At 35.2% G+C, this 530,179-nt stretch overlaps 3 protein-coding genes and 1 pseudogene across 9 annotated transcripts; 2 read left to right on the top strand and 2 right to left on the bottom strand.

Annotated features, from left to right (window-relative positions):
- The first annotated feature begins 30,225 nt into the window (after positions 1-30,225).
- Positions 30,226-31,415, top strand: LOC124091822 (glyceraldehyde-3-phosphate dehydrogenase-like). The gene has a single exon (XM_058578889.1). The coding sequence runs from the start codon at positions 30,512-30,514 to the stop codon at positions 30,959-30,961; it is 450 nt and encodes a 149-aa protein (XP_058434872.1). The 5' UTR covers positions 30,226-30,511; the 3' UTR covers positions 30,962-31,415.
- Positions 31,416-58,800: 27,385 nt separating this feature from the next.
- LOC124091807 (dnaJ homolog subfamily A member 1-like) lies at positions 58,801-59,972 on the bottom strand (annotated as a pseudogene).
- A 23,187-nt stretch (positions 59,973-83,159) lies between these two features.
- Col9a1 (collagen type IX alpha 1 chain) lies at positions 83,160-167,215 on the top strand. The gene is made up of 38 exons (XM_046443053.2): positions 83,160-83,527; positions 83,994-84,067; positions 85,263-85,340; positions 85,464-85,596; positions 91,368-91,764; positions 103,422-103,505; positions 104,253-104,273; positions 105,934-106,008; positions 106,317-106,352; positions 106,472-106,534; positions 112,437-112,490; positions 112,733-112,768; positions 114,549-114,572; positions 114,928-114,981; positions 116,234-116,287; positions 116,947-116,979; positions 117,683-117,739; positions 119,226-119,279; positions 123,356-123,409; positions 124,377-124,430; positions 127,277-127,330; positions 128,695-128,748; positions 128,887-128,940; positions 129,071-129,124; positions 129,544-129,597; positions 130,658-130,702; positions 131,961-132,014; positions 132,105-132,158; positions 140,874-140,927; positions 141,544-141,615; positions 142,096-142,131; positions 142,846-142,890; positions 144,222-144,254; positions 147,560-147,706; positions 147,884-147,938; positions 149,798-149,986; positions 156,836-156,913; positions 166,128-167,215. Exons 1-38 carry the CDS (start codon positions 83,514-83,516, stop codon positions 166,310-166,312), a joined length of 2,766 nt encoding a protein of 921 aa, XP_046299009.1. The 5' UTR covers positions 83,160-83,513; the 3' UTR covers positions 166,313-167,215.
- Positions 167,216-171,159: 3,944 nt separating this feature from the next.
- Positions 171,160-498,831, bottom strand: Col19a1 (collagen type XIX alpha 1 chain). Of its 7 annotated transcripts, XM_058578797.1 has the most exons (52): positions 498,589-498,829; positions 486,971-487,097; positions 473,601-473,675; positions 472,573-472,672; positions 438,074-438,197; positions 436,352-436,627; positions 432,109-432,189; positions 427,348-427,473; positions 426,411-426,464; positions 419,688-419,741; positions 406,477-406,521; positions 397,691-397,735; positions 357,854-357,907; positions 348,545-348,598; positions 346,887-346,922; positions 322,315-322,368; positions 288,848-288,901; positions 266,576-266,629; positions 256,159-256,200; positions 250,658-250,720; positions 245,571-245,606; positions 244,704-244,739; positions 244,555-244,608; positions 243,809-243,862; positions 242,333-242,386; positions 241,554-241,643; positions 240,790-240,834; positions 240,605-240,682; positions 238,736-238,771; positions 238,571-238,624; positions 238,421-238,474; positions 236,667-236,708; positions 233,404-233,508; positions 233,268-233,321; positions 232,966-233,019; positions 228,386-228,439; positions 226,988-227,041; positions 224,629-224,673; positions 222,671-222,721; positions 222,551-222,595; positions 222,118-222,144; positions 218,521-218,574; positions 213,850-213,894; positions 210,911-210,955; positions 210,749-210,811; positions 206,631-206,666; positions 206,451-206,495; positions 203,722-203,892; positions 202,133-202,199; positions 185,597-185,725; positions 178,559-178,627; positions 171,160-178,454 (listed from the first exon to the last, which is right to left on the bottom strand). In XM_058578797.1, the coding sequence occupies exons 1-52, from the start codon at positions 498,697-498,699 to the stop codon at positions 178,327-178,329; spliced, it is 3,603 nt and encodes a 1,200-aa protein (XP_058434780.1). In that variant the 5' UTR covers positions 498,700-498,829; the 3' UTR covers positions 171,160-178,326. The 7 variants fall into 7 exon arrangements, with proteins under 7 accessions (XP_058434780.1, XP_058434781.1, XP_046298942.1 ...); XM_058578798.1 differs by lacking the exon at positions 397,691-397,735 and having other exon boundaries at positions 498,589-498,831; XM_046442986.2 differs by lacking the exon at positions 419,688-419,741.
- Between the last annotated feature and the right edge of the window lie 31,348 nt (positions 498,832-530,179).

Below are 530,179 nucleotides of genomic sequence, written 5' to 3'. Positions count from 1 at the left end.
GATATGTACAGAGAGCTATTCAAGCTCAAGGAGAAGCATTGGTCCAATTTAGATTGAAGAGAAGTCATGAGTCAGGAAAGACTTCCAGAAGAAAAATTACTCCGGAGAGTTACTGAAGTGGGATGTGTGGTGGTTGGGGTGAGAAGAAAAAAAGGGCTTGAACAAAAGCTATTCAGTGGGAAACTGTTCTTTACCCTGAATTCAAACCAAGAGCACTTTGATGCATGCTACTGTTTGGGGATATTAGGTTAAAAAGTGGATAAGGATCATGGTGATCTTTTGAAGGAGTCAGATCAATTCAACTACTATATTTTTGTTGTTAAAAAAAAAATGTGTACCAAACACTGTGCTAGTTACTGAAGAGTACAATCAAGATTGAGTCAATCTTAGCTTTCAAGAAGTTTGCAATCATAGGGGGAGACAGGAACATAAAATGTCATTTAGTTGTGCTAAAAGGGTTAAATTGAAGTAGGCATGTTTGGGAAGAGGTTGTTTGGGAATCTAGAAGCGTAGCACTTGAAATTAACCTAGGCATTTAGGCAAGACTTCCTGGAAATTCCATCAATGGAAAAATAAAAATCAGTCTCTTAAAGGAAATTAGAAAAATTTTGTCTCCTGAAGTAAAGACAGACAATATAGCTTGCATTGATCTCATTGTCAGATTACCTGGGTTCTAGTTCTTGTTTCTGCATCATACTATGTAACATTGAGAATCTCTTCACTTTGTCCGTCTGTTTTCTCTCATATGTAATGAGAATAAGTTAAATAGAATTTAAATTCCTTTAGAAATTTCGTGTAAACTTTGGAATCCTTTCTATCTTGTATATCAAACTTTAGCATAGAATGTTTTTTAATTGAACTGTTGTATTCTCTTAAACTGAAGATCAGGTTATTTCTCTCCTTCACAGTTGCATAATATTTACTCAGCTGAATATTCAGATAGTAGAAGAAATTAATATTGTAAATTTGCAAATAGTCTTATGGAAAGATGCCTCATATTTGTCAGTTGATAGACATTAATTCACTAAGTGAATAACCCTGCTTTTTTATTTTTTTCCAAATATTCCTGTTGTAAATATGGTTACTGTCAACTATGAAATTTTAAGTTAAAAATAAGATGTATTCAAAATTATTCACAACTTTTTCCAACAATATGATTCTTTTTAGCATTTAATATATGGAATTCTGAATTGTTTTTTGGGAAAATTTTGAGTATTCTCTAATAAATAAGTTATTGAAAGTATTATGTTAGTTGGCTTTCCCTCAAAAATTACCTGAGATAGATCAGTCTGTAAAAGGAAAGGTTTATTTTGGCTTATGGTTTCAGTCCATGATCACTTGGCCCATCAATTTGGGCCCATGCTAAGGCAAAACATCATGGTAAGGGAGCTCATGGTGGAGGAAAGCTGCTTACTTCATTGGGAGTGTGTGTATGTGTGTGGGGAGGGGTTTTCAATAACCCTTTTAAGGACACATCTCCAATGACCTTGCTTCTTTTTTCTAGGCCTACCTCTTAATGTGTCCACCACCTTCCATCCAGCCCCACAGGTTAGGAACCAATTCTTTAACACATGAGATTTTGGAGACTCCCAAATCCAAACTATAACAAGTGTTAATAAAATATTAATCCTGCTTCTTAGGGAAGTAACTTGTTTCCAAATAAAGATTAAAAAGATTTAATCATTTGAAGATACATAGGTGACTGCCCACAGTACTTAAGAGTAAAAATTCTTAGGAGGTATATTACTTTAATAACAAATACAAGATTGAGCAAAACAGAGTTTCATTATAGGATTTCCTTCATAGGTTAGTAACAGCTGTGAACCAGAAAGGCAAATGTATTACTTCATAACTTAATGTTGTAATATTAGTTCATGACTTAATAGCTATGGCCTTTCTGGAAGGACTATGATATAAAACTTATTTACCAAATTTTCTTCCTTATAATAGTGTTCAAAAAAGAAAATGTATTTTTGTTTTTGTTTTTAAACTGATGATATTGGTTGCTTCTGGTTGTTAGTTGGAGGCTGGAGAGCTTAGTGAGGGATAAAAAAGAAGACTTTTTAAATTAGGTATTCTCAGCTTGATCTTATTGCATGTATATTAATGGAAAATTGAATTTGTATTAAATAATACAATTTTTATAATGCATATATCATATGCCATAGTCTTTAATAAAATATTACAGAAAACCCTACTCATGCATAATGGATTAAACTTCAGATTAGTTTTTGCTATTCAGAGTGAAAAGGGACAGTAACTTCTTACTTTGTAGCTCAGATTACCCAGGTTTCCCAGTGACAGAGTTTCTGTTTGGATCATTGAGAGTGAGCCTGTCAGACAGAAAATATTCCTCTCACCATCAACCCTGTGAGTCATTCCTATGAAATTTAATTATCTAGTATCAAGTGACAGCAAGAAATGACTTCTGAAATTATTCTTTCTGTATATGTCTGAAACTAACCATGGTTTTAAAATGTGGAATATATAGTAGTTATCACTTTATTTGTGATAGCAAACACATTAGGACAACTAATTCCCTCTTCTAACAACTCACATATTTATCTTAAGCTTCACATAAGACTGTTTCATTTAGATATCCTGCTGAAAGTTCAACATATCCTAAATTGGACTCATCATGTTCTCCTTTCTCCTTCACACACAAGATCTTTTTCTCTTCCCAAGTTCTAGTTTCTGCAACATTATATCTCCCACTTATTAGACCCAGGACTTCACAGCCATATTAGATGCTTCCCTTATTATTTTCTCCCATCTGTTCCATTTCATGTCCTGTTTGAGTTTTCTTTCCAAATATTTGTTTCAAAATGATTTTCAAATATAAGGAAAAGTCAGTCTTTGACAAAACGTGGAAAATTTCTTCTGGTAAGATGGAAGAAAGGATTTAAGACACAGTGTGAATGGAAATGAAGGAAACTTGTCATTTTTAAGTCTGTATTTTACAGTAAAAAGAAAGCAAGTAAAGGTTGAATAAAACTGATTCATAAGCTATTATAATATCTTCTAGTTTTTGGATCTAATAATAGTAAACATTTATCAAACCCTTCTCATCTGCTAGGTGCTAGTTTTAATTCTCTATGTGTATTATCTCTGCTCCTCACAAGATTTCAGCCAGGTAGGCATTATAAACTTCCTGTAAAAATGAATAAACTGAGCACGCTCTTATTGCCAGTAAGTGGTAGACTGGGATTCTAGTCCAGGTCTCCCTGATCCAGACACTATGCCACCATACTGCCTCTGAAACAGACGGCTCTTACTGGGCTCATTTGTTTATATTGTCTGAATAATCAAATTATCTTTTAACAGTTTTTAATTATTATTTAAACATAAGTTTAAGCCTGAATTGATATCTGCATAAAATAAAAATTTTCCCCTCAGCAAATCAAACTATTGTCATTTTTATATAAGTCACTTTTCATGGTTGTTTAGGATTATAAAACATCAAAATTCAATGTTCTTTTTTAATTGTAGGATAATTTTGATAAAAATTTACGTTCTTTTTTATTTATATATGACAGTGGAATGCATTACAATTCTTATTACACATATAGAGCACAGGTTTTCATATCTCTGTTTGTATACATAGTATATTCACACAATTCGGCCCTGGATTCAATCCCCAGCACCACAAAAAAAAAAAAAAAAAAGTTCTTGTTTTTAGTCACTTCATGAATTGAGCACATGATAAAAATTTTGAAATATCCACTAATATCTGTAAATTCATAAATTTGTATAACTTTATTTTCTAGTTTCCTTATCTGTAAGATGGTTATCATCATAAGCTGTTTCATGGAGATGTTATGAAATTGCTTATTGCAAAGATATTTTACAAAAGAAAAGGCACACATTTCTGAATATTCCTCAATAATGAGAAGTAATGATAGATTAATAGCTTGGTTGAGTTTTTAATAGATATCTGTAGCTAATGCTGAAATCTCCTCCCTCAAAAAATTAGACATACAATTCTAAATTCCTATGTCAGTTTGCAGACCAATAGAGAGAGAAAAATTAGCCTTACATGTTTTAAAATCCAGAAGAAAAAAATATTTCCACTTAACTTTTGCATTGGAACCTTGATGAGAACATAGCAGACAGAAGAAACAACAATAAAATCATGTTTCTATATTCTAGTTCATCATACTTTGTGTCCTCCATGGTTACCTATCAAATTTGTTTATTCTTAGCTTTATTTTAAAATATATAACAGTTGCTAATTTATCGTGGGTAAAGAGAGAAAAAAGTTTGTGTTATAAAATACATGCATCAAATCTTTATTTGTATTATGTCTTTAAAGGCAATTTAATCACTTTTCCAATTATTCAGCAAAAAAAAGGCAATTTAAATCAATTTGAGTAGAGGGCAAATCATTAGCTTTTGGGTGATTGTATTTGTAGAAACTTTTTGAAGAGGAAATATGCCCAGGTGCTTGCTTTACAGGTTATGGGAAAATATTCTTGGCAATTGATTCTCTTTTTGTGTTGTATCATCACCATAGAGAATACAAAAATTAGCATTTGGTGGAGAATTTTGTTGTTACCATTTAAATTTTTCTACTCATTTTTTATGGTAACTTAAAATGATTTCATATTGCTGAGATTGAAATTTATACCTGGAAAATTTACATGTGTCCTTGACCAACATTTTCCAATTTTGCTTTTAGTTATGAGGCACAAGTTCTGAGAACTTGATATATATAATGTACGTCATGGTAACTACAGTTAATAATGTATTATTGCAACTTGCTAAGAGAGTAGATCGTAAGTATTTTCACTATGCCCCCACAGAAAGGTGATTATATAAGGTTAATGTACAATTATATGCTTTAAATATATACAATTTTTATGTGTCAATTATACCTCAATAAAGTTGGGGGGAAATTTACAGCTGTTTTATGCAAAGCTACTTTAGATATTAAAAGTAACTTGATTTAGATATAAATGATATAAAACTGCACTTTTTTAACATATACAATTAAATGTGTTCTTCCCATAAAACCATCACAACAATCAAGCTAATGAACATACTATGACCATGAAAAATTTCCTAGAGCCCCTTTGTAATCTCCACCTTCTGCTTCTTCCCTGTCCATGCCTATCCTTTTCAAGCAGTGAACCCTTCCTTTAAACTACAGGTTAGTTTTCATTTTCTAGAATTTTATATGACTAGAATCATAACAGTGCATATTTTTGGCCTAACTTCTTCCATTCAGCACAATTATTTTGAGATTCATCCATGTTGGTGAATATAATAATAGTTCACTCCTTTTTATTATTGGATAGTGGCCCATTGTACCACAATTTGATTATTCATTTACCTGATTATGTATCTTTGGGTGGTTTCTAGTTTGGAATTATTTCAAATAAAACTGATTTGAACATTTTTACAGGTACTTCTATGGACACATACTTTTATTTCTCATAGATACATAAATATCTAAGAATAGAATGGCTGGATCATATGGTAGGTTTATGTTTAATTTCTTTAAAAAAACTGTCAAATTATTTCCCCAGAGATTGTAGTAATTTATAGTGTATGAGAGTTTCGGTTGCTTTATAACTTTGTCAGCATGTTAGCTATCCTATTAAGTATCTAGTAGTGTCTCATGTGGTTTAAATTAGCATTTCTGTAATGACTACCAATATGGAGCATTTTTTCAAATTTATTTTCATCCATGTAACTTTGGTAGGTAATTGCTTAAATCTTTTGTACATTTTGTTTTGGGGTTGTTTTCTTGTTACTGAGGTTTGAGGGTTTTTTTTTTTACATATTTCAAATACACTTCCTTTTACAGATATGTGGTTTGCAATTTTTTCCCCTAATCTTTGCATTTTCAATAGTGTCTTTAGGAGAGCAGAAGTTCTTAATTTCGATGGAGTCTGATTTGCCAGTTTTCTCTTTTGTGGATTGTGCATTTGGAGTCATCTAATAGGTACTTTGTCTAACCCAACATCACAAAAATTTTCTGCTTTTATGATTGAAGCTTTAGTATTTAAAACTAAAGTCTACTTTAAGTTAATTGTATATAATTGCATTGAAGGTATTATTTTTTTTTTTGCATTAGGAAATCCATTTTTTTTCTAGCACCATTTGTTGTAAAAACAAACAAACAAACAAAACCCCAAATCTTTTATCTTTTGAATTGCTTTTGTATCTTTATTGAAAATCAATATATCATGTCTATTTCTGGACACAGGACTCTGTTCCATTGATCTATTTATGTATATTTATGCTAATCCTATACTGTCTTTCAGTAGCTTTATGTTAGAATCAGGTTGTAAAAATTTCCAACTTCTTTCCTTTTCAAAGTTATTTTGGCTATGATAGCTCTTTGGCAATTTCCTGTGAATTTTAGGATGAGTTTGTTAGTTTCTACATTTAAAAAATCTGCTAGGATTTTGATTGGAATTGCATTGAATTTATAGATCAACTTGAGGAGATTTGACATATTAACAACATAAATGTTCAAACTCATTATTGTATATTTCATTCAAGTCTCCTTTAATTTCTCTCAGCAATATTTTGTTGTGTTATTGTATAGGTCTCACACATCTCTTGTCAGATTTATCTATTAAGAATTTCATATTTTGATGCTATTGTAAATCTATTATTTACATTCCAATTGTTGTTGTAACTATATAGAAATACTATTGTTTTTATATTGATATTATATCCTGCAACTTTATGAAAACCAAAGATTCTAATAACTTTCTCCATATATGCCATTAGATTTCACATAGATAATAACATTGTAAATAAAGACAGTTTTGCTTCTTATTTCTTTTCATTGCTTTATTGCTCATACTTACTTAAATAAAAATAGTGTAATCCTTGTTTTATTATTGATCTTAGAAGAAAAGTATTCAATCTCTCACTATGTTACCTGAAAGCATTTTTGGAGATGTCCTTATTCAGGCTGAAGAGGCTCTTTTCTATTTTTTTCTAAACAAAGTCTAAAATGCTTCTCAACAAAAGAAACAATCAGTAAGGTGAGTAGAGAGCCTACAGCTTAGGAACAAATTTTTACTACTTGCACATCAGATAGAGCACTAATCTCTAAGGTATATAAAGAACTCAAAAAGCTCAACTCCAAAACAAATAACCCAGTCAATAAATGGGCCAAGGAACTGAACAGACACTTCTCAAAAGGTGATATACAATCAATAAACAAATATATGAAAAAATTTTCAACATCTCTAGCAATTAGAGAAATGCAAATCAAAACTAATCTAAGATTTCATCTCACTCCAGTCAGAATGGCAGCTGTCAAGAATACAAACAACAATAAGCATTGGTGAGGATGTGGGGGAAAAGGCACACTCATACATTGCTGGTGGAACTACAAAATGGTGCAGCCAATATGGAGTATGGAGATTCCTTGGAAAACTGGGAATGGAACCACCTTTTGACCCAGCTATCCCACTTCTTGGTCTATACCCAAAGGACTTAAAAACAGCATACTACAGGGACACAGCCACATCAATGTTTATTGCAGCACAATTCACAATAGCTAAACTGTGGAACCAACCTAGATGCCCTTCAGTAGATGAATGGATAAAGAAAATGTAGTAATTATACACAATGGAATATTACTAAGCAATGAAAGAAAATAAAATCATGACATTTGCAGGTAAATAGATGAAATTGGAGAAGATAATGCTAAGTGAAGTTAGCCAATCCCCAAAAACCAAATGCTAAATATTTTCTCTGATTTAAGGAGGCTGATTCATAGTGGGGTTGGGAGCGGGAACATGGGAAGATTAGACAAACTGTGGATAGGGGAAAGGGGAGGGAGGCGGAAGAGGGAGGGGACAAGGGAGTAAAAAAAGACGGTGGAATGAGATAGATATCACTACCCTAAGTACATATATGAAGAAGACACAAATGGTGAGAACATACTTTGTATACAAGCAGAGAGGTGAAAAATTGTGCTCTATATATGTAACATGAAATGTAATACATTCTGCTGTCATATATAACAAATTAGAATAAAAAATATTTTTTTTTAAAAAAAAGGTACTAGAAAAACAACTCAACACCAAAATAAATAAAAATTCACTATGTTGTCTAGGCTGTCTCCAAACTCCTGGGCTCAAGTGATCCTTCTGCCTCCCAAGTAACTGGGACTCCAAGACATGTGATACCATGCCTATCTTCTTCTATCTTGATTTGCTGAGAGATGTAACTCCTTGCCTGACCAACTCTTACATGTATTTTAAATTTCACAGTGCATTGTTCTTATTTGTTTTAGTCAATTGTTTTTAAAAGAAATTTAAATGTAAATATATGATAAATCTTTGTATTTATCTACATAATTATCATTTTCAGTATTCTTTGTGTCTTTATGTTGCTCCAGATTTTCATCTGGTATTAATTTTACTCTTAAACTTTAAAATTCTTATAGTACAGGTGTGCTTCGGATATATACTTTCACTTTTTGTATATCTGAAAATGTTATTATTTTTCCTTAGTTTTTAAACACATTTTCATAGGGTATAGAACTCTGGACTGACCATTCTTTCAATCTTTTATGCATTCTACTCCATAGTTTCCTTGCTTGCATTGTTTCCAACAAGAAATCTTCTGTTATCTTTATTCCTAATTATGTAATGGGTAGTTTTTCCTTCTGCCTGCTTTTAAGATCTTTTCTTCTTTCCAATTTTAAATAATAATTTGATGATGATATTTGTGTCTTTTTCCAATAAATCTGTACATTTGAAAAGAATGTGTATTCTAGTAGTTTTGTTCACTAATTTTTTCACACATACCATATATATATATACACATATATGTACATATATATGTGTGTGTATGTGTGTGTGTGTGTGTGTGTGTGTATATTACATATATGACCTGAAGGTAATTTTATACAATTTTAAAAATAATATTGTATGTGAAACAATTTCATGGTATGAAATTATCCAGTGGTGGTGTCATGTTAGTGCTCAAAAAGTTTCAGACTTTGGAGCATTTCAGATTTCATATTTTTTAACTAGGGATGCTCAACCTGTATTTCATATAGTCCAAGGGGGTGTATTCTACTGTATATTTTGGCAAAATGAAAGGATTATTCAATTAATAATCTAGAGAACAGATTAAAACCCAAGGGCAGTCACTAAGTCTGTGAAACTAGGCAAGACATGTAACCACCCTAGTCCTTGGTTTCTTCTTTTTTATTGTGAAAAGGGGCTATATCATAGATTCCACTAGTCTGTGAGTATCCTGTGTAAGATAACCTTAGGTCCATTGAGTTTATTGCTTTCATGCCTTTTATTAATCTTGATTTTTTTCTCAGAATATTACATTAAGCAAGAGATAATGTATAAGGTAGATATGATCTTAGGTTGGTCTAATCAATTCTATCTATGGCCTTAGTTTGAAACCTAAATATTTTGTCTAATGTAGTCAGAAATGCCTCATATGTATTATTCTGGTATAGGAAGGTATTCATCTTACATGGAGTTTTTCTGGGATAAATTTTAGTGTTAAAATTCCTTTTACACAGAGAACAACTTTGCTCATCTTTCTTTTGTGATGCTGGAGATTGCACTCAAGTTCTTATGCATGCTAGGCAAGAATTCTACCACTGAGCTATATCTCCAGTCTACTTTTGCTTTTCTATCTATCTCTAATAGTACCTTGCACAAATCAGGCTTTAATAATTGTACCTGGTTTTTTATCTTATTTAATAAAACAATCAATAATCTGTGTCAGCAGTAATGTTTAATTAAAAATTTGGGCCTCTTAGAAAAAAAGGAAAATAAAATTCTTTAATTCTCAAAGAATTAATCTATTATTTTTAGGCTTTTTAGACACAGAACAATAATAGAGTAATTAAATTATGTCCTGACATCAGTTTAATACATCTTTTTATTATAAAAATAATAATACTAATTGGGGCAATGTACAAATATTTATTAAAAATTGTTTATTTGTTGCAGGCACTGAGAAAATATAGCTGTGGGGAAAAAAGACAAAACCCCAGCTGTTGTGGAATTTTAGGTTCTAATTTAGGATGATAAACAGTACTGTATCATATATTGTATATTATACTGTATATTTACACCATATACTGTATATTATAAAACAATCATATGACCAAGTTCAAATTAGTGAGATGTTTATGGAAGTGATTGGTGCCACTTCTTGAACTACATTAAAAAATTCCCATGTATGATCTTTTCTTGCTCCCTATTTGCTGGTTAGATGCCAGCTCTTCTCAGGAGAAATCAAGAAGACAAAATCAAGATTCAGTTCCAAAGGTAAAATCCCAATTCATCTTTGTCAAGTCTGAGTATTTTGTCTTTTTTTTCTTTCATGATTTTCAGTGGGATCACTGCTTTGGAACTGAATCTTGATTTTGCCTACATATGAATTTTGGCTAAACTCATATCTTTATTTTTACTTTTTGGTGGTTCTGGAGATTAAACCCAAGGCCTTGTGCATACTAGGCATGTGCTCTGACACTGAACTACATCCTAGTCCTTGAATTTTAGCTACATTTTGATGGAGTTATTTCTCATCATCTTGGAATGTTTACTTTGAAAATGTTATAATTTAGTGACTTTTTTGAAAAGGTAATTTTATGTCAAAACAAGTTAGATATGTGTATACACACACACACATATATACATACATATATAATAAAACTAATTGTGAGCTTAGATGTGCAGGCTACATGCCAATCACATTACTTTTCTTTTAGTTACTATATAGGCGAAAAATAAACTCTTCAGTAGTTTTGGTTTTTCAAAGGAAAAGAAACGTGAATTCATAGTCTGCCTCTTAAAAACAAATGAAACAGATCATCTAAATTTTGGCTCATCTGTGCAACTCTGGACAAGTTAGTGTCCTAAATTTCTTCAGTTGTAAAATATGAAATAATGGCAACATTGTTGTGAGCTTTGTTGTGAACAAAAGCATATAAGGTGCTTGGCTTAGCAGCTATTGCATGGAAAGAATATAATACAAAATAAACTATTATTTGATTTTCAGAATTTTTTTCCCTGAAGAAGACATCCTTTATGTTTTGAGCCTTAGCAAATTTAATTCTGTTCACATCATTTTATGAATCAGTAATGTCATTACCTTCCATGTAGATCAGAACCTATTATATTTGCTCCTGTTTAAACAGGGGAGGTGCCCAACTTGCTATGTCTCTTCCTTGCTATCTCTTCTCCACCTTCCAAATTCTCCTTTGGATCAGGTATATGCCTGACTATTTGGCATGGCCACACCACAGGCTGATAAAAGGAAACATACTAGTGAGTCTAGTCTTTTCTGTTAGCAGAGAGAAAAGCATATGGTCACAGTGCACACAATTCTTCTAACTGGTGAGGAGTGGCTCATTTTTCAGTAATATTTAGTCATCAAAGACTCAATTAGGATTGCCCACTTCCATACTCCCAAAGTTAGGATGCTTGCTCTGTGTTTGATGATAACAGATCAAAGTTTCATTAAATTCAAAATGAACAAATAGTTCTTGACCTTTTATAACAAAACAATGTTATTTTAAAATGAAACAAACGTACAAAAATGATTCTATTGACAATGCATCTTTTCATCTGTTAGACACAGAGCTTTTGAAGTAATGGAAATGTGATGGCAAAATTTCCAGGGCATTCAGCTTTCAGCCACAGCACTTAGGCAGATTACTGGTTGCTAAAATATGAATATAAAAACACCTGACTCACCAAATTATTTCCTAGAATAGTTAGCTGGGTGGAGGCTCATGAAGTTAATAACTAAACCCAACCCTCAAGTCTATTGGCAAAAGGCATATTGAAGCTTAGTGACTCTGTATCCACCCAGAAAGATAAAGGAGCCTTTGATATCCTGCTTGGTTGACTGGAAGAGGAAAATGACTCATATGTCACCTGGAACACTGAATGAGTAGCCTGTATTGGAAATATTTTGAAAGGTAAGTGGAAGTACTAAACCAGTCTTTCAGACTACACTACAACAAGCCTGAGGCAGATGGTGATTCAATAAATAAGACTTTTAAAGGAGAAAAAGTCTTGTGCAAAAAAAAAAAACAAAAAAAAAAAACAGAGCAGAGCAAATAATCTTTGCATTAAGAAAATGTGAGTCAAGTTATGCTGGCTTAGAAAAACGAAATTATATGCCTTCATGATCTTCAGATAGACATATAATGTTAAATGACCTAAGGTAAATGAAGCATCTGTCTCAGTGTCTAGCTGGTATGAAATGTCACTCAGTATATTTCTTCCCTTCATCTCTGATCTTTCCCTTTTGTTTGTTTATTGGTTTAAAAGGAAGGATACTTTAAGGTATCTTTATATAGTTTCATATAAAATTCATGTTTCTAAGGTATTAGAGCCTAAAGTCTAGCTCTTCATGTTGGTTTTACTATTAACAATAATCAAACATGACAGCAAATTTAGTCATCTGTATAAAATTCTGCCATATGGTTCAAAAATTATTTGGGGACAGCATTTTGTAATGAAGACTCTGTAGCTCCCTTTGATATACTTTCTGTGATTTTGCTGAAACCAACCACCTGTACGCATAGCTAGAATATAAATTAAAAATATCACTGGTCAGTCAATGTAGTTACTTAATTTTGAATGCTAAAGTGCCAAGTGTTGACATTTTAAGTTTAAAGCTAATCTTTCTGGTTCTTTTCTGGAGAAAATAAATGATGCTTTGGAATATTAGCAAATTAGAGCAACTTTTCATCTCTTCAACAATAAATAATTGTTCTGGCTAGAAAAAAATGATTCTACAAACATTATTAAAAGTCATTTCATTCTGAATAAGGTGATTAGTTCTCTGATGCATGACATGTATGTAAGAACAAACAATGTAGAATATTTGAGTGACACATTTTCAACTCCACCCAGTCACCCATTTCATGTTTAAGTGTCATTGTATATATTTAGTACTTCAGAAATAACCTCAACATGCTTTTTGTTGGCAATTTAATAATATATAACTTTATATTTTCCTGAAGTAAATGTTCTCTTTTCTAACATATGCTATTATTGCTCTTTAAGAACAAAATAATAGTTAAAAAATAAAGGATTTATTGGATGGCATGTGGTACAGAATTTTGACAGGTTGCATTTTTAACTCTTTTGAGAATCTATCTTCCTATTTCACACCCTCTTTTCCTGCCACTCCATTCCAACAAATACTCTTTTCAGGGAGTTTAGTCATAGCCAATAAAAACCTTGTTGTTGGGCCAGTCCAGCTACAGACAGGATGTAACTTGTAAGAAGGAGAATGACTGGTGTGCTAGAAAGATTGCCCTGTCAGCTGAGAAGCAAGTCTGCTTCTTTCCTTTGCTTTGCTACTAAGTACATCTGTGTCTGCAGAAGTAGGCCACTGTAACTCAGGAACTTGAGGAGCTGTGACTGAGACCAGGCCCTTTGTAAGGAAGAAGGGAAAGAACAGAATGCAGGATAATTGAATGGGAGGAATTACTCCCCCCCAAAAAAAAGGACAAAAAGAAAGGATAGTCTGAAGATTTCAAAGAGTTGTCAACTTTATCTTCTTATGTAGGGCCAGTGTGGGTGCATGTGAATGTGTATACAGGAAGGAACTGGTATTGTGAAATAACCCCAAGTACCACTGGTCAGCCTGTCTCCCTTTGAAAGACAACAATAAAAAACTACTTTGAATAACTTCATAACAGGAAATAACACAATGGAATCTAGAGAATCCTGATATGGAAAAATCTAAAAACTTTGAACAAAAGAACCTAAATAATTGTTAAAATAGTGTGTATAGTTGAAGTTGAAAATATAGGGAGTTTTAGATACCCAGGCACTCAGTAAGATATTGAAAGTAAAAAAGAGTCCAAGATTTTTATATTCTCATCTTCAAATATAATGATAAACTGTATTCTCTTTGTAGTGTAACTTTCTTAAATTCAAATAATAGTCAAGGATTGATTGCATTGGTTTGAGAAAAAAGTGTTGGTAGTTTAAAAGATCTAAATACTGAAGATGAATGGGTTACTCTAGGATTAAAAAAGTCATATTTTTACTTTAAATTACAAGTTTCTCTTAGTATTGTGTCACAGAGATGCCACTTATATGACTAGTTATTAGAGAGCCATTCATTTATTTTGATATGTATCTACTAAGAACACTATTGTGAAAATCATTTACACCTACATCTAACCTAGATGCTTGTAAAAAGAGGATACTGAAGTAATAAAATATCACAAAATAGTATCATGATGGAAAGTGTTAAGGAATAAGGTTCTTTCCCTCTCAAGGCTAATTATTTTCTTAATAGCCCATTAAGACCTACGTTTCCCTTTTTTTCCCTTTAGGCACAGAAAACCTATGTTTGTCTTATCATGGATTCTTTTTTCAGTGGCCTTTGACTCTTTTTACTTGACCTCTTTTGTTTTGAGAAAGAATGTCAGATGAAGGAAGAAGTGAAGGAAAGCACCCTAAGATGTGCTGCTGCTGAAATACATTTCAGCCATTTTCCAGTTTTGTCTGGTGGGAGGCTGGCTGGCCAATTGTCATTTGTTCCTAGTATCCTTCCATAGTTAGTGGAAGTGTGTGAGACCCTTAAGCCCATTGGCAGCTCCTCACAAACTTGATGTTAAGGAGCTTGTTTATTCTGAAAAATTTTCAACATAAATTTTATTTATAAAATGCACCTCACTATTCTTACATTAATTCTTCCTTTATCGCTTTCTTTTCCATTCTTACTTCCTTTGCTTCAATTTGATCATATTGTCCCTCATTTACTGACACATTTTTCTAACTTTATTTTTATTTATTTATTTTTTTGTGATACTAGGCATTGAATATGGGCAAGTTCTCTACCACTAAGCTGGATTCACAGCCCCTTTCCTACATATATTTTTTATATTGACAACTGACTCCTTGGAAATTGGGAACGTAATATTTTATCTTTTAGGGAGCTTTACATTAATGCTGTAATGTTTTGTGAATAATGGTTGAGATATTTAATAAATCATGTCTTTGAAATGATCACTGAAGAGACTGCCTTTTTTAACTTAAAAGAACTTCCAGCAAACTTCTTGATGACAAAATTGAACAAAAGTATATTTATTTGCATTAATTCTGAAATTCCTGTTATGCTAGTAGTGCATTGTATAAAAATTTCAAGCTATATTCAGTTGGGGAATAAAAATAATCTTCCAAAACTTTATTTCTCAACTGAAAACTCAGGTTATTAGATGACTATTTCTTTGACTTAGTCTTGTACTTTATATAGCTTGTAATGTAATCAGTTATGCAATCTTTTAGAGTAAGCTGGAAGGACATTGAAACAATAATCTTTCAGCCATTCTTTTTCTAATAACTAGATTACACTGTTAATCAGCATATTCAAGCTTCCTTTTCTTTCATTTTTTAAAAATTGTAGGAAATAGTTTTCAGTGTATGCTGTGAGAGATTTTATTATAGGATTAAAATCTTTGAGCAAACAATAGGGACGTGAGGCAGGGTCCAGGTATTAAATCTCATGAGCCAATATTATACTTCAGGTAATTCTAGAAATGAACTACATTTATTTTCTCCCTTCTTTTTAGTGGCAAAAGTAGATACATTATAAATTTTTCATGCCATATCATGCCTCGGATCCTTCATCCTAGACCATCCTAACCATCCGGCTTCTACATTCAGGACACTACATTTTTGTGCTGACAAAAACTGCAAAAGTGATTTTTTGACTTATTGTACTTACTGTGTATACTCTTCATTCAGTATTTGTTGGATCACCATTGTGGCTTAATTTATTTTTGTTTTTGTTTTTGAAAGGGGATGCTTGTAACTCCCACTGCCACACTGATTTCTTACATTTGGCTGCAGATAGCTTTTTCATACTTTATAAATGAAACCAAAGCACTAAATGGGAATGCTTTTAACTTACCTACTACAGTCTACAAATGTATCTGCTTCCACACATGCTCTTACAATTCTCTTTTGCTCTTAGTGAAGAAAGTGTCCTCTTTTTCATGAAGCTGATTCATTCACCCATATTCCTGACCACAGGCTCTCCAGTGTCCTTGTCTGCCATTTTTCTCTTCATTATTTTCTAAGGATCCCTGTACTTCTTCATAAAGGAAGATGTCTCATAGGTTCTGTTCGTTTTTTTTTTCTTTTTCTTTTTTCATTGTTTACATCACAAAGGAGTTCTTACCTAATACTCACTGTTAAGGACATCTACATTTGCCTCCAGCTCTGACTGCTCTCCTGAGTTCTGTGGTGCCTACCAGATGTCTTTACCTATCTTCTTGAAGATAACTAAATCCTAATATATTCAAAATAAATCAATTATAATCCAGAATTTTTTTTTCTTTTTTTTATTGGTTGTTCAAAACATTACAAAGCTCTTGACATATCATATTTCATACATGTGATTCAAGTGGGTTATGAACTCCCATTTTTACCCCAAATACAGATTGCAGAATCACATCAGTTACACATCCACATTTTTACGTAATGCCATATTAGTGACTGTTGTATTCTGCTACCTTTCCAATCCTCTACTATCCCCCCTCCCCTCACCTCCCATCTTCTCTCTCTACCCCATCTGCTGTAATTCAATTCTCTCCCTTGTTGTTTTTTTTCCCTTTCCCCTCACAACCTCTTATATGTAATTTTGTATAATCCAGAATTTTAAAAATTATCTTTGCTCCTGTATTCTCCTTGTTAGTAAATGGTACTGGGTTTGTTCAATCCTAAAACCTATGAATCATTTTTGTGTCTTTCCTCTCTATTACTCTGTGGGATTTTAATAGTAACTAATAGTGCTGGATATAGACAAGGTATTTTTCCCTCCAAGAGGACAAAATGTATTATTTAATCTCCACAATCTCTGTATTACATAAATTGATATTATTATCGCTATTTTAAAATTAAGAAAATGGAAGCACAGGAGGCACAATAACTTGCTTATATCACATAGGTAGTAAAGGGTAGAGATGAGATCTAAACCAAGGCAGTTTAACCACAAGGCCTCTTAACCACACTATACTGGCCTTCCAAATGCCAGGATCCTAAATATCTCTTCAATTCATTTCCTTCTATTTTTTCCCTCCTATTTTTGTTGTCTTAAATTGTATGCCCCTTATTTGTTACCTGTGTATTTCCTACCAACTGCTGCCCCATATCCATTTTCCAATATATGTCTTATTAAATAGTCCTCATCAAATTTTTTTTCTGGGTGTTAGTGAAGTAAATTCTTTGTGATCTATTGATTTTAATCTTATAGTTGTATATTTTATTTTTTTCACATTTTGTGTATTATTTTCTTCCAAAATAGAGATTATTTGTATGTTGTAAATATTTGCCAGCTTTTTTCTTTTTTTTAAAAATTTTTTATTGTTGGTTGTTCAAAACATTACATAGTTCTTTATTTTTTTTTAATTTTTTATTGTTGGTTGTTCAAAACATTACACAGTTCTTGATATATTTCACACTTTGATTCAAGTGGGTTATGAACTCCCATTTTTACCCCATATACAGATTGCAGACTCACATCAGTTACACATCCATTGATTTACATATTGCCATACTAGTGTCTGTTGTATTCTGCTGCCTTTCCTATCCTCTACTATCCCCCCTCGCCTCCCCTCCCCTCTTCTCTCTCTACCCCCTCTACTGTCATTCATTTCTCCCCCTTGTATTATTTTTCCCTTTCCCCTCACTTCCTCTTCTATGTACTTTTGTATAACCCTGAGGGTCTCCTTCCATTTCCATGCAATTTCCCTTCTCTCTCCCTTTCCCTCCCACCTCTCGTCCCTGTTTAATGGTAATCTTCTTCTCATGCTCTTTGTCCCTACTCTGTTCCCAGTTACTCTCCTTATATCAAAGAAGACATTTGGCATTTGTTTTTTAGGGATTGGCTAGCTTCACTTAGCATAATCTGCTCTAATGCCATCCATTTCCCTGCAAATTCTATGATTTTGTCATTTTTTAATGCAGAGTAATACTCCATTGTGTATAAATGCCACATTTTTTTTATCCATTCGTCTATTGAAGGGCATCTAGGTTGGTTCCACAGTCTAGCTATTGTGAATTGTGCTGCTATGAACATCGATGTAGCAGTGTCCCTGTAGCATGCTCTTTTTAGGTCTTTAGGGAATAGACCAAAAAGGGGAATAGCTGGGTCAAATGGTGGTTCCATTCCCAGCTTTCCAAGAAATCTCCATACTGCTTTCCAAATTGGCCGCACCAATTTGCAGTCCCACCAGCAATGTACAAGTGTACCCTTTTCCCCACATCCTCGCCAGCACTTGTTGTTGTTTGACTTCATAATGGCTGCCAATCTTACTGGAGTGAGATGGTATCTTAGGGTGGTTTTGATTTGCATTTCTCTGACTGCTAGAGATGGTGAGCATTTTTTCATGTACTTGTTGATTGATTGTATGTCCTCCTCTGAGAAGTGTCTGTTCAGGTCCTTGGCCCATTTGTTGATTGGGTTGTTTGTTCTCTTATTGTCTAATTTTTTGAGTTCTTTGTATACTCTGGATATTAGGGCTCTATCTGAAGTGTGAGGAGTAAAGATTTGTTCCCAGGGTGTAGGCTCCCTATTTACCTCTCTTATTGTTTCTTTTGCTGAGAAAAAACTTTTTAGTTTGAGTAAGTCCCATTTGTTGATTCTAGTTATTAACTTTTGTGCTATGGGTGTCCTATTGAGGAATTTGGAGCCCGACCCCACAGTATGTAGATCGTAGCCAACTTTTTCTTCTATCAGATGGCGCGTCTCTGATTTGATATCAAGCTCCTTGATCCATTTTGAATTCACTTTTGTGCATGGCGAGAGAAAGGGATTCAGTTTCATTTTGTTGCATATGGATTTCCAGTTTTCCCAGCACCATTTGTTGAAGATGCTATCCTTCCTCCATTGCATGCTTTTAGCCCCTTTATCAAATATAAGATAGTTGTAGTTTTGTGGATTGGTTTCTGTGTCCTCTATTCTGTACCATTGGTCCACCCGCCTGTTTTGGTACCAGTACCATGCTGTTTTTGTTACTATTGCTCTGTAGTATAGTTTGAAGTCTGGTATCGCTATACCGCCTGATTCACACTTCCTGCTTAGCATTGTTTTTGCTATTCTGGGTCTTTTATTTTTCCATATGAATTTCATGATTGCTTTCTCTATTTCTACAAGAAATGCCATTGGGATTTTGATTGGCATTGCATTAAACCTATAGAAAACTTTTGGTAATATCGCCATTTTGATGATGTTAGTTCTGCCTATCCATGAACAGGGTATATTCTTCCATCTTCTAAGATTTTCTTCTATTTCTCTCTTTAGGGTTCTGTAGTTTTCATTGTATAAGTCTTTCACCTCTTTTGTTAGGTTGATTCCCAAGTATTTTTTTTTTTTTGAGGATATTGTGAATGGAGTGGTTGTCCTCATTTCCATTTCAGAGGATTTGTCGCTGATATACAGGAATGCCTTTGATTTATGCGTGTTGATTTTATATCCTGCCACTTTGCTGAATTCATTTATTAGCTCTAATAGTTTCTTTGTAGACCCTTTTGGGTCTGCTAGGTATATAATCATGTCATATGCAAATAGTGATAATTTAAGTTCTTCTTTTCCTATTTTTATGCCTTTAATTTCTTTCGTCTGTCTAATTGCTCTGGCCAGTGTTTCGAGAACTATGTTGAACAGAAGTGGTGAGAGAGGGCATCCCTGTCTTGTTCCAGATTTTAGAGGGAATGCCTTCAGTTTTTCTCCATTCAGAATGATGCTAGCCTGAGGCTTAGCATAGATTGCTTTTACAATATTGAGGTATCTTCCTGTTATCCCTAGTTTTTCTAGAGTTTTGAACATAAAGGTGTGCTGTACTTTGTCGAATGCTTTTTCCGCATCTATTGAGATGATCATATGGTTCTTATTTTTAAGTCTATTGATGTGGTGAATAACATTTATTGATTTCCGTATATTGAACCAGCCTTGCATCCCAGGGATGAATCCTACTTGATCATGGTGCACAATTTTTTTGATATGTTTTTGTATCCGATTCGCCAGAATTTTATTGAGGATTTTTGCATCTAGGTTCGTTAGAGATATTGGTCTGTAGTTTTCTTTCTTTGAAGTGTCTTTTTCTGGTTTAGGTATCAGGGTGATGTTGGCCTCGTAGAATGAATTTGGAAGTTCTCCCTCTTTTTCTATTTCCTGAAGTAGCTTGAAAAGTATTGGTATTAGTTCCTCTTTAAAGGTTTTGTAAAACTCTGCTGTATACCCATCCGGTCCTGGGCTTTTCTTAGTTGGTAGTCTTTTGATGGTTTCTTCTATTTCCTCAAATGATATTGGTCTGTTTAGGTTGTCTATATCCTCCTGACTCAATCTGGGCAGATCATATGACTTAAGAAATTTATTGATGCCTTCACTATCTTCTAATTTATTGGGGTATAAGGATTCAAAATAATTTCTGATTATCTTCTGTATTTCTCAAGTGTCTGTTGTGATATTGCCTTTTTCATCCCGTATGCTAGTAATTTGAGTTCTCTCTCTTCTTCTCTTCGTTAGCATGGCTAAGGGTCTGTCGATTTTATTTATTTTTTCAAAGAACCAACTTTTAGATTTGTCAATTTTTTTAATTGTTTCTTTTGTTTCGATTTCATTAATTTCAGCTCTGATTTTAATTATTTCTTGCCTTCTACTTCATTTGCTGTTGCTTTGCTCTTCTTTTTCAAGGATTTTGAGATGAAGTATGAGATCATTTATTTGTTGGTTTTTCCTTTTTTTAAGGAATGAACTCCAAGCAATGAATTTTCCTCTTAGAACTTCTTTCAATGTGTCCCATAGATTCCGATATGTTGTGTCTGTGTTTTCATTTATCTCTAAGAATTTTTAAATTTCCTCCTTGATGTCTTCTATAACCCATTGATCATTCAGTAACCTATTGTTCATTCTCCAGGTGATGCATGATTTTTCCTTCCTTCTTTTATAGTTGATTTTCAGTTTCATTCCATTATGATCAGATAAGATGCATGGTATTACCTCTACTCCTTTATATTGTCTAAGAGTTGCCCTGTGACATAATATATGATCTATTTTTGAGAAGGATCCATGTCCTGCTGAGAAAAAAGTGTAACTGCTTGATGTTGGGTAGTATATTGTATATATGTCAATTAAGTCTAGGTTATTAATAGTGTTATTGAGTTCTATAGTTTCCTTATTCAACTTTTGTTTGGAAGATCTGTCCAGTGGCGAGAGAGGTGTGTTGAAGTCTCCCATGATTATTGTATGGTGGTCTATTAGACTCTTGAACTTGAGAAGAGTTTGTTTGATGAACATAGCTGCACCATTGTTTGGGGCATATATATTTATGATTGTTATGTCTTGTTGGTGTATGGTTCCCTTGAGCAGTATGTAGTGTCCCTCTTTATCCCTTTTGATTAACTTTGGCTTGAAATCTATTTTATTTGATATGAGTATGGACACTCCTGCTTGTTTCCAAAGTCCATATGAGTGATATGATTTTTCCCAACCTTTCACCTTCAGCCTATGTATGTCTTTTCCTATCAAATGCGTCTCCTGTAGGCAGCATATTGTTGGGTCTTGTTTTGTGATCCATTCTACTAGCCTGTGTCTCTTAATTGGTGAGTTTAAGCCATTAACATTTAAGGTTATTATTGAGATATGGGTTGTTCTTCCAGCCATATTTGTTTATTTATGTTACTAAACATGGTTTGTTTTCCTCTTTGATTATTTTCCCCCCCTTTACTGTCCTACCTCCCACTGTTGGTTTTCATTGTTATTTTCCATTTCCTCTTCCTGTAATGTTTTGCTGAGGATGTTTTGAAGAGATGGTTTTCTAGCTGCAAATTCTTTTAACTTTTGTTTATCATGGAAGGTTTTAATTTCATCTTCCATCCTGAAGCTTAATTTCGCTGGATGCACAATTCTTGGTTGGAACCCATTTTCTTTCAGTGTTTGAAATATGTTATTCCAGGATCTTCTAGCTTTCAGAGTCTGTGTTGAAAGATCAGCTGTTATCCTGATTGGCTTACCCCTAAATGTAATCTGCTTCCTTTCTCTTGTAGCTTTTAAAATTCTCTCCTTATTCTGTATGTTGGGCATCTTCATTATAATGTGTCTAGGTGTGGATCTCTTATGATTTTACACATTCGGCATCCTGTAGGCTTCTAGGATTTGGGATTCTGTCTCATTCTTCAAGTCTGGGAAGTTTTCTCGTATTAGTTCATTGAATAGATTGCTCATTCCTTTGGTTTGGAGCTCTATACCTTCCTGTATCCCAATGGCTCTTAAGTTTGGTCTCTTTATGTTATCCCATATTTCTTGGATGTTCTGCTCATGGTTTCTTAACAGTCTTGCTGAGCTGTCTATGTTCTTTTCAAGTTGAAATACTTTGTCTTCATTGTCTGATGTTCTATCTTCTACGTGTTCTACTCTGCTGGTAGTATTCTCAATTGAGTTTTTAAATTGGTTTATTGCTTCCTGCATTTCTAGGATTTCTGTTTGTTTGTTTGTTTTTTATAACCTCTATCTCCCTGTATAGTTGATCTTTTGCTACCTGGATTTGTTTGTGTAATTCATTGTTGAAGTGATCTTTCATTGTCTGATTTTGCTGTCTAATGTCTTCCTTGAGACTCCAGATCATCTGAAGCATGTATATCCCGAATTCTTTATCTGACATTCCATCTGCTGCAGCTGTTACCTCTTCTAAAGTTGAGTTGATCTGCATTGTTTGTGGTCCTTTCTTTCCTTGTCTTTTCATATTGCTTGAGTTTCTTTCTGCTTGGTGAAACTGTTGTGTTTTTGAAAATTTTCCCCCCCTATATATTTATATTGCTCTTGTATAGTTGAAAAGTCTCCCTTGCAGGGTTGGGCGGCGGTCTGCCTACCTTGCAGGCGCGGGCGGCGGCTCTGCTGTGCCCCTCCTCCAATTGGTGTGACGTGTCTACCACACCCGCGGACCCCTGGGCCTGTTCTGCTGGTCGGTCGCAGGTCTGCCTACCTTGCAGGCACGGGTGGCGTCTCTGCTCTGCCCCTACTCCAATTGGGGTGATGTGTCTGTCACGCCGGCAGGCCACTGGGCCTGTTCCGCTGGTTGGTCGCAGATCTGCCTACCTTTCGGACACGGGTTGCGGCTCTGCTCTGCCCCTACTCCAATTGGGGTGACGTGTGTACCACGCCGGGAGACCGCTGGGCCTGATCCGCCAGTCTGTCACAGGTCTGCCTACCTTGCAGGCGTGGGCGGCGGCTCTGCCCTGCCCCTCCTACCACGCCCGCGGACCTCTGGGCCTGTTCTGCTGGTCGGTCGCAGGTCTGCCTACCTTGCGGGCGCGGGTGGCGGCTCTGCTCTGCCCCTACTCCAAATGGGGTCATGTCGCTGGGCCGCTGGGCCTGTTCCGGGTGTGGGCGGTGGCTCTGCTCTGCCCCTCTGGCTTGATGATAAAGTGAGAGAGACTCGGGTGTTTGTGACTCACTTTCTTTACCAGGAGACCAACTGTTTCTGTCACCGCTGGTATCGATGAAGTTCTCTCCTCCGCCGCTTTCTGATGACATCAGATCTCTGCCATGTTGGTATCCCATGCGAATGGCAGCATTTCGTTCCCTTTGCCAGGTGACCAAAGCAACGGGTGAGTCCTGACCGGCCCTCACAAGCCCTGTCTCAGTCCTGTTGCCACTGCCTATGAAGGCTCGGTTGGTATTTACCTCCACAGCATTCAGCAGGACCTGGACCGAGAAGCAGTTTCCGCGGATTCTTTAGCCCTGGGCCAGAGCAGTTCCGGGAGCCGGAATTCGGCCGCTCCGTGCTCGGTGTATGTTCTGATAGGAGCAGGCTCCAAGAAGCAGTTTCTGCGGGTTAATTAGCACTGAGCCTGAGTAAGTTGTCTGCGAGCCGCAGGTGAATGGCAGCATGAAATTACCTGTTCTATGGCTGAATCTGCCAGCTTTTTTCTTGCCACCTTTGTTCTTATTTCATTTTATGTTATTTCCTCCAAACTGTCTTCTTTGTCTCCAACTATTTTTTTTATTTACTCCATTTTACCTTTTGTTTGTTCTAATGAGAATTCACCTTTGTGGTAGTTTCATCTTATTCTTTTATTAATTCCCAAGTCCCTAAACTTATTTCATCTGTTCTCTCTTCATCTCTTTTTTGATCATTTGTTACTTTTTCAGCACTACCACCCCTCCCCCCTGCCTTTTTTCCTTCAGAAAAGCCAAATTGCCTTTGGTTTCTTTAAATCCATAGAAAACCATTTGTTTAAAAATGAACTCTTTCTAGGAACAGATCCTGAAATTCCTTATTCTTTATTTGACTTTTATTTGTTTATTTTTTCCTCTGCACTTTTCTTCAATATCTAAATTTCTACCAGTGAAATAGATGTTTCAGAAACAACAAAAAGATAAAGACAAATGATACCTTATAAAATTCCAGAAAGGGCTGGGAATGTAGCTCAGTTATTAGAGTGCTTGCCACACATGAACAGAGCCCTAGGTTCAATCTCCAGCACCACACACACACACACACCAAAATAAATAATAAATAAAATCAAAGAAATAAATGCATATGACAAACTTTGAGAGAGAATTTTATGAAATCAAGGACTGCTTGGATGACTTAGCAATGTAGTTCTCCTTGTATCAAAAGAATCCCTTCAGCCAATGGTAGTGAAGTCAGGAGGCTTGCTTTCCAATAGTGGAACAAAGATAAGGGGAAATTTAAAAGATTTCCTGCTTTCCAGAATGAAAAGGCACAGGGGAAGAGGAAAAAAAAAGGAAAGAAAGAGAGTCAGGAAACATGTCCCAATTTTGCATGCATTAATTGAGTGAGGGTGGCAGTGAGGGTAGAAGAGAGAGTGAGATCCTGTGTCAGTTTTCTATTTAGGATTCTGAATGGAGTTTACCTCTTTGCTTCCCTGTTGAAATCTGGGGCATGGCTATGTCTTCTTGAAAACACAGAGGATCTCATGTCAAAGGTGTACGTGTCATAGTATTTATCTCCTATCTTCCAAGCAGATGTTGGTTGAGGACTACTCCTGAAAGGCATTAATTCCTTAATTTTTGCAACCTGTTGCATGGTCACACTGAGTGGCCCCTGGTAGACAAAGAAACCCTTCCAGCAAAAAAAAAAAAAAAACAGAAGCACTTGCAGATGGAAGTCAGAATGGTGTGTATGTATTGCCTTGTTCCTTTGTCAAGGATCAATTAACTATTTATGTGGATCTATTTTTGGACACTCTATTCTCTTCCATTGACTTATCTATTTCACCCAAGTACCTTTTTGTCTTGATTATTGTAGCTTTAAATTTTGAAGTTGAGTAGTGTCCGTTTTCCAATTTTATTCTCCCACATTAATATTGTGTTGCTATTTCTTGCCTCTCTGCATAAATTTTAGAATTTGATTGCAAATATTCCAAAACCAAAACTTGCTGAGAATTTTATTAGGATAACTTGGAAACTCAAATTAGACAGAATGGAAATCTTGATAATATTGAGTCTTCCTATCTGTGATCATGGAATAAATAGCTCTCCTTTAACTTCTCTTTTTTTCATCAGAATTCTAACATTAACTAAATAAGTAGGATGGAAATTATATTTAGGCATTTGAAGACTTACATACTTATAATTTAGGAATTCCACTCTTGATATTCATTCTATAGGAAATTTTGCACATCAAAACCAAAAGATATGTCTAAAAATGGCTTTTACATCATTATTTGAATAGAAAAAAGGAAAAATTCTAACAACTTAAATGCCTTCTGTGTGAATATAAGAATGAAAATTTTATAGTATAAATTGAATAAATGGCCTTCAGAAAGAATGAAGTGGATATACATGTATTGACATTTTAATCTTAATATATAATGCTGAATAAAAAGTTATCAAAGAATACTACTACATGGTTTCATTTTTTATAAAGCTTAAAACATATCAAACTAAATAATATATATATATAATTGCATGTACCACATACATATGGTAAACCTTCATGGAATGATGTTCACAAAATACAGAACAATGTTTGCTTTATGTAGGGGAGAAAGGAAATCACAGGTTTTGGTTCATTCTAATTCTTAAGCTATGAGGTGGGTACATGAGTGTCTGTTTTGTTGTTATTCTTTAAGTTGCTTATATAAATTATACTCCTGGGCTGGGGTTGTAGCTCAGTGGTAGAGAGCTTGCCTAACCTGTGTGAGGCACTGGGTTCAATTTTTAGCACCACATATAAATAAATAAAATAAAGGTCCATTGACAACTAAAAATATGTTTAAAAATAATAAATAAATTAGATTTCTGTTTGGGTAACGTTTTTCATTAAAGCTAATCCAATTATGTAATTTAAAAGTAGTATATTGATAAATAAGGTCCATTTTCTTGTTTAAGAAAACATTTTAAGAATTTAAATTTAAGAAGCAGTTGCCATCAACTCTAAAACAAATTGTTTTTAAGTTTCTAATTATTTTATACCATATTCATACAACACACATATATAAACCAGCCAAAGCAGTTTAATATAGGTATCAAAATAGTGCTAATCAATTCAAAATAACAGGATAATAAACTATAGTAATTTTCATCTTTAATATCTTGGCTAAAGTTTTATTTTAGTCTTCAAGTTATTCATACAGAACTTGATCAAAATAGATAAAGGGATATTCTCACAGTGGCAAAAATGACAACGTCTAGCCTTGTAGAATTCAGAAAATCACCCATCTTCCCTTTTAGAATACGTATTATTTCTACATTTGTGGTTGGGAACCATAGAAACCATGGTTGAAAACATTGTTGGAACAAGAAAACATGACTATTTTTAAGACTATGATGATTTAGAATATAATCAGCACCAAACTAGTAAGTTGTATGGAATTAGGTTGATGATATATGTGGTGCTGAATGGATCCTGGCAACCTCTGATCAAATGCCTTCCAATTAGACATCATAACAGCTTCAGGGTGTGAGTCCTCTGAACCAGGACGTGGATAAATATTTACATAAATCTGTTGCACAGCTGTACTCTATTATATTAGTAGTCTGTGTGGAGGGGCATATCACATGTCTATAATGGGAATGTTTTGGGGTTTATCTACTAAATATATCTTTTAAGAAACATTGAAAAAGCTTTATTATGAAGTATACATACATAGTAGAAATGTGCAAAAGGAAAAGATAGACACATTATTTTAAAGGGAACACCAATATAACTTCCATTCGGGTTAAGAAGTAGAATGTGGCCAGTACCCCAGCAGCCCCATGTGCCTTTCCTCACAACAACCTGCTCTGTATTGCTGATGTTTTGTCCATTAATTTCTGACTTTGCATTGTAGTTTTGCCTCTTAACTGCATTTTCAAAGCATACAATTTTATTTGTTCATGTTTTTTAACCTTTGTAAATTGAATCATAGTGGTTATGTTAATGTTTCTTACTTCTTTTGCTAAAACTGTACATTTCTTTTGTTTGATCACTTGTATAATAGATGTTCTCCTAAATCTTACTTACATCATCTAGCTACCATGCTTTGTAATTTCTACAGCACTCTGGGAATGGGAGGTACTGGTAATTCTATTTTAGCATGTATATAATTATAATCTCAATGACCCTTTCACCATTTAAAAGTACTTAGTAAAAATACTATAATGCTTATTGAGTATCTACCATGTGCTAGAGCTAGTGAAAAACTGATCATACAGTATCGCAGTTCCCAAGATAATGCTGCATAGTGTATAGGTTTAGCCCACTCTTTTTATAGATAAGAAAATGAAATTCAGAAAGAAAGTTTTTTGTTCTACAGCATGTATAGAATATTGTCTGTGAACTTTCTTTCATGAGAGTACTAGAGATATGACCTCCCCTGTTGCAAGAGGTCTAGAGGAGGGCAGTCTAAATAGGGCAGGAGGGTGGGACAAGCACAGACCTGAGAGTTACGTTACATCAGTTTTACACTGTCATTATCTAGCTATGTGACCTAGGGTAAGTCATTCACCCTCTCAGGGGCTCAGTTTCATCATGTGTGAATGAGGTTGTTTATTAGTACTTTTCAACTTGAAGTTTAAGGAACATCCTAAGTTCTTATTTTAAATGCAGATTCCAGAGCTCCATTTGAATCTCCTTGCCTGGGAATTTATATGTTTAATATACATGAGTGAGGACTCTTTAAATTCTAGGATAGAATTTGAACTTCTGTAACCTTTGTATCTTTCATCAGAGCTAAGTGCCTTCTTATTTCATAGTTCTATGGATTTTGCCAATAAAAATAAATACAAAGCCAATAAAATTTAAGATGCTAAATAAACACTAATTATCATTGTTATGAATAAATAGCAATAATACAGGTCTAGGGCACTAGTTATAAAGATAGTTTGAAATAGTTTGATGTTTAGAAACTGAATGAAAAAATACAGCCTCAATGAGATTGTATCCATATTATTAAAAACTATTGATACACTATAGGAGGAAAATCATCATAGTCTCTCAACAGTACATAACAGCATCTGTATGATCAAAAATGCATATAATGAGTGCAATTCAGTCTTCATAGGAAAACTAAGTAGTTGTTTACACTCTCAAGACAACTTTAAAAAGTCAGCTCATTTAATTATAAAATATGCTAAATATATCCCCCAACAGATTGAAGACAATCTGTTCACTGATTTATTTTTAATTTGATATTGCATTCCTTACATGTTTTTCAAATTATTTTGTGACTATTTAGGGGGAACTCTTTTTATACTATTAATACCTTCGTAGGGTCATTCTTTATATTCCAAGGAAGTTGTGTCAAATGATTAATTTCTCTTATTTTTTTGTATTTTATTTTTCATGGAAATAACCAACCTCAAATTGTGTAACAGTTCTGATTTTCCACTCAACAGACTCTGCAGTTGTCTCAAATCTATACCTGGTGTACTTCTGTCAGTAAGAAGACTCACAAAACAGCAGGGATAGAAACTTCCAGATTGATGATTGACCAAATACTGGGGTACTGCAGCCTAACCATTTAGCCCATAAAATTAACCCATCAAAGGTCTTCATTCGTGATTTGTCTTCTTCCATTCACCTGACATCTACTGAAGGGAGAACCACTGTTTCTGCAGCTGAAACAGTGTTGAACACTGTGGTTGGTTTAATTTTTTTGTATCAGCTGATACAGAAGCTAACTAAAACTTAGCTTATCTGTTCATTAGTTACCAACTTTTTCCTTTCTTAGCATACACAATTCTTTCTGATGAATAGCTTATTATAGTTTCCATAGCAATGAACTCTTAACTTACAGTCTTATATACTGATTTTGTTACAGATTACCTTTTGAAAGAATAGAGACTTAAATTATAAGCAATACTTACGATTTAAAAAATACGTTTAATATTTTGTTAAAAGCTATCTAAGGTTTAAAAACAATAGCAACATTAAGTATTTTGGAAGAAAATTTTAAAAGTCCAAAATAAGTATTTTGGACGTGATTTGGAGATAGACATTTACTTCATACTTTATTTTCTGTCCAAGTTTTTAATAATATACATTACATTTTACTTTCTGGGGTATTTTATTCATTGTTATTCTTGAAAATTGCTATTATTAGAGCAATTATTTGTTGATTATTAACTCTGACTATAACCTAGCAGAGATCAAGGTCATGGGCTTAATTCTCACATAGTCCACTTAGTGCTACTTGCCTTGGGGCCTGCAGCACCATTCCTAGGCTGCTTCTAGCCATTGTGAACATGGATGTAATTGGACCCATGAGGTACTTTAAAAGAATCTGTAGTTATTAATAGAGAATCAATCAGAATTTCATAAATCTATTCAGAGTGATTCAGTAATATACACAAAAGCACACTGAAAACAAGTGCTTTTAAAATTGTGTCTTCAATTATTTGTTCTTTCCTTCCCCCTCAAAAACAGAAGAAAATGGGAATTCTCACAAAAATTTTCTTTTATATTCTTTCTCCTAGATATTCTAAAGATTTCTCTATCATTTTATATGTTTTTTTTTTTTTTTTTAGAATAGCCTTTTAATTTTAGTTCCAAAATGTCTCAAATTTTGCTTTTGGCTTTTTGATCCCCTCTGTTTGACAGTCACGTCTTTTTGTGCTCTGCTAGCCACATCCCTGAGACACATGGTGAAGTTTAGAGAAAACAGATAAGGTCATATCAGATGCCTAGGCAGTAGGGCTGCCTTCAACTCTTGCAACGTGGTATTGTCACCATTAAGGATCCCTTAACTAACCTTAAGTACATGGTCTACAAGTTCTAATATGATTGGATTCATGACAAGTTTAATAGTACAAAGCTGAAAAATGAGAAGCTTGTCATCAGGAAAATCCATCTCCATTTTCCAGGAGCAAGACCCTATCAAACACAGTGATGCTGGTGTTGAATATGTTGTGTGGAGTCCACTGATATCTTCATTGCCATGGAGAAGACCAGGGTTTCTTTGAAGTGTGGAGCTAAAAAGATCATCATTTCTCCCCCTTCTGTTGATGCCTCTGGGGTACTGCAGCCTAACCATTTAGCCCATAAAATTAACCCGTGTTTGTGATGGTGTGAATCATGAGAAATTCAACAACTACCCAAGATTGTCAGCAATCAAGATTGTCCTGCACTACCAACTACTTAGCCTCCCTGGACAAGCACATTCATGACAACTTTGGCATTGTGGAGGGACTCATGATCACAGTCTATGCTATTACTGCCACTACAAGGACCATGGATGGCACCTCTAAGGAACTATATTGTGATAGCTGTGGAGTTGCCCAGATCACTATCCCTGTGTCCACTAGTATAGCTGAGACTGTGGGTAAGGTCATTTCTGTATTTAATGGGAAGCTCACTGGCATAGCCTTCTGTGTGCCTATGCACAACTTATCTGTTATGGTTCTGAGCTGCCATCTAGAGAAAGCTGCTAAATATGATGACATCAAGAAGGTGGTGAATCAGGCATTGGAGGGCCCCCCTATAGTACATCTTGGGCTACACCAAGGAACAGGTTGTCTTCTGTGAAACCCATACTTCCACCTTCAGTTCTGGTCCTTGCATGACCCTCAGTGACATTTCCTCAGATGACATTGAATTTGTCCACAGTGGCAGAATGGTTGACCTTATGGTCCAACTAGCCTCCAAGAAGTAAGGGCCCCTGGACCACCAGCTTCAGCAAGAACATGAGAGGAAAAGCCCTTCAGTTGCTGGGACATTTGTGCCCCAGCTAAGTCCCACAACACTCTAAGAATCTCCCCACTTTGGTTTTCATCCCAGACCCTCTGAAGAGGGAGTGGCTTCCGGAGCCCTACTTTGTCATGTACCACCAATGAAACCCACTGCACCCTGTTGCCCCATCCCCTTCCATTTTTTTGTTTTATCCTTCTGGACGCCTTCAATCAGACAAGCAAGATGTCTGTAAGGAATATAAATAAATATAATTTTTATATTGTCTTCCAGAACATTTTAGATTAGGATTTTGGACATCTTTGATATATCTGGCACCCAAGCAACTGAATTTCTCACTATTCTTTTTTTGTTGTTGTTGTTGTATCATTTTTTTACAATGTTTTCAAAGTATGATTAGTATTCTGATAAGTAGTTGGGAAACTTTTTGGTTTGATGTTAGAAATTTCAGTTATGTGATGAATAACTTAAGATGGTTTGGCTGGGGTAATTGTGAAATGGCAAGATGGATAATTATTTGATATTTCAGTTTTAGGTTGTGCTTTAAGAGCAATTCTTAGAATAGGCCACCCATTATTTGTTGCTTCCTGTTTGTTCATGGATAACTTATTCCATAGAGACACCTTAGGCTTTGAGTGTTTGTACTGTTCCTTATCAGTACTACTGTTTCAACTATTACCAACTTACTAACACGGATGTCTGTCAGATATTATTAAGGTCAGATGAGAAAGAGCACAGAACAGTTCATTTGTTGTTGAAAAATGGACTCTAAAGAAATATGGCATTCTCTAACACAGTTTGCCATTTAGCCATTTAGCCAGTTTTTATCCCTTCTCATTTCAATGAAACAGCTGATAGAAGGAATTTTTAAGTTTTGTGTCAGAAATTGGTAGCTTGGATCTGTAAGCCTTAAGCCACAGTTTTCATAGATTCACAGGTTGGCAAACTGGATAACATCACACTCTTGTCTTTTGTAACTATTTTCACTTTATGTTGCTTTTTCCTTTTCAAGCCTTTCTTCATGTTTTCTTAAATAATTAAAATTATGTTTAGTTATTGCTTTAGTTTGCTTTCTGTTTGTATAACTGAATGCCACAGAGTGGGTAATTTATAATGAAAAGAAGTTTATTAAACTTATGATTCTGGAGGCTAAAAAAGTCCAGGCATCTGGTGGGGCCTTCTTCCTGCTTCATAGCATGGAATACGGTATCACATGATGAGACAAAGCAAGCAAACCAGAAAGATGGCTTTTATAACAAAAGCACTCCTGAGATAAGCTATGAATCCATGAATTAATTGATCCCATTCATCTCCCAAAGGTCCCACCTTTCAAATACCATTAACATGTGACTTTGGGGGATTAAGTTTCCAACACATGAAATCTATGGGACACATTCAAATCAATAATTGTATAAGTAATTCATGAATATACTCTTTCTATAAAGAAAAAAAAAATCAGACATTATAAATAAAGTCCAAGTCCCCTCTGCCCACATACAACCCCAGTGGCTTTTCTAGTGGTTATCATAGTTATTAACAATTGGTGTGTCTTCTTTTAACTCTCTTTATGCATTCATACACATGTATATATAAGGTAGACTTCATAGATAAATGTATATACATGTGAATATATAGTTAAGATGTGTCATATTTCCTTGTTTCTATTTTAGATCTTTTGGTGCTCAGAATAGCTGTTAGTTGGGTTTTGGTACAGTTGGTTAAATATATCTGCAGGCTTTGTCACATTCCAGGCTCCCTTTTCCTTATCAGGCTCCCACACATTTCTAATGATAACCCTTCACATTTTCTTTTTATTTTGGCTTCACAATATAGCTCATTGTGATAACACACTTATAACTCTCAAATACTTCATCTTATCACCAAATATATTCTGATCTCAGCTAGGAAATTGTGATGATTCAAACAAAATTGATCAGGAAAAATACTTTTTTTTTTCTGTTTCCACTCTCAGTTTGGTGGCCATCATGGCAGTATTAAGCAGCATGGAATACCAGTTAGGAATTTTGAAAACAAGAGTTATACTTTTTCACCTTCTACCCTTTCAAAGAAGGTTTTATGACCTTGAGAGTCTCAAGTTATTTTGATAGACTTATACTCTGGGATGGAATCATTGTTTCTTTGAAATGGAAAAGATAGATCACTTTGTCACCAATATTCATCAAAGGCCACAATATGGCCAGGCCTTTCAGGAGATTTGTTCAAGTTAAGTGAAAGTCAAGTATTTGTAAATGAAATTATATTTTATTTTATTTTTTAGTATTTTTTTTAGTTGTAGTTGGACATAATACCTTTATTTTATTTATTTGTATGTGGTACTGAGGATCTAACCCAGCGCCTCAAATGTGCTAGGCGAGTGCACTACTGCTGAGCCACAACCCCACCTTGACATTATATTTTAAATGGTGTAGGAGAGTGTCTAATGCAGGAATTCTGGTTTCAAGACACCCACCTAAAACCATCAGATTGTTGAATTCTAAATCTGCATGCTCTCTTACTGCTTTTTGGTCTGCCATCTTCTCCTGATTTTACAGTGGTCTGCTCTTCCTCCTTTACCTGTTAGTTTCTGTTTGCTGCAACCATAGTTTGTGCTTGGTTTTGTCAATCAGTCCTTTAATCTGTCAATAAACTAGCCAGTCATGGACAATCTTGATCCCATCACTTGTGTCCTTGGGGGTTGAGATTGATATTACATGGTACAAGTATGGCTGTCTGGACTGGTTCATTGGATGAGAATAAGGGAAAGGTAGTTTTCAGAGACAGAGGCTGTGGATAGAGGTGGTACCTCCAGACATATCTGCCATCAGAAACACTGAACTATTTAGTGAAAAGTTCTTTGATGGATATGGCAAAATAGTTGATTTTTTCCTTCTTTCCTGGAACAAGAATAACTACCCTTTACCTTCTTTGCATAGCACACTGGTACAATAAAATATGCATTATTATCAGCAGAGGCATGGTGAGGGTAGAATTGTTGGAAGTACAGACTGATCCTATGATGGCAAATTCCCATGGGCCCAGGGCAGGAGGAGAGGAAACAATTTTTTTAAAATTTAATTTTAAGCCTGTTTGGAAATTTGCAACTTTTCTTAGGTTTTACAATTTAAGTACCAAAAATTTATGGATTTAATTCCTGTTTTAGTACCTGTATTTCAGATTCTTTAGCAAGTCCACCTGGTTCTACCTCATATAGGCTGAATATGACTGTTTCTCATCATATCCATTGACTGTTATTTCTTTGCTTAGTTCCTCCAATTCTTATCTACACAATTAGACTAATTTCTAACTCTTTAATGGTACATAAGAGCTTGCATGATCCAACCTCAGCCTATCTCCCAGACTTCACCTCCTACACTCTCAACCTAATGTAAAAGCTAAGATAATCCAATTACTAGAAAAAAAGGGAGTAAATCTTTGTGACTTTGAGTTAAACAATAGTTCCTTAGATATGACATCAAAAGCAAAAGTTGTGAAAGAATTACATAAAATCAACAAAAATTGTGCTACAAAGAATTACATTAAGAGGAGCCCGGGTTGTGGCTCAGTGGTAGAGTGCTTGCCTAGCATGTGTGAGGCACTGAGTTCAATCCCTGGTACCACATAAAAATAAGCAAATAAAATAAAGGTAAAAAATTTAAAAAATACATTAAGAAATGAAAAGATAACACACAGGATAGGAAAAATATTTGAAAATCATACGTACAATAAGAGACTAATGTCCAGAATCTATAAATAACTCATAAAACTCAATAATAAAAAGCTGATTCAATCACAAATGGGCAAAGGATTCCAATAGAAATATCTTCATAGAAAGCAATTGACAATAAACATAAATAAAAATGCTTAACACCATCAGGTTTTAGGGAAATGAAAATCAAAGGCACAATGAATTATAGTCATGCATTACTTATCAGCGTGCTTACATTAAGAGCTATTCATCACATTTAGAGAGGAAGGAAGATGGCGGCGAGGGGAGCGCATTACCCCCGTGTGCTGCTTCACTGTGTGGGAGTATGACAAGTCAGGACGGCTAAAGGATATCTTGTTAGGAATTTCCAGCAATAGTGGGGTGTGCTGGAACCTGGAGGAAGGATTTCCATCGCACGAGGATCGGCTACGGGGACTCAAACGCGAGAGGTTTGTCGCACGGAGGGTAACACTGCTTATTCAGCAAATCGCCCCGCGGCTAGAGTCTGCAGCGCGCGCTGGGATAGAGACGCAGGGTTACAGCGCTGCAGTTTCTGCCAGCCGCGCAAGCACCGCACTCAGGGCTGAATTCTGGGTTCGAGACGGGGGAAGGAAGCGGTCCATCTCGGTTCTCCACACCGGTCAGACCACAGAGGAGGCCAGCAGCCACCATGTTGGTAAACTGACGTCACCATACCTGTTTTTGACTGACCGCAGCTCATTCAGCCATAGAACAGGTAATTTGAGGCTGCAATTCGCCTGCGGCTTGCAGACAGATTGCTAGGGTTCAGCGCCTGGGTGCTTCTTAGAATCTGATCTTATCGGAGTGAACACCGAGCGCGGGGCGGCCGAGTTCCGGCTCCCGGAACCGTCCCGGAACCGCCCTGGCTCAGGGCTGCGGAGCCTGCGGAGGCTGCTTCTTGGACCCTGCTACTATCAGAGCAAACACCAAGCACTAAGCAGCCGAATTCCGGCTCCCGGAACTGAGCCCGCGGGGACTGCTTCTTGGAGCTTACATGTATAGGAGCTTACACCGAGCACGGAGCGGCCGAGTTCCAGCTCCCGGAACTTCCCTGGACCGGGGCTAGGAGCCCGCGGAAACTGCGTCTCGGTCCGGGTCCTGCTGAGGGCCGGTCAGGACTCACCCGTTGCTTGGGTTGCCCGGCAAGGGGAACGAAATGCTGCCATTCGCATAGGATACCAACATGGCAGATATCTGATGTCAGCAGAAAGCGGTGGAGGAGAGATCTTCATCAATACCAACGGTGACATAAGCAGTTGGTCTCCTGGTAAGGGGGGTGAGGCTCAGTCACCCGAGTCTCCTCAATTTGTCCTCGAGCCAGAGGGGAGGAGCCGGGCCGCCGCCAGCCCCCGGAGCAGGCCCAGCGGCTCGCCAGCGTGGTGACCGCGTGACCCCAATTGGAGAGGGGGCGGAGCGGAGCCGCCACCCACACCCGCCAGGTGGGCAGACCCACGACCCAGTAGTACATGGGCGTGGTAGGAGGGGCAGGGCAGAGCCGCCCTTCGTGCTTGCAAGGTAAACAGACCTGTGACAGCCTGGCGGGTCAGGCCCAGTGGCCTGCCAGTGTGGTACACACGTCACCCCAACTGGAGTAGGGGCAGAGCAGATCCTTCTCCCACGCCCGGATCAGGCCCTGCCGGTGTGGTGGTCACGTGACCCCAATTGGAGTGGGGGCGGAGCGGAACCGCCACCCGTGCCCGCAGGGTGAGCAGACCAGTGATCAACCTGCAGATCAGGCCCAGGGGTCCGCAGGCGTGGTAGGAGGGGCAGGGCAGATCCGCCGCCCGCGCCTTCAAGGTAGGCAGACCTACAACAGACCGACGGATCAGGCCCAGGAGCCTGCCGGCGTGGTACAAACACCACCCTAATTGGAGTAGTGACAGAGCAGAGTCGCCTCCCTTGCCAGGAACAGGCCCAGCGTCCTGCAGGCGGGGTAGTCACGACACCCCAATTGGAGTAGGGACAGAGCAGAGCCTCCACCCGTGCCCGAAAGGTGGGCAGATCTGCGACCGACCAGCGGGACAGGCCCAGTGGCCTGCCGGTACGACAGACACGTCACCCCATTTGGAGTAGGGGCAGAGTAGAGCTGCCGCCCGCGCCTGTAGGGTAGGCAAACCTGCAACCGACCGGCGGATCAGGCCCAGTGGCCTGCCGGCGTGGTACACTCGTCACCCCAATTGGAGTAGGGGCAGAACAGAGCCGCCGACAGCTCCCAGAACAGGCCCAGTGACCTGCAGGCGTGGTAGCCACGACACCCCAATTGGAATAAGGAGAGAGCAGAGCCGCCGCCCGCACCTGCAGGAAAGATACACAAGCAGTATGAAAAGACAAGGAAAGAAAGGACCACAAGCAATGCAGGTCAACGCAACTTTAGAAGAGGTAACAGCTGCAGCAGATGGAATGTCAGATAAAGAATTCAGGATATACATGCTTCAGATGATCTGGAGTATCAAGGAAGAGGTGAAAGACTTATACAATGAAAACTACAGAACCCTAAAGAGAGAAATAGAAGAAGATCTTTGAAGATGGAAAAATATACCCTGTTCATGGATAGGCAGAACTAACATCATCAAAATGGCGATATTACCAAAAGTTCTCTATAGGTTTAATGCAATGCCAATCAAAATCCCAACGGCATTTCTTGTAGAAATAGAGAAAGCAATCATGAAATTCATATGGAAAAATAAAAGACCCAGAATAGCAAAAACAATGCTAAGCAAGAAGTGTGAATCAGGCGGTATAGCGATACCAGACTTCAAACTATACTACAGAGCAATAGTAACAAAAACAGCATGGTACTGGTACCAAAACAGGCGGGTGGACCAATGGTACAGAATAGAGGACACAGAAACCAATCCACAAAACTACAACTATCTTATATTTGATAAAGGGGCTAAAAGCATGCAATGGAGGAAGGATAGCATCTTCAACAAATGGTGCTGGGAAAACTGGAAATCCATATGCAACAAAATGAAACTGAATCCCTTTCTCTCGCCATGCACAAAAGTGAATTCAAAATGGATCAAGGAGCTTGATATCAAATCAGAGACGCGCCATCTGATAGAAGAAAAAGTTGGCTACGATCTACATACTGTGGGGTCGGGCTCCAAATTCCTCAATAGGACACCCATAGCACAAAAGTTAATAACTAGAATCAACAAATGGGACTTACTCAAACTAAAAAGTTTTTTCTCAGCAAAAGAAACAATAAGAGAGGTAAATAGGGAGCCTACACCCTGGGAACAAATCTTTACTCCTCACACTTCAGATAGAGCCCTAATATCCAGAGTATACAAAGAACTCAAAAAATTAGACAATAAGAGAACAAACAACCCAATCAACAAATGGGCCAAGGACCTGAACAGACACTTCTCAGAGGGGGACATACAGTCAATCAACAAGTACATGAAAAAATGCTCAACATCTCTAGCTGTCAGAGAAATGCAAATCAAAACCACCCTAAGATACCATCTCACTCCAGTAAGATTGGCAGCCATTAGGAAGTCAAACAACAACAAGTGCTGGCGAGGATGTGGGGAAAAGGGTACACTTGTACATTGCTGGTGGGACTGCAGATTGGTGCAGCCAATTTGGAAAGCAGTATGGAGATTTCTTGGAAAGCTGGGAATGGAGCCACCATTTGACCCAGCTATTCCCCTTCTTGGTCTATTCCCTAAAGACCTAAAAAGAGCATGCTACAGGGACACTGCTACATCGATGTTCATAGCAGCACAGTTCACAATAGCAAGACTGTGGAACCAACCTAGATGCCCTTCAATAGATGAATGGATAAAAAAAATGTGGCATTTATACACAATGGAGTATTACTCTGCATTAAAAAATGACAAAATCATAGAATTTGCAGGGAAATGGATGGCATTAGAGCAGATTATGCTAAGTGAAGCTAGCCAATCCCTAAAAAACAAATGCCAAATGTCTTCTTTGATATAAGGAAAGTAACTAAGAACAGAGTAGGGAGGAAGAGCAGGAGAAGAAGATTAACATTTAACAGGGATGAGAGGTGGGAGGGAAAGGGAGAGAGAAGGGAAATTGCACGGTAATGGAAGGAGACCCTCAGGGTTATACAGTGGAGGGGGTAGAGAGAGAGGAGGGGAGGGGAGGGGAGAGGTGGGGAGGGGGGAGGGTGGAGGATGGGAAAGGCAGCGGAGCACAACAGACACTAGTATGGCAATTTGTAAATCAATGGATGTGTAACTGATGTGATTCTGCAATCTGTGTATGGGGTGAAGGTGGGAGTTCATAACCCACTTGAATCAAAGTGTGGAATATGATATGTCAAGAAATTTGTAATGTTTTGAACAACCCACAATAAAAAATTAAAAAAAAAAAGAGCTATTCATCATTAGGTGATTTCACTGTGTGAACATTATAGAGTACACTTACACAGCACAGATGGTATAGGTCAATCACTCCACATGGCCTCTTAAAGCAATCAAGAGATGCAGTAAACAAGATCTCTGAAGCTGCTGCCAGTATTATATAGCATATTGTTTTATAGTAAACAAAAATAGGAATATACTCTAAAATAATGATAAAAAGTAAAATATGGTAAACACACAAACCAGTAGCATAGCCATTTATTATCAGTATCAAGGATCATATTCTGTATGTAATTATACATGCTATGCTTTTATATGACTGGCAGTGCAGTAGGGTTGTTTACACCAGCAACAGCATGACATGTGAGTGATGTGTTGTGCTATAACTAGGGCTTCCCTAGAGGATGAGAATTTTCAGCTCCCATTATAACTTTATGGAGCCACTAACATATATGCTGTCTGTCATTGACCAAACCCATTGTTATGAGTACATGATTGTAGCGTATCACTTCACACCATCAAGCATGGCTATATATATATATATATATATATATATCCACTCCCCCGAACAGCAAGAGTTGGCAAGGAGAAATTGGAATGTTTGTGCATTGCTTGTAGGAATGTATAATTGTGGAGCTGCAGTGAAAAACAATTCGGTAGTTTTTTAAAAAGTTAAGCATAGGAATACCAATAACCTGTTGATTCTATTCCTAAATATTTGACTCCAAATTTGAAAACAGAGACTCAGATAATAGTATTATTCATAACAATCAAAAGGTGGAAATAATGCAAATGCTCATCAAATGATGAATGGATCCAAAATGTGGCATATGCATTTCAATGGAATATTTTCAGCCATGAAAAGGAGTGAAGTTCTGATACATGCTAAAACATTGACAAGCCTTGAGAACATGGTGAGTGAAGCCAGTCACAAAAGATACATATTGTATGATTTCATTTATATGAAACATCCAGAATAGGCAATCTAGAGATACAAAAAGTAGAAGAATGGTTGTCACAGGGCTAGTAGTGGTAGGGTTGGGTATTAAAAGCCAATGTATATGGTATAAGAGGGACAAAAATGTTCTAACATGAGATTGTGGTGATTTTGTACAATCCTATCAATGCTAGAAAACACTGAATTGTGCACTTCTGGTGATTGAATTATATGGTATTTGATTTTTGTTAGAATAAAACTGCTAAAAGTGTTTGAAGTGAAAATTAGAATGGAGATTTATAAATAAAAACTAAGTTTAAAGGCATTTTAATTGCTTAATAGTTCACCAGATGGCTTCAATTTAAATTCAACTAATTATTTAAGTATATGCTCCTAATAGTTTCAAACATATATATCTATGTTTATTCCAAAGTAGAGAGTCACAGATTTTAATTCCTACAGTTATCCCTTGTTGATATTCTGTTGTGATATTTATCATAGTGAAAAAAATGATAAATTTCAGAAAACATTTTGTCTTTCTTGCCAATTTTCTTTCCTATTCCTATGTGTGCTAAATTATAAAATTCTGGAATCTTAAAATTTCACATGGGAAAACTAAATGTGGTATAAGGAGATTCCTTATTAATCATTTTTATTTTCTTTGACCACGGTATTATGGTATTATAAACTTCCTTTTTCAATGTCCAACATTCTCAAGAGGCTTTCCTGTGTTTTGGTTAAACTTTTAGGCCAAGACTGTGCTTCCAGGTCCCTGCCATCTAGTGGCAAGATAGGAGAAATGCTGGTTCCTTACAGAGCTTTAAATGGACAAATATTGGTAGATGTCCTAGAAATGTTAAAAACCATCAGCAAATTAATGACTAATCTTTATGTTTATTCTTTAATTTAAAGCATTGAAATATGTGTTCACAAAAATTTTGTCTTTGTAAATCTTTTATTTTTTATGTTGACTTCCTGAAATACAAAACCTGGGAATTCAAGACATACTAATTATTTCTAGTTTCTAATCTCTTATAATTGAGGCAGGTTGAATTTTACAAAACCATTTGTTTTCAGTGTAAACAGAAAACAACTGAAAAATTATTACCTACATATTACCTAAAATAGTAATATTACCTACATTCCATCTTAAGTTCTGATACATATATTATGTTCACTGTTTTAAATTAAACTTCAATTGATTGAATATATTTTTGAATAGTGATGGGACTCTATAACATTCATTTATTAATATGGTGGGTGAAAATTTTGTATGTCACATTCAAAGTCAAGAATAGATTGTCTCATTCTTCATAATATGTAAAATCCAATGTTAGTAATGCTGATCTACTGGCAACATTGTAATGAAGCTATTTTTAAATTGTGTCATAATAAGTACACTGCATTTCATAATAAGCTACACTTACTTCAGAATGATCTACTTTGATAAAGTTGTCAGCATAAAACTTGATATGAATCAGCTGGTTTCATTTAGTGACAGTAAAACACTTCTTAATTAAAAATGCCTAAGGTTATTTTAAAAGGCAAAATAAAGTACCATTATTTAAAATAAAAATGAGGTGATTTGTTTGTATTGTGGACTTATTTTATCTCACTTCTGAGCAAATGTTAATTTACTTTTTAAAAAGTCATATCAGACATGTAGGCAATATATTCAGTAATAACTTGGATAGAGATTTTAATAAATCCAGCTTCCAGATACTCAGCTGCTGCATTTACATTCAAATGAACCAAAAATCTTATTATTATGGATGAATTTAGAGAGGATAAGCTTAAACATTAATCCTCAATAGATCATCTGGTTTGGGACTAACACTGGCTGTGAATCTTTTTATCACTTTAGAAAATAGAGTAATTAGCATTTTTGTGTTTATAAAGTATGAAGTTGTTTATTCTAAATAGGGTTGCATGAGGCAAAATGAGGAGTGACAACGGAGTGGTTAATGTATCTCACCTTTTTGTCTAAATGTTATTGACTAAATACTACCATGTTTTAATGAAGGAAGTCAGCAATTCTGCCCCCAGTATTTCTGGGTCTAGCAGCATTCTGAAGGTAAGAACCACTTTGTTTTGTTAGCAAATCTCAACTCAGTTACATGAACTATGGTGCAGGCAGCCATGGCCAACCAGTGCCAATGTCCATACCAAGGCAATGTTTCCACTTTCATTATTGTATCAGTTTGTGTGTACATTAACCTGCTCGGTGGATGTGATTAACTCTCATTTTTCCAGTTTTGATAAATTCCTAGCAAAAGTTCCCTAAACATTCCTATGGGAAATAATATTTTAATTTTCTCATAAAGATCTATACCACTTACCACTTAGAGGCCTGGATCTCATAATCTAGTCATTAGATGCCAGGGGAAAGCAAGCTTAACTATTAACTCTAGCACAGAAATCTCTATATAAGGATGGTTGGAAGAACAATCATGAACCAGGGAGTGTAGGGAAAATGGAATGTTAAGTTTTGTAATGGAAATCTATGCCTTCCATTGAGGCTGTTGGAAAATTTGTAAGGGGATGATTTTTTCTCTTAGGAGTGACTATAAAGGGAAAGAAGCAGATACCCTTAAATTGCCTCTTTAAAAATGTTCACTATAAATGAGAAGAGGAAATTCAGGAAAGGACTTGCAAGAGTTAGCAGAGAAGTTATGAAAAAAACAATCCAGGAGATCCAGCTATCTCTGAAACCAAACCAGAGCAGGAAGATTTTTCAACCTTTCGCAGAAACATGCAGAGGCCTAAGGAACAGAGAAATCACTGTTTTGAGCAAGAGATTCCTAATAACGTGGGATTCCTGTCCAAAGGGTGGGGCGTCTACAGTCTTTACAGCCTGGTGACAGAAGAGGGCAGCAGAGAACTGCCAGGGTGGCCTGGGTGGAAGTCTATTTAATGAGAATGCAAGGGAAGAGCTGGCAGAAGAGCCAGAAAGCCTCCCAAAAGTGTTACTGAAGTGCACAGAGGTTAATTAAGTAGTTCAGGCCTTCAGAGGAAGTCAACTGTGTGAGTCTGTAGCCCTAGCATACCTTTCTTCAAATAACCAGACCATCTAAACAGAGCTTTGGCATGAGTGAGGAATGAATGGCTCTGGTCCTAAGAGAGACATCAGACTGTAGTGTTTCTAGAGCTTTTACCCATATTCAGTCTCTTTAAGGGCACAATACAATTAGTGATGTTCCTAGTGGCAAATAAGTATCTGCTTCTCTATCAGTTGTTTGTGAATGTCACCAGGCTTTCACATACGCTCCTCTGATCTTTCAGTATTGTTTCTGGGTGTCACACTTAACATTAATTTCTGCATGACTGTTGCTGGATTTCCATCTGATTTCGACATAATTTCATTAGCAAGCTGGATGATTTAAGTACTCCAAGAGGAATTTTTCCATTGGTTTCTGCCAATACATTTGGCACACTTGTCCTGGAAATTTGGTATGCAATAGTACTGTCTAGATCAAGGTCCAGTCCAAGCAAGTGAGTTAAGGTAGGGAGGAACAGGTTAGTGTTTTGGTGCTAGGAAGGGATGGCTTAGTTCCTTTACATTTATATGAAGAGCTGCACGTATTAGCTAGGTAGATCAACTATTTCATCTGCCAGGGATGGGTAGCTCTGGCTCAAACATTGACTGAAGCCAGAGGAGATTGAAAGCCCTATAGATAGGGATTGAAGGATTCATTGGTTGCTCATGAGGTCTACTGACAGTGGTGCATTTGAATTAGTTGGTACTGACTACCTAGAGCTGATTATTAGTATCTCAATTATTTCACACTGATAATTTGAAATAGGCCATAAAGGGAATAGTTATGCTATATAAACAGGGAAATCCCTATCCATACCTTTCTCCGAATGCTGGTGGTTTAACACCTGCCAGCACACCACTGACTGTGCAGCAAGCACAATCTTAGACCCCTATTTTGGTATGAACAGATGTAACAGGATTATTTCAATACTTTTTATGTCTTTTCTCATTTATTTTTCATTAGAATCTCTAAAGCTTTTCAACATTATGAAGTATTAAAGTGAAAAAATTAGCATTTTCCTTCCTACCCTATGACTTTATAGTCATTGGATGATTTTTTCCCCCTGGATGTCTCCTTCTGATATCCAAATGGTCTGGGTCAAGTCTTAGAGCTAGCTGTGTGGCATAGAGGTAACATCAAACAAAGGCTTAACCAGTGGACAAGAAATCTAGTGCTGTCTTTGTTCTTGTTAATATAGGTTGGACAAATATGCTCCCCAACCTTAGTTACTTAGGGGTTTGGTCCATTTATTTTTGCTCTAAAATTCTGATGCATCTAATTTTCTTTTAGAATGTTAAGTTTCTATATAATCCAGGGAGGGTATCAGGCATCATCTCTGAATAATTTGCTCCAAGCTTCCATTCATTTTTGTTCCCTAAAGCATATTGTATTATGATTTGTTCTCATTGAAAATTCTCTTTTATGGAATGTCCTGTTCTCCTTTCCATCCATATTATCAAATTCTGCTGTTCTTTGTGATATTAGCTTTTATGAGGCAACTATGATAAAGCCTCTTGGCACTCAGTTGACTTTATTATCTCCTGTGCTTTTGCTGTGTCTTGGGGTCTTGGCAGCTATATCATCCTGGTGCACCTGGGCGCTGTATAGAAAGGACCCTACAGTGCTTCTGTCTACTGTTTATTCTCTTGAACCCATGTGCTCCAGCTAGCTTGGCTTAGCTTTGGATTCTGCTATTGCTCAGTTTTCACTTCTTTGCCCATCACTCTCCTTGGGATTTGAGATGTGAGAGAATCTCCTTGAATGTTACTTTCAGTTCTTTATTGTTCCTGATGCCTAAGAGGCATTTCTCTCACCCCATCTCTTCAATGCCTGTAATATCAAACTTGGCCTTGGAACTAGTTTCTCACCCGCCTTAGAGGGGAGTTCTGATAAGACTTGGAAATCCCATAGGGAGGAGACTATTCTTTCATGTATGTGTTCTCAGTGCCTAGGTCTAGAAATGCTCAGTGAGTATTTGTTGAGTGAATGAATGAATAAATGAGTGAATAGGGCACCGAGAACTCACCCCTGCCCAAGACCTGACTTAGGGGCTGTGAGTGAAGTATGACCTTAATCTTACCTTTGAATGTTGGTCATTGAGTTTGGATTTTGCCTTATAGAATAATGATTCCTAATATTTTTAAGCCTTCAAAGATTACTTGGTAAAGAATGGATATTGTTACCAGCAAAATAAGGTATAGCACACAAAAATTTGTACAGAATTTTGATGCATTCTCTAATTCTCTTGAAACCTCATCAGGAATGCCTGGTTAAATACACAATTGGGAAGCACTGAAGATTTTTAAGGGGTTAAGTCTGGAATGGTGCTTTGAGAAGGGTGTAGAAATGAGCTATGCTAGGAACTCTGAAGAACTAGAAGATCCTGGTGTAAGGTTATGTGGGGCTCGACTAGAGTGTGATACAGTATTAAGGAAAGAAGGAGGCAGATAGAGGAGATATGGAGCAGAGTGGTTTGATTATCCATCATAAGAGGGAGCTAAATGATAAATACCTGTGCTCTTGAATTATCTTGAAGATGCTAAAGTTGGATCTATTGATCCAGTTTACACAAGAACCATCTCCTAGTTTTATTTATTTATTTACTTTTGACACTGTGGATTGAACCCAGGGTGCTTAACCACCGAGATACATCTCCAACATATATATATTTTGAGGCTGGCTTTGAACTTGCAATCCTCCTGCCTCAATCTCCCAAGCCTCTGGGATTGCAGGTGTGTGCCACTGTGCCTGGCTCATTTCCTAGTTTTAAGAGCAATGCTATCACACAAAAATAAATGAGTATTTCTCAATTGATGGATTGATTTAATGGAACAAGAAACTCTCATACTTGCATGTCCCCTTACCTGGTAATTATGGTTTTGTGTAAAGGAGCAGAAACAGAAGGGAAGGATATCTTCTTATATCTTATCAAAATCCATCCCTCCCACCATCCATCTCTTCCTTACTTTCTATCTCCTTAATATAAAGCAGAGAATGAACTTTTATCTTATTATGTCTTTCCAACCATTTTTTTCAGATTCTATATATCTTTTCCTTCTCTTTGATGCTCACTTCAAACAAATTACCTTCCTGTAAAATTCCTGTGAATAACACTGTTGGCTTCTATTGAATTCAGGTTGGTATGCTGTCTCATACTTCATCAATTCCCAGTCTGAATTTGTGATACTGCCAGTGTGCATGGAGCATGAATAACTCTGCCTTGAATTGCATTAAAAGCATGTAAGATTTAGAAGATATCAGGCTTACCATAAATTAAGGATAGGTATTACGTGTAGTCTGTGGGGATAAAGCTGAATAAATTTAAGTGTGCAAGAGACGATTAATTCAAGCTCAGTCACTTGGAAATTTCTTTGATTACAACTCTATCAGAAGGTAGGCAAAAATGGTCCATTTTTTACTTATTAGATTTTATGCAACTTTTAATCATTTCTCCCTTCTAATTTATTTCTTATCTCAGTTTACTTTCTTTTGCTTTTGTCTTTGAGCAAAAACTCCTTTGAAGACTTATCTCTTCACTTATGTCCTTAATTTCAGTTTTTCATTTCTTTTCATGAAAAAAGATCCATCTGTACCCTCCTCTCTTCTTTGCATTGCCAGTGTCTTTCTGTACTGGCTCCTTCTCACCTGTCTACAGGCAAGCTCACAAGAATTCATTATTATTTCATGCATTAATCATCTCCTCTTCCTTTCTTTCCTTCTCTGGTCAGAGATCTCTAGTGTTGCCTACTCTTTTGCCTCCTCTTCCTCATTCCCCAGTCTATCTTTGTATTAATCAAATGATGAAATATATTATGCTATGATAGTGAATAAATACTGAGCTTAGTGGCTTAGAAGAACATAAATATATATCCTCCATGTTTTTACAATCTGAGAAAGCTGGCCTGGCAGCTTTCTACTCCTCTCCCCTTTCGGTGTCAACCCAGGGGCCCAGGCCATAACACTGCCATGCTCAACCCTGCCATGTTGGAATCAAACCCTTGGTTTTCAGCCAGATAGCCATGGGAGAGAGTGTACAAAGAAAAGACATACTTAACTGCTCAGTCCAGCAAGAACACCTCCCTTCCCCTCATATTTCCTTGATGAGAACTAGTTTTGTTACCTCACCCTGATGGATGCTTGAGAGCTGGGAAATGTAAAGAAGCTCAGGGATATTTGATGAGCATTACCAGTCCTGGCCTCCATCTTGGAAACTATCCCACAACTTCAATATCATTTTTCTCTCCCCACCTCTTTGATGGAAAGAAAGAACAAACTATGACCTTGGCGCACTCTATGTCCTTCAGGCTGCAGCTGGCCAGAACTTTGGAAGGTAAGGATATGAGTACTAGATTGAATATAAGATCTGAAATGTAAAACTGGCCTGGTTTCTCATCAAAGTGATAGAACTGAGATGTTGCTAAGGGACAGGAAAGGGATATTTATCAAAAAAAAATTTGAAAGTGGTGATTGGGAAAAATACAAAATCATTTCATTTTTGCAGTTTATTGGGTTCAATATTGTCCAAAATGGAAGCTTTGTTTAGAGAATAATATCATTAGATAAAAATTAAAGTGTGCAACATATTTGTAAAATTTAATCTACATGAAACAAAAACTAATAAAGTTATTCTTTTGTCTTTGAGTAAGCTTAAAATGTCTTTACTTCTGTTTAGATAACATAAAAGGAAACTTAATCACATTTTAAATTAAATTTGAAGATAGAACTTCCAAAAATAATTGAGGTTTGGAGAATGCCTTTCTGCTAATACTGTGAAACTCATAATTAGATTAATATGTTAATCCCTCTGGAGTATTGCAGTGAGGGTGATTCAGCCGTGATAAAAAGTACATCACAGCTAAACAAAGCAAATGCCCTTTAATGTATTCTCGATGACCTGAGTAGAGTTTTCAAATTCTTAGAAATTCTCATCTGCACTTTGAACTTCAAGGGACTTGAGCATGAATTATGATTCAAAGATAGAGTTTGATTAATATTGTATGCCTAAAGATAATTAAAAAGAACTCTTCCTTTATAGGAGAAATACTTTAGGTATGTAGAAAATGCCTCAGATAATGTTCAGAGGGCTGGAATGTGCCTGAGATTTCATCTTTCTTGGGTCAACCCCTGCTCTCGGGAATCTGCTGTGTTTGTAAAAGTCTTCTGGAGATTTCAACATCCACAGTTTAACCATTCTTCCTACCACAATTAAACCTGTACAGTATTAGTTATACTGAACATTTTTTATTCTGTATTCTTTTTTTAGCTGATACACAGAAACATAAAAATTGCATTTATTAATGGGGTACCATATAATACTTTGATATATGTATACACTGCTTAAATCAGGCTAAACATTATCTATCTCCTCAAACATTTATCATTTTCTTATGGTGAAAACTTTCAAATATGCTAACTTTTTGAAATTTATAGTGCATGATTGTTCTTCATAGTCACCTTGCCATGCAATAATACACAAGAACTTCTTGGTCCTATCTCACTATAACTTAGTATACATTGATCAAACTTTCTGCATCCCTTTGCTGCCTCACTTTCCCCAGCCTCAGGTAATCACCATTCTATTATCAACTTCTATGAGATCAACATTTTTTAGATTCCACATGAGTGATATCATGTAGTACTTATCTTTCTATACTTGTCTTTCTTACTTGGCTTACTTCATTTAATATAATGATTTCTAGTTCTATTCATATTGCCATCAAAGACAGGATTGTGCTCCTTTTTATGGTTAGATGTATTCCATGTGTGTATGTTCAACATATTCTTTATCCATTCATTCATTTTTGTACACAAAAGTTGCTTCCTTTTCTTGGTTATTGTGAATAGTGCTTCAATGAACATGAGAGTTTAGATGTCTCTGACATACTAATTTAATTTCCTTTGGATATATACCCAGTAGGGAACTGCTCCATCATAAGATAATTAAATTTTTAATTTTTTCAAAGAACCTCCATATAGTTTCCCATAATGGCTGTTTTGATTTACATTCCCACCAACAGTGTGCAAGGGTTTCATTTTCTCCACATCCTCAACACTTATTATCTTCAGTCTTTTTGGTGACAGCTATTCCTACTGTCGTAAAGAGATATTTCATTGAAGTTCTGACAATTAGTGATGCTGAACATTTTAAAAAATGTACCTGTTTACTATTTGTATGTCCTTTGGAAAATGTTTATTTATATCTGTTGCTCATTTTAAAATCTGGTTATTTGGGGGTTTTTTTGTTGTTGAGTTTCTAAAGTTCCTTATATATTCTGGACATTGGTTCCTTATCAGATGTCTAGTTTGCAAATATTTGGTGCTGTTCTCAGCTTGTCTCTTTACTCTGATTGTTTCTTTGTTGTGCAGAAGATTTTTAGTTTGACATAATCCCATTTGTCAATTTTTGCTTTTTTTTTCTGCTTTTAGAGCCTTATCCAAAAAAATCCTTGTCTATTCCAATGTCCTGAAGCATTTCCCCTACGTTTTCTTCTAGCAATTTCATAATTCCATGTCTTATATTTAAATATTCCATTTTGAGGGTTTTTTCCTTAAGAATGAAACAGGGATGTAGCTTCATTCTTCTGTATATGAAGATTCAATTTTCCCAGCACCATTTGTTATAAAGACTGCCCTTTTTCCAATGCATGTCCTTGCACCTTTGTTGAAAATCAGTTAGCACAAAAAATGGTGCTGTGAATGGATAATTATGAATGTAATGCACTCCACTATTGTCATTTTATAAGAAATAAAAAATAAAGTGAAAAAAATAAGAATAAAAAATTTCTAAAATTAAAAAAAAAGAAAATCAGCTATAGAAATGTGGGTTTACTTCTAGGCTCTTTATTCTGTTCATTGACTCATGTCTAAATTTATGCCAATCCCATGCTGTTTAGATTTCTACAGCTTTGTAGTATGTTTTGAAGTCAGGTAGTGTAATGCTTCTCACTTTGTTCTTTTTGCCCAAGATAGCTCTGGCTATTTGGGTCTTTTGTGGTTCCATATGAATATTAGAATTTTTTTTCCAGTTCTCTGAAGCATGTCATTGGTTTTGATAGGGATTGCCTTGAATCTATAGATTGCTTATGAAAATACTCATAATTTTTACAGCATTGATTCTTCCAATCCACAAATATAGGATGTCTTTCCACTTTTTTTTGTGTGTTCTCTTCAATTTCTATTATCAATGTTTTACAATTTCCATTGTAGAGATCTTTTGCTTCTTTGATTAAATTTATTCCTATGTAATTTAGTTTTTGTAGCTGTTGTAAATGGGATTGCTTTTTTGACTTTTCTATTTCTGATAATTCAGTATTAGTATATGTCAATGCTACTGATTTTTGTATGTAAATTTTTTTATCCGGCAACCTTACTGAATTTCTTGGTTAGTCATGATTGTTCTTTTGGTGAAGATTTTGAGGTTGTCTATACATAAGATCATGTCATCTGCAAGCAGTGAGAATTTTTTAATTTTAATTTTTAAATTTTTTTAGTTGCAGATGGACACAGTACCTTTATTTTATTTGTTTTTATTTTTATGTGGTGCCACGGATCGAACCCAGTGCCTCACACATGCTAGGCAAGTGCTCTACAACTGAGCCACAATCTCAGCTCAAGCAGTGGCAATTTGATTTCTCTAATTTGGATGTGCTTCACTTCTTTCTCTTGCCTGTTTTCTCTGGCTAGAAATTCCAGAAATATGTTGAGTAAAAGTAGTGAATATGGGCATTCTCTCTTTTCCAGATTTTAGAGTTTTCAGGATAATGTGAAATGTTGGTTTATTACAGGTGGTGGCCTTTATTATGTTGAAGTTTGTTTCTTCTTTACCTCATTTATTTAGTGTTTTTAATCATGAAAAGATGTTGAATTCTATCACATGCCTTTTCTGTGTCTATTGAGATAACCGTATGGTTTTTGTCCTTCATTCTGTTGATGTGATGTGACACAATATTGATTTCTGTATATTGAACCATCCTTTCATCCCTGGAATGAATCCCATTTGATCACAGTGAACACTGGATTGATTTGGCTGAAGATTTTTGCATCTGCATTCATCAAGCATATTGGTGTAGAATTTTCTTTTTTGTATTATGTCCTTATTTGGGTTTGACATCAAGGTCTTACTGGCCTTGTAAAATGTGTTTGGGAGAATTCCTTCCTCTTCTTTTTAAAAAACCTCTTAAAATAATAGGTATTAATTCTTCTTTAAATGTTTGTAGAATTCAGCAGTGAAGCTATATGGTTCTACACTTTTCTGTAACAGGAGGCTTTTCCTTACTGATTCAATCTTGTTATTTGATAACATTATGTTCATGTTTCCTTTTTTCATCATGATCCAGTCTTTATAAAATGTATAAGTTTAAGAAATTGTCCATTTCTTCTATGTTACCAAATTTGTTGGCATAGAGTTGGTCATAATAATTTCTAATGATCCTTTGCTTTTCTCTGGTGTCAGTTATAAAGTCTCCTTTTTAAAAATTTCTGATTATATTTATTTGACTATTCTCTCTTCTTTTCTTAAATTTTTAATTTGTTCTTTTTAGTTATACATGACAGTAGAATGTATTTTTGTGGTTGTACATGATGTGGAGTTACACTGGTCATGTGTTCATATATACAGAAAGTTATGTCTGATTCATTCTACTGTCTTTCCTATTCTCTCTTTTGTTTTCTTAATTAGTATGCTAAGGCTTTCCTATTTTGTTTATCTTTTCAATAAACCATCTCTTCATTGATCTTTTGTGCTTTTTAAAAAAAGTCTGTTCCATTTATTTCTGCTCTAAAATTTATTTCTTTCCTTTTAACAATTTTGAATTTTTTTGTTTCTTGTTTTTCTATTTCCTTGAGATGCAGCAATAGGTTGCTTATTTGACATCTTTCTATGTTTTTGATGTGGGCATTGATTCTATAAACTTCCCTTTTCATAATGCTTTTGCTATATCCCACAGGGTTTGGTATTTTCAATTGTTTCAAGAAATTATTAAATTTCCTCTTGGTTTATTTTTTAATCCATTGTTTATTCAAAGTAGGTTGTTTAATTTCCATGTATTTGTATAGTGTCCAAGGTTTTTTCTTGTCATTCATTTCTTAGTTTGATTGCATCATAATTAGAAATACTGAGTATGATTTAAAATTTTAAATTTGTTGAGGCTCATTATGTAGCTTATAATATGATGCATGAATGTTGAATCTCTGTCTGGCTGATCTGTCCATTGAGGAATGTAGGATGTTAAAGTCCCTAACTATTTTTTTACTGAAACTATAGCTTCTTTTCAGTTCATTAATATTTGCTCTAAATATCTGGGTTCTCTGATATCAGGTGAATATATTTAGAGTTGATATTTCCTCTTGTTGCATTGACCCCTTTATCATTGTACAATGACGTTTCTTGTCTCTTTTTTACTGCTTTTGATTTAAAATTTAATTTATCTGATATAAATATGATAGGAATATGGCTATTTCTACTTTTGTTTGGATTCCATTTGTGCAGAATGTCTTATCCCATCTCTTCACTTTCAGTTTATGTGTGTTCTTGGAGATGATGTAACATTCTTATAAACAATCTGTGAGTAGATCTTGTTTTCTAATCTATTCAGTCACTCTGTCTTTTTTTTTTTTTTAACATGTACTGGGGATTTAAACTAGGGGCTCTCTGCCACTGAGCTATATCCTGGTCCATTTTATTTTTTTAATTTTGAGACAGGCTTTTTTACTGAACTTGTGATCCTCCTGCCTCAGACTCCCAAGTAGATGGGCTTATGGGCATACATTACTGCACCTGACTACTCTATGTCTTTTATTTGGAGAATTTAATCCTTTTACATTGAAGGCAATTATTTTCAGGTAAGGTTTTACTACAGCCATTATGTAGCTTGTTCTCTATACTAAGGCTTTTCCTATAATGTATTGTTTTGTACGTAATGTACTCACTCACTCTTCCTTCCTTCCTTCCTTCCTTCCTTCCTTCCTTCCTTCCTTCTTTCCTTTCCTTTCCTTTTGTCTTCTTTCTCCCTGTCCTATAGTTTTCCTTTGTGGTTAAATGATCTATTCTAGTGGTGCATTTCAATTCATTGATCATTATTTTTGGTTTGTCTATTATAGATTTTTGCTTTGTGGTTATCACAAGGCTTACAAAAGACATCTTTTTATTAGAACAAGTTATTTTGAAATGATGGCAACTTACCACGATTATAAAGAACAGAAACAAACCAACAAGGAAAAGGACAAGGAAAAAAAAAGTCCTATAATTGTGCTCCATTCCTTCCTACATTTTGAATTTTTGAAGACACATTTTACATCTTTCTATATTGCCTATCTCTTAATATATTATTGTAGATATTATTATTTAAAAAATAGTCTTTATACTAAAGACTAATTGTTTTATGCACCATACTTAACCATATTAGTACATTCTGAATTGGTCTTTATAATTACTCTTATCAATGTGTTGTATAACTGTCCCCATTTTCTTCTCACTCATTAACATCCTTTATTTTAGTTTGAAGAAAGCAATTAGCATTTCTTGTGGGACAGGTCTGATAAAAAGACAGTCTCTCAGTTTTTGTTTTTTTGGGGAATGTCTTTATCTCTTTTAGAGCGTAGCTTTACTGGATACAGTATTCTCCATTTATAGTTTTTTTTTTTCCCCTTCAGTACTGTGAGAAGTCTTGTGCTACTCTCCTCAGAGTCTGCTGTCAGGGGAACTGGGATAGATCTCTGTGTCGTGTGTATGTGTGTATGTGTACATGCACACTCGTACACATGTATGTTTTTTCTCTTACAGATTGAGAATCTTCTTTTTCACCTTTGTGAGCTTAATTATAAAATGTCTTGAGATAGACTTGGTTGAGTTGAAAATGGCTGATAACCTTTGAACTTCATATAGCTGGTATTTGTATCCTTCTTTAAGCTGGGAAACTTTTCTTATTTCTTAGAATACAAGCTTTCTACCCCTGTGGCATTCTCATTTCCTTCTTGAATCCCCCAAACATGAATATTTGTTCTTCTAATACTGTCCTGAAGTTCATTTAATTCTACTTTATTCCTCTTTATTCTTTTTCTTTTTTCTTCTCCAACTGTCCATTTCAAATAGCCTGTCTGAGCTCATAATTCTTTCTTCTATTTGATCTTTCCTGTACGCTGTCTATTGCATTTTTAATTTTTCTGAATATATCTTTCAGCTCAAGGATTTTTGTTTGATTTTTTAAAAGATTGCTTCTATCTCTTTGTTATTTTGTTAGAGTATTAAAATTTTTTCAAGCCAATTGAGTTTCTTTAAAACTTAAATCTAAAATGCTTTAAATTCTCTAAAAGTTTTTGAACACTGATGGCTATCTGGTATGTTTCTGGCACCTTATTAGGTGAAATCACAATTTCCTTAAAGCACTTGATGTGTGTTGACATGTGACATCATTTGTGCATTGACATATGAGGTGTTCACTTCATTTTTTCTAAACCAACTTTGTTTTGTGCCTGCCTTTCCAGAGATTCTAGAAATAGTGCTTATTTTCTCTGAGCCTGTAGTTGCTTCCACTTTTTAGCATGTAAATGGTGCCTGGGTCCATTTTGATGGGAGTCCTCTGCTTGGACTTTTGTCACTTTTCAATACTAGAAGGAAATCCAAGCCCAGGTTTATCCCTAGTATACTATTGGTGTGTTGTTTAGAAAGAACCTAGAAAGAGTAGCCCCACAAGCCTCTTCTACAGTTATCAGCCTGTGGTCAGTACTGAGGGATTTTGCCCAGCACTGGCAGAGTTACTATGAATGGATCAGCCCCAGGCTACTCTCATGCCTATAGCCACAAATGCTGCCAAGTTGTGACACTATGGGCCTCTGGCCTGCCAAGACCCACACAACACTGCAGTAGGACCAGTTCTATGGGCTGCTCGTTGTTGAGGTAAACTCATGGCTTAAGATCATTGCACCCAGCAAGAGATGATGCTAAATAGAATAGAAGTCTGATAGACTGAGGCTGCCTGTCTTCCTCTGGCACTGGAGCTATTCCAGAGCATCTGTCCACAGAAAGGCCTGGAGAGAGGGCTGTTAGAAGAATTTGTCCAGCATTAGTTTTACCAGTCCAGCACTAAGTTCCAGGAAAAAGTCTTATACTATCATATTCTGTCCTCAAGAAACAGGATCTTGCACTATGTTATGCTGCCTGAGGTTGGGGTAGTGTTGATGAAGGCAATCCCTTGGTCACCTAGACTAATGCTGATCTGGGTTATGCCTGAGTCTCATAGATAATAGGACCAGCACAGTCTCAAGGGTACATTGAGGCTTATGCTGCAGCTGTTGGTGACGTAGGACACAATACAAATACCACTGGGGGTCAAGTCTCTGCCTTGTGCTGGGGAAGTTGTAGAATCTCATTTGTGAACACTGGCCTGGTGATAGCTTTGCTGTCTGATGGGTTGTGGTGGAGACAATCTCTTTGCTATCAAGGCTGATACTAAGCTGGGGTGCATCTGATTGTCATTGGGTTGTGGTGGAGACAGTCTCTTTGCTATCAAGGCTGATACTAAGCTGGGGTGCATCTGATTGTCATAGCTAAAGCATCCTGCAAAGATTTTGGAGGAGGGCAGGTGTGTCTTTGGCCCATTACAGGCTGGAAATATACAGGCTAAAAAAATCAAGTTTGTCTGGCCAGCATACAGATCTATACCTGATGCCAGGTGTATTAGAGGCTCCATCTGTGAGTCCTGGCCTGTAAAAGAGCCTTCAGTTTCTATTGTGTGCTTGGTTTCACTATGGTGGGCCTGACACAGGCTCCAAGACAAAACTTTGTGCTAGTTTTCTTGACCTGCTCCTCATCAGGTGGAATCAGGTTGTAAGCCACCTGGCCTAAAGCAGTTCTCATGACTAGTTTTGCAGGTATTGCCCTGGTGGTAGAGATTATGGGGCTTGGGCCAGAACTGGATTTTGCTATGGTAGACTTGATACAGAGTTTTAAGTCTAAGAGCTGAATTAATTCTCTCTCCCTCCCTCAAGCAGGCAGTGTTTCTATCTATGCTGGGTTATGCGGCATGAGACAGGGAAGTCTTTATTTCCTGGTTTCTTAAATATGTCTTATCATTTTGTTTTACTAAAAGCAGGCTCTATGGGCTCTTCATGGATTTCCTTAGCTCTTGAGAAGGTAGTTTGGTATGTGAATAGCTATTCAACTACGTCTATTTGCAGGGAGATGATTTCTGAAGAATCTTACTTAGCTACTATGTGGTCCACCCTCCTGTTCTGTATTTCTTAAAGTCAAGCCTATTACATGCTCATAATTATTCTTACTCACTTGTATAAATAATTTATACTTGAATTATTTAACATCTATTTTCCCTCTGTCAGACATATTTTATTTGTTATGTAATAGCAAATTATTGGGATCTAAAATTAATGTGGGGATTGGTAAGATTTTTAAATATAGTTTTAAAATTATAAGAGTGATACAGGGACATCTATAGCACCATCTAATTTTATAGAGCTTAAGGAACTCTGAAAGTTTTTTTGGTTAATGGCAGACCTGGGACTCAACTGAATTTTAGCATAGTACTTTTGTGTCTTATGTTGACATTTGTCCCATCGTATATACCTCTTTATGTACATAGAAGGGATAGAGTGGTTGATTTAAAGTCTAAGCAAGTTTGTAATATCAATAACTAAAAGATATGTTGGACAAATTGCATTGATGACAAAATGATATCCAAATTACATTTATATTTGTACGGGGCTTTGATTAATACTGTCTTACTAAATGAAAGGTCCAAGAAAGCATTAATTAACATTTTAAATTGTATCATTCTTTAAGTGAATTGCTGAGCTTTATATGCATCTAAGTGCCTTCAGAAAAGCAGTCTTTTTATACTTCCTTGAATTTCTAATATTTTATTAAGGATATTTTAACTGCAATACTTGTTAATTCTATAAATTAAAATTGTGCAAGTGATTAGGAAGACCTCTTACAAAGGGGGAGCAAGTGCTAATGAAACTGTTTATTAATGTCTTTCATTGATTGTTCATTCAACCTGTAATTGATCCAGTTGTGAAGTGTAAGAGTAACTGAATTTTAACTCCAAATTAATTGTGGACCTTTCAAATTTATTTAGTTTTATTTTCAATTATAATATATTTCATTCTCTGAAAATTAAATAAACTAACAATTACAGAGCAAAAAACTAAAATTCTTCCTTAATAATTATACTATTTATTCTGACTGCCATAACAAAATACCCTAAGTTCTATGGCTTAAACAACAGAAATGTATATTTTGCACAGTTCTGGATGATAGAAGTTAGATATTGGGGGGCAGAAATGGATAGGTTTGGTGAAGGCTCTCTTTCTCCCTTGCAGATCAAATGCTCCCTTCTTGCTATATTCTTTCATGGTGGGGAGAGAGAGCAAGCAAGATCTCTGGTATTTTCTTTTCTTATAAGAACATGAATCCCATGATGAAGTCTTCACCATCATAAACTCACCTAAACCAACTTATCTTCTAATGGCCTATCTCCAAGTATCACCACGTTGTGGTGTTTATAAGCTACCCAGTTTATGCTATTTTTGTGAATAAGGAAGTATGATTCAGAAGGGCAGAATCCAAGAGCCCAGAGGATGGAGCCAAGAAATCTAATGGAGTTTTTCTGTCTGAAGAATTTTAAAATTGCTTAAGGTCAGTGACTCCTTTTATTTTTTGAACCAGAATGTCTGAAAGTGTTATCCTATGCCTATCAAACCATCATATGCTTAGAGCAGATAACTTGTTATTTTAGTTTCACACATCTAAAGATGGAGACAAAATATACTCTAAGAAGGATTGTACTCAAAGTTTTATCTATACCTTATTTAGATTAATAAGGTGATTAGATTTGGGACTTCAGAGATAATGAAATTTAGATGCAATTTTGAACTTAACATTGTAAGGAGATGAAACCTTTGGGGATTATTATGGTTTGGGTCTTAAATGTCCCCATTTAAGCTCATGTGTTGAAGGATTGTTCCCCAATGTGCAATGTTCAGATATGGGGCCTTTGAGAGGTAATTGGATCATGAGGCCTCTGATCTCATGAATGGATTAATACATTTGTGGATTCAAAGCTTACTGGGTTATGGAGAGGTGGTGGAAACTTTAGAAGGTGGAGCCTAGTTGGAAGAAGTAGATCATTGGGGGTGTACACTTGAAAGGGTATATTTTGTCTTTAATTCTTCTTGTTCTCTTTCTTTTTTCGCTTTTTGGGCATCATGAGGTGAATAGCTTTTCTCTAACATTATGGACTGCCACACTATAAACCCCAAAGCAAACAGAAGTGACCATTGATAGAAACTTCTGAAATTATGAGCCAAAAAGAAATATTTCCTCCTTTTAAGTTGTTCATCCCAGTATTTTTGTCACAGAAACAAAATGCTGAGTAACACAAAGACCTTGGGAAGACATAAATGTATTTTGTACAGACAGACCACAATTTAACAATGGTTCGATTTATTATTTTTTGAGCTTTTATATTTGTGTTTGTTCTTCATTTAAGGTTTAAAACACTACTGTAATAGAATATTAAAACAAAAACAATAGCAAGTTGTGAGATATTATGATTATAGTCCTTCATTCATTCATTACTGCATATAAAATGCTTGCAGCAAGTGTTATTCACTGACCTGCATTAAGAGGTTTGATGCTGAACACTGCCTCTAGGATGACATTCATCAACCTCATATGCTTCTCCATTATAATGGCACTGTCTGTCTTTATTTGGATCAAAGTCCACTAGTTATACCTGATCCATTTCTTCAATCTCTTCTACTTCCTTCCTCTCAGGTAGAATTTTTTTTTATCAAAGAAAGTTTATCAGGAGAGAGAAAGCATTTTTTTCAGGAAAGTTTATCTCAAACCTGATAATTAGGTGACCCTTTTCATGTGGTCTATGACAAATTAGCCTACCTTCATTTGGCACATATTTTATATCTCCCTGCTTGACAATCTGACCTGGATGAGGGGTGATAACTGTGGTTTGGTTATCAAGAGTGAATATGGACCTTTGAAAGCAACATAATGCTTCAACCAGCTGTATGTCCATATACATGTTTTTACATTTCATGGAATAAAAACAGCATGGTCCTTCAGATCTAAGACAATGATAATATCTCCTGGCTCCAGTCCTTGCTCTTGGTCCTTTCACCATGGAATGTTATCTTCTGTCTATTTTTCATGCCTTTATCAACATGAAATTCTAGAATTTTCTTGTCTCTATTATCTTCCTTCCTTTGCACCTTTTCACCTCTCTTTAGGACTGATCCCTTTCCCATGGCCCTGGTGCTCCATGAACACAGACTGAATTTGCTGAACCATTCCAGGTTCTATCTGATGAATTCTTACTTGCATTCCAGCTATTAGGACAGCACTCTACTGATCTTTTCTTACCATGTCAACCTTCACATTCATCACAAATCACATTCTTTTCCAGTTTTATTGTTGCACCATTATATAAATCTTCAAAGGTTACTAAGAGCTGATATACAACATGTTTACCTCTCTTTCTTCTCTGCATCCTTCCTCCTCCTCCAAAAAACAGCAAAGATGTCCATGGGGGGCCCAAGCCACCACCTGCCCCACCTCTTAATTGCATGTTCTCCTCCTTTGTCATATAATTCCCTTTTCTTGACAGCAGAGAAACTCCATAAGCTTGAGAAAGCTGTTTAAACTTTTCTCTTTCATTTGGATTCTTACCAGGGTGGTACTTCAAAGCCTGTTTTCTATAAGCTTTTTTTCAGTTTTTGCTGAGTGGTGTTGGGTTTGACCCTCCCAAACATAAGAGTAACTGGTTTCTTTCACCATTTTCAATAGCTGGTGAGTGGGTTAGGGCTGGTGTGGGGAAATAGGAAAGAGTGCATAACTGTGTGTAGCTGAGGTAGCCAATGCTCCTGCACTTCTCATGGAGTTTCTGGAAAGTTCCACCTCAACTTTACAATTTTTTTTGACTTTACAATAATGCAAAAAGAGATACACATTCAACAGAACCTGTACTTTGAATTTTGATTTTTTTTCCTGGGCTACAGATATGCAGTATAATACTCTCATGTGATACTAGCAGGAGCCATGGCTCCTGGTTAGCCATGCTACACACAAGGGTAAATAACTGACACTTTATTTCACAGTGCATTGTGTTGCTGAGCTATATAATATTTGGTGTGTTAGGTATATTAAATGAATTTTTAAATCATGACATTTTCAACTTGCAATAGGTTTATTGGGATCTAATTCCATCAATTTCTAAAAAATATTTAGAAAATTATTGTTGAAATATAAGACAAAAGTTTACTTAAGTTTACTTGATTAGAACACAGAGCCATATAAAAACCATTATTATTTATCAGAATAATAGTATGGTGATCATATAGAAAATTTTCTTTTCTTTATTTTGTTTTATTTATTTTTTTGGTCTTGGAGATTGAAAACAGGGTTGCTTAACCACTGAACTACATCCCAGCCCTTTTTATTTTTATTTTGAGATAAGGTCCCACTAAGTTTCTTAGAGCCTTGCAAAGTTGGTGGGGTTGGCCTCAAACTTGTGATCCTCCTATCTCAACCTCCGGAGTTGCTGATATTATAGGCATGTGCCTTTGTGTCTGACTAGAAATTTTCTTGCAGTAGAATTATACACAAGTCACCTTCTCTAAACTGGAAGCTTGATAGCAGTAACAGATATCAACATGTAAATCATATTAAGATAGGCTATGATACTTAAATAAGAGCGTTCTGAATTCTGAAAGATTGTGCAGGAATATATTTAAGGACAAGTCATTTCCATCTGTGTAATTTAAATTGTATCGCCAATATGTATTTTAAACTGCTTGTACTAGAAAATTAATCAAAGAATCTTGTGGGTGTTGGCCCACAAGTACAGAAATCTGATGAGACACCATATTTATTTTAGCCCTTAAATCAAGGTTATGAGGCTCTTTTAAGTATGATACTGAGTTTAATGTGTTAATATTCCTCCCGACCCCGACCCACCACCTGCATTTTTATAAAGCAAACTTGCTTTATAAATGGGATCCTTTCTAAATTTCTTCCACAGGGGGAAATAAAAGTAGTTTAGAATTTAAAACAAGCCAATATTTAGAGGTTCACACAACATATTTAACCAGGAAGCCAAATCTTAAATTTAAAAACTTTAATCCAATTATCAAGATATTGGCCTTAGACCACAGTCAAGTTTCTTTTCTCTTCATTTTGTTTGTGGTGGTGAAATGAAGCTTGTGGTAGATAGCTTTCTGGTTGATTTCTTAGCATGTTTTCCCTTGTAAGTCTGTGTATATGTGTGTCCTAGAATGGGCTTAGGACTTGCACAAACTGGGGCAATTTTATTTGGAACTCAAGGAGCTGGGAGACCCCAGTTACCATCAAGATTATATATGTTAACATTAAAAAGTGTTCGAATGTTACTATCAAAACTTTTATCATCAGATACTGGCATTAGTTGAAAGTTCAGCTCAATGGAAACATTATACCTTGCAAAAGGAATAGCACAGATTTAATCTTTGCACTCTTGACAAGTTTCAGACGCTATAATCCAATTTGTGAGGGCTTTTGAAAATCATACCCAGTTCATCTTCCTCCTGTCTCTAAATCTAATTCCAACTCTCATATCATTTCTTTTCTTCTCCTCCTCCTTCCTTTTTCTCTTTCTCCTTTTTTACTCCTTCTCCTTCTTCTGAATGCCCTACTCTTAACTCTCTCTGTACTTGAAAATAAAACACAGCCAGATTTATCGTCTCTGCTATAGGTGGTCTGTTAATTACAGTTCACTGTTCCTTAAAGGGAAGCTGCTGGTTGGATAGCCATGGGGGAACATAGTTATATTTCACCATGTCTTTGATATCTCATTGGAAATTTAATACAAAATATTCCAGGAAGTTTGTACTTTGGACACTGGTTTGTTTTCTCTTCGGGATCTGTGAGCAGACATCTGGGAGCAAGGGGCTTACTCCTTGTTTGCTTTTAGCAACTGTACAGTGAAAGCAGTTTTAAATATAAAGGAGGTTCTGAGTTTTAAATTTTTCACTGAAAGAAAAGCTTTTTGCTTTTTGCTCTGACCTACTTAGACTTTACCAAGAGACATTGCTGGAAAAACAAGAACTTTCCTTGTCTCCTGTTGAGATGCCAGAAAAATGATGAGAAGAGCACACCAGGTCCATTTATAAAGTCAAACCCTTTTAAGCCACAACCAACATCATTCAATCCACTTTTCAGACTTTAGGAATTTTTGTAAATTTACAGAAACTTTTTTTCTACATGTAAAACATTTCTCCAAACTCTTAGATTCTAGATTTTTATCATTTAGTTTGCTTTCTCTTTCCCCATTTATGTATAAATGTTTATATATTAAATATGTATATGGGACTTAACTAGTTTATTTGAATATCATATTAAGAAATCTTTTGAAATGTCTAAAATAAAATTCTGGCTACAAATATCTTGTTTTTGGAGTTGGATATGCCATTGATATACTCTGAATATCTTGAAATAATTGGAAATTAGATTTCCTTCAGTGATATATTTGTTCTACCTAACTTTTCTGTGCTATCAGATATTAAAAATAAGGAATGACTAATGCCATATTAAGATAAGGTAAATACATATTTGGAAAGGTTTTTGTTTTTTGCAACTGAGGGAAAAATTGGCGGACTATGTTTGGGTGAATACTGTGTATTTTATGAATTCTGATGAAATCTGTTTAAAGTCTTGAATTTTGCTGATGAAAAAATTTGATTTGACTCAATATTATTGGTTCACCTGGTATAAACTGTGACAATCCCACCTTGTTTTCCCCCAAATTTCCTGTAAGTTACACAAATTTCTCATGTTAAAATATTGCTTTATAATAATTTTTTAAAAATATTTTTTAGTTTTCATACTTGGAAACAATGTTTTTATTTTATTTATTTATTTTTATGTGATGCTGAGGATTGAACCCAACACCTCCCACATGCTAGGTGAGTGTTCTACCACTGAGCTACAACCCCAACCCCCTCACCACCCACCTCCCCCGCTCTAATAAAAATTTAATAACATTTAACATGCATGGAATGCTTTCATGTGATGGACATGTGCTAAGCAACTTAACATTATTTCATTTAATATTAGTACCTCATGTAATAGCTTTAGTAGATAAAGTTAGTTCTGTGAGGTTAGGCGATTTGACCTCATGGCTAGAAGATTGTGCAAATAGAATATGACAATAACAATTGCTATAACATTAACACTTTTTAAATTAACACTTTTTGAAGGTTTGGCACTTCAGTCACTAGCCACATTCAAGTGTTCAATAGCCATTTGTGGCCAGTAACTACCAGACTGAACAATAGATTACAGGGCATTCCAATCACCACAAAAAGTTCTTTTCTTTCTCTTTCTCCTCCAGCTCCCCTCTCAACCACAGAAAGTTCTATTGAATAACACTGCTCCAAAGATTTTATACTAATATTTCCCAATGAAATTTTAGTGAAATATGTTAATTCCATGAAGAAATTTGGGAAACACACTTTATTGGCAACACATAGCCTAATCATTGTTTGGGTTAGATTTGTTTTGCTGATGGCTCTCTCATTAATTTTATTTTTATTTATTTAAATTCTGAGGGAGGGAAATTTTTTATCTTATCCCTAAATTCTGAGGAATTTCCTTGTTTTGGATCTGTGACTCCTTTTGCATGGGTTACATAATTCCTAATAATTTACATTTGGTTATGTTAAGTGGTTAAAATATTTTCAAGGAGACAAGAAGTAGAAGAGAATTAAAAATTCAATCTAAAAATTGGAATTCTTCCAATAAATAAATTTACAGGTTTCTCTGCTAAGGAGAATAATGCTGCTTAAATGAACCATTTTCCCTCATTGCAGTCTCACTATTGTCTAGCGATTGAAAAATAACCTTGTCTTTTTGAAATGGTATATGTCGATCTATTTTAATGTTGTTTCAAGAACAAGATAAACAAGAAAGAATATTCTTCCTTTGAATCTCTCTCTCTCTCTCTCTCTCTCTCTCTCTATATATATATATATATATATATATATATATATATGTTGGAATCATCATTCTTAATTTCTTAACTTTAAAATATTAAATAAAAGAAAAAAATGCAGCTTATTGCCCAAATGCTGACATTCTGGGTACCTGTTGGATTTATTCCAATTTATGAAGGTGCTCTGAATGATAAATTCAGAATTGATTGGATGTATTTCAGATGGAGACTTGTTTCTATGGTAACATATTGGGCTTACAGACTAAAAGACTATTCTAAACAGCATAAACTAAAATTGCATATGCACAGGATGAGTCTTCTACTTCCCTGTAAAACTCATTTAAGAAAACAAAAAAGCCAGAACAATCCAAACTCAATCCCAGTTGTCTATAATGATTACCCATACAGGTTGTTCTACCCAGCCCTGGAAATTATCAGTTTCAGAGCCAGTATGTGCTCTCTGTAAGGAGGGGGATTCTTATCAGGTCAGTGCTGGAGTCCCAGGTAAGAAAGTTGCTACTGGTAAGTTACCTGTGACAGCACCTTTCCAGAGGGTGTGAACTACAAGCATAAGTCAGGGGTAAATCAACGATACGAGGATGGAAAGGGGTAGTTCAGGAACCACAGCAAAAAAAATAAAAAATAAAAAAAATAAAAAGACTGAAGAGAAGAATTAGACTTGATATGGAGAAGACACTGGCAGCAAAGGAAAAAAAAAAAGAATGGGGCAATTCGGGACCATGATGGTGAATGTGGGGTTTCTGAGGAAGATAGTGCTGTATTGTCCTAAGCCTCGTTTGGAGAAAAGAATCATGAACTATATATCTTACTGTGGAATTTCACTGACAAGTCAATACTGGGAAACAATTTTCCATAGGTCTTACATTTTCACACATCTTATGAGAAGGGGTATTGACTGTCTTTGTTCATATTATCTTTTCAAGCATGTCTTATAGTGAAGCTTTAGAAGATAGTGTCTTTGTATGCAACAAAGTCAAATTTGCTTATTCTATAGTACAATAAATATATCTCCCTCCACAGCAAAGTCTGAAAGGTTTACACCCATTATAAAACATTTGGTTTTCCTAAACTCTTCTGCAAATGATACCTATGAAGGTATCATTTAACCTTCCTCATATCCCTCTGTGGGAATTGAGCTCAGACTATAGGTAATTATACTCTGGTTTACTATGAATAAAAACAAAAACAAAAAAACTTTCCTTTTGTCTCTAACCCAGGAATCTATGTCTCCTGCCAGCATCCTATGAAGCAATGGTTGCCTGTCATGTTAGATTGCAGTTAGGGTAAAATCTCAGATCCCTTTACAGTTCTCAATTGTCAGTATGGTTTGAAAATGTCCTCATCTGTCTCACCTCAAGCGATGAAATACTTTAAAAAATAATATAACCTACAGCATCAACAAAACCTGGGCTTCCATTTTTCCAAGCTCACCTGATTGTAGGGGAAATAAGGTAGGTAGAGCCCTTGACCCTTTGACTAGCATCTCTGGCTGTCCTATTTTCCTAGTATTTCTAGTTTAAGAGGTATAAGCTATAAATAGTAATATATATATATATATATATATATATATATATATATATGTTGATTTTTACTGGATTTTTATACTTAATAATAGTGCCTATTTTTAATCTTCTCTATTTTGTTGATTTGTTTAATTGGCATAATTTTTATCGTCTGTGGACTATATTCTTTCATATGGATACTGATAACTATTTTGAACTGGGTTTGATTTTTTCCACTCTTGCTTAGATCTGGCTGCTGTGGCTTGATTGGGTGTGACAAGCTCATCTTAGGAGAATCTTATGACAGACAAGTATTCAACATGCGGAGAAGATACTTATGTGGGGAACAAGAAAGATTAGAATTTTAACTATAAAGTCAAGACTCTTTAAATATATAGCAGCAAAGAAACATTCCAAAATTACTTTCTGTTTTGTTCCTTTGTGGAGGAACAAAATAGATCTGACTCAGTTTGCTACTAGCAGATTCAAGGTGTTTTAGGATATTTCAGCCTGATTTTAACTTATTTTCCATTGGTGAGATTTTCATAACATCAATCCATGATTCTTTCAATTTATTTCTATTCTAGTTCCCTATTCCATGCCATTATAGCTTCTATGTTTCTAAAATAAATGATGCTTATAAAAGTTTCTACAAAATGGAAACTATAAAAAGCCCCTTCTTCACTCAGTTTGAGAGTTATTTCTGTTCTCTTCACTCTCAAGTTCCTTTGTAACAATGTGACCTTTAAAAAAAAACCACACAAATTAGTAGTTTTAATTTGAAATTTATTCACACTACAGAAAAATGGGAATTCTAATGGTGTGGGCAATTAACTTGTCCATTTGTGCCCAATCTTGTCTTGCTAATGTATGATGATTAGTGTAAACAAATAAATAGCCTAGGTAAATAGGAAATGGGACTTATAATTTATAATTGCACCAGTGTACTGGCTTATTCTTTGTATTTAAAGGCACAAATTTAGCTTTTAATCTATTGAACTGAATTTATTCAAAAGCAGTATTTTTAAAATATTGTTTTAGTTGTAGATGGACATAATATCCTTTTTTATTTATTTTTATGTGGTGCTGAGTATAGAACTCAGTGCCTCACATGTGTGAGGCAAGCACTCCACCAATGAGCTACAGCTCCAGACCCCAAAGCCATATTTTATTATTCATTTTAGAGTTTTTTTCTGTTTATAAGGCTTAACTATTCTAAATATCCATCTGTTATTTATGAGTTCTAAGAATAATGAAGCTTACATGCTATTTTTTTCCATCAGAAGATGAAATAGAACATAGCCAAAGAAGGATCACATCTGCATATTTATTGAACAAATTAAAAATAAAGAACACTCACTAAAATTTTCAGGAGCTTATCAGTATTGCAATTGCAAAATTAATTAAGCTTTTCTTCCAGGTTATTCTTTTCATTTTTTTCTTCTTATAGTGTAGATGATATATGGATTTTAAAAAATCTGACAACACTCTCAGATTGTGCTAAATCCATAAAGCATTTAATTTAAAGTAAAATAAACTACCCCCTGCCAATTGTTTCATATTCTTAAACAGCTGGTTGAAGAGTTCCTAGTCTCAACTGTTCATGCCTACAAACAGGAGTTTAAGATGCTCTGAGGGTCCATTTAATTTACACATAAACTTCACAGAAAGTCATTATTGCTACCAGGAAAAACTGTACATCTTTTAGAGAATATCTAATCTAGAAGGACTAAATTACATCCATTATGATCTATCACAAGCAGCTGTAAACACAGCCAATGTCCATTTCTGACAGTATTAACACTTCAGTGGTTTCTCATTTCCACACTGACATCAAGACCACATAGGTTTTCTTCATTAAAAGACTTACAGAAAGATGGGAAATGTGCTATGCCCAGATCTCCTTTGGGGAAAAGATATTATAGATAGGAAACCAAAGATATCTTAAAGATATTTAAAAATTTTTTCCTTGATTTCAGCCATGTTGGGTAAAACTACAGCATTAGAAACTTTGGATATAATTAAGAACCTGATAATTTTAGAGCTGGTTGTTGATTCAGTCACTTGTAAATCTGTAGTCTGACCACACCTAAGAGTATTAAATTTAAAAAAAAGAACTTAAACTGAAGAGGGGGTGAAGTAAGAGCACACATTAAAAAAATTAAAGGTCTGTATGCAGCATTCACCTCTCTACTCTTCTGCTGAGAGATACACATGCAGATACTGATATTAGCTGTCACATATTGTCGAGACTAACTCACATTAATACTGATGGATGCCAGTTCCCTTTCTCCATGAGTAGAGACTAGAAGGAAATCTTCTTGGGTTTGTACTTTTCTAAGGATCCAATGAAAGGCAGCATTTCATAGAACTGGCATGTAGTAAGACATTGGGAGCATACAAGAATGTCAAGTAAAAAGCAGCAAGCATGAATTTCTTTAGTAACATTTTAAAAATTATGTTGGTCTAAAAATATCTGCTGATTTAACTGAGATTTAAATATGTGCTGAGAAATAATCTTCCTAGGTATGACTTAAATTATAAATCAATTTGTGGCACTTTTCAGATAGTTCCTAAATAGCAGTTTTAGCTTGCAGGATAAATCAAAATACAAAAATTTAAGGAACAAATCATTTATATTGGATATTGTTACTTGCTGGGAAGAGAAAGAATTAGGAACAAAATATTTCATACATATGAAAATTCTTTTTTCCTAAGGTGGTATTATTTGAATATTTGACAGGATGTTATAAAGATTCTTATGAATTTGACCTTGGGCAATTTGTAATCCATCAGTTAGCAGCTGGTTATCTTATTTCTACCCTACATTTGACTGGATTCATATAGACTCTGGAATTTTGTTATATTATAACTTCTATGTTTTATTTTTGCTTTTTCTTCAGTTTATAATAGAATCTCCTCTATGTAGATTTCCTTAACATTTATTATGGTTGTTGGACTTCAGAATGCAAGATGTAGAGAATGAAATAGACTGTATGCACTTTTTGGAGTTAGACAAAACTAGACCAGTCTCTATTAGAGACTCAGTTTCTTTATATGATAATATTGGGACAACAGTAGTGACCTTACACAATGTAATTTCAGATAGCACATTGAAAACACAGTGGGAACTCTTACATGGTGGCTTGTGAATATTAATCTGGTCTTCTTTATCATCCATGATTTATCAATATCAGGGAAGAACAATTGGTATGAAGATTGCACATAATAATCCAAAGTCTACACCAGACTGGATGCTGATTCTGGTTGTGTTTAGAGTAACCAACCATCTCTATTTGCCTGGGATAGGGATGGGGAGATAATTCCCAGGATATAAACTTTCAATAACAAAACTGGGAACATAACAGGAAATTTTGGATGAGTTGGTCACTCTATATATTATTGAAGATTAAATGTAATTTTTTTTTCCAAAAACCTGTCTGTGACCTTAAACCAGGGTTTTACAAGACAAAGCTGAGCCACTCAAACTGTGTCATAAGAATTGTGTTTTACTGCCTTCTGTGCATAGCAGGAAAAAAAGTCCTGGCTCCTAAAATTCTAAAAAGGGTCTTAATTTAGTTGACTAACCTGAAAAATGAGACCAACCTGGAATGAAAGGTAGCTGCAAATAAGACCAGGCAATCACGTAGAGATCATTGCTGTAGTTAGCCAATAATTAAGATTCTGGAATGTGATTTATCATAGTTTGTGACTTCTACATTGGGGTGTGATTTTTTTTGACCAATTAATAGTTTCCACTATTACTTGGTGAAAACTTTTATTGTTTTAAATTTGAGCATTCTTTACTTTGACCTCCAGAACATTGATCTATGTGTACTTAGAAATCAGGAATTAAAATAAGGAATGGCCTTTCATATCCTAAAGCTCCCCATGTATCTGAGTGGGTCAAAGGCCAGCATTATATAATCTCTTTGAATAGATGATTTTTTTTTTAAAAGTACTAAGTCCTATCCTAATTACCTTCAGTGGTAATATGCTTGTTTTGCTTTTTTGGCCTGGAGTCTTATTAGCATACAATTTCCTCTCGCAAACTACTTTCCTAGCTCATTAGCAAGTTTAGTGATGCCATGTATAGCTGGTGTAAGGATAACTAGGTCAGGTTGTTTGGTTTGTCCCTTGAGCAGCTTTGAGTGTGCTGTTTTAGTTTAATGTTTGTGTGCATGTTTGTAGAAAAGAGATTATTTGGTGATAGCTTTGACTTTATTTTAACCCCAGATTAAAATCCTTATCTTAATTAAAAAGAAAACTAGATGTAGAAGAATCCAAAGAGGGTGATGATATATGTAATACATCAACTCTAAAGTTTTCAGGTTCATATATTGTCTTTATACCTGTGGTACTCAACCAGGCTACATTTAGGATCACTGGGGTCAGGGTGAAGGATGGGGCATCTTATAAGAAATACTGATGCATAGGTGTCCATCCCAGACCAATTAAACTTGCATCTCTGTGGGCGGATCCAAGCATTTGAATTTTTAAAAAGATACCATGTGATCCTAATATGCTTCTTCTAACAGCTATTATGTCTCCAATGGATTAAAAAATTCAGAGGACAAATAGTTCCAGAATATCAGGCAATGTATAGAAGCTTCAATATAATTGGAGTAGAACATGCATTCTATTTTAAATTTCTCTTTCCATTCCCCTGGGAGCCCTCTACTCTCACTTCTAGGGAGCAGTGTGAAGAATGTGCATAGTTGTAACATCTTCTGTTTTGGAGGGAGTGCTAAATGTAGGTCCAACAAGGGACCTCATGTGGAGACAGACAAGATACTTTAGTCCTCCCTCCTAGTGGATCCTCCCAGGCAAAGTCCTACTGGACCTTCATAGCAACTTAGGAAAAGTACTTCTTAGATACAGACACTAGAAACTTACCCTTCCTTTCTTGAATTTTTAATGTCTGGTATTAAGGAAAGTAAAGTGAATAGTTCTCATAGTAATAAGGAAGTGGGCTGGGAATGTAGCTCAATGGTAGAAAAGCCCTGGGTTCCATCCCCAGTATCGTTTAAAAAAGAAAAGTAGGAATAAAGGGAAACATGTCTTTCAGGGATGCATTCATTAAGAGGGAATGAGGGGAAAGAGATTTGGAAAAACATGACAAACAATAATATAAAATGTCATTTTTGCTTTCTCCTTACCCAAAAAATAATAACCCAAAACCAATCAACTAACTTCAGTAATCAGTAGATTGAAGGAAATTAAATTATTTTAAAATTAAGTGTAAAAGACTACAATTCACAGCTCACCTTACCTTTATGAGAATGATGAGGAAACAAAATGTAGTAACCTCAAATGACTACTTGGATATCTAATGGTGTGACTCCCCAATTCAGGAAAATTAGAGCCAATGACAGAAGCAACCATGTGGCTAACCCCAGAAGAGTTTCCCTGTTTTCTAAGGTCCAAGAGTAGTGGTGGTAGAAAATGGGATGATGGAAGAGGGGTGGAGGGAAGGAAAAATAAAAGACAATTATAAAAGTCCTGAAGGACAGTAGTATAGAGAAGTTTGTGTACTGAAAGCTGTACTTGGGGCAACATGAAAAAGGGTTTGGATTTTGTCAGATTTAATCTTTCCCCTTTAAAACACACACACATACACACACAAACAAAACAGGTGCTAGACGATGGGATTCCTATTCCCAATGAGGTACCTCTTATTGGAAAGTTTTTGTTCTTGTTTTTTACTTAGAAGAAATAAGTTAAAGACATGAAGTGTTCTCATATTTCCCCCTTTTCATTCTCTTTCTTTCTTTCTTTTGCTGTGCTGGGTATCAGACCCATGGCCCAGCACATGCCAGTAGGTATTCTACAACTGAGCTAAATATATATCCCTAGTCCATGATCTCTTAATTTCCATATTGTTTTATTTTTCTGACTGCAAAAGTGATAATTTCTACTGTAGAGAAGAGTCATAGAATATTATAGAAAGGAAAATTATAATCAACCTTATCCCTGAGCTTCTCCTATTTTGGTTCCAATAGTGTCCTTCCCTGTTTTCCATTTCTCTCTCTGCACTGGATCCTTTTGCTTAGATCACAAATGTCAGCTTCCCCATGTCTCAGTTTCATCATCATTACAGTGGGAATACTCTCATCTATCACTATAGCTAATATGTAATAAACGAGTCAATCAAGGTAAAGTTCTTAGAATAATACCCAGCATGTAGAAAATGCCATGAAGTATTATTTTATTTTTTAATCTTCTAAACACAAATGAATGAACAACAACAACAAACCATTTTCTATACCCTGTCCTCCTCTAGTCACCTCCATGCTTTTCTTATCATTTAGATCTCTGGCCTCTGTTGATATGGTTCCTTTCTCTTCCCATTGTGCTCAGGTTTCCGTCTTTCAGAAGTTTCTAACTTACCATTATCCTTTTAGTGGGGTATGTTCCCTCTCAGCTCAATCTCCATGGTCACTAATTCTTCCCAGCATCCACCTGCCTTACAGGGCTGCTTAGTCCAGTGCCAGATCCAGTTCTTTTCACCTCATTTGAAAACAAAAATTCAGTCTAAATTCTGACCCTTCCCTTTAAGCTTTATCTTTTTTTTTGGGGGGGGGTACTGGGGATTGAACCCAGGGGTTCTTAGTCAGTGAGCCACATCCTCAGCCTGTTTTTATATTTTATTTAGAGATAGCGTCTCACTGAGTTGCTCAGTGCCTCACCATTGCTAAGGGTGGCTTTAAACTTGCAATCCTCCTGCCTCAGCCTCCCCAACCACTGGGTTTACAAGTGTGAGCCACCACACCTGGCTCAAGCTTTTATCTTTGAGTATTTAGGCCAAAGCCTTTCTGGATATTTATCTACCCAGACCTGGCTAATTTCCGGGATGTACTTTCTTTGCAAAGCTTATCTTCCTATTGCCATTGTTGTTGGGTGAATGTACTTCCTACCAGACAGGTGACAATGACCTATTGTATTTATCTTTGTATCTCAAGAACCAGCATCATGGAGGTTTGTCAAATTGAGTTGGAGTCCTGAGGATATTGGTTAGGGTGTTTGCCACTCATTGTTCTGTGTTTTAATAATTAAGGTGTATGACTTCATTTCTCTATTATATTTGAAGGTTCTTGAGAATTGGAAATTTTACTTTTTCACTTTTGATTCATATGCATCATTGAAAACTTTCCTGCATATGTTAGGTGCTTCTTAAAGATTTTTTTTAAATTTATTTTTTAGTTGTAGTTATACATAATACCTTTATTTAATTTATTTATTTTTATGTGGTGCTGAGGATTGAACCCAGGGTCTTGCACATGTGAGGCGAGCGTTCTACCTCTGAGCCAAAACCCCAGCCCTCTTAACGATTTTTGAAATAACAATTATCTCTGCAGAGTGCTTTTTGCCTATAAAGCTCTCCCAAATGTATTGACTCATTGAACATCACAATGAGCCTCTCTGGAAAGTTCCATTTTGAAGAACAGAAAATAGGCTCAGTGGTGTTACAAGACCAATGAATGTACACATATTGGTGGAACAAGGGCTCAAGTTCAGGTTCTCCGATTTTAGATGCCCTTGCTTTCTCTATTATTATCTTCCATCTCTGAAACCAAATGTAACATCATTTCACGTTAATAATTTTTCCTGTGAGTGATCAGAATGGAGAACATCTGACTGGAGGTTCCAAGGGAATTTTGTAGAAGAGGTGGGGTTTGCTTGAGAAAGGCTTGGAAGTTTAGGGTCTGCAGTTTGATAGGCAGAGAGAAAATGAATAATTTTTTGGAAAACATAGTACATGGAGAGAAAATTCTTGTATTAAAATTAGTTTCACTATTTCTGATTTGAGAAAACAGCAGTACTTGGGTTTGGCAGAAAATGTTTATTTTTAAAGGAAACATATGAATTCCTACTATATGAATTATAGTTGAATTTGCAGCCAGTGTAACTCTTGAAATAGAGTAATAGAAATGACCATGGTGGGCTCCATAGGCAACACAGCAAAACCCTAAGGCTTTTAAAAATATTTCAATTTCTTAAAAACAAACAAACAAACAAAAAAACCCCTCTTATATGGTTATTTATAATCCAACAAGGGTCAATTGACTTTTGTTTTTCCTTCTTCTTTTTAAATAACTACTTACAATGACACACACCAAGGGTCTATCATTTAGTCTCTGGATATAATATGAAAGTTATTTATTTCTCACCTTCTGTGTTTAGAGTGTGTATTTATGGACAATTTTATTATGGTGTAAATCCGTAACCAAATGCTATTTCCCAATGTTGTACCAAGAGATGGATCTCTCTTGGTTACTTCTGTGATTCTTATAATAACATTTTACATGTTCAACAGTGTCCTGTTAGATAACAAAGCTGAAAAGAACATCTACAGTGATAAAAACCTTGTGGGCTGCAATTTTTCTACATCTGCTTCTGAAACCAACCCTATGCAGCAGGTTATGGTTGGGAGGCCAATAATTCTAGGACATTTATTCTTTTATTGCTTCCTTACTATTTTGTTCTACTTGACTGAAGAGGTTTCAGAAAATACACCATGTGCATGCTGATTTCTGTTTGAGCCGCAGCAGCTCCACTCTACATTTTTCCCTGTCTCCCTTTTGAGCGCCACTAGAGAGCTTATTTCACCGTTCAGAGCAACTTCAATTTCAAATCTTTTCCTTGCACATAATGTGTCTTCCATTTTTGGTCCCGTGTCTTGATTCTTGCAGCCTGAATCTATCACTGAATATATACCCAAGATTCTTGGGGATCTTTATTTATGTTTTCTTTTAAAGTATTGCATATCTTTATTTACCCATTGGCTTTCCTCCAAGGATATGAAGGCCTTGCTATCTGCCTATGCTGCTGATCCTTCCTAGCATTGGAAGGTTAGAAGCTTATTACTGACACTATTGGGGAGAAAATAATTGTAATTTAAATGGTAGCAAATACTTAGTTATATCCTAGTGAAATCATTTTACTTTTTTCCCTTGGCATAGCATCAGAGCACCTGATGTTTCTTGCATCTTGATAGAATCCCCAAACAAGAATAATTTGTGGAAAATAGAAAGATCCTCCCAGAACCATCATTCTGTAACTAACCCCTTTTTTTCACTGTGGCAAAAGGGTCAGTTTGATTTTCAGGAATAAAATATTAATGTAACAGGTACCTAATATAAGAAAATCAGAAACATTGTTAGACTTATTTACCAAATAAGTCTAATGATTCTAATTTTTCAAGATTAATTTTTCAAGATGGACACTCAAATAATATTTTCAAAAAGCTAAGTCATGCCTTAACTGTGTTTAAATATACTCTCCATGCATTTCTATGCCTCCAAGTTTTTGCTCACATTATTCCCACTGCCTTGTAACCCATTCTGCCTTCTCTGCCTGCAAAATATGATCCATTCCTCCATATCAAGTTAAAATGTCACTTGTCTGTGAAATTTTTCTGAAGCCCTCTGGTCAGTATCAGAAACTTTACTTTTATATATCAGGAGCACTTTGCTAGTGGTTTAATTCTTTGGGGCATTCTTTTAGGTCAAAGTGTGTTTTAAGATTTGGAAGTGGAGTGCATCTATCTGTTCTTCCTTGAGGACAGGGATGTATTATTTGGCACTATACTTCAACTTGGTGTTGGTTGAAGTTTTGATTGCCTTGCAATATACAAAATGATTGAATGTAGTAGGTTATAAATAAAATGAGGGTGATATTTTAAATAATCAAGGCCCCTAAACTGTGAGAGGATAGAATCTGAGACAAATCTTGATATGGATAGGACCACAGGGGAACATAGGGGGAAAAAAACCTAAAAGTACGTAAAGATTTACCAAACACCCCTATGAGCTGAGTTGATCATAAAAAATTTATATAAAGCCTGGGGCATTGGACCAGGAGTGATCACATTTCACCTGTCTTTTATACACGAGGCCCACGATACCACTTTTGGTATCCTTTTTCAAATACCAGGAGGAGGGTCTCTCAGACTTAACTGGCTCAATTAGGGTACCAGTCGGTTACTAGGTGACCAGTACAAGGGGCAAAGCTTCTTACCAACTCTTGAAATTCTTCAACTTGGGAGTTAATGAAGGGAAGAACATAGTAGTGAATTGTTAGCTGAAGAGGAAGATAAAAATGTACATCTGCACTAGTGCGTGCCTGTGTGTGCACTGTGTGTGTATTCAGAAAAGGACAAATTATAGGAAGAACATCATCTTTTTGTCAGAGAAACCCAAGTTTAGTATTGGCCTGCCATTTGGAGTTTCCCCTAGAAACTTATTTAACATCTTTGAGCTTCACTTTGAGCTTGTAAAATGGCAGTAACAACGAGTTTGTAGATCAAAAGAGAAAACTTAATTTTTAAATAGGAAACACAGTTCATGATAAAGTGGAGGTATCCCTTCTCTCTTTCCTCCTTACACTACAACTATAGAAAAAGTCCTGGAATCCCCAGGGAAGCCTTGGCCAGACTAGGATAACACCAGTCTGGATCCTGCCCCTCCTCTCTCACCATCCTGGTGTTTCCTGTCCACCTTTATATCCATACTGGTTCTCTCTGGGCTGACCACGCCTCGAATCACTATGTGCTAATGCTAAGAGCCCTTCCTTGGAACTGCTTTAAGTCCAGTTTTTAAACAAAGGCTCCTGTCCATGTGTCAGTTGCTCCTGCTATTCCTGGAATTAGTCACAGTTTCAGAGATTTTTGAAATGAAAGTAAGGTAGGAGGCAGGACTTCCCTGTGGCTGAGCTTTGGGTGCCACCTTTGGGTGCCATGGGTGCCATGTCTATGCATGCCTTTCTGTTTAGTTGATTGGTTGTGAGTTTACATTCACATGGCTTTGGGTGAGAAAAATTACATCTTTTAGAAACCAAAACCTGCTGGAAAAATCTTCCCTAGTTACTCAAATGCCTCTGTAGAGTTGTTTTCTCTCTTGAGGTAACAGTGGTTAAAATTAAAAGTTGTAATTTTAACTTCAAGGCAAAGTTCTTAAACCTGGGTTTGCTATCTATTTTGTATGTGACATGTGATTACATTTTGGGAAAGAAAATGCATAAATGTTTAAATGATGTGCATTTAAGGAATGCAAAACTTTGTACTGAATAGATTATGACCACAGCCTATATATAGGAAAAAACTAACATTTTTTTAAAAAACATTTTTATAGTTATAGATGGACAGCATGCCTTTATTTTTATGTGGTACTAAGGACTGAACCCAGAGATTCACACATGCCAGGCAAGCGCTCTGCCACTGAGCTACAGCCCCAGACCAAAACTAACATGTTAATTAATAGGGAGTTGTCCCTAGGTGGTGAGTGATTTTTTTTCTTTTTTTCTATTTCCATATTTTCTACTTTTCTGTAATGGTCACATATTATTTCACTTCTGCAGTGAAGAAACCAATTCTATATGTATACAAATATGTATATGTGTATATATATATATATATATATATATATATATATATATATTTTTTTTTTTTTTTAAATAAATTCATAAAGGAACTCATTAGTAGGCATGGTCATTGTACACGCAAAGTGTTTTATAAGCAGCTGTTTTTGGTTCTGAGAGATTGTTGGAATTGCCTTTGTTCACAACTCTGGAGACCTGGTCACCTCTTTTGTCACCGAGTAATAGTGAACTCCTGTAAGTGTCTTTACCTGTTTCTTTTCCAGGAAAAACAGGATGATCAAGTCTGTCTTGTTGGGGTGAGGTGAATACAAACAAGACTAGGATTATTGAAAAATCATCAAGTATTGTGAAAGGAGTGGTATTTTCTTTTTGAGAGAGAGAGAGAGAGAGAGAGAGAGAGAGAGAATTTTTTAATATTTTTTTTTCAGTTTTCGGTGGACACAACATCTTTTATTTTATTTTTATGTGGTGCTGAGGATAGAACGCAGTGCCCTGCTCATGCCAGGTGAGCGCGTTACCGCTTGAGCCACATCCCCAGCCCCAGGAGGAGTGGTATTTTCAATGATGAGATGTGCCTGACAAACAGGCTTATCAAGAACAGTTTTATAGGAGAAATAAAAGTGTAGCAGAGAGCTCAAGATGGGCATGTATAGGGGAGGAGGGCTTTCAACTGATTTATCTTGATATCCATAGATGGGGTTTTCCAGTAGTTGTCTGTATTGCCTAAAACAGTTTTTTTTAGCATCTAGCAAAGCCACATCTTTATTTTTTTGAGGAGATCTAAATAAACCTCCATTTACTGGAAGAAAGTGGGGCTGAGTGGGAGAAGAAAGTAGGAGAGAGGAAGTTATGATAACATACCAATTCATAGCTAAAATTTATTGAGTGCCAGGTACTATGTTAAGCCTTTGTTTGACCCTTAAAGTATATCTAGAAGGTAAGTGTTTGTGTTATTTAGTTTTTACAGATCAGGAAACTGAGGCAGAGGGGTTAGTTACCTTTCCACAGGCTCCTAGCTAGACAAATGGCAGAGCTGATATTTGAAACTTATCAGTGTGGCTATAGAGCTTACCCTCTTTATCTTGGGATTGGCTGTGTTCATTATAAAGCTAAATTGATGGTAGTTAGTGTGGACAGAGTAGATGGCTCCTCTATTAGGGCAGAGTTCATTTCAGTTGTTCATTTATTGTTCATCTTGTCTTTCTTCAATAGGCTTTCATGAACAATCAGAGTGCATTATATTTGTGCATTTATTCTGAGAGCAACCCTAAAATGGAATCAATTATAATACTTCAATTTATACATATGGAAAATTACCAAGAATGGAATATTTGCATAAAATCAAAGTTCTGTACTTGACAAGGGAAAATCAAATTCCAGTCTTTGATTCCTTAGCTCAGGTTTCATATTTCAGGATTGCACTGCCACCTAGTGCAGGGAAAATATTTTCCCAGTATGTAGAAGCTAATGAAAGCATACACAATTGCATGGGGTGCAACGTAAAACTATATATATTTAGGGGTTCTTTCATAAGAGACAACCTTTCAGAATTAAGGCACTCTTAATATTTTATTTATGAAGTTAACATGAAATTCAGGAACACAATTTTATTAATATATTATTAGGTTGATACATGATTGTAGTGCAGAAAAGACAGGTTCCTATACATCATTTTGTAAAGTAAATTTCCTTTGTAGATGTCCAGTAAAAAAATTATTGCATTTTTTAGGGTTTTATTTTATTCTATTGGTTCTTCTTAGTTCTACATACAATTGCATTTTTTTTTCATGAACTCAAAGTTATTAGGAGGTCCTGTGGATTCAACCAATAATTATTTTAGAAACTTCTTTAGCAAATACTTATAATACCATTTATAATAAAAGAGCAGTGGTTTAATGAGTTGAAAACATGAGCTGTAAGAGCAGCAGTTCTCAATAGACTGGAAGAAACTGCAGAACCAGAATCATCTAGGAGCTTGTTAGAAATGCAAATTCTCAGATGCATCTTAGATCTCCTGAATCAGAAACTCTGGCAGTGGAGTCCAGTAATCTGTTTTTAACAAGCTATCCAGCTGATTCTAACTTAGCTTTGGTTTCCACGGTTAGAAAGACAAACTTTACAGTGTGTAGAGAAACATGCTTATGGGCCAGTAGGTACAGTTTATTGGAGGGAGCAACAGAGGCTTAAGACATGAATCAGATGCTATAAACTTGAAGACCCACAAGGCAGCAAATATAGCAACAGCTCCTGGAAGCACGTGTGCTGTGGAGAGGAATTGATTTTTCTCTTCCTTGGAGAAATGGAAATGCTCATATTTTAGAGGAAGCAGAAGGTACACGCTGAAAGCCTTGGGGGTGGGGAAGGTTTTCCTTAACATGTTTTTGTGTTATTGTTCCATGGTGAGAGCACATTTACTGGTGAGCGATTTCACAAAGAGATGGCTGTCACCGTGGGGCTCTATTTGCTTGCTATAGATGATTAGGCTACAATTACAAGTATAGAACCAAAATAAGGAGATTAAAAATAGAGCTTTGATTATGCTGAAATTTCTTTACAGTAAAACTGAACCCAATGCAAGTCTGTGGGAGTCCTAGTTTTAGCAACTCTCTGATTGTTAATCAGTCTCTCAGCCAGAGATTTCTATGATAGATTTCAGGCTCTAGCTGTGGCTAATTTGCAGCATCCTCATGCAACTGATATGTGCCACTAGGCATTTTGGGTATTTTATTTTTAAAGATAAACACAACAAAGCTTAATGCTAGACACCATTAGGAAGCTAGTTTTAAAACGCTTCTTCTTTATTTTTAATCTATAAAGTAATAAAATACAGGGATCATGGCATCTTTGATTAATGTTATCAGCTTATGGTTACTGTACTCAAAAGAATAGTTTCAAAATATGTAGTCATTATAAAACTAAGGAACTTGTCCTACTATTCTATGAGTTTTGTGGGGTGTTCCAAATATTATGTCCTGTATTAGGAAATAAGAGGGCAAATCTCTTGGCATTTCAAGTGTCTACTATGTCTATTCCAATGTTTTTCAAACTACGGGTCACAATCCATTAGCTGGTTCTAAAATCAGAGTTGTTCATTGAGTTGTCCATCATCACTAAAAATGAAATAGAGTAAAAGAGAAAATAGAGTGCATGACATTTCCATGGGTATCAATTTTCGGAAACTCTTGCTTCAGTTGGTTGTATGTATTCGGACTGCTCAAATCCATTCAATCCATCCTTCAAGCAACATCAGAACCATCTTTATAAAGATACATCTTTAAAATAACTATTCTTGGCCTCAAACTCTTCTCCCAGTTTCTATAACAGTCTGAATAAAGTCCAACCTCTTTCTATGTTGTTCAAGATCCCTTATCCAGCTCCTTCCCCCACAGTCTTCCTACTTGAAATTTCATAAAAAGACATCATCATCTACTTAGTTGATCAGCTCAAAACCAGATAACTCTCTTTGCCTCCCACCTCTTTCCAATTTACCCTGCCAGTCTTACCTCTTCGTTCTTGTCTGGTCTGAATTAAAATTCACCACTTTGAAGCAGCCTTCCCTCACCCCTCAATCTAGATCAATCTCTAAACCTCTCTGGAGCACACATTGCCCTCTTTATATTTTCTACTGGAGTTCCAACTGAGATTATCTTGTTCATTCTTGTGAATGTGTTTAGTATCTGTCTCCCACTGGTGTGCAGGCTCCATGGAGGCAGGGTCTTTCTCTGCTTATCTCTAGTGCTGATCAGCTCAGGATTCATGGTAGAAGAGACACCATTGGATAGTTACCAAATGGAAGACTCCCTGAACTAAACTAGTTACTCTCCCTGTGTTTTCTTCTACCTTTTTGTCATGACATCTGCTGTTTTCTCTGTCTGAATGTACTATACCCACTTATTCTCTTGGTAGTTTCTTTTCCTTCTTTCTTTTTCTTTTTTAATTGCTTTTATTTTTTAAATACATGACAGCTTGGTAGTTTCTTTTCATCCTTTGAGATTTTATTTCCTTTATGAAAAATTTCCTGACACTTTTGCACTGAGTTCATACTTGTCCTCAGTGATGCTACAATCATTTTATTCTTAATATTGCAATCATTTTTTTTCCCTTCTAGATTACCCTCAGGGCAAGGATGCTTTTTTGTCTCTGCAACTCCCAGCACATATCTGGTACATATGGTTATTCAATAAATACTTAAGCATTACTTAAGAAATAGAAAATAAAATTAATTCTATTAATTGAAAATAAAAATGAAAGAAAGTAAATGACAAAGAAGGATGATTATTTGTGATGATTCTCCCGGATATGAAACATGAGAAAATAAAATTTTTTATTCATAGCAAGAGAAAAATTAGTATGTGAATATATTCTGAAGAAGAGTGTGTGGACAGAGTAGGGATATAAGGGGGTGAAGATATAACTATTCTGTATAAAATACTTATAAAATTGATTCTTTTAAATGTCAAGTTGTCTTAGTGCACTTAATGTGTTGTCACTGACCAGATTTCCTTTCCACATGGCTTTTGAGCTGAGCTCTTAGGTAAAGTAAGGAAATGGTGTTAAGGAAGAAAAGGCTTCTGAAACTTTGATGAGGGGACAACCTGACCCAGTGTGGGCTTTGCTCACTGTTGTGAGCTTCTTGTATTGTGTTAGGAAATATAGTTAATAAAAAGTGGGATTGAGGAAGGGATGGAAAGTTTCCTTAAAGATTGTATTTTCCTTTGTTTCCCTGAATTTACAATTTTTTCTTAATGGACATGTTACTTGCCTTTCACCATCTTAAAACTGCCAACCTGGAAAAAAGCCAGATCACTGTGAACAAACATATTTTCCCATCCATGCTTTTATCTTTTATTAAAAGGCCCCCTCACCTGCTTTCAGATTTTAGTCATAGAGAATTCTTTAAAGTGAGCTGGGGAGGGGCAAGCACGGAGGTGGGATCTCTAAAAACACTTCACAAAAGGATTTCTCAAACACTAATTGTATAGGAAAATTTGTACATACCATGAGAGGGTCCATATGGCAAATAAAGAACTTTGGCAGAAAGCCCTTTGGAAAATGCCTTTTTCCCTGTGGCTCTAGGGCTGGCTTACCTCCTGTGCTTTCTCAGGAAGGTCCCCATCTGCACAATTCCTCCTCTAAGGTTAATAGACTTCTCCTTTCATCCTGATGGGCTTACACAAATAAACTAGGCTCTGGCCATTTGTAGTTCTGTCCTGCGCCAGAATGAGGGAATGGGAATTTTGATCGACTAAGGAGAATGAAAGGGCGTTGTGAAAAGCCCCAACCAGCATGAGGGAATGGATGTCCTATGAGGGGGGAGACAGGACTCCAACACATGGGTCCCTCATAGAAGAGGAATGGAGAAGAGCATGGACATTACTGTTGACCTCCTTCACAGTTCATCCCATGAACTGAGGAAGGCAGAAGATGAAAAGACTTTCTTGAAAAGAAATAAATGAAAAAGAAATAGCAGTGCTATTCATTTCATAATGACAACTAGGGGGTTCAATGTCACCTTTTATCAAGATTTCCAGCTGCGGAGTAGAGAGAGTTAACATGTATTGAGTAATGGCCATGCAATTTTAAACAAGTTACTTCATATCTGTGCCTTATTTGGTGAATGACAATAATTTCAGTCTTACTTTATAGTGTGGTTGTGAGAACTAAATTCCCACTAGGTTTCAAGCACTGTCAACAGAGGGAAGCCCAGGAAGAAGTGTTAGCTATTATGAAAATGACAAAGAATACCTGGTGTTAGACTCTTTGCCTTTGCTAATCTACTTTAATTCTCAAAATAATTGTTTTTATGTATTTTCAACCTGTTTTTAGTTAAGGCAATTGAGTTACAAAGAGGTTATCTTGTCCAGTGTTGTGCAACGCATTAGCTTCAGAACAAATGGGGATTCAAACTTTGGTTGATTGGGCAGCAGGACTCCGTCAATTCTCAACACCTCTGCCTTCCAATGGGCACCTCTTTACTGGATCCTCTAAAAGCTTCCACTGTATCCCTTCCTATAGCAGTTCTGAAAGCTTCCACTGTATTCCTATAGCAGTTCTAAAAGTTTCTACTGTATTCCTATAGCAGCTTGCCTGGATCTTTCTGGTGAGTTTCCCCACATCCTGGTTTTATTATTTGCTTTCCAGCAAACTTTCTCCTGTTAATACCTCCTTCAGTGTAACCTTGTTAGCTTTGAGGACACACCCCTGGCCAGACCTGGGCTTATGGAGCTGCCTCTCCCCACCCCTTTCCTCTGCTTCAGTTAAAATATCATCTGATGCCTCTAGTTCATTTCCTTTACTTTTAGCCCTCAGAAGGGCAGGAGAGACCAAGGTTGGGGCCAGAATCTACATCCCAGAGTGACAGTGAAGGGGTCTTAGGGGAGCAGTGACTCCCCATCCCCCAACCCCTTTCTTCACAGGGGCTGTTGGCAACCAAGGAAAACTGCTGAGAAAATGAAGAACTGCTGGTAAGATTTGGATAATGGAAAGAGTGGTGGCAAGACTGGGGTAGGGATCATTGGAACCGAGTATCTGTGTTTCTGCAGTGGTAGTAGAATGAAAGGAGGTGAGGGGTGGAGAGAAGACAAGAGAACAAGAGGGAGAAGTACAAAAAGAGACAGAGGAAAAGAGAGAAGGAGACAGCCACAGAGGCAAGGAAATCAAAAGTTAAAGAAAACAGAGACAGAGAAAAAGGTATAGAAAGAGTGAAATAATGAGATACCGAGGAAGTGAAATCGATGATAACACCACAGTGGGACAGTGGGAGTCAGAGATGTGCAAATTCTTTAAATCTCTAAGTTCAGTCTAAATGGAGCAAATCATCTGTATTGGGAATTGATCACCTACATTAATCAGGTTAACCAGGTTTAAAAACATGAAGCTTCTCATCTGGAGGGATTCTTGTTTGACTCATTTATCTTCTCATCTTTTTAGGAAAATTCCAGTATTTTTCTTTGTATGCGTTTTTCTGGGATCCTGGGCATCTGCGGCCGTTAAGCGTCGCCCAAGTAAGGACCATAGTTTCTGACTTTTGAAATATTGGTTGTTTCCAGAAACAGGCAGGACTGTGATCAAGCAAGGGTGTGGCTGAGTGAAGGCTGAGTGAGGCACCCATGGTCCTTTGCACCTCCATTTTCCAATTCTGCTTCAGCCCATGGGGATGCTGTAGTGGTTGCTGGGCTCAGTGCTGAGTGTGTAAAGGAAATCCTGACTATGATCATAGTGGGCAGGAAGGACATCAGGTGTGCCCTGTGCCTGATTCAGATGATAGTAAATGTTGGGTGGATATGGGGATGGATGAATGGATGATAGATGGATGGATTGACCCCCAACAATTTGGTATAAAGAGAGATCTGAAGAAAATGTTTGATGTACTCAGATGGCTAAGCCAAAAAAGCTTTATAAATTTTTTGTTTTTGAAGCCTAGGAAGTCTTTGTCATCAAGTAAGTCTCAGCAAGGTACCAAGGTTGGAGGGTTATAGGAAGTCTCCTGTGGGGGTAAAAAAAAAATCTCTGTTAGGACAATCTTCTACATGTGTAAAGAGCACCCAATTCAATTCTTGAATTTCTCATCATTTAGGGTTTAATTCTTCTCATAATTATTATCTTCTTGTTACTCTTCCCAATTTTAGGATACTGCCAATAATATTGTTGGGACCTTTATTTGATGTCTTGAAATGAATTTGTGAAATTAAATGCACCTTCTATATTTTATTTAGGATCAATGAATCCTAAGTCTCCCCCAGATGATCCCTCTTCTACTTAACAAAGATTCCTGAGAACTTCACTCTCAGAAGCCTCACTGAAATTGTTCAAGTCTGACTCTGGACTCTCATTAGAATTCTAAAATTTGTGATGTTTAAGGAATATTTTTTATCCCAAACCACCAGAAGTTTTCCAAACAGACGTCTGACCTTGTGCCTTTCAGGACATTGCACAGCTCTGGTTGGTTCCAAAAGGAACAAATTCCTACCCTTCCTCAAAGAAACATTTTTCCAGCACAAATTATTAAATCAACTTTGTGCCTTGCATCCCTTCCAGAATAAGTTGAATGTGAATGAATTAGGATCACTGAGGTATAGAGTTAAAGCCAAATATACTACTTACAAGCAAGCTTGTATGAGATTGTATTTTAAATATTTGCTCAATTATTGGCAATCTCTGTAGTGGATGAAGTGAGATAACATGGTATCTTTTTTGTAGGATTCCCTGTCAATTCAAATTCTAATGGGGAAAATGAACTCTGTCCCAAGATCAGGATTGGCCAAGATGACTTGCCAGGCAAGTAGAAATATGCCATATTGAAAATGCATGTTTTCCAAACTGAATTCATTCTTTTATTTGTGAGAGTTGTGGAAAGGAATTAACCAATCTCATTTTGGATTTTGCATTTTATTTCTACAGGATTTGACCTGATTTCTCAGTTCCAGGTAGATAAAGCAGCATCTAGAAGAGCTATCCAGAGAGTGGTGGGATCAACTTCATTGCAAGTGGCTTACAAGTTGGGAAATAATGTAGATTTCAGGATTCCTACCAGGTAATTTATCAAAAATGTTTTATCCAATTATCTCCCTCAAATGTGTTTTAAAACATGGATAGCTATGGAATGTTAGAGAATTTTCCCATGCTTAACATTTCTTGGGTCATGATTTTATTTAAAGATTAAGGAATTTATTCACTTATCAAGTGTTAGTGCTTTTCATGTTCTCAGTATATAATTTACTTTCCATTTCAGGAAAAAAAATCACTGAGACTACATTGATTTAAGACATGGCTTTTTAAACTTTGTGTTCTATTTTTTTAAAATAATCTGTCTGGTTTTGACTGAAAGGACCCTCTGTGAAAAGTGCCAGAGGTTAAACATAAATTTAACTCAGAGCCACAGTGTGGTTAGGAGACTCACAGTGGTGCTGTTCAAGTGTCCTGGTGCTGAAATAAAACCTTACATCCAGTGCTTGGCTCCTGACAGACACCAAACAGAAGCAAAACTCAAATAATTATAACATAGATGATGATAGTGATCATAACAAAAAATATTCCATTTCTTTGGTCTCCTTTCTAGAATTAAGACTTTTATTCTTTATTACTGAGGTGTTTTATTTAGTGTATATGTAAGCGTGGAGTTGTACCATTGTTATAAATGAGCTTTAGTGATTTAGTTTTTGTTACCTATTTACCTTATGTGTTATTGTTATGATTATTATGTGTTTTAGTGCATTGTTAAAACAGAATTAAAATTCCTTTGGTAGAGGAACAAGAAGATTAGGACTTTAGTGGACCTTAAGTTGTAAAGGTAAATAATGATTAATTAGAAAAAAAAGAATATTGTAGAAACTTCTAAGTGTTTATAAAAGAAAATTTTGGTACAGGTAGAAGAAACTGATATAATATGGTGCCAGATTGGCAGATAAAAAGTCACATTTTCAGCACACTATATTTTATAATACAATAATAGTACACTGTACAACTTTTTATAGATGTACTAGTTGACATTAATTACAATCTATTCCCAACCCTGTGATGTAGGGACAGTATTACCCTTATTTAATGGAGTAAGAAGCTAAACCTCAAAAGTTTAGTTATAAAATTAAATGAAAAAATTGGCACATGTGGGGTTGGGGTGGGATTGAAACCCAAGCCCCTTGGTTTCAGAGGTTGTGCTTCTAACCACAACTCCATGATGAGCCTAAACAAACCATTTGCCTTTAGGGATGATTAAAGACATGATGACAGCTACATTGACTATTCCTCCACTTTACATTCTTTTCATGCAAGAAGTGCTGTGTTCTTAAATAAACTTCAAAAATGTTGTTTTTCCTTTATTTAATAAAATTATAACAAGACACAAGACACCCTGATGTTGATCTAAATTCTCTTCTGTGATTTGAGGCACAATCTGGATTATCATTAGCTCTAATTTCAGAGACCATCAACCTGAGATCATATAAGCCTTCTTTGTTGTTTTTTCCCAAATTCTGAGAGCCAGTACTAAACTTTCTACACAGGCTATTGCTTTATATTTACTATCTCATTGATTCCCTGCCCCCACAAAGACTAAAACTTTTGTTTTTTTGCTGAGACTTATTTAGAGGTGAGGAAAAAAGGAGGAAGGAATTAGACGAAAGAAGGAGGAGAAAGGCATTAAAAGAGGAGGTGAGCCAGATGGATGAGTTATATGAAGTCCCAAAGAGGTAGTAAAATATGTTTTTGGAGAAGATATTTAAACTTCAATTGCCTCAGTTGAAAAATAGAATAACCATCAGAAGTATGTCACAAGGTTGTATGTGAAGCAAATGTTGATATGGGAGAGTGCTTGAGCAGAGCCTGGTATACAGTGCTGTTAGGTAAGTGCTGATTGCTAGTGGTGCAACATGCTGGGAGGGAACAGTATATTACACAGGTCTTTTTTCCTTACTGTGTTCTTTCTTTTTAAGCTCCTTTCTAAGTCCTACCCATTCAAAAGCCAGGTGACAAGGAAAGTAGTGATTGGAATTGTTCTCAGAAAGCAGATAATCTTGGTTTAAAGGGACTTTCTGTGCTGGAGAATATAGGTTCTGAGACAGCTAACACAAACAATTAGCAGGATCTTAATCGAAGGAAAAATTATGGCATATAGGACTAATGTGATAGAGTCATAATTTATCCTTATTTTATTTTAAAAATTATTTTAAAGATATGAGATACATAATTCTTTGCCATTTTTTATTCCTTATTTTAGGCATGCTAGTTTAACACTGTCGGCTCCTACTTATAAACATGTTGTTTGTTTTCCTTAAAAACAGAATTCTTCACTTTATTTAGGTTAAGATCATAAATAAATGTTTCAAGGTTTGAAGAATTTCAAATCTTTTATTTAAATCCTTATAGTTCTCCATTTAAGGTACTCTGTGAAGATTGCCATGTAATGGAGTAAATTATTTATAGACACAGCTTCTTTTAAATAATGTATGCTGTCAGGTTTACTTATCAATGTGCATGGCATATTTACAAGAGCAAAATTTTGGGTGCTCAAAATCAACAATAGACTGACTGTTCCAGAAATTAGACGTGTGAGACTTTTAAATAGTCATAGGCAATACAAATGTGCATGTATTTTATTAATATGAGAAGTAAGATAAATTGATTTTTCTTCTCTTACCATTGACAAACTGTACTAGTCTAGTTTGAAAAATGATTAACTTGATAGTCTTAGTTATATTTGTATACACACGTACATACATCCATTCACGTGCATGGAGAGAAAGAGACTTACAGATACCTTTGATTTAACAGTACATCTATAAATAAGGTATTCTCTTAGCAACATCAAAACCACCTATCTTTCTTTTTTTATGTTTATATGCACCAAGTCAGAGATAATTGGCACACATCCTGTCTTACTTTAAACATAATCTCTTTGCTCACTGAGTAGGAAAGGTTGAATGAAACACAAATTGGAAGAAATCCATCAGTTAACCTCATGTCTTTGCAGAAGAGTTGCCTGAGCATGTTATTGTGACTTCCTGAATCAAAACAGATTTATTTTTAGGGACTGATTTATTTCTGCAGCTTTCCTCACCATATTCATAGACAAATATACAGACATATATGTATGTCTATATATAATTTATATGTATGTCTATATATAATATATGTGTCTATATATAATATATATGTCAATATAATATATATATGTATTTATATATACACATTTGTATAGATACAAAGGTAATACTTAAGGAAAAGAAGAAGATAAAGCATTAAGATTTATCTTCCTTTTGTAAAAACCTCACACCTCAACAATAACTATCTTGGATAAAAATATGAAAATACATTCTTTAAGCACCTAGTTAAGTCCAGAAAACTCATTTAAAAGAATGATAAAAAGCATCTATTTATAATTTAAATGGATACTTGCCAAACTGCATCATTGAGTACAACTTTACACATTTATTTCCCAGGTCCAAATTTACTAAGGTCAATTAAATTGATGTACAAACTTCCACAAGTTTTTATAGTTATACAATAAGCAGTATATTATATTATCATTGGTGAACCTTAGTTTCTTTTCTAGAGGTTATTCTGGAATTGGTGTAATTCTAAAAAATATAAAGTCAGAGGAAATAATGACAAACTAACAAATTATGTTAAAAACAAATATCTGGAATGATGTGGTAGTTAGCTCCATTCTGAGAAAATAGGACTGTAAATAGTTCTAGTACATTTTAAAATTCTTTAACTCCAAACTAAATATTTTTAAATTTACATGTTAAAACCTGCTGTATACTTGACAGATATAAAGGATATTTAGTGAACTGAAAACTTTGCAATAGGAATAATGAGCATCATAAGTGAGCATGCAAAAATATGTATTTATATAAAGTATTTCATCCAGTTTTATAAAAACAAACCAAAATTATGGCTAAGCTGGATGCTGGGGTACATGCCTTTAATCCCAGCAATTTGGGAGGCTGAGGCTGAAGGATGGCAGGTTTGAGACCAGCCTTAGAAACTCAGTGAGGCTGTAAGCAACTTAGCAAGACCCTGTCTCAAAAATTAAAAAAGAAAGAAAGAAAGAAAGAAAAAGTCTGGGGATACAGCTTAGTGGTAAAGGACCCAGTATTCACCACCCCTACCCCGCCAATGGCTAAAAGGAGGATTTGGATGATAAAGAGCACTCAGATGAAAAGTTTTACATTTTTATATTGGACAAAATGATAATTTTTGAGATAGTTGACATTTTTTTTTTAAAGAGAGAGCAACCAAGATGGCAGCCATTGTGCCTTTTGATGATCAGCTTGTCTCTGAGTTTACATACATCATTTCCATTTTTTAAAAACTTTCTTTTCTTTTTTTTTTTAAATGTGGTGCAGAGTATTGAACTCAGTACCTCATATGTGATAGGCAAGTGCTCTACCACTGAGCCCAGCCCTAGCTCGTAGTTGACACATTTTATTGAAGATTTGCACAAATCCTTGAAGAAAAGAAGTTAAAAATTTTTATACTATTATATAATAAAGTTTTGTAGAAAAAGTCAAAGTAAAGATAGATAGTCTTAGTAAAGTAGTTTCATTATGGCTAAATATTCTTTAAGCTAAAGAATTTACTAATGTAGAAATTCTTGAATTTAACAATATATTTTCATATGACTGGCAATAACACATGATAATGTGATAGATTTACATGTTATCATTTTAGTTTGTAAAAAAAAAATGGAAATAGCATCCATTGGGATATTTCTTCTTGCCTTTCTCTTTGCTCTTCACAAGAAGAGTTTGACTTGAAGGAGTTATTTGAAACTCTGGTTCCTAGTATATAATTATTTCTAGAAATTTCAAATTTTATTTTCTAGCAAACAAAATTTATTGGCATCTAGTTTTCCTAGCAGTTCTTCCTTGTTCAGGAATTTTTCTATGCTTAGGAGAAAGGGAAGGTATAACCTTTGGGTCGAGTCCTTGAAAGATGATGTTCAATCTGTTTTGGTTTTAAAATTCAGTCTTCAGCTCTTAGTAGTTTGGCTTCAACAGAAGATCCAAATAGTAATCTTCAGATTGCTGTCTTCATGTAGATGGAGATGCCTTTGGTCACTAATGGTTTCACACTGCCCTTTAAAGCAGTAAAGAAAGTAGCAATGATAAATTGAGTTGGGATAGAGAAGTAAAAATTGGTCATTTTTGCTTGTCATCTGGTGACAAGCGATCAGCAGCTACCTAAATGTCATACTTTGAACTGCCTGGAAAAGACAAATATTCTTAGTGTGAGGAAACTTCTAAATCAAGTTTTGCATAGTAACTGATTTTTATAATGCTTATGTGGGTATAGAGTGCAACTGTGTAGGAGAATAGCAGGGCAATTATGAAAATAACAATTATGATATGTTACATACAAATTAAAAAATTAAGTCACTTTAATTAAATGGTTTCATAAACCAGTAGAGCTGATTTGAATTCCAAATAATCTCCTTTCTCACGTAAGGTAAAAATGTTGCTGAGAACTTTGCAAAGATGTGTTTTTTGGCTGAGATGGAATTGCTGAACAGTAGCTCTTTCGGTAGCATAAATGGTAATATTGTTGGAATTATGTGGCATTGGGAACCTTCCTTAGCTAGGAGGGAGGGGTTTTTAAAATGTGTATTTTAAGATGGAGCATTAATGTGCATGATTCTGTGAAGGTCTTTATGAGCAGTCATGAAAGAACAAATACTACATAGTTTTTCATACTGTAACCTTCCTGTAGGTCTAGTATCTGAAATAGCATAGAGGGAAGATGCTAAATATGTATGAGCTCAGAAAACCAGATTTATATATACTGTTTCAAAATTTTTCTCAGGCACTTATATCCCAGTGGACTGCCTGAAGAATATTCCTTTTTAACTACTTTTCGGATGACTGGAAGCACACTTGAAAAGAACTGGAGCATTTGGCAGATTCAGGATTCCTCTGGGAAGGAACAAGTTGGCGTGAAGATTAATGGCCAAACACAATCGGTTGCATTTTCATATAAGGGCCTGGATGGAAGTCTCCAAACAGCAGCCTTTTCAAATTTGCCTTCCTTATTTGATTCCCAGTGGCATAAGATCATGATTGGCGTGGAAAGGAGTAGTGCTACTCTTTTTGTTGACTGCAACAGGATTGAATCCTTACCTATCAAGCCAAGAGGCCAAATTGATGTTGATGGCTTTGCTGTGCTGGGAAAACTTGCAGATAATCCTCAAGTTTCTGTTCCAGTAAGTATAATATCACGTAGTAGATGAAAATGAAACCAGGTCCCTAAGGCTGACCCCAGAAGTCATTGATAATTAGCTGAACACCTCACACAAGAAATAGCTACTCATTTTAAAAATTTACTCAATCACTTATTCAAAAAGCCTTCAGTGCCTATTGTGAACCTAGCATGTACCAAATGGAATGGGGAATCAGAGGCAGTTAAGCAGATAGCTCCTGGTTTTGAGGAGCTTAAAGTCTACCTGGAGGGTGTTACATACCCACCTGGAGCACCCAGAATCCTTCTGAGGTAACCATACTTGTGTAGTACAAATTGTGTAAATATAACTAATGAGAATATTCAAAGTAAGCTGAAGATGTATCCCAAATTCAATTAGTCAAGAGTTCCATGATTCTTGGAGGCAATGAATTTTGAAACAAAAGGATCTGAATTGGAATTTTAAAAAGGTGCATTCCAGCAGAGAAAAGACCATTAAGGAAAAAAGAAGTCAAGAATATGTAGGCCACATTTAAATGTCTACAGGCAGGCTGGTTTGTAGGATAAATGTGTCTGAAAATGTGAGTGTCGGGGTGGGGAAGAGGGAGGGATACTAACTGCAGAGTGGGGAGAGATGAGATTAGAGAGTATCTTATGAACAAGAATGAAAATTATATAGATTGTATAATATAGACTTATTGAGAAGTAGTCTCACATGACATTATAGACATAAAGGATTTTAAAGCTTTGTTCATGATTTTACTGTGGTGATTCATGCATATAAAGGTAAGGAATTTTATAATGACCCTATAATTATGCTGACAAGTACCTTATAGTTCTATCCTTTTGAATTATTACATTTTCACTGAACAATATTTTAAGAGGATATTTTTATAATATTATGACAGGAATTTAAAAAAATATATATTAAAGAACACTTTAAAGGAGACCAAAGATGTTAGAGCTCAGTATAAACACACCACTGATGTCTCTGTCTCTCATACTGGTATGGAGCTGTTAAATTCTAGTCACAAAACACATGTCACAGAGGGTAGTAGGGGTGATACAATGATTTTGAATCATTTCTGTGCACTTCTCAAAAAAAAAAGTTATCATGGATCTCAGTAATGGAATTGTTCAAGTAACTTGTTTTTGAGGGAAGAATTGTGATTAGTGTGAAAGGTAGTGTGAAATTTCTATATTCTGTGATGGACGGGAAGCAATTTCTAACTGCCACGTTAATGCTTTGGCTTGTAAACTCTTGAGAAAGTATTTTTTCATCTAATGAGTTATCACACTTCAAGTGGCTGGGTTAGAAAGCCTGTGGGACCACTGTTGTGCCATCTTGAAATTCTGTGCAGCAAGATCTCTGCAGAGGTTTCTGTACAATACTGAACTTATATCTCTGTCATTCCTGGGCCATGGGTGGGGTGCAGAGAATTTAGGCTACCTTCTTACGTGAGGAATATCAATCAAGTAGTTTTCAAAAGAATTTATTGATTCATTGGGCTTAAAAAACATTTTAAGTCTTTGTAACTCTGAATTCTGGGTGCTCAGATACTATTAAATTGTCTGATTGCCAGAGTGATAAAGTCTCAGGCTTATTTCATTATACTATAATCTTGCCAATGGTATTATAACTGATTGTACTTTCTATCAAGTATGGTCTCACATCACAATGGAGACCAGTTCGTACCCAGTATTTTCCATTTTGTTCTGCAACTAGGAACCTGGCCTCCGGTTTTACATTGTGCTTCTGACCCACTGAGGAGCTTTTCTAAGTCCGTATGCTATAGTCAATGTTAAAAGTATTTGTAATAGGCATGAATAAATTTATTCCTTCAGAACAAATTCCAACTTCCCCCCCAGGAAACACAAAAGAGAGTTGAGCCTCATGCCCTATTAAAGTTTCATATCAGGTGACCATGGTGGTAGCGATAGCAGCATTGGCAATGATAACTAAATTATATCAAGATTATAAAAACCAGTTTGACCTACATTCAAGGACTGCAGGTGACAATGTCAAATTCAAACTTCTTACAAAATGTATCCCTCAACCTTCACCCTGGTAAGACAAAAAAAGAACAAAAGTATGTAAGAGAAGTCCATTTATGCTTTTCAAAAAAATCATCTTAGTTCCCTTACTTTACCAATTTGACATTTTCAAAATGCTGAATTCCCATTAGCTTTTTGATTTTGGCATCAACTTGGCAAGATTGTAAGTACAGATAAAGTAACCTTCATTTCTCAGCTGGAGAAGTTATCTTAATAGGTCTACTGGCTTGTAAGAAACAATGTTAAGCATAAAAAAATTAATTTATCTTATTTTCTTTCACATCAAGAAGCTTTTCTTTGAGAAAAAAATGCATACAACAGTATATCTTTCTTTATAAAGTATCTTATCATTCTTACTTTGTAAGGCATTAGTAATCTGCTTAGATTTTTCAGAATTTACTTTTCAGGACAAGTAAATGTTAAAAAGAAGGAATATTGTACAGTATATAAAGCACATTCTTAGACATTAATCCCATTCGTTTATTTACTTAATAAACTTTCATTGAATGTCTATAAACAGTAGTCAAATAAATCACAAAATTTGTCTCCTCCAAAGATGAGAAGGTGTTGGAGTTGGAAACCAAACAACTTGACTCCTAATCTGGAGAATGAGGGACTAAAAAATATTCATAGTATACCACCATAAGGACCATAATAGTGAAGCATGCTGGGTGCCATCGAGGCACATTGAAATACCTCCTCATTCAAGTCAGGGTAGGGAGACAAGTATAGGAGATGAGTTCTGAGAGATCTCCTATGAATGAAAAGGAGTTATCCAGAATACTAGATAAGTCCAGTATTCCAGAGCAGATGGACTTCTCATTTGAAAATTCTTCCCTTTGCAAATTTTGTTAGTCTTCCCACACCGCTCCTCACTTTTTTTTTTCATTGTTGTTGTATATGTAGAACTTCATGATAGAATGGGTTCTGAAAATCAGTGCAAAAATGGTGATGATTTTGCAGAAAATATTGGTTATTCAAAGAGATCCTTATGTTGGATCATAAATAAAAATAAACTTTACACACATTAAAGACTTCAGTTAAAAGATGAGGCTAAAAAAATGGATATTAGGGGCTGGGGCTGTGACTCAGTGGTAGAGTGCTCGCCTAGCACGTGTGAGGCCCTGGGTTCGATCCTCGGTACCAAATAAAAATAAATATATAAAATAAAGTATTGTGTCCAACTACAACTAAAAAATAAATATTAAAAAAATGAATACTATAAAGAAGTAACACAGAGTTTTTTGTTTTTATTTTTTAAATGAACCAGTGTAAGGGAAAGATTAATTTAAACATGTAGAAGTAAATCTATAAACTACACAGAAATAGATGAATCTAATAAAATAAAAATTTTTTGGTAATAGGGATTGAACCCAGGGTGATTTAACCACTGAGTCACATCCCCAACTCTTTTTATTTTTATTTTGAGACAGGGTCTTGCTAAATTGATTATGCTCCTCACTTTTTAAAACTCAAGGTGATCAAGTACAAGTCAGTAGACAAAAGTCCAGTGCGATGAGCTGCCCTTATTTTTGTTTTATGGTTTACCGTCTTGGACTTTTCATCAGTTTGGCTAAAATCTGAAGTTGTTGGCAATTACTGAAGAGCAACCACGACTACCTGACCCTTAGATGTCTTATAAGGTGATGGGAAGTGATATGTACATATTATGAGAGACAGAAGAGCTATACTAATAGGTTATCCTTTTCTCAATGTAGAGACAGCAAATATTCAGTCTTACAGGGTCAAAACTTTTAAATTCAAGTGAAATAACATGAAATAGCATGAAACAGTAAGGAACAGTGTGTTTTTCCATACAATTGGATTCACTCTGATCTTCATCACTTGAATATTAATTGATTACGTTTTTCAGGGTCAGTGCCTTCTTTAATAAATAAATCAAAAGGAAAATATCTTTCCTACAGATATTTTCAAAAGGTAGTCCTAAGAATAATATAATAAAATGCAATTGAAAGCAACATTTGATGGATCACTAATGCTAAAAGACTCACTTATATTGTAATTGTGATTTCCCCCTCTCCATCCTATCTTTCTGTTCCCTTTCTTTTCTAAGTTGGAAAAACAAGCCAAATTCAAAAGGTTTTCAAAAGGATTGTGATAGAGATGTTCATGTGGTCTACAACTCAAATACCTTCTCATCATTCATGGTTATTTAGTGGGCTCAGAGCATTTTATACTTTTTCCCAATGTACTGCTGTAAGATTGTTAGCTTTGATTTTGAAGCAATAAATTCCTTATTTCCTATTCTCCTTTGTGCCTATATTTTAGGATGGCTCCATTTATCCTACTGCAAAGCTCAATTTCTTGGCAGCATACCATAAAAACATGTTATTTTATGATAGGTTCTTTATTGTTTGTTGTCAGCATGATTGCCTAGGAGAGTTATTTGGTACAGCTCTATTAGAAAACAAAGTTAGCTTTTTTCCCTTTTCAGAGATGTACACTGGTAGTCTAGGCTTGTTTGAGGGAGGATAAAAGTTTATGTGATTTTACAAATCTATGACTCAAAGCATTCTTCTTTTTCACCTGTGCATATTCCAAATAAATCAACAAGAACATGATAGATTTAATGCTTTAAAGAGGATGTTTCAAATGTGTTGCTCTATGTTTATTTTCATTAGATTCAGAGAAAATGTGAGAGCTAGTAAAACTGTTGGTGGAAAAGCTGTCTGTGCTTTCCTTTATGCCACAGAATTTAATTGAGATAAACCAAAAACAAAAGCAATTAAATTTCATGCATGATAACATGGGATAATAAATTTTGAGGTTGTGATTAATATTATTTCTGGTATTGGATAAATACTGTAGGAATGTTATGTTTTCAGTGATTTAAGGAATATATATTATCTACTCTACATAATATCTGAATTATTATGTTTGCTTATTAAGTTGTTTTGACAAGTGTACCCTTTCAAAATACTTTTTTTATTTGAAATTATTAAATTAATAAAAGAAATGGTAATCTTATTTATACATACCCATGAGAAACACATCTTCTAACACTTTAATTTGTGAAGTATTTTTTAAAGCTGACTGTCAAAACAATTTTCTGGAGATAAAACCTAGCCTACTGCATTGTAGACCATATTAACAGCATCAGCTGGATTTTCCACTAGGTGGCAATGAAATCAGAACACACAGAAACAGAGCTGCCATTACTGGGGGGGAAAAGCTATAAATAACTAGAATAAGAAATAAATGATGACCAAACTTGCTTTTAATCAAAAATCAAAAACACTAAATTTTTCTGTTGGTTTCATCTATGCCCGTACAGTTGCAAAACAAAAATCAGTGCTATTGGTGTTTCCATTTCTATAAAAATCTATGTAGAAGATCATAAAGAAATCTTTGTTCATATTAATCTCTGTATGGTAGTTTCTTTGGTTAGAGTGTGGTGTCAATAGGATCATGGGCTTTTAGAGCTGGAGGAAACTTTGAGCATGTCTCATCCAAACCTCTCAGTTTATATGGGAAGAAACTAAAACCCATAGAGAAAAAGGGGCCTCCCCCAAATCATAATCAAACCACCAGCAAATATAATCAACTCTTTCCTTGGTATATCACTTATTCATCTGTATGTATTCATTCATTAGAAGTCAACAACTATTTGACATCTTAGGTTATAGGCACTATTTTAGGTGATAGAGGAAGTCAAAGTTAATGCTTCAACAAAACTTGTTCTGGGGAGAGGAGACAGACATGAAAAACTGAGTACATGTATAGTATGCCTGGTAATCATAAATGATATAGGGAAAAGCACAACTGGAAAATCAGAGTGCCTGAGGGAAGGCCTCATTGAGAAGGAAACATTTTAGAAGAAAACTGTGGGAGTTGAGGGAACTGGTCTGTGGATATATAGGGGAGGAGGATTTCAGGAATAGAGAGCAGTCTGTGAAAAGGAACTGGTACCCATGCTTGTGTGCTGTTTGAGGACCACCTGCAGAGCAGAGTGTTTGGGATGAGAGAAATGGGCAACAGGGCTAGGGAAGGATCATCATGGAGATGGGGTGGGGACATTGTTAACATTTTGCCTGTCATGCTGTGTGAGATGGGCAACAGATGGTTTTCTGTTGATAAGTAACATGTTCTCATCTTCTGAAAAGATCTCTTTGGTTCTATTTTGATAATGTATCATAGGAGGGAGAGAAGAAAAGAAGCACTTAGGAGCAAGGGAGATTTTAAGAGTTACTACTATGATTCAGGCTAGGATGGTCTTAGTTTAGAACAGGGTGGTAGTGGTAGAGTTGGTGAAAGGTGGTCATAGGCCGATAGTTTGAGGATAAAAAAAAACAGGATTGGGGTATAAGAGAAAAAAAAAGAAATCAGGATGATACCAAATGTTTTTGGTATAACTAGAAGTACGAAGCTGCCATTTACCAACATGGGAGACTATAGCAAGAACAAATCAATGAGAATACACGTAAGACTGACCAGGAATTTGGTCATTATTAAATATCTAAGGAAAATGCTGAGTTAAGTTAGGTGTATGCTTCTGGAAATCAGGAGACAGGCTCAGCTGGGAGCTGAACTGTGGGAGCTGTCAACACAACACAGAAGAACTAGGGCTGGGTCCTGAAATAACCAACATTTAGAGGTTGCTGAAATGAAGACTTATGAAAGCAGATTAGAAAGGAGAAAATCTATGACATATGAGAATAGGAGATTTTGATGCTCTGAGATTCAAGGTAAAACAGTATTTATAGGAGCCTGGAATAAGAAATTAGTGCAATTGCTATAACTAAGTCAAAAAAGAAGAGGATTTAGAGTTGTTTATTGGATTTAGAAACCAACAAGGATGAGTTGATCAAAGAGTCAGTGGAGTCTTGGGAGTGAAAGTTCAATTGGGAAGGATTCAAGAGAAAATGTGGAGGAGAGGAATTAGAAACAATGAATATAGGTAACTTCTTTGAGTTTTGTATAAAAGGGAACAGAGAATAGGATGAAAATGGAAGGGGGATGTGGAATGAAGACCAGGTTTTTGTTTTTTTTTTGTTTTTTGTTTTCCCAGTTGAAAGGAAGCTCAGGATGCCTCATCATGGTTCAGAGTGTGATACATGTTGATATTTTAATATAGTAACTTCTTGATGCCTCAAAGGATCAGGCATTTATGATCAAATGAATCTCTTTGAAAAATGCCCTTCTAAATCAATCACTTTTCCCCATTCCTACCCACTGGATAAAAATCTTTGATGATAACCCAATAATTACCTATCCAATATTTATTAAAATTCTTCTTTTTAATATTTATTTTTAATTTTTTTAAGTGGACACAATATCTTTATTTTTTATTTTTATGTGGTGTTGAGGATTGAACCCAGCACCCCGCGCATGCCAGGAGAGCGCGATACCGCTTGAGCCACATCGTCAGCCCTATTCAAATTCTTTAGCTTACAATTTGAGGTGAAAATATTATCAGAAATTTGACCCAGATCATCTGGTCTCTTCCTACCCTCGTTGTCCCACTTTCTCTCTTGAGGACCCTAACCATCATCCTCCCCCTCTCTTCATGTAAAAATCTTAATTACTCTTCAGGGCCCCACTCACATGTTGCATGTTATGTGATCCCTTCACTGACTACTTCAGCCAGAAAAAGTCTTTATGTTATAATATTTTTTATCAAAAAGCATTTTAAACCTAGATTCTGCCTTTTATACTTGACATTTTGTGTCTTCCATAATATTTATCTCACACCACATGTTATATAAAGATATATTAAAAACTATACAACTATGTTCCAGGTCTTCTAATTCCAAATCTGCTGTCTTTCACCCTCTGTCTTAGGCTTTGCTATGATCCAGATGAGTGCTGTCTCCTCATATTTAATTGTACTCCTCACATGGTGTCTAGAATTGCATGGCTTTGTCTTCATAGAATTGGGAGATTTTCTGATTTTGAGAGAGGGCAGAGCTTCCTTCTTATATCCAGGAAGCTTTACCATCATAAAGGTGGAAGGTCTTTATAATGGTAGGAACCAACATTTCATCATAAACTGTATGCAGGATGAGAACTGAGAGTTTTAGTTAGTCTCATGAAGGCAAGTCCCATAGTTTATCACTAGTATTATCTCTTAGAAGGAAAAGATAGTTGTCTGTCATTAGTTTTTATATAATTATCAAGAAGGCTTAACTATTTTATTAACATTTCTCAACAATCCAGTAAAATAAGTAGAAGTTACTATCTTATTTAAAAAGTAGAGTATGGGGCAGAAATTCCTTGCTTGAGTGTACTGTCTGCTACCTAGTCTCAGGAGTAAAATTATACCTTAGTGTCCTGTAGAATAGGGTTAGATAATGCCAGTTCTGGACAGATGTGAGGCAATTTATATTCATACCATTCAGTTTCCCATGAGACAATGGAGAAACATTTTATTTTGAATAGGGTGGATTGTGCTAGGGAAGTTTATGGTCTGCTTAATAGTTTTTTTAAAAAGTGTATTTCTCTATATTTCTACATTTCTCATCTTTCAATTTGTAAACTGTGGTGTGGGGAATATCCTTGGTTTTTCCTAGAATGTTTCTTAGCGGTTGGCTTCTATTGGGACGTCAAAAATGTTGTCTGGCGGGCTAAATTAAAATAAAAACATATATTTTGTCTGTAAGTTTTCAAAGAAAAGAATGAGTCCAGGTATGAAAATGAGAAATGTGTAGAAATCCTCATTTTAGCTGTATACTGAAAGTAACTTTTACCAAAGCACCCTGCCAATCTTCCTTCAAGATAATTAGCATGCAAATTGGAAGTCATACTACATGCCAAAAAAAAATGGTTGTTGTATAGATGATTATTAGTGCGTAGGTGGTGTTTATATGGATGCACAGATGTGTTCAGAACCCTTGATCTATGTGGCACTCTGAACAACTCAGGCTGTATTCACAGATGAATTACATTTCATTCTCCCAATATTATGTGCCACAATTGCATTTTGCATATTTAAACAGGTGTACCAATTTATCTAGAGAGAATTACATTTTTGAGAAAACAGCTTAATGAAATCACATTTGCAATAAGTAACTTTAATGAACTAGCTAAACAAAGGATATAAGTTTCCTGGTTGGCTGTATAATTAATGTTTCTCAGGGTGATTAAGGCCTGAATCATTTCTCAGAATCAAAATATCATATATATACAATGTATGCCTAGTCTGAGTTACCAATCCACAAAGAACTGGTAAATAAATTTGTGTGAGTGTTCTTTTGTTTTGAGGATTGGGGAGGATTAACACATTTTTCCTTATTCTGGCAAAATTCTTATCTAGTCAGAAGAAGAACAACAATTCTCTTTGCTATGTGATATTTTGTTATACATATGAATATGTAAGTGCGTATAGACACAGCTGTCAGTTTGTAGAGGAACACTAGTAATTTTGCTTCTGGATATATTTCTATAACAAGCACACAAAGTGGGGAAGTTTGAATTTTTATGAAAGTTTCTTAGTCTAGTTCTGAAGTTTTCTGGCAGATGGTAGAAACAAGCTTACACAGTTTTAACTTCTAATTCTCTCTTCTTGTCTCATCTTTTACATAAAGTTCAATCACCAAATGCCTTCATTACCAGTTTTGAAAGATGATTCACTATGGAGATAGTATGTATTCTTCAGGGAGTTCAAGTGGGATAGCAGAAAAAAATTTTCAATTTTAGTGTCAGAAGAATTTGGAGGGCCAGCTCTGCCATTTACTAGCTGTGTAACCTATACAAACAAGCTGAACTCTGTGTCCTGCTTTTACTCATCTGTGAACTGCCTCACACACCAGACATTTAATAGTCATTAAGGAAAAATTTGTTCCATTCTATTTTTCTTTTTCCTTATATAATTTCCACTGAAATATAAAACATAACTCAAATAAAATATTTCTCAAGTAAATAAGACTACTCTGTTCAAAGTAAAGTGTTTGAACAAAATGATATCCTTGACCAAAACAGATTGTGCAATTTGGAAAGCAGTCTTTTTTCAAGATGTCAATATTCTACTGTTAAATCATTCACACCATGGACACACAGATCAGCATAATTCTCATGCAATTTATAGATAACTTCCTATCTTAAAATATGTTTTGACTTATCTTCTCACTTACTTTCTATCCATCTTAACACCTTTTTGCCAATGTCCACAGTTTTCTAGATAAAAGGAATGATAGGGTTGAATGAAACAAAAATAATAGAGAAAAAAAAATCCTTCATATTTTCAATTTCAATCTTCCATCCAGCAATCTCAACTCTGGTTGCTGCTGCAGCAGTGGAAAAAAAATGTATCTAACTTCATTCTAGATTTAGTAGATCTAGAGTCCATCTGGTGGGTGGGAAGCGATGGAAGAGGAATTCTAGAATGGTCAGAATCCTGCTGGAAGGGGTGCCAATGCAGGAATGTAAAAGCTTACTGGTTTATTTATCACCTCTGCATAAAATGGAAAATTTCCTTCTGCTCAACTTCCCTTCCTTAATGAGTAGAAGGGAAGGACTTCATCCATCATTGCCAATTTCAATCTTCTAGCCTGTAATCTCAACTCTGAATGTGTCTGCAACAGTGGACCAAACAAACAAACAAACAAAAAAACACCTAACTGCGTTCTAGATTCAGCAGATCTAGAATCCATTTGGCAGATGGGAAGGAATAGAAGTTACTATTGGATGAAAGAAAAGAGGTAAATACTTAGATTTGGGACTTGATATGTAACCAGACACTTTTATAATGCCAGTAGCATCTATTATCCAAGAAATATGGATTTAATTTGAACTGCTTAGCAGGGAACCTACTCAATTTAGAATGGCTAGCATGGCACATGGCTTCAGACTTCTGGTGGAATTCGAATGATTTTTTTGTTTTTGTCTTGTCACATGAGGGTCTTTTCAGATTTATACTTAGCAACTCTTTCTTTATGTCTTTCTTGTTGCATTCTTCCTCCCAAATGCCTGTTAAAAGTATAAGATGTTGTCAGAATATATTTGCTTTTAAAGTGGGTAGAAGGTTGTACAAAATTTAAATATTTTTGATCATTTTCTCCCAAGTCCTAGATTTCCCTCTTATTCTTTTCAACTTCAGTTCATGCTCTTTCCATTTAAAATGGTAACCACTCTATGGAGAATGTTTTCTTTAATATGAAAATTATTTTTAGGACTGGATTTTCCTTCTTCTACTTGTTCTCTTGGTTGCCATTTCTTTTGAAATCCTTGTCCCTAGTCTCCCAGCTAAAATTTTAGAGCATATATTTCTTGTGGAGTTCATTAGGCCTGGTTTCCAATGTAGACTCTGGCTTGTGACTTGGAAAGTTGTCTCTGAATCTCATTTTAATAGAGTCTACCTCTTGAGATTGTAGTGAGAACAGAAATAGGAAATCAGTTCTAGTGGTCTGTTTCCTGGCTAAGGCTATGCTGGAATAAATCAAAGCCAAGGACAGCTACATCCAAATGATCAGAGAAACTTGGGAAGAACTTCCAGCTGTTATCCATTAGAAAAATTTCTATTTAAGGAAAAGCAAAGGTCTATTGAGGTCAACAAGTTCAAGTTGGTTTTGAATCAGTTAAGGATTAGACCGCACTTAAAAACATCTCTCTTAAATGACCTCCTCTATCTTCCAAAAGAAAGTTAACTTAATCTTTGCTGCCTTTCACCAGTTTGAACTTCAGTGGATGCTGATTCATTGTGACCCAATGAGACCCAGCAGAGAAACTTGTCATGAGCTACCAGTCAGAATTACGGTGAGTCCCTTGAGCACAAGCAAAGATCAGTTAACCCCCTTTCCACTTCAACAACTTCCCCTACTTCCCCATCTCCCTACTTTCTTTCTCTAAAGAGTGTGTGATTTGATGTACTGACCAGACAGGCATTAAGGAAGCATAGATCTTACTTGAAGCCTGGCCTGTAGAAGCTACCTGGGGCAGGGTTGGGGGGCTGTCTGGTTCTCCCTTTGGTGGTTTCCCATTTCCACTCCCAAACATCTCTCCAGAAACACTGGAGTTCTATATGCCTACAGGCAAGGGACACGGGGAGAGGCTCCTAACACTGCTGAAGGCAGAGCTGCACGCTCAGGTCTGGCCTGAAGAGCAGCTGGGAAAGGGTTAAGTGGGACTGTTGTCATTCTATCCTTCCTCCTGCTAGCTCTCCTCCAATCCCCAGGACCCTCTCCAGGGCCATTCATAAACAGAAGGAATTTAGTCTCCCGGCCAGGCCAGGGCACATTTGTTACTGTTTCTCCTGGGTCACTTTCGGTGGGGCCAAGTGCCACTTTATGCAAGAAACCTAGAGGTGCAATAGATTTCAGAGCCCAGTCAGGGAATTAACAGAGCACAGCGGGGCATGGCCTGGATTGCACTGGACCACAGGGCTCTTTGGCTGCTATTGTTGCTGTCAGGGCTCTGCTTGTGTGCTGCTCAAGTAAGTTATGGGGGAGTTCAGGGTGGTGGTGGGGGCATCTTCTCACTTTCTCCCCTTCTTTGCTTCCACAGCCCACCCAGACTACCCTCCAGGTAAGCTAAAGACCAGAAGTGCATTTTTCCAAGTGCACAAGAGGAAATGGGGGGAGGGGCAGCCATTGGGGGTTGTTATAGGGAAGTTGCAGAGCATCCTCAGGGCTCTCAGTTCTTGTTCCAGCTTTGGTTCCAGCTTTGAGCACCTGCAGCAAGCACCATCAGAGTGGAGGGAAGGGGCCTATATGACTCCTTGGTCTGGAAAAGGGGTCTCTTCCTCTATTTGGTTCCCAACACCTAAGGCTAAGGCACTAGAAGCAAAATAATTGACTCAAGAATAGGACTTATTTTTTAGTCTGCATGGATTCTTACCTCCCCTCCCCCACCCTGGGCAAGGTTTAGAGCCAGCCTTGATGGAGAAGGCAGGAATTCAGGGTAGCACACTCTTCAGCTCTTACAGCTAGTGGTGTGGTTATACTAGATCCCAAGTATTGCTAGCGAAGCCGGCGACTCCAGGATTGGAACTCGGCAGCCCTGGCTTCCATCAGTATTTCAGCAACTTCCCTAAGGCTGGGTGTCTCCTCTCTTTGGCACAGGAGAGCAGCTGGCCGGCTGGGGAGGGGGTGTTAAACCCAGCTAGGTTTGAGGTTTCACTTACAAAGACCCCATTGTAACCTGTCTGGCTATTGGAGTTTAGAAAAAGTTTTCCTTGATGAAAGAAGCTTTCTTCTCTCTCCCTCTCAATCGTTTTAAATTCAGAAGTGGGGGAGGGAGGGGGCTGTGGGGGATCCCACATTCCCTAAGCAAAGTGTTCATACTGTTTCAGGAGCCAGCATTCCCTCTAGCATCATCAAAGCCTAGCTGTTTGCAAGCCATAAAAGGAGTTACACCCTAGGGTTGGTCTGAAATTTGGCATAGTTTTGAAGCAAGCTGCAAAGACCTCATGCAAAGGAATGTCACTACAGGTAGAACTGCAGTGAGGCTAGGGCCTGAAGGTTAAAGCTCTCCTGCCCTACTCCTCCCAAATCTTTTCCTGCAGAATATTTCCCCAGCTTCTACTGGCAAAGAAAGATTTACAAAATCTTACTGTTAAGGGGAATGTTTCCATTCTTGTCTGTTCCATTCTGGTCAAAACACTGACCTGCAATTAATGATTAAATTGAAGTATCACGTGATTCCCATTTTCATTTTTGAATTCCTTTTGGGAAAAATAGGCATTATACCCTCCCTTCTTCACAAACCTTTTCCCCCTGTTATTTTGGTACCAGGAATTGAACTCAGAGGGGCTTAACCACTGAGTCATATCTCCAGCCCCCTTTTTAAAAATATTTTATTTAGAGATAGGGTCGTGCTGAGTTGCTTAGTGCCTCACTTGCTGAGGTTGGCTTTGAGCTCACAATCCTCCTGCCTTGGCCTCCCAAGCCACTGGAATTACAGGTGTGCGCCACTGTGCCCGGCTACAAATGCCCTTCTTTTTAATGCACTCCAGGAAGGTGAGGTCAAGTGAAGCCAGTTCCCATGTTGAGGGCGGACTCTTTTGTTCAGAATATGGCAGAACCAAACCTGGTTGGAAGTTTGAAATGCATTTATTATATTGGGTTTCAAAAAACTGGTCTCCATAAGGGAGTTGGTATTTTTATTCAATGGATAAGGGGGTGTTAGGACACTTGCTCATTGTTGCCCAAAAGTTTCACTAACCCCTGTGTGCTGTTTTCTCTAGAGAGGTCCACCAGGTGAGCAGGGGCCTCCTGGGCCTCCCGGGCCCCCTGGAGTTCCAGGCATCGATGGCATAGATGTAAGTTGCTGACTGCAGGCACCTTCTTTTCCCCTAGCCTGCTCTTTTCCTCACTTTCTTCCGCGTTCTCTCCCCTTACTGTCACCTGCGTAAAGTTGGGACTGGACAGAAATGAGATCTGAGGGTTGGATCTTAGAGCTTGAGGACTTTTGGAGAAACAATGTTAGACGTGTCTTTTCCCATTGTCCATGAACCTCCACCTTTTGGCCCTTACCCTGCCTTTGTGTCTGTGGTTAGCTCACTTGAGATTGTCCCGGAGCCGACCTAGGCTTCTATTCATGAACTGATCTTTTCTTCTGTGCCTCCAGGGTGATCGAGGTCCTAAGGGTCCCCCAGGCCCACCGGTAAGTTGATTGGTGCAACAATGCCCCAATTCCTTCCTTTAGGTGTGTTTTGCAGCCACACGTGTCCAAAGAGTCTCAGCTTTGCATCATTTTCTCTGTCTCACCTTCTCCCTGCACAGGGTCCTCCTGGAGAACCAGGAAAGCCAGGAGCTCCGGGAAAGCCTGGCACACCTGGAGCTGATGTAAGTAGGCTGAATGGGCAAGAGTGATGGGGAGTGCACCCAGCCCCCGGTGTGGGATGTGTGATCCTGAGTTTAGTCTTGATCATAACTCCTGACCTGCGGAGCTGTTATTTCCCCCCAAAGGGGCTTGAGAAGTTGGAGCTCCCTACCTCTTGGCTCCCAGGAAGGGAACTCAGATGAAGGCAATTCAGTGCATTTCCTTCTTCCAGAAAACAGTGGGTTTCTGATTCTACCAGTCAACTCCTTGTTCACCCCTTGATCTCAACCCCTCTGTGGGCACAGGGAGGAAAGGGTCCCAGTGATGGTGGTGATGATGGCTAAGGGTCACAACAGCTAGTCTTGCCCTTTTTCTGGTACTCCCTGAATTAATTGAGGAAAAAAATGCCTGCAGACAGGCAAAGGGGCAGAGCACTTTTAATCCAAAGAAATAGAAAAAGAAGTGTGGGAGTGGGGCAAAGGCAGAGAAATGGTCAACACTTAACAAATAGGAAGTTCAAAACTGGTTTTTCTGATTTCCCTTTTTTCGGGGGCAGGGGCGGCTGCAGTGGTTAGCATTACTGACAGAAATGAGTTGGCTAGGGTTAGTTGAAGATTGGGAACCAGCAACTTCTCTCCAATGTACCCTAACTTCTCCCCCTATAGGAAGGAAGCTCAGATGCTGAGATAAATGGTAAATAATATTTCTTCAGAGTTAAATGACATCGGGATTCTCAGTTTCTCCTCTCTCCATGCATTCTAATACTTAATGAGGTCCCTCTACAGACTAGTTCTGATTTTGTTCCTGGAATACAAAATGAAGGAAGAAATGGCATCTGTTGTCAGAGAACATACAATGGCACCCCTCCCCAGTTTTCCAAAGCCTTTCTAAATAAAAAGGCATTCCAAAACCTACAATTATAATTTCCAAGAATTTTTGACTAGAGTTTAAGACAGATCCTTTATTTTCAGAGAGAGAAAAAAAAAATAGCTGGATTTTACCTGTTGTTAAGACATGCTGTCTCTGTCAGGATTACCACAATGCGGGTACTTTTTTGTGTCATTTAATGCTTCAGGAGTTAGGCTTTGTTTTACATTTCAAAGGCCCTGGTTTGAATTTTCCCGGTATGTAAAATGGTAGTACCTGAGGTGCCCATAGACTGATATTTGTATATACAAACTGAAATTATATAACTTTCTGGCTGTCCAAGCTCTTTGAAACCACATTACTTGAAATTGCCATATCATAATAAAAATGCCTGATGGATACAAGGCCACTAGATGAACTAGTAGTCTAATATGAGCTGTGCTTATTTCTATATTCCTTTGAAACTTCACCTGACCTTTTGGATGAAAACAAAATTTCCAATTAAATTTAAAAAAATTGTTTGAATAGTTGAAGCATAAACCAGTTATCTGAAGTCTTATTATTAATTTGCAGTATAATTTTGGCAGGAGGCTAGATTTAGCTGCCCCTCTGTTTTAGTAGTGCTTTTGTAACTTGCTCAACAAATTCTTTATCTCATATCATAATGTCATAAAGACAATCCTTGCTTTTTGTTTTATAATTTCCCCATGTGAACATAAATTTTTGACAAATGAAAGTGCTTTGAAATTTATAGAAGTATATTGTCAACATAATTGCAAGTATTTTTCTTTGTCTATATTTGCAGTACCATCAGTACAAAACAAACTATGCTTCAAATATTAAAAGTTGCAGAGGGCTGAGACTTCTTAAATATTTGAGATTTGACCTTGGAGGGTATTTCAGGGAGAAACTGATGAGGCCATTGAGTCAGTCTCTTGGGACAGAGGAGGAAGTCAAAAGCTAAGAGAAAGAGAGGAAAGGAAAAGAAAAGGATAAAACCCATACATGTGCCTGTATTTTAGGCATTCTTAGATCTAAGGGAAAAATAAACTAGACTGTGCATTTGTTTAGAGCTTTTTCTTCAAGCACTATCACAAATATTATTTTCTTTAGCCTTATAATAATGCAGAAAGTAGACTGGCTTAATGTTACTTTCCACAGATAATGAAAAAAATTATTATGAGGACAAGTGGTTTTCTATAGGACCCAGGGTTATTTACTTAGTGCCTGAGAAAGCAAAAGAATCTGTACATCTTGATTATTTTGGCGAGACTCTCTAGGTCTGCTTCATGCAGATATAAATGAGGTTCTTAGCAGATGAATAACTGGAGAGAAAAAGAGAAAAAGTGATACTGACTTTCTAGTATGCAAATTGCCACACAAGAATGATATGGATAATTTAATGGCTATTAAAAACCATTTGCAATTGATATTTTATGATTTTTTGGTATGTTTCATATCTTGTAACTATTGAATTGAAGTCACATGGGACTTTTAGAATTGGAAAGTTTTCTTAGTCTACTCTTTGGTTGATTTGACATGTAAAAAAGTATTTTAGTCTAAATTGGGAATGGACACTTGAAAGGAAGTAGATCAGAGCTTACTGTCTGCTTGTATTTAGCCATCGGGGAATCAAACAAGTAGGAAATCATCACAAGTCCTTTCTTGGAAGTGAACCTAAAGACCTTAATCCTCCAATCTCTTTGTCTTCTGTTCTTTGGTTCATTGCAAATCTTATTTTTGCTAACATTAAGAAACTGGTTAGTTGAATGTTGGAAGAATCTTAAAGCAATACAGTTCAAAGTTTATTTACTATGTTGAGTGGATTTTTGGCAGAAAATATAAAAGCGTCACAGAAGCTATGCTTGTGGAGGAACCCCTTGAGTCTTAGCAGATGAGCTGTTGGAATGTGGAAGGAAACCATCACAAAGAACTGGTATTCTCTGACAAATAGAAGCATTAAATTTCAGAACACAGCATCGGCATTAATTATCTCATATAGAACTTTGTTTGCATAAACACCCTTATGAAGGCATTTCTCTCCACTACTGGTGATATTTCCCTCTGTAATTTCTTTGAAATAAGATCTAGAAAATTTTATTGCAAATTGGATTTTGAAAAGTGTGTGTGTGTTGTAGACACATATTTCAAATCTCTTCTCTTTCTTTTTAGTTTAAGTTGATTCTTCTTTTTACCTATGAATTAATAAAATTAGAGACATCAGAGTTCGGTCATAACCTTGTTTCCAAAGGACAACTATGTTATTATCATCAATTATATCAATAGAGCTATCCTTTTTTTAAAGAAAGTTTTTTGTTTTTCAGTTACTTACTAATTAATTTATTTTTTGGTTACTGGGAATTGAACCCAGGAGGACTTTACCATTGAGCTACACCTTCAGCCCCCTTTTTTTTTTACTAAGTTGCTGAGGCTGGCCTCAAACTTATGATCCTCCTACCTCAGCCTCCTGAATTGCTGGTACTACAGGCATGCATCACTGTGCCTAATTCAATAAAAATATTCTTAAAAGTGCTCTTTGTTGTGACATGCTCAGAGGTCTGTAATAATATCTTATTATCTTTCCTATAGGATCCACATGAGACAAATAGAAGAGGAATAAGAATTATATAGATATTATAGCTAAACCATGCTATTATCCTCTGAATGTACAAGTTTTATCCCTGACAGATGTCTATGAGTCGGATAGTGAGTTAAGAAATTATCCTGAAAGGTCAGTGTTGGTGCAAATAATCAGACATCGAAGAAACATGAGGAGACTCAGAAGTACAGTGCTGTGATTAATAACTAGATTCTTTGTTAGTTTGTTTGTAGGACCCTATCTGAATGAGGAACAGCATTTAAAACATGATAGAGTTAAACAACTTGCCCAGGTTTACATAGCTACTACGTAGCAGAGTCAAGATTTAAGCTAAAAATAAAGATTATGTGGAAGGAAAAATGTAATATCCTACTTAAAAGTCTAACTTACATTAATATTTCTCAGTCATCAGGTATTGAGTGTGTTTGATGCCAGGGGCAATGTACTATAACTGTAATGCACATGTAGTTCTTGTCCTTGTGGAGTTTATGGTTTTCTACATAGTTATTTCATAATAGACCTCACTGTAACATCTGACACCAGATCCACTTTCAATTTAATTCAAAGAACTTCCCAATGATGGACATAATTTACCATATCCTATGGAGGATATTTTAGATATGAAGTGACCTATAAATAGTCTTTAGGTTATTCAGCCATCGACTGGGTTCTGCTTTATATATTGCAGCTGAAATTCTACCATATATAGTAATTAATGTCCTAAATCTTATCAGTTATTCGGGTCACAGATTGAAGAAGCCTAGTTTATATGAAAATCGACTAGGATTGGTCTTGGAGGGTATATACATTAAGTGGGTGTTGGAGGATCTATTAGTTAAGTATGCCACAAGGTTTCTACATTTTATGTGCTGTGAGTGCTTCCAGACAGTGTTCTGTATGTGTGGTTTCTTTGTTGAGATATAAAAGCAAACATTCCATTACCATCAATGCTCAGCTTCTAATTATACTGGGGCTTATTTCCAGATTACAGTGTTGTAATTAGGCTAGGGCAAGTAACCATCTAAGACAGTCTGTCAAAAATTCTTTCCTGTGTGTTTAATAGTTTTCTTCCTTGGTAAGTTTCTAAGTAATTAACATTTTTTAAAACAAATTTCTTTGACTCACTCTCAGGAGTTGTTACAGATATTGATGTAGAGAAATATCAAAATGATAGTCCAGGAACTGGTTTCTATATGAATTACATGAAAGCATTTTTTAAATGCCTAAGCAGACTATGACAAACTAAATATGAATTTTGACAATCCATTTTTAAGTAGAGCTTTCATATTTTTAAGAGATCTTTCCCTGAATATTATTTGAGTCTTTTCAAAATCTTGATAATAGAAAGAATTTTTAAGGCATTTATGTATGCATGTATATATGCACATATATAGATATTTATCTTTAGGAGGGTATGATTTCAAGTTTGCATTGTAAGTGATGTCAGAAAGTGTCATAGAGCAAAGAAAAATTTTAAAAAATAACAGTGCATCTGCACTAAGTAAGGAAATTCAGACGTATGTGTAGTTTTATGCTTTCATATATTTTATTTGAGGATGATAAAATAAGTATTAGTGGGGCTGTGGCTGGGCTCAGTGGTAGAGCGCTCGCCTGGCATGTGTGAGGCACTGGGTTTGATCCTCAGCACCACATAAAAATAAAATAAAGGCATTGTGTCCACCTACAACTAAAAAAAATACATATTTAAAAAATATTAGTGGAGACAATAAGTATGTTTAGAGGATTATTTAATACCATTGTAGTATTAAATATGATAGTTATAAATGTGTTTTATAATACTAGGCTTAAATTATATATAGCAAATGGATATATGAACTTATATATTTAATTATAGCCATATTTACTAAGAAAGACAATGTGATAAGATATTCTTTCAAACATTTGACTTTAAAAGTTAATGTTCTTTAATAAGCAATTGCCACTTGCTAGAGATGGCTAGAGGAATTTAAGGAATTACAGGCAATAATGAGATCATTTATGTTTAATTCCTATTGAGGAATAATTTTAACTTTCCAGACATTGTTGTACTTTAGTTAAAGAGACACATAATATTATTTATTTTATAAATGAAGGAGATACATAAACCTTGGTTAATGGTAAAGCCAGACCCATCAGACTTAGTTGTTAGAACACCATAATTATTATATTGCATTTTCTCAAAGCAAAGACAAAAGGCATTACGTTATTGAACCCTCTGACAAATGATGTAGTTAGCAGAAAGTTAGGAATATGATATAATTTATCAATAGTAAATAAGTAGCAGGCAGAGCTCATGTGGTGTCACCTTTGTATAAGAATATAGAAGGTATTACTTTATAAATGTGTATTTACGTATGTAAACATGCTGCAGATAACTAACAAATAAAGTGAAATTTTCTACCAACTTGTTTACCTGTGAATGTTATGATAGTTCTAATTTCACTATCTTGCTTTGTCAGGGTTTAACAGGACCTGATGGATCCCCTGGCTCTGTTGGTCCAAGGGGACAAAAAGTAAGTTAGGCACCTGGTACCGACTGATGATATTACTCAAATGCTGAAGTATAATTTTATTGTAGTGTTTGCAAGTCAACTAATGAATTAAGCTAGGACATAGCTGAAATACTTTTTCAATTAAAACTGTGTTTAGAAATACTAAGATGCAGTATTTTTATGATTTCAGTATGTATGCAGCTTACATATTTACATAATCATGCTTCAAAAACCTAAGTACAATGAAGCTATTTTATTTTTAGGGAGAACCTGGAGTACCTGGATCTCGTGGATTTCCAGTAAGTATCTGCAAAGCCACAGAATTGAAAATTTCCTATCTTTAGGTAAAATCCTGTTACTAGAATTTTCTTAAAATGCAGTTTCCTATATAATACACATGATAAAGAGCTTTATAACTTATCTGGTATGGTAAGTATTCCTACTGTGAATAGAAACTGTTCAGAGGCATTTGAATATACAGAACAAAATACATATGTCTATTCGCAGGTGGTATTTCTCAGAAGACAACTCCCTCTCTACTGCGTTGATAGAAAACATTCTTTTGCATAACATGAGCAAATTCAGTGTTAAGACCATTTATCACATCACTTTCTTTACAACTGGTTTTATCTCCAATGAAATACCAACTAATGAGTCATTATTGCCTGCCTGACTCCATGGCTAGTCTTTTCCTACACTGCACAATCCCTCAGATTTGTGCTATTCGTATGTTTAAGAGGTTCTTAGGCTATTTTTTCTTTCTATGTTGCCCTTTGCTCTTGCCATTAATCTGTGTCCCCCTCCCCACCATTTATACTCTTTTCTTTGCCATATTTCAGCATCTATCAACTTGTTCATTAAAAGGCTATTTTCAGACATGAATAGCATGCTCCACAGCATTTTTCAACTCAGATCTCAACATCTTATATTTAGTGAAATTTGTCAAACATCTAAGTCTCTGATGAAATAATTTATTGATTAATTTGTTATCATGAAGCATAACAGCTATTTCACAAATTGATCTATATATTGAAATGTTCAGATGAGAATAATTTTTCAAGGAAAGCATTAGAAAATCCCACGCATTATTAAAACATACTGCCATACGAAGTTCTTACCTGTTTGTCCACCTAACTGATTAGAAATATTAATATCACTATCAAAGGATGTGCATTGATTACATGGGATGCTTTATATATCAATATTTTAGAAAAGCAAATCTGGAGTAAAAATATAACATAAGTATGGTATCACAGACAGCTGAAAATAAAAACTACTCAAGCCAATATAGGAACAAAAAGAATAATGAGAAATCCTAAGGGGAAACATTGAAATTAAAAAGAAAAGAGAGGGAACAGGAATATATATATGGCTCTGTGCTAGAATTGGGGCTGGTTAAGATAAATCAGAAGTGGTTTCAATCCATGATTATATGTAGTCTGGTGCTGATGAAGAGATTCAAAACATAAAGGATAGGGCCATAGAATAACTAGCTTTAAAGTCAAATTTGGTCTATTACATTAGAATCCCATTATAGGTTGCTTCAGGAGTGACACCAGTTTACTTTCTAGAAATATCGCCCTACCTATCAAAATGGAGGTGTGTTCTTAACCTTTCCCCACCAGCCTCTCTGTGCTGAATGCTTGATGGGCAACTTCTAAACATCATATATTATATATCGTGAAAGTATATTGTTTTTAATGTAGGTTTCTTGTACAACACTACAAGTGAATTAAATCTTTAGACTGGTTGTGATGTGCCAGTTTGTGAGTGATGGCATGTTCTCCTGAGGGCAAGCTTCAATGGCTTCTTTACTTTGATTTTCTTTTTAAAAAAGATTAGAAAAATAAGGCTGGATAGCGTGGATATTGGAGGAATGTTTGAGGAGCTGAAACAAGCTCCTGCTTCCTTTAGAAGCAGAGCCATGTTTGCTTTTCATTATCCAGTGTTTTCTTTAGAATGAGCATCATATATTTATTTAGTATTAGAATTTATGGGTTTGAATCAAGTTGTGTTTGTGTCTATGTTTATACTAAGTATAAACCACTTGCAATAAATATTTTTATTTTACTCTTTTAGGGTCGTGGCATTCCTGGACCCCCTGTATGTATCATTTATCATTGACTTTTATGTAGTCTATAAAAATGGCCTATTTCCCAAATCCTGACCTTAATTTTTGACTAATACTAACCATTGGGGATTACAGAGTTTTAGTTACATCATCTAACGTGCCTACTAATGATAATACCCCTATTCTGCTAGACAAAATATTTACTAATTTAGGAAATTTCTGTTCCATTATAATTAAATTTTGGCCAAATGAGTTATTGCCACATTGGACATTAAAGCTAATTCTAGGCCTGTTATTTATTATATTTAATACCATTTGTAATAGATTATAAAATATCCATAAATTACCTTGTCACTTTGATTTGTCACTTTGATTTCTCAAATTCAGGGTCCTCCTGGGACAGCAGGACTTCCTGGAGAACTTGGCCGTGTAGGACCTATTGTGAGTACCACAGTGCATTTTGATAGACATTTGCTGATTTAATAGAAGGTGTTACTAGCGAGGCAAATTATCCTAACAGTACACTACTCCCTCCTGCTAATTCAAAAGTGGCAGATAAATTTTATTCCAGTTCATAGTATTGATGAGAACTAGGAGTAATAATGCTGCTTTATTTTTGCAGAGTGATTTTAATTTTTTCCCTGAATTTTTCAGCTAAGCTTTTCTTCCCAACTTCCTAATTGATTGTCATATAATGGAGTGTCACCCCCATTTTATAGACTCTCAGCTAGGGTTTGGGTCCAGTGGCTATTATATTAGACTTTCCATATTAAATTAAAAAATAGACTGGGTTATTACTAGGTATATTTGTTAGGATCATTGTATTATAATGAAAATTTAACTTGAAACATTAAGGTGCTGAACTTCATAGAGCAAAAATTGCTGATAAAAAGTGCTTCACGTGGATATTCATGAAGCATTTCAAAAGTGTTGAAGTATTGATGTTATGAGAAGGTAGGTAATTGTAAACTCATTGAGGAAAGGGACCATGTATTATATACCTTTCCTGCTTTTCTCTGTGTGTTTATTGTTTGCAAATTTATTTACTAAAGAAATGAATGAATATGATTATACATTTAAAATAATTATAATATGCTTTTGATTTTTTATGGTAGGACATTAAGAAGGAAAACATGCCAAGAGTATGGCTATTGAGAGTAATTGGAACCCATTTTCATCTGAACAGCTTAGTTAGCCATTTTTGCTTTCTGTGTATTGCAAGAGTGCAATGACAGACAAAATGATAGGCCAGAAAAACAGCAGCAGCAAGAGTCAGACACTGCTGAGATTAACCTTGCGCTTCATAGCTTCAGGCTGGATGCGAGCTTTCTTTGCTCTGATTAGCTGGTCAGCACTAGCAGTATTAGTTGTTTTGGCTCTTCTGTAAATCAACTAGAAAAATACATAGGGGTTCTAATTTGTTTTCAGAGTAGATAAAGTGATCATCCTACACAGAAAAATGGATTTTATTTTTTTCTCTGTGTCTCCCTTTGCTTTGTTTTATAACTTGGTGAGACTAGAACTCCTTTATTATTCTGGTTTTGTAGAACTAATTGGATTTGGTGGCAGGTCTATGCATGACTGAGCTCTGTAGGGGTTTCTAGTAATGCCATTCTCTCATGCCTCGCTGGTTTTGTGTACTGTGTTTTGACACATGTATAATCACCATGTCATGATTTTTCAAATGACTTAGGGTGACCCTGGGAAAAGAGGACCACCTGGCCCCCCAGGCCCCCCAGGACCCAGTGTAAGTTGTTTGCAACATGAATTTCCTTTGCTTCTGAGGGTTAGGACTGTAAAAATCTAAGAATCAGAAATGGAAGTGCCTATTAATTGAGCCATTAGATTCTAATACTCCCAAAATGGCTACCGTTTTTTTCATCCATTTAGAGTGTGGTTCTTTTTAAGGCCAGAAAAGTAGAAGGATCACAATAATTTAAAAGGTAGTTTCACAAAGCAATTCTTACTCTTTACATGTGAAAACCTTTGACACTGATTTTTCAAATGCTCAAAAATTTGACATATAAAAGAAGAATTTTCAAATGTACTTGTTACAAATTTTTCACAGTAACAAATTTACAAAAGAGGAGTTTAAGTAGGAGGTAATACAAATTTTAAATTTATATGTTATAGATTCTTTTTTTTACCCCCTATTCTGCTTCTCATTTCACCTCTTTTTAATCCCCTGGAAAAAAATGATCTACTGCAAATTAGGAGTCTTCAAAGGGAATATGCCCATGAGTCAAGTTTTTAGAATATTAGCATATTATATACTGCTATTTGTGCCTTGTATATTATGAAACATATATATTTAATTATATCTTTACCTAATGAACTTTCTATTATTACTGTGTTTGAATTAATTATTTAGTTATATTATTAACTTTAATATTTTATTTACTTTAGGGAACAATTGGCTTTCATGATGGAGATCCACTGGTAAGATGTTTTCCGTTGAACAAAATGTAGTTTTGTAGTCTCCAGATGAGTTGTCTTTGAAATGATCTTTCTGGAACATACTGTGCTTCTATGTTTTACTTTTGCTCAGATGGCAGAAAATCTGTAGCATTAGTGGACTGGTAGCTTATATATACTCAGACTATAACAGTTTTTCATTACAGAAGTATCTATTTTTTCTATAATATTTTTGCTTTATACCTAAGGCATGCTTTTCACTAGAATACCTCAATATTAGGAGATATTTTACATGTAGATAAATAATGAAATGATAATGGTAAGCTGTACTAAGCACAATTTGGGCCAATTGGTGGGGGTATGAACTTTAGGATATGGCTAGTTCAGTAGAGAGGGAGGAAAATGATCAGGTAATGGCAAAATTCATTGTTTTTAAACATTGCACTTCTTTAATATAGTAAATCTGAAATGAATATGGAAAAATATTAACATTTATTAAATGCATGAATAAATGGGTGAATGCATGGGAAGGTACTTGTTATATTCTCTATACTTTTCTAGAAGTTAGAAATATTGGTTTAAAAATCCAATAAAAAGGAGGAAAGGGATATTTGAATTTATTTAATGACTATAATTGCATTAGTGTTTAATAGCTGGAATCCTTTAAAAATTTGGCTCTTTCTCAAAGTGGGCTCTGGTTCATGGTGTCTTTATTGCTTTCTTGTAGTGTCCAAATTCCTGTCCACCAGGTCGCTCTGGATATCCAGGCCTACCAGGCATGAGGGTAAGAGAATAATTTCCTTATATTATTTCCTAGATTATTATCCACAGGAAAAAAAAATGGAACCTTCACTTAAAGCACTATCCTTCCTGGTGTGAAGATCCCGTTCAGATGGAGCAGTCTAGTCTGTGTTGGCTTACTCTGTGCCTCAGTTTGTGGGCTTATTAAACCTGGAATTCTAGCTGGGGGCCCCCCAAGACATAGGTGCTTAATATAGATACCCCTGAAGTTTAGAGCACAAATGCCAGTAAAATACAGGAGATTGAGGGAGGCTTGAACGCCAAATCAAGGGCCAGAAGTTTGCCTCCAACAGAGGAAGACAGGGGTGAGAATGAGGGGAGAAGACAGTGCACATAATTATTTGAGACTGTTTTGCTTAAAAAACAAACAAACAAACAAACTGGTAAATTGGGAAAACTGTGCAAAATAAGTAGGAAAAAGACTTTCCTGAAAGTGTTTTTCTCTGCCATCATAATTACTTTGAAATAGTGCATAAAAACAAGTAAATAAATGCCAACTGCTGGGGATAAATGGCTTTCTCTCTCCAGTCTCTGAGTCTAAAGAGATTATGAGAAATTCCAGAAAATTTGAGAAATTCCTTGGGGCTTTACTGTGATCTGGAAGGCTCCAAGGTACTGATTTTCGCCAAAGTTTTTCTTATTGATTTTTGGTGGTTTCCCTCAACTGTGGAGTTGGGCCTGGGTTGGTGTCTTATTTTACAGAAAGACTGGAGAGAAGTCAAAGTCCTGACAGACTTAATTTGGGGATGTTGTCTCATAGTTTGCCTCATGTTACTGCCCACAATGTACATAAGCTTAGAACAGTGACTTGACAAGAGAGTCAGGGATTGTCTTCATGCTAGGGAGCCTTTGCTTACTGCCCTTCCATGCCTTCCTTTTGCACCTACAATAGTGTATAGGAAGAGGCAGAGAAGTGCCCTTCTTATGCCCGCCCTTCCCCACTCCAGGAAGCAGGTGGGTATGGAGGCAGAAGGGTTTCCAGCAGCCACAGAAGCAGGGCATAGCCAGGTGAGCTGGATAAGGGCTGCTTTTTCTGAAAAGTTCAGTCTGGTATAGAAAAAGCCTCAGTGCTCTAAACCACTCCAGGAGAAGTGGGGAACCCAGATTTCTGAAACAGCAGGCAGGTATCAATAAATCTTGGTGTTAAACTGGATAATGTGGCATTTTTAAATTCTAGAACAATATTTTCCTAGTAAATAAAACTGATATATATTATATGCAGTAGTCATGTAATACACATAGTACTATTTAGGTAATTTAAGGCAGTAATTTTCTTTGTGACATAACCTTTTTCTTAGTAGTACCTTGACAAGGACTTTGGGAAGCAGAATCATTTTATGAACCCTCTGACACTTTTGCCAAGCCCAATAAATTATATATGCACATATATAATTTATATATTTTATATAATTTTTATATATATTTAAAAATATATGATATTATCTATTTTTTATTTTTGCATTTGCTAGGGCCATAAAGGTGCTAAAGGAGAAATTGGTGAACCAGGAAGACAAGGACATAAGGTAAGACAAATGAGTATTTAGTGAGTAAATTGTGATTAGGAGGTAGTGGCCATTTTTTAAAAAAAATATTCATTTTTTAATTGTAGTTGGACACAATACCTTTATTTTATTTATTTGTTTTTAATATGGTGCTGAGGATCAAACTCAGGGCCTTGTACAAACAAGGCAAGCATTCTACCACTGAGCCACAACCCCAGCCGGGTAGTTTTTATTTTAACCAACTATAAGGAATAATACAGCATATGTTGTATTTTGTCTTTCTATTTCAAATGATGTTTGAAATATTCTCTGTAGGTACATTAATATTCCAACTAAGCATAATAAGTTGTCTAATTATAAAAAACAAAGAAGGCACTGGACATTTTAATTTTTTTCCAGTGCAGCTATTTTTTATTTCCTTTCCTTTCCTTTTCAAATCAGTCACATTTAGCTTTTTTCCTTGATGCTTATGATAGTTGAACATTCAACTAGTTGTTCTACCACATAAGACAAATTTTTGATATTCATAAAATTTTATGCAATGTGTTGTTGAGCTTAGCAAACAGAGAATTTGGTAACTGGCTTTTAACTTCTCATCTGAAGTTCTGAAATAATTTTTCTGTTTATCTCTGATTTCATTTCAATATGACATAGATTTTGAGTAAACTGGAAGTTAGTGGTAACTTCTGTTATTATCTGGATGCAAACATGGAATCTATAGCACAACTTGCACCAGGGCAGCTGTGCCCTGCAGAAAAACCAAGACTGAAATTTAAAGCAAGGTGACCTATTTGCATTTTTTTAATCTACTAATGTTAGTCGTCTTTTAATGATCTAAGAATTTTATTTTATGCACAATGGAACTTTTGTCTTGGTACATTTTATATTTTACAAAGTCAAGTCAAGCTATTCTTAATGCAGATCTGGAAGGCTTTTCATTGTTGTTGACAATTCTACACCTTTACTGGGTAGAGGCAAGAGATTAGTCTTTTTTTATTTTGGAAGTAAAGAGATAGAGAGGCAATTTACTAATGTCTTTAAGCATTAATATCCTTGAACTCCTTAGCCAAAATCAGTCTATTGAATAACCTCACATAATCAGAATAAACATGCCAATTTTATGTACCCTATGGTAGTTCAGACTTTTATTTTAAATGCCTTTTTTTTTTTTATACTTAGGCTGTGAAGGCATTTTATTTCTCTAAAATATAATAGCTAGCTTCCTGATGTCAAATTGGAGTAAAATAGAAAAAAAATGAGTACTTTGGAAGTGTCTCTGCATGCCCATTTCTTCACTGAATCTCAAAATTTGTGATTTTTAACGTTTAATAAATATTTATTAAGTACCTGCCATGTGCCAGGGTCTATTCTAAGTGCTGGGAACACAGAAATGAAAAACATGTCTAATCACAGGGGAGTGACTAAACTAAGTGTGACGTAGATATATGATATTAGTCACCAAAATAGTTATGCAAGAATATTAAAATTACACCAAAACATATTCGTGAAGTAATATGTGTATTGAAGCAAATATAGCAGACTTCTGTTATTTTTGATGCTCTGCATCTCTTTTTCTCCTTTCGGTGACCCATTCTTTTGGGGAAATTTCACTCCCTTAACCCATGAATTTGGGGATGAAGCTGTTGATCTCCACTCTTCCAGTGAAACTAGTATTTTTGGTAACTGTACAAGTTAGTTATTTGGACTCTCAAATCTGGTTTGGGCTTCGGTGGAAAACTTGCACGCTTTTTGCTGTGTTAAGTAATTGCCAAAAATTTTCATTGAGTGTTATTAAAAATTCTTTTCATTTATTCCACATTTTTATGTCATTTTAAACTATAAGTGATGTCTTTAAAAAGTTATGTAAGAAAATGACATGACAATAGCTTGTTGAAGAATGAGCTCTGAAAGAGATTTCTAACAGATGACCTGGAATGATAGAGATTCTGGAGGCCTGAAGTTTGCATTCAGATTCACAATTTTGCCTTGAATTTTTTATGCAAGTTAGTTAATGAAGACTTTTAAAATTGTTTATGAATATAGGAATGAATAGTGAAACTTCACTAATTAAGATATGGTACTGGCAAGATCATGCAGCAGATCATCAGTCATTCAAAAATCTCTTAGTAAAATGATAATAAATGATAATAAATAAGTAATAAATGACAACAAATTTAAAAAATTTTCATTTTAAATTTGTCGTTATGGATAAGGTATGTGCTTTTCATTCAAAGGTAAAATATTTAATGCAAACATATTGCTTAAGGTTTATGGAGAATCTATGGGAAATGATTTATATCATATTAAGGAAAAAATACAGAGGACCTATTAATAATTGTTGCGTTTTGCAGCTGGCTTTATAAATTTGTAGGGAAAAACAAGTAGCATTTAATTATGCACATGTGATGATTATTCACTTCATGGACTACTTAATTCACTAGCTTTTGAATTGGACTGCTTCTTTCCACTGTCAATCATATGTTCTAATGGAATACAATCTGAATATAATTATAAGACTGAAACTAAGGTGTAAGACCTTTATAATGCATTAAAAATCAAGTTAAATTATTTAGGCATAATGTAGCTCTTTGACAAATGTGCCTAAATGTTCTATATTAATACTGCTGTTAAATATTTTGTTATAGCCTTATTTTTTTGTGAAAAATCTTTAAATGTAAGATATAGATGATGGAGCAAGAAAATGAGTGAATTGAAATATGTAATAAAGAAATAATAGTAATGGACTTAAGTCTGATATTATGTACATGATGTTATAAATAATTTTTCTCATCACTAATTTCACAATTTAAGATATCTATTACCACAGAAAATGTAGGACTATATATGGATTAAAAAAATAAACCCTCCTCAGAGGGAAAGTAATTTTTTTCTATAAAATAATATTTCTGTAAGAGGAATCAGATCTCTTTTTGAATCTTCTAACATATTAAAGTATATCAGAGCTTATAATAACAAGATGACAAAATAATAATTAGTTAGAAAATATGATGGAAGATGGTCTCATTGGCAATAGCAACCAGATAGTCCAAATACTTTCATATGGAAGCTTAATTTGAAGAAAAGAGTAAAACTTTATTCGTGAAGATAAAAAGAAAAAACATTTGACTAAATAGAGAGATACACTAACTTCTGAGAGAGAAAGATTTAATGTAATCCTGATAGAAAACCAGTAGAATTTTTGGGAATATCTGTCCAGTGATGTTAACATTGCTCTAGATGGGCAAACATTTAAGAAAATCTGAAAAATAAGAGTAACTCTAAAAAGGCAAGGGAATTCTCCCTGAGATGAAAATGCATTACAAAATGTATTACAATAATTAAAATGTTTTCATGTTGGCAACATGATAAGCAGATCAGTGAGATAGAATAGGAAACCTAGAGCCTAATGATTTATACATGTTAAAGATAAATTTCCAATTCTTGTGGAGAGGATCGACTTTTTAATAAATGATATTGGAATTAGTGACCTTTATATTCTGTGCCAGAAATTAAACTATAGAAGAGTTACTAAAAAAAAAAAAAGTACAGATGAATATTTATTTAATTTGGGGGTGGAAAAGACTTTTCTATGAGTGAAATCAAAGGTATGAACCATGAAAGAAAAGACTGATTTAAATCCCCCCCAAATTGTGTATGGTATAAAAGTGGTAATAAGAAAAGCTAAAATGTAAGCCATGATTAAAATATCTTACAGCTTATGGAAATGCTTATACAATATTACTACATATTCCCATTAACACCCCCAACTCTTTCTCTCTCTCAAACATGAACACACACATTTTCTTTCCCTTCTCCCCTCCTTCCCTCCCTTTAGAAAAACTTTGAAAGTACAGCATCTAAAATGTTGCTAGTATTTATAGTTGGATGGTGTGATTTGGGTGACTTTATTTGTATACTTCTCTGGATTTTCTGAATATTCTATAGTTGATATGAATCATACTTAAATTACTATAAAGTAATTTAAGAAAGCATAGTATAGGTGCCAAATGAATATAAAATGTTCTCACTAGATTAGCACAAATTTCTGTGTTCATTTCCTAGACATATTTATTGTGCTTTTCTCCGTTGTTTTTTAGGGTGAAGAAGGCGACCAGGGAGAACTGGGAGAAGTTGGAGCTCAAGGACCTCCAGTAAAGTATTTTTTAAAAAATATTTGACTAGGCTATACAAATATCTTTTTAATTTTTTTTTTAGTTGTAGATGGACATGATACCTTTATTTTATTTATTTATTTTTATGTGGTGCTGAGGATTGAACCCAGTGCCTCACACATGCTAGGCAACTGCTCTGTGCCACTCCACTGAGCCACAACCCCAGCCTGGCTATGCAAATATTTTAAAAATGACTCTTGAAATATTTTATACTTAGTATTTGGATCAATAACTTTATCTTAACATGATGTTCTCTATTTTATCACCAGTCCAGCTTTGAGAGATAATCATGTTTTCAGAATAAGAAAGAGTTCCCATTGTATATTCAAGCACCTTTTTAAACAAAAAAGATTCTATATATAATTACATACATTCATTTAATAGACTCCAGGTCCAGGTAATCTGAAAGCAAATACTGAACACAAGAGGTTGACATATCTTTTGTTTTCTAAAGCACCATTACATGATATAATGAGAAAATTTTGTATACTCTGAATATGCAGTAGCTAAATAATGCATTGGATCAATGTAGCTCATTCCAGCATGTAATCATTTTAATTAGAACATTATTAGTTGCTCATAATCATGTTTTTTTTTTAATAAAAAGTTAGTCCCTTGTGCTTTGGCAGATTACTGCAGTAATATGCAAGGTAATTGGGCATCAGCATACTTCAATTTAAAATTTTGTTAAATCAGAATTTATGTTACTTTTGTACTATATGAAAATAAAATGGTTACACCTTTTTCATGTCAAAATGAGTAACATTTATGGAAATGATATTTTTTTTTTCATTATTTCCAAAGTATAGCCAAGGCATAGCCAGTGTCAAAGAGGAGCTGAGGCACCACCATTGGTTACGATAACATCCTTCTGGATCATTTTCTGTGGCAAGCTTAAAAAAAACATATGCCTTAACTAATCCATTATTCTCTTTTACATTTCCAGGGAGCACAAGGTTTGAGAGGCATCACTGGAACAGTTGGGGACAAAGGAGAAAAAGTAAGATGATGATGATAATGCTGTAATATAAAAATATACTAAATCGTTAGAATTTGAGTCATTTTAAAGCAACTTCTTATCTTCAGCAACACCATTTTTTTTTTTTTTGGATCCACAATTGGTTGAATTCAGATGCAGAACCCATGGACATGGAGATCAACTCTATTATATATTTTAAATAGTCTTGGGTGATTTAGAGTAAGTAGGGTTGCTCGATTTTCTTTCTGTTTTAGTATCAGTAACTAGCACTGATAACACTGGCCCAGTGGTTGGGGTGCTTCTGGTCAAACAAGGCAAAGACAGGAGAAGGCAGGAAGGGAGAGGCAAGAGAAGGCAGGCTACCTCCCAGGCCTCTAAGGACATTTTTGTCCTATGTGCACACTCAGCCCTGCCCTAGACAGGGGTGATACACCTGTGGCCAGAGTACAACAACTGCCCTTAGCCTAGTCTCAGAAATCTGATTTTCCTAGCACTTCCATAGAAAGGTGTTCTGCAAGCTGTTAGGAAAATTTGAAGAGGAATAAGGCCTCATTAAGTTGGCTGCTTATTGTGAGAGACAAATAAATAGCTAACTGTGTAGCAAGCAAGATAGAAATCTCAAGGCGGGTGGAATGAGGGAATGCAGATAGGGGATCCAGAGGACCCAGGAAGGAGGTGGCATCAGAAGGATGTTGAGACTACAAGGCCTGTGTGTGAAGGATGGAGAACAGGGAATACTTGGTTGAGTAATATCACAAGGAAAAACAACAGAAACCTGTAGACAAAAACCCTCTCAAAGTTTCTATTGGTGTGTGTGTGTGTGTGTGTGTGTGTGTGTGTGTTTAAAAGTTATTGCTTCTTAGAAAGTGTGTTAGAAAAGCCAGTTTGTAGGTCACAGAATGTTAAAAGGCATCTGCCTACCACCACTTCTCACCCTGGCCTCATTCTCTTGAGAGCCACCACAGCTAATCTGTGTCAGTTTGACACAGTGATACAAAGCTTTTTATCTAAACTTAAATAACAACAAGTTGTGCATTGTTTATGCTCAATAAATGAAATCAAATCTTATTTTTTTTTAAAGAGATGCACATTTTTGTGAATCAAGTCTGGCTTGTTTACTTTTTTTTTTTAGTTTTTAAATCCTCTTTATCTCTTCCAAGTATTTTCATTTTACCTGCTTTCTGTTTTCCTCTCCTCTGGACTAGTTCTTTCCTAAAAACAGTGTATTTTTTTAAAAAAAATTGGAATCTTGTATATTTTTATATTCATATCACCTTAAGTAACACTTTGTGTGCATTTCTTTTTTTAATAAGTAATAAAACTGATTATTTTTGATGTTTCTGATAGCTAATCCTTCACTTTTTCTGAATTTAAATCATCCCCTAAGATACATGACCCCTCGCTTTGAAGGCAATTACTGTTCGTGATCTTCTCTTTATTTGAAACATTTCCTATTTGATATTTAAAAAATTTCTCATTTCCCTTGATTTCTGTCAAATTGCGTTTTTACCCTTCTTCTTCTTCTTCTTTTTTTTTTTTTTAAAGCTCTTCTTTTGAACTCAGACATGGACTGGTTACCTAGTAACAGCAGTTTAGGTCTGAGCTCACACTGAACAGCAGTGAGGAGTGGGGGTGGGGGGGGAGAGAGAGAGATATGCATCAAAGCCATTTCTATAGTGCAAAGCTGGTCTCTGTTCTCATAATGCAAAGTGAATGATGAATTCAAGGTTTTCCTCGGGTCTTCCAAATTCTTTCTTCCCCAGTGAATGTAGAATGCCTTTGCTCTGTTCTAGTTTTTAGGGATCAAATAATTGCAAGGCTCTCTGGTCCCTCTGCTTTCCTTGTATTTTATTCTTTGATTCTACCTATGTCTGAACCTCCTATCAAAGGTTTCCTAAGTTTTAATTCTTACTGCAGATGCTGTCCACCTGACTTTCTTGGCCTGACATCTATCCAGTACTCTGACTGCTTTTCATTTATTTTATCATCTCATCTCAACCTGGTTCATTAGGAGGCTGTCTTTTCACTGCAGTTGTCCCTTATGCTTTCTTATTTGCTGTGTAGATGAAAACAAAATTTAAAGACAGTTTGTATTTTGGCAAGGAGCATAAGTGGAGAACACCAAAAGAATGTATTTTTGTTTTAAAATCACATTTTGATTCTTCTAATGAAAATAAGGGCATGATTTGTACAATATGTAGCCAAGTCAGAGATCATTTTCAGATAATTAGATTTATAAGGCTCTGGCTAGTTCTTATGCCATCTCTTGGTAGGGTGGATCTGTCATTGAGGAAATAGATTGGTTACTTAACGTAAACTGAACCTAACATCAACTCTGAATGGGAGAAGAGATGCTCAGGTCTTTTCAACAATTCATTCTTCTGAATCATATGGCTTGACTTTTTATTTCAGATCTTGGGGCATCCAGAGTGCTGTAATTCCCTCTCTCAGCTGTGGCACCAGAGTCCTCTAGTTGTAAGGTGGCTCTATGGCCTTCATCATTAATGAATTCCCACAGGCATTTCTGAGAACCCAGAAGGGTGATGGCCAAACCTCTTTCCAATAGAATTGTCAAGTTGTGTGAACAAGTGATAGTGTTGTAAATTCATGTCAGCAGCTGAGAATGCAGTGTTAGCTTAAAATATCCAGAAGTATATCAAACATTGAGTTTAAATTCTGTCTTATGATGAGTAGATGTAAACTGTGTTTTCATATCTGAAGCTTCTCATAAAGTACTCCTCAGATTCCCTCTGCATTTCAGGCATAAAAACCTCCTTTTAAACTGGCTATATTTCTTTAGAAAAATGGATATGCCCTTAACATACATAACTGATCTCAATTTTATTTCTTCATCTTGTTTTTTTCAGGGTGCTCGGGGCTTAGATGGAGAACCTGGGCCTCAGGGTCTGCCTGGTGCACCTGTAAGTGGTTTTCTTTTTACAAAACCTAACCATAGATTTTTTTAATTTTAGTAGTAATGTTTTTTTGCTATATATACAGAATATATGCAAGTATCTTATATAATTAAGATAAAAAATGAGTAATAGTTTTATATTTATTTTAAAATTATAATTAAAATGAGCCTGACTTTTTTTGGCTACATAAAGGTGTTCCTCTGATTTCATATTTTTTTCTTACAGAATAAGTCAATAAGTTAAATATTTATGTTTGCTGTTTTTTTTTTTTTTTTTTGCTTTGGTTGTCATGCTTAGATTCACAGTAACAATCTTATTTCTAGTTCCTGGGTAGTTATATCTTTTTCCTTTTCTATGGTTTATAATCTTATTATTCCATAGTTGGCTTCAATATGTACACTTCTCATTATTGTATTCTGCCTCAAGCCTTTTTTTGGAGATAAACAGACAAAAAAAAGCCATCCATTTGTCACTTACACCATATAAAAAGTAGAAAAGATGTGAATCAAATAGAATTCATGACTATCAAGTTTCTTTGGTCTGGAGGAAAAGACAGGATGTAGTGCAGTGAACAACTTCAAGATTAAGTGCTAGAACATCTGATAGAGATAGTCCATGTAAGAAGACCTTGTGAAGGTTGACCTGGAAAGCCATTCTAGGTGGGAAAGGCAGCAAAATATAGGAGGGCACAGTTGGTGGCATGGAATTCATGGGTTATCATAGAGGCTGTCACTGCCTAGGGTGGAGAGGTGTATGGAGAGAATGAGACTGAATAGGTAAGGTAAAACCACCTTTTGGAGAATATTTTATGCCAATATAAACAATCAACAGTAACAGGGAGCCATTCAAGATTTTGAAGTAGTGAAGCAACTAAAAAAAAAAAGCTGAATTTTAAGGAGACGCATTCTCTCACTTATTGCCTATACCATATATTAACATTAGTTGGATAATTTTGACAGAAACCCACTATTGCTGAGTGGGGAATTACATAACATGGAGAAAATATTAGCAACTAACCCAACCCTCAACCACCTTAGCAGTCAATGAGTTTATGTAGATGTAGTTACAGATACCGTTACCTATAGTATGGAACTTAATTTATTTTATATATATATCCAAATAGCATAGGACAATTACCCATGGAAAATGAAAAAAAAGGACATGCAAGTCACAATTTTGCCTATGTCAATATCAATTTTTAAGATTATTTTTTTTTATAAAAATATTTCTTGAGCTAGGCATCCATTATAGATCAAAGGCATTGTAGTGAAAGAGCAATAGGTAGATAATGTGGATGATGCTTTTTAATTTTAACAGATCTATCAATAAGTAATTTTTGCTTGTGTTAAGAAAATTTAATTTTTGTACAGGGTGATCAAGGACAGCGAGGACCTCCCGGTGAAGCAGGCCCCAAGGGAGATAGAGTGAGTCCAAATTAGTCTTTATACTATGAGCATCCTGCTTTTCAGTGTCATCTGCTGATTTTGCTTATCTGTTTGACATGTCCTAAATATTGTGATTATTGTCCATGTCTTGTTTATGCTTCCTGTCCTGCCCTACAGGGGGCTCAAGGTCCTAGAGGAATTCCCGGACTCCCTGGACCCAAAGGAGACACGGTATGTCTAGAGCTCTAGTCATCAGGCACATTTTTTCAGTGATTATTAACTTTTAGTAAAACTTTAGAAAATGATGTAGGGACGAAGAATGTGGCTTTTTCCAACAGAGTATTTCTTTGTGTGTCTTTAGGGCTTGCCAGGTGTGGATGGCCGAGACGGGATACCTGGAATGCCAGGAACAAAGGTAGCTGTGTGATTCAGTCACTCATGAATGGGGATGTTTCTGGCCTGACCAGTTGAGCACAGTATTTCCATTACAACATCACCAGGAGATTTATTTAGCCAGCTTTTTTTTTCCTCCTTTTAATTTTTTTAATCCAGTGTCAAAGAGAAAATTCGTATTAGAATAGTATACTTATTTGCTTGCTTTTAGGAACACAGGAAAATTGCCCCATTGATCATAGAAGACTGAGGGATATTATGTTTTGATTGAGTTTATGTCCCGTCTTCTACCTTGCCACCCTCTTGCTGAATTGTAAAAGTCCACATAAGGTCAGCTGTGGGAATAACCCTTTACTTAAAAAGTCTACACTCTTTCTTAAAAATAATATAGCAGTTCATATAGGTTCAAAGTAATTAAATGTTTGTTTCCCCCGCCCCCAGGGTGAACCAGGGAAACCTGGACCTCCTGGTGATGCAGGATTGCAGGGGCTACCAGTAAGTATTTGATTCTTTAAATATTTGTTGGTTTATCCACTTTAAATGTATAAATGTGGAGGGAGAGACATGTTATGGAATTTGATGAGTTCTGAGGAAAAGATGATGTTTTACTTTAATATTTTTAGTTTTATACTTTTGTATTTTTATTTCCCTGATTAGCTGGTATTCTCTAATAACTATAAGTAGAAAGCTTTAATTTATGTTTTGGATCTCCTCTTCTCTGTTAAGTTTGCTGTCTTCCTTATATCATTGCACTAATCCCGAGCTCTGGGCCAGTGCCATGTGTGTCATCCTACCTTTAACCAGTCTTGACTTCTTGTTAGCAGGGTTGAGTCATAAGAGGTTGAGTGGATTCTCTGGGAGACAAGTTATCATTTTTGGATATGTCCCATTTTGATGCATTCAAATTGATGTTTCACCAAATCAATGTGATTGGAAATTTATATGGAGTGTATTGCATGTATTCTTGACTCTTTGAAGGCAAATCTTTCAAATTAATAAAGGTTATTTGATAATATCAAGGACTAGCCCCCAATGTTAGGACATCTGATACTTTCAAAATAATCTGAGATTATTAGGACTCCTGGTAACACCAAATCTTAGCCTAGCATCCTTTGGCTCTCTCTCTCTCTCTCTCTCTTTCTCTCTCTCTCTCTCTCTCTCTCTCTCTCTCTCTCTCTCTCTCTCTCTCTCTCTCTTTTACTGTAAAGCCCAGAATTTTCAATAGGCTCTCGTTTTATTCTGTACATAGAACCATGTTATTTCCCTAGAGCTGATGTCCTGCTCATAAGAACTCCTGTTGACCTGAAAATGGTACCCAATTCTAGTTTGGAGGTTCATCCTTTAGAGTAGGGTTTGCTTTCAGAGTGTTCAATCTTACACATGAGATACAGTAAAATAAGGTCCTAAACACTGTGGGTAGTTCTGTAACTGTCCAGAGATTGGGAACCAAGTAGCATCTCCCTTATACAGTCTCTCAGCAGTGTACAGTGGACTTGGCAGCTCACAGATTCTCAGAGGAAGTGATTAAACCCAAATTCCTTGTGCATTCTTTTAGGGTGTACCTGGAATTCCTGGTGCAAAGGGTGTTGCTGGTGAAAAGGTAAAAGATTAAACTTTTAAATTAATATTTTCTTTATTATTTTATTAACATATTTTCTTATAACTTTTAATATTTTAACTGCCTTTTATTTCATATTTAACCCCAGGGAAAAATTAAAAAGTAAAAGCTCTAAGACTTGGAATGCTAATCTTTTCCCCAGTTGCAGAGAGTTGTTTAGACTTTCTTCATAAAAATGTCATCCTTTGTCAGGTTGAAACAAGGAAAACTTAATTGTTCCTGGCTACTTAAAAAAAAAGAAGATATTATAAAGCCATGTTGACTTGATTCTTAAATTTTTTAATAGCGTCAGCATGAGATAAAAGGGCTCAAAAACGTGTATTAGAGGTGGAAATTGTAAAGACATATAATTAATATTGTGAAATACTGAAAATATACCCATGAATGTTATTACGATAATTTAGCTTAAACCAAAAAGATATTAGGCACGTGTTCACATATTGGTCAACTTGTTTTTATATTCTATGCATAATTAATGTGCATCCAATTAAAAATAATAGGCGAAGGGCTGGGGATATAGCTCAGGTATAGAGTGCTTGCCAAGCATGTGCAAGGCCCTGGATTTGATCCCCAGCATTGCAAAAGGAAAACAACAACAAAACACACAAAACAAAACACAATAGGTGAAAGCAAAAACTAAAGTGATAGCTTTGCTTTAGAAGAAAATAGATAAAGCATGAATGATATAGAAATAGGTCATTGTTAGAGCATGTGAGTACAGACCTTCTATCATAGTGGTCCACAGCATCTTAAGCAGAGGTGGTCCCTAACAGGCAGGCCGTGAGAGACTGATGATGGAGTTGGTCTTTGCAGACATGTGTCTTTCCCTGAAGCTTGCTGGCAGAGCTTTACTAACAGCACATCCCCTTGTTTCCTCATGTTGACTTGATTCTCAAAAATTTCAGTAGTGCTAATGTGAGCTAAAAGGGATCAAAGAAGTGTATTGGAGGTAAAAATGGTAAAGGAAGTACATATATAATTAATATTGTGACAAAAGAAAATCCTTGCGTTGAAAGGATTCCTTTCAATGAAGGCTAAAGACCTTTCATTTGTTGACATGTGACCTTAAATACATGGTTGGTACTAAATCTGCATTCTGCATCCTCCTGAATACTCAGTGTGAAATCAGGAGATTAAGGCTATGAATGAAAATATAAGCAATTCCTGTCTGGGTGAGGCAGATTGATGATTAGGCTTACTTATAGTTGGAATTTCTCTGAATGTTGCATTTCACCTTTAGGGAAACACAGGTGCTCCAGGGAAGCCTGGTCAATTGGGAAATTCAGGCAAACCGGTAAGAAGCCTTTTGACTTTTCTGTCAGTTATATCCTACTGTTATCAGGAGTTGTTGATTTTTTTTTTCTGTCTGTCTTTCTCATAACAGGGCCAACAGGGTCCTCCAGGAGAGGTGGGACCTCGAGGGCCCCGGGGCCTTCCTGTGAGTATTCCCTTTCTGCAGGGGCTTCCCTAGTTCCCTGCTGGGCTCTGCCATTTGTTCATCCACGCACAATTGCCTTCTGGTGTTTGAGCACATGGTGGTCTAGATGAATGATGAAATGGGAATGCTACTTTGATAGGCAGTATTTCTTTTCAGAAAATGGAAAAAAAATGAGGCATTTAACAGAGGCACGGTGATTGTTTCTGCTTTCATCCCATGTTGAAGGAAATATTTTAGTGCTGCTAAACAACTTTATGAAGGCACAATTCACATACTATGTAATTCACCATTTAATCAATATAATTTATTGCTTTTTAGTATATTCAGAGTTGTGCAAGCATCACAACAATCAATTTCAGAAAATTTTTCACTTAAGAAAGACATCCTGTACCCATTTAGTCATTCAGCATTTCCTTCCAATCCCTTCAGCTCTATGCAACCAGGAATCTGTTTTCTGTCTTTATAGTTTCACCAATTCTGGATATTTCATGTATATGGATCCATAAATATATGACATTTAAAAAAATGCTTGTCTTTTCTCACTTGGTATAATATTTCTATGTTCATCTATGCTGTAGCAGTATTGGTACTTCATTCCTTTTTATTGCTGAATAAATGTTTGGCCATTATGAGGAATCCTGCTATGAACATTTGTCTACAATTTTTTTTTTTGTGTGTGGACATATGTTTTAATTTCTCTTGTGTACACATCTAGGAGTAGAATTATTGGGTCAGATGGTACTATGTTTAACTTTTTGAAAATCTGCCAGACTTATGTGAAAGTTTATAAACTTGTCTATTTTACAGCAGATACAGTATTTCCTCACTATACACAATTTAACCCTTACAGAGAGAATGTTTAGAACATAAAACATCATGAACTTAAATTTGATTTTAAAAAATGCTCTCTAGTCTTCAGTTATACTTTTTACTTTCAGTCTTCTAGATAAACACAACAAAAAATTCTAAGTGAGAACACAGAAATATTTCTAAATATCATTGCTACTTCTTTTAAAGCATTTCTTAAATACGTTGAATGAAGACTTCGTGCTTGAAAGGAATGAATGTTTCCAGCTGTCATGTGGCATGAGAGTGGGATTTTTCCCCTTCTTAAAGATGTTTATCAACTGACATCTACCAAGTAGTTTCTTAAGGTTTCTCTGTGGCCAAAGAAACCAGCTTCTACTCCTAATTATGCTCCTTGCTTGCTCAATTCTCGTTTTCTTCTCTTTTACTTAGAATTTGTGATTTTCTAATTAAAATGCTTTCCATAAATAAACTGTAAAGGCACTGAGGTTATAACCAGGTCACATTTCTAAAACAATATAAGATGTTACATGACTAGTGTGGGGAGATTGCACAGTGTGGGAACATTAGAACTTTGAGAAAGTTTACTGTTACATCAATTATTCACTATATTGAGCAGAAAGCTGTTTGTAGTATAAGAAACATTGACCAAGCCCCCTGACCATGCATTGACCACAAAAAGCCACATGCAGTAGAGAATGCTTAGCTGGTTGCTACGGGACATATAAAGCAATGAAGAACTAGAAGTAAAGTATCAGATGGGGATTAGGGTAGTTGATTTCCTTATGTGAAGTGAGATGGATCAAGGAAGATGTGCTAATTGGTTTGGGGACTGAGTTTCAGATTTTGGCTTTTGAATTTCTTTAAGAGTCTAAGTTCTTGCCATTATTTCCTGTCCCTGAGGCTCTAAGTTTTAGCATTGTTCATCCATCACATTTCCCATCTTCAGTTGGACCTGTTGACTTTGTCTTTTTCTTAAGAAATCTTATACTTTGCTTTCTACTTCCATTTTCACAACACTGGCTCAGGTCATTACCTATTGCTTGGATCATTACAATTGTCTTCTGATTCGATTTCTCAGCTCCAGTCTTTCCTCTATTACTAGTGCTTCTAATAGGGTACTGTTGGTACTCTGGGTTGCTTCTTTTCTTCAAGACTCCTGTACATTGCAGGGCATTTTGAATCCGTGGCCTCCTCTGTAGAATATCAGGAACACCTCCACAGCCATCAGAACAAACTAAAGTACCGAACATGCTTCCAAAGGCCCTGGGAAATAATAGTGCTCGGTCTCTACACACTACCATGTTAGTCTTTCCAAAGTACAGGTTCCATCATCACTTCTTTTTCTATTTAAAAATCTTCAGTGGTGGGATTGTGGTTTATTGGTAGAGCCCTTGCCTGACATGTGTGAGGCACAGTTCGATTCTCAGCACCACATATAAATAAATGAATAAAATAAAGGTCTATCAACAACTAAAAAAATATTTAAAAAGAAAAATCTTCAATGGATTGCTACTGACCAGAAGAGAAAGTCTAAAGTCTTAGTGTCTATTAACTTCTTAGTTTTAATTTTCATTTCTTTTTTTTTTAAATTATTTTTAGTTGTCAATAGACCTTTATTTTATTTATTGATATATGGTGCTAAGGATTGAATCTGGTGCCTCACACATACTAGGCAAGCTCTCTGCCACTGAGCCACCACCCAGCCCCTAATTCTCATTGCTGTCTGGTTCAGATCCTGTGTCAGGTTGGGCTTAATTACATGCAAATTTCCAGATACTCTCCATACTACTCAGCCTTGCCTGTTTTCCTTTGTGTCAGACTTTATATTTAGATGGATTTCTTCTCCATTTTCCTGACTCAACAATCCAGGTGCCCACTTAGATGTAACCTAAACATTAATTCAATCATGGAACGATCTCCAGTTAATGCTTTACTGCCCAGATAGAAGTGATTTCTTCTTATCCTGAACTCTATAACCCTTTACCACTTTGTTCCTCACACTGAGGTGACTGCAGGAAGGCAGATGCATGTGTAATTCACCTTTGTCTTCTCTATATCTCTTTACTCAGGGCCTGCCTTAAGCTAGTACTCAATAAATATTTCTTGAAATGAATTGAATTGAAGGTATAATAAATCCTGCTATGCTGCTTTCATTGGTAATAATTGACTTCTCACCTGCTATAAATTTTTCAGAAAAATGTCACAATAAGTTATAAATATTATAGTTCTGGACCAATGTTTTAACACCAAATCTTCTTACTGACACTGCGTTTGTTGTCTCATTTTACATGACTGAGCTTAATTTTGTACAGAAGTTCATGCATTTTCTACTATGCTTCACAAATTTGGTCAGTTTTTCCTGCAACCCTCAAATCAAGTAGAAGGAAAGAGAACATATTTCTAGTGTTTCCTAGGAGTGAGTCTTTGAAATTAATTAATACCCATCAACCTTTGCTAATTCACAGCAAAAAGTATTATTTAAAAAATTTGCCCCCTCCAGTGATTTTATATAAGCACCTATATCTGCCACTTGGATTGTGCTCTGACTTTCTCCATCTTACCACTCATGGTTTATACTTGATCTGAGTTTCCTGGCTCAGAGTAGCCCGGCCTCTGAACCAGTTCTATTTTCCAGTGGTTCTTGGTCCATGTCTGTCTATCCAGCTTCTCAGAACTTGCCTGTGCTTTGGTAGGTGGATTGTTTGCTCTCATGGTTCTGATTGGGGTGAGCAGTGATCAGCTTTCTGAAGACCATATACTCTAAGAGTATAGAAACCTGTTGCATTTCTCTTCAAGTCCTTCACCCCAACCCCAACACAATATCCTTAAACACAGAGATCCCTGTCTGGTATGTTGTTGAATGATCTGAGCTGCCAACCCTCCATCCCACCTAAGGTTTGGCAATAATTTGTGAAGCTGATGATGTGTGTGATGGTTAGATTTTATTTAAACCTAAACTAGAAGAGAAATAAAAATTGTATACTGTTATAAAATTATCACTTTTAAAGTTATCACTTTAAAATCATTTTTGAAGTTATCTTTGATAACAAATATAAAAGTTATTATTGCAGTAGAACTAACATGATGTTCCAGTGTTAATATGAAAATGGATTTGCAAAAGCAACAGAGTAAAGAAATCATGATTGATCTTCTGGGCTCATCAGCATCCTTTTGCCAGAGAGAGGCACTTAGTGTATAGAATTGGCTAAGTGTAGTGATTTATAATTTTTCACTTCTAAAATTGGTGAGGTACTAAAGATAGTATTCATTCTGCAGCTAGTTAGTATTTTGGGTAATTCAGCAAATGTGACAGTCATTACAAGTTAGAATGTGATGGAATAAAATCCATTATTTTTAGAAATAATTCTGACAACATAAGTATAATTAAATTTTCTGATTTTCCTGTGATCTTCCAAATGTCTAATAGTTCCATTTCAAAAGTGAAGCCTTCAGCTTGAATTATTTGTCTGTATTTAGGAAAAGTAGCACTCAATGCTTGTTTATGAAGAAGGTGCCTGCTTGGTGATCAGTGATGTTGACAGACACCAGAGATATGAGGACTAGAGACAGTTTTTTCAAGCAAAAAAACTGCTTTTAAAGAGATTGTTTTAGTTAGCCTTTCTCGGTGCTGTGACTAAAGGACCTGACCAGCACAGTTATAGAGGAGGAAGAGTTTATTTGAGGATTCATGGTTTTAGAGGCCTTAGTTCAGAGAAGGCTGGCTCCATTCCTCAGGTGAGGCTGAACATCATGGAGGGAGACTGTGGCAAAGGGAAGCAGCTTACATCATGGTGATCAAGAAGCACTCTCCAGATACAAATATATACCCAAAGCCACGCCCCAATTCCCACCTCGTCCAGCCACACCCTGCCACTTTAGTTTCCATTCAGGTAATCCCTGTGGGGGGCTTAAATCACTGACTGGGTTAAGACTCTTACAACCCAATCATTTATCCTCTGAACCTTCTTGCATTGTCTCACATGGGAGCTTTTAGGGGACATCGCACATCCAAATCATAACAGAGATTAAGAAGATTTGAAAGGCAAAGAACATTTAGTTAAACATTTTGTTAAAAAACTTGTTTTGTGTGATTTCTTTAGCAATTGACTGGGATAAAGATAATAACACTTCTAGAGGGCTGGTAATGATCCAGGCATTGCTTTAAATCATTTATGTATCTTATTCACTTCTCACAAAACCCCTATTAGGCAGATACTGCTTTTATTCCATTTTATAGATGAGGAAACTCAGGCACAAAGAAGTTAAGTTACTTGCCTGAAATTATGAGCTGATGTATGGAAAAGCCTGTTTTAAACGTTGAAATTGGGATCACATTCATAACTTTATCTCCTCACTCTTCATGCCTCGACAGCCCAGTCATAGCTCTGCAGCATGTTTTATAGTTGTGGTTTACTTGCCAAATTTTGACACAACTTTTGACAATTTGTCAAACAACATAAACCCAAACAGATTCCTAGGTCTTACCCCAGACCCAGAATCAGGAGCAGACCATAGGGCATGGAGGATGGAGTGGTGAAGGACATCCAGTGCAATGTCTTACTGAAGAACTCAGGGACTCAGTCATAGTTGGGATAGTGGGTTTGCATCTTTTTAAAAGCCTTGATTAGTTTCTTAAATAGGATGAATTGGCAGATGTGCCTGAACTTGTGAGAGATGTATGTGAAAACAGAGCATCCAAAAGAAACATGGAGTCCTTTGTTATGGTCTCTCATTTCTAATGGTAGAAGTTTGCCTTTATTCTGGTTTTTTTTTTTTTTTTGAGTCTTTTGTTATGAACAGGAAATTAATATCTCTCTCTCTCTCTCTCTCTCTCTCTCTCTCTCTCTTATTTATTTATTTATTTTTTTGAGACACGGTATTGCTGTGTTGCTCATGATGGTCTGGAACTCCTGGGCTCAGGAGATCTTCCCACCTCAGCCTCCTAATAGCTGGGCTATTAGTTGCTCCATTACACTAGCTTTCTAATCAGAGCTCTTGTTGTCATAGGTCTGTAAAAATCAGCCACAGTGAAGACTAGCCATTCCCCTGTCATCCTCCAGTGCCCATTCCTGAGAGTGGGGTTATCTCCACAGCTGCCAGACTTAAAGAGATTTATCATTTATTTAGCATACTTGTGGTAGTCAGGACCATGGCTAAATTACTCATGGTAAAATGTGTTTAGATGAATCCATGTTTTTAGAGATTACTATTTATATTTTGACTACTCATCTTTATCTTAGCTTCGTAGATGAACTTCCAGAATTACAAGAAGGAATTCAGGTTTTTGAATTACACAAAAATTGCAAGAATGACCATTAGATAATCTTGCCTTAATACTTTGTTCATAAATGTTTGGTCACTGTTGTGAAAATAAACAACACTGTTTTTCACAGAGGGATGAATTCTTTAGAAATACCTACATTTATGGGCATGGTGGTGCATGTCTGTAATACCACCAACTTGGGAGACTGATTCAGGAGGATTGCAAGTTCAAAACTAGCTTCGGCAACTCAATGAGACCCTGTCTTAAAATAAAAATGAGTGATGATGTAGCTCAGGGATAGAGTGCCCCTGAGTTCAATCCTCAGTACTTCAAGAAAACAAAACAAACCAAAAAAAACCCATTTAGAATGGCCAAGGTTTTATAAGATGGAAAAAAATTAAAATGAAGTATCACATGTTGTCTGTGCAGTAGCAGAGGAGCGCATGCCCACAATGTCACTAGTCCTTCTCCTGGTCCTCTGTGTCAGGCTCATGTGGGTACACAAGCTCAGCAAAGCAGGCCGTCAATTGTGGGGGCTCTGAGATATTCCTAAGGCCTTCCACTGGCTTGAAAATGCTTAGGAAGTGAAAAATAAGAACTTAAGAAAAGCAGAGAAAATAAGTGTCCAGCAGAGAAAATCTTTGTCTTTGGGAAGATAATTGATCCTACAAAAAAAGCTTATACAATCCTACATTTTAATTTAGTCTTTTGGTTCATGGAAAGGAAGTTCACTAATCTTCTCTATTTTAGATAAGATAGCATAATGATTCATTTATTTAGAAGTGAATACTTGAGGTTTTGTCAAGAACTAAGCTTTCTTCTTCTGATATTATAATTTTTCCCATCAATGACCATCAATTATTTGTGAATTAAAGTCATGTCTTTTTTTAAAAAAAATATTTATTCTTTAGGTATAGTTGGACACAGTGCCTTTCTTTTATTTACTTATTTTTATGTGGTGCTGAGGATCGAACCCAGGGCCTTGCACATGCTAGGCCAGTGCTCTACTGCTGAGCTACAACCCCAGACCTAAAGTCATGTTAACTCAATGACATTTAGGATACTAATTATGATGGAGTTGAGAAATTATGTAAAAATGTCAACAGAGTAGATATACTGAAGGAAATCTGTTTTGAACTTTGAAGTTCTAGGCCAAATTAATGGTGTAGAATCCAATCTTTATAGATGGCTAGAAGAATCTATTGAAGTATCTGGTTTTCGTCTAGATTGACATCCTTCCAGCATCCATCCTCACAGGGTACTGCCTCTGACTTCCAAAAGGCTCATGAGGGTGAAGTACCAATGTATCATTCAAAAGTCATATACCAGTCAGGTTGTTAATATAAACATTTTTGAAAGTATTTGACACACTTAATTTAAATTACCCATAAGCCATATGAAATGACTACTATGAAATTATAGCTAATAGCCACAGACTGTTGTAATTTGGCCAACTGTTCTTAATTCTTTAGGGAAATTGAAAATTAAGAAGGTTATGGATTTTGGCACCTGTTTAATTAAAGAAGAATGAATAGCATATGGGTCAGAACAGAATAATCTTTTTTTATACTTTTTATTATTTTATTTATTTATTTTTATGTAGTGCTGAGGATCAAACCCAGGGCCTTGCATGTGCTAGGCAAATGCTCTACCACGGAGCCACAAAATCATTTATAAATATTAAGCATTAAAGTGAAGCTGTCATTTGAAAGAAAAATTAACTTAGAGTAGTTGTTTTATTTTTATGTACACCATTCAGGAAATGTGATTGTTTACCCAGTAGCCTCAATGTTCAGCTTAGTTGAACACATGTTAGAAATAAAACAAGCTTTTACCAGACTGCATAAAAATGTATGAAGTTCTTGGGAAAAAAAAGGTGAAGAGTTCATGTGTCTCCTTTTCTCAAAAGTTTTGAGATTCAAATAAAAATTTGAAAACTAGATTTTTACATAAAAAACTAAAATTGGTCCACAAAAAATAAAATTAGTGTTGCTTTTTTAGTTTTCTTCATCATGAATTGCACCTTTCAAGGTCTGTTTATCTTTGTACCTAGTATTTAGAGCAAGAATGAGTAAAAGTAAATTTTATCTCAGAGACTTTATATATTTTTACCATCTGTGTCTTTTTGAGGTTGCAATAATAATTTAAAGGTAAACATCTCTATCTTGTGCTTCCTTTTTTTACTCTTTTTGAGGTAAGAGAGCATTTGCCAAATGTTGCTTCTTAGACCAGAAAATTTATTCTGTGTTTCAGATACTGAAGAATTCCAAATTAATATGTACTTAATGCCTCAAGAACATGTAGTCTAAGGGATAAAACATGTATATAATTAGTCATAATATAAATCAGAATGTCATTTAGAGGCTGACAATTACTATTTGACATTTCATGTATATGAGTCAGATATTTCCAGTGGTCTTAGCCACAGTGGATAGTATTAGGGTGCCCAGTGAAAGATGCACACAGGGGATTGTGTAGGTGGTCCATGTGATGGTCTCTGCCTACAGTTGATGGATAGGGGAATAGTTTGATGACTTATATTGAAACAAAAGCTTAGGTAAAATGTTATTTTATTTATATGGTAATGAAGTGTTTGATTTTGGCCACATGCCTAGTTGACAGTGATATTTGTGTTTTCACAGGGCAGCAGAGGGGAAACAGGACCCGTAGGATCCCCAGGCCTACCAGGTAAACTGGTAAGTTATATTTCCAATATGCAGACATTTGTGTGCTTTCTACAAAACAGAGTACATTATAAAAAATAAGCCAGGAGAGAAAAACAATTGACAAAGAGTCATTTAATAAGTTATATTTTATTTCCATTGTTATGTGAATGTGTAGAAATGTTAATGTGAAATTTTAAATTATACCTAGGATATCCTCAGAGGGTTTTAATGAGAACAGTTTGTAGTATACATTTTAAAACCAAGAGAGACATGAAGTGCCACCTTTGGCCTCTGGTTATTCTTGGAATTAAGGAGGACTGTAAGTGAATGCTGTCTTTGACTTCTTGTGCTGTGCTTGTTTACACAGCAAGAGAAGCAGCAGTGCCACTGCAGGGGCTTGGCTGAAAGAGCCTGTTGTTGCAAGGAGTGCAAAGGGAATTGAGGACTTCAGATGGGAGGGAGGGAGAGAGGACTGGCCTCTCTTCTCCTGAGAGGGTGGGAGAGAGGCAAACCAGAGGACCAGAGTTAAACCGACCACAGTGCATCTATTTTAGATATGAGTCAACACACCCAAGGCCATGTCTGGCTTGTGAGCTTCCAGCATTGCAGTGACAGTGACTCTAAGGACTTTGTGTTTGTTTTCCAGGGATCTTTTGGTAGCCCTGGCCTCCCTGGCTTGCCTGGGCCTCCTGGACTTCCTGGAATGAAAGGAGACAGGGTAAGATGTCCAACACTGCAGAAAGTTCCTTATTTGGAAGGGTGATTTGTATTATGTGGAGAAAGCAAGGCTACTTTTGGCTCAGTGAAGAACTTTCCTAGAATTTATCATAGAGTTATCAAAAAAGGTTAAGAAGCAAAAACAGAATGACTTATGAGAAAGAAAAAATAAAAAGCCTGAGAAAAGTAAACATTTCACTTGTAATCATGCATTCTATTTAGTTCTAAATTTACAGTCCTGTTAGTGAATTGTATATGGACGTGATCCTACAATGCCCTCAGTTACCAGAGGTTTTTGAGACAATTGGAGCATTTTCAGGTTTTCCCTGGTTCTTGTTGGGAGGTGAGGAGTGGAGAAGTTCTCTCCAGTCACGTTTTCCACACTGGTGCTTATCCATGAGCCTAGAATGTGGGTTGATTCATTTGAAATTACATAAACAGCTCAAAATATTTTAAAAGGCCTATATTTTCTTCATTACAGGGTGTATTTGGTGAACAAGGTCCAAAGGGTGAACAGGTAAGTTTTAATATTCGATTAGTATGAAATGCAGTGTCTGAAATGTGCCATGTCACAACCAGGAGGGACTGGCTTGCTTATGGATGTGATTGAAACAGTGGAGACTTGCAGCTTTTTCTTGGTGTGTGGTAGACTTATCTGTTTCAATAAGCTGGAGCCAATGACTGCTCTGTCTCCTGGACTTTATACTGTTCTCCCTTTGGAAAGAATAGCCCTGTCTCTGACTCACCAAGTAGAACTCTACTTACTTATGTAAACTCTAGTTACTTATGTCTGAGGGAGCCTTCCATGGGCACATCATAATGTTTAAATTTTTCCTGATCAAAACCTCAGCAAATATTCTATGCATGAGTTATGCTTATCATTTTCCTTGGGTTCCTTTGTCTCTTCTAAGAGTCCTTTTTTAGGGGTTATTGAATTACAAAATTGTTACATAGGGTTGCTAATTTAATTTAATAAATTGAATTAAATTCAATTAATAGTTGAAATTCAATCTCAACTTCTGGTTTCTCTCTAGACTATTTTTGTTGTTGTTGTGTTGTTTTGTTTTGGACTAGCAATCTAGATTGGAAAACCGTTGCCAGCATTTTATACTGCTGCATGATCCTGGGAGTATCTGGGCATGTGTGAATGATTATTAATGTTGACCGGAAGTTGACCCATGGGAGTAAGAGACTAAGAATTTAAAATGTGATCTCTTATTTTAATTTTTAGGGTGCTTCTGGTGAAGAAGGTGAAGCAGGAGAAAGGGGTGACCTTGTAAGATTTTTTTTTTTTTTTTTCTGGTTAATGAAGGAACTTTACAGATTTTGAGCTGTAGTGGAAATGTGTATTATTTTTCTTCTTTTCTGACATTGTTTTATTCTCACTACCTTCTTCAAAAGCTAAGATGTTTCTTCTCTGAGTTAAAAGACTCTCAAGATTGTAGCCAAGATCAAATAAAGCAGAGAGAAAACGGCCCACAATTGATAAATCTGACTTGAAACTTTTGGAAAATTCCTTTATAGTTGGTGAATTTTCTTGTGGTTTTGTATCTATACATTCAAGGTGATTCTTATAGGACTATATGAAAGTCTATGAATGGTACCTATCATGGAAATAAAATTGAACATTTATTATAGTTAGGAAGCTGAGGCTTACAAATGTGACCAAGGGCACTCTCTCTACTCTGAAACCCTCCAAAGAAGTGACCTCCATCTCCAAAGAGTGACACTGCTAAATCTCCAGAAAAGCAATAAGATAGAGAGCAAGTTATCTTTAGTGCTAGAACTGCTTAGTTTGCTGGCTCATCGTTATAGTTTTGACTATGTTTTGGTCCTTTGGGGTCAAGGTGATAGATTTCTCATGAAATAGAGTTAGAGAGCTTTTAGTACAGAAAAAAGTTCTGATAATGTTGTTTTATTCAAATTTTCAGGATTTAGAGTAAATATAAATGTAATATCTGAATTGCATAAAGCTTTCTAATTGTCAAATAAATTCATAGTAGAATTATTCTATTTGATTTTCTGTTGAGTTTGTTCACTTTATGTACTAAGAACTTTTAAAATAATTCTGTTTGTAATGGAGATGAACTGGTGTGCTATCATTTGAGCTGAATTCATATCTAGAATTAATTATGGGAGATTTTCATATTTTTTAAGCCTAAAAGCTTTCCTATTTTGTTTGTAGTCTTCTGGGGATAAATTTAAAGATTTTGTTTGAGTTACAAAAATGCAGTTTTAATAGACATGTTTAAATGCCTGTTTTGTTTTAAAACTGAATGTTATTCTCTTCAGACCTACACATTTCAATTTTTGATGCCTAGCATTTTAGATCTGGATAGAGCCTTGGAGAACTCTGATTCAACCCTGTTATTTAACAGATCATTTAACCAAAGGCTGGGAGGTTTCCTAGCTCACACAGGGTCACAGAGTTAAATAGCATAACTGGGCCTGGAATACAAATTTTGGATTTAATATTTTTCTGAAGCACCAGGGTTAATCTGTTCATGGTTTTCTATACTTCAGCAGCACAATAGACTTTTTAATGTTTTTAGGAAACTATCAAATGTGAATATATTGTTCTAATATAATTTTGTTTTATTGATTTAGGGAGATATAGGATTACCAGGCCCAAAGGGATCTGTAAGTATAACAAATAACAATGTTATACAAAATTAAAAATATCAATAAACCTATAAAAATATAATGCTCTGCTTTATAAAATCATTCTATAAAATTTAATTCTTAAAGGACTTACCTTCAAGAAAATAAATGTCTAAATATATTCTTTAGGTAATGGATTAATCCAATCAAAAAATTCATAGTTAGGTAAATGGATCTACCTTTTCAACTAGCCACTCTAAAGAATTTTTTTTTCATATTATAAATGTCTCAATGAATGTTACATGGTAATACTGTAATTTTCTCCCCAAATGGGTCATTTTTAAATAACTGACTTGTACTTTGTGGTGACAAGAGTATAATTGAATTTCATTGGCAGTTACACTACTGCAAAATATTTCAGTAATTTTCTTAATCTCCTGCGTGTTCTAGTTGAGCAAGTAATATAGAGGCATAACATATAAGATAACATAATAGGAAAATATTAAAACTAGAAAATGATCTTTTGTTAAATCTTGCCATTTTATAGAAACTAATGTCCTCAGAGATTAGATGTGTTTAGAATTATAGATCTAATTAGTAGAAACCTGAGGTGATTTGCTAATTTAAGAGGAATACACATTTAATACAATTAGAAGCTTAAAAAATATAAGGAAAAAATATGAAGCTCAGATTTCAATCTCAAATGCCACTACCACCAGCTTCTAGTTAACTTGCAAGTCCGTCCTTTTTCCAAAATATTCCCCACTCTTCTGTGTCTATCCAACCAATTATCCTCAAGACAGCCAATATAATCTAAATAAAAAAGGTAAAACCCACCATGTAACCCTCTTTTGCTGAAAATCCTTCAAGTATAACATTTCATAGAACAAAATCATTGTTTAGCATGGTATATGAAGCCTTTGATGAAGTGTTCTTTGCTTCTCTAATCTCATCTTGTACATTTTGGAATTTCATCCATTTGCAGTTCTTTTTTACAGGCCATGTCATGTCATGTCATGCTGTTTAGTACTTTCTCTATTTTCCTAGTCTGGAACACACTCCTCATTCCTTAGAATTGTTACCTCCTACATAGGCAACTTAATTTTCTCAGGAAAGACTCACCCAACCTTGGGCTCCATGCACACTGCTGAAATGGATCTTACCACATTATACTAACTACCTGTCTCTAAACACCAAGTGTCAAGTGACATTTTATGACAAGAATTTTTGAAAAAAATGGTTTAGGACTGAACAATATGTAAAGTGTAAATCTTGATAGAATATAGTAATAGAAATCCTATGTCACTATAGATATTTTCAATAATGTTCAATGGAAAGAATTAAAGTTATAAAAGAAAAAAAGCCAATCACAATGTAGTGATCAGTATAAGTTAATTGTATTCTAATTTGGTACAACTGTTAGTAATTAATATAATTAATTCATCAGTTCTTCTCTACCCCTCCCTACTTATATCTGACACTGCCCAGGATGAAACTGAACCATAGTGTCCCAGAATTAGGGGAAATAGTTACCAACACAAAGATTTCACTCTCTTTACTGAATTCAGCATATTTGAACTTGTTAAGTACGATATGTCTTTACCCTAATTTCTACTTCATTGTACTGCTCCTCAACTGAGGAATTATTTCCCAAAGCTCCAGGGCCCTTGTGATGTCTTGGTCATATTAACCTTTGATCTGTCCATCAAAAACTTCCTGTCTCTTATTCTAGCAATATTTCAACCATTGCCAGCAAAAGAGTACTCTCTGATTTCATCTCTTTATTTTCTGACAGTTCTTTAGTTCATTTCTGAGCTCATTTTGGCTTCTCCTTGGGTTGTTTTAGAAGTTGTTATAGTTTTGCACTTGAGCACCTGACAATTCTGCAGACTTCCATAGTATATATTTAGCTTTGCTCATTGACACTGTCTTTCAGGAAGTCTTTTAAGTCATAATTTCTTTATAGAAGCAATCTTGGCAAGTTGGCTTAGATGAATATCAATTATTTTTTGCATGAAGTTGGAAAAATCACACTTGCCAAGCTTTATTTGGATGCCTAGTGAAAGCATTGCTTCATCACCTTCTTCACTTGGGTTTAAAATATTTGAATATTTGAAAGAGTTAGCTCTTCTTAGATAAATGCTGCATATGAAAAAAAGGCAGGTTGGAGTTGCTTACATATATTCACATCTTGAGCACTAGCATTCCCTTGCTGCCTACTGCCCTATTATCTTCTCATTCTTATTTCCTACAACAGTATGTTATAGCAACTCTGCCACAAATTCCACCAGAAGAATGGACAAATTTTAGTTTCATTCACACACACACACACACACACACAAAGGATTAATTAAGTCTTTTTAAAAAGCAGTGAATGTCGATGAGGATTCTTTTAAATGCTTTTAGTGATCTGCTCTCAGGAAAAAAGCCAAAGTTATATATGTTTTTTTTGTGAATAAATAAGGGGTTTATTTTTAAGTTTTTTAATATTTAGAATTCAATTTTTCGTAGAAAGAACTGTGAACTTGCACTTGCTTTTTAAAAATAATATTTATTTTTTTTGTTATATTTGGACACAGTACCTTTATTTTACTTATTTATTTTTATGTGGTGCTGAGGATGGAACCCAGGGCCTCACACGTGCTGGGTGAGCACTCTACTGATGAGCCACAACCCCAGCCCTGCACTTGCTTTTTTGGCCCCATATTTTAAATACACATTTTAAGTGTATTGACTTAGTTTATGTTAGTATTTTGTAATTTCTGAATATACCTAGTATCTTCAGATTAGCCAAAAAAAAAAGTTTAAAGGCTGAATAATATATATTCTTGAAAATATCTTTATGTTTTGCTACATTGCTGACACCCAAGTAGCATATCTTATAGGAACTCAGTGGGGTTTCTTGGGCCAGATAATGCTAACAGGCCTTATGACAAACTAATTTGCAGGGCCTGGGCAGGTGTGTGGAACACATGCTTAGTATGTGCAGGCCTTAGGGTCCATCACCAGCTTCAAAACAAAATAATAAAACCCCAAACACATCTAATTTGCTCTTAGGAAGTGGCTTGAGGTATGAAGGTCTTTAAAATATATTATTCCAGTGAAGATTTTGGAATAATAATAGTAAACAATACGGATTTTTAATAGTTTACTTGAATTGAGGTTCTCAGAGACTGATGAGTTGGTGGTGGTATTATGTGTATGCATCTTATGGTAACTTCTTACAGGGGACCTCTTAGGAGATAGAATGTAGGAAACCCCAAATTTCATGTAAGTGTTTATATTAGTAGCAGACACAGTCCTTGTGTCTAGTCCTGGTTTTATAGTGTACTGTTTTATTGCAGATGGGTAACCCTGGGGAGCCAGGATTGAGAGGACCTGAAGGAAGTCGGGGGCTTCCTGGAGCAGAAGGACCAAGAGGACCTCCTGGACCCCGGGGTGTGCAGGGAGAACAGGGTGCCACTGGCCTGCCTGGTATCCAGGGCCCTCCGGTGAGTGTCCCTGAGGAAGCTCCATCCCATAGCATTGGGGCTAGACTAGATCTTAGCTCCTTAGCAGTAAGTAAATATAGCCACCTGGGTTCCTGGCTGAGTCTGTCAGTTTACAATTTAACAATGTTCTCTTTATGGTTCTGTGGATAAACTGCCTTTTTTTCTTTCCTGTCCCAGGGTAGAGCACCGACAGATCAGCACATTAAGCAAGTTTGCATGAGAGTCATTCAAGGTAAATAAATCACAATGGTTAAACTTTTTCCATCATAAACTCTTGCTTCTTAAGACTTTATTCTTATAGGTGTGCAAGGGTAAATAACTGTGGCTTTTTGTGTGCTTTAAAGGTGGGACATTTTGAGTAATCTTAATGCCAATTTCTTTTTATTCAGTTGTTGCTATCTGCACAACTTATATCCTCACAATAATTACTTTTGTGTTAGCCTGCTTTCTTTTCCTTTTTTTCTTTTCTTTTTTTCCTTCTCCCTCCCCCTTCCAGGGGATAAAGATGATTTATAAGAAAGCGCGCGCGCACACACACACACACACACACACACAACTTTCCTTTGAATACAAATTCTCAGGTGTTTCTCCTTAAGATCCTATCAATGTGTATCTAGGATTGCCTTAGGAGCTCTCTAAATAATTTGAGAACTAAATGCCAGGCTCTATGCCTATAAGGAACCTAAGGATATTATTTCTACTTATGTAAAATATATGTAAAAAAGCAATGACTAGCATTTTCCCAAAATGACAGTGTATTATAACATTTGTTAATCTTTATCTGCATTCACCTATGGCTATGGCAATGGCTGTTCCAGAGCTGGCCTACTTATCAAACCATACAGGAAATGAAGATTCACAAAGATACCTTGTAACTGAGGGGATCCTGTAACATTGGAGCCTTCTAACAAAATTATGTTATTCGGATGTAACCACCTCTTTGCTGAAGAAATTCTTTTTTTTTTTTTTGTATGCTCATTAGATAGTTTAATGTGTCTAATAGACTTGTAGAGTTTTCCAGAATCAAATGGAAAGAAATGAACACTTCTATATTTTAAAACAACATAGGCCTCTTCATTGCAGACATTTTATCTTGAAAGTCTGTTTCAGTTTTGAGCATTACATGTCAAGAAAATTATGGTTTTGTGCTTACTTGAATAAAGCAAATTTAGAATATTCACATTTAAAGAATTTTAAAATGCGGGCTAGAAAATTGGTTCCAATTCATATTCTCCTTAGAATCCTAAAGCTTTAAGAAATATTACAGTAGCATATTTCCTTTAGAGCGTTTTAATGGGGAGATTTTCTTGTATTCCATGGATTTAGTGGGTGATTCTGAATCTATTTAATGGTTCCTGAGAAAGGCCACACAGTTATTAATTTTTTAGACAGACTGTGACCATTCCCTAGAAACAGGTTATATTTTAATGATTGTTGTCTATTCCAAGCATGAAGAACAAAATGGAGGGGAAGAATTTATAAGAAGCTATGAATCCTCCTGATATTTCAGGTTATGTAATATCTTCAAACCAAAAAGCCTTTTAGTTTTTGACACTAGGCCCCAAATGGTCTGAATACTAATTTTGGACAGTGCCGTTGGCTTTTTTTTTTTTTTTTAATTTTTTATTGTTGGTTGTTCAAAACATTACATAGTTCTTGACATATCATATTTCACACCGTTGGCTTTTAAAAAGCTTTTGGACACCACTTCCACAAGTGTTAAGAAACCCATTGTTCTTCCTATCCTGGGTTTTCAGATACCCAGCTAGGATTCAAGTGACACACTCATCCTTGCAAAACAATGCTGGTCCCAAAGCCCTGCACTTCAACCTCCTTGCCCTTGTCTCAAAACAGCAGGACCAAATGTATCAGGAGAGCTGAATACAACAGCACCAGTGATGCTTAAAAAATACAGCAGCACCAGTGACACTTCCTGGCAGACAGTCCATGGAAATAGTCTCCCAACTGTATTCATTTCCTACCCCCTGTTTTGAAGTTTTGGAAAAACAAGGCACTTGGAATACCTCTCTCTTCATTTGAGTCACTTTCATGTTTCTGACTTTTCTGGGTTATTCTGTTTATTATTTTTAGAGCATTTTGCTGAGATGGCTGCTAGTCTCAAGCGTCCAGACTCTGGTGCCTCTGGTCTCCCTGGGAGGCCTGGTCCTCCTGGCCCCCCTGGTCCCCCTGGAGAGAATGGTTTCCCTGGTCAGATGGGAATTCGTGGCCTCCCTGGCATTAAAGGTCCCCCTGGTGCTCTTGGTTTGAGGGGACCTAAAGGTAAGCGGTTTTGCCCAGGTAGAACCTGGGAACACACATTGCCTTTTTTTCAGCTGTACAATGTATACCCAAGCTCAAGGAAGTCCTGCTTTGCTAATATCTGGTGAGATAAGATGTATATTATTCTCTTTTACAGTGTTGATGATAAATATTTGAAAACTCTTATTTTCTTTTGATGCTGCTGTACCACAACAGTAGACTAAATACTACAATTAAGCTCCCCTGATTTTTAGTTAGTTCTGATTTTGCTCAATTATACTCTGCTTCAATCACAGTTAGTTCAAAACAAACCTTACAGGATCAGGTAAGGGATCATTCAAAAACGAACAAAAAAATTTTTTTGAGACTCTAAAGTCATGGTAGAGCTCTTCTAAAATGGCAACCATCTTACAAAGTATGTATCTGTTACTTAGACTAACAACATTTGCTAGCAGAACATAAGCAAAATTACATCATGAATTGGAGCTGTCTCTCTCTTCAAAAGTGGCATTGGATATTTACTTTTGATTTTCCCTCTGAATCAAACTGTATTCTTTAATATATTTGTTTCTTCCCTTTTATTTAAAACAAAAAAAAAAATCCTTGCATCCAATATTTTGCAGAAAAACCACAGGTTGTGAGTGTGTAAGATATTCTGCAGGACTGGCAGAAGGACTGGTTGCTTCAGATGGCATTTGTTAGTTGAGGTGATGAGTTAGTGACAGCTCACTGGGGAACTTTAGAAAAACACGACATCAGAAACAAGAGAGGCATTTTCTTTTCTTTTCTTTTTTTTTTAAATTTTAATACTGTGGTACTCCAATTAGGGCTAAATAGTATGGTGTGAGTGGTCAGAGGGCAAGAAAGCTGCCTTTTTGGATCTGTAAATGAATTGCTGATGCAGTTGGCTAACTACACCCTCAGCTGGAACAATTTATTTAATTACTTTTTTTTGGCATGTGCAGAGCTGCATGTTTAAAAATGAGCTCTAATTGGGGCCTCTTGTAAGACTGGCACAATTTTAAAGCTTTCAGAGGTTGTACAAATCACAGAGCTGAGGGTAGAGCCCATTTTAAAGAGAATTGGGCATTTTCTCTAACAGAATCACATACCTCTTTATCTTTGTCTTGCTTTTAGCTACTAGTTCAGCAACCCATGTCTTGGTGATTTCTATGGATAGTCCCTGTACACTCTGTAGACCTTTTCTAGGAAACTCTATTGCCTTGGGTTGGTTGGACCTATTGTACCATCTCCCATGGATAATGGATAATAACAACCTTCAGTGAGTCTCTTTGTTTTTATTTATTTGGTTTATTTTTGTTAATGTAGCTTTGTTTGTCTGTTTGTTTTTCTGAGATGGGGTCTTGCTGTGTGTTCAGGCTGGTCTCAAACTTACAGGCTCAAGTGATTCTCCTGCCTCAGCCTCTCATGTAGCTGGGACTACAAGCATGTACTACTACTCCTGGCTATCCCGAGTCTCTTTAAGAGAAAAGGTTCTGAGAGATACCTGGAGCATCAGCATCACTGGGGGCTTTGTTAGGATCATCACTTCTTTGCACCACCCCAGACCCACTGGATCAGAAATTCTGGGGGTGGAGCCTAGCGTTCAGCTTAACAAACCCTCAGATGATTCTGATCTGGCTAAGCACATTGGTGTGGAGCAGTCAATCACCCATTTTCCTACTGAAAGGGGTCACCTTGACAGGTCTATAGAAATCACAGCCAGTTTTCTTGGGCTAAAAGTAATTCTCCACTTTTGGAGTAGAGCTTACTTTGAGCTAGTAACAGAACTTTCCTTTAAGAAATGAAAATGTCCATGTCACTTGCTATGCTAGAAGAATCTGTCAAAAGCTGCCTTTCTCAGCCTTGACTGCACATTGGAATCACCAGAGGAGCTGTAAAAACTACTCATGCCTAGGTCCTATTTCCAGAGATTCTGATTTAATTGGTCTGGGTATTGGGACTTTAAAATATCCCCAGGTGATTTTAATGTGCAGCTAGGGATGAGAACAACTGAAAACACAGGCGAATTGTTTGGGAAGCTTTCTGGGAAGGTCCCAGCCATGTTGAATTGTGGGTAGGCTGGGCTGGTTTGACTAGCAAAAGAGCCTCATTTGAAAGGAAGCAGAGTATATTTCTATATTTGGAACCTGGAAAATATCTCTAGCACTAAATTAATTCATCAGGTACAACAGGATCCTACAAGGTAATTCCACCCCCCACCCCCCGCTTTTTTTAGTATTCTTGAAAATAGTCTATAATCTGAATAGATACAGTTCTTTTCTTTTCTCTAAAGGACTTCTTCCTACATCCTCCATGGCTTTCTTATCACTGGATTCATTTAAAGCAATACCTTCATTTAGTTTTACTTTGAAATTTGGGGTGGAGGCAAGGAGAGGCAGTCATATACATCTATGTATACACACACACATACACACATATATATTAATCAACACTGTTATACATTTGGAAATATACAATTTAGGTAACTGGACTTAACCTTTTTTGTCCCATCACATACATGAAAATATAGAAAATATACAGTGTTCTTTTTTTTTTTTTACTACCCAAAGATTTGCAGCATAAATTTCCCCCAAGAAAAAAATATTCCACCATTTTTGAAAAAAGTAAAAATTTTAGTCAATTAGAGATATATTTTAGTATGCTTGTTGCCTTTTTTCCCCTCCTGATTAGTAAAGAAGAGATGGTAAGATTCTTGCTCTATCATATAGTCACTTTGAGTCTTTTCCTAGAGAAATTGTTACATAAATAAGAAACTAGTCTTTTTATGAATGCTTTTATAACAATTCAGGCTATGTCTTAGTCTCTGTTTCCTCTCCAAAACTACCCTGGAAAACAGTGGGATGTTTTCAGTAGGGGTTTAGAGAAATAAGCCTCAAATCATTGTCAAAGTTTGGATCATATATGTAATTTTCCTTTGTTTTTCACTGACATGTTTTATGTAATATTACACAGCCATATAGGGCCAAGGTCCATATACATTTTATATGTGCACTCAAGTCGGACACGAGTCATCAAACTGGCGTTATGTTCACTTTGCTTGGTATTAGTCCTTCGTGCAATAAATATTATTTTTTAAACATTCACAGTTTGGATTCATTTTAAATCCCTTTGAGTAAGTCTGATTATTTTTAGATATTTTAGTGTGACGCAAACAGATGTGTCAATGTGGAAATGAAGGTTGGAGAAAACACACATGTCATAACTGTGACTAATACCCTTTTTTAGTATTAATCTGCTCACAGGGAGATAGAGCATCAGTTATAGCTTGCCAGTAAATGAAATAAATAGCAATAGCAATGAGAATTTTTCACTCTGTTCATGATAAGCTGTTTTTTTTTTTGTTGTTGTTGTTGTTTGTTTTGCTTAAACTGTATTTTCCTTCATACCTGTTCTAAAACTTTTTTTTTTTCAAAGCTCCTTAATGTGACTGAATAGGCTAATAAGGGTGGACCTTTAGTTCCCTGAGCCAGTTTTTGTATGTCTCAGAGGAAAATATAATCAGAAGCAGATGAACCCTGCTGTTAGCGCCACCCAGGTGCATGAGTTGCTGTGGAACAGCAGTTGACAGGGTGCTCCTAGAGCTCAGCTTTCCTTTGTTTTTCTCTATGAGGGATAACTCAAAGGCAGCACTGCAGGACAGCAGTCTCCTTCCTTCCAAGCAGCATTTTGAAGTTGGTGTGGCTTCATGCTAGGATGTATAAATAAGTTCACTATCTCTGTGAAAGCTACATTTTAATTTCTAATCTTCAGAAAATATGGCACATTTGGATATTCTTTTCTCATCACCAACCTCCAGAGTTACAGTGATAAGACAATTTAAATTGCTAAGTTCACAAGAATGTTTATGCTGTTAGTTTTTAAGATGCTACTGACGATAGCGGGGTGCAAGTAGCTCACCTAAATAGGAGTTCAACCAGAGTTCTGTATCTTTACCTGGTATTTATACAAGCTTAAATTATTGTAAAAATGTACTTTTCATTATAAAAAAATTTACATGGGACATCATCTACAAAAATCAAATTATGGTGACCATTTAAACGTTAATAAGTTTTTTTTTTTTGATATTTGACTAACGTGCAGATGATTATATAGATATTTTTCCTACTTGCGCACTTGACTTTGTCTTTTAAATTGTATCTAACCTGACTCAATGTTGAACTGGGTTGGGCTGATAGGACGTTTGGAAAAGATGATGTACAATATTTGTAGCAAAGTGCAGCTGTGTCTTTTAATAGTGTAGTATAATGTACTACTATACTAATGTGATAATAAAATAATGTTTTTTTTTTACTGGGAACAGTAGAATCATTTAACTAAAGTATTAAGTAATTTCATTAATGAGGCCAAGTTACTGGCTTTGGTCTCTGCAGGAACCTGGATGATTTATGTAACTTTATTCTGTTGGCTGCTGAATCCCAAGTTTAATCAACTGTCTTGTAAATATCTTGCAAGTACACATGGTTGGTTGCAATCCAAAGTATATTCCCTATAAAAAATGAGTCAGTCGTGAAGACGTTTGTGACAGCATATTTTAAAATTTTAAAGTTCATTAATTTATTTTTGGTAAGATTAAATTTACTTTGTTCAAAAATTTAAAATGTATGAAAGGTGGTGAAGAACTTCTTTCCCACCTCTGTCTCCCATCTGCCTAGCTTCCTTTACCCTTCCCGCTATGTAATCATTATTATTAGTTTCTTTGAAATTCTTATAAGCAATGGTATATAAGGTTATATGACTATGTATTTTCCCCTCCATCATTTTAAAAACAGAATAATATTGTCCTTTAGCAAGTAATCTGGACCTTGCTTTTTTCACTAATGATATGTCCTGGAGATCATTCCAAAGAGCTTCCTGATTCTTCTTCACAGTTGCATAATATTCCATTCTGTGGATATATCATATATTTAATCTTTTAATGGACATTTAGATTGTTTCTTATCTTTTGCTATTACAGCAAGGTTGCAGTGAACAACAGTGAATATGTTTCCTTTTTGTACACAATATCAGCATATACTCTATCTCTAATTCTTTCACTAATGAGGAGAATTTCTGGTTAAAATGGAACTTTCATTTGTAATTTCGATAGTTAACATCAAATTGCCTTCTGAGGAGACTGCACCCATTTATACTCTCATCAGTAATGTGCAATACTGTATTTTTCTATAGATGTGCTAAATATATGTTTAACTTTGGAACTTTTGTTGATCTTTTTTGTTAAAAATGGCATCTTTGTTTTGTTTTTAAAATTTGCATTTATTTTGTTTTGAGACAAATTCAGGGACTTTTTCATACATCTAAGAACCATTTTTATGTCCTTTTAGTGACCAGCCTACTCATGTATTCCCCCCACCCCCGCTTTAGTACCAGGGATTGAACCCTGGGGTGCTTAATCAGTGAGCCACAACCCTAGCCCCCCGCCCCTTTTTTTATTCTGGGACAGGGCGTCTAAATTGCTGAGGGTCTCTTTGAGTTGCTGAGGCTGGCTTTGAACTTGTGATCCTCCTGCCTTAGCCTCCTGAGCCACTGGAATTACAGGTGTGCACCACCACACCTTGTGCTCATTTTAAAAATTGTGTTATTGACCTTTTTTTAAATAGATTTTAGGAACTCTTCACATTTTGAGTCATAATAGGAAGGCCAACTCAAATTTGAAGTTATAAAATAATTCTTCCTTTATTCTTCTGGTTTTTTTAAATATTTGATCCCTTTGTAATTTAGCCTGGAGTATGGTGTGGGATAGACAGGCATAGATGTAACTTTTTTTTTTCCTCCAGTTTTCTAACACCACTTATTGAATTGAATTGTTCAGCTCTTCCCCAGATTAAGATGCCACCTTTATTATAAAGCAAATTCCCTTATGTGTTTGGTTCTGCTTTTGAACTTTCTATTCTGCCTCACTGATCTGTTTATTTCTGGATCAGTACCACCCCATTTCCATTGGTTTAATATTTGGCAGGATTAATTCCCTTTGTGCTGCTTTTCTTTGTGGGGTTTGTGGCTAATCTGGCTTATGTAAATTTTTTTCGACACAGACTTTAGAATTACCTTCTCTGTCTAAAAACATGCATTTGTATTTTTATTGGGATTCTGAAAAAATTCACCTCAGTGTGGACGGGCAATGCTTTGCCATGATGGCACTCCATTTAAGAACACTTTGTAGGTCTTTCTGTGTTCTTCAGTAATGATCAGTATTTTTGATTATTGGACTTTTATATTTGATTAACTTATTTCTAGATATTTAATATTTTAATTGCTGTTATAAATGGTATCCTTTTATACCATGTCTTGTTGTTTTTAGGTGTGAAAATTATTGACTTCCACATATCAATTTTAGTCCCTTCCAATTTCCTAAATTCCTTTACTGCTTGTAGTAGTTTTGAGTTGATTTTCCAGAACTTAAAATATATGCTTACATCCCCTTAAAATTAGGGATGATTATAACTCTTCAAATGAAGTGATATATACTAGTGATAAGTGAGCATCTTTGCTGTTCTGATTGCAGCGGAGCTGCTGCCTATGTTTCCCACAAAACATTGTGCTAGCTTTTGGGCGTAGATGGGTATATTTTATCAAGTTAAGGAAGTAGCCACTGATGCCTAATTTATTGAATGTTTTACCAAGAATGTATGTTAGTGAAATATTATTTTGCTATCTATGGATAGGATCCTTTGTTATTTCCCCCTTTAGATCAAACTTGCTTTTTACCTTGCTCCAAGTACTACAACCTAGTTTATTGTAACTTCATGACATTTTGTCTTCTGAATTTTTGCCTTGCTTGAAGTTCAAAATATAGAAGTTTATTTTTATGAAAACATAGAAAAATAACATGTCTTTAATGAAATGCAGGTGATTTGGGAGAAAAAGGGGAGCGTGGCCCTCCAGGAAGAGGTCCCAAAGGTTTGCCTGGAGCTACAGGTCTGCCAGGTAAGTGAGTTGTGTGGCAAGGTGAGGTGGGGAAATTGGTCGAGAGCGTGCACTCTGAATTGAATTACATTTTAAAAGAATTGCTACTCGACCACTTAAGCATATCAAGTGATTATGATGGCTGGCATAGATTTCTCAAAATCAGCTTTAATGAACAGTTAAATGATCTGTAAGTTATGTCTTTATTCTTTGTGAGAAAATAGATGGCAAGGCTTTGAAATATTAATTTCTTAAATAGATGCTTCAAGAAAAATTGTGTCAAGGTCCAGCTATGATCCATTTGTTATAAAAATCTGAATAAATAAATTCATACCTATCTGGAGCTCAGGTGATAGTTTTTAAAATAATAATTATTATTTTATGTGCATATGTGTGGCTAGGAATCAAACTCAGGACCTGGAATGTGCTAGGCAAGTTTTCTACCACTGAAATGGGAGTTCATAACCCACTTGAATCTAATGTATGAAATATGATATGTCAAGAGCTTTGTAATGTTTTGAACAACCAATAAAAAAAAATAAAAAAGCCCTTATTTTTAAATCTATAAAGCTAGAGCAGTTGGGAAACTATTTCAAAATTTTATTTATTCATGTTTTATAGGAAATAACTGAAATTTTATTTTAAAAGCCCCCTTTTCAAACATCCAGACCTCCAAAAATCCATATATCCCCCCTTGCTTTCCCTAAAAATAAGCCCAAGCATTCCTACCCATCACCACAAAGAGCCACACACAAGCCACATGTCACAGCTGCAGAGACTGAGGCCACAGAGCAGCCTCTGTGTGAGGAGCTCGGATCTCTGATTGAGCATTCTGTGTTCTCTTTATACACTGACTGCTCTGTGCCAGGGTCCCGGCTGGAACACACTCATTCACTGAGAAATGACTTGCACACCCAATCATAGGAGCAGCACAGCAGGGCTGAAAGCCAGTTCAGTTCAAGAGTAGGAAGGATGTGCAGGCTCCAAGCAGCTCTCTCAGGCAGGCTCAGGCAGGCTTCCACACCCCACCTGTCTGTTGCTGTAGGGGTGAGAGGGGTTGCACAGGAAAGAAAAAAAGTGAGTGCTTGCTTCCATAATGGATTTAGAAAACGAGGTTTCAGGAAATTTAGGAAACGAAATCACTATTTTGTAATTCTGCCAGAGGCTTACATATTTAATCATGGCTATAATTGTAGCCAAAAAAAAAAAAAAAAAAAAAAATCATTGCTTTCTAATTATCTATTTCATTGCTCCTGGGGATTGCTTTCATATTAATTTTTTTAAAAAATATGAATACATTTGGAGATAGCTCAAACACTGCCCTTCTAAAACTATGACTCATGGGCCTGTCAAGATATAGTCACAAATCAATATATTTTGTGATTGGAAGAGGAAGTTTTGCTGATTGGGCAAGGAAAGAAAATCTGATTGGACATAAATAGAATCAAGGAAAAATTTTAATATGGGATAAAGTCTGGATTCATTGATGGATGTTTAGAAGGGAAAAAAAAGGAAATAGCATGTACTAAGAGTGTTTTTCTCCTTTACCAGTGATAGTGACAGGAGGGTTTAAAGCTGGTTAAATATCATTATCACAACTTCCTTAATGATCCATGAATTTATAGGATCCTCTGATGATTTCTCCTCCCATTTTTGTTAATGAATCACTTCATAGTTCTTAAACAAATGACTTTCACTAGTAAGATTTTCCTTTATTGAAAATATATTATGATTTCTAGTGATTCTTGTTTTCAAAAAATGTGTTGGCAAACCACATTTTAACTTTAAAAGTGGAAGATTTAGGAACACCAGCTCTGCATGTGCTCTACCTCAGAATGCCCCGAGGGGGGAGAAAACCACCCACCTGTGGAGGAGGGGCAGAGTCTGACTGACCTGGTGAAGGGGATGCTTCTTAGCCATTGCTCAGTCAGAAAGGGGCTTTGCTGATTTGCTTCCTGGCACATCAAACAATCCACATGCTGGTAAATGTGGGGGGTTAGGACAAGCACATCGTTCCTCACCTTCCCTGGCCCTCATCTTCCTTGTGAAAAAAAAAAAAATTGTTGTCACTGGTCTTGTATTAAAACTTAAATCTCATGTGTTAAAACACTTCATGAATTCCCTTTTCCAAGACTCCTAAGACCTGCCCTATCCCTATCCTTCCTTTGCCAATCCTTATCCCTCCCTGTGGGGCACCACCTCCAAATCCTCAGTGCCCTTTGATTTTTACCTGCCCCTCACTCTTCTCTCACTGATCACCTTTCACTGTCTTCCATCTTTCTGATGTTGAAGTGCACTCTTCTTGCTTTCCTTCTTCCTGTGTCTCAACTATCTATCTTTTCTTTCTTTCTTTCTTTCTTTCTTTCTTTCTTTCTTTCTTTCTTTCTTTCTTTCTTTCTTTCTTTCTTTCTTTTTGTTTTCTTTTTTTTTTTTTTGTGCATGTGTTGCAGTGGGGGGGGGCGGGTGTTACATTTTAGTTGAAAGGATATCTGACATTATTTTAGTGAAAAATTTGAGTTCCAGATTATTTCACAAACAGGCTCACTTTCAAAAGCAGTTACTGGAGAGGAAGAGTCTGCTTGTAGAATGTTTCATGTTAGCACTCAGGCACAAAAAGGTGGATTTTTGTCACTCTTGCAGATAACAGCTGGGGTCTTTTGCTTTTAGCTCACTCAAACTCTTTTGTCTACTCCTAATATGCTCAGGTAACCATTCCTCAAACAAGTTCTGACAAGAGCTTTTTGGGTCCTTCTCCCCTAAAACTGATGCTCTCAAAGTGGAATGTGTGGTGGGGACTCCACAGTTCAGATGTCCTGAGTTCAATTCTTGACACTATCACATGCTAATTTTATGGACTTGGGAAAGTTACTTAGTTTCTCTGTGCCTCATTTTTCCCATTTGCAAAGTAGTACGAATGATGACATCTCTCTGATGATTGTATGATTCTGAGAATTAAAGAAAAAAAATCAATGCAAAGTACATAGGATGTTTTCTGGATATAATAAGTACTAAGGGGTGTTGGTTATTAGTACTGTTTTTAATTTAATTTATACACATTTTGCTTTATGGAGTAGACAAAGGATTGCTAAGGGCAAAGCTGGGCCTTAGGTAAGCCCTTGCAGCTTTTTTGCTCCTGCTTTTGATTAAGAGTAATATGTTATTTCCCCTCAGTCAGTACCACCCTTGAGGCCCTAGACCTTTCTTGCACAAAAATCTAGTTCAGCTCCAAATCAATAAAACAAAGTACTGGTTTGCAGCAAATCATTTTATTGGTTAATTGTCCACTGAGAGGCTGTACCATTTTTTATTTCCCAGTAGAACTTAGAATGTGATTAGAAATGTAATTTGAGGTCTCTCACAAGTGTAACGATGACAGCTTTTTAGGACCCAGAGGAAACTTCTATAGGTCTCTGCAGGAACTTGTCTTGAATCTTCTAGACAGGTACACATCCCATGTGAAAGAATGAGTCCTTCTTTGTTGTCTCTAATTTGAATTTGGGGCTCAAATCCTCTTGGATTGAGAAAAAAAAATCATTTGATCATGATTTTTTTTTTCTGCTAACATTTGAAGACAATTAATGCCTTCATTATCTATAGGTTATTATAAGTCCTTTATTCTTTGCACATAGTATATCAGTTTGTTCACCTTGGCTTTGCAAGGCTATATTGCCTGTTATGGACCAGAGGTTGTTACTGTAACAATTACATATACTCTCATTTTGGCTGCAGTGCTTTGTTGTTTAAAAAAATGCCCATACACCCTCTGGTTTGTTTCTCACAAGCTGAAGTACTCAGGGCAAATATCTAAGAAGGTGGCTCTGGAGCCAGCCCACTAGGGCTTCTGCTCTGCTCTTCCACTTACTTCTGGTGACTACCCCTTAATGCTTCAGTTTTATTCTCTGCAGAACAGGAGTCACAGGCACAATCCTCACAGACCTATTTAGGGGGACACACAGACGTGACAAAACATGGAAAGCCCTTAGAATAGTGCCTGGCATAAGGCACACTCTGCAAATGTAGCTGTTACTATTGTTGTCACTCCTTTGATGCTTGAGGAAATACAGACTGAGCAAAATGATGGGCTGACTGTCCAACAACACGATTAGCTTGTCTTTGCCACCCTGGCTACGTGACTTTTGCATGTTCCTAACACTTAGTGTCTTGCTTCCTATTCCCTCCTCTCAAATCAGCAATCCCTGGGCCTTTAGTCCCCCACCCTTCAGTTTCTTGCTAGATGCTGGTTAACGTTAATGCTTGGTTGTGTCGTCTCAATAAGAGACACTCTCTATGCCTGCTACCACTGAACTTGCCTCCTTTCTTGGCACTCTGAGGATTTTAAGAAAAATAATTAATAATAGACCCTGATTTCTTTGTGAGTGCAAACTCACTAGAGAAAGGAATAAATTAAATGATGAATCTCATATATATGCATACCAGGAATTGAATTACCAGGTAATTGTGAGCTGTTTTTCTCATCTTGGAAAAGCAGATTAAACGTGGCCTTGTGCTGGATCCACTAGTCTACAAGGCTTTTTATTTATTTATTTATTTTATGAAAAGTCTGCAGCTAGGTAAGCATTGCTTGTGAATGTTTAATTAAACAACAACAACAACAAACAAACCAACCTCAGTTTAGTCTTTGGTTTTGTAGTGGCCATTCATCCTATTTCCACTGATTTCCTCAATCATTTTATATGATTGTGGGTTTGGGGTTTTTCTGTAAACCAATTTCCACCAATTCTGTAAACATACTGCTTTGTCAAACACCAGAAAAGCAGACTCAGTGTAAGAAATGGAACATTTTAGCACATACAGCAAGTTTACGTAATCAGTATATTAATCATGAGATATCCTATTTAATGCTGAAAATTGTTTGAAGATTTTTTTTTTTTTTTTTTTTGCCTGCACATACAGTCCTTCTCGTTTCCTAGCTTGTATTGCTTACCAGGCTGCCTCTTTCAGACTCTTCCAAGCTTCCAGGCTGGTTGGCCTCCATCAGTGTAACATGGCTGTCCTCTAGTGTTCATACATAGTATAACATAGACACCCACTTTTTAAAAATCATGAAATGTTTGGCAATGACATTTTTATAGGTCCTTGAGATTTCAGAATCACAGGCAGTGGCTAACACCTATGAGGCAGACAAAGCAAAAAATGGAGCACTTCCAATCCATGCTTTCTCTTCTTAAGAGATGCAAAGTATCCTATGCATATTCTTTAACATAGCTGCTGAACTGAATATTTATGCCAGTTTGTGAACAGCTTTACTTCTTGAATGACTTGAATTGTGACATGGTGTCACCCCAAATGAGGCACCCCCAAGAAGTTTAGAGCATCCTTGAGAATAAATGCCTTAGGTCAGGACTCACTAGAAACTGACAATCTGTTATATGTTTAGTCTGTCTTTTTTCCTCTGGCATATCTACAGGGTAAAACCTCATTAAAATATCTTGAGTTTCTAATAGTGGTGGTCTCTAAGAATCAGTCCTGACTCTTGGTTGTTGTGCCTATATTTCCTAGTCAACCTAGACCCAATGAATTCAACAACAACAACAACACACACACACACACACACACGACAGAGTTAGCTAATCAATAAGTAGAGTTTTGTAGAGTAGTATTAAGGGCCCTTTTTCTAATTCCAGCTCTTTCTAGGTATGTTACTTTGGACAGTTTCTAACCTTCTTAATTCAGTTTACACATGTAGAAAATGAGATCAGTGATGAGTGCATGGCATGTGAGAATGGGGCTTGTTATAAAGTGATGATGATGACATCATCCAAAGCTCCAAAGGGTAAACTGCTGCATTTCCAAAGGCAGAATCATTTAGATAGGATGAACAGGACTTTGGTATAAACCCAGCAAGTTAAAAACCTTCTCTTGGGTAAATAAATGTGAAAAATGTAAAAATCTAGAAAAGGTTTCTTTTTCTTTTTCTTTTTTTGATCCTGGGGATTGAATGCAGGGGTGCATAACCCCTGAGCCACATACCCAGTCCTTTTTATTGTTTGTTTTGAGACATGGTCACATTAACTTGCTTAGAGCCTCACCAGTTGCAGGCTGGCTTCAAATTTGCAATCCTCCTGCCTTAGCCTCCCAAGTCACTGAGATTACAGGTGGATGTCACTGTGCCTGGCTTCCTTTTGCTTTTTAATGTTTGAAGGGAATTTATTCTTATATATTCAGTTTAAGGTATTAGGCATGGGGCTTGCTTTACAAATGGTAAATAAAATTTCAGATTAGTTGCAAACATTTAAAAATCGAGAGCTATTTATTTCAAAACCTAGCTTCCTGGCTTTTCTTGAAAATCATCAAAGTTCTAGCAACACTGGCTCTCATTTCGCAATGGCAGCTGTCAGCTGGATCAGAGAGCTGTTGCCAGCATTCACTCCCTACTTCACCAAGCGCCTCATTCTCCCACCTGTGTCCCCAATACCGATGTGGACTGTTAGTAGCCAATTTTTATTACTCTTGTACTATAAGTTTTCTCCTAATAAAGATAGTTGGGGATTTCTTAATCAACACTAATTTCTTTATGACATTAGATATGAGCAAACTTTTTCTATAAAGAAATGCTTTTTGGCTTTGAGTGCCAGGCTGCTCTGTTGTAGTAACTCAACTCAACGCTTATAGTTCAAAAGCAGCCACAGACGGGCTCAGTGGCGGAGTGCTTGCCTAGCATGTGTGGGTTCACTGGGTTCAGTCCTCAGCATCACATAAATAAGTAAATAAAGGTACATCTACAATTAAAACAATATATATTTTTAAAAAGTAGCCACAGATAATGTGTAAATAAGTGACCAAGGCTGTTTAAAGAAATAAGATTTGGCCCACGGCCTGAAATTTGTCTACCTTGAGGTATACTGTTTGCCTAGTCCTTGTGTTCAATTGGTTTTCAGTCTCTTCTTTGGGTGGGTCATTTTCTACTCCTAATCTTGATTTGATTTGTTAAGGCAGAGGTGGTATGTCTCAATGGGGACATTCCTACTGATAAAGTACATAAAAGCCACCTTTTATATGTAGTTTTATCTGGCCAATCTTTTCTACCTTAAAAAAATAGAACTTAACCTTTAATTAAGTGTCAGGGGGTCTGAACAGGCTCTGCTAAAGGCACCATTGCAACCGCCTTATTGATTGAAGCTGTGGTTTAGGGAGTGGATTTTTCCCATTAGGGGAAAACACACTGTCATCTGCTCCATCACAGTTTAATACAGTGGGATTAAAGCGTATGGGATAAATGAGGGGAAATAACTTACACCTCTGCTTAACTGCAGTCTTGAGATGCATAAATTCAAAGATACTTATTCTTTCTTAAAACTTTTTAATGTTTTTTCCCTATGCCATTCCTTTGTGTAGATCTAACTGTGAGCACATGAGGAATAATGTGACAAGTACAATAGATAGTCTTTAATAAGACTGGGCTATCATAATAAGTCCAACAAAAGACTTATGTAATAAGACCATTAAAATGGAAACAAAAATGAAAACCAGCCAGGTGCAGTGGTGCATGCCTGTAATCCCAGTGGCTCTGGAGGCTGAGGCCAGAAGATCAAGAGCTTGAAGCCAGCCTCAGTGACGGCAAGGTGCTAAGCAACTCAGTGAGACCCTGTCTCCAAATAAAATACGAAATAGGGCTGAGGATGTGGCTCAGTGGTTGAGTGCTCCTGAGATCAATCTCCCCACCCTAAAAGAAAGTGAAAACAACTGAGAAAGAAGGAAAGTAACAAAACCTAAGCAAACATGCAATTGAACATGTAGATTTGTCCTTCAGCTTTTTGGCAGAATGGCCAATAAAAAAGCTGAGATGCAATGAGAATTTCTATAATACTGTATTATCAGGGCACATGCAGTTCATTTTACCCTAATTCTTTATCACTGCCTTTGCAGTAACAGAATGAAAGCATCTCTGGTAAATGGGAGAAATATTCAACAGAAATTTCTCCTTGTGATGGGGTGCCATGGCCCAGGGAGTGAGGCCCATTAGGTGAAACATACCACTTTTGAATGTGACAAAAGGAAGAAATGTCCATAGAGAACTTGCTGTGTTCATGTTGGGGCAGGCAGATGAGAAAAGTATCATGGATTTCTGTAGGGTGCCTGGCACAATCTTTTAAAAGATATTAATCATAATCATTATAGCAGTCCTCATTTAACAGATGCTTTGAGTCATGGAATTAAATTATAAAGAAGGTGCTTTTCCAACTTAGAGGGAAGAACAGGGAGGTTAGTGACTTGTTCATGGCCTATTAAATGACAGAGCTAGAATTTAAAATCATTTGTCTCCAAAAGCCTGTATTTTTAACCATTGAGCTCTGCTTCTCCCTGGCTGGATTCTGATCACCTGTGAGGAATGAGGGACACTGTTACCGTAGCTCTCAAGGGAAACAGAATGTGACCCTCAAGGAGGCCTGGCCTGTTGTGATTTTAAATAGGAACCACATTAAAAAGGTAAAAAAGGATCAGGCAATATTGATTTTAATAATACTGACTGTCACTGACTTAAGATGGTTGTACTTAGGATTTCTTTGACTTAATGATGGTGTGAAAGTCATACACATTCAGTCGAAATTTCAGAATTTGAATTTTGACTTTTTCTGGGTTAGTGATATGTAGTTTAATTCTTTCTCCTGATGCTGGGGAAGGTCAGGGAGAAGCAGCTTGCAGCCAGCCATGTGATGAGGAGGGAAAGCAACTGGTACTCTATGGTGTACTACGTTGCTAAGCTATGATGCTTGGTAGGTTAGGTGCATTTTCAACATAAGACTTTCAATATAAGCCCATTGTAAATTGAGGATTAGCTGTATAGTCTATTTAACTCACAGGGTGCAAAATATTTAATTATATGATAAATAAAAATTATTAATTAAATATTTTACATTTTTTTTTCATACAAAGTTTTAAAATCCAAGTGTGTTTTGTTCCTGCAGTTCATCTCAGTTTGGCCACATTTCAGTGCTCTATAGACACATACGCCTAGAGAATACTATGTTGGACAGGGCAGTTCTGCTGATAGAAATGTGGGTTACATGTGTTGAGGTCTCTTTCTTTTTTTAATTTCTATGAAACCAAAGTTGGAGTCTAGTAAAGTGATTTCTTCATCATCCATCATCCATAATTTCCTAAACCATTTATGAAGCCTTTACATGTGTACCGTTGGGCTGTGTCTAGTGCCTTCTTCCAGTTTGCAGCCACGAGGATTTTCCTGTTCACATGTGCAATCTTTTGTGTGTTTCAGGTGACCCAGGCCCTGCCAGCTATGGGAGAAACGGCCGGGATGGTGAGCGAGGGCCTCCAGGAGTGGCAGGAATTCCTGGTGTGCCTGGCCCCCCAGGTCCTCCTGGCCCTCCTGGTTTCTGTGAGCCAGCCTCCTGCACCCTGCAGGCTGGTCAGCGGGCATTTAGCAAAGGGCCCGATCAGTAAAAGGTTTAGTGCTACTTGACTGTCTGTGTAAGCCTGGTAAAGGAGCTTGGAGGAGAAACAACACCCAGAACTTGGGATAAGAAGATAATGTATTACTCTCAACAAGATGGCAGAAGTCCTGCTTGTCAATCAGATTTAGAACAATGGTGCTATTCAATAAGTTGTTTTTTCCTTTCCCTTGGAGGGAAGATAGGAGAGTCATCAGTAAAAGATGAAAAAAATCAAATTTAAATTCTATTTAAATAAATTTGCAATCCTCCTCCCAGGATCTTGACCTGTAGTGTGCTATACGCATGTGATATATTGTGGGCCACTGTGCCAATAAACAAAAACAACTGTTTGGTTTACCTCAGTTGCATTACTTATTTCATTTTTAACTTAGATGTTCCCAGACTTTTGATTCAGCTGTATAATGGATTACTAGACTAGTTATGAAGAAACCCTACTACACTCAATAGAATTGGTGCTTAAAAATCCCCATCAATGTGCTACCTTGAGAGTGGCAAGAAAGGGCTGTTACAGGAAATGATTTCCTTACATCTTATACTGGTTTTCATCTTCAGTCTTTTTGTTGGACTGTATGTACTGTACCCCAAACTCAATGTGGGGTTCTTCTGTGTGAAAACAAAAGAGTTTTAATACCCTGGCATTATCCATCAATTATTTATTTCAACGTTTCGAGGTAACATCTCTGGTTGTACCAAAGAAGAAATAAAGATGGTTTCTTAATCTCTTGTATGTTTTCTTATAAATAATCACATTCAATGAAGTCACTGAGCTTATTTTGATACATTAAAATTTAAATTATTGGTATTTCTATTGGTTTATGTGTATAACATTTGGATTTTTTTTTTCTACACAGAGGTATTTTAAAAGCCCTTAAGGGTCCACAGAGGGCATTGCCCTGTGACAGATGGTGTGTGTGTGTGTGTGTGTGTGTGTGTGTGTGTGTGTGTTTGTTTTAGGGTATGTGTGTGGTGGGATGAGAGCTTTATGGACTTTTTAGAAATTCTCAGGAAAGCTACGACCCTCCCCCAAATGCACAGAGGCACATGCATATATATTTTTGAATAGTATTTCAGGGATTCCATTAAATCTAATCTCACTTGATCTCTAGGCTAAGAAACACTACCCTCATTTCCATGGTTTGTTAGCTTCTAATCAGAACTTCATTGCTATAAATATGATTAATATTTCACCATTGCTTACATTTTACAAAACACCTCAGCTAAAGCAACTGCTGTAATTCTTTTATTTATTGAGACATGATATTTGTACAATTTTATGGAGTACATTAAATTACATGTATTGAATGTAATAATCAAATCAGGGTGATAAGCATTTCCATCTCTTCAGCCATTAATATTTGTGTTGAAAATTTTGTATTCTTCTTTTCTAGTCATTTAGAAATATACCATACATTATTTTAACCAAATGTTCCCCTACCATGCCAAAGAACAGCCAGAAGAATTCTTCTGCTCTAACTGTGTTTTGGTGTGCCTTATCGAGCCTCTTTCTATTCCCCTCCTGTCATTCACAGTCCCTATGGAGCACTCATCCATTCCCCCTTTTCTACCTTAGTTTCCATAAATGAGTGAGAACATGTGGTATTTGTCTTTCTGTGTCTGGCTTGTTTTACTTAATCACCTCCAGTTCTACCCATGTTGCTGTAAATGACAGAATATCATTATTTAATGGAGGACTAGCATTTCACTGCCTAAATATATTACATTTTCTTTATTCATTTGCTGAAGGGCATCTGGAGTGATTTTGTATTTTGGTTATTAGGAACAGGGTTGCAGTAACCAAGGCAGTGCAAGTATCTTTTTAGCATAATGATTTCTCCTTTGGATATGTACCCAGTAGTGGAACTGCTAGATCTTATGGTAGTTCTACATTGAACTTTTTTGAGGACTTTAAGGATGCTGGGCAAGTGTTCTACCACTGAGCCACACCCCCCAGCTCCTAGCCCATTTTTAAATTGGATTGTTTGTTGCTTTGGTGTTCATCTTTTTGAAAAAAAAATATATATATATATATATATATATACACACACACATACATACTGTTTTCCATAATGGTTGTACAAATTTACATTTCCTACCAACAGTGTTTAAGAATTCCCTTTTCTCCTCAACCTTGTCATTATTTGTTATATTTTGACTTTTTCATCAAAAAGCCTTCTAATTGAAGTAAGAGTCACTCAACCACTGAGCCACATCCCCAGCCCTATTTTGTATTTTATTAGAGACAGAATCTCACTGAGTTGCTTAGCTCCTCACTAAATAGCTGAAGCTGGCTTTGAACTCAGAATTCTCCTGCCTTTGCCTCCCAAGCCACTGGGATTGCAGGCGTGTGCCATCGTGCCTGGCTTGACTTGCATTTTTATGATGGTTAGTGTAATTGAGCATTTTACCATGTACTTCTATTTGTTTTTCTTCTTTTGAGAAGTATATGTTTAGTTATTTAATACTCCCCTCCCCCGTTTTTGTCGTGCTAGGTCTCAAACCTAGGACTTCAAGGATGCTGGGCAAGTGCACTACCACTGAGCCACACCCCCCAGCTCCTAGCCCATTTTTAAATTGGATTGTTTGTTGCTTTGGTGTTCATCTTTTTGAGTGCATTATATATTGTGGATATATCACCACTTGTTAGCTGAATAGTTTGCAAATATTTTTCCCAATTTGATAGATTGTTTCAATTCTATTGATTTTTAAATTTGGCAGTGCAGAAGTTTCTTAATTTCTATAATCCCATTTGTCTATTTTTACTTTTTTTTCTTTTTGCCTGTGCCTTTGGGGTCCTATCTAAAAAGTCACCTACACTTAATGTCTTGAAGTGCTTTCCTTGTGTTTTCTTGTAGTAATTTTGTAATTTCAGGCTTAACATGTAGGTCTTTGCTCCATTTCAAACTGACTTTTACATATATGGTGAGAGGAAGGAATCAATTTTTATTCTTCTGCACACACACATCTATTTTTTCCAGTATCATTTACTGAAGAGACTGTCCTCTCCACTGTCTATTCTTGGCTACTTTGTGAAAAACCAGTTGGCTGTATGGATGTGAATTAATTTCTGGGTTATCTAGTCTGTTCCATTGGAATGTATACTATGATGTCATATTTACTTTAGCTTTTTAGTATATTTTGAAGTCAAGTATTGGGATACCTCCAGCTTTTTTCCCCCTCAAGATTCTTTTAGTTATTCTGCGTCTTTTGAGGTTCCATATGCATTTTAAGTGTTTTTTCCTATTTCTGTGACAAAAGTCATTGATATTTTGATGGGAACTGCACTGAATCTATGGATTGCTTTGGGAATTATGGTAATTCTAACCATATTGACTTTGGATCTATGGACATGGAATATCTTTCCTATCTTGTGTCCTCTAAAATTTCTTTCATCAAGTTTTATGCTTTTTATTATAGATATCTTTAACTTCCTTGGTTCACTTTATTTCCAAATATTTTATATTTTTGGTAGGTTTTATGATTGGGATTCCTTAATTTTTCCATTAAGTTTATTATTATTGTATAAAAATGATAGTGGTTTTATATGTTGTTTTGTATCCTGAAACTTTACTGAATTTGTTTATAAGTTCTAATTTTTTATTAATATTTAGATTTTCCTATGTATAGAATCATATCATCTGCAAACATGAGTAATTTAACTTCTCCCTAACCAATTTGGAAGCCTTTTATTTATTTTTATTGCCTAATTATTCTTGCTAAAACTTCCATCACTATAATAAATAAGAGTGGTGATTTATTTCTTTCTTCTACTAACTTTGAGCTTGGCTTACTATTGTTTTTCCAAATTTGAAGTGCATTATTAAGTTGTTCATTTGAGGTTTTTATTTTTAATATATGCATTTATTGCTACAAACTTCCCTCTGAGTACTGCCTTTGCTGTATCCCACAGATTTTGGTATGTTGTGTTGTCATTTTCATTTGTTTCTAGGCATACTTTAATTTCCTTTAAATTTCTTCCACCTCCCATTGGTCCTTTATGATCATGTTTTCATATGCCATGTATTTAAATACTTTCCATGCTTCTTGTTGACTTGCGGTTTTATTCTGTTATGGTCTGGAAGATACATGATGTGATTTTAGTTTTTATAAATGTGTTGAGACTTGATTCATGGCCTAACATGTAGTCTATCCTGGAGATTGATCCATATGCTGATGAAAAGAATGTGTATTCTGCAGAGGTTGGGTGAAGTGTTCTGTAATTGTCTGTTAGTGCCGTTTGCTCTATAGTATGGCCAATTCTGATGTTTTGATTTTTCTATGTGGATAACCTATCCATTGAGGAGAGTGGGGGTGTCAAAACCCTCCGGTGTTACTGTATTAGCCTTCTCTCCCTTGAAAAACCATTATGTCCTTAACAATATTTCCTGATCACTCCTTTGTTACTATTTGCATAATCATTTTGGTTTGTTGTTTAATCAACATCTACTTAAACTATTGAATGGACTTGATAGACTCCTTATGTTAGAGTGTGAGTGACTGATTTGTCCCAGGCATAGAACAAATAGTCCAAAATAGTCAATATATATTCAGTTTATGGAACTCAAGTCAAAGGGGTGCAATCCCTAATAGGATCTTTGATATCTATTTTTCCCTCTCATGTACTTCTTATACATTTTAACATCCTATTTTGAGTTATTTGTTCAAATTAATCATCATGTAATTTTTTAGAATGCCTTACAGCATCTAGTTCTATGCTTCTAGCATGTTTTGTGCTTATGGGGAAAGATTCCAACTTAGCTACACATATCATTATAAAATTGATATATTTTTTTCAGGAGCTATGATACATAATCAAAAAAGTACAAGAAATGATTTTTTCACCAAAATGCTTTTATTTTAACTGGAGTAACATAATCAAATACAACAAAAGAAAAATTAGATAATCAAATATGTGTCTCAGTTCTATAATATCGTATTCATAAGAAAATTTAAAAAAATAAAATTTCAAAGAACAGTTCACTCAAATGTTTTACAAACCTGATATATATATATATCAAGGCTGTATAGCAAGCTCCACAAATAAGTAACATTGGAAACAACACCTTACAAATAGATTATGCAAAACTATCACATTTCAAATGGTAGGAACAATCCATTAAAAATTTTAGGTACGTAAAATAGTCTACAGAAACACTAGATACTTATAAATTGCAAATAAAAGTGCCCAGCAAATCCTCTCCACAAAAGAGAGCTGATAAATATTGAATTAGACCAAGAATGTCTCTCTAGCAAAATAGAAATCTCCAAATCCTCTTTGAAATATCTTTGAAAATTGGATGAAGTGTCAACTAGAGCACTTACCAAGACAGGAATGTGTAAATAATTAAAGTTGGTTATAAACTGGCATGTTAATCAAGAGCAAATGATTCATTTCTTTCTTTCTAGTCAGTGGTTCTATGGCAGTATAATATGATTTTCATCCTAAATATCTGACAGGTTGGTTAAGAACTATGGAAATCATTTCTTGGTCTGAGTACACAAATTCACTGGCACAGTTTTGGTAATTATCTTCTGTCTAGAGGAGTATGAATGAGTAGTCATATCAATTTAAGTGAATCACTCTGAAATACTTCATATTTCAAGCTAGCTATATTAATGTTGCTATTCTTAAATATCATTGATGAGATTTAATTTATTTGGAACCTGAAATGAGCTTAATGTAAATTCTTGCTTAAAGAGATCATCTGTAATTTTATTCTTTAATTTTTTGGCTATTTTTCTGAGGTATAAAATCTGAGTTCAAAATTAAACCAGTATAGGTAGATAATTACTAGAGATACATAAGATCATTCCTAATATCAATAAAATTACTATCTAAGTATTTGCTGGTAGTCTGGAAATAAAGTAGTGATATAATAGTATTAAGAAAAAATACTAGCAAATTAATTGATGTTTACAAATGGGCAATGGACATAAATGATCTTAAATTTCTTTTTAAAAACAATACTAATGTTCAAGAACTATAACTCAAGTCCTTTTGCACATGGTAAAATAAACACTTTATTTGTGAACTTAGTCTTTTGTAGTAGAGTTGTGATGTTGGATGTGATATTAAGTACATATGGCTCAGTATTAAATTGGCTAACAGCAATACTGTCTGTAAATAGGCATGCTCAAATGCTATTTAAACGAGTAAATAATTGTAACATATTTGATGGATCTTGTTATAAGGAAGAGGATGCTGACTGATAATTATTTTTAGTCTTAATAAATGGCAAAATGCTAACTTTCTGTTTAGCATGACTTCACATCTTGATCTTGAATCCAGAATAACTGGCAGGCGGACAAATGAGGAAAATTAGCTCCAAGAAACATTATTTTTGAGGTTTACCTGAATTTGTCTTTGGGCTCCAAGTCGAAATTTTGTGTATGAAAAGACAACAATATTCTTTAGAGAGCACCTAGTTAATTTATCATAAGAGAATCTGAAGATAAGAATAGTTAAGAACTATGTAAATCACTACCCAGTCCAAATAGACAAAACACTGGCATGTTTTGATATAATTAATTTCTGTTAAGAAAACATGCTATGTATTTAAATACTTATTGCTTGCCTATATTCTTATTTCTAATGATTTAAGAACTTATATTAAGAAAAATTATTCATATTTTTTATCTCAGGACTTTTTATAGCAATGATTTTAGTAAGATCATCACATTGGGAGACAAAAGTTCCAAAGGATTGTTTCTGCTTGGAATTCTTATCTTAAATCATTGGACTAGGCTTTTTATGAGTTACCAGGAGAACAGGTTTTAAATTTATTAAAAGCCAAGTAATGATTAATGTGACAAACAAAACTATAATTACCAGTCTGGTATAAACATGAATTCTGCCATAGACCAATTAAGGGTTCTCTGGATGCCTGTGGGATTACCCTTGATGTGCAAATGCTTTTGTAGCTTCACTGTAGTTGAGACCTAACAGAATGGAACTGAAGTGTAGAGTTTCAGCCACAAGAATTGGGAAGACGTAGATATGGCATTAATAACTGCATCCCAGAATTCCCTGAATTAGGGTAACATCCTTTATTGCTGAGACAGACAACAAGCTCATTATGCATAATGAAGATATAGGAATCAAGGCCTCAAAGCATTATATCCACTTGGGATTTAGAATGAAATTGGTGCCATTCAACTTAACATGAGCATAATGAATTAAACCTTATATACTTGGATGAGGTAAGAGAGAGAACCAACTAAATGGAGAAAAATATGTCCCAAATGCTATTTTAAAAATAAATAGTTACAAAATATTCCATAATACAATCTGGATTTAAATACATTAAAATGCTAAGATATTTATCCATAAAGTATACTTTAAAGAATACAGAAAAATAAAATGTAAAATAGCTACATTGTTACAGCTTATTATGGTGAAGCAACACACACACTTCTGTGAAATCTTCTAACAACTACTCCCCAAGTTTAGACTTCCTACTTCATCAGTATTCACTCTGACACACATCATGAAACAAGTAGCTAATTCCTTAAGATGCAGCATTCACAAATCACTATTGGATCTAAACTTGAAATTTTCTACCATTTTGACTTTCTTAGTCTTAGCTTTGGTCTTATGAGTGTTTTTCAGTTAGTTTTTTTTTTTTTTTTTTTTTTTCCTGTGCTGTGCCTACTTGTCTGAATGTATTTTCTCTGTGTTCACATGGTACTTCATTCCATTTTTTTAAAATGACCAGTTAACTCTGACATGCTATTTTGAATGAAATGTTCAGATTATAGCTCCAGCTACATCTGAAAATAAAAATGAAAATAATTATTCTATTTCCTGAGACTCCTAGTAATTGAACACATTTAATGTAATTAATACTACTTTTGCTTGCCAACTAATATATGAATACAATTCAATGAGCTAGGCCATTTTGAAGTAAATAGGCATAAAAGATACTGGTTAAATTCTTTACTGCATCTTCTCTTAGAAGCCTAGGTAATCATTGTGAGATGAGAGGTATGAAAGTAGAGTGCGTACCTCTACACCAGGTAACACCCTCATGTATTAAGAAACAACATGGGGAATCATGTCAGGAAGCACTGTGTCTTAAGGGGGCACAGACAAGTGTGAAAAATATTTCAGAACGAGCAAGGAACAAATCTGCAAAACTATTCTGAGGATTCATGGAAACAACTTCGGTGTATCACTTAAACTCAGAATTCTCGGTCTCAGAATATTATTACTAATGTTAGGAAAAAAGTGGTATTTGGAAAAATAATGCTTCAAGCTTATATTGATAAATAGTGATATATTTCTAGAAAAATGCAAGATTATACAAATATAACTGCAAAAACTTAAGTGTCTTCAAGATGGAGTTTAGACGTGTGATTTTATAAATTGTCTACTTGTGGTAAGCTAAATGCCTTTTACTGTCTGTCAACAGTGAGTATCTTTCCTGTCTAAAAGGCAGAATGACAACTTAGGTGTCTTCATGTTAATCACTAAAACAGGAGGGTAGTATACAAATGAAGTTACAGAAGTAAACTTGCACTTTAACTGCGTATATAGGTACATATTTATGTGTATTCACACTGAAGAAATAAAACTGAAACAATCAGAAACCAAAGGCTGCTGTGCCTGCTTCATAAAGATACTTAAATTAGGAAAAGCATAAATTAACAAAACAAATAGAACTTAAATTAACAAGACATTATTTACAAAAGTCTTTTTTTAAAAAAGCGCAAGAGCAAAAATCTGATTTAATTGACCATTGAACTTTCTTTGCCTGTACTTCTGAGCTTGCTTAGTTTGAATGAATAGCCTTAAACACCATCTTGTGAACAAAAGGAGGTATGTCACGGGTTCCCAGTAAGTGAGGGAGACTGCAGAAAAGCTAAGCCTCATTTAATACCTAAACATATTCACAAGAAATAATAAGCCAAATATCAAATGCCAAATTTTACAGACAATGTATTCTAAAATAATCACTTAAGCTCTGTAAGTGACTAAAATGTAAAATTCTGAACAACGTCATGAAATACAGAAATAAGCACCTGAGGTTATTCACTCAATTACTTCCATCAAGGTGAGGAGTTAAAAAAAGTTGACTGTGTATCTGTTATGGTTAGAACTAATACTGTCCTCAGTTGAGAAGAACAATGAACAAAGGTATTAGTTTTCCTTTTTTCTTTCCATTCTGAAGGCCATAAATACTAATTGAAGTCAAAACTTATTCTTTACAAAGAAAGATTTTGATCAAATATGATAGAAATTTAATAATTCTTTATCCCTGTTGTGGCCATCCCTGACATCTATGTGCAAGTAAGTAAATGTTTTGGACAAAACTAATGGTTCAAGAGAAATGGCAGCCATCAAGTTACTTAGAGGAGAATTTCCTACCCTACTTGGGGCCCAAAGTATCTACTTTTTTTGAAGGGAACTGGGCATCTGCCAGATGGCTACTTCATCTAGTGTTGTGTTCACTGAGCTGCACCCAGTGTTTTCATGCAGCCCCTCTTTTTTTTTTTTGCACGTCAGGTGAATACAGTGGAGGCAGGAAATAGTATATGAAGATAAATAACAACAGGGTGAGAGGCTCGAACCATGTGAACACAGTCCTGTTTCCACAGTTATGTCAAACTTAGTCAAATATTCTATGTAGAAAAAATGAGCCACTGTGACATACTTTGTAGTATGCATCATATAACGTTATATTTTGTCTCCTCTCCTATTCAGATTACCTAAAGAAATCCAAATCCTTGAAACAGGAATAAACCAGTCAAGCATTTGTGCAATTTAGAAAAAGATTCCTAACTATACAATTCATAAGAAAGGATGCATGGCTTATTCTGTAGCACTAAAGTGATCAGAATTTATAAAACAAGAAAATGAATTGCATCTTTTATGTATACAAAGGATTGACTAAAGAAAACAAAATACATTGATCACCCATCGGCAAAACAGTCCAAGAAAACATTGAAATGATAAAATAAATATTTTTGAATTAGCCAAGAGGAAAAAGGATAAATTACCTATTAATATGCAAAAATACTCTTTGAAAACATATAAAACGTTTGGCTTTATGACAAATTCAAGTAAATTAATGTTTCAGATAAGTCGTAAGTGTTCATAAAATTCAACAAATTAAAATCTCAAAATATACAGATAGCACCAAATTTTAAATCTATATACACTTTTTGGGATAAATTATTATTTTAGTAATGCAATACATATGTAAAATGCATATGCATATTCCAATTGTGTAAGTTTAAACCACAGCACCATTATAGGTATTGCACAAGAAACAAAATAAAGTCAATTTAAAGTTAAAAACAGGATAACCTTGGAAAATAAATAAATTGGAATTGAAATATACAGCAAAATTCAACATGAAATAACTAAAAGGTTGTATGTATGCACAGCCATGTAGACAGTACCTGACCAGCAGTTCATTCGTCAATAATGAAAACCAGTTCAAATCATGGGTGCATTTAAATAAACTCTGCCTTAATTTAGGCATGCTCCTCAGGCACAACTCTGTTCACAGCTTTCTCCAATTTCAGTGGGCTTGCTTTTCTAAACTCATTTTTCCACTAACAGACAAAAGTAATCATGTCCAATTAGAATCTGCACTGCTCCTTGAAGAGGTGTGAACTCCTGATTTCTGTGACAGGAGGGCTCTGGTGGTGTGTTCTCTGCATCTGTGGGATCCACCAGCTAGGTTCAGCAACATTCTCATTTCTACTACTCTATAAAATTTGTTGTTTTCAACCACAAGTTTCTCAGAATAGTGTATAGATAGGCAATAAAAATACCATGTAGCAAAACAGTTGACGATCACTGTGTCTTCATTTCCTCTCAGAGGATGTGGTTTTGGGGAGAGTGTTAGCTCTTTCATCTGAGTGCCAGTTGCACGTGTGGTCTCATAGCTTTCCTTTGCCATGCCAAAGCTTCTGGAGAAACATTATTCTCCTTAGGAGCTTTTGGGCTGCACCTTCTCAATATGCATTTGTTGACACCACACATTCATCCGCTAGGGCAAGTCGGTTTCTTCTTCGGTTGCTACAAATCTGTCCTTGGTTCGGTGGCCAGTTCTTGTCTTAAAGTCTGAGGGTCATGAGGTCAGAAGGAAAACAGGTACAGGGGCCCAAAATGAGGCCCTTTAAACTTCATGAGTACCAAAGATGCCTCGGTGCCTTAACCACCAAACACCTCTTAGGGAAAAGAGCTTTCTTCTCTTCATTAAATGAGAAACTCAGTGAAGGGAACACAGAGTGCTAGGCTTTTTTCGTGGGACTCTTAAACAATTGGCACTTTGTTCCTTTTTTTCCCCCCATGCAGTATGTATTCATGCAAGTAGTGATTGCTTTGAATAAAATTCATTATATAAAGAATCAAAAAAATTACTTTAGCTGTTGGTGATGGTGAGTTTTGGGGCTCCCTGATTAAAACAGTCTCCTGTAATTTTTCCAAAGCATAGTTATAAAGTGAAGCTCTTATTGCCTAAATATTTTTCTGCAAAAGTAGGATGGATGTAGGATGGCATAAGAATTCTTGTAAAAGTAATCAAAAAAGGTTAATAGGAGCAATACATAAGAAAGTGAACAAAATTTTTAGCAATGACACTAAATTCCATTGCTAAGAAAACTTCAAGTCTGAAACTTTAGAATTCAGAAATCAGAGGTCAATTACATGTTGACAAGTCCACAAAATGTACATCATCATCCGTCTACCAAATCATATGATGGTTTTTTTTGATGTACTAACAATAAGATTTGCTTGCATGTTTCATATAAAACTGAATACAAAGCATAGTAATGATGAGGCAAAACATATGGAATGAATTTGGGGAAAATCTGAAATACTAATTTGCAATTATTGTAGGGACAGGATTCAAACTTTTGCATTTAATGTCTGACTTACAGAAAAATTCTAAAAAGAAAAAAAAAAGCAGCCCACAAACTGTGAGAGTTTGACAGAAATAAGATAGCTCCAAGGGCGGAAGGTATCCTTAGGAACCAAGTCTTCCTCAGGTGTGCTCATTTCCCACCTGCCCGCTGATGGGCATGAGACACAGGATGGAGGCAATCTTCTGGGTTACATCTTCCACTGGGTCCTGGGGGGCCCTGGGGCCCTGGAGTACCTGGTGAGCCTGGCAAACCCATAGCTAATGAAAAAAAGGATCCCATTAGAATGCAGAGCACATACTATCCATTCTCGTTTCCTACAGACAACATGGATCATGTGTTAGGGAGATAGCATCACTGTTACCTGAAGTCCCAGGAATACCTGGCAATCCAATTCCAGGTTCACCTCTTTCTCCCTTTTGTCCTCGGTAGCCTAAGGGAGAGATAAAAAGAGTTGGAAAAAGTAAGAGTGTTCTATGGCAACATAACCCATACAATAACCATTTTCAGAGTCATGATGTTTATGTGATTTTTTTTACTTAACATAAATCATATATTAGCCATCTGTTCTGCATTAAGCACATATTTAGTTAAATATCAGATTAGTGTGATAAGACAATGAGGATCTTAAAAATACATAACTAATACAAAATGTCCAAGTAGTCAAATTCTTGATAGATTTTTTGCCAATGAAATTGATACTGAACTCAAATTGATCATTTGTATCTTTTTCAAATGACAATGACAGGTGTATGAGTCCTCTTCAATAGAAATTCTGACTGGAGGCTAGGTATAGGCTAAATAAAAGAAGAACACTGAAAAAGTTCTGCTTAATATTAGGACAAGATATTACAAGGTTCTGAACCTTATCCTATCAAATAAAGGAAATGAAAGGAACAAACAGCTCAGGATTTCAATAAATGACAGCAAGAGTACATGTGAGTCAGCTCATCTTGAGTCAGGTCTTTGTTCAAATTGCTGACTATAACAACACAGTATCTTTTACAATAAAACTAGAACAGCAATTCCGTGTTTTAACATGGCAGTTTATAAATCCAAAGGACCAGGAACTTCACCAATGCTAGAGAACAAGGGGAGATTGGGGGATCCTCCCAAGCATACTTCATCATCTTAAGATACTGTAGCAAGGCTGGGGGTGTAGCTCAGTAGTAGAGCACTTGTCTAGCATGTGCAAGGCCTTGGGCTCTATCTGTCCCCAACACACACACACACACACACACACACACACACACACACACTTAACAAAAATGAATTTGGTCTAAGACCTGTGTACATGTTAAGATAAAATCATTCTGGTTCTAGAATATACTTCTTGTTGCCTGAGCTAGACATTTCAAGGCAATTTGTACCCTAGGAGTCCTTACCTGTGCTTTAAAAAAAGCCCCCAAATATGTTTATATTTTTTATATATTGGCATTCACATGATAATTTGAAGAAAAGGTTCTGAGCTGTAAGAGTTTCACAGTCATGGTAAATAGTTTTTATTTCTGATTTTTTTCATGTTTATACAATAGCTTAAACATTGTTCCTAGTCTCAAATGAACACGACAATCACACAGAACCATGCAGAAACACAGGAAGGATCTAAGTAGGACAGCATCTCAGTAGGAAACAGTAGGCCCTAACTTGGCTGTGTTTTGTCATAAAAGTTTGTCATTACAACAGAACATGTCAGGAGGAGAAAATTTAATCTCCCTATGAATAGCACATGTGATGTTTTTTCCCCCATGGCTGTTGAGAGTTAGACATCAGTTTTTGGGTTGTCATTGTCAATTCTGACTTGACCATACAGTGTACACATTATCTAAGTCACAATAGCAATGTATCACCACACAGTTATATTTTTGCTTTACAGGTGTGACCTGAACACGAACATGAACATAATAGAATAACAGATATATGATAAGGAAATATATTGGGAATACATAGATCAGGATATTTCACAAATTCATATCTGAAAACTATGTTAAAGATGTTCAATAAAATCCTAGATCCTAGAAAGAACAGTGGCTTGAACATGGGGCAAAATGTCCTAAGTTGATACATATTCAAATTTTCAAATTTAAAATAGTTACAGGATTTCTTTAAGTGGCTTTCATTTAACTTATGTGAACCACAAGGAAGAATGTACTTAGGGCCACTTGAAATCACCATTCCAAATCCATTATTTAAACATTTCTGGAGTAAAATAACATTTATTATCTGAGGTTTATTTAATAGGCCTCACTATCACATAAAAATTGTCAAGTTGACCCTCAAGCTATCTCAGTAAATACTTAATAGGCTAAAAAAGAGGAAGAAAGAAAAATAAGAAAAGACATACGAATTTTTGATTAATAAGAGGATTAACAAGACTGTGACCTAATTTGAAGTGAAAAATATCTCCGTAAATACAAAAAAACCCTGCCTATTTGTTTTTGCATAGTTTAAATTCAATTTTCAGATTTTAATATAATGCAAAAAATACATTATTCCACATGGATTACGGGGCATATGGCGTCAAAATGATAATTTGTATATTTGTATAATAAGGACATGTTTACCCTCCTCCTGTCAAATGTAACAATTTCTTTGTACAAATTTCTCAGTTCATTAGGTTAATAACTACCTGTTAGTAACAGATAAAGCCACTGAATTACACAGAGTGTTTTCTACTCTTGAATTTCCTAATAAGGTCCCAAACTGCTATAAAGCCATAGGATCTTATTTTATAATTGCTTCATAACCAACTGTCAGATATAAGTGCTAATAAAGTCATTACATTTTCTCCTTTTCTAGGATTTAGCTTTTTACTTCTTTAGAGTAGGCCTCTCTTTAAATTTGGAAGAGGCTGGTCTATCTCCAAGCAGACCTATATTTCCATAGATCACAAGTACACAGTGTGATAATTTGACATCACTGCAGCTTATATAGGAAGGCAGAAACAGAAAAGCACTGTCCTAAAGGATGTAGAGGTACTGGTCATTGGTGAAACATGGTGCTTGTTGTAAATTTTCAGGAGGTAGACTGTATTTATTACCAGTAGGGAGATTTTAGTTTTTACTCCAGAGATTTACTTTTAAATTTATATATATATATTTATATATATATATATATATATATACACATACATACATACACACATATATATATATGTATGCATCTATATGAATATTGGACAAAGGAGGCCAGAAAAAGGGTACCATTGGCATTTTGGAAGAATAATTCTTCATGTGGGGGGGACTGCCTCATGTCTTACAAGTTGTTTAGCTTCTCTGGTTCTGGTCTACTAATTGTTGGCAGTACCCCTCAATCATTGTGCCCACACTCACAAAAGGTCCTGCTGCTAACATATTTGAAAGGTCAAATCTATACCAGTTACATAAACTATCCTATGGGCCATCAGATTACAAAAACCAGGTTTCTCTTCACTTATAAGCCAATAATAGCTAACTTCTAAAAGTTAAAAAATAAAAACAACTACTCCCATAATATCTTTTTTAAAACTGATGGAGGGCATATGGATGAGTCTTTTTCTCCCTCCTACTAACCTACGTGTGAGGTGAAAGAAATAAGACTTTCAAATGTGTATTTATTCCTCAGTGTTTTCATAGTGGCAGAGAATCAGTGGAGCAGTCGTGTTTTGAAATGAGTTTAAGTAAAATTATTTCTCAAAAAACTCATCCAAGAAATTAAGTGTTAGGAGAATTTGCCTCTCCTTCTTTTTTTTAGAGAGAACCTGCCTGGATCTTGCTTCTCAGGACCTCTTTGATTCTAATGTAGCACATTCTCACTCACCTGTTGGAGCACCAGCCATCAGGCTGGGTGCTGCCCACCTAAGGGGCGAACTCCAGGGCAAGTTCTCCTCTCAAGGCACAGTGAGAAGGCAATATTCAGACCCCAACAGAATGGCTAAAATAAAACACTCTGCAAATGCTTTTGAATTGAAAAAGACAGCAACAATCACCCCTTTGAGAGTATAGAAAAAAATGCAAAAAGGTGACCCAACTTGGAATCTTAATGCTCTTCATTCCTTAAGAAGATCAAGGTGCTGAAAGGGGACCCACAGGCTTTCATTATCAGAGTCTCAGTAGGAACAGTACCTCCCTTTTTCAACCTGGATTGTGTACTTCTATTTGTCACACATCGATTTTCTCATTGCTTTCTACAGTCTTCTGCTTCTTAGAATAAGCACAGGAAACTTTATGAGGCCCCTTTATGTGTTTGCCTTTCCCTATCCATAAGGAGCAAATAAAGGACTCCATTGTACATGTTTCAAAACAAACCACTTAATTTTAAATGATGGTTTTCTTTCCTTACAAACACTGAAAGAACCATATGTCGTTTAGAAAATTCACAAAAGCCACCATTAATAGAACTCACGCATGGGCAGAACACACTGCACCACATATAGAAGCCCCACTTCCTTTCCCTTTCTCTGCTGTGTGACCCTTCCTCAAACTCCACTTTACTGTATCAGGGATGAAGAGGACCATTTCAGACAATAGCATTTGACGTTCTCATGGTCACTAACGAAGATATTTCATATGCATTTTTTTACTTCCTTTTCAAGAAAATTTTTAAATCTCACAGCAAAACTTTGAAGTCATAGCATGGTTTTATCTTCTGAGCACTTCATATTTATTTATCCACCAAAGAAAAACTCTTCAAATCCTTATGCCCTCCTGTAGAGGTACTAGAAATCAAGCAGCAAGAAACCTTGTTTTCTTTTCTTCTTCTTTTTCATTTTTTTCCCCCAGTAGATTTCTCTGTGCCTTTAGATAGGATTATCAGTACAGCACTAATTATAGGCAAACTTCTATAAAAATGAATCTCATTTTTCTTTACAAGATTTTTTTTTCCTGCTGCTTTGCTGCAAATTTAACAAATGATGAAAAGGTTGAGGAGACAACTAAGAAGTTATGTGTCTGTTGCCAGAAACCCATTTAGGACAAATGTTTGGTCAATTTTAGTAAACCTTGGTTTTAAAAAAATTGGAAATCATGTGGCAAAATCTTTCAAATTCAAGAATTGCTTGCAAAGTCCTATGAAAAGTTCAAGTACTTTATGATGTCTCCTAGACAGAATGGCATAGACATCCCTTGCAAAAGGGAGGGCAAGTGGAATAATGAGCAGAAGTCTTGTTTCCATAAATGTCACTAATACTGCTGATTTGGAATTGCCTGTGACTGATGGACTTTTCCAACACCTAGGAGGGTTCCAGAAGCCATGGTTGTGTAGAACAGGTGACTCCAGTTCCAAAGAGGTTTTCTCTGGTCAGCCAATTTTCCATTGTTCCTGTTCTCTGAGATCACCAATGTCTGAAGGATCTGTCCAAAGTTTTTCTTCTATTGTTATTGACACTGCTTATCCTTCATGTGATCTGAGGTATCTTCAGGTGGGCTTTCAAGATCTTCACTCCAGTTCTCTTATATTCTGACTTCAAAACAGACCCAATAGGTGAAAGATAATAACCACCCACCCACCAATGGTAGACACATAGAGATTACCTCTGATTTCACACATTCCTCTTTCCTTTAACAATCTGTAAAACATTCCTATGATCTAAGAGAAAGGTAGGGTATGTGTGTGTAGTTTAAGAAAACTAGAGTGATCATGAAGCTGAGCCTTGAGGCCAGATCGAATATCCAACTCCCTGTTAAGCTCACCTGACACTTGTCTTCCAAAATAATCAGATGAAGTTTGTTTTCTTTCATTAGGAGTCTGGTGATTAGCAAAAGGGCCTGGGTCAACCACTCTAGTTCATTCCTTGTGTAATAGGTTGGGAGCTGCACATGAGCAAACTAATCAGTGACAAGAATAGCCAGAGGAAATAATGATCTTTGCAGAACTGAAAAGCATCTGGTGAGGAGGCAGTTACGACCAGATGGGTGTCACTCGGTCACAAACCTCCACCTGTGAGAAGGTGCCCACCAGTCTGTGATAAATCATCTTCTATAACTGCCCCTAAATCAGCTTCAGGGCAAGATGGCCCTCCATCTTCTAATCAGCTAGCTCTACTTAGTACAAGTGATTTCTCTACCACTGCCTTGCTCCTAGATGACTAAGGGGCTTCCATTCTGGGGTAAGTAAACCTAGCCTTTCCACTAACAAATCTGGCAGCCAGCCAGGAGTAGGGGCTCCAGTCGACCTCGGAGGGAATATCTCCTGGGTTAAGTCTCCCCAGCTGCCATGGCCTCTTGCCTTGGGGGCTGTCCTCTGGCTTTCCGGTTCTGTTGCCCATAGTAGCCTCCAAATGCTACTTGCTATGGAAGAGAGGAGTTGTCTCCGGTAATTCAAGGGACAAAATCTAGAGTCACCTAGGGATGTACCACTGAAAACTCTCTTCCCCTCCATTTGGCTTACAGAGAACTCTCTAGGATTAGGAATGGTTTCAGGACTTCACCCAGAGTCTCAGAACTGGTTCCCTGGTGTCTGGGGTCTTTCGTTTTTGGTAGGCAGGGCTGCTGGGGTATATCTGTGCTTAAGGTTGGCAAGATAGTTCTGCTAAATCTGGAAACCAGTTCACTGGTGTCTGCTTTTCTCTGTGTCTACTCATCTCTGTATATAACTGGAATGGGGAATGTGATGTGTCACTAAGTGGAAACTGTTGGGGATAATTTTGAGTAGATGGTGCCTGAAAATGGATTCTGGAGAATTTAATTCAAACTGGCCAGGGTGAACTGCCCCCAGAATTCCTAAGAATAACTTTGTGGGAGAACTAGTTGTCTCCTCAGGTTCTCTGGTCTTGCCTTTTGTGGTATATACTTACTGAATTTGGCATTTCCTTATCCAAATTTGTGACTCTTATAAGCCCAAGTCTATTTGACCACTTTGCTGATTGCTGACCATATTCTACAACATAACCTTATCAGAATAATTTAGTCAAGACAAATTTAAGATCATGTCTCTTATCAAGTTGTTGTCAATGGAACAATTTATTATTTTGTTTTGCTAAGAGTTTCTATCTACAAGCTCTATTAAAGCAGAAGGATTCTAAAAATTTTCCCCAACATACTTTGGACCCAGGAGACTATTTGTAGTAGAATCTTCTAAGACACTGCTTAGTTTCCTTACAATTCTAAGATGAGTCTTGTCTAACTTAGAGCTTAAAGGATGTCTAAACATAAGATTTGTTGCTAATGATATGAAAATGTACATTGCTGTTATTGTTGTACTAAATATTAAAATGCATTTATAATAGTAGATAATTAAATTTGAAGAAATTTAATTTTTTCAAATATTTGACTTCTAGAAAGTCAAATATTAACAAGCTATTTTCTCTATATAAAATATATAGCTATTTTCTCTATATAAAATAAATATATATTAACTGTAATTAGCATGTTGTAAACACTGGGGGTTAAAAATTGGTAAACAAATATTACACTTGAAGACTTACCTTGGGGTCCAGGGTCTCCTGGTGGCCCAGGTAACCCATCCTTTCCTGGTGGTCCAGGCCTCCCATGAGCTTGAGCAGCCAACATTGCTGCTGGCAGCTTGAGTTGGGATAGAAACACAGCCATCCTCTCTTCATTTGTGAAAGAAAAAAATAATATGTGATAAATATTTTTGTCAAAAATTTTCAAAAGATTCATATAAAATTTAAAATTCAAATTGAAGCACATCTGATTTCTGACTGCTAACTGTATTTGAGACATAAAATTAATTACATAAGGTTGTTTAAATATAGAACAGTTGTGTCACTCAGAGGCTCTGAATTTTCAGGGCTCCTGAGATGAAGTAGGCTAGTGGTTAGAACATTAGTCTGAAAGTTAATTAACTTCTGGTTATGACTTATGGAGAGAATTTAGATCCACATTATGGTTTTAATAACTTTAAAGCACTTTGCAAAAAATGTTGTAAATGTGTGGTGATTTTAAAATATCTTCACAAATTCTTCGACACTCCCAAAGTTGGGAGTGAGGGTTGAATTTTCTTATGACCTCTGTTTTTTTTTGGTAATGGTGCTGGGGATTGAACCCAGGGCCCTGTGCATGTGAGGCAAGTATTCTAACAACTGAGCTATATCCCAAGCCTCTGAGTTTTCTTATGAATAGGAAAAAAAAAAGAACTAATAATGTGCAACTAGAGAAATAGCATGGCTTCCTAGTTGCCAAGGAAGCCAGCTGCCACGTAGTAAGAAGTCCCACATAGAGGGGAATTGATGTCACCTGCCAACAATCATGTGTATAAATTTGGAGGCAGATCATCCCCAATCAAGCCTTTAAATGACTGCAGCCCTGAATGACATCATGATTGCAACTTAATTATAGATTTGAAGCCAGAACCATACAACTAAGTAACACGTCAAGTCCCTGACCCATAGAAAATACAACCTAATGAATGCTTATTATTGTAAGCCACTGACATTTGTAGGTGTTTTCTTCTGTAGCAACAGGCAACTCATATAGTATATGACCATTATTATCCTTGAACAAAATTGCATTAATAATAAAGATTTGTTTATTGAAAATATTGCCATTAGCTCCACACTCACTTATGTCACTATTTATGCTTTATAGTGGACAAATATTACAAATTGTCAAAAACTAATTTATTTCTTAATAAGAGTATTTAAGATATCTTCTTATTCACTTCTGTTTGAATAAGGGCTCACTAACTAGAAATTCAATCAGGGTTTTAGTAGAATTTTCTAATTTGGCCAAAGGGGAAAAAAAAATCAGCATTGGTACAGAAGAGCATTCTCTCAATTCTAGCTGTAGGCACAGTGAAAACAATAAAATCCTTCTGTAAATTTCGGTGAACCTGAAAACACTGAAGCTAAGAACACACAAATTATGGGGAATTGACATTATTCAGAACACTTAAAAATGTTAACTAGATATACAAAAACCTTCTGTGAGTAAAATACTTTCTAAGCAAGCAAAAATGATTTCTCATTGTCCTTGTCCTTTATTCTCCAAACTGCCTGGTGCCTAACTTTGTTCTTCTAGATCCTGGAGAAAGGATTCAGGCAGAAAGAAAGCACTCAAAGCTCCTCAATGCAGCTCAGCCATTGCTGGTGAAAGCACCTTTACCATGGGCATCTTGGGGGGCAACTATTAATACTTATTAGTCAGAGGGCTTTAGATGAAAGCATATGTGATACAATTAATCACTGGGTTCTTTAGATGAAAGCATAAGAAGTTGGTATATTCATGAAATTTAAAGGATATGGAAAATAAAGTCTAAGGAACATATATAGGAAAATGTAAGAATTTTCAATTTAAAATAAATTTCTAAACAAGATGTATTAGTTAAATTTGCTAAATATTCTTTCTAAGCAGGACTTCGCATGACAGATTTTATACTTTCTGCTTTAATTGCTCTTGTTGTGGAATAAGGGAAAGATAATCATTTAAATAAGAACTATTGTCTGTTTTTATAAGCTTAATATACTCTGAAGAGTATTTGCTGATAATTAACAGGTTAGAAATAGTCTGATAGAACAGATTAGGAATCTGTTATATAATTACAAGATATTTTTATTCAATTACTTTTTTGAATAGCCACTTCAGAATTTCACTTATCACTACTGAATTCTTGGTTATTAATCCCATATAGACTATTATTGAGTTAAATTTTACCTCATAAGCATATTCAATATTTTCCAACTATCTGGAATTAATTTTGATAGTGTCATTAATTCAATCAAGATCTATAATAAATATAATCTATCACTGGGTTCTTTATTTAAACTTGTTTATTTGTATATTATCACATATATGCATAAATATAAGCTTGGATACACACATGTATGTATATCCAGGCTAATTTATAGATAATTAGGTTTAAAATAGAAAACTGGAGGAAGGCATAGCCTTGTCCTGATAAATATTAATGATGTTTATTTTCACATAGAATCTTCAAAAAGCAAAATCTCTTAGTAATTCAAATGATTTCATTTGTAAGATATAAATACAATTTTTCAAGAATACATGGAATATCATAAGAAATCTATGTAAAATAATCAGCCTGGGTTTCCTTCAGATAAATCTTCCAGAAGCGTTTCTTACAGATGAAGTTAGTGGGTTTTTTTTCCTTCTAAATAAAGACCAAATGATGGTAACACACTAGGAACTGCTGGGTAGAAAACACATAGGCCAGATCATGCAGACCTTCTAAGAAATTACTTCAATTCCCTTCAATCTTCTCACTCAGTTTAGTTCATTTACAAAGCTGAACTGCAAAGTTATGCTTCACTTAAGCAAATATGTATGTTTTACAAATTTGATAAATTGCTTTGGAGTGAAACTTGTTTTACTATGGGCTATCAATAAAATATTAGAAACAATGTAGGCCCTTACACTACTTAAGAAAGTACAAAAAAATTTCGTAGAGAATTAAGGGGGAAATCCCAACATATGTTAAACATTAGCTGTATGATCAGAGAGTAACTACACTTACATCCCAAGTCAGAAAGGAAGCAAAATGGAAACATAGATTTAATGATGACTGTGAGACAATGTGGATCTGATAGTGCTCATCCCAAGGAGTGACATTAAATTATCTTCCTTATAATAAAATGTTTATCACCTGAGTCTCTCCCTGGGATGTTTTGTTGATGTTAATATATTTAATTCCAATAACAGATGAAACAAACATGTAATTAACATGCAATTAGTTTTGCAAATCATGTTGAATGTAAATTAATCATATTATAAACTGCTTTTTGAAGCAGCAAATTCGATGTTCATACACTGAAATGTGTAGTATTGTTTTGCACTTCAAATATAGTCAAATATATAATTTAAGTGTGTTTGAATGCCTTCAATGTCTAAATATAAATATTCACAGTACTCATTTTTCCTCCTTAATGTATGAATTGAATTTACAAGTATTTTGCTTTGGGTGGTTTTTTAATATTTTTAGAAAAACAATTTAAATCTAGCTGTAAATTATCTAGCTTTAAGATACATTCAGAAATAGTCATTTAGCATAAGGCTAATTGCCTCTTCTGAACCCTACCCTAATGCTCTATAATTTAAAATAATATGTTTCTGAGCATCGAAATGAATTGTAAAATCCTGTTATCTTAATTGCCTTTCCTCTGTTTTCAGGGATCTTCAGTCAATTAAACTGTGTTTGGCTATGCTTTCTAATGAGGCAGGAAATTAAAGAGTTTAGATTAGAGGTGTACATAAACCAAACACACATGCCATCTGTCAAGGTAGAACCACAGTAGTCTAACAAACAGACTTCCTTGGAAAAAGACATCAATGTGATGATAAATTACATTATTCAGAGTAGGAAGAGACATTCAGATATCTTCTGGTCCACATCTCTTCTCTGTTTCACAGAGGGAATTTGACTCTTTGAAAATCATCTTTTTCTCCTAATGCCCAATGTTTAATTGCCCATTTTCTTAGTATAACATCATCTTATTTTCTTCTGTTACTCCTTTATGCAAATAGTAGTTAATGAATATTTACCTTGGGAAATCAGTCATACACTTGATAATGTTGTTACTTCTTAGTCTTAAGGTTAAATAACTTTTATTCATATGCTTAATAATTTGGTAAATCAGTTTTTGGTTCCATTATTCCAGAGTTTTCCCATATGTCTCTTAAATGTGGAAACCAAAATTATATATAATTTTCTTCTAAGGGGAAGAAGTATCAGAAGAGTAATTTGCTATGATATCTAACTTTTTAGTTTCATTTAAGCTGTTAATTCAATAGTATCATGTGGATTCACATTTATTTTGTGGTTCATCGTCTCCAAAGGTTACTACTACATTTATTTTTGGTATACTACTTTGCTCCTTTGTAAGCATGTTGTTTTGAAACGTTGTTATGGGTATAGATGATGGATTGAACACATGATTTTTTTACCTCCTAAATACCTGAAAAACAATATTAAGAACTTTTAGAGGCATAATACAAGAATGGGGAGAATATAAAAGGAGACAATAGCAACAAAATTTTGGGACTTGAGAATCTGATGGCTGCGGGATGTGTAGCTTAGACTTGAACTGAACCTCTATACTGAAAGTTGGGAAACAACCTGGTTAAAGTCACAGAATCCCAGGAATTGGTAGTATAAGTTCCTCAGAAATTGAGGTTAAGGGAGAATTGGTTGAAAGTTTGCATCGTAAGTCCTTAAACTCCATTTTCTACTCTATATAGTTGGGCAGTTGTCCCTCCCTAGCCCCAGCTAAAGCCTGAACATTTATTTGAAAAGCACAAATAGACCATCTCTGCACTGGGACCCCAGATGCTGCTGAGACTCTGGATTCAATATCAAAAAAAGGGAAATAAGTGTACATTTATATGCTTCCTGCAGAATTGGTAACCAGGCTGGAAATGGAAATGTCTCCACTGAGGAATCTGACCTCTGAGAGACATAGATAATGAAATTGAGGTCCTCTAACTTAAAAGCCCAGCTAGCTACTTTAAAGTGAAGACCTGCTGTTCAATCACAACTTCAATCAATTTTTAAAAAATATTTAATTTTTAGTTGTAGTTGGACACAATATCTTTATTTTTATTTTTATGTGGTGCTGAGGATCAAACCCAGGGCCTTGCATGTGCTAGGTGAGCGCTCTACCACTGAGCCACAATCCCAGCCCCTCAATCAAACTTTTAGAACCCACTCTTAGGTATGAACAGACATTATTGGTCATTGAGGAGATTCTATCAATTGAATGCCAGAGTCCCTCAACAAGTTGGAAAAAACACACTATGTTGTGGAAAATATTTTTTAAAACTATGTATCTCTGATATGTATATATACAAATATGTATATACAGAGGACAGATGTTACAACCCTGAAATAGAACAGGATGATATATATCCACACACATTCATATGAATGTGAAATATATGTATGAAAAATAGAGAAAACATAAGGGATTTCCCAAATGCCGGAAATCTGGAAACAAATTATTGTACAAGGACACAGCCCTAACCTTTCTTTCTCCCAGCTGTGGATGTGACTTTGTTAGTCTTGAATGATTAGTTAGTCTTGTTATGTCTAAAGAATGAAGAGCCAGATGTTTATACACACTCTTGCATAGGTTTGTAAATTATTATGCATGTTGATGTAAATTCCCAAGTAGAATGGGGTGGTACCATATCAAGAATTATACTACTCAGATCTGTTAAGACTATAATTCGTGTGGGCAGATTCATTGGTAGCTGCAAAGTCCTCATAAAGCCAAAAATGCTGATACATGGGTGGCATCTTTTCCTGCCCTGTGGGGTTGCCTTGTTTGGAAAAGGCCTTGACTTCTTGGCCAGTCAAATTGGGAATTTAATCTAACTTTCAAGTGGATGTACTTGTGGCATTATCCAACTGGAACCTAGCCTTGGGCCTGGTGGAAAGACACCTCCCTCCATGGTTAGGTTTGGGAAGAGACATCAGGATGCTGAAAGAGGATTTGGTGGCCTGGAAAATAGCCCTAGTTGTGAGATCTGTGTTGAATCTAAGGGGTGAAAGGGAGTTGAGAAGGCCCATGTCTGGGTCCTGGCATAGATAGGGTTTCTATAGAGGTTCCCATCTGGGCACCTGGGATAATAAAGTGAGACAGCAGGAGCTTCTGAGGACTCCCTTAGGCCCTGCTATCAGTCTGTGACCTGCTGACCAGAGATAATTGCTTCCAAGGCTGTGGATTGCAGGGATGCATAGACAGAGCTAAGTATGAGCTGTCATTCACGCTGTCTCTTGTGAAATTGCTAAGAGAAAGGGAGGCGGATGGGCACTACTGAACGGTAGCACTTTAGTGTGCTACTTAACTGTAACTGTTTTAATATGTGAAAATTAATCTTTGCTTTTAAAGAAAAAGCTTTCTGAAAAAAGGGGACTGTGACCTTCGAGCACTGATTTGTGAAAATGGAGATTTTTCTTGTTTCTTTTTTTGTAAATGGTGTTCAGAAGCCATGGAAAAGGTGACTTTTAAGTGGAAAATCAAATGGGCTGAATTGAAATGATTTGGGGACAAATTAACTTAAGTGCTAAATAACTAAATTCTGGGTTTCAGATATAATTTTGTTTGGGAGAAGACCATTTTGCTGAACTGATGTCAAGAGATAAAAAGAGGAATATCATATAAGAGCCTCAGATCTAGGAGTTTCAACAGAAAAACATTTCCTTTAGAGTCTCTTTAGAATATTGTCATGAGGCTGAGACATCTGTGGCTTCTGATGGAGCACTGGCTCTTGGGGCAGGGGAGGCTATTTAGCTACTCACCTGTACCTAGCAGGTTGGAACAGTCTGAGAGGCAGTAGGAAGAATGAGGACAAAGCCAGGAAAGACTCAGTACCTGTAAGCTTCCAGGTAGGGTGTAACTCAGAAGAAGGGACATGAACTCAGGGGAAAGATACAGACTTAGAGGAGTTACAATTCAGACAGTGCAAGCTGGTGAGCTTGCCCAAGGAGAGATGAAGAGTGGCTCAGGTCTCCTGACCTGCCTTTTCAGGAGACCAACAGCTGTCAATAGGAGTAAAGTGCAGAATGGCTTGGGAATGGCAGCGTGGTCCTTCCCTAGGGGAAGTGCCAGTGTTGTCTTTGCTGCAGGACAGGCTGCCAGAGCCCATGCTTTTTATTCAGTGTCTGCTGAACTTACAGAATGAACATCTCCCCTATATCCACACATCATTTTTTTTTCCTATTTCACTTGGTTATATTTTCTGACATTCTTCATCAGCCTTCAAACAGTTGAACTAATTTTTTAAAATTTTATCACAATGTTAATTTTCTTTTCTTTTTTTTTTGCGTTACAATTCTTATTACACATATAGAGCAAATTTTTCGTATCTCTGCATATAAAGTATGTTCACGCCAATTTATGCCATTATACATGTACATTTTTTTGCATTACAATTCTTATTACACATATATTCTACAATTTTTCATATCCCTGTTTATATATAAGGTATGTTGACACCCAATTCAAGTCTTTATAAATGTACTTTGTATAATGATGACCATAAAAAGTTGAACTAATTACTGAGCTATTAAATAAGACTTTATCTAAAGGCTTTCAAGAAATTGAAGTGCAACAACAAAGTTTCCTGAGATAAAAGATAATTAATGATATTAGAGCCCATGGAAATAAGGAGTGAAAGGGGAAATTTAGATTGAAATTCCAAAACATAATTGCTGGCATTATCCTTTTAATGGTGGAGGTCCATTAAAGGTGTGAATGCTGTCTGGATTGATTATATCCATCTGCCCTTCAAACCTTTCATCCTTCCTCTTCCAGTTCCAGTTCTCCCTTCCAGAGAGGGAGAGGAAGAGGGGGAGCAGGAAGGGGACCTGTGACTCATTTTCCTTTGTCTGCCTTATTTTAATATAATGTCTTCCAGTTCCATCCATTTTTCTACAAATGACAGAATTTTATTCTTCATGGCTGAATTTTATTCTTTTTTTAAAAAATACTTATTTTTTAGTTGTAGCTTGTCACAATACCTTTATTTTATTTATTTATTATGTGGTGATGAGGATCAAACCTAGGGCCTCGCACGTCCTAGGCAAACGCTCTACCGTTGAGCCACAACTCCAGCCCCCTGAATTTTATTCTTTATGGCTCCATTGCATACACACACATACATATATATCATATATATGGTATACATATATATTATATTTATTCATTCATCTGTTGATGGATATCTTACCTGATTCCATATCTTAACTCTTTTTGAATGCCCCAATAAACATGAGTATGCAGGTATCTGTTCTGTATGCTGACTTTATGTCCTTTGAATATATACCCTGGAGTGAAATAGCTAGATCATATGGCAGTTATATTTTTAGCTTTTTAGGAACCTCCATACTATTTTACCTAATGGCTGTACTAATTTATACTCCCACCAGTAGTATAAAAGTGTTCATTTTTCTCGATATTCTCCACCAGCTCTTTTGTTTTTGATAATAGCCATTATAACTGGGGTGAGATGGTATGTCACTGTAGTTTTGATTGCATTTCCCTGGTGGTTAATGGTTGAGCATTTTTTCATGTTATTGGCCATTTTTATTTCATTTGAGAAGTATCTGTTAGGTAATTTACTCATTTTTAAATTGGATTACTTGTGTCTTTAAATTCTTTATAAATCCTGGATATTAACTCTCTAATGATGACTAGCTGGCAGGTACTTTCTCCCATTCTGTAGGTTCTCTTCACTCTGTTGTTTCCTTTCCTGGCAGAAGATTTTTAGTTTGATGTAATTGCATCTGTCAATTTTTTGCTCTTTTTTTTCCTGTGCTTTTGGAAACCCATCAGAGACTCATTACCTGTACCGATATCTTGAAATGTTTCCCTTACACTTCCCTTTAGTAGTTTCAGGTCTTGCGTTTCAAGTTGCTTTTTGTATGGAGTGAGAGTCAGGGGTCATGCTTCAGTCTTTGGAATGTGACTGTCCAATTTTACCAAGCAGGCCTTTTCCCAATGTGTTTTAGCACCTTTGTCAAAACTCAGTTGGATGTAGATGCATGGATTTATTTCTATATTCTCTATTATTTTCCATTGGTTTATGTGTCTGTTTTTAATGATAATACCATGCTGGGTTTTTTGGTGGTTGTTACTATAGTTTTGAAGTATATCTTGAAATTGGTTATTGTGATGCATCTAGCTTTGCTAGTTTTGCTCAAGATTGCTTTGGTTATTTGGGATCTTTTGTTCTTCCATATGAATTTGAGGATCCTTTTTGAAGAATTCTCTTTGAAAAATGACATTGGTATTTTGATAGTAGTTGCTTTGAATATGTAGGTCTTTGGGTATTATAGATATTTTAACAATATGAATTCTTCCAATTCATGAACATGGGGACCTGGGGTAATTCTTTTCACATTTTAATTTCAATTATTTTTGTAATTTACAACAGAGAGGTCTTTTACTTCCTTAGTTAAGTTTACTCCTCATTATTTTATTTATTTTTGTGGTTATTGTGAGTGGGACTGTTTTCCTCTTTTCCTTCTGGAGTTTATTATTGATATAAAAAAATACCGAGTTTTGTATCTTACTGCCTTAATTTTCTATCAGTTCTAATAGTCTTTTGGCTTTGGGCTTTTCTATGTGTGGAATCTCATCAGGGAAAATGTGTCTGACTTTCCTATTTATATGCCTTTTATTTCTTGTGTAATTGCTGTGGCTAAACTTTCTAGTACCATATTGAATAAGAGTGGCAAAGTGGACACAGTGTCTTGCTCCTGATCTTAGAGGAAATTCTTTCAGTTTTACCCCATTCAGTATGTTGTTGGATATGGGTTTGTCATATATAACCTTTATTATGTTGAGGTATGATCCTTTATATCTAATTTATTCAGGGCTTTTATCATAAAATGATATTGAATGCTATCAAAGGTCTTTTCTCCACATATTGAGATGATCATGTGATTTTTCTTTTAATCCTTGTATTTATGCTATACTGTGTTTGTTTTGCATATGTTGAACCATTCTTGTAGCCCTAGAGTGAAACCAACTTGATCATGGTGAATAATCTTTTTGATGTACTATTCAATTTGCTAGTGTTTTGTTGAAGATTTTTGCATTTATATTCATCATATTGGTCTACACCTCTCTCTTCTTCTTTTGTCAGGTTTTGGTAACAGAATAAAGTTGGGCACATAGAATCTAGAAGTGTCCCCTCCCTTTCAATCCTACAGAATAGTTTGAGAAGTATCAGAGATACTTCTTAAGTTCATAAAATCCAGCAGTGAAGCCATTCAGTCCTGGAATTTTCTTTGTTGGGAGACTTTTTATTATGAATTCAATCTCAGTAATTTTTAATGGTCTGTTCAGTATTTAAAATATTCTTTGTTCCATTTTGTTAGGTCATGTATATCCAGAAATTTCTCCATTTCTTCTAAGTTTTCCCAACTTGTTAGCATATATTTTTCTCAAAATAATTCCTTATGATCCTTTGAATTTCTGTAGTGTAAATTGTAATGTATTCTTTTTCATCTCTAGTTTTATTTGGGTCTTCTTTATTTGGTTAGTTTAGATAAAAGCTTATCAATTTTGTTTAACTTTCAAATAACCAGCTCTCCATTGATTTTTTTATGTGTGTTGTTCTTTTAAACTCTATTTCATTTATTTCTGCTTGATCTTTATTATTTCTTCTAATTTTATATACAGATTATTCTTGTTCCTCTAAGATCCTGAGATGCATCATTATGTTGTTTTATATTTTTGTATTTTTTTTAAATGTAAACACTCATTATTATGAACTTCCATTTATACTGTTTTCATTGTTTCCTATAGGTTTCGGTATATTGTTTTCATTTTAATTTGTCTCAAGGAATTTTAAAATTTTCTTCTTTTTTAATGATACACTATTCAAAAGTGTTTTGTTCAGTATCCATCTATTTGAATAATTTTTAAAGTTTCTCTTGTTGATTTTTATTCCATTGTGATCAGAAAAAATATAGGCTATAATTTCAGTTATTAGAATTGTTTTGTGTCTTTGTTCTACTGCAGAGAAAATTCCATGCACTGATGAAAGGAATGTGTATTCTGCAGGTATTGGGTGGAATGTTCTGTAAATATCTGTTAATTCTACTTGATCTATAAAGTAGTTTAACTGTTTTTTTTTTTAAACCTGGTCTAGATGACCTATTGGTTGGTCAAAGTGGGGTACTGAAATCCCCAACTATTATTGCACTGGGGCCTCTCTCTCCCTTTCGGTCTAATAGTGTTTGAATAATGGAGCACGCAATTTTATAAATCAATGTATATAAACTTATAATAGTAATATCTTGATGAATTGATCCCTTGATGATTAGTAACCCTATTTTGTCTTTTCTTACTGTTTTTGTTTAAAGCCTATTTGTCAGATATAAGTATGCTACTTTTTTTTTTCCAAATTTCATTTGCTTGGAATAGCATTTTCCATCCTTTCACTTTCAGTCTCTGTGTGTCCTTACCAATGTGAATTTCTTATAGACAGCATATTGTTGGTTCTTGTCTTTTGATCCATTCAGTCAGTCCATATCTTTGTGTGTGTGTGTGTGTGTGTGTGTGTGTGTACCGGGGACTGAACTTGGGGGCACTCGATCACTGAGCCACATCCCCAGTCCTATTTTTTGTATTTTATTTAGAGACAGAGTTGTTTAGTGCCTCGTATTTTGCTGAGGCTGGCTTTGAACTTGCGATCTTCCTTCTCATCCTCCCAAGCTATTGGGATTACAGGCGTGCGCCACCGTGCCTGGTTGTATCTTTTAACTTAAGAATTAAGACCATCTACATTCAGAGTTAATAATGAAACATATGGACTTGTACTTGTCATTTTGTTTTCCTTCTGGTTGTTTTTAATATTCTTTCTGAGTCTTCCTCTTTCATCTTTGTGGTTTGATGGTATACTTTATTGATAATATTTCTTTCTTTTCTATTATTGTATATCTATTCTGGCGAGATTTATATTTTTACATGCTATTATGATGGGAGTTATTTTTCTTTCACTACTGTGTTTAAGATTTCTTTGAGCATCTACAAAGGCTAGTCTTGCGGTCATAAATCTCTTAGTTTTTGTTTATCTTGGTAGGTCTATACTTATCCAATTCTGAACAAAAAAGCCTTGCTGGATGTAATTTTTGTTGGCAGTTGTTTTTCTCTCAGAATTTGAAATAATATTACATGTCCTCCTGGCCTATAGGCTGTTAGTCTAGTGGGTTTACATTTAAATGTGACTTGGCACTGTTGGAGATTTAAAAATTCTTTGTCTTGTACTTTTTTTGTGTGTGGGGGGTGGGGGGCAGTACTAGAGATTGAACCTGGGCTAGTTTACCACTGAGCTATAAACCCCATTCCTTTTTATTTTGAGACAGGGTCTCACCAAGTTGCTAGGCTGACCTCCAACTTGTGATCCTCTTGCCTCAGCCTCTTAGATTTATGGGATTCCAGGTGTGTGCCACTGTCCCTGGTTGTCCTGTACTTTTGATAGTTTGACTATGGTACATTCTGGGGAGGATGATTTCTGGTCATGTCTATTTGGGGTTATATGGGTCTTGTACCTGGATGTCTATGCCTGTCAAGATTAGGGAAGCTTTTTGCTATTATTTTATTGAATAGATTTTCTATGCCCTTAATCTTTTTTTCCCTTTCGTATATGCTGATGATATAGAAGTTTGATCTTTTAATTATGTCCCATACTCCTTTCATTTTTATTTTCTTTATTTCAGTATGAATGTGATATTTCAAAAGACCTGTCTTCAACCTCTGATTCTTTTGTCCAGTTGATCTAGCCTATTGTTGAGGCTTCCAGCTGAATTTATCAAACTTATAGAGCTCTTTATTTTCAAGATTTATGATGGGTTCTTTCTTAATTTCTTTGCTGAATCTCTCACTGATGCCCTGCATTGTCTTTCTAATTGCATGTCTTCCTAATTTTTCATTCTTTGTATTCTCTTAGACCTCATTGAGCTTTTAAAAATTTCTTTTGAATTAATTTTCAGTCATGTTATCTACTTTGATATTTATGGAATCTGTTACTAGAGAGTTATGATCTTTAGGATGTCATATTACCCATTCCCCCATATTTCTTGTGTTTCTATATTGAGAATTGCAGAGCTGATGAAATGGATATTTACCACTTTCATGAGATGACATTATTTTTTTTTAAATTGTAAATGGACACAACACTTCTATTCCATTTATTTATTTTTATGTGGTGCTGAGGATCTAACCCAGTGCCTCACATATGCCAGGCAAGCACTTCACCACCAAGCCATAGCCCCAGCCCCAAGATGATCTTCTTAACAAGTGACTGTCTATGAAAGATATGGATATGTCTTGGGGTATCAGTTTGTTATGCAATATTATGTTTATTTCCAGCTGGATAATACAGTGTAATCTTCCTGCAGCTTCATTGTCTGTGTTTAGTGAGTTTGAGAATAGCACATACTGTATTGGAATTGGAGAGAGCCACTATTTCTATGGGTTATGCAAGGGTGAGGATATTCTAGAAGTTGAGGCAGATGTAGTGTAGAAAGTATATGGGTGTACCCTGTGTGGTTACCCCTGCAATGGGAGTAGTGGCCTCTATTAGGTAATCAATTTTCTCAGGCACTGTTGATATTGGCCCTTTTATATGAAAGAGTCTCTGGTATTGGTTGCTCCTGTAGTGATGAGGAGCCTGAGGTTCTTGTCCTCTGATTAGACACTATTTGGGGCCCAGGTCCTTCATGGCTACAGGCAGGAATAGCAGAACCCTTTATGTGGCACTCACACTGTCTTGTCAGCCGTGCATGATCAGACAATGTATGGGGATGAGCAAAGCAGGGGACCTGTGTAGGTGTAGTCTCCTCTGAGTTTTTTGCAATTGTGAATACAGGGATTGAGCAGGATGGGGTCACTGCACAAAAATGCACTTAGCTGAAGTGCTTGCAAGAGCAGAATGTGGTTGGTACCAGGGACTTTTTTTTTTCTCTGAAACTTCTTGGGCTGCATAGCCCAAGGGTAGGAAATGGCTGGATATTTCCCCCCACCCCCTGATTTCTTTCAACTGTATTGCCCACCAGGTATTGAATGGGACTGGTCATGTAAGGGTAAATTCCTCTCAATTGAGATGCTCACAGGAGCCAAGGAGGGTGGAATATGGCCATTGCTGGGGAGTTACTCTCTGGACTTTTAGGCTGGTTGCCTCAGGGGCTGGGTTTGTGGTGGTATTGCCTAAAACTGCCTCAGCACCTCCCTGTGGGTGGGGGAGTGGTAGAAACCCAGTTGCCCCCTACTTTGTACAGAAGTAGGGGTGGGAGTGTTTGTGGGAACTGTGCAAGGCAGCCATCTTGTTCCTGGTAGGTGCTATCAGGAACCATGTATGGCTAGCAACAGCCCAGGTCTCACAGGGCAGGTTCCTGGATCCCCTAGTCCTTGTGGGTGGCTCTGACTCTACTGTACAGCCCTTTCAGTGAGTCTCTGTCAGGTCACTCCACCCAGCCAGATCTGGCTCATGAGGCAGCCACCTGCTGAGCAGTGTAGGAATGTCAATGGGGTCCCAAAGATGGGAACATATAGAAGCTTCTGTCCCTTAAAGTAGTCTAAATTCAGACAGTCCCTCTCAGGATGGCTCCTGGCTACTGCACCCTGGGGATCTCCCTGGAGATGAAGTGAATTCTTTTCTAAAGTCATATTACTCTGCTCATTTTAGGCCCTTTATCTATTTAAGCTATAAGTCTGCAAAGGGCCATGAAACTTTCAATTGTTCAGGATTGTCAGTATTTGAGCTTAGAGTTTTCTGGGATTCTTTGACCCTTATCTTTGTGCACTTTCCCTTGCCCTGCTTTGGAGCTGGGGTGGTAGATGGTGGATATTTTATTTATCTTGCTACAATGCTGCCCTATCTCTTATTTTTTTCTGTTATGTTACTGAAGTGGCTAAAAGTCACAGTGTGACCCCACTCTATCTCTAGTTCTCCTGTGAAACAAGATAATGTGCACCCAAACAATGGGCCTTCAGTCTCTAATGCTAATTATAATTAAAAATAATCAGGGATCCTTGTAGAATAGCTGATTCCATGTTTGGAGCAAAAAAAATGAAGATGGACTTGGCGTATATTATCTTACTCCTTACAAAATTCAACCTATTTTTGGCTTATAATGATTAGCAGTGGAAGTAGGAACCAGGAGATCCAAAGTGGATTTATTTGCAGAAGAAAAATAATTTTCACTTTATTAATCTTGAGTGACATTGATTTTTAGCAAATCATTTCACAAAATCACGTGATATCCTTGTGAATGGACAAAGAAATGTAGAATGGATTTTAGGACAACTATATGAAGTCAGACTATCAAACAATAGATAAATAGATGATTTGCTAGTGGGCAGAAAGAATCCAATGGCATTTAGAAAAGCTTAATCCTTGACTCTTGACCTTTTAATTCAACATTTCTATTAACAACTAGGATGATGACATGTTTATAAAATTTAGATAGGACACAGTTATGAGGGTTGGCCTACTTGCCCTGCAAGAGTGTTCTAAAAGATACCTTTAGTTTAGAACAAGGCTTGAACATGAATCATTTGAAATTTAATATGAGCAAGCATAAGATATTGAACAAGCATAAGTACTTAGTCTTTCAAAATAAACAGTCTACAATGAGAAACCACTAAATTTTAAAAAATTGAATAAGGAAGATCTAGGGTTATTAGTTAATCTAACTCAAAATGTTAATAGCATTTTTTTCTTAAGCAATCATATTAATCTAACTCAAAATGTTAATAGCATTTTTTTCCCTAAGCAACCATATTATACTATCTTGGGCTAAATTAGTGTCTAGAGCAAGGGTCATAAAACTTTCTCTGCAAAGGGCCAAATATTAAATATTTAATTTTTTGTTTGGCTTTATGATCTGCACAACTACTCAATTCTGCCCCTATAGTATGAAAATAGCCAGCGAAAATAAAGAAATAAATATGGCCATGTTCCAATGACACCTTATTTATAGAGACAAATTTCAATTTTGGATCATTTTCACATATCATGAGAGATTCTTTTGATTTTTAAAACTTTTAAAATGTGGGAGAAAAAAATCATGCTTAGCTGTGGGCCATACACAGATAGATGCAGGTGGGAGTGACTGGTAGGCACAGTGTTCTGACCCTGATCTAGATCAAAAGACTAATCTGCCTTGACAAAATATTCCTGGCAATGAGGGCAACTTAAACCCTAGCATAACAAGTGGACGAGCGAGACACATTTTCTCCATAAAAGAGAAAAATGAAGAGCATGAGGGACACTGAATAACACCCCAAAGGATGTCATATGATTAGAGGATAATATACCTGTGTTGTCTTACCAACCAGTGCAATGACAGGATATTTCAGGGAGGCAAATTTAACTGAGTACAAGGAAGAATTTTCTATCAGAGCTGCTCCACCATAAAGTAGGCTGCCCGTTAGAATCATCTTGCTGCTATTTCTCAAGAATGTTACTTGGGATTCTTCATAGAGGTGGGAATCAGTGAAAATTTAGAAATGTTATAAAGTAAACCTAACCTTCAAAAATCCTTTGGACCTCTTGATTAATGTACTTCTTTATTTCTTCAAATGAAACTGCATCAGCCTAAAGAAGAAAAAAGATGAGTCTATTAAAATAGAACACAGAAAAAATGAATTAAGAATAGAAATTTTGGGTTGGCATGCACACTTAACTTTTGTAGAGATACATTTTCCAAGCAAAAATGCTTTTGGCAATTGTACTGGATAATAAATATCATTTGATCAAATGCTGAGAATAAGTTGAAGTGCATAATTGCTTTAAAAGCTGTGAACTAGAATGGTGTCTAGTGATATTAACATATTTTCTATTAGTGGAGAGACATAGCTTCATACAATTAGGAAAGTTCCTGTTACTTCATTTTATAAAGTTAACCTAAACAGCATTATCTTGATGTTCAAATCTCAATCACAATTCAATTTCCAACCAATCCCTTGACACAGGCAAGAGTCCTTGTCTGATATTACAGTATCCATAAAGAGAAGCTGGAAGAGAACTTAAGGTATGCTGGATTAATCTTTTTTTTAATATTTATGTTTCTAGTTATATGTGGACATAATGTCTTTATTTTACTTTATGTGGTGCTGAGGATTGAACCCAGGGCCTCATGCATGCTAGGCGAGCACTCTACCTCTGAGCCACAATCCCAGCCCTGGATTACTCTTTATAAAATATTTTATCCATGAAATAAGACATTAAATTTTTCCCACTTCATGACAATTCTATAATTTACATGTAATAAGCATTAAATGTATCAAGCAATTTTCCTAATGGAAAATGTCACTGAGATCTAATAAAGTTGGTAAATTGTGTCCGTTAAATTTTTAACCCCTTGTCCAATGGTGTTTTGCATGCATTTGATAATGAATCTAACACTTATAAAGTTTTGCTATAAAATCTTGGTAATTTTAAAAGGGAGTTATTTTTCACAATGACTAGAATTTTAAAGTATTACTATTCTTTATATTTGGTTATTATCTTAAGGTATTCTGGGCAATAAATATATCCTGTACAATGTAATGTAGATTAGATATTGTGACATAGGGAATCATCTCCATTGCTTTCTATGTATGTTTCAGATATGGACATGAACAAACATTATAATGGGATGTATAGTTAGATGAGCGACTTGGAAGATCCATAGGAAATCACTATGCAGTGAGACTTTCAGACTGGAGCATGGCTTCAACTCTTCTCTTTAATTAGTGAGTCCTAATTATAAAAGTTCCTTTATAAAAGTGGAATGGAAGGCTGGGTTTGTAGCTCAGTTGGTAGAGTGCTTGCCTAGTATGTGTGATCACTGAGTTAGATTTTCAGCATCACAAATAAATAAATAAATGTCTATTGACAACTAAAAAACAATTAAAAAAAAAATGGAATGGAAAGACACTCCTCTCAGATGGGTTCTGAAGATCAAGTGAGGTGATACACAGCAAGGCTTAGAGGATCTGGCACAGAAATTCAAAAACAATAGAAACCAGCTTAAGTGTATTTTACATATTTTAAAAAGCATTATCATTGCTCTCATTATAAATGAGGTATATGGTTGATAAAGCTGGGAGCTCCTGAAGGGCTCAGCACTACTTACCGGAGAGCCAGGGATTCCTGGGGATCCTGGAGGGCCTTGGTGGCCAGGGGATCCCATGGAGCCCTTGTTTCCTGGTGGCCCCATAGGACCTATAGCTCCTTTCATGCCTGTAAGGCCTGGTTTTCCTCGTTCACCTTGTGGACCTCTGTCTCCTGGGATTCCCTGGTCACCCTGTTGGAAGGAGGGGAAAGAAAAGAATGATCCTTTCTAGAACCTCTTTAGCTGTGGCTAAGAATAAAATTTTTGGATTCACAGTGGCATTTATTCACTGAGGGACCATGGATAAGTGACTTAAGCTTTGTCACTTAAGCTTCCTTTCTTATACGGATATTAATAGGATCTACTAGGTAGGGCATTGTTGGGAAATACATGAATTAACCCAAGTAGAGTGCTGAGAACAATGTCTGGCACCTTGTAAGCACTAAAGATATAATCGTTATTGATGAAAACAGTTGTACTCAGTTGCCTGTCTAGAATGATGGAATTTCAGAAAAGTCAATATCAGTAGTCACTTCAGGCCTGGATCTCCTTCAAAATAATAAAGGAAGATTGCCAGTGGGATCTCATCAGAGATCCTCCATGTAAAAAATCTTCAGGACACTCAAAACCTCGTCTACATTGTGAACTTTCATTTTTTTTTTGCTCTTCCTGTGCTCTCATATTTGGCCTTTATTAAACTCTTTGAGTTTGTCTTCTGTGCTCGTGTCTTACCTGTTTGTGTGCATGCATGCACATGTATTCACTGTGTCCTAAATATATACAACTCATGAAGGTGAGAGATGAGAAAGCCATTGTAAAGGTTTGAAGCAGGTGCCTGGAGTAGAGCTGTCACTTAGATAGTTTACTCAATGGCATAAATGAACTACAAGAGAATTTCTTGAAGAAGATGTCAGAAAAAATTAGGAATGAGATCATATTAGATGTTCCTGAAGTTTCTTTAATGTTGTCTTTTATGCTGCAATATGTCCACTAGTATATGCAAAAGAGGGAGAGAGTGCACACACAGTGGGTGCTTCAGTTACAGATTTTCAAACATTTAGTTGCACAATTCTAGGAGGTGATGTCCACACCAAATGTGATGGACTGGTGCTTGTGCTTCCCAGAATTTCATCACATTAATCTTTCATTTGTAATTATTTTGCAGAAGGACAAAATGTGTTATCTTGGTTTTAAAGAGTAAAAATAAATGAACAATTATAGAGACCTTTTGTGATCACAGGATGTGAAGAGAGAATCCATATACAAAGAGAAAATGGATGGATCTAATATCAGTGCTACTGTATCTTAGTTATAAAAATGTATCTGTACAGATATATCAACCCAGCATATGCTGGGAGAAATTCCTGAGATAACTTAAAAATAAAAATAAAAAAACTGCAGAAGAAGGGGACTAGTTAAGTGAAATAAGGCATATCCAAAAAGTCAAACATAAAGCCATTAAAATGTAGATGTAGATTTATATTTACAGACAAGGACAGTCATTATATATTGGTAGATGAAAATAATTTATAAAACACAGATTTTTCAGAACACTGTTTATATTGGTATACATAAATATGTGTACTATGTGTAAGTGTATTATGTATAAGGGTCAGAAATGGAAATATGTCCAAAGTACCAGTGTTTCTCTGTGTAAGGAGACAAGGCAAACTTTCTTTTTAAATTGATATTTTGTTCATATTTCTTTTAATTAACATGATTTTTAGAGAGAGAGAGAGAGTGAGAGAGAGAGAGAACTTGTTTAATATTTATTTTTTAGTTTTTGGTGGACACAACATCTTTATTTGTATGTGGTGCTGAGGATCGAACCCAGGCCGCACGCATGCCAGGCGAGCACGCTACTGCTTGAGCCACATCCCCAGCCCCAAATTAACATGATTTTTTAAAATTAGTAAACTAGACAATAGTACACAAACATGTGCCACACTTGTGCATAATAGCATCCCTACATAGAACGACGCATGGTAATGCTCAAGTAACTGGCAGTAGTGGCACAATGCCAGTCCTTACTAGAATACATCCAGGTTTAGTAAAGAAAAGAGTGTCATGTATCAATAACATTAGCAGCAACCCAAATGGTTTACATAAAAGCAAATCACATAAATGGCATTACTACAACTTCCTTACAAATGCACTTCCCCTTTCTATTTCTCTACTTCCTCGCACCATCTTCCTTATTCTCCTGAGAACCCCTGACCGAAAGGGATACTAATCAGGGCAGTTTTGGTTCCCAGGAGGTATGTAGTGAGGTCTGAAGACACTAAGAGTGGCCACAATTAGAGGGATAGTGGTGCTATTGCATCTAGCAGGTAGAGGCCAGGGATGCTGCTGAGCATTCTTCAGTACACAGGACCGCCAGCAACATCACTTATTTGCCCCCAAATATTAACAGTGCTGAGGTTGAGAAAACCCCCTCTAGGTAAAAGGAATCATGGGCAATGGTTAGAGTAGGCATATGTGTGTAGGACAATAGGTGGGCAAAGCTTTCCAAACAGAATAGCAAAGTAGAATTAGGTATGTATAAAGGCCAAAGTGGCAGGTGTACCTTCCATGTGACCTGTTTCTGGTTTTTTTATCATGTTTTATACCTAATAGAGATCTTGGGTCATATACACCTAGACTTTTTCATATTGGGAGATTTGGAGGTATCTACGTGCATAATTGTGTAATTAACATGATGGTACAGTTATAATTAGTTTGAACAGCAATCACAATAGTAATATACATACCCGTTCTCCTTTGGGGCCTCGGTCTCCAGGTTTACCCATAATGCCCTGAAAAACAGATGTCAACATTAAAGTCACTATTTGCCGAGATTCTTAATCAATCTGATTGACTAAAATGTTGGTAGATATTCTGGATGCACTTACATATTAGAGAATTTTAATTTTACCTGGCATTTCACATACCTGAGCACCTGGTAATCCATCTTTTCCATTTATTCCCTATCAAGACAAAAATGATCAATACTTCTAATCTTTCAATAACAGACATAAACACAACAAAAGGGTAAAGATTCAAGGACAGTTTCTTAATTATACTTGTTAGAGCTTGCTGAGTCAATGTGGTAAAATAGAAAAACAAATCAACAGACAGCTCTGAGTTCAAATTCTGACCCTGTCATTTACTAGTTCCATCAACCTCAGTAGCATCAGATGCTTCACTTGTAAAGTGAGGAATGGACTTAGAACTAAGGATTCAGCAAGATAAAACACAGCTCCCCATAGTAGTAGCCAAAGGTTCTTTCCACACTTATTTTCCTGTTTAGGTGCATTCTGGGAGATAAGAAGGTGCCCCACGACACTAGGTGGCTGGGGCACAGAATTTTTGTTACCTTCTAACAAAATTTCCAGCAGAGAGAGTCTCTTAGTAACCATCTCAGTTACTAATGAGGGAATTTTACAACATGGCCAGAGTCTGATCCTACTATGAAATAAGTTGTCAGCCACAGAACATTGTTATTTTTCAGCTAGAAAATATGAAAGGAAAGCTAGAAATCTGTAACCATGGTTTTTGAGACTATTAAGTAGTGACTTTTTATTAGAAAACTGGAAGTTTGCTAAACTTTAAAAGGCAGTTTGGGAAGTGGTAATAAAGCCTAGGCCTGCTCGGAGATTTATAGGACTGGGAGAACTATTGGCCAGGAGGTAGATATGAGGAGGAAAAGTACTCGGGGTCAAATCAAATACCCAGGGCCCAACAGCAGATGTGTTTTGGAGATTTGATTTGAAGAGAGAGCGATCAAGGTGAGGAACATGATTTCTTGGCCAGCTGGCGACTGCACGGGAATGCTCCTCTGAAAAGCCTGAGAGACTTTTATTGTGCTGGGATGGATTCTGTGAGGATGGAACTGCAGACAGCTGCAGGTCTTCCCTGCTGTAAATTACGCTGATATCTGTCACAGTTGATAACCCAACTGCAGCCTCTCAACCTCTCTGAAATATCTTGGGAATTATCTACAGTGCTTTAACTAAGAACAGATTACCTGAAGAGCATGGTTCAAATAATTTATTACATTCAGGTACACAAGCAACAAAGATAAAGCTCATTAAGGAGAGGAAGCAAAAGAAACAATTGTCACTTGAATAAAAGAAGATAGATCTACTGTAAAAATGTAACTCATGCTTTTGGTAATAATATAGGGAAAGAAATAAGTCTGTCCTTTTTTTCCCCTCAAGTAATTTATCCAAGACTATCATGGGTATACCCCTTTGTATATAAAGAGTACAAGAGTCCTGCTTTGGAAATTAATATTTTTTGTTTTTTTAAAACTTCTGGGTATTTTCCTCTCTCCTTGCCTCACTGGTCTGCCAGAACCCTATACCTGGGTATGACCAATTTTGTGCTGGCCCCACACCTGCCTCTGAGCAGTGACTGGCTGAAGAAAACTGTGTCTCTTAGCTCACATGTCCTAAGTATGTGATGGCAGATTGCAAGCAGTCACTCTGTTGCCATGTTATTCTTCTATTTCCCAATATGATTCCTTTTCCTTCTCTCCAAAAGTACTCTTTCATGTATTTTCCTGTTTCTTCAAACCTCTAGCATTACTGCTCTACTCCTCATACCTATCAGATGACCTCAATTCTTTCACTGGGACAATACACATGAGAGAACTCCTTCACCTTCTCTTTACCAGCTTGTTCCATCAACCTTGTACCCCAACTTCTGTAGTGCTACCTCCACCCTTCACAGCTAAGGATGAATGACAGTCTTCCTAGTTAAAATGAATTTTCACCTTTAAACAGTGGGAGAGGACAGACAACTTACTTAATGTGTCATGAAAATTTTGCCCTCTCAACTGAGCCTTTCTTATCAAGATACTAGCATGCTGTAATCTCTCCCATCAGTGACCTCCACATCTTTAAATCCAGTGGAAAATTCTCAGCTATTGTATTACTTATTTGTATGTTATCACTCCTTAACTAAAATACTTAGTTAACTTGACACCAATGAAACTCCATTTGTCTGGTTTTCTTCACATCTCATTGGCTGTACCTCCCGGTCTTCTTTGCTGGACCTTTTTAATATTCTAAGTGCCTTCTTCCCTACATTTCCACAGTGACTCCATTTTATCCAGGCCCAGGTTTAAATAGCCAAATCTTTCCAATCCTGATCTCTTCATCAATTCTGGATGCATATATCCCCAGCATACTTGACATTTCCACTATCTTTTAGTGCTTCAATATGAATGTGTCCAAAATGGAGAACTCTTGGTTCTATTTCCAAACCTATACTATCTCCAGTCTTCCCCATTTTGCCAAATGACACTACTTTCATATGGTTGCTCAGATTCCAAACCACAGCTTTGACTGGTGTGTCCCTCACATTTCACTTTCAGCCTAACAGCAAGTCTTGTCAGCTGTCCCTTTAGTGAACCTCCTAACTCGCCCTAACCATGACCAGCTGATTTCTACCACCCTTATTTCTCATGGATGTGCTTCTTACAGTCTAATCTTCATACAAACAGAGTGAGTATTAAAGTGTAATCTGAATTTTGTTCCCTGCTACAAAAGTTCCAAAAGGTTTCCATCATTTCTCAGATGAAAGTCAAACTCCATTCCAATGCTTAGAATTCCTTGTGGGCTGGCCACTGCTTACCTCTCCCTCAGTGTATCCCCCATTCTTCTCTCTCAGTTCATCTTGACTTCATGCCATTTGCTATTCCTTGACCTCACCCCACTCACTTCTATACTAGCCATTTCTTTTGCCTGAAATGATGTTTTCTCCAACTTCTTCATGACTTGATCTCTTTAATGCTCAAAATGCAAGCTATCTCTGACCACCTGATTTAAATCATACTGTAGTGCTTCACTCTAGCTATTCTTCTACCTGCAAACGTGGGTGTATATTTGTTGACTTTGTTCTTACACTAGAAAACAAACCCTATGGGTTGTCAGCACCCAGAACTGGGCTCAGGGTGTAGCAGGTGTTCAAGGATTATTTGTTGAATGAAAAATTATTTTTTGTATAATCCTCTGGGGACCCAATAGCAAGATTTTACAAGATGGGGTTAGGAATGAGGACTGGGTAAGGGGTGGTGAAGAGCAGGGAATATAATCAATATTTACTGAGCACTTCCCACAGCCAGGCACTGGGAATCCTCCCATATGTCATGTCACTTAACTGATTCACAATAATGAATCATAGTTCAGACTCAAATGGGTCATAGTTCAGACTCAAATCTTCTCTCTAAATTGCATACTTTCCATTTATCATATTGCCTTAGGGAATATGGTGTCAAGGAATACACCAATCCTGATGTTTCACAGAGGTATTGAACTAGCTTCGTGAGCCTTGTGATGCTTGCTAATTCACCTTCAATCTTCCCCTTCTCCTGAGTTCCCTTTCCCACACAGACTACAGCAAATAAATAAGTAAAAGGGGCAATGACCTTCCATGAAGAATAACTCTGAGAGTGGGCATATCTGGTTCATCTTCTATCTTCTCTCTCATGACCCTGTGCATCCTTAGCAAACAATAGGGACTAGACAAATATATGTTGAATAGGAATGCTTTTTTGCAATGTTGCATCAATACTATATATCAGTAGTTAAGAGCTCTTGTAGGACATGAGGGAATGATATATTCAGCAGCAGTGATTTATGAAAGTGTGAGAACAAGGCTTATATTTTAAAGGAGGGAATTTGAGAAAATAGCTTCTACTTTAGTCTTCACATACAGATATTATATCTGTGAGTCTTTGGTTTCTTTGTAATTTAGTAAATGACAGGCCATTTTATTTATTTCTTCACTCTGTGGATTTTAGACTAAAGAAATAATGAGAACTTTCCAGGCACTTAAAACAAACGTCTGACCTTTTTCATCACTGAGATGTAAAAATATCATATAGAGAGCTAGGAAACTCATTGAGAATCCCCACTTAGGCCCCTCCAGATCCATGTGTAGAACCTACCTTCTTTAAAACTGTTTATTCAAATCTCACAATTTCGGAGGAGATGGGCAAAGAGGTAATGCTTGGAACACTTCTCTAAATGGCAAATTTTAAATAGTAAAAGAAAACACTTACTGGCTTTCCAGAGGGTCCTTCTGGTCCAGGGAAACCAATATCTCCAATAGGTCCCCTCTCACCCTATAAATGTGTCCAGAGAAAAAAATTAATTGCCAATAAATGCTTTAAAACAGCTTGCAAATACAAAAAAGTACAAATATGATAAAAGTGGCAACTCACTGGCTCCCCTGGAACTCCTGGAGGCCCTGGGGTACCTGGCTTCCCCTGATAAAACAAGTCAGAGATGTGTTAGGAGCCAAGCTACTGAATGATGCCATGTGCTTCACCATGACTTTCAAGTGCTACCAGGGCAGTAGGTCTTGAAGTTAAAATGGCATTCCTAAAAGGACAGAGTCCAGGGCATTCTGCAGACTCTACTGCAGATTGGAGCGCTGTTCTCCGTACATTTGTGTGGAGGGGTGGAAGGACAGAATGCTTTTGAAAATGTTAAACCAATGTATCCTCATTATTGGAAATCCCCCTTATGCTTCCCCCCACCCACCAGCAGCTCATCTTTATAGAGAGGAAGAGCAAAGAAGGTCAAAGAAGTCTCCCAGGCTTTCAATTTCACAAGAAAGTTTTTCTGTTCATAGTAGGACAGCTTTAAAAAAAAAAAGCACTGGCTTGGTTTGAAAATCCATGTTTCTGTTGAAATGGGGGCGGGGAAAGATTGCTTCAATCTACTGTGGTATGGAGGATGGACACTATGAAGATAGGGAGACCATGGGGAGGACACTCTTCTCCTGAGAAATGCCAAAGTGTCCATCCCAGGCCTATGGTATTGCTCTTGAAGGAACTACTTTCTACCCCTTGCACCTAACATGGTTGGGAAAACAGACAAGATGGGATGTAGGTGTGGAGCTGAGAGATGGGAAATCCCAGTAAGTTCTGGGGCATATGAAAAGGAAGAATCTTTTTCTTCTTGTCTAGAATTCTGGGAGAGACTCCTTACAGTACAGAAATGGCAGAGTGGTAAAGTTAGAAAGACACAATGTCTGGGGGCACATTTTTGGCTTCTACAGGAACTCCTAAAGTTCCTGTGGGCCCAAGTGGGATAGGTTAGAGCTGAGAAGACAAATGTCTTGGTGTAGGACATGGGGTTATAAGGTGCTGATGCCTCAAGATATGAGAAAAAAGAATTGGGGACATTGGTGGAAGACAGAAGCTGTTCCACAGGTCACCAGCAGAGAACTCAGGGAACCTTGGGAAAACATGGCCCAGCTGATCAGATGGCCCTACCCATGGCCAACACACAGACATCTCCTTCTGTTTACCCATGTGCCATCTTGGGAGAAGGTAAAGAGAGAAGCTGTGGAGAAGCCCTTAGACAACCCTGACAATATTGGCAGACATAGACTGGACTGTTCAAGAAAGAGCAGTATGGGTGGTTTGCATCTCAGCTGAGTAACCATATGTTCAAGTGCGCAGACCCCATCTCTGTTTCAGCTATAATAATCATCTTTGAATTTTTATAGCATTCAAATATAGATAATACAAAATTTACCATTTTAATCATTTTTAAGTATACAATTCACTGGCACTGAGTACATTAATAATTTAATAGTCACCACTGTTTAGAGCCTTTTAACTTTTCAGAGCCATAGCAAGTTCCAATTAAAACAAAAGCACATCTTTAATTATACAGTTGCATATTTTCAGTGTAAAATTTTTACACCTTAATATTTTTCTAATCATTAATGATTTTGATTGAGATATGAAAGCTAATTTTAAACTAAGTGTGTCAGATCTTAGGTAGTCAAATATGTGGCAGGCATTTAAAACATTTAAAACATGCTATATATCTTTGGAATTCCTTTTTTTTTCTCTCATTTAAAGCATGCTATATATCTTTGGAATTCCTTTTTTTTTTCTTCTTGGCTTTGGAAATGATCACAGGTATTGTAAAGACTTTCACTGGTGGTCAGTAATTTTTCTTTGAATATATACTTAATTTAAGACCATAGCAAAAAGTAATTTGTAGTTATACCCATATGAATAAAATAGAAAATTAAGCTTAATTATATTACATGGAAGCAAAAACAGAATGTGAATATAAGAGGCAATTCCAGAAACAATCTAGGAATGGTGGTAAGGAAGGGAGTGAGGAGAGAATGGTACTGTGAAGTTGACTTTCAAGAAGAATCTTCCTTTTTTTTTTTTTTAAATCAAGTGTTTGCTAAAGGAAATACTTTAATGTTACTTTTACAATTATACAAATATTTATGTGATCTAGACAAGTAAAATAGGGGATGTAATTTTTCTATAAAGATATAGATTATAGATTGGGCTTTACTTAGTGTTTTATCAGTTAAATGGATGAAGCACAGTGACTGGTGCTTTGGTAGGTGGTGAAAGTAGTACTTTCTTTCTTTCTTCCCATGTTCCTCTTTCAAATGGTTTTCATTGACTTTCTATACCACTACACCGGACCTGCCCTGCAGGGGCACCTAGCAAGAGGATAAATGGCCTCTTATTCATAAAGCATGACCACAAAATTTTAATTAGAGCATCATGAATGAAGATCAGAATGATCCCGAGGGCTCACAGAAATGATTTCAACCTTTCCTGGAGCACTTCCTATTCATTTGAAAAGACCTTGATGAGATTAAAACATTTGACACTAGAGAGCAACAAAAATGATTGAGAGGACTGAAGGGCTAGTTTATGAGGAAACATTAGCAGCGATAAAGCTCTGCTAATAACACTGGGCTAAGGGATAATACAGGCAGATTGCAGCTTAATAGAAAGAATTTGAAGCACAGGCCTGGGCTGAGAACTCTGCCTTTTGAAGATTGAGAAACCTTGAAATATGACAAGAATAGAGAAACAAAATACAATTTTTATCTGTGCTCATATGTCAAATGTAGTCAATTAACTGGGTTTCCCTTCCACCCACCTATACCACCCCAATAAAAGTGACTTAGGAAAGAAAAATACAAGAAGAAAATGAATGGAGCGTTCTTGGATTGGGAAAGGGTTCTATTATTTAAACCAGAGGTTCCAGGAACCTAATGCCATAGTTATGGTGTGCTTCCCCAGTCCTTCTTGATCCCTGGCTATAAATTTATTGTGGAGAAAATATGAACCTACAAAAATAATGTAAGATCATAATAACTCACCGATGTTCCAGCTATTCCTGGAGGACCTGCTGGGCCTCTATCTCCCTGTAAGGATTAAAGTAAAAATGCTATTTAAAATGATATCTATAAAATCATACAAATGCTCAAATAATTTGGATTTGGTAAGGCTTTTCTTTAGATCTCATAAATGCTATCAATATTAGCTGGCATGAATTTAGAGGGTGAACAGGAAAACAACAAAATGATGATCCAATGTCACATGTTATAGCACACCCCCATAAAACCAAAGAAAATAGGATTCAATAGGATTCCATATATACAGTTAAAAGTTGTCAGTATATTGCATATATTAAAAAAAAACCCATTACTATTACTTGAAAGATTAGGCCCATCAAGTACCTTCTTAAAAGCTTTTCCTACACTTGTCTCATTGGATATAGGGTTAGAATAAAAAGATCTAGAAGTAAGGATTTGTAGTTTCATTTGATGGATCGAAAGATCCCTTTAATTGTCTGAAAAACAGTGACTCAACTCTTTTTCAAGGCAATGTGGCTTTCAGATATAGCTGACAATGCTAAGAATACTAATGGTTATATATGGGATAATAAAATGGCAATTTCACTGGGCCGAACCTATATTTTTAAAACTTTATAACTTCACTTAGGGACATAAAAGAAGACCCAATTAAATAAAGAAATTTGCTTTGTTCCTGAAGGGTAAGACAATGTTATAAAGGTGTCATTGCTATCCAAACTAACATATAAACTGAATGCAATTTCTTACAACATTGTAGTTTGATCAAAAGATATTAGAGCTCACTTGAAATAATACATAAAATAAAAACCTTAAATACTAGCAATACCAATATTTAAACATAAAGCTATAATAATTGCAATGTGAGATACTGACATAAAATTAAGCAGTACATTGATGTAATACAATATAAATCTCAGAAATAGACCAGCATTTATAATAGGATGTTAATTAAGAAAGGGATATATGATTCAACAAATAAAGCTAATAATTGGGCGATTTCCTTTAAAAAGTTTGATTCCTGTCTCTATGTAAAACTAAAACAATGTGAACTATAAGAGCTAAAAGATGTATTAGTAATTGGTTGAAATGAAAATGTCATTTTGTGTATAAAAGCAAAACACAACCATTTGTTACGTGATTGTTATTTGATTATATTTATAATATTATTAAATGAAAGGAAAAGATGAACTAACATTAAAATTCTAACCTATGTTTAGATAGAAGTAATGTCTTTAACATATACAGCATAGCCACAGTCAAAAAGAAGAAACTAAAAGAAAAATAAATGCATCACAATCTCACCCATATCTTAAAAAGTGGATCTACTAGAAGTAGATAATAGAACAGTGATTTCCAGAGACTAAGGATAGAAGGGGTGGTGGAGAAATGGGGAGAGGCTGTGTAATGAATACAAACACATAATCAGATACAAATAAGTTCTGGTGTTCCATTGTAAAATGCAGGATGGCTATGGTTAACAATGTTTTATATATTTCAAAATCTCTAGAAGACTAGATTTTGAATGTTCTTACCACAGAGAAATAATAAGTGTTTGAGATGATGGATTTGCTAATAACTCTAATTTGATCATTATATACTGTATATGTATATGAAAACATTGTACACCTAAATATGTACAATTATTATGTAGCTAAAAATTTTAATAGGCAAAATTGTAAGTTTCAGTCTATTTCCTTTAAAATATGAAATTTTCACCCTTGAATACACTAGAACTTCCATTTGTTGAAATATTGTACATGTGATAAAGATTAATGTTAAGAGGACTCCTCTTCCAATGTTCCAATTTCTCATTTCTTTGAATCACTCTCTAGTAATCTTGCTTCATATTCTCATAGATACATTTGAAGACCTTGCCAATAAAAATGTCCGCACCCCTCTAGATCCTTAATTTCATTCATTCCAACTTTGGGCCACCATTTTCTATCATAACTCACTGCCCTGAGTACCCTAAACCCCAGACCTATAACCCATTAATGGTACAAATTTTTCATTGTCCTTCACTCCATGAATGGCCTTTGCCTAGTTTAAACTCCATGGTCATTTGCATAACCTCTCTCTTGTATACCATTAACTTTCTTATTCTATTCTTGTTGCTACTACTCATTTTTCAAAACCAGAACACTATCTAAATCCAACTTCTCTACCCCATGGCTAAAGAAGCACATAATCTCAATTACCTGGCCTCACTTCACTTCATAAACAGGAACCTCAGTAGGGCCCCTGGGGTTGCCCAGTCATCACACTTCTGTGGTCTCTGAATCACTTTCTCCTCCCTCCCCTTCTTTCCCCCTAGTGGGTTTTCCCTTTAAATCTCCAACCTCTTTTCCCTATTTTACTCTCATATTTGATCTTGCTTCTTCCATCTCTGAGAAAATTTAAGCAATTGGAAAAAAATATTTTTATATATAGACTCCAACCAATATATCTTCCCACACATCAGCACCTGCCTTCCTGTATGCTGCTTTCCCACCTGTTACCATAGATATTAACTAACCTCTCCATTTATGTACTAGGTCCCCTTCCCTCTTAGCTATTTAAAGATGTTATTCCAGCAATTCTCATCCCTTGGTCCTATATCATTGGCCCTGTTGTCCACCTTTCTACTGGATCATTCCTTTAGCATACAAGTATTCTAGTATTTTTGTAGTCTTTAAAATTCATATAATAAATCCTGACCCTACTTCCTCTGGAATCCTCTGGCCCATTTGCTTTCCTTTGCAGCAAAGCTCCTTGAGCATTGTTTGTATTGTACTAACTGTCTCTCTATTTAATCATTCTCTTAAATCCATTAAAATCCAGCATTTGCTTCTATCATGATTTCTCTGGTCAAGGACATCTGTGACCTCTACATTGCTAGATCCAGAAGACAAATCTTGACCTTCCTACTTGATCTATCTGCAGTATTTGAGACAGGTGACTCTTTCTCCTTGACTATTTTCTTTTCACTTCCAGAACAAGTTTTCCTCCTGTCTCTCCATCACCTCTTAGTCTCCATTCCTCATTCTTCTATTTTTCTGGAACCTTTTAATGTTAGAGAACTTCAGGGTTTAGTTCTTGATCTCTTCTCTTTTTCAAAAAATATGTCATTCTCTTGGTGATATTATTCAGTCTCCTGGCATTAAGATAGTATTTTTGGAACAGTCAGCTTTATATCTCCACTTAAACTTTCTTTTCCACACTCCATACTGTATCATATTGTGTACTCAATACTCTGTTAACTGGCTAGCCAGTTTTGGCTGCCCATCAGCAGAAGTGGTGGTTGACAATTTATAGAAACGAAAGCCATGTGATAGACATATGTAGATTTAGCTATGTTGTGCTAGTCAGAAAAGTCAGCTTGTTTGGTATCGAGCTGGACAGGGATAGGTTCTACTTTAGAATGAGGACATCCAGGAGCTCTCTGTTTTACCTCTGCTGACTAGTAGGCATCTTCACATTTGACCTCATGTCTAAAATTAAACTCCCAGTTGTCCTCAACCACTTCAAGTGGGTTCTGCTTATAGCTTTCCCATTTCAGTGGATAATCTTCCCATCATACCAGTTTACTCAGGCTATGACATATGGATTATTTCTTGATTCCTCTTTATTTGCTCCTACTCACAGCTAATCAATCAGAAAATCCTGTTGGCTCTTACTTCAAAATACATCTGGAATCCAGACATTTCTCACCACCTCCACTGATTCTGCTCTCACCTGAGCTGACATCAATTCCTACCTGGCTTCCCTGTTTCCCCCACAGTCCTCAACTGCAGGTTCTGTCATTCTCAGAAACCACCAAAAGCTCTACATTTTACTCAGGGTGAAAGATAAAGTCCTGATAGAAGTGTCTTTATTAATGCTTCTCAAACTACCTAGGTGAAGGAGTGGTTTATTATTTTCTAATACATCATAGTTCCCAGGATAAATCCATCGATCACATGTTTGCTAGATAATTTTAGACATTATTAGACACGTTTTATAGGCTTACTTTAAATTTCTGTACTTAATTGGCAAAAAACCCACAACCAAGAGTCTGCAGACTAGCACTGGTCCTCTAGTGGCCACACTTTATCACTGCTCTACATGATGAATCAATCCACTCCTTACTTCTGCCCCCACCTCTCTGACCTCATCTTCTACCACTCTCCTGATCTCTTTGAATGTAGCAGGGAATTTCATGTCTTAGAGCCTTTAGACCTTCTGTTTCCTCTTTCTGGAACTTTCTTTTCTTGCTTGGTGCTGAGGATCTAATCTAGGGCCTTTCACATGCTAGGCAAGTACTCTACCACTGAGCTACATACTCTTAGTCCTTGAACATTCTTCCTTTATACTTGAGGGACTTGGCTACCTCTCCTTTGCTTCCTCAAGTCTTTGCTCAGATCTTGCCTCTGAGACACACTATTCAATCACAAACTCCAACCCCACTTTTCAAGCATTCTAGAGCTTCCTTAGGTTGGTCCACTTTTTCCTTTTCCATAGCACTTGACAATGGTGTTTATCCTTTAGTTTCTGCATCCAACACTTTACTAGAACATACATTCCATGAGAACATGAGTTTTTGTTTTGTTCTCTTACATCTCCCCAAATCTAAAAGAGTTTCTGGTATAAAAGTAGGTTATCATCAGTAAACATTTTTGAATGTTGAATGAACACATTTCTAACTTCTGTGCTTACCTTTACACCTGGAAATCCTTCTAGTCCTGGCAACCCCATTGCACCAGGCTCTCCCTGTTAAACACAAACATAATGCAGGAGCAATGATCAGCAGGTTTTTAAGCACTGGTTTCAAAAACAAAAATCTTTTTTGCTTACCGTCTCTAATGCTGCCTAACCACCTCAACACTGATGTGTAATTTAGCAAGTAAATGGCTTGCTCTATCTAAAGCAATGTATTGTTGCATTTTGTGTCCAAAAATAGTTTGAGAATAAAAGCTATTCTCCAGAGAGGTTTGAGTTTATTTTGATTATTTTTCTGTCTAGAGGGATTTATTCTGATTAGATTCTTAGTCAGAATAACTCTAATTTCAATAAGAATTAGAATGAAAAGTTGGACTTCAATAATGTTTGCCAATTTGAGGTGCTGGGGCTGATGGATTGCCAGAGAATAAAACTTTTTAAGAGTGGATGAAGATGAAGCTCTCAAAGCAGTTTGTCATTCTTAGTATTCTCTGAAGCTGGACATGTGAATGCTTAAGACGATGGCCCCAGGAGCAGCCTCTCCAATGATTTTAAAAGTCACTGCTCAAATCAATGTGTCATTGAAAGGGGATGGGAAAGCATTTTCTACAAACATATAAAACCTTTTTACTTGTTCTAGTGTACTGACCCAGGTTAACTGGAACCTGTAGGCCTTTGAAACATTTGGGAAAGCTGTGGTTAATTTTTAAAATGTTTCTGTTAGTGCGTTATAATTATGCATAGTCCTGGGGTTCATTTTTACATAATCGCACATACATGGGATATAATTTGCTCCACTTCAGCCCTCATTGCTTCTACTTTCGATCCCTTCCTCCCCCACCCTTTCCACTTCCTCTATTCTGCTGGTTTTCCTTCTATTTATTTATAGTTTTTTTAATTAGTGCTTTAATAGATGTACATAAAGGTGAAATTCACAGTATATTCATGTGTACAGAGCATAATTTAGTCAGATTCATTTCACCATTCTTCCCTTTTTCCATCCCTTCTTCCTCCCCTTCAATACTCTTCCTCTACTTCTCTGATCTCCCTTCTATTTTCATGGGATCCTCCCACTGCTCCCCCCCTTGACTTTGAGTCTGGCTTATTTCACTTAGCCTAATGTTTCCCGGTTCCATCCATTTATCAACTATGGTTGATTTTGAAATATTGGGACTAAATATTGGGGCTTTTTAATTGAGGTAATTTGGGGGAGCTGTTTGACTTCTTGTTAATAAATTAATGTTAACTGCAATTATATTTTAGGACACTGGATGCTTTAAATATAATCACATGGAAAAGCAAGCTACCAAATTTTATTCTCTGTAAATGTATTTTTTTTACACATAGTTCTAATCTTCAAAAGTATTACCAAGGCTCTAACTTCCATTATTATGATATTATACTTAATCCAGAATACTAAATAAGTGAGCATAGCTTGGTACTTTTTATGCTTCAGAAATCCTTTTAAATGCTCACTGATATGTAACCTGTCAATCAGAAAAATAGATTAAGAAGATGCTCAGATTCTATTCTGTATAAACCTCTGTAAAGAAAGCCTTGGGTTATTGACAAATGAAATATACTCTTTGATTCTCTTTGTTTACATTCTCTACAGTCCTTTGATCACTTTTTTTCTTTTATCAATTGAACACCGAAGGAATGAAATGGTTTGCCTCAGAAGACAAATTCAATTAAAGGTAATTTTCCTTCGTAAGGGCTTACTGAGCCAATTAGAAATAGTGGTGCAGATATATCATCATGGGACTTACAGGAGCCTGAAAGAGTACATTTTCACCTGCCCATCTCAAGAGGGCAATTTTCTATCTCTGACCTATAATTTTCCTGCTACTGGCTTATGTGAGGTATTATTTCTCCATCCAGGCCAAGTGGTAGGAGATTGCAAGAGCGACAAAGTGAGGCTGATACAGGCCCTGAAAGGGGAATCTGGTCCCCTCCCTCCCCCAGGATAAGCCTGAATATTTACACAGCATTTATTTAAGTTTGTGGTTCTATATTTGTTTTTGTGCTTTATGCAATTCACATCTCTAAAAGCAGGAAATTAGTTTTTATTCATTACCTTTTGTTTCAGCTAAGAAACTAAAAAACTAGTCTCTTCAAATTCTACTCAAATACATCTTCATTTCTGTGCCAGCCACATTGTAATGCAAGCAAATTATAACTTATCCTTTATTATAACATCTAAACTTTCTCACCTTATTCTGCAAGAAACTTGAAAGTACGCTCCAAAAAAATCGGCAAGAAGTCTAAGTACACCTATCTTTCTCAAAGGCACTGTTCTGTGTGTGAGTATGAAAGGTAAAGACTAGGAGGAAACTTTCATCAATATGATGGAAGATAATTCAAAAGGGAATGAATGAGGGGCTGGGGTTGTGGCTCAGTGGTGTAAGGCTTGCCTCGCATACATGAGGTGCTTGGTTCAATCCTCAGCACCACATAAAAATAAATAAATAAAATAAACAAATTGTGTCCAACTACAACTAAAAAAATTATTTTAAAAAAGAATAAATGAAATATTTGGTAAAAAAACAAAGTTACAAATGAAGGAAGCATGAATAGCCAGACAAAATAAACTTCTACATTACAAATTTGGGGTACAGAATATACTAATTAGTTGAAATAATGTTTTCAGAGGAAATAAATTGGTTTTCAATTTATATTGCCTAATAATGAAATATAAGCTTTTTAATGCATCTCCTTTGAAAATATATTTAGATGTACAAAAATTATTTTATTGCTTGTCCTTTGCTGGTTTAAAATTCACAGCTTTATCACATTGTGCTATTAATAACAAGGCCTTAGATTTTTTTGACATGAAAATGACTTGGAAGTTTATTTCAGGTTTAGGTACATTAGAGTTTCAAGTTTATACCCAAAGGTTAAAAGGATATACAAATGCAACATGAAGGACGAAACATATGCTTGAAAAGGACATGAAAAGAAAAAATGCCAAGGATTAAAGGGAATCTAATTGAATTTGGCAGGACTTTTACAGTGAGACTTCATGGTTGAGAAAGATGCTGAGAACAATTATCATCCTTTGGGTGGCTGGAGGACAGGATCTCCTTCCTTGCTGAGTGTTAACCTCCTGATCTGTTCCACCTAATAAGTGGGTTTATGACAGCATACATTTTCAGCAGAATAATTGCCTAAGACAGTCAAAACAAACAGCCCCCCCCACTATTTTTTTTTTTTTTGGGTTGGGGAGATGTCAGATGTATTAAGGAATTTCTCTTCAGTAAGTATTTCTATAACTTACTTAAAACTGAATCAATCATCAAAAGAGGGCTATTAGAAGAAAATGTTCCATTTATCAAGAGCTTTATATGTGTCTAAATCACCGGATGATTTTTAAAACACACCGATGAAAAGAGATGAACCTCAAGGGCAGTGACAACATCTGGACTAATGCATCTTAAAAAAAAAAAAGACACATGCTGGCGTTTCTTCTTGTTGCCTCTGACATGTTAATTGATGAATACGTTAGAAGACAGGCCATCTTTGTTTGATGCACTTCTGTCAAATGTTAACAAAAACCTCTTTTCTAAGTGACACAAAACATGGAAACATACATACCGCTGGGCCAGGATCGCCTTTTGGGCCCTTCAAGAAAAACATAGAAAGTCATTTTTTAAATAATATTCTGTAATTTTGTTTCAGTCATTAAACATTTTGGCTCAATTTGTTTTTAATACATGTAAGGATATTTGTAAAAGCTTTTACTTTTGCTACAGATTGGATTTGAAAGATTAAGCAACTTGATGGGACTCCTGTGAAAATTATTGCTTAGACATTTAGTTTTTAGATTTACAATGAAAAACAATACAATTATGCTACATGATAGTTTTTGTTATTTTGGCCATGTACATTTTTCAATTTTATAGTAATTGGCTTCACTTATTTCTTCCCAGTGTAAAAACAAGTCATATTGTAACATGCATATTAGTCTGTTTCTCTCTAATATGGCAGTTCAGCTAAAATGTGCTAGATGATAAATGGTTATACTTACAGGGGGACCAGGTGGCCCTGGATAACTAGGAACGTTCATGCCACCCTTTAGGAAAAAATAAAAAAATTATAGCAACCTGTAACTAAAAAATGATTTAAAAATAATTCCATAGGTAAATACCTGGATTTTATATAAACTGCTCATGCCATTTCCTTCATTGAATGGTACACCCTTTGGAAAGAAATGGAAAACAGGATTACTTTAATACTTAGCATTTCTACATATTATCATTTTACCAAATGGTACTATCCCTACTATATTTTTTAGTTTAAAAATTTTTCTTATTTTAGTGAGTAAGTTTAGTATTATAAGTAAAATACAATGTTTCCACTTTTGGCTTTCCCAAAGCAAATGTAGGGAAAGCAATGAAAAGGAGTGAGAACTACACCTGGAGCACAGACGCTTTCAGTTGGGGTTTGAATAATGTTCATGGTTGACAGATGAGACACTAATGCATTCAGAGGAAAATATTATTTGCTCATTAAAATTCAGTTTCTGAATTGCCAATTTACACTAACTGTTTACAGCCTGTTGACCTGCGGGCTATAATGCGGTAGCACTGATGAAGATGTGGATAGGGAACAATTTGGCTACTGGAAAGTAATTTTTTTCCAGTCTCTTCATACCAAATAGAAAATTAAGGTAAATGGGAAGATGTTATTCACAAGCCTGTGTGGATGTTTCTATAAACGTATTCTTTAGAACCATGGGTTAGAGGAACTACCAAAAAAAAAAAAAAATTGACGAGACTATAAATTCCCTAAGTCATCAACACTTAGAGAACTCATTCTGTTTTGAAAAATCACACAATTTAGCACTTAGAAAAATTTTGCATTTGAAAATTTCAGGATCTTTTACCCTTCTAAAAAGTTTTCATAGGATCAATAATCAACATTTTTGCAATTTTTCTTATTTCATTGTTTTTGAATAATGGTGGGCAGGGATGCTTGGTGAATACAATTTGCATGCATCTTAAACAACAGTGATAGAAGAAAATTCTACATCTATTTTTGTTTTCTTATTTATTTGACAACTGTTGAATGTATGCTGTACTTGAGAATGCCATGTCCTGAAGAGATTGAGGCTACTGAGATTTCCAAAGGAAGTTTCCCAGATAAATTGAATCTGTCTTGAAAGAGAATTCAGAGTGAAGAGTAAGACTTCTTAAGCCCATTATAAAATTATGAGTCCCTTTCATGAGCTCATATTTAGAATGGGGAAGAGGACCTGTTCTTCCACTGAGGGAGTATATTTTAGAATTTGAACTCCAAACATTCTTGCTTCTTTGTCAAGGAAAAGTATAACAAAGATGAACAGGTTTTTAAAAGCAGTGCCAATTTCATCTATGCAAAACATAAAAACTGCACAAAAAATAACATATCCTTGTTGTTTTCAGAAAGTCACAGTCGGGTTCTGTGCTTTCTCTGGATGTTTGCTGCTTAAATTATTCCTATGAGGAAGAGTGGAAAAGAACATTCGCCTGAACCTCAGCTCTGCTGCGATTTGAGCATGGACCCACACGGGGGCAGACTTGCCATGGCGAGAGAGAGGCCCCTCTCCTCTCCACAGGCACCCTGACGCCTTAACATCTGTCTCAATCACCAGCATCAAAACGTGGATGGTTCTTGTACATTATGTTCACCAGGAGCTATAGAAATAGAAATTCCCTGCATCTCAGACAACATGGATGGGGATGAACACATATAGCATAATTTTTTTTTCTTTTTTGGTATACCAACTTGCGTTGCCAGAAGGGATCTCTTTTTTAAATCCCCTTTATTTTCTGTGAACAAGGATCACTGAGGTAAAATGACTCTCTCATGGTTTCTCAGGAGGGAACTGCAGAGGGAGGGTACATGCTCTGGTTCCCTCTCATCATACACAAATCTGAGTACTGCACATTAGGGCTGAGCCAAAGGCAGGAGAAACTGGGTTCCCAATGCTACACTGGCTATCATTTATATGTATATATAAAACACAGAAGACTTTATCTTTGAGAGCATCTATATGTCTGACCTCTGAATGATAAGTCACAAGTAAACACATGGATGTTAAGTTTTAAACCTGAAACAACTCACAGGTGGTCCAGGTGGTCCAGGCTTCCCAGGGGGTCCCTCACTGCCCTGCAAGGGATACACAGATGAAAATCAACAGCTTAGACATTCTTACCCCAGTTTATAAACCAGACTGCTTTCTCAGAGAGCCATCATCTGAAATCAATAGGATTTGTCACTTTGTTTCAGCTTTACAGCTTACTCAGTTTGGTTTCTCCTTAAACCAGGAAAAACTCATTCTTACACCACACCCAGCCAGATACTCACTATGAAACCAGACAAACCATCTGATCCTGCCCTTTGGCTTCCAGGGAAGCTGGGAGAAATCTCTCCTCCCTTGTGCACAGGAGCACAGCAAGGTTCCTATAGCTCTGAGATTGTGGCTCGCTGGATTAGCCCTCATTTTGAGCCTTACCTCTACCACCTGCATCTTTTGGAAGCCAGAGGCACCATCTACATAATTTATACAAATTAGAAAATCATAACCCTTGTTATGCCTGCAGGAAAAGGAACTTCTTCCATTTCCTAGGTTCATATCAAACTTTATAACCAAGTCAGATGTGTCTTACTGAACAGAAGTGATGGTGGTTTAACACTGTTTAAGGGAAATGGTCCATACAATTTGAACAGACTCAAGAGAAGTCTAACTGAAAATGATATTTGAAAAAACCGGATTCAAGTTGAAACTTGGATTTCACTTTTGATAAAACGGAGTACTTATTGGTCCATAGTAAGCAGTTATTGTCTCTTTGGTCTTTAACCAATTGTTCCTATAACTGCACATTGGTTTTAGAATAGTGGCCTCATAAAATCTTTTAAATCCTTCTATTTCAAGGGGAATGGCAAGAAATAATTAAAAATGAAACCAGAGCATAAAATAGAAAGCCCAGGAATTTGAGAGATTTTAGTTCATTTTCAAAATTTGATTTCTTTACCCATTTTCTAATGTCAAAAGAATCACAAAATTTGTATGCTTATCAATAAAAGTTTTTGTATCTGCCTGAGAATGTGTGAAAAAGAACAAGCGTATCTTTTCCCAAACTGCTTTGATGGTGGCTCTTTCCCTAAGATATGTCACATTCGGCTGACTGCTGACTGTGTTCTTTGGAGAATTACGTCATAGTTCTCACAGGTCAACAAGGAAAAATATGTGCCTATTGAAAAGGCTTTTCCCTGTCGGACACAATCAAAAGTCATAGTTTCATTCATTCTTGTGCCCCTAAGCCCATCTCAGAGTGGAATTCCCATTAACTTCAAAGGCAAGTCTATGACTGAATAATTTCCATAGAGAACAGAGAAAAAAGGCTGATGGCATTGGGCAAGCTGCTCGTGATATTACAGAAAAAAAAGTGCTGAGACTAGGATAAGCACATTGTTCCCTTTCACTGGAATTCTTTTGCTCCTTGATGCCATTATATTTCATTTTGCTTAGGGATCTAAGTAGGTAGAAGACACTTATTTCCCCAGTCTGAATAGGTAGCATTATTTCACTCATTTGCTGATCTAGACCAACACTGTAGGGCCAATTTAGATCCTAAACGAGGTAAACCTGAGAAGTCTTCCTGTGTGGGATGCCTCTATTGCTAGTCTTCCCTTCTGACCACAGCAACACATTTGCCCAATTACTGGACTTTCCAGGAAAGTTCCTTAGTGAGCTTCTCCTGTGACTCTCTAGAAACATAACTTCCAGACTCTCTCATCAAGGCCTTTGGTTTTTGGAATTTTTGTACTGATTGCCATCCAGGTGTCTGGAGTCTTGGTCCTGATAGAGCCTGAATGTTTGTGTGCCCCCAAAACTTATAGAATGAATCTTCAGGGTAATGTATTAGGAGGTGGAGACTCTGGGGGTAATAAGGTTACAAGCATGGAACCCTCCTTGAATAGGATTCATAACTTTCTGAAAGAAGCCCAAGAGAACTCGGTTACTCTTGAACTATGTGAGGACACAGCTGGAAGGTGCCATCCATATAAGAAAACAAATCCTAGTAGCCACAAGATCTGCCAGTACCTTGGTTTCAGTTTTCAGCTTCTGAAACTGAGAAATAGATGTTGTTTATGAACTACCCAATTTATAGTATTTTGTTATAGAAACCTGGATCAACTGTTACTGGAACTCCCCCGTACAAACAACCTCATCTATTCCCTGGGTCTCTGTATCTAGCTTGGACTTTTCCAAATGGCACCCATGCTCTATTTATCTTTTCTCCTCGGAACTCCTCTCTTGTGTTCAGACCACTTTTTAGACTGATGTCCTTCCAAGTCCATTATAAGAATAGCCACTCCCCTTCATCAATTCGTCTCTGGATTTTATGGATCTCTCAATAAACTGTCTCATCTTGCCCTAATACCACTTTTAATGGTAAGTAAGGCTTTTCCTCCATACCTTGTCACCCTTTGCTCCCATGGGACCAGGATGTCCAGTTCTTCCCACTAAGCCCTGTAAAACAGAAAACTAAGTTTGTTAGAGAAACAACTAAATGGCCAAAAGGTATTGGAAGTTGATTGCTAAAACTTACACATTTTGAAGGTCATTTGATCCTAATTAAATCAGTTCTACAAGCTTATATTTCTTCAGGCTGATAGAGCAGCTGTATCCCACTGATAAGCCCTTGGAAGGGTAAAATTTGTATTTGTGGTCGCTTTTTCACCTTGGCCAACCACATTTAATGACCTTAATTGGAACCTTTTGATACATTTAAGAATCTAGTCTTGCTGTTTAAATGGCAATTTACATAACATTATGCCTTTCTAAATGAGCGATCAACATTTTAAATACTCCAAGACAGGGCAGAATTAACAACGTGCATATAGAGTTATGTGATCTGCATTTTACCAGTGAAAAAGTAAAATTTTATTTTAATTGGGAATAGAATGAGCTATAATTTTCATGGTTTCTCTCATAACTCTTTTTCATAACTTTTTATTTCACTACAACTTAAAGTCAGGTTTGTTCTACGTACTTTGGTGAAGGCAAAATGATTGAATTATGGCAAACCTGTGATTCAAAACATTAAGTTAGTGAATATGATGACATTCCTAGTTTTGTGGTCAAGATTCTAACTGTAAAGGAACTCTAAGAAAGGAAGAGAGAGAAGTTGAGACATGAACTGGGTAGTTAGATTTAACAAATTAAAATACATTATTTGTGACAAACTAAAAGTTTTATTTCTCTGAAATTCAAATGAAACTGTGTGTCCTGTCTTTAATTTGGCAACTCTAGAACTGAAAGAGAGAAGTAGAAGAGTATGAGGTTGGGTTTGGTAGGTGGGAAGAGATTCTGCTCTAAGGAAGTAGGGGCCCATAGCACAATAAACATGTTTGTGTGTTTGAGAGGCAGTGAAAATCCTGACTACCATAGAAGATTTCTAAATTCACATAGAGGTATAAAAGTAAAACTGATAAATTCTTGGCCCATATTTTCTTTTAGATGTTAATTCTCAGCTATGAAGCCCTCTGAATGTCTCTTCTCAAGGTTAGTGCCAAAAAAATAACTAAAAAATAGAATGCTCTTTTATATCACCTTTCTATTGCAAACAGAAGCTTAATCTCAGCCTGCTTTCTGGTCTGGTAGAGTTCTGATGACAATTCTCCAGGATGCTGACCAGCCTTAAGAAATACTAAATGAAAATCTGAGATATTGGATAACTCCACTTTTCTAGGCAATGACTGGACAATCTACATGCAAGCACCGAAAACAAGAAACAATGAGGAATATTAATTCATCTTGTATCATTTCAACAGGTATGAGCTATGAGTAGAAAAGTTTTTAGCAAGTACTTACAGGGGGTCCAGTAGGGCCCATAGCACCTGGAATGCCTGGAATTCCTTGAAGACCCTAAAAGAGATCATTTATACCATAAAATCTATTATAGGGAACAAAGCATTTTAGTTAACCAAATGTTTTTATTATTGAAAATTAAACAGGAACCATGGTACATATTCTGTATGAATATTAATTTTCAAAGAGTAAAGATGGTGGACTAAGATGCTAGGACATGGAATTTGTGACAGACATACTTTTACCTATTCAGTGATTCATCAAGCTTTTTTGATCTTACAAAGCTAGCCCATTAGCAGTAGCATCACCGAGAATCTCATACTATTACAGCATGGAAATACAAATTTCAGAATGGCAGAACACCATCAGAGAAATATATGATTGCACTAAAGTTTCATTCAACTAGTGGGAAAATCGAATATGTTTTATGATATATTTACTTTAGCTGGTCATTTCATTATAAGAAAAAAATATGGTTTATTGGTGAATTCAAATTTGAAATCCTTTTGTAGTTTAAGCATTAAAAACCCCTCCCCTCCTTGGGTTTATAGTTATACTAGATAGGATTTTAAATGCTGATACATTTATACATCAAAGGAGAATTTGCAACTTATATAAGTTATTATATAAGAATTGGTAACCTCTATAATAAATTAATTCTGTCCCTTCAAATGTACCAACAGAATGAATTAAGCAAATGACACAAAATCTGTACCATGAAACATTTTAAAACTATCAAAATCATGATTTAGAAAGCTATTGGATAACTTGGAAAATATTACATAGTGTAGGATATAAATTTTTAAACAATTATAAATGTATTTCCTAAAAGAAGGGGTTGACACAAATTTTTATTATCATGGCAAATAGATAAGTGTCTTATCTGGAAACTTCAGTGTTAGGCATGTTTCAGAATTTTGGATTTTCTGTCTTCTTATAAAGGTAACACAGCACACACTGAGTATTATGTGTACTTCCAGTGGTGCCTGTGGCATTGCTTTCTGCTAAAAACGAAAATATTTCTGTAGCAAATGTGATATTCTGAGAGTGGGAAAAACAGATCAGCTCCATGTGACTTCAGGTCAGAGTTCACTGCCAGATGAATTTGCTGTAGACTTTGGGAAAATTTCTGAGGTTTTCAGAGGCTTTTAGGTTTGGATAAGAAACTGCAAACCATAATATTACTGTGAGCAGTCTTTCCTGAGAAGTGGGAAGGAATACAGATAACTTTGATCTTTTTAATACTTTTGTGTATTTTCCAAATTTCCTCTAACTTGGATCACTTCTATAATCAGAAAAATATTTTAAATGTCTTTTTATTATTTCAGATGCACTTGTGATCTGTTAAGTTCTAGTCTGAAGAGTTAGGGGTGTAGCTCAGTGGTAAGCACTTGCCTCTCATGTACAATGCCCAGGGCTCCATTCCTAACACCAAAGAAAAGCTCAACTTCAAGATTGAATGTTCCACTCTATGAAGACTTGATTTCCTTTATGGTGCATTCTCTTTCCATTACCAAGACATTCTTTATTATAATATAATTCCTTTTCCTTTTATTGTTATGAAGTATTAATTTCTATATATATTATAAATTTTAGATGAAGTGAGCATGGTAAATCACTGCATGTTTATTTCTGAGCATTCTATAGCACTTCGAGATGCATCAGGTTCTTTGCATCAAGGGTTTCAAGGACCAATTTCAGCCAGGTCTGTCCATCTAATGCCAAATGAGGACATGTGTTACTTCAGGCTTATTCACATGATATAATATGAAAATATGTTGAAAATCTCCTTGAGTATGCTGGAATTCCTTATGAAATAAGTCTTGGGCAAAATCTTGTATATGCATGTGTTAAAAAATGTTGGCATATTTAGGTTCAAGATTCTACCCATCTCCTCGGCAATGCTGTATGTGTAAGGGTGGACTTACCACACATAAGTGTGGTATACTGGCTCTTTTTAACTTTATCACTTTAAAAATGACTTTATAAATTTACTAATGGAAAGGAAAATTTTCTTTTGGGAATTGCACTTCTAAATGACTCAAAATTATTTTTGCATGTTGTACTATAAATTGCTTTTTCTCAAAATAGCTACATTCCTACATTTCAATAAAATTTTATGTGTACATATACAAGATATGTATAGATCATTTTTTTGCTACTGTTAGTCTCTTAGTCTGGAGATGCTGAGTGAGATTTTAGGTAGTGTAATTTATAAGCTTGGAACTCATTAACCTTTGATGACCACATTAAACTTTAAAATAAACCTCCATTAAAAAAAAAACAAAAACATTCTCAACAATCTTTCTCTAAACAAGCTGAAATTTTATAGTAAGGGTAAAAGTTACTATGGATGCATAAAGGGCAATAAGATAATTTTAGAAGACAAGATGATTGTTGAAGAAGACAAATACATATTAAAGAGTAAAACAGTCAATTTAGCATATAGTGCCAAACTTAAATACAAATTAAAATTTATTGCATAGATATTCAGGGATCATTAGAGCCAAGTTATTTCTCTGCTCTGATGTTTTGATTTTGCAAGGCCTAGCTAAGTGGCTACTAAGAATGTTTATTTTTCTTTTGCTTTAGTTTATGGCTGAATGGCTGACAATATTTTCCATGCCTTATTCGACAATTATTATCCTGAAATATTGTAAGAAGACTTGCATTACAAGCAAGATTTCACTTTGATGATAAGACAGGGGTCTGTGCCTATTACCATCTTATAAATTGCTATCTTGAGATATGCAATAATCTCTGTGAAAAAAAAATGTGGAGGATAACATTATTCTTCTAAGAGCAGTAAGTAAATAGCTAATTTAAAATAGGCAACTCTTTTAAGTTCCCAAACAAATTAAATTGAAGACATTAAAACTAGAAGCCCTTAAAGGGAGGGGCTGTACCACCAGATATTTTTCACTAAGGGTAGAATAGACATTTAAGATTTTGTAAGATTAGAGATTGTGTAGTTAACACAATAGAGCCTGTTGGCCAGCTAAAACTGCATATGTTCTTGGTCAAAGTTTTATTCACTTAAGTCAACAAATTGGAATTTCAGGGAGTATCTGAGTCCATGTAGAAGACAAGATTGTTTGCTTTTATTGATCTGTTGGAGACAGAAAAGATAAAAAGACTATTCCTCTCAAAGGGCCCAACTGAGTCAATAAGTTACTTCAGGTTTATTCATATTACTCATGTGAAGAACAAGGAAGAAGAATATAGTGAACTTGCTGGTATTCCCCACATAATGAGTTTGTACAAAATTTTGTGTACTCCACATCAAAGAGCCCATGGGTGAGCTTAAGAAAGCATACCAAATTAGCAGAGGAATAATAACACTGGATTTCACTTCACCAAGATAGCAGAGTACCTTACAGAATCAAAAATCAATTTCTAGTGAATTTTACTTATATATCCCCGATTTCCAATTATTTCCTCATCTTTTTGTTATTACCTTCTCAATTACCTCTAAAGCTTACTTCTTGAATCCAAGCAGTTAAAAGCTGTTGGACTATTAAAATCCATTATTATGCTTATACTTTAGTGAAACCTTCTGTGGAACTTGAGGAAGCAAAAGCTCATTAACTTTTACTTATTTTGAAAACAAAATGCCTTTAATGTTTTATTTATAGATAAAAAATTAATGTTATATTTCTCATTCTTTAATTTTTAACTTGGGGAAAAAGAAACCCAAACCAAGCCTCAAAGTTTTCTAGAAAAGAATCAATTTTAATTAAAAACAATAATACATGAGGATAATTTGTAATGTGAAATATAACTCCAACTAAAAAATAGATCTACTTTATACCATTATAATTTTCTGCACTAACATCAAGGTTAATATATGCCAGATGGCTTACTTACTTTCATTAAGAACTATTAGCATCAAAACTGTTTAAACTAACAACAATTCATCATTCTAATTGGTTTTTCTAAGAGTTAATGTGAATTATGCAGGACAAGAATGATATCCTGAGCATCACTGTGGCTTAGAGTCAGAAAATTATATCATTATCTCAAAAGCACATTTGAGTTGGATCTTTAGTCCAGGGGGAGAGCAGCTGATCTAAACTAGTCTACTCAGATCCTTTTGATAGTTTATTTTCTCCAAGATTATGGATATTGAGTAGCGACACAAGCAAACCAAGATCATTAAAGCTGAATCATGTTGCGGGAGTGTTCCAGGGAAGCTTTTTTTGAGTTTTGGAGCTTCCCTTATTCCTAGGCTGGTGCTTCTATTATTCCTTCAATCCTTTTAGCTACCCTGGTTTCCTTTTAGTAAGTTCCCTCTTCCTGTTCCCTTTGTTCTTATTGTGAGAGAGCTAGAATTGTCATCTGCCACATGAAAACCGAAAAACCATAGCTGACATATTAACTTTCTGTCCTGACTCAAAACCTGTACCACTGGTAATAAAGATGAACACATAATTGTTTTAAATGAAAGTTTTGCTATTTATAAAGACCTACTTTGTCTTTTTATTGGTTTTTGCATTAATTCTGAGCTACAGAAAAACTGATATCTTTCCTTTGTTGAGTCAAGAAAAGAGAATCAGCAGTAAGGACTCTTAGAAGACTCTTACCTCTTCACCTCTCTCCCCAGGTATACCAGGGTAGCCGCGCTCTCCTTTGCTTCCCTAGAAAGACAGTAAGTTCAGCTAGTGTATTCAATCATTTTGTTAGCTTCTGGAACAACAACAACAAAAGAACTCTTATCAGGATGCTTGAGGGATGCAATTTGGACTGGGTCAGGGAATGAAATGATTGCAACATTTGCAAAGGGCTTTTACCCCACTTTTAGCCCATATTTTAAAGTAGTGTATTTTAAAATGGGGTTTTCTTTTTTCACCCACTTGAGAGTCCCACAGAAGACAGACTTTCTTACTTTTGGTCCCTCTCTGCCTGGAATTCCTGGAGGACCCCGTGGTCCTATATCACCCTAGAGGACAGAGAAGTAAAAGAACTGAGAGAATGCACTGTGTGTGCCACAGGCTCCCTGGACACTCAGCCAGCCTTCTCACCTTCCTGGTGATGGAATCGTATTTTCCAGGCTCACCAGCACCTCCTTCATCTCCTTTGTTGCTTTTTAGCCCAGGAACATTGGCTTGGCAGTTGCCACAGAAATTCTAATGGGTATAAAGATAAGGTTACTAAGAGATTTTAAAAAGTGAGGTTGATATATAGAAGAAAGAAACTAGTTCCCTATCTCTCACCCTGCACAAAAGTCAAAGTGCATCAAAGACTTAGGAATTAGACCAGAAACTTTACAACTGCTAGAAGGAAAAATCAGGGTCAATATCCCATCATATTGGTGCAGGCACTGGCTTCCTTAACAAGACCTTTAATGCTAAAGAAATAAAACCAAGAGTCACTAAGTGGGATGCCATCAAATTAAAGAGCATCTGCACAGCAAAGGAAGTGATTTAGAGCATAAAGAGAGAGCCTACAAAATAGGGGAAAATATTTGCCAGCTACTCTGACAGAAGATAATATCCAGAATATATAAAGAACTCAAAAAAGCTTGACACTGAAAAACCAAAACCAAAAAAAAAAAAAAAAACCAAAAACAAATAAATGAACAAAAGAACTAAACAGACATTTCTCAAAATAATAAATACAAATATATGAAAAATATTCAGCATCTCTAGCAATCAGGGAAATGCAAATCTAAAAACTACACTAAGATTTCATCTCACTCCCAGTCAGAATGGTAATTATCAAGAATACAAATAACAATAAATGCTGGTGAAGATGTGGGGGAAAGGTTACAGTGATGCATTTTAGTGGGACTGCAAATTAGTACAACCATTCTGGAAATCAATATGGAGATTACCAAAAAAAAAAAAAAAAAAAAAAAAAAAAAACAAGGAATGGAACCACCATATAATCCAGCTATTCCACTCTTTGGTATTTATCAAAAAACAAAAAAGCTAAAAGCTAAAATTAGCACACTATAGAGATATAGTCACAACAATGCTTATAGCAGCACAATTTATAATAGCCAAAATTATGGAACTAGCCCACATGCCTGTCAATAGATGAATGGATTAATAAAATTTGGTACATATATATGGCATTTGCCAATAAATGGATGGAAATGGAGAATGCCATGCTAAGTGAAATAAATCAGACTCAGACAATCAAGAGTCAAATATTTTATTTCATACATGGAAGCTAGAGCAAAATAAGGGAAAAGAAGGTGTGTGAGAATCAGATATCAAAGAGATAGGGAAGATCAGTAGAGGGAGGAGATAGGGAGTGATAAGAGGTGGGAAAGGGGAGAAAATGTGGAATTAAGTTAACAAAAATCATGCTATGCGCACATATACATATACCACGGTGAATTTCACCTTTATGTATATGTGGAAAGTACCAATCAAAATTAAATGAGCAACAGGAAGATCAGTAGAGTAGAGGGAGGAGAATGTGGGGAGAAAGGAAGGCAGGGAAAGAGGGGGAACAGGGATGCAAATGGAGTACATCAAATTTCAGGTATGTATGGTTTTGTTAAAATGAACCCAACTATTTTGTATAATTATAATGCTTTAATAACAAAATAAATTGAGTCTGAAGGATAAATGGGTCTGCTAGAAAACCTGACAGAAAGTAGCAGACCAATTAGTACTTGTTGAAGGAATAAAGAAATATTTTATGCAGTCAGGGGTTTTCAATTTTAAAAAGTGAGGTTGATTGAATTTGAAGTTATAGTTGTACTTCTGTCAGAAATAAGTGATGTAACAATTGCAAGGTCACTCTGTTTTCAGAAACTTATTTATCCAACTTGGAAAGACTGTCTTTGCAGGGAAAAAAATTCAAAGCTTATTAGTAATATCTGTGATATTGGTGAGGGCTTATTTAAAAAATATCACTCTTGATAATATTTAAATGGAAAGTTCCAGATAAATAAGGAAAGGATCCATAAGTCAAGAACAAAGATTTGAGTTTCAACTGCTGAGCAACATGTTTAAAGAGGGAGGTGGTATTAAAGTTTGGAATAAACAACAAGATTACAGGGAACATACAACCAATGACTTAAGTCATTAAAAGGCAAAGAAAAAGCTGGGAAGAAAGGATTTCTCCGTTGGTAGACAAATTAGTAATTCCACAGGGCTTACTAGCATTTTATTTGTCAGTGGAGGCACTCATGTGAATAAGTCACTTGAGTGACCTGGACTTGACTCCAATGTCAAATCCAAGAAAAGACAGAAAATCTAAGTGGAATTACCTTTCTGTTGCCTTCTTTATAACCTTTAGCTGGTCTGAAAAAGCTTGCATTTATGTGTCTGAGCTAACAGGACAAACATAAGACTTATCACATAGCTAAAGGAAAAGGGTATGTGAAAAGCCCTATAAAGACTTATTTTTAAATAAATTGTTGGAATCAGAATATGACCATGAAAACTCTAAACCCAAATACATACACAGAACTTGAGTTTATTCATTGATTCAATTCAACAAATATTTCTGATGGTTTATAATTGTGCAAATCATTGGACTAAACCCTAGGAACATAAACTAAATCATATATACACATCTATAGCCCAAGTGTTTGTGTGTGTATACATATGCACACTGTCTATTCATCCATACAGCAATAAGGGATGAGCATAAAGGACAAGATTTTCATCTAGAGTCACTCAGAGCATCATGAAGAAATGATAATATAACCTTATTCATTTATCAGCCCTCCAATCTGTTTTACAGATAAAATATAGGAAAGTATTAGGGAAAAAAATTGTAGCAAGATTGATTCTTTATGAGCTAGATAATCGGTAGAGGTTATTTTTATTTAACAGGATGACAGGTGTTAGGACAATGGTTGGCTTTGGAATTTTATAGCTCATTTTGTAAAATCTCATGACATAAAAAATTCAGCCTTGTAAGCTAACTGTTTATTGAGCAGTGCTGGTTTTCATCCTGGGACTGACCAGGGTGATACAATGAGAGGGATTAAATTTTATAGTAGTGAGCCAGGGTGGGTAAATGCCCATCAAAGGAAAGCTGTTGTTCCAGAGGAGAGTGTGATCTCTTCAAGAGGGTTAATGACATTGTTCCTTCCCTTTGGTTTGTCTGAGAGCTGCACACTCCATTTCCATACCCAAAAGGCTGATAAAGAAGAGAATGGGGGAATACAGATTATTTTTACTATTTTAAAGATGTTCTCCATTTTAAAAATGCCATTTAAAAACCAGGCCAAACAATTAACTCAATTTCTAGTAAAGATTTTCTTTTTAATTTTTTTCTTGGATATTAAACCATAATTTCTTACATAACAACAGAATACCTTGAACAAGGCCCCGATGTCTCCCAAGAGAGGAAGGGCAATCTGTGGTTAAAGAGGAAAAAAAAATGTTATTAAACTGTTATGAGTTGGATCTTGATGTGTCTCCCAAAGGTCAGCTGATGGCACTATTGGGAGCTGGTGGTACTTTTCAAAGGTGGGACTGGTGGAAGGAAGTGAGGTCACTAAAGTTGTGCCTTTGAAGGGTATACTGGGAATTTAGCTCCTCCTCCTCCTCCTCTCTCTCTCTGCTTCCTGGCCACCTGCAGGTGAACAGCGCCCCCCATCACCTACTCTCCTCCATGATGTTCTGCTTTGCCACAGGTCCAAAGTAATGGGCCAAATGTATATGGATTGAAACTTCTGAAACCATGAGTCCAAATAAATCTTTCCTTCTTCTCTTCAGTTGTTTATCAGGTATTTTGTCACAGTGATGCAAAGCTGACTAACACATACACATGTACATAAGCACAATACAAAGCAAGAGTATAACACAATATAGATTTATTGTTTTCAAAATGCAATGTCAGTTGAGATTTGGAGCATGGGGCTTCTAAGGTCTTACTGTCAGGATAATTGGTTCAACATTATGCTTCATGTCAAGTAACTGACACTGACAGAATGCAGAACTATTTTGAGAAATATTCACTATTCTTCTGCCATGAACATGTAAACTCATAATTGTTTTGATTCTACATCTCTACATTTTCACGACATGGCAACCTTTATTATTGGTTTTAATACTATATAAAGATAAATCATTTATTACAAGGAAATCATTCCTCTGCCAAGCACATTATCAGGCTGTTAGAAACATGAACAGTACAGGATAAGTTTGCCTTGTTCTCACGGAGGTTCAAAAGAGCCTTCAGTAGGTGGAAGTGATGGACAAGACAATCACAAAGGAAACTTGGGCTATGTTTTGACCAGATGTCTTAAAATGTGCTTTCTAAGAGACACTCTATAAAACCAGGTAACGCCACAAGATTCCCAGATGAGCCACACATATTCATTTGATTGTGGAGTTAAAGTAAGGTCATGCTTGCTTCTGCATGCGTATTACAAAGGAATCTAAAGCCCAAACAGTGTGGGAGGTAGAAAGGATTTGTGAGGCTTAGAAATGAGAGGCCAGATTTGGATTTTGTTACACAAAATTCTTAATACAATGTCATGTACCATATGGCCTCTCAAAGTATAACCACTGGGTCTGTGGCTATTTAAAGGGTTTTCATGTCACTCAAAGCAAGGTTTAACCTAAGAAAAAACTTTAGAACACACATTTAGTGCCTAAACCCCATTTTCCAAGGGCCTACTCAAGCCAGTTTTCATAATTTAATCTATCTCAGCATTTTAAAGCCATAGAACCAGTGAATGTGTACCATAATGTAGGTAACTTACCTGCAAACTTTCATTTAGAAAAATGAAATTCATTTAGTCAACAGCATTAGAAAGAATAGAAATTGTGTCTATATGTTTTATTTCAATTTTCCATGGAACTGAGATATTATACGCTAAGGCTCAGCCTGGGGCAAAACTGTATAGCTGAATTACACCCTTAGGAAATAAGCATTCATCACACACACACAAATGCTGACCCAGCTTGAATTTTTTTCCCTCTACAAAATAATGGGGATAAACAAAATCACCAAGCAGTCACTGAACATTCTAATTAGTTTGGACAGCAAAATTTGCTTGGTAGGCTGTTTGGCTTCTGGGTGCATTAATGATACATAAATCAGGAAAGTCTGTGTACATACCGGGTCACCCGGGGGACCTGGCAGTCCTGGCTTTCCATCCCTTCCGGGAGCTCCCTGAAAATAGAGGCATCATGTTCAAATCTTTGCAAGTTGGGATAGTTGCAGATTAAAACAGGGGTTGGGGAAAGGATAGGTAAAGAAGGTCCTTACATCATTTCCTGGGGTCCCTGGAGTTCCTGGTAACCCAGGGAGACCTCGAGGACCCTGGAAAGGGAAGAAAATGAAAGTAGTTATTTAGGAGAACAGTCTTTCAGTAATTTCCCCAAGAAAACAAGTTAGATTTGTTGTGCTGGATAACTTAGTTAAGTAGCATACCTGAATACCTGGCTCTCCAGTTGGTCCTTGGGAGCCCTGAGTAAAATGAGATAAAATGATCAAAATTCTACAGGAATTCCCATGAATTATCCAGCTGAGACAAAAGACTAAGTACTGTAATTTGCTTAGTGGAACAACAGCATTTGCCACCAAGAACACTCTGGTAACTGCTAGCTACAACTTTGGGTGGTAGATAAACACCTTACCAAAAACCTGTTGCTCAGATCCCTGGAATGTCTCTCATTCCATCCCATATGGCTGCACACTCAAGAGTACAGAAGCAACATATCCAAATTCCACCTGACCAGAAACCTTTTGTTCCCTTTCTGCTCACAGGGATAACTGGCCAGGGATACCTTTCTCTCTCATTCTACTTTGAGTCTTTTCTCTTTGAAGAAATGACCAGAACTAGTATTTGGTGACAGGAGTAAGAAGTAAAGCCTCAGGTATTGTTTTCTACTTTTAGAAAACTGGAATTTGGAGTAACTACAATGAGGCCGAGATGATCAGAGAACATATGATACTAGTTTTATCCCTATTAAATATCCACGGACCACTGAACTAAGAATTTACAACCAAAGCCAAGCAAAGCACTAGTTTCTTAGCAGTTGATTTCAGTAACTGTTCACTGATCTTTCTTATATTTTAAAATATATATTAATATCACTGTTATTATTAAAGCCTTTTGTTCCCTTTCTGTCTATACTGTGTCCTTAGTGATTTTTTCTTTAAACGCAATACCTCCTTAATAAGTTCATGATTTTTGTACACACATAGGAGTACACATATGGATGTATCTGGGTGTATGTGTATGCATGTTTTGTTGTTTTTGCTTTTTTTTTTTATCTAAATAGGCTTTTACATTTTGTCGTTATGGTTTGAACGTCTCCTCCAAGGTTCATATGTTGGAAACTTAATCCCCAAATTCAATTAATGTTTGGAAGTGGGGCTTTGGGAGGCAATTAGGATTAGATAAAGTTATGAGTGGAGCCTCCATAATGATATTAATAGTTTTATAAAAAGAAGGTGAAAGACCCAAGCTAGACAGCTCAACTATATTACAATGCAACAAGAAGGTCTCACCAGATGCTAGACTTCCCAGCCTCCAGAACCACAAGCTAAATAAACCTTTATTCTTTACATATTACCCAGTCTCTGATATTCTATTATAGCAACAGAAAATGGACTAAAACATTTCCCTAGAAAATCAAACACTAATGATATACAATATAACCTATCACTATCTATGCTTTATTTTATTTTTTATCACAATGTCAATGTAAGGCTGTGATATTGTGATATAATAAAAATATGTATTTGGTCTCTGCCCTTGGTTTCTGACACAGAGTGTCACAAACCCTTGCAATATCTTTAGCAATATTGTTAAAGCATTTAATCTTTGAATCTGATTTCTGTCAGAGAACTCTTAATATCTTGGAATTTCCTGACAATAGGAATGTATTTTGTTCTATTGAGGTAACTCTTTATATATACTCCATCACTTTAAACATTAACTTTTTATTAAAAATAAATAGTAATATTTAATAACACAATATGGGGTATTCATATCATCTTATGGACATACATTTGTATTATCTAGTATATAACTATAAGTATAAAGGATTAAATGATTGCTAATCCAAAATCAGTGGATCTATAATCAGTACGAAGAAGTCAATCAGCAGTGAACATTCTGTGTACACTAAATGATGGACCTTCAAAGCCCATCGGTCTTCTCTGGATAGTGATCATTTGTATTTCCTCCTCTGATCTTTGTTTTCTTTTCTCCTTACTGAGACTTGACATTGAATTTTGTTTCATAATAATGAATTCAACAGAGTATCAAGAGCCCAGCTGAATTTTACTTACTGTTTTGCCGGGAATTCCGGCTCCTGGTGGACCCATGTCACCTGGGGAGCCCTGGACACCTGGCAGTCCTCTTTCACCCTGTGAAATGGGGTGCTTCTGTTAAGACAAGGCTCAAGAGACATGGCTTTTTTGATCTTATTTTGCTCATTATTGATTTTTTAAAATTATCTATAATATTTTAATACCTTTGGCCCACGTGGACCAGGTGCTCCAGGATTTCCATCTAATCCCTAAAAAAAAAAAAAAATAAAAAAAATAAAGAGGAAATACATTTATTTTTCTAAAAATGTTTTAAAAAATCTTAGAAAAATAGTTTTAATTGCTGTTCACTTTACTTGAATGAATCTTGTTTTGTAAGAATAAGGAATTAGAAACAAATTTCAATAGGTTATAGATTTTGTATAGTTACTTTAAAATATGAGGCTCTTATGTATAAACTGTCTCATATTGAAACTTATTATTATCCTCATTCTTGACTAACATAAAGGGTTCAAAGTGATGCAGAAAAAAAGGCATATGAAACTGGATCACCAGTTTATGTCCTGGGAAAAGTCTGGATCACAGAGACATTTTCTGCAAATGACAACCTATGGTGACATCTGTAAATCCTCCAGAGGGAAGTATCAGACAGTTCAGTTTTAAGAGAGTGTCCAAAAAGGCTTATGCTTTAAAAGCAGTGTACTTTACTTGGATCCATAGGTCCCTACAGAATCCATGCAGAGGATTCAGGGGGTATATGAATCTTCCACATCAAAACATTGTGTGCATGTATATTTCTTCAGAAGAGAGGCTTTGCTTGCATTGAAGCTTTAAAAAGGTTACAGCTGTGATCTAAAGTTGTTTCTTCTTTGGTACACTTAAACTTATACTTGTGCTCTCAAACTGGGAGCCCACATGTAGTCATTAATGAACTTCCAAGGGAAACATTAGAAAAAGAGCTGGTACTTACTGGTTCCCCTGGCAGGCTTTTCCCTGGAGGACCGGCCTCACCTTTCGGACCTGGAAGCCCAGGAGGGCCTATAATCCCACCTGGATCTCCCTGAGGAAAACAAGATGAGATTCTTACTTTGTTGCTCAGGTTTGTGATGGGAACTGGGGAAGCAGTAGTTTTTACTGTTTTAAATTGTCATCATAACCAGGCAAACTTCATTCACTTATCTATTCACTCCCTCAATAATATTTACTAAGTGCCTAACTCATACTAAGCACTATCCTACTTATGTCAAATACATTGAGATTTTGTAATGAGTTATGGTGCAATAAGTTTATCAGTATCATGCAACATAGATGTGTATAAATGTAGGCACAAAAGGGTGTGTCTATTCATAAGGTTCTTTGGATGATCTTTGTTCTATTTCCTAATAATGACTCCACATAAACATGTTATTTCCATGTAGCATTAATATGCTGTTTCCATGGAATTCCTGAATGATGAAGAGACTTCTTAGGTCTATACCAGAATTGGCAGTTAAGCCTGACACGAGTCTGACTCCTGGCATCTTCATCTCTAAGTTGCTTCATTTTTTCACATGGCATTTCTATGCAAGAATCAGGGCAATGGCTATGCATGTCCCAGGAGAGCCATTCACATTGTCTTCTAATGCAAGGCTATTCCAGGTATAGTTCCATGAGCCTGTGCTGTCCTCTCACCTCCCCAGTGCCCTTAAGATCCTTGGTCTGTTCCTCCTACTTACCTTTTTAATAGAGTGAATAAAATGTGAGCTATACCTTTTCTCCTTTGATGCCTTGTTTTCCTGGGATACCATGTTCTCCTGGCAATCCCTAAAAAATTCAAAATTAAAGGGAAAGAACAATGAGAACATCTCTTATGATAACATTTATGTATGCAAATATTTTTCAAGAGAGCAGTTTTAACACATTATCTACAAGGGAATGGTTGATTTTGGCTTGTTAGGTTAAAAACATTAGTTGAAAATATGTAAATTGTTGTTTCAAGTGAATGTCCCTGGATGTAATAGGTAAGAACCAACAACAAAGGAGAATTGAAATATCTCAGCCATACTATTGCCAAGAAGGGGGAGAAGGATGGTGGTTGGTAGCCTCACACCATGATTCAACCAGACAAATGGGTGACTAAGAAAATAAATTTTTATTGTGTTTTAGCAACAGTGGATCTTTTCCTTTTGATTTTATTCTCTTTTCAGCTCCTGCTACTATCATTTAATCTCACTTGAGCATATTGTGGCCCAGCATTTTCTCTCTTTTCTTTCCACAAGGTACCTTTGTAGTGGTCCATTAATTGGTGGTAGGGGTAGGGGGTAGCAATAAAAAGCTTTGCTCTGTGAATTTAGATGTATAAAGTTCAAGCTACAATAGGAATGTTGATCAATAGGCCCCCAAAGGCTCAGGCAGTGAGCATGGTGAACAGAGAAAGGGGTCATGGGCTGCTCCCAAGATGATGGAAAAAGGAGAGATTCTTCATGTTGCCTAGAGATAACTAATAGTGGTCAGTTAGTGACAGAGGAGTTGTGAGCAAGATGTTTTTCCTTCTGTTTAAGTGTGGATCTTTCTAATTTTTAAGGAAAGGTATAGCTCTCAGCTCCCAAGTTGTCAGAAGGCCATGAAGCTTGTTTAAGGGCCAGAAAGCTAATCTGGGGGAAGCAATGGAAAAATGACTTTAAACAGCATGAAGGTAGGTGAGAGAGAGAGACAGAAAGAGAGAGAGAGAGAGAGAGAGAGAGAGAGAGAGAGAGAGAGAGAGAGAGACTGACTCATTCCACTATACTAAGGTTATAAGGCAGCCTGAAGTTTTCCTCCAAGTGCATTACAGATACACTTTCAGCCAAAAGATTTCCCTTTTTTTGAGGGCTCTTGCTAGAAAACAACAGAAGCTTTCTAAGTGTTTTTTGCAGATGGAGATTTGAATCAAAAGCCATACATAAGGGAAATTCTTGCTTTCTCTCTTGGTTTTCCTTATTACTTTTGATATTTGCTGTCTCATTGACCACAGGTACACTCCTGACAAGCATGTCCCAAATGATAATTTAGTTAAATTGAGTTTCAAAGACCAATTTGTTAGGGTAATGATCCTCCAAAGGACCTCACATGAGTGTATGAATGGCCCAGCCTTCAGAGGTGGAGATGAACCAGGTCTTTGGAAAATGTAGTGTAACTTAGTTACAGGAACAGACATTGACATTTTAAAAACCATACCATAATTTCAAAATACTGAAGTATACATACAACATCTCCTGGTGGTCCTCTGGGTCCCATGGAACCTGCAGGTCCTTGTTGACCCTAAAAGAGAAGATGATATATGCTATACCTTTCCTTAAAAATTAGAAAGATTGTACTTGAATATTTGTAAAACATGTTGTAAACTTTATCTGTAAAAAGAAAGACTTTCCATCATCCTACCATATGTGTATAATACTGAAGTGTGATTTGAGATTCTAAGATAGTTTCTAGATGTTTTCTTTTTTAATGGGTTTGTTTTTCATCAGTAGGGGATAAGTGGGTAACTTGCCCTACCCATTGGCTGGGAGCACATCATGCTAATCTCTCCCACACCTCTCCAAAACTATTCTTTCTTAGGATACACCTGCAGAATCACACATGGGAAACTGAAGCACTCATAGCTGTATACTTTTGGTTTAGAAATGAATCCTGACTCCTGTTCCTTTTAAGAATACAGCTCAGGGTCATGGATTTAGCTGACATTGTTTACTCTTAAAGCTTTTAGGGATGCTATGGTGAATATGCTCTGAAAAATAATTTTCAAATTCTACTGTGAACCAAAAGGCACAGTTACTATGTGTGTAATAAATGCAGCTAGTGGGGGTGGGGTGGGAAATCACCATGGAAACAAGATCAAGTCTCTGAGAACATCTGTGAAGAAAATGAGTGGCACCCCAAAGCACCCTTTAAAATATAGAATGGCTACAAATTCCAGATTATTTCCTAATATAGCACAGTTACTTCTTATATACCTTCAGTCCTGGGTTTCCTATTGAACCAGGGGGACCAGGGTCTCCAGGTTCTCCCTAAACATGTGAGTGGGAAGCAAAGTTAAATGTTACTATAGTCTTCACCATCTTATTAAGGTTGTAGACATAATTGGAAAATTCTAGGCGATTACCTTTATTCCCTGTGATCCTATTATTCCAGGTTCTCCCTGTAAATAAAATAATCATCATATGGGTAACATGAAAATTCAGATGGGCCGGGACATCTGACAGTTTAATTGAATTTCCATTAATTAACACACAATAAAGGGGGAATTTATGGAAGATGTGATGAAACCAAGGAGGGTTCATTCTACAACAGGATCAAAACACTTAATCCTAATGAACAACAACTCTTATTTTCTTTTTTTAACAATAGTTTTATTTTCACTCCAGTGCCATCTTTGAAATCCTCCTGCATTCTCTACTTCTCATTATTATGATTTGCCACCAACTAAACTCGCCTCCCTAAAAATTAACTCTTCAGATGATATGGAGGAGATGTTAGGGTGATATGTGCTGGTGATTCTGCAATCAGGAACTATCCAGGTATTTAATTTTAAAAACAGAAAAATTACGATTATACTAAGGGGGACAATACTGGCTATAATGTTTGCTTTCTTTATTTTTCCATGACTTATTAATCTGTTGGATTTGTATCCAATTTGTATCATTAACAGAATTTTTGAAAAAAACTATCTTCTACTTTAATTTTGTAGTTTCCCTATCTTAATTTGATGTCTTTTGTAACACTTCTGTCCCATCACTAGTAGTGGAAGGTTAGAGGAAACATATCTAACCCAAACCAAATGGTAAAGTATTATCCCATGACAGCACTTAACAAGGTTTAATATAAAGTCCAAAATCACAGAAGGAAAAGTAAAAATGCTCTGGAAGCTTATTTTATCAAATCTATTAGACTCTCAAGTAAACATAACAGAAATTGGAGAGAGAAATCAATGAAGTAGTAAACCCCAGAGGGTGATAAAACATCTACTTACTTGGTCTCCCTTTTCACCTTTTACAAAGGGTTCCCCCTAGGTAGATGGGTAGAAAGCAGAATCAATTAAAAACACTTTTAGAAATAAACCCTCCAAAGCTGGGAGTGGATAGAGCCTGCAGGCCAGACTCACACCTCTACTGCACACAGTCTGCCTCTGCAGCTGAGAGGGAGCCTAGGAGAATTAATTTACAAGCTCCTCCACATTCTCAAAGGAACACCGGAGTTCATCATTCTAACACTATTTAGAGAATCCCCGGTGGCTAACAAGTTGAAATGCTGCCCAGGGACAAAGCTTTCTGGTGCCTGGTGAAGAAGAGGGATCACACACATATGCAACTGGGGACAGAAGCCTGTGACAGCAACAAGATGGCCAGGGAAGGACATTCCTGAGAATGCTTCCAACTCGTTAGCTGTGCTTGAAATACACAAAATCATTAAAAATACTTTTCCAGTTTTCATTTTTACTATAATGAAAATAACTCAAAGGGGTTAATTAAGAGGTAAATAATAGGGTGTGGAACTGATAACAGTTCTTGGTTAAAGTATGTAGAGCTTGGGGAGTGACAGAAGCTTTGGAGGCTGCCCCTTGTTAACCAACACTCTCCCCCAGTCACTGAGTTGTGATTACTGCCACCCAGGTTAACCCATAGAGACACACGTGCACACACAGGCTCCCCTACTAGTTTCTGTTCTCAGAGTTACAAGTATGTGATCTCATTTTATCTTCATAGCTATGCTGTGCAAAAGAATTATTGTCCCATTTCAAGGATGGGGAAAGAGACTTGCGAAGGTCCAGTAATTTTGAGTTGTCATAGCTCCCTCTATTCCCTACATTAGCATTCATTCATTTTACTTAATGTTTCCTAGTTTATCTTGGCTATACCTCTTTGAGTGTAGAGATACAATTCATCTTGATACTCATAGCACCTCTGGTGTCTCACATCTTAGACCTTTACATTACCGGGATCCAAACACATTTATTAAATAAGTGAACTTAATGCAGATATAACAATAGTAACTAACATTTATTGAGTTCTTATAATGTATCAAGCACTATTGTAATCACTTTATATATATTCACATAGTTAATCCTCAGATGTTTCACTCAGGTAAGTGCTATTAGTAGACTCATTTACAGATGAAGAAACACTGGCACAGAGAAGTTAAATAATTTCTCCAAGGTCACAGAGCTACCAAAAGATGGTTCAGGATTTAAACTCAGTCAGCCACACTTCAGCTCCAATCTTCACTTGTTTAGTCTGCGTCATATTATTTGAATTGAGTAAATTACTATGTTGGTTTGGATTTTGGATGTTTTCCAAAGGCTCATGTGTTAAAGATTTGGTCCCCATTGCAGCAATGGTCAGAGGCAGGGCTGGAAAGTGATTGGATCATGAGAGTTCTAACCTCATCAAGGGATCAATCCATTGATGGGTGCCTAGCTGAATAGACAACTGGGAAGTGGTGGAAACTGCAGGAGGTGGAACTCTGATGAAGAGAGGGTCTTTGGGGGTGTGCCTTTGGAGAAAAATGTAAGAGCCATTTTGGGAGATATTACTACTCTCAAAAGTTCTCTTAGGAGCAAGATGTGGTGGCACATGCCCATAATCCCAGCCCCTCAGGAAGCTAAGGCAGAAAGCTTACAAGTCTAAGGCCAACTTGGGCAATTTGGCATGACCCTGTCCCAAAGTTAAAAAAAAAAAAAAGCTGGTGGTGGTAGGGTGGCTATCTAGGTGCTTAGAGGTAGAGTGCCTGTGGGTTCAACTTGGATTCAATCCCCAGTGCTCAGGGATTGCTATTTTGATTTTTAACTAATCACTCTTTGGAGATAAGCAAGTACTAAATGAGCCTTTCATCTTGTGTCCTGTGTGTTTGGGGCTAAGATTTCATCTTCTCCCATGTTCCCCAGCTCCCTTGCAGTTTCATGAAGCCATGTAGCTAATTCTAGCAACGAAATGTAACCAAAATGACATGTATCATTAACAAGACAGTGAGAACCCATTTAATAACCCTCCAGACACACTTCCCCAGCAATGGTGACTAAGAAGATTGTATGTGACAGAAGACAGAGCTATATGATGGTATAGCCTGGTAACTGAACACAGAGTGAAACATAACATCTACCCCTCCTACTGAACCATTTTAGGCAGGAGCAATAGAGAACTTTCCTTGCGCTAAAGCCACAGAAATTTCAGGATTAATTTGTTACTTAGCATAACCAAGACTCCACTGACTAATAAACCACACATCTACCTAACATAATGAAATCTTCTATTATTGGTTAATTTCTATACATTCACAGGGCTTTATTTATATTCTTGCTTTTTGGATTTCATTCTAAAAATCAAGTTAATTTTTAAAGATCTGACATAAAGTTAATTAGATATGATCAAGGAGTCACACTGCTTATGTCAGTGCTTGTTTATGCTCACGTCCTTGCTTGTTTAGAGTCACTGTCAAGCTCAAAATCCACATTGATAAAATAGCTTTTGAAAGGAAAAAACCCAATAAATTGGTTATGTGGAGACTTGATATTTAGTAGTCCTAGCTCCAACTACTACTATCCAGAGCAAATCACTTAAATGTTTAGAATCTCCCTTTTTCTATAAAATCATGGGTTTCAACTAGATGATCTCTTTTGCATATTTTAGCTCCAATATGTTGCACTTCTAGTCACTTTCTGAATGTCCAGTAGGGAGGGACAAATTGCCATTGACAGTTGCCATTCCAGATGAGTGGTTCAGAATTCAACTTTGGATGATGACTACTGTTCTGATTGAACCTTCTGGTTATTATGCAAAGTCAAGTCCAGCTCTAATTCTGGAATAGAAAGATTGATACCACAAAGAACTAAACTGCTCTGCAGAATAATGTAAAATTTGTGGTATTTTATGTGTGGGCAAGAGAGGAAAGCCAACAAGATAAATAGAGGTGGCAGATGCCTAAGGCATTAAGAGGGAAGTGGCAAGGAGAAGAGTTAGAAGGAAAAGAGGCCTCTTCCTGGATAAGTAGACTAAAGCAGTCCCAGTGGGGCAGGGGCTTGCCTTGAACACTAGTGATGGGACAGGAAGCTAGAGGGAATCCCCAAAGAGGGAAAGGCCTATCACCCCAGAAACCATGAAATTCTCCAACACTTGCTTCTCAAAGTGGGTCCTTGAACCAAAAGCACCACCATCATCTAGGAAATTGTGAGAGATGTAGGCTCTTGGGCTTCACCCCAGACCCATTAAATTAGAACAGCAGGATTCAATCACATATTCCTGTGTGAGAAGCACTGCTTTAACTCACTGAAAATTTCTCTATTATGCTCTATAATTCTCTGCTTTTCCAATGGAATTTTAGTCAATCTTACTGCCAGGTCCTCCTTGATACACACAGGAATTAAGAGAAAGTGAAGTATTTAGGCCTGAAGGAGAGAGAATGGTGACCTGGAGAAGCAGGTAGGAGAACCTTTAAGTGTGGAGTATCAGGAGAGAGTTAGCTGGCAGAGGGAAGGGGTGGCGTCCACCAGGCTGCACTTGTGGGAGGAATATTAAAGGCTGTCAGGTCCTGTTCTGCATTAGGGAGCCTTGGACTTGGCACTAAGGGCTAGCATGACCCCTGGGGTAGGATAACTAAGATTCATAGGTAGGTGCTGACGTAAAGTTGCCTGGGATAAGTTACCGCTATTGCTAAAGATACCTAAATGCTGAGCTGAAGCATAGGGCAAATCGACTTCCTAACATTAAATACGTTTACTACATACTGTTCCATTTTTTCATGTAGGAATTATTAGTAACCTTTTCATTTTTTATCCCATGATCAACCAATATTCCTAATTTGCTCTGTCAAGGAAATGAGTAAAAATGATTGAAAAAGATGTGTTGCATTTTTTAAAAATCAAAGATGAAGTATAGGCTAAGCCTGATTCTTGCTGATTCTTGAAGGCTCCTTTTTTTTTTAAAATATAAATACCATAAATTTTCTTTTCTTTTCTCCTCTCCCCCTCCCCCTCCCCCTCCTCATCCTGTGACTAAGTTTTCTCTAATCTGTTTAGGTGGTCCTACTTGAATATAAATGATTGTTTTACTTAGGTTTTTCACTGCTGTGACTTAAGAACCCGATCAGAACAACTATAGAGGAGGAAAAGTTTGAGTGCTCACGGTTTTCAGAGATCTCAATCCATAGACAGCAGACTCCATTCTTCAGGGCTTGAGGTGAGACTAAACATCTTGATAATCAGGAAGCAGAGAGAGACTCCACTTGCCAGATACAAATATATATCCCAAAGCCATGCCCCCAATGCCCTAACTTCTCCAGCCACACCCCACCTGCCTTCAATCACCACTCAATTAATCCCTTCAGGTGATTAATTCACTGATTGGGTTAAGGATATATATACCTGGAAATGCAGAAATGACAACCCAATCATTTCCCCTCTGAACCTTCTCTCATTGTCTCACACATGAGCTTTTGGGGGACACCTCACATCCAAACTACAACAGTGATATAATAGGTTTTGTGTTTTTGTTTTTTAATTCCCCACCGAAAGAGCTAAGTTTTAATAGAAACTGGCCACAGCAATATTGAAAAGTGGCTTGGGGAAGTTCCTTTGATCTTGCAAAAAATAACTTCAGAAGGTATACTGAGAACATTTGTTTGATCAGATAGATAAATGTTTCTAACTTTTTATATAAACTAGTATCTGTCTTTGTTATTAATTTCAGCTATCATGGTAAGTTACATCAGGGCAACTTAGTGATTTTAAACCCGAGTTTAGCTCACCTACGTGTGATTTATGGCTCCAATACTGTGACTGTGGTAAAATCGCTTAACCTCTCTGTGCCTCATTTTCCTCACCTGAAGAATGAAATAATAATAACCTATCTCATGGAATTTTTTAATGGATAAAATGAGTTAATTCATGAAAGAACTTAGTGCCTGCATAGTATATACTTACTTAAAGAGTTGATCTACTGTTGTTCACTATGGCAGGGTCAAACCAGAATATATGAAAATTGGGGCTGGTCTGGAAAAATATTTTAATTCTTTTTGTTGTTGTTGTTGTTGTTATTCTTACTTTGCCCTCCACGCTAAAATACTTACAGGTTCTCCTTTTTGTCCTTTAGGGCCAACAGACCCTGGAAATCCTGGCAGTCCTGTTTCACCCTTTGAAGGAAAAAGCAGAAGAGAGATTTTGCATGAGAGTAGAGCGGTACCCTTTGACTGTCAGAACTAGAGTGTGATCTTGCTTGCTTCCACTAACTGTAGAATTTATCTATTACAGTCCAAGGGATAAGGTGAAATGCTAAATCTGGTTAGGCTATTTGCCTGAGTGTGTTTGCAGGCACTTTATAATACCTTTAGATCATTCAGAGATCAATAACATTTCATTATGATATTTAAAATTAATGTGAAAAAATGTTAATTATTTTTTAAAGGAAGCAACATTGAGAGGAGAAAAAATTCACCTTTTTCTTGTGTATCAAAAAGTAAAATATTTTTGTGACTTAGTTATCAGGTCCTTTAAAAGACACAGTTGTCCAGACTCATTTTATTCCAGACACTTCTGTTTTTTCATAGGTGGGGGGTGGGGAATAGGGGGAGACAGGAGTCTTGAGAAGAAAACTGAGTCCCTCTGTTGTCCCCAGCATTTATCCTGCTTCTTAGATGCTTGGCTGTGGACAAAGAAGGCATTCTCATCTGTATGGTGACTGCAGCAGCTTAGAAATGTCTAGGATGTTCTGGTCAAAAATCTTGAAGAGGGATTTGTATGTGACATATAAAGAGTATTTCCAGAAAATACAATTTGAGAGATAACACTTATGGAAAGGAATTATATCACTAATCGGCCTTCAGAGAAATTTCAGCATTGTGTGCCTCCCAGAGTTTACCAAGATCTCTGAATACCACCTAATTCTTAAACATAGCTGTTACGAGATATGAAATTCTGATTTTTTTTGTACCTCAGAAGCATTTTTGTACAATGATATTCACCATTACATTTCTGCATTTCCAGGTATATGTCCTTTTTGCCATTGTTGTATTTTTGTTTTAGCTTCACACACACACACACACACACACACATACACAGAAAACATAGAGCCACACCTTCATATACTAGGCTCTTAGAATGAAAGTAATTAAAAACTTTACCATCAAAGATGAAATTCTTTGTATTTTCCTCTATATCCCAGAGGGAGCCACTTTCATGAATTTGGCATTTATCTTTCAGTCCATATGTTTGTACTTTTTACTGCATTATGTGGAATCATAAACAATGCATTATAGCCAATGTTTTTTTCTCTTGTTATATAAAACAAATTCAATCAATATATATATATATATATATATAGTGATTTGTGGCTTTTTTTCCCCAATGGTTTTTGAGTGTCCGTCTGTGTTGATACGTGTGATCTTGCTCATTCGTGGTATAATTTGCATGGCATGCTGATGCGCTGATGGCCAGCCTTATCCCAACCCCACTAATGGGCACTCAGCTTTCCTCTGTCATGACCAAGGAGGAAGTGAACATCTTCAACCTGCCCCCTTGTGTGTGGAGGTACCTCTCTCTTTTAATTTTGAAACCTTTAACAACTGCCTACTCCAAAGTACTTCAACTGCAAATTTATCACAGTTCTCAAATCTTGGACTTATTTCTATAGTTTCTATCACAATCCATCTTTTGGCATTTTGTAGAATGGATAATCATGATTGTATTTTCATTAATCAGTCTTCTAGGTTTATGAAATGTGTTTTGTAAGTTTCTATTGAAAATTTTATATCTCAGTATTAATTTTTCGTATGACCAGTCTTCCCGTCAGTATCATCAGAGCCCTGTTTGGGAAAGCCAACATACCAAATGGAAAAATAGTCAATTCATGGACCTGTTACTATGTATATTTACAGCAGGGTTTCCCAAAGTGTGGTCATCTACACACCAACTGTATAGTTCTTGCTATGTCACACACCACCTGTATAGCTATGGCTTATTTCTTCTCTAGATTTACTCACATTTTTAAATATTTAATGTGTTCTTTGAAGTTATACCCATGTAAGTTAGAATTTAGTGTGCTAGGTAGATGTTTTTGTCTTAATACAGAGAAAAATACAAAAACATTTTTCCTTCTAGTCTCTAAACACTTAGTATATCCTCAGTTTATACTTACACATTATAGAAATATTTTGTTTTAGAGACAGTAAATTGTAACCAAAGTGAGGAAAGAAGTTGGTGAATATTTTAAGGCATCCATTGTTGAGGATTGAAAGAAGAAATAAACAACTGACATGAATAGGCATTAGAATGACCTTCATGTCACCCATCAGGTAGGTGCTAAAATCCCCAGTATATAAGTGTGAAGAAAAAATGAGATTAGTAATTAGACCCACCTAATAAAATAAAAGGAGAAAGTGGGGAAATGACCTAGAAATTACTTATAAAAATCACCTCAGCTCAAAAAATCAAAGGAGGGTAGAAAAGTGTTGGCAGAAGAATAAGAGTAATTATATTCAGAGATGTTATATATTGGAACAAATATAAAATAGTGTTTCAATGAAACAGCAAGAACAGAACAGGGTGTGGTCTGTCCCCAGGCACAGCCGCTGTGTGAGGCTGGGCTTGGAGCAATCCTTAGGACATTGTCCTTCATTTAAAATTCTGCAAACAAAAGTATTTATACCCAAATCTCAGATAAACATGGGGTTGCATTTCATATTTAAAATGAATTTTCAATGATTTATTAATATGGATAGGAGTTGAAAGATAAGTGATGAATTTACTGAACATCAGCAAAGATCCTCCTTCAGTTTGATACTTTTGTGTTATTTTATTTAAAAGGCTATGAGCTGTTGAGATTCCATCTTGTCCCCCTGATAGTCTGCTCAAAAAAGAAAACAACAGAAAAAAAAAAAAAACACTGGCTATTTTCTTAGGAGTCCTTATTCTGCTACCTTTCCCACTGTTTCTAGAAAGCAGCATTTCTCCTTAAGCTATCTGCTTATACATGATCCCTTTATCATATCCCTTCAGCCTAAGGCAAGCTACATAGCAGAAGTTATTATTTCAATTCTAGTAGACTGGTCCTGTGGATGCATGGCCTCCATTGCCATTTACTGTCAAAACCAAATTGTTTTTCCTGCTGATTCTCCCTATCTTACTATGTTTGATACAGGGAGTGGCTGCTAAACTGGAAGTGATATGTACGTACATTCTAATGCTGATTGTGCTTTTCTGGCGCCTCTTTTTGATGTTGGGTTCTGAAGAGTAGGCTGTTTGTGTAACTCTATTTTGTGGTCAGTGCATCAAGAAGTGGCACATAATATAGCCATGATAAGTCATTTATATGTTTAAGATACTCTGGTTAAATCTTTTATTCTACAACACAAGTTGAGTCCATTCTCTGTTGAAATTGTGGTGGGAGACGCAAAGAGGAGCAAGACAAGCCACCAAAGATCGTAACAATTAATGCCAAAAAGAACTAAAAGAGACCTCAATAGAGGGAAGAAGGTTTAAGAGAAAAGAACAAATTTTATGGGGGCTTCATGTGTGTCTGTAATTGTGCTTTTTGGTAAGTTCATCTCATTTGCTTTTAATCCTCCCATGAACTCTGATAGCTAAATGGAGGAAACTGATGTTTACAGAAATCAAGTGGCATTCCCAAGGTGGTGCAGTTGTTAATGCCATGACTTACTTTTGATCCCAGAGCTCATGCTCTTTCCAGTACTCAGTGGCTCTCATCCCTGGCTGCATGTGAGAATTGTCTGAAGCACTTTTAAATGATAAAGCTATCAGTCTTACCCCAATGCAAAGTCTCTAAGGACAGGGATGGAGCAGGTATTTCCTAAAAGCTCTCCAGGTCATTCTAATGTGCAGCCAGGAATCAGGACCACTAGGGCCACCACAGGCATAAAGCAAAAGACCCAGGAGAGTAACTAGAGAAGTTCTAAAATTTCACTGTGGTGACCCATGAGCAACACTGCAATTTTAAAAAAGAACATATTTTTCCAGAATAGAGAAGAATTGAATGTGAATAAGTAGAGTTGATTTCACTCTTAGCAGCTGTGATACTTATGACTTTTAATTTATTTTATGTATTACTTATGGGCAGAGGCTTTTTCCTGTTAATTACAATTTAAAAATCTTTTCATATGTACAGTTATATTGGATACTGCATCAAGTTCCCTGTAGACTCTTCTAAGTTATTTATTTGGGTGGGAAGAGGGAACAGTTATGCCACTGGCTTTGTCTAATTCCACTTAAGATTCTGAAGCAATTAGAAAAGATTTTGAGCAATAGAAAAGGTCCTTAGAGTTTGAAATACACCTGTTTTGCAGAATCAAATTTCTCATCAGTGAGGTCTTATGAATTCCTAAGTAACATATGTTTCCTAATGAATATAGCAAAACAGAAGCCAGCTGTTTTGTTTCAAGGAATGAATCATCATTTAAGTGCTTTAAAAGTGTCACAATGCTCTCCTTTGCTCAGCTGTTATATGTGACAAGCTTCATGTCTTTCTCCCCTGCCCCTTAGCCTGCATGTGTCCAGTAGTAATTGCTTAAAATGTAATGTGTTTGCCATGGTGGGTTATGGTTTCTGTAAGCTATTGGGTTACAGGAAATAATGCTAATGTACTAGCAGTAAAATCCAAGACCCATAGTGAATTGCACTGCTATATAATCATTTTTTTTAAATTCCTTTCAGAATGTCAAGGTTTTATTTATTTAATTATTTTGCAGAAAATTTCATTTTCAATGGCCAATCTAAAAGAAGCTCCTAGTTTCTGTTGAGACTCTCTGTTAGCAGTATTTTCTGGTGAGGGATGCATGAGTTTTTAAAAGTCTGGTTGCAGGAATTTATAATGTATAGAGGTCATATTTTCTTGGATTCATGTTGAAATACCCTGCCCTCAATCAAGACAGTTTTTACTGGGTGAATGAATGAAGGTGGCACTCACATGCCACCTTCTACTCATCTCAGTAGATTTAATGTGCTGGTTTCTTGTTTTCTCTGACAATGGCACATTCACACTGAATCCAAGGTCATGGCAATTTTAGAGTCAAACAGGAGTGAAACATCTTTTCTAGTAGAAAAGTGAATCTGTCATCTTCACAGCTAATAAAATTAAACTAATGAATGATGATAATTAAATGCAATGGAAATTTATCAGCACTGTTATTTTAAAATTGTTTTTGAGATAATTATTTGTTTAAAACACTGCTGTACAGATTAAAACCCCACCAAAAAATGTTCCCACAAAAATGTTCCAGTCTTTGTTTGGTACTTACAAACACACAGGATGGAGCCTGAGACTGAGGCATTTCACCTGAGGGGTCTTTGGACTGTTTTTTGCTACCTCTACTATTCACCCAAATCTAATGATAAGTCAAATCTTGTGTTCTAATTTATTTTAACTCATTATAGCTTTTTCCCTTCATCTGTCCCATTTCTTGTAGCCAACTTCTGCTGGGCAGTGGTTACTGAGGAGCTGCCTGGTCAAGAGGCAGGTGAAGCTCTTGCTTACTGCTAAGGGGACCTGACTGCCGTGATGGGGAGACAGGATTGGTACAAAACACGGGGCCTTTTAATTCACATTGAAAAATCTTATTACCTTTTCTCCTTTAGGGTCACCAGCTCCAAGTTCACCATTTCCCTAGGTAAAAAATAAAACAAAAGTCCACTTAATTTTAATGCATTTAGTTTTGAAAGCACAGTCAGTTACTAGTACTGGGTCAGCTTTTTATGGATATTATGTGGCTTTGGCAGACATCTTTGTCTTTCTCAGCTTTTGTAAATAGTCCTGTTAGATATTCTGTTAAATAGCTCATATGTTGGAGGCCCCATCTGTCTTCTCTGTGACATCTTCAGGAAATGGCTTTTGAGAAACTCCATACCTAGTGGGGCAAAGCCTCAATTTTCCACATTCACACCTAGAAGTTTCCACTGGCCCTACCTATGACTGAGTTTTCCGCTTCTGTGGTCCCCAGACCACTAATTTGATTCCATTTCACTGGGCAGATAACTTTTCCCATTATCACACTGAAAAAAAATATACAAATTCTCAGGCAGTACTTCAAATTCCTGCCACCAAATCTACAAACCCATGCATTTGACCTTGGCTAATAAGCTGTCCCTCTATAACTCCTATGAATCACATACCCTTTGCCTTTTTTAGACTTTTTCCTCATTAATGTTACCTATTCCCATTAGATGAAAGTGGTAAATTTGTTAAAATTAAGTAAATTGGCAAAATTCTTTAATATCTCTTTGTCTACCTATTTTCTCTTTTCCAAACTTAACACCAAATACATAGTCTCTTGGGTACACATTTCCCTTAAGCTATGCTTTCCTCTTCATTCTTGAACCCTTCTTTCAAAAGGCCAATAAATGTTGTCTGTGCGCACTGACCAAGATGGCCTTAATGTTCCTATAACCTGAAGTACACTTTAGATAGACTTATTTTTGACTCTAGGCCCTGATCTCCCTTTTTTAAAAGCACTTAATTTAGAAAACTTGTGCTAGTAAATCCATTTCCTACCTTTTTGAGATGTAAATCTTTTAAAAAGCTTCTCTTTGGCTAAATGACCCTAGAATGTCTTTCTCAAGGACTGGAGCAATTCTTTTGAAAGGTAATCACCAAGAAAGATGGAGTCCAGTTTCTCAGCCTCTGTGGGAGGGCAGGAGCCTAATTTCAGCCTTGCTCCACCTCCACAAAGATGTAAGAAAATTTACTTCTCCTTTGGGTAAAAACACAAATACAGTAATGCCTCACCATCCATGGGGAATTGCTTCCAGGGTTCCCCAGGGATACTAAAATATGTTGCTCTAACCCTTTATATAAAATGCCATAGTATTTGCATATAACTTATGCATATTTTTCCCTATACTTTAAATCATCTCAAGATTACTTAAAATTCCTAATACAATGTAACTAATATATAAATAGTTGGTATACTGTGTTATTTAGGAAATGATATGACCAGAAAATAAAATGACTTGAAAAAAAAATGCACATATTCAGTAAAGAGATAATGTTTTGTCTAATTGCTCTGGCTAGAGTTTTAAGGATGATGTTGAATAGAAGTGGTGAAAGAGGACATCCTTGTCTTCTTCCAGTTTTTAGCTGGAATGCTTTCAATTTTTCCCCATTTAGAATGATGCTGGTCTTGGGTTTAGCATATATATAGCTTTTACAATGTTGAGGTATGTTCCTACTATCCCTAGCTTTTTCTAGTGTTTGAATATGAAAGTGTGCTGTATTTTGTCAAATGCTTTTTCTGCATCTACTGAGATGATCATATGATTCTTGTTTTTAAGCCTATTAATATGATGAATTACATTTATTGATTTCCCTTTGTTGAACCAACCCTGCATCCCTGGGATGAATCCCACTTGATCGTGGTGCCACACTACCAAAAGCATTAAACAGATTTAATGCAATTCCTATTAAAATCCTAATGAAATTTTTCATGGAAACAAAAAAACAATCATGAAATTTATTTGGAAAAATAGGAGACCCAGAATAGCTAAAGCAATCCTTAGCAAGAAAAGTGAAGCAGGAGGCATCACAACACCAGACCTTAAACTACACTACAGAGCTATATTAACAAAAATGGCATGGTATTGGCACCAAAATAGACTTGTAGACCAATGGTAGAGAATAGAGGACACAGAGATAACCCACATAAATATGGTTAACTCATACTAGACAAGAGTGCCAAAAACATTCACTGGGGAAAAGATAGCCTATTCAACAAATGATGCTGGGAAAACTGGAAATCCTTATGTAGCAAAATGAAATTAAACCTCTGTCTTTCACCCTGCACAAAAATCAACTCAATATGGATCAAAGATTTAGGCACTAGAACAGAGACCCTGTGCCTAATAGTAGAAAATATAGACCTAAATCTGCAGCATGTCAGCCTAGGATCTGATTTCCTTAACAAGACTCCTAAAATGCAAGAAGTAAAATCAAGAATCAATAAATGGGATGGATTCAAATTAAAAAGCTTCTTCTCAACAAAGAAAACAATAAATAACATATGGAGAGAGCCTACAGATTGGGAGAAAAACTTTACCACATGAACCTCCAATAAAGCATTAATCTCTAGGATATATATAAAGAATTCAAAAAACTTAACACCAAAAAAACAAATAACCCATCAATAAATGAACTAAGGAACTGAACAGACACTTCACAGAAGAAAAAATACAATTGATCAACAAATATATGAAAAATTGTTCAACATCTCTAGCAATTAGAGAAATGCAAATCAAAACTACTCTAAAATTTCATCTCACTCCTGTAAGAATGGCAATCATCAAGAATACAGGCAACAATAAATGTAGGCAAGGATGTGGCAAGGATTGCTGGTGGGACTGCAAATTGGTACAACCACTATGGAAAACAGTATGGAGATTCCTCAGAAAACTGGGAATCGAACCATCATTTGACCCAGCTATCCCACTCCTTGGTTTATACCCAAAGGACTTAAAATCAGCATGCTATAGTGATGCAGCCACATCGATGTTTACAGCAGCTCAATTCACAATAGCTAGCCTATGGAACCAATCTAGGTGTCCCTCAATATATGAACGAATAAAGAAAATATGGTATATATACTCAATGGAATATTACTCAGCTTTAAAGAAGAGTGAAATTATGGCATTTGCCAGTAAATGTTTGGAGTTGGAGAATATCATGCTAAGTGAAATAAGCCAATCCCACAAAACCAAAGGTCGAATGTTTTCTCTAATATATGGATGGTAATTCACAATAAGGCAGGGGCACTAGGGAAGAATAACATTACCTTAGATTAGGTAGAGGGAAGTGAAGGGAGAGGAAGGGAGGGGATGTGGGGATAGGAAAGATAGTAGAATGAAACAGATATTATTACTGTATGTATATATGTGACTACATGACCAACATGATTCTGCATCATGTACACTCAGAAAAGTGAGAAATTAAATCTCATCTATGTATGCTATATCAAAGTGCATAAATGCATTCTACTATAATGTATAACTAAAGCAAATAAATTTTTTATTATAAAAAGAGGTAATGTTTTACAAATGTTTTCCACCCATGTTTGGTTGAATCCTCAGATGTGGAACAGACAGGTAAGGAGGGCCAAGTGTATCTTTGTTCTCTCTCTCTCACTTTATTTAGCACTTTAAAGTTTCCCTTTGTGTAAGTGGAGTTGAAATCAGGCTGAGTCTGGCCTTTCACCTCTACTGTAAAATTCTTAACCACTTCCTTGCTTCTTTAACTTTTTCAGGTGAGATCACTTGGCTCTGATACCACTTACTCATCCCCAATTTTTGCCGAACCTCATAGTAATGTGACTTTGGCTCCAGCCAATCCACTGAAGCAGCTCTACTGTTGGCAAGGCTTTCTCTGCATTGATGACCTCTTAGCTGCATCTGCCACTTTCTCTCTTTCTCTCTCACCTCTTTTTTCCCCCCTCTTTTAATTGCAAACTGGCTGTTCAGACTCTTTTCTTATGTGAATCAACACTTTCTCTCAAGCACTCTTATCTATCCCCATGGTCCAGGCATCATTTACACAAAAACAAGTTTATATACCCATCATGCAGCTTCTGTCTGAATTTTAAATCTGTATATCTAATTTCCTGCTTGTGGTATTCACTTGTAAATTCTAGAAGCAATTCAGTTAACAAATTCAAAACTGAAGTAAAAATATGCAACAAATACACATATAAGATAAAAAAGAGAAGAGAGTTACATCATACTGTTAACACTGGTTAACACTGGTTAATCCGGAAGTGGGAGAATGATAATTACTCTTTCCCAATTTAATTCTGCATTTTCTCTTTTTAAATGAGCAAGAAATTTTATTTTACAGTTGAAAGAAATCAAGGAAAGCAAGACAACCTGCACTCACCTTCCCCCTTCCATAGGACTCTTCTTCCTTTAATCAGGGTGTCATTCCTAACACGACCCCTTACTTACTTCTCATGTACAGCCATCCAGTCTCCTTGACAATCCCCAAATTTCTACTCTAGGCTATTTGCCTTCATCCCAGGCAGATCACCATCATGTCTCACCAGGATCATGGTACTGGGTGCCCAATTGGCCTTCTGCAATTCATTCTGGATCCCCTGACACATACATTCTCCACATACGGTCAGACAGATAAATTTACTAGATGTTCTGACTTCTTTCAAAGCCTTAACAGAGGCATCAAACACCCTCCAGCACCATCTGGGCCATTCTTCTCCCTCTGAGGCTCCAGCTATAATGTTCTTCTTGCAGCTTCTCACATGGACCAAGATCCTTCCATCTCAGCCTCTGGATCACTACTCTATGGCTTTTCTTCTTCTTCTGTCCAACACCCAGTCCTCCCTCCAGTATCAACTATTGGAAAGTGCTTTTCCTAGTCTTCTTAGTCTTCCAGATAAATCTCTTTCTCATACCCTCTCACTGAACATTGTATTTTCCTCTCATAATGCTTTTTTTTAAAATTGTGTTTGTTTAAAGTTGTTTTTTTTTTTAAACTCTTGCACTAGAATTTAGGCTCCATGGAGACCTAGAATTGAATCCTCCATGCCTTGTTAAGTAACTAGCAAAAAGAAAGCATTCAATAAATTGTTGTTGAGTAAATAAGTCAATAATTCTAATCCACATGGTTTCCCTTTATTTTCTGATTAAAGATACATGATTTGCTAGAAAACACTAAAAGTATAGATAGATAAATGTAGAGAAATGTTTAAACAACAAAAATGTAGTCACCAGTTCAGATCACTATTGCTGTATTTTTGAGACCTTATATGTACCTTCCATGTCATTCACATTCTACTCCTGTAAGAAATAGTAGTTTATAATTGATATTATTATTATTCTTATGATAGATGGCCTCTCATTTTTCTCTAGGATTCACCGTTCTAGAATCTTGATTTTCTGGAGGTTATTATACCTAGAAAAACAACAGGGCCATCTATTATGTATTAGAGTACACTATAGTTGCTTTACTCAATAGTTAGGCCAGGAAATCCAACCAATCAAAAGTCCTCAGGGGCCTCTGGTGCTACTCTCCACTCCTGAATTAACAAATGAGGGAGATTAAAACTTGAACTTCAGTACCATTTGCTCACTGACACATGTGATTCTTTTCTCCACCTTCTCTAAGCCAATGGCATCAGAAAATAACCAGGCTTTACAGAATATTAGACAGCCTTTGTGTCTTTGGAACTACAGTTCTATTTCAGATACTATTTTGATTATTTTAGGCCTTGTTGCCATTATCAAAATTCTTGTGAGCCTTCAAAAATAAATAGTTGCATAGTTTTGAATGTGTTTATTAAAAGTTCTTGATACAAAGTGATGAGAGATCATGGTGTGAAGGTGGGAATCTGCCTGCTCATCTCAAGAATTATGGGACATCAGAACTGTCTTTTGTTCTCTTTGGGGAAATGGTGAACAGAACTTTGAAACTTATGGTCAAGCAAGTGGAAGGACTTGAACTACTCTGTGTTGAAGAGTGTATTCTTTGGAAAGGAGAGAATGTGCCCAGACATGTACTTGTTGAAGTATAAGAGACAGCCATTTTTGTAGGTCCTCAAAACTGAAATATCAATTTTCTATGGCTCCACTCGTGAAAGAAACCAATGACATGTCCTCCCTTCCACAACATGGGGTCATTAATAATAACCCAGCTATGCCCTTGGGGAATTTGCTGTAATATCTCTGGCACGAAGAGACACAAGGTTAAAAACAAACAAACAAAATACACCAAGAAGTTATCTGTTATGGGTTGAACTGGATGACCCCTAGCTCCATTCAAATGTTTGAGTCCCAATCCCAACATTTTGGAATGTGAACTGTTTTTGGCAATGGTATGATGGCAAATCTAACTAGTTAAGATGAGCCTATAATGAGAGTAGGGAGGATTCCTATTCCTATATGACTACATCCTTATAAAAAGGGAAATTTGGACACAGAGACATGTGCACACAGGGAGAATGCCACATGAAGATGGCCAAAGAACTACCAGAAGCTAGGAGACAGATAAGTCTGGAACTTACCCCTCCCTGGTGCCTTCAGAGAGAGCACAGCCCTACCAGGACCTTCATCTTGGACTCATGGCCTCCAGAACTATGAGACAATGCATTTCTGCTGTTCAGGATACTCAGTTTGTGACATTTTGTTGTGGCAACCCCAGCAAGTTAAAATATAAAATATGGCCTATGAACGTTGTACTAACTTAAAATGAAACCAAAGGGTGGCCCAAAGTTCAACCTCTGACTTATTTCAAGAAAACATTTTATCAGTTGTGAAAAGGAAGGGGAGGACCCAGGTAAGTTTTGGGGCTCTGTTTAATCAAACCAAGATCTGAAAGCACGTAGCCTCTGCCCAAGCTCATGATGCTCCCCAAAGACAGTGGCTCCTGGGCAACAAAGAGGGAGAGGGAGGAAGTTAGGACTTGGTGTATCTTTAACTCTTCTGGGACCAGAAGTATTGCCTGCAGTGTTTCCAATCAAGCCTTCGTTTTATGTGTTCTTGTTGGGCTTACCTAGCTGCTTGGAAAGACCCTGAATATTTGATTTTGGATAAAGTTTTTTTGTTCTTTCTGGACTGTGAATATTAAAATAAAGTTATTATTTGATATATGAAAGGAAAAATAGACTATTTTGCTAGCAAATGGCGTTCTTTTTGGATCAACAATTTGGAGAAGTGAACACCAGAATTGGTTGCTGGGAGGCATGGCATCAATCTCCAACAGCTGAGACCAAGTGTGGTAATGTAAGGCTACACAACTATGCATTTTCAATGTGGATCTCTAAAAAACAATATCAAATGTAAAATCCACCAGTACTTGGCTGTCACAGATGACACTATCTTTTTTTCCCCTCCATGTAGGGAGCTGATGGCTTTAGAAGTTGACAGAGCCTATCAAATTTTTATTAAAATCCCCAGAGCTGGAAGAGCAGTTTGCTGGATCATGAGCAGATTTTCCTTAAGGGGAAGAACATGCTCAGCATTGTTGTGTTTTGGCAAACAATCTTGCAGAATGGGAGCAGCTGTTTTGCAAATTATTTTTGAGATAGGGAAATCTTCTACATTTTATTCATTGCATTTCCAAATGAGCATGCAAAAAAACACATGAACACACATATAATCTTCCTGACCTCACTGCTAAGTCTCTATCCCTCTATTCCTCACTGCCCTTGTTTCCTTCCCTTGTTGATTCATATTATGAAGGGAGAGGGTTTCTAATGCCTAAACTTCCCCTTCTAGGTGACACAGGGAATTTGTAGGTGAAAAGATCAATTCCTGTACTAGGGCCAAAGGACAAGAGAGGGTTCCAGGGACCAGAGACAAACAATGGATCTTTTAATTTAGAACAGGGAGGGAATGTGTATGAGTACTCTGCTATTCATGTTCCCTGAGGGAGCTGCTTCAGCAAAATCTGGGCTGCTTGACTGTTGGAGCTGCTGCCAGCGAAGGAACTGAGGGCCAGGGCTCAAGTGCAGACATCACATTAATCAATGCCAATTTAAAAGGGAAGATTATTTTAACCTTGGAGTGTCACTTTATATGTCTCAATACACGGTCCATTATTTAATCTCCAGAAAAGTTTTACTCAGGCCCCCCTTCTTGCTGTGATCATTTATTATAGCCAGGCCGTCAGGCATGCAACAAATTACAAAATGAAACAACTTCAGTGTCCCAAAACAGATGGGGATGGGCGCTGGGGATGTCACCAAATGAAAACATGCATCTTGCTCATTGCAGCACAGTTCACCCCTTTCTTTATGAAGCTCCGGGTGAGGAGGAGGTGGTTACAGTGCAGATACACCAGTCAGTGTGGGGACTGGGGGTGGGATTGGGAAGGAGGAGGCATCTCCTCTGTCCTTGTGGGACCTCAGTATAGAGCTCTAAGTGCTCTCAGAAGGAAGCAGAATGAAGGGTTTGTCAAGCTACCTCCTGTTAATTCCCAATGTCGAAAACTTTCTGATACATTTTTGTAAATTGCAGAATTTGGCAGGAAAAAAAAAGGCTGTGGTCCCTCCTCTTTATTCAGTTATCTTTGAGCTCTAAAGTCACATTCAGGACACATGTGGACTAAACACTGTGAGCCTCAGTACTGTAATGGCGATAATGATAGCTAGAGTTCTTTTAAGTGATACAATAGCCAAGTTCCAAGTACTGGTTTGTAACTAACAAGATTCCCCACTCAGCTGCTTCATTCAGCTCATATTTTTTGTAATACTACCTTAAAGTTTAAAAATTTACATTCTCAACTTTAGACTCTAAAATATAAAGGCTCCATATATTTTCATTTAAGGAAAAACTGACTCATTGGTAAGATAAAGTATATATTAAAGTAGTATTGGGAGATCTGTAAAGATATGAGCTTTAAAAGTTTTGCAAGTGTTAGCAAATATTTAAGTAGCTGAGTAGCAATTTGGTAAATTTTACACCAAGGGTGAAAGTAATACAGTATATGTTTTAAGTTTTTCTAGCTGACATTGTTTTGTGACAGCCAACTTATTCTCATTATTTTGAAGCATGAATAAGCCCTATTTTATAATTTTAGGAGTCATTACATTGATTAAATTTAGATAAAATATCTTTTAGCTTACTTTTTCACTTGTGCCAAGCCCTAATGTTTTGAAAAGGCTAGTATAGACTTATTTAAAAATGTTTAATAAAGGATCATAAAATATATCCTAAGCACTCTTTCTAATAAAATCTAAATAAATGAGAAAATATAAGACAGGATAACCATCTAAAATTTATAAAACACAACAAATTGTCTACACATTTAATTTTAAATTTGTCAAACACAAATTGTCTAGGTCCTTATACTAAACTAATTTGATGAATGAAGAAGTAGGATTTAATTAGTTCATTACTTAACTTTTTTTTTTTTTTTTGAGCACTAGCTATTTTCAAGGCCTGGTCTGGAACACAGTGTCTTTGGGATTTGTAAATAGAGAGGTGCAACAGTATTTAGAGGAATTTATAGGAGGCAAAAGCCAGAAAACAGGAAGAGAAGACACAAGAGCGACTGTCCCCACCTTTTTCTTTTTCTTTTTACTTTTGGTATGGGGGATTGAACTCAGGGGTGCTGGACCACTGAGCCACATTCCCAGCCCTATTTTGTATTTTATTTAGAGACAGGGTCTCATTGAGTTACTTGCACTTCTTCTTTGCTGAGGCTGGATTTGAACTCACAATCCTCCTGCATTGGCCTCCTCAGCCGCTGGGAATATAAGCATGTGCCATCATACCCAGCTCCCCTCATTTTTCTTTGAGAAATAATATCAGTGATGAGCCATTGTGAATAAAAAGGGCCCTACTCAGTGGACATAATACATCACACAAAGTGATAAGATCACAAATACTCATTATTGAGTGATGAATACATTGAGAATTTCATTTAGACTTCTGTCTCAGATATGGTTACTAACCCTTGTTCTCTCCCTGTTGCTTCCTTGCAGAATCAGGAGTACAGTGGGCTTGCCTTTTGTACTCAGAGACCTCCACATCGTCATTCCATTTATCCCAGTTGTGATGGAAAGAACTTGGGGAAGTTTAAAGCTGCTCCTACTCACAGGAGGAGGCTCCTGCTACTGACCTATGGTGTATGAACATTTGCTTGAGATTTGTGCAGCACCTACCAGTTTTGATAAGAAATCCAACACCTGCTGTGATACCCAGAGCTTCTGGGCAGCAAATAATTGCTTTCTGCCTTTAGAGAAACTAGACAAAGTACATTATCAATGTCTGAACAACTGAACTTTGAATTAATCTCTAATTTATAGAAGTAAAACTCGGAGCTTATGATCATATATGGAGTAAAGTAATATATATACACACACAATATGTGTGTATGTGTGTGTGTGTGCGTGTGTGTGTATATATATATATATATATATAATTTTTGTATATATATATATATATAATTTTTGCAAACAGTTTTTAGCATTGAAAGATGTTTAAATACATGTAACATCATAAACTCTCAGTGTATACAAATTGTGGGAAAAGAGAAGTCATACCTTGTTAAAATATCCACCAAGAGTCTGTTGTATTCCTTGTAATCCAGGAGGTCCCTGTATTAGAAACAAATCAAAGATAAATACATAAGCATTTACCAAGACAATGTGCATTTAAGTAACATACTTCTAAGAATCTTTGAAATTATGTAGTTAAGAAAAAGGAAGATTCTGTTTAGTCCAATATTCTATTAACAAGAAAATTATAGAGACACTAACTGGTCATCAGGTTCCTAAAGATTTTTCTAAGTCTTATATGAATCCAAAGAGAGGACCTAAGTGGGAACATGTAACATTTTACCAGAAGGTCAACTTTCAGCATGTTCTTTAGTAAAAGGAATTATACCCATAAGAATCTTCCAGGGAAGAAGCTGTAGCTTCAGTTTATATTTTATTCTTCTCCCAGGGCTTTGATCAGTGTATTATAGAAATGTGGGCCTCCACATGTTATTAACTTAGAAAATATGGGAGAAATATTTTTCTTTTGATTTACTCTTTTGAGTCAGTTGTATGAAAATGAGCTGCACATGGACTTCTGGGCCAGAAAAAGATGTCTTCTATAAAATCTCAGACTTAACACATTTAAACACTGGTAGTTTTTAGTTGCCCTGGAAATATTTCCTAAGCATTGTACTGAGAGCCTGGGATGGAGAAGAAAGAAGTAAAGACATCTGTCCATCCCTAAATCTTCTAGGAAGGGAGGGAGAGTTTTCCAGAGATTACATTTTGGGGTGAGGACCATAAGAAAATATAAAGCTTAGCATTATTTTAGATCAAGTAGTCTAAGCCAGATAGATTCAGCTGTCTCTGAAGAGAGGTTGCATATTTCATCTAGACTTCAAATACTAAGAAGAGAGAAAATATTATAGAGGCAAAGTACTTTGGGAGATAAGACACAGAAAGAGGAGGATTGAACAAATCCAACAATAGCATTATACAAGGATTATTTTTTTTAAAAGGGAATAAAAGCTTTGAAAGTGAAGAAAAAATTTAAGGAACAATTGCTAGCTATATTCCTTAATGCAGTAAATGCCTTAGGTATATAGAAAAAAAATAATGCTGGCAAACACTTATACTAGGTGCTTCTTATGAATGGCTTGTGACTGAAAATATAAAACCTTTGTATTGTGCCACTAAACATAAAGGACACAAGGATGTGGTGATGGATGTTCAAAAGAAGGTTGGAATAACTCTTGAGAAAATAATGGGCCTCAAGAGTAATGGAACTGAATATGATTGGAAAGACAAACGATGCTGTTACCTTGCAGAAATAAAAACAGAGCTAATGTCAGAAAACAGTTCTCATGACATTATATTTTTCGTGTTATTTTTCTATCAGTCAGCTTTGTGTAAAGTATTCTAGGTCAGTTAGATGAAATAATAAGGAAAGCAATCATTGAGTAGGGGGTTGATGCATAGTTTATAGCCAAGAAAATGCAAGTTAATAATTCATTTTCAAAATTCAGAAGACATGCAGTTCCATACATATTGATCCTTCTGCAAATATTTGATGAGGCAAGGAAGAATTTTAGACACCATAGGTAAGAGCATTGACAGGTAGTTTAGGAGTCTATGAATAGCAGGCATTCAGTGACTGTGTGTTGATGATAAGGCCCATCAGACCAAAGAACAGTGATGGGGTGGGTAAACTTAGTTTCACATACATTCTTTCCAGTAAAAAGTGAAAGTCTTAATAATTAGGGCTCTCAAATATAGATGAACAATTAATAATAAAGTCTTTTGAAAAGAACAAAAGAATCAATCTAATAATAATAGCCAACATTTATATAGTGCTAATTGTATGCACAGTTTTATATGGATAAACTCACAAAATCCCTACAATGACACCACGAGAAATGCACCATCATCATTATTTATGATTCACAGATAAAGAAAATGAGAGCTGGAAATTATAAGCTGACTCAAGGTCCGACCACCAGTTAAGTGGCAGGGTTAATAGCTAACAGCAGCATTGTGCTCAAGTCACCTCTCATTTATTCTGCTATCTTAACATAAAGACAGATTCTCAAACTAAAATCTTGTTTTTAGTAATTTATAAAAATTATGAGCCCAAGAAAATACCAATGATCATTCTTTCATGGTCTACTCACCCTACTAAAATTGGAAAAAAATAAACAGAACTTGTACTTAGTACTTATGAGCCAGTACTGTGTTTAGGGCAGGAGGGGAGGAAATAAGCTCTTTGCCTTTAGATACAGCCCTACTATGTAGCTGAGAGAAGGAGATAAGTCACTGTATTCCTTGCATCTATTTTCATGCATTCTCTCAAATCAGGAGATTATGCCTGAACATTCCGGAACACAACTGTACTCAAAATGAATCCTGTCTTTGTGGGGAGAGCAGTAGTCAAGGGATATCAAAAGCAGAGAGCTTTCAAAGGGGCTCTGGAATACGGTAAGGAAAAAACAGCAGCAGAACAAACAGTATGGAAGGGGTTTCATGCTACAGAAAATTAACTGTGGATGAAAATAGTATAAACAATAAGATGGTGACAATTTTTAAAGAATTGCGTGAGTGGGTATGACTCTTAACAGACTTTTTATCCGCCCATATATTTGTGGAGGATAGCTGTTTTTCATAAACACAGAATACGTTCCTCATGTAGAATTTTGATCTTGCTGTTGAGTTTACCCTTGGGGTGGGGTGAGAAAATATGGGTGGCTCAATGAAACTGCTCCCTCTAAAAACAATGGCAAGAGCACAACCCTCTCAAAAGAGCCAAGGGCCAATAGAAAAGTTTGAACAATATTATTCAGATACCCAAAAGATTAATAAACCCTCAAAAGTGACTTCCATATTTTCATATGTTCCTTTCTTGCCATAAAATGTCATATCCACAAAGTTGTTGCTCCAAATGGGTTTGATCTGAAGCTTTAGGCTCTACTACTTAATCAGATGATGAGCATTTATGATGACATTTTCTTTCTTACTCTTTTAGTCACTAGAGTACTTTGGGTACCATAAATTCCAAGATTAATGTAATAGAGATTTACAGCTAACAGTCTATATGCAGGCAGTACTTTAAGCAAACTCTCCTAGAGGGCTGAAGAAACCCTGCAGAGACTGAAAGGAGACACTAGCATAGAGTGTTCAGGAAGTATATGTCTACACTAACTGTGGTTAAGTGTAGCAATGATTCACCTGGTTATTTTGAAACTGTCAGAAAGGAACAACCTCAATCAAAGCAATGACCATGGATAAACACTAAGCACATATATGCCAAGAGCAGTTCTCTGTTTATGGTTAGCAAAACAGGATAGACCTTGGGGGGTCTTGGAATTGGTGGCTGTCCTATAGCTACATTACCAACAGATGTGTTCATTTTCTATCTTCTGTTCTGATTTGCAACATGGCAGTAGTAGATTCAAGGAGTCATTTGTGTCTAAGTTTAGCAAGAGCTGTCAGTCTTGTAGACTATCAATCAACTCCAAGGAAGCAGAAGTTAAAGACTTGTGCTAAGTGACAGCTCTCCTGGCTTTACAAGTGTCACTGTTATTAGTAGATGCTCTAGGGCACTTGAGAGGTATTTTTCTCTGAGGTTTGCATTTATAAAGACCCATCAAGAAGACAGTGAGATGACCCAGGCCCAACATACAGGCTACCTACAGAAGTCATGTCAGCCTTGGCTAATGCTCTCAGAAGTTCTAGGAAAGTTGGTTGAAGATTTGTCTTGCTCACAACAGAACTCCACAGCAAGGCTGTACAAAAATCCTAGCTGTATAATTTCTATCTTTTGTGCAATTCTGTTTTACTCTATTTATACTGGGTTGGGAATGTTACGTTTTAGATGTGGTATCCCCCAAAAGCTCACATGTGCGACTATGCAAGAAGATTTAGAGGAGAAATTATAGGGTTAGAACCTTAAGCTAATCAGTGAATTAACCCCCCTGAGGGGATTAACTGAGTGATTAAGTGTCAGTAGGTGGGTGTGGCTCGAGAAAGTGGTTCATGGGTATATATTTTGTATCTGGAGAGTGGAGTGTCTCTCTCTGTTTCTAATCATTATTTGAGCTGCTTCCCTCTGCCACACTCTTCTTCCATGATGTTCTGCCTCACCTTGAGCCCTGAGAAATGGAGCTGGCCTTCTATGGACTAAGACTTCTGAAACCCTGAGCCCTCAAATAAACTTTTCCTCCTCTACATTTCTTCTGGTTAGATCTTTTAGTCACAGTAGGAAAAAAAAAGGGAAAACAGAGAAATACAGGACATTTGAGTTAATATGAAGAGCACACAACTATAGAGCAGCTTTAAAATGTTAATGAACTCAAGGGAGACATACTTGTCAGAGCCCAACTGTACTGATGTGTAACTATATGAGAGGTCTATAAACCTAGCATGGGTAGAGATCCTGAGGTTGTTTTCTACTGCAAAGAAACCATATCTCATGTGATGAAATAAATTAAAAGTATATATAATTTGGGAAGTACAAACTCTCAGCATTTAAGTACATTATAGTAGCATTTAAGAAATTTTTGACTAAAATCTTGCTGGAGCTAGAAAACAGAAAACCATGATGTCTTCCACCAGAGTTATCAAATGTATAGTGTCAAAACGATGAACTGTTTGTACCATCATCCTCTTCAAGGGTTACAGTATTGGCTGCATATTCCCAAAGTTTAAAAGATGAAAAGAGTCCTCTGTTAAAAAAATAAACTTACTTAGTCCTGGGCTTACCTGTATTCTCACTTTTCAGCCAATGCACTTCATATGCTTAACTCACAGACCCATACTTTTGCCTTTTCCCCCCTGACTATTCTTTGTCATGGGCTCTATGTTCACATCAGGGTTTGGGTCTTTTGGCTCATCTCACACTAGCTATGTGAATCAAGATCTCTAACTCCTCAGTCAACTCCTCTGCTTACTCACTGAACCTCATCCCAAAACTATTTTCCTTTCTCCCTTTCCTCTAAAAGCTCCCTTTAGTTCTTTATAACTTTGCTGACTGAGCCTCCTTGAGCCATCTGGACGCCACTTATCTCTATGCACCATAGCGCTTCAATTTCCTATTAGGAGTTTCTCCCATGATTCACAAATACATATTTTCAGGTTATGTACAACTGCTTTTAGCCCTGTGGGTTTCCAATTAACTTCAGTAATGACCTCTGGAATACCCAAAACCTCTGTGAAGGAAGTTGTAATAATCAACTCTCTTTAAACTATGCAAAAAAAAAATAGCTTTGCTTTAAGAACAGATAGAAAGTCTGTTATTGGAAACTCATTTGGACTCACTTTCAAGAAACACTTCCAATGTTCTAATGGGCAGTAGAAAATAGAGCAGTCAGTAATTATTTTTCCATTGGTATTTTTTTAAAAAAATGATGAAGCCTAAACTCGGATACAGGGATGGCAACATGAAGCAACAACAAAGCTTGGAAAAGCTAAATGTCAAAATGAATTTTTTTCATATAAGTTTTCATCCGTAACACATTATATATAACTTAGCAAAGCACATTTACACTGATTATAGTGGCTTGTGTGCCTGTCTGCAGTCCTAGTTGGAATGAAAACTCATGAAGGCAGGAGTTTCAATCCTTCTAAACCCATCATAACACAAGCTGTGGTACTTAGAAGTTTCCCATATCGCCACTCCACTCCCAGCACCAAATGCTTGCTGAATTCAGGGAATCATTGCTCTTACAAGAAAAATTCTGCGAGGAAAGCCAATTTCTTGCTTGTTGGTTTTGATTTTAGTTATAAATGGTTTTACACAGAGCAAAGGGCTTGCTGCTTCCAGATTTATAGAAGACAAAACCAACAGATTTAAATTAATCTAAGAATATGGCTAGTTAATTGAAAGCAAGGCTATAGTGAGTTCCAGTCAAGTTGGAAAAGAGTTCATGGATAGATTTTGACCAGTATTACAAGGCATAAAGTTGCACTGTAATCCCGAGGGAGGAAAAAAAATCAATCATGCTCTTTAGATAGAAAATATTTGAGAAATCAATTCTTCCTTTTTTAAAAAAGATCCTTTTTTTTGGTCTTAGTATTTGCTCTAAATGAAATTTTTCAGTGTCTCATGGGATTTCACTTTGTAAATTAAATGGTTGTAACTTCATTATGGATTATTTTTTCTGAGAATGCTTCTACTGCAACTTTTAGTAAGTGAGGAGATGTCAACACCTATTCTTCCCCTTCTACAAAAAAAAAATCACTAGAAACTCTGAATATGACTTCTGAGACCAGAAGATTTGAGTGTTTATATTACATCTACATTTCAACACAGAGATCTTGATGTTTCATATTTGAGATTACCATGGCTATTTTAGGAAACATGGACCAGGTATTACATATTGAGTGAAATTTTAAGATTCCTAGAAAGGGCTCTTTTTTCCTCTTAATATCTTGCAAACTATGGTTTATACCCAAAATTCCATAAAGAAAGGATCGTTCATTTGGTTTTATTACCAAGGACATATTTGATTCACTGGCTAATATGTAGAATCATGAAATCTGAAATTATCTCATTTTAAAATAGATAATTTCAAGTGTTTTTGTTCACATTGAAAATTAGCTGAGACCATTATGTTAAGAGATACAGGCCAAACTCAGAAGGTCAAGGGTTGTATATTTCTCTCATATATAGAAGCTAGAAAGGAAGAAGGGAAAAAAAAGGCAGGAGGGTGGTGGTGGGGCCCTTTACCTGTGTCTCATGCAAGTAGAGGAAAGGAAGGTGGGGGTGGTTGGGAGGGAAAGGGGGAAATACTGAGGAATGATGTTGGCCAAATTATATTGTTATTTTGTGTGCATGTATAAATATATGACAACAAATCCTACCATTATATACAACTATAATGCACTAATAAAAACATGGAAAGAAAAACAAAACAGGAAAATCTTTGTCATACAATTTGAGTGGTTGGAACTGCACTGCCAATTAAGTAGTCCCTAACCACACATGACTCTAGAAGCTTGAAGTATGGACAGTTTGAATTGAGATGTGTTGTAAGTGTAAAATACACTGGCAATTTTAATGAATTTGTAGAAAACAGAATGTAAACTGTCTCATTAATAACTTTATACTAATTCTATGTTAAATAGTGTTTCGTATCTGTTATATTAAATATACTATTAAGATTAACAAAAAGAAAATTAGATCTAGCAGGTTCCAGATGATGAATATGTCTGCACATATTTTAGTCAGCATTCTTAAATGATGAAGTTTCTTTATAAAGTCTTGAACAAAGAAAATCAGGAAGGACAGAAACAAAGCTGAAAGTACCAGCAGATGCTAAGGAAAGAATAAAAAAAAAGTATCAACCCTTTTTCCTTGAAAATGATGGGCCTGGGAATAAATCCTGGGAAAAAAATAAGACAAAAAAATAATACAATGGCAAAAAATGATAAAGTGGGGTACAGATAACAATATTAACAAATAGCAGTTATCCTTTAGAGTAACAGTTGTGTGAAAACTTGTCTTACATTAGTTTGTGTTGCTATAACAAAATACTTGAGACTATGTAATTAATAAACCAGAGAGATTTATCCTCTCACAGATCTGAAGACTGGGGAGTACAAGATTGAGGCCCTGGCATCTGGTATAGTGAGGACCTTCTGGCAACATCCTTACATGGCAGAAGGCACAAAATCAAACTAGCAAGTTAGCCAAATGCTATGGGAAGCTTTTTCCAAATAATGCCTTAACCCTATTAATAAGATAAGGGCCAACAGATTTAGATCAATCTAAAAATTTGGCTAGTTAATTGAAAATGAAGCTGTAGTGAAGTTTTTATTAGTCACCTCTCAAAGTCCCCACCTCTTAATATTTTCTACCTGAATTTTGGAGGGGCACATTAAACTCTTAGCATGTATGCACATTATTGCATTTATCTCTTACAACAATCCAAAAAAGGAGGTGTTATCCTTATTTAATATATAGTAAAAGGCTAAATATCTTATCCAAGGTCATATAACCAGTTGACAAGAGCTAGCCTGATCCTACCCTGACCCATACACTTGATCTTTTAACTCTTCCATTTAAATTGCCTGATACTGAGCAGGTGATAGGAGAATAAAAGATTGCAGGTAAAATATCACAGGATTTCTCAATGAGATAGAGAATCAATAAGGGCCAAGCAAAGGGAGCTCTGAGACATGGTATATATATATATTCAAAGATGTGGAGGACAAGAAGAGATGAAGAGGAAAGCAACCAGAATGGGAGAAGGTAAAGGTTAAGAGAGAGGAATAACATGGACACAAAGAGAAATAAACACTGAGGATTTTCATTAGAGAGAGAGAAAGAGATGAAAACAAGCAAAATTAGCTGTGAAAGGAAAGGAAAGAAGTCAGCAAGAAGCTAATCATTATCTTAAAATGACTTGAGGTTTTAACAAACCAAATGTGGGGCAAAGAGTCTTAGAATTTATGAGATGGTAGAAGAAAAGGGAAAATAGGAATATATAACTAAGACGATTTTTTATGGGCTGGAACTCCTATGAGCCTGAAATTGCAGTGAATAGTTGTGGGAAAGTTGTTACATAGGGAAAATGGAACATCCTTCTAATAAGAGTACAATAGAGCCACCGTATTCTGTTGTAGAAAGGAGACCTGTCTATCGGCAGTGTGGAAATCAGAGGATTTAAGTGACAACAATATAATAGTTTAAACATTCATCAAGGATATCTTATGGGGATTTCCCCTACAAAAGGCCATAGCAGTTTGGTTGACAGGCAGCAGCCTGTGCTCATTCTAGGTGAATCCCTGGAAATTCTGAACAGTACTGTGATCTGTGATCTTCTCACAGAAGGAGGTGTCTAGTTTTTTCCCACCTCCCAGTGGTACCTGCACCATTCTTGGAAAGATGGAGAGCTGCTAAGGATCTTGGTGTAAGATATGGCCGGCACCCCTGGTTCAGAAGTTCAGAAGCTGTGTGATTAACAGGTGAGGGATTGCATCGAAGGCAGCTTCTGGATCTTGAATGAGAATTTTTCACATCTGCCACTTTGGACATTTTTCAAACTCATTCCTCTGTGTATTCCAGGAAAGTGCTCACTTGAGCTAGGCTTGTCTGCTTCTAGCCTGCATACTGAGCTGTGTAATTGAGGGAACTCAAGCATAGGCAGTTTATGGTTGTATGAATAAGCAAAATACTCAATATGTGACCTGATTGTTTTCCAAAATTGCACAGTCCCTGGTTTCACTTGTCATTTCGGAACAGTAGTGGGAGGACAAGACTGTGACAGTGAATGCATTCAATGAGTATAATTAACCCATTTCATAAAAGCAGATTTTCCAAATTATGCTATGAAGCTCATATGTGTTTAACCCTTTATTTTACAAGGCAGAAAAACATCACTGTTGAAGGCACATGTTTTCCCAGGTATTGATCTAGTTGGTCTAAACCCCACTGCATTATTGATAACATGGAATTCTTTTTGACCGATTTCCATGGTTAGAAAAAAGAATGATCCCTCCCCTAATGCTGCCATTCTGATTATTCATCCATAAAATGTTTCAAACTCATCTCTCCCCAGTATGTTCTACAAACGGAAAATATTATTTGTCAGCTTCCTGCAATATAAGGAGCAGCAGGAGTCTTTAGAGTGCCTTGCCACCCACAGAAGCAACATCAATGACCCAGTGCAAGGTGATAAAAACCACAGGGGCATGAAAGCTAGCAAGGATGTGGATGTGAGAAACAAATTATTTGTATCCAGTGGTGTCCCCCAAAGATGACCACCAACAAAAACCATACCTTGGGAACTACACTGTGTCTCCACCTCCTTGTCTGGCCTCAGGAATCTCTCCACATGCCACCCAAATCAGGAAGAAAGTCATCTTACAAAGACCCCATGGGCAGCCTCCACCTATCAGAGCTTTCAGTTTGTTGACTGTAATTAAGAGATAACATTCACTCTTTTTAAAAGTATTGGTAGAATGACAATGCTTCCTGTGCAGAGAAAATGTAATTTCCAAGGCACACTGCTGAGACTTAAGATAACCGGGCTGATGGCACTAGCTCACACACTGCCAAGTTATACAGAGAGGCCAAGAGGATGTGCAAAATTCAAATAGCTGGGAACATTCAGGATCCCTTTGGAAGAAAGCAAAATGAAAAATCTGCAGGTCTGATTTTGGGGTGATTGTAGTCTCCACTTTCAACTCAAATGTCTAATATCAAGTTTTCTCTCTGGTTTGTATGTTGCACTACATGATAAATCTAATCTAGAAATGACCAATTCTTGGTCCATGGAACCCATGGTTACAGGAAGTGCATGCAGGAGAGGCCCGGAAAAAATACTCAGTGATTTTAGTTTTCACTTAGCCCCTTTCCACAAAGAATTTCAGGCAACAGAGAAAACACTGATGATATCAGCCAGTGAAGAAAGAAATAATTAGTGATCATAGCCTTTACTAATCCCACAGGATGGGTTTCCCATTTTTAAAATTAATTTGGAATACTATGCCAAAAGTTATAGAAAATAGTGATAAAATCTCATGAACCCACAATCTGATGTTATTAAAAGTACCAATTTGTCATATTTGCCTCAGATATATTCACTATTTAACAAAATCATTGCAGACACACCAAAAGCCAGTTCAGACCTCATTTCCCACCACATTCCCTTCCACATTGAGGGACCCCAAGACAATGGTGAAAACTGTCACTCCTTTTGTCACATAATTTCTTTTAGTCTTTTCTTTATCCATACCAGACGGTAGTTACTATTGCACAGAGAAAACCGACTATAGGGGCTTCCCAGAGCCCCTTATTTGCTGGGGCCCTGAGTTTTCTTGGTAAAAATAGATAAGTCTTCTTGCCTACCTCACAAAGCTACACAGCAATAAAATGACTATGTAGAGTTATTTTTAGGAAGTATACCATCAAATACAAACTATAAACTTATTTAGGAAATAAGCCTCCCTTTTTGAATATAAAGTGCTCTAATAAATTTGGTTGGCCTTTGATTTCTCAAACCTTAGTGTTTACCCAAACCAAAGAAATTGTGCTTTATTTATGCACTAGCCCAGCTAATTACAAGTTTGGTAACTATATATCAAGGATTTCAAATATTCTACCCTATCATTGGATTAATAACATAAATTGGTCCAGATGTCTTTAAAGTTGTTTTCAAGAACATGATTCTCCATGAAAAACTAGTCAGTGGCCAGAGTATAACTAAAGTTAATAAAACACTTGGGAAATCAGAAAGTGGTTAATAATGTCCCATTGCTGCTGTTCAGAGAGAGAGAGAAAGAGAAGTAATTAGGAAACCAAACCCAAGTGCTGGATTTTGAAATCTCAACCTGACACCCGCAGCTGTCTCACATGCATGTCTATGTATTCTGTAGTCACACAAGGTGACACTGGAATTTTAGCAATGTTGACAACAGCTGTTTTGTCTGGGCCCATGACCCCAGTGGGGGACAAGTGGCAATAAAAATAATTAACTGGCCTTGTCTCCATTTACAGGTCTTGTGTGTCTATATTTTTAAATCTGAGGATGTCATCTTGTTTTTAATAGGAAATGAAATTACTGTTCCCATTGAGTCAAATAAATGATTTGGTTCATTTTCTCTGAAGATATTATCATTACAGCGCATGGCCTTTAGACATTTAATAGACAGAAGAGCCAGGTTCTTTGTTGAAAGGAAAACCTAGAATCGTGACAAAACCTTGATCATGGCTTCTAGACAGGGTGCGAAGAATATGAATTGGATTTTGACAGAGACCTGATGAACCTCGAAATGCATGCAGTCACATACAGGATATTTTAATAAGAAATGTTTCAGTCAGACATTTTTTTTTTGTCATCTGCTTTATTCAGCAGTCCAAAATGTGTTTTGGGTTATTAACTTGTTTTGGAGAGGACATTGCTTTATACTAGAAATAGTAATTTTGTATCTTGAATTCTCAGTGCAGGGTAAATAAAGTTAGAGATGGAAAATATACAAGTTGCGGATAGCGATGCATAATGGGTACCAAGTGCATTAGTTCTATGATGTTTGAGGGCATGCATTTTCGTTGTTACAACTGTTTATCTGACTCAGCATGTGACCTATTAGCAAGGAATCCTCAGGGTTAGCTTCAGGGACAAAGAAAAAACTGACTGATATGTGACAGAATTCTCCATGTTTAATGAAAAGTATGATGTCCAGTGGACTCAGACAAGACTGAAATTGAATGGGCTACAACCAAAGCTTTGCCAGTTTTTTATGTTCTCTCAGCAAACAAGTCTGTTGCCTATTGTTAAGGTTGAGATATGAGGTGTCCCCCAAAACTCATGTGTGAGACAATGCAAGAAGATTTAGAGAAGAAATGATTGGGTTATGAAAGTCTTAACCCAATCAGGAATGGAATTAACTGAGTGGTAACTGAAGGTGAGTAGGGTGTAGTTGGAGGAGGTGCGTTATTGGGGCATGCTTTTGGGGTCTATATTTTGTATCTAGTGAGTGGAGTCTCTATGCTTCTTGATCATCATGTGGGCTGCTTCCTTCCACCACACTCTTTGCCATGATGTTCTGCTTCACCTTGAGCCTCGAGGAATGGAGCCGGTTATATATGGACTGACACCTCTGAAACTGAGTCCCCAAAAACACTTTTCCTCCTCTAAAGTTGTTCTTGTCAGATTGTCACAGCTGTGGAAAAACTGACTAAAGCACTGTTCTACTCAAAGATAAAAAAAATGATGGGCTAAAAAAGATACTACTTCAGGATACTTGATTTGTATCAGCAGGAATAGTAATTTCATCACATGAAAAATCAAAAACCAAAATTAACCACCTCAGATTAAAAACAACAACATCTGACAAGTACAAAAGGGAAATGTGATCAGTTGATTATTTTCATTGCTACCTGCACCCCCACTCCTGTTCTTATAAGACCCTGTGTGATAAAGCCACTTGACTCTCAGAGTTTTTTCTGGCACTACAGTTCTCTTAGCTCTTTTAAATTTAGTAAGTGCATCAAGATTTTCCCCACCTAGAGCCCTTTTCATGTCTGGATCTGATTGGACAATTCTTGTCACCTGCTTAGAGAACCCTCCCTTGGGTCTCTTGACCAGAGCAATGCCTCTCTTCCTTCCAAATATTTATCATTTGGAGTTTTTTGTTTGTTTGTTTTAATCAGAGGAGTATTCTCCTCCTTTATCAGAGGAGTTTGCTCCTCTATAGTGTCCCACAGTCAACTGAAATTGTATAGTCTATTATTTAATTGCTTAGCAATCACTGCTATGCCTTTCCCTCTCCTCATAGTAGAATGTAAGTTATTAAAGGTAGAGAACTTTTCTGTAGCTTGTTTGTTACTTTGGCTTTCTAAACCCCTATATATCCATTGTTTATAACAGAAAAAAGGGAAATCTGCAAGCATGACAAACCCTGATCAGATCAAGACTTATAGACAGAATGCTAAGAATATGAATTAGATATCCATGGAAACCTGATGAACCTCAAAATGCATTTGGTCACATACAGGATATGTGATTAACATCTGGTAGATGTTCAATAAGTAGTTGTTAATTACCATATTCCCTCTCACCTGTATCCATTCAAAGCCTTCAGCAGATGTCTAGAGGCTATAGATAATACCAATCTGTATATGTCTTTTTTTTTTTTTTTTGGTACTGGGGATTAAACCCAGGGGAGCTCTACTACTGAGCCATATCACCAGACCTTTTCATTTTTCATTTTGAGGTAGGGTCTTGCTGCATTCCAGGGGTTGACCTCACATTTGTGATCCTCCTGCCTCAGCTTCACAAGTTGCTGGGTTATAGGTGTCTATCACTGTGCCTGGCACAAATTTTATAATTTAATGCCTCTTCCATCATGTCATAATTTTTGTAGTCTGGAGTATAATGGCAAAGTTAGCAATAATTTCTTTTTCCTTTTTCATAATCTCACAAAGAGAAGATTTGTTCTTGTCATAGATCTCAGAAATCTCAGCTTCCTTTTTTTTTCTTTATTGAGAATTTCCCCCTTTTCACTTACAGCTTCAGCTTTTCTTTGGCATATCCCAATTGCAAACATTACTGTTCTTGAACTTTAGGGCCATTGTCAAGTAAGATAAAGGTTGTATAGTGTGAATTCAGTGGCCAGAGGTGATCCACATTCTGGGTGGGACAGAATAGGATGATGTGATATTTCATCATGCTAATCAAAATGCGATATAGTTTAGAACTCATGAACTGCTTATTTCTGGAACTTTCCATTTAATATTTTTGGACCATGGTTGACCACAGTTAACTGAAAGTATAAAATCACAGATGGACTCACTTTTGTAAATGAATGCAACCTTATATCCTAAACTTATTATTTTAAGTGTGTAAACTGCTATGTAATCATACCTTTTTAGATTATGTAATGATTCATGCTTTAAAGGTAAAAGATGTTCCACTTAAATGAAGTTAAAATTAAAGTAGAAATAACATGATTTTATATGTTTTAAACCAGATCAGTGTTTTAGAAAAGAAGCATAGATTTAACTGGAGTAAGTTCCTACTAAATTAGTGCTGCAGAGTTTTGTTGGTGTTTTGTAACAGCCATTTTAGAGGTCCATGACCTAAGTAAAGATTTTTCATCTCAAGAAAGTATTATGTTGACATTAAAAATGATACGGTACATATATTTAAGGTACAAGATAAACAGAAAGTGCAACAAAATCTTGAAAATTGTATTGATTTATAATAAGCTTCAAACACGGAAAAATTTACGTAATCTGCAACATCCCCCCAAGATCTGTGAAGTGTCACTGTTTTTGCTTAGAAATTTCCAAGTAGAAACAGTAGAGGGAGCTGCTGCCCTATGTTACACATTTCTTGACTTTTCTGTTTTCAACCTAAATTGCTATGCACTGAAATGTGACACATTTGAGCCTACTGCTCAGTTCTCATACTGCAATAATGAAACAATGCACAAAAACAATACCAGAAAAAAAGAAAGAAAAATCAAAAGGCCTGCCTATAATAGAAAGAAATAATAACACATTTTAAAATTAATGTGGTCTTTAATAAACGCTCCTTAGAGTGATGATGAATGAGAAGTAAAGTTAATGTCAAATGGGTGGGCTAATACATACTTCCTTTAATGGCTCATTAGTTAAATTCTCTGGCTTTCCCTCCTGCTCCGCCTCATTTCCAGCTGCTTTCCCTTCTTTTCTAAAGAAACTAAAAATCAGAATACTTGAAACAAAATATTCTAAGTCTTAAGACTTGACAAGTCTCATCATAATATGAGGCCACTATTTTCCATTGCATATGCTACTGAGAGAACTGGAAGGCTTTTTATAAAATAATTTTACTAGAATGTGAGGAATAGTAGTTGAGACCATCACAATTAAGAAAACACCATAGATCATGGAAACAAACAAGCAAGCAAGAGGTTGTAAATCTGAGGAGAAAAAAAAATCACAGAGTCCCTAGGCCTAAGATGTTAGTGCTTTTTGAGAATAACTTTTCTATCTCAAGAGGGGCTTTACATATCTAGAATAAGTATTCCATAGGTAAAGTAATCACTGATTTAAGCAATGTGTTGATAGACAAATTTTTGCTAATTGTATTTTGGGAAATTAGTAAAGAGAAAAAAAAATGTGTTGTTTCCATTATAGATTCAAGAGGATCTCTTCTACCTACAATGTGAATAGGCATTCAGAATTAGTAATGGATCTAAGTTACATTTAGAGAGAATTTCACATGTAGAGGAAAAGTTTTTTTACATACATGTTATTTCCTCCTTCTAGGAACTGTGTGAGAATTAGGCAGGGCAGGTACTATCATTTCAAATTTAGAGAGAAGCAAATTAAGATGTGGAAATGTCAGGTGAATTGTCTAGAATGAGCTAGTGAGGGATTGGATTAGGTTCCTCACCAGCATCCTGTACTGTCTCTGTCCTGATGTAGAACAGTGCCATGCAAAAATTCAAACAATGTTTTGTGTACAGTGCTTGTGGGCCAATCCTAGTCAAACCACAAACTAGAAACTTATCTCTGACACCACTGATTCACCATGATGAAGGTGACTTTAGGAATTAGTTCCTGGGACTTAATTCTGGCTCCTTCTCTTAGACTTGTGTGATCTTGGGCAAATTACATGATGTTTCGATGCAACACTTATTCCATAATAGAGGATAACTTCTACTTCTCAAGATATCTGTGAGACTCCATAAAACATAGGAAGTATCATATCTAACCAGAGCTGGCTCTTTAATAAACTCTTTTGGTTTAGTTCATCCCTCTTTGCTCTGCATTTGTTTCCTCAAAAGTTAGCACTATTTATTCTCCTAAAGAGTCATTCAGCACTTTGATACTTTGGGACTCTGAAAAACTGCTCTCAGTCTTGATGTATTTGATGGTATTATTAATCTAAGATGTCTCTACTTAATGGTTTCTCTCTGTTATGGATTGAATGTGTCCCCCCCCCCCCCCAAATTTCAGGCACTGGAAACTTAACCCTGAAATTCATCTTCATGGCATTTGGAGGTGGGCTTTTGTAAAGTAATTTGGATTCGGTGAGGTCATGAGGGTGAGGCCACCATTCAATTAGTGGCTTTATTAGAGGAGGAAGAGAGGCTTGAGCTACAGCTAACTCTGTCCAACCACATGATGCCCTCAGTCATGCTATGCTGTAGCAAGATGGCCTCCTGGATGGCAGCGTCATGCTCATGGACTCTTGGGCCTCCAGAACTGTGAGTTAAGTAAAGGTCTACTTTTAATAAACTAATTGGTCTGTGGCAGTCAGCCATAAAAACAGAACACAGAGTAAGATACTCAGCAATGCAGAATATTTGTTTAGGATAAGATGGCATATTTGGAAAATGTGGGAGCTTTCTCCTTTGTGAGATCAGCTTTGCTTTTTAACAGGAAGTTGGAAAATACTTAAAAAACTATGTTCAACATAAGGGTTCATAGCCAACACTGTTAAATAACTTGTTTAGTTGCTCCTCAGTTACAAGCACTTTGATTAATTTTATTATATGCTGATTACATGTGTGTAAATTCCAACAAAGTCCTCCCTAAAGACGAATTTTCCCTAAAGATAATATTGCTATTAAATATGGAGAGCTAATTTGGAGCAATATATATGACTTTCATGAAACACTGACTCATGAAGACAACTTAATAACATTAGTTCAATAGATTTACTTTCATAAATATCCCCTTATTAGAAATTGGCTTCTTCTCTAGGAGATAGTGTTTCAGGGAGAAAAAGTTGTCCTTTCACACACAGACACACCCATTATCCACACTGCCCCCCACCACTACCACACAATTAGATAAATAGAAAGCTGTAGGAAATTATTCTTTATAAGCAATTTGCCTTTTTGGTACAAAAATTTCTTAAGAAAGTAAGAAAATACAGATTTGGCTTCAGTACAAAGAACCATAAGTGGAAGAATTGGTTAAAGCATTTTAATTATGTGAGTTGCTTCAGGCCATCAGAGACTTTTCCTTTCAGTTCCATGTCTTTTAATCTTCATCGACACTCCCCTAAATAACAACACTACCTTTGATTTAGGGAACACCTCTAAATCCCCAAAGGGAAGAACATCTTCTTGAGGACATTGATCAAAATGTGCTGTTATCAAAGGATTTGTGCCTCTAGATAACTCCAATTCCTTGGCTCTTTTCAGACAGTCACATCAACTAGACTACTTTTCTCTCAACTTTTCTAAAAATGAACTGCTCAGGCATAACTTTAAAATTATATAAAATATTCATTCATTTGAGGGATATTTTAATTAATGTTTAATAAAAGAGATAAAACTAAGATTATTTTACATTTCATGTTGGCAAAAGAAATTCTAATGCATGCTTTAGGGATCTCACATGTGAGTCATAACCATCTCCAGTCCCAATTAGAATTTTAGCCCCTAACAACCCTTCTCTTGTACTCTTAATTGCCTTCCTTTCTACTGTGAGGTGGGGCTCATGTCACACAGGGTACAATGTTGGAAAAGACAAATAAATAGAAAATGACATTTGATCTAAAAATGTCCACAAACAGCCTGGGATTTCTCTTAAAAAATTTCCCCTTCCCCCTCCTCCTCTGTGTATACAATCTATATCTCTCTATACAATGTAAATACCTCCAAGGGACTTGCAAACAGAGATAACAAATACTCTGCTAATACTTTAGAAACAGTAAATACTATGATAGCTTCAAGAATCTTGTTTACTTTCTTTGCAGTTCAATTCCAGTGTTCCTCTAGAGTGACCTAACAATACAATCTGGCCCTGGGGCTCTCCAGCTTAGAATCCTCATACTTTTCCATGGGTTCACCTGACTTGGAGAGCTTCTCCATGACCCTCGCTGCCTTTGGCTTCACTACTGCTGGCCTCCTGCTCTCCCTCCACTGGATAGTTCCCCACCTCCTTTGCCAGAGGCTCAGCACTCTGTTTTTGTCCCTGCAAAAACAGTACCTAGCTGCCAATAGTACCTAGTACCTAGTACCTAGCTTGATCCCTTCTCCCTTTCTATCTGCTTTTCTGGGCAATCCTCCTCAATCTTTACACTTCAGTTATAAATTCCTATAGGAAACCAACCCTAACAATTAACTTCACTGAATTCCCTTCCTAAACTTGAATCTCCTAGGAGGCAAGGACAATGTCTTACTTAGCTTTGCAAGTCCAGCTGATAAGGGAGTATTAGGCCCACAGTAGGGCCCTCAATAAACGTTTGTGAAACAGTTGAACAATGTGAATTAGAAACAGGTTTTTTTTTTTTTAATGAGCTCATTTTCTTAAAATGTTCGTTATTATGACTTCAAAAGGACTCATTCTGAAGAACTCTCTTCACGTCTAGTCATTTGGGAAATAACAGTTCTCTTTATAAAGTACATTATGTTTCGAAAAATTAATGTGAAGGTGGCACAGAAAAATGTGGGAAGCCAATTATTTTACTTTTCTTTTCCAAGCTGTCCTCAACTAAGCTCTGCAAGTATGGCTGGGTACTCTACGGGACTTTTTTGCAGCATACTATTATACACGTCATCAATTTAAAACATCCAAAAGTTGATGATAACTGTATCCCAAGGTAAAGCTTTGATGATTGTTGTATGAGAGAAAAGGCATTTCAGTCAGTCAGAGGTATCATACCAGAATCAGAAAGACTGAGAGTTTCCATAAACTGCAATTCTCAAACAGAAAATGAGCTGAGTTAAGCCTAATGCTTTTCATTCATATATATAATTTTCTGCATAGATTCTTTTCCTTATGCCTTTAGTTTAACAAACTGGGTATCTTATATTACATGTTAATAAACTACTTTTATTTTTTAAAGTATGTATTCAGGATTTAATGAGTACTCTGTATCAGATCCGTAGCTGAATTTAAATTCTAAATTTAATACTTGAAATAATTCCTTCCCCCCAAATACGCTGGCAAAACCAAACCAAACCAAACCAACCAACCAACCAAACAACAACCAAAAAACCCTGTGGAATTACTACGAATTCTTTCATAAAGGCACTCCTCTTCCTTTCCCCGCCTCCACCCTTCCCTTTCCATGCCCCCAATACCCTCTTGTTTGTGAGACTTGGGTTCTAACCCAAGAGTGTTCTACCTGCAAGCTACATCTTAGTTCTTTTCATTTTATTTTGAGATGAGGTCTTGTTAAGTTATCCAGGCTGGCCTCAAATTTGCCATCCTCCTACCTCAGCCTCCCAGGTAGCTAGAATCACAGGCATGTGCCAGCAGGCCCAGCACATATTTCTTAATCTTTGACATTCCTGAATGAACTCATTTGATCAATAGTTGAGAACTCATTCCAGAATTCAGTGTAATCCTCTTTTCTCATAGACAGTTGGCAAGCTTGTCATAAAGACTTTCATCATTCAAATTCCTCCCCTGAGACAGCAATTATCCTGTCTTAAAAGGAGCATCATACATTGGGAAAAAAGACACCAATGTCTAATCTTGCCTGTTAGCATTCACCAGCTTTCTGTGTTGAAAGATAAAACAAGTATTCAAAATCTTATAATACGTTCTCTATTTTGCCAAAAACATTGGAATAAAAATCAACAAAGATGATACTTTAAAGATTGAATTCTAGGATATCTAAGTCATACCCCCTTATTTTTATATCACATTAAGTGACACAATGCCTTGCTAAGAGTATAATCCACTTGAATAAATGAAGTGAAATGAAAATAAATGAGTGGACACACATTATGTTCATTTCTGGCACATGATGACATCCTAAGAGATACCTAAGGAGCTAGGTGTGGAGTCCCCTAGTAGCTAAGTAAAGTTCTGTTCTTTTAAAAAGGCACTTATCTTAGTCTTGTCTGGTCTTTTCCCTCCCTCTCTTTCTTCCTTTCTTCGTTCCTTTCTTTTTCCTGGCACTAGGGATTGAACACAGGGCCTTGCACATGCTAGATGAGCCCTCTACTACTAAGCTCCATCCCCATCCCTTCATTTTCCTATTTGAAAATTATATTCATTTGTTTATTCACTTATTAAATAAATAATCAATAATTACATGCCATAGGCCAGAAACTATGCTAGTAGATAGTGACAAAAATAGTGGTTTAAAAGAAATTATAGGGAAGTGGTCAGACATATAAGGAAAATAACAGTTACAAAGCAGTGTGCTTGTATCTGCAGAAGGTTCATGGTTCGAGGACAATGAAGGGTAGCCCATCAAAGGCCATGTAGGAGAACTGATGCTGAGGTTGAGTTATGAAGATAGTGGAGAACATTTGCAAAGCATGGCAAGATTACACTGCAAATTAGGAAGGGAGGAAGGACATGGGGGAGGAGGGCAATGGTAGACAGAAGGCAAACCATGAAGGGCCCAGAATGGCAGGTAGGAGATATGGCATCCATCTTTCTTGAAGAAACGAGAAGCTATTAAGACATTTTAAGCCAAATAGTTTTCAGCTATTAAGCAATTTTAAGTGATTCAAGTCAGCATGGATTTGTAAAGCCTGAGCTACATGGTTGGAGTCATGATTTAGAGATATTACTCCACTTAGACAAGGTAAAGACAAAGAGACCAGTTGTTAGATGGCCACAAAAGTATAGATACAAGTTGCCTAGGCCTCATTTAAGTAGGTGGCCATGAGGATGGAGAGGAGAAGATGGATTTACAAAATATATATATTTTTATATATCCCTATATCCCCTATAGAGATATAGGATTGGCATGGTTTAGGGACTGTATATATAGAGGGTGAAAGAGGAAAAAAAATCTAGAATTATTTTTAAAGAGAATTTTGGACATGTTCCTTTTGTACTACCCATAGGAGACTTCCACATGGAGATACTGAGCCACAGGATGTAGGCCTGGAACACTGGAGGGATATGTGGATGGGAATAAATGATTGCGATTTATTAATTCATCCAACATATTGATGGGGACAGAAGGAAAGTTGTTAACAAGGGAGACCCAAGGGATAGCCCTAGAGTTAGGAGAGAAAAATAATTGTTATGAAGCCAAGAGAACAGAGAGTTTCAAAGAGAGCCATCCACAGAGTAAATTTCTGTGTGGCAATGAAGTAAGATGAAATGTGGAAGTGCCCTGGGAATCTGGCAATTTAGGGATTATTAGTGACCCGGAATCCACATCACTGGATTAGCTTGGACACAGACCAGACTCTGGCAGGTTAGAATTATTAAAACCACAAGAGATGGAATCCTTTTTTCCAGAATTTTGGGGGTAAAGGAATGAGATAAGTTAACTCTTTTTAGAAAGTATGTTCTATGACATTCTCTAACAACACATTTTTTTAAGTATAGATTTTTAATTGTATATGGACACAACACCTTTATTTTATTTACTTTTATGTGGTGCTGAGGATCAAACCCACTTCTTCATATGTGCTAGTCAACCGCTCTACCACTGAGCTACAACCCCAGTCCCTGACAATATATTTTGTATCAAGAAGAGTGGATATGGATTTGCCAGTTGTCTATCTTACAACCAGCCTGAATGTTATTAAGCATTTGAAATTGAGCTCAGGCAGACTCAGAACAGAATTCACCTGTTTGTACATGTGGCTTAGGGATGCTCAGTTGTTGGATGATTGTTGGAGATGTTCGGTTGAGGACGCTCACTTGTTACTGCTCATGTAATAAACAAGGGGGTGAGGTATACAGAGAGCTACCAGCAGCCTTTGTCTCCCAGTTTGGGTGGTGATGAAGGTGGTGGTATAGGGAGCATGAATTGCCCCTACAAGTGCCGAAACCAATTATTCTGAACAGTACAAAGAAGTAAATTATTCTACAGGGAAATAAACTAGCACTGAGGTCACATATGGAAGTAAAAAGGCAGACAGAATGGGGACAGGAGGATGGGGACAGTTCTCCTATTGTTTACTCACAGGTGGTCCTGGGGGTCCTGGTTTTCCAGGTGGTCCTGTTTTTCCTCTTCTTCCCTTGAAACCAAAGAAAAACAAATAAATGCTGTGATTTCCTTTTGCTGTAATATAAAACATATTAAATGACAATAGGAAAACAGTAAAAATTAACAAAAGTTAAAAAAAAAAACATTCCAAGTCCATATGATTCTTAAACATCAGGGAATTATAAAAGCTCTGGGGTAGTTCATAATTACCACAATGAAAAATAAAGTACCTGAAATGAATATACCTTAATTGCTGTCTAGCAGTATGCTCTAGCAAGTAATGTAAATTTTCTGAAAGATGACTTAAGATTGGCATTTTATCTGATGATTTCGCAGTTTAGGATGAAATAATAAATGCATCTGTCAACTTAGTTTGTTGCTTCTCAAAGAGGGCTCAGAATTCTAATTTTATAGGAGTTACCTAAGGTTAAGGTAGGTCACCTACTTCATGCCTATTCTTGGGCTTTATCTTGTACTTACTGGTTAGAAGCTTCTGGGGATGGGAACTATGAATCTACGTTTTAGAATTACTTCAGGTAATTTTTATGCTCACTAAAGTTTGAAAAGCACTGTGCTAAACATAATTATATATTCTGTCTAAAGCACATTAGCTAGCTCTTTTCTTCCTTTTGGATGGTTAAGCTGTTTTATAAGTGAACTAAAATGTATAATTCTTGCATATTAATCTTCATTATTGTAACTGAATGTTAACTCTCCCACTTCAAAACCAGCTAAATTCTAATTGCAAGAGTCAGGTAAGTTTGTGTTAACATCTTAAGTAACTCTGATCAAATATCATTTAAGAGCATCTAGTTTCTTATTATACAATTATTGTCTTAAACTTTTTTTTTTAAAGAAAGTAAGCTTAGGTTTTAGAAGTATACAATTGGAATGAGAAGCATTTCTGAGCATGTTTTCTGAATATATTCATTCTAGTTCATTGTTATTAATAACTATTTGATTACCTTATTGGTAGAATATTTACACAAAAGTCTTAGTGATAAAACATAATTGCATTTGGTTGATCATTTCAATACTTTTTTTTTAAAAAAAGAATTGAAATCATAAACACAGAAAGATCCTTTTTATTCTCTAATTTTCTTGCTCTAAAAGTGTGAGGCAAACTTACTTGATCTCTCTGGTTTTCACCTAAGCTTGGGATGAAAAAGGAAGTTTAAAGAACAGCTGGGTCTGCAGAGTAAACTTTGAGAGGTAAGCAAGCAAATGCTCTGCAGTGATTGGATGAGAAACATGCCCACTGTTGATGAAGGTAAGTTAAGGGCGTGCTATCAAGGACTTCATTTCAAAAAGGCACCCATTTTCATAAATCATCCTAGCTAACATCTACAGAACAGAATTTAACTTTAAAAAAATTAAAATAAATATAAAAAGTGGTGTCTTTGTGTTCTTTCATTTTAGAGACCTAAACATTAGAGTTCTTTGGGGGACTATAAAATTGGAATGAATATACAGGTTGTTATTCTCTATATTTAATCCAAGTTATTCACAGGTACACCATTTCCTAGTCCTGAAGTCTACATTTTCTGAAAATCAATATATTGGGTCTTTTAGTAAATATAAGTCAATTAGCCTTTGAGGACTAATCAATGATAAAAAGTGTTGAGAGCCACAGCCGAAGGGGCCCCAGCAAACTTCCAGCTGCCAGCAAACTTCCAGCTGCCGGCTGACGATTGGCTCACAGCAGCCCCAGCAACATCTAGCTGATTGGCTCCTCTGCGGTGATGCTCATTGGACTGTTTCCCTGCCCTTTCAGACCACGGAGCTGCTCATTGGGGGACTTTTTTGGCTCCGCCCACGTGACCCAGCCAATCGGCCTCAAGAGCAGGAGGATTGTGGGAGGTGGAGAGAAGCTTGTGTGGGAGAGAGAGGCTTGGGGAAAGCCGGTGGTGGCAGTTGAGGCTCTGAGGGTTTTTCCTGAGAGACTATTTTGTTTGTCGTGTGTGGTTCTAAAAATAAAGTTAGTTTCTTTTGACAAGTGGCTCCTGATTGTGCCCAGCCAGACTGCGGCAAAAAGTTTACTTAGAAAGTAGAAGGACTGTAAATTTATTAATTCACAAGAGCACACACAAAAAAACTAAATCAATGGCATCTAAGTAAGTGATTGGTTCTTTCTTTAAGCACACATCAGATTGAGGTAAGTTAAAACCATAGGATCAAGTTCTGTTTACTTTCCCCATTCTTCAGAGGAGACATGTGTATTGATTTGGGCAGGAAGTGGGGAAAATGAGGCCGACTATTGGTCAATTTTTACCACAGAGTTAATGTTGAAGACAAATTCAGTGTCAGATATTGTAAAACAACATTGACATGTGTTAAGTTGAGGAGCAAAAAGCATTCACAATTTAGTATGGAAGGCAGGCATCCAATCCTTGCATCTCTCTGCTGATTTACATGATCATTAAGTCAGTCTTGCCACTGTCAAGTGTACTGATGTGTATGCTCCAGGACTGCAGAGAGAGGGCTGGGTTCATTTACACATCCTTTCTAAGAGTGGACAAGCAGGTAGAATATTTGTGAGAGTTGTTAAGTTAGTGGAACATATTTGTGCAGATAACTTGAACCAGCATTATTTTCAATTTAAACCCAGTTTCCAGGCCTGAAGTTTACTAATCCCTTGAAGCAGATTTGAACCATTTTTAAAGATGAGTTTTACAATGCAACATAGTCACTTAGCTTTGTCATTAAATATATCATAGAACCAGGTAAGGGAAGCCCTTGGAACTTGAGAATCAGGTCTCAGTGCCCTATTGAGGGCGCTCTGACAGCACAGAGCAGGGGTCGATGGAAGAGAAATAGGTGCATGCTTGGGAGTACAACTAGGCTTGAAAGCACTAATGGAGGCCACAGTTCCTATCATCATAATGGTTCAAGGCCTCTCCCAGACATTACCATCCTTCTCCCTAAAAAGCCCCAGGAATTAGGTCCCTTATCTTATTCCCCGCCAGCAGCACTGAATGCAGCTGCACAATCTTCTGCTCCTCCAAAAGCTCTCTCTTTTCATTCAAAAGCATTAAGGAAAGGCAAAAGCTTATCCAAGAGTTAGCAGATTCTTGGTAGGATGAATTTTATTATTTAAGCAAGACAACCTGAAATATTCTATTATTAATAATTATGTAAAGACCATAGGTAAAACCACAGTTCTCATTCTAGATTAAAATCAGATTCCTCCATTTTTCAGAGGGAAGTGTGATGTTTGACTCCTTGCTTTGTACCTCACAAGTCTCTGGGGAACTGGTCCAGGACACCTGGGACCAGGGGCTGTTGACGGTGGGACAGGTAGAAGCCTGGGATGCTGGCAGGAGGAATAGTTGATATTTGTTTCCACATTTGTTTCTGCTATCTCCTGCTATTTCTGTTCTTCCCAGGCTTACTGCAGACCCACTCTAAAGGGAGGCAAAAAGTGGGAACTTGGATGCCAGCAGGGATGCAAATCCTGGCAGATAACCCAGATCCCTGCTGAGCCGAGAGAGATTGTCCTGGGGAGGGTGGCCATTTGTTGAGAAGCAACTCTGCGAAATTGGAGTCTGGCTAAAACTTCTAACATATGGAGTGCTATTTTCCCAGTTTTGTTATAATTGGGCCAACCCAACACTTTCGTGAAAACTGAGGTATAAAGTACAGAACACAGTTCACTCTATCAGGTTACCCTGGAAACTCCAACATGCTCAACATGTCAGTTTTCAGTTTGGCAACAGTAAAAAGACCACCATTAGGATATCTGCCTAATGATCTAAACCCAGTGGTGCTCAAACCTGACCATGCATCAGGATCACCTGGAGGCCTGGTTGAGCGGACTGCTCTCTCTTCTCTCAGAGTTTCTGATTTGGTAGGTCTGGGGTATGATCTGAGAATCTGCATTTCTCACAAGTTCACAGTAATGCTGATAGTGCTGTTCTAGGGATCACAGTTTGAGAAAACTACATGTCCTATTTTACACGTAAAGTCAGGACATTCTATAGAGCACCTTATATTTTGTAAACACAGCTCAAAATAACTCAATTAATTTTGTGAATATGTGAAACTTCGAGAATAAATTTTTCATTGTCAAGTTCAGAACCACCTGGACTGGAATCCCTGCTTTTTCTGTGCAAAGACTGCATTGCTATTAAATGGTACTTTATATTTTGCCACAGGTTTCTTGAAGGATTAAAAAAGGGATCATTTATAAAATTCTAGTCACACATTCCCTTTAGGATGGTTACTGCTAAAAATCCAGAAAATAACAAGTGTCAAAAAGGACACGGACTGTTAGTAGGATTGTAAAATAGTACAGCTGCTATGGAAAATATTGTAGAGATCGTCAGATAATTAGAGAACTACCATATGATCTTCCAGGTATACACTCAAAAGAATTGAAAGTACAACCAAGAAGAAATATTTGCATATCCATGTTCATAGCAGCACTATTCTCAACAGTCACGAGGTGGAACCAATTCAATTGTCCTTCAATGGATGAATGGATAAGCCAAATATGGTGCAAACGTACCATGGAATATTAGTCTTAAAAAAGAAGGAAATCCTGCCACATGCTACAACATGGAGAAACCCTGAGGTGGTATCTAAGAACTTGAATACTTTAAATCTTTAGTGACTTTAGTGACACAGAGGATCACTATTATCAGAAAAAAAACAACACTAAACTACACTACACTAAAATAAGCCAGTCACAACAAGACAATGCTATGACTGCATTTATGTGAGAGATATAAAGTATTTAAATTCTTAGATACAAAGCAGTATGGATGTTACCAGGAGGTGGGAGGAAGGAGAAAAGGAGAATTGTTTAATGGGTATAGTGTTTTAGTTTTGCAAGATGAAAAAGTTCTGGAGATCTGCTTCAAAATAATGTGAATATACTTAACACTATGAAACTGTAGAGTTAAAAATGATAAAAATTGTAAATTTTTTTGCTGTGTGTTTTTTACCACAGCTAAAACAAATAAACACCAGTCCTACCACAATGTCTGGTACATAGTGGGAACGATTTTTAGTTCTTGTTTTCCCCCTGTCTACCACTTTTTATTCAATTTTCCATTTTTTATATAAAAACAATCTGACAATATCTAAAGGAAATCTTCTAAAACATCTAGTTAGCATCTTTAAAAATGTAATCAACTCTTAACCATGCATATGACTATTTTAAAATATATATAAAATAAGAATCAACATGCCCATTAAAAGGGGAAATAAAAAGCAATCAACTGCGGTTTATTCATAGTATGGAATAATATGTAACAATTAAAATGAATAGAATTGAACTACATGCTATAAACTGTATGAATGTTTCTTACAAGCATAATGCTGATCAATTTATATAAGAATCAAAAACAGGCAAAACTAATCTATGCTATTAGAAGTTACAATGGGGTAGGGAGTGACTGAAGTCATCAGAGGGTTTTCTTGATATTCTGTTCCTTGAACTTATGCTAGTTATACAAGTAAGTTCATTTTGTGAGGAAGCAATAAGTTGTTCCCTTATAGTGCAAACATTTTAATGAATGTATATTATATTTCAATAAAACTTGCAAAAATAAAATTAGGAGAGTCTCATAATGGAGCAATTGTCTTTAAATGATCTAATGACTTCATCCATCTGCCTTTGGTATGTCCAGGGCCACTATTCTCAGAAAAAAAAAAAAACAAAAAACAAACAGACAAGAAAATGCCAACCCAAACAAGGCTATTTAAATAAATGACATCTATAAACTTTCAACAGTGAAAATAACCTGATCCTTCCAGGATGACTTGCAGTAAGAGAGCATGTGTATCTTAAATTAGACACTTGATTACTTGATTTATAAACACTTAACCCTCCAGGGACATTACTAAGTGAGGAATGCAGGGCTGGGGATATAACTCAGTGGTAGAGCATGTGCTTAGCATGTGCAAGGCCCTGGGTTCAATCTCTAGTAATAATAATAAAAAAAAGATAAAAGAAAAATGCAAATAGCAGACTATTGGTTCTTTTGTGACCTGTTTTTGTTTTTTGTTTTGGTGAGGCTGACAAGGGTAATCTGTAATCAGATTTTTTTAAATTAGTTTATTTATTCTAATTAGGTATATGCGACAGTAGAATGCATTTTGATTCATTGTACACAAATGGAGAACAACTTAAAAGTTGGTATGCAGACCCTAAACCCACAAGATAAAACACGTTTCTTTGTAGTCTCTCTGAATTGCCAGGTTTTATAAATACAGTTGGCTCCTTTAAAATACTTCCCTGTTTTCATGTGTATATTTTGCATGCTCTTAGGCATCAGCTTAGCTTGAACGAGGTATCAAGGAAATGTCAAGGAAGAAGAGACAGGGCCTTGACTGGCACACACAACTGTGAATGAGGTGTTAATTACACAGGAAAACATTACAGACTATCTGGGAAGTTTAGTTTTCTTTTTTTACATTGTGAACGGAAATAAGATTTATGACTGATGTTATAAAGAGTTACCACATTTGAAATCACTAATATGTGCAAAAATGGGGAATGGAATAATTATGTAAGGAATGTATAATATCCTAAGTGCATTTTACATCTTAACAGATATTTAAAAATACATCTATGACAGCAACAGCACTCGTCATAAAGGTCTCGTTACTGCAGGGATCAGACAAGTGGCTCTTGTAAGGACATGGGAAGAGGATGTAATTCAGTAAGAGCAAACAATTTGAAATGGGTTTGGAGCATAGGAAAGATGACTCCATTCTGTTGTCTTCTTCATCTAGATGGGAATCTTAACATTTTCAAATCACTTCACAATTTCCTCCTCTCTCTGTCCCTTTCTTTTATTTTCTTTAAAAGGGCTGCATTGATAATTAATGTGGCTTTTCAGAAAAAAAAAATATAAGTTTGTGACATTATTATCTAATCCCCTGAGCTACAATTCAATAAATGATAATTTAAATAAAATAATACTTCATTGTAAAAGATTACAGTTTGCTTGTTGTGAATATTCTGATCATTCACAATTTAGATCACTGCTGCTGTAATTTCTTCTTTTAATTATTTTAGATTGATGCATAATATTTGTACATATTTATGGGCTAAAGTATAATTTAATACATATATAAAATGTATAGTGACCAAATCAGGGTAATAGCATTTCTATTTCTCAAACATCTATAATTTCTATGTGTTGGAAAACTTTAAACGCTTCTAGATATTTTGTAGACTACAGTTCCCACCTGTGCTATAGAACACTAGAACTAGTTTCTTCCTATTTAACAGATTTTGGTACCTGAGTTATGCAGCCTCTCTTCAGGTCTCTCTCCCAGGCCCTCCCTAGCTTCTAGTGATTACCACTATTCTCTACTTTTATGAAATCAAAAGTTGTTTAAAATTTCAACAGTAAGAACCTGTGATATTTTTGTGTTTACACAACAAAGTCAAACTTTTAAAAATGTCTCATTGAGGGTTGGGGCTGTGGCTCAGTGGTAGCTCACTTGCCTGGCATGTGTGAGGCACTGGGTTTGATTCTCAGCATCACGGATAAATAAATTTAAAAAAATAATAAAAAAGGTCTATCAACAACTGAAAAAACATTTTTTTAAAAAAGAGATGGAAGCCATTTAAAAAAAATGTCTCATTTGCTTATCACTTTTCCTTCGTAATTTAGGTTTCCAAATTCTTCCTGGCTTGCCTCACCTCACTCTCAACTCTGACTTTGCAGGCCAACTCAAATTTTCCATTCAGATTTGTTGGGGTGCCCTAATTTCCATGCCAAACGACCAAACTGCCTCAGTCCTGATTTCTGTCTGTTTTCTATGCTTATCAGGCCCATCTTTCCAACACACTTGACTCATCTTGTTATCATGAGTAGGACCACAGTAGGGTGTGTCTAAACAATTTTCTGAACATGCTGCAATATATTTTAACTTTTATGGACCACATTTTGAGTGTGGAAGCTGGAAGCGTGTTATGAAAATGTTCTTTCCTACATATCTGGAATGCTCTTAGCTTGGAGAAGGAATCAAGTCTTACACTACTTTGCTGTCTGAGGACTATGCCAGTAGGCTTCCACATCTCCAAAACCAAGCACTTTTATAAAAAATGCCTCATGAATGTAGCATTTTATCTTTCACTTTTAATAAGGGAACTGTTATACTTTTAGATTTAGAGCAGACAAAATCAACATGTAGAGGGATCAATAATACACATAAAATAATAGGGTTTATTTCCTAGAAATGTTAAAATGAAAACAATGTAGTGACGATGACTGACAAACTTCAGGCAGGTCAGAATCTAGGCCAGTGGAGCAAGAACAAGCTCAGTATTACCAGCCAGCATGGAAATATGAAATCATTAATATCTTAATTTATATTAACATAAAGTCATAGGATATATTTTTAATATTTTTGAGTTGCACACTTCAAAGACATATATTCAAGGCTGGGATTTTAGAGCTGTGTGTGTCCAATCTGAAGAACTGAATTGACTAGCACCAAGAAAATCCATAGAAACACATTTGCAGTTAGTCAATAAATGTTTGACAAATGAAAAACAAACAAAAACTAGAGAATCCCTAAGATCAAACTATAATAGCCACCCAATTTTGAAACTGAAATATTTTTGTTGTACAATTTCAATTGAAAAGAATTTAATGGATTAAATTGCATTTGGATATTTAAATGTTGACTGCAGAAATAAATCCTACCAAAGTTTTGTGAGTACATGTTGTTCAGCAAAAATTTATTGTCTGTGTTTTATCTACTGGTGCTGGGGGAAATATATTAAGATGATTAAGACCTGAATCCTGCCTTCAGGTAGAAGAGAAGGGACAATTACAATGATATTTGTTTTTTCCCTAATTATGATTATTTTTATTTGTTCTACTTAGTTGTACATGACAGCAGAATGAATTTCAATTCACTGTACACAAATGGAGCACAACATTTCAATTCTCTGATTGTACATGATGTAGAGACACATCATTTGTACAATCATATGTATACCTAGGGTAATGATGTCCATCTAATTCCACCCCTTTCCTACCCCCATAACCCCTTCCCAACCTCACCTTTGTCCAATCCAAAGTTCTTCTATTCTTCCATGCCTCCCCACCCCCATAGATCAGCATCCATTAATCAGAGAAAACATTTGGCCTTTAGTTTTTGGGGATTGGCTTACTTCATTTAGAATAATATTCTCTAACTCCATCCATTTACTTGCAAATACCACAATTTTATTCTCTTTTAATGCTGAGTAATATTATGTTGTGTATATATACCACAGTTTCTTTATTCATTCATCTATTGATGGGCATCTAGGTTGGTTCCAACAGTTTAGTAAATTCAGCTGCTATAAACATTAGTGTGGCTATGTCACTATAGTATGCTGATCTTAATCCTTTGGTTATAGACCAAGGAGTGGGATAGCTGGGTCAAATGGTGGTTCCATTCCACATTTTCTGAGGAATCACCACACTGCTTTCCAAAGTGGTTTCACCAATTTGCCGTCCCACCAGCACATAAAAACAGTTATCTCCTATTAGACAGAGGTGCCAAAAACATACATTGGAAAAAGAATAGCCTCTTCAACAAATGGTGCTGGGAAAACTGGAAATCCATATGCAGCAAAATGAAATAAAACCTCTTTCTCTCACCATGAACAAAACTCAAATCAAAGTGGATCAAGGACCTAATAGAAGAAAATGTAGGCCCTAATTTTCATCATGTTGGATTAGGTCCCAACTTCCTTCACAAGACTCCTAAAGCACAAGAAATAAAATCAAGAATCAATAAATGGGACTGATTCAAACTAAAAGGCTTCTTCTCGGCAAAAGAAACAATCATTGAGGTGAAGAGAAAGCCTATAGTATGAGAGTAAATTTTTACCAAATACACATCAGATAGAGCGGCTAACCTCCAGGATATATAAAGAACTCAAAAAATTCAATACCAAAAAACAAAAAACCCAACCAATAAATGGGCTAAGGAACTGAACAGACACTCTCAGAAGAAGATATACAAGCAATCAACAAATATATAAATATAAATATTCAACACCTTTAGTAATTAGAGAAATGCAAATCAAAACTACTCTAAGATTTCATCTCACCCCAGTCATAATGATAGTTATCAAAAATACAAGCAAAAATAAGTGTTGGTGAAGATGTGAGGGGAAAAGGCACACTCATACAAAGATATTTGGATAGACTTGTTTGTTTGGCTCTCAGTGAGCTCAGGATTTCCAGTGAAGGGAATTAGAACTGTTCCTTCTCAAAGGTGCTTCCTTCTAATCACTCTCTTCAGCTTTCTCTTTGGAGTGGAGGGGTCACGTGGATAGGAGGGGAAATGGGCAGAAAACATACATCTGTCTGTACATCTTCAATAAGATGAGATAGGACATTCTGGAAAGCCCCCTGGACACTTATGCACCAACGTGTCTCAGATGTGTGTGTCCTCTTTAGTCGTCTTTTCTCACCAACTTCAGATCAAGTGTGTTCAGAAGGCATTTCCTAGCCCATACCTCCTTTTACTTGCACAATTGATTTAAATATTGAAAAAATATATTGATGACCTTCAAACCCTGAACACCTGGTGCTATACCATTTTACAAATACTGGATTTTTTTTTATTTGAATGTCACTTTTCCTTTCCTTAAACTTAATATCTAATGTCAGTTGAAAGTATAACTGGATAAAAGTAATATGGTCTCTGTACTTAATCTATCTCTTTTAGATTCCTGTCAGTTCCATTCCCTAGAACAAGATATAATTTCCTGGAAAGACTGGTGCCACAGTCAGTCCTTCTAATCCCAACTGTGGATCACTTGCCAGATTCTTTTTATGTCTCCTCTGACTTTTCCTCTGTTCCTCTCTAGGAAAGTGTCCTTTAATCAGAATTCCCAACACATCTTGTTCCCAGCATCCTTGCTACATCTAGTATATACATATACACATACATAAAATCTATAGAGCAAAGTTAGCTTTCCAAGCTACCTAAATTTCCATTATGACTTTTAAACTCATGTTTATCTGTCTTCACTGTATTTGGTAGAACATTTTCTCCACTTTCAACTAGCACATACTCAGAGTTATTAATTAATTAATTCAATAAACACTTATGGGGTCCTTATGATGGGTAAGTACTTTTATATTCTTTGGAAATACCTTGAATCCTGTCCCTACAGGATTTGTATTCCAATAGCAGTAGATAACACAATGTCTTCAGTAAATGCCAGGTACCATCTGAAGTCATTTACACATATTTACTCAAAATCTTCAAAATTTCTTTGAGGATTCCCATTTTACAGATGTGGCAAAAGAGTGACAAAGTAACTTATACAAGGTCATGTGGCTAATAAACAACAGACTTAGGAAGTGAATGTAGGAAACCTGGATGAATAGTCTCTGATCATTACCATTATGCTATACTTAATTGTATATCTAATAAATAAATAAAGATATAAATCTTTGAGGGATAAGAATTATAATAGATATAAGATAAAACTACTACAAACTCATCATTTAATATAGAAGCTGACTAGAATGATTTTAGGTTATTGATTTAGATTGTTTATGAAACTACTTCCTTACATTTGTGCAGATGATCCAGAGTAATGTGCAAGATGTTTCCTTGACCTTATGTTAACATTGTATATTACTGAATATAATATCTATTTTTTCCTGATCCTTACCCAGAAAAGACACATGAAGAAGTGAGATCTATTTCATCCTACACTATGAACAATAGTTTTCAAAACAGAGAAAGCTACATTGTGTAAGTAATCCTACATGACTTATACCAGGATATTAATAATTTAATGAACTCGTACTCAGGGGGAAAATGTTCTTGAAACATGTCAGAGTGAATTTTCAAGGGAAAGACCTAATTAGCAGTGTCTGAAGCATATGTCATCACATTTAGAAAATAAGAACTAGTCCCGGCGGATAGGATGGTAAGTTAGATTTCAAAACGTTAACTACTACAGTTAATATGTATGATTAATGAGCAATATGTCAGTTGGCTGGCCTAAGTCAAGTGAAAGACCTTACAAGAGAAAAAAAGGTTTCAATCAGACACAGAAATATGCAAATGCAATTTATAGTCTCATTTGTATTATGATCAAGCAATAACTTGACATCCTTATGGGAAATGAAGCCATAGTTTAGATATCTTTTAAGATACAGGATCAAAACTTACAAAGATGCCCTGTGATAACTAAAGGTCCCAATGACATCGCAAATGAGAATGTAAAGAGGCTAATGAAAGAAAAGCCCTCAGTCTTGGATCATGGCTGAGAAACCAACTGAAAAAAAAAATGAATTTAAGGAAAATTATGTCATTATCTTTCCCTAACATATTTACCAGATGATTATTTGGAGTAAGTCTTTTCAAAGAAACCTGATTTAAATCCATTCAAAACACAAGTAGATGCAATCTATGTGTCATCAAGACCTCAAGAGGCAAAAAGAAAAATCCAATCATGTTATAAAACTCTAAATTTAAAATTACATGGGAATATTTACATGTGCATTTGGATGGTTATGCTCCTGAAGATGGAATGTCAGTGTAGAACATTTTGTACAACTTCATTTTGTAGAACATTTTTTCCACTTTCAACCAGCACATACTCAGAGTAATTTATCAATCAACTCAGTAAACACTTACCGGGTCCCTACAATGGATAGGTGCTTGCCCTCAGTAAATGCCAGATACCATGAAGTAATTCACAGATACTTACTCATTTAATCTTCAAAATTCCTTTGAGGATTCCCATTCATAATTATCAATAACTAAAATTACAAGGGCTCATGTGGGAAACAATCAAAATTACAAATTTATTACTTTAATAAGAAACCACTTGCCAAGGAAGGACACAAGTGAGGAGGAAAATAAAGAAACCAAAAAACCAGAAATTGTTGAATCAATGATAAACCTTTTTGTACTTATTAAATACAGATTAGATATTTGAGTTAAAAGAGAGAATTACACACAGATCCCACCCATGAAGGGCTTATAGTCTGGTATTAGAATTTTTCTCTTTTCTCTGTATCATTAACACAAAAACTTAAGGCTATTTAGAGACACACAAAAAGGGAATTGTAGTTCACCATTATTTCCAGGGATTATAAATTACATTAAACTTGAACATACATGAATGGCTTTGGATGTCTAACGTAGCCTTATTCCTATTTGTGAATACTTTAAATGTGTGGTGTACTTGTTGCCCAAGGTCATGTTCTACATTTTAGAAAGGTATATGTTCAATTGAGGTGTATATAGATTCTGATGTATGTTTATGACAAAATACAACCCATTGCTCATTGGCTTAACAATTAAAAATAGGATGGAAAAGAAATGTATATTATAAGACGCCAGAGAACTAAACATTAGAACTTTCTCTTATTCATTAACTTACAAGCAAACCTGGCCAAGTCACATAATATATCAGCCTCACCTATTTCCACCTTAGGAATCAAAAGAAATAAAAACAAACCTGTCTAAAGACAGTGGGCTGGTGTATGTGAATACCCATGAGACATTAACTTTAAAAGAAATACCTAAATTTGTAAAGAGATTTCTATATTTTTTCACCCCATCAATAGACTGTAAACTCATTTGACTCTCCATAAATATTCACTTATTCTGCCGAGAAGTTCCTAGCCTTCCCAGAGAAGTGAAATTGCATGTGGGCATAGAGAAGGTGGTCAAAAACTTCATATGTATATCCAATGAATTAATTACATTCCTGGAAGATACCTATGAAAAATCAACCCAAAATTTTCTTTTTGTTAATTTTATTTATTTTATTTTTTTAAATTTTTTTATTGTTGGTTGTTCAAAACATTACATAGTTCTTGACATATCATATTTCACACTTTGATTCAAGTGGGTTATGAACTCCCATTTTTACCCCATATACAGATTGCAGAATCACATCAGTTACACATCCAATGATTTACATATTGCCATACTAGTGTCTGTTGTGTTCTGCTGCCTTTCCTATCCTCTACTATCCCCCTCCCCTCCCCTCTTCTCTCTCTACCCCCTCTACTGTCATTCATTTCTCCCCCTTGTATTATTTTTCCCTTTCCCCTCACTTCCTCTTGTATGTATCTTCTTCTCATGCTCTTCGTCCCTACTCTGTTCCCAGTTACTCTCCTTATATCAAAGAAGACATTTGGCATTTGTTTTTTAGGGATTGGCTAGCTTCACTTAGCATAATCTGCTCTAATGCCATCCATTTCCCTGTAAATTCTATGATTTTGTCATTTTTTAATGCAGAGTAATACTCCATTGTGTATAAATGCCACATTTTTTTTTATCCATTCGTCTATTGAAGGGCATCTAGGTTGGTTCCACAGTCTTGCTATTGTGAATTGAGCTGCTATGAACATCGATGTAGCAGTGTCCCTGTAGCATGCTCTTTTTAGGTCTTTAGGGAATAGACCAAGAAGGGGAATAGCTGGGTCAAATGGTGGCTCCATTCCCAGCTTTCCAAGAAATCTCCATACTGCTTTCCAAATTGGCTGCACCAATTTGCAGTCCCACCAGCAATGTACAAGTGTACCCTTTTCCCCACATCCTCGCCAGCACTTGTTGTTGTTTGACTTCATAATGGCTGCCAATCTTACTGGAGTGAGATGGTATCTTAGGGTGGTTTTGATTTGCATTTCTCTGACTGCTAGAGATGGTGAGCATTTTTTCATGTACTTGTTGATTGACTGTGTGTCCTCCTCTGAGAAGTGTCTGTTCAGGTCCTTGGCCCATTTGTTGATTGGGTGAATCAACCCAAAATTTTCTATTTTCAACTTAGCATTATTATTATTACTTTCGTTTGTTTGTTTATTTTGGTGCTGGAGAATGAATCCAGAGCCTTGCCATGCCAAGCACATACTCTACCATTCAGCTATAGCCCTAATCCCTAAAATCTAGTATTATTGAGGGCAACCTATTAGCCTAAAATAAAGGCTTAGTTCAAATGTGTCAACACTGGATAAGTTAAAGGAAAGACAGGTCACAGAAATGTTTTTCAAATAGTGGTGGGATACAGTCACTGGCTATCTTGTTTCCCCTTTTGGCAATGGTAAGGTCTGGCAGGATGACTGTCAGGGTTAGAAGTGAAGTTTTCAGAATTGAATAGTGTTTTACCTGAAGAGGTAGCATCCATATTATTAGCCTCAGTCTTTAACAAAATGAATACTCTAAACTTCGCAAAGGACACTGAGGGCCCTTACTCAGTAAAAGCTGAATTCCATACAATGACCTGCTGGTCTGTGTTCAATCCTGCCCCATTGACTGATTTCCTTACTCCTCTCATCCCATTCTAGCTATATTGGCTTCCTGAAGCTCCTTGGAATTTCTCCTCAGAACTTTGCACTTGCCACTTGTTCTGCCTGGGAAGATTCCCCAGGTCTGTTCTCTCACCTCTATTAGATTGTTGCTCAAAGGTCATCTATGCAAAGGCCCTGTCTCATAATACTCCTTATGCCTTTCCCTTGCTTTCTTCCACTTGGATGCATGTTACCATAGAGCACACAAAAAATTATTTATTATTTTACTGTTTGTCTCAGTAATTGAATGTGAGTTCATAAGGGAAAATATTTCTTTTTGTCTATTGCAGAGGTTGGGAAAATTTTCCTATAAGGATAATATAATAGATATTTTAAACTTTGTGAGTCATATAATCTTTACAACAATTCATCTCCACTGATACAGAGCACTGAAGGATATAATATAAGCAAAACGGCATGAATGTACTCCAACAAAACTTTATAAAAACAGGTGGTAGTCCAGATTTTGGCCCAGGGGCTCAGATTTGATGAATCTTGGTCTATTGTGTTCACTTCTCTGTCCTTAGTGCCTACAACTGTGTCAGGTAAACAACTGGCGCTCAGTTGCTTTTGGCCTGAGCTAATAACTAAAATGGAATTCAATGTAATTTCTTAAAAATGTACAGACAAATGAGGAACTTGTAGTAATGAAGAAAACACTGTCATCACATTCATTACTACACTTTTAGACAAACATCAAATCAAAACTGTGAACTTAATTATGTCTTAAGAGTTCTTAGAACCTAGTGATATTTTTGCTGTTATTTTTGTTAATGCTTTAATAGAGTACATGCATATACAATGCTTTAATAGATTACATGCATATACACAGCTTTGTACATAGTTTGAAATCATTTTGCTCAGAAAAATTTAAAAATTCAGATGTGCAAAAAAGTGTAACCCAGCAAATGATTATTTTTCCAGAGCATAGAAATAACAACTGGTAATAATTTGCAATACTTTTTCAAGTCTTTTTTTTTTTTTTGGTAATAAATAAAATGTTGTAGGTTAAACGAAAATCCTTTTTGAGCACCTCTAGTCCTATTTCCCTTTCCTCTTCCTTGGGGTAATTACTGTCATGAGTTTGATGTTATCTTTCTGATCCGTGGTGTTATTCTTCTGATCTATGTAATTTGAGATATATATTACACATATCTCAATGTTAAGTTTAAACACCTGTCCTCTTTGTGTGTATGTGTAGTTCATTGTTTTCAATTGCTGTTAATGCTGAATTTCATTGTGTCTAGATAACATTTGCAAATGAAAATATTTCACAGTATAAAAACACAGAAATACAAACATTGTAAAACCATTTATCATATAATAGGGCAAAAGGATTAATTATTTTTTGAGATTGTGTACACTGAAGTCTAGTATTGCTTGTATTTTACCCAATAAAAGAATTAAAAACCAAAGGAATCAGTTTGTTTATCATTATTCTAATTTTCTCTGCTAGGAAAACCTTATCCTGTAAATGTCAATACAATTATTAACATATGGCAAGTACCACAGTAACATAACTCACTTCCAATATTTTAATTTATTCAGCTGAATTTTACAACACAATATTGGGAATCTAATTGAAATTCTCTCTGATAGCACAATAGCAGCAAATATTTTTAAATGGAGTTTCAAATATAAACTTATAAAGTTGATATTAAATCTAGGTCTACTGATACAAAATATCAGTTTCTTAGAGCTTTGAAATAAGAATATACATTTGCAGGAATCTAGATATATGGTGACCTTACAAGTACTTCTGACATATTTCATATCATCAAGAAATGGAAGGATAAATAATGAAGAATCTTTATGAAGCATCTGCAGCCCACAAAACATTTGAAAAAGTACCATGCCATCCTATGTTGTAAATAGCTCCCACATGCTTCTAATTTTACAAGCATATATCTGGTGTCAAAGAGAAGAAACTTTTGGAACTGTTTTAGAATATCATTAGAATAAAAAATGTTTTTTTTTGGGGGGGGGTGTAAATATACTAAGCACTTATTTTCTAGCAATTTATTAAATGGGAAAGCCCACCAAATCTCATAGGATGGTACTAACTGAGTCAGGAGACAGGGCCCAGTTAGTAGATAAGGTTGTGTCTGTGCTGGTGAGGAAAAGGCTTTCAGTAGCTACACCTCTGCACCTAAGCCACAGTTGATTAGTGGGGCTGTGGTTAGTTGGCTAGGCTGGATTTCACCCAGGTAGCTGTTGGCTGATCACACTTCTTTGGAGTACAATCTGGGCAACTGTGGTAGATAACAAATACAGAAAAATCTCTGAGATTCTTAAAGAAACACTAAAATTTTCATAATTCTAATGCTAGATAATGTGCTCAAATACTATAAGTTAGTATTATAAGAATAATATTACCAAGTATGAACACTTGTCATGTTAGTATAGGCCCTATATAGCTACTTTACATGTTATTTCCCCAATCATTGCTTTGGGCTTAGATCATGAATTACCATTAATATTATTTTGGTTGTAAAATGGAAGAGCTGAGACTCAGAAAGGCTAGATAATTTCCCAGGGTCACTGAGCCAGGGCCCACCTAGGAGTCTCTCTGACTCCAAAATCCATGCCTTTAGAGAATTTGCTTTGGTAAAGTTATACAGAGATTAACATTTTATTAATAAAGAAGTCAAGGAACCTGATCTTCAGACAAGGCATAAACCAAAGAAGCAGTGGAAGGCGCTCCTTCTATTGGCAAGATTGTTGGTTGCTCTGGCTTCACCAACACCATTCTACTTATAGCACAGGAAGCCTCTCTGAAATTTTGCAGTTTTCTGACTAAGTCAGCTTTAGCCATGCCAAATTTAGGTATATTCTTCCTACCTAAAAAAAGAAGAAGAAGAAAATAGCCTGGCCATATGAGCCTAAATTCAGCCCTAGAATTAGTTATCCTCTCAAGTTCTTTCTTGGATACCTTAAACTCTGTCTTATTGTTTGCCTGTCTGCATGCCTGAATCTATCTCATAATTGCCCTTTTTGCTGAGCTCTAAGATATTTTAGCTCTGAGTGGTCATACAGTAAATCATCTGTTTAAATCCATTGTGTAAAGTGGATCTTCAGATCTTAAAAATGTAAGTCAGACTATTCTTCACACTTTACCCATTCACTTTCGTTTCATGTTCTTTCCCGAAAGAGGGAGGGAATGGCTCTTTCCTCTTAAAATATTTTCAGAGATTCCATTTACAAAAATCACTTTCAGTCCCACTGGTTTTCCTGCCCTATGTGTAGACTCCCAGATAACTATTCTAGGTACGCAGGAATAAAGCAGAACAGATACTGAAACACACTACCCTCACTTTAAAATAGAACATGGCTGTCTGCTTTCTAAGCCCTTTCAGCATGCATTGCATAGCTGAGAACTCATTGCATATTTACTGGTTAATTCTGAGAGTTGACCTGGCCAAGTGCATGTTTTCTTCATTATTACAAGATACAATTTGAAAAAGCTAAACTAGTAAAAAAAATCCTTCTGCTAGTGGTGAAAGTTTTTGTGGTTATAGTTTTAGCCTATCTATAATCAATATAACCCATATATATATATCCATACGTTTTAAATTATACTTTAATAAATGTAAACAAACAGAAGGAAAAAGGAACAAAATTACAAAATATGTTACTATTGTTGAAAGTATATATATATATATATATATATATATATATATATATATATAAAGATTCTTCATTAGATTTGTAACTTTATCATTTTGCAATAATAATAAAACAAAGTTATGATTGAAATAGTTATTCCCATATTAAGTGCCTATTTGCACTCCTGGAGTGAATTAACACTTATATTTATATGTGAAGTTTTAAAAAATATTATTTAATTGTAGATGTACATAATACCTTTATTTATATATTCATTTATTTGTGTGTGGTGCTGAGGATTGAACCCAGTGCCTCACATGTGCAAGGCAAGCTCTCTACCACTGAGCTACAACTCCAACCCCATATGTGAAATTTTTGATGTAAAAAATGAGCTTGCTTCTTGCTTATTATCATTTCTAACCTATGGTGAATTACAATAACCCTTCTTTTAGGGGACAAATTTTATCTAAACTGCTTCATAGCTTTGTTTTAATGATATTCAGTATAGAAATAAGTTTAATAGCATGTTGAAAAGACTGGAAGAAGAGATTTTGAACTAATTTCAGCAAGCTCAGAATATTCTTTATAACTTTAATTTTAAAAAGTTATAAAGAGCAAATGATGCTGTATTTTTAAAATTCATCTTCAATCCCTCATTAGTAGCCAGTTTTAGCAACCTATCCTATGCATTTTTTATTAAATTTAAATTATTTCCCAATAAAATAAATGAATATGGCTTCCTGGAATTCTCAAAGATGAATCTTCTTTTGCTGGAATATAAGATTCAAAACATTCAACCAGATTTTAAAAATCCTTGGTGATAACTTTCACTGATGATATCCAGATCATCACTTATTTCCTTGATAATTATTGTAAAGCTATGAAAATATTTTATAACATTCTCTAGAGCCTTCAGATTTTGCATTTTATTTTTTTTTCTGTCATTGAAAAATATATCACATTCTTTCTTCAAGTGAACATATTGATAATACCAAAAATACTGAATATATCAGACAAGTAGGCAAGTTTGTTTCTCAAACCATTTAATTTCTTTTTTAGAAAGTAAGGATAAGCCATGTTCTTAACTTGAAGGAACAATGAGTTCATTCTTTGTTCAACATTCTTGAAAAAATTTTCCACCTGATGGCATTGGAACCTCATTATGCAATAATATTTGTTGTGGCCAATTTCTCCAACTGTTTGATTTAGTGGACATTTCTTTATAGCAAGGCTTTCTTGATGAAGAAAGTTGTGTGCTACAGTCTGGGGCAAACAGATCCCTTAATGTGGGTAACTGATTCACTATGTTTTCCTATCACTGCAGCTGCACCATCAGAAGACATTACAGTATGAGAACTGAACTTCAAACCATATTTGTTGACAATGTAATCCTTCATAGTTTTCTGCAGTGCAGACCTGGTTAGAGTTGGTGGCAAAGAAGGTCAAGAAAATTAAATTCTTTAATATTGCCAAAGAATTGCCACAGGAATGTTGCCAATGCATTTATCAAGGCACAGTAAACATATTTTGCTACTTTTATTTATCTCAAGTTGCTATTAACTAGTTTTTGAGCATGTGAAGCAATGAAATCTTTTCTACATATTCATTCAATATTTCTTAGCAAACTGATGTCATTGGTTACAATTGCCTCAGCAATTGTAATTGTTACTAGTCTCAGCCATCTAAAGAACTATTTCATAAGGCATCTCCAAAGCACGAATGCTTAAATATGCAGTATTGAACATTTGCCTTAATTGGTTTTTTAAAATTAATGTTCATTCTTCCAAAAACCCCTTTGGTTTTGAACCTATTTATGTTTTGTGTGTAAATGTTGCTTACAGCTTTATGGTTCAGTTGCTTCATCAGCCAGTATACAACTGCAGATAACATGCTGAGATTTAAAGCTCTACCATCAATAACTGAGCTTAGTAGCTGAGTGATTACAAGTCTCAGTAAAATTCAAACCAATTATTTCGGTCTTCATGTCTTTGGATTCACTTCTAAGACTCTCATTTAATTTACTTCTATTGTAATTTTGATGTCCAATCACCTAGTGAAATTTTTTTTTGTCATAAGTTGGGGTTAAAAATAAATTTTCCTTCTTTACCTTGATTAAAAATGTAAATAAAAAATTTAGAAAAAGTATGATCACATTCTACCAGATTCTTGCAGAGTACAGTTTACAATCTCACTTTAAAATGTCACAAGTGATGTGGTTATATGTTTGTGACTCAGAGGCAACCTGCAGCAGCCATGACCCTCCACAAAGGATGAACCATGGCCTATTCTACCAGGTAAGTCCATGATCATGGGCTGATTTATACAGAGATACCAAATTGCTAAACATAAACATATTTTCTGTACATAACACAGTCTGGTAGCAGTACTACAGTTGAACATGATTGTACTATACTGAATTGATGATTTAGAGACTCCTATCTATTTAGAGGGGATGATCCGCTCAATTCCTCTACTTCCTTTTAAATTTCTTGAAGTGGTTGGAAAATGTCTATAGTATGCTTTAAAAGAAAGCAAACACTTTCAAAAAGGTTAGCTATGAGGAAAATAGATAAGGTTGGTCCATTTTCCTCTGTCCCTTATCCCTGGTCTCCTTTGATCATCACCTAGTTCTCACAAGGATTTTGTAGGCACTGTTTCCATCGCCCCCTTTTGCCATCAGTTGACTCTTCCCATCTAATTAATGGCAGTTCAGCTCATTTGCAATATCTCTAGAAAGTGGTGATGCCCATGATTTGTAATACAATCAAAATGAAGTTATTAAGTTATAGGTTTATTTTCTAAGCCTGTCCTTTTTGACTTTTTTTAAAAGAATGTCTACAAAATTTTCAAAATCTTATCATAGGCAATAAGATGTAAGAAAGTTTTGTAGATCTGTTCATCTTCCTAATTGTAATCATGCTGAAAGGTGTGTCTCATTGTTGGAAATGATATGGCAAAGTAAAGAGAGAGAGAGAGAGAGAGAGAGAGAGAGAGAGAGAGAGAGAGAGAAAAGAAACAGATTGTGTTTAAGAAAACTCATTAGAGGTAATTAGATTTGAAATTGAACAGCAAAATATAAAGAAAGAATATGGAGGTACAGCATGAGGGAAATAATTAGGAATGTTATAAATCTTAAGAATAAAATATTAAAAATGGAAATCCCATCCTAATAAATGCTGTGGGGAATTCACCTATTTAATTTTTTTAGCTTCAGTTTTTCTTGTATGAGAAATTATCTAATAAAAGTATATTAGACATACTCAAGTCAAGCAATTTTGACAAAATGAAAGGAAACAGTGTACCATTTTCAATATTAAATGAGAAGCATAACTTTTAAATTAGTAATTTTATGCCATCCCTACTTTACTTTGAAAAGGATTTTATCTCCATGACAACAACTGCAAAGGAATACATCATGTTCAGTCCTTTCAGCTCCCCATGAAAAAGATGCTAAGTTCACAGTTAGTTAGCAGTATAGTATATGAAGAATTGTAACTATAACCAGAAGGATTTATTGATAAAAGACACAGGTAGGACTACTTAGAAGGTAAACCATTCCCTTGACATTCCCTAGCTTAGGAAAGATACTAATTAGCATGCTTTAGAAATTTTATATCATTTAAGAAAAAAATAAATGATGGTTTATGGGATGAGTGCAGAGATATAAAATGTGAAAATTGCCAAAAGCAATAAAGATAAGAACAATTTGATTTTGACAGTATTTTATCTTGACATCATTTGTGTTATACCAATAAAACAAAGTTTTCTAAGAAGTTAGAGTTGTATTCTAGCAAAATGGATTTGTAAAGCAAATAAATGAATTCAGACAAATGGTGAATGAAAGAAATGTTCTTCTAAGATATGTGTGGTATTTATAAAACAAAAGATGTGCAGAAAGAAGGGTTAGAATGAAATGCCTACAGTTTTACCAGTATTTCAAACAATCTAACAACATTCTGAAATTGCTGTAATAGACCTTTTCTTCTCTCAATGTCTCCACTTTCTTTTAGCTTGGTTTCTCAACTTTATTTCTCTGCATTTACCTTACTGGCTTGGGCTTTCTGTTCATGAAGGGAAAAAGTAGTAGCTATAAATTTTATTGGCCTGGAAACAATGAACAATTTGAGAGCAGCATCTCCTAGAAATAGCAAAAATTTTTGTCAATCATACATAGTCTGATAACTGTTTTTCTGTGTAAGATGACTATGCAATATGCTTTTATTCCCAGTGTGACCCCTGGAGTAAGTGCTCATGTCCTTCTGCCCTTCGCATGTGTCTTCCACACAGAGAGGATGAACCCTGTTTATATTTGAGCCATGCATTTCAACCTCCTCTAGGTACATATGAGTTATTTACTATTGTTTCCTGTCATTTGCATCTTCAGTATCTCTATTTTTTGATTTCTTTGCTTTAGCTTATAAATGTTAATTCAAGTATGAAAAGAAAATCTCTTCTTTGCCTTTTCCAAAAGTGGTCGTAGGCCATCTCTCTATATATACCTGTTTCTGAGAGTAATAGAGCAAAATCTTCTGACTTTCTCCATGCATACTGTAATCCTAAGACCTGTGTAATGTCCCACTGACTCTGCACAGCACAGCCCCTCATGGAAACTAGCCTCCTTCAAGATCACCAATGGCCTTTCCTCAGGCCTCATCCTCCCTGATAATTTTAACCTCTTGCTCATCTCACAATCCACTCCTATTCTAATTTCAAGATTCTACCTTTGAGTTCTTTTCTTTCTACAGACTGTCCTTTGGCCACCCCACCCACTCTGGTAGCTTTGATTATCATTCATAATCTAATGGCTTCCTAACAGTAAATTCTGTCCCTTTTCTTATAATTTTAACCTAGGTTTTAAGGGACTGATGCACTTTCAATTGCAGGTCCCTTTTACAACTCCAATGCTATAGACTTTTAATGGAATCATCTCCAAAAGAAAGTTTTCCTCTAGTATTCTTCACTTTGGTTAAGGGAACTATAATCATTTCAGATTTGTTATATCAGGAATCACTTTTGATACTTAAGTCCATTGGCTCCTTACCTCTGCTCTATGTTTGCTCTTCTCGATGTCTGTACCATCTGGCCACTAAGCTTGTTTTTATAAGTGTGTCTTGAATTTATCCCTTTAATTACTTATTTATCAGACTGAAAGAATAGACCTATCACCTGCTCCAACATAAAAAATACTCTCTATAAGGCTAGTATTTTCAAAGCTATTGTCATGTCTTCACTTCTGTTAAAGACCATTGAGACTCCTGACCTCATGATGTGGAGAATTATTTACTCCTCCTCCAGAGGAGAGGCAGTTGGTGCCAGGCTTGGTTGGTGCTGGCTGCCTTGGATGTTCACTGCTACTGGCACATTTCCCAGTGGACGACCTTACTCTACAGGGGCTGTCATCCCTGAAGGAATTTATAAGGATTATCCATCTTTCACCTGGGGTGGGGTGAGTGGTGGGTGGGTATCTTGCTTGGCTCCTTGCTTCAAGGTGGGACAAACTCCATGGTGCTCCAGGGTACTTTGTGGGATTAGATGAGATTTCTTTCAAAACCATATTTTGCTCATAATTTTCTCCCCCTCCCCTTTACTATTATACAGATTTCTTTTATAAATCACTTGTAGAAAAATCTCAAGAAATCTCTGCTTTTAGGGAAACTCAACCTAGGCCAACTTCCATGTTACCTCACACAAAACAGGCACTCAAATATTTCTTGAATAAACAAAAGGGATCTCAGATATCTCAAAGGAAAGATTTTTATTCAAATAAAATTGTTTCCCTCAATATAGGTGTTTTTGCTTATTTTTTGCCTTTTGTTCTCTACTAATTAGCTCTGTCTTCTCAGTATAGAGATTTTGGCTTGATTGCATTTATAAATGCTTTTGAAGATAAACAAGAAATATAGTTGAGTCAATGCACAAAGCTATGGAATTGTTTTTGCAAAATATATGAAACACTGGGCTAAACATGGCCAGTGGAAAGTATGAAGATGTGGCCTTTAATATGAGAGAAAGAAAAGTATTATTTTCTTCAATGGTATCTCCCTCTTTTTATTATGTATTCTAGGGTTTGTTTCTTAAGGTGGCATTATTGAATAAAAGTAAAATATCATTATTTAATGCAAACAAATTATATGTATTTATTTTATTGAATTTTATGTGCATCCTAACACACTTTAAAATATTCCTTTGTCATTCTTCTTTATAATTCCATAGACACATTGTTAACATCTCTGATGTAAGCAATACAAACATCAGGCTTTGCAAATGGCCAAGCTATGTGTTTAGTGATGTTGGAACCATGAATGATACATAATATAGTGGTAACAGCATGTTTTATACTAATGTGAATTTAAAAGGCATAATGGGTAACACACTCATGCATATAAACATACGTGTAGAACATATTAAAAATGTCAAATGGATATCAAATGTATCCATAACTATTCATGACAAAAATCTAAATAAAAGTTTACTGGTTTTTAAGGAAAATGAGGAAAAGTAGTTCAAAGCTATTTTAGGAGAATTCAATAATTACTCTGAATACTATTATGCCCAGAAACGATTGATTAAATTACATCATGAAGAAGACAAATTTCCAACTTTTCTTAGAATTATTGCAGCATATTTATTTTGTAATTGTTCCTCTCCCCTGAGACTTTTAATATAATATGTTGATAAAACTAAACTGCTATAAAGTAAAACTGGCTTTTGAAATTCTGTGCTGTTACCTAAGATAACTCAAGATACTATGGAGTTTTAAAACAGTTGAGAGCTTGATTATTTATTGGAAACATAATTTGCTGACTTTCAAAGTCATTAGGCCATAAAAGTGTTTCATGTTCCAAATGCTTTGCATTTCTGAAAACTCTTATGTTTGTGTTTCACAAATTGATTAATAACTTGTGAATAATTCTTGGTATTGGCAGCCATCCACACACAGATTCACTCTCTCCCAAATGGATAAATAACTTTGTACTTGACATTTCCCATGGCAAATGCACCTAATGGTTGCTAAGGTATTCACTGTGCTGCAGACACAGTTAAGATGTGGATGCAGGCATGTCAGGAAGTGACCATTCTGGCAGAGTGCTTTCTCCGATTCCCTTTTTGTGGCTAAGTGGGTAACATTTATAAGACATTTCCACAAACACCTGTCACCAGAGTGCATTCAAAGTGCTTTTGGCTTAATTCCATAAAGGTCCTGAGGGCTAAGCTATGATAAAAACAGATAAATTTAGATTAGAATTTGAAATTATTTGCCTGAAGTCATGAGTTAGTCCAATCTCACAGATGGAAGGGAACAGGTCAGACTCGCAGCCCCAGATCCCCATTAGCCAGGCAATGATGGTTCCTAACTGCTGGTGTAGGATAAACAGGGCCTGGGGGATAGAATGTGCACTTTCCAATGTGTTGGGACCCCAAAATTATCAACTGTAACTAGTCATACTTTTCCTGTATAACATATAGTACTAAGAAAAATAAAGTTGGTTTTAAGTTAGTGCTTTGGTTAAATTCTCAATATTCTCCATTTTAAAGATATATATGAATTTTGGTATAGTACTACAAAATAGATAGTACTTCCTATTATATTGAATAAAGAGAATAAATAGCTTTGAAGCCCTAGAGAATTGCTGAATTTTTCTGGACCTCAGTTTCCTTATTTGGTGAACTGAAATGACACTATCATTTCCTTTCAGCTCAAAAATGTAACAGTTTGATGTTCCTAAAAATAGGTCCCTCCCTCTCCCAGGCCCATGTCTCTGAAGTTCAGCCTATCTGGGCCTCAGGGACTGAGTGTCTTCACTTTAAAGGAGCCCCCATGAGATGGTATGCTTCTTTCATAGCTCCAGGGGTCAGGCACATAAATAAACAAGCCATTCAGAGTCAGCATCCTCTTTGAAAAAATATGAAACATGTCCTTTTTTCTAATCCAAATAACAGAGATAATTTATAGTTACTTTATCCCAATACAAACAGGGTCATTTGGCTCTTTGTTTGAATGAATGTAAGAACTTCACCTCATTGTGGTTTTACTATCTATATGAGTATTATTGGAACAAAATCATTGGTTACTAACTTTTACTTTTTTCTACTTTCATTGACAGTCTTCCCAGGGCTTTTTTTTTCTCTCTTCTGCTTTAAAGCACACTGCAGAGACCACTAATTAGAGTGAAATTCACCACAATGGACAACAGGCACACTGTCATTAGCTGCGATATTTAACTTTATCTAAGACCTGTTCACACAAAGTCTGCACTACATCTTGTACTGTCTCTTTTCCACCTGATTTTAATTAGACTAAGTGAGAAGTTGTCTCCCAACATCTTGTTCTGTTGATATATATTTCCCACCAGAAACGAAGTGAGAGGTAAAAGTAGAGAATTCTCATCCTTGTTCCTCAACTACACTCTTGCGGACATTTGCTTGACATTAATGTGTAATAGCCTCTTTCCTGCCTTCCTGTGTTACTCCATTGCTTCAACAGCTGTATCTGATCCAGCTTTGGGAGCCAGCAATCACCCAAATTCTGCTAAGGAAGCTCTGTAAATAGGAATGCAGGGATAAAAACAGATTTGGTCATTTTTATCCAGCCTCATATTTGGTTTTGTAAATCCAAGCAAGATGTTGGGGAAGTTATGTAGCTCTTGCCTAGAACCTAAACAGGGTACACAATTTCTCAGTTATCCATCTAGAAATGTTAGACAGGCTAAAAGATGATATTTCTTATAAACTCCCCAAATTCTTCCAGTGCAGCTATTCTGAGAAAATGTCATAGAAAGTCAATGAAAAAAGACGTCATCTGTATGCTAGAAAGTTTACAACGTGTGCAGGAAACATGAACCAATGGTTGTAGAATCCAGAACCTCTAAGATTTCACCTCAATATGACTATCTACAGATTATATATAATCCAAGCCAACAATGATGCTTATTTTTCTATATTTTTATTCTACTCAGGACTGGAGTTAACTTTTTTTTTATTGGTAAAATGCCTTTTTGGTACAAGGACACCAGTCATAGCTCCAATGGGGGAGCAGAAAGTAGGGAAAATTCACTGTGCATTTTAAAGGTCAATGCTAGTTTTAATGCATAAAGAAGTTGATAACTTTATATTTCTCTCTCATTTTCTATGTAACTAATCAAACATTTCCTGAAGCTGAAATTTATTACTATTTGTGCTTTTCTATGTAAGTTTTCTCCCCACAAATCAAACCTGTGTAAGAATGTTCAATTGCAAATAATTTGTGGTTTCTATAAGACCCTGAATCTGCTTCATTGGAACTATGAGATCATATTAGGTAAAGCATATTGTTGTGAGGTTAGCCCCTTGGAATAAGCCATCCTGAAGTAAGAAGAAATGTTATTTTCTTTTTACTGTATTGTGAGGCAGGTCTGACCTGTTCTTCTGGCTTGCTGTGTTCTCTACAGCTTTCAATGAACATGGCTGGGTTACAGAGGCAGAATTTCCCTTGAAAAATATACTAAGCTCCATAAAAGCAAATCAGTCTAAGGAAAATTTTGCGTGGGTGAGTCCTGTTGTATGTGTTGATTTCAGCAGAGCAAAAATGACTTTTATGTACTTTTTTCCTATAGGGATCAATAAACCCAATAATTTTTAAAACATAATTTATGTCACTGTTTGTTTTGTCTTAGGTAAAGCATATAAACAAATTCAAAAACAAACTAATAGATGAAAACAAGGTGTTGTTTATGAAACTCCTGGTAAATTCATATATGATCAACACAATTTATTTATAAAACAAATTGAGCCCTTGGCTACTCCACAATGAGGACATCAATCTTCATCTCTTCTTTAAGGGAAAGGAAATAATCAACATTTGTAAGCTTTTATATATGCTTAATTTTAATATCATACTGAGCCTCATGAAGTTTCTAGGGAATTAAAACATAGCATGGACATCCAGAGAAAGTAAGAATTCAGGTAAAAGTCAAATAAAATGGGTATAGTGAAGCAATAGTGAAAACAGTGACTTCAACAAATTCTCTTGATTTATTTATTATACACTTTCTTTAATCAAGTCCTGTATAACGATGTTATATGCTTGTTTTCCCTTCAACAAACATCTGTGGGTCACTAAGCTGGTATGAAAGTAATGATATACCTCATGCATTGGCATACTCCTTCTAACAGCCCTATTGGGTATTATTATTATTATTTCCATTTTCTAAATTGGGAAACAGGCATAGAGAGGCTGCAGAACTTATCTAAGATCACACCACTAATGAGTGGCCAAGCTGGGATTGAAATTCTGGCAGGTCTGGCCCAGAGCCTGTTCAGAGACCTCCATGGAGAGCCTCATGCTACTTGTGTTGCAGACATGCTGCTGGCCCTGTCCTGCCCATACCTCTGCAGGATCCCACCTCATCTAGGAAACAGGACCCAGTTATTTTGCCACCAAGTCTGGTTAGTGCAAAGGGATACCTCCTTCTGTTCTCTGTGCTGTTTAGAATGCAAGGGATCTTTACCCCAGAGGCAGTTTGCAGCAAGTACTTCAAGAGACTGTGAAATCAGCCCCCAAATGTTGGAAGGAGCCAGTCAAAGGAATGTTGCCTAAAGAGGGAAAAGGACTGGACCAGGCAAAGAGGAAAATTTGAGATCAGGAGTGAGGGAGACAAATGATAAGTTAAAGGAAATATAAAATAAATTTCTGTTCAGGATTATAATTAGATAATAATATAAGAATAAGGGTCATCTGGTGAAGCCACACAAATTTTTTGTGCATGACAGAAACTAGCTAACTCATTGATAAATTGTTTTCCCAGGGCCCCTAGACTGATATCTTCTAAAATTACCAAGGTAAGTTATAGACTTAATTTTGAAATTATTCAGACATGCTTTTAATGTGATTATAAAGGAAAAACCCAAGGTTATATTAAATATTTTTAATTTTCTTTTTATTCAGGGAGATTCTATTAGGAATATTAAAAAATCCTAAAAGAATCTACATCTCTAAATTTTTACCAATGCCAGTACTTTTGAGATGTTTCACATTCACATCCATGAACATGCTCAGCTACCTGAAATATTCCACTTTTTAGTAAGATACTTCTCTAGGTTTCCATCCAGTTCCTGTCCTTAACCCTCCACCAGATTATGCATTGCTGCCTCTTCCTCCTCACAATTGACCCTCTAACTTCATTATAACTGTTTTTCCAATTTTCCTTTCCAATACCTTCTCAATTATTCAATAAAGGGTTCCCTCTCAAAGGTACCAATTTCAACCACTTCTCTTATCCAACATCTTCTGCTGACTTAGTTCCAAATTTTAGAACTGCTGAACCCTCCACAAAACTTCAAACTCTCTCTTTTTAATTTCTTACCCTTGACATGTCCTACTTCCCTCCTAGCCTACTCTTCTATCCTCATGGGCTGTACACCCTCTAGGCTTCTAGTGGGTAGAACCCCATGCTATTCTCCAACACACTCACAGCTGTAGTATGAGGTCAATATTTAATGTTAGTTGAATTCTAAAAGTTATGTTGATCTATATAGTGTATAAGACTTAAAAATGTGCCATCTAAATGTTTCACTTGCAGGACTACAAAGAGTCAATAAAGGAAAAAGAAAAAAAATCAACATCATATAAAATATTCAAAAAAGAAATAGGTTAAGAAACATATAAATCCCAGATATATTGTCACAAAACACTGTTGAAGAGCAGTTGTTAGAAAAACATTACTACTACATTTTATTAAAATTAATAGTTTACAAATGAAGATTTAGTGGCTTAAAAGACAACAAAAAGATATAATCAACTAAAAACTACAAACAGAATTCTGATGTTGTACTTGAGAAATATTGTATTCCTATTGTGCTCACGAAAAAAATTTACACAAAGAATTAAAGAGAAAAAAGATCATTTGTTCAGATTACTTATGTCTTAATAAAAATAATGTTAGTAATATTAACATGTTTCTATGATGTTGGTTATTTTTCAAAGTATAGAGCAGTAGCTACTCACTATGGAAAACCAAGATATTACTGATTTGTCTAAAATTAAATGTTATCCTTAAAGACATTATATCTACAAGTAAAGTACACAGGACTTGCCACAAACTTTATACTTCATTGAAATAACCTTAATGATAGTAAATTTCTGGTCAAACACCTGTAGCCAAAATATAAGAGTCTTATTGACAGTGGTTCAATAAAAATTTTGTTTTAAATTCATAGACTTTTTTTCTAATTATTGTATCGTATTGCAAACTGCAATGAAAGGGAAAATTATTAGTATTTGCTCTCAAAAGATATGAATGTGTATATATACACACATCCACTCATACACATATGAATCTATGTATGTGCCTAAAAGCTGAATGTCATTTACCTCTGGAATAGAGAAGAAATGGTGATAGCCTTTAGTGTCACCATTATGTTTAGGTGACCACATTTGTAAGAATACTCATTTCTTAAAGTAATTTGAGTCTCATTCCAGTAGCTTATAAAGTAGAACAAATCACTAAGCATAGTTGGAAATGATTTGTAAATGTGTATAATGTATGTCAATAATACCTGTTATAGCTACTTCCTTTGATTAATATAGCATTTGAGTGAGAACAGTAGCAATAATGACAAATTATGCCTAATAGTGACCATAAAATTCTATGATATTCTTTAGTTTTTGACACTGTTATACTTGATAGAAAAGTAATATAAATTTTTCCGGATTATACATATTTATAAATGAAGTAAATTTGCATCAAATAGTGAGTGAACTTTACAATTCAAATAATTGCCTCCATAATTATCATGAAAAATACATAAGTTTAATTTATTCTTAAACCTATCTTCTGAAATGCAAGCATTCATAGGGTACAATTTCAATTTGAAGCATATTATTTTTAAAAAGCCTCATTTGAATATATTTTCATTTCAACTAGTATCTGACATGTCTCTCATAATTATCTTACAAACCAAATTAAGAAATGTGGGTGGGGAGGAGGTAGAGTTCAAGTGCATTGTACATGATTTGATTATCGTGTCACAAGAATATCAATGGTAGAAAAGAGGGGAGGCTACACTGATTCTACACAGGGTTGTCAGGCCTGTTCTGGTAAGAATTTATTAATGATGTAAATGAAGACATAAGGTGAGCACAGAGAGCTGGGAGCTATTTCACTGGAAAACAGGATGTAAATTTTTAAACAACAACAATATTACTACAAAATAACTCCCAAGCAATAAAATGGTATTAGGGACCAAAATCCAGAAGATGAAATATAAAAACATCAAGGATCAGTTCCTACTCTGTAATTCAAAAAGCAACTATACAATATAACAGAAAGAAGGAAGATCTGATGCCAGAAGTTTTCATTAAGGCAAAAGAGAGGGACATTTAGTTGACTACATGTAGTACCAATCAATGGTGTGATGACAGGAAAAGAAGCCCTGGCTCAATCTTAGATTGGAATAGAAAATAGTACTCTGCTTCTGGTACAGGGCCTGCTTGCCACAGTTTACTCTGCTCTAAATGAAGCCACATGTGTCCAGTCCCATTCCTGACACCTTCCAGCCAGTGAGTGTTTTCTGGAAAACAGTGTCAGACTGTAAGATAGTCATGAAGCCTCATGGCAAAAGAAAGAGTTAAGAGAATTGGGATTTTATTAGTTTAAAAAATAGTAAACCTTAATAAAATATAGTTATTAGCCCTCAAATATTTGAAGGACTCTGAAGTACTTAAGGAAACAGACTTTTTACAATAGGACAGAACAGGGAATAATAAATGAGAATGACTTAAGAATGGATTTGGGGTTAATATACTGGGACACTAAAAGAAAACATAGGATTCAGAATTAGAAGTCCAAGTTTAAACAAGTCATCTAAACCCCTAAGTCACAGAATCCTCATCTCTAAGGTTACAGAAGTCCTTAACCTTAGAATAGTACCAGTTCTATTTTGCACAGACTTTTCATAAGTAGTCAAATGAGAAATCCTATACAAATGTTTTGAAATTTCAAACTGATTTGAAAATGGTAGTAACAATAGTAAGCCACAAGAAAGCCAGCTGTAGCAACACAGCAGAGCTACCTTTTTCTGGTGAATGACAAGAATGGACTAGATAGAAGGTCATTGAAATACTTCCAATTGCACTTACAATGTATTCATGTACTCTTTTATTTCAGTTAAAGGCATAATGCTTTAAAGGAAAGCAACAAAGAGTTACTAGTATCAATAATTAAATTTGGCTAAACAATGTGGTTAATAGCCACAGTTTTTATAGAATTCATGAATGGGCTGGACTTCCACTATGACACTGATTAACTTAACAGAAATTATGACCAAAGTGCTCTAGATCAAATTATGGCTACTTCATTTTACCCAAATAATTACCTTTTTACATGTGGTGCTTTACTTTTTCTGAAGTAAAACCTCTGTCAAAATCTCTAATCTTAAATTTCAGCCTTTGGGTAGTTGATACTCTCTATATGACCATCTGCTTGCTATATTTTGTATTTCTTTTAGTATGCAGAAATAACTATCCCCTGAGCTAGCAATGCCTACCAGCTGTTCCAAGTGTACTTACCCTTTGACCTTCTTTTCCAGGTGGACCTTGGGGGCCTTGCATCCCTATGGAACCCTGTAAGGGAAAGAAGACACATGTTGATACAGATTTGAGCACACCTGTCTCACAAAGAATGTTGTGAAAATTAATACACATTTCATTCATCAAAACAAAGAAAGTTTTAAGTGATTTGAGCTCTTCTAAGGTTAAATTATGCAATGTATTAATAATGATGAATTGCCTCTCACTGACTGGTTTATCTTTGTAGCTAACTCCAGAAAAGAATAAAAGGAAGTTCCAAACCAGGCCTGAGACGGAACATTCACTCCCAGTTAAAACATCCCATACAATTGGAACTACATTTCACCAAACAACCATAAATACAAGGTAACAGTATCTGCAAGCTGGAAGAAAAAAATACCTCTTTATATATATAAACTTCATAAATAAAACATTTTTGGTGGTGGATAGTAGCTTTGTATCTTTTAAGAAAACACATGACTATGACATTTGTTTCAAACATGTCTATTTATAATATTTAACTTTTAGTATCATAGATATTTAATGTTTTCTCATAATATTGTCAAGTGATAGGAAAAATCATCTTTTTCTAGATCATAAAAAAGTCCCAGGAAATCCAAGGTGTTGGAAGTCAAATCTCTTGATTTTTAGATATTTACATTATACAGGAATCCCTACTCAATCTGAAACTCAAAATAATATTACAGTTTTTTAAATCTCCAAAAGTTATTAATGATTCTTAGTCTTTTCTTCTGCTTCCTCCTTTTGTTGACCTGCAAGTGTAATTTACATTTGGGTGATTTTAGGCTCATTTTCTTCTCAGTTCACATGTTCTCGCCATGATCTCATATGCTTGTGGGCTTCAGATTCTGTAGATCAGGAACCATTATTTTTACATTTATAGCCTCAGTTTGTCTCTGGGCTACATATAAATCCAAAGTGCAGTTGCCTGCTTGACAGATCCACTTGGCTATCTCACAGGCATCTGAAATTTAGCACATTGAACACTGAACTCAGGACCCTCCCTCCAAAGCTGAACTGTAATTCCACCATTCCCCACCTCACTAAATCCATATGACACCCTCCTAGCTCTTTCCTCCTAGATATTTAGAACTCATAGTCTATGCTCTTCTCTCTCAAACTTCCCCTTACATCTAGTTACCATGTCTGGTTGATTTTTATCTCCAAAGTATATTTGGATCCATTTCTCTCCATTCCTACTGTTTCCTCGTCACTTTTGCTTATCTGAAGAACTTTCTAACAATCTCTACATTACAGCCAAACTGGTGGTAAGGAAATAATGCTTCACCTTCCCTGATTCTCCACATGAGTTGCCTATTCCAGGCTTAAAGTGTCTTGTACTTGTCTTAAAGTGTCTATCACAAATTCATTTAAATGATTGTTCATGTCATGATTTGTTTCTCTCACCAGATCTAAGCCACAATAGGTAGAAACTGTGTCTTTATACATGATGGTATGAGCTTGTTAATGGTTGAATGAAAACCATCCATACTGGGAAATCAGTGCATGCTAATGGAAGTTTTTGGCTGAAGACCTCAAAGGATCTCAAAATACTTATAATGAAAACTATTATGGTACTTATTCAAAGAAACTGAATTCACCCTAATTCCAGAAAAAGTATTCTCTTGTTACCTATTTAAAAAAATAAACAATTGTTTCTTTTCTTTTCGTATCCTTGGGGTTAAAATCAGGGCCTTACACATTAAATAGCACTAGCTCTACCAATGAGTTACACCTCCAGTCCCCTAGGATTCACTTTTAAAGTCATGACTATGTTTAAACTAAAATACCAGATGTATTTGTGGTGACCCATAACTATTTATTATGTACCTATTCATTTTTTAATTATTTCATAAAGACTAAATGTCATACATGCATAATTTTATCATCTAATTTTATTTTAAATAGAAAAAGTGATAGACATTTAAAAATTTTTCATTTATAGAGCTATCATTTGATTAAAATCATCAGAATTCAATATAAATTATTATAACTAATGTTCAAAAAGCATTAGTACAAAAAATTACACATCACCAATTCTCAATGTTCCCCCAAATCTTTCTGACTCTTCTCTATGGTAGACGAATGAAATTAAAGTATTTATCACTTCCACTTCTTTTATCTGTTTTTGAAACAATTTAATGTTATAGAAGCACATGAAGCCTTTATTTGATTGACTTAGGCAGTAATTAAAAACCAAGAGATGAAAAGGTAATCAGTTTCGTCTGCAGTTAAAAAAAAAAATCACCTGCTGAAAGATATGTATCCAAGGAGAGTTGGCTGATTAGGCCAACTTAGGATGGTAAATTCCTAATGTTTCTAAGAAGAAACAATGTTAAAATCTTAACACACCAAATATTAATTACAATATAATTACAAAGAGTTGTGTCAGTTTTTATAAGACTGACACAATCTTGGCTCTAGATTAAACTCTTCCCTCTTACCCTTGGGAAAACTGTTATCATTTCGTGAATAACCAAACTAATATATAACATCTTTGATGTTCATCCAAATGCTCACAGCTCTTTCAGTGTTTTTAAACATGAGTTACTAAAGCATCCACACAGCAAATGTCATCAAGGGAGTATACTTAATTCTGAGAAATATAATTGAAATCTATTCCCTTTAGTAGTTGGGATAATTATATAGCAAAAGTCTATACAATATGAGAATATCAAATTTTATTTGGAATATATTAAACAGATTAAAATATTTATTCTCCTATATTTTTGTGTGCAAAGTCTAAGGAGTAAAATATGGTACCAAATCACATCCACAAATCACTAGCCTGACTCCTGAAGGTTCACATCTCTGAATCTCCTTTCACCTTTGCTAGGTCAATGACCCAGCCAGCAGTATGATGAAAAATCAGTTAAATTCTTTTTAATCTCTAACATATCATTTACTATTTGAATTATCCATGATACATTGTTTCCATGATGTATTTTTAAATCTAGCTATGTTACCATGATGTTGATAATATTATCCAACTGTCTTTATTAAACATCAGTTTATATTTACAAATAAAAATGATTTTGTATTAACATTACTAAAAGTTTAATCAACTATACCAAAATAATATTTTTCCCAGACTAAGAAATTATAATTTGGGGATAATTCATTAATTTTACTATTTTCTTATCACTATGAAAACTACAGAAATAACCTAAGCTCCAGGTAAGCTGTAGCTTAGGATAAGTGAGGAGGGCTTAGAAGAACCCTTTTCGCTCTTTTTTTTTTTTTTCCTACTCTGGCTTTATAAATGTCATTGTGTGTGTGCTCTACTCCTCTTTTTAGTTGCCCATAAGTTCTCGAGGACAGAAGCTCTTCTTCATTCTATCATCTACCTCATTTATAGAAGAGGATCAATAAACATTGAGTAGATTAGGCCATAGAGGAAAAAAAACACTGGACTAGAGAGAGCAATACTGGGTATAGGTGCTAGGGAATAAGGCTCTGCTCTCTATATAATTATTCTTATTCCCATAACCTGGACTTCAAGTCCTATCTGTCATCCTCATTCTAACTATTCCATTCTCTGATATCTAGGATTGCCTTTTGTTTATTTAAGAATGAATCATTTATCAACTATAACTTCCTCTCTATTATGAAACTTATTGAGATCTTTGACCATTACCTAAAATTTTATAGAATTTTTCCAGAGAGTCATATTCTTAAATATCTTAGTAATATAGCACATTTGTATAATCTGTGCATTTTCTCTTCCACTTACTGTGTCCAAAGAATACCTAATCCATTTTTCTATGTTTTCCATCTATCTAGTCTACTCTAAAAATAACTATAAATTGGGCTACTTCTTAAATTTTACAAACATGCAATCTGTCACCTTTATGAAAGAGATGTTTGAGAGCATATTTAGTATTTTCATGATGTAAGCATCTCCATATTTCTTTTTTTGTTGTTGTTGTTTAATTTTTCTTTTTGTAGATGGACACAATATCTTTGTTTTATTTGTTTCTTTTTGTATGTGGTGGTGAGGATTGAACCCAGTGCCTCACACATGTGAGTCGAGCACTCAACCACTGAGCTACAACCCCAGCCCAGCATCTGCATATTTCTATAAAGGCATTCATTGATTTTTTCCCACAGTGGAATTCTGGATATTAAAAATGTTAAAGAATAGACTGCATAAAGCTGTTACTTCTTTTGTCTAGGATAAAAACATGAAAAAAAAAGTCTAGCCAAACCCTTTTAATTTCCAATGGATAGCTATTATAATGTGTTGCATTTCACATAACTCCCTCTGGACAATCTGCTGATTATTTAAGACAAACTAGGGCTTATCATCATGGAAGCCCATGTAAATATTTAACTGAGAAATTACTTAGAATTAACTGGTTCAGAATAGAATTTTGAAGTGTTTAACAAATATAGCAGATGTTTAGTAGAACTAATAGGGTAGATTAATTGCACTCAAACACATTTTCATTTGTGAGAAGAGGCAAGATATATTCATAACTTCTCAATTAAGGAAAGGGACTGAAGAAAAACTAGGAGTTTTGTTTTAAAGTATTACTTGCATCTACATGTCAGGAATGTTGCAGTACATATGATACCTAATGCCCACTTCAACAGAAATGTTATGTGAGTAAGTTGAGTTTAAGTATTATGATTATTACTTTAGAATATGCTTCACAGACTTGAAACATAAGATAAAGCAGAATCTGGATAAATTCTTAAAATACTAGGGGATTTTCTATTTTTCAAATATAATGTACAAAATTAAAATGGAAACAGAGTTTGTCTGTCTTTATAAAAATAGTCCTGCCTTTTATGTGAGAACAGAAAGAACAAATTTAAAGCTGGGAGCATCAGAATAAAATTTTGTTTTATATGTATACTTGGTCCTTTGGAAATAAATTATTCATTTTCAGGAAATACGTTTTATAAAGGTGAAGCAAATAAGTAAAACTACAATAGACATATGGCTCTTGTGCGAAGAGAGAAGTTATTTTCATTACAGTTTTGAGAAGTATAGTTCAAAGATATTTATGTCAATAAGTTAAAGGAATGACCCACTTTGAGTTATTTCATAGAATTATCATGACTCAAGAAAGAGTTTTCCTTAGGATGTGTAAGTATTCAGAAAACAAACTAATGTTTATATATAAAATCTGTCACTTTATGATAAGCAGTTGTCAGGGCACACTAGGAATAGATGTCTTCAAAATGAAGAACAATAGTGTCTTCCACATACTAAAAAAGCCCTTAGGAAGGTTCCCAGTAATGCTGATTAGGGAACAATAAGAAGAGCTGTCACTGGAGAGAAATCTTATGAAATAGTAGTGTGGACAGGAATGATTCAACCATTATCGGTTGCAGTAAACAAGGTCCCTAATTGGATGAACAATTTTATCCTACCTTTAACAATTTAAAATATAGAGGTCATATACAGTGCATTCAAGGCTTAACAATCCCATCTAATAACCCTGGAAGCATTTCCACATGGGATGCAATGGATTGTGATCATTCCCTGTAGCTGCAGGCATCCATTTAATAATAATCTTTTTCCATTTTTTTTCTGAACTCAGAACACACATTTCTTTTCATTATATAGATTATGAAATAGCTTCTTTTCAGTCACCATTCGTGCTGTAAAACTGGAACTATTATAAATTAAATAATACAGTGTACAGTCTGAATCAGGAATGCTGTGAGACATCTGAAATTCCCACAAACTTTTCTCCACTGGTGATTTTTAACTCCTATCCTGAGACTATCCATTTGTATGTTGTATATATATTCTCGATTCCTTTCTATTCCACATATTACCCAGCATTGAATTGCATTTAGCAGGTGTTGAATGGATGGATGACTGCTAAGATTTTGATTCTTTACACTTTGTACTTCTTCAGTAGAATATTGTCATAGCCACTGAAAATCCAATTTAGATAATTATATTCTTCATCCACAAATCCCACTTGATACCAAAATAACCCAAGTTATTTTTACTTCTTATGTGAGATAGATGCTGTACCTCCATTTTGAAGAGTTTGCCCTTCATTGGAGGAAGAAATATAACCTGAATTCTTTAATTTGTCTCACATTGATGAGGATTAACCACTTGCTTCTGAACAAAAGTGAACTAAAGAGATGAAGGTATCATACACATTATTAATTAGTAAGAAATAAAATTAATCAAGTTACTTAAAGTACTCATATCATTTCAAATAATCTGGTTTCATATTTGGTAATTATTCTTTATTCAGTTTAATTTATTTATCATAAACACTTTCTTATTTTGGTAACTTCACCTTTAATTTTCTTGATTATAACCAAATTTTTGTAGATTTGTTTTATTTTGGTTCTAACCTAATTAATGAAATGGCTAGATTTCAGTTAACTCAAGGCTCTGTTAACAGATTAAAAAGCTGGTAGGCTGTGGTCTGTCAAACTAATTTGTATCATCTGTTTTAACATGTATGCAAGGGAACATATAATAGGCTTAGTTTTAAAGTTAGTTTGATCATGGTAACTCTCTCGATTTTTGGACTGACTTTTCCATAAGTCACTGGCAACATGGAAACAGAGTTCTTCTGCAGACAGAAGGGACAATCGACACATATTCTGCTTTTAAATATCTTCTAAAGAATGGTCAACATAATAAAATGTAATCAAAATTTCATATACTTAGTAACTTTACATTTGAGCTATGCAACAAAGGTGACTGGACTGTAGGAAACAACCTAGTAATTTTAGGATTAAAAATTAAATCAGAGGATGAGACAGGAGGATTTCAAGTTAAATAACAGTCTCAGAAACATAGCAAGGTCCTAAGAAATTAGCTAGATCCTATATCAAAATTAAAAAAAAATAAAAATAAAAAAGGGCTGAGGACAGGGCATGGTGGTGCCCAGAAATTCTGAAGGCTGAGGTAGGAAGATTGTGAGTTTGAGACCAGCCTGCGCAAATTAGTGAGGCTCTAGACTACTTAGTGAGACTCTGTCTGAAAATAAAAAAAATAAAAATAAAGAGGGCTGGGGATGTGACTCAGGGTTCAATCCCTGGTACCAACAAAAAAACAAACAAATAAATTGGTATTGAAATAGTCACACCATGTAATAAGAGAAGAAAATTGCCCTATTCTCTAATAAAGAAATAATGAAAATGTACTAAAAGCATACATTGAAGTACTGTTCTCATTTTAACTTCTTTCTGCTGACCTACCTCCTATTTTTTAGGGTCTTCCATTTTGCATGGGAAGGATTAAGTTTGTAATAGTTTAAGTGTAAAGTTATGAAAGGATCAATGTTTGACTTTCAGTATCAAAGGAAGGATTGCTGAGTCCACACAAGACAGTGATCTGGAAGCCAGCTCTATGAAGAGAGGAGTGTTTCTATATATTGAGTGCTTAATTGTTCCATATCAGGAGATATCCTAATTTCCACGTTCCAGGAGGCACAAAGGAAGGGAGAAGTCTAGGGACAGTTCTGCCCCAAATGAAAGGGGATGCAGGGAATATCCTTTCCTGAAGGCATGAACAGTTCTCAAGGAAGCACGGGAAATAGCCAGACACCATTATTCTTGCTTTCCCACTTCTTAGGAAACTAAGAGGAATCCTAAAGGCTAATATGACTTCTCAGCAGCAACCCTGATGTCAGAGGACAACAGAGTGGAAACTTTGATTCTAAAGGAAACACTCTTCTGCCTGGAATTCTATACCATGACAAATTATCAATCAAGTGTGAGGGGAGAATAAAAACAGCCTAAGATATATTAAATATAAGAAAATTTAAGGTCTGGTTTTGTGATGCTCCTGTATCACTTTTCTCACTAAAGATTGCTTTAGCTATTCCGGGCCTCTTATTTTTCTAAATGAATTTCATGATTGCCTTTTCTAGTTCTATGAAGAATGTCATTGGGATTTTAATAGGGATTGCATTAAATCTGTAAAACACTTTTGGTAGTGTAGTCATTTTGACAATATTAATTCTGCCAAGACATGGGCGATCTTTCCATCTTCTAAGGTTTTCTTTAATTTCTTTCTTTAGAGTTCTGTGGTTTTCACTGTAGAGGTCTTTCACAGCTTTTGTTAGATTGATTCCCCAATTTATGTTTTTCGAGGCGATTGTGAATGGGATAGTTTTCTTGATTTCTCTTTCAGCTGATTCGTCACAAGTGTATAGGAATGCAACTGATTTAATTTTATATATTGCTACGTTGTTGAATTCATTATGAGTTCTAGAAGGTTTCTAGTGGATTTTTGGGTCTTCTAAATATAGAATGATGTCATTGGCTAATAGGCATAGTATTAACTCTTCTTTTCCTATTTGTATCCCTTTAATTTCTTTCTTTTGTCTAATGGCTGGAGTTTCAAACACTATGTTAAATGGGACTGGTGAATGAAGACATCCCTATCTTATTCCAGTTTTTAGAGGAAATGCTTTCAGTTTTTCTCTGTTTAAAAAGATGTTGGCCTTGAGTTTAGCATAGATAGCTTTTATAATGTTGAGATATATTCCTACTATCCATAGTTTTTCTAGTGTTTTGAGCATGAATGGATGCTGAATTTCATCAAATGGTTTTTCTGCATCTATTAAGATAATCATGTGATTTTTGTCTTTGAGACTATTTATGTGGTGAATTACATTTATTGATTTCCCCATGTTGAACCAACACTGCATCCCTGGAATAGAAGACACACAGACACACCCACATAAATACAATGATCTCATCCTAGACAAAAGAACCATAAGCATACAGTGCAGAAAATATAGCCTCCTCAACAAATGGTGCTGGGAAAATTGGAAATCCACAGGTAATAGAATGAAACTGAATGCCTATCCCTCATCCAGCACAGAAGTCAACTCTTAAATGGATTAAAGACCTAGGCATTAGACCAGAGGCCCTGAGCATATTAGAAGAAAAAGTAGGCTCAACTCTCTGTCATATTGGCTTAGGAACCAACCTCCTCAAAAAGAATTCTAAAGTACAAGAGGTAAAATAAAAAATCAATAAATGGGATGGTATCAAACTAAAAAGCTTCTTCACAGCAAAGGAAATAATTAAGAATGTGAACAGAGATCCCTCAGAATGGAAGAAAAACTTTACCATCTATGCCTTGGTTAAGGCATTGATTTCCAGGATATACAGGGTATACAAAGAACTTGAAATACTTAAGATCAGAAAAATAAATAACCCAATCAATAATTGGGCAAAGGAACTAAACAGGCACTTCACAGAAGAAATACAAATGGTCAAAAAATATGAAAAAATATTCAACATCTTTAGCAATTACAGAAATGGAAATTAGAACTGCATTGAGATTCCAATTCACTCCAGTCATAATGGCAATTGTAAAAATTATAAAGAATACAAGTAACAATAAATGTTGGCAAGGATGCAGAGAGAAAGGTATTCTCATATATTATTGGTGGGACTCCAAATTGGTGCAACCACTATGAAAAGCAGCATATAGATTTTTTGGAAAACTTGTAATGAAACCTCCTTTTAACCCAGTTATCTCACTCCTCTATCTTTATCCTTTGGATAAAGGACTTAAAAACAGCATACTACTGCGACTAGCCACATCCATGTTTATAGCAGCTTAACTCACAATAGGTAAGCTATGGAAACAACCTCGATGTTCTTCAATAGATGAATGAATAAAGAAAATGTGGTATATATACACAATGGAATATTACTCAGCCATAAAGAGGAATGAAATAATAGCATTTGCCAGTAAATGGATGGAACTGAAGAATTTTAGGCTAACCGAAATAAGCCAATTCCAAAAAACCAAAGGCTGAATGTTCTTTCTGATATGTGAATGCCAACCCAAAACAAGGGAGGGTTGGGAGGGGAATAATAAAAAGCCATTGGATTAGACAAAGGAAATGGAGCGGGAATAGGAAAGACAATAGAACTAATCGGACATAACTTTCTTAGCCTTGTATTTGAATATATGATCAGAGTAACTCCCCAACATGTATAAACACAAAAGTGGGATACATTCTACTGTCATGTATAACTAAAAAGAACAATTTTTAAAAAAGAAAATTTACTTTTACATTATTTTCATAATTTGCTGGAATGTATGTTCACATAAATGAAGAAATAAAACCAAGAAAGGGAGATGACAGGAAAAGCAGCAGCAGTGGAATCAATTGGAAGAAAAATAAAGAGAGTCACAGAATGAAACATCTACCATTGGCCTATAAAGCTACTGAGGATACAGTAATAGGTCTGAATGGTGCTCCCATCAAACAAGTGACAATGAGAAAAGCTGGGTGGGGGAGGTAATCACAGGGAAAACAGACTATTATATACTCTGGAAAACAAAATGAGAACTAACAAAAACCACAACAAAAACAAAGTATTCAGAAAGGAAAAGTATACTACTTGGCTCTACAAATAACATTCATAGTCATAAAAATGTAGACATTTTAAATTTCTAAGACAAAAATAGTATTATAACTCTACTAACCGCTCAACTGTAGCTGGACATCAAGGCTGTTTCTTTTACTACTATGAACAATGCTGAAGGCATAGCCTTGGATGTGCACGATTTCTCACTCACAATTTGAGTGAGATTTTCTATTGCTATATTTTCTGGTTCTCAGCAAATTTGAAATTTTGCTACAATGTCAAATTGCCCTCCATAGAAATTGTAGCCACACACATTTTACCCTGAATATTTGTGTTTCTCCACAATTTTTTTGTCAACATAGTATATTATCAAGCTTTTTATCTATTTACAGTCTTTTAAGTGAAAAATAGTGTGTCCGAGGGGTTTTGGTTTACATTTGATTTGTAAGCATCAAATGAGTTTAGATTTCTTTTATATGTTCAAGAGTTTCTTTTTCATTCATTTTTTTATAAACTCTTTTTCACATTCTTGTCCAGTTTTTCTTTTAAACTGGGTTATTTGTCTTTTTAATAAGAATTTATTATGATATATGTAGTAAATATTTTTTTCCAATTGCCCATTTGATTTAATGCCTTTAAAAAAACATACAGGAGTTTTTTTTGCTTCTACTATCAAATATACTAGCTGTTTTCATTTATGCCTTTTTTATATTTAAAAAAGTTTTTTGTTTGCCAATCATTTTTAAAATTCCAATATTTTCTAGAGGACTTGTCTTATTATTTACTTTTTACCCTTAAAATCTTGGTCCATCCAGTATTTTTACTGGCATAGTTGTCACGAGGGATCCAATTTTGTTTTTCCAAATGCTACACAGCTCTCCCTAATCCATTTATTATAATGATATTTTTATTATGAGCTTTTCACAGTAGAATGCTTGGTTTTAACTTCACAAATGTATTGATTAGAAAAGTATAATAATTTTATTTAACACACTAAAGGCAAATAAGCTGATTTTTAAAGGTTACTTATTGCATGCATATTCAACTTTAGCACTTAAAATAGTTGAAAACTGCCTTAATTTTCATATCTGGCAACTTATCCTAGAGCACACAGAAGACAATTTTCCATTAGCATTAATAGAAGCTATTCCTACATTGCAATAATTTGCTACTAATTTGGATAACAGAGACTGGCTATTATTATCGTGTATAGTATACTTATAATCACTGCTTTATCATTAGACTCAATTTGTACTTATTGGTGACAGAATCAAGAAGATGGACTCTACAGATTTAATAAACCTTGTTAATGCTGCACATCATTTCAGAAAAATGCCAGGGTAGCTTCTTAAATATCGAATAGCTAATTCTTTAAACATGATATCAGTCAGAATTTTCTATGAATAAAGAATGAATTATATGGTAAATTTTGGTAATTTGTGCACTTACTAATGAAAAAACTTATTGCATTACTTACTGGCTTTTTGTGATGTTAAGTGGGAAAACATGTCCCAGCAGTTTTGATGCTAACAGAAAGACTGATCCTTGGAAATGTTACTGAAACTTAATTAAATACATCTGAGAACTAATTTCATTTCTGTGAAAATTATATTGCAGCTCAATGGACAAATCAGTCTATATACAAATATTTCTTTAAATATAACCTCTAAGAAACAGAGTTTAACTATCAATCTAGATAATTGCATCATTTTGCAGACTGAATAAGTTAAGGCTGTGTCAGCATAACTCAAATTCAGTGCAAATTACATTCATGAGATTGATCATGACATGTCACATAGACCCCAGGATGTTCTAGTGTCCCTTTTCCACTTATTAGATTAGTTTCATGGATTGGAGGTACTCTAAAAACAGACCATGAAGCTTTCAAAGACAAGAATAAACTACCTCATTTTCAATTTTCCAATTAAACATTAGAATGTTGGCAAGTAAATTTTAATTAGTGTTTCCATAATATTTCAATGAAATAAAGCAATCAGAAAGTCACTTTTAAGCTTTGAAAAAAAAGTAATTAGTGTATCTAATGAATCAATCAAAATAATTCTCAAATATAGTAAATTTGAATGAGTTATAACAAGCAAAAAATTAAAAAAGGAAAAGGATAATACCAACAACATATAAAAATATTCTTGTATTTGCACAGAACTAAAAGGCAGAAGCCCTACTGCAAGATTTCATTATCATTTATCAGCATTTCAACAAGTCCTTTGATGACTTCCACACACTCACAGTAATAAATTATAAAGGAAATAAGAGAATTGACATTTATTGAATACCTGCTAGAGTCAGAACTTCACTAGTCACTCTACGTATATGATATTATTAACTTTTAGCAACTCTAAGAAATAGACTTGTTCTTTTTTTTTACAGATGAGAAGATAAATACCTAAGATAATGTTACAAATAAATGATGAAGTTGAGCTTCTGACTCAAATATCTCTGAACCTCAAAACTCTATTCTACTTCTAATATGTTGGACTTCCTCTCCTAAAGAAATCTTTGGAGCTAAGGACATATTTGAATATGCTTCAACTGATCTTATGAATGGGAATTCCAATCAATATTATCAGACTTAAGACATGGGGTGGCACTTGATATTTTTGATATGTGAAGATATTAAGCTTACAAGAATATATTATATGGGGAAACTAAGAAGTGGACGTGAAATTGAGTGACATTCTATAAGAAGTGAAATAATTAATCAACATCATAGACTAGAGTGAAATAAGACTAGCAAAACACCAGAAGAAGAGTCCTCAAGGATTAGAGCTGATTAGATGCTGAAAGGGTCAGCTACAATTAGCAGTAGTATGACCAACAAAAGAGCAACAATTTGCTAATTTCGGGGGGTAGGGGGAGAACGAGTGCTGGTTATTGGCAACAATTCTCTATGAGTCTTTTGAATTTCTATTTGTCCTGTGAGTGAGGTGCTAAATCCTCTATGTCCTATCTTTCTACCCTTCAGGAGGAGGCTGAGCCAAAAGAAGTCTTGGAGAATAAAAATTTAATTCTGCTTCAGCCACCTGGATGTTTTTGTTGTCTTGATATGGTCCTAGATAAAGAAAAGATGACTTCTTGATTTGGAACACTGCTTGCTCAGCTCCCATGAGCCAAACTGGGGGGCAGAACGGATCTCTGACAGTTTTATGAAATATACCCATATCCTTGTTGGTGTGCCTCCAGTTAAGGAGAAAGTTCAATAAAGAAACTTAGTGAGAAAATCATATGCTTTTCTAAGGTAGACCTAAGTAATTTATGGGATTCGTTCAGTTTGTGGAATCTGGGATTCTGGAACACACGGTTGAGGTCAATACCACAGGTTGGCTCATCTATCTGCTTCTATCTGCTTGAAGTCCTATTAACAATTTAATTAAATGGCGTAGGAGACAAACTGAACAGTTTTGGTTCTAGCCTGTGCTGGTAACATTAATCCAGGAGGTTGATGGGAGTGCATATTCAGGAAAACATGCCAGAAGCCAAGATGGTATAGAAATAAGAAATGGGTCTTTTCTGTTTCTTTCCAAGGGTCTTTTCTGTTTCTGCATGTTTTGAGAAGGGGGTAGAAACTGCCCTTTTGTACTGGACTATTTGTGTTGTGTGTGTGTTGGGGTGGTAGAATGGTGCTAGGGATTGAACACAGGCCTCATGCATGGTACACGGGAGCCCTGCACTCCCAGTCCTGGACCATCTTTTTCAGGATACTTAGATAGTAAAGCAAAGGGTTTATTTGCTGTTTAAGATAGTAAAGACAATGTCTGCCTCTGGGCAAAGGATGCTTCCTGGTAGTCCATTATAAAAATATTTGGATTCCCTAAGATTGAATTTATTTAGTTCTGATACAAACACACTATAGATGCAGCAACTGCCAGGGGGTGCTCCTGGAACTTGGGGCAAGGGAAAAAACAACAAACAAACAGTTGCACATTTCAGGATAGAAAATGAATTTCTTGACTTTATAACCCAGTGTTTCTTTAATCTTATCTCAAAATGTGACTTTATTAATTGTTTCAACAATATTCTGGTCAAGTCTATAGAATATTGAACAGAAGACAGAATTGTTTAATAAAGTATATTTTCAGTTGCTCTCAAACAGCGTGACTTTCAAATTGATCCAACATGATTGGTAGTAAGTGATATCACAATAGTTACCTTTGAATGCTGCCAGTTTGGGAAGAGGTGCTAAATTAATTTTAAATTAATTAGCCTTGGTAGCTACAAAGAGGATCAACTACATTGATCCTCACTGTGACATTCAAGTCAGTGATTTTATTATTTTCTGTGGATATTTCACTGAAGCATTTGGTGATATTTTACTTTAATAATGTTTTTGTCAGTGAAAGATATTTGTTTCCAGTACTTATGAAGAAGAAATATTTATTGAGTACCTAAACTGCATCAAATACTTTCAGTTTCTGTGGATGCAGCTATAAATAAGATAGACAAGGCTCTTGTCCTCATGGAGGTTATACTGGTGGTAGAAAAGAGAATAATCTAGTATTCACCTCCATTTAATAGTATTACTAAAACAAAAGAATTCTACCCATAAAGACAATGGTTTTACTAAAGTTCTCTTTAATTGTTTCTCTTGATCTTTGCATTCATTTCTATTGATATTTTTGCCATTCATGTTAGCACAATTGCAATATTAACAATAATGGATAAGAGTGTTTACTAGAAGCTCATCATTGTTCTAAAATCTTTACATATGTAATTCATGAAATCATCACTAAGAAAACATGCATTAGGAAACATTGCCCTACTTTACAGATGATAAAACTAAGACAGAAAAGTCCAGTAATGGTCAGGTTCAAACAAAGGCAGGCTGGATCCAGGGTAAGGATAATGCCTAAGATATGCTGCCTTCAGTTTCAGTTTATTAAAATCAGTGGAACACTTGATTGGAATGAATATAATTCTAATGTGTTTAAAGAGCAATTGCTTTTGAATTTTACTTTATGGATCAATATAAGGATCAATCGTAAAGATTTTTAAAATGTTTAAATAGGATGAAATTAAATTAAACTAATGTTAATGTGGATATATGGCTTAAATAAATATGTACTTTATTACATATAATTTTCAAACACTTTTGCCCAGTTCATCATTTTCTAATGTCATTTCAGATGTATTTTAATTTATTTTCCTAGATTGCTGAGTATTCCAACATAAAATAAAATCATTCTTTTATGAATCCCAAATTGCCAATGCATTTCACTTCTAGGAAAAGAAAGTTTACTGTCCACGTTTAAAATGCATAATTTAGACATTCGATGAAAACAATTTGAAGTGTCTTTTGAAACAGAAGCAAACAATAAACAGAAAGGCAGAAGGAGCTATTCTGAAATCATTCATGTAATGAAAGATATATAAATCACCTCCATGTCAAATGAGCTGACTATAAGTTTTTCCAAAACATAAATCTTCTCTGAGGCTAAAACATAAATCTTTTTAAGGCCTTAAGCATCAACTTGACTGTATTTTTGCACAGAATAGATAAAAATAACTTTATGTTATAGAAACAGCTTCTATTTTAATCAACTAATTCACTCATAAATCTTTTGCCAAGAAATAAAAAAAAGAACTGATTTTTAAAAAGAATTTCAACTGCCTTTTTTCTACTAGCCCACAGTACCCTAAAAATCCCAATATTCAATTGGATCACTAGTTTCAGAAAATTGAAAATAAATTAAATAATGATTATGCAACTTCTTAAGACTAATAGTATTGATTCAAATTTAGGCAACTCAGGAAAAACATGTAAATCTCAGATTTTGATAAATGAGAAATTTAAAATAATTTCCCCATTAATCACTATGCTACATGACATATATTTATATGCACATATTAATATGAATAATACTTACATGCTATAGAGCATATGCATTTATTCTAGTCAGAACAGAAAGAAGAATTATGCTCTTTGGGCATATAATAAGAATCTTTCTATTTTATTTACCTAAAATGAGATGGTTATAGTTTCTTATGAATTTTAGTAAGAAAGCATTATTTGGTGGTTGAGTCCATGACTTAAATATATTGAAGCAAGTAACTATTTAAATTATAACATAAAATTCAAGTAAAAATTATTTCCTTTGAAATATCTTGGTGTTTGTGAATAACATCAACATAATTACATTTGTACAAACACTTGTAGACAATTTATATACTAATTGCAAGACATCAGTTTAAAAATTATCAACTTTAACCAACTGATTGCTTAAGCCAGATAAGTTCCATGGAAGCAATAAACATAGCATTGTTTATTTTCTGTATTCCCAGTATTAGTGCAGAATCTAGCATGTAGAAAGCATTCAACTAAGGGAATTTGTAGAAGGGAGGGAGAATGGACAGGAAGGGACTATGTAACTTAGTAAACAATTATTGTTTTTTCTCCTTGTATGTACCAAGTTAGAAAAAGAACTGTTCCAAGACATTCCCTATGTGAATACTGTGTGATCTTTTGAGCATTAGGACCATCTGCTAATTGAGTGTCATTTGATTTATAAATGACCAGATGAGATTTTTCTCTCAGTTGCTTATGATATTTAAGGTAGTTTTCTTAGAACGAAAGCTATGCTCTTCTCTGTGTCTAATTTTCACTTAAGCTGGATTTATCTGGGCCCCAAGGAGCTGGCATTTAAGTATCATTTAGTAAGCATGTCTACAGCACTTCTGCTGCTGACTGACTTAACCTTTGGCTTCTGTGTAAACATTTGGTGCCATCTGGATGAGTATTTAATAACTTCCCAAAGAGACATGGCCAGAGCAACACAGTCATCTTCCTGGGAACTAAAATTAGTGGATGTATTACACAAAATAGCACTGTCCTACCTTCACCTGTCTTTCTTCTAACATGACACGCAAAGTCCAGAAGAGGAAAGAGGGAAGGAGGCAGGGTATTAGCCAACTGGCTCACTTCAGTCATTGTCCCTCTCTTGCTTCTGAAACTGCAGCCATGTATTTTAGTAAGAAATTACTGCCAAAACAGCAGTACACTGTTTGTTTGAAGGGAATTTTGATCTAGTAGGTAATAGGATATTGAGCATATACAATTTTAAGAAGCTATAAAGAAACTACAGAGAAACTACATTTACACAAAATGAAGATTTCTTTGAACAACAAATGAAAAGTAACCTAAGAATTGGAGCTTATTATAACCTGAATATTTAAATTTAAGAATTTATGTCTGATATTTAAATGTAGGAAAATTTAAGTTAGAATACCATAAAACATTAAAATCTTCATTATCTGAATCCGCTTTTAATTTAAATTTTCATTATGATCTTAGATAAATTACATTTTGATCAAGAAAATTTGGAAGCTTATGATAAAGGTTTTTCTTATTCAGAGATGGTTTTAGCTCACATAAATCTAGTAAATTTAGTAAATTATAAATATCAGCAGAAGAGATACTTTAAATTTATCATCAACTCACTGGTTAAGTGTCATCTTGAAATTAATTACTCAATTATTCCACAATCAGAATATAATAAGGAAAACACTGATTCTAAATATGGTTTTATTAGCATATTATTTGAAATAATTTTAAAAGGAAATTTTTATTTTTTTAAATCTTTATTTTGCTTATTTATTTTTATGTGGTGCTGAAGCTTGAACCCAGCACCTTGCACATACTAGGCAAGCGCTCCACTGCTAAGCCACAACCCCAGCCCCAGTAAATCTTTATTTTTTAATAAGCTATTTAAAAGTTGTTTTTCTAATCTGTCACTATTGTGGCTGAAGACATGACAATGATATTAGAAGGAGGACCATTCTAGGTATGGTGGTGTTGTGATTTGGATATTAGGTAGTCTCCAAAAGCTCAAGTGTGAGACAACATGAGAATATTCAGAGGTGAAATGATTGGATTATGAGTCTTAACTTAATCAGTGGATAAGTCCACTGATATGGATTAACTGGACAGTAACCATGGGCGGGTAGGGTGTAACTTAAAGAAGCAGGTCACTGGGGGAGTGTCTTTGAGGTTTATATTTTGTCCTATGTGAGCAGAGCTCTCTCTCTGCTTCCTGATTGCTGTGTCCTGAACTGCCTTTCTTCGCCATGCCCTTCTGCTATGATGTTCTGCCTCATATTAGGCCAAGAGCTATGAAATTGGCCAGTCATGGACTGAATCTCTGAAACTGTGAGCCAAAATAAATTTTTCCTCCTTTAAGTTCTTATCAGGCCTTCTGGTCACAGCAATGCCAAGGCTGACTAACACAGATAGCAACCAAAGAACTTGTAAAAAAGTATAATTAATGATTATAATAAAAAACTCACAAAATGGATTGAATGGTTGAATGAAAATGAGAAAAGTATGAGTGAACCTCACAGTAGTTCACAAGAAATGATCTATTTCTGAGAAGATTAAATGGAAAAAATAAACAGAGTTTTACGGAGAAGTGCAGCATTATTAACAAAATCTAACATATGTGTAACTGGCATCCCAGAAGAAAAAGGAGATTATGGAACAGAAAATATATCTGATGAAATAAAGAATAAATATTCCCCAAATATGTGAAAGTTATAAATTTGCAAATATGAGAAAATCATCAGGACAAATTTAAAGGCAAGCACACCTAGATGCATCATAATCAAATTCCTACAAAACAATGAGAAAAAGAAGAATATTGAAAGCAGCCTAAGAAAAATGGGGCATTGCACATAGAAGACAATTTGTGAATGAACTGTTGACTTCTCAACAGAAATAATGAAGGCTCGAAGAGAATACTCTGAAATAATCAGAGGAAAGCAAGAAAGAGAGAGAGGGAGGGAAGGGAATAAAAGGAATGGGAAAGAGAAGAAAAAGAAACTGTTAATCCACAATTCCATACCCTTCATGAATCTGGTAAAATATTCATCGTTAACAAGTAGAGTTTATTCTAGGACAGCAAGGATGGTTCACTCTCAGAAGATATATAAGGAAGTTTATAGCAGTCAGTTATTCAAGATGAAGAACATATAATGATTTTAATAGATGCAGAGAAAGCTACAAAATATCTAGTCCAAGTAAAACTTCAGGCACACCAGAAACAGAAGGAACATTTCTTTAATCAAATAATAATTTAAAAAAACCCTAAGAACAAAATGAAGCAAATCCATGCTTAATATAAAACTTTAGAGCATTCATACGGAGAAAGTCCAATACTACCATCTTCTTTACTCATGTTTCTCTAAACCACCCCCAGAATAGACAAACAAAAGGACAATCATATTTAATGTGAAACTTCAGAGCCTCCATATCAAGGCCAAGGAAAAGACTGGGTAATAAGAATGGCTATCTTGTAAGGAAGAGATAAATGGTCACAATTTGAGGATAGTGGGGTTATCCAAAGTAAATATGAGGCTATATAGACAAACCACTAGAACTATTTCTATATTTTTAGTAAGATTGCAAATAAAGGCCAATACACAAACAAAAATATTATGAGAAAGGGATGTATCTTTCTGCGATTTGGAAAAATCAACTGTCCCAGAATAATTTTTGGAGGACTCTGTTCAATCCTCCACTAATTTGTAAAGTTTCCTTTTTTTCCCATATTTTGAGGGCCCATATGTGCTTACAATTCTGGGCTCTGTGGGTTTTAAAAACCAAAATGTCTAAGAATGTTAAATATTGTGGAGATGTGATTTCTGTGAGAATTCTCTTAAACTGTTAAAAGTTCTGATAATTAGCATAGCCACTTTGGAGAGAGTAATCAGGTAGCATTTTGCTAAACTGGAAAAGGATACACTTTCTTGCCCAAATGACTTCACTTGTTTATAACTTAGGAAAAAAAAAAAAACTCATTCATGTGCATGATAGGCAAGCACAAATATATTTATTGTACATTGTTAGCAAAAGAAAAAAAAATGGAAGAAACCCAAATGTTTACCAATATAAAAATGCCTAGTGGTATGGTTCTATGTTGGAAGACTATAGACCAGTTAAAATGAATGAGCCTCATCTACAGCATCATGGATAAATAGCTCAAAAACAGTATGATAAGGAAAAACAATGCAAACATTTATTTACAAAAGAATACCACTGTTTAAAGGAAAATGCAAAGTATACATCTTACTTTACCTGCATAGCTCTTGAGGTAAATGTGTAGTAATGCTAACATCATAACCAATTTTGTAGCTCTTTCAGGATGAAAAGAAAGAACAAGCATTTAATAATATTTTTGTTTGTTAAAAAATGTGAAGTAAATGTTGCAGGTCGCTAACCACGGTTTATTTTAGATAGCCAATACATAGTGGATATTGCGCATTACATAATCTCTAAGTAGTTTTTAATTTGAATTTTATACTCTGAGCTAGACATACTACCCTGATGGCATGCCCCAGCGTGCTTTTATCCCCTGCTACCCTGCATCACATGCTCACATACCACCCACCTATGGCAGGACCTTAATTTTTTTTAAATATCTTTTTTAAAAATTTGTTTTTATATGGTGCTGAGGATTAAACCCAGTACTTCACACATGTGGGGCAAATGCTCTACCACTGAGCCACAACCCCAGCCCAAGATCTTCATTTCTAAAGATCAGTTTCCAGATAAAAGGAAGTTGAGTTTAAAAAAGTTAATTTTTATAATAATTTGACACTTTGTTCATATTTATTATTTTTTAACCTTGATTTTAAATAATATTTGCTGTAGAAGTTAAAATTTTTAGGTTTAGCATTAGTCAGGCATTTGAATATTGGGTATGCCACTTACCATCTCTGTAGTCTTGGGCAAGGCTTATAGATTCTCTGGTCCTATGTTCACTTACATGGGATGTGGTAATAATCATTTTATGTCTCACAGGGTTGCTTAAGAAATGGTTTAGATAACACATAGGGAGCACTTAATAAATGTTTGCTATTGGGCTAGGGGTGTTACTCAGTAGTGGAGAGCATGCCTAGCATGCACAAGGCTCTAGGTTCAATGCCCAGCATACACACACACACACACACACACACACACACACACAATGTACCATTTGTTGTTATTATTAGTAGAATTATTATTACTATGGCTATTACTACTATCACTTAGAATTAAACAAAACATGTTTTGTTAATTTTAAATGGGTATCAGTTTGATATATAAAAATCATAAGGAAAGGATGATCAGTCAATTAACTTACATCAGGTAGGAAAATTTTATATTTACTTCTTTAGAACTTCAAAATGACACTTATTGTAAGTGTCTGTAGTAGCTTACTATGTTTATACAATAGTTAATTTAGTACCAAACTAATTAGTAAATCTGGCATCTTCCAAAAAGGGGTTGAAAAGAAATCAAAGTGATTTGATTAAATTTTGCATTTTCAACCAGCTGTGTTTGCTGAAAATATGACTAGCAAGAAATACATAGAAGTGTATTTTGGGTGGCAAGCATAGCTTTGTTTGTTTTTTTTTCCTACTAAGCTGAAAAGAGTTTCATTTCTTCTTGCCATATCTTTAGAGGACATTTTATAAAAGAAAAAAAAAGTATTTAGGGAAGAATCTTGGACATTGTTTTATAAACTACTTTCCAGATATTCTGCTTACAGATTCACAAGGTTGTTCTTGAGCCTATTCCTTAATGTTTTGTTGTTAGAATAATCTGGAAAGAACATAAAGTAAAGAAGATAACTAGGAAGATGGAGAACCACTGATCTACAAAACAAGGCAGTGTGACTCAAAGTCTTATCTAAGGATCAGCATCATCTGCATTCCCTAGAAACTTGCTAAAAATATAGAATTTCAAGTCTCACCCCAGATTTACAGAATATTCATTTGAACAAGACCACTGAGTGGCTCCTATGTGCATTAAGTATTTTTAATTATTTTTTTACAGTTGCAGATGGGCACAATACCTTTGTTTCATTTATTTATTTTTATGTGGTGCTGAGGATCAAACCCAGTGCCTCACACATGCTTGGCAAGTGGTCTCCTACTTAGCTACACTCCAACCCCAAGTTTTAAGAAGTATTAAGGCAGCTGAGCCTGCTGACGTATGTGGATGGCTGAGTTAAGGCTGTAGTTAAAGGCATATTCCTAGCCCTAATCCCCTCTACTTAACCAAGCAGGCTTCAATCTTAAATTGGTTTTCTTGGGATGCCTCCCTAATGGAAAGAAAGTAATAAAGAAATATTTCTTCATTACTATGTATTAAGTTAAATATGAAAAGAAAATTAGACATCTCCAATGGTCTAAAAAATTTTTTCTAGGTAGATGAAAACTTATTCCATTATAGTTTCTACAAACCAAGGTTTTCAACTCCAGATGCAGTTTTAGATCTATCTGGGAAGATTTAAAACATAGTGGTTCCCCATTAGATCTACTGAGTTAAAAGTTCTGGGGGTAGAGCCCCAATATTTTTGTATTTTAATGCTCTCCTGTGGATTTTGGTATACAACAGTTTTGAGAATCACTATGGATTAACTCTTAAGTTTACTGACTTCTATATATCACCATCTCATTAAATCCAAATTAAGTTCAGTCAGTCACTTTGGCTTTCTAAAAACAATTACTAATGACTTCAATTATACTAAGCTGTTTATAAGGTAAACTAAATATTTAGTACATGGTATATCTTTATTCATTTCAATTCTTCCCTATTTTATGATAACAGTTAATTATTTATGTTAGTAAAGGAAGTAACAGTAAGCATGTACAATAATAGTCCCCAAACAATATTAACATTTTACTTTATGAAGTAGAACACTAATTTCATAGTGTTTTTGCCTTGTCATATCTTTGACAAACATAAAAAATAGCTTGTATTCCCTAAGTGAATCCAAGCTGTAAGGTAGAAAGAGATATCCATAAAGGTGTTCCTTGGCAGAAAGAAATCAGTTGTTATGAAAAACTCACTGAGTAGATAAAGTCCATTGAAATTTTCTGGGCAAAGGGCCAAAATTAAATTTCAGTTGAAATGGTACACAGATTGCATAGTGGTCTTCAAACATGAGCTGAAAATTACTAGGAAATCAAACAATTAAGTGAAATGGTTGGGCATGTAACTTAGCTGAAGAAAACAGGCACGTGTCTTGAATGAAATGAGCAGCCTTACCTCTACATCACTGCCAAATATATATTTTTAATTCCAGAAAGTACAAAAAATTGGAGTATTATGCAGGTTAAACTTCATGTAAAATAGGTTTTATTCATATCTTGAAAATAAAATCTTAAATTATAGAATACCCTTGTGAATTGAATTTGGTTGTTCCCAAGTAAGTCACAGATTATTGGAATAAGACATTATTAGCCTACTGTTCATAATGGAATTTTCAAGTACAAAGATAAAATACAAATGTTATCCCAATCACCAAACCTTTGAGTTACCGTGCTTTGCTGACAGGGAGAATCCGTCCAGACTAAAGAAAGACTTCTGTAAGCCTGTCTTTCTATGATCAGGAGAGGCCTTTGAATGCTGATGATTTAATGTTTAATTTATGTCATTAGGTAATATTGACATAAAATTCAAGAGACCTAAGGCTACAAATGATCTTACAAAAATAAAAATAAAAGACTCTTTTCTACCAAGCTTAGAATCTTTCTGAGACCAAATCTTTAAGTTAAATGAGACTGTTCACTGGCCTCTGAAGAAAATTTATAATATTAAATTGTATCTAAATATAAAACCATTATATATTTATGATTAAATGCTTAATAAATGATGATGATCATTTAATTGAGAACAATCCCATTATGTTCACATGATAAACACATCTGGTTTATTGGTCACCATTTTACCATTTGGAAACTTAGGAATAAATCTAGTAGGAAAATAACAATGGTAGTAGACAGGCATGGTGGACTATAACAATCAGCTTAAATAGGTAGGGTTTGGGTAATTATAGTTTGCTTTGTTCCTTTATAGTTTCCAGACAAAGTAGAACTACTTTGCTTCCATTTACTTTTAATACAATTTTTATTTAAAAAAGAATACTTAATCAAACATTTAAGGGACACAATTATGAACTCTTTGAAGATAGAAAAAATTGCTCAGGGTAGATACTGATTATAGGCTTTCATAGTAACTATCTGTATGACCTCAGGTTAAGTACTTCACTATTAAGAGAATATACCCCATATTTAAAATGTGGAGGTTTGGCTAGATGTACTCTAATGTCATTATCATTTTTTAAAATACTCTGTGATTCAAATTCTAGTTTAGCCATGATGTGGTATAAATAATAAGCAATAAATAGATTTCAATTTTAAATTTTGAATTCAAGAATACTTACAGTTAAGGCTGTTGATCCTGGAGGCCCCATGTCTCCCTAAAATAGATGAAAGAAAGTTAAAATTATCAATAATCCCTCTTTTGCACATTATTTGTAAGTTTCTGAGTGTATAGAAGCAATACCTGTAGATAAATATTGAAGGACAGAAAAACTGAATTTATCTTGATAAAAGTCTCTGCAGGATGAAAAATGTGTGTCCTTTAGTTCTCATGATATAAAAATTGCCTTATGCACCCACATGCTTTTTGCAGCAGCCGAGATTGTTTTGAAAAGCTAAAATAATCTAATTTTCTGTTCTTTTGACTACTAATTCAAAATTAGGAAAAAATATCTTTTCAAATATGGTTACTTGCCAATGGAGCAGCTGGGAAGTGTCACAGTGACAGATAATTTTTCTGACAAAGTTAGTATAAGGATCAGCAGAAATAATAAGTGGATCTCCCCTCTTCATGCCTCCAGCTGCAAGAAACAGTTCTCACGGCCTCTTCTAAGCTCTGCTGAATTGGCATTGCCCTTGCAAGAGGCAACTGTAAGAGGCTCTGCCTATATTTAAGTGGCTCTGCATATATTTATGTATATTCAAATGATGAAATTGCTTTTCTGACCTATATGAATACAAATTTTCAGGTGTATATGTTAATAAGGCATTAAAAATCTTTTAAAAAATGGTTAATTTAAAAGTTCACTATTTTCCACTGTGTCACTTCTGTGCTTATTGTCTCAGGAACTCTATTTCATAAGAACTCTCAATCATTCTGACTGACCATCCTTGCTTATGGTTCTTGTTTAGTTGAACATTATGGGGTTCATAAGTCTATCCTGTATGGCAAAGGGCACTAGGATTTCGTATTCTCCTTTTGAGAGTAGCCTTAACTTCTTTTTTTTTTCTCACTAAATTTAGCTAACTTAGAAGTCAAGACTTACTAAATTGTGTTTCATTTTTTGGTGTGGGGGGGAAACTGAATTAAAATAATTGATAATTGTTAAGGGATATTGCTGTAGCTTAAGTTAGTCACTAAGAACAAATTTACAAGATCACCTTCGATGCAGAGATAAATGTTGAAGATAGATAAGGATTTTTAAATGTGCTGAAAGCCGAGAACAAAATACAGTGTAAAACATACACATTAACAATTTTCATCAAGTTGAGGTCACCTAATGACCTTATTCAACACGACTCTTGCTTGTACTATTCCTTAATTCTCTTTTCAAGGTTACTGCCAATAGACCATTAACAAATAGCGTATGGGAAAATGTGGCAGGAAATGGAGCATTTAGACTAAGACTGAGATTTCAAGTTAGATTCTTTACTCCCAAAGCCACCTGCTTCACAGTTATGGTGGCAGCTCAGTATTGTTGGCTGAGTTCCCCAATATAAGACACCTTTGCTAATTTAAGATTGACTACAGCATGCTGTTAAGCAAGGGTAAGAAAAGGGAAATCTTATAAACACCAGTTAAGTCAACTAGCAATTGCACATTTAGTCTCCTCAAACTAATTAAATGAACCAAAAGGCTTTGTTATTGTTGATATGCTTTTAATGTCTTTGGTTAGTTTTAAAATGTTTTTGGCCATTAAATGGTATCAACAAGAAGTCACTGCACAGGTTTCTGATGTTTTCTTAAGAAAAGGTTGACACATTTTTGGTAATACAATACCTTTTCTCCTTTTGGACCAGGTGGACCACGAGGACCCAAGTCACCCTTCAAACCCTACACAAAGAAGATAACCAATATGATTTTTTAATACAGGTCATAGAAAGATTCAATTTCAAACAAGTCATTAGTAACAAAATAAATCATAATTTACTGAACTCCCAAATCCCATTCTTCCTTTTGTGGTATAGAGAAAAATAAAGACAACTGGCACTAAAATGATAAGCAACATCTGCGCTGTGGTGGGTACAGATACATTAAATCAGCACGAGTTCTCAATACTGCATATTTGTGCAACTTTGCTTCCTGCTAAAATGACATTAATTCACCATCTGGGAGAACATCATTTAGATCTATATGAGCTTTTAAGTATCCACTTTGGATTAAATTTGTGGATGTTGTAAATACCTCTGATTTAGCATTGATTTGGCCTTTATAAAGCTTGCCAAAATATTCAAGAGTTAAATCAAAAACATTTTTACATCTCTATCAAGAAATTTAATTGTGGGGAAAAAGGAATGAAGGATGCATTCTTTTTCTGTCAATCACAATGCGGAGCTAAAATGTAATCCCTTTCCTGTTTTAAAGTGTGCTTTAGTGTTCTAATTCCTTTCTTTTTTAAAACCTGGATTTATAAAGATATCAAGTGGGACTACAAAAGACATAGACAGAATATCAGATAAATATTTTCATGAATCCTCTGGACTCTTTGGTGTTTTCATGGGTATTTAGTTGATCTGACTTGGAAATGACAGCTTTCGTGAATGCCACAATAGATTTCACTGGAGGAGATCAGTTCTACAGCTGAAAGTATTCACAGTGTAAATGGAAAGAAAGTTAGATAGACATATCCTCACTGCGTGGTAAATAGAAAGAAAAATCTTCCTTCATCCTTTAATTTAACACATTGGGTGAGTGAAGAACAATGATGGAAAAAGGAAATATTCTGAAGCCACACTACACATAGTAAATCCAAGTGTCTTACTGTTGCTCACTCAGGGATCCAGCTATTACTACCCTGACATTTTGTAATGAATAAATAGTGCCAAATGCCAGAATATGTAGCTACTCAATCCAAAACCAGAAATGGATAGAAGGAAACAAAAGAAAACCAGATACTTAAAATAATCTTGTTGCAGAGAGCATGTGGAAACTTGAATTTTATACATTAAAAAAAAAGTTTTAATGAATGAAAACAACATCTAACTGTCCAAAAGATTTTGTATAGTTGTATAAATGCTTTCTGAACAAAAACCATAGTTATATATATTTTTTCTATCATTATTCTGGAATAGTTACAAAAATAAAGAGTAAAAAATAAATAAATATATTTAAGATTTATTATTATTATTTGACATATCCATTGCTTCCAAAATCATATATGTTTTCAGAGTAAAACTTGGCAACAGCATACCTAACTACATGGGGGAAGACAATCGTCATTTCTGGGAATAGATTTTTATCATCCATTCATCCATTTATCCAATAAACATGTACTATATCACTGGTGTGCACTCACTCTTCTAGACTTCAATCTGCACTGTCCATTACAATACCTCAAGCACAGGTAGTTCTGAACTCTTAAAATGGGACTATTTGAACTGAGATGTGCTATGAAAGTAAAATATCATTAGGTTTCTAATATTTGCTGTAAGAATGTAAAATACTTCATTAATAAATTTTATATCAATGATGTGTTGAAATGGCAACATTTGAATATAATGAAATAACTGAAATATATTTTTAAAAGTAGCTTCAACTGCCTTATATTTTTTTTGCCTTTTCTGATATGGCTGCTAAAAAATGTAATATATGTTTGTCTTGAATTTGTGGCTTTCATTATATTTCTATTGGATAATACTGTCTTAGAGAAATAAAAAGAATCAGAAGTTGTTAAATATTCTCTCCATAACCTCCTTTCAATCAGGTTTTCCTCAGCCCTCTTGTCAATGAGCTCTAAACTTCACCCTGCTTTCTGTCCTTGGCATGCTCAGGCCAGTTATAGCAAGAATCTTCCTAAGTCCATTTAGGAAAAATCTCCCACCCTTGATATCTGTTTGTCATCCTCTTTCTTTGCTATCTAAGTTACTGGCCTTTGTTTAGTAAGAATTTTCTTATATCAGGTCATCCAAGAATCACCCCACCCTTGATATCTCCTCTTATGAAGTTTCTATCCACTGGCCCCCTTTTCTCTACTTATTAACTATGGAATGTCCCCTTGCCCTTGTTGTATTTGGATTTGAGCCCAATCTCTCTCCTTTACTGAAGTTCCCCTTCTGCAATAGTCTTGAATAAAGACTTTCTTGCCATTAAAAAAATAAACAATAGAATAACTTTTTTTCTTTAACAAAATCAAGGTTCCTGCCCTCTTGGAACTCATAGGAGGAGGGAGACTGACAACAAACAGGTCCACAGGCTGACTGATGAGTGAAGGGGAAAGCTGCTACTTCAGGTAGGGTGGTCAGAAACAGCCTCTGTGTTCAGGGGACATCTGTTATTTCAGAAGAATCCAGCCATACAATGATCCTGGGGAAAAGTATGAGTGTGGTAGGAACAGCAGACCAAAAAATCCCCAAGGTGGAAGGAGTGTCACTGGCATGCAGGTGAAGAAGAATAGGGTTGGTCATAGATCATGGCACATAGAGAACTGCAGGCCATGGTGAGGAAGAGGAAATTTTAAAAAGTGCAACAGGAAGCCATTTAAGTGTGTTGTAATCAGGAAAATAACATGGTGTTACAATTTTAAAAGTATTGCTTTGGCTATAAGGTAAAATGTATACTTTAGGCAGCAAGAGAGCAGTAAAGTGGTTATGACAGCTTTCTGGGCAGGAGAGCAAGATGGTTGGGATGGGTGGTAACAGTGGAGATGGAGAGCCATGTTTAGAATGGGAACATACTGGCAGGCAGGACTGGTAGATGTGGAGGCAGTGGACTGGGAAAGGGAGCTGGGTTAAGTAGCTGGCTGGGAGGTTGTGCCACTTATTGTGCTAAAAATTTATTTAAAAGCAGTTTTATGTTTTCTTGCTCATGCAAAACTATACAGAGAAAGGACAAACGTGACAAAAGAAATAGCTGATAAAAACCCTGAGATGCATTTATTTAACAAAAATCAGAAAATCTCAAACATGTAAGACTAATCAATATATTCCTTATAAACATGAATATGAAAACATAATTCCTAAAAATGGAAGAAAGCAGTAAGTACAACATTTAAGAAAATTACTAACTCTGGAGTGGAGGTGGGATGGGAGAACCACACTGGCAGCTTTGAGAGGATGATGATTTTTAGTTCTTAAAATGATTTCTGAATTTGGTGATGTTCCAGCTATAACTATTATTCATAACCATTACATGCATTCCATATATTATTTTGTAGGCATAAAATAATACATTAAAAATTTTAAAGGTTTTTTTCCTGATAAATCAATCCTAAGTATAACTTCCAGAGAAAAGACTTATTGGTAGTTGACTCAGCTAACTTTCTTGGGTTGAGTGAACCATGGCCAGGCATGGGGTGAGGAATAACATTTACAAGACAATGCAACTACTCAGTATCATCATAGATTTCTACAGGGGGTGTGAAGAGAGCAGCTCCCCAGGATGCTCAATTCTCTGAGAGGTGTTGAAGACATCAGAAACAGGAAGGTCAGGAGAGTCAGTAGAGAAATAGCATTTTATGTATTATCTTAGGTAGTTTACTTAAGCATCCCTATAAAATAGGTAAAAATAATAGTTATTTTGAATAGTTCTTATGAGAATCATGTTGTAAAAACATTTAGTACATGGCAGGTGCCTAACAAATGTTGCTTTTTATTCTTTAAGTACAAGTTTAAGGGATAATTAACCGTTCTTTCTGTTCTGTTTTATACTCAGTTTGATGGATAGGTAACAACTGTGCTTTAACTCACATAGGTTAAAATGCAACTGAGAAACACTGTATTCATCAAGCTTCTACTTTCACGGCCATTGAAGTGGACCCATGTAACTCATGTCCACCTGTGACAAAGTACAATGTTGTTAAGGCCATGGCATTGTAATAAGCTCTAAGAAATAAATCAGTGATGCTTTTCTCAGGGACAGTTTTTCTCCCTGGTGAAACTATCAATGGTTATTGAGTGCTGGGGAGAAAAGGCACAGTACTCTCCAAACAGCATAAAGCACCAAAGGGAACAGACACTAAAATTAAGATGGAATAAGATGGGTATCTACTACGAAAGTTTTAAACAAAATTCATGTACATAAAGATACTTAAAAGCACAGCAGCTGATTCTGCATGTGTAATGTGGAGATAGAAACTCTGATCCAAAGGCAAATGGAAGCTGAACTGGAATTACAAAAGCAAGTAGACAATAAAATTTTTACTGCAAGAACTACTTCTCATGAGGTGCAGCATCCTTAAAAACCAGATGATACAAAATAATGTTATTTGTGGAAATTTTTAACCCATTAATTAACTTTGCCTCAGGTTCCACTAACTGCACCTTACTTCCTGCATTGGCAACAGCTGTCGCCAGTGGAGTTCTGGGTTTGTAATTTCAATATTTTGTATTTAGTAGCACAAGACTGCATTGGTATAAGGAGATTAACATTATTATTTTAGAAACATCAAATGATATTCTGATAAGGGATGTTTGAAAGACCACAGTAAAGATGCAGAGAAGACACTAAACTTAATGATGAAAATCTACTTTTCTAATATTACATAACCTTACAAAAATCAAATAAATGAAAAGATTTTTCTATTAGAGATAAATGTGTTGTGTTTAATCCAGTTTTTAATAACAGCAACTGTTTTATAGCTCTTTACTATATGGAAGACATTGTTCTAAATGCTTAATATATGATAAGTCTTTGGATCCTCCCAAAAAAATCCTGTGAGGTAAGTACCATTAATATTAACATATCATTTTGCAAATAAAGACAAAAAGAATAAATAATGTACTATGCCAGCTATATCATTATTAGTGCAGAGCTGGAACTTGAATCCAGGTAGCCTGGTTTCATGATGATAACTATGCAATACTCCTCAAGTCTGTTCTAAGATATCACTTATTGAATGCATCTCATATTATCAAAATCATTTAATTGTACACTAGACTATGTATCAAGATGAAGTTTTAAATTTTAAAATATAAATTCTAGCAATTCAATTTTTTTACAATTTCAATGTATGTTTGATATACTTTATTTAAACTATAAGGAAACTACTAATACCATAGAGAGCAAGAGAGAGCTAGAGAGAGCAAGCGAGCAAGAAATGATTAGGGGCTGTTATAGGCATTTAATATTATTTGGTAAACCTCAAGGATGCTAAATGTTCTGCTTTTGAAGGACAGACCACATGGCAAAGAATTGCCTTGCCCAAAATGCCAAGAGTGCCCTATTGAGACTGAACTTCTATATACCTCTCTTTAATTAAGGTTTATATTTTCTGAAGTAATCTGGTCCATTTTATGGGAAAACTAGCATAGAAAAAATTATTATAATATACATTGACATTCAGGCTTATGTGATATATTACAATAAAGATTATTAAAAAGGGCATAGAAATATTAAATCATTCCAACTTATTTTGACTTAGAAAGTAGTTCAGAAAGAAGTGAGCTGGCCCATCAAGCTTGTTCACTATGCACTCTAATAGAATATTTTTGAAGTGATAATCTCCATCATGACTTGACTTCATTTCAGATTAAAATTGCTGTTTTAATAGTTTCAACCCATATGGATGTATACCTGTGCATACTGACAGAGTGAACTGTCATAAATGCTGAATTACTTTAGTCTGCAGAGGCTGTTATTTATTTTAGCATTAAAAAATAGGCAATGATGTATAGCACAATATAGTCAGGAAAAGACTTTTCTGTCAAACACTGAGGTTAAAGGCTGATTTTACTATTTTCATTTTTTTTTAGTTGTAGATAGACACAATATCTTTATTTTACTTATTTATTTATTTATTTACTTATTTACTTATTTATTTATTTATATGTGGTGCTGAGGATAGAACCCAGTGCCTCACATGTGTAAGGCAAGCACTACACCGCTCAGCCCCAGCCCCAGCCCCAGCCCCTATTTTATTATTTTCTAAAATAAAGTTGCTTAATTTGCTAAGCCTTCATTTGTTGCCTCTGAAAATAAGGATGTTATTGCCCCCTGTTCTAGCTACCACATAAAGCTGAGCAAGGGCTGAACTTTGAATTTCTTGTATAAACAATTTATATGCTACAACATGATATCAATATTTCCAGTACTGATGGTACAATAATACAACATAAGACTCTTTAATCAAGGGATAGTAGAGGAGAAAGAGGAGAAATTTCATTACTTTTTCTTACTTCTTGATCATGACTCCTGAATATCTTTGGCAAAATTAAGCAAAGGAAAATAACACCATCTACATATCAATTAAGTAACCAAGTGAGAAAAGTTAATGTCCTTTGTCATGCTTTATAGTGTTCTTAATGAGCTACATTAAACAATTATGGTGCTAAAGAAATAGCACCTCTGTGTTTGGGGCCTGTGAAGGACTCTTTCAGGATCCCTCCTGGGGAGAAAAGGTCATAGTCACAGGGCCCACTGGGCTCTGGGCCCTCCCAGCAAGTTTGGTTTTGTTCAGATAGGAAGTTCAGACAGTGGCAGCCAGAGAATTTGGACTTTGTGGTAGGTACTCCAACATACTATGTATCAACTGATTAATTCTAAAAGGCCTATCAGCTTCCTTTCAGACAACAAAGAAAATTTCCTAATCTTTAAATTCCAGTTTGACTCAGATGTTTGGAAAAATTCTTTCTCTAATATTATTTTAGCTCTAACATTAGTTTTACAAGCTTTAAAAAATTTTTGTTTTGCTTCTGTATCTGAGAGAGCTCGCATGCACAGAAAGTGATTTTTCTTTACAACACTGCAGTTTATCTTTTAGATGCTCTTATATTACTCACAAGTTAAAAATCTTTCCCATAAAGAATGGTCACAGTGTTGGATAATTTTTGAGTTTTCATTCTGGTCAAGTGCCAAATTTATATGTATGTATCAATGATATATAGATCCATCCATCTATCTACCTACCTACCTACCTACCTATCTATCTTATCTTTCACCTCTGCAATATCTCTGTGTACCTTTCCCTAAACATTACTAAATACTACTGTAACAGGGACTTTAAGACTCTTCATTTAGGTCTGCAAATGTCCAATGAGTAACTAAAAGCAGAATTAAAATCTTGGCATGTCCACCTCCATTTTGCATCTGTCTCCTTTGCTCTGAGTCACCTTGGATTCCAGGAACAATAGGTCTGATCCTTAAACATCCTGTGATGAGCTGAAATTACCAGATAATAGCAATGTTAAGGGCCTGCCTGTACAGTCCTGAGATGATGGGCAACCAAATCCCTGTTTGGCCAAGCCTGCGGGATGATGCATATTTCCCCTCATCTATATAATCTGGAAGCTCATGTCAGTATCCTTACAGTCAGGGTTGAGGATGTGGGTGCCCCTGTTTTCCTGGTATAGCTACAATGATTAAAGCTCCCTTCCTTCTCTTAACCATTACTTTTTTTCATTTGTTTTTTGGGGTGAGTGGCTGTACCTGATTTGTTGGGACCCCAGAGTAGGACCTTTGGCATAGGATTCTGGTAACACCAGGAATTCTAAGACATAGTCTTTGATTTTAGGGAGAAACAATAGAAAGAACAGAAAACCAGGCTAAGGCCCAAACTACCCATTTTAGGACACATGTAAAATGAATCTTCATTTAGACACAGCTTGGATCCTATCTCCCTTGTGTTCATAGGAAGAACTGATATTCTCAAATGCAGTACTTCCTACACTCTGGATCCTGCTACTTTTCTGGTTTTATTTTCTCCACAGCACCTTATATATTGCAAGCATTCAAAAAAACCAGAATGAAGCTTCAAATCTCATCATACTTTTCAAGTTTGGAATCTTAATAATCTCTTTATATAAGATCAGAGGACACTTTCATCATGGAGAAGTCAGTCAGTCTAAAGTCCAAGTCTATCATTTTATAGACTCTGAGAAGTGATTTGCTCAGCTAGTGGTAGAACTGGGATACAAACTAGGCGCTGGCCTTCTGCTCCAGAACCTCTAGTAATGGGTAAGGAGGCAAGTCTGCTAGTCTGTTTAAACATGTGTCAGTGTCCAGATGTGCTAAGGTGGAGAGAGTGACTTCCCAGATAGAAGCCATTGGTACTAGAGCCCATTCTTGGATGTGGGAAAATCACTTCAAAGGAGCAGAGGAACAGGAATGAGTGTTATATTTTAGATGTGAATAGAGCTTTCTGGAAACTAAACAAGGTAGTAAAACTATGTATGAGAGGGTGATAGGATGGGAAATTAGAGCCTCAGGCCAGTGTTGGTTACAAGGGTTAACTTCTAGGGACATTCTTCCACAGGAGCTTCCCTCAGGGAGCCCTCTTAATCCACCACTAGCCCCAAGGATTGGTCTTCAGCTTTGCTTCTCATTGTAATGATCTTCTTCATAGAAGATGCACAGAGGCATTAGGGAACCCGATACAGTCCTAGGTATTATTTCCTTAGCTTATTCATAGAGCAGGCAGGGTGGTCTTTTAGGTCTTATGTAAGTGAGATAAGGAAATCAAAATTAAAAAATAATTCTTATTTTGGATACTTCCCCCAGTAAAGTTAGGATGTCAATAGCAAATGGAGAGTTTGATGACTTTAAACGAGATTATATTTCAGAAGAAAGCTCAGATTCAGGCTATTATTCAAATTTCCTCCTAAAAACTAGGATGATATTCTGGAGGGGAAGAGGTGATGACTGTCTTGAGGGAAAGGGAAGGAGATGACTGGGAAGCAGGGATGTCACTGGCTGTACATTCCAAGGTCAGGAACTGGTGGTCAGGGAGCAGTCCAGATACAGAGGTCTCCCTACACTTCTTCTCTCTAATGGGGATTTGGAGAGAGCAGTCAGGGTGACGGTACAGGCCCCTACAGAATATATGTAAGAAGAAAGTAAATAGAGAAAGGAAGACTTAAAAAAATACACCAGAAAGAGCAAATACAAAAGAGCTGCTAAAGGTAAGCACATATATGAAATATATAAAAGCCAAATAATTAAAAATAAAAACTCTGCTGCTAATATGCCATGAAAACAAAACAAAACAAAAACTACAAACACTGCCCCTTCACCCAAATCCAAAAAGCTGCCTTGATTCTTAATTTTGCTCCACTGTGGCTAGTTCTGCCAAGGACAGTCAAATCTTAATGGCACTAGATAAACTATTTCAGTGGCAAAATGTAAACAGAAGATTAGAAAAAAGACAGTTAGGCTTACATCTTGTCCATTAAGGCCAGCCAGTCCTGGGTCTCCTTTTGCTCCTTGTTCACCCTAGAAAGAAACAATTTATACAGTGAAAATGTTACATCCTTTGCTAAGAAAAAACAGGAGAGTTACATTATTTGGATATTTATAACCAACGAGTAGTTTGTTAATCCCTTAAAAGAAACATTTATTCAATAACAATCTAGGTTCTAAAACCAAAAAGAAGTTTAAAGGTTCAAAGAAAAGCTGAAAAAAATTGATGAAAGAGTGGAACTAGAACAAGATTTATTTATGTTCCTCTATAAGGGACAGAAATTTTTGGAGGGTAATTTGGCAGTACGTATCAAGGATTTTTAAGCACTTTTTAGTGAAGTGCTTTCACTTTTAAGAATGTATCCAAAAGAAGAATCAGAGGTGAAAAGTTTAAGGCACGAATACATAGGGCACCATCCTATTTATTAGGAAAAAAGAAAAGTATCCTAAATGTCCAATAAAGAGAACTAATTAAATAAATTATGGTATATATATACAAGGGACAGACCATAATACAGCCATTAAAATCATGCTTAGAAATTTTATAAGAAAATTCTCATGGTTTAAAAAGAAAAATTTAATTAATCAATAGAAAAATTTAGTGAATAAATGTTAACCATACCTATTTTTATTATTTTAAAGTTATAAATATTCAAAATGGCTACTAATGCCATTGTGGATGATACATGCCCATATTGATTTTTATTTTTTAACTTGGTTTCTGTCTGAACGGTGTACACATTTATTGGCACACTCTGCATATCTGGAGAACATTTAAAGTTCTTAGAAAATACCTGTCTGCCTATCCATATATCTGTTCACCAGTATATCTGTCTATCTATAGATCTTAAAAATAATATTGAGAAAATACAAGCCTAAAATTAAAAGTAGTTTAATATTTTAAAATTTCTTTCTAGCTATAAACATATATTATCTGCACAATCAGTAAATATTTAAAAATAAAATATTATATATATAAAGGAGTCAACCAAGTCTATTATACTGTGTATGTGTGTGCATGAATATACATGCTTTATGCCACTAAGGTAATTTTTATTCTCTCTTTTATATTTTCTGTTTTCTTTTGCATTGAACATTATTATTGCTACTTGCAAAATGTTATCAAAAAGCAAGTATCCCATTTTAAGGAAGAAGGCATCAGATACTGAAACATTCTACAGAAATATGTGTGCATAGTCCCAATCGCCTAAGAACATATATAATTATTATAATATTGACAATACAAGAAGTAAAAAATAACTTGATCACCAGAATATAAGAATATATATGCCTAAACAAAAAAATGACAAAATTATACAAATCATGTTCAGTGAAATAGTTACAATGAAGCTAAGGAGTTAGATCTGAAAACACAGGACCCAGGAGTTACTTTAGAGTTGTACCACCAGCAATATGTAGCTACTTAAATTGATTAAATAAAAATGTTAAAACTCAGTTCCTCAACTCTCCTAGCCATATTTCAGGAGACACGATTAGGACATTTCCATCTTCACAGAAAATTCCACTGAATAGTCGTGATGAAGAGGGTATCATTTAGGACCAAAAGCTGTTGGTAGAGATCAGTGGAAAAGTGTTTGCTTGCCTAGCGTGCATGAGGCCTTGGGTTCAACACCCAGGACCTCAAAAATGAAACAAAACAGAACTCAGAAGCAACATAACAACTAGGAAGCTCACAAGTGCACTAAATAATATATCTATATAGTTAGCAGCTGAGAAATAATACAGTGTATAAATGTTTTCATAAAAGATATTGAACACAAGTTAACAAAATGAAGTTTTTGATATATGAAGACAACAGTAATTCTATGGACAGCATTATTAACTTTAGAATATAATTAAAAATGAAGACACTCTTTATTTATAAATACTGATTCTGGGTTCAGGGGAGTAGCTTAGTGGTAGAGTATGGGTTTAACAAGCATGAAGCCCTGGGTTCAATCACCAGCACACACCCCACACAAATAATGGTTCCTATAGATGGAAAAAATGAGCTTTCTCTATATTAAAGGGCTATGTATCTATAAGGAGATATGCAAGCTTTTATGTGGTCAATTTTTTAAAGTTAAATAATAGCATATTGAATGGAGTTGATAGTCTGATGGGCTTTATGCTATATGGCAAGAGGGTAAGAGGTATGGCAGAAGGCTAAAGAAGAAAGACTCTGCTTCAAGTTGGTGACTAGAAAAAACCTACAATGGATCTTTTAAAGTGTAAGTTTTAATGTAAAAAGCAAACAGGTCACTGAAAGCGAGTAAGGTTCACTGAAAACAAGTTATTTACTCCATTATTATTATATTCATCAAACACATTTATAGTTTTCACTATGTTCCAGGCACTGCTACAGGCATCTTGAAATTCTATGACAACCCTGGATAAACACAGGATCACTATTTTCATTTTACAAATCAGGAAACAGAAGACAGAGACATTAAGTAATGTTTTCAAGATCCCCAATTCAACTCACTCAGTAAACAACCTGGGCTCTAAAACCATTAAGCTCACTTGTTTTTAAAACAGATCAGGGATAACCTGGATTTCTTCAAAGCAAGAGACAAAGTCTTTCAAAATGCCCTTCAGTGTAAGGAACAGAAATATAGTTGGGTAATATTATTTCTGAGTGTGAAACTGGCAGAGGAAAGTTACATAGTGAACATTTTGGTATCTATCAAACAGTCACCGATATCTAATGTTTCTTGAATATATACGTAACAGATTCATGATATAAAATATTGCAAAGGCTAAAAGAATACACTATAATAAAAATGAAATAAAATAAATATACAATCTTGCATTTAAGTTAATTCTAGAAGGAGTAAATAGCTGAATTAAAAACTTTAAAAAACTAGAAGAAAATATAGGTGAACATAGCTCAGAGCTTGGGGTAGATAATGCATCTCTGAGCATGGAACAACCACAAACAATTCAAAAGAGAGACTATTCACATGTACCCAAGGCAAAATTAAACTAAAAGGAAAATGATAAATTGGGAAAATCATATGGTAGATTAATAATTAATATTATTAATATGCAATGGGTTTTTATCATTCAGAAGAAAAAGAATAACATTTCAGTTGATTGTTAAGCAAATGATATATTAAGCAATTAACCACAAGATGTACAAAAGAAATGCTGGATGACAATATTAACTATAGTAATTAATCAGGTTTTATATTAGGATAGATGATGTGCAAGGATTCTTTATTTTAAATTCTATCACTCTTTGTGTTAAAAATAAATAAATAAAAGCAAAGTTTTGGGCATTCTATGTCCAGACAGACAAGAAAAAAAAATTCAAGTGTTGCATATTTAATAAATTCCACACAAAAGAAAGTTGATAATAGTAACCAGCTGTTCCTTTCTTTCCACTGAAGAGAAAATGAGTAAAAACAAAACTGCAGCATTAAAGATTTAAACTAGAATTAAAGAAAACTCACTTGACATGAGAGGATGTTTCAAAGTAGGATGCATTTAGATTGTTCCTGAATATCTGGATAAGTTCCAAAGGGGGAAATTTCAAAAATAAAACTGATAGAACATCTGTGGATATTTCTTTGGGAGTCTGTCGTTCTAGTCTGAAGGAAGCTTACATGCAATCTTAACCAAAAGACAGAGAATACATGGGAATTAGTTTATATTTAAGATATTCCAATTACCTGTTCATTCATGAAGGTAACTTTAAAACTTTACCACAATTTAATGACCTTCCAAACGTAATTGCCATGACTTGGCATACAAAATGCTACAGTCAGGTAAGTAGTAAAACTCTTTTACAGAGTTTGACTTAATCCCTTGTTATAATTAGTATAGGCAGTGATTAACATTTGTAATATGTATTTCAATAGATAATAGTATTTATTCTATATGCCTTACTGTATACCAGGCTGTGTGCTAAGCACCTTACATAGTAGGGAGTCCTTTTAATTCTAGCAGCAACCACACAAGGTGTGTATTTTCATCCTCATTTACTGATGATAAACTAATGAATCTGAGGATATAAGTAACTTTCATGGTCAAAAAACTCCCCTATAATCTCCAATTATTTGTTCAATTGGTTTAATTTCACCTTGAACCACATGCTCTGGGCCTACTCAGGTTTTCAGCTGAAGCTGTGGTGGACAGTTCCTATGCAGTCTTGGATACTGTTGAATTTCACTTCAAGCTCAGCTTTCCCCACTTTCTTTGGTTTTCTGCTTCTAGTAGTTTTTCCTGAAGTCAAGAAATTTATTTAGCCATGGGAAGGCAGCCTAAAAGGATGGGAGGAGTTAGTGTTCCTAAGAGAAATTCTCCAGGAAAGAGTGACAAGTTAGTGGATTGAGGTGTCAGCATCCTGGTTTACAGAGGAAGGACTCCAAGGAGCTTTCCACAGGGTTCTAAGAGGTCTCCAGTAGAATTCAGCCCCAGTTGCCTACAATAATAAGTGGCTCAAAAATACACCCTTTAGTTAGTGTCTCCTTATTTCCTAACATATTCTCCCAATTCTTCCCTCCTGTATCCCAAGACCCCTCCCAAATGACCTGTCCTCAAGTTATTATTTTAGACTTCATTTCAAGGGAATCCAAGGGAAGACAACCTGTATGGGCACTTGTGCCAATTTGTGCAGTTCTGTGATTTGACTCTTCAGTTACCCTCTTACTCTAAACACTCTTAACCTACCAACTTTCTGAAAGAATCAACCCCAATAAATTCAAATGTCCAAGTTATTTTTTGTTACTAGAAAAAAAAGTTAATTTTCCTAGAGAAAACTATATTTGTATTATTGTAAATTTATGATCACCAACTTCATCTTACATCCTTAAACTATACTGTTTTCCTCAAATTCTTGGTATTATGACTTCTGTTCTTGCTCTCAGATAACTTTGCTTCCTACAGGGAAAACACAAGCTATCATGAATGCCTTCTACCAATGCCATGAAATCTACAAATTCACTTATATAATACCATCCTTTCTTCTGTTCTTATACATGAAAGAATTGTTCCATATTGTTTAATCCTAATCCCTCACTCTGTGCTTCCAATTCTGACCTTTTCTGTCTTCTCATGGAACTGATGTATTGGAGTACACTTCTCTTCTGAATCTTCAACCTGTTTTCCTATTTACAACCACAATGTGCTATTGAATCTTCTGTTTAAGTTCTTGCACTTTCATTTCCTGCTTCATCTGTTCCTTTCTTTTTCAGATAAACTTCCTGAATCAGGCTTGCTTTACTTCCTGTCTGCAGCTCATTGCTGCCCCAACACTGCAGCCCACTGGAACTGACTTGTGCCCTTCCTGCTCCTCAAAAATGGCTCATTCCTAGGTCATTCTCAGGTGATCACATCAGATACCTTTCAGACTTTTTCTTTCTTGACGTATCAGTAGCATTTGATATTCCTTAAAGGACCCTGCCTCCAAGAAATAAAATACTCACTGGCTGAGACACCAAAACCTTTGTTTTTTTTTTTGTTTTTTTTTTTTTTACTTCTATAGCCACATTTTCTCATTTTTGTGTTTGCTGGATTTTTTAAGAATTGCTGTTTCAAAGAGATCTGCCCTACGTTCTTTTTCTCCCCCATGTCTCTTATATTCTTATATTTTCTCTTCCAAAAGACTTTGCCTAGCTTGTTTTCTCTACTTTACAGTGACAGTGATCATCTATATACTAATGATCCTTAAATATCTAATTCCAGTATAGGTATCTCTTGAAATTTTTAACAGTTTTATTAAGACATGATTTATATACCATAACACTGACACATTTTATATGTACACTTCAACAAGTTTTAGTAAGTTTATATCATTGTACATCCATCAATCACCATGATACAGGATTAAGATGTTTTAATTGTCCCTCATATTTCAGCCACCTAAGACCACTGATACACTCTTTGTCTCTATATTTTTAATCTTTTTCCTAGAAATTCCATAGAAATAGAATCATGCAATCATGTAGATCTATTGGTCTGGCTTCTTTGATTCAAAATAGTGCTCTTGAGGTTTACCCACACAGCTACATGGAGGAGTAGTTTATTTCTTTTTAGTTTGGAGGACTAATATGTGTATGGGTATATGATTTTTTTTGTCTATTAAATTACTGGTTTTCTATTTTTAGATATTCTAAATAATGGTGCTATGAACATTTACATTTTTCCTTGGACATAGGTATTTATAATGCTAAGCCATATGGTAAATTTTTAACTTTTCAAGAAACTTCCAAACCAATTTCCAAAGTGTCACTTGACATTCTCATCAGCAATATATAAAATTTTTTATTTCTACATATCCTCACCAATAGTAGTTATTGTTGCTTATAATCATTTTAGTGGGTGCATAGTAATATTCCATTGTTGTATTAATTTCTTTAATCATTTTCTTAATATTAATTATCTTTCCTTATACTTACTAATCTTTCATATTTTCTTTGATAAAGTATGATAAAATGCCTATTCAGATCTTTTGAATTCATTTTAATTAGTTTGCCATCTTATTGAGTTGTAAAAGTTTTTTAATGTATTCTTTACAGAGGTTGTCATCAGATATATGATTTGCAAATATTTGCTTCTAGAATATGACTTGATTTATTTTGTGATATTATTTTTAAATTAGAAAATTATAGTTTTATTGAGGTATAACTAAAATGCAATAAACTTTATATATATAGTGCATATAATTTGAAAATTTTAACATAAGTATACACTCATAAAACCATCACAATTAAACTAGCAAATGTTTGTTTATTTTACATTTCTCCAATGATTACTATGTTAAACAAGTTTTCAAGTTTATTTGTAATTCATGTATATTTGGGGGTGAAGTGTCTGCTTAAATCTGTTTTACTCATTTTAAAAATAATTTGTTTAAAGATATTTGTATATTCTGGATAAAAGTCCTTTATTACATATGTTATTTTCAAATATTTCCTTTTGTGTGGTTTGTCTTTCATTCTTAGCAGTGAACTAAAAGAAGAGCTATTTTGATAAACTAATAATTTATAATTTTTCTTTCATTGATTGCTTTCTCAGTGTCATAACTAAGAAATTTTGCCTAATCCAAATTCACAAAGAATTTATTCTGTGTTTTTTCTAGAAGTTTTTTTTTTACATTTATTTCCATCATCCATTTCAATTGAAAATCATCGCTCGTGCTCTCTCTCTCTCTCTCTCTCTCTCTCTCTCTCTCTCTCTCTATATATATATATATATATATATATATATATATATATATGAGTTTTTAAAAAATTCTTTTCCATTGGTCTATTTGTCTATCTTTATATTAAATTCACACTTTCTTGATTGCTTTATCCTTATGATAAATGATAAAATTGGGCTCTCAAGTTTTTTTAAAAGCCATTTTGCTTATACCAGGCTATTTGCAATTCCATATGACCTTAGATCAATTTGTTGACACATAGCAAAATGTTTCAGCAAATGAGAACAGAGATCCAACATATAAAAATATCTGGGATAGTATGAAAGCAGTTCTAATGAAAATTTATATCATTGTGTGATTACATTAAAAAATAGTGGGATTGCAAATAAATAAGCTTATGCTCCCTCAAGACATTTAAAAAAGAAAAAAAACCTAACTCCAAAATCAGAGGAAGGCAGGAAATAGTAAAGATAAGACCTGAAATTAATTAATACAAATATTTCTCAAATTAGTTCATGAAATTGAAAGGGAGGGAACATTCCCTAATGCATTCCATAAAGCCAGAATAACCTTGATGCCAAAACCAGAAAAAGACATTAAGGAAACCAAAGACCAATATTCCTGATGAACATAGATACAAAAAATTCTTAATAAAATATTAGCAAACTATATTTGAAAACATATCAAGAAGATAATAAAGCATGATTAGGTAGGTTACATCCTAGGGATGCAATATTGGTTCAACATACACAAATCAATAAGTGTAATTCACCACATAAATAGAGTTATGGACAAGAATCATATGATCATGTCAATAGATGCAGAAAAACTCTTTGATGAAACCTAGTATCCATTCATGTTAACACTGGAGAAACTGAATAGAAGGAACTTGCTTCAACATTATAAAAGCTATGTATAGCAAACCTAAAGTCAATTTTATACTGAATGAAGAAAAACTGAAAGCATTTCCTCTAAAATCAGGAATAAGACAGGGATGTCCACTTTTACCACTTCTATTTGATATAGTTGTTGAAATTCTAGTGAGAGCAATCAGGCTAGAAAAGGAAATTAAAGGGATACAAATAGGCATGATTTTGCTGATGGCACGATCCTATATATAGAAGACCAAAAAACAAACAATCAAAAAGCCACAAAAAAAAAAAAACCCACCAACCCAAACCAAAACAAAGCAAAAACTTCATCAGAAGATTTCTAGCACTGATAAATGAATTCAGCAAAGAATGAGAATACAAGATCAACCTTCATAAAACAATTTCCTATACATGCAGAGTGATTTTACTGAGAAAGAAATCAAGGAAAACTATCTCATTCACAACAGCCTCAAGAACAAACAACAACAAAATGACCAAAACAAAAATTGAGAGTTCATCTAATCAAGGAGGTTAAAGAGCTCTACAATAAAAATTATATAACACTGAAGAAAGAAATTGAAGAAGACTTGTATAAAATCATTGGAAATGCTTATCAAGTAAGCTGGTACAAATGTGATATTGTCAATGTACAATAATTTTAATAAAAACATTCTAATTGAAAAAAAAAGAAAGGGAGGAAGGAAGAATAGGAAAGGGGAGTACATGTGCAATAAATTTAAGAAAACCATGCTATTTGCATATTTAAATACACCAGTGAATTCTACTTTATGAATATGTAGAAAGCACCAATCAAAAATAAATAAATAAAGGAGTGATCAGTAGAGTAGAACAGGAACTGGAGTAAATAAAATTCCTTGCATGCATGATTTTATCAAAATGAACCTAACTACTATGTATAACTTTAATGCACTAATTTTAAGAAGTTTCTGATTTTCATTGGAATTTCACTAAATCTATAGATAGGTATATGAAGAATTGTCATCTTAACAATCTGGGTCTGGGTCTTCCAATCCATGAAAACATCTCTTCGTTTAGTTCTTCTTGAATTGCTATTGGCAATAATTTTTTAGTTTTCAGGGTATACATTAATCACTTCTTTGCTTTTTTATTTATGCTTGAGTATTCTATTCCTTTTAATCCTATTATAAATAAAATTGTTTTCTTAATTTCATTTGATTGAATATTGTTAAGATTTGGAAATAAGATTGAAATCTGAACACTGATCTGATCTGGATTAGTGCAACCTTGCCAAACTTGATTAGTTATAGTGGATTATTTTTTTTGAGTTTTCCTTTAAGTATTAGACATAAAGTTGTGCCAAGTAAGAACAACTCTAGATTTTCTTATTCTATTCCAATTTTTAGCTTTTGCTTTCTCTTTCTTACAGTATTACACTGGCTAGACCCTTAAATCCAATACTGAATATAAGATGAGTAGACATTCTTACATTGATCCTAACTTAGGTTAAATAATTCAGTTTTTATCACTAAGTGAATAATACTAGAAGCTTTTTAAATTTTTACAGATATCCTTTATCATAGAGAGGAATTATTCTTCTTAGTTTGATGAATGGGTATTTAATTTTGAAATTTTTTTGTCATCTACTGGGATAATCATACAGTTTTGTATTTTATTCTATTAATGTCAGGTTTTAACTACTTTTCAAATGTAAAAACAATCTTTCATGCATGTTTTATATATTGTTTTATATATTGTTGATTCAATTTGTTAACATTTTGTTAAGTTGAATTAGCGCAGATGTTTATGTTTGTAAAAGTTCTGTATGTTATTGTGTGTTTTTATTTGATTTGGTTTATCATATTAATACTAGACTCATAAAATGCAGTGGTTAAATTCATACTTTTCAATTTTTGGAAAGATTTTGCATAGAATTGATCTAATTTTAATGGGAATTGAAGCCATTTGCTAGAATTAATCTATCTGAACCTAGGCTTTTCTTTATACCAAGATTTTTAAACTATTATACAATGTATCTGATTAAAATAGGTGTGCACAAATTTTCTGTTTGTTCTTGGGTCAGTTTTAGCAGTTTTTTTACTTTCTAAGAATTTACAAGTTTCATTTATATGACTTATTATTACAAATTGTGACTAATTCTCCCCTAAAACCTTTAGCTTCTGTAGGGTCTGTAGTTGTATCCCCTTCTTCATTGCAGTTACTGGTAATTATTATCTTCTATTCCTTTCCTGATCAGTTTAGCTAAAGGTTTATCAATTTTTTGAAAATTTGCAAAGGATCAGCTTCTGATCTTATTGTTTTCTTATACTATTCTTCTTTTTTTAAAAAAATATTTCCTTTATTTTCATTCTGATTTTGTTACTCCTGCCTTCTACTTACTTTGGGATTGACATGCGCCTGCCCCCATTCTTGAGGTAGATGTTTAGATTATGAGGATTAGATTTTTATTCCTTTCTAATATGAACATTTAATCTTATACATTTAAATATGTTTTTATTTCCATTCAGTTAATGTTTTTAAATTTTCCTTTTGATTCTTTAATTGATTTCCTTTTAATTCTTTATGGATTATTAAGAAACATATTGTTTCCAAACATTTGAGGATTTAACAAATATTTTTCCTGGTATTATTTTTAAATTTAATTCTTCTAGATTAGAAAATATATTTTATGTTTGGCATTCCTAAAATTTATTAAGATTAATTTAATAATAAATAATACAATCTAGCTTGATAAATTATAATTTTTCTGGTGGAATATTGAAATTTTCAAATATAATTAATAGTTTTTATTTATCTCAAATTGCCTATTCCCTTTCATTGCTATCAGTTTATGCTTCATGTATTCTGAGGTTACGTTAGACAAATGCACACTTATTATTACATCTTCCTTATATATTGTTCCTTTTATCATTATAAAATAGCTTTTCTTGTCTCTAATGTTACTTGTCACAGAGTCTACTTTGTTATTATTATAGCCATTTCACACACCTTATGGTTTCTATGTACATAATATATCTTTGGATGTGTTTTAAGCTCAACCTGTATGCATCCTGAATCTAATCTATATCTCCTATAGGTGGTATATAATCGGAGCTTGCTTTTTAAAATTCAGTCTGGTAATCACACACACCCACAAACACACACAATACTAACCTGCATATACAGAAATTGGTTAAGCAAAGGAAGTTATAAAACAGAGCTTTCCTTTACCAAATAAGAATTTCTTTTCTAACTTAAGGATACCTGAGGCTTACTTAACTTTTTAACATAACTTACAGTAGATAGCTAATTTAGTGCTTTATTATTGGTGATAATAAAGAGGTCTCTGATATGTCTCTGGCAGCCAAACATAAACTAAGAAAAATGGTAAGTTTTCCAAAGTTGCCAAGTCAAAGCATGGACTCTATTTGTGATTCTGGGAACTGACACCCAGGGCTTGAAAACAGGAGGCCTGATTCTAATCTCATATCTGCCTATAACTGTCTGAATTTACATAAATTGTTTCCATTATAAATCTTGGGATTTTTAACTGATAAAAGCAAATAGCTCCTGAGTAATGCTGAGGTAAAAAAAAAAAAAAATATATATATATATATATATATATATATATATATATATATATATATATATAAAGTGGATGTATTATGAATTATATTCAACTAGATTCTTTTAAAATAATTACCCTATAGGGATGAATCAAAATTTGAGACCAATTTGTGTTTAGAGGTCCCTGCTTTTGAATAACTGACCTCAGAGATATTTTGTCTTGATAAAAACTTGCTACTTTACTATTTGAGATTCTTTTAACTGAATGGATTTGTGCCAATATTACTCACCTAATTGCATTTGTGATATAAATCTAATTTAAGTCCTTTCTCCAAGGGGATAAAACTTAATCTAACAAAATAACTTCTGTAAAATCAGCTTATATAAATTTTACTTAGTAACTAAAAATACAGCTATCTTAATAATTATAGACTGCATTGCAAATTTTTCTTTGCTCGTATTTTTTATTTGAAAGAAATCTTCTTTCAAGAGACACTTCACTGATGTAATACAAAATATTTTTAAGTTCTAGTTATAATATCCCATTACCTCAAATAATTTTAAACACAAAAATGCCAATATAATTTAAAATGTTGATGGTCATTAGAGTTCCAAATAGAAAGAAACAGTTTTACTTTGATTTGCTAACTTGCCTATGGTATAGTTCTGGATAAAGAAACACACAGATTTACGTAAACTCAAGCCTTCTAATGTCAAATCTTCCTAGTCTTGGTTACTCAATTAACTTGGCTAATTGCTGTGATAGGGAAGCTACCCAGCTGACATTTGTGTGGACAGTTTTGAAAGTTAAAAAGTTAGACTCTGAAGAAATCTACTATTAGAAAATTATCATTCACATTTGCTAATGTAGTGTCAGAATTTTTAGGCTTCCTAACTAATTTTTGGTACAAGAACTAAAGAAACAGTAATAGAACTGCAATTATAACTTCTTTGGACTCTAAAAGATGGCAGTAAACTAACACGTTAATAGAAATGGTCCCGATGTGACATGTTGGCAAGGTGGTATGCCATAGCCCATCCCTCCTACATGGCTTAATATTATGGTTACTACATTAGGGCTGGCAAATAATAAGATTCAAATTATTTTCAGACTCAAAGAGAGAAGAGGGAGAGGGAGAGAGAAACATTTGATTTTAAGGAGGGAGGCAATGAAGTCCTAGGGTGTGAAGTATAACAAGAAAGTGCTTCTTTTGGGAAGCCTAAGGTAATCTCTGAGGCAGTGGGTAGGTTGTGGTTATAGCAGGAAATCAAATGCACTAATGTAGGGTCATTCCTCAAAATCATTTGGCTAGCCCATCTTCTCAGAGGCACCTAGGCAGAGGAACTCAGTAGCTTTCCTACGAATGTCTTTTGAAAGAAATATTACTAGGAAAAATTTTGAGTAAAATGATGCCATTCAAAATAACAACCCTTCAGGCTTATTTGGAACTGGTGCCACATCTAGAATGAATTTTTAAAACTGCCAAATCATCTTTGTACTAGTATGACAATTCCCAAATTAGAGCAATGTCTGCAATAATATTTTAGGCTTGTTTCAAAATTCTCCATTTTATTTCATTTTGCTGATGAGGAAAGCAGATGAAATTGTATATTCATCTGGGAGAGAAAATTTGGTCTATCACAGCTGTTGCCTGGGAATCCAGTGAGAGTAACAGATCCAAAAGGAAATTCTCCAGGATCATCACAGGCAAACCTCAACTAGGTCCAGTGACTCATCATTTTCACTGCTATTTCTAACTTGCTCCTTGTTTGACCAAGAGAAATAGATTAGAGAGTTTTTCTTAGAATGTTTGGCCGGTAATTTACAGATGTTAAGAGCAAAGAATTTTACATTAGTAAAATCACCATTTTTTTCTGAGCTACAATTTCCTTATTTATTTCCCTTTTTATTGGTGCATTATTATTACACACAACAGTGGGGTTTGTTATAATATATTCATACATGTACACAATAAAACAGTATAATTTGATCAGTTTCATTCCCCAGTATCTCTCCTTTTCCTCCCCTCCCTCCCCCTGATTCCGTTCTTCTATTCTCCTGGTATCTCCTCTAATTTTTTAAAAATTTGTTATAATTAGTTATACATGACAGTAAAATGCATTTTGACAACTTCCTTATTTATATATGTGCTCTTATTCATAAACTCAGCTGCTTCCTGTGAAAGGTGTTTTTTTAATCAAAATTGAAAAATGTATTTATATAAGTTTATGAAATTGTTAAATGTGCTATAGATATATAGAAGAATATTCCTATTCTTAGATAATACAATACTCAGGTATTTAGGAGTAAAGGGCCATGATTTAAAAATATTATTCTCAAATCATATAGAAAAAAATCCATGCTTTTTATGTACTAAATATTTTTGTGCAATTTTGGTTTTTACAACTTTTTGCAAGCTTTTAAGCTACCTCTAAATATAAAGTTGAAAAAATTATTTGGTGGGTATTTTTACTATAAAATTTGTGGCTTAATTCTACCCCTGAACCTTATGTGAAGAAACTTATTCATTTATATATTCAAGACTAGAAGATATCTTAAAGTATCTTAATTCACAAACCTCATAATAACCAATTAAACAACCCATTAAATTCTTGATAGGTTTATATAATTATAAGTCTGCTTAAAAAGAACAGTTCTAGGTAATCAAACAAATTGATAGCATGACAATTTTATTTAAGGCTTTATAATAAGCGTTGGGGGGATAAAGATTCAGTGTTGCTGTTTGGGGAAGACCAGTCTTTGATAATTACTAAGGGAGCCCAAACATTGAGAGATAGGAGTTTATGGATAAAGTAAGTACTAAAGGCAGTCATGTTTAGGGAGCTTAAATTTTGCAGGCAAAAGATAAGTCAGCTTTAGAAGTATGGTTAGGAATGAAATAATGTATAGGAGCCTGTAACAGATCATCCTAAATGACCAGAGTGGAAGCTGTCAAAGAGGTGTGGTTCATAGTGAAAGGACTCAAAGGCTAACTAGACTAGGTTCTTTCTTACTGACCAGAATGGAATAACTTGAGGATCAATAAAGGCATTAAATTAAAACAGGTCATAATACTAAAAACAAGCAAAAAAAATGAAATATAATTAGTCATTATTTGGAGATGCTAGATAGCCACCTCATTACTTTGAAAAATGATATATAAATGGGAAGAAGCAAGTTTTACCAAGATCTGTCTTTGTGATCCATGCCACTAGGTAATAAGAGAATAAATGAAGAATTTCTTCCTTATAGAAATATTCCAGCTAATGAATGTAGAGAGAATGATAAACTTAAAATATTGCCATTTTGGTACACTAAAATGAATTAATGGGTCTTGGTATTGATGATCAATGGCTGTTATCATCGCCAGGAGAGAAATTTCCAGACATTCTGTGGATCTTAGCAAAAGAACCACAAAACTTATGAAGTAGTCTTGCTAAAAACATCATACATAAATCTGACCTAATGACCCTTTAAAGGAAACACGGAGGAAGAAAGGATATATTAAATTATATCATGGAGATGCACTCAGCAAATCTACACTGTGTGAAATTCTTCAGGACAAATGATCCTACTCTTTAACAAACAATGTTATAGAAATAGGAAACCAAATGATAGAGAGAAAGGGGAAACAACAGATTGGTAGACACTGAAAAGCTCAGCAACCAAGCAGAATATGTGGAGCTTACCTGGATCCTGACATGCAAACTATTTAAAAAATTATGATTTTATGGATAGTATTGAAAATCTGAACACCAAATGACTATTAATATTAAGAAATCAGTCTTGAAAATTTTAAATGTGTTAACAGTATAGTGGTTATGTAAGGAAAAGTTCTTCCAGAGACATATACTGAATTGTTTGTAGTTAGTCTAGTTAGATGAAGTGTATGTTGTCTGTGATTGCTTCTAAATAATATGACATGGGGACTAGCTGAAACTAGGCTGGTTGTGAACTGACACTATCTGGTATGTTCATACAGATTTGTCATCCTTTCCTACTAGTTTTGTGGTTTTTTCAAATTGTACACAAATAGCAACTTCTTTATTATTCCAAAGTACAAGTTATTTTATATAGAAATAAACAATCTCACATGCTTACAAATTTAGAGATATTTCATTTATTTACACTGATTGTTAAACCTTTTTATGTTTTTTAAAATACATTTTTATAATTTCTAGCATATTGTTAAGCTTTTTGATACCTACATAAGAATTTGCTTAATAGGGTAAAGACTTAGAAATGTAGACAAAAATTGTTCATTCACAATTTATGTCTTGCATTTATCTTAAGACATTATATGCATGACACACAGTTCTAAGGACTTTAACTCATTTACTTCATCACAACACTGTGGGCACTGTGGGGTTAAGTATTACTATATTATCCATTGTATAGGGGAGGAAACTAAAATACAGAAAGGTAAAGTATAGAAACACAGTTAATAAGAAGCACATCAAGGTCTGACCTCAGGCAGTCCTGGTGTAGGGACTGGCTCTTAATCTTTAGCCTGTGTCTTATTCTATAGATAATTATTAGGTAAATTCCCATGTTTTAAGCAAAATCTAGATACAGAGAAATGGGAAAGTTTTTTCCAGAACAAGAGGAAAAGTTGAAAGTAAGAACTCTTGCAAGGCCCAGTCAAGTTACTGGGTGTGGGTTAAGCATGGCATTTGAACAATGGAAATTCTAGGAAAATAAGTTGGAAGGGAAAACAGGATTAAGTTGTGGAAAAACAAGAAGTTAGGGGTGTCTGGACATCTTCTTGTAGCACTGGAGAGGCACTGACTTCTTAAGCAGAATCCTGACACTGTACGTTTTAGAAATTGATGAAGCTAGTCCTGTAGGAATAATTATTGGGTAATAATAATTATTACTTACTTCTAATCTTTTCCCATGGGAAAAGATTAAAGGTAGTTAATCCACAATCCAGGCAAAGAAAGGCTGAAAATTAGGATAATGGCCTAGTAATAAAAAAGAGGGAGTTGTGAGAGATGAGATATGATAGACAGGAAAGAAACAAGAATTAACAAAATGACATGTTTCAGGTCTGTAGAGAGCCTGGGAGGATGGTCAGGTTCTCCTCCCAAATGGAAAAGAACAAATGTTAGACAAGAAGCAGATGTATGAGAAAAGAAGAAGAGCTTTGTTTTGGATATATAGAACTGAACTGCAGGAATAAACAGGGAGTCCAGAAGGACATGTCTGATAGGTAGCTGGGCAGAGTAGACCAAACTCTAGGAAAGAGCTCAGATTTAGAATAAAGATTGAGGAAGCTTCCTCCTGAAAGCTGAGGATGAACTGGTAAGACAAGTTAAGATTACTAAGTTTTGAATCTTGAACAGTACTGAGTCTTTCCTTATGTGGATGTTGTTTCCTATTTCTTTTTCATTCCTTCAGGACATCTAGCACAGTCACGGTAAGCTCTCTTACTGGATTCATGGAAAGCTATAAGAAGCACTAGGAGTTTTTGCATAAGCAATGTGTTGATCTTCCAAATGACCCTACTCTAGTATTTGTTTGTAGTGAGAATGGTTTGTTCTTTCTCATCTGGGAGCTAACTAATAAGGGCAGGCCAAATTTCAAAGGCAAAGTTAATTCACACATAAAATCCTACTCTAGACAGTCATCTTTGTCTTCTGGCCTATATTACTTGAAGAGTGGTGGTGTCACGATTTACTGCTTAAGTTTTGGTTAAATCCAGCAATATGAGAAGTAGAGGCAAAAACAGGTAAGTTTTCCTTTCCTTTGACAGGCTGATGAACCACTGATAAAGCTGTATCAACTGGGAATGAACCCACAGAAATAGAAAAAATGTTTCACTTTTGCATATTTAATTTCTGATTGAATTTTAAAAAATAAAGATGTTTCTTGTAGCAGAACCAATAAGCATTTTTTAGTCTTCTCTGGAATTATTTGAGTCAGATCATTTAGTTGGCAGCTTTAAGTTTCCAAATAATTATCTTTTTACATACTCAGTTTATTCCTCCCATGTCAGAACTAGGTGTTCATACTTAACTTCAAACTTTCCACATTTTCTATTTACTGCAACCTTGGGCTGAGAAAACTCATTACTTGAATAGATTTTATAGGGTACTTTTATGGTATTAACAACTCCATTCCAGTAGGGGTTCTCTGGAGAAGGAAGAATGTCATAGGGCTCCTGAGTAAGCACAGCTGGGAATTCTTACCAACAATCAAGAACCAACCACACAAGGCAGTTAAGCACAGCTGGGAGGCATTGTCAGATTCAAGGCTTAGAAGCCAGTGGACAGAAAAGCAGAGATACACATGGTGGCACTTATGTCTTTAACTTTTGGGAAAATGTCTGCAAGCACATAAGGGCCTCTGGTGAGTGTATACATTATAAACACTGTACTGTTTGTGAAACCAGTAACCAGGCAATCCTGTAAAGGATTTAAGCCTCTAGTGTGAGACTTATTTCAAATTTATTTTAATCATGAGAATTGATGATTCTGCATAGCAAAGGAAGAATTTTCCTCTGGTGTAGCTTTGTGTCTAGGCCACAGACACAATTTTCACTTAATCCAGGGGCTATTGTTTGCATTTCTAAAAAGAGAGAAAACAGGAAAAACAAATTTAGAGACAGGATTATTAGTTAATATAATTTTGGTTTTTCTCATTTCATTTTAGAGGAAGTGCATAGAATGAAAGAACCTGACAGGGTTTTGAGTTCTTGTGTTTTGCTTTGTGTGGTGTAGCTAGTGATATGTTAATAAGTCATCATCACTGAACATCCACAGGCTTTGAGCAGAGAACTTTGGGGTGGTGGTTTTTTTTATTTTGAACCATCAAAATAGGTTTTAAAAGTTTCCCAAAATCTTAGAAGTGAAGAGAATTTCTAGTGGATAGTTGCATTCAAATCTGTATTTAATATATTTCCCAACTGATATTACAAAGTTAGAGCTCTGTAGATGAGAATTAGAGCCACAAAGCTGGGTGGCTTCCATTATAAGTCCAAAGTGGGTAATGGAGACCAAGACCAATTTCAAAATAAGCATTCTTTGAAGAATGTTTAAGGAATTGTAGTATATACTTTACAATCCAAGTGTATAGCCAGGGAGCCATTCCTGATAGGACTTTATATATATATATATATATATACACACACACACACACACACACACACACACACACATATATATATATCCACTGCTCTCAAACTTTTCTTCTTGTGCAAGATCTCTGAGGGCATTTAGTACAATACAAACTTGTTTATGCTAGACTTCTGATCAAGTGGTTCTAGAGTAGGGCTCAGAATCAGATATTTAAATACACAGGAGATGTAAACCTTGTCATGAAAAGCACTGTATATAATTTACATTTGATACTTTTAATTAAAATATATCCACTAGCTAATAGCAATAACCTCAGATTAAACTAAAGTATGCATTTCCTCACATATCTGACACATAAAAGGAGGATTATTTTATACACTGTAACACTTAATTCATTAGAAGATTTACTGACTGCTATTATTTTTAATTAACACTTTTTTATGTGTGTTATTTTAATCTAAAAACAATATAATTAACTGGAAGATTTATTTTCTTCCCAAATTAGTAGACTGTCTTACTGGAAATTTTTATTTTTCTATTTTTATTTTTTCATGACTAAGCAAGACAAACAGATTCAAGCTTTAACTAGAATGAACTTTCTAAGAAAAACATGATATGGAAAGAATATAGTTTTAATAAGGCCCTGAACTATGTTTTCTAAAGATCCTAATGGGCCTACTGAAATTGTTGTAATCTATTAAATTCAATTTACATAGGTAGAAAGTTCTTAAATATGCATTTTATGGTAATATGCATTTTAAGATGTCCCCTGATAAATATTATACATACTACTAGACCATCATGGCTATTAACTCAGCAAAATTAATAATATGCATTTTTAAATGATCTCAACTCTCAAAGACTCCCAGGAGAGACTTTTTCGAGTAAAATTTTTGAAATAAGAGAAATTTGCATAATTTTGTGGACAAAGAAATAAAAGCTTAAAGACGTTTTGAAAATGATCAGTAATGATGAAATGAACTCGGATTCCAGGATCCTGAATATTTGCAGTTACATTCAGCTATTTTTGAAAAATCATATTTTAATATTCTTATTGCCATGTCTCTAGTTTCTGCTCTTAATATCCCTTTTTTAATTGTTCTAAGTTACTCTCCAATAGTCATAAATGAAATGTCCCTGAGTCTTCTCTCATTCTTTGGTGTCACCTTTTCTGACAGGGCTGAATTCACCATTGTACTGGGGACCTCTGGATGGTAAGAGAAGTAACAGAAATTGGGTTGCCTCTATGTTTGGCATTATCTTTCCTAGATTCATGTAGAGTCTCTACCTCTGAAAGTCAGAACCTGGCTACTCAAACAAGTAGACCCACTTAATGTGAAGATTCTAAAACAATCCACACCACAAAACTTAGGTTGAATGGACCTTTTAAGTTTGTACTATCAAAATTTCAAAAGTGTGGAATTTGTTTTTGAGTCTTATAATGTTCATGGAAATAATTTCTTCCTTAAAATATATTTGACCCCAACTACAAGCAGGTAAGGAGACTTTTTATATTTATCTAAATTAAACCCAAGACAATATTTTTTTCGCGAAAATGCTAACAGCTCTCAAATGCAGGCATTGTTTATCCTTATATTTACATTATGTCTTTCTTTAAAATGAAGAAAATTCCAGTCTCCTACGGAAAAAGTTTTGGACTAGCTGGTCTTAAGTAATTGCATCACAACAAACAACATTTAATGCTGAATATAGACTATAGCTATATTCAGCAAAATATCCCCAAGGAAACACATAATACTCTAAGAGCTATAAATCCAACTTAATTGTCATTAATATATAAACTAAAAGCAAATTTTGGGAACCTCTACACACTCTGCAAATATATTTTGCATGAAGTACCTAGTAAGGAGACAAACATGAGCCATCCAACAGAATAATGCAAACTGCTGGCAAAAGAAAATAATGAACACAGATTTCATTTAACCGTACAACTAAAATTAAAAGAAAATCCAGGTGTTGTGGTTGAAGAAAAGAATGTAAATACAGAAAATGTTGAAGCTATATATCTAACAAAAATTAGAAGAGGAAAGGAGAGAAAAAAAGCTAAATAACTTTCTATACCTATATCAGGTATAGTAAGTTATAGGTATAGTAAGTTATTTAGCTTTTGTAATAAGATCTTAAAAGATTAGTTTAGAACCAATTTAAGTTGGTTTTAAAACTAAATAATAGCAACAAATATGTTAATAATATGAAGGTAAAAACTAAGAAAAATAATTCATTTAAGTCAGTGACAGGGATGTAAGAAATGAAAATATATTTAAATCTGCAACTTCTGAAAAGGAAGGCACTGACTGAAGATATAGAGAAATTTGTAAATTTTATAGTGCTCTAGTCATAAATGTAAACATCAGAACAAAAATTTTCACATTTTCAGGAGGAACCCACACAAAGCAATTAAATAAATAATTAAATCCATAATACAAAATCTTTTCACAAAGAAACCTTGAAATCTTATTGGCTTTACTGGTCAATTTCTAAAAACACTTAATAAGGAAGTAACACAAATATTACAAATACTTCTTCACAGAATAGTTAAAGAGGTATCAGTTTTAAATTTATTTTAAAAGTTCCATGAAATTCTGATACCAAAGACTTTACAAGGAAATTACAAAAAAAAGGAGTTTTTTTAAGTTTTCATAAACATTGATGCAAAACTCATCAAAATTACAGCAAATTGATTCTAGTCATATAAAACAATACATCATAAATGAATGAATTTTATTCCAGAAATCCAAGGTTGGTTTAACACTTGAAAATCAAACATTATAAGTCACTACATCACAGAAAAAAGAAAATTATGTTACTATCTTATCAGATGTGAAAAAGATTTTTAGCATTCAGTTATCTGATTCTGTTATCTAAGGAAAACTAAGCCAATTTTTTAATAGTCTTAAGCTGATGAAGATTCTCTACCAAAACTTACAACATAGCTTTTGATGAAATATTGAATTCCTTCCCTTTCAATCTAGAAAAAGGATAAAGATGTTCACAATAGCCCATTTATTCAGTAGAGTCGGGGAAGTCCTAGCAAGAAGAACATGGCAATTAAAGCAAACCAGAAACAAGAACTGGAAAGGAAGAAGCAGACCTATTTATCCACATTTGCCATAGTATCCTATAAACTTTGAATTAATTAGTTCATTTAACAAGTTGCTAGGCACACATCAAAAAACAAAAATCAGTGTATTTCAATATAGAAGCCACTGGAAATTATAATTTTAAATTGTTTAAAACAGCATAAAAAACGAAATACCTAGCAATCATTTTAATAAAGGTTATATAAAAACTCTACAGTGAAAATTATAATATATTACCAAGAGATAATACAACCTAAATAGATATACTATGAATTGGATGATTCTACATTATTATAGGGTACATTCCTCCCAAAGAATTTACAGGCTGAAAAAAAAACTCATTCAAAATTTTGTCAGATTATATGTGTGTGAATATGGAAATTGACATATTGATTTTAAAATGGATATGAACACCAAGGTCCTAGATCATCTGAGACCATTTTAAAGAGCATAATGGAGGACTTTCATTACTGGATACTTAGAATAAATGCTATTCTTTTAGGTAGTGTTGCACTGATAGAAATGTAGGCAAATAAATAGACCAGTGAACCACAACAGAGAATTATCCTCCCCCACTTCTCTCTTCTTTCTCTACTCTTGTTAAACTGCTCCCATTTCTGCCATTATCCTCCCATTGCCATTGGTATGCTGGCAGTGATAATGGCAAGAATCCTGCCAATATTGTTGTTATGATCCTAGTTAATTTTAACTTGTGAATATTGTAGCCATTGTCTAGCTGAGTTTCCTAGGATCAGTCCATTTCTTTTGTGCTATATTTTTAAATTAAAAATTTACCTAAAACATCTTTGATTGCATTTGTGTTAGAAGCTTTTAATGCTTGAACACATAAATCTTTACACATTAACACAGATTTTGAAATGTTTACTTGTGAAATATTTATACATGAATAATAATATATGAAGTATATGAATCTATGATTATCTATAATATAAATGTGTATGTTTATTCAAACATTTTACTAACATGAAATTTATAAATATAAAAATCTATAAAATAAATGTAAAATACTTTTAAAAACATAAAGCATATAAAGGTTTATGTTTTGAAATCTAACAATAAATTATACTATTCTGCCCTTATTTTTAAAATTCTGCCCTTTGTTTTTTTTTAAATCTATTTTTTAACTCTTCTCTTTTGTCAACTTTGTATACATCCTTCCATTTTTTTCTTTAAACTATGTGATTACAACTGTATACATGGACAACATAGATTATCTTTTTTGTTTTTAAAACTGGTTATATTATATACTTTTTTGCTTTTTATTTTTATCCCTCAACATTACTAATTAATCAGTTTAGAATGCCCAATAGAGTCCTAATTCTCTTCAAAAGCTCCATAAAACTTTTATACTAATCCATCATAATTTATTCAAGTATTTTCTGTTAATGATGTTCACTGTTTCCAGTTTTCAGCCTCTATAAATCATGGTCTGATAAACACCATCACATTCCATACCAGTAAGACCTCTATATGGTTTGTTTTTGTATACTAAGTTAATATTTATGTTATGACATTTGGGTGCCAATTGTAGAAGCACTGTTCTAGGAACTTATTAAATAATTGAATTTAATTGCATTTGTATTAGGAGTTAAATCTTTACACTATTTAAAAAAATACCATTATATGCATTTGATATACTTTATATAGATCAGATTCTCCAAAAGGTGATTGCTAGATAAAAGGATATTTTTCATTTTTTAATAGATGCTACCAAATTGCTTTTCAAAAGAGTCTGCAGCCCTACACATACCACCAGCAATGTATGGGAATGCCTTTCTCCTTGAATCACATCCAGCAACAGGTGCCAGAGTGATGGGTGTAAAGTCATATCTCACAATTATTTTAAATTACATATCACTGACAACTAGTAGTCAGAAGCTTTTATATGCTTAACATTTTGATTTTTCTCTTTAACGAACTGCTTTTTCATAGATTTTGTCCATTCAAAAAACTGAGTTTTTTTTCTCATCAATTTTTAAAAACTCTCAGGAGTACAAAGGTTAATTGGTTGCCTAGTAATTGTAACTTTACCAGAACTATTACTTTCTAATTAATTTTGCTTGTCATTCTTTACCATTAAAATATTTATTTTCATAGGTATTAATACATCATTTACTCTATAGTTCCTGTCAAATCTTGGTTAGATACACCTTGGTATTTAGATTTTAAAAATGCAAAATGTTTATTTTGTTTTGATGTTTACATAAATCTTTCATACATCTGGAATTTACTTTTGTATAGGTTTAAGATTTTTCACATGGATAGTAAGTAGTGCCTGACAGCACATCTATGAAATAATCCATCCTTTCACACTGAATGAAAATACAAAATGTATTAAATTCATATAAATCTGAGATCAATTTCTAGATTCTGTTTTTTTTTCAGAGCTTATCTGTTTAGTGTTTTATTTTAAAAATATTTTTCATTATAACTTATAGTCTAATTAAAATTCTCTATCTGAAATAGTTTTTAAAATTTGCATTGTTTTTATTTTTAACACATTAATAATAGCTAGATTCTGGGTTTTATTTCATCAATCTGTATACCACACGATACAGTATTTATATTACTATAGTGACACTATGGAATATTATGATGTCTGGGAAAGCAACACTTACTATTGTTCATTCTCAAGAATTCTTAACTATGTTCAAGTATTTATTTGTACTTAAGGAAGTTTTATCGAATTGTAAAACAAAATTTAAAACACTTGGAATTCTAATTGTATTGCATTAAATGTATGTATTAATTTTGAATCACTGAATTGTTTCATTGTCATTTTTAAGAAAATATTATCTGTATATATTGCTAATTTAAGATCTTATTTACTATTGTTTGATTTTGTTCATATATATCCTGACTTTCCTGTTCAAATTTTCCCAAAATTCTTATTTCTTTTGTTACTTACATCAGTAGATTCTTTCTTAAATACATTTCTAGATGTTCATGGCTGACAAAACAAAATCTACTTTTTTCAATATATCACTGATATCCCACCAATCTCTCAAATTTTCTTTCTAATTAAAAACTTTTGTGCCAAATATTCTTAAGCTTTTTACCTCTAGGGTCATATTTTCAATGACAAGGAATAGGTTTACATGTTCTTCCCAATACTATACACATTATTTTATTTTCTCATAAAGCAATAGTGATGGTAATTTTACCTCTATAGGTCTTAATTTTTAGTTTCTAATCTGATTTTGCCCCTTTTAAGAGTAATATTTGCTGTTGTATTTCATTTAAAACATTTTCTCAATTCCTACTTTACTTGGAGATTTTTATTAGGAATGATTATTACATGTTTTACAAAGCTTCAGTCTCTAGATATGATCAATCAATGAGTATTGATTTAATATTTTATAATGACATATGATTCCTTAACTTGAATACTCTTTGACTTCCTCATGTTATCTCACTTGATCTTTTGCTGAGTGGTTGAATTCTATAATATTTTCTTTTAAAAATATTTGTATCTATATTCACAAAAAGATTTCATTTTATTTTTATTTTTTTATTAGGTTTGGCATTAAAATTATGCCAACTTCTTGGAAACTGTCTATCTTTCCTTTGGATTAGAACAAATCCCTGCTAGATAAATCCCTGCTGAAAAAACCAATTTGTCCTGGTGCTTTATTTACTGGTAGTTCTTGAATCACCTCTCCAGTTTCTTCCACAGTAATTAGTATAGTCATACTTTCCAGTCATTTTTGGTCAATTTTTTACATTTTTGCTGGGAAACAATCCATTTTCTCTAGGTTATCAAATTTATTTCTTTAGAAGTATACATGATACTTTCTCTGAATTCTTTCAGTCTATCTACTATCAGTGGTCATGTCTTCTTTCTTATTGTCCTATTTCTATTTCCTTGTTTCTGCCTGTTTATTTGAATTTTATTTATTTGTTTTATTGGTTATTTGTTAAACCATTTTTTAAATTTATTTTCCTTTCTGCAGTTTTTAAATGTTCTGTTTCATCCATTTTAATAATCATATTTATTAATTTCCTTCTGTTTTATTTCGAGGTAGTTTTATTATCTGTATATGATAAAAACTTAATTTTGTATTTCATCCTTTAAAATAAACAAGATTTATACTGTTTATTTGCACCTTCAGTATAGCATTTCATATGTTCTATATGTTTTGGTTTATTTCCCTGTGCATTGATTTCTATGAATTTTCTTTTTCATTTACTCTTAGGTTCAAGTGTTAGCTGTGAATGTTTTCTTAATTTCCTGATTTATTATTTATTATTAACCTGTCTTGCAAAATGTCTTTTTAAATAAATCTATTTGTTTTTGCTAAGGAATCATAAATTTTTCTAAATGTTCCATGAACATTAAAAAAATTAGGCTGGGCATGGTGGCACATGCCTGTAATCCTAACAGTTCAGGAAGATGACGCAGGAGGATCTCCAATTCAAAGATGGCCTCAGCAAAAAAGCCAGGCACTAAGCAACTCAGTGAGATCTTGTCACTAAAAAAAAAAAAAAAAACACAAAATAGGGTAGGGATGAGGCTCAGTGGTCAGGTGCCCCTGAGTTCATGGAAGGAAGGAAGGAAGGAAGGAAGGAAGAAAAAATTAGATAAAATATGAAAGTCTCTGCCTCTCCCCTCTCCTTTCTTCTCTCTCTCTCTCAACAGCAGGGTTGAACACACACACACACACACACACACACACACACACACATCCTAAGAGCTTTAATGAGTCAGCTCAAATTCTACCTGAAATCTGTTACCCCTCTTTTCAAGAAATAAGACAGAGGCCCCCTGTTGGCTGAACTTACATACTGATAAGTTCACAGAAGTTCACATGCAGAAAATCCCTGAGGATTCTGTGACAAGAGCAAGACCACAGGAAAAGACAGAGATCTAGCCAGTAAATTGTTGGAATCAAAACCAGTAGAATTTTTTTTTTTTTTTTTTTTTTTTTTTTTTTTTTTTTTTTTGTAGATATGACCCTGGATTTTTAGCAGGTAAAGCCAGGAACTCATCACTTAGACCTGATGATCAAATGTTAAATTTTGTTGACTCACAGAAGTGGCTACATTTCCTCTTCTTTCTTTTCTTTAAGAGAGGATAAAATAATTTGGATTAAGTTGCCTTAGGGCCTCAATCAGCAGAATAAACCAAGACAAATCCATTTCCCTCATTAGACTAAAACATGCCGTTTCTATAAATCACAAGAATAAATAAAATAAGAAGCTTCAGGAATTCCTGGAAAATGCCAGGAAAAAGCTTAATTAAGTCCTACTTGTGCCAGCCTGAGGCTTTCAAAGGGATGCCATCCTTTAATCTCTGATCTGGAGAGTTCAGATGGGTCTTCTAGTTAGAGGATTCTGCCAGGAACTTCAAGGCTCCTCACCATCCTGTTACTTGGGGTTCAAGTAGTGATTAAATAAAAATACTCATTTTATCTTCATTTGTGTTTGAATGTCATCTAGAAAATTATAGTACTCAAATGTACTATAAGCCACAGCAATGAGCTCTGGGCTTTTCTTGTTCAATATTTATAATAGTTGCTCAAAGACACAGAATTCATGTATATAAAATCCATAACCATTACAGAGTTGGAAAAAAAGATGACTCATGTAAGAGATTCCAAAACCAAGAGTTAAAAATTGTCAAGTAGGATTACCAAGCTAAAAATCTCAAAAAAAAATAAAAGTTATCACATAGACATGTAAATGATTACATTTTGATTCAAGGAAACAACTATCTGAAAGTAGTATAGACCCTATAGCTGGGCCCAGAGGCCATAAGCTTGTAATTCCACGGCTCAGGAAGCTGAGACAAGAGGATCACAAGTTCAAGGCCAGCCTCAGCAACTTATTGAGGCTCTTGGCAATTTAGTGATAACGTCTCAAAATAAAAAGGGTTGGGGATGTGCCTCACTGGTCAAGCACCCCAGCCAGGTTCAATCTCTGGTACCAAACAACATCAGAAATGTATACCTTACAGATTTTGAGATTCAATCTGTTTCTAAACATTTGTGATTCTAGAGGTAACCTAGCCTCACTATCCTCTTTTAAAGAAGATGATTTTGAAATAGCCACACAATTAACTGGAGTTGGAACCAGATTAGGATTCAGGTCTGCTAAATCCAAGTTCCTTTACTCTGTTATGCTACCTGGATTATTCACTGCTTAAAATACAATAGAAAAAATCTATTTACTTCAGAATATTACACTACCAGTATACTGATGAGTTACAGTGTTATGAGATAAAGGCTGTGATGAATTTGGATGACCTGTGAACTGTGATCTGTGAAGCACAATGAAATGCTGACTCCAACCTGAGAAGTGAGGACGGATGTGTTCAGAAAAATATACTGATGTCTTAAACTCTCCAGAAGGTTGTCAGTCATAGAACTGGAAAAGACTGATCCAAATACAGAGAATAGATTTTGGCTTAAAATAAAGAACTTAAAATTTTCTATTATTAACATTAATGAGCAGAAACGGGTAGACCATCTGTCAAAATCTGAATAAAAAATGAGAGTCAATGTAGATGACCTCTTAAGTTCTCACTAACTTAGGAAGAATGCTTGATTAGACCTGTGCTTACTGCATGCTATGGTGTGCCCATAAATATCAACCCATGATTCATCTGTACACACATGTAAACTTTAAGTAAGAGGCAAGATCACTATCAGTGAGCCCCTGGAACACAGCCAGCTAAAGCCATCTGCATTGCCACACTCCCCAGGCTGGGCTGGACAAGTGCAGGTACTTAAAATAACATTCCACTAAATGTTTGCCCAAAACATCAGTGCTTTGTAATTTTGTCTTTATTTTTGATAGACTATATGAGTATCAGCAGAAAATGAGGAGCCATAAAGAAAATGCAGAAAAGACAAAGCACATGCTAATCATTTTCTAGGACTTGTCTCATTCTCCCTGGATTGCTGTTACAACAGATCACTGATGGGAAGTTACTTATGTGGCTTAAGGGGGATTGTGAGGATTAGCAAGGAAAAGTAAAAACCAACGAGAGTTTCTCAAAGATATTAGACTGAGAAGCAATAGATGATCATAAGCCTAGATGATAACTTCTCACACAGCCAGTCCCTGCACATCATTCACTTGGAAGAGCAGCTGCACCAACACCTCTGTCTGCTGTGCACTGGAATTCTGCTATTTCAGTCTGGTGGGACACACTTGTTCAGCAACTCCTATACAGTGAATTGCTTTTACATTGATTGTGAAAGAAGTTCACATGCCAGCAGCCTCTAAATAAAACTTATGCACCTGTCACTAATATTTGTTGACATTGAATTAATTATTTTTTTTACCATCTGAAATGTATCTCCAATAAAGAGATTTAGTTAATAAAATATTTATTAACTGAGACTTACTAAAACAGTTAAAATAATGAATATTTGATGATTATGTTAAGCAGAAGCAATTTCTAATTTTAAATGCATTCCATAAAAATATTTTTAAAAACACATTTATAAAAATACATTAAGAACACATGAACAAACCAGAGGGTTGCCTTTACCTTACTCTTAATTTAAAACTCAGTTTCATTCAGAAGTACTTAGGGGTAGAGGGGAACTGCATAATAGCTCTTTTCCTTGTTTTAATGCAAAAATTCTCTGGAGTCACCTGCTCTTGAATTCACACGTTTATACTAACAATTATCTTCTCCTCTTAAAGCTGCTAAAAATGAAAAACAAAAGAAAGAAACCTGAAAAGGAAATCAGATATGGATGAGTGAAAGTAAAACAAGTAGAAAAGAAAGCAACAGAGTCCTGAGATGAGTGAGAAGCTGAGAGGAAGGTCCCAGCAGAGAGCCCAGGAAGCTGAATGCTTGGCACAGCCAGACCCGGAGCAAGGAGAAAGTGGGAGCCAAAACCGAAGAGTGGAAACCCAAACCAAAGGCAGCTCTAGAGCCTGGGGTAAAGAAACAGGGTAGCTGGAGTAAAAAGCAAGATAAAAGCAACGTTTAGGCAAATTGAAAACCCACTCTCTTACATTCAACACAGATTAACAAGAAACTGTCAAAGGTCAGGTTGTCATAATCATTGTACAAACGAGAATCACACCTTTCCTACCCATCTCTTGTTATGTGCCCCCAAATTTCTATTATTCTTTGTCCTTAAATTACATAAAATAGTTAATAAATAAATTTCCTTAACAAAAACCAGCCCAAGGTCATTGCAGTTAGCAACCCATAATTCCACTGTAAATGCAACTAAAAATTATAACACATTAGATGATACTAAGTACCACCACTAAATTTGAAAAACATTGTCATATTTGATATTAAAAGAATTATATTATTTATTTTATAGAATAAACAGAGCCTCCAAAAAGACAATGCAATTTGCAAATAATTAAAATTGAAATGTTAAACAATTTTTTTTCTGTGCATATTTTAGCACACTATTGAATATATTAATGTCTTATATATTGTATTTTTTGAATCATAATTCCAAGGATAATACAAATAAAAGTAATGTGATCCAGCAAATACACGCGTATAAACATTAAATATGCTGTGCATGTAACTACACCTCATAATAGCAGGGGTCTGAAAAAAATAGGGTTGATATAAACAGCACCAAAATATACTTTAGGAATCTGATAAAAATACTACTTAACCTTGTCTACACTAGTCTCTGGTGATGATGAATTATTTATTTGAATTTGTTCATGTGCCAGGCATTATGTTTGGTGTGAAGCTAAAACACAGAGACAGATATGATCCCTGCTTTCATGGAGCTTCTACTCTATAGAGAGGAACAGAAAAACAAACAAAAATATCACATCAGGAAACTTACAAATTATGATAAATGCTTTAAAATGAAGTATAATGTTAAAAGATATAATGAGAAATCATAACAGAAGGAACAAATTAATTAATTAATTAATATTGCTGTACTGGTTGTCATAAATCCAGGAGCACTCTATCACTGAGTTGTATCCCCAATCCTTTCTTAAATGTTGAGACAAGGTCTTGCTAAGTTACCATGGCTGCCCTCAAACTTGTGATCCTCTTGCCTCAGCCTCCCAAGTAACTGGGATTAAAAGTGTGCACCATCACACTTGGCAGAAGGAATGAATTTTAACTGATGCATTAAGGAAGAAATGTTGAAGAAAATTATTTTTAAGATGTAGTAAATGGATAGAAGTGAATCAAGTGAATGGAAAAACCATTACAAGCAATGAGACATGAATGGACAGGCCTGAGACAGAAGACAGCTTGCTGACATCAAAAATCTAGCAGAGATTGGTGTGGCTGGAGCAGAAAAGGACAAGGGCAGGTGTGAGGAGAGGTGAGTTCCAGCAGGGAAGTGCAAGCAGACAGCAGGGCTCTGTAGGATATGTGAGGGATCTGGATCTGAATGGGAAACAAACAATATGTTTTAAAAACAGGAGACAAATGATTAGTTTTGTAAAGATTCATCTGGTCTTAACATGGAGAATGGATGGAGAAGAACAAGAATAAAGATAGGGAGATTATACCCTAAGTATGTGTATGAAGACACAAATGGTGTGAATATACCTTGCATACAACCAGCGATATGAAAAATTGTGCTCTAGATGTGTAATATGAATTGTAATACATTCTGCTGTCATATATAACAAATTAGAATAAAAAATAAATAAATAAAGTTTTAAAAATTAGGGAGATTAATTAGGGAGTGACTAATAATTAGGGTTTAGTGGTGTTGGAAAAAATGAAGAGAAATTAATAAATTTAAATTTTACTGTGATTTGGAAAATAACATTACAAATGTCATTCTAAAATACTGTTAAAAATAATGGTGAGACCTTTGTCTTGCTCTTGATTGCAATGGGATTTTCCTAAATACAAAGTTATTACTGGCTTAAGTCTTTAAATCCTTCCTAATCCATAGGAAGTATAAGACATTTGTAATCCTCTCTGTAAGAACTTTGGTTTATACTTTGCTTTTGGGTCATATCTTGCTGTTTCCTATCAAAGACCTTGCTTTGGATTTTGGTGTATTAAGTTTTTTCCTTCAGTAATCCACACTACCTCCAGCTACTGCTCTATTGCTTTGATATCCTTTATAGACAGTTCTGAGAGGGTTTTCTGCATGGTCTCTTTACTCTGTCATCTATGTAGTAATTAACTCTTCGACATACTCCTACTGGTTTCTGCTCTTATTCCACCAAATTTACTATGCCCAAATCACCAAATACACACATGAGAAAAGACTAAATTTACAACAACAAGGGAATGGTTAAATATTATATATTCATACGGTATGCAATCATTGAAAATAATTCTTTAAAAGACTTTTCAATGTTCACAAAATTTTTTGGTCCTCGACAATTATTCTCATTGGTATGTGTCTCTCTTGTTTTCTCTCCATTTTTCTAAAGCTACTAAAAAGTGATGCAAAAATAGAGGGCTACATGTTTCACATTAATTAATTATTCACTAGTACTATAAGGAATCAAGAAAATTACACACAATCTGTAGTGACTAATGTTAAGCCTCTGGCTCAGTCATGGGATTGCCGTTATCATTTCCCAGTTGCCTGCTGCCATGGGTAATTGAAAGTTGGCATGGATACTCCCATACCAATTTTCACTGGCCACAGATAAATTGTTCTGATTTTTGAAATCATAGTTATTATTCGACTCCATCTGTTCTCTTCATTTTTCAAGTCAGCTGTCAAATCAAACAAGTAGGTCCTTACTAAAAGTTTTAGAAGTTTTACACATGTTATCAGGGTACAGGAAATAATTTTATAACAGGCTGTTGTTGAGTAAAATTCCACAAGGTGAACCAAGAGAGAATTCACAGGAAGTAAGGTGACATGTTGACAGCTGCTTTAGAGTGATGGTGGGAAATTGCTGTATTTATAATAACAGTATTTAACATTCTTTCATTCATTTTTGAATACTAGGCATAATTGTCAAGAAAGATTTAATTGTGAGATTCTAAAATTGCATTTCAACTCTGACCTGCTTTTACCATTTATTCTAGTCTATTTTACTTTAGCTAAAATTAAGAAGCCCATATATCAAAGTACAAAATTGTTTTAAAAATTATTTCATATATTGTTTTGCTGCTACTAATATAATGAAAAATTTCATTTTTTATGTTTTCTTTTTAAATATAAAGTGATTCTGTCATTCCAAATTTGAAAATATATTTTGACAGAGTATCCAAATCTCAGTATGCAAATATAACTTATTATATTTCAGGACTTGGGAGAACAAGAATAATAAAGTAGATAAATCAATCCAAACTTTTTACTCTAAAGGAGATTTGTTAATTTAAAAATAGACTTTTCTATGATTTGTGTTATATTAGTTACAAAACGTCTGACCCCATTTTCCATCCCTTCATATATCCATACCTTTTACAATCTGACTACGACTCTCTCAATAATAAGTGGTATCTATTTTCTGGTCTTTTAATCTAGGCTCAGTTTGGGACTTTCTTTAGTCAAAAGAATATGGCGGAAGTGATGGTAAACTGATTATGAGCCAGGGACCTCAAAAGACCTCACATTCTTTTTCTTACTCTCTTTGACTTCCTGCCTTCACCTTGAGAATAAGTCTAGGAAAACCCCTGGAGGAAGAGAGATCATCTGGAGTATACACACACTATCTACCAGTGGCCAACCTAGACCAGCCACCCTCACCCAACCTCTTAGCACAGAAGAGATATCTGAGCAAACTCAGACATTACCAGCTGAGACTGGGGAATCACTGAGCTAAGCCAAGTATAAATTTCTAAACCATAGAATTCTAAGCTAAGTAAATGAATGTAGTTTTAAGTCACTAAGTTTTGGGGTAATTTGTTACGTATCAGTAGCTAACTACTATAATCTTTTTTACTTTGTTTACCTATTAAGAAAGAAAATTAGGAAATAGTATTACACAAATTAAAAATTTAAATGATTACATTAAATATACTTTTCTGAAGATATTAATAGTTTATATTATCCTTCATATTTTGGCTGTTGATGTTATATTAATATTTATAGAGTATCTTTTATTCATCAGGTGTTTATTAAATTCCTACGACCACATTATCAGGTAGGAATTTTTAACTTTATTTTATAAAAGACCTTGGTAAAGAAGCAAGGAGCATGTCTAGGTTCACACAGCTGGCATAGCAGAGCTAGATTGGAACACAGAAAATAGGAATATGTAAATTAATTTATTCTATCATATATCTCCACTAGCTCCACAATAAAATGGCAATCTAGGCTTTTTTTGGGAAGAGCTCTTTTCTAGAAACTAGCTGTGTATGTTCCAGTTTATTGTTTGAAATGTGCTTGACTTTGTTTTATTCAAGAGTGATGCCTACCAAGGACATATAATAATAACCAATTCTTGCAAGGATCCAAGATGGAGAAATTAAAATGATCCAGTCTCTTGAAGGACATGCTAAATGACCTAAATGCTGCCCTAGGATGTACTGAAAAATAGTTTATGTATATCATATGGACTTCTTCATTTGGGCATTTTCACACTCAATTCTAAGTGGCCAAAGATCACTGCTATCCTTTCAAATTCTCTAGTTTTTTTGTACCATTATTAAAACAACTGAATGAGAAATTGACTAAAGTAAAAATATTTTCTAGTGTAATATGTCCTGATAAATTTGAAATAGTGATTTTTTTTTGTAGCAAATGATTACTAGTGATTGTCCAATTGGCTCATGATATTTAATGTGAAAAGCCAATATTTTAGTTATTCATTGGCAGATGACACAATTTATTTGTGAGACTGGTATAAAAAATAGAAGTATTTTTGTTTATGGCTTAAATATAAGATGGAAACCTGTCAGAAATAAGTGAACAATATACTACTGAGTGTCCACGATACTTACTAGCCTAGCATTTGTACATTGGGATTGTATGTGACACATCACAGGTGCTAATAAAATTTTAATGGTGAGAATAAAAAGTGATAGAAAAACAAGAATGGGCTCAATGCTGCAGCTTCTAATGTCCCCTTGACTATACGCCACTAGGAATAATGATGCTAAACAGATGAGTAAAGACATTTTTAGGAAGTCTTTTCCAGTCCTATTACATCCTCCAAAGCAACCACCAAAGGCAAAAGGCTGCACATGAAATTAACGCTAATGAAATCAACATTAATAAAATCAAGACAACCTAAATATATTTTATTTTAGGTTGATGTATGGAAATTTCAATTGTATCATCTGAAAACTGCCTGATGTTGACTGCTAATAAAATAAGTACAAATGTTTGAATATATGGCTTAAATATAAATAACACCAGAGAGTTTGGGGTAGTAAATATACATGTACTTTATCCTAGGTTGTGATATACATTTTAATCATTTTGTTCACTTGAAATATCACATTTTATACAGAGTTTAAAAATGTGTTTTTAAGTAAAGAATAGAGATCAGTGAAATGTTTCTCCAGTGGATTCTTTCAACTGAAAATGTAAGAAACTGCTATAAAACCAGAGTTAATAGATATTTAAACAAAAATTTTTGACTTAAATATATATTATGTGGCATTTTAAGACAGCATTGTGGTAACAGCAAGACAATCAAAATCACAAGTCATTGTGGAAGTTCACAATGACTAGTTTTCCAACAACAGTTTTAAGAGATGAGTTAAATCAGCAACCATTTGCGTGTGTGTTTTGTGGTCACTTTAATTGTTATTAGTTTAACCTAGAATGGAAGAAGACACCAATAAACAAGATGGTCAAATACATAATGTCCACAGTCTAAAGGAGAGTAAGCCAGAAACTAATAGCTCAACTGTAGACACTCACAGCTAAAGAAAATATCAAATGTTACATGCTGTTCACATCTTAAATTGTAGTTCTTGAAGAAAAGCTCATTTGTTTTCACTAAGAAACCTTTAAGAGACCTGATCGTTTCAATTTCCCAAATGAAAAAAGTCCAAAATAACTGAAACATCTCAGATTCTTGTAAGAATTTGTTATCATATATGCCTATGATAAACCCAAATCAACTACATTTTAAATAATAAATCAGGAAATATGTGTCATAAAGGGCAATTTCCACTGAATGTTTGTCTTTCTCAAATATCTACCAACAGGGTCAAATTTAACTAGGAAAGTCAGTTTTTAAACTTCAAGTTAGTCAAAGCTTGAATGACAACACACACAAAAAATAATCATGTTAAAAGCAAACTAAATTGTACAATTTGAAGCAATTACTTAAAATATTGAATAATATACTGAAGAATATATTTCCACTTCTTTCTCTATTTTCCTTCTTCTTTTCATAAATTTAACCAAGTAATATCTCTATTTTCACAAGGACATAAAGTAAAAGCCTAGGTTCAGAATTTAGGAAAGTTTATTACTCCAGTGATCTGTGGAGTGAGTAGTCTTTTTTCTAACACGATGTTAATTAAGAGCTTATTTAATGCATTTACATTTGGTTATATAGCAAGAGTTTGACTAAGTCATTTCTAGGAAAGCTGATATTTGGGAATAACTGTCACCTCAAAAGTAGGCTTTCCATTTTGTCCATTAGTAGTAGCTGCCCACTCAGCACCTACAATAATACTGAAGGAACCTTATATTCCTTAGTTTCCTTAGGAAAATCTCACAAAGACTACTTCTGTAGAAACTGATAAGCCAAAAGATGTCAGATGTGAGGAGGGTCCCTCAATCCCCAGTGTCATGAACCATGCTACTGGAGAGTCCAAGGATTCTTGAGTAATGCATACCTCATTTTGCCATCCAGGATTGGAGACATGGGAAAGGTTCATTCCTATGTCCTAATGATAAATCAGAGCATGGTGAACCAAAAATAGCTGTCTTCTGGGGGATCCTACCAGTATCAGTATAAATAGTTAATTTTGGATAGGGGGTTACTAGGATTAAACCCAAAGGTACATTATCACTGAGCTTTTATAAATAAGCTTTTATTTATTTATTTATTTATTTAGAGAGTCTCACTAAATTGCTGAGGCTGGCATTGAACTTGTGATCTTCCTGTCTTAATCTCCCAAACCACTGGGATTACAAGTGTACACCACCGTGCCCAGCAAGTAGCTCATTTATGAAAGGACTAACCACTCCTTAAAATAATGTTCACTTTAGGATTCACTTGACTGAACTGTTTTTGCTCAGTAATATATGAGGCTCTTCCCTGTTGTTATAAGTAGTTATAGATTCAGGCCAACTACAGTTGGCCCTCAGAATCTGAGGGTTCCACATCCTTGGATTCAACCAGCTGTGATTCAAAAATATTCGGAAAAGAAATTGCATCTACTAAACATGTACAGACTTTTTCTTGTCATTATTCTTTAAACAATACAGTATAATAAATATTTGCACAGTGCTTACATTGTTAGGCATTATAAGTACCTAGAGATGATTTAAAGAATAAAGGAGAATATGCATGAGTTACATGCACTGTTTTGTATAAGGGACTTGAACATGTGCAGATTTTGTTATCTGTGGGGAAGTCTTCCAATCAGACTCACAGACACAAAGGAATGACTGCACTTTCAAACAAGGTCCTTGGTACTTGTTCAGATTACATAGATTCTTCTCTGGGCTAAGGAATACATATTCTACTTTTTGAAGAACCAATTGGTCAGTCTATTGAGTTATGTTAGCCTAAAACCTAGTTTTCTAAATATAATGAAAAAATAACAGATTTTTCTACTTAGTTTTCACTGGTTTGTAGAAATATCACCTGGAAATCATCACATAATATTTTATCTTTCAAAGTTGATACAGTTTTTAAATTTTTTGACCAGTAGCCATGTGTGTCCATGATATGCCATCTATGACCAGGAACAACTTCCTCAATTATTTTATTTTATTTTGCAACTAGTGAATTGTGTTACTCAAAACTGTCAAAGTTTAAGCAGAGTAAAGGCATAATAAAGAAAACTAAGAAGGAATGTTGGTATCTTTATAATTATGTACTCAGCTTTCCAAAAGAAATTTAAATTCAATTTAGATTAACTTTGTTCAGAAAATAGTATGTTGAAAGCAATTCAAGAATCTCATGTTGTTGTCACACCAAAATGAGCACTTCATAGACTTTACTAGTTTAATCTAAAAACAGAAGTCAATCAATGGACCTCAGTTATTTACCTTATGGAAAAATGTAAGCAATATGGGCCAGAATCCATGTATTTTCCAGAACATAATACTATAAAGGCTCAAATATTTAATATACAGTAAATAACAATCAATGCAGAACATATTTTGACATAACTGTTATTACACAAATCTTATGTCTGACTATAAATCATTGGAGTTATGATTCTCATTCAAGGTGCTATCTTTTATATTTGATGCCTTCTTTCTGATATCTTTCAATTATTCTCCATAAATATTTTTACCTTATGGTGAAATTGGCTATTTGAATACAACAGTTAATAGGTATGAGGAACTACAAGGGAAATCTTAGGATCAAAATATAACAAATGCTTTTCTATATACCTATAGCCTATGAGAATCCCTTCATTACCAAGCAATATCAATTATAAAAAATACCAAAATAACTACTAAGATTTAGTGTGTTGGTAACTAAATTACAGTGAATATATCTGCCCTTCCTGAGTTGGACTTATTCCTACAGGTAAACTCCCACTAATAAATCAAAAACACATGTAAATAAAGTATTTATTTGGAGGCATGGCTTTGCAATGACTGTTACTATAAAACAAAAGTATTCAAGGGATTTCAAAGAGAAAAGACCCACTTTAAAAATAGTCATAATTTAATGGAATTCTCCTCAATTGCATGGTAATGATATGGCTATTTTTTTTTCTCCCTCACAGTTCAGTGAGGAAAAGTAATTATCATGTAGTTTACAACATGTGTAATTTGTGTATAATTATAAGAGATGCTCATTGTCTCTATAAATACTTATTGAAGCAGCAAATAACTGATCACTGCCAAGAAAGCTAAATGCAGGCAACACTAATTTGAGATTATCTGTTCCTCTTTCTAGTCCTTCTTGCTGTTCAATTTCATGGCATTTGATGTATACAAAAGTAATGAAACAAAGGAATGGTATTGTTTCCGTTTTTTGAAATGCAGACAGATTCAAATGATCATCTAAAGGTAAATTTTAGATTATCAGACACTTCTATTCTTGGTAACTTCAATAAAAACTATACATTTGCAAAACAATGATTGTCTAAATATTTTTAAAGAACCATGAAGTGATTTTGGTAGTCTTTTATTAAAATAAAATACTCTCTTAAAATGCAAAATTAACTGTCCAGAATTTATTTTTGTGAGAACTTAATTTGAGATGGCAGCTCTTAGGATAGGGGGCTGATATCTGTCATTGGTCCTTCAAGGTCCACTGCCCACCTTCTATATCTGGGAGGCCAATCTCCATGGGCAGCATCCCTTTGCTCTCAGTTTGGTTTGGCCATTGGGAGTAAACAGCATGAGAGCTCAGGCTGAAGGACAGAGTGATGGGGGCATTTATTGCCCTGGATCCTCCTTGAGACTGACAGCCTTGGACTCATGCTCCTCACACTTCCTTCTATAGCCTTCATCATATAGTTTTCTCTTCCTCTGGGTGGGGTAATTGTGTGGGATTTTAAAAGTCTGTTGTAACCTGACCTGGGATACTACAAATCCTTGTTCTTTTCTTTTATCTTGCTAATACCTTTTAAAACCACCTTTTATTAAAATCTTTGACATTATTCTAATTTTATTGTACCTTCTCTTTTCTATGAGACCCTGATGGTTACATTTAGTTCTTATTTATTCTTTATGAATTTCACTAGTAAACCAGGTATACAAATGAACAAAGCATTTAAAGACTTGGACATTGTAGACCAATGACATAACAAAATATAGCACTTAATGAATGTTTGTATCATTTATATATCCATGGAATGAATTTAACTAGAAATGTCTAACTACCATCTAAAAGTTTAGATTTCTAACAATAATCAGCACCATTAAATTGAAGTAAATACTTTTAGTTATTCCTATAAAATTATTGAATTGCTGACAAAGAGCACACAAAAAGCTAGAAACTAGATATGTTTACAATATTTTCAAGAACAAAATTTATCTTTACAGATGTATATATTAGGAGAGAGATTTACCTTTTCACCAATTTCTCCTTTGCTGCCTTCAAAACCTTGTTCTCCCTGTAGAAGAGGAGTGTGGTATGTATAAGAAAATAATACTTACAATACATATAATCTTAAAGTAAAAATAATGTTGCTAACAATGAAAAAATCAATAGTTTAATATAATAATTCCTACTATGTAAGCTCTAAGCCAATATTAAATAACACAGAATTTAAATATTCCTGAATTCTGAAAGAACATTTTTCTAGTAGCTTCTAGGTAATTTAATCTTGATAAGCCTGAATTTTCCCATGTCTAAAATAAGTATGCTAGTAGTTAGTACCTGGCTCATTGACTTGTTTTGAGAGTTAAACATATCATCAGCATAGAGCCTACCACAGACTATGTCATTCTTGTTATTATCACTACTTATTATATTATACTAGATCCAAGAGAAACACTTCTTGGAAAGCTGATGTTGCTACATCCTTCCAGTGAGAGTTTCAGGATGAGTGAGTTCTGGTTTCAGGAAGTTCTGTTCCTGCTCCCTCCTGTTCCCTCACCAGCACAGTGCTCTCCATTGTCCCTCTCTCCTGCCTTTCAGCCACAAAAAGGACAGGTGGTCACAGAGCTGCTGGCTGTTAATTGCCAAATTTATTCTGAAAAATGTAAGGCCCCTTTTCTTCCAGTAAATCCTTTCTGATGCAATGAGCCTAGTTCCTCTTTCAATTGGGTATAGATTTTGAGAGCACTCATGTTACCTCCATACAGTCAACAGATATTCACTGATGTCTCCTCCATGCCAGGCGCTCAACAACATAGTCAGCAAGTGACTATTGGGGATGGGTCATATGCACCCCTCTACTTCTGGAACTCTTTGACATAAAAGCATTCAGGAAGCATTTCCTGAGGGCACTAAGACAAGAGGTCAAGAGTTTCTTATCTCCAGTTTGTCTATAATGCCTCTACAAGGTGACACCTGGCATAATTTAAATTCATATAAATTATATGAAAAAGAATGCCAACTTAATACTGTATACATGGTTTGTGAATGTATAATTTGATACATGTACATACAAATACATGTGATAGGTACACATATACACATATAAGATTATATAATTATTTTTGCTTTACCTACTCTCAAAAAAAATTACCAGGGAAGATAATAGGTTAGTTGAAAGATATTTTTACCACTGAATGTATTGCCTACCTTTTTTCCCTACCATTTTTCCTAAAATATAGACTTTAATTTGATCCGTTAATTCCAGCTGACATTGAAGCTGCTAAATGCCTCCAGTACATCAGCCACAATGTCAGCATGATGCAGCCACCACAAACAGCTGCTGGAAAGTCCAAAACTATTTCCCAGCAGATAAATCTGCACATCCCTTGGCTTGCAACTCGACTCGCAGATGCAGCACATGCTGTATCAATGGGTTTTGTCTAGAACTACTGTGAAGAAATTCAGAAGCTTACCATTTCATCACTGCCAGTTCAATCTTATTATCTTTATTGGGCCAAGTAAAGGAAGCATTTTTTAAAGCTGTTAACTATAAACAAATGCATATATTTTAAAATGATATTTTTAGCCACATAGAAAAACCTAGTGCCTAGTAATTTCTGATACCTTATTGCTAAAATGTGTAAAAACTTCTCCAGAACATATAAATGATATGCTTGGCTTTGCTGGGCATCTAATATTGCATAAATAATGCTGTCCCTTGTGGTAGGATTATCTGGGTTGTATCATGACAGCTGGCCCCACCTGAAGTGACACCCATCCTTCCAGGAAACTGAAATATACCAATCTACATGCTCGTGTAGCTATGCTGGTCAAATACAATCATTCTCTTTCCCAGAAAGTCTTTGGACAGTAAAAGGGTACAAAAAAATGTTCACTTTTTTAAAGAGAAAGATGTTGGGCATTGAAAGAAGCAGCCTATCCAGCAAAAACCTTCTCATTTATCATGCATTTGTCATTCTGAAAGACATGTTTTAGAAAAGATTGTAATGACTTTGTAATATTTAATATTTTATCACTGTAACCATCATGTTGAGATAAACCTGGGATATACAAAAAGAAGGATAAATAAGAAGTAACCAAATCCAAAGGCATTAAAAATTATTCCACTGTACATTGTAAGCTTTAATAACAGTGAAAATGTTCCCAGAGAAATTATCTGCACTTTCAGTATTTCCAGTACTCAGAATGCACTATTGTTCACGTTCTCAGATTGCCCTCTCTCCTAGCATGGTCTCTCTGAGAAGAGACCATAGGTCCTCATTAACTTCTTGAGTTTTTGATGAAATTTGGTTTTATAAAATACATTTTCTCCCTCCCTCTGCACCGGCAAGGGCAAGGTAGAGGGAACTGTGACCACGCACAGAGCAGGACCAGCGGCCTGCTGGGGGGCAGAGCCGCCCCCCACCCCCCGCGCCTGCCAGGTAGGTGGAACTGTGACCACCGACAGAAAAGGCCCAGTGGCCCGCGGCGGGACAGAGCTTCCAATCACTCCTGCAAGGTAGGCAGGCCTGCGACCCACCAGCAGAAGAGGAGCAACGGCCTGCTGAGAGGCAGAGCCGCCCCCTCCCCCTGTGCCGGCAAAGTAGAGGGAACTGTGACCATGCACAGAGCAGGCCCAGCGGCCTGCTGAGGGGCAGAGCCGCCCCACACCCCCCGCGCCTGCCAGGTAGGGGAACTGTGACCACCGACAGAAAAGGCCCAGTGGCCCGCGGCGGGACAGAGCTTCCAATCACTCCTGCAAGGTAGGCGGGCCTGCGACCCACCGGCAGAAGAGGAGCAGCGGCCTGCTGAGAGGCAGAGCCGCCCCCTCCCCCTGCACCGGCAAGGTAGAGGGAACTGTGACCACACACAGAGCAGGCCCAGCGGCCTGCTGGGGGGCAGAGCCGCCCCCCACCCCCCGCGCCTGCCAGGTAGGTGGAACTGTGACCACTGACAGAAAAGGCCCAGTGGCCCGCGGAGTGGCAGAGCTTCCAATCACTCCTGCAAGGTAGGCGGGCCTGCGACCCACCGGCAGAAGAGAAGCAGCGGCCTGCTGAGAGGCAGAGCCGCCCCCTCCCCCCAGCGCCTGCAAGGTAGGCGGACCTGCGACCCACTGGCAGTACAGCCCCAGAGGCCTGCAGAGGGGCAGTGCCGCTGCCTGCGCCTGCAAAGTAGACAGAACTGTGACCACCGACAGAACAAGCCTAGCGGCCCGCAGAGGGACAGAGCCGCCGCCCGCGCCTGCGAGGGAGACTTTGCAACTATACAAGACCAATATAAATATATAGGGGGAAACTTCAATAGCACAACAGTTTCACCAAGTAGAAAGGAACGCGAACAGTATGAAGAGACAAGGAAAGAAAGGACCACAAGCATTGCAGGTCAACTCAACGTTAGAAGAGGTAATAGCTGCAGCAGATGGAATGTCAGATAAAGAATTCAGGATATACATGCTTCAGATGATCTGGAGTCTCAAGGAAGACATCAGACAGCAAAATCAGACAATGAAAGATCACTTCAACAATGAATTACATAAACAAATCCAAGAAGCAAAAGATCAACTATACAGGGAAATAGAGGTTATAAAAAACAAACAAACAGAAATCCTAGAAATGCAGGAAGCAATAAGCCAACTTAAAAACTCAATTGAGAATACTACCAGCAGAGTAGAACACTTAGAAGATAGAACATCAGACAATGAAGACAAAGTATTTCAACTTGAAAAGAACATAGACAGCTCAGCAAGACTGTTAAGAAACCATGAGCAGAACATCCAAGAAATATGGGATAACATCAAGAGACCAAATTTAAGAGTCATTGGGATACAGGAAGGGACAGAGTTTCAAACCAAAGGAATGAGCAATCTATTCAATGAAATAATACGAGAAAACTTCCCAGACTTGAAGAATGAGACAGAACCCCAAATCCTAGAAGCCTACAGGACGCCGAATGTGCAAAATCATAAGAGACCCACACCTAGACACATTATAATGAAGATGCCCAACATACAGAATAAGGAGAGAATTTTAAAAGCTACAAGAGAAAGGAAGCAGATCACATTTAGGGGTAAGCCAATCAGGATAACAGCTGATCTTTCAACACAGACTCTGAAAGCTAGAAGATCCTGGAATAACATATTTCAAACACTGAAAGAAAATGGGTTCCAACCAAGAATCGTGTTTCCAGCGAAATTAAGCTTCAGGATGGAAGATGAAATTAAAACCTTCCACGATAAACAAAAGTTAAAAGAATCTGCAGATAGAAAACCATCTCTTCAAAACATCCTTGGCAAAACATTACAGGAAGAGGAAATGGAAAATAACAATGAAAACCAACAGTGGGAGGTAGGACACTAAAGGGGGGAAAATAATCAAAGAGGAAAACAAACCATGTTTAGTAACATAAATAAACAAATATGGCTGGAAGAACAACCCATATCTAAATAATAACCCTAAATGTTAATGGCTTAAACTCACCAATTAAGAGACACAGGCTAGTAGAATGGATCACAAAACAAGACCCAACAATATGCTGCCTACAGGAGACGCATTTGATAGGAAAAGACATAGATAGGCTGAAGGTGAAAGGTTGGGAAAAATCATATCACTCATATGGACTTCGGAAACAAGCAGGAGTATCCATACTCATATCAAATAAAATAGAATTCAAGCCAAAGTTAATCAAAAGGGATAAAGAGGGACACTACATACTGCTCAAGGGAACCATACACCAACAACACATAACAATCATAAATATATATGCCCCAAACAATGGTGCAGCTATGTTCATCAAACAAACTCTTCTCAAGTTCAAGAGTCTAATAGACCACCATACAATAATCATGGGAGACTTCAACACACCTCTATCACCACTGGACAGATCTTCCAAACAAAAGTCGAATAAGGAAACTATAGAACTCAATAACACAATTAATAACCTAGACTTAATTGACATATATAGAATATACCACCCAACATCAAGCAGTTACACTTTTTTCTCAGCAGCACATGGATCCTTCTCAAAAATAGATCATATATTATGTCACAGGGAAACTCTTAGACAATATAAAGGAGTAGAGATAATACCATGCATCCTATCTGATCATAATGGAATGGAACTGAAAATCAACGATAAAAGAAGGAAGGGAAAAGAATACATCACTTGGAGAATGAACAATAGGTTACTGAATGATCAATGGGTTATAGAAGACATCAAGGAAGAAATTAAAAAATTCTTAGAGATTAATGAAAACACAGACACAACATATCGGAATCTATGGGACACATTGAAAGCAGTTCTAAGAGGAAAATTCATTGCTTGGAGTTCATTCCTTAAAAAAAGAAAAAACCAACAAATAAATGATCTCATACTTCATCTCAAAATCCTAGAAAAAGAAGAGCAAAACAACAGCAAAAGAAGTAGAAGGCAAGAAATAATTAAAATCAGAGCTGAAATTAATGAAATCGAAACAAAAGAAACAATTGAAAAAATTGACAAAACTAAAAGTTGGTTCTTTGAAAAAATAAACAAAATCGACAGACCCTTAGCCATGCTAGCGAAGAGAAGAAGAGAGAGAACTCAAATTACTAACATACGGGATGAAAGAGGCAATATCACAACAGACACTTCAGAAATACAGAAGATAATCAAAAATTATTTTGAATCCTTATACTCCAATAAATTAGAAGATAGTGAAGGCATAGATAAATTTCTTAAGTCATATGATCTGCCCAGATTGAGTCAGGAGGATATAGACAACCTAAACAGACCAATATCAATTGAGGAAATAGAAGAAACCATCAAAAGACTACCAACTAAGAAAAGCCCAGGACCGGATGGGTATACAGCAGAGTTTTACAAAACCTTTAAAGAGGAACTAATACCAATACTTTTCAAGCTACTTCGGGAAATAGAAAAAGAGGGAGAACTTCCAAATTCATTCTACGAGGCCAACATCACCCTGATACCTAAACCAGACAAAGACACTTCAAAGAAAGAAAACTACAGACCAATATCTCTAATGAACCTAGATGCAAAAATCCTCAATAAAATTCTGGCCACTCGGATACAAAAACTTATCAAAAAAATTGTGCACCATGATCAAGTAGGATTCATCCCTGGGATGCAAGGCTGGTTCAATATACGGAAATCAATAAATGTTATTCACCACATCAATAGACTTAAAAATAAGAATCATATGATCATCTCGATAGATGCGGAAAAAGCATTTGACAAAGTACAGCATCCCTTTATGTTCAAAACTCTAGAAAAACTAGGGATAACAGGAACATACCTCAATATTGTAAAAGCAATCTATGCTAAGCCTCAGGCTAGCATCATTCTGAATGGAGAAAAATTGAAGGCATTCCCTCTAAAATCTGGAACAAGACAGGGATGCCCTCTCTCACCACTTCTGTTCAACATAGTTCTCGAAACACTGGCCAGAGCAATTAGACAGACGAAAGAAATTAAAGGCATCAAAATAGGAAAAGAAGAACTTAAATTATCACTATTTGCAGATGACATGATTCTATACCTAGCAGACCCAAAAGGGTCTACAAAGAAACTATTAGAGCTAATAAATGAATTCAGCAAAGTGGCTGGATGTAAAATCAACATGCATAAATCAAAGGCATTCCTGTATATCAGCGACAAATCCTCTGAAATGGAAATGAGGACAACCACTCCATTCACAATATCCTCAAAAAAAATAAAATACTTGGGAATCAACCTAACAAAAGAGGTGAAAGACTTATACAATGAAAACTACAGAACCCTAAAGAGAGAAATAGAAGAAGATCTTAGAAGATGGAAAAATATACCCTGTTCATGGATAGGCAGAACTAACATCTTCAAAATGGCGATATTACCAAAAGTTCTCTATAGGTTTAATGCAATGCCAATCAAAATCCCAACGGCATTTCTTGTAGAAATAGAGAAAGCAATCATGAAATTCGTATGGAAAAATAAAAGACCCAGAATAGCAAAAACAATGCTAAGCAGGAAGTGTGAATCAGGAGGTATAGCGATACCAGACTTCAAACTATACTACAGAGCAATAGTAACAAAAACAGCATGGTACTGGTACCAAAACAGGCGGGTGGACCAATGGTACAGAATAGAGGACACAGAAACCAATCCACAGAACTACAACTACCTTATATTTGATAAAGGGGCTAAAAGCATGCAATGGAGGAAGGATAGCATCTTCAACAAATGGTGCTGGGAAAACTGGAAATCCATATGCAACAAAATGAAACTGAATCCCTTTCTCTCGCCATGCACAAAAGTTAATTCAAAATGGATCAAGGATCTTGATATCAAATCAGAGACACGCCGTCTGATAGAAGAAAAAGTTGGCTGCGATCTACATATTGTGGGGTCGGGCTCCAAATTCCTCAATAGGACACCCATAGCACAAAAGTTAATAACTAGAATCAACAAATGGGACTTACTCAAACTAAAAAGTTTTTTCTCAGCAAAAGATACAATAAGAGAGGTAAATAGAGAGCCTACATCCTGGGAACAAATCTTTACTCCTCACACTTCAGATAGAGCCCTAATATCCAGAGTATACAAAGAACTCAAAAAATTAGACAATAAGAGAACAAACAACCCAGTCAACAAATGGGCCAAGGACCTGAACAGACACTTCTCAGAGGAGGACATACAATCAATCAACAAGTACATGAAAAAATGCTCACCATCTCTAGCAGTCAGAGAAATGCAAATCAAAACCACCCTAAGATACCATCTCACTCCAGTTAGATTGGCAGCCATTATGAAGTCAAACAACAACAAGTGCTGGCGAGGATGTGGGGAAAAGGGTACACTTGTACATTGCTGGTGGGACTGCAAATTGGTGCAGCCAATTTGGAAAGCAGTATGGAGATTTCTTGGAAAGCTGGGAATGGAGCCACCATTTGACCCAGCTATTCCCCTTCTCGGTCTATTCCCTAAAGACCTAAAAAGAGCATGCTACAGGGACACTGCTACATCGATGTTCATAGCAGCACAATTCACAATAGCTAGACTGTGGAACCAACCTAGATGCCCTTCAATGGATGAATGGATAAAAAAAATGTGGCATTTATACACAATGGAGTATTACTCTGCATTAAAAAATGACAAAATCATAGAATTTACAGGGAAATGGATGGCATTAGAGCAGATTATGCTAAGTGAAGCTAGCCAATCCCTAAAAAACAAATGCCAAATATCTTCTTTGATATAAGGAGAGTAACTGAGAACAGAGTAGGGTCGAAGAGCATGAGAAGAAGATTAACATTAAACAGGGATGAGAGGTGGGAGGGAAAGGGAGAGAGAAGGGAAAATGCATGGAAATGGAAGGAGACCCTCAGAGTTATACAAAAGTACATACAAGAGGAAGTGAGGGGAAGGGGAAAATAATATAAGGGGGACAAACGAATGTCAGTAGAGGGAGCAGAGAGAGAAGAGGGGAGGGGAGGGGAGGGGAGGGGAGGGGAGGGGGGGGGGGGAGGGAGTAGAGGATAGGAAAGGCAGCAGAATACAACAGACACTAGTATGGCAATATGTAAATCAATGGATGTGTAACTGATGTGATTCTGCAATCTGTATATGTGGTAAAAATGGGAGCTCATAACCCACTTGAATCAAATTGTGAAATATGATATATCAAGAACTATGTAATGTTTTGAACAGCCAACAATAAAAAATTTAAAAAAAATAAATAAAATACATTTTCTGAATCTCTATTATAGTATGAACAAATTCAATTGTCAAGTTGCAAAAACTCCCTAGTTCACATAAAACATTAAACAAAACCTCTACCTTTTGACCAGGTAAGCCTGGGGCACCAGGTAAACCATTTTCACCCTAAAAAAAGTAAACAGAATAAATTTTGTTAGCCACAAAAACAAAGACTTTTTTTGTTTGTGTGTGTAGTCTTCAATAACCAACACTAATGTTATGGGGAAGAGTAGCCTAATATTGAATATCTGTCATGTTTACAGACTTTCCATCTGTCCATTAGATCGCAACTCCAGGATTACCATCTCAACTTTAAAGTAGGGAAAGGGAGGGAGGCTTTTATAGGTTAATAGTATGCTTAAGGTCATCCAATTTGTAGCAGTACCTGAGATTTGAAATGATGTCTCACTGGCCACAGCTTGCTTTTCCATATGCTGTTTAGCATCCTTATTTTATGTTCTTTCTTTCAAACCTCTGGGCATAACATTAAAGTCTGACAGAGTTCTTTTTATGGTACAGGTGATGTTCCCCTAACAAACCTATCAGGTCAATATTATTACCACGACTGCCTTTTAGATAATGACAGCAGTAGGTGGTGGAACTGGAATTCTAATGCACACAGTTTAGCTCTGTGTGCCTCGATGCCTTCTTTAACTGTCTCTGGGAGAAGATTTAATTCTGACTTGTGTCTTTTTTAAAATTTATTTTTAGTTGTCGATGGACACAATACCTTTATTTTATTTATTTTTATGTGGTGCTGAGGATGAACCCAGTGCCTCACATGTGGTAGGCAAGCACTTTACCACTGAGCCATAACCCCAGCCCAAGTATCTTCTTACCTAGAGTCTGAAATATGTATGTATACACAAACACATACATATATTCTTATCATGTTTACTTTCTTATCTATTTCTGCTGATTGCCTTTTGATTGATTTTGTAGTCATATATAATGCCATTTTACACGAAATAATCACTTGGAAGAATTTTTAGTTCTTTCCATTCTTCTGGTTCCTGTCTTGGGGATAAAGGTTTTCAGCAGATGGCTATCAGTTTCCATTGCTGGAATTCATGGGTCTTCTTTGACAAGTTGTCTGTCTGGTCTGTGAACAGCACACCAGCTAGAATGAGATACCCCTGGGAGGATGTGCACATTCTCAGTGGAGTCTTAGGAATTTAGCTGGTTAAGGGAATTTACTTTGGCTTCTGAGTTTCCAGTTTAGGCAGTTCAATATTAACTACTGACGTCTTCTATTTCCATCAAATATTTATAATTAATTTTAAAACTAATTTGTTTTAATCATTATTTACCTACAGTTAAATACCATTTCTAAAAATTATTTCAACAAAATTCAAAGATGTGAAAAAAAAGTCACATCTTCAAATTTTAAAACAACAATCTAAAGAGATCTATAGTTTCTGATTAATACATTTTTAGCAAGTTTTGGTGGTTTTTATTAGAGGTATACACCTATACACATGCACACATGTGAAAGACTAAGATTTTTCTTAGATTAGATTAAATTATCAACATATTCTACAGTATAATTGCTATCATCACAGAAAGGCCAAAACTTTATGCTAATGTAATTAATTGTTGAAGCAACAATAAAATAGTGATCTATATAATAAATATTTCTATCATTTAAAATTATTATATTTCTAAATGTTAGATATCACACAAGTCTACCAGAAACTTCCAAATACATGTGATAAAGTGATTGCAAAAGCACACTAAGTATTTGACGCCAGAGAACATTCTATGGAAATGGAGCTTCTATTACTCATCACAGAAGTATGTCCACTTGTCCATAAGCAGTGGATTATTTTTATCAGTTGAGCCAACATAATGGTTTATATCATATTACAAGTTACACATGATAACAAGATATGGCATATAATCCAATAAGTACACATTTATATTGCCAGAAATACTGTTTTGAGAGATAGAAATAGTGACAGTTTCTCCTCTTTTCCTTTGCTTCAGCCCACTCTTATGCACCATATGCTTTGAGCACTGGCTCCCAAAGTGCGCTCTCAGCCCTGTATCAGGTTAGGGTTACACCCAGACACATGGTTAATTAGTCACTAAAAGTCTCTAAAGCTGTGATATTGATAATGTGTCTTTAGTTGACATAGGTTTTGTGATTTTTATAATTAACATATTTTCTTTTCTTATGATCAGTGTTAATTAGTCTCTCCTCTTTCTGGACTGGAAATTTGTTTTATAAACATAATTCTAGCTTCCAAGATAATCTAATTCACAATACTATGCCATAAGAAATGAGCTGGCCTTGGGCGACATCAACATGTAGAAGTTTATGAAATATTGTTGGCGCTTTCAAAGCTTAAGTTTGGAACTTTGGTATTTCCTTTCCTTATTTTTCTTGAAGTTACCATAGATGACCTACTTAGACACTTATAATCATTTTTAAAAAAATTGTCATTATTCTAGCCCCTGAGGGATAAATGAACATATTTGTTTTTGTTTTTATCTAAAAAAGGAAATATTTATTAATTAGCATGAAGAACTAAAGAAGAAAATAGTCCTAATTACTAAATTTTTCTTTAACAGATTAATGGACAATTATGTTCCATCAGAACTTTATCTAAAACCTAATTTATGTCAGAAGAATGAGTCTCTATTTATGTGCATGCTGAGGCACAGGCTCAAAGCCCTGAGGGTGCTCTAGGCAGCTTGGGTTCATATTTATTTGTACCTATAAAATAAATATCTGCCTAACATTACTGGAAGGGTACATATTATTTGCCTTTTTTGAAATCCTGCTGTGTCTCTTTTCCAGTCTCAGTCTAGAAAAGAAATAAGATGTTTCTCTTTTCACTTCCAATCAATATTTTAGTTCATTAATGAAAGGAAATTATAATCAATGGTTTCCAAAGCAACCCTAATTTTCAAAACATGTTTCTGAAGCATGTACTTTCAGTTACAGGTTTTTCTATCAAAGGATGCATGTCCTTTCGCAGTTATAATCTCAAACTACAGAAGGACAAATTAATATATATGTGTAATAAAAAGCATGGCAAAACTCTACCAATGCTGCTGATAGTATTCTTGTCAGTGTGACTATAACACAGCCTCTCTGAAACTTTGCAGAACAAACAAAAAGCACCCTTAGCAGAAGTCAAAATAATCTTTTTGAGAAACTTTTGGAAAAAATTCAGGTGAGATTTGGGGCTAGCTGATCAAACCAATTTCATGTAACTTCCTTTTTATCACTGTACCTTTCCTAGAAGTCATCATAGCTAGGCCTAAAACATAAATTGTTAGTTTTCCTGATTCTTTGCATATTGGGTCAATGTCTTTCTTATTATGTAGGATGTATATGTTGTCTGAAAGACATCTGATTATAAATCATATTCAATAGGGCTTCCATTACAAAACCCAGAACCAATAAGACCAAGCAAAGAAAGGTAGAATAAGCAGGTAAACAAAACATTTGCAAATACCTACAATTAGGCTGAGAAGGCAGAAAAGTTACATACTATGTTGTAGAGATTATTTCTTCAAAAAGTTAGGTATTCAACCTTTGATTTAAAGGTCTGGTATCTTATAACTTTTTTTAATTAAAATATAAAATTCCATCTATCATTCCACCTAGAGCACATTTTATACAAACATAACCTTCTATGTGACTTGAATGTACACTTTGAAATACATCAATATTTCCAGATTAATGAATTTTCATTAAAAGAAAATTAAATGTTGAAATAGCTGGAAGAAATTATCTGAAGTGGAATTTCAGAATTCTAGCATGAAAATCAATAAAACAGGCAGCAAAAAGTAAATCTGATTTTGCCTCTGTGTGTCACTAATGACATGTATACCTTCCTGACTATAGTCCTGATTTATTCAGACATAATTTTCAGATATTAAATTTTTATAAGGTTCCTAAATTGGTGGAGTTCTAATAAACATTTCAGAAATTTAAAAAAAACACTGTTTTTTTCAGATATCTTATTCAATGAATTCTTTTATTTCAGGAGGAGAATTTTTTTCTTCTTTATTTTCTTCATTCCAAGAAATAAACTATCAAATCAAATATCTATGTCTATATCTGTAGCATAGAATTTAAAACTTCAAATGTTTTGAACTAGATCCTTAATGCAGCTAACACATGAGATTTATTATTACATTGATGCTCAAAATAAGACCAATTTGAAACATTCTTACCACAAAATTGATGACACCCTCTTATTAAGTATTCTTATGAGTCATTTTGTGAAGAGAAAGCCAGCTACCACATGTAAAGTATGATTGATACATGTCTTATTCACGATAGTATAAGTATGGTTAATGAGTAGCAACTGAGCTCAATATCTATTCTGTTAAAAATCTATTATTATGAGGGTATATATGTGTACAAAAGTATATGCAGGTACATATTCCTATAAAATAAGCACAATGGATAGTCTTAAATATAAGGAAAAGTATAAATTCATATATTTATATTCATATTGCCACCAAGGATCTAATGAGGTACTCTTAAAATCTTTAAAAGTCAGGCACATTGGCTATTATATTGCACTGCAGAGAGCATAGGGAAAAAAATCCATGTATGGTTACTGAATCAATGCTTTCTGAACCTACATTAACTTTCCTCAAATTTCTATTAGTCTTAATTCTGCTGTCTATAATTCCACAGCAAAAAAAAAAAAAATCTTATAGGTCTTATATATGACATCCTTTTGTATCACTCTCAAATCTTCAATTCAGTAAAACATTAATTTTTAAATTATAGTTTGAAATTTCTTAATATTATGATCCCTATTCTTTGAGCAGACACTGGTCCGTCAATATGCCTTAAAATGTGGTACTCAAAACTCAGCACAGGACTCCAGAAATGGTCTTACATCAGAAAGAGCAGAATCACCGTCCCTCTCTCACACACAACCTTATTCTGGATACTATATAATATCAATCAACTTGCTTTTTTAAAATATATTTTGGGTTGTAGATGGACACAGTACCTTTATTTTATTTATTTATATTTATGTGGTGCCTAACACATGTTAGGCAAGGCCTCTAGCACTGAGATATAGCCCCAGCTCTCAACTTGCTTTTTTAGACAAAATTGTTACATACACTGAACTTGTAGTCAACTAAACCATTAAGTTTTCCATTCAAAAGAATTTTTATCTCATGATCCTTTTGCAATTTAGCTAAAATAAAATTACATGGAATAGTCAAATAAACTAAATAATTTTGAAATTATTTGGACCAATGTTGTAGGACCTATTACAAAATAAGTAATAGGTAATAACTGCTCCTATGCAGTTGTGATGAGTTTCTTAAGGTGGATCTGCCAGGAACAAGGACTTTGGGTTTCTTGTTTTGTTATGAGACTAGCTGTTGTGATAAATTTAAAACTTCAAAAATATTAGGGAAATGTAAGACATTTAATGTGAATCACCACCTACAGAAATATGTGAAGTATAGTAACTGACATCTGAATCAAGTATTCTAATAAGTGGAAAATGATTTAAGATATAAAGAGGAAAGTGTCATCAGTCAGCTCCTAATTGAGGACAGTGATCTACCAGTCACTACAAACTATTTCCTGTCCAAAGTATTCCTCGTGATGAGTAATTTATAGTTTGACTCCATATCAGTTACTTCAACTGGAGCTTAAATGCACTAAAGTCTTTGGTTACTTACCTTTAGCTCTGTGGTAAATTGTTATGAAGACTTAGAGAAATACCATGCCTTAGCAATATTTTAAGAAAGTCAGAAGATTTTTTAGTTGAGTTTGGGAAAAAAAAGAAAGCAAGATAATGAAGATTCATGTTTGAGAGCAAAGGAAGAACTTGGTTTCTCCAAGAGAAAATGGGAATCAAATTCTGGCAATACACACACTTCTATTATATTTCACTCTGGGAAGCAATACTTGTAAGCTTTCCTAGGTAGAGAAGAGATTCTCCTTCCTTCCTATTTCCCTAAAGTGTGCTTTGCAGAAAGTATGGAAGATTTGTATGGAAGCATCACCACATTCTTTTCCAATTTACCCTCAGCATAGTTTTCTAACATTCATCCCCTATTTTCTATTTCTGGTCCAGGGTTAAGTCCTCTTGAATTCTGAACTCCACTAATATTCACACAGAATCAGTCAGGCACCCTATGCTGGGCCAGATGCTGGGGTTACAAAGATGAGGGAGATACTAAGTCATTCTCTGGAGCACACATTTTAGCAGGGGATATAGGCACAAATATAGGGGATTTAGGTGGTATAAATAAAGTGCTGTGAGCAGAATGGGGGAGCTGTTGATTTTGAAGGACAGGAAGGCTTCCTGAAAAAGATGCATGAGCTTTGTATTTAGTAATCTGTGAAAAATGCATTGACAATGGTAAGGAAGAAAGGTATCAATTTTCTGTGGTCATCCTTCTGAGTTTTCCACTCGTATATGACAGGATTGTTCAGCACCCGACACCTCATATGGCTGTCCCGGGGTAGGCTGGCTAACAAATCCTTTAGTCAGACACTTTAAGAAAAAACTACTATATAAAGTTGTAGATGTCTTTAAAAGATACCAATTATATCTTTAAATCCACTGCTCAGTATCTCAGCAATCTACATCAAGATTAGTCACGAAGTTATGTAGAGAAACTGTTTGACATTTTTTACATCAATATTTTATTATTTACGTGCTAGATGCTGATAGTGCATTAAACCAAATAGGAACATTAGCAGACTAGGTTCTTGAAATCTGGCTAACTGTTTAGTAAATAAAAGTCAAGTGCTTGGGTGCCAGATACACTGCATGTGTTGAACTTGTCATCCATCTGTTGTGTTCTCTGCCAACTGCTCTACTTGGGATGCGAGTGGAAGGCATTAGAAGGGAATAAGAAACCATTAAGAAATAAAATCAGCTGCAGAGTGAGCAAGTTTCTTTTTCTTTTTCCTGTCCTTCTATTACCTTTGTCCTTCTTACATTTCCACTTATTTTAGTGCGATACTGTATCAACATGTGCCTACAGATAAGACAATTCAAAGATACTCCATGTGCAAGCAGCAATTTTGTACTGAAAATTTAAGTTTCATTCTTGTAGCTTTATAAGTGAACCCAACAAGTAGACTGAGAAAACTTTTTTCTTTATGGTCATTTTTTTTCTAGTATGGATTATGGTAAAAGGTTCCATCCTATGTCTGGCAACTATACCTTTGTTTATTACAGAATTTCCTAAAATACAGAGGTATGCAGACAATTAAGAGGCATTTTCTGTTACACAAAGCTCACATTTGTTTTAGCAATCGTGACAAATTCATACGAAGGAAATATCCTACTATTAGAATAAAACTGGGTGTCTCTTTTCTCCTCATTTAATAGTTTCAGTTTCTACAGTGAATTACCACATGCAAATAGGTATTTTAACTTTTTTTTTAACTTTGGGGAAACTCTAGAATTAAGTTTAATCTGAATGTCCACAGAAAAATTAGGGTAAACTAGAAATACAAAGAGGAAGCCAAATGACTTAAACAAAAATTCTTTTCACTAAACGCCTATAATTTTCTGAGTCTCTGAGGCATTAATGCTACATCTGGACCAGGGCTGTTGCAGAATTCATTATAATTCACAACAGCTATTAGCCTAGTCTGTGCTTATATAAACCATAACAGCATCTGCCTTTATTTTCTGAAGTTTCAGCCTCTCACAAAATGTCTTTTTAGGGAAGAATCAAGATTGAAAGATCACAGTCATTTCACTTTCCAACAGAAAAGAAACACAAAGATTGTTAGAGAACAAAGGATTTGCCTCAATCAGTTTCATCGCAATATAACAACTAGAAATTTATGGTGGAAAGGCCCATCATACAAGATACTTCATAATGAGGGTAGTTAGTCTGGCTATTTTTGGTAATGCAATTTGGCAACTCTCTCATCACATTATCAGATGCACTTCTTATGTGCGAAAGCACATAGGTTTTTACTTCTGGAAGCTCAATTTACTTTTTATCAAATGAAGTCATAGTACTTTCATTCTTTTGTTTTTTAATAAAGTAAATTACTTTCTGTGTGTATGTTTATTAAAAGCACATTTGGTGGAAAGTATAACAGAATTTTATAGGTTAAATGTTGAATTGAGGGTAATCTGAACAGTGGCCCTGATTGGGCTGCCCTGGAGGTTGGGCAATGCAATACAGTTTGAATTTGGAAGACAAAATAAAACTGTTTTATTTTCATAATACTTATTTCCAAAAGTAAAGCTATGCAAAATCTTCTCATTGTGTGAGATAAACATTGTTTGGTAATTCTTAAAATGTGGACATAATCCCTAAAGTTAGGAAGAATCCCCAAGGTTAGTAGAATTTTAGAGGGGTTCATAGACTTAAAGACAAGGAACTAAGCCCTCCCTGGAGCAGAATGTAGAAAGCAAACTATGCAATTCATTCATTAAGCTGGCAGGGAAATGAATTTAATATCTAATGTAGAACAATTTGTGTAAAGAAAAGATGGATATTTGGGAACAGTCCAAATGAGGTAATATGGTAAAGGTGCAAGAACAATAAATTCATATGGATTCACATCCTAACTCCACTATTTTCAGGCTATGGAACTTAAGTTTTAATTCTCTCTAGATCTTAGTTCCTTACTATATTATATAGTGACAATAAATCTTATCTCATAGAAGAATGAAATCAAATAATGTAAAGAAGGTTCTTGGTTGTGTTTGGCACATAATAATGATTGAGCAAGTAGCTGCTATCATTACTATGATACAAGTTTACATATTTCTTAATTCATAGGCTTTTTCATGTCCATTTTTATTTTAAGAGGTAAGAGTTACAGTAGATATGTGATGTTTATTTTAACATTTTCCACTACATAAATTTTGAATAAATAATGTAAATTTTCTCAAATGAATTCTAATTTGGTCAGTAAGCCAGAGCTTAGAATAATAGGATTAAACTGTTTGCCTTTAGAATGATATCTGTTCTTTACCAAATTCTTATATATCAGACATTGAGCTGGAATTCTCATGAAAAATCTCTTTTATCTTTGGGATAAAGCTAAGGGATGTATAATATAATTTCCATTCTATAAAAGAGAAAACTACAGACTAAGTGTCATGGTCTAAATTAAAGAATCAGATTTTGAGCTGGAATTCAAATCCAGGCATTATAACTCTGAATGTTTATTGGCATGGAATAATAATTATGACTAGTATTTACTCCATAACTAATCCATGAGGAACTAAAATAATTCTGTAAAAGTTTTCCCATTAAGAAAACATTTTAGGACAACTTCTAAGTAATTCAGCAGAAAAAATATTATTTTACCATAAATTAGGCTCTCTTTGTTCAATTTTTACTATTAGATTTTTAGAATTATTACAAAATTATTCTTTAAAAAAATCCCCACTTCAAAAACTTTATCTGTTACATTTACATAAGTGAAAAAGGAAATGCAATTTTTCATGTGAAATATTCAGATGAAAAAAGCAAGCATGGTTTGAGTGCTATGTTTAGGAGCAAATTGGGAAGGATTTGCTCCCCATGTCCAAATCCTCATCTCATTTTCTCACTTCATGCCAGGAGGATTAGGTTGTGCACATGAGTATGAATGTATGGTTGTGTGCATTAAGTCACTCACTTCTCTTGGAAATTGAACCATTCAATTTTCTCATTTTGATTGACAGTGGCTTCTGTCCATCCAACCTTACCAGAAGTCACCAGCTACCTAACAACACTTGCTACATAGAATATGTATTCTTATATGAATCCATAACAGAAAATTTGCCAAGTCTCTGAGGCAAAATTGTAGCTATGCTAGATAAGTGTAAAGAGGGATGGTTATTTTTCTATAATGTTGACAGTAAGGTTGCATAAATTAGGTTAATAATGTGCAGTGGTAGTCTGTACTGAGTGATAAGTATTATAATTACAAAACAAATATAAGTAAATGCTATACTTCTTTATCCTTAAAGTCCCCATGACTACATTTTCCATAAATAGATTTTATAAAAGAGAGTTGTTTATTGTACTGAGAGCTAGGGAAAAAATGCTACTCCATAAACTAATATTCAGGACCTCGCCTTTAAAAAATTTACTGTTATCACCTCACCAAACTTCAAAAGTGTACGTTTATTTAGAATAATGGGGTGTATATGTAAATCATTTAATTTATTACAGTATCACATTGAATAAGAGTATAAATTGAAACTAATACACAAATTCTACTTTCTATCATTCAGAATATGCTTAACTCCATTAATATAAATCAGTTTTCTAGCCTTATTGCTAAACCTTAAAAAATAATAAAAAAAATATTTACTTGAGAATATTGCCCTTGAGATGTGCATTCTATGGTACTTTGCTTATGTTTTTGCTCCATGAAAAACATTCAAACAATTAATCATTTGGTTTTATTTTTATCAGTAATCTTAATGATTTCTAATTATAAGGGAAAACACCAAAGAATCACAATTGATGAGAGGCAGAATTAGCATTAAACTTAGGGATGTTGTATGGGCAACTGTGGAAGGTGCACATACATCACATTGAGGCAAACTTGAAGAGTGAGAGTTCAGAGGATGTGTACATTTTAAGAACTGATACTTTTTCTTCAGAAATCTACTTAAAAAAATCAAAGAAGACATTTTATCATAAAATGATGGGACTATTTTACCCTAAACATAAACTTTACAAATATGACTTTAAATTTTTGAAATTTAAAAAACTTGAAATTTCTTCCTCAGAGTCAAATATTTTGTGATTTATTAACCATACCATCAGATAAAATAGTGACCTTCTTGTTATTTTCATTTTGCATATATTCATTTGAATAATTTTAAGTAAATAAATAGTAATCTGTGGATTATAGAAGTGATAAAATACCCCTGAGGTAGTATTTTTTCCCCACTCATGAATGTCACATCTCTTCCACAGCTAAAGAAAGTGACAAACTTGAAGTAGAGCAGTGATTGAGACCTTGGGGAGAGAACTGGTCAAAAACATGGTGTTTCTATAGATATTGGGGAGACACTAGCCACTAGGTAGGGTCTCTGAAGATGGGTGAAACCAGGAACAAAGAGTCAAGTATAACTTGACACCACATTTAGTGCTAAGAATTCTTTATTATTTATGACAGTCTTCAATAGTAACTCAAGTAAGTCAAACCAAGAAGAAAATTGCTTGAGGAAGCTTAGAGAGTATTGGCCAGTATAATTTTGCCTCAGTTTTAGAACACCATAAATGGAGCTTTTTTTTTTTTTTATTACATCACTTTCTCAAGTTCTCTGGAGACTGTCCTCACACAGACCCTGATGCTCATTAACTGATTTTGCAAGACTCACTTTATCACCATTTTGACCAAATGGGTCACAGGACTGAGACTCCCAGTTCTCAGAATGACTTGGTCCAACTAGATCAGCAGCTGGTATGTTCCTTTGTATTCACTGAAATTTTACTTTAAGTGGAGTACAGGATGAATCATCATACAAGCAGATTTCTGGGAAAATAAACTAGATATTTTCTGGGTATTGTTTGTCTCTGCTACACCATGTCTTGCTCCAGTTCTTTCACATTGCCCAAATGACTTTTCTAAGAATTCATTTTTTATTCTAGAGAATTTCTTCACTTCCACATTTAACTTTTTAGACAATTTCTCTCTTTCTGTCATATCTCTTGATTGCTACGATTAACTTTTGATAGGATTGAGTCTCTTGGTTGCTTTGTGTGGTCCTTGCATTGAATCCAGTCTGTTGATATCGCCTTTCTTGGACCTCTTCTGTAGCCTATCGGCAGTATACACTTGGTTTTAATAAATAAGGATCCAAGAGATATCACTTTGGAGTACTGGAATGAATGGTATTTTATGCTATTATTAATTAGTTCTGTTTTAATGTATTATAGGGGAATTTTATCCTGCTTTCTCATAATTTATCATGTAAATACCTACTTTGTATCCCACAGTAAAAAAAAAAAAGAGTCCAACAATCTATTTCATAGTTGAAGTATGAAAACCCAAAAGAAAAGATTTCCATATTCAATATAATTTGAAAAGTCCCAGGTATCTGAAATCTAAACAATCAGATTGTTATGATGTATTTTAGGAAGAAAATGGCAGAATAATTGTGTAAGGCAAACTTTGGTTGTGGCATATCTGTAGATAGTCTTTTCTAGGAAAAAGGTATTTTGAAAATTGGACCCATAAAGAAGTTTTTGAAGAAACTTTACTTACGATGCCATTAGTGCCAATAAGCTTAAGCAAGAGCACAGTGGCCCATACAAACACTAACTTGGGTTAAAGTATGGTAGTTCAGTAAAATTGGTTATATTTTAGAGTCCAACAGTTACCTTCCTATAGTAGTAAAGAATGCAGACTGAATAATTTCAGAAGGAAATAGCAGCATCAATGAAACAATCACATAGCACAGACACACTTAAGAAAGTCTTAAAAAGTATCTGTCCAACAGACTCTGAAGCTCCTACCAATTCAGCTTCAGTTATTCCTGTTTTAGATTTAGGAGAATAAAACCACGAGGGTCATGGCCTTTAAGATAATAGGGCACCAGGGACCCACTTGATCATTAGTGCAGCTAGAGAAGGTCCAAAACAAACCAAGTCTACTTTAGTGAAGAAAGTTTTCTTACATCAACATGTGAAAACATTTAGAAAGTTATTAGTATTAGTGTATGTATATACAGTGAAAATAAGTAATTATATAGTTCAATACATATATTTCAAAGATTGTATGAAAACTGAACTTGGATAATAGGTTGAATTGCAATGCTGAAAGCCATTTATGAACTAAATATTACATTACAGAATTTTATGATAGGCTGAACTATATTTCTTGTATTTTAGTTATAATAGCTAACATTGTACTATATTGCAAAACACAGCATACTTAATATTTGTCTGCAGTGAAATATATATTAAGATAGTATATCATACAGTATCTTAAATAGTAAATTTAAGAAGCTTTTGGACTGTTAACAAAATAATGGCCTATGTTCTGAAGCAGAAGTCAGCAAGCTTTTCCTATGAAGGACCACACAGTTCATATTTTGGAATTTGAAGGCTATATAGCCTCTGCTACAATGTTTTCTATAGTACAAAAGCAGTGTTGACCACACAAAAACAAATGAATTTGACTATGTTCTAGTAAAATTTTATTTACAAAATCATACAGTAGGAGGTTTTGGCAATCCTATTATAAAGCAACAGTTTGCGGATCCCTGAACTCTAAAACTTGTTCTGTGTATTTTTTCATCCTATCTGATATGGCTTTATAAAATAGCTGTACAGTTTAATCAAATAATGAAACAACATACCTTTTCCCCAGGAATTCCAGGAGCACCAAATTCACCTTTACTACCATCTGTACCCTAAAATACATAAATTGTTCATTCGATTTTTTTTAAAAAAAGATGAGTTAATAACTAATGTCAAAGAGAATCTACTGTTTCGTAGACAAACTGCTTTTGCTTGCAGCAAATTTGTACAGTTATTAAACTTTTGACCACTTATAAATTGTTAAAAGTCAATAATAAACATCTAATAATCAGAACTAAAACTAGACATTATCCACACAAGTATATGTAATTCAGTTTTGTCATTTCTTTGAAATTCAGCAAAGGTAGGGGTGATTTTATTGCTATTACCTCTACAACAAAATGAGTTTGAGTTAAAAGCTACTTCCTACTTGATCCCTTCAATTCAAATGAGTCATGAGATTTCAGACTCTAAGATACCCATAATATCTGTATCAAAGGATGTACCTTCCTGTACATCCTTTAGGAAACCCTGAAGCTGGGTCAATCTGTCAGCGTGGCTGCTCTTCTACCTACACTGCCAAGTGGGACTGGAAAATCTACCCCATGGAGCCTATGGAACACCTATGAATGCCTTACTGGATTTATCAGAAATTCGATCTAATAAACTTATTCTTGAAGGAGTCAAAAATACAAACTTTATGAATGAGTATCTTTATCACTAATGCATGGTAGAGATTAAGAAATATAATTTTGTGAATACATAAACCATTATTACATAGACATTATTTTTTAATTTCAGGTTTAAGACACACAAGTATATTTAATCTTTGAAGTCCTATAAATTATATGAGACTATGTAAGATTGGAAAAAATGATTAAAAAAAGATATGTGAATTAATATAATATATTTTGTATGGGATTTTAAAAATGAAGAAACATTTCTTATATTAGGCAAAGAAGTCAAAAGCATGATATTAAATTCTACTTCTGTGAGATTATAAAGTATTCTTTCTTTTAACAAATTATGAACATATTTTAATTCAATTAACTTTCATTGTGCTATGGTTATGGGATAGGCAATCTCAGAGTAATGAGAGATTTAAAAAATAAAGGAAACAGTAGTCATCTTTGGATTAGCACATCAGACTATTATTAAAAATGGAATCTTCTGTAGTGGGAGCAGAGAGTGGTAGAAGTTGAAAGGGATCAACACCAGTTTCTGACCAAAGAGTTAAATAGGTTAACTTATTCCATTTTAAGCTTTTTTTTCCCTCAAAGTATACCAGCAAAGCATTTATTCATAAAGATATTTTGGGAAATTAACTGGAGACGTGGATGACAATAATGTAAAAATATACTGGAAAATTATTCCTCCAAAAGAGGAATCACAATCCTCCCTTAGGTTCAGGAAAATTAAAAATTCTCTGCTACTTTACAAAACTCTGAAAGAATTTTCAGTCTGATAATGTTGAGGGTATTAGAAAGGGTCTTAAAGAACTAAGAATGTTAGTGGTTGCTAAGTAATTAGGTTGCTAACTATACTTGCTAAAAGAAAAGGGAATTAAAAGATTCAGAAAATTATAATAATTGAGTCTGAATGAAAGAAAAGTGTTAATTATCATTTTGAATAATGTCATGTGGAGTTTAGTCTTGGACACAGGGCATGATTAGAATAGTTTCATCAGGTGTTCCTGAGAAAACTGATCACAACCAGGTGTTTAAGCACAGCAGTGGAATTTCAAACTGTATTACTTCATGAAAGGGAGGCATCAGCTTTATGAAAAGAACAGAAACAAAAAAACAGTAAATCATATTAATGAAGATCATAGTATGGATGAGAAAAGTAGACAAATAATAATAAACATTATATCTTGCCATAACTTGTGGCTTACTTAAAAATATTTGTGATTCTTCAATAACTAATTGGAAATAAAGGTACAATTGATCAGATCAATATGTGAAAGGAATTTTGATTTTTTTGTAAGGAAAAAGTAGCAGAACAACATTGAATAATATCACACTCATGATTATCTTATCTAGTTTTTCCTTATAAATTGACTAAGTCTTACTCAGCAGAATTTCCTTGGAAATTGTGAAGTAGAACTTGTAGGTTCTATAGTCACTTGATGATTTGCACTTTCCTTGAAGGAGAGTGTTCATTCATTCATTCATTCAACATTTTTAGCTCCTACTATATAGCCTGTTCTATGGAGCTCTAAAGACTCATATTCTAGTGGAGAAACACAAATGCTTGGTGGTAATGTGTTAGGTAGCAACAAAGGTGCTAGGAAAAGTAAGAAAGAGGTGGGATGAATAAATACTTTCTATAAAGAGATATCAGCAAAGGTCTCTTTATTTTAAAGGGATTTCTGAGCATGGGCATAATTGACATGAAGGAGAGAAGCAAGTGGATATCCAGAAGAAAATTCCAGGTATATGAGACCTGGTGTAAAGAACTTGGAGCAGGAATGAACAACAGGAGAGAGTGGCGGGCAGTGTAGAGTGGGAATGGAATAGGGAAAGCTCTACCAGTATGTGAAGCCTCATAGCCCATGGAGAGAGGCTGAGGTTTGTCTTAAGGGAGACAGGAAATCATTATTGGGTTTTGGCCCAGGTGGGACAGGATTTACTTACAGAACAGTTATCTAACTCATTCTGTATTTAAAATCTGTTCTTCATAAAGTTACTACATTACAATAAGGATTCTCAAACTTTAACACCTTTAGAAATATTTTGATGAGTACTGCATAATTTAAAAAGAGATCTCAAAGCTGTATTCCAAATTTTTCCATTATTTTATGATGGAATCATCATAAAATAATGACCCAGATCTCACTGGGTCAAGAGTAAAAGGCATCAAAAGACTAATAGACTATATCTCATGTCTAATGAGAAAAAGCAAATTATAATGAGGTCTGGACGACTAACCCACATTATCTCAGTGTAACAATGCAAAAAGATCTCTTAAGGTCTGGGTTTGTGGCTCAGAGGTAGAGCACTTGCCTAGCACATGTGGGGCATTGGGTTCAATCCTCAGCACCCCCATAAAAATAAATAAATAAAATAAAGGTATTATGTCCACTTGCAATGAAAAAAAGTTTTAAAAATATTTTCAAAACTAGAATAAATAGAGTAAACTCTATTCAGAAAAGATCAGATAACATTTGGGACACAACACACAGAATTCAATATTCACATCATTGATCTTTTGAGGAAATTAATTATCAAATATCAATATCACTAAGTAGTAAAAGTAGTATGTAATAACTAAAAATTTTGTATAGTAAAAACATCTAATGGATTGAAAATTCTCACAAAGGAAGATTTTTGTTTTTCATCAAGTCACATATAAAATTCAACTCAGCCTAAAAAAGCTATCTCTATTTCTCCTTCAGTATGTGATCAATTATGTTATAGACAAGAAGAGCAAGCAAATTCCTTGAATGTGTAAATATGGCAGTTTGCATTACTAAGTGCTTTGCATACAGTATGTTATATTTATTTCTTTTTCACAATCAACAACAGACTAGGTATTAAGATTTATTTTCAAAGTCCCTAAGAAATGGACCAGATTCAACCCAAACTGTTTCAAGCTCCAAGGTGGGTAGTCTTTCCAATATACTCTCTTACTTCCCAAAACTATTCTTTCCTGGGCTTACAGATCAAAAGTAACAATTTTTAGAACAATGTTTGGTTCCATTAGAAACGCTGCAATTCAGATCATTTCATAAGAATCACTATTCAACATCCACAATCACAGTGCAACTTAGATTGAGAAGTTAAGCAAGCTTTCTGTGCACTTTCCTTATAATAAAAACTGTGTGCAGGAATCAAACACCAAGGAAAGCCTTCTTTATTTATTGAACAGTAAAGCTGGAGGATCACATAGCACAATAGAAACAGGAACAAACTCACCAACTCCTTAAAATGGAATAAGACATCCATGTTTATTACAAATGCCAGGAAAGTTAAATGCATTCATAGCCATGTTTCTAAAATCATTTTTACAAGGCCAGGTCCTACTGGTTGAAGCAAATACTGGTACAAATAAAGGAAATGTATTTACTTTATTTTGTAGATTAATTACCAACTTATTTGATCTCAGCTATTTTTACCCCACCACTAAAAATATCTTGCCATTATAAATTGTATGTATCCTGAAATTTTAAACAAATTTTAATACTTTAAAAATAACATAGATAAGATATCATATAATGCATTATAACTATAATATACATTTTGCATAAGGCATTTCATAGATTTGATATACAAAATTTTTCTAATATTTATCATCTTCCCACCCCTTTTCTACTGTTGTTTATTTATATATGATACAGGAATGTTCCCTAAACAAATCACCACAAGATTATAAACTCAGGACAGGCCCTGTTGCTTTTTGGGTTCTGATGAAGCCCCAGCATCTAATCTAGCACACTTTCTATTATAATATTAGGTCATCAATATACAGTTGTGGTTGGCTAACAAAGAATAATAGATATTTAGATTGTTAGAGTAGAAGATATTTTACTTAAAAAGAATATGTTTTTAGAAGGTATAAACTCTAACAGTTTACTAACTAACACACATGGAGTTTCTCTGTGTTAGTAATCTTAAATAATTGATAAATCATAGAAGTGGAAAGCCAAATTAAGGAGTATGTATGAGTGTGTATCACATCACAGTCATCAGCAATTAAGCCATATATGCCTTTTTAAAACATTTGTGTCACCTTATGATGTAGTTATATATCCTCCTTACAGAAGAGGAAAGTGAAGGATCTGCAGACAGGGGATTTGGGCAAGTTTATATTGCTAGCCAAGAGGTCAAGATTAATCCAGAGATCTTTCTACTCTGAATTTTCTTAATCATGTTACCTATGCTTGGTTCTACCAGCTGTTAAGATGAGGATAATAATATCACTGACTTTCCTTATGAGGTTATAAGGAGAGAATAAGATATTACAAAGCAACAAGCATCCTGCTCACAGAATGCATAATATTGAAGTGCTTCTAGAAGACAGAGCAGCCTTCAAAATGGATACTGGCTAAGAGAAGGACACTGGAATCAATAGGTCTGGGTTCAGATCCCAAGTTGGCCTCAAGCTATCTGGTCTTGGGCAATAATTTAACCTCCCTAAACCTCAGGTTTTCCATCTGAAAAATGGTAATGCTAATTTGTAACACAAAGAACATTATGAGGATAAGGTAACATATCTAAAAAGTATTCTTCTCAGTGCCAGGCACATGGTAAACACTAAACAAATACCACTGCTCTAATGATTTGTATGTTTCTTTAAAGGTAACTACTTGTTTAATGATTTTGATTTTTCATATAATGATACTGAAAGTAAAGGAACCCCTAAGAAATTCTGATATAAATCATCATAAATGCCTTGTTCCACCTCAAGAATCTCTTATCTATTTCCTGCTAAGGTGCCACAGGTTCCCATGCAAGGTATCATGGGCAGAATTCCTGTGAATGTCACCTGACTGTAGCTTTGTTGAAGTTTTGAAGAATCAGTCACCTTCCAGATATTAGCTTCTGCCTTTTAAAAAAGAAGTCCAGCTTGATTATGCAAATAAACTGGAATCATGGACTTGGAATTCAAGGCATGAAAAGAACTGAAATCCAATTCATCTTGGAAAAATTATCAAAACAGAATTCCTAACCTTAGTACAAATTAATTTACCTGATTGGATAACAAAAGACATTATTCAAAAAAGTGGAAAACTTACAGTTAAATCTGAGGTGGGTATAAGGGAAAGGCAAATTTCTAAGCATAGGATACTGCCTATGATTACATACTTAGACACTCAGCTCAGTCACTATCTCCTCCATTAAATTCTTCCCAGTCTCCTCTGGAGGTTCCTGCCACTATCATAGTATCTAACTCACAATGTCCCTTTATCTCCTTCTAGATGTAAAATCCTGGTGAACAGGGAATGTATCCTGTTCTATATGACTCCTACAGCATCCAACAACAAACCTCACAGATGGAGGGTATTTAACAAAAGTTGGCTACTGAAAAATCTTTAGTAGAGACACGTCAGCATTCAAGAGAAACAAGAATTCATCAAGTATTTGGAGAAGACAATGCTAAAGGAATCTAGAAACAACTAAACAATATGCCTGCTTCATGGTTTTGTTTAGCATTTATAGATACAAAGACTTAGTTCTAGGTTTTTTCAAGCTTCCAGCCTGCTTTCCAATGTGATATCAAATGCAGCCTTGAATACTGTTGTACTTCTTAATTTCAGTAATCAACATCTTAATATAGTCCTTGAGAGCCTTTTACAGAAACATAGGGGTATTGAGCATAGAAAAATGAGATTGAGGCAAACACTCTACCAACTGAGCTACAATGGAAGGAGACCCTTATTGCTATACAAAATTACATATAAGAGGATGTGAGGGGAAAGGGAAAAAAAACAAGAGAGAGAAATGAACTACAGTAGATGGGGTAGAGAGAGAACATGGGAGGGGAGGGGCGGGGAGGGGGTATAGGAAGGGGATAGGAAAGGCAGCAGAATACAACAGACACTAGTATGGCAATATGTAAAAACGTGGATGTGTAACCAATGTGAATCTGCAATATGTATACGTGGTAAAAATGGGAGTTCATAACCCACTTGAATCAAATGTATGAAATATGATATGTCAAGAGCATTGTAATGTTTTGAACAACCAATAAAAAAAAGAAAAAAGAAAAATGAGGTTGACACATATTTTAAGTCACTTTTGAACAAACCCCTCTGTCCCGACAGTTTTTGAGTATCTTACCGGCTCTCCTTTCTGCCCAGGTGAACCTGGAGTCCCTGGTAATCCTGCTTCTCCCTGAGAAAAAAATGAATTTCTGTGTTATCAAACATTCTGTCATGTTGATCTCAAGCCAAATTGTATATGAATATGAAGCTGGCAACTGTAAGCGATGCTCATTCCTTCGCCAGAAGACTTTCTCATGTCCTTCATGAAGTTCATTATTCCTCCGGCTTCGAAACACCATTTAAATCATCTCCTCCAGGAGCTGGAGCATGGGATGCTCCTCCACTGAGCACCTCCATTGTCCTTGTCTTTCTTATGGAGTTTGCCATGCAATGTTGCTCATGACAGGACACGGCCTGCTTTTTAGCCCAGATCCTAAGACTGCCGTTAACATCCATAAAAGAAATTCATGTAGGTCCATGGATTCAGCCTCCCTGACCAAAGGACCATATCAGGGACAGTGAAAAACATTATTATTATTTCCCTGCATATATACTGACAATTAATGGGAATAGCTAGAAACTGGGGGATACCAGACAAATACCATAAACACACAACAAATAAATACTATCTAATGTGTTTCTGTATATGTTTATTAAAGAGTAGGAACTGTGTTTCCTTCAACCTGAATTCCCAGAACTGTAGCCTACTCCTAGTTCATGCTAAGTACTCAGTACTTTCCTATTCAGGTGGTTCCTCCCTTCGCCCTTTTATCAATACTGATTAACACCCTGAAAGGAAGGTCAGAGGCACTCAGAACTATGCAGGTGAAAACCCAAGAAATTCAATCTTCAATCCCTTTTTGTTTGGTATTTGGATGACTATGTAGCTAAGGAATTTGATTCGATTAACACCCAAGAACAAGACACATGCTGTTCACCCTAGGCCACAGTCAAGGAGCCAGGTTTGCTATCTGGAGTGGCTTTTCAGTGGGCACAAATTAAAACAAGCATACCTTGCTTGGAACGCACTGGCACAAGTCTCTAAATTCCTGCTTTGTGGGCAGAAATGTAGACAGTTTACTGGCATGAGCAGTTACGGATGATGACGCAGTACTTCCAAAATCATCCTGCTCTGGGCACTAAAACCAAAAAACAGGATTTAGAGGATGGGTTCAACTCCAGACAGTGGGTCCCCCCACACTAGGGCTGGCTGGTGGTCTATAAGAACTTCCTTCTTTTAATTTGTGGTGCTGGGGATCCAGAACTTCCTTGTTATTAACCTAATGTTGACACCTGTGTGTGAAATCACACATTTGCTCTGTCACTGAGCCCCCAATGTATTTAATTGCACTGACAACACATAAGGAATGTATAAAACTGATGGTGTGAGGAGTTCTAAAGCTGTGTTATATGACTTAATGATACAGTAATATTGTACACTTATAATGATTGCATTCATATGATGAAATGATTTCTGCAAACAACATGTGAGTGTGTATTTGGGGAACAAAAAGTTAAATCATATAATTTGAATTTGTAAAATATAATTTGATAAGATGATTGTAAAGGCCTATAAAGTAAAAAAAAGTAATTTTTATACTCTAGGGTGATACTTAATCAAAATATGCCTTATTCTAGTTCAATATCCTTTAAAGATACTAAGAAGGTCTTTACCATAACATAGAAGTGGTGAATTTTATTCTTGTCCAGTGAGTTTAGAACATGCTGGACGAGACGAAGTTTGGTTATAAAGAAATAAACTATTTTTTTTCTCTTGAAAATTTAATCTAGATGGAGATTCTGAAGAGCTTTTAAATGTATCTTTTCTTTTTAGTATCACGTACCAAGCTTCTCACCATGATTAACTCTGAATTTGCAGTTTCATGAAGGGAATGCATTAGGGAAAAGAGTGCATGCATTACTTTCTATACTACAAATTACATATACCTGGGAATGTAGTTTCAGATGTAAAATAAAATACTATCCGTGATTATCTACTGTGGTGTAAGGTCATAGTTGATATGTACTTCTTTCTTTTTATTTTTGTGTATTTCCTAAGTTTTCTAAGATAAACATGTATAACTATGTAAAAAAATTATTTTGAAAAATGGGTAGTACTCTAATGTTTGTACTAACAATAAAAAACAGTAGCATAACTAGCACCCAGAACTACTACAGCTGGTGCTAGTTCTTTCATACCTACTCCGCCAATAGTTCTTTCATACCTACTCTCTCTATATTGAGTGATGATTAGTTATCTTAAGAAGTTTCTAAATCCAAAAGTCTAAACACCACATTCAAATGAAACAAGTTATCATCAAGGCAGTTCGTTCATCTGATGTTTAGTTATTATTTTCTAGTCAGTTTTTGCTCCATAGGTTCCTGGTGAAATAATCAAGATCCCTTAGGATTTATAATTTTAACCTAAACTTGAGCAATTAAATTGGTGCTTTAAAACTTCTTTAAAATCTTTTCTTTGGCTTCACTGTAAAACTGTCCACCTCTCCAAAACTGCCTAAGGCAAATAGACATATATAAGTAGGGACCACATCTCTCACAAAAACCTCTGGTTTTGATTTGACACATGTAGTTAATTAGCCCTTATAATTTTAATCACATTTCTCATTAATTTTCAACAAATGTTGCTGATCTCCTTCCTCTCTTATATTTATTCATTTTTGTGTCTGCAATCATGAAACTTGACTATTTCAGAAACTGATGTAATTTAATAAAAGTGAAGTGGCATGTTTAAAGGTGATCTTGAATAATTCTCACCTTTGAAATGCTCTGTAAGATATTAATACCAAAAAAATCTGTGACTTGAAATTCTAGGACAAAATTAGATTTTTTAGACACATTTACTAACATTTTTTGACTTCAAAACCTTTTGAAAAAAACAGAAAAGAAGAAGGAAGAAAGAAGAAAGAAAAGATATAATTGTTATCAAAAGTTGGTGCATTTAAATGGTTTGTACATAACATCTCTAAAACTATACACCTCTATTTTCAAAATGTAGCATGTTTCTATTTACTAATAGTAGATGGTGATACTCTATCCCCCAAATAATCAGCATGAAAAAATATAGTCCTTGGTTATTCTTTCCCATAGTTGGGGTGAATTCCTAATTTATTTTCTACTCTAAAACTAATTCCCAAATTATTATTTTAAACAATTTTCATTTGCAATGTGTGAGGTCACGTCACAGCTTTTAATTACTAAAACACTCCATCAAATCCATCACTTATACTTCCTCAAACATTTTTTTTTCCACTGGAATTCAAGTTGAAAATACATTGTTAAGTAATGACATGCCACAGTGATTATTGGCCAAAAATACAATGTTTAGATACATAAAACCATTGTGCTGCTTCTCAAAGAATATTATTTTAAGAACTTGTACATTTTGAGCAACTAATAAAAAAAAGAAAGAAATTATTTAAGTAATGTTACATTGCTGGCATCAGGGTGAAGAAATAGCAAAGAAATATTTCGAAATGGAGGAAATTCTAAAAATGAAATAAAAGTACTTTTTTTAAAAAAAAAGTATAATTAATTTAAAAAACTTCTGGAAAATTAATGTCTTCAAGATTTATATGTGTGGCTCCAGGAAGTCTTGGTATTTCAAGTCTGCATATTGGCATTCTAAATTACCTTTTTAGATATTTATAGAAAGATATTTGGCTGGCTTTCATTTTACTTGAAATGAGAGCCATAAACTGGGTTGGAGTTGTGCTTTATACAACCAATTTACATAAGCAAAACATATAATATTTTTAAGACTAGCTATGCTTATCACTGAACTACATTCTTATTCCGCGCTACCCAAAAAACATGAGAGAAGTTACAAATATTTTTTAGTTACAAATTACTGATTACACTTTCATATAATTTTTCTTTGGCAAGCATAGAACTTCTAGGAAATCTAAAATATAAATAGAAAGCATTTTTCATTTTTCACTTTTTTTTGGTAAGTTTTTTAGAATTACTCCCTTTCAAATGCCTTTCCTGTAGCATTTGGCAAGTCACCAAATCAAGGAAATAATGCTTTGACTAACTTCTGTGAACAAAGCACTAGAAATAAAAAAGGTGAGTATAAAAAATAAAGCTTCCCTCTCTGAGTCTAAATTAAAAACAAATATGATTATATCTAATAACAAGATGGCACCTGTGACCATTACATGTAGAGAATTATCAAATTCCGTGCTTTCATTAGAATAAATTATAGGTATAAGAAAGTAATAGTTGTACAGTTAGGTTGGGAATATTTAGAATAAGAGGATAATGAACTGGACTTATATTTTGTTGCCAATATATAATCACCTAAGATTTTGAGAAAAGATGAATAGACAGGGAAAGTATTCATATTTGTTAGCCCTGTTCATTAGCACAGTGTCTGAAAGATCTTTCTTTTTCTCCCTCCCTCCCCTCACCTCCCCTCCCCTCCTCCTCCTCCTCGTCCTCCTCCTCCTACACTTCCTCCTTCTTCTTTTTTTCAGTACTGGGGATTGAACCCAGGGTGCTCTACCACTGAGTCATATCCCTAACCCTTTCTTTATCCTTTCTTTATTTTTTAAATTTTGAGACAGGGTCTTGCTAAATTGCTGAGGCTGGCCTTAAATTTACAATCTTCTTGCCTCAGCCTCCAGAGTTGTTGGAATTAAAGGTGTGTACCACCATGACCAGCAGATCAGTGTTTTTGAATAATAAACATGTGTGAAGCAAGTAAATGAATATATACAGTAGTGATCCAGAGACTTAGTCTGGTCATCTACATGCCACCCTTGCCTTCCCCGCAAAAAGACAGGAAATGAAAAAGGCTACGACACAATGATAAAGTAAGTGTCCAGGCACAATGTTAAAATGGACTTTGTCAATAACAGGAAAAAGGAAGATGAGAATGAAAAGTGTATCACAAAGGGAAAGCAGCTAGGATCGAATCTCCTTTAGAATAAAATGGTTGGATTGATTTATCTACTTTATTCTTCTTGTTTTCTCAAGTCCTGAAATATAATTAGTTATGTTTACATAGTGAGATTTGGATACTATGTCAAAATATATTTTCAAATTTGAAATGACAGAATCATTTTATATTTAAAAAATAATTAAAAAGGAAATTCTTCATTATACTAGTAACAGAAATACGATATATGAAATATTCTTTAAAGAAATAATTTTGTACTTTGGTATCATGGACTTCTTAATTTTAGGTAAATAAAACTGAGACTAGAATAAATGGTAAAATAAATGGTAAAATATGTTTTATCTGTGTTTCATAATTTCTGCCTAGAACCTATGGATTTTATACTATATTGGTATACTATATAGGTCAGAGTTGAGATGCATTTTTAGGATGTCACAATTTAAATCTTTCTTGGCAGTTATGCCTAGTATTCAAAATGAGTGCAAGAATGTTAAATACAGCCAGGATGGGTGGAGCTAGTGAGAACAAAGTCTGATCACAGATTTAAATCTTTGTAAAGGGAAAATGATGGCACTACTATCAGAACACGGTTTTGGGAAAAGGCATAACTCTTATTCAAGTGATGTTGTCTAAAGTGGGGGCATATCATCCCCAAAATTCAGTGTGGAATTCTGGGGTTAAAACTTTGGAAACTGTGGAAAAGCACTAAGAAGGCTTCCACACCTAGAATACATTAGTCCCATGGCTTCAGTTGAAGATACCAGGCACTGCCCTATGTTTGGACCATATAGATTATGCAACTAAAAGATAATTGGCCTTCTTCATTCTTCACATACTGAGAAAATTAACTTACCTTAGTAGCTGATATTTCACAACATGTTTCTTGAGTTATGAAGTTTGCATTACAGTAGATTTTAAGTTGGTGAAGTTCAATCTATTAAAACAATTAGTAGTAAGACATCATTAATATTTTTGAGAATTGCATCTAGGCAGCCAATAACTACATTAATTTAACTGAAAAGAAAAAGGAATAAATTGCTGGTAGATATTTTTATTTAATTTAGGATTCGTTATTTCATGGATCACTTGGAAAATAGAGTCAGATATACAGGCAGATCTATAGATAAAGGAAATCAGGTAATGAAATTAATTGCAAACCTTAGCTAACTTTTTCCAACAATAAAAAAAGTGTTTAATTAAAGAGAGGGGTTGGTAGGCACTACAATGAAGTATGTGCACAATATGAGGACATTTCAATGTAATAATTGGAGAAAAAATGAGGTCTGAGGTGTGAGTAGGTGATGGAAAGGCTTTATCTATAGTTCCAGACCTCTTATTTGAGGTACTGAAATAGTTGCACTGTTTTATCTATGTTTCATAAATTCTGCCTAGAACCTATGGATTTTATACTATATTGGTATAATTCTAAGGAAGACTCACTATCTTTTTAGAAAAATAATTGATTCTTTTGCTCCACAGATTCACTTTTAGTTTTTCTAGGTATTTGAACATGAAATTGGAAGCAGAACAAGTAAAGTATAATCTTGACTTTAACTGAAAGATCAACTGACTGTCTAAGAAAAATAATACTGGTGGGGAAAAAAAACAGTATACTAAATGCTTAAATAGGATGAACTCCTTAAGCACTGACATATTATATTAAATAATGCTTTATATGAGTAGGTATTTATGGGGACCTTCAAATTAGACTGTGGTTGGATATTTATGAATTTAATCAATAATTCTATGATGATTTGATTATAATATGGATTAGGAATCTTAACCCTTCCTTCTTCCTTTCTCCTCTCTCTCTACCTTGCTCTCTTTGTATTTCCCAATGTAATAGAGCTAGATTATGCATTGCTCTGAGGTCAATCAATAATTACTTTATATAGAAAGACTAAATTGTAAAGTTATGATCCTATCATAATAGAAGGCAGACATCTTTCATTAATTATGAAACTTTAAAAAATAAAATAAAAAATAAAAATGGAAAAAAAATCTGTAACTTTTACTCTGCACTGAGATGAACAAAATCAAAATCAGTTTAGCTTCAAGGAAGCATTAGGAACTCCAAACATGTGTGGAATAATGAATAGCCTAAGATTTGTAGATAATGCAAAATTCTGAGTTTAAATAAAATTTAATGATTTTTTGTGGCCTGGGGATTGAACTCAGGGGCACTCAACCACTGAGCTACATCCCCAGCCCTATTTTATATTTTATTTAGACATAGGGTCTCACTGAGTTACTAAGCACCTCGCCATTACCCAGGCTGGCTCTGAACTTGTGATCCTCCTGCCTCAGCCTCCAGAGCTGCTGGGATTACAGGTGTGCACCACCGTGCCCAGCTGGCTAATGATTTATTTTCAATAACTTTTTGCAAGGTTACCAAGGCTAACTTTTATTTGTAAAAATATAATAAGCCCACTGTTTTCCATAGTCTAATGAAATACTGACAGTAACATATAAGTTATGTAGAATGAGGAATGGGGATTCCATTTAATTAATATTGTTCTTAGTGAAAACTCATCATCAACATTGTTATCAAAATGGACAAGAAATATTGAATTCTTATTATGTGCCATCCACTGTGCTAGGCCTGAATATGAATTATTTTACCTAACTAAAGATTGATTATCATTTTTCGAAGGACTGGAACTTAATCAAGTAACTATGACATTGAAACTACAATCAACTCTGTCTTTTTTATTCATTTAATATCTTATAATTCCTCACTGATACAGTGCTTTAGAAAGAGAATGTGTAGGACTAAATTATAGATTGACTCTTGTCAAAGTGAAGATTTATTTTAAAAAATCTTTTTTATATTATCCTCATCACCTCTTTCCCATAAAAGCACAAGCATCTGAATAAATAAAACATCGTCATACTCCAACAGGTCTTATGAATCAGAGAACTTGCATAGAGATGAGGGAAAAAATAGTCCATTTGGAGCTTTAGTAGGATCAGAAATCTTAATACACACACACACACACACACACACACATTTTGCTTGGTTGTTTAGTTCAGTGACAATCTCATGATATGCCTTCAATTTCATCCTCAACTAATGAGACCACATTACAGTATGAAATCCCCACACAGTAGTAGTGAAAGCACTCTTTAGTAGTACCATAATTTTGACATTACTTTTATAAGGACATGCCTGATATATTCTTCAGCCTTATGTTCTGGGGTCAATTCTGTCATCAGGTGAGAAGTTAATGAGACACAGGACACTTAATCTTCAGAAGTTTAGCTCAAAGACCAGTTACCACTAGCCATAACTCACTCCTCTCTTCTGCTGCCCCTCTTCCCATAAATTTATCTCTGTTCTTTGGTTCTTTCAGATCCTCTGGAAACAGAACCCACTTTGCTCTTCCTAATCTGGAGAGAAATCTATTTTCTTCCCTTGTGATTAAACTCATAGTCTCCTGATTACCTGCGGGTCCCCATTCCCTGTTTTGCCTTGGACAGTCTTTTCTGAAAGGTCTGTCTAGTACTATTTTTATTGTGATTAATAATATTAGCAGTTGTAGCCACCATTTACTGACATATTTTAATCATTCTGTTGAACTTTGATATTTCTTTTTTTTTGAACTTTGATATTTCAAGATCCCAAAGATTAGTGTTTTCCTTTTTCATCTTCTTATGGCAGGGCTGAATGCCATGTCTAGTCCTGACTAGATAAATGAATTTATAGAGAACTGACCACACATTAGGCACTACTGCATAGACACAATACAACTAGCAACTCCATCATCTCTGTTTTATAATTGAAGATATTGAGGCTCAGAAGAATGTGTTAAAATCTCATCTGTCTGAGCCTCAAACCGCTTATTCTCCCTGTTGCCATCATGGCCTGTCCTCAGAATGGGTGGCCTCTGCTCTGACCTGTTTTGATGTTCATCTCTGTTCCCTGGTTATGACATTCTAACTGATTTGCTCACTTACTGTCTCTGAGAGAAAAGACTTCAAAAATAATAGTTTATTGAGTATTTATAATTATACACACATACGCACACATATATGCATATATGTATGCATGTATATGGTGCATGCATACATTATATATAATAGTGCATATATTCATACACACACTCACACACTTCCAGAGGGTCCTTTAGAAATAAGCTTGCCAAATATGTATTTGTATAAAGCTGTATTTTTGAAATAAAATCAAACTGTCAAGTACTTTGTGTTAACAGGAATGGCATTCCTACTGGTAATCAGCAGTTGGAATTTTAGGGACTTTCCTACTATCAAATATAGTAGCCATCAAATTTAGATATATCTCACTTTTTTAAAGATCATAGGCCTCTCTTTCTAGGGAAATCAATAATAAATCTATATCATCTTAGCTTCAGAAGTAATTTTAAAGGAACTCTTCATCTGAAAGAGTTTTTCTAGCCAATTTTTCTCATCCAAATGACCTACTGAAGCATTCAGTGATTGTATTTCAGTCTAAAAGAACCCTGAAAAACCATTATAAGCTTATAAAAAGTAGTCTGTAACACAAAGCAATTGCTATTGTGAGGGTGAATAAATAGCCTATTGTTCTTGAGTGAAAAGACCAGATAATCTGGAACCAGTTAATTTAAAGTTCATCTTTTCCCAATCCTTTCTATTCAAAACATATGGACTTAGACCAAACTCACATTTTGTGTACTATTTTCAATTTTTAATAAAGTTTACTTTTAATAATCTTATTTTTTTAAGCGAGAGAGAGAATTTTTTTAATATTTATTTTTTAGTTTTCAGCTGACACAACATCTTTGTTTGTATGCGATGCTGAGGATCGAACCCAGGCCACACGCATGCCAGGCGAGCCACATCCCCAGCCCAATAATCTTATGTTTAAGGCATGCCCAAATTCTTTTAAATTCACTGACTAGAGAAAATGGGTGAAAATAGCAGATAATATGTATGAAAATAAAACTGGAAAGAAATAATTTCATATATCAGTGGGCAATTAAACAGTGATAAGAAGCAGGTCCGTTACGTTACATAGTAATCAGAGGGAGACATTTTTCCATAAGATAATTTTTACTTGAAAATGGTGCTAATTCTCCTTCACAACCACCACGACTTACGTCCACAGGCTTGCCATCAGCAGCTCGTGCCACCAGAACTGTCCTCCCATGAAAATCCACAGTGTCCTTCGCATCAGTCTGCCGGCTTGCAATTAAACTGCAATCCACATAGAGTGAAAGGACCTGGGATTGTATGCTGAAGCCAAGTTTATGCCACTGACGGTCAAACAAAGGACGGAGTTCCCGATTTTTAAAAATGTAATTCAACATGTCTCCCCCAGCAGCTCGGAACATAAACTCTACCACCTTCTTTCCACCGTCAATTATGACAGAAATCTGAAAAAAAATGCAAATTATTTTTGAATGTTCTAAAAATCAATGTTCAAAATTATTAAAGCACCCAAGTATAATCTCAAGATGCTTGTTAATATATGATGCATTTAGTAAAATACTTTAGATGACACCTGTGCCTACCAGATTTTTAATAAGAAACAAAAGTAAACACTTGCTTCAAAATTGAGTTTGACATGGGCTATCCAGTGAATGTAATATACTCTTTCTTGAGAGAACATCTAAGAGTGGGTATGTGTCTATAAATTCATAACTGTATTGTATGTTTTATAAGTAAAAGTATAAATTTACCTAAAATATAAGGTTTACATTTTAGAGCATACTGTATAGATTATATACTTTATCTAAATATAAGCTTATATATAATTTATTGTTTTGTGTGAATAATTCAAGAATTCAAGGTTACCAATTTAGTGAGAATATGATTATTTATCTTTTGCATGGATGTTGAGATCTACTTCTTTAATTTTTGATAATTTGCATGACAAAAAAATATGTGTGAAGAACATACTGTCCTCCCTCCCTCTATCTTCTTATTCCACTGATTTCCCAACCAATGTTGCCATTGATATTTTGATTAGTGCATTATATGACTCATTGTGATTTATTTTTAAATAGATATAGCATAATTTGGTAATTTTATTCCCGATGCCCATCCTTCCCCCACCCCCGATCTCTTTTCTCAAATTTATTGATCTTTCCATTTTCATGAGATGCCCCTCACCCCTTTTTTCATCTCTTTAGTTTCTGCACATGAGAGAAAATAGTTGAGCCTCAATTTTCTGAGTTTGGCTTAATTACTTAGCATGATAGTCTCTAATTCCATCCATTTATCTACAAATGACATAATTTCATCCTTCTTTAAGGTTTCATTGTGTATATATAGCACAATTTCTTTATCCATTCATCTACTGAAGGACACCTAGGCTGGTTCCATAACTTGGCTATTGTGAATTATGTGGCTATTAACATTGGTATGAATGCATCATTATAGTATGCTGATTTTAGATCTTTCAGATAAATACCAAAGAGCAGAAGAACAGCTGGAGTATATGGTGGTCCCATTCCTAGTCTTCTAAGGAATCAAAAAATCACTTTAAAAATAATACATAATATCAGAGTTGATAGAAGATAAAGAAATTATTAGGGAAGTGGAAGTTCAATGAAAGTTGCAAAGGAGAGCAGTTTCAGCTTCTTCAGACAAAATATGGATATCAGAGTTAAAAAGAATCCTGTCTCACCCACAAGACTATCACATTATAGATCTGAGCAAGCCTATCCTAATTATAAAACTTGTAATTGCCTCTTGATAACTCCTGAAAAAGAATATTTGGATACTATATCAGTTCCCAAATTTGGGCATGCAGTTCAAAGACACACCTGGTCTGGCACACAACAGAATTAACAGACACAACTCTCATGGCATCTTACCTGTGGCATATTTTTCTGGTTTAAAACCTGCCACAGAAACCACCGCTCCTTTTTGGTGTTTCTTCGTACACGAAACACAGCTGCTACAGAGAACTCCTCAGGAAGGCCTTTAGGAAATATCTTACTGTGGGAGAAAAAGAAAGAGCTATTGTGGGGAGACTGAAGATGGCAAGGACAGAGAAAAAAAGTATGAAGTTCCTTGCACCATAGTATCTCAGTCATAGTTTTCTTAATGAGTTTATAATTTATTATTCAATTTGCCCTAATCTATTGAATGGAAATATGGAAGCAGCCATGACTATATTTCCTATGATATTTTTATCTAATTCTCTCCCTTTTTGTAATCAACTGGTATGATGTAGCTAAAGCTTGAGGCATATAAACACAAGTGGACAGGCTATAGAACTATGTTGCTATATTTTCTTAGACATTGAGATGTCCCAACATAGGAAAATCTCAGAATTCACTGCAGTCTAACAAATAGTAGCCCTTTACCAGCACATAAATAATATTTCTTGATTTTGTTGGTAGAGATGTATACAGAGAATTTCAAAGAATACTAAATAAGTAAATGCATATTTTTCAAGTGAATTTTATCTCATTAAACTCTTGCAAATGAGTTCCTAATACAGATTTTCTGGTGTTAATTTAAGATGCTATTAAATACAATAAAGAAATTTTAGTTTTATTTTTTATTTAAGAAAATTTTCTAGGTAGCAAAAATCTAAAGACAGTTCACATATTCTACCTCAATCTTGCTTCAAAATACTGGTTTCATTAAAATCATGATGAAACTTAGACAAAAATTTCACAACAAACATATCTTGAATTTAGCATTAATTAGCACATGAGAAACATATTTCTCTATGCTGATTTTAAAACTTATTCCCAGTATATTTGAAAACTCTGCAAAATAGGAATTCTGCTTTTCTTAAAAAGAATAGTAAGTAATCATCCTCTTAAAGACATACATGTAAGTTTTATATATAAATAAAATGCCATACATTGTGATGGTAACTACTAACTTCGCTCTACTGAAATTGACAGTTATTGAAACTGACAAACTGTCACAGAGAATACTGAAATTTTCTTTTTACTCTCTGCATTCTCTAATGCAGTCACAAAGTCACATGTGGTAGGGAAATCAGGAAATAATGTGAAAAAGCTGTCATTGTCCAAAATTCTTATTCAGTTGGTTAAACACACACATGTATGTATTTACATGTGTGCGCACACACACATATATATATGCATGCTTATGAATGTGTGTGTGGAGAGAGAAAAGATCAAGTGGTTAACTTAGGATGGTTTGATTTACAATATTTTGACTTTATGATAGCGTAAAAGTAATATACATTCAGTAGAAATCATATTATGTCAAATGTCAAATTCTGATCTTTTCTGGGCTAGAGATGTGTCATACACCATGCTATATACTATACTATCTTTTGATACCAAGTATCAGCAAGGGGCCATTCCAGTCAGCCACGTGATCAGGAAGGTAAACAAATGATACTCTGTGGTGTATTGTGTTGCTAAACTGTGATGTGTGGTAGATTAAGTGTATTAAAGACATTTTGGCCTGCAACATTTTCAACTTAACCAAGAGTATCCCTGTGTGTATAAGTACAATTATATACACTCTAGTTTTATCTTTTCTTGAAAATTTATGCAACTACATTATGATAGCCCTTCTTAAGTAAAAAATTAGCAAATAATTTATTTTCATCAAATCCATCAAAATGAAAGTGTCAAAAATGGAATTTGCTATGAAATGTCAATAGTAATAAAATAAATTTCACTAGTGACAATTACTACATTGATTTAAGTAACATTGCTTATTTAAACAAAACAATATACCTAGCCTTTGGTGCCTATAATTTCTGTTTGACACTGAAGACAAACCTAAAAGATGGGTACATGTGGTGATAAGAGGCAACACCAAACATATTTTCAACTTGAAATTTTGAACAGCTTAGTTATAGCAAAATTACTTTTAAAGGAAAGCTCAAGCCCCACAGGTGTTCTTATTACATGCAATAATAGCCTGTGGCTCCACTTCACTTCCAATTTCTTGCCTCTGTTCTGCCACTTTCTACATTGAAGCTATTGGGATCTGAATGCCATCTCCAGTGTTCTTGAATTTGACAATGTGTGATTCTGGGCATTATTATTTTCATTTACTGTATTGAACACATCTTTTAATATAGATTGTACATTAACAAGAATTTCTTCTATTATTTTCTTCATGACATTTTCTCTTATCCCCCTTTTTAAGGAACTCCATTTCTAGATACCTGCTTAACTACTGTACAATCTATCTAGTGTTCTTACCCTTTTTCTTATATTTTTACATCTTCTAATTTTACTCTACTTGGAGGGATATTTATGATTGTCTAATCTTTGTACTCAACATCAATTTGACGGATATAGAAATATATTCAATATTCTATTTGGCTATTTTCTTCAAAATATCCTGTGGTATCTGTTTATCAATTACATATAAGTCTTTTTCTCTGCTCCTTTGCATATCTCTATTTCATCTGTGTTAGTTTTTCCTTTATGACAATTTGGCCTCTGTCTTCCATTTGGAAGCTGTACTCTATAATTTCTGGTGAAATTATAGAGGCTACTCATATTTAAGAATGAAGCACTGATTGTGAATGTGTATGCTGGCATGGTATGTTGACAAGCAAGCTTCATTGTATAGATGATAACTGATAGATCCCATAAAGGGCTCATCAAATGTTAATACAGGGTGATTATTTCAATACTTGGTTCATCCAAAGAATTCTTCTATTTACTTTTGGTAAGTGGAATCTACCTGACCACAGGCATTCTAGAAGCAGTAGTATATGAAGGAGCCCTATAGGTCACCACGAACAAACTCTTCCCTCCTGTTTTTGATGTCAACCTTATTCCTTCCCTTGCTATCCTGTTTAACTTCAGTCTGGCTTAATTTCTCCAGCTAATAAACTTCTTGCCTCCTGTATGGCTACATGAGAAAGGAGGAGATAATATGGAGCCTCATGCTCTTATGCTCAACACACACACACACACACACACACACACACACACACACACACACACACAAAACCCCTTACTGGCTTCTGTAGAGCCAATTTCCTGCTTATCAAGATTCTCAGGAGTCCAGTGAGGAAGACTCATTTCTCACCAGCATTCCCAGCACTGCAACACTTCAGTTCTAGCCTTTTTCTGTTGCATGAGCCATATTCCCTGTCTTCCACTGCTTTCTGTTTTCTACAACATATTGTGATATTTTTCTGTTGTTTCATATTCTATTCTCTACTCATTTTGTGTTTTAATCTTTAATTTGTCCCTTTCCAAGAGTTCCTTTATCTTGATTTACTACAGATAAAACTTCATCTGACCTTGTGACACCACTGTTATCTTCCCATCTACCCACAAAGCTTTTCAAATGAGCACTGAATAGCTACATCTTCACCAGCCATTCAGTCAGTCCTTAATGTTCCCCTCCTGTATTCTGAAAGCATATCCAATCAGATAATCTCTTAGTTTTAATCCTTGACCCCCTCACTCTTTCTGCAGGTGTTAACACTACAGACATCTTCTTCACTCATATAAAATAACATTCACAACAATAGCTCTAGGGCCCAGCAATGAAATTTGAATTGTAAACTCCCTGATTTCTTTGCTTAACCTACTCACCTTTTGTTCCCATCATTTAGAATAAGGTATGTACCCAATTACTTAAATAACCACGAAGTAAACTGAGTTCAGCATTGTGTGTGTGTGTGTAGTGTGTGTGTGTGTGTGTGTGTGTGTGTGTCTATGTGTTTGGGTAGGAGATTGAACCCAGAGGTATTTAACCACTGAGCTACATCCCCAGACCTTTTTATTTTTTATTCTGAGACAGAGTCTTATTGAGTTGCTTAGGGCCTCACTAAGTTGCTGAGGCTAGTTTGAACTTGTGATCTTCCTGCTTCAGCCTCCTGGGCTGCTAGGATTGTAGGTGTGGGCCACTGTGCCCCATAAGTTCAGCATTTTTAAAGATATAAACACATGGTTTTATTTCACTCCCCTTTTAGCACTTCTATGAGAAAAACATAGAACAAGTGAGTTAATAATAGCAACTGACACTGGTACTCATGTAGAGGACACATGTGGGGACTGTGGGAAACTGAGAGCCCAGTCCATCTACAGGGGCAGCTGCTCTGTAGTACCAGCCAACTGTTACCATATGGGAATGTGGAGTCAGTGTTGCCAGATCATCCCATTTTTTCATAAGAAGCCCAAAATCGAGATTTTTATCTGTCAAGTTTTGAGCTTTAAATTTGGTTGATTAATGCAAGTTTATGAAAAACATTGTCCAAACCAACATGGAGAAGCCAAATAAAACCAGTGACTGCTATTTGGCACCCTTGGATTTATTTTTTATTTTTATTTTCTTAATTTTTTATTGTTGGTTGTCCAAAACATTACATAGTTCTTGACATATCATATTTCACACTTTGATTCAAGTGGGTTATGAACTCCCATTTTTACCCCGTATACAGATTGCAGAATCACATCAGTTACACATCCATTGATTTTCATGTTGCCATACAAGTGTCTGTTGTATTCTGCTGCCTTTCCTATCCTCTACTATCCCCCCTCCCCTCCCCTCCCCTCCCCTCTTCTCTCTCTACCCCCTCTACTGTCATTCATTTCTCCCCTTGTATTATTTTTCACTTTCCCCTCACTTCCTCTTGTATGTAATTTTGTATAACCCTGAGGGTCTCCTTCCATTTCCATGCAATTTCCCGTCTCTCTCCCTTTCCCTCCCACCTCTCATCCCTGTTAAATGTTAATCTTCTTCTCATGCTCTTCATCCCTACTCTGATCTTAGTTACTCTCCTTATATCAAAGAAGACATTTGGCATTTGTTTTTTAGGGATTGGCTAGCTTCACTTAGCATAATCTGCTCTAATGCCATCCATTTCCCTGTAAATTCTATGATTTTGTCATTTTTTAATGCAGAGTAATACTCCATTGTGTATAAATGCCACATTTTTTTTATCCATTCGTCTATTGAAGGGCATCTAGGTTGGTTCCACAGTCTTGTTATGTGAACTGTGCTGCTATGAACATCGATGTAGCAGTGTCCCTGTAGCATACTCTTCTTAGGTCTTTAGGGAATAGACCAAGAAGGGGAATAGCTGGGTCAAATGGTGGTTCCATTCCCAGCTTTCCAAGAAATCTCCATACTGCTTTCCAAATTGGCTGCACCAATTTGCAGTCCCACCAGCAATGTACAAGTGTACCCTTTTCCCCACATCCTCGCCAGCACTTGTTGTTGTTTGACTTCATAATGGCTACCAATCTTACTGGAGTGAGATAGTATCTTAGGGTGGTTTTGATTTGCATTTCTATGACTGCTAGAGATGGTGAGCATTTTTTCATGTACTTGTTGATTGATTCTATGTCCTCCCCTGAGAAGTGTCTGTTCAGGTCCTTGGCCCATTTGTTGATTGCGTTAATTGTTATCTTATTGTCTAATTTTTTGAGTTCTTTGTATAATCTGGATATTAGGGCTCTATCTGAAGTGTGAGGAGTAAAGACTTGTTCCCAGGATGTAGGCTCCCTATTTACCTCTCTTATTGTTTCTTTTGCTGAGAAAAAACTTTTTAGTTTGAGTAAGTCCCATTTGTTGATTCTAGTTATTAACTTTTGTGCTATGGGTGTCCTATTGAGGAATTTGGAGCCCGACCCCACAGTATGTAGATCGTAGCCAACTTTTTCTTCTATCAGACGGCATGTCTCTGATTTGATATCAAGATCCTTGATCCATTTTGAATTAACTTTTGTGCATGGCGAGAGAAAGGGATTCAGTTTCATTTTGTTGCATATGGATTTCCAGTTTTCCCAGCACCATTTGTTGAAGATGCTATCCTTCTTCCATTGCATGCTTTTAGCCCCTTTATCAAATATAAGATAGTTGTAGTTTTGTGGATTGGTTTCTGTGTCCTCTATTCTGTACCATTGGTCCACCCAACTGTTTTGGTACCAGTACCATGCTGTTTTTGTTACTATTGCTCTGTAGTATAGTTTGAAGTCTGGTATCGCTATACCGCCTGATGCACACTTCCTGCTTAGCATTGTTTTTGCTATTCTGGGTCTTTTATTTTTCCATATGAATTTCATGATTGCTTTCTCTATTTCTACAAGAAATGCCATTGGGATTTTGATTGGCATTGCATTAAACCTATAGAGAACTTTTGGTAATATCGCCATTTTGATGATGTTAGTTCTGCCTATCCATGAACAGGGTATATTTTTCCATCTTCTAAGATCTTCTTCTATTTCTCTCTTTAGGGTTCTGTAGTTTTCATTGTATAAGTCTTTCACCTCTTTTGTTAGGTTGATTCCCAAGTATTTTATTTTTTTTTTTTGAGGATATTGTGAATGGAGTGGTTGTCCTCATTTCCATTTCAGAGGATTTGTCGCTGATATACAGGAATGCCTTTGATTTATGTGTGTTGATTTTATATCCTGCCACTTTGCTGAATTCATTTATTAGCTCTAATAGTTTCTTTGTAGACCCTTTTGGGTCTGCTAGGTATAGAATCATGTCACCTGCAAATAGTGATAATTTAAGTTCTTCTTTTCATATTTTTATGCCTTTAATTTCTTTCGTCTGTCTAATTGCTCTGGCCAGTGTTTCGAGAACTATGTTGAACAGAAGTGGTGAGAGAGGGCATCCCTGTCTTGTTCCAGATTTTAGAGGGAATGCCTTCAATTTTTCTCCATTCAGAATGATGCTAGCCTGAGGCTTAGCATAGATTGCTTTTACAATATTGAGGTATGTTCCTGTTATCCCTAGTTTTTCTAGAGTTTTGAACATAAAGGGATGCTGTACTTTGTCGAATGCTTTTTCCGCATCTATCGAGATGATCATATGGTTCTTATTTTTAAGTCTATTGATGTGGTGAATAACATTTATTGATTTCCGTATATTGAACCAGCCTTGCATCCCAGGGATGAATCCTACTTGATCATGGTGCACAATTTTTTTGATATGTTTTTGTATCCGATTCACCAGAATTTTATTGAGGATTTTTGCATCTAGGTTCACTAGAGATATTGGTCTGTAGTTTTCTTTCTTTGAAGTGTCTTTGTCTGGTTTAGGAATCAGGGTGATGTTGGCCTCGTAGAATGAATTTGGAAGTTCTCCCTCTTTTTCTATTTCCTGAAATAGCTTGAAAAGTATTGGTATTAGTTTCTCTTTAAAGGTTTTGTAAAACTCTGCTGTATACCCATGAATTTTCCTCTTAGAACTGCTTTCAATGTGTCCCAAAAATTCCGATATGTTGTGTCTGTGTTTCCATTTATCTCTAAGAATTTTTTAATTTCCTCCTTGATGTCTTCTATAACCCATTGATCATTCAGTAACCTATTGTTCATTCTCCAAGTGATGCATGATTTTTCCTTCCTTCTTTTATCGTTGATTTTCAGTTTCATTCCATTATGATCAGATAAGATGCATGGTATTATCTCTACTCCTTTATATTGTCTAAGAGTTGCCCTGTGACATAATATATGATCTATTTTTGAGAAGGATCCATGTGCTGCTGAGAAAAAAGTGTAACTGCTTGATGTTGGGTGGTATATTCTATATATGTCAATTAAGTCTAGGTTATTAATTGTGTTATTGAGTTCTATAGTTTCCTTATTCAACTTTTGTTTGGAAGATCTGTCCAGTGGCGAGAGAGGTGTGTTGAAGTCTCCCATGATTATTGTATGGTGGTCTATTAGACTCTTGAACTTGAGAAGAGTTTGTTTGATGAACATAGCTGCACCATTGTTTGGGGCATATATATTTATGATTGTTATGTCTTGTTGGTATATGGTTCCCTTAAGCAGTATGTAGTGTCCCTCTTTATCTCTTTTGATTAACTTTGGCTTGAAATCTATTTTATTTGATATGAGTATGGACACTCCTGCTTGTTTCCGAAGTCCATATGAGTGATATGATTTTTCCCAACCTTTCACCTTCAGCCTATGTATGTCTTTTCCTATCAAATGCGTCTCCTGTAGGCAGCATATTGTTGGGTCTTGTTTTGTGATCCATTCTACTAGCCTGTGTCTCTTAATTGGTGAATTTAAGCCATTAACATTTAGGGTCATTATTGAGATATGGGTTGTTCTTCCAGACATATTTGTTTATTTATGTTACTAAACATGGTTTGTTTTCCTCTTTGATTATCCCCCCCCTTTACTGTCCTACCTCCCACTGTTGGTTTTCATTGTTATTTTCCATTTCCTCTTCCTGTAATGTTTTGCCAAGGATGTTTTGAAGAGATGGTTTTCTATCTGCAAATTCTTTTAACTTTTGTTTATCATGGAAGGTTTTAATTTCATCTTCCATCCTGGAGCTTAATTTCGCTGGATACACAATTCTTGGTTGGAACCCATTTTCTTTCAGTGTTTGAAATATGTTATTCCAGGATCTTCTAGCTTTCAGAGTCTGTGTTGAAAGATCAGCTGTTATCCTGATTGGCTCACCCCTAAATGTAATCTGCTTCCTTTCTCTTGTAGCTTTTAAAATTCTCTCCTTATTCTGTATGTTGGGCATCTTCATTATAATGTGTCTAGGTGTGGATCTCTTATGATTTTGCACATTCAGTGTCCTGTAGGCTTCTAGGATTTGGGATTCTGTCTCATTCTTCAAGTCTGGGAAGTTTTCTCGTATTATTTCATTGAATAGATTGCTCATTCCTTTGGTTTGGACCTCTATACCTTCCTGTATCCCAATGACTCTTAAGTTTGGTCTCTTGATGTTATCCCATATTTCTTGGATGTTCTGCTCATGGTTTCTTAACAGTCTTGCTGAGCTGTCTATGTTCTTTTCAAGTTGAAATACTTTGTCTTCATTGTCTGATGTTCTATCTTCTAAGTGTTCTACTCTGCTGGTAGTATTCTCAATTGAGTTTTTAAGTTGGTTTATTGCTTCCTGAATTTCTAGGATTTCTGTTTGTGTGTTTTTTATAACCTCTATTTCCCTGTATAGTTGATCTTTTGCTTCCTGGATTTGTTTGTGTAATTCATTGTCGAAGTGATCTTTCATTGTCTGATTTTGCTGTCTAATGTCTTCCTTGAGACTCCAGATCATCTGAAGCATGTATATCCTGAATTCGTTATCTGACATTCCATCTGCTGCAGCTATTACCTCTTCTAAAGTTGAGTTGACCTGCATTGCTTGTGTTCCTTTCTTTCCTTGTCTTTTCATACTGCTTGCGTTTCTTTCTGCTTGGTGAAACTGTTGTGTTTTTGAAAAATTTTTCCCCCTATATATTTATATTGCTCTTGTATAGTTGAAAAGTCTCCCTTGCAGGGTTGGGCGGTGGTCTGCCTACCTTGCAGGCGCGGGCGGTGGTTCTGCTCTGCCCCTCCTCCAATTGGTGTGACGTGTCTACCACGCCCGCGGACCCCTGGGCCTGTTCTGTTGGTCGGTCGCAGGTCTGCCTACCTTGCAGGCGCGGTCAGCGGCTCTGCTCTGCCCCTACTCCAATTGGGGTGACATGTGTACCACACTGGTAGGCCACCAGGCCTGATCCGCCGGTCGGTTGCAGGTCTGCCTACCTTGCAGGCGCGGGCGGGGGCTCTGTTCTGCCTCTCCTTCAATTGGTGTGACTTGTCTACCACACCTGCGGACTGCTGGGCCTGTTCCGGGCACGGGCGAAGGCTCTGCTCCTACTCCAATTGGGGTGACGTGCCTACCACCCCGGCCGGCCGCTGGGCCTGTTCCACTGGTCGGTCGTAGGTCTGCCTACCTTGCGGGCACGGACGGCGGCTCTGCTCTGCCCCTACTCCAAATGGGGTGACGTGTCTGTCGCGCCGACAGACCACTGGGCCTGTTCCGCTGGTTGGTCGCAGGTCTGCCTACCTTTTGGGCGCAGGTGAAGGCTCTGCTCTGCCCCTACTCCAATTGGTGTTACGTAACTACCACACCGGCGGGCCGCTGGGTCTGATCCAGGTGCGGGCGAAGGCTCTGCTCTGCCCCTACTCCAGTTGGGGTGACGTGTGTACCACGCTGGCAGGCCGCTGGGCCTGATCCGCCGGTCTGTCGCAGGTCTGCCTACCTTGCAGGCGCGGGCGGCGGCTCTGCCCTGCCCCTCCTACCACGCCCGCGGACCACTGGGCCTGTTCTTCCAGTGGGTCGCAGGTCTGCCTTCCTTGCGGGCACGGGTGGCGGCTCTGCTCTGCCCCTACTCCAATTGGGGTCATGCCGGTGGGCCACTGGGCCTGTTCTGGGTGCGGGCGGCGGCTCTGCTCTGCCCCTCTGGCTTGATGACAAAGTGAGAGAGACTCGGGTGTTTGTGACTCACTTTCTTTACCAGGAGACCAACTGTTTCTGTCGCCGCTGGTATCACTGAAGTTCTCTCCTCCGCCGCTTTCTGATGACATCAGATCTCTGCCATGTTGGTATCCCATATGAATGGCAGCATTTCGTTCCCTTTGCCGAGTGAACAAATCAACGGGTGAGTCCTGACCGGCCCTCACAAGCCCCATCTCAGTCCTGTTGCCACTGCCTATGAAGGCTCGGTTGGTATTTATTTACATCCACAGTATTCAGCAGGACCTGGACCAAGAAGCAGTTTCCGCGGGTTCTTTATCCCTGGGCCAGAGCAGTTCCGGGAGCCGGAATTCGGCCGCTCCGGGCTCGGTGTATGTTCTGATAGGAGCAGGCTCCAAGAAGCAGTTTCCGCGGGTTCTTTAGCACTGAGCCTGATTAATTTGTCTGTGAGGCGCAGGCGAATGGCAGCCTGAAATTACCTGTTCTATGGCTGAATGAGCTGCGATCAGTCGAAAACAGGGATGGTGACGTCAGCTCTCCAAGATGGTGGCCGCTGGCTTCCTCTGTGGTCTGACCGGTGTGGAGAACCGAATTGGACCGCTTCCTTTCCCCGTCTCAAACCCAGAATTCAGCACTGAGTACGGTGATTGCACAGCTGGCAGAAACCTGCGGAAACTGCAGCGCTGTATCTTTGCGTTGCTATCTCCTCGTTTCCCACCGCGCGCCGCAGACTCTAGCCGCGGGGCGATTTGCTGAATAAGCAGCGTGACCCTCCGTGCGGACAAATCTCTCACGTTTGAGCCCCCGTAGCTGATCCTCGTGTGATGGAAATCCTTCCTCTAGGTTTTGGAGCACCCCAATTTTGCTGGAAATTCCTAACAAGATAGCTTTTAGCCTTTCTAACTCGTCATTCTCCCGCACAGTGACGCGGTACACGGGGGTAATGCACTCCCTTCACCGCCATCTTCCCATTTTTTTTTTTCCCTTGGATTTATATAAGCACTTGCTGAATACCCATTGTATATAGAGCACTGTGAAACTTACAAAGATGGGAAAAGGATGTTCCCTGCCCTTCCCTAATTGCTGTTTAAAATTAGTTGAGAGTAGCAAAATATTCGCAGGTAATATAAAGAAACTATATAAAGTAGAAAAGAGCAGGGAAATACTGAAGATGACTAAAATCAGAACTCCAATTGTGAACAGGAAGCCTAATGTTAGGAATGAGATTTTTTTAAAAAAAATCTTCTTAACAATAAAGCAGGACGGTAGCTGCTAGAGTAACCTGCATGGATCTGAGTGAAAGACAGCAGCCACTTAAAGGGGTGTGGAATAGAGATGCTTAAAAATGCTTACCTCAAAGTCATGGGTCCCAGATGAATGCATACTTCCCACACCTAGGCTTCTATAACTCTTTGCTAGTCACCCAGGGTCTCCTACAGCCACTGCTATTTACTATTTTAACCAAAGTACAAGTGTTTACAAAAGTTATTTATTTCTTCAACCACTTCTGTCCACAAGACTTCTTGCTTCACTGCTGTTGCCTTTTCAGGGATGATACTAAAGTCTCTATTTCCATTCCTAGTACATGCACCAAACCAACATTATTTCAATACATTGTGAGTTCTATGAACTGGAAAGTGTCTCCCAGAAGCATTCATGGTCTAAAATGAGAGTCATGGTACAAGAGCACATCTCTTGCAGGATGTGCTATACGAACCTCTAATATATAAGCTCAAAGATAACTCTTGCTACTTTCCTTTCTAAGTTTGTTCCTTTACCCTGTTCCCAATATCTGTTAGTAGCACCTTTTTCTCCACTCTGACTGGAAGTAATAAAGTCATTATTGATGATTTCATTCACTCTGGGTACCACACTTGGTTATCAAGTTTCATAAATTTTACTTTTATGGTCTTGTTCCATATTATGTGCCGCTTTGTTCCTCTCATGGTGGCCACCTTAATTCTGGCTACCTTCAACCCTCACCTGAATGGCCACATTCACATTCCCTCTGATTCCCTTACTTCTACTTTCTTCTATGTTTTTTAATCTACTGCCAAAGGAATTTTTCATCTGCCGACTACTGATGACACCTCCTTTTTGCTTCGGAGTCCTCCTAATGCCCGACCACTTGACCTTGACCTGTTACTTGTAGTTCAAACTTTAGACTCCCTAACCATTTATTTCCATCTCTTTCTAACAAATATTAAGAGTATGGTAAAAACACTTTTAAGTTTTATTTTTTTCCATGTTCTGTGTATTTCTTTACTCTTTTTCCTTGCTTACACTATTTTCTGCTCTACGCTACTCTTCAATCCCATCTCACTCCATCCATGAGTTTCAAGATCTCAACCTAAGGCAATATGCTCTATTAAGTCTATCCCAATACTCCCAACAGAGATTATCTGCTGATTCATCTTTTTCATTTAAGTGAGCTAAGGCTACAGGAGAGTGGCAGTAGTATGTACATGCTAAGACTGATCTAAAGGACACAACATGATGCTGCTCCTCTTGAAAGACTGTTTCCAAAAATAACCACAACTGCATGTATCCCATATGATTTTTTCATAGAGATTTTGGTACTTATTTTTTTAAAAAAATTATTTTTTAGTTGTAGTTGGACATAATATCTTTATTTATTTTTTTATGTGGTGCTGAGGATCGAACCCAGGGCCTCGCACATGCTAGGCTAGCGCTCTATCACTGAGCTCTTTGGTACTTCTTTTATCAAGAGACAGATCCATTTTGCCCTCTACCTTATCTCTACTGATAGCACCAAAACTTGCTTTGACCAATGGAGTTTATCAAAATGGTGGTGCAGAGCTTCCAAGACCAGAAATTAATAATGCTGCTGGCAATTAAAAGTACACTGAGATTTCATCTTACTCCAGTGGCAATTATCAAAAATATAAGTAACAATAAATGTTGGCAAGGATGTGGGGAAAAACTTACACTCATACATTGCTGGTGGGACAGCAAATTGGTACAACCACTCTGGAAAATAGTATGGAGATTACTCAGAAAACTTGGAATGGAACCACCATTTGACCCAATTATCCCACTCCCTGGCATATACCCAAAGGACTTAAAATCAGCATACTATAATGACATGACCACATCAATGTTTGTAGCCACTCAATTCACAATAGCTAAGCTATGGAAACAACAACCTAGGTACTCTACAACAGATGAATGGATAAATAAAATGTGAGATTATATATATAATCTCAATATATATATATATATTTACTCAGCCATAAAGAAGAATAAAATTATGGCATTTTGTAGTAAATGGCTGGAACTAGAGACTATCATGCTAAGTGAAATAATCCAATCCCAAAAACCCAAAGGCCAAATATTCTCTCTGATAGGCGGATGTTAACACATGATAAGTGATGGGGAGTGGGGGAATAGAAATACTTTGGATTAGACAAAGGGGAATGAAGGGAAGGGAGGGGAAATGGGAATAGTAAAGACAGTAGAATGAATTGGACATTACTTTCCTATGGTCATATATGAATGCATTACCAGTGTAGCACCATGTCATGTACAAACAAGAATGGGAAGTTATACTTCATGTATGTATAATATGTCAAAATACATTCTACTGTCATGTATAATTAAAAAGAACAAATGAATATTTTTAAAAAAATAAAAAAAATAAAGATAAGTGTGCTGGCTTCTGCTTTCTTCCATTTGGAAGCCAGCCGCTGCATAAGAAAAGTGAGGCTACCACGGCATAGGGGAGTCTTAGTCACATTGAGAAAGCCCTGGGGCACCAATCATGGGAGTAACACCTTCTTTAAACACACACACACACACACACACACACATACAATTCCCATATCATTAAATTCAGATTTTAAAATAGTTATAGCCAGTGGTTTTAGTATATTCACAAAATTGGGAGGGTATTAACATTATCTAATTCTAGAACACTTTTATCACCTACAGTAGAAACTCCTACCCATAATCAGTCATTCTTCATTTCCCCTCCTCTAATCTCTCTCTTTTTCATTTCATCCTTCTTCTTGCTTTAGATTTAGTCCATTTATACACAATGGAGTATTACTCTGCATTAAAAAATGACAAAATCATAGAATTTACAGGGAAATGGATGGCATTAGAGCAGATTATGCTAAGTGAAGCTAGCCAATCCCTAAAAAACAAATGCCAAATGTCTTCTTTGATATAAGGAAAGTAACTAAGAACAGAGTAGGGACGAAGAGCAGGAGAAGAAGATTAACATTTAACAGGGATGAGAGGTGGGAGGGAAAGGGAGAGAGAAGGGAAATTGCATGGTAATGGAAGGAGACCCTCAGGGTTATACAGTGGAGGGGGTAGAGAGAGAGGAGGGGAGGGGAGGGGAGAGGTGGGGAGAGGGGAGGGGGGAGGATGGGAAAGGCAGCGGAGCACAACAGACACTAGTATGGCAATTTGTAAATCAATGGATGTGTAACTGATGTGAATCTGCAATCTGTGTATGGGGTGAAGGTGGGAGTTCATAACCCACTTGAATCAAAGTGTGGAATATGATATGTCAAGAAATTTGTAATGTTTTGAACAACCCACAATAAAAAATTAAAAAAAAAAAAGATTTAGTCCATTCTTTGTACTCAATTTTTAAAAACGGGACATTAATTATTTGAGATCATTCTTTTTACAAAAATAAACCTATTGAGATAGAAATCCATGTAACATAAAATCAGCTATTTTATGTAAATCTTTCATTGTAATCAATTACATTGACTGTTTTACTATCACTATCTTTTATCTAATTCCAAAACATTTCCATCACTCTAGAGTAAAACTCCATACATGTTCCATAGCCTGTCCGTATTCCCCCAGTTCTTAGCAACAAGAACTTTTTTAAAACAGATACATCTTTCATATATTTTTTCACATAGATGGCATAGTGAAAGCTATGTGACTTTCTGTTTGTCTCTTTTTACATCTCATGCTTTGGAAGTTCATCTCAGTGGTTGCATGTATTGGTTCTATATTCCTTTTAATGGCTAGACAGTTCATCACATATATATGCCACAGTTGCTCTTACACTTATCCATTGATGAAAATTTGGACTGTTTCCACTTTTGAGCTATTTGAAAAGTGAGAGTATGAACAAATCTGTGTTTGAGTATCTCTCTGCAGTTCTTTTAGGTATACACTCATGAGTGGAAATGCAAGGTCATATGTAATTCTCCCTGTAACTTTTTGAGAAAGGGCACAGCAGCTGAATCATCACCTTATATTCCCACCAGCAAGATTTGAGGGTTCCAATTTTTTTACATCCTCACTAAAAATTGTTTTCTGTGTTTTTTTCAGTGTAACTATCCTATTGGGTGTAAAGTGGTAACTCATTTTGGTTTTGATTTGCATTTTCCTAATGACTAATGATACTGAACATATTCGTGTAATTATTTGTCTTTTTGTTGTTGAGTTCTAAGTTTTTTTGTAATATTCATATATTGAGGATACTAGACCCTTTTCATATATAATATTTGCAAAATGTTCTTCCATTCCAGATTTTTCCACCTTCTTGATGATGTACTCTGATGTACAAAAAAAATTTGTCCTTTTTTTGCTTGCTTTCGTTGTGCTGTATAAGACTCCATTGCCAAATCAAGGCTGCAAAGATCTATCCCTATGTTTTCCTCTAAGAGTTTGTTATCCTAGCTCTTAAATCTAGGGTTTTTTTTTTAATCTATTCTGAATTAATTTTTGAATATAGTATGAAGCATGGGTTCCACCCAGTTCTTTTGCATATGCATATCCAGTTTTCCCAGTATCTTTTATTCAAGAGACTATTCTTTCCCCGTAATATGATTTTGGCACCCTGTCCTTCTCCTCTGGAATTTCTATTATTCATATGTTGGCATTCCCGATAGTGCCATACAGAACAATAATAAAATGAAGATTCATTTTCTTTCTTTCGTTCTCTTTCTGTCATCCCCAAAATGAATCATTTCAACTGACCTATCTTCAAGTTCTCTGATTCTTCCTTCTCTCACCTGAAATGTGTTTTTGAGCTTCTCAAGAACACATTTTAATTTTAATTTCATGTAATGTCCATTGGAAAAGGCTGTTCTCATTGGGCAAGCTCTGATCAGGTAAAATAAAGAAAAACTGTAAACCTGGGTTTTCAGGGAGCTAAAAGTCAGGTAAAGTAATGCAGTCCTCTCAGAACGGGGCCTACAATAAACTCCATACTGCTCTCCCCTCTGATGATGCATGGCTACATTTTTACTGATTTTGGAGCTGCTGATTTTCAAATCTAACATAGCATCAGGGAGAGCAATCTGAATAGGACAAGTTAGAATGTCACAAAGCCTGCTAGTCTTATTGAGGTTCAATGTTTTCTCAAATAAATGGTCATTAGATTGTGATAAGCCCTTGATGCATTTACAGATTTCTGAAAATATTGATTTTTGACAATTTTTGCCTGTGTTCATATTGCTTTCATAGAAAAGTAGACTTTCTAAAATCCTTCAGAAAAAAATAAGCTGTCATTTTAGGTCACTAAATTTTATAGTGGTTTATAACAAAGCCAAAAATAATGAAAACTACTTTCTCCTCTTTTTTTTTACTTAGATTTATAGTCATACAGGCACCTGTTACAACTCTTATTCCCAATTCAAGATATTTGAGTGAAACAATAGTGTTTATTATATCTTTGCTCACCTACAACAACTCAGTACAGTGGTACCAGGGAATTCTATATTTGTTGAATAAATGAGTGATTCAGAAAATGAAATAGACAAATTTAATTTTTAGATGATACTTTAACACTTCATGAATAAAAATTAAAGATATTTATTTTCAATAATTTATAATCTAGTCTAAAAATTCAAAATATTTTGCATCTCATGAATAGTTTCTTCTGTGACAAAAATAACAAGAGAACAGAATTGATACACAATAATTACATTCTTAAAAATATATTGTGAATTTAGTGAATTTAATTATCTTTAAAGATGAATTTTTTCTTGGTCTAAGTTCATAATGAATGAAAATCTTTATAATCATGATATTTTCCTTTCAGAAATTTATATTCTTTTTTTCCAAGCCAAACATGATTTTGCTTGCCAACATTGTAATTTTTGAAGGAGAACTTCCATGTTTTAAAAATAAAATGTTTAAAAATATATCTACTCTTACCAATGATGCTTCTTGTTTATACCTCACAAGAATAGTTAATGTGGCACAGAATAATTTCTCTGGGTCTTGCCAAAGTTTCTATTATAAAAGAGGCCATATTGCATTACTGGTCTGTTACCAGAGAGATATAATGACAGCTTGCATGTCCAAGATATCCATGCTTGAATGTTTTCAAATGGAGTGCAATTTCCTATAAGAAATCCTATCCTATCTATTGCTCATTCAGTGATACTGCCATTAAGAAAAATATTGTTGAGCCTTACTCACCAAATCCATGCCTATAACACACACACACACACACACACACACACACACAGGCTAGAAGTTCTCAATGGGATATTTTCTGCCTTTCCTTCATTTTATATATATCATATATAGTTCCATATCATAAATGGAAAAAAATCCTACATATATTAATATTAACCTACATTTGAAGAGTCCAAGCTCAATGAAATTTAAATGTAATTAACCATTTATTTTCCATTGTCTATGTTTTACATAATAATGAAAGTCACTAAATATTCATGGGCAGATGACTTCACAAGTATACCAAATTAACAATGTTCAATATAAAATCAATATTTAAAAAACCTGCCTGGAGTGTCTCTAAATCCTTGTAATAACAATTGACATTTTATTACCCATGAAGAAATACATTGTATAGGATTTTAATAAGTAAAAGTCATAGAGAACCTAACTAAATTTGTTCCAAATTGTTCAAAGGTGCCCAGTAAAACCTGTCTGGAGTGTCTCTGAATCCTTATAATTCACATATCTTCAACCTCTTTAAGCTTATTACTTACTTTAATACTGCAAAAAACCTAAAGTGTAGTTTCCATTTGCTCTCTGATGTACTCTATGTCCAGCAGCCATCTATTCAATCATAATGTGAAACAAAATGCTATCAAACTTCAGGAGAAAGTGGTAGACAATTAAAAAATGGGCCTCCATAAAGTGACCAGTTATAGCAGAAGGTCGTGTCCAGATCTAAGAACTAGTTCAGTGAGGCTTTAATCAAAATTTTTAAAAATTCCATAAAAGTCAACATTACAATACTTTCTTCTTGGTGTTAAAATCAAGAGATTTTAATTTCCTTCTTTATATTTTCTATGCTTTCTTATTTTTTTATGAGTAGCATGGATTATGTGAAAGATCATGAAAAAAACACTCATAACTATTTCCATTTCTTGAAAAAAATAATCCGTAGAGGGAAGTGATGGGAGGGGTGAGGAGAGGATGTGGGGATAGAAAAGATAGTAGAATGAAACAGACATTATTACTGAATGTATATATGTGACTGCATAACCAATATGATCTGCAACATGTACACTCTGAAAAATGAGAAATTATATCCCATCTATGTATGATATATCAAAATGCATAAATGCATTCTACTGTCATGTATAACTAATTAAAAAACAAATTTTAAAAAATCATTCCAAAATAAAGAGAGGGTCAAATTGAAAAAAAAAAAAAGATAATTATGTATTTATTAAGGTAGAGATGAAAGAGAATTAACACAGACCTGCCTAAACCTCCCCAAAGACCTCCTGCCTCAATATGTTAGTGATGAGGCAAGTTGTATTTTATCTGGGGCAGGACAGGAGGCAGTACTGGGGATTGAATTTGGGGCTTCACAGATGCTAAGCAAGAGGCAAGTTCTTTTAAAATGAATAAGGAGACTAACATTCTATTTTATTCTGAGAGGTAAAATATTAGTCACAAAAATCTGTAACTCTTACTTTACATTAAGGAAGGCACTGACATATTAAGAAGAGATGGAAAAAACTTCAAGTGAAAATGCACTTGTGTTAATATTTTTCTCCATATATTTAAAATGGACTCACTAACTATAAACTCACTAACTATACTAACTATGCTAGTATCTATTGTATGTGGAAATGTATAACAATTAACATTTTATTACCCATGAAGAAATACATTGTATAGGATTTTAATAATAGACAATATTTGTCCAAATTTCTTATTAACTGTATTCTCTAGGTTTTCTTTCCTACCCAATTAAAATCTTTTTTCTAGTTGAAATTTATTCAAAATAATTAATAAATACAAACAAAATGATGAAGTCTAAAAAGTTTCTAAAAAGATTTTCTGGAAAGATCCTGGCATATGATGGAGGAAGCGGTTAATCACTCCATGTATGTTAAGTCACTCTTAAATAGGATTGTCTTTGTCTTTTGGATATGTACTATGAACTCAGAAAGTATTAGAAGATGCCAACATTTCTCCCTACTTGTGAAGCATTTTCACTAAAAGCCAAAACAGTTAATAGTCTACTGCTAGAGCTTTCTACCTTTCTGAAAAATGCTTGTGTTTATAAAACACATGCTCTGTTAAGATTAAAACTAGCCCCAGAACACCAGTCACATGTTACTAACAAATTGTCTAATAATTAGTTCTCACCTTGGAAAGCACAGAGCAGAGACCTGCAGGGATTATTATAAAAGAAGGAAGTTTTAATGAGGAAAATAGAGAGAAAAATAAATACAGAGCAGGAAACACATCTGAGTTAGCCAAATCAAGATGAGATGCCACTGATGTGAGACCTGGGCACTGTTTCTTTAATGTACTGGGAGTTTGAGAGCAGAGTTCACAACAGGAAGAAAGGCCTGAGGGGAGATGCAACCAAGATAAGTAAGTATTGTCTATTTCCTTCTCTAGTACTCTGGACTCACATACCCAAGTCCTTACTAGGTTGAAAGCATCTCTATTTAAATAATTGAAATTGAACATATTTTTCTGCCCAAATACATCCCTCTATAAGTATTCCGTATCTTTTCATAGTCATTGAACCAGGTCCCCAGCAAAATCCCTAGAAATCATTCTTAATTCTTCACTTTCCTTTATTATCCCCCACCTTATCCACTGGCATGTCTTACTTCATCACCAAAATAGGTACCCATTCTGTCTACTTCTCTGCATCTCACAGTCGCCACCCTAGTCAAAGCTGCCTCCATCTCTCCCCATGGCTCGTGTTGTAGTGTCCTTTTGTCCTCCCTCCTTCCTCTGCCTTGCAGTCCAGAATAAGCTTTTAAAATTAGACCAAATGTCTCCCTTACTTGTAAACTTTTACATATGTCTCAAGGTTCCTAAAACAAAATACCCACCCCTGACCATCCTTGTGGGCCTAATGTGATCCTGTCTCTGACACATCATCTATTCTGGTATCTGTGAGGCACCCAGGCTCTAGTCCCAATGACCTGTCATTGTCCCTTGAACACACCAGGCTCATTGAGGCCTTAGGCCTTTGTACTTCCTGTTCCCTCTCCTGGGTTAGTCTTTTCCAGAGGTCTTCATTTACATGGATTCTTCTTCCTGTTCAGCTCTCAGCTCAAATGTCATTTCCTCTGAAAAGTCTATAGCTGTCCTCACCCCACTCACTATCTAACACATTACCTTGTTCTCATTTTTTTCATTGGCTTGTAACTATCTAGGTTTCAAATAAGTTTATATATGTATTGCCTATTTCCAGCTGCCAGAAAATGATTTCCATGACAAGAAGGGCCCTGCCAGGCTTGTTTGTGTTAATCAAGCATCTAGACTATGACCTGGTGTGCTGGGAACATTCATAAAAATTAGTTCCATTCACAGAAAACCCATGATGATGCCTATAACTAGTCCCACTAGGTATTGAACACTCATTTTCAGCATACAATCTATGTTAGTTTGTATAATTCTTTCAAGTTGAGGCCTTATGAGACTGTTCTACATCCCAGTCAGCAGGAAAATAGCAGGAAGAAAAATCAATTCCTGTGTGATTCTAGAGCAGGTCAATCAATGATTTTGAAAAACAGTCCAAGAAAAAACATCAGTTTCTTATTTTCAAAAAGAAATATAAAATTTATACAGGCTATAGCAACATATAATAGCTACTCCATGAGGATTTCACCAAAGGTGTCATTCAGCATAAGTCTTCTAGTCCTTGGAAATATTTCAGTCACAAGAACCACCCTTAGTTGTTTCCTGTAGTTCCATACTTCTAAAGCTGAAAGGAACCTTGTCAGTAATTTAGATCATCCATCTTAATTTATAAATGAGAAATTATAGCTACATAATTTAAATAACTACCTCACCATGCCAGGCTGGGGTCAGGATGGGACTTGAACTCATGACTCTTAATTCCAAGGTCAGTTTTTTCCAGTATATCAAGTTGCTTGCATCCTCTTAGTTAATAATAAAATTCCCTTCATCATTAGCAACCTGACTGAAAGTAATCTTTTCGAACTCTGAGCAAGCAAAAAGTCTCTATTTTTCTGAGTACTGAGGAGGGTACATATAAAATATTAACTTCAAGAAATGCATAAATAATTAAAACGCTTATAATCATACTGTAATATTAACAATAATAAATCATATTTTGGGTTCCAAGGAAAGTATTCATTATGACATTTGTACATCTTAGGTCACCAGTATCCCTGAGGGGTAGATTACTACAGTTCCTTCCCTTAATGATATTTTGAGCACAGATCAGGAAGTATCTGAAAACACAGAGTAATATCCTTAAAATTACTACCTCTAGAGTTTTAGGAAAGATATACATGCTAAAGAAGGTGGAAATCAATCAGGAATATTTTTTCTCTATTCATCAGAGATCATTTCTTTAAAAAGCTAGGAGCATTTGCCAAGTATTTCTTTAAAAAGGAGTGCATTTTCAGGAAGTAGTGAAAACCACGAGAGCAGTATAGAGAACCCTTCACAGATCCTATGTTATTACTTTCCTGGCACAGAGGTCAGTGTAACCCCCATTCCACTCATCTGCTGAGTTGTAAAATCAGTGCCTGACATGGCTACACACAAAGTTAACTTAATAAAGGTGAAATGTCTGGTCTCTCAGGAACAGAGGGTTATCAACTGCAGAAATGGAGGGCATTCAGGCTGTCCAATTAATGAGCAACCAATAAGATCTGCTGTAAGAGAATAAAACTGATTTTCACTTCTCTTCCAGATGGTGAACATTGCAAGCATGAAAAAATTCAGGGAAAATCAGAAAACATAAAACATAAATCACTCTTTTTAAGTACACACAAATATTTATTGACATAGTTGTGGAGAGATGTAATTAGGGAATAGATTGGGTTTATTCTCCATGATAAGGCTCTGGTAGATTGTTGTCAAGAAAAATAAAGACCATAGTAAAGCTCATAGATTTGTTTGCTTCTTAGTAATATTAAGTATTAGTAATTTCATTGTACAGCAAGTTCAATTTGATGTATTTGTTCAATATTTCTAAAATAATCACAGTTTTTAGTATGGCAAGTTATTTCTTTGTCTCACATATGGAAAAAATAAAAGGATAAAATCCAACTATGATTAAAAAGAACACATGATTTTAGTTTCTTTTTATTGTTGTTCTTTTACTTAGCTATATAAAAAGAAATGTAAGGCAAGGAATAAAATATAAAATAAAGGTTAACAAACTTTCACAATTTCAGAACTCATAAACTGAAAAGCAAAAGGACATACTTATTTTAGAGAAATTTCACTTTGCAAATGATGTTCCAAAAACTAAGTGCAGTACATATTCAGAAAGTAACGTGTCCAAAAAGTTCAAATATCAATTCCAGTGTTTCCAGTAGCAATTCTTTAATCAGTTCACAGTACAAGACTTAAAGTAAAGTCCGCCCCCCTTTTTATTTTATAAGTGCTATTTTGGAAGAGCTAAAACAAGTTTTCCAAGTCATATTTAACAAGACTGTCCTTTGTTTAATTTTTTTGTTTTTAAAATGAAATGGCTAAATGGAAAAAGATCTATTTTTAAATATTAAGAATAGCTTCCAAATTAATTCTTCCATTCTGAATAAGCGTGAGGCAGGGTTTATGAAGAACTTCCGTATTTACAAGTATCAGTGGGGCCTCTGACTTGCTGAATATCTTCCAGGAAGAGAAATATGATACAAGTTACATTTCCTGAGAGTGAAGTGAGAGATGCTTGGAGTTTATAGTAAGTCATTTCTTTCCCAGCTGACATCCACCATCACCTGTCGCGTTACAAGCAATTTGGCCAGCAGGGCTGGAGGGTTTGTCTGAAATGCCTTCCCCAAGCTGGGTGATGATGCTTGAGTTCCATAGCCACAAAGACTCTGAAATCTTAGCCTTTTTGTGTTTGCTGAGGGGATTCAGACAGATAGGTTGTTAATGGGAAAACAAAGCTTGGATGACGCTCTAATAATCTCTCTCCTGTTTTGATGAGTCCTAGTTCACTGTGGCACTGTAAATGACTTCTTGCTGAAAACTAGCCCTCCTAGTAGATGCCATTCAATAACAAAAATTGAGGGTGAATTAGAGAGGCTGCACTTCAGAAATGGGGTTGCTTTTAAAATTTTTTCAGGTCTTCCCATTCACTGATGATCAAAATATCCTAGATCTAATTCAGTCCAACCTCCATGGGCCTCTCTGAATTTTGAAAGGTCTTTCTGAGATCTGGGGGCTCAGTTTCTGTTTCAGGATCAATTTGGGAGGTTCTAGACTTAACTAAAAGATTCAATTTCCTCAATGCCATATAGTTAGATGCTTTTTCTAGAATTCTGCTATTGCTCCTACACCTTCACATTTTTAAATTAAAAAATTTCCAACTCTCCAGGACAGCACATATGGCCTTTCAGAATTGTCCACATGTTCAGCCTTCTCAGCATCCAGATGCTCTCACACCTGTGTTCCCTAACCACACAGGATTTCTCTGTATCCCTCAAACTGCCTTGACCTTTAAAACCACTATGATAATCCCTCTAATGGCAACAGTTCACAATGGCCCCCAGCTCACCTGACAAAATCACACATCAAGCCTCAACTTTTCACTTCCTCTATGAAGCTTTTCCGGCTTCATCTGTTCTCCCAGAGTTTATCATACTTGAATCTAAAAATTGCCACTACATTCCACAATAGCTAATTGTTGGCCTGTCTGTCTTGCTAGACAGAAATAACTCAATGGCTGAGATTGTGTCTTTATTCATCCTTAAATTCTCAGTAAGTATTCATTATCACTTGAGAAGTGAATGAAATACTTTGTCAGATTTCTTTTTTCACTAGCATCAAAGCTGAACTTAAAATAATAGTGACACTATATCATAAAACATTTTTGTAGGCAGCTCTCTTAAACAAAGAGATTTTTACATTCTTATCTTGAGTAAATCAAAGGAGAGCTAGGTGACAAGAGGATAATAAAGAAAATTGCTTGTCCACATCTACTAGCTTTTGAGCCCCACACAGGAAGAAGAGCTAAGAGTTGAAACATTTATCAAAATCTGTGAGGCTCTGTATCTAGTCACTGTTGCCTCGGGGCCCTGGAGAATTAGAGAGAGGGTCATTAGACACCTGCCACTATCTTCTAAAATGTGCGTGCTCACACACAAACACACACAAACTTCACTCAAAGTCACAGGGCAACTCTGACACCTGAGGACTGAGGATGAATAGCTATGAGCAGAGATTAGCTGGATCTCGAGAAGCAGCACCTTCATGGGAAGGTTCCAAGTAAAGGCAGATAACACGCACTGGCAAGGAGATGAGAAAACAAGATTAGAAATATACCTGCTTTTTAACATGAACAAGAATACATGGGCAGCATCCGAGGGGCTCCAAGAAAAAAAAAACAAAAAACATATAACCTCTAAGAGGGAGCTGAGATTCTGTAACTGTAAAATTGTATAATTGTAACAACAGAGGCTCTGGTTTTGATTTGGCATAATTTGAAATGGTAGGATGTATACTAAGCTTTCTAGAATACATAGTCTTCCAATAGGAAGAAAAGGTGGACAATGGTACCACAGTGAGAGAAATGCGAGCTTAATTCAATGTTTAGGGCATCAGCATTGGAAATAAGACAGAGGTCACTAGCAACTTTGAAGGAGCAAGTTCCATAAGGTTCAAGAAGCCCTAGTCAGCTTTGAATGGATTAAGGGAAGTATGAGAAAGTGGAAGTTGTCAGTAACTATTTATTTGAGAAGCATGTGAGTAAAGGGGACTGTCAAGAGAACACGTTTCTAGTACAGGGAAGGATTAAGTATATATTAAGAATTAAGTATATATGTGTAGACTAAGAAGCCAGGATACTGTGCAGAGTCATGTTGAAGACAAGAGCAAGGGGATCACGGGTGGATCAAGGTCTGAGAGGAGGCTGGCGAGGAGAGGATTAAGAACACAAGTGAAGGGGTTAAGCTTTGAAAGTAAGAGGGTCACCTCGAGAGAGGACAGCTGACAAAGAGATTCTGAGCTCAAGAAAGGAAGTTGAGATGGTTCAAACACAACTCAGTCTCAGATTCATCCAACCAGATGTTAATAGTGCACAGCATCACCACACATATCCATATTAATTAAAATTTTCACTGAACTTGTGATCACTTCCAAATTATGTAGATCTAGTCATGGTAAAATAAACCAATCTAGTAAATTATTTGGATATTTTCTTCTTTTAGTTTAAAATCATAATTTTTTTTCCTTAATCTGGAATTATGTATTTTAGGAAGCTTAAGGGCTGACTAAAATGAGATTTGTGGGGGCTGGAGCTGGAGCTCAGTGGTAGAGTGCCTGCCTCACACGTGTGAGACACTGGGTTCAATCCTCAACACCACATAAAAATAAATAAATAAAGATATTGTGTTCATCTACAACTAAAAAAAATTTTTTAAAGTGAGATTATGGGCCAGTTGTACCTAATTTTTGTGTCACATGAAATAACAAAAGCATGTTTATTTTCTGATTTGCCTAAGTTGAAAGAATTAAAATGATAATAAATTAATGACATTATATGGCACAATTATTCTTCCTTGGTTGGCATAAATTTGTAAGTTTATTATTGAAATTGTGATTATATCTTACAGTTTGATTGTGTCCAAGAGTGAAGGTCAGACCATTTAATGCTATTTTATGAAATGTAGAGTTCTATCAGTTGAGGTCTCTAGAGTTATATTATTCCTTAGCAGTGGTATAATGAAACATCATGATGCATTACTACAGTCAATTCTCAGGCTAATTCATAAATGTAAGGTCATGCTTCTCTGTTTGTAGGTTTACAAACATTATAAAAGGAATTCATTTACAAATGCCTTATATTAATTACTAAATCTTCACAGCATTTTTAAGGGCCAAATAAGATTAAAGATGAAATCGATGATTGCCTGTTTTCTTTTTTTTAATATTTATTTTTTGGTTGTAGTTGGGAACAATACCCTTATTCTATTTACTTATTTTTATGTGGTGCTGAGGATCGAACCCAGGGCCGTGCATGTTCTAGATGAGTGCTCTACCACTGAGCCACAACCCTAGCCCCTGCCTGCTTTCTTTTGTATCTCTGAAAACCTGCAGTGCACACTCCACAGCAAATTCATATAACCCTCTCCAGGCCAACACTCAGCTGTCCCTTATGAAGTATGAGTCATTACATAAAAAGATGAGTGAAAAAAGAAAAAAAATCTAACACATATTCCAACAGTACAGGTAGATTAATCAATGCCTTTTAAATTAATTAGCACAGGTAATTACCAAAATGGAACAGTTTAATTTCATTACTTTACAATGACATTTGCATTATTATTAAGGCTAAGTAGTACATTAAGCAGTCTGGTACTTCACGACTCTCAAGGTAGATGATATACAGACATTTTAAGATAAGATAATTTACACATAATTGGCGATAAAACAATAGGAAATGGGGATGGGAGACTGAGCTCTAGATCCAAAGGTTCTATTTTCTGCATTTCAGGTCAACTACTTAATTTCATTGAAATTCAGTTTTTGCATCTATAAAATGGTGATGTGACAGCTGCATCACAGAGGTTATTGTAGTACAAAATAATATAAGAAGGCAAAAGCACATCATAAATCACAAAATATTTCACAAATGTGAATTGGTACTAATAATATCAATATTACTGTTGGACACTGGGTAATTATATGTGTTATCCTGAAGTCTTCTGTGGTAAAAAATCAAGTAATGGAGTTAGAAGTGATGTACTTTGTTTTTTGATGTGCTAATAAAAATAAATTTTGGGATGCAAAAATATGCAAATAGCTATATAATCTACCAACAAGATAAAAACCCTTAAGGTTTGAATATTCAATTCACATATAGTAAGCACTACTTATGGTGTATCAGGCACCATATTGGATACAAACACAAATCACATGGATGTAATCCCTAATTTGCTAAACTTTTACATCTTAACAACTTAGCTTCTCTGTCCAAAGAATGGGAGTTTTGATGGGGATAATGGTGTTGAAAGAAAAATAATACATTTCTGGTCATATGACATTTTTTAAGAAGCTTATTACCAATTTTGAATGACCATAGATTTTCATAAGAACTTAAATAATCTAGATGTTATACAAAAAACTGTATTTGAGGGCTAGGGTTGTAGCCTCGCACATGTGAGGCACTGGGTTCTATCCTCAGCACCACATAAAAATAAATAAAGGGATTCTGTCCATCTACAACTAAAATAAATAAATAAATAAATAAATAAATAAATACATGTGTTTAGTTCCCTAGAATTTTTCCAGGGGTTTAAATAATGTCCAGGGACATCCCAAAAAATCAAACTGTCTTCTACTTTAGATATGGACAAATTAAATTGTCGATGTTTTTTGAGTATAGCAGTTATCTCATACAATATTTATTAAATTTCTCCATATCTTAAACTCCAAAGATTCATGATATAACTAATGGCATTTGCTCACCTGAGATGTTTTCCCTCTTCTTACCACATCCACCTCTGACTTAGTATTCCCTTCAGTCTTCAAAACCCTGTTCAAATCCCATCACCTTGAAGTTTTTTTTTTCTTATTGTTCCATCTACAAGTGATTCTATCTTCTGAATGTTTAAAGCATCGAAAGTATGCTCAAATTGTATTTTTTTTTTACATTTCTTACCCCTAAGGGAATATATTCACACATTCCAGAGGCTAGAGCCACATCTTACACTTCCCTCGGCAAAGCCTGCATTACTAGTGAGTGCCAGCCCTATTTGCATGTTCTGTCTTGTGTTTCAACAAACAAGAAATGACCCTTTTTTCTTTAGAAATGATAACTTAACCACTTTTCTTTCAAAAGTTTACATACATTTAATGTTAGAAAGTGGTTATTTGTAAATATATTACAGCTTCTCACTCTCATTTCATGTGAGCCTTTTTATTTTTTGGTAATTTTAATCATTAAAAATATGCTCTGAAAGTAATAATGAAGGTACAATTGTTCCTACTTTCATAATAAATAAGTATTAAATATAATTAATGAATATTAATATTAAATCCATTTATAGTTTCTTCATCTACAACTCATGTGAAACAAAAAGATTTTTATCTTACAAGACTTTTGTCTTTTAGCACTCACAAATAGACATTAAACTTAAAAAAAGTATCTGCATATTATATAAAAAATTTTATCTCAGGCTAACAAATATTCAAGAACAAGAAAAATCTTTACTTAAGGTGGCATGAATGTTATAGGATCTCTACATGTATGATTAATTACTGGTACATTCTACTTTTCCTAAAATAATATTGAATTATGAGAAATCTGGAAGAGGAAAATCATAACTTACTTAAATTTAATAATGATAATATGAAATATTTCCAAAACTAGTAAACAAAATATTGAACTAATAAGATTTCACATTAATTTACATTTTAGTAGTCACTTTATACTAAGAAATTTGTTACTGGCACATATTAATATTCCTGAATTTTCTAGAAAAAATTAGTTCTTGTAATTTTACAGTATTAAAAAATCTGTAAACTTAATTAAAGTTCTGTTGCATCTAATACATTTAATTTTTCTAAGTTAGTGGACTTAAAGAATTCAGTAATTGTGAACCTAACAGGTTTTTCTTTTCATTTTAGGAATGCATGACTTACTAGCTCACCTCAAATTCTTGGTATGCCAAACTATAATTAAGGAAATACAGTGATGACATAAAGAATTATGTGTAACTGTCAGTCAATCTCATAAAAACAGCTGGACAACTTTTTAACTAAATCACATGCCCTTATATAGGAAACTTGTTATCTACCAATGAAAGAATGCCCAAGTGAAAACCCAAGGGATGCATAAATAGTCATTCTCTACAGCTTAATGGAATTGTAAAGTAATCCTCCTGAAACATCCGCAATTAAAAGCCTCAGTATCAGAATTCTGAACATAGTTTTGAGCCTCAGCATTTAACTGGTTTTGAGCACTTGGAGAGGACTCAAAAAGAGCAATAAAAATGGAACATGGGTTAGAAAATTGGCCCTTATGAGGGAAGGGATAAAAACTGACCTTCTGTATGATGCCTAAGGAAGTTTAGCCTTAACAAGAGAAAGGATGGGTTTTGAATCACAACGCAGCATAAGTGACAAAGTAATACATCTCAGTTTCTTCTCAGAACAAAGCAAGAGGGAAGTGTAGTTTTCCCTGTCACTCTGTGTCTCTGTAGTAGGTTCCAGGAAGACAAGAGAGCCCCTCATTCCTCCACCAAAGGAAGTTGCAGCCCATACTGATGGTCAACAAATGCTGAATAAAATGATAAGCTCTCCACCTTACTGCATTTATTTTAGTGACTTACCAAAGCTAACTCTTATCTACCTTTAAGCCAAACAGAAATGTTTTGGGAGCCTCTAAAATTTATACAGTACACTAAAGTTTTTATTTGTGATTCCATGAATTTTAAATTTAAAAACAAAACACAAAAACTTAAAACCATAATGTCTAGTGCTACTGATGATTTGGGAGATTACGTGAAATGAATGGATTAGATCATGAGAGAACATATTTAGTAGTATCTATCAATATATGTAAAATGACTTTCATTTCTAAAAACCAGTCTTGTGAAAATAATCCTAAGCAATATAAAACAACTTTCCTATATGTTATGCTCTTGTTCACACTAATAAAAATCTAGAGGTAAAGTAAAGGCCCATGTAGAAAAAACATGGCCACGGGATAAATCATTCAACAGTAGCAAAGACAAGGTAAAAATCACCCCATAATATATAAAACAGCTTTGCTAATATTTAGGATTATTTTCAAGGGGATTACTAAAGTCCAGAGAACTTGAAAGATTCCCCCCAAATCATGTTTTTAAAAACATATAATGCAAATTAGAATGGCTTCTATCAACCATCTTTTTTCTTTGAGACATGTTCATTTTTTATTTGTATAGAAATCATTTTCTTAACATTGACACTTCTCTACTATCAAGTGAGTGGCAATATATATATTTGAATTTTCAGCTATATTTAGACTTTTAAAATTTATTTTAACTGATAGATTAAAAAATAAAACTTAGCTGGCACAGTGGTGCACATCTATAATCCCAGCATCATGGGAGGCCACAGCAGGAGGATTGCAAGTTCAAAGCCAGGCTCAGCAATTTAAGAAGGCCCTAAGCAACTTAGTGAGACCATGTCTCAAAATTTTTTTAAAAAAGTAAATAAAAGGGCCGGGGATGTGGCTCAGTGGTTAAGCACCCCTGGGATCATTCACTGATACCTATAATTAAATCATAACCATATTAATGGGAATCATGTAACATTTAGATAAATATATACATTGTGCAGTATTTAAATCAGGTAAAACATACCTATCTCCTCGAACATTTATCATTCCTTTATAATGAAAACTTTAAAGTCCTTTCTTCTGGATTTTAAAAATGTATAGTACATTGTTGTTGTCTAAGGTCACCCTTATATGACAATGTGCAATAGCACCCCAGAACATCTTGCTCTTATCTAACTATAATTTAATATCCATGGATCAACTTTTCCCCATTCCTTCCCTTTACCCTCCTCTCCCTAGCCTCTGGTAACCACCATTCTACTCTCACCTGTTATTTCTTTTTTTCCATCTATATCTATGAAACTAAATACCTTGCTTTTATAAACTACCAATTTAATGAGAGACACCGAAAGAAGACTGTCACTAGAGATTTGTTTACCTGTGACAAAACCTAAGGGGACCATATCTGTCATTTATGTCACTCTGTCTAGCCACATTATCCAAACTCATAAACTATTATTACATTTAATCTGTGTTGGTTTTTTTTCATACATAGCCTCATTTTCCATTATTCTTAAGGACAGCTTCAGTGGCAAAAGTCACCAGCTTACAGGCATCATCCTAAATCAGATGCTACAGATATGAAAGGAATCTGTGAGCCCTTCTCTCTTTTCTTTTTTCCCTAATGGATCATAGCTCTTTAATTCGTTGAACCTAAAATGGCCTCAGAATCCTTCTCACCACAGTATTACAAATAGCCACAAAGGATCAAAAACCTGAGGGCTAAGGCTATCTACCATACTTGAACTCAATAATAAATCAGAAAATTCATTTCCTCATATTTTTGAAATTGATTTCTCCATTGGTCTATCAAAACTATACCCCTTCAGGATCAGTAGTACACAGAAACTCAACATGTGTCAAGTCTTCTAAAATATTCAATACTAAGCCCTTTTATTTTAAATGTCTCTATAAAGCAAATAATGAAAGATAGACAGGAACTCACTAAAAATATAAGGTTCTCTATGGTGTGCATGTGTTTGTATCATTTCTTAGAATTTCACCAATTTACCCAGATAATTGCCGAAACAGAACTGAAAATAATCCAAGAATGATCTTCTGGGACATAACACTCTATATATAAATAATGAATTATTTCTTTTACAGAAACAGGGATACTTGTAGATAAAAGAAGCCACGGAATTTTCCTCTAAAAAGAGAATCCTAGAAAACTAGGTAACATCCCACCCAGATTCTTTTAAAGCCTCCCCAGACTTACCATTTATTACCCCCAATAAATACTGAACAAATAGACATGAATTTAAAACAAAGCAAAACACATCATGCCTCTCAGAATACTGAACACATAGACATGAATTTAAAGCAAAGCAAAACACATCATGCCCCTTAGAAGTGCCTGAGCCTGTGCCACCTCTAAGTGTTTCATGGTGTTTATCTGGAGGGCCTCTGCCAAAGAAACCTTTGGGAATCCCACATTAAGCCAGGCTCAAGGCATTGAGTGTGCCTAACAGGTATATGAACAACACGCTTATTATGTCTCTTCCCTGGTGAATCTCACCCGGAATATGACAGAACAATAAAAGCAACCTCAGGCCCAGAAAGCATCCCCATTTTCCATATAAAATAGCATCTGTTTTTCCCATGCTGACTCTGCAAAGCAGCTTATTTACAAATATATAAATAGCTGCAACTTTACTCCAGTCTCATTGAAAAATCAAAATGGCATCATGCAGGAGAAGCATCCTAGCATACTTGGCTCAGTGAGTGAAATGTAAATGGATAGGAGCCAAGCTACTTGACACTCACTAGTCAGCTTAACCAGATACCCTCCAGTTTCCTGTAGTGAAGGTCCCAGGGTTCTGCTCCACAGAGCCAGAGAATTCATTTATATTGATTGCCTAGGGATTGGATAGCGATTTAGAGCCAAAGCCCAGGAAACAAATTTCAAGTCATGCTTAATATTTATAATCTCATGGATTCACAGGGGAATAGCATTGCCTAAAAGTCACAGCAAGGTTTCCAATATAGCTACTTAAAATTAGCTAAGTCTTTTTTCACTCAAATCCAATGAATTTTAAAAGATTTCACTCCAATCTTTTTTCCACCTGACCAGAATTACAAGAGTTTAAATAAGCAGGAAGAAAAGCTGCATTTTAATTTTTGGAACACAATATACTGCCTTTCCAAAATTCATTAAAGGTATCAACTACTAGTTTAGAAAGAAATATATGTATGAGAAATATTGTGCATCTTGACTTTTCTTTACTCCATATGCCTACTAAACATGGAAATGCTGTGCTGTCCACAATTCCTGTCTATAAAGCTACCTAAATCGCAACACATGACATTATTGGTTTGTACAGTTACATCTGCTGAAGCATCCACCATATCCCCAATATAAAATCCCTCTCTTCCCTAACATTCGTGTGTTTTACCAATTAATGGGTAGTTTACTTATAAGGAACCATGTTATTAAAGTAAAATTAACTAAAGTATCACAATACAGGAGGTTTAAAAGAAACTTTTCTCAAAGAAAAAGTGTTTGAAAGTTAGGTTATGCACAGCATCTGAGATGATTGATGCTATTTCCCTTAGATAATTCATATGTTGAGATTATCAACAATTTTTTGTAGAGGCTACCCATCAGGAAATAGCAGCATTCATAGGTTTTCCCACAAAACCACCTATGTTGCATGTTAAACCAAGTGGAATTTTGATGCTTTTGTCATGGTAGTGTTTTCATACACAGGGGTATTCATGCCTGACTCAAGGAATAAATATCATGATCATATATGTTCCCTGCCTTCCTGGTGACTCAACTTTCTGAATGATATTGAACTCATCCTCAAAATATTGCCAACCATACTGAAATTATTATTGCCCTGAACAGTTCCTGACCAATTGCCATTATTTAAAAGGTAACTTCTCTTTAAAAAAATAAAAATACAAAATTCTAGGTGTAACCATAGGAAAAAACAAAATAACAAAGTAAAAATAGTAAATTCATTTTAAATGAAAAGAATATCAAGATAAAAAATAAAACTGCAGAACAGTTGATTTTACTTTGTATTCTATGTACTACAGTGAATGCCTAATAGCTAAATTCTTTTAACTTATGTGACAAATGGTAAATGTAGAAATAAATTGAATAGATAACAGTTTTCTGTCTCTGAATTTACATTGTGTCTTGAGTTTTAAAGTTTACTCACATTTTAAAACCTAATATTACTTATGCCTACTTTAAGTATAAATAATATTTCTTCAAAAATGTATTTAATTACTATCCTCTAAAGATTATGGCTCTGTACATATAAAAGGTATTTCATATACTATAATACAAAAATCAGATGACAAAAAATTTCATAAATAAAAAATACATAAATAGCACAGCCTTCGAGTAGGGGATAAAACTATTGAAAAGGTTTTGCACTTTTTAAACAAATTATTTTGAAATTTCTTTAGAACATAGTTTTGTAGCATTATTAAAATACAAATAAAAATTATTATTTTACTTACATAGTATCTCTAATAAGAAGTGAACTTCCCAATTTGAAACAGGTTTTATCCCCTTCACAAAATGCACGTCTCAGAGAAAAGCTCTCTCCTAGATCAAAACCTGTAAAATGAGACACATTATTTAATCCAGCAGTTTTATTAAATTTAAATATACTCACAAAAATATTGATTTTCTTAACAAGGATTTTTTTGTTGTCTTTATCTATAGGCTGATTTACTTCAAATGAAACCCTGATGTTTGAGATCAGCAAAATTCCTTTGTTTTATCTTTTCCTCCTTTTAGGGTACAGAAGGATGAAACTCATTTTGTATATAGAATATGTAGCCTTCTTTCTGAAGAAAAGATCACAAATATATTTCAAAAGACTAAAATATTAGTATCTTCTGACATACATATTACCTAGGTAAATAGAGTAGCTCATTGTAGCATCTCTGAAGTGTAGACAAAAAGTTAGACAAAAAAATAATACAGTATTCATTTTCAATCTAAACAGCTCTTAAAAATAATACTTTAGGAGAATGCATATTGATGTGGGAAAATACTCGGAATTCAGATATAATACGTGTATTATTAATATGTTTGTGTGAGTGTGTGTGGGTTTAAGAGAGAATATGAGAGGGAAATAGAGAAGGACAGAAGAAGGTGATGGAGTGGAAGAGAAGGAGGAAGGAAGAGAAGAAGAAAGATTTGTAGGAATGTTATGCCAAAATGCTATTGGTGATTTTATCTGGGTGGTAAGGTCTTCTTTGCCATAAATTTCCCTTTCTCTTTAAAAAATTTCTATGGTGGATACAACTCCTATAATTTTAAATAACTTTTCTCCCCAACAGTATGAAGTGTTGTTGATCTTAAATTAAATGATACATAAAACTACTTTCAGCATTTTTCTGCACCATCTGCTTTTAATTTTTATGTTAATGCTACAGTCTTCAGTTGCAATATTTTTTTAAAAAACACCTACAATGTACTGCATTTTTGGTGATCATTTTACACTAAATCCTACTTTACCAAAGATTATAAAGCTTACCTGAAACTTCAAGTTCATTTCTGTTGTCTTGTGTGAACTGATATCCCACTGTCCTCAGAATAGGACACTGTTTTTCTGAAGAAAAAAAAATATATAAGTTATTTGTACCACATTTTCCAATCCAGTTTTTCAAATCAATTTGAATCTTATCATATAGTCAGAAAATTAAAATAAAAATGAAAACAAAAACAAATAGAACCACTTTGTTAAATTCTGTAAAATGTGGATAAAGATATTCCCCACCTGGCTTTGTGGCTGTGAGGATTCCATGTGGTTGCTTATGTAAAGTGCTTAGGATACTGCCTGGTACATAGTGGGTACTTCTTAGTGTTAGCTATTATAACTATCATCACTACTATTCTAACACTCCAACTGTTCCTATGTATTTGACATTAGGAAGTTGGCTGAATTTAAGTACATTGTTAAACTTTTATATCCAAAGCATACTCTAATAGTTAAACAAGTTTACTACTACTATATTTTAATATAAATTTGATTCAGGTTTGGGGATTGTAAGGTCCTTGCTTAGCATCTGGACAGCCACCTTAAGTGACAGCTGCCATTTTAAGAAAAATTTCACTTTCCTGCCCAAGGGCATTTCTGAGAAAGGCTCAACACTCCCTCATACCAACCCAACCCTTAATGGCCTGCAGTAGTACCTGCCCAGCTCTAATCCCTGTTTTGCCTCTCTCTGTCTTTGGAGAGTTGTGCCTTTATTTGTAAGCTCTGATGAATAAACTCTCCTGTGTATCTCTGCCTGGTCTCCATCTTTCATTCCTTGCTCCCCCATCTTTTAGTTCCTCACTTTCCATTCAGGGATTAAGCAATATTAAACTTTTAGAAGAAAAGGGGACATGTATGGAAATAATTAACATATAATTTAAAAGCCGCAGAGCAAAGATCTCTGCCATACAAAAAGTAGTCTAAAATGAAAAAAAAAATGAGATGAAATCATTGAAAAAGTGTTCATTATGTGCCAAGGAATCAGTGCTATTCACAGAGAAAAAAGATAAAACCAGTCTCTACTCACAATGAATTTACATGGTCAATAATACCATACTACCATTACATAATAATGTATATACACACACTGATATTTAAACATCTGAGTACATATTTAAATCTAATTCAGGCTGGGTACTGTAAATATAGTACTTAATTCACAAAAAAAATGCAGCCAATTTTTTTATTATGTCAGGATAACTATTCAATTAGGTGGCTAAAATCTTAAACCAAATCAATAATATATTTTGGCATCATGTAATCATAAGTTTAATTTGCTAGGTCTAAAATTTATGTCTGAGTTTTATAACTTAAAAGTTTTTCATATAGACAGGAGATAAACTGTTTAAAATAAAATTGATCTTCTGCTCTGTGAGAGTAGAAATTGCTGATCATCCAGTTCAATGGCTAAACTTCTCAGCCCTTCATTTGACAAGCATATCACTGGCCTTCGCCATGGTGACAAGTCATCATTTTGATATATTTAAGAAGAATAAACCATATTCTAAATAATGCTGTCAATCAGATTTAAAAGTAAGAAACAAATAAAATGTAATATACATTTTGGATACACAATTTGCAAAGTGAAATTATAGTACTAAATAATTTTGGAGGTTACTTCACTACTTTGAAACTCTACCTCATAGATCTGAAGATGGCATATCCTATTCTAAATAATAGTAAAATCACCAGATATTTTATAAATATTACCGATTTTTCCTGAACCTATAGTTTTTTTTTTTATTAAAACCCAATATCTCACCAAAGATTTCTACACTAAAAACTAGGGAATGTTGCTGAGGAAAAACTAAAGATCTAAATAATTCATGGGATAAACCAAGTATTTAGATTGGAAGACTCATTGTTATTAAGATGTCAATTCTTAGCTTTATCCCTAGATTCAGTGCAATGCCAGTTAAAATCCCAATAGATTGGAGAGTGCGTATGTGAGTGTCTGTATGAGAGAGAGACAGAGAAAGAGAGAAAACCAACAAGCTGATATTCAAATTATTATGGATATATATATATATATATATATATATATATATATATATAAAGCAAAATCAAAGAACATATTGAAAATTTAAACTATCAGACATTTTTAGTATGTGGCATGGATGCACATATAGAGAAAAAGATCAATGAAACAGACTAGAAGGTTTAAAGATCTGTGTACATATAGTCTCCTTATTTACTCCAAAACTATCATTGAAATTCAGTGGCAAAAGGATGATGTTTGAATAAATGGTGATGGTCAAAGAGATATCCATATAAAAACCACTGAATCTTGATCCTTGCTTCAAAGACAACAAAATAGATGCAGGTAGAATAGTAAATCTTCACAAACTTGTAGCAAAGATTTTTTTGAAAGGAACACAGGAAGCATTACTCACAAAAAAAGATAAATGGGACTTCATTAAAATTAAAATCTTTATTAATCAAAATACATTAGAAGAGGCCTGGGAATGTGGCTTAGTGGTTAAGTGCCCCTGAGTTCACTCCCTGGTACAAAAAAAAAAAAAAAAAGACATTAGAAGAGTGAAAAGACAAGCCATAGACCAGGAGAAGGTATCTGCATACATACACCCAATAAAGCATCATATCCGGAATATACAGTGAGCTCCCATAAATCAATAAGAAAAATATCGAAATGCTTATTTTAAGTTTGTCCAAAAAACTTAAGCACTTCAAAAATGAATATTCAAATTGTCAACCCACTGCTTGTGGAAGTGAAAATTACTATAATCACTTCAGAAAACTGTTCAGCAGTATTTATGAAGGTTAAATACACATGAATTCTGTGACTTGGAAATTCAATGGCCCAAAAGAAATGACAGCAAAAACAATGAGTGTAAATGACCCTTTTACATAAGATATCCATGACGGCATTATTCCTAATAATCTAAAACTGAAAACAACCCCAAAGTTCATCAGCAAGATGTTGGTATATACAACAATAAATTGTATAGCAATAAAAATAGAACAAACTAATGATACATGCAACAACTGGATGAATCTCACAAACAACATGAGGCAAAAAATATATATATAATTCCTCCCCAAATATGTGCTGCCTAATTCCATCTACATGAAGTGCAAAGACTGCATAACTAATCTATGTCAAAGCAGTGGTTATCCTGATGGGGTGTCAACTGGTCGACTGGGAGCATATACAGAGAAGCTTTCTGGGGTTCTGGAAGTGCTCTCTATTAGAGTAATAGTTAAACAGACCTATAAATACATACGTTAAAACTCCTTGCACTATCCACTTAACATTTGTTGACTTCCATGTGTGTAAGTAACACTTCAACAAAAGAGGAAAACAGCATTTCTATGAGAAAATATTTGAAGCTAAACCTTATTCTTATAAACAAAAATCCTAAATTCTCATCAAATTTTTATTATGGCCATGAATGACTATAACAAATAAAAGACTTTACAATATATGTATGCTTCAGCAGATAATTGGCAAAATGAATCTTCAGACAACAGAAAGGAACTTCCCACTGTAACACTTTCCTAATGAGGTAGAGGTATGTTGGCCTATTTCCAATTTGGAAACAGTATATATGTTATTTAAATTCTTCCAAGGACTTTGTGAAAATATAATGCAATAAACCTGTCACTTTGAAATGAATGGAATTCAACATTTCCAGCAATATTTATGTAAGTATTTCTCCATTAAAAGTCTTTAGCTTATGAAAATCAAATGTCATTTCATACAGAACACGCTTTGTTGTGAAAAGTTGGACAGAACAAATTAAAGCTAAATGTTGGACAGTACAAATTAAAGCTAAATAATGTTAATTATCTGTGCCTTAAGATTTAAGGCACAATAATAGTAATGCCTGAAATCTGATAAATCCATTGCATAAAGTCGCAAGGCTAGGGGAAGTGGCAATCGCAAGTTGAATATGCTAATTTATTTACATATCAACATATTCATTTTAATATAAAGTAAAGCACAGTTTAAAGTAAATGTACATGTACCTTAACCATTTACAGGTAAGATTCAAATATACGAATATTGTGTCAGGTAGACAGAGACCAAGCACTGTTGCAGTGTTTCTTCAAAAGTCCTCTGGAATATTTCAAAAGTAACGACTGAAATTTCTCTCCAAAAAATGTACTGCTTAGAGAATTCTAATCAGCAGATTTTTTTTCAAAAGCAAATACAAATGTCTTTTAAAAATTCATGCTAAGATGTTAATGACTGTCGGATCCACTTTTCTTCTTCCTTGGAAAATTTAAAGGACTGAAGGGGTATTAAAAAGAGCCAAAGGAAACAGAAAGCTAGGCAGCTAGATCAGACTTGTGTATTCCATGATTCCATTAATTATCTACAAATAAAATACACAATTCTTTTTTAGTTTAAAAAATTTAGAATCCCCTCATCATCCAAGGGAAGCAGACCATGACTATTCAACGTCAGAGTTGAAATACAACACGTTTCCCATAAACAAACATATTTTCTGCATATCTTTTCAAAAACATGTTAAATAATAGCATATCTAAGAAACTGTCTTCATCCTGTATCAGAAAAAAATCCTCCTTTTTAAACACCTGCTTGAAAAATAAATCTCTAAACACACACACACACACACACACACACAAAATCACCTTTTCCCCCTAATCTTTAAATCCTCATACTATGATTTTACCTTCTGGCATTATCTCCTCTAGCATGAGATTAGAGCATATCTTTTTTTTAAATTAATTTTTAGCTGATACATAGAAACATAAAAAACTGTACATATCTAGAGGTTAACAGACAAGAATTTTTGGAGAAGACACTGAAAGCACAGGAAACCAAAACAAAAGTAGACAAATGGGATTGCATCAAACTAAAAAGCTCCTGCACATCTTTTGATACATATTTTTCTTATCAGTGTTCTGGTATTTTCTGTACCTACTTATATAAAAGTCTTCAGTTTAATATATTATTCAATGATAGCATGTTAAAAATCCTTCTTTTTGCACTTTTATTTATTTTTAATTTTTGTTGGGGGGGGGGTAATAGGGATTGAATTCAGGGGCACTCGACCACTGAACCACATCCCCAGCTCTATTTTGTATTTTATTTAGAGACAGGGTCTTACTAAGTTGCTTAGTGCCTTGCTTTTGCTGAGGCCTGCTTTGAACTCTCAATCCTCCTGCCTCAGCCTCCTAAGCCACTATTTTATTATTGTTCACTGAAAGTATGTTGAGTTCCCCTTCTGCTCTCAGATAGTTAATACCAGCTAAAATCTATTCTTTTAATTTTGATTTTTTTTCAGTGATATAGTAACTAAAAGATTTGTGAACGTTGCTGATGCTTATAGGGAAAATGGGCTAGTCACCTTCTGGGACTCTAGGCTTAGCAAGGCTCTGGCCTTAGGAAAAGCCTGGAGGTGAGGGTATTCCTTGTGTACTATAAGACGAAGGAGGAAAATCAAAGTTGTGAAGATGGTAAAAACTAAATATAAATAGGTTGTATTTCACTCTTTATCCTTTCTTGATTGTTCCTATTATTATTTATACTATTTATATGCCACTTTACTGATTGCAGGAAAAGAAAACATGTGATTTGGCAAAGATAAAATTTACATTTTAAATTTGCTAAAATGTAAATATCTCCACACATTTGTTCTTTAATAATATATTATGAATAATACAGAACAATAGTCCCTTAACCAAGTTTTTAATTCTGTGGTTTTAGTTACTTGAGGTTAACTGTGATCTAAAAATATTAAATAAAAATTTCCAGAAATAAATACTTCTTAACATTTAACTTTTTTGGAGTATATTGTTATAGTTGTTCAATTTTATTATTGTTATTGTTGCTGATTGTTTGCTTATAACTCATTAATTAAACTTTATCACAGGTATTTATGCTAGGAAAAGCATAGTATATATCAGATTTAGTACTATCCATGGTTTTAGGCATCCACTGAGGGTCTTGAAATATATTTCTCATAGATAATGAGAGACTACCATATTGCAGTATTCAATTAACAGTGAATTAAGGTTTGCTGAGATGCTACAAAGTATAAATTCAGAAATCTGCCCATTTCTATGTTATCTGGGAATAGTCCTACAGGGCAATGATTGACCATTTCCCAAGAGGTCTTGTAAGACAGTTTGAATTACTTTACTAGAGTCCAAGGTCTGGCCTTTGAGATTGAGTTTCAGAAATCAGATTTTTGACAACAGATAAAAAAACAAATCAGTTTTTCAGCAGCATGCCCTGCCCCCCATAACTCTAGTCCCTTAGCCTTTCTTGCTCTTTCTCCCATATGCTGAGCACTCCTCAGCCTCCAGGACTTGGTGCTGCTTTTTAGGTATTCATATGTCTTACTCTCTCACAGCCTTCATGTCTCTGGTTAAATATCCCCACATGAGGCCAGCCTTTCCTGACCACTATTTATAATACTCTATATAATAAAATAACTCCCCCTCCCCCACATCATGTAGGATTGACAACATAGCAAATAAAACACAGATTCCCAATCAAACTTTGAATCTTGGTTTATATTATATAACAAACATTTTTCATGAAAGAATGCACCATGCAATCCTTAGAACATACTCATACTTACATTCATTGTTTATCTAAACTTCAAGTTTAGTTTGGTTTCCTGTGTTTTATCTGGCAACTCTACTTGCTTGCCTACACTCTAAGATTAGATATGATGTTAGCTTAGACTAAAGAAAGGATAGTAAAGATGGGAAAAAGCAGGAAGGAACTAAGATACCACACTTAACAAAACATGATAATGGCTTAAATATAGGAAAGGAGGAGAGTTGTCTTGCTTGGCTGGATAAAGGTTTAGTTTATTGAAATGAATCATTGAGAGAAATTAATAGCAGATGTGGTGAAGAGTAAATCAGTCAATGATGGAAGAGAGGAGAGTTAAAATGTTAAGCTTGGGATGCCATTAAGAAATTCAAATGGTGGTCTGGGATTGTCGCTCAGTGGTAGAGTGCTCGCCTAGCATGTGTGAAGAAGCACTGGATTTGATCCTCAACACCACATAAAAATAAATAAATAAAATTTAAAAATAAAGGTGTTGTGTCCATCTAAAACTAAAAAAAAATTTAAAAAGAAATTCAAATGGTGAAGTTATTGAACAGATGTTTAGAAATAGGGGTATAGGATTACATAAAACAAACTTCTGCACATATTTCTGTGATCAACAGAATAAAAAGGCAATCTGCAGAATAGCAGAAAATATTTGCAAACTACTCAACTGACAAGAAATTAATATCTGAGGAACTCAAAAACCTCAAAAGTAGAAAGACCCCAGATAATTTTATTTAAAAATAGGCAAGTGATCTAAATTTATCAAAAGAAACTAAACATTCAACATATTTAGCAATCAGGGAAATGGAAATCAAAATTGCACTGAGATTTTATCTTACTCCAGTTACAATGGCAGTCACCAAGAATACAGATCATAATAAATGCTGGCAAGGATGTGGAGAAAAAGGAACACTTAAACACTGTTGGTGGGATTATAAATTAGTTCAACCACCATGTAAATTAGTATGGAGGTTTCTCAAAAGACTAGAAATGGAACAAATATATGATCAGCAATACCAGCTTCAGAATTTATTCAAAAGAATTAAAGACAGCATACTATAGCGATAAACGCATAGCCATGTTTATAGCAGTACAATTCACAATAGACAAATTATGCAATCAGTCTAGATAGGTGTCCATTTACAAATAAAAGGATTGAAAATGTGATAGATATATACAAAGGAGTTTTATTTAGCCATAAAAAAGAATAAAATTATGTCATTTGGGAAAATGGATGGAACTTGAGAGCATTATGTTAAGTGAAATAAGACAAACTCAGAAAATCAAGGGTGATGTGTTTTCTCTCATATGTGGATACTAGGGAGGAAAAAAAATGAAATAAAAAGGGAGGGGTCTCATGAAAATAGAAGGGAGACCAGTAGAATAGTGGAAGGGGACTGGGGTAAGGGAGAAGAGGGATAGGGAATTAAATTTATCAAATTACGTTATTTGCATGTATGAATATGTAACAATCAATCCCAATATTAAGTATAATTTTAATGCACCAATGATAAATCCCAAATACAGTAAGCACATGAAAAAGAAGACATAAAATGACAAACAAGTATATGAAAAAATGTTCAACACTGCTAATCAACAGAAATGCAAATCAAAAACCATAAAGAAAGATCAACTCACCCCGGTTACATGGCTATCACCAAATACACACACACACAAAAAAAAAAAAAATCAGAGAAAGGAAATACACTGTTGTTAGGGATGTTAGTACAGCCTTTATGGAAAACAGAATGGAGGTTCCTCAAAAAAACTAAGAATAGAACTACTACATGATCCAACTTTTGTAAAACTAGTTATATAGCCAAAGGAAATGGAATAATTACATAAAGAGATACTTGAGTCAGTTGAAATGGTACACACCTGTAATCTCAACTACTCAGGAGGATGAGGCAGGAGGACTGCAAGTTTGAAGCCAGCCTAGGCAACTTAGTGAGACCCTGTCTCAAAATAAAATGAATATAGTGCTGGGGATGAAGCTCAGTAGCAGAGTTTTACTAGTATGCATGAGGCTTTAGGTTCAATCCCTAGTATGGTAATAGTAATAATAAAAATAATAATAGAGATATCTGTACTCCCATGTGAACTGTAGCACTATTCACTACCCAAGATATGGAATCAATCAAATAGTCCATTGACAGATGAATGCATAAAGAAAATGTGGTATAATTATAAAGATGTAATCTTATTCAGCCATAAAGAAGCATGAAATCCTATCATTGGTGGCAACATGGAGGAACTGGAGTACACTGTGTTAAGTGAAATAAGCCAGGCACAGAAAGACAAGTACTGAATGTTTATGCTCACATGTTAAAGCTTAAAAAAAATTGTTTTCATTGAAGTGGTCACTAGAGGCTATGAAGGGTAAGGGGCCAGAAAATAACGGAAAGTTGAATAATGGATACCAAAATATTATTAAATAGGAGGAACAAGTTCTAATGTTTTACAGCACAGTAGGGTGAGTATAGTTGAAAAATTTTTATAAATTTTATAAGATTTTAGAAAGTAGGTATTCAAAGATTTTCAATGGAAATAAACAGTTAATGTTTAAGGATATAGAAACACCAGTTACCCAATTTGATCATTACAGACAGTACATCTATCGAGTTACCACACCATACCTCATAAATATGTACAAATATTATATGTCAATTCAAAATTCTTTATCAAAAAGACAGAAATAAATAAATAAGGGAATGGAACTCAAAAGAGAGATCCAGGCTATGAAGTAAATTTGGGAATGACTGACATATAAATAACATTTAAAGACACGGACATGGGTTAGATCCTGCAGAGTATAAGACAAGAAGAGAACAGGGGTGAGCATTATCCCCTGCACAATCACAACAGCTATCTCCTCTTGTCAATATGCATAGGAATGAATACACATAATATATGTGGAATAAGTATACCTGTAAAATCCCAATAAAATCTTCCTCATTGCATAGAAATTTTATTTATCGATCTTCTCTAACCCACATCAAGGAAAATTGTCTTCTTTGCCTATTGGTGACAAAAATCATGACTACACTTGGGGAAGGTAAAAAGCAACATTTATCACAGATAGAACTGATTTGTCTGTTTGCTTTTCATATAAGGAGACACAACAGCCGTTAGATGTTTTTCATGCTCTCAAAGGCTAAAACAGACTTGTTGGAGACTGGGAACACAGGCTCCTTCATTTCATTGTCACCGGTTGCCTTCTGCCCCCCTGCGCACTTGATACTTTGCCAATAGGTCTGATAGAACAATTTCTAATATCCTCAGTTGGGAGAAAAACTGGTTAATAAAAATAAGCTAAGGGCATTGATCTAGAATATAACAAAGACAATATGAAAAAGGGACCAAAAAAGAAAAAAATGGAAACACAGCTACCTTATCACAAAAACTGCCAAAAGTACCTTACTGCTTATCTTTGATCCAAAACTGTTTCTTCAAAGGAGTTGAAGAACCCTGGCTAGGAGCTATCTTATTTATCTAATTATTGTGAAGCTTTCCTCCACTTTCCAAATTTAGAAATTGTAAAGGACATTTGTTAACATTAGGAGTTCCACTTGGTGCCATACTGAACACTAGAGGATTTCTTAAAAATGCAACATTCTTTATAAGATAGCAATGTTTTTGCTCTCAGTTTAAGATTAAGGTATTTCTCAATCAGTAAAAGCTATGTTTCATAAAAGTATTTTTTCTTGTAATTAATAGGAAACTAGCTTAATAGAGTTTCTGTTTGTGGCTTTGGTCCCATGTTTATAATAATTTATCTTGACATTTTATGTGAAATTTTAAATTAAAACTTTATTATTTATATGGCATTCTGTCATCTTTAGCCTGTTTTCTATTTTTACTCTGGTTTTCTGTTTGTTTTGTTTTTCCTTATCACTTCGATACATAATTTAATGCTTACGCCTAAGAACAAATTAAGGAAAATAGAAGAAACTAAGCATTTGATACACGTTTCAATCACAGAATAAACAGTTTAATGCAACTGATTAAAGCAAATGTTAAGATTATCTAGCATTGAATGCATTTAATACATGTCTTTACCCCCATCTTCCTTTCACAGCTAACTGAGCTGAAACTATCACATTCAAGTTAAAGCTCACTGGCAATATGACAACATACAAATACGACTTTTCCTATAGCATCACCATAATAGTAAAATTGATAAATGAAGATGAAATGACTAAATTCTTAATACATTTGAGTTTCTAAAATCTGTTATTGAATCTCCCATTAATCTTGAATTCTGTCCCACCTTGGACGATATTCCTAGTAATCATTAAACATCCTATATAGAACTAAAGTAGAGCAATGAAAAGACTCAATTTATCCTTCATATATTTAGATTTAACAGTAAACTGTTGACAACTTCACAGACTCCAGAGCTGAAACCCTAGCCTTCCTCTCAGGTTTGTTATATTTTATTTTTAGATGTAATCACTTCCCTCCGGTAAATGGTTAGTGACCACACGCACAGGTCTGCACATGAGGAAACTAAAACAGGAACCTTGCATCGTGAATCAGATACACAAGACACAAGACACAAGAAGAGGCCTCTGCCAGGCTCAGCCTGTCTTATTCTTCAATAATCCCTTTGACGGTACTGTACTGGCATTTTCAATTAAGGCAAATGATTCTAGAAATGAAGCAATTTCCATGGCACGTTCAACATTTATTGCTTCATGAATATCTTCTACCAAATGGCCTGGTAAAAACTGACTTAAGTTTTTTCTTTATTAATTTCCTTTAGTGAAACATGTTCTATGAATCTTGTTAGAATTCAGATTAATTTTTAATTCATGTTCTTAGGAAAATCTTTTGAATATATTAATTAAGTAAAGTAAATTGGACCAGAATATATGCATTTTGGTAAACCTATCTACAGTGTAACTAGATTAAAGAATTGAAATACTATAGCAAAAGCAAAACATTCAGGGGTATCCCAAAATAGGGAAGTCAGGCTACATAAGATGACTAGGTTCTAGAAATATGCTGTAAACATTGTGCTTATGATCGATAATACTATCTTGTACATTAAAAGTCTGTTCCAAAATCATATTGTAGATATCATGTTAAGTGTTCTTCCTACATTAAAAAATAAGACTTACTAAAGGCAAAAAAATTAAAATAACAAAAGATAAAATGAAATGCAAGATAAAAGGAACCTGGCTGCATAAAATACAAGATAATCAACTGAGAAGAGAAGAAAAAAGAAAAATGAAATTTCAGTACATTTTTTCAAAGGCAAGTGTTTTCCCTAGAAATCATGCATTAAATTCATCTAGGGAACTTATTAAAGACATAAATTACCAAATCCCACCCTACCTGAACCTGCACAAAGGGAATCTATGAATAGAACTCAGGAGTCAATATTTTTGGTGATTCTTGCTTGATCTAGAACAATTTATATAGACCTTTCAAATCACTGTTATCATCAAGAAACTTTATCACAAACTAGCATGTGTTCAAAAAACTGTCCTGTCAACAAAAGAACCATTATCCTTTCTAACAAAAATCCTACCCTCCTTGATTAAATTGCAAAGCGCCTTACTTAGTGTTCGTTAAAGACACGTAAATTTATAAGAGCAGTAATATTATCAGAATATACTCCCAGTCCTATGTATCTTTTTTGTTTTTCTTTTTGAGCATGGCTATAGTTGCTGAGTCACTTCTCATTTATTTCTCACTGAAGAAAGAATTTTCCCCCAAGATTATATGACAGCCTTGTGATATCATTTAATATATAGTAATATAATATCCAAACTCTCACGTGGACTATTTTAGGAAACGTACCTCTGCTAAATTAATGAAACATCATAAGGACTTCCATAAAACCCTGGAAAATCAGATTTGTTATATCTTTACAAGTGGTTGTTTTTATTTTATGTGTGCCTTAAACTCAAAAGTCTCTATTAAAGTTACTTTATTCCTGTTTAGCAAAAATTATTGAAGAAATATTGAAAAGAATAAATACAGTAAGACTCAGGGCACATCACCACATGTGCTCATCATAAAAAAAAAACATGCTGTGTGATCCTTTGCATGGAAGGAGGGGCTATGTTTCTCTTTCCTTAGTGAACTCCAATGTGTCTGATTCTACTTTGTAATAGGAAGGACATCTAGCACAGTAATTTATATGCACTCAATGTTCAAGAAAAGTCTTCCAAATTAGGCAGAGATAGAAGTAAATGTTTCAATGTTTTAAATTGCCTTCTAAGCCCTTTGAAAATATTTTATGAGAAGACCCATAAATTTAACAATTGCAAATAAATATTGTCTATTTAGTTCAAAAGATACTCTGAAGATCTGTCACCTTTTGTTTTCTTCCTCTGAGATACTATAAAATTGACATGTAATTAAACTACATCTTGTTTTAAATTTCCTATTCTAATTTTACATTCCCCAATTGAGATTAGAACATGTCCTCTTTAATCCTAATTAGTGATGAGTTTCTGTACTTGTAACTTGAAATAGTAACTCTTAAAGGGAAAAAGGAGAGACGTTATCATATCTATGCCCATACAGACATACATGCATATATTTATATCTGTAAATATCAGTGAGAGAGAGGAAAGGTTAGTTCTATGCACAATTTGCATATTTAAAAATGAGATAATGAGAATTATGTGAAGGACAGTGGTGGAAAACAACAAATTTGGATTTATTGTATACTAGTAGATCTAATCTATAGCTGCTTTAACCTTAACAAGATTTGTTTTAATGATTTTTTTAAATGGTTGACTGACTATAAATAACATTTGGCAATTGGGCAAAGAGATCGCTTGGATACCTGGCTTGTCCCTAACCGTCACGGAAGTAGAAGCAGGAAGCAGGAACACTGCCACCCAAGGCCAAAGCTTCCAAGAGCCAGTGCGCCTCATTGTGTCTTGAAACCATGTGAACAAGTGGCCACAGTTCTGCAATGAAAAAAAATTCTTTTTAAATTGAGTTTATTGTATTATGCTTCATCATATCCGGAAAATCAACACCGCCAAAGAGAAAATAGATTTTTACACTGTATATAATTATACAAGAGCATATATGAACATATATGTAATTATATATATCAATACATACCTAATCTCTAATGAAAGAGCTTGGAAAATATTTTCAAGTTAGTTTGTAGTTACATATCAATTTGATACAAATTCTCTTCTTTTAAAGGGTTTTTAAATTTACACCACTTACAATGAAATATATTTTTGTTATTTTAAAAAATTATATAAAATGCACATAAAATTTATATTCTTAGCCATTTTTAATTCAGTGGAATTAAGTACATTCACATTGCTCTGTAACCATCACTATCACCCATCTCCGCAACTCTTTTCATCTTAACAAAACTAAAACTCTATATCAATTAAATGACAGTTTCTCATTCCCCTCTCCCTGCTATCATTCTTTCTGCCTCTATGAATTTGACTGCTCTAGGTACTCATATAAAGAGAATCATGCAGTCTTTGTCTTTTTGTGACTTTATTTCATTCAGTATACTGTTCTAAAAGTTCATCCATGTTGTAGTATGTGTCAGATTTTCTTCTTTTTTTGTAGGCAGTGATACTCTGTTTTATGCAAATACAACACGTTATTTATGCATTAGCCATTGGACATTTGGGTTGTTCACATCTTTAAGTGTGAATTATCTGCTGTGAACATGAAAGTAAAAATCTGTGTTTGAGTCCCTACTTTCAATTCTTTGGGCTATGTACCCAGATGTGAAATTGCTGGATCCCATGGTAATTCTTTTTTAAATTTTCTGAGGAATCACCATTCCGTTTTACATTACAGCTGATAATTTTATATTCCCCCCAACAATGCACAAGGGTTACAGTTTCTCCATAACCCTTCCTTCTTTTTGACAAATACTGTACTAGTGGGTTTAAGATGTACTAGTGGTTGTTATTTACATCTCCCTATTGTTAATGATGTTCAACATCTTTTTGGTCATTTGTATATCTTCCTTGGAAAAATGTCTAATCAAATCCTTTCCCTATTTTTTTAATACAGTTATTTATTTGTGGTTAAGTTGAAGTTGATCTTACATATTCTGGGTTTTAACCACTTAAAATTTTATGATTTGTAAATATTTTCTCCCATTCTGTGGGTTTCCTTTTCACTCTGTTGATTGTGTCCCTTGATAAACAGAGATGTTATTTTGATGTAGTTCATTTGTTTTTCTTATTGCCTATCCTTTGGTGTCATATAAATGATTCACATTTTAAATATATTACTATTATTTATAATTCTTTTTTTCTTCTGAATATTAGTTTTACATATTTTGGCTTAATTGAAACTGTACTTTCTATAAACAATTATATTGTCAACTAGGTTGAATAATTACTACTAGAGTGACTACTGTACATGTGAAAAGTATTCTTTCACTCCATTTATAGAGAAAAATGGATATATGTAATGCCTACTTTGCCTGAGTCTGCCATTGACATCATATTTAACATTAATGCGTTGTGATCAGGCACAGTAACACGTGCCTGCAACCCCAGTGATTCAGAAAGCAGGACGATCTCAAATTCAAGGACAGCCTCAGTAACTTAGGGAAACTCTCCAAAACTTAGCTAGACCCTGTCTCAAAATTTAAAAAAAATAAATAAGTAAATGCATAGGATGTAGCTTAGTTGCAAAGCACCCCTGGGTTCAATCACGAGTTAAAATAATAATGTGTTATATCCTAAATAGTCTTTCTGAATTACATTCCTACTCTAAAAGTATTACAATAAAAGATTTAGTAAATAAAATCCCTCTAGTGGAAAATGGAAATAAATGGCAATTACAATATAATGACTCCCTCAGTGTATTTGACAATTGCGGTATTACTAGAATAGCCATTCAAGAGTTCTAAATATGCAAATAAATGTTATTCTACTTATTTGCCATCATTCAAAATTTAATGAAGAATAAAATATAAAAGAATTCATCATACCAATGTCTAAATTCTGTTAATAGACTCTCTTTATAAAAAAAAAATCCACCATTTTTGATGTATTCTACATGCGCCAAATGCCCCAGGATCCGCATTTTAAAATTAATTCAGAATTTTAGATATTTCTGGATGAAAAGCTAGAAACAGCAGCAATTGGAATATTAAAACTGTGGTTCTAAATATCAAACAGCTGGTTTTATCCTTTTTCTCTTTAATTTCCTCATCTAGATATAGTCCCAAACCTCATATGACTTTGCAAACTTACCTTACTATTTCATGTCAGTTAGTAACTGTTAAAAAATAATTCTATTTCAAATAAATGAGCTATCAAATAGTGATTTAGTTTTCAGAGTGACCTGTGTCATGTTTTTAACTGAAGTGATTTCTATTGGCCAATAAATTAGCTATAAACATAGTGGTTAAAAAATCATGATTTCAGCTGGGAATGGTGGCCTACATATGTAATCACAGTGATCTGGGACACAGAAGTATGAGTATCACAAGTTCAAGGACTGTTTCAAAATTTAAAATATGAAAAGGGCTGGGAACCCAGCTCAGTTTAGAGTACCACTGCCACTGACTCAATTCCCAGTAGTGCACATACACAAACACACAAACGCAAAATCGTGGTTTCATGTTTGGGTTCTGCCATTTCTGAGTAATACTTCTGAGTGACTTATAGAACTTTTCTAAGTCTAAATTTATTTGTCTGCAACTGGAGTACAACGAGTAAGTCATATAATGTACGGAAATTGCATAGTATGTCCCCTTGAACAAACTAAGTGTTCTAAAGTTACCTGCAATTACAATTGTTTTCTACACATACTAATAAACATTCAGTTGAAATTTACAGTTAAACTTGTCTCTTCATATTAAAGTTGATTTGATATTTGAAAAATAGAGAAGTACTAAAGCATCGTAGAAATTTATGTTCATTGAAGCTTTGGCTCCTATTACAGCACCCAAGAACCAGAGAGCTATAAAGCTGTAGCATACAAATTCAATTTTGACCTCTCCAATTTTTCTGAGCCACTTAGAGGATGGTAGCACTTAGCTTCAAATTTATCCAGAGTGTTTGAAGTATAAGATTTTATGGTTCATTGACCATATTTTCTAGTTACTAAAGAATTTTCATTTCACCACTCCATTGACATGTCTCTCACTGGTTCAACAAGAACTTGATAGGAAAATCATTCCTTCTCTCTTACAACTCAATTATTAGTATCTTTCCAATAGCTGACCATTCCCTCCAGCAAGCCCTTGCTCCTAATGGGCTCCCTTACCTCATAATGTCTGGAATTCCCTTCTCAGACCTTGTTTTCTATCTGATTACTTAATATTGGATCTGTGGGCTCTTCTTTCCTCTCTCTTTATAATATCTCTCTAGGCAATTCACCTTTCTTTTGACGTTAAATGGTATTTGTAAGATGATGAATCTAAAATGCACATCTCTAGTCTAGACCTCTTCTGTAAAGTCCAAACTATGTATCCAGCTGCCTATTCAATAGTCCCTTTTAGGATGCCCCATGGATTTCCATAACCTAATAATTCAGGTTATACTGTTGATTCCCAATCATAACTTTCTCCTTTCATGTTCTTTATAATATCAATAATTACAATTCATTAAAATGCTCAAACCAGAACCCAAGCATCACATTGATTTTTCTTTTTTCCTTATCTCCATCTCCCACATTAAAACCAACAAGTCAAGTCAGCATAACCCCAAACACATCTTAAATCCATCCATTGCTTGCATTTCCTCTGCTACCACCCTAGTTTAGATCAGATTGGTCTGTACCCCTCAAAACCTTCCTAACTGGTTCCCTCCACCATTATTGACTGTTGACCAAATTCATTCTTTACATACCAATGAACTTTTCTTAAAGTGAAAGTTGGATCATGTCATTCCGTGATTCCAACTCTGTAATGGTTTCCCATTGCACAGTGAATGTGATTTGAAAACCTTTCTATGACCCAGAAGCCCTGAATAATTAGACTCCTACCTACCTCTCCAGCATCCAGCATCGTGTGATAACATTCTCTTCTCTGATATCAGTTCCTCAAATCTTCAGGCTCTTTTCAACCTAAAGGTTATTGTGAATGCTATTTCCTTACCATGGAACATTTGGGTCCTATTCATCCTTCATTTTTCAATTTAAATGTTACCAAATGGAAGAGCCGATCCTTATCTGACCAAGAAATGTCTTTGCCTCATTATTCCCTAGTTCACAGTTTATTTTGTCTGTGTATACATGTTTATTGTCCCCATTTTACTTAAAGCTCTATCAGAACAGGGAGTGTCTGTCTTAAGCATTACTGTATCCTAGTGGCTTAGCATAGTAACTGGAAGAATGGAGACTCAATGGATATTTGTCGAATTTTTAAAAAGTAAGAGACTGTCAATTTATAAATGTTGAGATACAGTAAAATAAGCTTATTCTTGAAACTATAATAATAATATTATAATATTTCTTTGTAATCCTTAAGGTACTTCAAGGTCTTATAATATTTCAAGGGTCATTATCATGAGTATTTCTGCTCTTTGTGTATTTCTAAAATGTGCTTACTATTTGAGGTTTCTGTTGTTCGAACATTAATTAGATGAAAATATAGTCTACTCAGCTAAGGACTTTTGAAAAACTTTCATTAAGGTATAAAAATAAATCTTCACATACACTTAAAGATACATTTTCCAGATCTTCATCTCCTACTGGAGGTTATTTTCAGGGTTGATCCCAAGAAAATTATTAAGAGAAAAACTTCCCTTGGGGTCTTTCGGAACTTCATTTCCTGTTCCTTCTGCCCCTAGACACTGCTGGCTGCTGTTGGTTGCCCCAGATGCACATCTGGTGCCCTCCTTGGGTTTCTCAGATCTTGGCTTTGTCCACACACTTCCTCATGAATATTGCCATATTTCTATCCAGTCCCCTCAGATCCCAATACATGATTTTCAAGATAGTTTTCTTAATGGATCCAAGCCAATGGTACCATTTGTGTGTTGTTCTTCCCAAATAAAGTTAAATCTGAACACAATCTTTAGTGCTTTCCCAGTGGAGAATAATATGGAACCTGGAGATACTAAATGTGAATGTTGAGGTTTCCTAAGGTGTTCAATTGACTTTTTGCTAAACTTGTACAAAATTCTTTCACAATGCTTTTTGAAGAATGATATGGAGAATATTGATCTCATATGGTCTCATTTTCTAAAGTAGAATTTCTTTTATATGTGACATTTTATTTTAATAGTTATAATGATTTGAGAGACAGGGATACCTGCACCCAACATTAGCAGGGGACAGAAGAGGTCCACATACCATATATCTAAATATTTGAAAGTTATAAATAAAGCTATCACATTGATAAAAAAAAATATTCTTTCTTCTTTTACAACACAAATACCCTCATGAAATCTTAAAAGCCCAGATCAAGTTTAGAATCTGTTTGCTGGCCTCTATCCTGGAGCAAAACTCATTCCTTATTTTTCTTCCATCTGAAGCATGCAGAGTCTCACTGACATGTGTGAACTAGCCAATAAGTCTGTTTACAAAACCTGCAATAATCACCTCTTGGCCTTCCTTTAGGTTTAGGTATGTTCATAACAGTAGCTTGATCTGTCCCTGGGATTATGGACTCAGAAGAGAGGTCTTCCAGGCCCTTGAGGGAGCTGAGCCTCATTTAGTCAAGGAATTTCAGGGTGGTAGGTACCTACATCCTGATCTAGGCTTTGGATAGTAGCTCTGTAGACTCCTAACCCTGAGTGCAGGTACACATCCAGAGAAAGGCCAAATCACATTAAAGTCTTCTAAAATGCAAGACACAGAGCATAGACTCTCTTTGCCAGAACTAAGGGGTCCTGCTGAAGCTAGATGTCAGGTCCCGGTCTACTGATAGAAAGCACACTGAGGGATCCCAAGCTTGGATTCAAGTTCTAGTTTGTTGGACTAAAAATCAATTGCTGTTATATCATAATGTTTATATCAGGATGTGGACAAACCTATCACACCCCCGCTAATACTTCCTCTTATATATTAGCTATTCTCTATCAAGATCCTGGCCAGAACCCAGAGAGCTCCTTCCCAGTTTTACAAAGTGCCCTAGTCATAACTGTGATCATGCTCAGCACTGACAGTCCAGTCTTTAAGGCAATGATCAAAATTAAGAATATTTGAATCAGGATTCAAATATTTTAAAAACATTCTGTATTCATCTATGTTTGTGTACCTAAAAAGCAGAAAGGACAGAAAGGAACAATAGGAAATCTTAATCTTTCATTTAATTAATAGATGATGTTCCTACTATGTGCCAGTCACTGGGGATAGGGTAGTGAGTCAATTAGAAGTTCCTGCTGTCACTCTGGTTAAGGAAACAAAAAGTTATATTTAATATAACAAACTCTTATATTATCTTTAAGAGATATAATAGAAAAGACACAAAGCAGAATATATAGACAGAATGATGGAATGACAGACTTCCTAGATAAAATGGCCATCTCAGTAAGCACTTGAGTAAACCAAATGAAATCTACTTTGAAACATGAATAATTTCACTGTTATTCCACTTAACATTTTTTTAATGTTCATCCTGCATCTTTGAAATTTTGTATTAGTTAAAGAGTCAGAGGATTAGAGCCTGAAAGAGCACTATAGCTTGCAAAATAGAAAATAACAAGAAGACAAATGTAAGAAAAGGAGAAAATGAAAAAAAAAAAAGAATGCTGACTCTTTTTATCTAGGCTATAAACACAACATTTCAACCTTGAAAATGTTGCTAAATGACTGAAAGAATGCATATGTTTAGAGTATTCTTTCTAAAGAGAAATGCTATATAATTGAGTATGGGCTCAATTTTTAAATCAAACCTTTTTGACTATTCTGAAGTGTGCCTATACATAACTCCATCAGGAAAATCTTGTCTCTTATCATACTATTATGAAGTGAGGCATTGTGTAAATAAGCAAAACAACAGGTGTTACACATCTGTTCTTTCATTCACCAATCCAGACTCTCTTTAGTGAAGCTATAGTAGAATATATAAATTATTAGCACAATTCAACTGGAAAGCCACACATAGAACATTAAAAACCTATATCAGTTATTAGACAAATATCCCCAAGAGTTTAGATCTAGGTCTAACATTATCGATATTATTGGAATAATGAAGTAAATTTACAGTAAATTCAGCAACTTAGCAAGGTTTCCCCTTATTGTATTCTACAGAAAACTCTGAACCTTCATACTTTAGTTGCAAGCATCATCATCAACTTAGGAACACAAGTAAGAAATTTCAAAATCATCATTAATTAGTTGTTCACCACCTCCCTGTCATATCTCTACCAGTGTCTATCAAATCTATTCACAAAATGTCTTTGAAGGCCACAAAGACTTTCTCATCCTTGATGAAATAGCCTTTGCTCACTTTTTTTTTTTTTTTTACCATTTCCAGTCTTGAAAACTGGACTCCTTTCCTCAATTCATTTGGCTTATTTCTAGCTCCCAAATGCTGAAGAGTTTATTAATAAAACAAACATCTACTCACTTTAGTGCCCTCCTCAAAGTTTTCTGGTGGCTTTTCATCACCTACTCAAAGTTCTTTCCAGTGAGGCCTCTACTCATCTACCCAGCCTCATGTTCTCCTACCTCTTTCCAAACAAACTCTACTCCATCAAACCATCCATAATACCCACAAAGTACACCATTTTCCATGTACTCTTTTGGATGGCCAGAATGTCCTTCCAATCTTCTCTGCATCTGGGAGCTCTTCCTCTGCTTTCAAAGCTCAGTTCAATTGCCACGTCCTTTTTGAAGTCTGTAAGAACCATCACAGGACTGATTTACCACACAACTCTGTATCATTCTGCCTCAGCACAGTGCAGACTACAAGAATAACTTGTTCGCCTTCTGACTCTATTCCATATTGAACATCTCAAAGAAAAAAGATATCATTTCACTCATGTATCTTTTTTAAACTTAGCATTTATTAGGTGATCATGTGATCTGTTTGTAGAAATGACTATAGTCTAAAATGATATATTTGGACAAAAATTAAAGATTAAGAATGGCTAATATATCCAGATATGAATTTAACATCTGTAGAAGGATATAGAATTATAGAGAAGTATAGGTAAAGAATTATAGGGAAGTGTAGGAAAATTACTAAAAGAAGACTCAGAGAATATAATTTGAGTTATTTAATGGGACAAAAAAAAATACTATTGAAGTTGCTCTTTGCCCCCATAGAAATCATATTCCCTTGTTCCCAACATTTTTATTTCTCCTAAACTGACTATGTATGTGACTCTATCACATTCCTTCAAGATCCTACATGATTTCTCCACTTCAAAACTAGTGCTGACTTCCCAGATGGTCTCAAACCTCAGGTTCCCTTTGAGTATATTCAGCCAGGTCTCTCCATTCTCAACAACCTGTCTATTTAATTAACTTACTTCTCTGAACTATAGTTGTCTCTATCAACTTTTCTTATGCTCAGTTTCAACCATCACAGCTGACCTACATTTTTTCTGATTTCAATTGTCCTGTCCTGTTTTCCATGGCTTTATCAACAACCCAATGTCATCTAAAATTTTAAATCAACATTGTATAATTTTCCTAATTCATCTACTTTTCTAGATTTGTTTCCATTTGCAGGACTCTACTAGCTTTCTAAAATTCATACAACCTCATGACTATCTGAATTCTCTCAAGGAGAGGGATCAGAGACTCTTTTCCATTCACAATCTATGCATGGATAAGAAATGCACAGATTGGTCCATTCTTAAATCCACCATCTTTCTATCATAGCTAATATGCAACTTTTTCACCTCATTATCTTATTATGGCCTACACAATAACACCCTAAAGAGCCCATTGCCTCTTAGCTTGTCCTTGGCAGGTGCCATCTGCTCTGCTCTTCTCAGGTTTCACCCTAGCTTGGATTCTCTGTCTTACCAGGCACATGACTGCTAGCTCCCACCTCTAAGCCTTCACACATACCATTCTTTCTGGCTGGAATGCTCTCCCTGCTTGCTGTCTTCTGCTAAGCCCCATTATTCTCCTTCTCCTATCTTAAGATACATGTCTTCAACATGGCTGGCCTCAAGCCACCCTACTCTGGTCTCATTGATTCTGTTGGTTCTAGTTTCCTTTCAGGACATCTCTATACCCCTGCTTCTTTGTATTTCTGTTATTTTCCATTTTTCACTAGAACTTGCATTACGACGCCAATTAGCCACACCATTGTAGTTTCTATCTCCATATTTTTCACCTCTAGATCCACTCTGTACCCACTGAGCATTTCTGCTGTCTCAGAAAATGAACTAAAATTGCATCAGATGAGATTACACTGGAGAACTAGAAAGTAGATGGAAAATTTCCATTTCCAGAGAATAACACAGGCTTTCATCTATTTTGGATGGTTCCCTTGGATAATGATTCAGAATCAGAGACAATCACATTCAGTTTTCTTTCACCTCATTGACATTTCTGTTATCTATCCACAACAGACTCACTCTCTTCTATTGCCACATCTTTTCCCTCCTTTTCCAGGAAACCTCACTTCTCCCTCCCCACGCCGCGCACCACCACCACTTTGAGCCTGGACAAAACCTCATGCCAGCACCTGTCAGTGACCTTCTACATTTTCTATCCCCTAGGGAAAGAATTATTTTATAACCACGAGGCCTACCTCCTTATTTCCACCTTAAAGAGATATTCCTACCTTAAGAACTCATCAGCCTTCTCCAGAATGGGCATTTACATTTTGCATCACTGGAACACCTACACATCTCTGGTTTCTCCTTTGTAGGATCACATCAAAGATGCCTATTTTGTCCTATGGGTTTGGCTCACCTACTAGCTGGGAGATCCTGAAAGACCAAGTGTATCAGCAGGGGTTTTTCTTTAACCTCTTAAAGAAGTACTTGATTTGTAAGGAGAGAGATACCATTGTTTTCTTTTTCTTTTTCTTTTTTTTTTTTCTCTGTAGGGGTGGAGGATAGGGGTTGTAGGGGCTTATTTCACCCACCCCAAATCAGGCAGACCTAAAAGTAAAACTCCACTCAATGCCCCTACCACCCTCACATCTTTTTCCTCCTCAGACTTCTCCAAGCAGAAGATGGGAACTAAGGTGTCTTGGAATTGGGTGTAGTAGGGTCCCAGGGATGGCGGGAAGTGTTAGCACAATTTATTTCCGCTACCTTTCCATTTTCCCGCCCACAAGCTGTGGGTGTTCTTGAGCCACAGAAATTCCTGGATGGTCCTATTTAAACTGTATTTTCAACATTTTATGCCACCTTATTTTGGTTCCGAGTTCACTGTCCCCTGAAGCTGGCAAAACGTTCTTCCTTTCTACCTCCAGGAAATACAGCTCTTTGGGGGCTAAGTGTATAACTCGGCTTGTCCTTCCGCCCATCTGCCCACCCAATCTCCTACTTCTAGCTCCCTCAATAATCTATATGGGGCGGGTTTTGCTTACACGCCCGCCTGTTTCAAACGAGCTAGCGTGCCGGGTGGCGTGCTTGGTTCCCGGCCAACAAACTTCTTCGGGACCCTGCAGCGCCCTAGCTGGGCTGCGCGGCGCCGCCTCCCTTCTCACGGCAGCGGTGGCGGCGGCGCGGACGCGTTGACGGCGGTGGGGGCTGGATGCTCGCAGCCGAGGCGGCCGAAGCTGGGCGGTTCTCCCCGCGCCCGCACCGGGACCTTACCGCGGCGGCGACGGCGGCGGACGCGGCAACGAGGACGGCGGCGGCGGCGCTGGGTCCCGCGGCCCTGCGTCTGCCGCAGGGTAATTAAGGAGCAGGGTCGGACGCACGGGGCAAGCGGGGTTGGGGTGGCTGGAGCCCTGGATCCCCAACCCCCTGCCGCCCCTGCCGCCCCGCTGAAGCCGCACTTGGGAGAAATGCCCGCGTGTCCGAATAGGTAACCCGGCCAGTAAGCAAGGCACCGGAACCTCGCTTCTGCTAGCTTACACCTCTCAACTGGATAACATCTCTAGGCGTAGATCAAAATAAAGCTCTAGCGGCGTGAATTTATATTGGGATTATTCGTTCTATGGCTTTATCCCCGCAGATTTTTTTTTTTAATTTGATGTCTATTTTCTCCCGCATCAGCATGGCTCATAGTTCTGCTTCACAATCACACATAGCCAGAAAAACACCACCTAGAACTAAAGTGTAACGCATAAAGCCTGCATTATGTGAACATAAGAACGCGATGCACATTATAGGTAGCATATTAAAGTAGCCATATGGTATCGGACCTTTTTTTTTTGATCCCATCATTGAGCTACCTATGGGAATGCATAAATTGCAGGTATGCATATTTATCCACCGAAACATATTTACATATGTAGCAGTTTTTATGTTTTCTTGAGAAGCAGGTTCACGCAAATGACCAGATACATGAGCAGATGACACAGACCGGGCATGTGTGAGAGAGATCAAGTGAAAGGGCCGGTCGCAAAGCTGCGCAGCTTACCTTGAATTTGTGTTTGAGCCCCTCTGAGGCGCAGTGGAGTCCGGACAGGGCTGCCGCACCGCCGAGGAGTGGCCCGAGTGAGCTCCCTGTGAGTGGGGAAGGGGGACGCATCTCTGCCCTTATTAGTCTCTCCCAGTGTGACCCTCCCACTCGGTGAGGACGAAGGACTCCGCAAGACAGTACTCAGCCAACTCATGCACAGGTTTTCCTTAATTACAACAATGTTGCCTTAGACCTGGGAATAATGTCATTCAGGTTTGCGTTTTATTAGCAGTTTCACCGATAGAATGACGGATGAATGCAGATGCTTAGTTTCTCACTTCTGGTTGTGAAGAAGTGTCTTTGAAGTATTATATGTAGCATAAATTTACAGGCAGATAATTGGCTTTTTAACAGTTGAGCTAAAAAGGGGTATCGTTTATGTTTCATTTTTCACTTTTATGTCAGGAGTTTATATAAAGTTAATCAAGAGAATCTGCCTGTCTTCTAATCATGCCCATGTGTATAGGCTCGTGTGGCTTGATTTGTCTCAGAATTCACAAAGTATTTTGTCATTTAAAAATATCATATCTTTCTATAGATTGGGGCTACAAATCTTGGTCTTCAAACTCTTTGAGATCTCTGAATATGGAAGGCGGTATTTTTCTGCCAATCTGTGTGTGTGTGTGTGTGTGTGTGTGTGTGTAAGAGTATGTAGATATTATACATATATAGGTATATATAGTACATATATATGACATATATATATATATATATATTTGTAGGTGTATATACGTTGATGGTAGACATATATGCATTAGGTAACAACATTTGGTTTAATGTTTTTAGTTATTGGCACAGTTGGAAAAATAAATTATATTTTATTTATAATGGTGAAAACTATTAAGCTTGAAGGTTACCTTTGCACCACAGAAATAAGTTTCACATTTCAGGGTTCACAGATCAGGGAATAAGTGAAATCAGGCTTACAAAAAACTAAAATGTTAAGAAAAAATTTAAAAGCCACCTCATTTTCACTTCATTAGAGTGAACCCATTAACTGCAAGTGTTAACTAGTGGTTTTTAAGCCTTTGATTCTAATTAAAATACTTGCAGTTTTAGTATTTACATCCATAGTGATCCAAACTATGTTTGTATGTCAGGACTTAAAATCGCCTGAGATGTTTCCTTCTCATATGATTTTATTTCTCATTTTTGGTTGACTGTGGAAAGAAGCCAAGGACAAAAGCTACCACAAGTCAGTCAGCTCAAAGGGCCACTTGAAAACTGTGATTCACAAGCTTTTTCATTAGGCATTTGGTGATCATTTCTTATTGTTTTAAAGCACTATTCTTATTCAAATTTTTTTCTCCCTAGTAATTATGTTTTATGTATCTGCTACTGAGTTGAACCAAGAGCATTAGGGTTTTGTTTTTCCTCACACTTGTAAATTCACCTACCTATATTTAATTGATTGATGCTATTTAAAATAAGGTCTTAAAACTACCTAATAGGAAGCTCACAATTTTGTCTCTAGTTTATGTCTTAATACAAATAAATCATCTTAATTTTAGCATTATCTCATAGGTGTTTTAATAATTTCACAATCTATATTTTTGTTTCTATCTCAAAATGCTCCTTTGCTCATTCATAACATAGAACCAAACTAAGTTTTGGAAGAGTGAGAAATGAATAAATAAAATTTGAAATTATTATTATCTGATGCTTACTTAGTTCCCAGATACATCAACATCCCTAGATCACTAAAGGTTTATCTATTTTCTCTCAGGAAAGGGTTTGAATCTAGACTGGTTTCATGATCACAACTTGTATCCCTAGGTTTTGGAGTTTTATCCAATTCTTTTATTGAAGTTTAAACTGACTTTGGGTAGAAAGAGCCATTAACCAAACACCTTTTATTTATCTAAGCCAAATATAATTATAAATGATCAGATTTTCTGCTTGCTTCTGAAACTACCACTGGTGAACAAATACCTGAAAATAATAGAGGAGTCTGACAGGACTCTAAATTCCAACAAATAGCTTCCAGTGCTTCTAATACCCAGTTTAGCAACCGCCCCCCCCTTCTCTCTCTCCCTCTCTCTCTCTTTCTTTGTGTACTTAACATTTAAAAGATTTACAAGCACAAACTGCTTTTGACATTTATGCCCCATGGAAGACAAAATTTAACTATTTTTATGTCAAATGAACAATAAATTCCATTCAAAGCATTAATCGTAGTTCCATATTTGTAATGCCTCACATAAACTGAACAATTTAAAATGAACGTTGTACCATATTTTGATAATTTGGGTAGAATAAATTTAAAGAACATGTTTCTTCTAAGCCTCACTTCTCAAGGTCTTCTGTTTAACATCTATTTTTCCCCCTTTCTTTTTTTTCTGTAGTTCTGTACTTCCAGGAAGCTTTTCTTTTTCCCTTTTATAATTTCTTTCACTTTCCTCCCCTACATAGATTCCATTTTTCAAGAAGAAAGAATTTCAGCATTGCCCCCAGCTAACTTCTTAGCTACCAAACCATAAAAGTATTCATTCTTTATTGAATTTACGGGGTACAGCCATACATGACTTCCACACATATCCATGGAAATACTTCAATGCATCAGTAGTGGATGAACAGACCTTACTGTTAACTGTAATTACCAAAGCTGACTTGTCATCGCTAGCACGCACTTCCCATTATGTCCTTCTTTAGGCCAGTACTAACGTGTGATATTCTTAAGTGTAAAAAGAAAGCATTCGTGATAGTTCTAAATTCTTAGTAATTGTCAAAAGTAGGTTAGGGCATCTTTTAATTCCAAATTCTAGTTTTATCCTTGTTTCTGAAAATTCTCCTCATAGAGAAATAAATGTGCCACTAGTTCCTTTTATATTTGCTCCATTCCTGGAAGACATTCTAGCAAGTGATACTCAGTTTAGAAATGAGAGGAGGAGGGGAATCACAGATGTGACTTTCATTTAGTGTATTAGACCCTCTTCCTAGAGATCAGTGATGCTGACGGGAAATATGATAAAAGACAAGGGACTGACTAGGGATATTGTTTATTAACATTCATTCAGTTCTCAAAAATAATTTTAGAGGGAGAGAAATTCCCAAGTAGAAAAATAGGGGGAGAGAGAGAGAGAGAGAGACCACAAAAGAAATGTAAAAGGTCAATAAATTCATGAACAAATATTCGACTTAATTAGCATTTGAAGAAAGGCACATTTGTAAAGGAACTATTTTCCTCATCCCATTTTGCCAGGATTAATATTATTAATTATCATGGTGTTGGCATAAGTGAAGATCATTCTCTATACCTCTAAGAGGAGTATAAAACAGTTCAGTCTTTCTAAAGGGCATATTAGCCATGCATATTAAAAACTTAAAAACATGCATGTAGACTGCATCATCAATTCCTCTAAAATGGTAACTGTGGCTATTTCTAGGTTAGGATTATGGGGATTTTGATTTCTTCCTCTTGTTTATCTGTAATACATACAAGTTTCTACAGTGAACATGATTACTGTTGTAATAACAAAGCAAATATGAAAAAGTATAGCATATTTTCTCTAGCATATTGATAAAGCAGTAGTCTTAAAAGAGCTAAGATATTGACTTAAAATACTGTTTTCAACATTTCCAACAAGAATCTTTCAAATTAAAACTAATATGCAACTTAAACCATTTAAACTGAGTCTAGTGAATTCACCAAGAAACAGATATTAATTAAACTGCTCATTCATTCAGTACATACCTTTTAATGCCTCTTAGCTAAGCACTGCAGAGTACACACAGATAGGTTGAACATGGGCCCCCACCTCCTGGATTTTAACATTTGGTAAGAAAAAGAATATCTGCAAACATATATAATGATAATATAATATGAAAATGTAAAGTGGAATAAATTTACACGAGCATTATACTTACAAAAGAAATATACTTACAAAAGAAATATATTTACAAAATTATTATAGTATTGTAATTAAATAATTATTTGTGAAATTAGGGGTTTATTGTTTCTTTAATTAATGTTTGTAGAAAACACCAACAAAACACATGGCCATTTCTTTCCCCGTTCCCTGGAGAAACATGAAGTTTCTTATTTCCTGCTGAATTAAATTCGTTCTCTAAAACTGAAGGCCATAAACAGTGACACTCTAATCTACTCTTATCAGTTCCTTAAAATGTTCATTACGCTGCAACCAGGTTTAATGACTTGTAACTACAGAATGGGCATGTCTCACGCTTACTCATGTTGCTTCCTCTGGTTGAAATGTGAAATGGCTATTGAAATTCTGCCAATCATTCAAGGCTTATTTCAGGTGTTATCTATAACATGCTTCCTTTCCTTCCCCTCTTCCCTTCAAAAAAAACCCTCCCCTGTCTTTAAACAGGACAGAGAACAATTTGAGCTTCTTTAAAAACAATCTATATTCCTCTGCCTTATTTCACAGATGTTCCTGTACCTGGCCCTCTGATTTCCTCGTATACTCCCTGAGGACTGGAATTGTATGTAGTTTTAAAATATTTGTTGAAAGAAGACCTGTAGAGGTTAAATAACCAAAGAACCAAGGACATACAGTTTTGTAATGATAAAGTTTGGATTGAATATTAGAATGGGATAGAAAGATGATAGGTTAATTTTTGCATTATATCTAATGGAATCAAGTTACTCAGCTGATAAAATAATCATGGAAAAATTATTTTCACCTATAAAATTCCCAAAGCAAGGACTCACAGCACAGCAACACATCAAGACAAGCCTGTCACTCATTGAAAATGTCATTGTATATCCTCTTCACCCTTTCTCCAAATTTAAAGTTAGTTTAAATTAGAAGACAATATTGCTTAATCATATTATTTTTAAAACATGAAAAATAATCTCTAATTAAACTTTATTCCAACTTCTGAATGTTTTTAAATAACCAATCCTATCTATAAAAAAATTTAAAGAATAATTTAATGTTAGCACATTATGAATAATTACAGTTAATATGTCAAATTTATGTGTATAAAATGCTGATTCATTTCATTGCAGCTTCTTTTTGGAACATTTATTTTCAATTTAGAACGTATTTAGCTTATTCCATTATCCTCATAGAATCTTTTTATTATTTACAATCACTATATACAATACATAGTCTTAAGTGGTTTATATATTTTATTTTTCAAATAAAATTTTTCTTCAGTGACACTATTTATTGTTCTCTTTTTATAGTTTAGAAGTAAGTCTGTGAACAAATCCCTGAAAGAGTAAAGATTTGTACCAAATCTGCTCATTCCACAGTCCAGGGCCTTATTTCCTAGGTTCTAGGACCTTTTCTTCTACCAGTTTTCTTCAAACATTCTGTAAGTATCTGTTTGCAACCCAGAACTTCAAGACTTGAAGGAGTGGCTCAAGAGGTGTTCAAGCAAAGCAGAAGTCTCCAAGTTACATGACAAAGTTGAATCATTTCCTTTATTAAATATTACCAAAAAGAAAAATAGAAAACAAAGTATAGATCCCTCTTTACAATAGGAATTTATTTAAATTTTTTTTTACTCCATCTCCTATTATTTTTATTTATTTATTTTTATGAGGTACTAAGGACCAAACCCAGTGCCTCACATGTGGTAGGTGAGCACTCTACCACTGAACCACAACCCCAGGAATTAACTTTCATGTAGAGAAAAACCATGAAATAGACTAATTGGATCTAAAATTACTTAATGTTTTTAAGATGTTATGCTGAAGCATGCTTTAGTTAGTGCTGATTTAAAAGAAAAATAGTCACCAGAAAGCAAACTAGACAAAGAGTTTGGCTTACTTGCCTTACTTGACTATTCAACTGAGGTAAAGTAAGATAAATTTGACTAGACTCTGTTCTTTCTCAATGGTTGACAGATTTACCTGTCTTTTTGATATTCAAGAACATTCTTGCTGTCAAATTATTTTACCATAAACCCATTTTTGTTCTTCTGAAATATAAACCTCTATGTTTATAAAATCCCTTTCAAGTAATTAGGAGAGGTCATAAAACATAACTAGTGAAGGAAATAATGATAGTTTATAAATCTATACATATTTTAAGTCATGTCAGATGTTAGCCAATAGCTACATATTTTTTTCATATAGAACTGCTTCATTTTTAATAAAAACCTCATAATAACCTTTAGTGTTTCAGATGGCCATCACTAAAATATCTTAAGTGATTATCTTTTCTTCAAGACTTGCTCGCATAAGGCGCCTTATAGGTGCTCTCATCCCAATCTTGCCCCTGGCATGGTGGCTGCTCAGCTGGTTCTGCTGTGGTGCCATCACTATCTTGGCCTCAACCAAGATAGGGAGATATTAGCTACATTAGGAAATATCTACTATCTGAAGCAGGTACTATGGTCTGAACGTGTGTGTGTGAGACCCTCCAAAATTTATGTTGAAATTCTAACCACAAGTTGATGGCATTAGGAAGTGAGACCTTTGAAGGTAGAGACCTCACAGATAAAATTACTGTCCTTATAGAAGAGACTATATAGAGAGACCTCTGGCCTTTCTACTGTGTGAGGACACAGCAAAGAGTCAGTCATCTGTGAAGAAGCAGACTCTTTCCAGACACTGAATTCACTGCCACCTCAATCTTGATCTTCTCAACTTCCAGAACTCTGAGAAAACATTTCTAATATTTAACCACTGTTATTATTTGGACCCAGAATGTCCCCCAAAGGCTCATGAATTGAAGGCTTCGTCTCCAGCGCATGATAGTTTTGGTAGAGTAAGCTGCTCACCTCATGCTGACTGAGAAATATAATTCCCATTGAGGATATACCCTCCCAGTGACCTAAGAGCTCCCACTAGGCTCCATCTCTCAAAGGCTCCATGCTCTTCCAATAGCATCATAGGTTGGGGATCAAATCTTTAATACCTGAGCCTTTGGAAGATATTCCAGATCCAAACTAGAGCATCTAGATTATGGTAGTATGTTACAGCAGCCCAAGTGGACTAAGACAGAGGAAGAATCTGTTTTCTCCATCAAGGAGTGTATAATGTTAGTCATTTCTATTATAACTACATTTCCATAGTAGATGCACAAGAGTCCTTCTTGGGCAGTGTTCAGTCTTTTAACTCTATATAGCATTAACTATTATAGCATAATAACCTATCCCAAATCTCAATAATTGAAAGCAGTAACTATTTATTATTGTTCATGAATCTACTGGTTGAGGTTCTTCTGGTGTAAGCTAGGCTTGGCTCATCTTGGTTGCAGTCTTTCACATGGCTATCATCACCTGGCTGGTCTGAAGAGGATTAGCTGGCAGAAGAGGACTCAGTTGGGAAAATCATCTGTCTCCACAAGGTCTTTCATCGTCCAGCAGGCTAACCTGGTCCAGAAGATCGCAAAATTCAAGGCATAGCAAAAATTCACAAGACCACTTGAACTTGGGTTTAAAACAGGCATGAAGTCACTTCTATCCCATTCTATTGGCCAAAGAAAATCATAAGAACATATCAGAGTCAAAGTTTCATGGCTTGATAGAAATTTCATAGTCACGTTGTAAAGAACATGGATAATAGTAGGATAGAACTGGGGACATTAGTAATTTTCTAAGGTTAGGAGGTACACAAAGGGCATCTTCACTCAGCCCCAATGATTTGTCTCTCATGTATCCTTATCTGGATATCTGTTGCCTCCAGTACTTCCAGTAGCAGCTTCCAGAACATCCTTCAGCTAATTCCAGTTTCTCTAACTTGAGATCATAGAAACTGAAGAGGTCCCTGTTTCATCTTTCTAAGAGGTATGGAGAGCTGGGGTGTGGGCATCCCTGCTCTCTCCTTCTTAGAAACCCTTAACTATAGTACCCATATGCCCTGCCAATACAGAGTAATCCAACAAGCTTTCCTTCTTCAGAAATGGAAGAAAAAGAGTTGCTATTAGTTTTCAGAAACACTCATTACAAGCCTTGGGGCAGGTAGATCCAGCACCATGAGATGATGATGAGAAGTACTGTTTGGCATTTCTTTCAATCCTCTCTCTCTCCCTGAAGAATCTTTCTTTGTCCTGCAGCTTCCATTGCTTTGCTGGTGAAAAAGACAATCAAGCCAATAGCCTTATTAAAACTAGGATGGACCTGGGAGGTTAAGGGACCTTTTGCATTTAGCCTCTAGGAATCTAGCATCTTTTTTTTTAAAACCTATTCTCTCTACAATAATGTGAAACCGATATGATAAGAAGTGTCTAGACAAGCATGTAAGAAACAATTTTAAATGGCAGAGACATAAAAGACCTCTTTAAGGTGGTGATAGTATAGGTGAGAAATGAATGACAAGAAGGAGCCAGCTCTACAAAGATTTGAGAAAGGGAACAGCTGGTGCAGAGGCTCTGGGTGGGCAGAGCTGGGCTTGTCATAGATCTGCTTTTATGCCAGGAAATGGGTGCCCAAAAGCGGGCATATAATAAGGAATGATGTAGTCTGGGACCAGATACTGCAAGGTATATTAAGTGCCAGAAATTGTTTTTATTTTATATTTTAAAAGTAGGAAGGTATTACTGGGTTTGAGTAGGGGAATTATATGAACTGATTTTTGTTTTAAAAATATCACTGTCTTCTCTGTGAAGAATGGAGTAGGGCCAGGCAAGGGTAGAAAATAAAGAGTCTATTTCTGAGGATTTTTGTTTCTGGGAAAGAGGTGATGGTAGCTACAATGAGGGTGGTAGTTACAGAAGGTAAGAAGTATACAAATTCAATACACATTTTAGAGTCAGACTGGATAAGACTTGCTAACAGGCTGAATGAAAGAGCTTAAGAAATTAGAGAAGAAGAGAACAAACCTATACTTTGGGGATACTATGGACCTTAAAAAAATATTTGGATCAATCATGTTACTATGCACATTTTAATCAATTTAAATTAAATTAAAAATTACTTTGTTTTCCAATGCACATCCTTTAGTGAAGAGAGGGAAAGGGGAAACATCCAATATAAATGATAGAGGAACCCATGTGTTGCAATTTTTATTAGCGTGCCAGAGAAAGGTACTAACCATCCCAAATGATGCCCCGTCACATTGGGCAGGGAGGGTACCAGGATAGAAGGGTGACCTAGAATCCCATGAGGTTCTCCAAGATTAAATAGACTGAAACAGCAAGTTCTGAAAAATGAAACCAGATTTTTCCCACAGAAGGAAGGTTATTAATAGATCTTCTTGGTCCCTAAACTTCAACTAGAGTTGCTACAGCTCAGGATGATTCCTGTCCACTCACCCTGGATAACTTGATAATAGGACAAAAGGAGACAGCAGGGTAAGGTGAAGGAGGTTCCAGAGAAAGATTTTAAGTAATAGACTAGTTTGCTTTTTATGAATCTGAATTAATTATCAACACAGAGATTTTTAGGAAAAAATCTCATACAGAAATGAAAGGAAAATTAAACTCCATATTTTAGCATTGTTTTATGAGCTTAAAACTTAATCAAACTTAAAAATACTGTGTTGATATAGTGTAGGTTTTGTTTGTTTGTTTTAAAAGACAAAAGCTACTCATATAAGACGTGGCAAGACACTATTTTAATAATCTAGTGATTTTAATCCTAAAGATCTGAGCTAATACTTAATTGAGCACTTTCAGTCATCTTGGAAATTTATAGCTCTGCACAAAAAACATATCCTGCAGTGTTAGGTTGTAATCAGTGGGAAAATGCTCTCAATTCCCTAATGTGTCCTTGTCGATTTAAAAATTCCTCAATGTATGGATTATTTTAAGTAAAGGGAAGATGATAATAAGCCAGTTATGGAAGACTACTATTTGATGTAATCATTATTTTAATAGTGAGGTCTCAGTAGTATTCATATGAATGAGATAAAGTAAAAAAAAATTGTTCATTTTAAAATCATTTATGTATACACATGAAAACATCATTTTGAAATTATTTATAAACAGCAAAATGTATTTGTTATGTGATCAAAAGCAAATCAATTCTTAGGCCTTTCTGTGTCTTTCATCTTAATGCATCCTTCCAAGGGTGTGGTCTGCAAAACAAAGATCTAAGATGACTTCTGCCTTTGCAACAAAGACTCTTTTCACTTGATTATCCACAGAGGGATTTAAATAGTGTGGCCAGATAATTTATTTCCAAACAGGGATACTTTCAAGAATGAAAGGAGGTTTTATGAATATTGTAACAGAATAATAGACATGAATGCCTGCATGGGGGCCCAATATTTAAAGCACAACAAACCAACAAAATGTCAAAAGACAGAAGGGCCTAGCATAATTACCTTTAAATTTAGGATTTATTTTCAAGAATCAGATTTGGGACCTAAATAACTATGGATTAATAAAAGCTATTGATCACTCTTCTAGCATTGTAAGCTTCTGAACAAGTATTGTTAATTTGTCATCTTTTCTCCAGGGCATACCACTCCCTCAGTGCCCATGTTACTGTGCTGTGTATCTTAGAGTTCTAAAATAACTCCCTGGATGATTGCAGGAGTTAAGTGCTTCTCTAAGCACCTTCTACCAGAGCGTGACTTGTGCTCTAAGCAAAACTGAGTCTCCTGTTCTAACATCTGTCAGTTGTGTATTTAAGGTAATATTATAGTTCTTAATAATGTTGTCCAATTTCTTCATGGCTTCATATTGGCACCCATAGAAATGACTTACTTAATATCACAGGTACTTTTTATATAGAAAGCAAAAACCTCAGCCCTATGTTGTGTTACTACAGGCTGTTTAAAAACAACGGATTTTAGAATGAATGCATGTGCATGTTTTCTTCAGAGAATGTTGAATTCATTGTTAGGCTTAAAGACTCCTCATAAAGATAGATTGTGTACTATAAACAAAATTAGAAGGCATGAATGAGAGAGATCAAATGCTATATAATACCAAGGAGAACACATGCCCAAGTTGTCTTCTTATAAAAAGGGCATTTATAAGTTGCAGCTGGCTTTGGTTAATACCTTGGTAATTTACAAGGTTGAAGCATTTGGCCTTCAGTTTTAATTAGAAGCACAAGAGAACATAGAATCTTTCTTCAACAAATAATCAAGAAATCAGCTTTAATGTCATAGAACTTAGTAAACAGTAGGATATGTACATAACATGTATATTAAAACACAAATATTCTGATTCAATCTTTGGAAACATCCATCAGTAGGACAGAAAAGATTCCTTGTTATTTACAGGATAGTGAGGGAAAAGTTCATTGAAATGGAGACAATTTCAGACTTTTCCATTAATACTTCTGGTTTAGCCAGTTACAGTTTTGTATAATGATGTTTCTAGATGAAATAAGTGCATGCCATTTTTTTGTGTGTTCCTATGCTATGTTCTAATTAGAAGAATAAATTTAATTGAATTAATTTAATTTAATTTTTTTGTAAATAATTATCTCCAAATGGCTTAGAAGTGTTGAAAACTTCCTGAAAAAAATGTCTTCCTATTATGCATTCAACATACATTTTAAGAAATGAGTGAATGCTACCATGTGCCAGGCACTGTTATGTCCATTGAGATATAAAGTGAACAAAATGAATTTTCTTCTTTCTTAGAGCTTACAACCCACAGAAAGAGAAAAATTATAACTGAAGAAACAATAATACCTAATATGGTAAACTGTGATACATGTTTTATTTTCTACATGCAAGTAAAGCAGGCACGAGCAAGTGGTGCTGAGGGTGTTACAGGGCATGGTCTCTTTGATGAAAGAGTATTTGGGGAGGCTTCACTGGAAAGGCAACACATGAGCAGAAACTGAAGGAAGTGAAATATGGAGACACCCGGAGTAGGAGGGGCTAATATTTCAGATAGAAGGAAAAGTGCAAAAGTCATGAGCTGGAAATTTGCTTCATGTATTCAAGAAACACAGTCAAGAGAGATCAACAGAGTAGATGGAAGAGATTGAGAGGGAGGAAAGAGGTGACGGCATGGGAAGTACTGGGGAATAAAAATCTAAATTATGCTATATTCGTGTATGAATGTATGCAATGAATCCCGTGTTTGTATGTGTGTGTGTGTGTGTGTATGTGTGTGTGTATAATCATAGTGCACTAATTGAAACAATAATAGTAACAAAAGGGAGATCAGTAGAATAGAGCAAGCAAATTGGGGGAGGGAGGCAGGGGGAAAGGAGAGGTATGCACATATGTGCACATATGAATATGTGCATGTACCAATTGCTATGTTGTGGTCTATTGATAAAGATAAACTGGCAATAGAAAGAAACCCTCATTTAAGTCTGTTTATCCTGTTACATCCTTTTTAGGCTTTTTATTTCTAATTTTTGTGATTAAATGTGTCATCTTCAGACTATATATGCAAAACAGGATTTCTTAACTTTGCTTTCCTGATATTTTTAAAAATTTATTTTTTGGCAAAGGATACAACATCCATCCACTCACTGAAGTGTCATTCAAAGAAGCAAGAACATTTATTCTGGTTCTAGAAATCATGATATATTTAGATGCTAGACAGTGAAAGATTTTTTTACTGATCTGCTCTGTGAAGGAAAGATTTCTTTCTCTCCTACACATGTGTATAATTGTATATGTAATATATATTTTTGCATTTAAAAATCTATTCCTAGCCTATAAAGAAACTAACTCTGTCTAAAATTGGATAAAATCTCTTAAAATTCTGTACTCATTGGTGGTTGGGTTATGGATTGATAAGAATGAGAGCAGACACTTTGTCACAAGTGGGAAAAAGCATCAAAGAAATAAACTTCAAGAAACAAAGAATATTTCTCTTTTATATATGTCGGCATCTGTATCTATATGCTTATATCTGTATCTATAGTTATATATGTGCTTATAGACTTTAATTCTCCATTAAAAGTTATTTTTTCTGTCCTTCTGCTTAAAAATCTTAGGCATCACAGTCATGGTTAAAAGCTTTAGGGTCAAAGAAACCCAAGTTTGAATTCAGCTTTTGCTACTTTTAGGTAACTTTTCTTTACTCTAAATGCCTACCTTACAGAGGACTTGTAGAGTTTTTCTCATTATACATCTATATGTATACAGATATAGATAAAGATGTATAATGAAATATATATATATATATATATATATATGTATGTATATATCTATATCTATATAACAAATAACATAGGTATATAGCATTAGGTTACTATTGGCTTGGCAATATATCATCTGTTTCATTTCAGAGGGAAATGACAGGAGATTTTTTCACACTACTTGGAATGGCATGCAATTGAAAATGTATCACTTATTTGTTTCTGGAATTTCCCATTTAATATTTTTAGACTATGGTTGACCATAGGCAGTGAAACCATGGAAAGTGAAACTGAGGATAAGGAGGCACTTCTACATATTACTAGAACTGACAAATGAGTTCAACCTTGTTGCTCATTAATATGTCAAAATTTATATAATATAAAATTAATTTTAGTTTTTTTAAAAAATTACAATATTTTAAAATAAAACATACAACACTAAGGAGTGACATGAATAAGATTGTTCAAAATCTCCACGTAGAAAACTATGAACATTACAGTGATGATTTTAAATATCTAACTAAATGGATGAATGTGCCATGATCATGATATGGTAAAATTGCTATTTTAAAGATATCAGTTTTTCTATATTAATCTATTTAGAAGTTATCCCAATCAAGATCTCAGAAGTTATTTTTTAAATGTATGAGCATCAATCCACAAGCAGATTCCAAAATGTATATAGGAATGTAAGAAACCAAGCAACCTTGAGGATGATGACTGGGCTTTAACTTTCAAATATCAAGGATATTATAAAATACAGTAATTGAAACGGTGAGGTATTCATACAAATATAAACAAACACACCAGCACAGAGAATCTAGAGACAAATTCACATATCTGTGATTTATGTGAAAAGTGTCATGCAGAATAGTATAGAAGGAGAGTCTATCAAAATGTGTTTTAATAAAAAAACGAGGAAGTGATTCCAAAATGACACCATGTTCAAAAAAGGCAATTGGATTATTGATCTAAATATGTAATGAAAATGAAGCTTTTAGAAGATAATATAGCAGAATATATTTATGTGGAGATAAGCAAGTGTTTTTAAACATAACTTACAAAAAATTCACAATCAAATAAAGTGAACAAACTTTATATTTAGTGTAGCTTTTCATTTTAAAAATTTATCTCTCTAATAAGACTTTTTTTCAACCACAGTGATTTGTACAAAATACATATTTTTAAATTCTCATCCAGTGTTGAGTGTTTAATCTTTGCCCTTGCTCAATAACCTTTTCTTTTTGTACCTTTTAAAAATACTTTATGAGATATTTATGCACCGGATGAACTTTTAAGATATGTTATTTATATTCTTATTTGTAAGTTCTCCTACCAGATGATAATGCTCCATTTCCATACAGTATTAGAAACAATATTTTGAAAGAAATTCAAAACTAAATCTCTGTCTATGCTCATTATTTTTTTATTAAATATTTATTTTTTCAGTGGACACAACATCTTTGTTTGTATGTGGTGCTGAGAATCGAACCCGGGCCACACGCATGCCAGGTGAGTGCACTACCGCTTGAGCCACATCCTCAGCCCAAAGCATAGATCACAAGATTTTAGAGTTTAAAAGACTTGAATAAAGGGATTATATTGGAAAATGTCTGTAGTAAGGTTCACATGTGTTCATTCAATTCTGCCCCCAAGTCACTGAACACGGCTTATGTTTTGAACAACAGAGGATCCATGGTTCTTCATATCCAGAAGGTGGTCTTTTCCTCCTATGTACATTTTCACATTTAAAAACATTTTGACTACACTGTGAGTATTATGAATGAGACGTTCATCCTATATATGTTAAAATATTTTTATAATTGTAAAAATTTAACAACTGTAATATTTGTTAAAATTTTTCTACTTTCTTTATGAACCTCTACTGTTATTTCCATTACAAAGTCATTTAAAATTTAAAAATTGTAATCTGTAATAAATCTACCTAGATTAAAAGACAACTGATCACTCATATGATTGGTAACGTTTTTGCTTTCCTTATTATTATCTGAAGGTGCCCATGATTGTTTTTTTTTCATTATGAATATATCACTCTTTAATTGTGTCATAATAAAATTTGAAGTTCATGTTCATCCCATACAGTATTAACATCACACAGAAATCCCAGGCAAATGTTCACGGGTAAATTAGCAAATCTCTTGATAGTGGCCAATAGTATCAATTGATATTTAAAACTAATTCATTTGCATCAGAATTGCATATTTACATATGCCACAATTTAGATATGTGTATAATGTCACTTCTTCATTTCTTTATTCTCTTTATTCTTTCACTACCCTATCCATCTATATACTAGGAAGTAGAATTGAAATACTGATTAGTCCTCAAATATTAATCCAATTATATTATCCAAATGGATGACTTTTGTTAATCCTAAAATTGTTCTGCAAAAATGTCTCATTCTTCTTCCTATATTTCTCTTTTATATGGCATTTGGATGTGGGAGGGAAATGTAAATCACCTTACTACACTGAGAAGAGAGGTAGTGCGGCTTCATACTGGTCTTTGGCTATGCACTGACTAACTACTGGAAGTTGGTTTTCCTTTATTGATGCTGATAGTGAAAATACAAAAACCAATACAACATGTGTTCTTAGGAATTCTAACACTGTCTGTAAACAACCTGTATAATCACACTGTGCAAACTGGCTACCTCAAAGCTCTGCACCTGCTGCTCATGTCTAATGATAATAAACCCTGTTGTCTATTGAACTTCAATTTCAGCTTAGGCAAGATCCATTGGTTTCTTTCAGCAGAATAGACCTCCCAAGTTGCCTCTTCTGCCTTTTCCTCACCAATTTTCTGCAGAAACCCCTGGGCAAATGAGGCAGGCTTCCTGCCTCACCATAATCTCTTTTGTATTTCTGCATGTGGTACTGGGGATTGAACCCAGGGACACTTTACCACTGAGCTACATCTCCAGCCTTATTTATTTATTTATTTATTTATTTATTATTTTTTATTTTTTATTGGTTGTTCAAAACATTACAAAGCTCTTGACATATCATATTTCATACATTTGATTCAAGTGGGTTATGAACTCCCATTTTTACCCCGTATATAGATTGCAGTATCACATCGGTTACACAGCCACTGTTTTACATATTGCCATACTAGTGACAGTTGTATTCTGCTACCTTTCCTATTCTCTACTATCCCTCCTCCTCTCCCCTCCCCTCCCATCTTCTCTCTCTACCCCATCTACTGTAATTCATTTCTCTCCCTTGTTTTGTTTTGTTTCCTTTCCCCTCACATTCTCTTATATGTAATTTCGTATAACTATGAGGGTCTCCTTCCATTTCCATGCAATTTCCCTTCTCTCTCCCTTTTCCTCCCACCTCTCGTCCCTGTTTAATGTTAATCTTTTTCTCGTGCTCTTCCTCTCTGCTCTGTTCTTAGTTGCTCTCCTTCTATCAAAGAAGATATTTGGCATTTGTTTTTTAGGGATTGGCTAGCTTCACTTAGCATAATCTGCTCTAATGCCATCCATTTCCCTGCAAATGCCATGATTTTGTCATTTTTTAGTGCTGAGTAGTACTCCATTGTATATAAATGCCACATTTTTAATCCATTCATCTACTGAAGGGCATCTAGGCTGGTTCCACAGTCTAACTATTGTGAAGTGTGCTGCTATGAACATCGATGTAGCAGTATCCCTATAGTACACTCTTTTACGGTCTTCAGGGAATAGTCCGAGAAGGGCAATAGCTGGGTCAAATGGTGGTTCCATTCCCAGCTTTCCCAGGAATCTCCATACTGCTTTCCAAATTGGCCACACCAATTTGCAGTCCCACCAGCAATGTACAAGTGTACCCTTTTCCCCACATCCTCGCCAGCACTTGTTGTTGTTTGACTTCATAATGGCTGCCAATCTTACTGGAGTGAGATGGTATCTTAGGGTGGTTTTGATTTGCATTTCTCTAACTGCTAGAGATGGTGAGCATTTTTTCATGTACTTGTTGATTGATTGTATGTCCTCCTCTGAGAAGTGTCTGTTCAGGTCCTTGGCCCATTTGTTGATTGGGTTATTTGTTTTCTTATTGTTTAATTTTTTGAGTTCTTTGTATACTCTGGATATTAGAGCTCTATCTGAAGTGTGAGGAGTAAAGATTTGTTCCCATGATGTAGGCTCCCTATTTACCTCTCTTATTGTTTCTCTTGCTGAGAAAAAACTTTTTAGTTTGAGTAAGTCCCATTTGTTGATTCTTGTTATTAACTCTTGTGCTATGGGTGTCCTATTAAGGAATTTGGAGCCCGACCCCACAATATGTAGATCGGAGCCAACTTTTTCTTCTATCAGACGCAGAGTCTCTGATTTGATATCAAGCTCCTTGATCCATTTTGAGTTAACTTATGTGCATGGTGAGAGAAAGGGATTCAGTTTCATTTTGTTGCATATGGATTTCCAGTTTTCCCAGCACCATGTGTTGAAGATGCTATCCTTCCTCCATTGCATGCTTTTAGCCCCTTTATCAAATATAAGAAAGTTGTAATTTTGTGGATTGGTCTCTGTGTCCTCTATTCTGTACCATTGGTCCACCCACCTGTTTTGGTACCAGTACCATGCTGTTTTTGTTACTATTGCTCTGTAGTACAGTTTGAAATCTGGTATTGCTATACCTCCTAATTCACACTTCCTGCTTAGAATTGCTTTTGCTATACTGGGTCTTTTATTTCTCCATATGAATTTCATGATTGCTTTATCTATTTCTACAAGAAATGCCATTGGGATTTTGATTGGCATTGCATTAAACCTATAGAGAACTTTTGGTAATATGACCATTTTGATGATGTTAGTTCTGCCTATCCATGAACAGGGTATATTTTTCCATCTTCTAAGATCTTCTTCTATTTCTCTCTTTAGGGTTCTGTAGTTTTCATTGTATAAATCTTTCACCTCTTTTGTTAGGTTAATTCCCAAGTATTTTAATTTTTTTGAGGATATTGTAAATGGGGTGGTTTTCCTCATTTCCATTTCAGAAGATATACAGGAATGCCTTTGATTTATGCGTGTTGATTTTATATCCTGCCACTTTGCTGAATTCATTTATTAGCTCTAGTAGTTTCTTTGTAGACCCTTTTGGGTCTTCTAGGTATAAGATCATATCATCCGCAAATAGTGATAATTTAAGTTCTTCTTTTCCTAGCTTAATGCCTTTAATTTCATTTGTCTGTCTAATTGCTCTGGCTAGTATTTCGAGAACTATATTGAATAGAAGTGGTGAGAGAGGGCATCCCTGTCTTGTTCTAGATTTTAGAGGGAATGTCTTCAATTTTTCTCCATTTAGAATGATGCTAGCCTGAGGCTTAGCATAGATAGCTTTTACAGTGTTGAGGTAAGTTCCTGTTATCCCTAGTTTTTCTAGTGTTTTGAACATAAAGGGATGCTGTACTTTGTCGAATGCTTTTTCCGCATCTATCGAGATGATCATATGGTTCTTATTTTTAAGTCTATTGATGTGGTGAATAACATTTATTGATTTCCATATATTGAACCAGCCTTGCATCCCAGGGATGAATCCTACTTGATCATGGTGTACAATTTTTTTGATATGCTTTTGTATCCGATTTGCCAGGATTTTATTGAGGATTTTTGCATCTCGGTTCATTAGAGATATTGGTCTGTAGTTTTCTTTCTTTGAAGTGTCTTTGTCTGGTTTCAGGATCAGGGTGATGTTGGCCTCATGGAATGAATTTGAAAGAGCTCCTTCTTTTTCTATTTCCTGAAATAACTTGAAAAGTATTGGTATTAACTCTACTTTAAAGGTTTTGTAAAACTCCGCTGTATACCCATCTGGTCCCCGGCTTTTCTTGGTTGGAAGTCTTTTGATGGCTTTTCCTATTTCCTCCTTTGTTATTGGTCTGTTTAAATTGTGTGTATCATAAAACAAACTGTCCTCAAGTTCAAGAACCAAATAGACCACAACACAATAATTATGGGTGACTTCAACACACCGCTCTCACCATTGGACAGATCCTCGAAACAAAAGCTGAATAAAGAAACCATAGAACTCAATAACACAATCAATAACCTAGACTTAACTGACATATATAGAATATATCAACCATCATCAAGAGGGTATATGTTCTTCTCAGCAGCATATGGATCCTTCTCAAAGATAGACCATATATTATGCCATAGGGCAACTCTTAGTAAATATAAAGGTGTGGAGATAATACCATGCATCTTATCTGATCATAATGGAATGAAACTGGAAATCAATGATAAAAGAAGGAAGGAAAAATCCTGCATCACCTGGAAAATGAACAATATGTTACTGAATGATCAATGGGTTACAGAAGACATAAAGGAGGAAATCAAAAAATTCTTAGAGATAAATGAAAATACAGACACAACATATCGGAATCTATGGGACACAATGAAAGCAGTTTTAAGAGGGAAATTCATTGCCTGGAGTTCATTTCTCAAAAAAAGAAAAAAACAACAAATAAATGAGCTCACACTTCATCTCAAAACCCTAGAAAAGGAAGAGCAAAACAACAGCAAAGGTAGCAGAAGGCAAGAAATAATTAAAATTAGAGTGGAAATCAACAAAATTGAAACAAAAGAAACCATGGAAAAAATTGACAAAACTAAAAGTTGGTTCTTCGAAAAAATAAATAAGATCGACAGACCCTTAGCCATGCTAACTAAGAGAAGAAGAGAGAGAACTCAAATTACTAACATATGGGATTAAAAAGGCAATATCACAACAGACACTACAGAAATACAGAAGATAATTAGAAATTATTTTGAAACCCTATATTCCAATAAAATAGAAGATAGTGAAGATATCGATAAATTTCTTATTTTTTTTTTACTTACTTTTTGTTTTGTTTTGTTGAGTTGGTATGAGGGATTGAATTCAGGGACACTTGACCACTGAGCCATGTCCCCAGCCCTATTTTATATTTTTTTTAGAGAGAGGGTCTCACTGAGTTGCTTAGTACCTTGCCATTGCTAAGGCTGGCTTTGAACGTGTGATCCTCCTACCTTAGCTTCCCATTTAGTTTTTATTTTGAGACATGCTCTCTTTAAGTTGATGAGGCTGCCCTCAAACTAACCGCGATCCTCTTGCCTCAACCTCCTGAGTAACTGGGATTACAGGCATACACCACTGTGGTGGGTTCATTGTATTCTCTTCCTCCAAAGATATCTAACCTCCCAGCTCTTTTTCTGGAACTGTAATGTGGTTTGTCATGTTGGGAGAGAAAATCAGCTTGCCAATAAAGGGGAAATTTTCTGTTAGTTTTTTTTTTTTAAATATGCTATATGTGATGATGAAATAGAAAAAAATCATGTCAAATAAATACTGGAATTATAGAATTTTTTTGAGGTACTAGGGACTGAACCTATGGATGCTCTATCACCTAGCTACATCCGCAGTGCCTTTTTTCTTTATTTTTTTTTTATTTTGAGGTAGAGTCTCACTGAATTGCCAAGGCTGGCCTCAAACTTGTCATCCTCATGCCTCAGCCCAAGAATAGCTGGGTCACAGACATGTGATTCTTCACTCTGGTATAATAATAGGATTTTATGTATGCTTTACAATCCTAAATTAAGATACTTAAAATTCTATTTTCCTTCATATTAATGCCTTCATTATAATTCCTTCTAAATTTTCTTCCAAAGGTTCCATCTGTCCATCATTTTGACATCATAAAAATAAAAATGAACCTACATTCTTAATAAGTCATTTAAAATCTGGATCAATATATGGGAAAGACAATGAGTCAATAGAAATTATCTAGCAGTAGCAGACAAAAATCATCTTCATTTAAGAGTAAAGTAGACATATTTCTCTATTCAGTATATTACTTCTGGTAATGTCATCTGGAATCAGCTCTTCTCCACTTTCACTCAGTGTAGCTTGGATAGAATTGACATATAAGAGGTTGTGAGGGGAATGGGAAAATAAACAAGGAGAGATATGAATTACAGTGGATGGGGTAGAGAGAGAAGATGGGAGGGGAGGGAGGGGGGATGGTAGAGGATAGGAAAGGTAGCAGAATACAACAGTTACTAATAGGGCATTATGTAAAAATGTGGATGTGTAACCGATGTGATTCTGCAATCTGTATTTGGGGTAAAATTGGGAGTTCATAACCAACTTGAATCTAATGTATGAAATATGATATGTCAAGAGCTTTATAATGTTTTGAACAACCAATAAAAAAAATTAAAAAAAAAAAAGAAATAAAAAAAAAAAAAGAATTGACTACAGCCACGAGTGGGCATGTGATCTAGGCTGTACAGTGAGCATATTCCACTTCCTTTGTAGTAACAACTGGTTCAAAATATATGCACGATTTCAGTCATCTAGTGATATCTAGTGTAGGGATTTTTTTTTAGTTATTCAGAGAGAAATCCCTTTTCAATGAATAGTTAGCAAAAAGCCTAAAGTTTTTAGAGGCCACTTCAGGTAGATGGGCTAGCTTGAAAAATATAACCAACATAATGCAGAACAGAACTAGGAAATGAGAAAAGAAAGATGGCTTCATATGAACCTATAAATTTAGCAGTCCCTGAATCTCTATCATTAATCTAATCTATGTGGCCTCTCATGGCAAACTCAGGACAAAAACCCTTGAGTTTTTTATGATGTTAATCAATGAATTCCTTCTTGGTTTTAGTCAATTTAAATTTATATTTCTTGTAAATAAAAATACTACTAAATAATATTACATATGGAGTGTAATATTTCTATTGTGTATCACAATTGCTAAAAGTATATCCACTTCCTTAACAGTTTATTTAGATTCTTTCCATTGGATAAAGATGAGGGAGGAAGTATTTTGTATTTCATTGATTTATGTAAGAGACATAGAGTTTTTGGCTATTATCTCTCAAGAGGCATTACTGTATTGGGCAACAATTAGTGCCTTAAATGTATATATTACATTTATTTTAAAAGTCAGTAGCAATAACTTGAGTAGAAACTACAGGCTAAACTGTGCTGGCCATATCATTTCAAGTGCGAAAAAGAAACAGAGTTGTGCTACTTCAAATATAAATGCAAGTCTAGTAATAGAAATATTATCATTAGCAGGAAAAATCAGCCATAATATTTAAAATAAGGTAATAAAATTTAAGTTGCATTTAAAATGTATGAAGGTAGGTAGATTTTTAGGTAATTTGAAAGCTTTCAGTAGTATTTGCTTAGAAATTAAAGCTTTTATTCTAGAGCATTTTTGTATATTACCAGAGAACTACTGACCAATTTATTAACTTTTACCAGCAGCAAGAGTCTTACATTATTAAAATTGCCTTTTTCTAAATTAGGTCTTCAATGAATGCTACAAAAGTAAAGATTTTTCACATATAATAATTCCACTGTTATCACATGTAGCATATCTAGTTTATAAACACAGCTAGCAACACAATTTTAGGATTCTGGAGTATTTCAGAAATAAATTTATTTTAAAAAATATATCATGCATTCTACTTTGGGGTTGCTGAAGGTGATAAAGAATAGTCTGCTTGTATCTCATTACCAAACTTTTTTGACAGGCTAACCTCTTACATTGTAATGATAACGGTAGCATGCACATTATATATCAAACTGTGTACAATCTTTTAAAAATTAGACATGCTAGGCCTATTTCTAAGTCTGCTATAAGCATAACAATTCTGTATAGTATCATTAGAAACAAAAATGAAATGTTTTCATGGTTCCTTATTGCTATGTATATTTTTGAAAGATAAAAGAAATAAGAGTTTTAATAAATGGAGACTGAATATGTTGTCACCAAAATTTTAATATGTGAAAACTAACATTATAAAAATAAACCAAGTTTGAAATTCAGCTTTTGTTATTTCAAGAATGTATATAGGTGTGGATAGGTAGATAGATAGATATAAATAGATAGAGATATAGGTACATATTCACCTAATTTTAAAGATACTTGGACTCAACACTCATTGTCTGAATTCGTTAATGAGTATATGAATACATACTGCTTTCTTTTCACTCCATGTAATTCAGTTGGCAATATTTTATAGACAATAACCTCACATCTTTCTTTATAAAAATAGACTGTCAGAGTTGGAAAATATTCTTTTCATGAATAATTGATAGATACAACCCATAAGCCTTCATAAAATGACTTAGAAATTATATTCTAATGAAGCAGCAAAATTGGCACTACCTCAAAATTTGAACTTTCTTTAAAAGAAAAAATAGGTAATATAATAAAATGCAACAATTTATTTATTCATGAAATATTTTCTGAAATTTTAATAAAAATCTATGTACCCAACTGATTTTATGCAAGCCAAAATGTTAAATGAAACAAAGAATTTCAAGCAAAATTTGTTTCTTCACCTACACTTTTAGTATAACAGAATAAAATAGAAATCTTTATCTGTTTATTTAAAATGTTGTTTATATGTTATATAATATAAATGTTGTTAATAAATATATATATTTAAAATTTTTATTATCATTGTGATGAGATCCAAACTTCCTCTTTAACTCAGGAGGCTATGTGCCAGTGCATAAGGAGCATTGGTCTGGGAATCCCTGCTCCATGACAACTACTCTTTTTTCTATTTTCTTCCTTGGCATTGTGCTTATTCTGTTAGGTTAACCTATCAATTTTGGCTTAAAATTGTACAAGAACAACTTTGAGAGCAAATGATAATTTATTTTGCATTCCCAATATTTTGTATTCCCAGGTGTGTTCAAATAGTTATTGGAAGGAATGACTAAGCAGAAAGAAAACTGAACAAAAATGAAGAAAGCCCATGTTTACACTCAACTCTGTCAGTTACCATGCCAGCAACATTGGATAAACCCTCTGACCACTCTGGGAGTCAGTTTCCTAAAGTATAAAGAGTTGGTTGGACTAGAGGACATGTGATCATTTCCAGACCTAAAATGCTATGGATCCCTGGGAGGGTTTACAGTCAAATAATCATACATCTTTGATGCAACCATCCCTAAAGCATTATTCTATTGCCTTATTCTATTGTTTTATAACCTTATGATAACAAAATGTCATAAGCTTAATATCTCTTTTTATCATAATTTATCCATTAACATCCTCTAGAATATATCCCCTCCCATATATGTGATTTCAGTAGTGAATAAATTTAGTACATCTGTGAGCTCTCTGGAAGGCAAATTCCATTTGTGCTTCTATATCTTTACTATCTGCTTAGTGATTGCAGAAATACAGATTCGACATCTGTTTACTGAGGAAGTGGCTACAGAATCCTGTTCTGTAGACTTTTTCTTCCCTATTTTATGAAGCTTTAATTTCTTTCCATTTTTCTTTTTTAGTTGATATTCCCAATTATAACTAAGCAGGGGTGTACTTACACATTGAATCTGTATATCTATCAGTAATATAAGAAATTTTAAATTTAAGTGTGGATAATTATTGACTCATGAGTCTTGCAAATAATTATCTATATATTTTGCTAAAGCAAAGAGGTGAATAATTCTACTGCAGAACCTAAGTTTTACTTTAGCATAACTGAGCCTACACACATCTGCTACTCACAGATTGAAATACAGAAAATGATTAAAAATAAGAAAAAGTAAATCAAGAAAAAACAATCTGAGAAGAGATTCAAGCAAGAGAGTGAAGACATTAGCAATTCCTTTAAGGCTAAAAGGCATAAAAAGATTTATGCATAGTGAAAAGAAAAAAAATACTACAGAAAAAATTCACTCTAAAAAGAATATAGAAAACAATGACCCAAATCTATGAATCTAGGCAGAGTTTTATTGGACACCAATATCTTAGCTCTGAATAATTTTCCATTTTTATTTTCATGTATCATAGTCAAATAATAAAAGCAAGTGAAAATGTTTTTTGAACTTTTAGTAGATAATGATTTTGCAATGCCTGCAAGCACTAGATCTTATTTGGAATGTGGAAAAAAAAAAACCACATTAGGATGCCCCCATTATACAGCCATTAAGAAAATATATAGAAGAAAAAATATTGAGCTTCTGGTGTATACAGAGAAATTAAAGTACAGAACCTCTTCAAAATCAAGAGCATGGAAGACTGATGATGCTTTGACCACGTTCAAAGCTGTGATTGGAGAAGAGGTGTGAATAGCTGGTTGAAATGCAAACAATTCAGAGTCTAACTGGTGCTAAAGAAGTCAACACACACACACACACACACACACACGTGCACGTACGTGCAAACACACACCCCACACACAAAGAGAAAATAGGTACATGATAGGAAGGGAAGGAGGAAAGGAGGGAAGAAGGGAAAGGAAGGAAGGAAGGAAGGAAGGAAGAAAGAAAGAAGAAAGGAAGAGAGAAAGAAACTAGAACCCCACACATTAGCAGCAGGTTTGGTAATGGCTGCCTGCTTCTATTATGAAAATAGATAAAAAATCAAAGAAGAACTGGGAAAGAATTTATCTTAGATGGGTAACAACAGAGAGTTGTAAAGCGCAAGTGTTACCAAATGGTCTTGTGGAAAGACCTTAAATCTGATACGAATTTACAGGAACTGGTTTTGATAGTCCCAGTCCAACCAAGTAGCCCAGTGTCCAGAAGCACATTAGTTACCATCCAGGATCACTGAATGATATACATTCCAGATCACAGGTATTCATCTCTGAGTCAGCACCACCATGAGTGAGAGGGACGTGATGACAGAGAAGAGCTCACAGAGATGAGCAAGGCTGGACTTTTGCCTTCAGGGGCTTTAGATTCTAGGGGAATAAACAACCATGTAGCAAGGGTTTTGTGGTTAGGATAGAAAGATTAAGGTGATAAATAGAACACCGAATCTGGAATAAATAAACAATTCTCCCCTAGTAGAAAAGTAATGTTTTAAAGTGGGTTAGAAATACAGGATAAGCAAAGCCTGAGAAATACAGAGTAGTTTAAGAAGCTCATGAGTAGACTGGTGTTAACCAAAGTGTAGGAGGGTGCAGGTAAGTTTGGAATATTATTAGGGGCCTTACAAGAATTGTCATGCTTTATTCTTTTTTCAATCTGCTGCAATGACAAAATATTTTGTAACGTGTAATCTGATCTAAACATTAATCTGAAAAATTGTTTCCACAACCAACTATTTCAACAACTAAAAGTACATTTCTGACTATTATAAAGGCTATTTAAATAATTGTTATGCCATTTGAAAATTGAAAGGTAATAAAGCACATTATTTAAGGACAACTCTTGAGTCCACCTACTTGGTTCAGATCTCATGTCTGCCCCTTACTTGCTGTATGATTTGGGGCATGTGATTTAACCTCTCTGTTCTTTAACATCTTCATCTGTAAAATATGTGTATGCAATATAGCAATAATTCCATAAGGGTGGGCTCTGTGAAAGGAAAACAATGACTACTGTAATGATTACAAAAAAGAAAGAATAAATAAGGTCACATACAAGTTTTTAAAAACTGCTGTTTATTGTTTTAAATATCTTAATTTTAAAAACCTACTTTCTCATGCAGAAAAAAATCAGGAACTTAAGTATATTACATATCTACTATGTATATAATTTTAACTTAAGAACAGGTAAGTGAATAAATAGCCTTATTTGCATGCACAAGAGCGTCAGTTCTCACAGTGTGTTCCCCAGGATGGCAGCAACAGCCTCACAGGGACCTTGTCAGAAATGAAACTTCTCTTGCTTTGCCACAGACTTACTGGATCAGAAATTCTGGGGATCAGTCCTGTACTAGGTCATTCACAAACTCTTCAGGATTCTCCAATCCTAAGGTTGAAAAAAAATCAATGTGTTAGGCTTCACCCAATTTGTGAGAAACCAATCCTATGTACTTGGGGAGAGAAATCCTTTATTTAAAAAGGCTATGCAATTCAATATATATAGGATAAGCAAAAAATTTTAAATTTGAATATTATTTGAGAATCTACCTTGTGTTCCAGTGAGGACATACCATGCCACAGTTATGTCTAATATATTTACATATCACCTTTCCCAGAAGACAGGGAAATTTTTTAATATGAATATAATTTGGTCATGTACATTTTTTTTAGAACTTCTTAGCTAAGTTAATTTTAGTGTCAAAGAGAACATAACATTTGTGTGGAAAATAAGAAAACATTTTAATAAAAAATAAATTCTCAAGAAACAATCCATATTCCTCCTAGAAGAAAACAAAGGGGAAAAGTTCTATGATACTGGCCTCAATAATGATTTTATTTTCTTTTTTTTTAATATCGCACCAAAAGTTTAGGCAATAAAAGCAAAAATAAAGAAGCGTGACTGCACCAAACTAAAAAGCTTCTATACAGCAAAAGAAGCAATTGATAAAATATAAAGGCATCTTATAAACCCAAATATCTGAGTAATTAATATCCAACATATATAAAGAACTCACACAACTTCATGCAACAAAACAACTGAAACAAACAAAAGACCTACAACAACAAATAACTTCATTAAACAAAGGGCAAAGGGCCTGAATAGACAGGCATTTTCCTAAACAAGACACACAAATAGTCAACAAGTATAATAGCATCCCTAATCATCAGGTAAATGCAAATCAAAACCACATTAAAATATCTCTTCACACTAGCAGTTGTGGTACACACTTGTAATCATAGTGCTTCGGAAGGCTGAGGCAGGAAGTGCACAAGTTTGAGACCAGTTTTAGCAATTTAGGGAGATCCTATCTCAAAAAAATAAAAATAAAAAGGCTGAGAATGTAGACCAGTGGTTGAATGCCTGGGATTCAATCGCAGCATGGCAAAACCCAAATAAACAAAAAATATATCACTTCATACCTGTTATAATGGCTTTCATCAAAAATCCAAGAAATAACAAGTGTGGGTGAGGGTGTGGAGAAACACAAACATTTCTACACTGTTGTGTGAATGTAAATTGGTACAGCAGTTGTGGAAAACAGTATGGAGATTCTATTAAAAATAGTAGTACCATAAGATCAAACAATCCCTTTCTTGGTGTACACTGAAAGGGAAAGGGAAATGAAACCAGCACCTCATAGAGATATCTATATTGCTGTGTTGTCTGCAGAATATTTTCAATCACCAAGTTATAGAAAGATATTTTCACTGTATTCCAGCTTTGCCCAAGTTATAGAAACAGACTGAGACTCCATCAACAGGTAAATGGATAATAAAATTGTGGTATATATCTACAATGGAATATCATTCACCTTTAAGAAGGAGATATTGCTATTCACAATAACATGGATGAAACTAGAAGACATGCTAAAGGAAACAAGCCAAACACACACACACAAAAATTACACAACTTCATTATATACAGAAGCAAAGAAAGATGAAAAAGTTGAATAAATAGAAACAGAGAGTAGAATCATGTTTACCAGAAACCAAGAGGGAAAGGAAATGGGAAAGAAGGAGGTCAGAGAGTGCACATTTGAAGTAAGGTAAAATGAGTATGTCTAGAGATCTACTGCATCATGAAGGCAATAGTTGACTGTATTATACACTGAAAATTTGCTAGGAGAGTATATATTTAGGTGCTCTTAATAGATGCACAAATATACAAAAAGAGTATTATTGTTTGAGGTGTCCCCAAAAACTCACTTGTGAGTCATAGTAGCGAAAAAGCTGACTAAAACAAGGAACTATGGAAGGTGCTTGATATGCAAATGCAATCATTTCACTGTTTATGTATATAAAAATATGTTGTATTCCTCAAATATATACAATAAAAACTTAAATAAGAAACAATAAATAAATAAAAGTGGCTATTAAATGAGCCTGATGGAAAAAAGAAGCCATAAATGTCTACAAAAGCAACCAACTTTAGAAAATCTCTCTTGTCTCTTAAATCGTAAAACACAAGTAGAATTCACTGGCTAAAAGATACTGAAGCAAATAGTTTTGTTAAGAGTGAAAAAATGATAACACATTTATATAGCCAAGAATAGAACTAGCAGTTACAGAACCAAAGATAAAATTACAAGGACTATTAATCTTTGTCCTTTAGGGTAAACTTCTGGGATTAGGGAATAAATCTACTTATGATTTATGATTTAATAGTTCTGAGATTTTAATGGTCTTTTCTTTTTCAGTCTTATTCCAGTTTGGCCCAACCCTATAAAGGCATTTGGAGGATATATTCTATAGTGGAAATATTCTATCTGAGCATGATCTATGTTCAGTGTCTAAGTAACAAGTATTCCTTACTAATACATGTTATCAAAATACAACTTCTTAGGAGTAAATTTTGAGTCCAAATCCTAGTTATTTCAGAGTACATCACAGCAGGAAAGGGAAGAAAAAAATGCAATCAGTTGTGTACGTAGATTGAAGTGTTTTGTCAACCAAGTGAGACTCGGTAGACCCTGCTTAGAGGCACCATGTTCATAACACACAATAGCCAAGTAACATCTGTGTAAGCTGGTTATATATAGACAAAGCACAGCAGAGCAGGATTACAAGAATACAATGAGAAAACAGGTTGACTTCTTTTGTATTATTTATTAAGGGCCCTTCAGTTCTATCCATAAAGAAAATCAAGTGCTGAAGAGAGACAATGATCTGGATATCCTGGGCAATAAAAGTTTAATTTTTAAAAGTTTCTTCAGCTACTATTCTCCACTTTGGTTGTTTTTATTGATCAGATTCACTGGATAATAACCCAATTCCCCAGGCAGCTTTGAGTTATAAATGGACATAAGCTGTTTACTCAAGGCAAAAATAAATGAGTTTTCCACTGTAGAACAGATGTAGGAATTCAGAACAGGAGTTGATTGGGACTAAATGTCCTAAAAAGCTTGATGTAAATGTATTGTTAAAGTTGCAGTGATGCACAAGTGGAGATGATGTTAACAAAAACAAAACAAACAAACAAATTTTTAAAAATTCAAAATACAGAGGAAAAAGTAATCTTTTGGTCAAATTTCAAGGTTTGCACAATCTAACTGGAAAAGATTAAAAAAAAAATCACATAAGCTTCTTGAATTTCCAAGTAGGCAACTTGTTAAGTCAGTCTTGATGAGGTGATAATTAAAATACAAAAACAGGAGTAGTTTAATAATAAGGAATGGATTTGTGATCTTTAGTTTTTTGCATTTCCTGTCCTTAACTTTCTGATCTTGATTCCTTCACCACCTAAGGGAAATTCTGTAATGGAAATGGTAAATGAAGGCAAAGCTACTCTCAGCATATATTCTCTGGTCCTGCTGTTGATCAGTTTTATATGCTTTACTTGGATGCAATGTACCTCACCAATATAATATATTTGTACTTCATTTCTGACCTCAAATTTTTCCTCAGATACACTGACAGACATTTATTACTTACAGATTACAAAGAGCCATAATTCCTTTTGTGCCATAGATACTAACAATACATCTATAAGGTTCCATATTGCCAAACCTATCATGTGGTACAGAGTCAGCAGAACAGAGTTCAGTCTGGGGTTTGAAGCCAGCTTCTGCCACTTAGTAAGCTTTGGGAGTTGAGAAGTCAATTACACCCTTAGTGCCTCAGTTTATTCATCTGTAAAACAGAGACAAAAGAATTACCTACCTGAAATGCTATTGTGAGGTTTGAATTAGATAATGCCTAAAGCTTTAATTGGAACATAGTAAGTACTAAATATGTACGAGCTCTTAATAATCAATTTGAGGTAGATCTCATTTTGAATTTCAGTTCCATAGGACTTACTAGCTGTGCACCTTTGGAAAATCTTTTCACTTATCTGTTCCTTCCTTTCATCTTGGGTGATTTGAAGATTTAAAAAAACTAAGAAATAAATCTCATAGTGGTGTAATGATTTAGTGGAAAATATATATCATGGCTCTTTGTAGTATATAAGGAAGAAAAATTGACCATGGTGGCTAAGAACTTTTGGTGTCAGACATTAAGTGTGCCCACATGATACTAACATATCTAGACACTAGTGTTCACTGACTTTATGGCTCTAGAGGACATTCCAGATTGGTCTGGTAATACAATAAAGTGAAATTTATTATTAACTCATCAAGCAAACCAGTACCCACCATGAAAAATGACAATATTAAAAATTACATCTCTGACAAAGTTACACATTGACAGTAGCTTTCCATTTCACTGTGAGCATCATTCCCAGTTATGTGATAATACTATAATCAAATGTTGAGAAAAGCTAGTGAAATACTATAAAAATGTCAAGTGTAAAATTAATTTTAGTGGAGAAAATTCAATAAGTAGAAAAGTGGTGTTGGTTAGGAATAAGACCTCCTAATAATTAGCCATCGGAAAATGTCTCACTGGGCATAATCAAGGTCATGTGGAGGATAGCTAATAAGGTTCTGGGTTATCATGAACCAGAAAGTGAATAGTACTCAGAAATCACTGGAGAAACTGAAGACTTTTAGGCCATAAAAAAAAAATCAAGAATGAATTCAACTTTAAAGATAAACACTTCCTTTACGTCTCCAAAGTACATGCCAATTGTGACAAGTTAGGCAGAAGTAGATGAAAGGTTGAGAAGGGAAGAAACATAGCTTTCCACTTGGTAAAGGGGCAATTTTAAAGATCCTTATGCAGATAGGGGTTTTTTAAAAATATACCATGCAGGAAATTTATTATCAAAGACATAGGCTTCTATCTGAGGGCACTGCCGTTGGCTGGCAATTTAAACTTTGGAAATTCCACTTTCTATTTGTAGTG

The sequence above is a fragment of the Marmota monax genome, unplaced genomic scaffold, assembly GCF_021218885.2.
Source record: "Marmota monax isolate L192 unplaced genomic scaffold, Marmota_monax_Labrador192_F-V1.1 WCK01_AAM20220418_F8-fsc00091, whole genome shotgun sequence".
NCBI lineage: Eukaryota > Metazoa > Chordata > Mammalia > Rodentia > Sciuridae > Marmota > Marmota monax.
This window is presented reverse-complemented; position numbering and strand designations above follow the sequence as displayed.

Excerpts from the sequence above, each read along its gene's own strand:
- Col9a1 (XM_046443053.2), top strand. Across the intron at positions 124,431-127,276 it reads TTGGGGACAAAGGAGAAAAA|GGTGCTCGGGGCTTAGATGG; the intron begins GTAAGATGATGA and ends TGTTTTTTTCAG. Across the intron at positions 142,891-144,221 it reads CAGGAGAAAGGGGTGACCTT|GGAGATATAGGATTACCAGG; the intron begins GTAAGATTTTTT and ends TTATTGATTTAG.
- Col19a1 (XM_058578797.1), bottom strand. The coding sequence starts at position 498,699 with ATGCGTCCCCCTTCCCCACTCACAGGGAGCTCACTCGGGCCACTCCTC. Across the intron at positions 472,673-473,600 it reads AAATGAACTTGAAGTTTCAG|GTTTTGATCTAGGAGAGAGC; the intron begins GTAAGCTTTATA and ends CTCATTTTACAG. Across the intron at positions 242,387-243,808 it reads GAGGACCACCAGGAGATGTT|GGATTGCCAGGAGAACATGG; the intron begins GTATGTATACTT and ends TGAATTTTTTAG.
- LOC124091822 (XM_058578889.1), top strand. The coding sequence starts at position 30,512 with ATGAGAAATTCAACAACTACCCAAGATTGTCAGCAATCAAGATTGTCC.